The sequence below is a fragment of the Argentina anserina genome, chromosome 6 (genome assembly GCF_933775445.1).
Source record: "Argentina anserina chromosome 6, drPotAnse1.1, whole genome shotgun sequence".
Lineage (NCBI taxonomy): Eukaryota > Viridiplantae > Streptophyta > Magnoliopsida > Rosales > Rosaceae > Argentina > Argentina anserina.
In genome coordinates, this window is record NC_065877.1 from 18348968 (window position 1) to 18925683 (window position 576716).

A 576716-nucleotide genomic window follows, 5' to 3' on the forward strand; every position below is an offset into this window, starting at 1 on the left:
TTTTTTGCAAAGAATAATAATTTGTTAACCTACATTTTATTTGGGGTTGGAGTCGGGGTTAAATTTTGTATTGTTCTAAAATTATCGGATCCAAGGGTTAAGGGTGAGAGTTAATCAACTTTGAGCATCTTTATGACTTATCCGAACTCTATCTTCATTTTTATTTCTTTAATTAGGAATTACATGTCAACATGTTAATAAACACAGCTTTCCACTAAGGGATTTTTTTAATCTATTAGAGCATCTCCAATCAATTAATTATTTAGGACATATCAACATATATACCAACTATAATTGACTAGCAAATTTCTTTCATGTGGAATAGGCAAACACACGTGGAGCCAGGTCTATTTGACATAAAGACCTGTATAGTCAAATTTGACACACCCAAGCTCTATAGCCATTTCTTAGCATCCATCTTACTCACCCCTTCCTCCTCTACATATTGATGTCTTTCAAACATACAAACACCCACGTTCTCTTCAAATTGAGAATTGAAGTAGTGATGTAATGATTCGTGTTTAAACTTTTAATTTTATGTGTTTAAACTTTTAATTTTTATGTGTTTAAACTTTTAATTTTATTTTTCTTTTATTTAATTATGTCTTCTTTTGATAGACAATTTTTTTTTAATTTTTCTTTAAAAAAATGATGAAGTCATTTTGTTTAGTTTGGTTGGTCTTTTTTTTTTAGACAAAAAAAGGGCTAGAGCCCTGATAGTGGGAAGTTTTGTATTGCCGAGTAGCTTCAGGGGATAGAGAGAGCTCTAGAGTTTTGGAGGATTGGGAGGAAAGTTAAGGACTCACCTTGCAGCAAATGGTTAGAGGTGAGTTAAGGTTACAAAATTCTTAGCCAACGTTATTGCCTTATAATTTCTTCATCTTGGTTTCATAGTGTTTGATTTGTAGGGTTGTTGGGATGCCATTGAGTTGCATATTAGTCATCTGTTATCGGTTGTATTATGTTTTACAAATTTGAACCAGGGTTGCCCAATTGACAGCTTCCTCATCCCCCGTATAGACCAGCTCGTTGATGCCACAACCAGATTCGATCTTTTAAGCTTCTTGGACGCCTACTCCGGCTATAATCAAATCAAGATGCACCCAGATGATTAAGAATATACTGCTTTTATGACTGAGAAGGTTTATATGGCTACTAGGTCATGTCATTCGAACTGAAAAATGTCGGGGCGACATATCAGAGGGGTGTCACCCGAATGTTTGAGCAAGAAATTGCCAGACTGTGGAAGTCTATGTGGACGACATGGTCATAAAAAGTGAAACTGCCGCCAGACATATCGCCAACTTCGATAAGATTCTTTCCATACTTCTCTGCCATGCATGCGGTTGAACCTTGCTAAGTGTGTGCTAGATGTGGCCAGAGGAAAATTCTTAGGGTTCATGGTCAGTGAACGAGTCATTTAGGCCAATCTGGAAAAAGGTATAGGCTATATTAAACATGGCGTCCCGATGACTAAAGGGTCCAATGCCTCATGGACCGAGTAGTAGCTCTGGCCTGGTTCATTTCTTGCACACAGACAAGTGTGCAATTTGTTTTCCAAATTCTCTTAACTTAGCACCGAGGGAAAATAACCTACGGCCTGGAATAGGAAGAAGCTTTCCTCCACCTAAAAAATACCTTGTCTCTATCCCAGAACTGTCCACTCTGGAATCTTGGTAAGTTTTGTTCTTATACTTGGCAGTCTCCCAAACAGCGGTAAGCACCGCCCTAGTCTGCAGAGAGGACATCAAGGAGCTCCCAGTATACTATAGCAGGAAGGGTTTGAACGAAGTCGGAGACTTTGCCAATACTTCTAGGCCCACAGGGCCCACACTATCCATGTTCTCACAAATCAGCCGCTTTGGCAGGTCCTCCAGAAACTAGAGACCCTCTTGCCGGTTGGTAAAATGGGTCGTCGAGCTTGAGGAATTTGATATTCACTTCAAGGCTAGAACGGCGCTGACAGGCAGCGGCTGATTTCATAACCGAGTTTATTCCACTGGAAGAAGGCCCGGTAGAGACCACCACCGCAGTCACTAACCCGACGTTCACTTGAAATCTGTACGTTGATGACTCCGCCCACAAAACATCTAGTGGTGCCGGTACTATTATCGCAGATTCAGAGGGAAACAAATATCCTTATGCCCTGAGATTTGACTTTCATGTGTCTAACAATATCGTGAAAATGAGGCCTTGCTCACCGGGATCCACCTGTGTCGCGAACTGGGCGCTGCGAATGTCCCCCTTTTCAGTGACTCCCAATTGGTGGTCAAACAAGTCAGGGGGGGGGGGACTATCACTCTAATCATCCCCATCTTGTCTCCTATTCAATTTGGTCGGGTCATTGCTCCAAAAGTTTGACTCATTCGAGCTCAACTAGATACCTCGTGCTAAAAATGCCAGGGTGTGTGCATTGGCGCGGTTAACCACATCGAAACCTCCGGACGTCCTTGTCGAAACCTTGGACAAGCCCAACATCTCATCGAGAAGCTTTACTCTGAGATATTTGTAGTCGAGCAGCTTCCACCACTGTCATGGATTGACCCTTTCATTGAGCACTTGACAAAGGGGAAGTTGCCGGAGGACAAATCTGAAGCAAAACGCCTGCAACACAAAGCCACTCTCTACATGGACTAGGACAACTGCCTCTATCGGAGTGGACAGTCATTCACTCAACTTAAGTGTCTCACCCCGGAACAAGAACACTAAGTGTTGACATCTCTTGTCACGCCCCTGACCCGATGTCAGTGGAATACAAATATTTGACGCTGGATCCGAGGCGCGAGCGTAAAAAGTAAAATAAAATTAAAATACATTTATTGAAATCCTTATATAACAAAATAATGGTAATAACAAAATGTATTACAAAGAAAATAACTCCTCGTGTTCTATCTAACTCGACTCTTTGTAAATCCCTTTAACTCTTGTATACGGAGGTGGAATTGCCGAAACGTAACTGTTAGTCATCTCACTAAACGTGTCGTACCTCGTAACCACCTGATCAATAAATCTCTAGGGGTTAGCTTACGGTCAATAGGGCCAACCTCTTTAATTATCCTAAACTATATTATCAAGTAGGATATCATACAAACTTGTAAAAACCATTAAATAGCTCTGATGTCCAAATGATGTTATGTAAAATCCTATGAACTCGTAACGATATCTAGTTTGTTATACGCACACATAAGTTCGAATTTGACAAACTAATATTTTGAATTTATTTTGGAAAAGCTGAAAAGGGTTACAAGAATAAGAAATTAACATGAAATAGCTCAAAATTAATTTTCCTTTTAAAAATAGAAATCTAAATTTTTGGTTACATCTCTACATAGTGGTGTGTGTGGGAATGACGCCAGAGCGAGGAACTTGGCCTTCAAGGCACTTTAGACATAATATAACTGGCCTACCATGAAGGCGGATTCGAAGGCTATAGTCGATTAATGCACACAATATCACCAATACAGCAACTACAACAACAAGCCATCAGTCCCTATCTCTATCATTGTTTCTTCGGTTCCTTTTGCACAGTTGGGACTATACATGATTGGGGAATTGCCAACTTCCCCGGGACAATTTCAGTATGCCATCGTCGCGGTCAACAACTACACCTAGTGGATTGAGGCTGAGCCTATGGCCAAGATCACCACAAACTATATAATTAGTTTCCTTTGGCACTCCATCTACTATCGCTTCGACATTCCCCATGCGTTCCTCATGGACAATGGCTTGTAGTTCAATAATGAAAAGTTTTGCCACTTTGCCCGGGATAATGGCACCACCATCTTATATACTTTCCCGGCCCATCCCCAGACCAACGGTCAGGTAGAAGCCATCAACAAGCTTATCAAGCGATATTTGAAGAAGCGGCTGAATTATGCCACGAGTTTGTGGCCAAGAAACATCCAGAGGTCCTATGGGCACTCCGGACTACTCCCACGGAGGCAACATGACAATCCCAATTTCTCTGGCCTTTTGAACAAAAGCAGTGATCTCGGTTGAGAAGGAAGTTCTCACGGAGTGAGTTGCCGCCTTCGACCTAGACACAAATACAGCCGTCCTCCAACTTAACATGGATTTCCTCGAGGAAAGCTGGGATAAGGCACATCTCCGGAATATAAACCATAAATAGTGCATCGCCCGACACAATAACAAAAAAAGTACTGCTACGAAACATCGCCACAGATGATTGGGTCATGAAAGCGGCCATCCCCAAACCGTTAGTACTCAAGCCCAAGTGGGAAGGCCATTACGAGATTGTTAGTTGCACCGGGCCAGCCACGTTATACCTTAGGGACATTGATGGCCGCGACCTCCCCAAGTTTAGAACGCCCAGCAGCTCCATCTCTTCCCCAAAAAATATTGTCCGGATGGGAACGTGCCCAGTTTGTTCTTCACCAAGTTTATTTTTTCTAATGTGATCACCATTGTACTATTTGTTTTACGGACTTAGTATATTATTAACATTATCAATAACATTGTCCATCAAGTTTATTTTCTCCAAGATTATTGCAAAACAATTCATTAATTTTTCGCTTCAGATTTGGGACAAAACAATTTCATGTCGAGTAAATCAATCACCACTTGGGATGCAATAATGGGGCTAAAACAAAAGTAATAACAATGATAAAGTAAGAAAACAGATTGTTAATTTCTCGGTCAAAGTAGAATTGATTTACACTTGCAAAAACAAAAAAGAGACGTGTTGTCCCTCCGACTCCAGCAACCTCACTTGCCGCCTAAACACCCGACCTCGACCAAATGCCTGCCCTGCCGCCATCTTCAGCCGCACAAGCAGACCCGTAGCTCCCCCTCGACCCATTGCTCTGACGGTTGCAGATGGTGACGGTGTTGCAGCCTGAGGCTGACCATGACCTCGCCCCTCTGTAAGAGCGTTGACCCGGGAAATGGTCCTTGGAGGCGGTACAGGCGGGTTACGACTAGACCCTAAGTTGTAGCCTTACGCCCAATCCTAGGCCTTCTTCTTCTCCTCCACCACCCAGGCTGCTACCTTATAAAACTCGTCGCGCCCGAGAGCCACTCCTAGACCAAAAGCCTTCTTCCTTGCCCGCTCAAACTCTAGGAACCCCAGTAAATCGCCACGGCGTCTTCTCTCTCCACCTTTAGTCTCCCAACAAATTCATCGTCCCGTTTATCCCGTCTGATCTGAAAGACTCGCCGCTCCTCCCCTAACTTGGTCTTCGAGGCCCCATCTGTGATAGTCTCAAACCGGGTCTTCTTTCCCTCCAACTTACCATATAGTCCCTTTCCAAGGTGGAATTCGATTTGGAAACTTGTTTTGCTAAAGCACAAGGTGGGTGTTTGCATTGGGTTTGAATTGCATTGGCTAGGTTTTCTTAGCTATTGGAAACTAAGAGGTAGGGAAAGTAAATTCCTTCATTTAGAGCAATTTCTAATTGGGTATGTTCTTGCTGTATTCGCATTGGAATTGTTCTAATCCTATTTCCCTTAATTCTAATGAGTTCATATTGACTGATATTCTGTGAGTCATTGGTTTCTCTAATGATGATGATGATATGAATAGGTAGATAGCTACTTATTCATAGAAGCAAATATATATATATATTTATCAAGCTCAAACTTATTACAGATTGAACCTTCGAGCATCCCTGTTGTTATTCCTTGAAGGGTGTATATACAAACATTTAACAACGAATTCATAAGAGATATAAAGATTTAATATATGATCAGATCAAGAACAGAAAAATAAATCCTAAACTAATATATACATGTGATCAACCAACCAACACATAAGCACTCACCAAACAAATAAAATAAGAACAAAGGAAACAAAATTTACTCTCATTTAAGTTCATGCCGTAAGATTCATTATACATCCTAAAATCGGTTATACAGTTAAGTTCCTCCCAAGGTTCCTAACTCAATGACATATTCGAACTCAACCCCAGCCTCATTCCAAATATAACATACTAACCCATCATGCAACCCCAGTCACATAAAGAAATTAATATATTCAAAGGCACAAGTCTAACTGAACCTAGGCGACAATCGGTGAAGGTGACAAAAAACAAATAATTCATCAACTCCCAAGTATCAAAATAGTTTATATCTTTGGATTATTAAACATGCAACGTCAACTTCCGGGTATCAATCACACACATAAGTAAGAACACACTGAAAATCCTTTAAGTAAATAAAATAAGCTCACGGCATAAAACCTAAAATAATTAAATGAAAATAGAAATCATCATGTCATTCGAAAGTTACAAATATCTCATAGACAAGAATCGAAATAACTTTAACAAAACCAAAACAGAAATCATCCAAGAACAAGAACATAAAAACCCGAAAACTAAACATGAAATCATAGAGTTACACTTTATAATTCTCCTCCCAAGGTTCCTTATAAAAGTAGCACGAAATCTTCAAGGGTATGATATCCTAGTGTCACATCCCCCCAAACTTAGTCAAATTTTACTTTGAGCATTCTAGGTGGATCCGGAATATGGCGGAACACTTTGGAAGATCATAGAAGATCCTAGAAGGCATTAGAAGTCTCCGGAAGAATGAGGAAGCCTTGAGACATCTCTGGATTTCTCTAGAACCTTGGAGAGGCTCAAGGACCTAGACCACTCCAGAATTCTCTAGAATAATCAAGGAAGATCTTAGAGTTGTGTAGACTTGTATAGAGTTCTCTAGAATTCTCTACATTGTACATAGTCCTAGAATTTCCTAGAACTAGTCAAATAGGATGAGGAGGCCTATAAATAGCAAGGCACCCCTCTCATTTTATCCATCAAGTAAGTAAGCAAGCAATGAAGCAAGAAGCATACTTGTAAGCTTTCTTTCCTTGTTCAATAAAAGTCATCTTTTAGAGATATTCTCTTTGCCTTTCAATTGTTCTAGCATGGCGTTTGCGAGAGTAAGGCCGACTTAGCATAAGGGAGTTGCTAAGGCCACCAAGTTGCATAGCAAAAGAGTAAACTCGTGACGACATGCAAGACAAGGGTCATGAAGAACTTGTCAACCCGACGGTTCCAAAGAAGGAACGAGTTAAGGACATGTTAGCTGCAATCGACTCACGACAAACTCAAGTGAAAGAGAGCGTGAGTGGCATGGGAGACCAGGTGGAAAACTTGGAGGTGGAGGACGCCGCAATCCACACTGTGATCAAGGGCATGATGCTCAAGCTAGAAGAGTCATTGCGGGGTGAGATAGACAAAGTTGGTGAGGAGTTCATGGGGGAACTCGCCCGAATGCGTGAAGTGCAAGAAATGGAGCACAATAGAATGCTTGCACGCATGGAGGAGATGCAGGCTGATTCTGCACGCATGGAGGCAATGCAGGCAGATCTTTCTCTATGCAAGCGCGCACTAGCCGCGGTGGCTAGTACCAGTAGCAGTGTAGAGGCCAAGCGAATCGAGGTGCCAAAGCCAAAGAGCTTCGGAGACAACTTCTTTTGGGGGCTAGATCAATACTTTGGGGCCGTAGGCATCATGGAGGAGGATGCCAAGATAAAGACCGTGACTCTTAATCTCACAGACACCGCAATGCTATGGTAGAGGAGAAGGCAAGGAGATGTCGAAAGAGGTACGTGCACCATCTCTACCTTTGATGACATTGTTAAAGAGCTCAAGAAAATTTATCCCGAGAATGCCGAGGATGAGGCAAGAGCTCGCTTGCGAAGGCTCAAGCACATGGGGTCTATTCGTGATTACATGATAGGAGCAATTTGTGCTACGTTCTTAATATGTTTTTACCTCCATTTGTACTTTGCTTAACCCTTATTGTTGTAATATCGAGTCATTGAGTCACAATAGGAGTCTTGGATGGTTATGGATGGTTATGGATGTGTTTTTGTGCTTAAACGAGTTAAAAACGAAGAATTGGTCTAGAGTCCTAGTTTGAGTAGGAATCCTTATAGCACTAGGAAACCTAGTTGAATTAGGAGTCTTCATCTTTCTACGTTTTGGTCGCATTGGCGATATCTTGAGAGTCATGTTTGCATTAGGAATCCTTGTTAGACTAGGAAACGTACCATTTTGGAAAGTCCTACTTGAACTCAAACTCTTATTACGAAACTTTCCTAAATGAACTTCCTTGTTCTAGTAACTTCCTTATTCTAGTAAGTTTCCTGTTTGCAAATTAGAAACTTTCATAATCTAGTTGAGCTCATCTATTACATGTGTCTTTTTAAGACAACAATTGTCTAGATTAAGACATGAATTTCGAATGAATTATCTTTTACTTATGTTTTTCTTTTCTTATTTTCAGATTTGAAGAGATAATTCAAGGAGGGAATTAAGGAGGCCGTGCACTACATGGAGAAGGAGTCCTATGCCGAGCTACCATTCAGGTTTTAAAGGGAATTAATTTCGAGTTGTAAGAGATAATACACGGCTTGAGAAAAAGAAGGAAGTTGTGTGCAACAAGGAAGCTCTCATGCCGTCCAAATTCATGAAGGAAAAAGAGATCAGCCGTGCCTATTCAAATCAGCAAAGGATAAGGAGTTTGGGCCGAATAATACATGAGATAAACAAGGGGATAAGAGGTGAATTAATCCAAGATGCAAGGGCAGCCATTCGATCCCAATAAAAAGAAGAAATCCCAGCCGTGCATACATGGATCAGCCCATCCTAAACCCTAGCAGCCCCTCCTCTCCTCCTTCCTCTATATATAGCTCGGCCTCCCTTCAGAATAGGCATCTCCATTCTCCCACAAACACAGTCGAATTGCTGCCCAAATACATTCAGAAAATTCAAGCCACAAAATCTTCATCCATCACCACAAAACCGTGCTCATCTTCCTCCTCATCCAAATCCGAATCATCCTTGCTTCATCCTAGAAGGTTTCTAAAGTGTGATTCATCCATGGCTTGTAATTTTTCTTTTGGTTTTCTGCAATTTTTGATTTCATTGTATGAATTCTTGGATGTGATTTTCGGTTTTATATATGAAGAGCATAAATTCAGACTTTTTTGGTTTTATGTTTTGATTGTATGAATTCATTGAAATATGTATGTATGCCGTGCTAGATGAATAGGGGCAGTAGGTTTTCGAATTGGTTTTAGGTTTTATTTTGATTTATTCCTTGAACTTGTGCATCTAAATCAATGCTTGAGGAAGCCAAGGCCATGGTTCTCCTAAGGTTGCGATTTCATTCAGACTTCTTTGGTTTTATGTTTTGATTGCATGAACTCATGAAATATGTGTGTATGTCATGTGTAGCATCTATGGGTAGTAGGTTTTTGATTTCAATTAATTCCTTGAATTTGTACATCTAAATCAATGCTTGAGAAAGCCAAGGCCATGGTTCTCCTAAGGTTGCGATTTCATTCACCAAAGTGTTCATTGATTGAATATGCGCTTCGTGTTTCAATTATGGATACTTATATAGGGCTGTGATAGTTCTAGGAATTTGCATGTTTAATCAAGATGAGTGACGCCATGCTTGTGTAACATGTCTCTAATTCGACTTAATGTGCTTATGTGCTACTTTGTTGTTTAACTAAACGCTTCGTTATGTTGAACTCTCTTTAGCATATGTTTAGGATTGAACGCTTCGTTGATTCTAAATAATTAAGAAGTCTTAACGATTAGATGAACCGCTTCGGACTCTAATTAGAATTGGAATTGAAATGGACTTAAGAAGAATCGAAAATAATGCTGCCTATATGTTGTTCTATGCATGTCATACATGTTTCTTGAGTAGAATTCGTGTTTTGGTTATGTGATGAATGGTTGATCAATTGTATATAAGTAATTTAGGATTTATTTTAAGTTGTAGTTTTAGAATCCAAATCAAATCCCCAAATAACATGATAGGTGTTGAGGCCCTTTTGATTCCCCGGACTGAACGATCCCTGCTTATTCTATACTAACGATGATCTTTTTCAGGGTATTTTATAGACGTTCTAACAAAACGCTCTATCATTACATTAGACATTTCACTAACTTGGTGCTTGAGATTCCCGACCTATCCGACAAGGATGCTCTCTTCAATTTCATTGATGCACTCCAATCATGGGCTAAGATGGAGCTTAGGCGACATGGAGTGCAAGGCCTTGCTACCGCCATAGCCGTGGCCGAAGGCTTAGTTGATTTCTCAAGTCCAAGAGAGTCCACCAAGCCAAAGGAGAAGAAGAGCAACTATGCCAAAGTTGGGGGAGATAAAATCCAACGCAAAGAGGAGCCCCGCCGTGAGAGCTACTCAGCAAGATTCAAAGATAAAGGCAAGTCAAGGGACATGTGGAGCTCGGATAAGCCAAATGACAACAAGTGCTTCTTATGCGATGGTCCGCATTGGGCTAGGCATTGCCCACAAAGGAGAGCTCTAAGCGCACTCTTAGGAAGTCATCAAGGCGGGAGTGAAGCCGAGGGTGGCAATGAAGGTGCACACTTGAGGTCTTTGTAGGTGCTTAATGCAATCCGCTCTACACCCAAGGTCCAAGCCAAAGGTTTGCTCTTCACGGATATCAACATAAGTGGGAAGCCAACAACGGCAATGCTCGACACGGGGCAACCCACAACTTCATTTGCATTGAGGAGGCACGCAGGCTAGGACTCAAGGCAACTAATGGACGAGGCTCCATCAAGGCGGTTAACTCACCTGCCCGCCCCATACAATGAGTAGCGTGGGAGCTTGGTGTGGGAACCTAGACTTCTCGATAGTGCCGATGGATGACTACAAGGTAGTCTTGGGGTTGGAGTTCCATGATCAAGTCAAGGCATTCCTGGTGTCATTCGCCAATAGCTTATGCATTATGGATGGCAAGAGGTCGTGTGTGGTGCCAACAACCCGAGGAGCAAAGCAAGACATCAAGGTGTTGTCAGCATTGCAATTCAAGAAAGACATCAAGAGGGAAGAGGAAAGCTACTTGGCCATCCTTAGTGAGTTCGATGACGAGGAGCCAAGGCCACAAGATGACATGCCTAAGGAGGTAGCTGCAGTTCTTGAGGAGTGCAAGGATGTATCACCCGTGGAGCTGCCCAAGAGACTACCCCCAAGGAGACAGATTGACCATGAGATATAGTTGGAACCAGGGACCAAACCACCCGCCATGGGTGGATACCGCATGGTGCCTCCCGAGTTAGTAGAGCTAAGGAGGCAATTGAAGGAACTTTTAGACGTAGGATTCATTACACCTTCGAAAGCCTCATTCGGTGCCCCGGTGTTATTCCAAAAGAAGAAGGATAGATCTCTACGCATGTGCATCGACTATAGGGCGCTCAACAAAATCACGGTAAAGAACAAGTACCTTATCCCTCTCATTGCCGATCTCGTTGATCAATTGGGCCATGCACGATATTTTTCCAAGTTAGACCTTCATTCGGGGTACTACCAAGTGCATATTGCGGAGGGAGATGAGCCGAAGACTGCATGCATCACAAGGTATGGTTCTTATGAGTTCACTACTAGAAAATAGCACTTAGACGATAACAACAAACTTCGGTCGTCACATAAGAAATGATAAGATGACGAAAACAAAATCGTCAGTTTAGTGAATAAATTCGTCATCTAGGTGAAACTTAGATGAAAAAATCTAGTTTTGTCGTCTTAGCTGTACATTTTAAATGACGAAATATGATCTCGTCATCTAAGATGGTGACCTAGTCAGCAAACAACTATATTGTTGTCTTAGCACATAACTTAGATGACGTATTTTGATTTTGTCGTCTACGAAATTGTAAGGTGACGAACACATCGATTTAGATGGCGAAATTGTTCATCGTCTAAGTAAAAGTTTGACTTTATATTTGGATCTATTTTCAGATCGGTAGAAACAGAGGAAAAACATACAAAACTGTTGCTATGAACAATTGTTGCCCGGAAGGATTGATAGCAGAGTCATACATTGTAGATGAGTGTATAACCTACTACAGCTTATATCTTCGTGGTACCGAGGAGGTGGAGTCTTTTGATGTTGCTGGAAGCACCCGTCATTCCCATCTTTCCATAGTTTCAAAGGATGTAAGAACATTTGGTGAACTACCACGCTCTGAATATTTTAAGCGATACTGAGCTTATTGAAGCACATTAATTGGTGTCACTACAAAAAAATTTTAGTTAGTCACTATATTTTGCCGTTAGTCACTAGAATTTGACGTTACACATATATCTTGTACGTATTAGTGAGTGTCGTGTAGAAAATTAAACACAATCGGGCTTTATTTTCATCTCTGTCAAATCAGTCAACTCAATATAAATTTATGCATCCTTATGGAGAGCTCTATTGTAGGGACATACATGTTTTAAAAAATTTACCAACGTGGATACACCCGTCTCCACGAGTGTGTGAGAATATTTTGGATTTCCAAGCTTTTAGTTATGATTTTTGAAAGTACTATTAGCATAAAATAACCACATAATATTTATAAAAAGAAATAGTTAGGGTTTGGAATTTGGGTTTTATTGTTTGGGTTTGGAATTTGGATACACAAGGGCAAACTCGACATTTTTCAATACAGATCAGCTTTAACACTAAGGTTTGTACCCTTAAAATTATTTTTGTCTGAAGAAAAAAAAAGCACTCGGCTTCTCTCTCGACCGACACTGAACTGTCTAAGCCTCCACCGCCTAGGCTTCTTCCCCGACGCTATTACGTACCAATGGTGGCGAGGAACAAAGCATGAAGCGGTACAGTTTCTCTTCTCCTTATACCCCTCTCTATCACTCTCTACGATTCCCTTCCCTCTCTGCGACTAGGGTTTTTCCCCTAGACTGGCTTCTCCTCTCCGACTTCTCAACAACCCATTCAGGTCTTCTTCTATGTTCTCCTCTCTTTCTGTCTCAATTATTTGATTCAGCTTCAATTTTAGTTGCTTCAAGTCCGAGTTTAGGGTTTTGGGTTGTTCTTAGGTTTGGGGTTTTTTTTATTTTGGTGAAGACAAGTTGAACCCAGATCGGGTTTTTTAATTAGGGTTTTGGAGTTTATTTTTTGTGGTGACTTGGGTTTTCAGTATGTATTGGCAAAAGCCGAGGAGATTAAGATGACGACTGATTGGGAAGTTGAGGTGGACTAGTTTGTTGCAAAAACTAGAGCAAATCAAATGAAGAGTGGAAGGGGAAGACACTTGTGTATTCGGATTTGAATCACATTGTTGTGAGAATCTCGCCCAAGTATGCAGCTGATTCTCTTCTCACATTGAACATGTCTTCTCAACGTAAGCTTTATTTTGTTTTGTTTTGTTCAGTCTCCAAGTATGTATCTTTTCTCGGTGTTGTTGTTGAAGCTATGATCTTTATTTCAAGCATAAGTACCTATATTGGGAAATTGAAGTTTTAGTGAAGAACAATTAAGTATATGTGTAAGGTTTTGGCTTTGTCTATCACTAGCTGAATATGATGGGGTGATCTTTAGTTAACATGTTTCAGAGGAGGTCCTAGAGATTGCAGTTCGTGTGTAGCTTGATTTTGGAACTTGCTCCTGGCTTTATAAATCAGGTTAATTTCGACTCTGTTTGTTTTTACTACGTAGTCTATCACTAGCTGAATATGATGGGGTGATCTTTAGTTAACATGTTTCAGAGGAGGTCCTGGAGATTGCAGTTCGTGTGTAGCTTGATTTTGGAACTTGCTCTTGGCTTTATAAATCAGGTTAATTTCGACTCTGTTTGTTTTTACTACGTAGTAACTGATGAGGCTTATTACTTTATGCTCATATCTTCACCATAATGTGCTTAATATGTAAACCAAATACTTAAATGAGGAGGCCCTTTTTTCTCTTTGTTAATTTTGTAGGAGATTTAACTGTTAAGATGATGATGTCAAAATTTTGAGATTGTAGAGATAATGTGATGTAGCTTTTATCTGTGATAAAAACTTATTCTTAAGTTGTGTTTTTAGAAACACAAAAAATATGGTGAAGATGTTTAAGTCATGCATCAATAACCGTCATCCTAAACATTTTTCTGTATTTTATGAACTCATTGTTACGATGCTGATATATATATTTTCTCGTTATATGATGTTGATATCTAAGATCTTTGTGCTGTATTGGTTGGCTTTCTCCTCCTTTACTGTTCGTACTTCTCAACAGTACTTCTTAATTTGTGTATGTGAGGAATGTTGCGTGTGGCTTACTAGTATCTGTTCAACTATAGTGACAGGAAGCTATATGATATATTTGAAGCTACTACTTATGGCCAAATGATTATAAACCCATATGGATGGATTGCTGATAGGTCAAAGAGGACCCAATTTCCTGCACATATAATAGATAAAGGTTCTAGTTGATGAAGCTTATAGTATAATGTAAATGATTATTGAAGGATTTTTCAGGTAATAACTTTGTCAAGATTGCAATTTAATTTATAAAGTGGACCTTGATATTATTAGGACACAGAGAAGATTACCAAGTTCAGCTTGCAGTTGATCAATGTACCAAAAGCTGCATTCATTATGTTACACCTTCTGAGATAATTGTTTTGGAGGAGCTACTTGACATGTGCTTATTTTGTAGATATATCCTTGAATTTTTTCAGTCATTCACACATTGTGGATTCTAAATTTATTTTAAAGCTTGTAAGTTAAATTGCAGATTCATGATCTTCAACTTGATGGTTAGACTAGAATATTATTGCCTTCCATATACTGTCTTATACAAGCTTTTGACCGAGTCTATTTTTTGTTTGTCTTTATTTTGTAGCATCTTGGGCACACCTTTTGATAGTTCAGCTGAGCCAGATTTGCTATACTCTGATAACAACAGATATCGAAAGCCAAAGAAGGAATCCAAAGCTTCTGTTCAACATGTAGATTGGTTTTGAACATGTGATTCTAGTCATTCTACAACTGAGGTATGGGCTGTTATAAGATTCTGCTCATAGATTTATAGAAAAAACTAATGTTTGGGGACGTCTGTTCCTAACTCATGCAAACTCTCTGCTTGTAGTTATCTAGAAATGATTGGGTAATCAGGACTTGCAATGCATGTTGGTTAGCCTAAAAACTTCTTCTGAGAATCCTCTTTTTAATTGACTGTTTTGGCTAGTGTACTGATGCTGAATTGAGTATTCATATTAGTATGTCAAATTCGCCAATATGGATTCAAACCTTTCTAGGAGAGTTCAGCTTGCATACTATGTTTCACTGTAATTATAATAATAATGATGAACTTCCTCTTGTAGTTCTATGCAGTATTTATTCTGAAAGTGTTTGAACAATATTTGAATTATCAAATGCTTTGTTTGCTTAGGGATTTATTCAGATTTGTCTAAATACGAATCAAATAGAGTAGTTTGTGAATTAGAAAAGGCATGTCACCAATGATTACTATCTCATTGAGGGTCAATGGAATCTTGATAAGCTTAGAGAGGTTGAGAGTATTAATGTGCCGTTAGTGAAATCTTGAGGCTTATTATCTTGGCTATAATAGATGTTGTGTATTCTCAGTACTTAATCTTGACATCAGTTATATCCTTAAGTTTAACTAAGTCAAATTCTTCTAAGCCTAGCGATCTGAAACATTATTGTTTTTAGGTTTACTAGTTATTTGACTTGCCTATGTTTTATCATGAACTTCATTCTTTTAAGCATAATTACACTTACTCTATAAATATATTTTCATGCTCTTATATAATCATATCTAGCATTGCATTTTGTACCAATCTCATTTGTAGAAAGTAAGGAAGTAGCATTATGCAAACAAACGATTTTTCTTTCCTTTTAATTTAAGCATTTCATAGACATTATACAAGATTGTTGTATTCTAATTCCATACTAGGTATCCATTGTCTCAAGCTTGTGACTAAACCATCACATGCTTATGCCTCACGTCACCAATCATCTATCATGGTTGATGAGGAGCTCGAACAAGCTAAGCAAGAAGCCCAAGAAGTGAAGGAGGAATCCTAGAAGGCAAGAGAGGAATTTGTATAAGATAATGAGGAGCTCAAGTGGGTGATGAACTTCATGTTGGAGAGATTTGGATGTGAGCCACCATCGTTCCCACCTCAACCTCCCCCAAATGAGTATGAAGATGGTGAGAATGGTTTCCTTAGCCTTGGTAGTAGAATTTCTTAATTGCATGAACCGTGTACTAGCCTGGCTCTATGATTTTTTGAACAAAGGTAGATCAACCTCTATATATGATCTTTTGTATGATGTATGGATGTAGATCACCATCTAAACTCAATGATCTACAAAACTTGCTTGTTAGATAGCTAATTGTACTCAAGGGACCATTTATATATATATGATTATCTTTCTTGAAATTGATTTTTTACATCAATATTTAATTAATCAGATTCAAATTATAATATATTTAATACAAATTTTGTATAATTATTAAATAAATAAGAATAGTAAGGTGACGAAATGTAAAATTTGGTATTTATTTTTAGGTCCACACTTAGTTGACAAACTCTTTTCTTGTTGGCTTATATTTTAGCGGCTTATATCTAAGCTAACGACAAATTTCCTCACTATAGATCATCAAAATTAGTTGGCTAACAAATATGGTGTTGACAACAAGTCGTCGTTTAAGTATTATAATTCATCATCTTATATATTAGGTGACAAAATACATCTCGTCGCTTAAGAATTATACCTTGTCACCTTAGTAGTAACACAACAACAAATATGTCGTCATTTAAGTATTAAAATTTTGTCAACTTAGTAATAAAGTGACGATCGTACTTTTGTCGTCTTACCAGCGCGCTTAGATGACGAATGACTTAATTTCGTCATCTAAGTACTTGAGTGACAGCGTCTACTTGACGGAACTTAGATGACAAAAATTTCGTCGCCTAATGACTTAAGACGACGAAAATAGGATCTTAGGTGACAAAAAGTCGTTGTCGTCTAAGTCATTAATTCTGGTAGTGGTTCTTCGTTATGCCTTTCGGTCTAACAAATGCACCGGTGACATTTTGCACCTTGATGAACAGGTTATTCCACCCCTACCTTGATCAGTTTGTGGTCGTCTACTTGGACGACATAGTGGTGTATACCAAGACCATGCAAGAGCATGTGGAGCACTTGCGGGAAGTGCTTAAGGTATTGCGGGATAACCAGCTATACATCAAGATGAAGAAATGCTCATTCGCTAAACCGGAGGTGTCGTTCTTGGGGCACAAGATCAAGGACGGAAAACTTATGATGGAGGATTGCAAGGTGCATTCCATCCAAGAATGGGAGCCACCCACCAAGGTACATGACTTAAGATCATTTCTTGGGCTAGTTAACTATTATCGCCAATTTATCAAGGGATACTCGGCGAGGGCTACACCATTAACTGACATTCTCAAGAAAAACAAGGCATGGGAATGGACAACGGAGTGTCAAGAAGCCTTTGACGACTTGAATAAGGCGATATGCGAGGAGCCTGTGCTTAGCCTACCCGACCACGCCAAGCCATATGAGGTGCACACCGATGCTTCCGACTTTTCCATTGGTGGAGTACTCATGCAAGAAGGGCATCCAATTGCTTATGAGAGTTGGAAGCTCAATGACACGGAGCGGCGCTACACCGTGCAAGAAAAGGAGATGACTGCCATCATCCATTGTCTTCGAGTGTGGCGACATTACTTGCTAAGGACAAAGTTCGTGATCATGGCCTACAATGTAGAAACAAGCTACTTCCAAACCCAGAAGAAGCTAAGTCCAAAGTAAGCAAGCTGGTAAGACTTCTTGGGGAAGTTTGACTACACCATGGAGTACAAGCCTGGGAAGGCGAACGTGGTGGTGGATGCACTAAGCCGCATGGCGGAGTTTGCAAGTATCTCTCAAGTCACCAGCCCATTGATAAGCAAGATCAAGGAGGCAGTAAGGGTAGACCCTCAAGCACAAAGCCTCATTACCTTAGTAAAGGAAGGAAAAACCCGGAGGTTTTGGCTAGACAATGACCTTCTCTACACGAGAGGTCGCCGCATCTACGTACCGAAGTGGGGCAGCTTGCGAAAGGAGCTTATTAAGGAATGTCATGATTCCAAATGGGCCAGCCACCCATGTATGAAACGCACACTTGCTTTATTAAAGTCCATGTATTATTGGCCTAGGATGCGGGACGGGGTGCGGACGTGTCTAGTTTGCCAACAAGACAAGGTAGTCTAGCAGTAGCCGGGGGGCTTGCTTGACCCCTTACCCATTCCCGAGAGACCATGGTAGAGTGTCTCTATGGACTTCATCACTTGCATGTTGAAGTCCGAGTAGTTTAGGAGCATCATTGTGGTGGTGGATAGGTTTAGCAAGTATGCAACTTTCATGGCCGCATCAGCCAACTGCACAACGGAGGAGACAACAAGGCTATTCCTACGCAATGTAGTCAAGTTTTGGGGAGTTCCATGGAACATTGTCAGCAATAGAGACCCGCGCTTCACAGGAAGATACTGGACAAAGTTGTTCAAGATGTTGGGGTCAGACTTGAACTTTCCAACAAGCTTCCATCCACAAAGTGACGGTCAAACGAAGTGCGTCAATGCACTCTTGGAGCTATACTTACGGCACTACGTGAGTGCCAACCAAAAGGATTGGGCCAAGTTTCTAGATGTAGCACAGTTTTCCTACAATTTGCAGCAAAGAGAGACCACCAACAAGAGTCCTTTTGAGATTGTATTGGGACAACAGCCAACAACCCCTCTATCCCTTGCCACTCGCTATGAAGGGAAGAGTCCAGCCGCGTTCCAGTTTGCCAAGTCATGGCATGAGCAAGCGGAGTTAGCTCGAGCGGCATTGCACAAGGCTGGCAAGAGGATGAAGAAATGGGCAGACAAGAAGAGAAGGCATGTCGAGTTCAAGGAAGGCGACCTTGTACTTATGAAAACTCTTGCCGCAACAGTTAAAGGCCCTTAGGAAGGTGCACAAGGGCTTGATCCGCAAGTATGAAGGGCCTTTTGAAGTTATCAAGCGCATAGGGAAAGTTTCATACAAGCTCAACCTCCTGCCCAAGTTGAAGATACATCCGGTCTTCTATGTGAGTATGTTGAAGCCTTACAATGAGGACGAGGAAGACCCATCAAGGGGGATATCGCATCGGGCACCTACAACAGTCATCACCAACTTTGACAAAGAAGTGGATGAAGTACTCGCAGATCGGGTCGTTCGATGTTGAGGCGTTCCAAGTTATAAAGAGTACCTCATCAAGTAGAGAGGCCTGCCCGATACGGAAGCAAGCTAGGAGTCAGAGGATACACTTTGGCAGTTTAAGGACAAACTCCAGCAATCAAATGAAGTGTGATGAGGACATCGCGGGATTTGGTGGGGGAGAATGTCATATACCGCCAAACTTAGCCAAATTTTACCTTGAGCATTCTAGGTGGATCCGGAATATGGTGGAACACTTTGGAAGATCATAGAAGATCCTAGAAGGTGTTAGAAGTCTCCGGAAGAATGAGGAAGCCTTGAGACATCTCCGGATTTCTCTAGAACCTTGGAGAGGCTCAAGGACCTAGACCACTCCAGAATTCTCTATAATACTCAAGGAAGATCTTAGAGTTGTGTAGACTTGTATAGAGATCTCTAGAATTCTCTACATTGTAGATAGTCCTAGAATTCTCTAGAACTAGTGAAGTAGGATGATGAGGCCTATAAATAGCAAGGCATCTCTCTCATTTCATCCATCAAGTAAGTAAGCAAGCAATCAAGCAAGAAGCATACTTGTAAGCTTTCTTTCCTTATTCAATATAAGTCCTCTTTTAGAGATATTCTCTTTGCCTTTCAATTGTTCTAGCATGGCGTTTGCGAGAGTAAGGCTGACTTAGCATAAGGGAGTTGCTAAGGTCGCACGAGTTGCATAGTAAAAGAGTAAACTCGTGACACTAGGCTCCCAAACTTTGGACAAAAAATATTATGAAGGGTGGTGAATTCGGATTCTAGGGTTCTTGGTGAATGAATGTGTTTGGACATTAATTGCATATCTTCTTCCTCCTTTAATGCTGATTTGTTTTGCACGAATTTTCTCCTTTGAATTAAGGAGGCATTAAGAATCTTATTGGTTGCAGCAGCCTTGTTTGATTTTCCTTCCTTCATTTGTTGTAGCCTTTTTTGATTTTCTCATCCCTTCTCATTTATTTGCTGCATAACTTCTTTGATTTTCTTACCTCTTCTCATTTATTTGTTGCAACCTTTTCTGACTTTTTTTGGTGCAGGAATTTATTGTGATTCAGATATAGATTCGTGTCTCTATATATAGGAGAAACAAGGCCCCTTAAATTTCCCTCGCAACCCTTGGATCAAAAGCCAGTCAATGGCTGAGATAATTCTACCGAGCCCACTGGACCTCCGAGTAATGATTCAGTCATATCTCCCTGTAAGAATAAGATATTGATTCGATTTCAACTCCTAGAGAAAATAGACTCGTATAGTTTTCCATTCATAAAAGGAACATCGTCTAATTCGATCTGAGCTATCCAGGAGAGCCCGTCAAAGTTGGACTATGAAACTTGACAGCTTTTTGATTCTTGCATGGATTGGGCTTCTAAGTGCATATCTTATTCTTCTTAATAATTCTGATTTATATGCATGAAAATATCTTTATATAAACCTTGAAAATCCATCTCCCACTTGGTTTTGAAATCCAACTCCCAATAGGAAACCATCTCCAACATGGATTTGAAATTCCGAACAAGAATAAGTACGTTAGAAACAAAGAAATAGGAAAAGATGAATCCTACTCGAACAAGGAATCATATATCAACAAAGATTCTTAACACTTAGCACACTTAGCACATATATCAATTCACTCATGAGTTGGGCGGATGAATCCTTCCGCATTCTTGTTGTATAAATTCATTTCTTTTTGTGAGTGAATTGATGATGAAATTGTGCTAAGTGTTGATGCCACCTGCCCAAATGCTAAACAAATAGACAACCCAATTTTTTTACAAAATGATGGTGGCTACAAAACAAGAAATCAACCTCGGGAAACTTTACTTGAAAACATTGTTAATAAAAATGAGAGTGAAATGCATGAAGGAGAAAAGGCTTGTTAACTCGCAAATGAGGCTCCTAGCTTTAGAAGTAACAATTAGACTTGCAAGAGAACTAAAGTACGGGTGAGTGTCGTCCTCACTTTCCCAGTAGGGGCGAACCCACCGATGAGGACTGAAAACTAAAAATTTGGTAAGGATAAGTTTTATAAACCGTTAAGGGTAAGTTTCTGGCCAGAAAAAACCATTTAATTAAAAACAATACAGTTTTAGGAAATAATCATGCTAAGATAGTTTGTGGAGCTCCAAAGCTAGGGTAAGGCAAATTCAACTTCAAGCAATGCTCAACTGATCCTAGCGACTAAATAGTCGAGGCCAACTACACGTCTGTTGTAGCGACAAGGTAGCGAGAGTGTCAATTTAAACGAAATGTCCTCAATAGTATATAAACGAATGCATCCAATAATAAATAGGGCATTGCCCCTCCTGAGGTTCACAGTTATCGACACCGTAGGATTACCTAGAATGCTAGGCTCCCATTACTCTCAGGTCACACACGAGAGGATTCACTACTTACCCTATCCCGAAATCGTGCCTAATCCTCGGTTTTCACAACACATTTAATGCATAATAAATCATTCAACCGAGAACTAGATTATGCAATTATAATTGGCCCAAAGTCAACATAGGAGGGTTAGTTGACTTAGTTCCCCTACCTAGAATGATGTGCATAATCCCAGCTGTTATCCAAATCAATCATATAGGTGTTGCTGCTGCTCCATTGCTTGATCTCGTGGCATCAACTCTGAATTTATGAATCATATAAAGAGTCAATTTCAATTCGAATATCGAAGATATGTTGACTCGATCATTGCCCTAGTTTGACCATGAAAGTCAACCTTTGACTTTCTGTTGACCAAGTCTTTCTTGGTTTGATCAGGAAATGACCATGTTGACCAATTCTCAGAAAAATCCGAAAATAATCCAACTTTAATAGTCGATCAATACTAAGCATACTTTATGCATATATAAGTTACTTAGCATCATATCGACGAGTTATTTATTGTACCGACACATTTCTAAGTTAAATAGTTTTCGATTCTCGAACCGGGCGAAAATCGAAACTAACAGTAGTCGTAACTAAAAGTTACGTTTATTTGTCGCATGTTTAGTTAAAATTGGATTTCACTAAGTTACCGTAGGTAAAAGTAAAACCGTTAAAAATCAATTAGTAAAAGTAAATGGTAATTTCAGGTAAACTGTAAAACAGTAAAGTTAAATAGTAAAACAGTAATTTCTACCAGGGGCATTTTGGTCATTTCACATGAGCAGTGGGTAAAAAGGTAAACTGTAAAGAGGTAAAAACAGGGGAATTCACCCCATGCTTTTCCGATCGTGTTTCTGCTCACAAAAATCCTATTCTAACACTCCCAAATTGACATACAACATTATCATAGCCTCCACAACAACAAAGTAAGTCAGAAACAATGCAATAAAGATGAGTTTCTACTTCATTAAATTGACTAGAAAAGAGAAAAGTGCAGTGTTATATAGCTAGACTTCCAACCGAGCTGCTACAACCTCTAGGACAGCTGCTACTACTCTAAAGTCTCTCTTTGGATCCCATCAAGGTTACCACAATGCATGGAAAGGGATTTGTCAGCAAATAGGAACAAAAATGGCAAAAGAGGATTAGGACTCAAACTTGAGGAATAATCAGAGAATTGGGTTTAAAGAAGTAAATATAAAGCTGGGCTCACCAATTTGAGATTCAGAGACTCGCCAGAGTTCGTGATGGTGTCACTCAAACAAAAAGTAAACTTCTAATTAGTTTCTGATTTGAACAAATTTGAGATAGAATCTGATTGGGTATGAAGAGATTAGGCAAGACTCACCCAAAGAAGGAAGGAAAGCTTGTTGAAACCCGCTGGTGGCGCTGAGATCCTTCGGTGGTGCTCCACTGCCTTGATTTCAATCATGTCACAAACTTGCTCAAATTCAACATGCAAGGTACAGGCTTGGTAGATAAGGAAGAGAGGAAGAAGATGGTGGTAGTTTGGTAGCTTGTGGTGGCCAAAAAAAGACGGCACGAGGTCAAGAAGAAGAGAGTGAGGTGGAAAATGCAGAGAGTGAGGTGGCCAAAATAAGTAGAGACCTGGGCTTGGCGTTGGGCTCGGGTCAAGTTAATGAACTAAGTTGGGGTTCCTCAAGCCTTAAAAAGAAAATCCCAAATAGAAAACAAAATTTTCAAAAAATGTTTAAAACAAAGTACAACTTTTAGAAAATCGTAAAAATAAAACCGAGTGTCCGGAAAAAAGTATTCCGAAGATGTTTCCGAGCTCGTGGCGACGTGTAGTTTAATAATGATGTATTAAACTACATACTTGATATTTAAGCTAAATGTCAACTAATCAGTCCTAATGTATCGGTAATCGAGATTAGAAATCTCAGGTATTACAATATTTATGATGCATTAAATGTTGTGAAATCCCGAGACTAGGCACCTTTTGAGATAAGATTAGTTATTGAGATGTCGTGAGTGAGCATTGTTAAAAGATTACCTACAACGCTAAGACTTGAGAGTGTATGAGGCCCGTGAGTCTGGCAACCCCTCGATGTTGAAAATTGTAAACCTTTGGAGGGGCAATACCCTATTCTATTGTTTATTCATCTCTTACTCCCGTTTACGGCACTTTGATGTCATGGACAAGTTTGAGACTCTATCCTATCGTGCGCAATTTATTAGGGAATTAGTCAAGGAAATGGACACTCTCGCTACGTTGTCCAAGTAGATTGTAAGCTGGTTGGGATTCGGTAGTGCGAAGAGCGCGGTCTTAGTGAACATCTCTACTACTAGCTGACCCTTAGAGTGCTCCAATGTTTTAGGATGATTGTTTCCCAAACTTTACATGGTTTTGATAAATGGTTTTCGCAGCGCTTAACTTACCCTCAATGTTTTATCAAAACCATTTTATATCTCTACCTGGTTTTTAAACCTCATGGGTAAGCTGGCCCTTACTGGGCAAGCGAGGATGAGGCTCAACCCTACAATAGTTTTTTTGCAACATATGTTTGGTATTTACTGATACTTGATTGTTTAGTTTGCTTGTTAATCTCCTTTAACCCAAATATACTGACCACATCAATATCTAGGATAGCAGGTGGGTTCTGGGAGTAGTATTCATGCATGGAATGACCCATGGCTACTCAAAATGAGAGATTTCCGACCTTTAACTCAGTGACAAGTTTCTTACTCGTTGGTTAGTGATTTCATTTCGACTGATCAACAATGGATTAGTGACAGGTTGCTAACCCATATTTAGCAAGTTGATATTGATGTTATTCTGTTTATTCCTTAGACACTCTAGTCGGCTTTTTCATTGCTTCAAACCCGCCCTCCCCCCAAATATATACAGTTAACCAAGAACCACTAAAATCTGGCTTGGAAATATGAACAAACTTAGAAGAAGATCGAAAAATACCTTGAATGGTTAGAATCGGGGTACTTTGTTGATTTTTGCGGTTTCAAACGCTAGAAACTTCAAAGCTTCATAACAGCTCAGATTGGTTTTTTCCTTTCTCTTTCTTGCTGAAAATCTCCTCCAACCGCAAATGCGAACACCAGCCTTCTCTCCCTCTATATATATATGAACCAAATTGATCCGAATTCAAACAATCCCAAACCACTAGATAAACGCCACGTGCCCCACTAACTCTCGACCCCTCGGTTTCACAAACTCACACCCTGGATGCCCACACCACTCCTATAAACCCTAACTTTTAAAATCCACTCGGTTACCCAGACAAGATCCCAAGTCGCTTGCCAATGTGCATTGAATCCATGGATACTAGGTCGCTTGTCAATTTTCTCCGGTTCCATAGATGCTATGATTGCTAGTGAGCATACGGGCCTTGCACTGGAATCCTAGATCGCTCACCAATTTGTCCCATATCCATGGATCCTCAAACTACTAGCCAGCCTCCGGGCATAGCACTGAGATCTTAGGTCGCTCCAACTCGGGAATCCGCCGGTAATGGTAACTTAAACTCCCCACCCAAAAATATTTACCCAGTGACAGTAGAGTAAATAATTAAAAAACAATAACATGAGATGAGCTGGGTTAAAGCCTGGTTGTAAGCGAATTAATTTTTTTTAAATTGATTTAATTAGAGAGAATAACAAGGAAATCGAGATACAAAGAGAAAGAGAGCCAGCAATCAAAGGAGAAGAAGAGGAGAGAATGAGGCAAAAAAAAATTACCCCAGTAGTAGTGGAGTAAATAAAAGCAAAACAAAATAGGGCATGAGTCGATCTGCCATCATTCATAAGCCGATAAACAATGCATCATCAAATTTAGGGTTTGATTGTAAGCGAATTTAAGTTATAAAAACTGGTTTAAGTTGATAGATTAGCGAAGAAAGTGAGATACATAGAGATAGAGACCAATCAAAGGAGAAGAAAAGGAGAGATTAAGGCAAAAAAAAAATTATATCTAGTGGCAGTCAAATAAATAAGTGGAAACAATGCAAGAGCCGAACCGAGCCGATCCGAGACTTGGTAATGACCGACTTTCATTGAAGAAAAGACCAACAACAAGCAAAGAAACAACTGAAACTTATAGCAGAAGAGAATAAAGATAAAACAAAAGAGAAAAAGAAAGACTAAGAACAAGCTAGCCAGAACATCCCCTATGGAGGAGGAGAAGCCGCATCAAACAAAAGAATTTGCAAGAGGGAGGTCGGCGGATTATACCCCGAGTCCACCGGACACCCCTTCTTCAAAGCCATCGAGGCAACAAAATCTGTTGCCGCATTAGCTTCTCTGTTGGCCCAACGCCAAAATATTCACTCAAAGGAAGTCGATTGATGCCTAATTGAAGAAACAATAGCACCAGCTGACCAACCCACTAGTGAGAGTGGATTTAAAAAGGCGGACACTAGAACTAAGCAGTCTGATTCCAGAGAGAAAGAAGAGATTAAGAGAAATTTAGCGAGAGTGAAGGCTAGCTGAATAGTTTTCGCTTTAGCTGCAATCCCTGATGAAGCCATTGAGATAGCAGTTAACCCTCCTATTAGAGAACAAAAAGAGTTTCGCGCAAAACCAATAGGGCACATGAATTGGTAATTGGATCCCAAGCTGCATCTGTATTTAGTTTAATAATATCCTTCGCTGGTGGAATCCAACGAGAATCCCCCTCCAACTTTTCACTATCATGGACATGATTTGGAGCATGAAGCAGCTTAGGAACTAATAAGAACTCCAACGTTACACTATGAGTTGACAAAACAACTAAAATAGGGTTTGTGAGTTTCTTATCAAACACGAAACTGCATTTGCCTTTCCAAATGTGCAAAAGTGCGAAACCTATATGAGTCAAAAACAAGGAGTCACTTTGTTTCTTTTCCTCCAAAGTAGCAACCTGAGCTTGTAGCCATAGATTGAAATAAGTGAACAGTTGAGCATCAACTTTGTATGAGAGGGTGGGCAAACCAAACCTTTTGAGCCCAGGGAAACAAGAAGACCACATGCTCAAAAGATTCATCAAATTGTTCATAAAGAGTGCATATAGGATTGTCAGCTAAATGGCGTTGAAAACGGTTTAGGTTTCCTGCCAGTGCTGCTGAGAGGGCTTTCCAGATGTCTGTAGGAATAGAATTTGAATGATGTTGATGAATAGCAACTGAAGTGCTACTTTTCAAGCATATTATTTTGTATCCCAATTTCACTGAGTACTCTCCAAGGTAAAAGCAGTAACTTGAATTTCCTAGCTAACATCATGACGAATGAAATTCTCAATTTCCCTCAAACTCCATGTGTTTGTTGTTCTATCAATGAGGCTTGAGACAAGGCACTTTGGCGCAGCCGTAGGCAGAAAGCTTTTGAGATTCGTATCTGCATAAGAGGGAATCGAATTGTCATGCCATCCACAATTGACTTACCATTTCCCACTTGCCAACACAAACTCGGCTATAAAAGAGACCGCCCACATAACAAACTAGCTTAAATCCAAGACGGAGAAGATCCAGTTATTACCTCAAGAAATGAACAATTTGGAAAGTATATACTCTTTAAAATCCTAGACCAGAGAGCATCAGGGTTTGATAGTAATATCCTACCTTACCACTAGGAGTCAAAATAGCCTTTATGTTGTCCTATTAAGGAGATAGAATCAGTTTGGGAAGCTGAAATCTTCTTGGATATGGACTTTGATTCTTGAACTCCAAATCCAACTTGATGTAGGAAACTAAATCCAAATCGTATACAACCAAGAGATGCACGACAACTCTCCATCTTGAACTAGAAAATGATAGGCCGACCTTTTTCGACTAGGATTCTACTTTCCTATTTTCATTCTTTCCTATTCCTTATTTGTTGATTTGTTTCAGGAAAGATAAATCCTAGTTGGACAAGGAAATTGTGTCCGAGTTGGTTAAGGAGAGAAGAGAGGCCAACCTAGCATTTCCTAGTTTAAGATGGAGAGTTGCCATGCAGCTCTTGGTTGTCTCCGATTTGGATTTGGTTTTCTATATCAAGTTGGATTTGTAGCTCAAGAATCAAAGCTCATATCAAAGAAGATTTCAGCTTCCCAAACTGATTTTATCTCTTTCATGGGACGCCATGAAGGCTATTTTGACTCTTATATATAGAGGTACGACATCATAGAGAAAATCATCATAAACCTGGCGCACAAGTACTAGCCAAACCTCCGCCCAAACACATACTCACCACCAAGAAATCCTAAACTCAAATTCCATCCTTCATCATCTCTTGTTCCAAGCACATTAAGTGTTGTGTTTGTGTTGAGTATAGTATGACATCTAGGTTGTTGGATTTAAGACTTGTAATGAATTCAATGATTCTTATTTGGTGCTGGTGAGTGCTCGATTACTCGACATCAATATTTAACCCTATAAGCATCGTAAGTAGTATAAAGCAAGAGGGTATCGTTCACAAACCGGGGATCCAGCCAAGGCTTAAGATCACGACACTTAACACAAATTCATAAAGATATAAATGGTTTGATATAGATTCGGATTGAGTTATAAAAACAGTAAATAAAACCTAAACTAGTATATACATGTGATCAACCAACCAACACATAAACAATCACCAAACAAATCATGTAAGAACAAAGCCATCGAAATCTATTCTCAATCATGTTCATGCCGTAGGTATCAAGGTTCAACTTAAGTTCAATCATGCATCAAGTTCCTACTTGGTTCCTAATACATGGATACATTCGAGCTTAACTACTTGTCTTGCTACGAAATCTAACATACCAATTCATCATGCAATTACGTATCACATAGAGAAATCAACATGTTTAAGCACCTATCCAATGTCAAACTTAAGAAAATAATCAGTGAGATAATAAAGAACAAACAATTAATCAACTACTTGTATCATAATCGTCTTTGAATGATTAACATATGCAACATCAACTAATTGTCTTAATCACACATGCAATATAAGAACACACCGAAAATTAATCAAGAACATGAACAAGAAATCACGGCATAAAAACCTAAAATCATTGAAATAGAAATCGAAATCTTCATATCATTACACAATTCGAAAGTCACTACTATCTCATAGACAAGATTGAATTAAACTTTAACAAAACAAAAACAGAAATCATCCAAGAACAAGAACATATAAAACCGAAATAAAACATGAAGATCATAGAGTTAGACTTTGAAATAATCCTACGGGGTTTATTCCAAGCAAACAAAGATCCTAGGCTACTTGCTTCGAATCTAAAGGGTGGAAAAGGATGAATTTCAGTTTTAGGATTTCTTGGAGGATGGAGGAGTGTTTCGGCAGAGCTATGGCTTGTGCTTGTGTGCAAGGTTGATGATCAATATATGGGGGGGCCGAGCCTCTATATATAGAAGTTTATTGAAGCCTCTTGCCGTCCCATTTAGGAGATAGAAACCAATTAGGAAACTGAAATCCTCTTTGTTATGGATTTTGATTCATGTACTCCATATCCAACTTGATATAGGAAACCAAGTCCAATAGGGAGACCACATAAGGGCAGCACGGCATCTCTCCTTATTCAAATAGGAATAGCTAGGCCGGCCTCTTCTTCTCATTCTTCAACCCGGATATGATTTCCTTGTCTCACTAGGAATGCATCTCGACATCTCTTCTTCCTTTCCAAATATGATTTGTCTTTCCTGAAAAGAATTCGTCGATTACGGAATAGGAAAGAATGAAAATAGGAAAGTAGAATCCTAGTCGAGTAAGGAATCCTAGCTCAATAAAGAGTTCTAACACTTAGCACAATTTCATCATCAAATCATCTAAATTCGGCATAGCTCTACCTAGAACATACAAATGACAATTATGAACCTAAAACAACTAAATAAGATGTAACAAAGCATAAGAATAAGGCATATATACATTAAGAACGTCACACTTTGTACTCCTATCAGGTGCGTTGAGTATGCATGTTAGGATTAATTGATTAAATTTCAATGAATGGCGTTGAGCAATAGTTGAATGAGTTTAGTGTCTATGTGTTTAGGATAACCGTTGACGATCCTAATTGCATGATCCAACCTTAGTTACTTATGAGATGTTTTGGCATGAACCTTAAAGAGAATGGAACTTGAATTTTGTTAGCTTTATATGATTTGTTTTTGTGATGGCTTGTGTGTTGGTTAGTTGATCACATGTATATATTACTTTAAGTTTTATTTTCTATTTTTATCTTTGATCCGAACCCTATATCAAATCTTTATATCTCTTTGTGAATTCGTTGTTAAATGTTTGTGATTTCTACCCTGATGGATCCCCAATTTGTGAACGATACCTTCTTGCTTTATACTACTAACGATGCTTACAGGGTTAATATTGATGTCAAATAATCGAACCGATCAAATGGCGCCGTTGACGGGGATCTAATAGGAGCACAAAATGTGACGTTCTTAATGTATATATGTCATATTCTTATGCTTTGTTACCTCTTATTTAGTTGTTTAAAGTCATAGGTATGCCTTTAACTATCTAGGATGAGTTGATCTTTGAATGATTGGTTGATAAATGATCACAAGATTGGAAATTGAACTTAATTGTTATTTGATGGTTAATCGATATGTAGAAATTGTACGAACATGTAGTAGATGAGGATTTTGAAACTTAGGTACATAATGAGCATGTTCCTTGTTTGAATTCATCTAACCTTTGTGAGTTTCGAGCCATATATGTGTCTTTGTTTAGAGAGTTTATTCTACCGTTTCTTGGCTATATAACCTAATTACATCTATTTTGATTAATTCATATGCCATAGAATTGCAATGAACTAGAGAATGCTAGAACTTTGTGAAACTTTCAAAACTTTTATCATAATATACTCTGATTTTGAAAAGGATTGTTAGATCTTTTTAGGATTCCACCACTTTATACCAAAATGCCATATGCCTTATTTGAGCCCTGTTTGGGACACCTTAGTATTAACCCATTTGAACCTACGTTAAACCTTTTCTTTCATTACCAACATGTTAATATCTTTGCTTAGTATAGTTGTATCTCTACCCTTGTCTTTAAGGCTTGGCAGAGCCGAATTCTTAGTGTTAATATGGAGTGATGATTCGATTCAAGTGTGGGGTTATGCTATGTATGTATTTATGCCGTATGAAAAGGGTGAAAATAATGAAAGAAAAAAAATAGAAAGATGTCGTGAGAAGAAAAAGAGAAAAATACATGAACACGGCTTGAAAAAAAATATATATAATATATATATATATATATATAAAGAAGTTACAGCATAGCTATGTTTGATGTGAATTTGGAGTTGTGATGTATTTGTTGAAGGCTCAATAATGTTGTACTTTAGACTTTGTTCGTTTTCACAATGTTTAGAGTAAAGAATGCATCCAACATGATAAAATTGGCCCTGGTTTTATGAAACATGGCGACATAAGGTGGATGGTTATTGGTCTGCTAAGTCTTGAGGATGACCTTTGTGATTCCTTTTACCTAAAAAAATGATATCTTTGCCGAGCCTAAGCCTACCTTTTTATAAAGATCCACATGATTCTTAAAATGAGTAGCTCTTGATTTGTGGAGTTTGTTTCATGAGTAAGTATATGGTTTTGGTTCATTTGTGCATATAATTGGTATCTTTCATAAGGATTTTGAATTCACTATGTGTTCATAACTCTTATGTGTGAAAAGCTTTTAAGCATATGCCATGTTCTTGAGAGAAAGTATTCGGAGTGCATATCCCTTGTGAGTTGAATTTTGAACTTGTTTTGAACATGTCGAGCTTAATATCATCTATGTTTTTTGCCTTGTCTTACTTGTTCTGCGAGATCTCATGTTTATTAACCATTAAATTCATTCTATATATTTTCGATTAAGTGTTATTCTTGATGCTATGAGTTTGATGATCGCTGAGACAAAATGTTGAAGGCATTATAGTTGAGTCATTAGTTTAGTTATTTTGATTTTTATTTTATGTTTTTGTTTCCCTAGTCTAGTGTTTGCTAAGGGACTAGCAAAACTTAAGTGTGGGGTTGTTGATAGGCGGACAAAGTGTGACCTTCTTAATATGTTTATGCCCTATTCTTACTCTTTGTTACCTCTTATTTAGTATATTTTAGTTTCTTTTGTATGAATAAGTGTCTAGGTAGAGCGTATATCAATTATGAATGAATTGATGATGAAATCGTGCTAAGTGTTAATAATCCTTGTTGAGATATGATTCCTTGTTCGAGTAGGATTCATCATTTCGTATTTCTTTGTTTCTAACGTACTTATTCTTATTAGGAAATACAAATCCATGTTGGAGAAGGAAAGCAATCATAGTTCCACAAGGAAAGAGAAGAAGATACACTTAAAAAGCCCAATCAATGCAAGAATGAAAATGTTGTTAAGATTCGTAGTCCAACTTCGACGGGGTCCCCTGGATAGCAACGATCGAGTTAGAAGACGTACCTTTTATGAATAGAAAGCTATGTGCGTCTAGTTTCTGTAGGATTTGGAATCAAATCAATATCTTATTCCTAAAGGGAGATATGACTGAATCATTACTCGGAGGTCCAGTGAGCTCAGTGGAATTATCTTAGCCATTGATTTGCTTTTGATCCAAGGGCTACGAGGGAAAATTGAAACCTTGTTTCTCCTACATATAGAGCACAAATATGTATCAGAATCTCCATAAATCCCTGCACCAAAGAATGTCAAAGAAGACATGCAACAAATTAAATGAGAAAAGGCAAGAAAGTCAAAGAAGGCATGCAGCAAATTTAATGAGGAGAGGTAAGAAAAATCAAACATGGCTGCAAAAATTAAGACTTTTAAAGCCTCCCTAATTCAAAGGAAGAAATGTGTGCAAAATAAATCAGCATTAAAGGAGGAAGAAGATATACAATTAATACAAAAGATATGCAATCCTTATAGAAATCAGAATTCTGGCAGTGCAGATTATCCAACTTTGACGGGCTCCATGGACAACTCAAAATGACTGAGAAAATGCATGATATATGGATGAAAGGCCACGGAAGTCTAGTTGAAATTTCCAGTTGGAATCATGTAAATATCTATTTTCTAGAGAAAGGTATGGCCACAACAAGGGACAAAGGTCAGATCTACCGAATATAGAAAACCTCAACCAATTTGGTTTCAACTTTGTGGACTTTGTGGCCATTCTCCCTTGGGTTTCTTCTTCTATATATAGCACCTCATTTCTACATAAAATAATCATCAACCTTGCTCACAAGACTTGCCATAGCTCTGCCCAAACACTTTCATTCACCAAGCATCATAGAATCCGAATTCACCACCCTTCACCATATTTTCTGTCCAAAGCTTGGGAGCCTAGGATACCATACTCTTAATGATCTCTTGCTACATCTGTAAGGAACCTTGGGAGGAGAATTATAAAGTGTAACTCTATGATCTTCATGTTTAGTTTTCGGGTTTTTATGTTCTTTTTCTTGGATGATTTATGTTTAGGTTTTGTTAAAGTTATTTTTATTCTTGTCTATGAGATATTTGTAATTTTCGAATGACATGATGAATTAAGGTTTTCGATTTTTATTCAATGATTTTAGGTTTTATGCCATGAGTTTCAATTTATGTTATTAATTAATTTTCGGTGTGTTCTTATATTGCATGTGTGATTAAGACAAGTAGTTGATGTCGCATATGTTAATCATTCAAAGTTAAAAACAATTTTGATATAAGTAGTTGATTAATTATTTGTCCCCTTTGTTCCTCCACCGATTATGATCTTAAGTTCGACATTGGATAGGTGCTTTAAACATGTTGATTTCTCTTTGTGATACGTAATTGCATGATGAATTGGTATGTTAGATTTCGTAGCAAGACAAGTAGTTGAGCTTGATAATATCCATGTATTAGGAACCAAGTAGGAACTTGATGCATGATCGAATTTAAGATGAACTATGATAGTTACGGCATGAACATGATTGAGAGTAGATTTCGTTACCTTTGTTCTTATGTTATTTGTTTGGTAATTGCTTATGTGTTGGTTGGTTGATCACATGTATATATTAGTTTAGGTTTATTTTATGTTTGATCCGAAATATATCTCAAATCTTTTAAACTCTTATGAATTCGTTGTTAAATGTTTGTGATTCTTTACCCTGGTTGGATCCCCGGTTTGTGAATGATACCCTCTTCCTTTATACTACTAACGATGCTTACAGGGTTAATATTGATCTCGAGTAATCGAACCGATCAATCCCCAGTTTGTGAACGATACCATCTTCCTTTATACTACTTACGATGCTTAAAAGGTTAATATTGATGTCGAGTAATCGAATCGATCATGATCCATAAAGATGGATCCCTAATTTTTAATTTCGAATTCACTGTTCATAATGTACATTTCTATATTCTTATCTTGTTTAGTTGTACATATAGCATTTTTATCTTAGGTTGTTATTTTGGTGCTTGAGTGAATGATTGTTGTAGGTTGTAAATCGAACGAAATAGGTAAATTCTTTTTTGTTAATATTAGGCTTAACCCTTCATGCTAGCTCTCAGGTTTGTATGTGGTTGAGAGCGGCTTTTATTAATACTTGGATATTTATCTAACACCCAAGGTTAATTCCAGCTGAGTAAGGGGCACACGCTTTTATTACCCTGCTGCATGGGACTAATATTGGATCTCAGAGAACTACAGATTGACATACATCTCGGTGATGGAGTCGTCGATAGGGAGTTCGCTCTCTGTAGTTCAACAAATGAGTCATACCATGTTTACTATCTCTGATTGAGCTATACGGCTTTCTGAAACAAAGACTTGATCTTGTGCCTAGACATCCATACTTAGGCTGCACGTCCACCTTAGTTTACAACTTAGAATCAATCAATCGTTCAATCATTGAAACGGCAAAATTGTGAATTGTATGAACTTTGTAAATGTAAACTAAATCTTTGTAACATGACAACATAGTTGCGTGCCTCTTCCCTAAGTGTGTCATGTATATGACTAAGGATGGGCAGGTTTCATGTCTTCATTTTGTATCATACAATGCTAACTTTCTAACTTTGTTTTTACAAGAACTATACATGTCTGTTATATCTAAGAAAGCACAAGAGCTCAAAAATCGAATTTAAGCACTTTCTAGTCAAGGCATTTAATGGCTCGAGCATTCGAATTCAAGCACTCTCTACTTTAGAGAGAAAGCTTGACTTTCTAGTCAAGGCATTCAATGGCTCGAGCATTAACACTCAAGCGTGTGGGATTTGTTCTTTCAAAACCCACACCACCAAAAATTGTCCAAATCGTGCAATGACTGAAGAGGAGTTAAACTTCATAGGTATGATCCTTCTTCGAACACATAGAATCCTAGACTTAGAGATCACCCCTAGTTTCGTTGGAACAACAATGCTCAACCATCCAACGCTCAAGGTCAAGGACCCCGTCCTTCAGGTTTGTTTGTGAGGCCTCAGGTACCTCAAGGTTCTGTTCTCTTTAACTCCAATGTTCATGGTTCGAATAATGCATCTGCACCTAACTATTATGAACTTTTGAAGTCCCTTGCTCAAGGGCAACATAATTTAAACTCTACTACTCAAGCTTTAGTTACATGTCAACAAGCTCACTTTAAGGACATAACCAAGCTTAAGAAGCAGATGGGACACGTGATCGATTTCATGAGCAAGATCCATGAAGGAGATAATTTGTCAAGCCAAACTTAGTCAAATCCTAATGTGAAGGCTATGATGACAAGAAGTGGGAGGATCTTGGATGCTCCATTGCAGCCAAACAAGAAGGCCTTGCCTTCTAAAGACAAAGAGGCCAAAAGCTTCAATGCTAATGACTTAGAGAAGGACCCTGCCTCTTCTAAGGCCAATGATGTTGTGCCTCTACCCCAAGGTGATCATGCGTGCATGACACATGTAAAAATCCTAACTCTAGTGGTTTGGCTTCAACTAATGATCTTCCTCATGTTCCCTTCCCCAACAGATTTGCAATGAAAAAGAAGGATGATTTTGATCAAACCATGCTCGACATCTTTAAGAAGGTGGAAGTGAACATCCCTCTTATTGAATGCCTTCAACAAAATCATAGGTATGCTATGTTTTTGAAAGAATTGTGCACTAATAAGAGGATGACCCGAGAGAAGAAGGTTGTCATAATGAGTGAGACGATTTATGCCGTGCTCCAAAGGAAGCTACCATCAAGGCTTAAGGATCCAGGGAGTTTTTCTATCCCTTGCACAATCAGAAACATGGCATTTGAAAAGATAATGCTAGATTTAGGTGCATCGATGAATGTAATGCCTTACTATATTTATGCGGATCTAGGTCTAGGTGATTTGAAATGAGATAATGTTGTGATTCAATTGGCAGATTGTTCCAACAAAGTCCCTTTGGGCTATCTTGAAGATGTTTTTATGCAGGTTTCAAGCTTAATTTTTCCTACAGATTTCTCTGTCCTTGACATGGAACCAACTGAGGTAGATGACAAGGAGGTCCCTATCTTGTTCAGGCGTCCCTTCATGAGGACTGCACGAACAAAAATTGATGTGTTTAGTGGATCACTCAGCTTTGAGTTCGACAGTGAAGTGATTAGCTTCAATATCTTTGAAGCTATGAGGTATCCCCTTTCAGAATTGAGTGCTTGTTTTTTAGTTGACATTTTGGATTCCCTTGCAGATGACTATCTAGATACCTTGGCACATGACGAGTTGGCACTCACTATTGCCCAAGGGCCAGATTTACAAGTGATGGCTTCAATGTTTTTGAGTTGAAGCCAATGATGCCGTGCCATCTTATGTTCTAGAGAACGTGACCTCTCTTGAGGATGCACATGAGGTAAGTTATATCTCTCCTAGTCCGATTATATTAACCACTAACAAGAATCTTCCTTATGTGGTGCAAACCCCAAAGTTTGATCTTAAGGTTCTTTCGGACCACTTGAAGTATGTGTTTTTGGGAGATGATGATACATTGCCAGTGATCATTTCATCTACACTTAGCGAGGAACAAGAAGAGAGATTGATTGAGGTTTTGAAAAGACACAAGACGACCATAGGATGGACCCTAGCCGACATCAAGGGAATCAGCCCTACCATGTGTGTCCACTGAATTGTGCTTGAAGATGATGCCAAACTGACCAAGGAAGGTCAGAGACGTCTTCACCCACCAATGATGCAAGTTGTTAAGGACCAGATCACTAAGTTACATGATTGTGGCGTCATCTACCATATTTCGGACAGTAGGTGGATTTCTCCAATTCAAGTTGTACCAAAGAAGTCGGAATCATGGTGGTGAAGAACAAAGATAACAAGTTAGTGCCTCAAAGGACAGTGACTGGTCACCGTGTGTGTATTGACAATAGGAAGCTCATTTCTACGACAAGAAAGAATCACATGTCGTTGCCATTCATTGATCAAATGCTTGAGAGATTAGCTAGTCATTATTTCTATTGTTTCCTTAATGGATATAGTTGATACAATCAGATTAGTGTTGTGGAGGAAGATCAAGAAAAGATGGCACTCGCATGCCCTTTTGGTACGTTAGCTTATCGTCGCATGCCTTTTGGTTTATGCAACGCTCTAGGTACGTTTCAACGTTGTATGTTTCACATTTTCTCTGAGTATATTTGTTCTAAAATTGAAGTTTTCATGGATGACTTTTTTGTTTATGGTGACAATTTCAATGCATGTTTAGAAAATGTGGAACTTAAGCTTAAACGTTGTGAGGAAACTAACTTGGTTTTGAATTAGGAAAAATGTAATTTCATGGTTACGCAAGGCATTGTCTTAGGCCATATGGTTTCATATTTAGGAATTGAGGTTGATAAGGTTAAAATAGATCTTGTGTGTCACTTACCCCTCCCCACAAATGTGAGGGATGTTCGATCGTTCTTGGACATGCAGGATTCTATCGTAGGTTTGTCAAGGACTTTTCCGAGATTGCGAGACCATTGAGTTCATTGCTTCAAAATGACATTCCCTTTCACTTAAATGATGATTGCAAGCACGCATTTGAGACATTGAAGAAGCTCTTAACGTCGGTACCAATCATGGCACCGCCGAATTGGTCTTTGTCATTTGAATTGATATGTGATGCCTCCAACTATACAGTTGGAGCCGTGCTAGGGCAGAGAAAGGATACGCAGCCCTACGCCATTTACTATGCCTCACGAACGCTTCATGATGCTCAAGAAAACTACACCACAACCGAGATATAACTTCTTGCCGTGATTTTTGCTTTCGATAAGTTTTGTTCTTACTTACTTCAATCCAAATTTATTGTTTACACTGTCCATGCAGCTTTGAAGTACTTAATGACGAAGAAGAATGCCAAAACCATTGATTCGATGGATTCTCTTACTCCAAGAGTTTGATCTCGAGATCAATGACAAGAAGGGAAGTGACAACGTTGTGGCGGACCATTTGAGCCGTTTAGTGAGAGATGTTGAGCCCTTGGCCATTCAAGAGAGTTTTCTGGATGAGCAACTCTTTCGAGTTGAGGTAAAAGAGCCATAGTATGCAGATATTGTAAACTATCTTGTTTCTAAGCAATTTTCATATACTTTATCGCATGCTCAAAAGATTAGACTCAAGGCTTTAGCTAAGTATTACATTTGGGATGAACCATACTTGTGGAAATATTGTGTTGATCAAATCATTAGGAGGTGTGTCCCTAAATCTCAACATCATTCTATACTTACTTTTTGCCATTCTAAGTCTTGTGGAGGCCATTTTGGTTCATGTATGACTGCTCTTATGTGTTAGAATGTGGTTTCTTTTGGCCTACGAGATTTAAAAATGCATATCATTTTTGCATGACTTTTGATAGATGCCAACGCATGGGAACTTAGGATCTAGAGATCAAATGCCGATGAATCATATTATGGAGATCGAAATATTTGATTGTTAGGGCATTAATTTTGTAAGACTTTTTCCTAACTCTAATGGTTTCTTGTACAGACTCGTTTGTGTTGGTTATGTTTCGAAATGGGTAGAAGCAAAAGCCACCCGGACTAATGATTCTCGAGTTGTTAAAGATTTCCTTCGTTCTAACATTTTCTCTAGGTTTGGTATGTCGAGAGTTATCATTAGTGATGGAGGATTTCACTTTTGCAACTGGACCATTGAGGCGTTGTTGATGAAGTATGGTATCAAGCATAAGGTTGCTACACCTTATCACACCCAAACAAGCAGAAAAGTTGAGCTATCTAATTGCGAGATCAAGAGAATTTTGGAGAAATCAGTTGGATCATCACGCAAAGATTGGTCTCAACGATTGGATGATGCTCTTTGGGTCTATAGGACTGCATACAAAACCCCTCTTGGCATGTCACCATTTCAGTTAGTCTATGGCAAGGCGTGCCATCTCCCCGTAGATATTGAGCATCGTGCATGGTTGGCTGTGAAGAATTTTAACATGGACATTGATGCGGCCGGATTGTATAGGAAGTTGCAATTGCATTAACTCGAAGAGAATCGAAATGAGGCCTATGATTCAGCTATGATCTAAAAGGAGAAGACTAAAACTCCATGACTGTATGATAAGAAAGAAAGAATTTGTTGTTCGGTAGAAAGTTATATTGTTTCATTCACGACTTAAGTTATTTCTAGGTAAGTTACACTCTCAATGGCTTGGACATTTTGTTATTGATCACATTTTTCCCTCTGATGCTATCAAGATTAGGTGTAATGCTAATGGAAAAGAGTTCACGGTCAATGGACATTGCTTGAAGCAGTATTATGAGAGTTTTGTGACTGAAATAGTGGAAGAGACCTCTCTCCTTGATCCTATAACAAGCAAGTGACTTTTTGGAGATAGTCTAGACCATAGACTCTAAACTTACACCAATGAAGGAGCTGTCAACGAGTGTTTGCATTTTCTTATCCCTTATCTCTTTCTAAATTTTGTTGCTTATCATATTGTACATTGAGGGCAATGTAAGTTTTAAGTGTGGGGTGAGGTATACATCATTCGTTCTATTCTATTGTTTGATGCTTATGTGTTTCGATTTTGTTGCTTTGATTTTTATCTTTCTTGCTATTGATTTTTTATTTGATTTTCTGTTTTGTTTTTCGATTTTTGTTATGTTTGCTGTTTTGAGTCTTAGGTATGCCTTGAACTGTCTAAGATGAGTTGATATTTGAATTTATGGTTGATAAATGAGCACAATTTTGAAATTGAGCTGAATTGTTATTTGATAGTTAATCGATGTGTAGAAATTGTATGAACATGTAGTAGATGAGGATTTTGAAACTTAGGTACAGAATGAGCATGTTCCTTACTAGTTGAATTCATGTAACTAGGGCTGGGCGCGGGCCCGGGCCCAGCGCGGTTGTAGTGTGACGGGCCGGGTGTTTTTCTAAAAAAATCAGGGCCCGGGTAAAACTCGGCCCGGGTCAATTAATTGCAGGGCCCGGATAAAACCCGGACCGGTAACATCCGGGCCGAGCCCGCCCGGTTTTCCAGGCCTAACTCTGTTTTTGGCTAGTTGGCGGCGAATCGGTAGTGCGAGGCGACGACAATGGGAATCATGGGATTGGAATTAGTTAAGTTTAAGGTTATTTGGTTATGTTCCAGTGTCATTGTATCTATTCTATAAGTTTAGTATCACTTACGAAAGCCAATTACAGAATAACACCTAATGTCCCGGGTTTCCGGGTTTTTTTTTTTAAGATTTGAAGGCCCGGGACCGGCCCGGACATAACAAAGCCCGGCCTGTTTATCACATGACAACATATGAGCCCGGCAAAAAACCCGGCCCGCCCGGACAGCCCCGGCGGTCCGGTGCGGGTTTTTTTTTCTTCTTTGGGCTTTTTGCCCAGCCCTACATGTAACCCTTTGTAAGTTTCGAGCCATACATGTGTTTTTCTTTGGAGAGATTTATTCTATTGTTTCTTGGCTATATAATCTTTGTACATCTATTTTGATCAATTTATTAGCCATAGAATTGCAATGAACTAGAGAATGCGAGAACTTACTTTGTGAAACTTTCGAAGCTTTATGTCATAATATACTTTGATTTTGAAAGGATTGTTGGATCTTTTTAGGATTTCCATCACTTTAGCCAAAAAGCCATATATTTCTTATTTTGAGCCCTACCTGGGACACCATAGTATGAACCCCTTTGAGCCTACATTAAGCCTTTTCTTTCCTCATCAACATGTTATATCTTTGTTTAGTATAGTTATATCTCTACCATGTCTTCGAGGCTTGGTAGAGCCATTCTTGGTGTTAATATGGAGTGATGATTCGATTCAAGTGTGGGGTTATGCTATGTATGTATGTGTGCCGTGAAAAAGAAGTAAAAAAAGTAGAAAGATGTCATGTGAAAAAGAAGAGAAAAAAAATATGATACACAGTTTTGAAAAAAAAGAAAAGAATGAAAAATGAAAAAGAAGAAGTCACGGCTTGATCTTGTTTTTGTGAATTTGGAGTTGTGATGTCTTTGTTTAAGGCTCAATAATGTCATACTTTAGCCTTTGTCCTTTTTCACAATGTTTAGAGTGAAGAATTGGTCTAGATGACACTTGGCCCTTGTTTTATGGAGTATCACGACATAAGGTGGATGTTCTTGCTTTGCTAAGTCTTGAGGATGACCTTTGTGATTCCTTTTCTCTGAAAAATAATATCCTTGCCGACCCTAAGCATACCTTTTTATAAAGATCCGCATGATTCTTAAAATGAGTAGCCCTTGATCTATGGAGTTTGTTTCATGAGTAAGCATATGGTTTGGGTTCATTTGTGCATATGATTGGTATTTTTCATGAGGTTTTCGAATTATTCACTATGTGTTTATAACTCTTGTGTGTGAAAAGCTTTTAAGCATATGTTATGTTCTTGAGAGAAAAGATTCAAGGTGCATATCCCTTGTGAGTTGAATTTGAACTTGTTTTGAACATGTTGAGCTTAATATCACATTTGTTTCTGCCATGTCTTACTTGTTAAACGAAATCTCATGTTTATTAACCATTGAATTCATCCTATCTATTTCGATTGAGTGTTATTCTTGATGCTATGAGTTTAAAGATCTCTGAGACAAAATGTTAAAGGCATTGTAGTTGAGTCGTTAGTTTTAGATGTATTGATTTTTGTTTTATGTTTTGATTTCCCTTTTTAGTGTTTGCTAAGGGACTAGCAAAGTCTTAGTGTGGGGTTGTTGATAGGAGCACAAAGTGTGACATTCTTAATGTATATATGCCATATTTTTATCCTTTGTTACTTCTTATTTAGTTGTTTTATGAACATATTTGTAATTTAGCATGTTTTGGTAGAGCTAATGCCGAATTTGAATGATTTGATGATGAAATGGTGCTAAGTGTTAGAAATCCTTATTGAGCTATGATTTCTTACTCGACTAGGATTATACTTTCCTATTTTTATTCCTTCATATTCCTTTATTTTTATTTCTTTTCAGGAAACATAAATCCTAGTTGGAAAAGGAGTAGTGGAGCCGTGATGCATTCCTAATTGGACAAGGAGATCATGTCCGAGTTGGATAACAAGAGAAGAGAGGCTGGTCTAGCATTTCCTAGTTCAAGATGGAGAGTTATCGGCATCTCTTGGTTGTCTACCATTTGGATTTGGTTTCCTACATCAAGTTGGATTTGGAGTTCAAGAATCAAAGTCCATATGAAAGAAGATTTCAGCTTCCCAAACTGATTGTATCTCCTTAATGGGATGACATGAAGGTTATTTTGACTCCTATATATAGAGGCACTGCATCATAGAGAAAATCATCATCAACCTTGCGCACAAGTACTAGCCAAAGCTTTTCCCAAACACATACTCACCACCAAGAAATCCTAAACTCAAATTCCATCCTTCACCATTCTCTCGTTCCAAGCACGTTGATTGAAGGAGCTCCATCCCCTTAGAAGTCTTGACCTGCCTTTGTGAATGCGTTGAGATTGCATAAAGTGTAACCGTGATTCTTCTATGCTCAATTCGATTTTCAGGTTTCTTGTATTTGGATGATTACAATGTTTGGTTTTTGTTAATCTATTTCGATAAAGTTGTACTATGATTTTGAGTTATATAAAGAGGATAAATTTTAGGTTTTTGTTCTATGATTTCTGGTTTCTGCCGTGTATGTTATCAATGTAATTCCGAATATATCTACGTGTCATGTTTGCGTTGAGTATAATATGACATCTTGGTTGTTGGATTTACGACTTATAATGAATTCAATGATTCTTGTTAGCTGCGTTGAGTATGCATGTTAGGATTAATTGATTAGATTTCGATGAATGACGTTGAGCAATAGTTGAATGAGTTTAGTGTCTATGTGTTTAGGATAACCGTTGAGAATCCTAATTGCATGTTCCAATCTTCCCTCATGAGATGTTTTGGCATGAACCTTAGGGAGAATAAAACTTGATTTTCGTTAGCTTTATATGATTTGTTTTGGTGATGGTTTGTGTGTTGGTTGGTTGAGCACGTGTATATATTAGTTTAGGTTTTATTTTCTATTTGTATCTTTGATCTGAACCCTATATCAAATCTTTATATCTCTTTGTAAATTCGTTGTTAGATGTTTGTGATTCTCTGTCCTGGTGGATCCCCAGTTAGTGAACGATACCCTCTTGCTTTATACTACTAACGATGCTTTTAGGGTTAATATTGATGTCGAGTAATCAAACTGATCAATCACTTTGTTTATTTCCTGATAGACCAAAAAATAAATCTATTGGTTTTCCGTCGTTACTTTTTATTTTGATGTAGACCATTTTCTAGGACCTGTGAAGAACTTTTTTTGTTTATGTTATGTGTTTTTTCTTCTTATTGTAGTTTTTGTACTGGTTGATTTTTAATTATCAATGTAGATAGATTGAAGCAAGATTTATGATAATTCAAATAAATTTTACATATTCTGTGTCACCAACACATCATCTTATATTTTGTTTACATCATACTCACAGTTAATCTAGACTGTTAATATGATGGTTATATGGTTAATATAAGTAGAGTCCCTTTGAGCTCCAAAGTAATTGGATCTCTAAGGTTTTCTAAAAAAATATTGTTTCCCTCCGACATTGCATCCATTGACATGACCGCCAAACTGGAGTTAGGGAGGTCAGTTGGTGGCCTTGCTCCGGTGGATTGATGGCGGTGGTTGTGAGAGGTTGGCAGCTCCAGGTGCATACCTCTGTAACTCTAGTTTGACGGTCGCGTAGCCTGAATTGTGATTTCTGGGTTCAGTTTGTAGTGGCTTTTGCTCGTCGGGGATGTTGGGTGATCTTGAGGTGTTGTTTGTGACTTTATGGCGATCTAAGTCATGTTGATGTGGTTGCAGAGATGAGGAAGCGCATGTCTTTGTGGATCTCTGATCTATGTTTCTAACCGAGGTCGAAGCTTGATGATTTCTATTGCAAGATTGATTCCTTGAAGGTGATGCTCTCGCCGTTATGGTTTCAAACAAGATTTTTTGCTTCATTGCCGGGGATTGAGGTAAAACTTATTCCTATTTGGTTGTAGTGAGACTAAAGACCCATTTTGTAGTTTACTTTTTATTTATTTATTTTCTTTTAATTTGTGTAAATATTACTTTATTGTTGAAGTTGAGACAAGTAATTTGGATAACTGGAATGGTAATTGTGGTAAGAAAAAGATAAATTGTGAGCATGTTTAAAATGGAAGAGTAATCTTGCCTAATTATTATTTACTTATTACTTGTGCAAACTCACACTGTAGTTGGTTAAAATTTGCAACTTTAAATATAAGACACTCACTTTTCTTTAGAATTAGAGGTTGATTGGAACTTGTAAATGTCAAAGTAAATAGGATCAGGGAGCTTTATCCTTGTACCATCGAGTTTAATCACTCTTCACAACTAGACTCATCCGATTGTGTTTACTCAAGTTTACTGAAGAGGAGGTACCGAAAAGTTGAGTGATAAACAACACCCAAGGATGAAAGTCCTCTTCCATTTTACTAAGTGGATTGCATTCGGATTTTTGTAACGTATTTGTTAATTGCTCTTCCAAATAAGCGCACCTTAGTATGATTATGATGTCTACGTAAGTGGATAAAGATTTTATCCCAGGTGTTTTGTCGTGTACTAAGGGGCCCCACATATTAAAGCCGCGCCTACGCTTACCTGGTCATAATTCGTAAAGAGTTACCGAAAAGAAGAATGTTAAACTAATTAGTGCATCATTTGGAACTACACCAAACTACTTTGGAACTACGCCAAAGCACACTTTGTTTGGAATTACGCCAACTTGGAAAATCCTTATCCTTTTTAATTTTCTCATTGTAAGTTTTGATTGGTTTCTATTTTTCTAGAAATTGTCTAAGAGTACCTTGGTAAATTAAAAAAATAGATTATTGTTGCAATTCTTAATTTTTGTATATATTTTGCATTTTGTTTTATTACTATTTACTTACTTAATCTTTAATTTTGTTCCTTAGGTGTTAATGTCCTTATCTTCTGAGTTTGAAAAGGGTTTACAAACGGTTCTACAGCGCAACGAGCAAGAGACTCCCATTTGAATTTCATAAAAGTTCAAGACCTCTTCTTTATCTACTAGTTTGTTTAGGGAACATTCAAGTGAGAATTTGGGAAGTTGAATCATAATGATCTAAGAAGATACGAAAATTGAATCATAATCTTGGTCTAAGAAGATACAAGATAGTCATGGCAGATAGTGAACCAAGGGACGAGTTAAGAGAGCAAACGCTTATCCGAGATTTTGCCTTGTGCACGCTTTCTACACACTCAAGATGCATAGTACTTCCTCCATGTGAATCATCTTTTGAGATCAAGCTTAGTTTTCTCCAAACCTTGCCAACATTCTTTGGGTTGCCCAACAATGATCCCTATCACCAGTTAAGTGAGTTTGAGGATTTATGCGCACATATTAAACTTAATGGCATGACGGAAGAGGCTCTCAAGCTCCGGTTGTTTCCTTGCTCCTTAAAATACAAGGCGAACAGGTAGTTGAACAAGCTCATTCCCAATAGAATTGGTTCATGGGAAGATATGCAAAATAAGTTTATTATGAAGTACTTCCCTCCATAAAAGGCTAACGCAAGAAGGACTGAGTTGATGACTTTTAAGGAGAAGCAAAATGCATTATTTGATGAGACATGGGAGAGGTTCAAGGATCTTCACCTTGGTTGCCCTAATTAGGGCTGGGCACGGGCCCGGCCCGGGCTTTTTTTTTCAGGGCTCGGGCCCTTCCCGGTTGTAGTGTGACGGGCCGAGTTTTTTTTCTAAAAAAATCAGGGCCCGGGTAAAACCCGGCCCGGATCAATTAATTATAGGGCCCGGGTAAAACTCGGACCGGTAACATCCGGGCCGAGCCCGCCCGATTTTCCGGGCCTAACTCTGTTATTGGCTAGTTGGCGGCGAATCGGCAGTGCGAGGCGACGACAATGGGAATCATGGGATTGGAATTAGTTAAGTTTAAGGTTATTTGGTTATGTTCCAGTGTCATTGTATCTATTCTATAAGTTTATGATCACTTACGAAAGCTAATTACATAATAACACCTAATGTCCCGGGTTTCCGGGTTTTTTTTTTTTAAGATTTGAAAGCCCGGGACCGGCCCGGACATAACAAAGCCCGGCCCGTTTATCACATGACAATATATGAGCCCGGCAAAAAACCCGGCCCGCCCGGACGAGCCCGGCGGTCCGGTCCGGGTTTTTTTTGTTCTTCAGGCTTTTTTCCCAGTCCTAGCCCTAATCATAACCAATCTCAAGATATGCTTAAGAGCCTATTTTATCAAGGCTTGCCCTAATCGAAGGAAGGTTGATAATGCAAGCAATAGTGATTTCATGGACTTAGTGGCGGATGAAGCTCATGAAGTGTTAGAGAAGATTGCGGAGCGGTCTCAATTGTGGGATAATAACCCGTAAGGTCGCAAGCCTTCTTCTTCACATTTATCTCTAACGGAAGAAACTCAACCAAAAACTGGTGACATGTATGAAGTGAAGGCATCAAGCTTGGATGTGTATCAAGAGTTAAAGAGGTTGGAAGATAGTCCTAACAAGAAATTTGATATGCTTTAGAAGCAAGGCAAGCAAGGGGGTCGTGAGTAAGTTAATGAGGTTCAAGGGGCACAAGTATGTTGATTTGTGAAGGAGTGAACTGTGACACTCTATCTTGCCCTCATGGAGATTGTTTTTCCGAGATCATTGAAGAATGTAAACAAATGACATATTCAAAACTGAAGGATGATCCTTACTCCAACACTTACAATCCCAATGGAGAAACCACCCTAATTTCTCATGGGGTGGGAACCAAAGCATTAATTATAACAACCAAGTGGGTGGCAACTATGGAGGTGCTAGTGGGAGCTAAGGCTTACAAGAAAACAAGGGTGCTAGTAATGGAAGTTATGGTGGTAGTAATTATCCCAAGCCACATTATCAAGTAAGACCTCTTTTTCAAGCTCCTAATAGTCTAGTGCCTCCTCCTCCTCAAGTGGAAGCCCCTAAATCAAGCCATGAAGAGATGATTGCCAATGATCTTATTTAAAGTGTTTGAAATGAAGTAGCCTCCACTACTCAAGGATTGCGTAAGCTTGAAGCTCAAATGGGGCAATTGGCCAATGAGATGAGAGAAAAGAAGTAAGGAGATTTGTCTTCCATGACCGAGAAGAACCCACGAATCAACCAAACCAAGACCATCACAACTTTGAAATGCGGTAAGGTATATGACAACAAGGTTTCTCCTAATGATAATGATGAGGAGGTGGATGCACTAAGGGAACCTTTGTTGAATCTTAAAGTGCCAAGAGTGCCTCCCGGGTTTCAAAAGAAGAATAAGCACATGGAAGATACTTTGGGACATGATAGTGATCTTGGGGTATATTGATGAGTATTTGAAGAGCCAAGGCAAGTCCAAGATCATGAGTGACAATATGAGAGCAAGTGGGTCTAAGCCTAGTGTGGAAGAAATGCAAGAAGAAGTGTCACTTCCCTTTCCACAAGCGGTATACCAAGAGAAGGCTTTGAGTATAAAAAAAGAAGAAATTGATGGAGTGTTTTGATGTGTTTAAGAAGGTGGAGGTCAATATTACTCTTCTTAATGCAATTAAGACCATTCCTACTTATGCTAAATTTTTCAATGACTTGTGCACCCACAAGCGGGGTAAGAGTAAATTGAAGATGATGGCAATGTGTGTTTGAATGAGAGAATTAGCGCCGTACTTCAAAGGAGGTTACCGCCCAAACTCAAAGATTCGGGTTCCTTTACTATTCTTTGCAAGATTGGTGAGAGACCATTTGAAAGACACTTATGGACTTGGGAGCTAGCATAAATTTGATGCCCTATGATATCTACAAATATCTTGAGTTAAGCAACATTAAGTCTATACAAATTTCTCTCTAACCAACTGATAGAAGAGTGAGGTATCTAAGAGGAGTTATAGAGGATGTATTAGTGCAAGTTGACCAGTTGGTCATACGAGATAGAGGATGTTTACGAAGATGATCTCTCTATTATCTTTAGTAGAGCTTTTATGGCCACAGTGGGGATAAGGATTAATGTGAAATTGGATTTACTCACTATGACCGTGTACGACACCAAAATTGCATTCAAGATCTTTGATGAATTAAAGAAGCCTATGAGGTTGCAAAAAGTTTACTCTATGGAAGTGGGAGGGAAGATAGATTGGTGGAGCACACATTTCATGAGACTTCATCAAATGATGCCTTTGAGTCGGAACTAGCACACTTCGGGATGGATTTTTGTGAGGATGATACTTTGGAAACCGGGGATCACCTTGATACTTATCTTGCTTTGCCCTTGTCAACAAAAGAGGATGGTTACTATACAAGGGATGTGGCTTGTGAAATGCATACCACTATCAATTATCTCTCCATCAATGCTAGTCGTTCGGTTGTGAGTTCAGCCCCCTATTGAATTGAAGCCTCTTCCCTCACATTTGAAGTATGTTTATATTATTGATGCACACACATTCCCTCTCATTATCTATTCAAGCTTGTAATATGAGCAATAGTCCTTACTTCATGATGTTCTTCCGAGGTATAAGGGTGTTTTCGGATGGATAATTAGTGACATCAAGAGGTTGGGTCTCACTCTTGGCATACACTATATTTACATGGAAGATGAAGTCAAATCAAGAAAGGAAGCTCAAAGAAGATTGAACCCCAACATGTTAGTGGTGGTAAAGAATGAGATTATTAAGCTACTTGATAATAGAATGATATATTCTATCTCCGATTTCAAATGGGTGTCTCTAATACAAGTGGTGCCTAAGAAGGGAGTAATGACGGTGGTGAAAAATGACAAGGGTGAGATGGTTCCACAAAGAATTGCAAACACATGGAGGGTTTGTGTCGACTACCGCGAGTTGAATGTCGCAACAAGGAAGGATCACTCTCAACTCCCATTCATTGATCAAATGTTGGAAAGGCTTGCGGGACATGCATTCTATTATTTCCTTAGGAGCCGTGTTGAGACAACGTATGGAGAAACTTTTGCATGTCATATATTATGCAAGCAAGACCTTAAATGATGCCCAAGTAAACAATGCTACTACCGAGAAAGAGTTATTGACAGTGGTATTTGCCGTAGACAAGTTCTGAAACTATCTCTTGAGGTCTAAAGTCATCATCCACACGGATCATTCCGCACTCAAGTACATATTGTCTAAGAGTTGTGCCAAGTTAAGACATTTGAGGTGGATCTTACTTCTTCATGAGTTTGACATTTAAATTGTTGACAAGCCCGACAAGATTATCTTGGTAGTGGTTCATCTCTCTTGACTTACTCATCAAAGTGAAGATAATGGGGTGTCCTTGAATAAATCATTACCGGATGAGAGGTTGTTTTCCATTGTTAAGGAGAAGCTCCCTTGGTTTGCAAATTTCTGGAGACCCAGCAGGCAGGCAAACCGATCTGGTAGCCTCTCTACTTGCTCGGGTATCGCCATTAACACGACCCACTGTGGCTTGTCTAAATGAAAGACATTATGTATTGACACACATTCCCACATTGAAGGAAGAGCCAGACACATTTCCCAATGCACCTATAAATAGGTTGCCTAAATCAATTAAAAGAGGTACCATATTCCTAAATCCCTAACTCTCGAACTTACTCCATATCGGATACTAACTTAAGCTTCGAAGGGTCAAAGATCGGTGCTCCGCTGGCCTTTGACTTTGACATGTATTCTGTGCAGGTCCCACTGAGCTGACACATTGGAATACAATGCTACGCGAAGCTAGATCCCCCGGATTTAGTTCCCTTAACATTTGGCGCTAGAAGGAGGGTCCTCATCAGCAAGACTTTTATAGCTTTACTCCATGGTGATTCCGAATGAACAAGAGAATCCATTGTCGCCTCGCCAGTCCCCTCCCTGGGCGACGGACACAGTGCTTTCCCTAAGATTATTCCCGACCCCAGCACGGGGCCGGGGGGCATTCCCCAACTCCCAAACCACGGCTGGGGGGTCGTCCCGAGTACCCTTCCTGGAGCCCCAAGCCGAGATGGAATTGGAGGCCTAGGCCACGCATTCCACTCTGGCACGCTTAGCTGCGCTAGAGAAAGAACAACTGCTCCTCCGAACTGCTCTTGAAAGCCGTATAAATTCGGACAAAGCCCAAAAAGCGACGCGACAACAATTCCACACCCCAGATATACAGGTGCATGTTGCGACAGAAACACCTGCTGCCCCACCACCTCTGATAAATGCTCTGTTGGAAGGCCCCCTCTTGGCGCCATAATACGTAGGCCTAGAAGAAGGAATTCAGATATGGGCTGGAACGACTCAGAGTTCCCGGTGGGCCCGCCCACGCAAGATCTTCAGACTCAGCTCATACTTTGGAGTGGCTGACCACCAGGGTCAATAGGATTGAGGCAAATGGCATGCCTTGCATGTTGCATGGGTGATATGGTAGTTAAGCCAACACATTTACCCAGCTGGTGCAAATGGAACGACGCCCATCGGGGGATAAAACGCTCAAGGTAACTAAGTACAACGGGCGTTTTAGCCCGTACACCAATTTGGAAAACTTCATGTCCCCCTTAGACAGCACGCGGTACATGGACGCTCAGTCGTGCCACGCCTTTCAGGTAACGCTTACCGATGAGGCCCCGGGTTGGTTCCTCAGTCTCTCCTTGAACTCGGTGGATAGCTTCGGTGAACTTATAAGCAATTTCCTCAGCCATTTCATCTTACAGGCTAACATTCACCATGTCACCAACTCCCTGTTTCAGATGAAGCTGAAGAACGATGAGAAACGACGCGGTGCCATGACCTGATTACGTTCTTGCCATGGCAGTTTTTCGACAAGCACTCAGGCCAGGAGATTTCATCCACAAGATCAATGATAATTCTTCCAAAACATATGAAGAGTTGATAGAAACGACGACACGGTGGGTGGATGACAAGTACCGCACTTAGGGAAATCCCAATGTCAGTTCATCCATGCAAACCAATGCCCTGAACATTGGTCTCTGGTCTGTGTGAGATAAGTTAGACCAACCCAGGGCGCTAATAGGCAATGCACTCGGGATGGGGGTAGAGGCGACAAGCACTGAGACTGCCAGGGATGACGAGGTCAAGTGGACTCGTATCCCACCCGGGGTCGCGATGCCCCAGCGGGATAAAGGCAACACCGACATATATGAGCGCTACAAAAATCTCTTGCCAAGACCCCCCAATCATCAATATGGCAAAAGATCGATGAGGAACATGGGAAAATACTCTGCCCACCATGATGACTCGGGGCATGACATGGATGTCTATTATAGTGAAGGGATGTTGGCGAAAGGACTGGTTGCACAGAGCAAAGAGCAGCAAGTTGTACATTCCTAAGGACAAGGGATGTTTAGAAGGAAAAGATTATCCTTCATTGGCGGAGCATCGTATAGCAAAGCGAGTGTTAGTAAAGGATGCAAGTTCGAGCAAAGGGCTTAGCATTGATCAAGAGCCGGAGTTCTTGAAGCTAGAGGCAGATTTGTTGCAATCTTTGCCTAGTATGGAGAAAGAAGTTGGTGGCATAGAGTCATCAATTGAAAACTATGTTGTGTGTAGAGGCTTGGTTCTACAAGATCAGAGTTTGCGGGAGGTCAAAACAGTTTTCTTGATAGAGCACAAGGGAAGCAACAAAGCGAAGGTCAGAAGGTTGATAGACAAGCACTTGGAGGTCCTACCGACGACGAGGACGTCGTCAAGCTTTGGTGGGGAGGTTTGTTACAACCTTAGAGCCTGATAGGCTAGGTATGGCATGAGCCTTGGGCCGTGCCTCAGCGAGGCTCACGCATGTAAGGAATGCATGCAAGAAGCAAGGCAGATCAGTAGCAGAGGTATTAGCCTCGCTAGCACAGTGATTGGCTGCATATTAGCCTCACTAGCAGGAGCTTTACAAGCACGGAGTCAGGTGCCAAGCAATGCAAAAGGATGCGGAGTTATTAGCCTCGCCACATCCAAGGCAGATGCGGAGACAAGTGCAAGGGCTGGGCTAGAGATTAGCCTCGCTAGCGGTTGCGGGCAGATTAGCCTCGCTAGCAGATCTGTAGGTTGGATATTAGCCTCGCCAGCAAGGAAGTGGGCAGATCTGACACAGCAGGGAGATTAGCCTCGCCAGCAGACCTCGACAAGCACTGGGCAGGCAGTTGGCTGGATGTTAGCCTCGCTAGCACGGAGCAGGCAGACCCATGGGCTAGAGATTAGCCTCGCTAGCATTGATCATAGGCGTGGATGCAAGACAGCAGCACGCATGGAAGGGTACAGTGGCAGGCAAGCACAGACAGCAAGCAAGCAAGCATGCGCGCGCGCAGCGTGCATGCAGGTCGACAGCAGAGGCTGTGACACTTGGCGTGCAGGGGCATGCATGACTTATATAAGGCAGTTACTAAGCAGTTACCAAGTAGTGGGCAGTTATCCAAGGGAGTTACCAAAGCAGTGGGCAGTTATCCAAGGGAGTTACCAAAGCAGTGGGCAGTTATCCAAGTTAGTGGGTGGTTACTCATGTAAGGTGGCGACTCAAGCTTGAAGATAGGACCAGCAGTTACTCATGCAAGGTAGGGAAGGCAATGGGCTATGTCAAGGGAGTTACAAGGCTTGCATGGCAAGCATGCAGGCTGCCACATCACCCTAGGGCGGTTAGGGGTGTCAACCGCCATGCACAAATGCAGTGCAACATATCCTAGGCCAATGGGGTTGTCATTGGTAGAACGAGCGATGTAATCACAATCGAGAGACTGTGAGAACACAAGAAAGGAGAGAACAATTGTAAGGGTGAGCGAAACATAATTGAGAGCTAGGCAGATAGGGCATGTCGGAATTGCGAAGGCTGTAAGCCTCATTGTATCTTCATTGTACCCTTAGGTTGAGTGATTAGTGTAGGCGCACTAAGTGAGTGGCTAGGCAGATTGGGTTTGGGTAGATCAAGGCTGAAAGCACTCTTTGTACTCGTTGTAATCTTCTTGATCCTTTAATGAGTTAAAGTGGGGAGCGGACTCCCGTAAACACTTGTGTTGTGTGTGTGTGTGTGTGTTGCTTGTATGCTCGTTGTCGCTTGTTAGATAGTTTTCGCTGTGCAATAGACAATTGAGTTAGAGAAGTGGGTAGGCTGGTTAGGTAGTGTAGGCTACTTAGCGCCATCACATAGGGAAAAAGTTTTGGTATCGACTGTGCCTGTGTGACAATTTGGTATCAGAGCCAAGTTGACAAAACTTGTGCTCTATAGTCTCCACAATGGCCGGAGGAAATACCTTGACGGAACGGGTGGTCAAACTTGAAGATCTCGTTGGTGACTCACAAGTAGAAGGTGCAGCGTCCTTGATGGAGCGATGCACAGAAATGGAACATACCATGTAAAAGATGGATGCGGATTTCAAGCGGTTCATTACAGAGGTGGATGGCAAGCTATCTTCTCTTTTGGAGGATGTAGCAAACCTTGCAAATGAAGTGAAGGACGTGATAGAGTTACAAAATGAAATTGTAGTCCTTAAGAAGGCCCTCATCAATGAAAGCCTTATTGTCCCGAAGGTGAAGGTGCAAAGGAGTTGAAGAACTTTCTATGGGACATGGAGTAGTACTTTGTCGCTGCCCATATCCCCATCCATGAGCAGGTTTCCATTACTAGCATGTATCTTGCAGGAGATACCAAACTATGGTGGAGGACTCGAACGCAAGATGATATGAATGTGGGCAGACCAAGAATCGAAGAGTGGGATACCATGAAGAAGGAGTTGAAGGTTCAATTCCTTCCTTGCAATGCCGCATGGATTGCAAGAGAATCTCTCAAGAATCTAAGACACACAAGCTCGGTTCGTGAATATGTCAAGGAGTTCAGTTCCTTGATGTTGGACATCTCCAACATGTCGGAAGAAGACAAGTTGTTCAATTTCACGTCGGGATTGCAACCTTGGGCGCAAACAGAGTTGCGAAGACAAGGGGTAAAAGACTTACCAAGTGCAATGGCAGCGGTGGACAGCTTGGTGGATCTAAACTTAGATCATCATCCTGCAACAAACAATGGCAAGGATGCCACTTCGAAAGGATCAAAGAAGTTTGAAGTGAAGGAGAAAGGTAAAGCTAATAGTTCAAAGAATCAGTCCCAAGACAGAAACAAGTGGAGTTCGGGTTGCTTTATATGTGCCGGTCCTCATTTAGTACAACATTGTCCTCAGAAGGAGCAGTTGAATGCATTGGTTGCCAAAGAATCAAGCAGCGATGCAGCGGAGGAAGCTCTCCTTAGTCCTATGCAATTGTTAAATGCTTTGACAATTGTAGAGTCCTATACCTTTTCTGGTTGTGGTAGAGCTGATGTAGCAATTTTCATGGTTGCAAACGCCGGAGTATCTACTCTTTTTTTTATCACATTTGCTGGAAATTCTTCTCTTTCTCTCCTCTTTCTTTTGTTTTCTCACAGTTCACTCCCTCTACATATAGCCGCTAGGGCTGATTTGGGCCATCGACCCAAAATGGCCCCAATCATCGGATCATCGCCACGTGCTCCACTACCACAAAACCCCTCGGTTAACAACCCCACGCGTGAGAATTAAACCATAAAACCTCAATCTTTCACCTTCCCCCATACACCATCATGACCGCTGACATCACCGTCGCTACACTTCCTCGAGGGACCCACGCTTGTTCCCTGTATTAATTGTCCTGACCCTCGAGACAAGTTCGCCTCTCGCACCGGGTGGTCTCGGCCGTTGCAGCGGGGGACATTCCTTGACTAGGGACTTTGGGGACTTGCCATGTTACTGCGGAATAAGGCAAATCACCCCCGGGCCAATCTCCATAACTGTGCATGCTCCGAGCGTGTTAGTTAACCACCGAGCCTAACCCTGAGATCCTAGGTCATTCTGCAGGTCCAAGAACGCTCTGATATTAGTTAATCCATGTTAGTTAACCGTTGTCTAACATTGAGGTCTCGGCCACTCTCAAAGACATAGGCCACAGTCCAGGTCGACGACGCTTGCGCATCTAATTAACCCATGCGTCCGATGCGGAGATTCTTGACCAGTTTCATGGGTGCTCCATACGGTTAGCACCTAACCGGGCGGTCAGAACTTGACCCCGGCATACCTAGGTTACACCAAATCCATGGATGCCCTGAGCGCGCTAGTTAACCCATATGCCTAGCCCCAGGGTCCTACATCACTCTCTATGGCCAGGTATAGGCCGGCCTGTGTCCCGAGTAATTTGAACACGGATATTTATGCCGGAGATAAAGATATGAAACTCCCCACCCAAGGAATCTTTGTGACCGGGGATTTAGGGACTTGTTAACACCACCCCCTGACCAGTAGTCGAAGACTCAAACGACCTAGCAGGCAGGCAAGCCGATCTGGTAGCCTCTCTACTTGCTCGGGTATCGTCATTAACGTTACCCACGGTGGCTCGTCTAAATGATAGACACTATGTACTGGCACACATTCCCACATCGAAGGAAGAGCCATGCACATTTCCCAATGCAACTATAAATAGGCTGCCTATACCACCTAAAAGAGGTCACGTATTCCTAAGTCCTTAACTCTCGAACTTACTCCGTACCAGATACTAACTTAAGCTTCGGAGGGTCAAAGCCCGTTGACTTTGACTTATGTTGTGTACAAGTCCCACTGAGCTGACACATTAGAATACATGTTTACGGGAGCTAGATCCTGGATTTGACTCCCATAACACAAATGATATGAATTATTATGGAAAAGATTTTGTTTTTTGAACTTTGTTCGCGCTCTCTAGTGAGTTTGTTTGTAAAGTTTGTGAATGTTCTCAATGGCGGTTATTGATGATGCGTAGGCGTGTCAGTACTTGCGTGGTGATGTTGGTGAGTGTGATGAGCTGTCCTGACTTCTGAATCTGACGATTATGGAGAAGGTTGGGAACTCCCTTCGGTTGATCCGACGTGTAGGTCGCCTAGTCTGCCCAAGTCTTATTTCGCGTCTCTTCGCAAGTCACCTATCTATACTTATCTGCTGAGATGCGAGTAAGCAGAGCTTCAAAATAGGAGGATGCAGGTTGTAAGTTGTTGTTAGGATGTTGTTTGCTAAGGACGTGAGGTCTTTAGCTAAAGATCTTGATTGCTGGGTTGCCTGATGGGTCTTTTGATAGCAGTTAGTTTGTATGTTAAGAGTTGTGTCTTTCTTCTTCGCCAGAGCCTCTATTTATATAGGCTTGCTTGCTCCCTACTAAGATTTATTTCCTTGTATGACAAAGACGTAATACACTTGAATCATGGATATCGGTTAAGTATATCGGTTAAGTATATCGGTTGTATCTCTCTGTTTGAAACAAAGAAACCTAGAAAGGCCGATGGCTTCACTTCCACCTAGCGTCGTTGTCCGACCACCCCTAGCCTGCGCACCACCACCACTTTCTTCCTCTCGACGAGCTTTTCAAGACCCAGTTTGTGCATGCAAGATTCAAGCATCTCTTTGACAAAATCAAAAATCAAAGCAGTCACGCCGATGAGCTTCTCGGTGAGGCCACGAGCTCCGGCGACGTTCCCCCCCCCCCCCTCCTTTCTGGTAAATCTGGGTCCCTCCTTCCTCCACCTTCTAGTCTCCATCAATTTGTGATTAAACCAAGCCTTAACCCCATTGTTTTCTGGGTTTTTGTCTCTAGCCGACTCCGGCAATCTTTTTCTCTGATTTTGGAGGCGAGCTTCGGTGTCCGGAAGCTTTGGGAAGCTTGGAGAGGCAGCATGAACGCCTGGGAGGTGGAAGCAACGTAGCAGCAGCTCGGATCAGAGGTGCTGCAACTCGGAATCGACGAGAGCGAGTTCGGGACTTCGTGGAGGTATCAAACAAACTCAAATCCTCTTGTTTTTGGTATGGTTGTGTTGGAAATCTTGTTTTGATGCTTGTACTGTAATTGCATGTCGAAATTGGTTGATTTGGACGGAGAGAACCGCCGGAAAAGCCGTCGGAGATTATAGGGTAAAAACCCTAGTTTTACTGTTACAGTTTCAATATTTCACAGTTTTACTACCCTGTGAAATGACCTTTCTACCCCTATTGACTTTCAATAATTATGGTCTTGCCCCTAGCAGAAATGAGTTGAAAAGTTACTGTTTTACCTTAACAGTAATTAATTTAGTTTTTACTTAAATCTCATTTCAACCTTTTTACCTTTAGGTTTCTCGATTTAAATCGGATTAAGAAAAATTAGTAATATTTCGCTAAAATGTAATTTTAGCTTTAATGTTAAATCTGAAACTCGATTTCCGCCCGAATTGGAAATCGAGAAACTCTTAAACGTGAGAGATTTAAATGCCGGAAGAATAAATTAAAATTTTACATTTATCGATTATTCGCGTCTTAAATCTAAGATACGAATATCTATAAAATAAATTCATTCTCACCTTTAAAAAAGTCAACTGATCATCCCAAGACCCTACATGATTAAAAATGAACAAAGGCCACGGGAATTGGCCTTGAATTTTGATGATCAAATATAAATTTGTTCGAACTCCGCTAGATAATTAACCACAGGTGTTGGTTAACTGATAATTCTCAAACTAAGAAGACTTAGCTTTTTATGGCAATAGCTTGGCGAATGAATGTGTATGTAGGCCTTAATTAGCCCATGCAGCTTAAATGGTGGTAATGATCACCTTGGCGAACAACATGGTGACTCTGGCGAACAGTGAGTATGGTGCCTGAGAACTCCTCCTCCCATAGCAAGTATAATTGGTGGTCATGCATATAACCTTGAATATGGAGCCCCCCTAACCATATGAATTGGTTCTGACTACCATGGCAGAATTTAGCTAGTCAACAAAAATAAACCTAATTTAGTTCATTTTAACTTGAAGTCACCCTTTTATGTATGTAATGACCTCCTGCCACACATTCGCTGGTACATCCTTGCCTGCATGTAGATTTTTGAAGTCATGGCCCCTATATTAAATCAGCTCCTTCGCGGCTTCATGCAAAACCTTGGAGAACCATTCGCCACCCACTCTTTCGATATTTCTGAGCAACTCCTTGATTCAAATGATGAAGGGGGCCATAAGTGTTATCTTTTGGAGACCCGTGAGGAGAATCTGGAGTACCTCAAAGAGAAATGGAAGCAAGCTCGAGGGAACTTGGTGGTCCTTGAGGAGTTGCTGGAAGTAGCTTGAGGAGAATTGGTGATGGTGGCTTTGGCGAACGAACAGTGAGTGACTTTGGCGAACAGGTGTGATAACTGGCGAACAGGACTTTGGGGAATAGTCGCCAGCTTGAGACCTGCTCCAGTAGTATGCATAATTGGAAACCACGCACTTAGCTTAGATTATGGGGCCCTTCCACGCTAAGTTGAAACATCCAAAACCACATGCATTGGTTCTGGCAGGTAATTAGCTAACATTAAATAAACCTTAATTCGGTTCAATTCATCTTGGAACCAATGAGCATATATAATGAACCTCTGATGTATATTCGCCGGCACCTCTTCGACCGCATGTTGATCTTTGACACCACAAGGTCAGCTCCTCCACGTAATTAACTTCACCAAGCTGATTGGAATAATCCCACTAGCTTAATTAAAAAGCTAATGAATCTTTGGATGCATATGGAGTCAACTTTGGGCATCGTTCGCTGCTACATCTTGATTCCAGGCCTGGTACGCTGAATTGATTGACACACTCGGCTTGTTTAGAGTTGAGTATCTTCTTCTCATATTCGCCATGGCTTCGTAATCAGGAACGACAAGTTCTCAATGGTAATCAATCATAGAACAACTTGAAACCTGCATTTATATTTCGCCATCTTGTAATGTGACGCCAACTCTGTCTTCTCGTTCGCCAAAGATATTAGAGCGTCCTCCAATGTTTTCTCCGGCGAATGTAAAATTTTTGTGTGCTAGCCCCCCAGTATGAACTAATAAAAGCTCAGGCACCAAGATGATGCCTTTGTAATTGTAGTTGTACGTGCATGGTTGTCCAAAGCTTGCCGCGAGCATGTGAGTTCGTGGCCACAAAGATTGGCCGAGAAAGTGTGGTACTGGTGGTCTCCTTGCATGTAGCATGAATGCATGATCATGTATTAACCATCTATATAGCCACCGAGCAGACATGTATATATTGAGCACATAAGGCCAAAAGCACCTCTCCACCTCTTCACCTCTTCGGTTCTTTCAATGTGTACTTCAAAGTTCATCATGTACCTTACTACCTTAGTCTCTGATATGTCTCTGCTGCTTCTCTAATTAATTGCATGCCATGACGTCCACCACTTACGTCTGGTGCTACTGTAATAGATCAAAACCAATCACTGGTCTTTGATTGCAGAAAAATTTTAAAGCCACAGGCTTTTAGTTAGCTGCTTGTTGATATAGACCATTCGCCGGTCCTTGAAGTATAAAAATGTTGAAAATTTTAAAAGCCACAGGAATTGGCTTTTGAAGGTCCTTGAAGAGATTTGGGGCACCTTGAGGACATGCAGAGGCAGCTTGAGGAGAACTTGGGGCACCTTGAGGGGATTTTAATGATGGCAAATGATATGGTAAAGCCCCCTAGTGAACCAATATGAGCCTAGGAACAGTGATCAGGCCCCTGCTTCTTCTTCTTCGTAGCAAACAGGAACAATCCAAGAGGCCATCACACAAGCATTACTTCAAGCGAGAAAAACTCTAGAAAGCTGCAGTCTCTTCTTCATCTTCTTGCTTGGGAAAAATTTAAAAATATACCTCCTTGCAGTTTGACTGATGCCATGGCTCGATAACTTATTGCTGCCACCACTCTGTTTGCTTGACCGAGAAATTTTTGAAATAGCTGCCCATATTAGCCCCCCAGTTTTGATACCTGAAATGTGGGCGAATGAAGGTAGCAAAACATTAACGTTAAGCACCCTAATGAAGCCCTCCAGTTGATGTGGAAGCCCCCCTGCATAATAAGTGATTGTTCTCCATAGATAGTGGCCAATGGCGAATATGTTCCTCTGAAGTGTTTACTCCTCCACGTCGATAAATTTGACCATCCTCCTTGTAGATATGTATACTAAGCTTGGAGCCTGAACTGGATGCATGTATGTCGTTGGAGGCTCAGAAACTCACATAAGCACACATGAGGCAGATTCCCACAGGATCTGACCTTTGTCCCTTCAGACTGCCATAACTCTCTCCAGGGATGTCGGGATCATGAACCGTAAATTTTTCCTGAAAATAGACATCCGGGGCTTTCGCTGCATATAAGACTCATTCTCTAGCTCCTCCTGGATTGGTGCAGACTAATTGCTGAAGTTGACTGTCTGCAGGGACTGCTTCTGCTCGCTGAATTGCAAACTTGTCTTCAATTATCTCCAGCTCCACTTCGTGAGAATGGCTCCTTAAGGCAAACATATGAATGCCTCCCTGTATATAGGCCTCAGAGATAGGCCTTGAAGCTTTATGCCTTTAGGGATAGGCCAAGCAAATTGTAGAAAGTTCAAGCCTCAGTGATAGGCAAGAATGTTGTTCTGCGTTTCAGAAAAACCCGAGGCTCACTTTTTATATTTTTTGCTATATAATTTTTTTGTATTTTCTTTTTCCGAATGCAAGAAAAATAAACTAAACTCCAAGCAAATCTAAGATGTGAAAGAAAAAACTAGGAGCGAAACATTAGCGGTAGACATATTGTGATTAGTTAACCTTTGGAAGGCAAAGGCGGAGGCCACTGGTGTTACACTCCAAGTCTTGCCGGCGCGAAGAGCCTGCTTTCGAGAACTTCCAAGCGACGAGCATAGATGCTTGGTGTCACCCACTTGAAAATTTTGCACATGTTGCTCGTAGGGAACGTCGCTTAGCGCCCCCCCCCCCCCCCCCCCCCCCCCCCCCCCCCCCCATGCCTCTTTGTTGTTGTTTCACAAAGCATGATCTTTAATGACCATGTCGTAGTTAATGATATCCTCAGGGACAACCATGTGTTCGCCATCATGGAAGATCACTTGTTGGTCTAGCTTCGCCTTACTAAGATCTTCAAAGGGCTTGGAATTTTGTACATGACTTGTACAATTGTTGGAGCGATTAATGAAGTTGTAATCGTCGTCGTACTCGTCATAGATCGGCCCGGTATCGAAATCATTTTTTTGAATCCCTGTTGTAGGTCACAAAATAGTGTGAAGTAAGACCTTTAATATGTGAATTTGCACCCTTGTATAATCATATGATTTGTGGCATAGCCATCTTTATAATCCAAGGCGTAAATATGTGATATATGTATGAAATAAAAACCATAATTTAGTTTTTGTTCCTTATGCATGTGAAAACTCCACGGGATATGGAAGCCATGAATTGGCTTTTGAGGATAGCCATATGATTGATGATTGGCTCTGCCATGAGCTTGGTTATTCTCTTGAGCACGTCCAGAAGCATAACAACCATTTAATTGGTTATTAATTTCCCTTTGATGAATGATCTCTAGCCCCCTATGTGTTTGACCAGTATCTACGCAGATCTCCTGCTCCATGGAAGGGATAGTTGTCACTTGCTCAGAGACGTAGTTGTTGTCGTCTGAGCAATCTTCTAGATGAGCTTGCTCCAGGTGAACCTGTAGTTCGCCCTAAGTTGGCAAACTAACTTTCTTTTCTGCAATAAGCTGTTTTCGAACAAAGTCTTCCCCATTAGATTGATCACCTTTTGTAGGCAATTCAACCTTTTTTGCGTCGGTTTCGGCGGTGGCGGCTGCAACCTTTTTTGTTTTAGCGGCAGCAGCGGCCTTCACTGCTTTTAACATGGCTCTCATCATTGCCAAAATTTTACATCTGGGCACTTATCGATGCCCAAGTAGCCGGCGTATATTGCATGGTTGCATCTCCTAACTTGGCGTTGCGAGAGAATGCTTTCATCAACATGTCCCACCGGCGTGCCAAAATGTTCGTGCTCTCTAGCGAGTTTGTGTGTAAAGTTCGCGAACATTCTCAATGGCGGTTATTGATGATGCGTAGGCGTGCCAGTTATTACGTACGATGATGTTGGTGAGTGTGATGCACTGTCTTGACTTCTGAATCGGACGATTGTGGTGAAGGTTGAGAACTCCTTCGCTTGGTCCGATGGTGTGTAGGTCGCCTGGTCTTCCCAATTCTTCTTTTGCGTCTCTTCGCAAGTTGCCTATCGATACTAATCCACAGAGAGTAAGCAGAGCTTTAAAATAGGAGGATGCAGGTTGTATGTTGTTGTTAGGATGTTGTTTGTTAAAGACATGAGGTCTTTAGCTGAGGATGCTTCATCGATGGGTTTACCCGATAGGTCTTTTGATAGCAGATGTACTAGTTTGTATGTTGAGAGTTGTGTCTTTGTTCTTCGCCAGACCCTCTATTTATATAGATTTGCTTGCTCCTTGCTAAGATTTATTTCCTAGTATGACAAAGACGTAATATAATCTTTAACCGCAGATATCGGTTAAGTATATAAAAAACCCTTTAGATAGATTTAGATATGATTACGTCGCGGATAGATATGGATGCAGCTGGTAATTAAGGTAATTGCATCCTTGCCAACTTGTATACCACGTACGTCTCTTTAGGCTTTAATTTAACCAGCTCACTTGCAAGGCACGCCAAACTCTCCATTGACACAAAATCTTCCTCCTAGCTCCATCATCGTAGGCAAATATTACACCATTAATTACCATATATATATTTGGTAATCAACAATAATTTAACATATAGCGGGATTCACCCTTAAAGATTACTTGCTCGCTAAGAAAGTTTGGTATAACCCTCAAATTGCATATATTCCGAGATACTCGAACACAATCGCGTTGGGCCAGAGACGGCACACATCTCTCTCTCCCTTGTCTGGTGATCAGTTCGATTACTTGACATCAATAGTAACCATGTAAGCATTGTTAGTAGTATAAAGTAAGAGAGTATCGTTACAAGCTGGGAATCCAAACTAGGGAGTAAATCACATAACCAAACAACAACGAATTCACGAAATGGATTAAGGACTTGTTAGTTGTGATATAAGATATGAAACAGAAAATAAAACATAAACTCATATGTACATGTGATCAATCAATCAACTCACAAGCAATCAACTCACAAGCAATCACCAAACAAGTAACAAGCACACTTATAAATGACTAAGATTCGATCATGCAATTAGGAGCATTCGGGGTTATCATAAATACATAGACACGTTATACACAATCAAGTACAACTTCGGACCTTACTTAACATCTAACATGTTTAACCCTAATATGCATACTTCGGGCAGCAACTAGAGAGAATCATGTTTATAGCACAAGTCATTAATCGAACAACCTAGATATCATGATATACCTTGGGCAAACACAATAGCTAAGCAATCTCGAAATTATTTAAGAGCATACACAACAGAATCCCAAAAATCATTGAATCAAAACTTGAGAATCATTATCATTATATAAACTTGAAATTCACAGCAACTTCATAGAGAAATTCGAGATAAATAAAACAAACACAAACAACAAGATCATTTGTAAACAAGAACATAACATGAATTCAAAAATAGTAAGTCATGGTTATACTTTAGAAATCCTTTGGGGCATTCGCAAGGGTATGTCCAAGACTACTAAGAAAGCTTCATACTTATGAGCAATGGATGATGAAAGGGTGAAAATAGATACTAGGGTTCTTGAAATGATCAGGATGTATATGTGCAGAGCTTTGGCTATACTTTCACGTAGGATTGATGATGAAAATATTGTGATGTCGTGCCTCTATATATAGGGGAACAATCATCCCTCTTGCCGTCCATTAAGAGATATAGAATCAGGTTTAGATGTTCACTTTGATATAGATGTTGACTTTGATATTTGAAATCAAACTCCAACTCTGAATGAGAAACGAAATACGAAAGAAAGACACCAATGGGTTGCACGGCATCAATCATTCTTGAGCTAGGAAATGGCACAGCTCAACTTCTCCTTCTCCTCTTAGGAATGTGATACACGGCCTCTTCTCTCTAGTCCAACTTGGAAATGGTTTCCTTGTTCTTCTAGGGATAAGTCACGGCATCTCTACTCCTAATCCATTTAGGATTTGTCTTTCCTGAAAAGAATCAAAAAGTTAGAAATAGGAAAGTAGAATCTCAATCGAGTAAGGAATCATAGCTCAATATGAATCTACAACACTTATGTCACACCCCGGGACCATTTTTGGTCCCGAAATGCAGCAGTAATTGTCGTAGTCCTAAGTTAGTACCAATCGATACGGGATCCTACACATCGACAACGCCAACTCACGACTACAAGGCTATGGAGATAAGTAAATAATAACAAATATGGGTTGAAAACAAATAAAGCTTAATTTATTGAATAAATACGAATAAGTGGAATGTAGCAAATAAAATGAAAAGTTCAAATATGACATGAGAAAAGTGCATCATCATATTAAATACGGGCCAAAGGAAAACAACTGCACAACCGAAATGAAAAGTAACACAGTACGCGTCGTGCAATTGCTAAAATAGTAACGGAGATCGGGTAAATCTGAAGTCACACCGGAAGCTGACTCCTCGGTATCAAAAGCGAACCACAAGCGATCCAATGCCACTAGCACCTAATCCAAGTCCTCGCGAACCGGCTTCTAGGTACCTGAAAAGTATGGGTGAGCACTCGTCCTCGCTAACCCGATGCGAGTGAGATGACCCAACCGTAGTTAGGTTTGAAAACCATTTATATATATATATATATACATATATATAAATATAACAGTAAAATATCCGTAAAATATCCAAGTAAAATCATGCAGATGTAAAATATGCGACTCAACTCGAAATATCAAATGCGCCGATGGGGTATATCCAACCCGACCGGCTCTAAGATTCGCCTTCGGGCTAACCGAGTGCCAATAATGTACTACGGTGCCAGACATCAGGACACGGTTATCACCGTAGTAATAAGTCACACGGTGCCTGACATCAGGACAACGGATTCACCGTGATTGTGCCCGGACATCAGGACGCGGGATTCACAATATAATAAATAAACTTGCGGTGCCAGACATCAGTACACAAAATCACCGACTTATAACATGCATAAAATAAAAGGGTTAGTCTCGAGACAATACGACCAAAGTAAAATGCAAATGAATGCAACATGGGATAAAGATGTATAGCATATACATTTTATACGTAGAAAACCACTAACCCGGAAGGTACCGACTCACCCTAGTGGGCGGCTCACCCTACCTGATATAGCAGTGTCGAAGTCCGCGCCCCAAGTCATGCTCCTCGTACTCCACGTAGAATCGTGTCCCGCAACCAAATCTCATAGCTAAACAAATAACGAAAAGCGATAAGTAAGAATCACGACGTTTTTAGTCGATTTAGTAACTGATCGTTGGTTTGACTAGTTTTACTACCCGATTCGAGGTCTCAGAATGATTGGTTGACTTATTAAAAGTCAGTGTGAATTTATTTTACATATATTCGTATTTTAGATTTAAGACGCGAATAATCGATAAATGGAAATCTTAAATTTACTCTTCCAGCATTTAATTCTCTCACGCTTAAGAGTTCCTCGATTTCTTATCCGGGCGGAAATCGAGTTTAAGGTTTAACCGTAAAGCCAAAATTACGTTTTAGCGAAAGGTTATTAAATTTCCTTAATCTAATCTAAATCGAGAAATTAAAGGTAAAAAGGTTGAAATGAGATTTAAGTAAAAACTAAATTAATTACTATTTTGTAAAACATTAACTTTTAAAATTATTTACTGCTAGGGGCATGACTGTAATTATTGAAAGTCAATAGGGATAGAAAGGTCATTTCACCTCCACAGTAAAACAATAAAAGGGTAAGTTATATACGGTAAAAACCAGGGTTTTTACCTTCCACCTCTGATCGACTCTTATTCAAAAATCCGACAAAAACTCCAGTGAAAGACCAACCAAAATCAACATGCAATTATACTAAAAGAATTGAAACGACAACGATTACAACGACGTCAAAACCAACGGAATCAGAGTTCGATTGATACCTCAACGGAGCACCGGAAATATCGCGCCTCTGCAAGCTTTTCCAACCACCCAAGACTTTGAACTCATCGCCATAATCGAAGGATGAGGCCACCAGAGTTCTTAGACGCACCGGCGACATGAAAAAAAAAAATTAAATCCTTGAACACCAATCTCGTTTCAAACCACCAGATCGACTAGGAAATAAAGAAATAAGAGTATTATCGAGGAAGGCTCCACGACGTCGCCGCATCTGGGGGTAATCGATGGCGGTCGTCAAGGCACCAAGATTCGGATTTTCCGGAACGAGGTTGCATGCGAATTCCGCTGATACCATCGGAGAGAGGAGAAAGAGAGGATCATGGCGGTGGTGGTCAGCTAGCCCAGTTCAGCCGGACGGCGGCGGCGAACGGCAGCAAAGCTGCTGCGTTTCCTGGGTTTATACCGAGAAGGAGAAAGACGGAGGGAGAGGGAGAGAGAGATAGAGAGAGGCTAGGGTGTGTGGGTGTGTATCGTAGTTAGGTATATATAGGTTGATCTGACGATCCAGATCAATTCGCTCAAATGGACGGTCAAGTTTTAAAAACAGAAAATATGAATTTCTTAAAATACGTTTTAAAAGAGTTAATTTCGTAACTTGTAGGAAATTAACCGAGCGCCGGAAAATATTCCGCGAATACTCCCGCGCTCGTGACGACGCCTAGTTTAATACAAAAATATTAAATACATTTTTGACATCTCGGTAAAATTTCGGTTAGCGCGACAATTATGCCGGAAAGATAACTAAATTTTCTAGGGGCTCACAACTTAGCACGTTTTCATCATCAAATCACTCATATTCGAATTAAACTATACCTAAACACTTATTCATACATAGGGTTGTAAGTAGGCTCGAGCCGCTCGTGTTCGACTTGTGTACGGCTGGCTTTTAGCACGTTCGGCTCGAACTCGTAAAATTAAATGAGCCAAGTTTGAGCTTAATATTAAGTCCGACCTTGAAAATAAGCCGAGTTTGAACAATAAGTATTCGGCTCGTTCAGCTAACTCGGGATTGTTAAAAGCTCGGCTCGTTTATTAATTAAGTTTGACTTATTAACTTTTATAGTATATATAAAGCATAATTTTTATATAACAAATAATATTAAAATATAATATTAGTTCGAAATAGCTGAAATGCTTCTTTCTAGATTAATTAGTTAAAAACTTTGAGTTCAATAACGAGTTTGATTTGTTATTTTTAGTTTATTACAAATAAAAGAAATTTTTTATGATGCTATGACATTAGATTTTAAATTTTCTTTTTAATTTCTAAATATTAAAATTTTAATTTCAAATAAATCAAGGTGGCTCAATTTGAGTTCGACCTTATCTATTAAAATGAGCCGGCCCAAGCCCAGCTCGAGTTTTTTCAAGCCGAGTTGCGTTTGAACATGAAGCACAAAAATCAAATTTTGGCACGGCTTGAGCTCGATCGAATGAAAACGAGCCAAATATGAGCAACTTGTTATTCGGCTCGGCTCGCCTCATTTACACCCCTATTCATACAAAAGAACTAAAACGTACGAAAATATAAGTAACAAAGAGTAAGAATGAAGCATATATACATTAAGAATGTCACACTTTGTGCTTCTATCATCCGGCGGCAACGACAACGACGTCTCGTCATTGTTATGTTGTTGCTGGATGGCATGTGAATACCCACAATTCTGGGAGGTAAGTTGGTCAGAAGCTTTGACATATTTTGATCAACGTGGATCTTTCGGATCGGCTCAGTGGAATCCATACACAGTCATCTAGGATGGTTTTGGTGCTGGGTGGGATTGGATCTAATTCCTTATCCTTTCCCAACCATGGTGACGGCATTGCAAGCTCCATAGCTCTTTGATGGCGGACCTTATGTTTGTTGTTATCGTGTTGTGGTGTTATTGTGTTGTCATGACAGCGGTCTAGGTGGTGTGCTTACAGGGAGGACTCACAGCAGCAAGGCATGACGCCAAATCGATCACGTCGGCCACTTGTGTTTATTCATGCCAATTCTGCAGCAATGAAGAAAGCTGGGCTAGCTAGGTCAACTATTTTGGGCCTAGGTTTAGTTTTTCTCTTAGACTTTGGATTGTTTTTTATTTTTAAATTTTTTTCAATAATTCCTTATCTTGATGTATCGGCCCTTTTTTCTTGTATCCCTTGGTTGTGGATTGTTACAATTCCGTTAGGATTTATGTACACCATAACGGTCTAAGTCGGATATTCTGGCGGGTTAAATTGTAGCTTTCTTGATCAAGGCATAGTAGTTTAGGCTATTTTTTATAGCTGGTAGCGATATTTTTCTTTCTGGCATGGAACTCTCTAGTATTTTGTAGTGAAGCCTTAGCTTCTGCTTGACCTAGCATAAGTTGTTTTTATGGCGTTATTACCTCTGAAATACAATCCACAAATTTAAAAAAAAAAACTATGCTGAGTATACTCACACATGTATACCAATAGAATTGTGTAACAAATTACGATGATAAAAGTTATTAAAACTAGTGACATGATGTCTAATCAAGCATTGTTCAAACTAGTACTGGGTAAGCCTACACAAATAATATAGGCCAAGTATTAATTATAAAATGATCCAGAATAATCATCAGTACAAAACGCACATATTAACTATGCAAAAATTGTTTATTAACCTAGATATCTTTATTTTCCTAATAAAATCGTACATATTAACTGATTTAGGCATCAGAGTAGCAATCGCCAAGTCTTGTCTCCTTTCTTAATGCCACTATGTACTTTAGTTGGTAGTTCTCAGAAACACTTCATAAACAATCCAATTAAGCCGAACCCCTATTTAATTTACAACCTTAACATCCACATTGAAAATTATTAAAAGGTGGAAAATATTCAATGAGGATTTCATTGGACTAAAAAGGTACTTAATGTTAAAGGAAAAACATTATTACCTTATTAGTGTGCATTTGTCAAAATAACTAACGCAGATAATTGAGCAACCAGTATTAATATTTAGTTAATTATGGATTTAAATTATGTAACGGATCAATTTTCATTTATTGCAATTAAACTGATTGATACATTTCCATGTAATATTCCCCGTTAGCTTTATTCTGTGTTTCTAGCCAAACAAAACAAAAAATTTGAAAACGCTAGTTTTTTTTTTTCGGCCGCCGCCCCCTAACAGCACCACTGCCCAGTTCTGGCAGATCCCAAACTGGCGTGCCACGATCCATGTCTCACCTCTGATCGGCGTGACCAACCGCTTACTTCTGACCGGCGAGACCAGTAGCCCAGATCGGTGCGGCTCGCCACCTACTCCCAGCCCCGACATCGCCTCTGACGCAACCCAGATTGCCGACCCCCCGATCTCTGATGCGACCCCCAACCCACGTCGCAAGCAAGATCGGCGACGCGACCCCCGATCCGCGATCTGTTTCGGAAAAAAAAACTGAAATATTTACCATTGTGGTAAATCAAGATGGATGACCAAACTCGACCCGAATTCGCCATTTTGGAGTTAGAAGGAATTGAGTACCATCGTTGGGTTTCTGATGTTAAAAACCATGTTTGTGGGAAAGGACTACACAACCACCATTTATCCTCCCACCGACAAAAAAGATGAACCGTCGGCAAAAACCAAAGCCAATGCCCTAATGTTCTTGAGGCAACATATTGATCAAAGCTTGGTATGGGAGTACCTTCAGTTGAAAACACCCAAAGAACTGTGGGATGCCCTAAAGGGACATTTTAGGAATATTCATGACACTTTGCTCCCAGAATTAACTGTCCAGTGGAATGAAATCCGCTTACTTGACTACAAAAGGGTTAATGACTTCAACAGTGATATGTTGCGCTTTAAAGCACGTCTCAATTTCTGTGGCAAGGAACTCACAGAAGATTATATGATCCAGAAAACTCTATCCACTTTCCCTACTTCGGCCCTTATACTAGCGAACCAATATAGGTTGGAATATGACAACAAAAGAATCACTACCTTCCATAAATTGATCACCATGTTGCAAGTATCTGAGCGTCATGATCAAGTTCTTCTGAACAATAATGTCAGACCTGTTGGAACAAAGAAAATTCCCGAGGCTAACTATGGCAAGGTGAAGGATGGAAAGAACCCTAAAGCAAAGGGGACTGGACGTGCTGACCCTTACACACATGGGGGCAATACACCACGTGGAAAAGGATATGGAGGCCGTGGTATGGGCCGTGGTATGGGCCGTGCACGTCCCTCCAATGTATAGCGCAGAGATGGTGGTGCAAGTTCTAGTGGCCATGGTGGCACTGGACCTAATGGTCACAAAGTGTAAAAGGCACCGAAAAACCCCCAAGCAAAAAGGGAAAGAGTTGGCAATGAACCTTCTTATAGGTGTGGAGACACTGCTCATTGGTATAAGAACTGTCAGGCAAGCAACAGAGTAGCAGCCAATTACAAGAGGTATAGAGAGTCTAGAGAACAAGAGGCTCACTATATGGAGGAAGAAGGTCCTGAACCTAGTGTCAACCTCGCAATCTCGGACTTTAATGGCAAGATGGACTCGCCAAGTCAAGCGATACTCCAGATTTTGATTAATCTTTTTCATTTATTTCCAAGTTGAGTGTCAATGCGTAATGCCTTATTTTAATTAGAATATTGGTTTGGTCTTAAAGTTTATTTTTCAATAATGGTTTATTGAAATTGGATTTCTATGTATGTGACTTATTTTGATTACCGTTGGATTATTAATAAATTTTCAGATTTTATCTGAAGTATTAGGATTGTTCAAGTTTTTAAATTATTATACATGGTTCGGAAATAGCACTAGTAATGATGTAAAGCAATACATCCATGCAATAAAAAGAAAAATTTTGGTATGAAAAGTATATCATTCGACCTACGCTAGAATACTCTAATGCATATGAGATATATATTTTTAATGATCACATCACAATTTAATTGTAGGAATGAATCGAGGAGAAATAGAGTGCTTAGCAGATTATGCGACTACCCACACTATATTAAGGAATCGACAATTATTTGTTGAATTAATTCCTTATAATTCATGTTTGTCTACTATGACTGGATCCGACCAAATAGTAAAAGGGCGAGGAACTTGTAATAACCCGAATTTTTTAGAAATTAAATGTCGAGTATTTTCAAAGTGTTAAACTTGTGAAATTAATTCAAGACGACAATTGGAGGTTTGCGACATTTCGAAACGAAAACGGAAACGTTCTCGTATCGTTTAATTAGAAAACGTAACGTTACCGCAACGTATAGATCGACTTTTATTCCGTCACTCGGTTGCGAAAACTTCCTTCACGAAAGTCGTAGAGCTCATCGATACAAATTCGTGGACATGTCATGCGTTCGAATCGGACGTCGGACGCGAAAGTTATTAACGTCGGAAGTTCGTTTCCGATTTTGGAAATAGTATAAAAGGAAGAAGAGGAGATTAAAAATCAGAAAATCAGATTTTTCTAAAAATCAGCTCGGGTACTGTTCACCCGAGCTCGGGCACTGTTCACCCGACCCAAAAGCCTTCTCCGGCCGATTTCTCCACCATCCGACGTCGCCTCGTGTCGTGCCACCTATCAAACTGACGGGCTCGACGAGCTCTATCTTTTGGGCTACGCCTTGCACTCCAGCGACAACCACACACGGTGTAGCAACCGCCGGAAGTTACTGTTGTGGCGGCGCCGCCTCCTCCGGCCACAACGGCTCGAGATTCTTGGGGGGTTTTGCTTGTCTCAGTCCCAGCAACATTCCCACAAAAGGAATCGAGCCAAATCGAAGTGTAAGTACCCGAATCAAAATTTCAATTTCTAGGGTTTGTCAATAGTGCCGATTTCATGTTCTTCGTTGTTTGGACTGTTTAGACTCGGATTTAGACCTTGATGTCAACTAGGAAGTTGTTGGAAATGTTGTTTAGGTTGTGGTGGTGAAATTTGGTGATGATTGGTGGCGGTCGGTGAACAGTAACGCCGAATGAATAGTAACTGTGAATACTAACTCCGCATGAATAGTGATCTGTAACAGTAAATATGAACAGTGTCATGGTAAAACAGGAACTTTGAACAGTGTTATGGTAAAACAGTAACTGTGAACAGTGGTTTAGTAAAAACAGTGATTAGTAAACATGAACAGTGTTCCGTGAACAATGTTTTATGAACAACATTTAGCTGTGCTGAACTCGTCACCTGATATTTTAAGTATAATTTTCTAAGCATTTATCGTGCTATTAGGTGACTGACGAAACGAGTGAGGAAATTACTTTCAGGGTCGTGGAAGTTGCACGCAGGAAAGAAGGTGAGTAAAATCTCACTTATTTACGAATCTACCCTTGCGGTGATTCAAGATTTTGCAAGAGTTTTTAATATTGAATTACGACACGTATACAATATAGTGGATTACATATATATCGTATAAATGGTAATAAGTACATATATATATAGTTTGCTATATTATATACTGTTATGAATTCATTGGAATTGGTCATTTCGAATGACGAGAATTAAATATTGAGAATGTGATTTGATTTTTGTAGAATATGAGGTGTGATTATTGTACGTGGTTTTAACATGAGTTTGTTAAAATGTTTTGTCTTCGGACGAGTTTTTTTGTCTTCGGACGTGTTTATGAAATATGACATGTATATGATATAATGGATTATATATATATTGTATAAATGGTAAATATGTACATATATATATAGTTTGCTATATAATATACTGTTATGATTTTATTGTGATTTATGTCATTTCGATGACGAGATTTATATATCGAGCATGTGATTTTGATTTGTACAATATGATGTGAGATTATTGTACGTGATTTTAAAATTGAGATTGTTAAAATGTTGATTTGTCTTCGGACATGATTTTTGGTACAATATGATGTGAGATTATTGTACGTGATTTTAACATTGAGATTGTTAAAATGTTGATTTGTCTTCGGACATGATTTTTGGTACAATATGATGTGAGATTATTGTACGTGATTTTAACATTGAGATTGTTAAAATGTTGATTTGTCTTCGGACGTGATTTGGTACAATATGATGTGAGATTATTGTACGTGTTTGGCAAGTCGGAACCTAGCCTTTGGCCGGGCGAAAGTTACGATACAGTTAGAGCTCTAGTCTGTCTGCCTTAGTACTGCATGTGAGGTAACAGGTGGTTATCTGCTCATGGGTACTCAGATTGTTTTGGATGTTGGGTAGCGGGTGGCTATCCAATATCGGCGGTGTATTACGAGAGGGGTAACAGATGTGTACCAGCGTTCTTGGTACCCGTAATATAAATGCATTTGGATAACCAGAAGGGTTACTTAATTTCTCATGAGCGTTTTATTTCATATTTCTTTGGGACGACCAGATGGGCCGTCTATTGAATCATGAGTGCATTTATATTTGTTTGATTTCTGGATTTTCGTATATATTGATATGCGAGTTATATATTTTCATTTTACTCATACGAGCTGTAAAGCTTACCGGGTTTGTGTTTACAATCCCGGTGCACCAATTCGATGGTGTAGTGGATAACTCCGCAGGTGTGGATTAGCGGGAATTGACGGACCGCTCAGAGGACTTGAAGTTATTTATCTCCAGCTTGTGTGAGGATTTTGTGTGACTATCTTGTGAGTTTGTAGTGAGGATTTCGCAATTCCATTTGTTATAATATTGAATTATAATTTGGGTTGTAATAATCGGTTTAACTGAGTTGTATTGTGAACTCAGAGATGATCCGCTGTGGCATTTTAAATGATTTCGATTCGTTGAAATTGTTTGGTGTTTAACGACTTTGAAATTTTGAGTTATTAAGCTCGAAATTTTGGGGTCATTACAGAACTGCCCAATTTTTCATGCCAAATGGCACATTGTTAAAAATCATAAATGCTCTATATGCACCTAGATCCCCTCGAACCTTGTTAAGCTTCAAAGATATTTGCACTAACGGTTATCATCTAAACACTTATTGTGAGAATGGAAGTGAATATTTGTGTCTTACTTCTCTTGAATGTGGAAGGACACGCGATTTAGAGAAGATGAAGAGTCAAGACAATGGACTATATCTTACTACCATTCGGATTATTGAATCATATGTTGTCACCAATGATGAAATTTGGGACACTGACTTATACAGGCTTTGGCATGACCGATTAGGACATCTTGGTCGGGACATGATGATATGTATTCTAAAAAATTCACATGGACATCCCTTCTTTCAAGGGGAAAATAAAAGGGGACAACAATCCAATACGATGGATAATGCTTGTTACACTGCTCCAATGTAGTCATTACCTTCTAAAGTACTAGAAGTGTTCCCTCCCTCTACCTCAATGACTATTTCCAAGGCACATCAGTCATTTTGCAAAGCCTGCTCTTTGGCAAAAACAGGATCGAGACCTTCCTATGCTAAAGATACGAAACAAAAAATTCCATTCTTACAAAGGATATAAGGGGATATTTGTGGGCTTATCCATCCAGAGTGTGAGCCATTTAAGTACTTTATGGTTATGGTAGATGCTTCGACTCGCTGGTCACATGTTGCATTATTGTCCACACGAAACGCTGCATTTGTAAAACTTCTTGCACAGATTATTCGATTAAGGGCTCACCACCCTGATCACCCTATTAAGTCGATAAGGCTTGATAACGCTTGAGAGTTTACATCAAAAGCATTTGATGATTATTTGTAATAACCCGATTTTTCGGAAAACAATTAGTTAAATGTATGAAATTTATTAAGTTTGTAAAATTTATTAAAACGCGTTTGTTTCACTTTGCGGTGTTGTAAGATCAAAAACGGAACCATTATCGGAAATTTTAATTAGAAAAACGTTACGTTTCCGCGACGCGAGAATCGACTTTTACTTCGTCGCTCGTTTGCAAAAACTTCCTTCACGAAAGTTGTAAAGCTCGTCGATACTAATTCGTGGACATGTCACGCATTCTAGTCAGATGTCGTACATGAAAGTTTTTCACGACGGAAGTTAGTTTCCGATTTTGGAAGTGGATATAAAAAGAGAATTTTTGGGATTAGGGTACCCGCCTCCCTCTCATTCTCTCTCTTCTCTCTCTCTCTCTCTCTCTGTCCCCGATCTCTCTCCTTCCCTATCAACGCCGGCGATCTCACCTCACCGGCCACCGTGGGTCTCACTGCATATGCCAAAGGCGCCGCGCGATCTCCAGCTCCCACCCTTGGACGTTACACACCGTCGTTCGCCGCGCCAAAGCACCTCCGACAATTCCAAGCTCCTGCAACTCGGCGCCGTCCAACCCTCCGTCTCCGGTGACCTAAGCGCTCGGAGGATAGCATCTCGATGCCGATCCTCACCCTTGGTACCATCTACAATCGATTTGGGACCAAATCACATCGCGATTCGAATCCACCACGAAATCGAACGCCGGCGACTTCTCAATATTCTCCGACGACTTCTCGGCAGCCCTAGGGCCCAATTTAGGTATGAAAACTTTCCTCTCCTTGCGTGCTACGATTTTGATGTTGGAATTGTTGTAATCGGAGTTGGTTTTGGAGGGAAGGTGGAGGGCGTGTGTCGCCGTCTAAGGCGGCGCGTGGGAGGTTGTGGTGGAGCAGAAAGGCGACAGGAGGCCGTGGAAGGGAAGAGGAGAGAAAATTGAGGGGTTTGGGGGCGGCGGTGGCGAGCTACGCGCCGATTTTAGGAGAGGCACGAGGGCCCCACGTGCTGCCACTGTGGGCGGCGCGTGAGCGCCACGCACTGTCGCCAGAGGTGGCGCGTGAATCCCACGTGCGGCGGCGCTTAAACAGCGATTTGAAACAGTAACTTTTTGTAAAATTATTTTTACGTACGGTGAATGTAAAATTATTTTACATACAGTAAATGTACTTTATGTACAGTAATTATAAAAATAATTTCTGAAGAGTAAATCGGTAATTATTATTTACTGAAACTGTATTTACGATTGAATAGTACATGGATATACATGAATACGTAAATAGTATGTACTCATACAGAAATACGTAAATAGTATGTACTCATACAGAAATACGTAAATAGTATATCTCGTACAGGAATACGTAATTAATATGTATTTGTACAATAATACATGAATAGTAATTGATGAACAGTAAAACATCATTACTGTTTCGGCATTTAAGGTTTTACGTAACGCTTCTAAATTCACTTCTTATCTATTCTAGGTGATCGACACAACAAGTAAAGGATTCACTTTCGAAATCGTGGAAATTACGTTCAGGATTATAAGGTGAGTAAAATCTCACAGTGACGAATCTACCCTTCGGATATTCATGATTACGCTTAATTAAAAAGAATGAACTATGATATGTATATGATATATTGGATTGTGTATGTGTATAATTGGTAAAATAGGTACATATATTTGGTTTGCTATATTATATACTGTCATAATTTCCGTTTGCGAATGAGTTCATTTTAGCGTTGATATTTATTTATTTGAGCATGTCGATTTGATTTGTACAATATCATGGATTGTTTGTACGTCATTTTAACTTGAGTTATGTTAAAACATTTTTGTGGTCTGTGGACCTGTCTTCGGACATGTTGGCATGTCAGACCCTACCCTTAGCCGAGCGACAGTTACGATTCAGTTAGAGCTTTAGTCTGTCTGCCGGGGTACTAATATGAGGAGTAACATAGGTGTGTCAGCGCTCATGAGTACCCATATTTTTGGATATTGGGTGGCGAGAAGTTGCCCAATGTCGGGCGGCGTACTAACATGAGGGGTAACAAAGGTGTACCAGCGCTCATGAGTACCCGTATTATAAATGCATTTGGGTAAACAGATGGGTTGCCCGATTTCTCATGAGTATATATATTTTCAGTTAATATTGGACAACCAGATGGGTCGTCCAATGACTCATGAGTGCATTTATGATTGATGCTTTATGTAATTTCGTATATATTATTATGCGAGTTATTTTGTTATTTTACTCATACGAGATGCAAAGCTTACCGGGATTGTAAAAACACAATCCCAGTGCACTTATTCGATGGTGTAGGGGATAATTCCGCAGGTGGGGATTAGCGGATTTGACGGACAACATTGAAGCCTTGAAGTTGTTTTATTTTATCTTGTGGTGAGGATTGAGAGGATTTTTACATTTCCATTTGATATAATGCATGAATTATAAATTGGGTTTGTAATAATCAATTTAACTGAGTTGTACTATGAACTTAGTAATGATCCGCTGTGACTATAATATGATTTCGATTCATTGAGATTGTTTTAGAGTTTTTCATGGCTTCGAAATTTGAGTTTCATACTTGAAATTTCGGGGTCGTGACATTATTGCATGTCTATTGGGATCAATGTAGAGCATCTTGTTCCCCATGTACATATACAAAATGGTCTCGCTGAAGCCACTATCAAAAGGTTACAGATGGTGGCTAGGGCACTTGTTATGCGCACCAACTTACCTATTAGTGCATGGGGTTATGCAATATTGCACGTAGCCTTACTTATTCGTTTCAGACCTACTTCTAGCCAACCATTTTCTGTATACCAGTTGGTTACTGGATATGAGCCTAACATTTCACACTTACGCATATTTGGTTGTGCTGTATATGTGCCTATTGCGTCCCCACAGCGCACAAAAATGGGTCTTCAGAGACAACTAGGTATTTATGTTGGATATGAATCCCCGACAATTATTTGCTATTTGGAACCTTAAACATGCAATCATTTTACCGCTAGATTTGCGGATTGTCACTTTGATGAGACAATCTTCCCGTCGTTAGGGGGAGATAAGAAAAATGATTTTCAAAGGGAACGACAAGAATTGTCATGGTTTGTCCCCACTCAATCTCATTTTGATCCCCGCACTCCACAATGTAAAAGTGAAGTGAAAAGAATAATCGATCTTCAGAACGTAGCATATTCGATGCCTGATGCGTTTTCTGATATCGCTAAAGTGACAATATCACATATACCAGCTGCAAATGTGCCTACAAGGTTAGACGTCCCCAAAAAAGGGCACGGTGCCGTAGTATGAGGCACTACAACCACACTTAGTGGAGGTGTGGTTGAGGCCATGGCTCCTCAAAGGAAGAAGGGGATGCCACTTGGTTCAACTGATACTCGCCCAAGGAAGAAAAGGGCGACTAAGGCATAACCGGATCCATTAATCATCAATGTGGAGAATCCCTTTCATGAGATTATCTCTGATTATAGTTATGTCCATGAATCATTATTGGAGGATGCTCCGATGTTTGGTATGATTCCAGAAAACAAAGAAATCTCAACGAATTATGAGAGTGCACATGAGTTGATGGAAAGATCTTCCAAACACATTGATGATGCATTTGCATATAACGTTGCTCATGAAATAATAGAGCATGATGATATCGAACCACGCTCTGTTGCAGAATGTCAACAAAAAGCAGATTGGCCTAAATGGAAAGACGCAATCCAAGTAGAATTAGATTCACTGGCAAAAAGACAGGTATTTGGTCCGGTAGTGCTAACCCCACCAAGTGTAAAGCTTGTAGGACATAAATGGATATTTGTCATAAAGCGTAATGAGAAGAATGAAGTCCTAAGCTACAAGGCTCGCCTTGTGGCGCAAGGTTTCTCACAACGCCCTGGAATTGACGACATACTCTCCCGTAATAGACCTCATAACGTTTCGCTACCTTGTTAGTTTGGTAGTTTCCGAAGGACTTGACATGTAGCTTATGGATGTGGTTACAACATATCTTTATGGGGATTTAAATTCAGAGATATATATGAAAGTGCCTGATGGCCTTCAATTGCCCAAGTCAAGTGACTCTAAACCACGGAGTGCGTTTGCAATCAGGTTGAAACGCTCACTTTACGAACTAAAGCAATCAGGGCGGATGTGCTATACCCGTCTAAGTGACTACTTGATTGGGAAAGGATATAAGAATAATGAATTGTGCTCCTGCGTATTTATAAAGAAAACAAGTTCAGGATTTGCTATTGTAGCTATATATGTTGATGACATGAACATAATAGGTACTCTTGACGAAATAAGAGAAACCACGAGTTGTTTGAAATCCGAATTTGAGATGAAAGATCTTGGGAAAACTCGGTTTTGTCTAGGCCTTGAACTAGAGCACCGAGCTTGTGGAATTTTAATCCACCAGTCTGCATATGTCCAAAAGATGCTCAGGAGATTTAACATGGACAAAGTACACCCTGTTAGCACTCCCATGATCGGTCGAAGTTTGGATGTAAAGAAAGATCCGTTTCGCCCACAGGAAGAGGACGAAGAGGTATTAGGAGCTGAAACTCCCTATCTAGGTGCAATAGGCGCATTATTGTACTTGGCCCAATGTACTCGACCAGATATTGCATTCTCAGTGACCTTGTTAGCTAGATTTAGCTCAGCGCCTACGCAACATCATTGGAGTGGTATCAAGAACATATTTTGATACCTAAAAGGAACCATTGGCTTGGGTTTATTCTTTCCTTACAGTAAGACAGGAGGATCCACAAATGGAATTGTTGTTCCTAAAGAAAAGGTCGATGACAAAATTACTATCCCTTACTCTGAAACCCCAAATAATGTTTTGGTTGGTTTCACTGATGCTGGGTATCTTTCTGACCCACATAAAGGCCGTTCCCAAACTGGTTATGTATTCACTATTGCAAAAACGGTGATATCTTGGAGATCAACCAAGAAAACCCTTGTGGCTACCTCTTCGAACCACTCAGAGATTATTAGTCTACCTGAGGCGGTTCGTGAGTGTGTATGGTTAAGGTCCATCATTACTCATAGTCGAGGAACTAGTGGTTTAAGTTCTACCACTGAAGAGCCTACGTGTAATTTTGAAGATAGTGCAGCTTGCATCGAACAGATGAAGCTAGGTTATATCAAGGGTGACAATACAAAACATATATCTCCAAAGTTTTTCTACAATCAGCAACAACAAGCTCTCCTCAAGATTCAAGTTAACCAAGTTAAATCTGAGGAGAATGTGGCAGATCTATTCACTAAGTCATTGCCTAAAGTTACATTTGAGAAACATGTAAAAGATATAGGAATGCGAAAGCTTTCTAAACTCCCTTGATTAAAGTAAGAGTCAGGGGGAGGGGTAGACTTTAGGGGGAGTTTAGACCCACACATGTCATTAGTGTGTTGTACTCTTTTTCCTTTCGACCAAGATTCATTTTGTCCCATTGGGTTTTATGATCTTGCCAGGTTTTTGATGAGGCAACAGTTCACGCACTACTATGCCTTTGACTTGGCACAAGGGGAAGTGTGATAGAGCGTTCGGTTAGAACGTCTATAAAATACCCTGAAAAACATCATCGTTAGTATAGAATAAGCAGGGATCGTTCAGTCCGGGGAATCAAAAGGGCCTCAACACTTATCATGTTATTGGGGGATTTGATTTGGATTCTAAAACTACAACTTAAAATAAATCCTAAATTACTTATATACAATTGATCAACCATTCATCACTTAACCAAAACACGAATTCCACTCAAGAAACATGTATAACACGTATAGACAACATATAGGCAGCGACTTATTTCAATTATATCTAAGTCTATTTCAATTCCAATTCTAATTAGAGTCCGAAGCGGTTCATCTAATCGTTAAGACTTCTTAATTATTTACAATCAACGAAGCGTTCAATCCTAAACATATGCTACAAAGAGTTCAACATAACGAAGGGTTCTAGTTAAACAACAAAGTAGCACATAAGCACATTAAGTCGAATTGGAGACATGTAAGCAAGCATGGCGTCACTCATCTAGATTAAACATGCAAATTCCTAGAACTATCACAACCCTAAACAAGTATCAATAATTGAAACACGAAGCGCATATTCAATCAAAGAACACTTTGGTGAATTAAATCGCAACCCTAGGAGAACCATGGCCTTGGCTTCCTCAAGCATTGATTTAGATGCACAAATTCAAGGAATAAATTAAAATAAAACCTAAATAGAAATCGAAAACCTACTGCCCATAGATGCTACACACGACATACACACATATTTCATGAGTTCATGCAATCAAAACATAAAACCAAAGAAGTCTGAATTTATGTTCTTCATACATGAAACCGAAAATAACATCCAATGATTCATACAATGAATTCGAAATTTGCAGAAAATAAAAAGAAATATTACAAGCCATGGATGAATCACACATTAGAAACCCTCTAGGATGAAGCAAGGATGAATTCAAATTGGTGGAGGAGGAAGATAAGCACGGCTTGGTGATGATGGATGAAGGTTTTTGGCTTGAATTTTATGGATGCTCTTGGGCAGCAATTCGGCTTTGTTTGTGAGAGAATGGAGATGATAAATATGAAGGGAGGCCGAGCTATATATAGAGGAAGGAGGAGAGGAGGGGCTGCTAGGGTTTAGGATGGGCTGATCCATGTATGCACGGCTGGGATTTCTTCTTTTTAATTGGATCGAATGGCTGCCCTTGCTTTCCTTGTAGAAGAAGCTCTTATCTCCTATTTCTTCTAGGGTTACACAGCATGGGCTGGACTCTCCTTCTCATGGGCTGATTTGGATAGCACGGCAAGACTTCTTTCACAAGCTGAATTGGATAGCACGGCAAGACTCCTTAATTTCCTCAAAGATCATGCACGGCTTCTCCTCTTTTCTTCCTTGAATTATCTCTTCAAATCTGAAAATAAAAACCGAAATTAATAAGAAGAGATAATCTATTTCAAAACTTATGTCTTAATCTAGACATTTGTTGTCTTAAAAAGGCATATGTAATAGATGAGCTCAACTAGATTAGGAAAGTTTCTAATTTGCAAAAAGGAAACTTACTAGAATAAGTAAGTTACTAGAACAGGAAAGTTCATTTAGGAAAGTTTCGTAATAAGAGTTTGAGTTCAAGTAGGACTTTCCAAAATGGTACGTTTCCTAGTCTAACAAGAATTCCTAATGCAAACATGACTCTCAAGATATCGCCAATGCGACCAAAACGTAGAAAGATGAAGACTCCTACTTCAACTAGGTTTCCTAGTCCTATAAGGATTCCCACTTAAACTAGGACTCTAGACTAATTCTTCGTTTTTAACTCGTTTAAGCACAAAAACACATCCAATACCGTCCAAGACTCCTATTGTGACTCAATAACTCGATATTACAACAATAAGGGCTAAGCAAAGTACAAATGGAGGTAAAAACATATTAAGAACGTAGCACAAAGTGCTCCTATCAAAGTGTTAAAGGAAAAAAAATTATTACCTTATTAGTGTGCTTTCGTCAAAGTAACTGACGGAGACAATTGGGAATCAGTATTAATATTTAGTTAATTACGGATCTAAATTATGTAACGGATCAATTTTCATTTATTGTCATGAAACTGATTGATACCTTTCTATGTTATATTTCCCTTATATAAAGGGGGTTCGTAATAATATGAGTATACCAGTTTCGTTTCACTTTTACAATTAAGGTTTAGTTGCAATTACAAGACTCCCAAAAAAAACAATAATTGGGTTCTATTGATGAAAGAAGTATCATCATAGTAGGCCAAAAGTAGAAAGTGAGTCCTTAATTGGAAAGTAGCATATACGTTGAAATATCTATATATTTCTTGTTTTTTAAATGTAAATGTGTATTAATATAAACAAAAATTTATAACGTACCCGAGGGAGAACACAATGGTGATTACAAATTGTTACATACCCCTCCCTACATATCAACAATTACAGTAGATAGGAACCTAAGAATAACTATAACCTAAAACAATTCCAGAAGTAGTCGATACATACTCATCACCAATCTCAAAAAGAGAACCGCTCCAATAATATTATATACCAAAACCTCCGGCATATTTGTAGAAACAAACCTCTTCATTACATTGAACGAAAATGAACGGATGTTAGTAGTCTATTGAGATGACATGCACCATAAACATGACACACTAAACGACACAACCAACACCCAACCAACTTACACCTAAACCCTCACTTAAAGGAAGGACAACATAAGACGCATAAATTTAAAAAAAAAAAAAAGATAAAGCAAGACTGGCCCTAAACCAAGCCCACCTAAGTATGACCCAAATCCAAGCCCAATGAGCCAAGATCCCCCTCAAAGATCGGAAGAAGCCAAAAAACCCTAGATCTAGTCAACATGACATTGACTTCCAATCACAGATCACACCTTCACGTCCATGTCGGAACCCGCCCAAGAGTTGCAACTCATTTCAGCAGTAGAGATACAACTCGCCATCATTCCTGATTCAACCCAACAAAGAACCAGCAATAATCTGACTTGGTATCGCAAAGGAAACTAGTGAAACCATCGCTACCGCCACATCCCCATCTCTGACTTCCATATAAACCGCAATCCCACTCACCGACAACATCAAAGACGATGCCAAAGCCTCACTGCCAATTGATTACTGCAACCCAACATCCCGGCCAAACCAGAACCACCAACATCCCAAAGTAAATTCCCGGCCCATCAGACTCACCACAATCTCTCGTCTGACGACAACGTTAATATTTGGAAGTGTCGTCAGATGGACAAAAAATATTTTTTCTGAAACCCTAGAACAAATCCCGCTTTCGCGGAGCTTTCGACAGTGTGTGTACATATATATAGACTGTCTAGTTGAACAAAATGTATTGAAAAATGGCATGGAGGGGAAATCCGTTACGCCTTGAATCTTTTACAATTTTATACGACTTTACATTTATCTTTTTACTCGGATCGAGAGTCGTACTAAGTGTAATGGCTCTAAAAGTTGATTTTTCAATGCATAAGTTTTTGAGAAAACTTCCTATATGAAAGTTGTCGGGCTCATTGATATGAATTCGTAGACACATGGCACGCCCAAATCGGAGTTCGTATATAAAATTTTTGAATCAAAAAACGTATTTAGGCATTTTTAGAATTTAGTATAAATAGGGAGTTTTAAAGAGAGAAAATTAGATTTTTGGAAATTCAAATTCCTTTCTGCCACTGTTCATCTCGAGCTCCCTACCCTGTCGCCTTCCTCCGCCGATTTCACCATCGTCCGGCTGAGGTAGGTCGGCACACTGGTCTCAAATGAAAGGTGACTTAATCCCCTACATTTGTGGGTTGGTGGCAGCACTTGTCTCGCCGCCGTGAAGGAGCGGTGCTGCCCGAAAATTATGCCACCACTGCCATGGCTTGAATTTCTTGAGGGATTTTGCTTGTCTCATTGTCGTCGACAACCTCTCCTAAAGAATTGAGCCAAATCGAAGTGTAAGTACTCGAATCAAGAAATTCTAATTCTAGGGTTTTTGAATAGTGTCGATTTTGTGTTCTTCGTTAATTGGAATATTTAGGCTTGGATTTGGACTTTGTTTTCAACAAGGAAGTTGTTATAAATGTCGCTTAGATTGTGATGTTGAAGTTTGGTAATCATTGGTGGTCGCCAGAATGGTGGTGGCGCCGCCACTGTCGGCGGTGCGTGAGGTAGTTTTTGGAGCAATGAGTTGCTCCATTGAGTAGCATTCGTCGATACAAACTTATCGACATTTTAATCGATGAATTTGATTATCTATGATCTTGTTAATCTAGATAATCATTTGTAGGAATAATGTGTTATTGACGTAAGCATTGTGTTCATTTAATTTTTGCTGCTATGAGATTGTCTTGATTGATAATAGATGTGGGGTGGTGTGTTTGATGGGTGATGGTTATGATATTAGTTATGTGTGTCAGTTATGATGTTGTGTTTGTGATACGAATTAGAATGGTTATGAGATTTGCATTGTTATGGTGGATGTTGTAGGTCTGTGGTAAATGTGAGGGTTCGCGTTACTGGCATTTATCCTCGATAGTTGGCGGTAGTGCGTTATGTGGTTTCAGTAGTTGGAGTGTTTGGCTTGGTGAATTGTTCAACTACGAATGACTTGATCTCTTTTCAAAAGGGTATGTAGGCAGCCCGAGTAAGGTTTGGGTGTAGCCACCTTTATTTTAGATTATATATTGATCGGTTAGCTTATCTTTGGTGATGAATGAGATGTTATGGGTTATTGTGTCGGTGCTGGCATTATGGTTGTATATTTGTTTACGAGTGAGACTCGGGGTTATGCTATGGGACTTACGGCATTTCCTTTGAGGTTAGTGGGTAGAAACCGAGAAGAAAGGGGATGAACCAGTAGAACCGAAAAGAGAGGGGATGAACCGGTATAGAACCGAGAAGATAGGGGATGAACAGGTAGAACTGGGAAAAGAGTGGATGAACTGGTAGAACCGAGAAAAGAATGGATGAACCGGTAGAATTGAGAAGAGAAATGATGAACCGGCAATGCAGTGAGAGTATGGAATCAAAAGAGAGAGGATGAATCGGTAGCGGTATCGATATTACCGAGTCGCTAGAAGATAGGGGATGTACTAGTAGACTCCTGATAGAGGTTTAGAAAGGAGAGGACGGGTAACCCATCGAGCGTTGGGTGGTCTCCTGTTTGATTTCCGAGGGGACATGTTTTAAATATAAGTTACACAGTTCGATGTTTTTAGAATATTGTATGATTGTTATTGACCCCGTCGTCTTACTGGGTTTGGCGGTTGAGGAATAAGACGAGCTACGAGCTCTAGAGGTCCAATTAGGTAATGAGATTTAATCAACAACAGTTTCTAAAAGCTCCATTCTGTAGCTTTCATAATTTGCCTAAAAGTTGCATCGGAGTTCATGAACTTAGGAAATAAACTGATTCATCAAACACCTTAGTCAGATTATTTGAGAATTTAAGCTCATAATCTGGGCCAAACACAGCTAGCCTCCGTCATACTTTTTCAATTGTGATTGTGGAGTTGGAAATTTTGGAGAGCATGGTGGCTGCGTGTTAGGGTTGGATTTAAGATATTTGAAGTGTTTTGTTTTTGCAGGTAGAGTTGGCTACTTTCAGGGAGACTATATTAAAATTTTTGATATATCTCCTTTGACAATGGACCTTGCACGATCTGCCTCGATATTATAATATATTTTAGAGCAGGTCGTGTCAATATCTATCTCGGAAGTTAAAAAAATTATTTATCTAATTGCAAACCCAAAGACCCAAACGGCCACTCGGCACAAACTCAACCGAAGTCGACGAGCATGTACTGCCATGTCTAAGATTTATAATCACTTAGGTAACTGATTAATACATAGGCTAGGGTTTCCCTATCTAATTTACGAATAATAATTTAGAAATGGAAAGAACTGCATTGCTAATTAACTGCAGCTAGCCAATTAATCTTAATTACTGAACTGCACAGCAGTTAGATAGTTAGCTCCAGCTTCCGGAAATTACATTAACATGGATGAAAATTGAAAATAACTAGACTCAAATAAAATCAACACAAAACATATATTGACAGATTAGTATAAATTCAAAGAAAACCCTTGAAGCTGTCGAGCATTTCAGGCTCAAAAAGACCATCAACGTCGGCGTACAAATGCTGGTGAATCTCATCGTGATCATCGTAATATTGGGTGCAGGTGGTCTTGGAGTTTGAAATTTCTGGCAGCTGCCTGCTGCTGCTTATCTCTACCGGTACCTTTGGATTGGCCGTAGGGTGGAGATTTGGGAGGTCGTCGGCATCTTGGCCGGTGAGTTGCTGAACCAAAGCCCTGAATTCGGAGGCGCTCGTTGTAACCTTCATAGGGTTTGATATGTAAACCACTTTGATCGGCTTCTTCTTGGATTTGCTTCTCGTCTTTGTTTTAGTCTGAGTCTGATTCTTCAGCTGTCCGCTACTATTACAAGCAGTAATACAAACAACGTTACTGATAGTATCATCCATCTTGGTACTGTTCTATGGCTAAGATGAGAATTCTTTCACATTTGATTATGTCTGTATGATATGCAATTTAAAAGAAGAGGGATCGGAGAAGGAATTGAAGAAAAGTGAATCCGGGTGAAACAACCTAGTGGGTGGAACAGGGAGCACCAATAAATAGTCTACGTATTTCTTTTCAAAGAAAATTGAATGGTTGTGAATTGCACGCGCAAATATATGTTGCCTATTCTGGTTTCCTATGATCCTATCTGAGGTCATGACGTCATCCCTTTTTGATACAGCTATGTCATACCTAGCGTCTGCGCTAGTGTCTGAGATGGCGCGGCTCGGCTCGGATCCTCGACTCGACATTTATGTAATTAACCGGACCGTTATAATTGAAACCATTTGTGTATTTCTAAAACGTTCTTTATTTTTTTGTCCTCATCTCTAATATTTAAAAGAAGTTTATATTCATACTTCTAAATTTATTTAAAAACTTCTATCTCTTTGGGTGCTCCACAATTGTTGGATCGCTCTAGGGTTTCTTCAAAAATGTTATCTTCGTCCGATGGCAGCGTGGTAGAGTCGTGATCAGCGTTTGGTGGTGGTGGATCAACAGAGGGAGGCTGCTCTGGGTTTGACAGGTGTTGTTGTTCTATTTTTTTATTTTACAGAGGACACGGTTTGGTGTCGTTTTCGAGTTACCGGTGTGGGTTCGACGGTGCATATGGCTGGCCCGTGCGGATGGGGAGCGAAGACGTCTATTGACGCTACTGTTGAACGAGAGGTGTGGAGGGTCGAGTCGTGATCGGCGATTGGTGATGGAACAACAGGGGAGGCTGCTCCGGGTTTGGCAGGTGTTGCTATTTTGTTTTTTTTGTTTTTTTGCATAGGCCACGGTTTTGGTGTCGAGGTTGTGGTGTCGTTTCCGAGTTACCAGTGTGGGTTCGACGACGGATATGGCTGGCCCGTGTGGATGGGGAGCGAAGGCGTCGGGTCTTGCCTAGGTTGATTCTTCAATACAAATTGGATCTTGATGTTCTTTTTTGCTAGGTTGAATCTTGATGGGCCGCAAGTCTTCTTCTGCCGTGGATAATGGGTGGTAGCTCAAGGTGGCAGCCGACGTTTGACATCGGGGTGGCGATTTGCAGTCAGAAGGCTGCTGGTGGCTAAATTTGGGCAGCTGGTCTTTGGAAGTCCATGGAGGAGAGCCTGGGTTCTTTTTGGGCCTAGATTGGGTCAACTAGTTGGGTCGTAATTTAGCCCATAGTTTTTATTTTATTTTTCTCTAATAATGCTCCTCCCTTTATGTGAGTCTCGACCCTTATTACGTTTTAGTTTTCGTTTTATATTATCTAGTAGGTAGCGCCTGCTAAGGGTGGCTTGTCACCCTTTGCATGATCCTTATAATCGTAGAGCCTTGTGCTCTTAATGGCATGATGCCAAATGAATTCATTTCATTCCCCTAAAAAAATACCTCTAAATTTAGTACTAAACTTCATTACTTAACAGACATTTCATGTACTTTTATAGATAATCGATTTGCTATCTGCACATCTCATTTTTCACACAATACCCCTCGTTCAATAAACTCAATAAATTCAGTCCTCTAAAATAATATTTGTATGTTTCTGTATTTTCAGGGTGATCGAAAGAATAAACTAATCAGAAGTCATAACTCCCTATTTAATTTCAATCCAAATAGATACCATCTGAAAGCTTAATGTTGATTGCCATGTTTCTTTCCTATAGATTGAAAAACGTACGAGAAAAATAAATATAGTTAGTTCTATCATACCTTATAGCAACGTTCTTTCTTCCTCTAATTCATAAAATCTCATCTCAATTCAACTCTTTAACACATGTACGTAAAGAATTCAAATCATACTTGATTACTAGTAAACATATCTGATCTATATTATTAATAATCAACGTACCCTGGCTTATTTACAATCCTTAGGATCTAAAATAAATAAAATCCACACAAAAATTAAAAACATTCAACTCTTAACAATTTCTTCAGTCAAAGTCATAGTGAGGTTTGATTGATTTTGCTTTGTTGTATATTATACGGTTTATGAATGTATGTTTGTTTTCTTTCTAAATATTGGTTTGTGTACTCTTCAGTAATTTGACATTAGTTTCCAAAGTCAACTGTCAATTGGATAACAAACGAGGTCTAACCAACAATATTATTGGAGGTATGAATAGAATTAGATATGGAGAAACATATAAATTCTAGTTTATTTTTATAGAGAGGAGATCATATAGTCACAAAAATACTGATCGCAGCATTTGAGTTGTTGTTTAACAAAAATATGTAATGTATTAAATAAAATGACTAAATACTCGTTATTACTTTTTAGTTTGGGGATAAAATTAATTCAAATGCTTGAGCTCTAAATTTTTAATTTTTTTTTATGGATACAAAGTTACAACTTATATATGACCTCTTATACATCCAACACTAGAATTATCAAATTGAATAGCACGAGAGATGTTCACATGAAACACAAAGAAGAGGATTGTCCAGTTAGCAACAAGAACATGATGACCAATCTCCGCAACAACATGGGCAATGGAATTGACTTCCCTTTAGATGTGAGTGAAAAGGACCTCTTGGAATTGTCTTGTTGTTACATCCCTGATTATGCCACAGCCATATTAGCCTCGCTAGCGGGAGCTTAGCCTCGCTAGGTAGAAACAGAGACAGGGTGATTAATCTAACCAGGGGGACAAGCTACGGGGAAGTTAGCCTCGCTAGGAAAATCATTAACAGGGATATTGGCCTCGCTATAACAACCAAGCAAGCACGGAGTCAGGTGCCAAGCAGTACAGCAGGTTGTAGGGATATTAGCCTTAACATATGCAGACATATTACCTCCCCAGCATGCAAGGCAGATGCAGAGACAAGTGCAGGGTTGGGCTGGACATTAGCCTCGCTACCATAACCAGTGGGCTGGATATTAACCTCGCCAGCAAGGAAGTGAGCAGATCTGACTTGGCAAGGACAATGATGTCGACAGCGGACCTCGACAAAGCACTAGGCAGGCATCATTGCTTAGCGAGGCTAATATCCGGTCACTGCCTGCCTAGTGCTTGCCGAGGTCAGCTGGCGACATCATTGTCGCTGCCAAGTCAAATCTGCTCACTTTCTTGCTGGCGAGGTTAATATCCAGCCCACTAGTTATGGTAGCGAGGCTAATGTACATCCCAACCTTGCACTTGTCTTCGCATCTGCCTTGCATGCTGGCGAGGTTAATATGTCTGCATCTGTTGAGGCTAATATCCCTACAACCTGCTGCACTGCCTGGCACCTAACTCTGTGCTTGCTTGGTTGTTTTAGCGAGGCCAATATCCATGCTAATGATTTTCCTAGTGAGGCTAACATCCCCGCAGCTTGTCCCCCTGGTTAGATTAATCAGCATGCCTCTGTGTCTGCCTAGCGAGGCTAACCTCCCAGCTAACGAGGCTAATGTGGCATAATCAGGGGTGTAACAGCAAGACAATTCCAAGAGACCCTTTTCACTCACATCTCGAGGGAAGTCAATTACATTGCCCATGTTGTTGCGCAGATTGGTCCTCAAGTTCTTGTTGCTAACTGGACTAGCCTCTTTTTTGTGTTTCCTGAACCTCTCTCGTGCTATTCAATTTGATAATTCTAGTGTTGGATGTATAAGAGGTCATATATAAGTTGTAACTTTGTTTTCTTTGTATCCATAAAAAATTAAAAATTTAGAAGTCCAGGAATTGCATTAATTTTATCCCCCAAACAAAAAAGTAATAACGAGTATTTAGTCATTTTATTTAACACATTACATATCTTTGTGAGTATATGATCTCCTCTCTATAACAATAAACTATAATTTATATGTTTCTCCATATCTAATTCTATTCATACCTCCAATAATATTGTTGCTTAGACCTTTTTGTTTTCCAATTCAAAATTAGGGTTGACCACTTTGGATGCGGGTCAATTCGGGCCTTCTATTGGGCTTGGATCTGAAGGGATGGCTGCTGGGTTTAGCGCAATTGTTTGGCCTTCAACTATTGCTAATTTTGTGGTTGTTAGGCCATTTGCGAAATCAAGTCTGAGTAAGTCATAATTCCAATCTTTTACTGGGCTTTTGAAGTCTTTTGGAGAGGTGGAGACACCCTCAAGTTTCAAAAGAGCAAGGCAACCTCACCTGCGGGGGACCGAGTGAGAAGCTCAGGGACTGGTAGACTGGGGCGACCTCTTGGAAGTCAAAATAAGAAACCTAAAAATGAGAAGAAGAAGGTTGTGCCTTTGAAGCTGGGTTATCAGGTGTCAGTAAAAACGTCAAGCCCTAGCTCTAAGGGTAAGGAGATAGTTTAATTGTGTTATGTTTTAATCCGCTTATTCCCTTTGTTTGGGTTGCAGATGAGTCTTTTATTTTATTTAGTTTTTAGTTTTTTTAGTTTGTTGGTCTGTTTGTTTTTGTTAGCCTCATTCCTTGTATGTATGAGGTTGACTTTTTCGTTTTTCTTTGCATCGGTCCTCATCTTTTAGATTAGTGGTTTATCCTATGTATCACTATAGTATTTTCACTATGAAATCTTATTTATCCTATAAATATGATAGTGGGTGAATATACAATAAATGTCTTGACATGCGCGTCCGCTTTTAATGAATGAATTCATCCTTAAAAAACAATCAGTAGCTTAATGATGTAGCTCACGCATGTGATGCCCATATTTTATGAAACGTCTATGAGGTGATATGTGTCACACACTCACACATATACGCACTCTTTTTAACTAAGAAAAACTGATGAATGCAGAACCTCTGCTACAGGTCCTCCAACGTACACAGTTAGAATGGAGGCCAGGAAGAAGTAGAATGGAGAGACGTGCTCCGTCCAAATAAAACAACACGAAATGCCAACACATAAGCTATGTGTTGTCTTCACATCATAACATCATTATAAGAAGACTAACAGCCAAACTTAAACTTCGAACTTATGTTGGGTTGAGTTATTTTGTATATCTCACACACCATTCGTAAATTTTGTAAAAAATATGCACTTTGAATCTCAGTGCCCTAAACTATATTGTTGTTAAACCTTTTCCTTTCTTTTATTATCATCTCCATAAAAATAATAACAAAACAATGTGCTCTTCTTTGATTCAATTATATAAGAACAGCAAAAACAAAAGAACAAACACTATCAATTCCCAGACCTTCAAGTAAAAACAAAGAACACTCATCATCATCATCCACTTGTCGTAAATTGGCTGTGAAGCCACGTACAAATAGCAGCTAGCAAGCCGCCATGACTTGATATCATGCCGTATGGCACATGCAATTAATTGCCACAAGGCATGGACGATAAGAAGCAGGAGGGGGGCCTCCTAAGACATAAGGCTTTCAATTGTAATCACTGACATGTTCATTCTCATCCACATGTACTCAGGGGCGGAGCCAGCTAAGGACGAGTGTTTGCCCGTGCCTACGGTGAGGTGTTTAAATTAGGCATGATTATTTAATTGTGCCTCACTAGAAACTATACGGTGCATTCCATTATTAGGAAAACCCGGTGATAAATTGTGTATTTAAAAGTTAAAACACTTATCATATTCTAGGAAACTACGATTCCAACTTCTTAATTTTAGGTTATTTTTTACCTCATGTTATTATTAATTTCTAGTGGAACAATAGCCACATCTTTAACTAAAATTATTTATTTTTCTCTTCTACTAAATTATGACAATGACATCTCTCTCATCTTCTTTTTTGCTGCCGCCATGGTTGGAGCTAGCTCCTCAAATCCTGAGATTCATCTATAGTAAGTTACTATCCCTCATATTCATCTTCTTCTTTTGATAATTTGGCATCATTATGAAAGAGGAACTCGTTCTAATAACATGTTTAATAGTGACAAGCGTGACCTGTAGATTAATTGTACCGATTTTATCTTAATTTAGTCAAGTGTTGAGTTTTAATCACAAAATGTTTCAATTTAATTGTGTATTATCCACCCACTTATAACTTATATATTATTTGTACTTTTCTGATGTGGAATATCAATTCTCTAACATCAAAGGCTACGAGAGAGTACCTTGCCTCAGCTGAAAGGACTTTCCCCACACCAATATTAACCATGAAGCCGCCTAACCAACAACCACTCGAGTCTCTAATGACACCACCACCCCAAATGTCACCCACTCTAGTTCTAGAGCCATCCACATTAAGCTTGCACATACCAAAATTAGGCTTGATCCAGGATAGGGCATCCATATGTCTTGAACTATCAGTAACATTCTTAACCATTGCATTATTCCACTCATCAGCATAGCATAGGATTATTTCAGTAGGATTGAGAGGGTAATGAAAACTCCCTGTCAAAAACAAACTTGCATATGCGTTTCCATAGAAACCAGCAACTGTAAGCCAAGAAAACATTCCAATTCAGGTCATGAATATGACATCTAGTTTGTAGTAGATCAGCACAAAGCCAACTATCTCAATCAAGCACAAAGATAGTTAGCATGTTGGAAGGAATATTAAAGGGTGAAGCTTGGTTTCAAGGGTGTCAATGCAATGAAAACATGAAGAATTACCAGTAAGAATTCTATTGAGCCTCTGCACATTAGTCAGAACAAAGGTCCATATACCAATTTTCAGTTTAGGAGGTATGTGCATAGACCAGAATTTTATCCGAGGATAGCTCTGAAAGTTCTGCTCCTCACAAATGATGTTGTAAGCAGACTTTAACTGTAAAAGTTCCAGAAGATGTACCACCCTAAATTCTTTATCAGTCATAGCACAATGAGCAATAGGAATTGCTATAATTTTATCCACAATTTCACCCGAAAGGAGAGTAAGAAGCACCTCATTATTCCAAAAGTTCCCAACCCAAAAATCTTCAACTCTTGCATTCAAGTAAATAACATTCTAATCCATCTCTTTAAGAATTCCACAAGGGGACCAGTTATCAACCCAAAATTTAGCATCACCAATTCTCCACTTTAGACCTTTCTTATGTAAACCAGCTCCAAAAACAACTCCAGACCATGAACTTGAACATTTGGAATGTTGAACATAATTTTCCTGCAAAAATTAACCAGAATGGCACAGCTAACTATTGTTCCATAAACCACACCATCATTTTGGACAATTCTCCAACTAGTCTTAGCAAGCACAGGTCTATTCACATCCACAGATTTCTTGATTCGCAGTCCACCACAATTATTAGGTCTATAAACCATATCCCAGCACTATTGGAAAACACTGCTAGCATCAAATAGGGGAAATTGAGTCTGCCACGGGTAAATTCAAAATTATCATTCAACATGGACACCAAGTATCAGATTTGCCCCCAAAGCATGTCATTCCGCTCAATATACCACAGTAACAACCCAATACAATATTGATTACATTCCAAGATGCAACATATTTACACGGATGAAAAGGGAAATACAAGCCTTTCACTCTAATATAAACTGATTTTGGGTATACAAATTGATATCAGTAACCTACAATATTCTAATGTATATGTTCTATTAAAACTTATTCAAATTATTGATATCATTTGTCTGTTCATAAAATACAACTAGGGAATACATATGTTACACAACTTATGTGACAAGTCCTCCTAATCATACATTTTCTCCATCAGGGCCCAGGGCTCTCAGCTGTTACGCATATTCTTGGATAATCAATTGTTACGATTAACTTCCTAAGAACGAAAGTAATGTGTCTCATTCTCGGGGCCTGGCAAGCCAAAGAGAACTGAGGGCTCTAAGACGTGAGAAATAATCATTGATTGCAAGAAGTGCACGAGCTGACTGCCTGGTTGTCAGTATACGATGCATTTGTTGCAGAGTTTGCTGGCGAAGATTATCGGCCTGGCAATATGAGAACAATACAAAACAGAAAATAAGGTAAAACCATGGAATAGATCTTTTCTTCATAACTGATACATAATTGCCACCACAACCAGGAGACATATAATGCAACCAAATCTTGAAAGTAAAAGGTTACATTAAGCAGACCGGTAGACAGAATAGCAAAACAAAGCGTTCAGAAAACAAGGCAACACAAAATTTATTACCAAAGGAAAATAAAAATTAAAGTGTGTAAAGTTATGTCTCCTCTCCCCGGAGCAAGAAGACTAACTTAATTTCAAAACAGAACTTATGCTATCATATAAAGAGGAGACCCCTCTCCCCTTTCCTAAACTGAAAATAATAATTGCCTAAAAGGACGATGGATAAACACATGTGATGAATAAAAAGGGAATTTAAAAAAATGAAAAAAGGTTTTATCCCACACAAAAGGTTTCCATAAACTGCTTGAAAACCAGTCCTATTTTTTAACATTAAAAGCAATTCCCCATTTCAATGAATATTTACATGTGTCAGTGTCACATTCAGCAATGGCGTATTTGTCTTTACTTAATTATAAAAGCAAATCACTGGAGCATACGCATCAACATAAATACAAGCTAGAAGAATCAAGTTCAAGGGGAAACCTGGCGAAGGAACCCCTCAAGTGTCCCCAACTTTCCCATTGCCATAGCCATTTGACCCATATAGTTTGCTACATTGCCAGATGCTCCTGATGGCCCGGGCGAACCACTAGCCAAGGTCTCAGCAAGGGATTGCTGCAATGCCTCCATCCCTTGTGACAAAGCATCTTCAGCCTGCTGGGATGATTGCTGTAAGTTGTAAATACCCATCACTTGTTGCTCCGTCAAGGGTTCCAATTGACGCACAAGTAGCTGCCGCAGTAAATGTAGTTTAAGAGCAAAGACATCAAAAATCTTTTTTAAGAAACCCATATAAAAGATCATACAATATATTCAAGCAGGTCAATATCCACTTTTCAAAGAAATAATGCGAGGTTTGTTCAGAAAGAAAAAGATAATAATAATGCTAGGTGAACCATTTTGTTAGTTCATGTGTGTGTCACCTTATATTGCAGCTGATATAATGGTGTATCACAAAATTTAACTAATTAGTGAGTTTGATATAATGGTATACCATGCCAGCCACCACATAGGGAGGGATACACATGGTTCACCCAGTACTACTCAACTCCTTTCTTGAGAGAAGAAAAGATCGATTTCAAATAATTCTATAACATATTAGTCCAAACTTGAGAAATCAAGATTTTTCCTACTAGCAATTTGTCTTCTCCGTGTACATGGTGTTGTAAGCATATTTAACACATCCAAGCTTTGAGTGGGAGATTCAAAAACAATATATACAAAACTGAATCCATCCACAAACAACTTTTACTACTTCTACCTGCATCTAATATATGTTAGACAATTGGATGTATGCAACTGCTGCCTGCTCATAAACCCTAAACTCCAAGAAATATGTTGGTAAAATGTGATGCAACTCAGCATCCCAGGAGAGAGGGAAAGGAATTTTCACCTTTAAAAGCTCAGATGACCGGAAGCCACCAATCCACATAAAACACCGTTCTGCTGGTGTTTTCCACATTCCTGACAAAATGTGGAAAACATCAGCTTTTGCTGCAGTACCCTTTATTCTAAAAATGTCATCATACTGAGCAATGACATTATCAATTACAGTGCGCAGTTCTGTGTCACCCGCATGTGAATTAACAGCTGCCCTCAACTCATTTATCTGCTTGTTGTGCTCCTCCAGCCACCTTGTGTATTCCACATCAAATGCCAAAGCACCTACACAGAAAATACAATCAAATTAAATAAGTATTACATTAAATATTAGCTGGGTGTTACATTTATGTCAATATATTTTATACATATATGTATAAACTGGATAATAATCATTTGACAAATGCTATAACATCTAGAATTAACCCAACTACACTAAATGCAGGCAGATAAGCACTTTCCAGCAGGACCTACTTAGGTACCACCAAGATTCCACCTGATGGGCAACTAATGAGACGTCCCCCCTATCAGAATTTTTCATAAGCTAGCTACATCATTAGTAGGTGGTACCCAAAAAATGTGGTTTACTTAGCATTGATCCTCCCCAAAATATATGCACAAGATACACTAGCTTAGAAGTCAAAGCAGATAATAGCGGCATGAAGATCAATTACCATTTCCACTCATCGAATGGGCTTGATCTCCAGAGCTTGAAATGAATATGCCCTGCCAAGACAATGGCCATCAATACACTAGGAAGCATCAATCCCCTACTAAAAGTGAATAACAGTGACAAAAAAAATTGTACTTGCTGACGGGCACGCTGAAGTTCTTGCTCAAGCTGGGTTAGTTTCAACCGGCTACTCTCAAGTTGTTGTACATATGCCTTCAAAGAAAGGAGAAGCAAGGAAATAAGTTGATAGCATGCAGCATATGATATCACCGACAATAAAAGGACTTCAAAGAATTAAATTGCCCCTAACAAACAACCATCTGTCCTTTGAAATCAAATACTATTAACAGTGACCAATAAGGAGGCAAACAAGAAATTCGCAGCAAGTGACATACTTTTTTTCGTAATCGGCTTTTCCTGGCAGCTTCACGATTTTGAGCAAGCCTGCGCAGCGTCTGTGAAATATAGATTGAAAACTGATGGCTTAGTCTCGAATCCTGCGGGGGTAAAACTTTGATAATATGTTTAGTTTTAAATTATCAAACCTTTTGATCCCCAGGTTTTTCTTTTGATCTATCACTGGAATCAGAAGCTAGAAGACCAGTTTGATTTCTTTCAATCTGCCAAAACACAACTTCAGCACCAAGAGGCAAAACGCAGTAAAAAAATTTGACACCGACAAAAATAAAAAGGAGTGACAAATTGGATAATAAATGGTTCCTTAAAGAGATCACAAAGTAAATGAAAGAAAGTCTTGTGTAGAAACGGTTGATAAGAAAAATACAACAATTGAGTGTATCTTTAAATACTGGATACTTGTATGATAAATACAGCAGCAGAGAAAAGAGAAAAGGAATACAGGTGTAACAGACTGAGACTGTACGTCCTGAAAGAATATAAGCAAGAGATTCTACCATCTGATTTGTATCCTCTGTATCATCTGTTGAAGTATCAGTCCTAGGACTTCCATCTGCCATATTGGATTCCCCCCAATTCTCGTGATTGCTACGAGACACTGAAACCAGATTTGGTTGTAGCTCCTTCTGTGGTAACAGCTAAGGTTTCACATAAAAAAAACAATAAGTTCTATGCAAAGATGTGGGCAGAATTCTACAGCATCAAGTTCAACTTTATATATCTCCTTTCTTATTCCTTCTTTTTCCTCTCATGTGAGGGGTGAAGAAATACTAATGAAAAGCAATTACCTTATTCAAAGCGCCAAACTGGAGATCGTTGGCTGGTGCCCGGCTAGTTGAAATATTTTGATTATATACAGGACCTAAAACATGTGATACTCAACCATTAATATCCTTTGTTTTGTACAGAAACTTACATAGGAAAAAATAAGCAGCACAAGTAAAATAGACTGAAAAGTTCATGTAACAAAGACAACATTGGACCACCTGAATGATTACACAACACCTACTCATTTAAGATAAGCTAATATTTAAATGTCTTTATAAAGAAGCCCAACTAGAAGAAAGAAATCTAATTCTTAACCCAGACTGCTTCCACTTATCTCTTTAAAGCCCAACCCCCTCCCTTTTACATATATAGCACCAATGAGAAGATGTCTTCTTTTCAGAAGCATGTCATATGCAGAGACATGTTCAGGTGCTGAGTTGATTCCTACTCAGTTCTACTAACTCCCTTTAGATTTCCAAACAACAGTAGAGCATAATACTGTACATGGATCACCTGCCTAAGATGCTTAAAGGGTAAATGCTTAGCAGAAAAATGTGCCAGTAGCATGCCAGAATCATCAATCTTTGTCAATTTAATTTGGATTTGAAGAAACATATTAACTGGAGGAGAAATTGTTGGACTAATACTGTAGAAACCAACCCAGAAAACTCAAAAAGGGCAGTTATCTTCACCAATTTGAATGTTCCTTAATCCCTGTGGACTGGATCCAAAAGTAGCCACTATCTAACCAGAGGCCTTCAATCAAACCAACACATAGTAAGTGTAAAAAGTAATGGGGACAGGAAATGATCTTGTCTCAGGCATCCCTACACCTACCATAAATTACTATATTTATGAATAAATCCAATGAATTCTAACAATTCTAGAGATCCTCCTCCCAAGGACCCGAAAGACCTTTTCCTTTAGAACATGGTCCATAAAGCTCCAGTCCACATGATCATATTCCTTTTGAACAAAGTTCTTCAACGACTCAGTTACCACTCAGACGAAATCCATTATTGGTAGGCTTTCACTCATGAGCTATTGAACCTCTATTCCTCAATATTGATGACAAAAATTTAAAATAATTACAGTTCTTATCACTTAACCTTAACCCTCAATGATTGTGGTTTATCAAGGATTTAATAAATGTAAATGGATGATCCTGAGATTATATGCAGAAGACTCCTGGAAAGTGTTACAGAACATGGTACTCATATAACTAATGAGAATTAAATAGTGCAAACATAACACCAGAGAATGTAGAAAAGGCGATGGGAATTAATAGACCCATTCATAAGAATGAAAAACACCACAATAATAATGTGCTTGACCATGGGTAGGGTATAAATAAAAGATGAGGTACAAAAAATAAATATATAATATACACAATACATAGAACCACAAGCAATGCTAATTTCACAAATAAAAATTGTTACCTACATAGGCTAAATGTATAGATGAAAAATATAGATGAATGCCATTATGGAAGGAAGAAACGGTAGAAACAAGCACTTTAAGTATATTTATTATATAACATACTTCTTCCGATGTCAACAGCATCCTCTATATTAAATCCAAGAGTCTGCTCAAGGCCTTCGAAGTCTGAAATTCGAGATAAACGAATGGAGCTCTCCTCTGTGCCACTGAAACCAGATATCATCCAAACCTTTAGAACCAAATTGAGAAATGCTTCAGCGAAGTTCCAATAAATATATGATATACCAGAAAGAAAAGGCAAAAACAAGGACACTGCTAATCTTAGTGCAATAACACACTTAGAGACATGTACTAGCATGAAAAGCTCACCTCATTTGTAAGGCAAATGAATGAACAAACTTTAACATAATGAAATCATTAATGATAAAAGTGAAGAAAAAAAATTAGTATAAAGATGCAACAAAAGTTCCTCTCAACGGTCCAACACTAATTCGAGTTGCACTTCTTGTGTCATCATAGTCTCCTCTACTATTTTTTTATAACTCCTCAAACACAATCACAAAGGTAAAATCAGTTCAGTACCTCCCATTCCAAAAAGTTCAAAATGTAAATCCATTTCCTCAAACTACTGTTTACACTATTGATACACACGTATCTCAAAATCAGAGAGCATCATCCAGAAAAACTCAAAACAATTATGAGTAACTTTAACACTATTTAGCTGTGAAAGCGCGACAAGTTCTAATGTTGCCAACTCATATAAAAGTCACTACTACCCACGGAAGAACTCTACTTCCTCCATGGATATATTGAAACATTTCGATGACAGAAAACATAAAATTCATGTTTCAATTGCATAAAAACAGGGCTGGCAGACTCAACGAAAGCTCGAGGATAAGTATTCAAAAGTAGAAATGACCAAGTAATCAAAAACAAGAGGTCCAGTTCTACTGAAGAAGATAAAAATTGGAACGGAGAGAGAGGGATGGGGGGGAGAGGAAACAGACATGGGATTGGAGGTGGGTAGTGGAGTAACAAAGCTCGGCATGTCGGTCACGAGTTTACTTCCATCATTTTTGCCCATGGATCACCATCACCACCCCTTTGAACAAACCCTGAAACCATCAACAACAGTTTGAATTCAACCCAATCGAAAAAGCAGCGCAAACAAGACAGGCAGCTGAAGCAGAGCTTACCAAATCACTCTAATACAGAGATCGAGAGAGAGACTAGCTGAAATTGGATGATGGACAAAAGTCCCAACAAAACCCTAAATTTTCTTCACTCGAGAAAGAGAGAGTCAATTAATTTGACCTTATGGGGATTGAAATATAGTCATTTCTCTCCCCCAAATTCAACGGGGCCCACCATTGAAAAAGCTTTCTTTTATGTTTCGTAGAACGAGAGAGAGAGTGTGTGTGTGTGGACGAAGCGTGACGTCCAGATCATCCCAATCTTTTCTCCTTCTCTTCTCTCATATTTTCCCGTCTTTCAACGCTCCCCATTTTTTGAATTCAACTCTCTTGTTTTACCGTACGCTTCTCTCATCACTATATTGGACTGTTCCATCCATCTACCTACATTTTTCAGTAAATTACATATGGTCAACTTAAAAGCTCCTTAAGCCGTTGTTGCTTGTTGCTGCTCTATCGTTTTAGCGTTTTACTGTCCAAAAGAGACAAATTGGAAATACTATTATGTTTACCACGGCCGCCTAACGTGAGCCGTCATTACAACCCACCACTTTTGTCTCTAACCTTAACACTAACAAAATGATTCAGAGGGGTGTATTCAACTAGGATTCTATCAGATTTTCTTTTATTTGAAGAATCTTTTGAAATCTTGTGGTATTCAATTAAGATTTTAAACAATCCATTGAAATCTCAAGGTATTCAATTAAGATTTCAAAAACTCCTATGAATTATGGTGGTATTCAAAAATCGATTGATTTTGAATGATTTCATTTATTAGTTGATTTTGTTGGATTTTAAAGTATTTTTACACTATATCATGCTTGTTAGAAATCAAGCATCTAGACATGAGATTTTGATGTATTCTCTCTCTCTCTCTCAATAATATCGAAAATTTTTATGTTCTTAATCATGTGTTTTATTTTAATTGCTCAAATCAATTTTATGGGTTTTTCTTGTGATTTGGTATAATTGTTGTAGGCAAAAAAGAAATGATGGTTGTTTTTATAATTGTACTAATAGTTGTTTTGCTAAAAAAATCAATTGTATAACAATCAAATTTCAGATTTTAGAATACTATTGAATGTTAATTGGGTGAAAGTTTATAAAATTGTTATTATATCTTTGATCCTCATTCAAGATAGTTGCACCTTTGTGATATTGACCTTGTACCTTTATTTTATAGATGCTTATGGAAGTTTATAGAATTGAATCAAACTCATGTGACTTTAGGATTATGTAAAAATGAGATATTAATCCTTAATAATACATAGGGATGTTTGTTATTGCTTAACATGTATGTATAAAGAATATCGTTCCGATGAATTTTCTCCTGAAATAGAAAATGATGAAGAACTTAATATGGAAGACGAGAATCTTGAACTACTTTCTCAAAGTCAACTACAACAAAGAGCATATGTTAATGCTTGGAGACTTAATATTGCTGAAGCTATGTGGGAAGATAGACCACAAAATGGTGATAATGAAAGTCAAGAAGATAACAATAATATTGAAAGTAATGCAAATGAAAATAATGAGGACAATGCGAATGAGAGGGATCATGAAGACTATGATGACAATGAGGTCGGAATGGATGAGCATGCAGCCTCTTAATGTACTTTTCTAATTTCTTTGTAATTTTCACTATGTAATATTTGGTTGTTTTTATATATTTATTACTTTGTAAAATATATTATTATTTTGTAATTTGTTAAAAAAAGAAAACCAACTTATTAATTCTCCATTTTCTATATTTTATTATTTAATAATAATATAAAAATCATACATGCACTTGTAAAATCCAAGCAAATCAAAACAAATCTGATAAATACAATACAATGAAATCTGGCTGAATCTATGTGGAGTTGAAATAATCTATGGATTTTCAGAATCCATTGATTATAATAAATCAATCAGAATAATTTGAAATCAGAGTTAAATACACCCCTCTCAATTTCTATTGTCACCTCCTTGTTCTAGAAAAGAAAACCAAACCCCGGATTGCCCAACCTCACCCGAAACCAAAACCCAATCGGCCTCTACCTCCTCCCCTATCTTCGTCTTATAAACAAAAATTAAAGTTGACTTGTAATACCTAATCATCTTTTAAAGGGCCTACTTGGTTGAAACCAACAACCACCCCGAACATTCCACAAAATCATGGTAAGGTTCACCATTCCTATCACACCCCAGAACCATTTCCGGGACCGGAATGCAACAGTATTCATTGTAACTCGGAATTAATAAGCAACCAACACGTCAAATACAACGTGTCGACTACCTATCAATCGAAACTATAAGGCTATGAATAGAAATAAAAATAAACCGACAACACAGCATGAGGAGCAAACGAAATATAAACGCAAATAAACAAACGCAGAAGGTAGCGATGTAAGACTCAAACGTCAAACAAAGAACATATCTAAGTCTCAATGGCCAACTCGGTCCAACAAGAAGGTAAATAACCAGGTCGGAAGACAAGGAATACCAAAGTACGCCAATTGCATCAACTGGATCCAACTCGGAGATCGGAAAGCTGGACACTGTGAAATAAGATCCTTGGGACTGGACAGCAACCAACGAGCCTCGAACGTTATCAAACTACTAGCCTACTTGTCATTTAAATCTCTCACGCTTAAGAGTTCCTCGATTTCTGATCCAGGCGGAAATCGAGTTTAACGTTTAACCGAAAAACTAAAAGTACGCTTTAACAGAAAATACTAAAGTCCCTTAATCCGATTTTAAATCATAAATCTTAAAGTTAAAAATGTTTAAATGAGAAAGTAAATTAATTACTATTTAAGTAAAATAATAACTTATCAACTTATTTACTGCTAGGGCAAGACTGTAATTATTGAAAATCAATAGAGGTAGGAAGGTAATTTCACTGAGACAGTAAAACGGTAAAAAGGGTCATTTTGCCACAGTAAAAACCAGGGTTTTTACCGTTCACCTCCGATCTGCAATTCTGACCAAAGATCTGGTTTCTAACACTCATAATTTAACATGCAACCATACTAAACAAAACGAAACAACAATACGATCACAACAACACTAAAATCAAGAAGATTGGAGCTCGTTTGATACCTTTACGAATCACCGGAATGAATCCGGTCAGAGCTGTTGCGATTCCGAGCTATTATTGATGCTCCTAGGCTCCTCGTTGGTCTACTACTGCCTAGAAGCTTCGACTCTTCCTCAAACACGTCTGGATGCAAGGAGAACTCACCGGAAAACAAGGTTGATGGAGGAGATGCAACAGAGGCAATGGCAAAAGAGAAATATCTCTGGTTATGTTCTAATTCGGGAAATCGAGGAAGAAATTGAGTTGGGTTTGAAGATTAGAAGCTGAACTTACCAACAAGAAGTGAGGGAAGCTCGCCGGAGCTTGAAATCTCACCGAGCAGCTCCGTCGGCGTCAACTGCTCCAAACTCGATCTCCTCAGAGTGTTACTTGAACTTGATATGCAAGAACAAGGTTTTGAAGAGGAGAGAGAGAGAGAGAGGGAGGGAAAGAACGGTGGTGGTGGCGTGGCGTGGCGTGACCTGACGGCTAGGATGCATGCAATCAGATGCGGGTACGTGGAAGCGAAGCTTTTGGAAACGCGTAAGTGATTTTTTTCAAAAATTAAAAAAGCGGATGCATTTTGGAAGCGTCAGAATAATAAATATATATTATATACTATTTTTATCTTTTATTTTTTAATTATTTTATCTAGTTTTAAAATAACTTGATAACTATTAATAACTTGTTTTCTAAACCATGATTATCCTTGGTTATAGCAATATTAAAGCTTCATTTCAAAATTCAAACAAAAGAAGGTCCAGTATAGTGTGAAAGTATTAGGCATGTGCAAATCAAATAGACGTCACTAGATGAAATTGAATTAAAAAAATGTTCGTCTGCTCTCTGTCTCGTCTAGATTTTCTTCATATCTCTCCCGAGCTCTTTCTCTTTTCTCTGACACATTAGATCAATTTATGCTATTCATCTTTAACCGCCTGAAGAAATTGAAAGAAGATGAGACAACAAGAAGAGACTTAAGACATTGATTGATGAAATAATCGCGCTTCCAATTTGGAAGCCAACGCTTCCGCTGCGCTCCCAAACCTTCCTTTTCGGGAATCGCGCTTCTGTCGCGCTTCCCCGCGCTTCCACTCCCGCTTCCGCTTCCGAAGCGGGAATCGGTCGTCAAGGCAAGCTTCCGTGCTATGTAGCCTGACGGTGACACGGTGCGGCGGAGGAGCTGCTGCGCTCCTTGTTTTTTTTTTTCAAAGAGAGAAGGGAGAACGTGAAGAAGATGAAGAAGGAAAAAAGACAAAATAAGAGTGGATCTGGGCTCGGGCCGAAATAGCTTGGGCTTGGGCTTCTCTAAAGCCCAAATCCAAAACCCAAATTAAAACTTTAGAAATTCGTAGAAAATATACTGATCGTTGGAAAAATACTCCGTGAGTACTCTCGCGCTCGCGACGACGTGTAGTTCGACACAAAAATAATAAACTAACAATTTGACATCTCGAAAAAATGTCGGTTAACGTGACAATTATGTTGGAAAGATAAAGAAACTTTTCAGGGGCTCACAATTCCAAGAACAAAAATCCGCCACTCAGTGGCCTTGCGATTACAATCCATGTGGCTCAGCGGTTTTGCGACATATTTGTATTCCTTTTGGTCCTCAGTTCGAGGCTTACTAACACAAGTTTCCCTTTTCATATGTTCTTTAGTTAATTTAGCAATATATTGGGGCAAACTAGAAAAACAAATATCATCTCCCATCATTAATTAATAAAAAGTTATCACTTATTTTCCAATTATAAAAAGGTAATCTCAATTGATTACAAATTAGAAAAAATATTCAACAAGTTTAGAACAAAACTAGAAAGAAAAATCTGTTTTTTAATATTTTTCTGACTGTTTTGCCATTTCTCACTTTGTTTCTTCATCTTTTTCATTCTTCTTCTATTTCTGGCCATAACTTTTCCATCCAGTGATGAATTTGAGAGTGGTTGGTACCGCTGGAAAGATTTTTCTTCCCTCTTTCATTTGATACCCTACCCACTCTAAACCGACCACCGTACAAAGTGCAGCAACCCTCGTAAGAAGCTGTCGTCGTCCATGGATATGAGTTTTTGATTAATTAATCACATCGAACCTCGAGAGATATCAAAAAGAATACTATAATAGTAGTCTCTCAATCGGCTAAATTATAATTTTTCGTAAAAGAAATCTGGATAAAGAGTGAATGTTCAAGCCTTAACTTTTAAGAGTAATACCAAATCAGTAACAAGTGTTATCCTTAACCTCGATGATGAAAATGACAACCCTCCTCCACACGTCATAGAAAAAGCAACTGATTTTGGAATTGATGTAAAGGTATTATTTGATGAAGTTTGAGACTTGGAAAATGATTTTGATAATGGTAGTGTGTGGGTCGGCGTAGCAACTCCAGATAGTTCAGATGATGATGGTGGTGGTGGTAATGGTGGAAGTTGACAAGGTGGTGGAGATAAAAAGTTTGAATATGAACAATTTTATGTAGGTGGAGGATTTGAGCAGTTTACTTTTGAAAGTAATTTTGATCATGCTACCCAAGATGAGGATCATGGATCTAGAGCAGATGGTCATGATGCGCAACAACATAATTGGTGCGGGAGGAAGACAAGAGGAGTCATTGATGATCAAAGTATTTCATCTGATATTACTTTAGTTTCCTTAAGTTTTGATTCTATATTGATAGAGCACATAACATAGTGGGACGTAAAACGAACCACATAAAGTCAACTATCTATCTGGTTATTCTAATTACGGTTATGGTCAGTTTGAAGAAGTATATAATCAATCATCAAGTTGGATTTATCCTTACTATCCTCTTTAAGGAGAAACTGTCGGTATCTCAAAAGAAATATATATATATATATATATATATCATGTTAACCATTACAATTCGTATTATATGGCTCATATGTTTTGGGCAGAATATTGTAATTATTTTGACCAACGTGTGTCTTTTCAAGCACCTAAAGACTTTTTCTGCTACTAGATAAAGTTAATAATTTTATGTATTTGTATGTAATTTAATAATAAATAAATAAATAATTTTAGAACATGAACGATATTTGTTTTCCAATATCACTGATATATCTCTGATATATTTGAGATCTCTTTTTTGCAAAAAAAAAAAACGATATATCTACACTACATATCACACCCCCTATTACACATGATGTCATACTACCTATCACACCCCATGTCACACCTGCTATCATACACATGGTCACACCTATTGTCACACTACCTATCACACTCATTGTCACACCGACTGTCACACCCGCTAACACACTAGCTATCACCATCTGCTGTCACACCATTTGTCACATTGTTTCATGTGATTATGTTCACACCTATTGTCACACCGACTGTCACACCCGCTAACACACTAGCTATCACATCTGCTATCACACCACCTGTCACATTGTTTCTTGTGATTATGTTGTGACAAGATGAAGAAGAAGAAGAAGAAGAAAACGAAGAATAATGACGGGAAGTAACATACCTTTGTTTACTATTATGTGATATTGAACTTCTTAAATCAACTCATATGATCCAAATATCGATATTAATGTGATGTCACACCCCAAGCCAATATCTATCACACTACATGTCACATTACATGTTAATGCAGTGCACTACGGTGGTGTAATTCACTCAACTACGCTGATCTATACTGCGCTATGCTCCTTGCTCTTCTTCCTGTCACAAATAGCACAGCTCGATAGACTAGAGACCGCATCGACATGGTCTTCGACTCTCCAATTCTTAAGTCAGTGAATGGTAATTTCTGCAGAGTAACGGTAAGTAGTCCAGATTGCTTACATAAAATGGTAAATGGGTTGACCTTTAATAGCTGAGTAAAGGTGAACCAAGCATTCATTTTCTGATGTAGGACTTGCTTCATCTAAAGGTGTTTTCTGGAGCCATCTTCGGGCGCGCATGAGGGCGGGTCCTTAGTCGGATTGGGCGTACTGCGGCCCATTACGCAGCTGGTGTGGTCGTCTCCACGCTGGTGCTACGGGTTCGAGCTTCGCTTGGGCTTAGCGGTGTTGATTTCAGTGCTGATTATGGCCAGACATAAGCTTATGCCAACAAGTCCCCCAAGTTCCCAGTCTAAGAGGCATTTCTTTACTGGGGAGTTAACATAAGCGCTTCGCCATAATCAGTGCTGCGGGGCCCACTGGGCCCCATCTAGAGTCCCCCTACTCTCGGTTAAGGAATGACTCTTCTCAACTGTGGGGTGTTTGGGGTGGTGAGTCGTTGTGTGATCCGCGTGTTGGAGATGGGTATGAATCGGAGATAGTATTGTAGATTGTGAGCTCAATGCGCGTAGGACGTCCTTTGAGCCTTTTAGGGCATAGTGCGTCATGTGGGCACAGTGAGTCTTAGCGCATATGACGGCTTTGGGCCTCTGAAGGCGCAGTGCGTCATGTGGGCACAGTGAGTCTTAGCGGATAGGACTGCTTCGGGCCATTGAAGGCGCAGTGCGCCATGTCGGCACAGTGAGTCTTAGCACATAGGACGACTTCGGGCCTCTGAAGGCGTAGTGCATCATGTGAGCGCATTAAGCTTAGCTTGTAGGACGGCTTTTGAGCCTCTTAAGGGCGTAGTGCGTCTTGTGAGCGCAGTGAGCTTAGCACGTAGGACGGCTTTTGAGCCTCTGAAGGGCGTAGTAAGTCAAGTGAGCGCAGTGAGGTTAGCGCGTAGGACGGCTTCGAGCCTCTGAAGGGCATGGTGCTTCCATCTTAGCGTAGTGATCTGAGCGTGTAGGACGTCTTTGGACGCTGACGTTGAGCGTAGTACGTGCATCTAAGCACAGTGATCAGAGCGCGTAGGACGTCTTTAGGCCACTCAAGGGCGTAGTGCGTCATGTGAGCGCAGTAGCCTAGTGCGTATGACGGCTTTTGAGCCTATGAAGGTTGTAGTGCTTCCTGTGACCTATGAGCGCAGTGAGCTTAGTGTGTAGGACGACTTGGAGCCTCTGAAGTGCATGGTGTGTCCATCTTAGCGCAGTGATCTGAGCGCGTATGACATCTTTGGGCCATTGAAAGGCGTAGACACCTATGTGTGTGAATGCACGTAGCTGGCTTCTCGGAGTCATCTGTGACAACTGATGTGATCGAGGGGAGGCGCTACACCTTTTGTGGGTGACACGTGTTGCTCATGCAGTGGTTGAGCGTGCCAGGGAAGCTTCGATTTAGGGGGTGTGACGTCGGCGGCCATGGTAGTTATGGCTAGTGTCTTCAAGGCGTCATCCCAGTGACTCACATGCCACGTGGCAGGATCTGGAGAGATCAATGGTTGGAAATTATTCTGTGAAAGATCGACTGCCACAATCGATCTTAGGGTTAATATAAATGGGGGGAAAGGAGAGAGAAAACATCATTTTCATCTCTATCTTCAGTTTTTTCAAACCCTTGAATTCTCTTGTTCCCTCCTCGTCGTCCGACTGCCTTATTTCTTCCAAAGTTAAGATATTCACTCGTGTTCGTGCTTGAATCGGTGTTAAAGCTTCTTCAAGGTATGTATCTCATGATTCTCCTTATTTTGTTTGTGTTTTTGATGGATTTGGGATTGGTGTTGGTTTGAGTCTATTTGATCTTTGGAGATGGATTTTTTTGGCGAGCTTGAGTGTTGTTTGTCTGGTGGTTGGGTAGTTATGATCGTCTAGCTTTGATTTTTTCCGATGAGTTTCGCCCAGATCTAGGTTTGATGTTCTTCATGTTCTTCGAATTCTTCATTCTAACCACTACGGGCTTGTCTATTGCGGGATGACTTATGAGGCTAGATCTGACTAACCCTCTAACTTATTAGTCTAGGTTGTTCGTGTTGCGTTGTGGTGACCTATGGCGGCGTGATGCCCAACATAATTGTACTAACTGATAGTGATTCCGCATCTGCATAAGGAACTGGGTACCTAATCAATCTCAATTCATAGTCTAAAATAGGGCTGGACGCGGGACGAGATGAGGCTAGTTTCGCGTCCCGTCCCACTCACTGAATTTGGGATGGGATCGAGACGAGACTTGTGTTTTTTTTAAAAAAATCTCATCCGAGATCAATCCGGTCATGATCGGGATGGGACTGTGCATATCTCACCTTCCCGGACTTTAAATAATAAACACTCAATTTATCACAAACAAATAAATATTTTACTACGAATTATTGTAACAGAAGAAAAAATAGATTGTTCCAAATATTCTTCACCATCTACTTCGATACCATGTGTTTAATTATTATAAAATTAAATTAATTATTTGAATAATAGCGTTATAGATATTGTACATGAAAATTCTAATGTTTTCATACAAGAGAAACATATATGACTACATGTATATAAAATTAATTAGGTTTTGTTTGCTAAGATCATAGAAATTTGTGATACACGAAGTGTCTTAATCTATATCATATAACTCGGATCATATATTAATGAGAATAAAAACCGGGATTAGTTTATCTTCAGGAAATGAACCACGAAAAATAGGGTAAATTCCTCCTATGATACCTGATGTTTGGCTACTTGGACAATTTAGCACCTGATGTATGAAAGCGGACAATTTGGTACCTAAAGTTCTCAAATTTAGGCCATTTTAATACTTATATCAATTTTGACCATATTTTCAGGGTTATTTCCATCATCTTATCTCAACTTTACTTCATTTTTTTATAATACCTCCAAATTGTCTCTAAGTTATCACTAAAAATTTGATAACTCATCCACTTAGTATCTGTGATGATTTACGTATATAAGTTTTCATAATGTAGCTATCAATCTAAATTAATTTTAATTATAAGTAATTAAAAAAAAATTGATAAAAATTACAATTACATAAAGGCAATTTATTTCCTTTGCAGAAAATAATTAGGATACAATAAGTATATTAAGAAAAAAAATATTTTCGATATATGCGAAGTAGATGCTAAGTGGAGTAGATATATCAATTTAATTATCTCCAAAGTAAGGCAATTATAGGAAGAAATGAAGAAAAATGTGAATTTAATGAATTTAGGACTAGAATGACGGAAATAACTCTGAAAATATGGTCAAAATTGATAGAGGTACCAAAATGGCCTAAATTTGAGAACTTTAGGTACCAAATTGTCCGCTTTCATACATCAGGTACCAAATTGTCCAAGTAGCCAAACATCATGTACCATAGGAGGAATTTACCCAAAAAAAAAATGCAAGCTATCCACAAGAATACTGGAACAATCTCAGTCGTACCAAAGGTAAATTCCATATATTTAACACCCTAAATGCAATAATTGCTACTGTACATCTCTAGCTTTCTTTCAACCACATGTGCATGCTTCTGATGTCATGTAATAATTCTACAACCTCCTACTTTTCTTATCAATGGAGAATACATCCCTAATACGATACCTACCAAGGGAAAAAGAAACCAAAAACAAGTATTATAGAGCAAATAAACACTTGAGAATGGTAAATGCCTCGTTGCATTTCTGAAAGCACATCATCAAAGTCAGTCCTCTGAATTTTTGCCACCTGAGTTAAGACTGTATTTCCATTCAATCAAAACATTTCACGTTCATCGTCAAAGAAATACAGTTCAGTGGGCCTGTGGTTCTAAAAGGATATTTGTGGCCGCATTGACATCATTTCTGGCTTGCACTAGTGCTTGTCTGGCAGAGTTTCTATCAAAACCCATAGAAACAAGGGTAGCAATGGCATCCTCCGTTGGCTCTGAGGTAGGCAACATGGGAGAGGGATAATTTCTCTGAAATGAATTAAAAAAATATGACGATGTGGAAAAAACATTTAAAATATTATCCCATATCAACAAAATAGTGTCCACAACATAAGTTTTTAAAACTTCTGCATTATACCCATGATACAGCAATGAGACACGGTGAGAGTATGATTAGGGTGGGTTTAGGAGTATTGAGAAATTAAGTAGTAAGGTTTTAAAAGAAACAGTTTAGCTGTAAAAAAGAGATATAGAACGAGGGAAGTGGGGGGAGAGTATAGAAAAATAGGTACAAGAAGAGAGACCAAAGCAACAGGCAACAAGAAATCAATTTTCTTTCATTGGGCTTAACAAACAGTAGCTGTAATTTTAGTCTGAGAATGCATAATCCTTGGACTCTAAAACACCTTAAGACTCGATTAAAAACTAATTAATAGACTTAAACAGACTCTTAAAAACAATACTCATAATTAGTTAATTACTCTTCATAATTTCAAAATGACTCTTGAAAGACCCTTAAACTACCATGGAGACTTTACTTTCGACCAAAAAGAGTTGGGACTCAGACTTAGGCTTCCATTGTAATTTTTTCCACCCAACTTGGGCCAGATCAGATTCGAAAGCCCAGATCTGACCTTAACTAGATGAGTAATATCTGTTCAAAAGATCCTAAGATAATAGAAATCAAGTTATATCAGCAATTGTTGATCCAATATTAATTTAGTAAATGGAAGGCCTGACGTGTATTAAGGAAGAGTAGAAATCTTGCCTCCACTTGCCGTGCCGTGAACGATGGTGTACTTCCCGCAACATTTCTAGATGGTGCTGCTGGCAGACTCCCCATTGTTGGCAACGAAAGTCGTGAAAAGAAAGATGCAATAAGTTCAGGGAACTGTAATAAAGTCATGAGCAAATTAGATTAACTAAAAACCTCTAAATTGCAAAAGTATTGTTTTACACTGTTAGGGACAAATATATATCATAAATATAAACACACGCACAGACATTAAAACACACGCCCAAATCATATTCTGCAATAACACAAACCCTGCATGCATCATCATTTGACAAAGTAGAAAGTTTAGAAAAGATGGTTTGACAACTTTAGTTCACTTACACAAAAAAGCTATATAATGTATTATGAAAAAAAAACAGAAGTAAATTTAGATAACTTTGCAATTGGAGCCACGAAATTTGACTTTGTTACATAAAGGCTCTGAGCATCAGCTTCTCCTGAGTTTAGAGACGACACTTTGTATGCTATATGGTAAGATTGGAAAGCTGTTGTGCTTTAGAAGTGTTGTTTGTTTCTATTGCAATTCATTTCTGTTTCCATGTTTTTTTTAAGATGTCCCATATTGTCAAGAGTAGTGATACATCAGTGAACCCCTGCTCCCATTCATTGTATCTTTCCCCCAATTAATTAAAGTTATGGATTATAAGAATAAAAACAAGCAGTAACCACGTCAAAACCCAACGATATAGGATTATAGGTATATGCCTAACCCCTATTGCTGATCAAGCTACCACAGAATGCAAAACAATAATAAAGCCACATTAATTGTCAAAAGAGGAACACGCATGGTCATACTAAACCTTCTGTATTAAGGAATAAAACGTCTCTCACACCACAGTTTGCAATGTTACATTTACTTTTGTATAACCAAGGCATTATCTACGGGTAGATATCTGATTGAGAAAAGAATTATCAATTGTACAAAATGATTATGAAGCAAGCTTTGTATTGAGATGAAAGCTAAAATGAATACAAATAAGAGGCAAAAAAAAACAATAAAAAAACAACAACACATGATTATTTCTTCCCATTCAATATTTAATTAAAGACATAAGGTTGAAAATGACCTTTGCTTTGCGGATACAGAAGACATTCAGATGATACAAGGAGCCACAAAGGATGCCACACATCCCTGGCAAGACCGATCTCTTCCAAGATGATAAAAGAAGCTGCAAGGGCGAAACCAAGGTTAGAAGGGGACAAAAGAGCAGTTACAGGCACATCTTTTTCACCATAGATGGTTAAGTGGTACACATTAACTTGTTACCTGAAGGCCTGCTAGATAGATAAAAGACTTGTCTGAGAAGTGCACACCAAATACGCGGAAACGTGTTGAAACTGGAATGTCAAAGAAAAAGGGAACAAAAGATGCAAATATAAGACCATATGGTCCCGATGTCACTAGGTTTACTGCAGGATCTGCAAAAGACGAGTGATTTTCAGACCAATTTTGTCAGTGCAATACAGACTTTCGACATTTATATTGACAGAGAAAGACTTTCCAATGAATAATTAAAATGAAAAAAACATATTAAATAAACTAAAACTGATAAATAAGAAACTGTGCAAAGTATATTTGCATAACACAGTTTTTCCTAAGTCCAATGAGCAATCAACATCATAAAAGTTCACACAGTAACACACGTTAATATCCATGTTGCCATAAACTGGAGGAATGACAAGTTATTTAACAGAGTTGCCATATTAAGTTTTGTGATGAAGATGTTTTCACCACTATGTATCAGATCAGAAATAAATAAATAAATCAATGTATTCTGATGCAAAGAAAATAGACTTGCATGAAAGAAAACGAGGTGTCTAAGAACCAGAGACATAAGACAGGCAAAAGAGAATAACAAAGGGCAATGTGACAGGTTGATAAACAAAACTTCACAAGCCAAAAGACTGAATAGATTAAGAAAGAAGGAATATAGTTCAAAAGCAAAACAAACCTTTGAGGAATGCTATAGCGAGGATCTCAAACAGCAATGATGCCGTCACAGAGTACAAGATAAACACCTGTACGGTGAAAGCAGACTATAATAAAAGAAATCAACATATAAAAGCGAAAAAGGAAATCTTTAGTTATCGATTAAGTTTCACTCTTCATATGTTGACTGACCTAAGACAGCATCGGTACTCAGTTTTACAATCCTAATAGATGAATAGAATAATTCCTAGACTCATAAGAAACAGATGACCAAAAGGAGGCCAAAGAAAGGACTTTATCCCACAAGGCAAAAACGATCCGCCTCTGTGTTTCTTGTTCCCTAAAAAATCTTCCAACTCCCCAACATTTTCCTAGCACCACAACCCTCATTTTTCCACCATAGAAATTATACTTTTCACTAAAAAAGTCGAGCTGCATGTGATCTGAACTTTCAAGTATTGATGTAGCCTCTTAAAGACATTAAGAGGGTTGTCTACTCTGAATCATATTAAGTATGAACATGTTGATATATATTTAAAAAAACCAAGCATCAAAGCAGAAGACATGAATAACGTAGGAGTGGGTGAAAACTCACGGAATACTTGTTGGAGCCAATCTGTCTCTCAAAGACCCTGAAGTAGTAGAGCAGATAGAGTCCAAACATGAGTTCCGGAGTAGATGAGAAGGCAAAACCTGACACAATTAACTTCCAGAGGCGAAACTTGCCAAAAATATCCTGTTCAAGTCCAGATGAGAAACATCAAATCTGATTGGATGATATGTTGGATTCAAACAATGATCGAAAAAGGGAAGTAATAATAAAACCAGATAGGACAATCCGAGCTTGGAGGAGCGGCCCTGGATCCCGAAGAAGACGGTGAAGAGAGCGCTGCAAATAACGAAGGCGCGGGTGACAGGAGCATTGTCTGTGGATTGTGAATTAGTATTGGGTTTTCCATATGAATTATGAAATGTAATCAAGGAAGGAAGGAAGGAATGGACGTACGGAAACCAGATGGGCCGCCGTTCATCTTCACAGTCAAGCAACAAACAACGACCTTTACTCAATTTGCAGACCCTTCTCTCTCTCTCTCTCTCTCTCTCTCTCTCTCGGTTAGGTTTGCCTTTATTTTGAGAAAATAAACCAAAAATAAAATAAAAGAGATTAAAATATGTAATGGCAAATTGGCAAGTACTGTAAAGAAAAAGTCAACAAATTCACAACCTATCTTCATGATTGTCCTCGGCCCAATTTGACAATTACCGTGAGCAGAATTGTTTTTAAGTCTGCTGTAAACAAAATTGTATTTAATATTGCTGTGAGTAAAAATGATTTTAATGTTTGGTAAACTATTTTTTAAAAGTACTGTGAATATACTTAGACATGGATACTTAATATATCTTGAAATATACTTATACTTTCACCTATAATCAAAATGAAAAGTAGTTAAATTACTTGCATTAAAAAAAACTCTTAATCTTTCTTAATTCATGTTTATTTTTTATAAAGTAATATTAACTATTGATTTAGTGCATTATTTTATTTTTCCTTCCATGTAATAAGAATAAATTACTTTGAAGTAATAAGAGTAATAACCCATATCACTAATGGAATAAAAACCCACAATTCTAAACATATATCACTTGATGGACTATATTTATAATTTTTGAAGCTAGATGTGATTTAACCTATTCGGTTGTCTTGGACTTTTGGTTGATTTGTATTTTTATTGGTTTTCTTACAACAACAACACGAAGCTTTGCTAACAAAAAGTGTTCCCAAGTATAAATTGTGGAAGGTATGTCTAATGTAATATGGGCACCTTGTTAAACTTATAGAAAATGAAGGATATTTTCGGGCTCAAGGAAAGATTCATTTAATCATCTACGTCATTTATGCGGTTTCCGTAGAAGCGACAACGAGAAGCCGCTCAGATGTAGCTTTTGATTTCCTGTTGTGACTTGTAAGCAACAACGCTTCCGATTAAAAGCAGAATTTGAGAAGTTACCAAACAACTCATTTTTATCAAAAGTGCTTTCGGACCAAAAACAATGCCAAACTCGGCCTTACTCAAGCTTTAACATCAGATTCTTGTGCAATTGCAATGAAACTACCACGTCAAGGCTAATCCCAAATTGTCTCAGACTTCTACTTTATGGTTAAATGACATCCTTACATTTTGTTTGTTTTATTTTTAATGGTTTTGTGACATTTGACAAATCATTGGTTTCATCTTTTGAGATCATTCACGTAAAATCTCTTATAGTAACATCTAAATACATTGGACATACTTCTATTCTTAATACAACCTCAATAGTTTTGCCCGATGGTTTGCACACTGCGGTCCTCAACCATTTCGTAAATGTCATGGTGGAAGGTGATTCTAAAATATTGATCGATAGATATGTTGACTGGTTGTGGTTTCGTTTCTTAGTGCATACCTAGCTAGTCTTGAGCTTGATATCAAACAACTTCTAAGATTCAAACTTTAATCTACCGGCATACTCATAGAGAGGCTAACCCTATTGGCTTATGGTTGATCGTTTGGCTGATCATGCTCACCGTGGGGGAGTCGGGAATTTTGAGTGTGGGTGACAGTCTAAAAAAAATATCAATAGAAACTTAGTCCATATGATAAATTCTCAAAACTAAAGTATACATCAAAAATGGACTCCTTGTTCTTGCACACAAAAGAAGTCATTAATGGAGTCTATGCTAAAATTTTCAAACAATATCCTTTTTAATGTACATAATCAAAGAGTCAGTCAAAAAATCGCCCTCCATTCTATTGGGAATTCTAGTTTTATCTATTTTCATAACTGAAAATGTCCATTATGCAGTTGTCGTCGAAACCGAAAAAGTGAGTACCAACACAACCACTGATGTAATACGAGATTTCGGATAATCTCGGCAAAGAATCTCGAAAAGAAAAAAAACGTCGTCACATTAAGAAGAATGATTTGAATATTGGTATTCAAATAGGCTTCTTAATGAAGTAATCAATCACAAAATTACTGTTTTGGATATATCGAGATACTTGGGCAAAAGTAAGATTTTGTATCGTGAATCAAATTGGAATAGATTCAGGATTTATGTTTTATGTTTTAATTGTTTCAGGATGAAATAATTGTGTATTATTGAATGATATGGGGGCCTATATATAGGCATTACAAAACCACAATCCCGTAGGATTCGGAGTCCTAATCTATTACGGAGATGCTAATCTATCTCCTAACAGGAAACCTATTAGGCTAAGACACACATAAGGGTAGAATAGTAATTCTCCCGGAACACTCCCCCTTGTGTCGCATGCCTAGGTTGCATGGTGCACACATCGTTGCCTCGGTAAAAACCTTGTCAAGCAAAATAAAAACCTCTTTGGTAAAAACAAAAGCTTGATCGAAGGGAAAAAGAGCACAATGCACCGTCTACATTTGATAGCATCATGTGAGCTAGACTCCCCCTGAAGTCTACGAAACAACTCCCCCTGATTAGTGCCATAATCATGGAGTACAAAGAACAACGTACACAACGTTCATTACATGTTTCTCAAACGTAGTCTTGGGCTAATGATTAACCATTAATCTAGCCACACATCCTTAGATCATCCATGCTATACTTAGCCAAACTTAGATCTTAGGAAACAAGATTGCATAACAACTCAAAACAAGAGTTTGCAATGAAAATCAGATTCTCGGGTAGAATGACCTTCAGTCACTTAAACGGCCATAACTTCTTCGTGAAAATAGGTATCAGCGAACCGTAAAATGTTCTGAAAAGTAGACACCTGTGGCTTTCCAGTGACATAAGGTTCACAACCTCATCCGATCGGAGCAGTTCACAATGCTCTGTCGAAGTTGACTGACTTGCAAATTTCCGGATAGGACTGTCCTACTTTGCTAAAACGGCCATAACTCACTCAATATGATAGCTATTAACGAAAGGTTTATGTCCCTTGAAAGTAGACACATAGACCTTTCCAATGGTACTAATTTCATCAAATTTCATCGAGCGAGCTGTCGTGTAGGTCTCGTTGAAGTTGACCTACGAAACTGGACAGATTCTGATTTGTCACATTTAATGTGTCTTTCGCGAATAGAATGGGGGAATGGACCAATGAAGGACTGATTTTGGTCCAAGACGGAACCGTACGCATCCTCTACGCTACCAGTGTCGACTGCTACACCAAAGCGTACGTTGATGTTGCTGGAGCTGCTGGCGGCGTTGGTGTGGATAGGATTTGTGTTGGTTCACTAAGTGTAGAACTAAACCTATGTCAAAGAAGCAATGCAAGTCCAATGACAATGCATAGGCGCATAGTTAATCACGTCATAATGAAAGCAATAGTGTCCCAACAACACTAGCATGCATGAATGTATAGCTCATTGAATCTCTTCATCATCTATACTTAGACGGAATAGAGAATCAAGAATTAGCTTCATATGAACACATATGGGTATGAGTTCTTGCAACCGATTGTACTACGTTCTCTCGAACGTCGCAATCTGATTACATAATCTCTCCGTGGTCTAGAGGCATTTAAAGTCCCTCGGGCACTCTCATATCTGCATCAAGATCCCTTTACAGATATTCTATGACCACTATCATATGCTGCAAATCAGTTTTCATGGACACTACTACTGATCAAGTAGCGGAAAGCAATTATGTCCATAACGAGAGAATATAACTCATCGTACTCAATACTAGGATAATGAGACAATCTTTGCGCCATAAGTCCTGCATATATCGCATGACTTCATCTTTCTCATTACACTTACGAACAACAACCAACATAACAAGTCTAGTTCAACCTGTATTGATTCTTTCCACTTCGGTCAAGTTGCTCATCGTTGATGCTTTACAACGGAATAAGAGCATAAGCGAATACATCATCAATCATGGGAGATCAATCCATTAAACACGCGCGCGCGTTGTATACGATCAATTTGTGGGATTTCTATTCTTCTCTAACATCAACAAAAGGAGTCTGTAGCGTCCCACAGAAACTTAGTTGATACACATGTTTAGAGAATATCTCTTGATGATGGGCGAAATACTTGTGCCTACGCACTTCGCTTCTTTCTGGTTTTGATTCCAGAGAATAATGGTCTCCCCCTCATCTAGGCAGGAGCCAAGACCGAAGCTATGACCCTTACTAGTCCATCTTTGCGTTTGCCGCCCTTGTTTTGTGGTACAATACCACGGGCGCCGACAACACCACAGCGTACGATGGTGCCATCGCCGGCTTCCTTCCCACTGTCAGGGATGGTGCCAACGGTGCTAGGACCAGGTCATATGAAATTCTCTCATATTCTGAGAGTCCCAACCTTACCAGCACATCACATCATTTATGTGCAATCTCGTCACTTTCGCAATATCGGTAAAGTCATTGAGCATCGAATCTTTGACTTTCTGGAGGTCGATAATGCGTTGCACATTCGCTCACTTTGAGTAGTGCGAGATCTTAATGAGACATAGTGCCACACCACGTCAATTCCTGGCGTTAAAAACCAGAATGGGAGCATTCCATATCTCCCCCTAACGACGGGAAGTATGTCTCATCAAAGTGACCGTCTGCTAATATCGCAAGATAGAGATCAACAGTTGTAGATTGGAAATAGCGGACAAGTGTTGGTGATTCATAAATCATAACCAACCAGAATACTTAATCGTTTCAAGTAGACCCATTGAGATAACTACAATAGAGGCACATAAACAACTTTAACCAAATAGGCGTTTAAGGAAAAGAACGTTGGGATCGTATCCAGTAACCATCTGGTACGCACTAAACGTTTGGCAAGTTGTGGGTCTAAAACGAATAAGTGTCGCTGCATGCAACATCATTACATATCTCCATGCAAAAATCGGCAGGTTAGTACCCATAACCAAGGCCGAGCTCTGCTAGATCGTGCAGTGAATGAACATGAGGAATACTATGTTCAACGACGATCCCAGTAGATATGCAAAACGAAATCATCAAAGTCGTGGAGGTGAACTCTCCAACGGTATCCAATCAAATAGATTTGAGAGGATGGGAAGGGTGGTGAGCCCTTAGTATGATGATCATAGCTAAAAACTTTAGCGAATGCAGCGTTTCTTGTGGAAAGCAAAGCGACGTGTGACCAACGCGTCGATGCTCTTAACCTATACCATAAAAATACCGAAAAATGTCCGTATTCGGTTAGATAGGGTCCACTAATGTCACCTTAAATACTTTGTAAGAATGGAATGTTCTCGGTTGGAGCCTTAGCAAATAAGGACTTCCTTGAAATCTAGCAAAAGAACAAGCTTTGCAAAATGAGCGATTGGCATCAGAGATTGTCATGGAGGCATTAGAAGACACGGGAGGCATCACAAGCTCCTGTGAAGGAGGGGATGCCGCCACCGACGGCCTTAATGTCATGGAGCTGCCGAAATAGGCAGGCTCGGCCTCACCGTGCATGGCACGGATAGGCTCGGCCTCACCGTGTGGAGCATGGGTGAGGTGGTCCTCCAATCGCTTCGTGAACATGAAAAATAGATGATAATGTGAATTTCAAAGAACTCGAATCATCATATATTGTTCAAAATGACCAAAAAACGATCATGTCAAAACCGAGAAGACAGTAAAACCGAACCCATGATTTAAAGAATCTTGAGTTACATAAAACTACTGCTGCAGGCAAGCAAAACGATGTCTGCAGGCTAACAAAGCTACTGTCGAAGCTTGAAAAAGATACTGTCAATGAAATCTGACAGATTTATTCCTCTCCATTCTTAACACAAATATCAAGATGAAAATCCATCATTGGCATGAATGGCCTTTAAAACTTAGCAAGGCACGAAGATATACAACACAATCTCCGCACGAGATCCGTAAAACAACTACCTGCGCCGTAGGACAGTGTGGGTGGTTACGCAATTAGCAAGACACTCGATTTCACGGCGGGACATTCTCAAAATGAAGATTAAGAGAGTAAACAATGCGGTGAACTTCTCTACACAATACGCCGTAGGATATTGTAAGAGAGGGGATTGAAACAAATGGCAATCCCATCGAATGTATCACATGGCAATAAAACTACATTCTTCAACTCAAGAGTTGGAAAAACATGGTATTGGAGCAGTTGAAAACCAAACAATTACGGTGGAAAACCTTCCATTTGGTGCGGGTGGTCACCAATAATAATAAAATCATTTGAGCTATGAAACGACTTGGAGAAAACCGGAAAATTAACCGGAAAACCATGTCAAATTAACTCAAAACCGGGTGAAATTTGGACTGGGAAAACGTGACAGAAAGAACTGCTGAAATATGCGGAAAACATGACGAGAAACGACGGAAAAAAAAACGTCGGAAAAACTCGTCGAAAGCCGGCGGCACCGATTGCCGGAAATCCGGCCGGCAGTGGCCGGACCTGGCCGGTATGGAGGCCATAACTTCAGGTCCGACAGGGAACGCCGTCCGGAACCGGATGGCGGTGCCGGAAACGCCGGAATATGGCCGGAAGGCGGCGAATACGCCGGTTAAACATCAAAAAACGTTCCGGAAACGCCGGAAGAGTAACCGGGAAAAACGACGTCAATTTTCACGTTCCGAGTTCCGTTTTCCAAATTTCAAAGTCCAAAATCACAATGTAGTGCTATTGGGGTCCCATGTAACCCAAAAGCGGCCAATTTAAAAACCACGTGAGTTGCAACGTTGACCATGCATGCTAAGCCAAGGCAAATAAAATTCTCACGAGTCAATCTTGTAAACAAGAAATACGAGAGATTTTATAGAATATGCCAATATTTAATACAACGCAAACAAGCTTCCAATTCCAATAGACGACTTAAGCTAAAGTCGAGCAATAATCATGGCAATGCCAACGTCATACTTGAAAAATAGTAAGCAGAAGACATAGTCAAAATAGATTGACTAATCAAAAGTCTGTAGCAACAAAATCTTGCATATCTGATTGGGCGGAGCCTTAGCCTGAGGCTCAAAAATGTGCTTACTTGAGAATGGAAGAATGTTACGTTTCCATCTCCAAAATTCCCTCGAGAAATAGATACAGGTGCCAATAAATGACATGTGTTTCTCGAATGTGGAGCATGTTTCAAGGTCAACTCTGGTAATACGTCGTCATAGACGTTCATTAAATCACTTTTAAGTGTGTCCCATAGAATTCGTTATTTTTGGGATCTTTTTGTCAGCAAATAGTGCTGCATCAGAGTAATGAATCAACTCAAATAAATGAGTACGTAGACCTTGAGATTATCGTTTATAGACATGAGTTTAAGAAACTCAAACATTCAAATAACAGTCACGATGGCGACGCATCCATAAGAAACGAGGGTTGTATAGGTTTCGAATAATCGAAACTATTCAAGTATGTAACCGGAATTAGAAGGGTTGTGATGTATATGGTCACAAAATAATCGATGCATATCGGCGATTCTCATGATCGCACCCAAAACAGCGGTGCACTCAGGCGACCACACGAAATCGATATATTCCTTTTTAAATAATAACGTGACTCCCCCAGGACCGTCACACGAAAAACGTCGACCAAGAGGGGAATCATATCCCTCTTTGGTCTCATCGGCGTTATAAGAAAAGCCGGAAAAGAAGACATGGAAAAAAAAGGCTAATAGCGCCCGATAATTTATATATATATATATATATGTTCAAAAGCAGCAACTTTAAGAAAAACATACTTGTTGGTCTGCCAAATAGACCGCATATAAGTAAATTGCACTGCAAATCGATCGTCATGCATGAAGTTGCTTGATGAATTCCTTTTCGATCTTCATCCGATGACATAAAATCTTGGGAGGATACGATCAAAATCGTATGTAGATGACAGTGTCATCCATCTCGGCATGAATGTCATCACCATAGTACGACGAGTGATCACTTTTCCTACGCAAGCACGTGAAACATAGTTAGAAAATGAAAACGTGCAAATAAATGATTTAATAAGCAATAGGAAAATAAAAAGGAAAAAAGAGAAATAATTTAAAGGCCCAAAAGGGTAGAGAAGACGGGAGTAGCTTCTCTTGAGCGAAGAGTTTGCTTGTGCAGTTCGCGTTCATTGCGTATATATGCGGGAGGAGCAATTTTGAATCCTCTGATGCGGGGTTTTTCGGGGCAAGAAGATGTTTTTGCGGAGCGAATGCGGAGGATACCCTGTGGGGCTGCGGAGGCTGCGTGCAGGGGCAGCAGGGGGGGTCGCAGGGGCTGCAGGGGCCGTAGGGCAGAATATGCGTGCGGGGCTGCATGCGGCTACGATGCGGGGGCAGCAGGGGTGCGTGCAGGGCTGCGTGCGTGCGTGCAGGGCTGCGTTGCGGGGGATGCACGCAGGGCTGCGGTGGCAGCGTGCAGGGGCTGCGCGCGGGGCTGCGGTGGTAGCGTGCAGGGGCTGCGCGCGGGGCTGCAGGGGCAGCGTGCAGGGGCTGTAGGGGCAGCATGCGCGGGGGCAGCGTGCAGGGGCTGCGCGCGGGGCTGCGGGGGTGCATGCAGGGGCAGCGTGCATGGCTGCGTGCGGGGCTTCTTGCGTGCGTGCAGGGGCAGCGAACAGGGCCTGCAGGGGGCAGCTGGGGGGTCGCAGGGCAGCATGCAGAGGTGATGCAGGGGCAGCGAGGCTGGCGGCGCGCAGGGATGCGGGGGTAGCAGCGGGGGGGGGGGGGGGGGGCTGCAACAACGACGAGCAGGGGCTGTGCCGACGAGGAGATGCCGGAGGCCGGAGACGACGGCGGCCGGCGGTGGAGAAGAGAAAAAATTTCTAGGGCTCTAAAAGTTCAGGGTTTTAGGACAACGTGCTGATAACGTGTTTCAGGATGAAATAATTGTGTATTATTGAATGATATGGGGGCCTATATATAGGCAATAAAAAACCACAATCCCGTAGGATTCGGAGTCCTAATCTATTACGGAGATGCTAATCTATCTCCTAACAGGAAACCTATTAGGCTAAGACACACATAAGGGTATAATAGTAATTCTCCCGGAATATTAATTAGGATTTTAAGTTTTTTTTAGAATATAAATTTTCTAATCTTAGCAAAGAAGGTATTATTTCCTAGTTTTAATATAATAGGTTTATTTCAATGCCTATATAAGACACATCATAGACTGTAATTTGATAAAGATGTATTCAAGTTATTAATTAAACTCATGTATTAAGAGAAGTTTCTCTTATTTCTTATTGATGTGCCCGTAGTTGCTAGTCTATTCTAGTTTGTGTCTAATTGATTCTAATATTTTCTATTAGGTTTTTTATGTCCGTCTAAACCTTATTTCTATCTGCATCAACCACTATAAACTAGTTGGTATGTCATTGATCTTCTAGTTTTCACTAACTGCTGAGCCATTTCAGAAACAGTTAACAAAGCTTTAAATTCTTCAGCTGAATAATATCATTGTAAAAATGTTGCAGTTGTCTTTTCAAGTGTAGATCTCATGGTCTTCATTGTCTTGTAGATAGAATTTGTCTACTGATTCAGAAACGTCATTAGTTCTAAAAATACTTACATATTTGATATTTCACTAGGGTCTAGAGCCGAACTAAGCACAATCAATACTATTTTTGTCTATTTAATGCCTACAACTGAGAGTCAATTACGGCATTGGAAATATCAACTTGTAATAAATTAAAAGAATATTAGGAAGATTATATAGTATAACATAGAAGATAAATAAATAATTATATAAATGTATAGAACAAACAGTTTACCTAGGTACGTAGTGAAGCTTATTAATAAAGTTATTTTGTTAACCACGAGCTTTACCTTGTCTTCCAATATAACGAGCATTCATGTTCAGTAAATATATCTTGCGTGCCTGACAAAAAGAGCCCACTTTAAAAACTAAAGGATTGCTAGATGGCAATCATGGCATCTCTCAAGTCTCAATTATGGATAGTAAAGGATCACTTCTAAACTGGGATCACATAAATGACATGCTCTCACTTGAGATTAGTTTCCTACTTCGTTTGCAACACCATCCGGCGTCTGATTCTACTATCGTTTTATCACTTTAGCCTAATTTGAAACTTTTAGATCACCAAATAATTCAAAACTAGAATGAACACACAGTGTGTGTGGGGTAAATTTATTTTACAAAATGTTTAAAACCTTTATAAATAAATAAGGACCAATACAAGCATCTTATTGCAAATAGTGAAGATAAGGTTTTTTCATTACGTATGTAGTTAATGGGGATATTGGTGGGTAATTACTAAACACATGAGTGGTAGTTATTTGAAAATTATTTATCTATTATGTGTTGTTTTATAATTTGACTATTTTATTCTTATTAATTTTCTTAGTGTTAAAGTTTTTAAATATTTCAGGATTAAAATGATAATTTTTTCTATTTTAATTAGCAAGTCCGGTTTGAGTTATAAGAGTATAGAATGGTAAATAACAATTTTGTTTGCAGTTACTTGGTGAGTTAGTGGTAAATCAGCAAGGGCATATGGATCTGGATGTATTAATTTTTTTAAGTTTTGCATCAGAGAAAAAAAATCGGGTTTGGGCAGGTCGACCTAGGGCGGGAACGTGCAGGCCCAAGCAAGAGAGGAATATTAAAGCTAAAACCCAGAGAGAGAGAGAGAGAGAGAGAGAGAGAGAGAGAGAGAGAGGAGTTGTTTTAGGGTTTAAGAGATCCACAACACCAGCGATCAAGCAGCCATGTGGGCTCTTCGTCGTGTATCCCTTCCTCGCAGGTATTCTTCTTTAATAAGATTCGTTGTCGCACATCTTTAAGAAATGGTCGATTCATTTGATCTTCACTCTCGAGTTTATAGTTTTTCATTTTTTTCTGTACCTACCGATTAACTTACCTGGATTTTCCTGCTGGGTGAATCTAATAGGTCGATAGATGTTCGATTTTTTTCAAAGATTTTGTTTACCTGAGTTTCGTTTGAGCAAGTCTTGGAGAAATGAAAACATGAAGCTATATAGACGTGTGCTGATTGAATTTATTAAGTGATGGAGAGTGAAGAAACCCATGTATTAATGTACATGGTGTTTATGTTGCTTCTTCTTCTTCTTCTTCTTCTCTGGTTTTAAGCTTTGCCCTTTTGTTGCAAATAGTGTGTGTCATTGTACATGGTGTTAATGCAATTCTTCAGCTTTTTTGGTTCTTTTATGCCTGCCATATTCTGCTTTTCTGAATCCTTATTTTTTCTTCTTGTTTCACCAGGAAGCAGGGATTCAGCATTGGGACTTCTCAGGCTTGTTGTGCTAATTTGGAGATACCACTTGCTTTCATACAAGAAAAGCCTTGTTTCCTTGAGTCCCCTCAGTCGGTGTCTGGCGAATATCTACCCTCCAAGAGATTCTACTACACAACAGATATTTTGTCAAAGCTCTCTGTAGATATACGCAGCCTTTCTTCACATGCTGGTACAAAAAGCAGCGGAGAGGATGATGACCTGGAAGATGGATTTTCTGAACTTGAAACCCCACCTACTGCTGAGGCAATTCAGGTCAGCAATACAGACAATGAATCTGAAGATGCATTAGTCTCTGGACCAGAAGTTTCTGATGATGAAGAAGACATTGGGCCTTCTCAAAATGAGCTGGAGTTATCAGAGTCAGAGAGTGATCCACACGGGAAACGGTCACCACGGAGAAGGTTGGATTCAGCACTTTTCAAAGCCATCATGGAATTTCCGGGTTTGTCTGTCCATTCTGCACTGGATAAGTGGGTTGGAGAAGGAAATGATTTAAGCAGGGCAGATATCTCATTGGCCATGATACACTTACGCCGTCGAAAGATGTTTGGGAGGGCATTGCAGGTGATCTTACATGTTCTTATATTTATGCTTTGAGTCTTGTGGTTTAAGCTATTCTCAACTATTTTTCACAATTCCATTTTTGTCTAAATTTCGGAGTAAATGGGCTTCTAGATGGGGTATTTCGTTGGTGATTCTTTCAGGACTGTTGCTTGTCACATGAGTCTGAATTTCATATTTCCTTATGTGAAAAGAAGAGGCATAAGTGTGAACTTCCTTTATTTATTTTTCTTTTAATTTTACTTTATAAAAAAAAAAATTAAGCTTGAGTTTTATTTACATGTCCAATATAGCTTCTACTAAGTCTTAGTTGTGGGATTATATATATATATATTCGTAAAAAAATATTTATAGCTTATTTAATTTTATTTGATTTTTGGATTATAACATAGTGCAAAAAGATTTTCTCGGGGAGACAACCATTGCTTTATGTACTCATTGCAGAATTGTCTCTGAGTGCTTCAGTACTCTTTACTTCAAGCTTGGATCATTGAAAGAGATGCATGATGCTTGTTCCCTTGCTTGTGAACTAGAATAGGGACCATATGGTGTATGTCTTTTTCCAGAATTCATGTTCACTTGGCTTAGCTTGAAATTTGTTGTATCACATAATCACATTTTGCATCATCGGAGAATGAATGATGTGCATACCATATAATCACAGTATTGTATCATGTTCATTTTCCATCGAAAAGCCTGGTATCCATATAATCACAATTTGGGCTGTTTTTCGCCCATGGCTCCTTGCTGTTGTATGAGTTGTAGGACTTGTAGCTCATGATCAAAGCTTCTCATATTAGTCTGTCATTTTTTGGTGAAGCACATAGTTTGCCCATCTCAACTGTAATAAATTGAGAATGAGGAATTATCAAATGAGCCACACTACAGGCATGTCATATAAGCATTTTGAGCATTGACCTCCTTCAGATGGGCCAGGGCACTTTCCTTGATAATTGTTATGAGTGTTTGTGTAGTTTATCAGTAAAGTTCTTTTGCATAAGGTGTAAGTGGCTGACCTGTGGGCTTGATGGGATAGAAGAACAGCTAATTGCCTCTTCGTCAGTGATGGGGTGGGCAAGAAACACATCTCTTTTCTGTGGAGGAATGTAATAAAAAGAAGGAAATCTCTAGTTCACATGCAAGGGTGGATGGGGCAAAAAATACAGAACAATTGCACTACTTTAGAGAACATTTTAGATTAATTCTCCACACACGGATTAGATGATTATAAGATCTACTTTTTTATTTATTCATATAATTTGGTTAATTATCAGGTTTATAAAATGGTGTGGGTGCCAAAGCCTCTCTTGCCCTTGAATAGCTCCACCGCTGTTCACTTGTAAACGTGACTTCTAGCTTTCTATATGAAATCTCCGAAATGTTGTTCCATAATCTTAGAATTGCAATCTATTTCTACTCTAGAACATTGTTTTTCAGTAGTGCTTCCTTTTCTTCATAACAAATTTGGTCATTCATCAAATTACATTATATCAAGGAAATAGTTCAAGTCTGCCTGTTTCGTATTTGGTCGTGTAGCATTGATGTCCTTTTTCTTGTTCCGAGTTTAATAGCTTCTTGTTTTGTAGTCATGACTCATGACACAGATTTACTTCTTGGGTTCTGCATCTTATTGGTTAATGCTTCTGCACGAGAGGGTAGGATGAGTAAGAGAAACATGATGGTCGATAACACTGACGTTAACTGGACAAAATGATCATTGGAGTTATTACCTTAGCTCTTAGAGTGCAGTGTAAATAACATGGCACTTCATGGCATCAGACTATTCCCGGCACCACAAATGCATGTTGCTTTATTCTGTTAGATTTCGAGTCCTTAGAAGGACATTGTGCTGACTGAGAATTTGAAGTTCTGTTATGCTCTGTTGATTTGCAGGTCTCAGAGTGGTTGGAGGCACATAAGCAGATTGAATTTACCGAAAAAGATTATGCATCTCGCCTGGACTTGATTGGCAAAGTACGTGGCCTCTGGAAGGCAGAGAAGTATGTAGAGATGATCCCGCAATCCTTTAGAGGTGAGTTGATCTACCGAACCCTGTTGGCTAACTGTGTTGCTGCCAACAATTTGAAGAAAGCCGAGGACATTTTCAACAAAATGAAGGATCTAGAATTCCCAATTTCCCCATTTACGTGCAACCAGTTGCTCCTTATTTACAAGAAGCATGACAAGAAAAAAATAGCAGATGTCTTGCTTTTGATGGAGAAGGAAAATGTGAAGCCGACTGCCTTCACTTATAAGCTCTTAATATCTGCTAAAGGCGAAGCCAATGACATTGCCGGCATGGAGCAAGTGTACAAGACTATGAAGGCTGAAGGCATTGAACCAGAATATACTGTTAAAGCTATCATGGCTAGGCATTATGCCTTTGGCGGACTGAAAGAAAAAGCTGAGGCTATGTTGAAGGAGATAGAAGGGGGTGATTTAAAGGAGAACCTCTGGGCTTGCCGAGCTTTGCTTCCCCTGTATGCAGAACTGGGTCAGGTTGATGAAGTGAGGAGAGTTTGGAATGCTTGTGCATCAAATCCTAGGGTTGAAGAATGCATGGCTGCAATTGAAGCTTGGGGAAAGCTGAATAACATTGAAGAAGCAGAGGCAATTTTTGATAGGATGGTGAAAACCTGGAATAGACTTTCTTCCAAGCAGTATGCAGTGCTTTTAAAGGTGTATACGAACCATAATATGATTGCAAAGGGCAAAGATCTTGTGAAGCGTATGGCAGATAACAATTGTGAAATTGGCCCATTGACTTGGGATGCACTTGTAAAACTCTATGTGGGAACTGGAGAGGTTGAAAAGGCTGACTCTATTTTGGCGAAGGCTGCTGAGAAGAGCCAGAAGAAGCCACTGTTTACTTCTTATATGGCTATAATGGAACAATATTCAAAGAGGGGTGATGTTCATAACTCAGAAAAAATATTGTATAGGATGAGACAGGTCGGTTACATAGCTCGACTTCGTCAGTTCCAATGTCTTGTCCAGGCCTACATAAATGCCAATGCTCCAGCCTATGGACTCTGGGAGAGAATGAAGTCAGATAATATATTTCCCAACAAAGCTTTGATTGGGCAGCTGACACGAGCCGATCCATTTAAGAAAACAGCAGCGTCTGATTTGCTTGATTGAGGAATTGGCCGGTTCTTCTGTAGATCGGTTAACCGAGTCTTCTGATCTATGAGCCACTATCTAAAGCTTTTATCTTTTTAGTCGAAACTATCTTCAACTTCGTAGGTTCAACATATTGAGATTTTGATGTTTTCCATGTATTGCTAGTTCAGAATTCACTTCCCCATGCCGGAGTATTTGTCTATCGTATCCCAAAAATCGGGCACCGTGGGATATTGATCTCGACTTTCATGGACATTGTTTCATTGTTCCTTCGTTGTTCCGCCCCTAGTATTAAATATGTTATGGTATCATCTTAATAAAGATGTTAGGGTTCTGTCTCTCCTAAAAGATGAAATGAATTGCTTTAGCTATTTTGTCCAGGTGCACTGGAGGGAACCTCTATGCAGAAACAGGACGAGGTGCGGACTCTAATGTATTGCACAGCCAATGTAGTCGAGATTCATTTCAGTACAGAGATACAAACAAATATAGGGTCAAAATATATGTGTTCTATATATAGTAAGCTCCTGAACTCGAAAGAAAGAAGAGAAAAATGTGTAGCCTCAAGATCACCAAAAAGCACCACAAACACTTCAACAATCCTTTCCCTGGCGCCCCTACATCTCTCCCGCTCATCCGAGGAAACCTCGTCTTCAATTCTCAAACCGTGCCTTCCCCCCAGCGCTTTCCAATTGGAAACGATTTTGAGGTCTCTTGGAACACCACCAATGGCGGGTCTCTGTCGATTTCCCATCGATCGCAGCCGGAGAGAGCCATATGGTCCACCATTCCCGGTCAAGCCTTCGTCTCTGCAGCCGTGGCTCAAACACGAGTGGAAGAAAGCAGGGGCTCTTTTGTGGTCGAGGACGTTAGTGTTGATCTTGTCTGTCATCACCAAACCATTCAAGATATAAGAATGGTCAGTCAGTTTGACCATGACACTCCATCTGCATTTGGGTTCTCAGATTCTCAGGGTACCCAGTTCCCTGCTGTGCTCGTAAGTGGCTGGCTTTTCAATACTGAGAAGAGGAAGAAGCGTTTTCTCAAAGGGTATGAAGGGAAGGGACCTTCTAGCTGTGCAAAGTATTGGGTCTTGTTTGAACAGAAATGCAATCATCAAGTTGGGTTCCAAGTGAAGATCGGACCACCCAACTTTGAATTCTCGTTTGTCACGAAAGCACCTAGTTATAAGGGTTTTAGAACAAGGCGCAGGCTCAGGTGGTTCTGGCCCAGAGGGTTTGTCTTGCTTCCCTCTGAGTCTGAGGCTCAGGAAATCAAAGAATTCAACAGGGTGTGCCTGACGTATTCAAGTGATGGGAAGGAGAGGTTTTATGGTTTTGGGGAGCAGTTCTCTTATATGGAGTTTAAGGGCAAAAGGGTGCCCATATTTGTTCAGGAACAGGGTATTGGGAGAGGAGATCAGCCAATTACCTTTGCAGCTAACTTAATCAGTTACAGGTAATGAGATATATATTTCAAATTCTTAGTTATCCAATATGAGTGGTGTTGATTTCTTCCTCCTACTTTGCAGGGCTGGTGGCGATCGGACTACAACCTATGCTCCTTCCCCTTTCTATATGACTTCAAAGATGAAATCTCTTTACCTTGAAGGATATAATTATTGCGTATTTGATCTGACACAACATGACAGAGTTCAGATACAGGTATATCTGTGGTTTGAATAACGCCATTTAATTATTATTTGGATTCTTCAGACTTATATTTAGACCGAAGATTTAGGAACTGTAAGGCTGGGATTATAATCATGAGTGATTATTCAGTAATATATTGGAATTTAGATAGAATTGCCACAGTGTCTAAACTGGATAAAGAGCTAGCAAGAGAGCTACTGGATATGCTTGCTTTGCTTGCATAACCCCTACACACAATACACACACTGTATATATAATTATATGTATGTATATTTGCTTCTTCACATCAAAGATAAAAAAGAGACGTGTATGTATTACAAGTGCTTTATTAGATCAGGTGCTCTTATCAGTTAAAAACTTAATTAAATGCTGTTCTTGAATAAACTTATAGGCATATTGTCTTCATGACACAATGGAAATTGGAGTTCAGCTCATTTATTCAAAGAGTCTTGCTCATATTGTTTGCTTGATCAATCTGAATCTATATGTGCAATACTTAGAAAATTCAGAGTTCGAACCTATTTCGCGGCAAAGTTGCAGGAAGTTATAGTTATACACATGATTAGTTTTGAATTTCATTGTCATTTTTTTGACTTGTTGAAACCAATATTATAAGAAATCCGGATCTATCATAGATATAGTAATGTGTAAATGGTTTGTTTGACAGTCATATCCTCATTTTATTGACTTTATAGGTATTTGTATTTATGATTAGGTAATCTATAGCTGCTTTTTAAATAAGATCCTGGTATATGGATTTTATAATTTGTGAATTTCCATTCTTACTTGTTCAGGGGTGACACACGTGTATTTTGGTTAGAGTATGTTTGATTTCATGATTTTCATCTAGGAAGTTCAACATATGGAACGGGTTTAGAGAGGTTCTACTCTTTCAGTTGTTTTTATACTTTGTCCAAGGGGAGTCATAGCTTGCACTGTGTACTAGGTAAGTGTAAGCTGAATTAAAGCATTTGATTAATTGGATACCAAAGCTTACCTACATGCAATAATGTTGAATCAAGGTAGGGGATCTGGGGGAACCATTCATTTGGTTGGTGTTTGAGTTTATATGTGCATTATACATGCTTTATTTTGATTGATAGCTTGCTGAATATTTATTTAATTTGGATGTAAATCATGAGAATGCGAATCAAACGTAGAGATGGAGAAAAGATGAGATTAATTTCTCAAGAGATCTAGCATTTTTGTACTAGTGAGCGAATACCAATGTACACCTGGGTGAACACCAGGCCTGAGAGAAAACCAAGGAACTAAGTGGATACAGAAAACCCCATCATATGTTTGGGAGAATTCCACTGTACTTTTGGCAGAACACGGGTTGATAAATGAAAAAAAAACTAATAAATGTTAATTAGATTGTGTATATATTAATGAGAAGTAGAGAGTGAATATAACATAAATGCGAGCATATATGCCAAACTTGTTTGCGTGTTACTTCTTTTAATTTGTTAATCAACCAAGCTCAGAAGTTTTTCCTCGTAAGTGTAGATTGTCTTGCAGGTGTTGAACAGTAATTTAGAAGCATTATAAGACCAGAATCTAGGGGGTGTAATAAGGGTATTTTGCCACTAGGATTAGATTGACGTCTGGTGGGAGAGTGGTTCTGAAATTTATTGGAATCTTCCTTGTTAATCTTTGTGAATAACTATGTTTTGCTGTTTTCTTAGATTAACATGAACCAGTTTGTTAATCTTTTACTTGTTTGGTGTTTGTTTTCCTATTGATTTTTTTTAAACTTTATATACTTTTAAGAGCTTTGTGGATATTTTATCTTTTCATCTAATCAATGAAGTTCAGTTACTTATATAAAAGAAAATAGCCATATTTTTACTGGCTCAGCTCATTCAGTATCTTAAACGTGCAGTTTTCCATTTTGTGTATACTGGAGCTTGCAGATACATGGAGATTTAGTAGCAGGACGGATACTTCATGGAAACTCTCCAACTGAGCTCGTTGAATGTTTCACTGAAACCGTTGGGAGACCTCCTACACTTCCTGACTGGATTATTTCTGGAGCTGTTGTTGGCATGCAGGGCGGCACAGAATCTGTACGTCGTATTTGGAATGAGCTCGAGAGCTACAATGTTCCAATTTCAGCATTTTGGTTACAGGTATGTACGTCCCTCGTGGACCAAAAAATAGAAGTTCTATCCATATGTTCTTACATGTTTTTATTTTGCTTTTACTTGATGAAATCCATCAATATATGCAATGCATCATCTTCTTATTAGCTATTGAGCAACTTAAAACTGTAATAAAACTAGTTTGTAATTATTTCCACCAAATTTTGTTAAAGTAAAATGAATGACTGTAAGTGCGGTATTTAACCTGTCATACTTCTGTCACAGGATTGGGTGGGTCAGAGAGAGACCTTGGTTGGATCACAACTCTGGTGGAATTGGGAAGTAGATTCAACAAGGTATTCGGGATGGCAACATTTAATCAAAGATCTTAGTGCTCAGCATATTAAAGTGATGACATACTGCAACCCATGTCTAGCTCCGGTATATAAAGTTTTCTTCAATAACTAAATCCTGTATAAACTTTTCTTGTACAACTTCCACACACTCATTGTCACTAATCACTTTAAGATTCAAAAGCTGAATTGGGGTACGTGCAATCATTCTCTTTTCTTAACCAAGTGAAATGAATGGCAATGTCTCTCATAGAACCATCTATGCTGGTACTTATTTTGCAGTGTCATGAAAAGCCAAACAGAAAGAGAAGCCTCTTTGAGGAGGCAAAGAAATTGGGCATATTAGTGAAAGACAAGCATGGAGAACCTTATATGGTTCCAAATACAGCTTTTGATGTAGGAATGTTAGACTTGACACATCCAGATACTGGAAATTGGTTCAAGCAGATTCTTCAAGAAATGGTTGATGATGGAGTCAGAGGATGGATGGCTGACTTTGGTGAAGGCCTGCCTGTGGATGCCATCCTCTATTCAGGTTCAGAATCTCAACTTTATTCTTTTAAGGGTCCTCAATCTCATGACTTTGGTCATGCTGAGTTCTGTGATGCCGCATCAGGATGTGTGAATTGGGATCTCTTAGAGCGAATTACTTTACTAGTTAAAAATTATCCCAACATACAAGGCTAGAAGACTAGGCTGTATAAGAGTTCTGCTATCAAAGAAAAAGGCAAGCATTTACATTTTGGATGCTTGCAGAATTGCAGGTCACATTTATGCCAACAAAAACAGAAATGACTTAGTTACTTATATTACTCTTCATGTTGAGTGTTCCATATGCTTTTCAATTTCAGTTATTAAATTGAATTATGTGTTTCATTCAGTCACCTAGAAGTTACAACTATAAATATTTCTTCAGAATGACATTGCAGACATAATGTTTCATTCATTATTATGCATTTCATTATTTATACTAGGATTTTGATTTATCATTTCAGGCCAAGATCCTATTTCAGCTCACAACAAGTACCCAGAGCTATGGGCTCAAATAAATAGAGAGTTTGTTGAAGAATGGAAAGCTAACCACGCAGGAATTGAGAAAGATCCACAAGAGGCCTTAGTGTTTTTCATGAGGGCTGGTTTTAGAGATAGCCCCAAATGGGGAATGCTCTTCTGGGAAGGAGATCAGATGGTAAGTTGGCAGATTCATGATGGAATAAAGAGTGCAGTTGTTGGTCTACTCAGCAGTGGAATTTCAGGGTATGCTTTCAATCACAGTGATATTGGAGGGTACTGTGCTGTAAATTTACCTTTCATCAGGTATCGCAGAAGTGAAGAGTTGCTTTTGCGATGGATGGAGCTAAATGCTTTCACCACTGTTTTCCGGACACATGAAGTAAGTTCAACATCTGCAACCTTAAATACATAGGAATCATTATCAATAATCATCATTAGTAAAAGTATGAAGGGAAAAATTTATAATCTAGAGGCTTTAATGAAGTGGCAACTGGCAAGTACATAGATTAGTTAATTCCAAAGCTGTGAAATCATCATCGTACCGACGGTAAGCCTTACAATAAAAACAAATATGCAATGTCAATAGAGATTGAGGGTTTGTCTAATTATGTATATCATTTTCACTGATGTTTGTATACCGCTAATTACTGCAGAAACATGTATGATTATGTCTCTCATGTGCTGATCTAACTGTCTCCCTTCTGCAAACTAGGGAAACAAACCATCTGGTAACAGTCAATTCTACTCGAATAAGAGAACTCTAGCTCATTTTGCACGATTTGCTAAAGTCTATAAAGCTTGGAAGTTCTATAGAATCCAGCTTGTCAAGGTAATTCCTGAAACTCATTTATAACAATTTCATTATAGCTTCTGAGATTTTGTAGTAAATATGACAAACTTCCTCCCTACCTTATAGGAAGCAGCGCATAGAGGCCTGCCTGTATGCCGGCACTTATTTCTGCATTACCCAAATGATGAACATGTTCATAAATTAAGTTACCAGCAGTTCTTGATCGGTACTGAGATTTTGGTGGTGCCTGTCCTGGACAAAGGTATGAATGATGTGAAGGCTTATTTTCCAACTGGTAATAGCGGTTGGCAGCATGTGTGGACTGGGAAGCAGTTCAGTGAAGAGGGTTTTGAAAGCATAGTAGAAGCTCAAATTGGTTATCCTGCTGTATTTGTTAAGACTGGTTCTGTTGTTGGAGAGACGTTTTTGGAAAACCTCAGAGATTTGAAGATTCTTTAAGTAGAGGTTCCTATTTTTGGCAATGTTTTTAGGGTGATCTATGCCACTATGTGATTAACTTTTCAATCATAGATGTGAAGATAAACTATTCACTTTGTAGGGATATAATCATGAGTGTCACCCAAAACTCATCCCTTAGAAAAAATGCACAGAAGAGCAAAATCCATATTATATTGGCATAAATGCCGATTTACACCCCAAACTTGGCTGAAATTGTCAATTTGCACCTTAAACTTGCATTTGAGTCAATTTACCTCCTAAACTTGGTAAAAATTGCCGATTTACACCCCGAACTTGTATTTGAGTCAATTTACCTCCTAAACTTGGTAAAAATTACCGATTTGCACCACATCTGTTAAATTTAACTGTTTTTATCCAATTTTGCGTCACATGTCATGCACATGAGGGGTAATGTTGTCATTTTCTATTTATATTTTTCTTAAAAATAAATAAAAATATTCTTTAAAATGAGAATTATTTTGTTAATCAAATTATTTATTTACATCTTTTTTTCTACATACTTAACCCTACTTTGAATTATATATTCAATATACCCACCATTCAAATATAGTGTGTTGTGTATAAATATATTTTTATATCTACACATTGTTGGAGGATGAACAAAACGAGAATAATAACGACGTAATAGAACAGAACGTAACCGTTTATTGATTGATAATGAAGCCAATATATGGGCATTGCATAACCACAATCCCGTAGGATTCGGAGTCCTAATCTATTACAGAGATGCGAATCTATCTCTAACAGGAAACCTAATAAGGCTAAGACACACACAATGGTAGAATAATAATTCTCTCAGAACACACATTTATTTTTAATTTTCAATGTATTTATTTATTTATATTTTTTCTAATATCTTTTAACATACCATATCACATGAAATAATAAATATATAAATCAATAACATGTTTCGAAAAAAAAAACATTGTAGCAAGTGTTCCTCTTAAGTAATTTTATTAATTTATTTCATTATTCAATATGAATAAATATATAATGACAATATTACCCCTTAAATGCATGACATGTGACGCAAAATTGGATAGAAACAGTTAAATTTAACGGATAGGGTGCAAATCGGCAATTTTTACCAAGTTTAGGAGGTAAATTGACTCAAATACAAGTTCGGGGTGTAAATCGGCAATTTTTACCAAATTTAGGAGGTAAATTGACTCAAATACAAGTTCTGGGTGTAAATTGACAATTTCAACCAAATTTGGGGTGCAAATCGACATTTATGCCTATTATATTTGGACAAGACAGATCGTTACCGATCACATAGATATAGTGATATACAGAGCCACAATATGAGACTATGGAAGTCTATGAATCGTGGAAATTAATCAAATATGATATCAGGAAATTCGATTTGATTTTTAGTCAAACAATCAATACAAAAGGGCATCCTGATTCTTCTTGTTGAACATAATCCTTATATATCCATCAGGACCATTATATATCATTTCAAAAGGGCATCGTTCATACCAGAACATAAGCTGAAATGTTGATTTCCTAGTCTCTTAAATGTGTTTAGGTCGAACGTGACTCAAGAAAATGACCGGGTTGAGTGTATGGTTGCTTTAGTTGATTTCCAGATAGAGATAAAACTCATAAAAGGGAAAAAAAGGTTTGAAACTTGAGTTGAATTGTTAACAATAAGTCAATTTTTCTCGCAAGTTACTCATGTGAATTTGCTTCTCATCTGCTCTTGTTATAGATGTGTGCGTGTGCAGCATATGATTGAAAGGATCAATAGCAAAATAGATTGTGTAATTATTATTATTATTATTATTTTGTCACAAACGGGACCTAAAATGCCCAACAGAGAAACAAAAGAAAACGACCAAGTGCTAAAACAAGCACCAGATCTCCTGACCTAGAGACAGAATTAAGATCATCAAGGTATGCTTGAGAGGCATGCACAGGAGGACTGTCAAACTTCACCAGACCAATATCATGACTAGTGCTAAACTTGGCCAAAGCATCAGCAGTCATAATACATTCTTTAAAAATATTCACCAACTTCACATTGTCCATAGACGCCATCAGATCATTGCAACTTTTAACCAAAGATTCCAATGGATGGTGGATAGGTTGGAGTTTTGTAACAAATGAACTAACACTGCAGAATCAATCTCAATCTCCAAATTCTTGATATTCAAGTTAATAGCAGCCTTCAACCCAAAACAGAGGCCCCAAGCTTCTGCATCTAGAATCTCACCAATTCCCAAATTCACTTGAAATCCAGTGATCCAAATTTCCAAATGGTCTCTAATTACCCCACCTGCACCAATTTTGCCTAAGGCTATAGCTCTAGTGGCATCAGTGTTGAGCTTGAAAAAAATTTCAGGGGGCATTTTTCAAGATAACATAGTATAGCTGAACATAGAACTAGAGCTAGATCTATTTTGAGCATTTTTCCATTCAATTGCATACTCCTAGATGATCTTCTCAAAACAGACAGGCATAACAAAATTGCTCAAAAAAATTAGCTTATTTCTCCACTTCCATATGAACCAGCAAATAAAAATGAAGAGAACACACCACTGAATATTATCTCTAACCAAAGAGTGGCAGTGCAGTTGAGCATAAATCCATCCATTCTAGTCCAAGGTGAAAGAGTTCAACAAGTTACCAGGTTTTAAAAAGGATTTCCAGATCAACATAGCTCTAGGACAATCCCTTAAGAGATGAAGCAAAGTTTCATCACCAGAATGACAAATGAGACATGTTTTATCATGAGTGAAGCCCCTAGTAGCTCTGTGAATGTTAGTCAGAAGCTTTTTATGCAACACAGTCCAGGAGAAGGTTTTCAATTTAGGAGGAATACTGAGAGACCAAATAGTTTTCCATGGAGGGTTCACAAGTTCAGTCAAGTCAAATAAAGAATTATAAGTAGACTTGACAGAAAAAATATCATTAGAAGTAGAGCCCCAGGTTCTAGAGTCAGAAATGGAGTCATCAAACGCAGCAAGGACATTCATGATTAAACCCACAATATTAGTAGGCAAAAAACAAAACTAAAGAGAGAGAGGCTCCATCCCTCATCATCCCAAAAATCTCTAATACAAGCATAATCATTGACAACAGCATCAGAAATAGCAAAACTTCTCAACCCTTGAGGAAAAAGCCAAAAGTCATACCAAAATTTGATGCATTTGCCTTTACCAATACACCATTTAAGATTCTTATTGATCAGAACAGCTCCAGTCATGACACTCCTCCACGAACTAGAACAGTCAGAAGGAGGTTTATAGTCACTTTCAAACAAACTACCATGAAGACGATATTAAGAGAACATATTAGCCCACATACCACTCACTATCTTTCAGAAACAATCTCCAACCAATTTTAGCAAGCATAGCTTGATTCATTTCTGTAGTTTTTTTAATTCCTAACCCACCAAGCTGCTTGGGCCTACAAATAGTGTCTCAATTCAACAAGTGCACTCTCCTTTTGTTTTCAACATCACCCCATATAAAATCTATGTTCAACTTATTAATTTTTTCACAAAGACTAATAGGCAACTTTGCAGTTTACATTGCGTAAATAGGAATGGTAGAAGTGACTGATTGGACCAAGGTCAATCTACCTGTCATACTAAACACTTTACTTTTCCAAATTGAAAGCCTATTTTGAACCTTATCCACAATCCCAGCATAGGTGAATTTGTTGGTTCTAGAGTGAATTAAAGGCATTCCCAAGTATTTTCCAAGGTCTTCAGTAATAGGGGAACCACATGTCTTACTGATGGTATGAGCAATGTTCCTGCAAGTGATAGGAGAACAATAAATCATAGACTTTTCATAGTTTACAGTTTGCCCAGAGAGAGCACAGAAAGTATCCATACATTTTTTCAAAACTGAAGGCTTGGAATGGAGTGGCCTTAGCAAACAACATGAGATCATCAGCAAAGAATAAGTGTGAAATCTTTGGCCCATATTGAGAAGCAAAAACAGGCTTCCATTATGATAATCAACTGCATATTGAATCAAATGAGATAATTTCTCCATGCAAAGGACAAAAAGATAGGGTGAGAGAGGATCACCTTGTCAAATACCTCTTTGAGTTTTAAACGATTCAGTTAATTCACCATTAAAATAAATCTGGAAGCTAGTAGAGGTAACACATTGCATAATCAGCTTGATCAAAGAATTAGGAAAGTGAGCTTCATGAAGCACTCTCAATGAAATTCCAATTTAATCTATCATAAGCCTTCGATAGATCAATTTTCCAAGCAAAGAAACCAAGTTTACCAGAAGATTTCTTGAACTTGAAGAGAACCTCCTGAGCAATCATAATATTATCTGAAATTTGTCTCCCTGGCACATAGCTGACCTAATTTGGATTGATTAAATCTTGCATAAGAGGTTTGATTCTTGCCACAATTATTTTGGAAATGATTTTGTAGACAGTAATAAGTAGTGTAGTGAAAGCTTTGTGATTGAAGTTCGCTTCTCCAGAGCTAGGAGATATAATCAAAATTGTTTACTGACCATCCTTGTATCTGACCCAAGACCATAGGACAGATCAGGAACCTTGGTAAGAACTGACATTTTATTTTGTAGTTAACTAGAGCTATTGCAACATTTATCTAGACCTTCATTTTAGAGGCCATCACCAAACATTGTACATTTTGATTGAGTTATTTTGAAGTTGGTTTGTTCATGATCATTTCGTAATTAGAATCTCATAGACATGATGTAACACCCCGTAATATTTTAATACAAATTTATCTCTATAAGACAATTTACACACACACAACTAGTCTATGAAAGAAAAACATAATAATTTTGACCATCATTGTATGACTCTATTTGAACCCTTTCGTCATTATTTTACACCAATTTGGGTAATCTCCCCATCTGCACCTCTACACAACCTCGTCTTTGGAAATTCACAGAGGTAAAAATTCAAATCATTGAGGATGCCGTGATATTATAGGTCGGGTCTTTTCTTTAGTACCATCTTTATATCATCCTAAACCCGGGTGAGTTTCTTTTAATCTGGGTTAGGGTGTTACGAAATGGTTTCAGAGTGGGGATGAGTTCACTGGGGCCTAATATGTGAATAGGAATGAATTTTCTAAATTAATGGGTGGACAGATTCACTTATTTGGTTTCAGAGTGGAACCAAATTTATTTTTCCTGGATAGTCAAGACTCAAGAGCTACAAACTATTAAAATATATTGATTTATGTTGTCCTTCCTTGGTTTTAGACCATCAAATCTGATGATTCTCGTCAGTGAACTGATTAATGTTGATTTCAGGTTTCTTCCCCTTAATTGTTATGGAAATAAATTGTGGTTCTTGTTCGAGGATTTGGCTCTTTTCTAGGTTAATGACTGCCTTACTTTAATACAGCAGAGTGTGTTGTCTGGTTTATTCACTTTATTGGTTTGAGGGATCAAGTTAATCTTTCTGGAGTATCTTCCTCAAAAATGTCTTGATTTAATTTTGGACTGTGATGCGTCTATTGGTTTGTGATATAGATTTGGACGGTCGTTGGTTCCTGACTAAAAAGATTCAAAAATAAAAAGAGTTATTTGCTATGCTAATTAAATTTTCTCTTGTTTCGTTTTATTTTAAGAACTAATTAGATTTTAGTAATAATGGTAATCGTGATTTTCAGCACTAGTTATGTAATAACCCGATTTTTCGGAACAATTTATTGGATTGTTTTAAAAATTTATAAAGTTTGTGAAATTCATTAAACGTGTTTGTTTTCGCATTGCGACGTTGTAAATCGAAAACGGAAACGTTATCGGAACTTTTAATTAGAAAAACGTTACGTTTCCGCGACGCAAGAATCAACTTTTACGCCGTCGCTCGTTTGTGAAAACTTCATTCACGGAAGTTGTATAGCTCGTTGATACGAGTTCGTGGACACGTCACGCGTTCGAATCGGATGTCGGATATGAAAGTTATTAACGTCGGAAGTTAGTTTCCGATTTTCGAAACGAGTATAAAAAAGAAGTTTTTAAGATTCTCCTCACCCCACCTCCCTCTTTTCTCTCTCTCCCTGAGTTCTCTCTCTCTCTCTCTCTCGCCCTCAGAAAATCGCCGTCGGCAATCTCCCGCCTCAGGCCGCCGTGGCCTTCACCGCCAATCCTAGGAGCACCGCACGGCCCACCGTAGCCACCCTCGAGCTCGCCGCACCTTGCCTCGCCGCCGTGAGTCCCCACGCTGCAACCCGAGCCGCGTTTTCTCCTCCGCCGTTCGAGCTCCATCTCCGGCCATCATCCTGGGGTTCTTGAGCTTTGTCGAGGTAAGGGTTTGCTTGTTTGTTGGATTGGTGTGTTTGTTTGTCGATTTGGTGGGGTTTTGGTGGTGGATCGGAGGAGGAGGGGGGGAGATACTGCCGCCTCAGGCGGCGCGTGAGGGGAGGTGAGGTAGCTTAAAGGCGGTCTGAGACCGTAGGAGGGTAGAGGAGGAAGAAAGGAAGAGTTTTGGGGCGGCGGTGGCGTGCTACGCGCCGGTGTCGGAGTCGGCATGTGGGCCCCACGTGCAGCCATAGTGTGCTGCGCGTGAACAGTGAATTCAAACAATAATTTTATAAAAAAATATTTTTACGTACGGTAAATGTAAAAGTGATTTACGTACCATAAATGTGAATTTATTTACGTACGGTAATTGTAAATGTAAATTACATACAGTAAATGTAAAAGTAATTTCAGAAGGGTAAATCGTAATTATTATTTACTGAGACAGTATTTATGTTTGAATAGTATACATACGTACAGAAATACGTAGACAGTATATACTCGCACAGAAATACGTAAATAGTATGTACTCATATATAAATACATGAATAGTAAATACGTGAACAATGATTTCGTAAAAACCATAAATTGCTGAACAGTAAAATATTATTACTGTTTCGGCATTTAGGGTTTTACGTGACGATTCTAAATTCACTTCTTATCTTTTCAAGGTGATCGATACTTCAAGTAAAAGATTCACATTTGGAATCATGAAAATTTCACTCCGGATTATAAGGTGAGTAAAATTTCACAATGACGAATCTATCCTTAAGGAGATTCATGAATATGCTAAAGTTTAAAGAATGAACTACGATATGTATTTGATATAGTGAATTGTGTATGTGTATAAATGATAAATATGTACATATAGATGGTTTGCTATATTATATACTGTCGTAATTTCCGTTGTGAATAAGTTCATTTTGGTGTTGAGATTTATGTATTGATCATGTTGTTTCGATTTGTACAATATATTGTGATGATTATTGTACGTGGTTTTAATATTGAGTTTTATTAAAACATTTTTGTCTTCGGACGTGTTTCTTGTCTTCGGACGTGTTTATGTCTTCAGACGTGTTTCTGTCTTCGGACCAGTCTTCGAACGTGTTGGCATGTCGGAACCTACTCTTTGGCCGGGCGAAAGTTACGATACAGTTAGAACTCTAATATGTCTGTCGGGGTACTGCATAAGAGGTAACAGATGAGTTATCGGCTTATGAGTACCCATACTTTTGATATTGGGTAACATGTGGTTGTCCAATGTCGGCGACGTATTACATGAGGGGTAACAGAAGTGTACCAGCGCTCATGAGTACTCGTATTATCAATGCATTTGGGTAAACAGAGGGGTTGCCTAACTTCTCATGAGCATATATATTTTCACATTATTAGACAACCAGATGGGCCGTCTAATGAGTCATGAGTGCATTTATAATTGATGTTTTGTGGATTTTCGTATATATTTTTATGCGAGTTGTATTTGTTATTTTACTCATACGAGTTGCAAAACTTACCGGGTTTGTGTTTACAATCCCGGTGCACCTATTCGATGGTGTAGGGGATAATTCCGCAGGTGTGGATTAGCGGAAATTGACGGACCACTCTGAGGACTTGAAGTTGTTTTTATCTTATCTTGTGGTGAGGATTTGTGTGGATTTATGTGAGGATTTTTACATTTCCATTTGATATAATGTCATATTATAAATTTGGTTTGTAATAATCGATTGGACTGAGTTGTATTTGAACTCAGTAATGATCTGCTGTGACCTTAAAATGATTTCGATTTTATTGAGATTGTTTTAGAGTTTTTCATGACTATAAAATTTGAGTTTCATACTCGAAAATTTGGATCGTGACAAGTTATTTGCTATGCTGCTATCTGTAATGAATGTAATTGTACGATAGAAGATCTGTGAGTGACTAAAACATTTAAAGTCATTTACTCTTTATGCTTATCTATGTATACTTTTGATTTGCTGCAATATGGGTCATACGAGGAGTCTGCTGTCATTAATATTAAAAATACGGGGAGCATGCTACATTTGGACTAGTTTTAAAATTTAGTAATTATTTATGTGCAACTTGAGGACTTCTAGTGGTAGATTATGGAGTGTAGAGGACATTACAGTACTATGGGTTGTTTTGAAGGCTTCTTCTTAGCTTCTAACTTGTGTCAGGGATTTCATATATACTTTGTTTGGCATAAACTATGCTTATTTGGTTCTGATTTCTGTACTAGCTTATGATCTAGTTAGTTAAGTAAGTTTGAATAAGGCAGCAGGGATTTACTTAACTCTCTCCACTCTCAGCTGCCTCACATGGAATAATTATGCATGCTATATGATTCTGTTCATAGTTGTTAGAAAAGATGAATGAAAAATGATTTATGTGTCAATTTAATGAGTATCTGAATTATTGATAAGTATTTATTTGTTGTTGTCACAGACTCTGTGTTGGACCAATTCTAATAATAATATTATTGTAGTTTATTTAGTTGATTTATGAGTTGGGTTTAGTATCTCAGTTCAGTTCTGGTTACTGAGGGTAAATGGTTTAATTTAGAGATTAAAAATATATATTTGGAATAGTATAGGCGTTAACTTCTTTTCGAGTCTGATTCCTGTTATCTATTTTATTTATTTATTAACTCTTAGGTTTTATTCATTGTGTATTATAATTCTATGTATTGAATAAATGGAACGGCTGGGATGGATCATGGATGCAAAGCAATGATATTCTGAATAAAGGTATATGTATATATATAGGTAAATTCCTCCGTTTGATTATCAATTGACTTCTGTAAGTATTTTAGATTTATTTATGTCATTGTAAGAACTTTACATACTGCTCAGCTCAATATAGTTCTCTTTACCATGACAGTATATGATAAATAATATGAAAGTTTTCAACTGATAATGAATGACTCTTATGTGATCTACATGAACAAATACAAGTGGGAATGGATTAAAATCTGGTTCAGTATGTGAAAATTAAGTAGGGATTGTGCCTCCCTAGGGTGAAAGACCAAAAAACCAATTGGGATTTCGCTCAGTACGGGGTGTACTTGGTGGCTTTAACGTGAGCAAAAAGTCCTAATTGGATATGAATCTAATTAGACGGGATAAAATTAAGTATGAATTGTGCCTCCATAGGGTGACAGACCCAAAACCTGATTGGGATACCACGTAGTTCAGAGTGTGCTTGGTAGCTTTAATTCGAGCAAAAAGTCCTAATCAGGGAAAAGAGGAAACACAAAGAGAGTAATGTTGATGGATTTTGAGAAGGTCATGGTGTTGTTGTATTAATATGGTGAGCTAAAGTCAGCTCATGGGTAGGGTAAGATCAGGTATGGCTATATATATGTATATATATTTATGGATATATGGTGTGATGAATGTCCAACTTTATAACTCTAAAACTTGGAATTATAATTGATGGAGAAATTCAACAATAATTGAGGGACTCTTCCACAGATCGAATCAAGCAACAAAAAGTATATGCAACAATGCATATAAGTTTTCTGTGATAAGTTTGTTAAACTTGTGACTGTATGACAAAATTTGAATGCAAATTAGATTAGTCATATTTTGACATATAAGCATATAAAGTTTCTAGAAAAATATATGTTTCCAGCTAATGAATTGTCCCCATAATATGTATTTAGGTTTAAATAGCTATAGTACCATGTATGGCATAGTGACTGTTTTGATAAATTTGAGTAAATATAGGACTAGTTAACAATATTTGCTAGTATGGTTATACTTGGTTGCTTTATGGTACTGCAAGATAAGTTACGAGTTTTGGATAAAATGATTTAACAAATCATGATCTTTTTAATATCTCCTAGGTTGGATTGCCTTTCAAGGATGCTAAATCTAAATTTTCAAATGGGGGAGTGTAACACCCGGTAAAATTTTTAATATGAATTTATCTCTATAAGACAAATTATATATATATAGTCCCTATTTTGAGTGAAGTACATTATTTGACTCATTTTTTTGTTACATTTCCACATCTCCACCGTATATATCTCATAATATGATGTATAGATCACTCTTGCAAAGTTTCATCTGATTTGATGATTGTTTGACATTTCGTAATCGTGATTTACAAGAATGGTTCAGGTTGAACGAATTACGTTCGTTCAATGATTTTAGTAATGTTTCAACACCTTAACGATTATCAAATTGGATGAAACTTTGCAGGAGTGATCTATACATTATGTTGTAAGATGTATACGGTGAAGATGTGCAAACGTGACCAAAAAGTGAGTCAAATAATGAATTTAACTTTGTAATTTCGAAGTAAAGATTCACTCTAGATAGAGAATGTACACACACACAATTAGTGTATGAAAGAAAAACACAATAATTTTGACCATCAGATTGTATGACTCAATTTCCAGGCATCATATTTGATTAATTTCCATGATTCATATACTCTCATAGTCTATATCCATGTGATCAATTAGTACATCCTGAATGATGATAGTGTCACCCAAAACTCATACCATACAAAAAAAACTCAATCACAACTCGCAACGATCGATTTACATGGACATTAATTCACATTAACCTACAAAATTCATTCACATGAGTGACCCTAGAATGTAAAATTTATCGACAATATAAACTAAAAAGTAACAATCGGGCTAAACATTCATAATTTCACAGATGTAATTAGTGGGCTAAAAAGGATCAAGAGAAAAACTAGATCATTGACCGTTATTAAAAAAAGAAAAAATAAAAAGAAAAGAAAAAAGAAAATAAAAAAAAAGAGTATTGCGAAAAGGGAGAGGGGGCCGAGGGTAGGGTTTAAGGGGTTTAAGCGGTAGAGGGGGGAAAAAAGAAAACAAGACAGAGAAAAGAGAGCGGTAAAATTGGATGGCGCTTCTTCTTCTTCTTCTTCGACCTCCCCCTCCTTATCTTCGTTTCATGGCCTTACGCTTCATCTCACACTCTTCCTCTGGCCTCCCCACTTGCGCTCCCCGTCCCTCCCTCTTCTCCAACCCTCCACCGCCGCCCAGGTTTGACAAATCTTTTCGCTCACTGCATATTAAGTAAAACAAGTGACTGTGTTTTAGGGTTCTGCTATGTGATGTCGCTGCAGGATTGGGCTTCCATTGAAGGACTGCTGCCGTGCGCTTCGTAATGTGGTCCCCCCGAGAGCTTTCATGCCCTCCTCCGCCGAGGCTTTCTCCTCCACCGCTTATGGCGCCGATCAGATTCAGGTCCCTCTCTCTCTCTCTCTCTCTCTCATCTGCCACTTTTCAGTTTGTTAGTTATAGCTCATTTTTGATTGATTGCGTTGTAGGTTCTAGAAGGCCTAGAGGCTGTTAGAAAGAGGCCCGGAATGTACATTGGGGACACCGGAGTTCGTGGTCTTCATCATTTGGTTTGCCCTTTCCTTTTCTCCTCTAATTTGACTTAACAATCTGCTTCTACTTCTGCTTGTGCTCGTGCTTTGCTCATCATTCGTCATCCTTTAGGTTTACGAAATACTGGATAATGCTGTTGATGAGGCTCAAGGCGGACACGCTTCTAAGGTTGAGGTCATTTTACTAGCTGACAGTTCTGTCAGCATCACTGACAATGGCCGTGGGGTAATTACTACTTCATTTTAGCATTTCTTAAATTGACTTGTCCTGTGACGGGTCCCTTTCTATTTTTCTCATCAACAAAACCCTGCATTGTTATTTTCTTGTTCATTGCAGATACCTACTGAGATGCACCCTGTAACCAAGAAATCTACATTGGAGACTGTGATGACGGTATTATTCCATCGTCTCTCATTCTCATTTATAACTTCTGTATACAGGTAGAACGGAATCCACCTCAGATTGCATAGGGGCTACTATTTCTTTCATTAAACTCATATAGATACTAGTCATACTACACTCTCAGTCTCTCTTGCTGCTTTATCTCTTTATCCATCTGTCCCCGCACCTATCTCCCCTGCCTCTGTTTTCCCTTTTATCAGATCTTCTTCACAATCTCAGAGCCGAACGCATTGTATTTTGTGATGGAATGTGCAGTTTCTTATCTTCTCAAATCTTTGATATCGAGGATGATTTGAAGATATGGATACTCCATATATATTAAGACAACGTCTCTTACATAATCTAAAAGAAGTTAGAGAAAGAGGGTTTAAAGAATTAGATGATTTGGCGAATTGGCTTTTCAAGTGTTTACATTATCTTCTTCTCTCTGGAAGAACTAGGACAATTATTATTTTTTGGTTCCCAAGAATAAGATCAATATGTAAAAGTGGAAGCTAGAGGTTGGACATTGGGGTCTTCTGAAATTATGTGTATGTTCTTAGATAAGATGTGGATAATTCCTTCCATTGAACCATCACCCTCTAACCCTTCCCATCTTCTGCTAATTTGTTTTTTCTTTAGAAGTTTTTGATTAAAGTTTGAAGTTTCAATTGGTTTTTATACATAAAAGAAGAATGAAATGTCAGTTGTACAGTGTATTTCTTTGGATAAGAAAATTAAAATTCTTTAGCAAAAGATTTGGCAAGTAGAATGTATGAGCAGTTCATTATACACAGAACAATATCAACAAAAACAACATTGGAAATCTATGAGGGCATCTCAACTTGTGAGCTGTTTTTAATGTTTTATATTCCTTGAGTAATATTATTTGTAGTTTTTGACATCAATATCTGTAATGTTCAGGTTCTGCATGCTGGTGGAAAATTTGGTGGTTCAAGTAGTGGTTATAGTGTCTCTGGTGGATTACATGGTGTGGGTTTATCAGTTGTTAATGCCTTATCTGAGGTATGCATTGTCTTTTCACATACATATATTTGGTCATTTTGCTCCGCTTGTGTAAATATCAGTGAACAAGGATTCATAAGGATCTTTAAGTCATTTTGCATCGATTGTCTTTCAGTTTGCTTTTCCTTTTCCACTTAGTTCTGTTCATTTCTCACCTTTGTTGGGGGCCTCCTATCTGTGGAATTAGCTTTTGTATCCAAGTTCTATATTGATATGTATATCATTTTAAATGAATTGTAAAATGATCAGAGACTACTTAAAAGCTGGCTTATACTCTGAAATTAGTAAGATGAATGAAGCTTAAGATACAGTTTAAGAAGAGACTGGATGCTCTTTAGAATTTAATTTGGCTTATTGAGATTGTAAAATATGCCATCAAAATGTCATACTACTTTCCATTCTAATTTAGAATCGCTTACTTTCTTGTTTCATTTCTTGTAAGATAACATGTCATTGTCTTTTATTTCTATGTTTATTCTTTCTTTTGGGATAAGTTACAGAAAACTTTATTAACCACAATGTGAATAAGCATGACACCAACAAACAAGTTCATTTATGGTATTGTAGAGATCTCTCCCAGCTAGCTAGGTACTTCAGACTATTACAAGAATACAATACATAACCATTGTATTATGTTAATATAGCCCCACAATCTGGACCAACAAAAAAATGGTATATCTATTCTGCTAAGAAAATGGTCTATGCAGTCTGTTTACATATCAACCTCCTTACATTGTCTTGCAATATACTTATAATCTCACAAATCAGTTGAAAGTAGCCAGCTGGTGTCTTATCAGCTGTTTTTCTTGTTCATCTAGCCTACTAAATCACATACAAATTTTGGTGCCTCAGGCATTAGAAGTTACTATTTGGCGTGATGGAATGGAATACCAGCAAAAGTATTCTCGTGGAAAGCCTGTTACAACTCTCTCTTGTCATGTGCTTCCAGTTGAATCTAAAGATAGACAAGGAACACGAATCAGATTCTTGCCTGACAAACAAGGTTTATGATTTATTGTTTGTCATAGTAGATATGATGTTGGTTTCATTCTTCCCAATAATTTGGTGATTATTATTTCTGGTGTTTTCAGTCACTTTATTTGACTGTCATCTCTTCCTGCAGTATTCAAAATCCTTAATCAGTTAGACTACCACACGATTGCTGGAAGAATTAGGGAGCTAGCTTTTTTAAACCCTAATGTGAGATTTCTGTTCATTGTCAAAGAAATCTCACTACAGTATTTGTTATTTCTCTGTGACTACTTAATAATTTGATCGTTGTTAATTGAACTTTAAAACTTCTATCCGTTGATATATTGATAGTTTGAAAGCTCAGTAAACCTTTTTTTTCTTTACTTAATGTCATACCATCTTCAGCTCATGATCACTCTCAGACAAGAGGATACGGATCCAGGGAAAGTCCAGCTCAATGAATACTTCTATGCGGGGGGATTGGTTGAATATGTTAAATGGCTAAATACTGATAAGGTATGCAACACAATACCCTCGAGGGCAACATAACTACTTGCTATTGGGCCACATGCTCATAGTGGATGTGATGGCCTGGTATAAAGGATAAGATCTTATCGAGGTCTAGCTATATTGATGGTTTAGCATTTGTGGAGTCTGCATTTTTATCAATTTGTAATGATTTGGTTAACTGTTCTTTAATTCAGAAACCTCTTCATGAAGTGGTGGGTTTCAGAAAAGAAGTGGATGGAATCACTATTAATGTAGCTCTCCAGTGGTAATTAACATTACCTTTGCTTATGTATTTACACTCCCTCTGTATGAGAGAAAGGTTCAACATTTTTATGAAATAGTCTTCTTATACGTCAAGTTGAACTCAATCTGCACTAGGATAATCTCTTCTATAGTTTCTGACTACTATGGTATGAATTTCATATTATGCTAGGTGTTCTGATGCATATTCGGATACAGTGCTAGGATATGCTAATAGCATACGTACTGCCGATGGAGGAACCCATATTGATGGATTGAAAGCTTCATTAACAAGAACGCTTAATAACCTGGGGAAGAAGTCGAAGCTTATCAAGGTGCAGCGTAACTCTGTGTTTGTTGTGTTAAAAATGGCTGTTAATGGCTTCACCTTTTCAATTTTTACTTGGTCCACACACACACACACACACACACACACACACACACACACTCACACATATATACACTTACATTCCATTTTTCATTTTCTTTTTCTCGTGGTAAAGGAATTTCAGGCTAAGTTCATTAACATAAAACCAATACTCTTCATCCTTAAAACTCAAGATAAAAATAAAATAAAACACTGCGCATACATTAGAGATTATTTGGCCAAAGAGAGGGAGGGCCTAAATTGATAGACATAAATTGTCATTGCCATACCCAGATTGATCAGGATTTTGCTTTGAGTTGGGCCTGGATTGATAAATTTTGGTTGGCTATAGAAACTCTTCGCTGCTTCATTCAACACACTTCCTGAAATAAGAACACGAGTGTCCGATCAAAATAGAAAGGCTAAATTAGTATGTCTTTTGTGATGGGAAATCGGATAATAAATTTTAGACCACCTCTTGTCTAGTTGCTGCATCATTGTGCAAAAGATTATTTAGGGAGATCCAAAACAGTTGCACAAGCTGGATCCTTTTGTTGCATTATTGAGGAAAATATTTATGTATTTTTGGTAGAAATAAGTGGGGTATGAATAGAGAGATGTGATGTGGTGGAAACATTTTGGGTGGTGTAGGTGATGAAGGAGGGATTTTTAAGGTATCTAGAGATGAAGAGGTGAATCTGTTGCAGGATGTAGTCTCTTTATGTAGTGTGTTGAGTCTCTATATATTGTATAAGGTCGTTTGTAGTTTGATTTAACTACTCTTTGAAAAGGACCCACCCTATATTTTATCGTTGCTATTGCTCTTTTTAATGAATTTTGGTTACCAAATATAAAACAAAGTTTTGTCGTCATGTTAAGTTAAATGGATTTTAAAGTATTTGTTTAGCAGCTTTTAGCTCCTACTCTTATCTGAATGACTTACTTGAATGCTAATGCAAAGAGAAAATTTATTAACACGTCAATAAATAATATGCACACCTCTGAAATTCTAGTTGCCAATTTTTTTCACAAATGTTTTCCATTTCTCTTTTGTTTTCTTTTTCTGTATCAGTCTCTACCCCGATCATTTATTCGATATCTACCTCTCTCTCTCTCTCTATCTCTCTCTCAATGCCATTTCTCTAGTTCACACCTAACACCACCTAAGTCGCTCAGTAAATCGACATATGTGATTTACAATTGAAGCAAAAGATGGGTAGTGTTTCAAAAAAAATGGTGCCTAGTCCTTTATCTTATTTCTCTCACTCTAGTCAGATATGTATAATGATTATGGGTGGTCTTGAGACCAAAGCTTTAAGATTTGACGTATTTGGAATGGTTAGGGAGATACATAAGCAACCCTGGAGAAATACTTTGAATTATTTGGTTGTCTTTAGGCATCTTGCCATGGAGAAGGTGAAGAGGCAAGTTAACCTTTTCTTTTTCTATTAATATTTTTGGAAGAAGGTAGTGGAGGAATTGCAAAGTTTGCAAAAAAATTTGTGATGTGTATTAAACCATTTTAGATGTGCAAATAAAATTACTCTAATTATTGTGAGTCTCAGGATAAAGATATTACCTTAAGTGGTGAGCATGTAAGAGAAGGACTGACATGTGTGGTTTCAGTCAAGGTTCCCAATCCAGAGTTTGAAGGCCAGACAAAGGTAGTCCATTCTTATTATAACCACGATCAGTAATGATTTTCAACCTTGGTTCTAATTTATGATATCTTCGGTTTGTTTCACATTGCCCCTTATTTGTTGGTTAAAAGACTAGGCTGGGAAATCCAGAGGTGCGGAGAGTGGTTGATCAATCTCTTCAAGAGTATCTTACAGAGTACTTGGAGTTACATCCTGATGTACTGGATTCAATCCTTTCCAAGTCCTTAAATGCTCTCAAGGTATCTTTCTTTTGGACGACTATGACTTTGACCATCAATTTACATATGTTGCACTGGAAATTCATTTCCTCACAGCTAATGTATCCTTGTTTAGGCAGCTCTGGCTGCAAAGAGGGCAAGGGAACTGGCAAGAGAGAAGAATGTTTTGCGATCATCATCTCTCCCAGGAAAGCTAGCTGATTGCTCATCAACTAATCCTGAAGAATCTGGTTAGTGGGCCCTCATTTTGTTTGAATTGATATGACTAGCAGGGATGTCAGTTTAAGTTTTTGATTGGTTCAGTATCAATTGATGGCAATGTTAGGCAATAAGCCTTGGTGGGGAGGGGCCTTGCGTCTAATTAATTAGGCAGGAATTGGTTTGCCTTTTTTATTTTAGTTGTATCATATAACTTAAGTGTGATTAGAACAAAACAAAAAAAAAACAAAAAACTCTAGTTAGCAATAATTTTATGGAAAATGTAAGGAATATATTAAGTATATAATGAGTAGTTGCAGAGCAGAAGTTAAAATTTTAAAGCACTTGATCAAGATTAGTCAAGACGGCTGAAATCTTCTAGCACGTAGGTTGGTGTCTATGTAGTAATTTTGCTTCTATTATTAAATTCTGGAGCTTTATTCTCATCACTGTAACCATATCAGTACTGAATATGATTGCCAATTGACCACTGTGCTACATATTTTCTTCGTTTATTGAATTTACGAATCCATAACAGTTTTCGGCTACATTTGAAGTAACTGTGATGGCTGTTTTGAACTAAATGCATACATGTCTCCTATAACTTGGGTTGTATTGGTTATCATATAAAAAGACAGTTATAAAAATGCATCACAGTTTTCAGTCACATTTGGCTGTTTCAAATTCAAATGCACCCATGTTTCTTATTAACTCTGCTCATATTGGTTATCACTTTTAATTTCTTTACATACTGTTCCCTGGAGAACTATATACATGCTGGTATTAGATACAAATAAATTCGCTCTCTTAGGCTCTTAGTTCTTGGTAATCGCTAGTTACTGAATGCTAATTGAGTTGGATGAAAAAGTTAAAACTGTGCTAACTTTTCGGTATTTTTTCTTTCCTATTATCTTTTAAATACTATTATCTTTTACTGATAACTTCTCTTTTTTTTCCTACTGGAGACACAAATATATTAGGAAAAAATGCCGATTTGTACCCCAAATTTGGTCATAATTGTCAATTTGCACCCGAATTTGCATTTGAGTGAATTTATCTCCTAAACTTGGTAAAAATTGCTGATTTACACCATATCCGTTAAATTTAATGTTTTTCATCCAATTTTAGGTCACATGTCATGCATTTGAGGGGTAGTATTGTCATTATATATTTATTCATATTTAATAATGAAATAAATTAATAAAATTACTTAAGTGGAACACTTGATACTATGTTTTTTTTTTCGAAACATGTTATTGATTTATATATTTATTATTTTACGTGATATAATATGTTAAAAGATATAAGAAAAATATAATTAAATACATTGAAAATTAAAAATAAATGTTTGTTCCGGGAGAATTACTATTCTACCATTGTGTGTCTTAACCTTAATAGGTTTCATGTTAGAGATAAATTCGCATTTCTGTAATAGATTAAGATTCCAAATCCTACAGGATTGTTGTTATGTAATGCATATATATAGACCACATTATAAATCAATAAACGGTCACGTTCTGTTCTATTACGTCATTATTATTCTCGTTTCGTTCCTCCTCCAACAATGTGTATATATAAAAATATATATAACACAACACATATATTTGAATGGGTGGGTATGTTGAATATATAATTCGAAGTATGGTTAAGTACGTAGAAAAAAGATATAAATGATGCAAGATGAAATAACTGTATCTTTATTGAATAACTATATATAGGCATTACAAAACCACAATTCCGTAGGATTCGGAGTTCTAATCTATTATAGAGATGTTAATCTATCTCATAACAGGAAACCTATTAGGCTAAGACACGCAATGGTAGAATAATAATTCTCCCGGAACAGTATATAACTAATTTGATTAAAAAAATAATCTTCTTTTTAAAGAATATTTTTATTTGTTTTTAAGAAAAATATAAATAGAAAATGACAACATTACCCCTTATGTGCATGACATGTGACGCAAAATTGGATATAAACAGTTAAATTTAACGAATGAGGTGCAAATCGCAATTTTTACCAAGTTTAGGAGGTAAATTGACTCAAATACAAGTTCGGGGTGCTATGGACAATTTCAGTCAAATTTGGGGTGTATTTTGGCAATTTTGCCAATATATTATCAAAAACACATTATTAATGGATTAAATTTTTGCTCATTGCTATTGATTTTTTTGCAGAAATCTTCATAGTTGAAGGAGATTCAGCTGGTGGAAGTGCAAAGCAAGGTCGCGATAGGCGCTTTCAGGTGATTATAACTATGCTAGTTTTTAGTTTCTAGTCTTAACACTATCTTTCGATTTAAGGCGGCCTGAGGAGCCTATAACTTTCTGGATTATATCTCAGCATGCAGTTTTTTTCACCAGTACTCAATGATGTGAATGAGTGGTTGATCTAGCACAACCTAGGGGTTAATGTGTTTCTTGTCTTAGAAGCAAATGTTTAGGGTTAAGATTTGTTGCAGAATGGATAATGTGATTCAAGGGCTGGAACCAAGTGAAAAGGTTAGATGAATCTGGAATCACACCAAAAGGATTTTCGGCATCACATCATTGTAATCACACAGAAGTATTATGGCCTGCAGAATATAAGCAGTAAATGGCTGTATGGTCCTTTGCATCTGATGCAGCATTCTAGCTGATTGGAAACCAGGATCAATGAACTCTAATTATTAGAGGACGAAACACACAGAACACTTTGATTAGGAGTCTCACCCAGGTTTCTCACCCTTATTCAGGCTACACGCCTCTTTTAGGCTTCACCACCAACCCTTCACAGGAAAACTCATAAAATCTGATAACTCTTTATTCAACAAAACATATCTCAGCCACTAGGCTCTTACACTTATTTACACTAGAGTAGATAACTGACATTAATTCGCATTACAGGCTCATTAGGACTCTTAAATTGTTTTAAAACTGAAGCATGAAGACCTAATATAGGAAAACTTTAAACTCCTGAACTGAAATGAAACTTAAAAGACACAAAACAGAAATTTGAAATGCCCCAAAGGCTTAGGTTTCTTTTTTTCTTTTTTTTTAAATTTCTGTTGCTCATAAACCTAAAAAGGGTTTGATTGTGATGTCCGCATCAGTATCCTTCTTCGCATCACATATGAATTAAGTTCTAATGGGTCAGATTCTTGGTTTCTGGAGAGATGTTATCTCCAAAGTCCTTGGCAATATTTTTATTTAGCTTAGTGCTACCTTACCTTTGTGGAGCTTGCAGTTGGTAAATGGGAGAAGAATTAACTTTTAGAAAGGTGTTAAGGTGGGTAGTTTTCCCAAATTGTATTTATCTTCTACAAATATAATGTAACTATCCATGCTTGGCTTCATTATCTGCGGTTGGTGTGATCTATTGGAACCTATAGTTTTATAGACAGGCCTTAGGGATTTCCAAGTGTGCATCGACTAGAGGGAAAGAGTTCCATTTTTTAGTTGAAATTTTTTCTCTCAATTCGAACACTGTTTCTTTATATATGAATTAAGAAATGTTTGGTCAAAAGATCTTGGTGACCATCTCTCGGGTATAGATGGTGCACATTAGCTAAAATTCATTGGGCATATAGTAAAGTGGAGAATATAATATTTGAAAACCCAAAGTTCTGAAATTTTGTATCTTTTCTATAAATATATATACATATATATTACTATTATATATGTCCTCGAATGTTTACCGCAGGCAATTCTTCCACTGAGGGGTAAAATTTTGAACATTGAAAAAAGAGACGAGGCAGCAATGTATAAAAATGAAGAGATTCAAAATCTGATTCGTGGACTTGGACTTGGGGTGAAGGTTGTAATCAAACTTTACAGAATTTTACTATTTTGGTCTTATGTATAGTGTACTTATGTATGTATATATTCTTGTTCAGGGTGAGGAATTTAAAAAGGAGGCTCTGCGTTACCATAAGATTATCATCTTAACTGATGCCGATGTGGATGGTGCTCACATCCGAACTCTGCTACTGACCTTTTTCTTCAGATATCAGGTAGGTATTGAATTTTTGTGCAGAATGTTACTGGTTATACCTAGAGAAACAGAAAACAAGATGAAGTTTAAAATTACCCAACTTCAATCTTATGGATTTAAAAGTTTCTAATGAATATCAGTTGATGGCTTTCTTCTTGACTGCAGAGAGCCTTATTTGATGAGGGTTGCATATATGTTGGTGTTCCGCCCTTTTACAAGGTCTGCATTATAATGTTGTTATTCAGCTATTTTCTTGTTAATCTGTCTAATTTGTTTTCTTTTAAATGATCAAGGTTGAAAGGGGAAAGCAAGCATATTATTGCTACGACGATGCTGAACTTAAAAAGCTTCAGAGATCCTTTCCTTCAAATGCATCATACAACATCCAACGGTTCAAAGGTAAGAACATATTGCATATTTTTTATGCCATCTAAATTAGATGAGCTAAAAGTAACTTTTTGGAAGAAACTAATGACTTCCTAAAAAAAAAAAATCTTGGTATTAGGGTCAATCTTGATATATAACAGTCTACCTGTCGGCTTCTGCATTCACCGAGGCACAATTTTCTCCTGAAGAAAAATTACGATGATGTTGAATTTTTGAAGATTTCTTGATGTAGGTATATGTGTTTAAAGACATAGAAAGGGTGGATTATTGTACGGGTGAAGGGGTCGTGGTTAAAAGTCTGGGTTTAATAGAAAAAGGGAGGGGAAATCTGGAAACACACCATTTTGGTTCTTAAAATCTCACCAAGGGCCTCAAAAATCACTCGAGGGGAATCATTTCACACAAACTTAAACGTTTGCATTTTCTCTGATTTTAACAAGTACATAGTGCCTATTGATAGAGCTATAGAAGACATTTATTCTAATTCGCTCTGATCTTCAAAAGTATATAGAGGCTCTTTTACAGATCTACAAAATACACTACAACAAATTCAGAAATCTGAACATGGCATTTCACCGAAACTATTGAAGTAATAAACATGGTTCTTCATCTGTTGCCATGAATGAGATCTACATTAGCCTTGCAGTTGTAACTCCATGTTATTATGTTTTCCGCAATACAGGCCTGGGAGAAATGATGCCTACACAATTATGGGAAACAACAATGGATCCTCAGAAAAGGCTGCTAAAACAATTAGGTGTGGATGATGCTGCTGAGGCTAACTTAGTCTTTTCCTCCCTTATGGGTTCTCGGGTAAGTAAAACCTCCTTTGAGGTTATTGCTGACTCACATTTACTGAGCACCGCATATGCAACTATTCAATATGTGACCAAGGACTAGTGAATAGGTGTCTTAATTGTTATTTTGTTAAAAAATTTGATCCTTGTCGTGTATGGTCTACTACACATGAAACCTGGGGAGGGATGCATTGTGACAGTGGGGTGGCAGCTTGCTATGAATAGACTATTTGTTTTAGGTTAAAGTTTACACCTTCCCAGTTTCCATGGAGTTGTTGTATTGACTGAAAAGCAATATTTTACCTGCTATCTGTTATGACAAGTGTATAGTTTGATATGTTATGTTTTTGTTTTTTTTCTTCTTTTTCATAAAATAGGTGGATTTCCGGAAGGAGCTAATTCAAAATGCTGCACGCATGATCAACCTCGATCAGTTGGATATCTAGGTGGACTCGATTGAGGGTGTCATGCCCTACCGCAGTGATGAACAAAAGGCACATCTTTCGTATGATTTTTTTTTATTCAGTGTTGTAGAAACTAGAAATTCATTTTGGTAATATGCAAGAATGTATCTCGGTCCAGCACATTGAATTTCGTATTTGGTGGAAAGCCAATTTTATAGCTTATTCTGACTTAGTCACTCGGTAGCTGGTCTTGAAGCCTCCCTAAAAGTGTTCATACAAGACTCATTTCTCTAGGTTGTATTACGGTGTTCCCTGTCCGAAAAACTGGTGCATGACTAGTAAGTAGTTTAGCCAGATTTTAGAGGTTTTGTACAGTTTTAGTATTTAGCTAAAAGGCAGAAGCTATTACCACCTGCCAATTCCTTAAATTTTCAGCTATAAACCCGAAATACCCTAATTTTTCTGAAATTATTCTCCTCTCTACTTATGAATTTCCTTGGATTTCCTGCTTGCGGTTTGGGGTTGATATCACTGTTAGTTCTTGCTGCTTGTATTTAGCCAAAAGTATTGGACGTTAAATTTGATATTGCGGAACGCGAGCCCAAAAATGGGTGGCCCTCGAAGTCTAAGGCGATCATCACCCTACACGTTTGTAGCAGCCCAAAATGGTTGCCCCGCTATTGTTAGTTGGAGGGAGCCGCGCACTCATGGCCCAAGACCTCACCGTCCATTGAGCCGCGAGTTAAATTTGCCAACAGCACTGCCTTCAAATAGTGACTTCAAAAAGCCAAGAAAGGTGCAGCCCTGCTGCCTCTTTGTAGAACCGAGATGGTCCCAAATCTAAACCCAAATTGACGGATGAGGATCCTCTTGATCCTTTTTGCCTAACCTTTTTCTAATATAAGGTCAACAAATCCAATGGTCTAAAATATCTCTTCCTCTAACTAGGGCTCGTCAAGCCCGGCCCGGCCTATGAGCGGCGGGTCTGGGCTTTAATATTTAGATAAGTGCTGGGTTGTGTATTTTCACAAATAGAAAAATCCAAATCCACCTATCATAAACGGGTCTTACGGGCTTTTACAGACCTGGTCTTGTGGGTTTGTATAAGGAAAAAAAAACATAATACTCTTATTTAAGAGTTTGGAACCCAACCAAGTTGGGAGGCTCATTACTACGCTCTATTCAATCCATTTAATATGAAATGTCAATTAATACAAAACATTAGGGAATGAGGGACAAATCTAAGACCAAATGAGGAACAAAGCAAGTCCAAATAAGAAAAAAAATCTAAGTCAAACAGAGAAACTGAGAAAGAGGGAGAGATTGTTGTGTTGTATCAGAAAAAAGAGAGTTGAGCATATGCATTGGGCTTGAGACTTGAATTTTAAAAGAGGAAAAAGCTGGGCTTGGGTTTTCTCAACGCCTAAAACCAAATTAATGTCTTTAAAACAATAAAATAATTCTTGGAAATCATTCCAAAAAGAAAGTTAAATAAATTCTAATTTCAAAATATTGTCGACCTACACCAGCCGATGCGATCAGTATATATATTTAGGGACCTCGTAAAAATTTCGTCTGTTTTAGACATGGTTTGACCATTCATGCCTACGGTCAACTAAAAAAAACGTTTTTGACATATTAAAACTCCATTGACTGAGACTTTTCCAAATGAGTTTCCTACCACGCATTGTTCACTTTATGAGGATTACTATTGCACATTGTTGGTTAAACTACAACTTCTAGAGAGTACCTCACCTGTTATTTGTTCACTTTTCTAGTTCCATCAACCCCTTGATGCGACGAGGAACGCAGGCTCAGGCTGAATATCCCCAAAAGAGCAGATGTCAATCCATTGTAATATAATTTTTGGGTTCAATTTCAGAAGGAAAGACTAAATTTGAGTATTGAATTGGAGACGTTGGAATATTGAAATATCAGCTACAAATTGAACCTTCATATCTAGTCTAAAATCCTTGGTACTTTCAATGAAAAACAGCAAAACCACTGGCATATAGAAGTAAAAGCTAAGCCTTGGATAGCCGACTTTATGCCTTGAGTCGTCCATAGTACTTCTGTTTCTCCTGTGTAGTCTGGAAGCGACCATGCCCGAACTTTGAGGAAGTATCGATGAACTTCAGCTTGATATCCTCGAGAGCAAGACGAGATGTCTGCTTGAGCAGGGACTGGCGAAGGGTAACAACCCTCTTCTTGGGTCCAACACAGCATCCCTTGATTAGAATATAGTCATCTTTTACCACACCATAATGGGGGAAGCCACCAATTGGAGTGATGTCTTTCTCAGTCCTGGATCAACCATTGCAAAAGTGAAGTTATCTTAGAAGTGTGTAAAAGAGAAATATCAAAATCATCAATATGTTGCACTCAGATGAAAGTTGATCAAGGGAAGCTACTTACCTGTCAAACTCAGTGACAGCAGTGTGAGACTCTTGTCCAGCCTTTCCAAGCTTGTATATTTTCTTGTTCATTTCAGTACGGTGATGGTATCCATTCTGACCAGCCCTCGCAACTGTAAATGAGACTCTAGCAGGATGCCAGGCACCAATACAGGCGACCTTACGAAGACCCCTATGAGTCTTACGAGGAAGACGGGTTACACCCCAACGAGTAACTACACCTTCATAACCTTTACCCTTTGTTACACCAATGATATCAATCATCTCATCTTTCTGGAAAACAGCATCAATAGGGATTTGCTTCTCAAAAAAGCTTTTTGCAAATTCAACCTTCTGAGCAATGGTGCCACCATTAACCTGGATCTCCATAAGATGAGCTTTCTTCTGCTTCAATCCCTTCATCTTGCGAATCTGTGCATCATTGTCGGAAACATCAAGTCATCAGCGAAACAACAAGTAACAGCAAAGATATACTACAAGTTGCAGAAAATGAAACATACTACAGAACATAATACATCCAATAATTTAATGAATCATTCATATCTTATCTCCAAGGAAGCTGAAGTGAATGAAACTGAACAATTTTATAGATACTATCGAGACAAAGCAGGTAAGTAGTCCTAAAACATCAAAATCTGAAGTAAAGTGATTTGAAAGAAGAAAACAGAAACACACTTGAAACTGAACTACTACTACAACAAGCCCAAGAACTATTAATACCTGAGTGTGAGCCAAAACACGAATAACAGTAGAATATTTAATCAATTTCTCAAACTGTCCTTCAATGTTCTTCTTTCCTTCATCAGTGTCATACGTCTTGGAGTATTTCGCGAAGGCCTTCTTCTTGGACTTGCACCAGTTCTTGTAGAACCTCCTCTTAACCTCCTCACTGAGATGCTGAGCCCACACAGTGTTCAAGGAACGAAGGCCACGGGGTGTCTTGACATAACCCACAACGCCCACAACCACCATTGGAGGCACCTCGATGATGGTCACAGCCTCGCAAGTCTCCTTCTTGTGAAGCTCTAAAAATGGTAAGAAACAATAAATACAGAGGGGGACATTCTGTAACATGTAAGAATGCAAATTAAAAGAGAGAAAAGTGGGGGGCTTACTTGAGCCAGGCTTCTCGACATCCCTGACGATGTGAGTCATCCCAGCCTTGTAACCAAGAAAAGCCGTAAGCTTGCAGGGCTTGGATGGGTCATCCTTGGGGAAAGCCTTCACTGCCAAATTCAACAGCATATGTTTTATAAACTCTCTCTCGAGAATTTCATATGGGATTAGAAAAGACACAAAGACTTATGTATTTACCTTTTCCTCTGTGACGGGCGGCTCGCTTCCTTGGGAGAAATCCAAGGGATCCATGTCTGGGGTGCTCAAACTTCCTGTGCGACATTCTTCTTCTTCTCGAGGAGCTTCATTTGAACATGAAAAACAAATTAGCGGACCAAAACATAGAGCATGCATCGATCGATGAATGCTGCTTATAGAGATTTCGACAACGAAATGAACCCTAGTTTTGGCGGTGAGTGTGAGAGAGAACCTGAGCTTTCGAGCAGCGGCGACAGTCGAGAGTTGTGAGTTTTAGGGTTGCTCTTAAATAGTGGTCTCAAGACCAAAATATTCTAGGGCCCGTCGATACTCCTCGATACCCAATACCTCAAACTGTTTCTACAAAATCAAAAATAACTACTAATTACGATTTTGAGTCGTAATTATCTATACGGTTGAATTTTTTGAAGATCAAATTATAAAAAAATATCATCTCTTGACTTATATTAAAAAAAATCACTACTTATAAATTAATTATAAAAAAGTCATCACATTTAAGTGGAAATTATAAAAAGGTCAACAAAATTAGAAAAACATCACTTTAAAAATATTTTATGTGTTTCGGGAGAATTACTATTCTATCCTTATGTGTGTCTTAGTCTAATAGGTTTCCTGTTAGGAGATAGATTAGCATCTCCGTAATAGATTAGGACTCCGAATCCTACGGGATTGTGGTTTTGTAATGCCTATATATAGGCCCTCATATCATTCAATAATACACAATTATTTCATCCTGAAACACGTTATCAGCACGTTGCTCTAAAACCCTGAACTTTTAGAGCCCTAGAATTTTTTTCTCTTCTCCACCGCCGGTCGCCGTCATCTCCGGCCTCCGGCATCTCCTCGTCGGCGCAGCCCCTGCATGCTGCCCCCGCAGCCCCGCGCGCAGCCCCTGCATGCTGCCCCTGCAGCCCCGCACGCTGCCCTGCCCTGCAGCCCCCGCAACGCAGCCCTGCACGCACGCACGCAGCCCCGCATGCAGCCCCTGCGACCCCCCCTGCTGCCCCTGCACACAGCCTCCGCAGCCCCGCAGGGTATCCTCCGCATTCGCTCCGCAAAAACATCTTTTTGCCTTGAAAAACCCCGCATCAGAGGATTCAAAATTGCTCCTCCCGCATATATACGCAATGAACGCGAACTGCACAAGCAAACTCTTCGCTCAAGAGAAGCTACTCCCGTCTTCTCTACCCTTTTGGGCCTTTAAACTATTTCTCTTTTTTCCTTTTTATTTTCCTATTGCTTATTAAATCGTTTATTTGCACGTTTTCGTTTTCTAACTATGTTTCACGTGCTTGCATAGGAAAAGTGATCACTCGTCGTACTATGGTGATGACATTCATGCTGAGATGGATGATACTTTTGTCATCTACATACGATTTTGATCGTACCCTCTCAAGATTTTATGTCATCGGACGAAGATCGAAAAGGAATTCAACAAGCAACTTCATGCATGACGATCGATTTGCAGAGCAATTTACTTATATGCGGTCTATTTGGCAGACCAACAAGTATGTTTTTCTTAAAGTTGCTGCTTTTGAACATATATATATAAATTATCGGGCGCTATTAGCCTTTTTCATGTCTTCTTTTCCAGCCTTTCTTATAACGCCGATGAGACCAAAGAGGGATATGATTCCCCTCTTGGTCGACGTTTTTCGTGTGACGGTCCTGGGGGAGTCACGTTATTATTTAAAAAGGAAGATATCGATTTCGTGTGGTCGCCTGAGTGCACCGCTGTTTTGAGTGCGATCATGAGAATTGCCGATATGCATCGATTATTTTGTGACCATATACATCACAACCTTCTAATTTCGGTTACATACTTGAATAGTTTCGATTATTTGAAACCTATACAACCCTCGTTTCTTGTGGATGCGTCGCCATCGCGACTGTTATTTGAATGTTTGAGTTTTCCTAAACTCATGTCTATAAACGATAATCTCAAGGTCTACGTACTCATTTATTTGAGTTGATTCATTACTCTGATGCAGCACTATTTGCTGACAAAAAGATCCCAAAAATAACGAATTCTATGGGACACACTTAAAAGTGATTTAATGAACGTCTATAACGTTGTATTATCAGAGTTGACCTTGATGCATACTCCACATCAAAGAAACGCATGCCATTTTTGGCACCTGTATCTATTTCTTGAGGGAATTTTGGAGATGGAAACGTAACATTCTTCCATTCTCAAGTAAGCACATTTTTGAGTCTCAGGCTAAGGCTCCGCCCAATCCGATATGCAAGATTTTGTTGCTACAGACTTTTGATTAGTCAATCTATTTTGACTATGTCTTCTGCTTACTATTTTTCAAGTATGACGTTGGCATTGCCATGATTATTGCGCGACTTTAGCTTAAGTCGTCTATTGAAATTGGAAGCTTGTTTGTGTTGTATTAAATATTGACATATTCTATAAAATCTCTCGTATTTCTTGTTTACAAGATTGACTCGTGAGAATTTTATTTGCCTTGGCTTAGCATGCATGGTCAACGTTGCAACTCACGTGGTTTTTAAATTGGCCGCTTTTGGGTTACATGGGACCCCAATAGCACTACATTGTGATTTCGGACTTTGAAATTTGGAAAACGGACCTCGGAACGTCGAAATTGACGTCGTTTTTCCCGGTTACTGTTCCGGCGTTTCCGGAACGTTTTTTGACGTTTTACCGGCGTATTCGCCGCCTTCCGGCCATATTCCGGCATTTCCGACACCGCCATCCGGTTCGGGACGGAGTTCCCTGTCGGACCTGAAGTTATGGCCTCCATACCGGCCAGGTCCGGCCACTGCCGGCCGGATTTCCGGCAATCGGTGCCGCCAGCTTCAGACGAGTTTTTCCGACGATCTTTTTTCAGTCGTTTCTCGTCATGTTTCAGCAGTTCTTGCTGCCACGTTTTCCCAGTCCAAATTTCACCCGGTTTTGAGTTATATTGACATGGTTTTCCGGTTAATTTTCCGGTTTTCTCCAAGTCGTTTCATAGCTCAAATGATTTTATTATTATTGGTGACCACCCGCACCAAATGGAAGGTTTTCCACCGTAATTGTTTGGTATTCAACTGCTCTAATACCATGTTTTTCCAACTCTTAAGTTGAAGAATGTCGTTCTATTGCCATGTGATACATTCGATGGGATTGTCATTTGTTTCAATCCCCTCTCTTACAATATCCTATGGCGTATTGTGTAGAGAAGTTCACCGCGTCGTTGACTCTCTTAATCTTCATTTTGAGAATGTCCCGCCGTGAAATCGAGTGTCTTGCTAATTGCGTAACCACCCACACTGTCCTACGGCGCAGGTAGTTGTTTTATGGATCTCGTGCGGAGATTGTGTTTTATATCTTTGTGCCTTGCTAAGTTTTAAAGGCCATACATGCCAATGATGGATTTTCATCTTGATATTTGTGTTAAGAATGGAGAGGAATAAATCTGTCAGATTTCATTGACAGTATCTTTTTCAAGCTTCGACAGTAGCTTTGTTAGCCTGCAGACATCGTTTTGCTTGCCTGCAGCAGTAGCTTTATGTAACTCAAGATTATTTGAATCATGGGTTCGGTTTTACTGTCTTCTCGGTTTGGACATGATCGTTTTTTGGTCATTTTGGACAAGATATGATGATTCGAGTTCTTTGAAATTCACATTATCATCTATTTTTCATGTTCACGAAGCGATTGGAGGACCACCTCACCCATGCTCCACACGGTGAGGCCGAGCCTATCCGTGCCATGCACGGTGAGGCCGAGCCTGCCTATTTCGGCGGCTCCATGGCATTAAGGCCGTCGGTGGCGGCATCCCCTCCTTCACAGGAGCTTGTGATGCCTCCCGTGTCTTCTAATGCCTCCATGACAATCTCTGATGCCAATCGCTCATTTTGCAAAGCTTGTTCTTTTGCTAGATTTCAAGGAAGTCCTTATTTGCTAAGGTTCCAACCGAGAACATTCTATTCTTACAAAGTATTTAAGGTGACATTAGTGGACCCTATCCAACCGAATACGGACATTTTTCGGTATTTTTATGGTATAGGTTAAGAGCATCGATGCGTTGGTCACACGTCGCTTTGCTTTCCACAAGAAACGCTGCATTCACTAAAGTTTTTAGCTATGATCATCATCCTAAGGGCTCACCACCCTTCCTATCCTCTCAAATCTATTTGATTGGATACCGTTGGAGAGTTCACCTCCATGACTTTGATGATTTCGTTTTGCATATCTACTGGGATCGTCGTTGAACATATTATTCCTCATGTTCATTCACTGCACGATCTAGCAGAGCTCGGACTTGGTTATGGGTACTAACCTACCGATTTTTGCATGGAGATATGTAATGATGTTGCATGCAGCGACACTTATTCATTTTAGACCCACAACTTGCCAAGCGTTTAGTGCGTACCAGACGGTTACTGGATACGATCCCAACGTTCTTTTCCTTAAACGCCTATTTGGTTAAAGTTGTTTATGTGCCTCTATTGTAGTTATCTCAATGGGTCTACTTGAAACGATTAAGTATTCTGGTTGGTTATAATTTATGAATCACCAACAGTTGTCCGCTATTTCCAATCTACAACCGTTGATCTCTATCATGCGATATTAGCTGACGGTCACTTTGATGAGACATACTTCCCGTCGTTAGGGGGAGATATGGAATGCTCCCATTCTGGTTTTAACGCCAGGAATTGACGTGGTGTGGCACTATGTCTCATTAAGATCCCGCACTACTCAAAGTGAGCAAATATGATTCCCCTCTTGGTCGACGTTCTTCGTGTGATGGTCGACGTTCTTCATTAAAAAGGAAGATATCTATTTCATGTGGTGATAGGAGCACTTTGTGCGACGTTTTTAACATGTTTTTACCTCAATTTGTACTTTGCTTAGCCCTTATTGTTGTACTATTGAGTCATTGAGTCGTAGTAAGAGTCTTGAGCGGTATTGGATGCATTTTTGTGCTTACATGAGTTAAAACGCATAATTGGTTTAGAGTCCTAGTTTGAATAGGAATCCTTGTTAGGTTTTGAAACTAATTATCTCTTACTTATGATTTTATTTTCTTATTTTCAGATTAGATTGAAGAGATAATTAAAGAAAAAAAAGATGGAGCCAAGTCATGCAATAATTAAATAGAAGATGATCATTAAAGGCATAAAACATGGCATATTTTAGGGAATAAAACATGACATGTTTTAGGGATTAAAGCATGGCATGTTTTAGGGAATAAAACTTTCCATGTTTTATGGATTAAAACATGGCATGTTTTAGGGAATAAAACTTTCCATGTTTTAGGGATTAAAGCATGGCATGTTTATAGGAAGAAAGAAGCAATTTCAAACCCTCCATCTTTCCTCTATATATACATGGCTTCACCTCTCAAATAGGATCACTTCTCATTTGCATTCAAGAGCCAAAACTCTACCAAAATACTACCTCAAACATCTTTCATCAAAACAACAATCCATCCTCCCCCATATAGCAATTCTATCTCCACCGAAATCACTATTGAAGACACACTTCCAAGGTTCATACAACGTGTGATTCTCGCAACTCTTCTCCGTGGGTTTGTTTGTTTTTGATTTTTTTTACAATATTTTGTCTATGAAGATTGTAGTATGATGTTTGTGTGGGATTATTGTTTTGTATTAAGAATCGAAATTTTCAGATTGTTTTATTGGATTTTTGGATCTTTGCCGAATTGATGGTTTTCTATAATTAATGAGTTTGTATTTCTATTGTTGTGTTCTAATCATCTTTCTCATACTTTTAGATAATTTTCAGATATGTGCATATGAATTTAGTGCTTGGATGCATTCCCTAAGATTGTGTTCGAGTGCTAGATTCATCAACCATATTGACACAAATCGAATCATGCCTAAGTAGGTTCGATTTGTGTTGATTAAAAGTGGTAAAAATTCTGGAAATTTGCATGTGAAACCATGGTGGGTGACGCCATACATGAAACATGTCTCCAACAAAGATTTGGTGCTTAAATGTAATCTTGTTTGATTTCTACTCTAAGTGTTATTGAATTCGATTGCATGCAAATTTAGATTAGGCCCTAAGTCAATCTAAATGTTAATTGAAATCTTGCACGATTAGATGATCCCCTAAGGCTCTAATTGTATTGGTGTCTAAAAAGTATGTAATTGGTCGAATTAGAATGCATGATAGGTTCAAACTTGTAATTATGTGGTGTAATGCTAAATTTGGTTTAAGTTTGTTAAAGAGAAGTCGATCATGTAAATAGTAATTTAGGTTTTATTTTAGTAGTTAATAATTAATCTCAAACCCCCCATTATTTGTTAACACTAAAAGTTTAGAGTTCCCTTCAATTCCTCGGAAAGAACGATCCCTGCTTATTATATACTAACGATGATGTTTTACAGGGTTTATTATATACGTTTTAACAAAACGCTCTATCATGTGGTCGCCTGAGTGCACCGCTGTTTTGGGTGCGATCATGAGAATCGCCGATATGCATCGATTATTTTGTGACCATATACATCACAACCTTCTAATTCCGGTTACATACTTGAATAGTTTCGATTATTTGAAACCTATACAACCCTCGTTTCTTATGGATGCGTCGCCATCGCGACTTTATTTGAATGTTTGAGTTTTCCTAAACTCATGTCTATAAACGATAATCTCAAGGTCTACGTACTCATTTATTTGAGTTGATTCATTACTCTGATGCAGCACTATTTGCTGACAAAAAGATCCCAAAAATAATGAATTCTATGGGACACACTTAAAAGTGATTTAATGAACGTCTCTGACGTTGTATTATGAGAGTTGACCTTGATGCATACTCCACATCAAAGAAACGCATGCCATTTTTGGCACCTGTATCTATTTCTTGAGGGAATTTTGGAGATGGAAACGTAACATTCTTCCATTCTCAAGTAAGCACATTTTTGAGCCTCAGGCTAAGGCTCCGCCCAATCCAATATGCAAGATTTTATTGCTACAGACTTTTGAATAGTTAATCTATTTTGACTATGTCTTCTGCTTACTATTTTTCAAGTATGACGTTGGCATTGGCATGATTATTACTCGACTTTAGCTTAAGTCGTCTATTGGAATTGGAAGCTTGTTTGTGTTGTATTAAATATTGGCATATTCTATAAAATCTCTCGTATTTCTTGTTTACAAGATTGACTCGTGAGAATTTTATTTGCCTTGGCTTAGCATGCATGGTCAACGTTGCAACTCACATGGTTTTTAAATTGGCCGCTTTTGGGTTACATGGGACCCCAATAGCACTACATTGTGATTTCGGACTTTGAAATTTGGAAAACGGACCTCGGAACGTCAAAATTGACGTCGTTTTTCCCGGTTACTGTTCCGGCGTTTCCGGAACGTTTTTTGACGTTTTACCGGCGTATTCGCCGCCTTCCGGCCATATTCCGGCATTGCCGGAACCGCCATCCGGTTCCGGACGGAGTTCCCTGTCGGACCTGAAGTTATGGCCTCCATACCGGCCACTGCCGGCCGGATTTTCGGCAATCGGTGCCGCCGGCTTCCGACGAGTTTTTCCGATGATCTTTTTTCCGTCGTTTCTCGTCATGTTTCAGCAGTTCTTGCTGCCACATTTTCCCAGTCCAAATTTCACCCGGTTTTGAGTTATATTGACATGGTTTTCCGGTTAATTTTCCGGTTTTCTCCAAGTCATTTCATAGCTCAAATGATTTTATTATTATTGGTGACCACCCGCACCAAATGGAAGGTTTTCCACCGTAATTGTTTGGTATTCAACTGCTCTAATACCATGTTTTTCCAACTCTTAAGTTGAAGAATGTCGTTATATTGCCATGTGATACATTCGATGGGATTGTCATTTGTTTCAATCCCCTCTCTTACAATATCCTACGGCGTATTGTGTAGAGAAGTTCACCGCGTCGTTGACTCTCTTAATCTTCATTTTGAGAATGTCCCGCCGTGAAATCGAGTGTCTTGCTGATTGCGTAACCACCCACACTGTCCTACGGCGCAGGTAGTTGTTTTACGGATCTCGTGCGGAGATTGTGTTTTATATCTTCGTGCCTTGCTAAGTTTTAAAGGCCATACATGCCAATGATGGATTTTCATCTTGATATTTGTGTTAAGAATGGAGAGGAATAAATCTGTAAGATTTCATTGACAATATCTTTTTCAAGCTTCGACAGTAGCTTTGTTAGCCTGCAGACATCGTTTTGCTTGCCTGCAGCAGTAGCTTTATGTAACTCAAGATTATTTGAATCATGGGTTCGGTTTTACTGTCTTCTCGGTTTTGACATGATCGTTTTTTGGTCATTTTGAACAAGATATGATGATTCGAGTTCTTTGAAATTCACATTATCATCTATTTTTCATGTTCACGAAGCGATTGGAGGACCACCTCACCCATGCTCCTCACGGTGAGGCCGAGCCTATCCGTGCCATGCACGGTGAGGCCGAGCCTGCCTATTTCGGCGGCTCCATGGCATTAAGGCCGTCGGTGGCGGCATCCCCTTCTTCATAGGAGCTTGTGATGCCTCCCGTGTCTTCTAATGTCTCCATGACAATCTCTGATGCCAATCGCTCATTTTGCAAAGCTTGTTCTTTTGCTAGATTTCAAGGAAGTCCTTATTTGCTAAGGCTCCAACCGAGAACATTCCATTCTTATGGTATAGGTTAAGAGCATCGATGCGTTGGTCACACGTCGCTTTGCTTTCCACAAGAAACGCTGCATTCGCTAAAGTTTTTAGCTATGATCATCATCCTAAGGGCTCACCACCCTTCCTATCCTCTCAAATCTATTTGATTGGATACCATTGGAGAGTTCACCTCCACGACTTTGATGATTTCGTTTTGCATATCTACTGGGATCGTCGTTGAACATATTATTCCTCATGTTCATTCACTGCACGATCTAGCAGAGCTCGGACTTGGTTATGGGTACTAACCTACCGATTTTTGCATGGAGATATGTAATGATGTTCCATGCAGCGACACTTATTCATTTTAGACCCACAACTTGCCAAGCGTTTAGTGCGTACCAGACGGTTACTGGATACGATCCCAACGTTCTTTTCCTTAAACGCCTATTTGGTTAAAGTTGTTTATGTGCCTCTATTGTAGTTATCTCAATGGGTCTACTTGAAACGATTAAGTATTCTGGTTGGTTATAATTTATGAATCACCAACACTTGTCCGCTATTTCCAATCTACAACCGTTGATCTCTATCCTACGATATTAGCAGACGGTCACTTTGATGAGACATACTTCCCGTCGTTAGGGGGAGATATGGAATGCTCCCATTCTGGTTTTAACGCCAGGAATTGACGTGGTGTGGAACTATGTCTCATTAAGATCCCGCACTACTCAAAGTGAGCAAATGTGCAACGCATTATCGACCTCCAGAAAGTCGAAGATTCGATGCTCAATGACTTTACTGATATTGCGAAAGTGACGAGATCGCACATAAATGCTGTGATGTGCCGGTAAGGTTGGAACTCTCAGAATATGGGAGAATTTCATATGACCTGGTCCTAGCACCGTTGGCACCATCCCTGATAGTGGGAAGGAAGCCGGCGATGGCACCATCGTACGCTGTGGTGTTGTCGGCGCCCGTGGTATTGCACCACAAAACAAGGGCGGCAAACGCAAAGATGGACTAGTAAGGGTCATTGCTTCGGTCTTGGCTCCTGCCCAGATGAGGGGGATACCATTATTCTCTGGAATCAAAACCAGAAAGAAGCGAAGTATGTAGGCACAAGTATTTCGCCCATCATCAAGAGATATCCTCTAAACATGTGTATCAACTAAGTTTCTGTGGGACGCTACAGACTCATTTTGTTGATGTTAGAGAAGAATAGAAATCCCACGAATTGATCGTATACAGCGCGCGCGTATGTTTAATGTATTGATCTCCCATGATTGATGATGTATTCGCTTATGCTCTTATTCCGTTGTAAAGCATCAACGATGAGCAACTTGACCAAAGTGGAAAGAATCAATACAGGCTGAACTAGACTTGTTATGTTGGTCGTTGTTCGTAAGTGTAATGAGAAAGATGAAGTCATGCGATATATGCAGGACTTATGGTGCAAAGATTGTGTCATTATCCTAGGATTGACTACGATGAGTTATATTCTCTCGTTATGGACATAATTGCTTTCCGCTACTTGATCAGTAGTAGTGTCTATGAAAACAGATTTGCAGCATATGATAGTGGTCATAGAATATCTGTAAAGGGATCTTGACGTAGATATGAGAGTGCCCGAGGGACTTTAAATACCTCGAGACTACGGAGAGCTTATGTAATCAGATTGCGACGTTCGAGAGAACGTAGTACAATCGGTTGCAAGAACTCATACCCATATGTGTTCATATGAAGCTAATTCTTGATTCTCTATTCCGTATAAGTATAGATGATGAAGATATTCAATGAGCTATACATTCATACATGCTAGTGTTGTTGGGACACTATTGCTTTCATTATGACGTGATTAACTATGCGCCTATGCACTGTCATTGGACTTGCATTGCTTCTTTGACATGGGTTTAGTTCTACACTTAGTGAACCAACACAAATTCTTTCCACACCAACGCCGCCAGCAGCTCCAGCAACATCAACGTACGCCTTGGTGTAGCAGTCGACACTGGTAGCGTAGAGGATGCGTACGGTTCCGTCTTGGACCAAAATCAGTTCTTCATTGGTCAATTCCCCCATTCTTTTTGCGAAAGACACATTGAATGTGACAAATCAGAATCTGTCCAGTTTTGTAGGTCAACTTCAACAAGACCTATAGGACAGCTCGCTCGATGAAATATGGTGAAATTAGTACCGTTGGAAAGGTATATGTGTCTACTTTCAAGTAACATCAACCTTTCGTTCATAGCTATCATATTGAGTGAGTTATGGCCGTTTTAGCAAAGTAGGACAGTCCTGTCCGGAAATTTGCAAGTCAGTCAACTTCGACAGAGCATTGTGAACTGCTCCGATCGGATGAGGTTGTGAACCTTATGTCACTGGAAAGCCACGGGTGTCTACTTTTCAGAACATTTTACGGTTCGCTGATACCTATTTTGACGAAGAAGTTATGACCGTTTAAGTGAGTGAAGGTCATTCTATCCGAGAATCTGATTTTCATTGCAAACTCTTGTTTTGAGTTGTTATGCAATTTTGTTTCCTAAGATCTAAATTTGGCTAAGTATAGCATGTATGATCTAAGGATGTGTGACTAGATTAATGATTAATCATTAGCTCAAGACTACGTTTGAGAAGCATGTAATGAATGTTGTGTACGTTGTTCTTTGTACTCCATGATTATGGCACTAATCAGGGGGAGTTGTTTCGTAGACTTCAGGGGGAGTCTACCTCTCATGATGCTATCAAATGTAGACGGTGCGTTGTGCTCTTTTTCCCTTCGATCAAGCTTTTATTTTTACCCAAGAGGTTTTTATTTTGCTTGACAAGGTTTTTACCGAGGCAACGATGTGTGCACCATGCAACCTAGGCATGCGACACAAGGGGGAGTGTTCCGGGAGAATTACTATTCTACCCTTATGCGTGTCTTAGCCTAATAGGTTTCCTGTTAGGAAATAGATTAGCATCTCCGTAATAGATTAGGACTCTGAATCCTACGGGATTGTGGTTTTGTAATGCCTATATATAGGCCCCCATATCATTCAATAATACACAATTATTTCATCCTGAAACATTATGAACTATTTTGCCATTTCTTACTATTTTTCTTCTTTTTTTCCTTCTTTTTCTAATTCCGGCCATAACTTTCTCGTTCGGCGATAGATTTTGACGAAATTTGTACCGTTAGAAAGATCTCGCTTCCCTCTTTCATTTGATATACTACCCACTCCAAATTGACTAACCTTACAAGGCACAACAACCATCACAAAGGGTTGTCGCCATCAATAGCGGTGCCTCAAGCAATTCCGGCGAAACCGAACCTCAATGTTCCTTAATTCCTGCTATTCTATTCATTCTGAGCATACTTATACCAATCTCATTTGAATTTTAACAAAATTTCACATATTTCCACATTTCTCTCGGCATGTCACAGACACTGTCACACCTACTATCACAATCGCTATCACACTATCTATTTACATCTAGTGTCACAACCTCTGTCACACTACTTGTCACAACCACTATCACACTACCTATTACATTAATTGTCACACCTCCTGTCACACCTCATATCACACCCACTGTCACAGAAGCTATCACACTATCTATTTACACTAACGGTCACACCCACTGTCATACCAATCTCATTTGAATTTTAACAAAATTTCACATATTTTCACATTTTCTCTCGGCTTGTCACAGCTCCTGTCACAGATGCTGTCACAGACACTTTCACACCTACTGTTTTGGTATTGAAACTAGATTTACTCTTGCTTTGGGTTCCTGAAGAAGAACATTCTCTTCGGAATAACCAATCTCTACCTATCACACCCGCTGTCACACTACCTATCACACCCACACTACATATCACACTTGTTATCACATTGCCTATCACATTACCTATCACACTATCTATCACAATAGAAAATTTGTGTGACAGGTAGTGTGATTGGGAAACTTTTTTTTTTTGCCAATTACAAGTTACCAATTAAAGCAAAAACAAAAGCAAAAGGTTAATCCCAGTAGTACAAGTTGGTTTACCATTACTTCTACTACTACATTCTTTAAGTTCCCCCCGGTTATATTTTTCATCGACAAGAGTCAGTGGGAGTAGGAAATTAGAATCATATCATTGAGCTTTGATGGTGATGTGTTTGGTTACATTGATATCCTGGTTTGGTTCAGACTTAATCACGGACGATTTTGGCCCCAGATATCATCAGCTCGAACTCTACCTCACCGTGCAAGCAACCACCTGCGCCCATTGTTTCAACCTTGCCTTCACCGTGTGTGGATTATCCCCGGGACCATATATCGTGTAGGGGTTGCCGATGGGGGAGTGGGAGTCGCACTCCGACGGTGTAGGCAAAAACGAAGACGTCGGAGTTGTGGAAGACTTGTAGCTTCTCTTGACGGCGTAGTAGAGTCCCAAAGCGGGAAGAGTATCGGAGAGTCAAATCCGAACCCCAACTCGATACACGCTTTCAACTCATCAAGGTCTTCGTCAATTACGTTCTTGCTACGCTGCTTTTGCTTCCTGCTGTTGCTTTTGCGGCGGTGCCACGACTCGTCGCGGTAGGCGTCGGGAGACCACGACTTCTAACCCAGAAGTCGTAAAAGAAAAGTAGTAGTGGAATCATGTAATTTTAGCCAACTTTCTGGGCAACGGTTAAGGATTTTTGAAATTTGATTTTTTTTCTAATTTTGAAATCTTATTTGATTTTTTTATAATTTCAAATGTAAAACATGACTTTTTTTATAAGAAACCCTTTTTTGAAGGTAAGTCGGATTCTAAAGGATTGTAAAGATTATTTTAAGTTCTTCAATCTTTTAAGGTATGTCATGTTTTCCGTAAAGTAAATGGTATAGCAAATCAACTTGCTCACCTTTCTAGCAGTACAAGTCTTGATGGATTATGCTATTATTCAAATTGTTCTCTATGAGAATTATTGTTATGCACTGATGTAACTCGGGTATAAGATCAATGCCCCACTCTTGCATAGTTTAATATAATAATAATAAATAAATGGGACCATCTAATCTGAGTTCCGTCCCAGTAAATAAAAACCCTAAACAGGTTTTGTTAACTGAAATGTATAACTCTAGACTCAAGTTAACTAAAAACAACTATTAATATATAAAGATTATAACAATAATTAACAAAATAACATATAAAAATATAAATTGAAAATAAAGCACAGAAAACTCGTCGGGTAACTTCTTATAACTTCCCACATCCTATTTTTGGTAATTTAACAAACCTACAAAATCTAATGTTGGGTGCATGAAAAAAGGGATGTGCATTTAGTAATTTGAGTTGTGTGAATAAAATTTTTCTAAGCCGAAACAAGATTGACTGAAGAAAAATAAAAATTCAATTGTAAAGGTAAATAGAAGAGCAAAAACGTTTCATATTTTTCCAATTTTTTCGATGAATAATACTCTTCCCAATTTGTTTACCAACTATTTAAGTATGAGATCTATAATTTTAAAGCAATAATCTTTCCAAATCATGCTTTCAAAACTACTTCAGAAAACCAGAAGCAAATACGAGAACCGAGAGAGAGTATCAAGCACCAACAAATTTTCTCGAAAACAAAAGTGGTCATAGCAACAAAAAATCAATCCTCACACATGTATATGACTTCAACGACAATTAATCATATGAACACCACCACAACCTCTCTCTCCTAATGTCTAACTTCTAGAGCCCTTTAAAGAAGAGGTGCAAGGTCCACCCTTGATGTTGATGGTATTTCGTGCACTCATGGGCTCTTAGTTGTTTATGTCATCATTTTCGAGACCTAGTATTCCAAGCATCTTTTCATTCTTAAGTTTGGGTCAGTGATATCACTTAGTTCATCAAGAGTCTATCACATTTCATCTTAATATCCCTACCATAATCAAGTTAACGCTCTCCGTGGTTTGGAGGCATTTGAATTGGGTCAAAAACCAATCCATCAAGGATTTTTATCTACATCTCTTATCTTAGTCCCAATATAGATGATTTGTGACCACAAGCTGCAAGTTCAGTTGTTTTTGGATACCACCTAACTAACAAGGTAGTGGAGTGCAACGACATCCATTACGAGAGCAAATCGTCTCATATTTGATTCCAACGCGTGTTGTGAGAGATCTTGCGCTATAAGGTGAGTGTAAACTTTTTCTCACTATGCTTAACAAAGGTATAACCTCACACAACCCTCCCAAAATTATACCCTAATATCGAGGCAGATCGTGCGGGGACCACTATCAAAGGAGATATACCGAAAATTTCGGCACAGCCTCCTATGAAAGTAGCCAACCTAACCTGCACAAAAAACACTCACAATATCTCAAATCCAACCTCGACACTTGGAGCCACCATACCCCCCCTAACTTTCAACTCAACAATCACAATTCAAAAATATAATTCAAAAGGTATGACAGAATATGCCACATTCGTTACCTAATCACGTTGGACCCTGAGAGCTCGTAGCTCGTCTTATACCGCAACCGCCCAACCTAGTAAGATGATGAGATCACAACAATCATACAACATTCTATAAACGTTGAACCGTGTAAATTTACACTTATAACTACGTTCAGACGGGAAGTAAACACGAGACCATATGATACTAGGCGAACCACTAGTCCTCTCCTTTCTAATCTCTATCGGAACTCTGCTAGTACATCCCCTATCTTCTAGCGACACAGTAATATCAATACCTCTTCCGGTTCATCCCGTCTCTTCCGACGATTCTGCCGATTCATCCCCTCTCTTCCGGTTCTCATGGTTCATCTCCTCTCTTCCGGTTCTCCCGGTTCATCCCCTCCCTTCCGGTACCCCCGGTTCATCCCCTCTCTTCGGGCTGCCTACGTACCCTTTAAAAAGGATCAAGCCATTCTTAGTTCAACAATAAGGTATAGCACCATTATGATCGAAGAAATAAGTCGAGAATCCTATTCTCGAGTAATTAAATAACCAACACGTCTAGTAAGTCCAATAAATAAATCCTTACTCCATAGGACGAAAAGAGAAACAATCTAACAGGTGGATTTTCACGATTCACAATCTGAATATCTGTATTTTCAATAAATCCTAACGATTATTAACTTCATCAATTCAATCTCACATTTTACGAATGAATTCCCTACACCGAGAGAGTTATTTTGACCCCTACAACTCGGCCGGATTCCGGTGCGACGCGCCCCCACGCACCGCCGGAACAGTGGCGGTGCCACCGCTGACAACGGCCTCTGATCACCACCAAATTTCATCAACACAATCTACTCAACATTTCTAACAACTTTCTAGTTCACTACTAAGGCCAAATCGAAGTCTAAATACATCAATCGAATACAAATAGAAAAGCCCCAAATCATGAAACCCTAGAATTTCAAATTGTTGATTCTCTTACCTCAAGGCGAGTTGGTTCAATTCCTTTGGAGGTTTTGTTGTTGGAGATGAGACCTGTAAAACCCTCAAGAAATTCGAGCTCGTCTTAAACCACAACCGCCCAACCCACTATAAGACTACAAAGGTCATTAGTCAACCCGTAAAATAAATTCCCCTCAATAGTTACTCCAACAATGAAAGTATCTTAACAATTTATGAGAATCTCATTCTCACGAAAATGATCAACAACACATCTCACCCTTATCGACTAGTCCCCGCTAGTCTAAAATAAATATCAATAATAGAAAATGAACTAGCCTCGCTGGCCTCAGTAAAGTGATCATGTTATACCATATGTCATACACTATGCCCCCTCCCAGGCAACTCAGAAATGTTCTCATACTCCCATTATTGGCTTTTCGTGATATTTTTGAATATCACATCGCCTCCTAGGCAGAAAGAGATATCATAATACTCTACTAGCTCTCGCCAACGTGCCCCTCTCGAGCAAAATAAATGTGTACTCACATACCCCAGAAACCATCATGTTGTGCTAACAGAGAGGGTAACGGGCTTTCGTGGCATTGCCGGCATACCAGATCACCTCCTAGATGGAAAGGGCTTAGGTGCATTACTTGGGGTAGCCACCAACACCATAAGATGTAATATACTTATACAGTGCTAGCATCATCACCATCATCACCATCATCATCATCATCATCATCATCATCATCATCATCATATCATCATCTTCCGAAAAGCCCCATATTCAACAATAAATATATATATTGCCGATACCTTGTTGATTCTAATCGAATAGCCGAGTTGATAGGACTTGCTTATGTCTCGTTGATTCCAATCGAATGACCGAGTTGTCTATGGCTTACTGGAGAACAAATAAATAACCAATATACCATTCCAGTCAATTAGTATCACAACCGTGTCATGGCCCCGAATTTCCGAATGATAAAAAATAGAATTTGAAACCATGAAAACTCTAACATAATTCCAAACTCTAACATGTCACACATCCAAATCCGAGACCATTATTATATGGAAATATGGTTCCAGAATTAGAGGTGTGACCTTAAAATCAATAAAATTTTGTCAATAAAACTGACAGAAATATATGTATGAATAATACTTTTATTATAAAAGTAAATCAGAGTTATTTTACAATACAACAGATTTAGAAATACTGAAGTTTAGTAAAAATACATGAGTCTCGCATTTATTGTCTTGAAATAGTAATTGAAGAAAAACCATCATTTTACTTAGTAGATTCATTTCATGCTCCAAGCGTCTACGCATTACTTGAAAATAAGATTGTGTAGCATCATGAGTAACACAGATCCAGTAAGTACATAAAACATTCGTATAATAATTTAGCTAATGAGAAATTCAAATATGAAAAACCAAGTAAAATGTACCAAAGAACCAGATGTATTTGGTCACATGAATTCTTACTTATGCATATAGATATACATATCAGTATCAATAAATTCAATCAATTGTGTGAATTTTCAAGAAAACTGGTAATTAATCACAAAGTCACATGTTAGGGTTCACGTTTATCCAAAACACGGATAAGCCTCAGCATACCGAGGCCAACACCAAAGTATGTATACTCAAGGTCATAATAGTGCAATTATTATAATATTGCACTATCTGTAGGGACTAGGGCCTAAAACTAACTCACAAAGCACAAAACAATTTTACCATCAATTCACTTAAGCACGGGGTAGCACTAATTACCCGTCTTCACACATCCAACTCAATAATGTCAATAGAATATCACAAAGTTTAGTAATTAAGACAATATTTAAATACTCAAAAATATATATATAATCTTACACCAATATATAAATACTTATCAATAACTCAATGTATGCATGAAATAAACAAGTTAATAAACTTGAAAGTAAATGTGCAAATAAAGTAAATGTAATTTAAATTAAAAGTAATTAGATAATATTAGTTAGTAGTCAAATAATTAGTAGTCATTTCTCCCATAATAAGGAAAGTCTTTGTCTAAAGTAGCAATTGTCATTCAAATAATAGTGTCAAAGTCCGTCCACTTTCCGTATCGATTACTCAATCAATAAACATCCAAATTAAGCAAGTGAGGAGTCTATGTTAAACATTTTTGAGTGATTCAAAAGCCTAAATTGAAGTATTTTTCATGAGGAATTTAATGTTATTGTTACCTTGGACAAACTCAGATGGTATAAAATACGAAAATATAGCTCTTACCGAAACATGGTCTTTTCCATTTTATTCTTAGTTATGCACTTTGATAAATCTAAAGAGACAAACGATTATAAGGATGTAAGATGTACTTACCTTGAAGTTTCAGTGGTGAAATGAGAGTTTTGATGTCGATTCAAAGTTGGATTACTTTAGTAAAAAAGAAACTTGTTTAAGAGAGAAAAAGTGAAGGCTAGAATTTTAGCTTGAAAAACATTGGATGGTTGAGTTTTCTATGAACTAAGTTAACTCTAGAGTTGCATAATTTCTGATTTTGAAGTGTGAAGAAAACTTAAGGCAGCTCACAACTATAAATAGGCCAAGAAGGAACACAAAAAATTCAATTCTCACATACCATTCTCAATAATTAATATTGAGTGATGGCCTAGCTAGTTAGTGTGGTTGTTGGCAAAGAAAAAAAAATAGTGTGATGGAGTAAAACATAAAAATAAATCAGCTAGGTTCAAAACATATTGGCATAAGGATTATATATATATATATATATATAGTTCTTATCCAAAGTGAAGATTCACTCTGAAGTTTCATAGTGAAGTTTCAATTTTGGCACACTTTTCGGTCAAATTTTTTCACCATAAGCGATTCAATATTTAGATATGCTATTCAAGATCATCTCTATAAAGTTTCATCTAATTTGACAATGATTTGAGCTTTCAAAATTGAGATTTACACGAACGGTTCACGTTGAATAATTTTAATTCATTCATTGATTTAATCTAATTTCAGTACCTTAACGATGTCCGAATTAGATGAAATTTTATAGAGATAATCTTGAATAGCATATCTAAATATTGAATCGCTTATGGTGAAAAAATTTGACCGAAAAGTGTGCCAAAATTGGAACTTCATTCTGAAACTTCAGAGTGAACCTTCACTCTGGATAAAGACTGTATATATATATATAAGTAGATATAATAAACACATTTATATGTGTTATTCTAAAAAGTAAAGGAATTTAGTATATTCCTTTCATAAGGTTTTCAATATATTTACATTATCTAATACTAATATAATGCATAAAAGATAATACTATTAATATTAGTCTTAAACAAGATTACAAAGTATTGAGTATACGCAAGAATATGAGCTAACGTATTCAAATCGTGGTCTGATACTTACAAAAAGAAATTTTCTATCTTTGAAAGTATGTACCTTAGCATCATTAGTTTCTAAAGAGAAATATTAGAAGAAAATTGAAAATTAATTCTAATTTAATATAACCTTAGTGTACTAAATAGTAAATATTAAATTACGGGATATTACAGTCTACCCACCTTAAAAGAAAATTCGTCCTCGAGTTTTACGTACCTTGTTCCATTTGTTCTATGAACAAATGCGGGTGTTTCTTTCTCATTTCTGATTCTAACTCCAATGAAGCCTCGTTTTCATCATGTTGATTCCATTGTATCTTCACCATTGGAATCTCCTTAGTACGGAGCTTTCTTACTTCCTTGCCTAATATGCGAACAGGTGTTTCGTCATATGTGACATCCTTCGCGAGTTCTGTGGTACTATAGTCTATGACGTGGGAATTGTCTGGCTTGTATTCCCGTAACATAGATACATGGAAAACGTTATGCACGTTGGACAAATGTTGTGGTAGATCTAGTCGATAGGCTAAATCACCAACTCTTTCTATAATTTGGAAAAGTCTAAAAAACCGCGGTGACAACTTGACAATCTTTTTTCCAAAACGGACAACGCCTCGCATGGGTGAAACTTTCAACAAGACACGATCTCCGACATGAAACTCTACATTCCTCTTATGTCGATCGGCATATGTCTTTGTCGACTCTGTGCAGCTTTCAAGCGCTCTTTAATTGAAGCAACGACCTTCGCGGGATGCTTAATTACATCAGGTCCGGGAAGAACAGCTTCGCCTACTTCAGCATAACATATTGGTGTACGGCATGGTCTCGCATACAGAGCTTCAAAAGGCACCATCCTTATGTTTGAGTGATAACTGTTGTTGTAAGCAAACTCGATCAAATATAGGTGATCTTCCCAGCTCCCTCCAAAATCCAAAATGCAAGACCTAAGCATATCTTCCATCACTTGATTGACTCTTTCAGTTTGTCCATCAGTTTGAGGATGAAATGCAGTGCTCATGTTTAACTTCATCTCCATTGCACTTTGTAAGCTAACCCAAAATCTTTAGGTGAATCGGGCATCACGATTTGACACTTTCGATACAGGAACTCCGTGTAGACGTACTACTTATGTTAGGTATAGCTTACTTAAGAAATCGATGGAATATGTTACCTTTATTGGTAAGAAATGGAAAGATTTTGTAAGGCGATCAACAATGACCCAAATTGCATCGTTGCCTCTTTGCGTCCTTGGCAATCCAGTAACGAATTCCATCGTGATGTGCTCCCACTTCCATTCTGGAATTTTGAGAGGTTGTAATAATCCTCCCATTCGCACGTGCTCCGCCGTCACAAGTTGGCATGTAAGAAACCTAGAGACATAGTTAGCAATGTCTCTCTTCATGTTGTTCCACTAATAGTTCTTTCGTAGGTCTTTATACATCTTTATTCCTCCTGAGTGGATTGTGAATTTTGAACGATGTGCTTCTTGCATTATATTCTTCTTTAATAATGCAACATTTGACACACAAAGCCTCCCTCTAAAGCGCATCCCTTCTTCCGTATGTGTGCTCCAGTCTTTGGGGTGCTTCTCTTTCATTACCCGAATGTATTCCACGAGCCCTTCATCTTCTCGTTGTGCTTGAATGATTTCACTTATTATTGAGGGTTGCACCACTAAGTTTCCAATAAACATCTCATTCATGTTCGTTGAAGGAGTAAGATTGTACTCAATTAGAGTTCTTAACATGCTCCATTCCTCTCATATAATTGTAGCTAGGTGACTTCGGGGTTTTCGGCTTAAAGCGTCAGTCACTACATTTGCTTTACTAGGATGGTATTGCAATGTGAAGTCATAGTCCTTGATAAGCTCCATCCATCTTCTTTGTCGCATGTTGAAATCGTTCTAGGAGAAAATATATTTTAAACTTTTATGGTCATAGAATAGATCAAACCGCTTCCCATACAAATAATGCCTCCAAACCTTCAAAGCAAAAACCACAGCTGCTAGCTCAAGATCATGGGTTGGGTAGTTCTTCTCATGCACCTTCAATTTTCGAGATGCATAAGTTAGCACCTTCCCATTTTTCATGAGAACGCAACTGAGTCCTTGATGTGATGCGTCGCTATATATGATAAAAGAAATCCCACTTTCTAGAATGGTGAGGATTGGTGTTGTCGTCAGCCTTTCCTTTAGCTTCTGAAATGCTTGTTCACAGTTGGCGTCCCAAATATACTTCACATTCTTTCGAGTCAACCTTGTCAATGGAAGAGCAATTTTTTAAAAGCCTTGAATGAACCTCCGATAATATCTAGCAAGGCCAAGAAAACTTCGTACTTCAGTTGGAGTGGTAAGAGCTTTCCATTCCAACACAGCTTTGATCTTTGCAGGGTCCATTGCTATTCCATTTTGAGAGACAACGTGGCTCAAGAATTTCACTTGGTGTTGCCAAAAATCACACTTCTCAAATTTTGCATATAGCTTGTGTTCTCTCAACACTTGTAAGGTAGTCTCCAAGTGTTGTGTGTGGTCTGCTTCATTTTTGGGATAAATCAAAATATTATCGATGAAGACGATAATAAACTTATCCAAAAATAAACTAAAAACTCTATTCATCAAGTTCATGAATATGACTGGTGCATTGCCCAAAATGCATTACTAACCACTCATATTGTCCATACCGCGTGTTGAATGCGGTTTTAAGGATATCTATCCTTTTTGACAAGAAATTGGTGGTACCCAGAACGTAAGTCGATTTTTGAGAATACTCGGCCCCATCAGTTAATTTACCAGAAGGTACATTTTCTTCCATTCTGGTCCCAACCGCCACAATTAATCGAAAACAATAAAATGCATAAATTAAATGAAACTGTAACTTTAACTTAAATGCGTGTCAAACGTAAAAGCAAGTCACCGTCAAATGTAGACTTGTTGTAGTGAGATTTACTCACCTTAAATCTTGCGTAAAAATTATACAACCCTATGTGAGGTTCCTTCACTCGTTTTGTTAGTCACATAGTAGCATAACAACGTACTTAGAAAACGAATAAAATTACAGTTACAAAACTGTTACGCAAAACACTGTTCATGCGCCGCCCAAAGCAGCCGCGTGTGGCCTCACTTACAGCCCTGAAAACCCTCAAATTTCCTTCCTACACTGTCCTAGGCCTAATACCTAGTCTCTGCCGCCCTCACCTCCTCCCACGCGCCACCCTAGACGGCGACACGCGCACCACAATTCCTCCACCCAAAAACTTCATCAAAATGAAAAACTTACAACATCAAAGACGTAGATCACAAGGAGGATCACAACCGTACATGTGTTAAGACCCAGATCACCGGAAAGTAGCCGGAAAGTCGCTGCCTCCTCAAATCTCCGACGTTGCAGCTGCGGCCTTAAATTCCCGTCATGGCCGACGGAAACACCTTTAGAGCGAAGAGGGAGGCCGGAGATATGAGCCCCGCGCCTTGGAGTCGCCGGAAAGGACAAAGACGACGGCGGAATCTTGCAGACGTCTTGGCTCCGTGAATGTCACTTTATGGGTTGTGGATCTATGCTTAGGTGAGAGATAACGACGTGATTCGTCGTTTAGGACAAGTGGCGGCTTGATCGCCGGCCAAACCAGCGAGATCGGTGAGATGAGGTGATTTCCGGGAAAAGGGGGTCGGGAGGGTCGCGCGGTCGGTCTGGGTTTCCTTTTTGGTTTGTGATTTTAGGGTTTTCCCAAAAAGTCCTTTTATACCTTTGCAAAATCGGAAACCCAACTTCCACATGCGACATCCGATTAAAGTGTGCCACATGTCCACGAACTCGTATCGACGAGCTCTACAACTTTCTTGAAGGAAGTTTTCAGAGATGAGCGACGGATTAAAAGTAAACTTATGAGCCTCTGGAATATAAACGTTTTTCAACCTTAAATTTTCCAAAATCAGTTTCATTTCGCAAACACAACGATGAGAAGGCGTAGAATGCGATTTTACTCGAATTACCAAGCATAATAATTTACATGAATTATCAGAATTTAAACTTGAAAATTCGAGTTATTACATTTACCATGAATATGCAACTATAACCCCAAAACCAATACAAGTATTCAAAAATCACATCCACCATCAATTGATACAAACACATATAGTCACACTGATTATGGATGGGCATAAGCCTATGCCAACATTGTTGTTATATACATATTTTAAGTGTTGCTGAATGTTGATATGTAGTTGAGTATTCATGTTTAGAGTTTACTCATGTTAGCTGTGAAGCTGACCGGGTTTGTGTTTGCAATCACGGTGTACCAATCAATGGTGCAGGGGGTAGTGCTGCAAGTAATACATAACAACAGTCAGAGGATTCGGCAGTGGGGTAGTAGCTAGTTGTCTTGTAACTGTTTATCTTTTTGGTTTGGTGAGAATAGTGAGACTATGCCAATTATATTTGTTTACATTTGTTTTTGTAATAACAATGTAAATTTAGTTTGTGGACTGAGTTGTTTGTTTAAATTCATATTGGATATTCAGCTGCTGTAATATAATTTCAATTATACATTGATGTTATTTTGGAGTTCTTCGCATCCTTGAATTTGAATTTTTACTATTCAAAATTTGGGATTGTGACATATATTTTCGTACATGATATTTGAAGTTCGACCTAACATATATACACGACATGAGTAACTCTGCTAGTCTATTTGCCATTAAGAATATAATAAAGGGTAAAGTAGACTTTCCATTAAAATTCCTCCTTTGAGGTGTCTACAATTATGGGGAAAACTTAAGATAAAATAAAAGAATGATATCGAGATATAAATTATTTGTCAGATGTCTCATCCCTCTGTAATAAAATAAGATGGAAGACGAGACATACGTTTTTAGACATCGATCACATCACATCCCTATGTTTAAGACCGAATCGAAATTTCAGCATTTTATGCCATCCCTGTAATCATACACTAGATGTCGGTCGAGAAAATGAACAAGTTGGTGGAATCTCTAAATACCGGGCCCCGAAGGAGAAAAGAAGAAGAAGAAAAAAAAAGGGACCGCCATTACTGGCACCTATAAAAGCTTTTAGTGGATAAAATCATATATATGTAATTGTACTGGTAAAATCCCACCGAAGCCATCAAACGTGAAAACCCTCCTCCCTCTTTGAATCTCCTCTTCAATTTCACCCACTACTGTTTGGGTTCAGGTCAAGACCTCCTCTTGAGTCTCATAAGCGTTTTGATTTGACCCAATTGTATCCCTGGATGGCCAACCCTTCTGGGAACCATCAAGAACCGAGCCATGCCTCGTCGTCTTTCAACGGCACTAATCCGACGAACGGGAACTCTGCTCCCGTGCCGGCACCTCCCGAGAGTTCCATGGCCATGAAGCACAACCCGGGTATTTCTATGGATTGGACCCCTGAGGAGCAGGCCCTTCTTGAAGATGGGCTCGCCAAGTAAGTCTTTGTTTTCATTTAGGGTTTCCTCTGATTCCTTTTCTTCCACCTGTTCTTCTTTGATTAGGTTTTCTTGCTGTTTACTAATATTCCTATTAGTTCTGGGCCTTAGTAGAAGTCTTCCACTAGTTCCATATACAATAAACCCCCAAAATAGAAACAGAATAGGTAGTGATATTTGCATGGTGTTTTTCTATTACAGTTTTATACATCATTCCCTAATTAATATTCACAGTGGTTTAGAAGGAGATGTTAGGAACCAGTGATAAGTAAACAGAAGGAAAGAGCAAGGTGTGTGACATCATCTGTTTTCATTGGGAATCACGTGCAGAATACTATGGTTAGGAAACAGAAGAATTTCACAAACCAGAGAAAAGTCAGTAGCATAGTCCCCAGTAAGCCGTATGCCTGTCATATGTGCGCATCACTCCTTGTATATTTCTCTTGTCTAATCTTCTACCTGGTTCTGCATCTTTGTGTTCTGTACTGTTTGTATCCCTATTCTGTCTATAATCATTTTAACTCTTTTTTTTTTTTGGGTGTATATTTATATCACTTCCAGTTATGCAACAGAAGCTAATATAATTCGGTATGCGAAGATAGCCATGCAGCTACAAAATAAGACCGTTCGAGATGTGGCACTGCGTTGTAGATGGATGACTGTAAGCTGTGTTCTTTCTTTTCTCAAAATGCTTTTTTGGGAATCCTAATAATGCTTGAACAGTGTAAATAATTATATGTTAAGAATTTGGACCGATATTTCTGAATGTAGAGAATTACTATTACAGCCCTCAAAATTAGTAGTCTGTAAAATGCTAGATTGGGGACAGGGGTCCATCAAGTGATGTATATTGCCCAGGGATTGTTGCAAGACTTATGAGGACTTCATTCAGTCGCTTGGTTTGAAACTAGTTTTTACTTATCTTAATAATCTTATTAAACGATCCAGTGGTACTATCTAGATGGTTTTATTTGGAAAGGGAGTGTGAGATGTTTACTTTAACAAATGGGATGAGAGATTAGCGAAGAACTATCTCTTGCGCTGCCTTTATTAGCTTTCTAAACTGGACTCCTTGTCCGCATCATTGTACTTTGCTTTTACTTTATTTTACAAAGCTGTCTCTTAAAAAATAAGTTTAAGAAATTGCGTGCATATATTAACATTGCAGCTTCAAACTTTTCATTTGCATGGTCCATATTTATGTGCTCTTCTCTTTTTACAACGTAGTTAAGTAATTAAGCTACTGCAATGTGGAGAACATAATTGTCTGGACTCAACTAGAGAATTTTCCACTAACTACTTACAGTGTTGGAAGCCAAATGTGTCTGGGTTATTCCTGGAATTATTTTTACTTTACTCTAGTTCATCATTTCGATGATTTAAGATGGAAGTCAGTTACCTAGTTGTGACTCTTCGAATTAGGATATCCAGAGTTTGATGCTCATTCTATTTCACAACCAAATGGTTTCAAGTGTGTACCTTTTTGAAAAGCATACTGATTTTGTTGATTGAAGGTGTAGACTACAAAGATTGGAATGCATCAGGATAGAGCTGAAATATGGACCAATTATGTAATAATTTAATATCTTTGAAGCTGATTGTTGATCATTTAACTGGTTCTTTGTCCAGAAAAAGGAGAACAGCAAGAGAAGGAAAGAAGAACATAATTTATTGAGGAAAAGCAAAGATAAAAAGGTACTTGTTTAGGAGGTTAACCACTATAAGTTAATATACATGCTTCACTCATTTTATAACTATAGATGACAATTCAAATGTCCTAGGGATTCACCGTTACTTTTATATCTTTGATGATTACCATGGATGTGTGTGTGTGTAAATATCAATTTAAGAACTCTGAAATTTTATGATTTAGCTTTGCTGTGTGGGATGGGAATTAGTTGAACCGAACTTTCTCGTAGGAAAATTATACTATATTATTTGGGGTCCGGCTCAACTGTTACAATTCTTGTAACCCTTGGATTTAGTCAAATTCAACAGTCATGATTAAATTTCTTCATGATGTGGAAATGACATGGAATAAATTATGTTTTATAAATTAGATTAAAAATTATATTCATAAAGCATCATTCAAATATAAAAGTACAATGAGAAGAATAGGAGTTTGTACAACTGTTGTGGTTAGTGAAGGTGTGGATTTGGTAGAGTTAAAAGGTTAGGGTTCTGAGTGAATAGAATCAATTGATGATAGAGATGCAGCGTTGACTATTTATAGGACTGGGGCTGAATTTGGCAGTGAAAAAATGTCAATTTGGGGTTAAAATAGTTAGGGTTCATGTGTGATGGTAGGGTTGAACCCAGAAGCTTGCTTTACGTATTGTTGGTGTATATGTTGTGATAGTTATAATTATTGATATTAGCTCTTAATCTAAAACTTTGCTGTGTGAGGGTGTGGATGAAGTTGGTTGCAAACTTGTGATAGAGCAGTAAAGAAAAGTTTGTTGTTCGACCTGTGACAGTTCTGGCTATTTTTGAGTTTGTGATAGAGCAGTAAATAAAACCAATATTCCACCACCTTGTATCTAGCATCAATTGATTTCTGGGCTTTTCTACCCTGCACAACATTATGCAAGACTATCAATTGATTCAGTATCCCTAGCATGTCCTCTGAGAATCTCATAATTTGTAATTATGGTTTTGTCTGTCTCTTTTTGCTCAAACATGATGATATGATAACATTTTGAGTTATTTTTGAAGTTTTTGTTCTGATCTCTATGTACATAGTGGTTTGATTTATTTAAGTTATTTTCTTTTAAGAGGTGGAATAGAATAACCCAGTTGAAGCGTAATGATCATTCGTCAAAATTATATATATTTGTTGGTTGAGGAAGCAAAATTAAACCCATGCTATTTCCGCATCATGAGGAAAGTTAATCATTGAACTGGACCTTATTATGAATACGTGCATTCTTTAATTAATTGAAAGCATGACAACATGATCACTTTTGTAGTAGATAGGAAACGTTAAGCGAAAATAAGCATAAGCATAAGTATAAGATCTTCCTGTGTAAAATTCAGTTATTAAAGACTCATATTATTGAACTTAATTATAAAAAGGAGTGAAGTTAAGATTTGATTGTACCATTATCTCAGCAATTAACATAGCACGGTACTGGGGCGTTTTCTTCTTCTCATAGTTGCATCTTATTAGCATTTTGCTCAAATAGATGTTTTGGACTCTTAGATATTTAATTTGTTTTTATATTATTTATTGCAATATGTTTCTTCATGCATTATACTTTATAGGCCTATTATTATACTAAACCATGTAGAACTGTCTTTGATAGTAGAATTACTTCTTGGACCCAAGTCTGTAGAGGCTGAGTAAACCAAGTCTTGTCTTTTCTTTGGTTCATATGTGATTTATTAATTTCTTATGAGTTATTTATTCAATTTAGACAATGTTATTGACTTCTATAGGTTCTTAAAAGTTTTTTGATGATATCATGATGATAATTACTCACTGTAGGCGACTCCATATTTTTTAAATGTAATGCAATGCAGAAAATGCTTATACTCGACAACTTGAGGCTTTTGAGACATAAGCCTTAGGTAAAACAGCTGGCCTCATGCCCCTTGTGTTTCAAGATATTGATTAATATTATAATATATCACTATGCAAAGGTTAGGAAAAAAAGGTTTTATTAACTTACATAAAAAAGATGCAACTTATTAGATGAGAAACTCACATACAGTACATAAACCTTGCCAATTTCACTGGAAATAAATATACAACAGCATGGTTGGTGAATCCTGGGCCCAGTAGGCTGAATCTGTTAGACTCATTTTGGATTACATGAAATAGCATGATGGATTTCCCTCTAGTAATCTAGTTCTCAGTTTGCCTATGTGATGTGTCAAACTGCATTACATTCAAATACTGTGCAGACTTGACAGTTTCTATGTCTTCTTTTGTGGCCGATGACACGTTTCTGCTCTGTCCTCTCCCTACTAATCCATTCTGTCTTCCCTCCCCTATTAATTAACAGTTGTACATCCAATACTGTACATACTTAACAGTTATAATCCTACTACTTATCTTTTGTCAAATTATACCTGTATAAATTATGTTGTAGCCACTAATTTGTAGTGGTATTACTCAGGAAAGAGTAGTCGATACTTCAGCAAAGCCGTCACACTTTACAACCCGACCTAATGTAGCTCCATATGCTCCTCCGATAATATCTATGGACAATGATGATGGTGTCTCATACAAAGGTGAGGCTTTATGATTCTGGAAGTGCACTAAACATGTTTATCAGCAAAGTGCAGCATGTATATACATGTGTGCTTAAAACATACAAATTCTATGTTTGCTCCTACACTTGAATGCATGTTTTTACCAAGTTCTTCGCATTAAGATCTGTTACTACATTCTTGTGAATGCTGATTTGTTTCATGCAGGTGATATATCTGCATATATAATTTTCTCATGGTTTTAAGTGTGCATTTTTCTTATCTTTCACAACCTATGTTTATGAGCATAACGTATGTTAATATTATTGTTGAAATTAGGGAACATTTATACCAAAAATCTATGTAATTTGTTAAGTCTAGGTGTATTCAGTATAGCCTTTTAATAGTCCGTGATAGTCTTAGGGTATTCAATCATAATTCTTCCAAAGTCTAGAGGTATTCAATAATGACTTTTTTTATCAGTTTAATAATGACATCCAAAAATGAATCAATGTATCATTCTTACTAGACATTAGAACCTCATGCATGATTATGGACTTCGTAGTGCTAATTATATGAACTCCAATAGTTTATAACCCACCAGACCAAAGATCTCGGAAGAAGTCTACGGTAGACTTTCTATGCAAGAAGAGGTTGATCCTCCATTAATGGTGATATCAATGTTTTCTGATACCCAACATGTTTGCTTATAAGTCATTCATAATAAGATTATTATATTTGATAAATCAGTAAAAAGTAAATCAATGTTTATTAGAAATAAATAGTAATTTATCAACTCTTAAGAGTATGCAAGTTTCAAAATTTCTGTCATTTAAAAAGTCTACAGAAACCAAATACAATACACCCCAGTTTCCCAATGGATATCTGAGTAAAGGATAAATGTTGTCAATGTAGTCCTGGTTGGTCAAAATATTATTAAAGAAATGTAAATTTTGTTGTCTCAGGTAGGAAACACTTATATATAAAGGAACATTATAAGCAATCCAATGCAGGATACATGCACTTGCAAAGCCGGAGAACTATAGCCAGGAGCTACCTATTACAATTAAGAGGTTACATGAAAAGAAACAATCACTAAACTTAGAACTTATCGACGCCCATAGGGAGACCCAAGAATTTCTTTAGCCAAACAATCAGTAAACTTACCACTTACTCCCTATTTCCCCCGAAGGTAATCTATTCTTCTCCGTCTGGTCCCCTCATAGATTGCCAACACAGAAGATCTCCCCATTACCAACCAGTTTTGTTTTTTAGGAGAAAATTTCTACCTTCCACACATTTTTACTGAATTCAGATGATCTAAAACGTATAGTTCACTCAATCTGTGCTACGTACAATTTGGAATGCTTCAGTGTTTTTACAATGTAACAGTGCTTCTCTAGTAAGGGCCTTCTGCACTTGTAAAAAAAATGTGGACACTCACTTAAAAGATAAGGCTAGACGATCTAAAACACTAGTCTTATACGTTCCTTATTATTAGTACAAACTTACTGTTTTATTGAATATTTAATTGGTCAGCTGCTGGCTTTCAAGTTTTATACTTTCAGTTCAATCGACTGAAAGTTTTATAATAAGTTTTATACTTATTATTAGTGCTTTCTAGTGGGTACATCAATGAACTAAATAGCGGTTATCGGCATTGTATCAGATTTATTGTTTTTGCTAGTTTTTAATTAAATTTAATATATTTATTAACATAGACTTCAAAATATACCAAATAAACTTGAGACATTAAAACTTATAGTTCAAAATGTACCCAAAACTTCATAAAAGAAATACATTTGATTGATTTGACAATTAAAATACATAAATAATTTTAATTAATAAAAATAGGTGCCTAAAGGATAAATGAGGTGATCATTCATCATAAACTATCTTGTCATCGAAGCTATCGACGACTTTCTCCTTTTCTTTAATTTTTTTTTCAAACCGACATGTTTTTTTTTAAAAAGCACTGATATATCGCCCTTTGACTTGATTTATCGGGTTGACCGATATAATTGACTTATCGTATCGTTTTGTAAAAATCAGGGATATATCGGCCGATATTTAGTACATTGGGGTACATATTTATGGGCTAAACTTTAGCCCGGGCTATTTTAGCCCTTTGGGTTTGATATGGCTTTAACCTCTGGACGATAAGTTCTTGCATCTACATGTGTTAGGTCCAAATTTAAAGGTCCGAGCTAAAGGTCTAAATGGCAGGAATCCTAATGAGGTAGGGAGCTCCCTATATAAGCTTGTGAGAGGCCCCCTTACCTTAAAAGTTCTAATGTGGGGTTCAAGCTGCTATAAATCTACACTATTCCTTCCACATATGCTATTGGACCATGACTGTATTCTTCTACAGACAACACCAAGGAAACACAAGAAATTTGGATTGCCCAAAGCACGTTTGGATCCAAAAGGATGCCATGACCGGACAATGGTTCTGTAGTCGGTCTGGATCTCAACTCTTGTATTTATACTGTTGTGATAGCTTAGAATGGGTAATAAAGAAAAACAATGAAGCGTAGCCACTAAGAAATTCAAACAGAGGTAGAGAAACAGAGTGGTAGTTCCTCCCTCTCATTTAAAGGAGTTTCCTCACACACCTCCCCATTAAGTGTGGCTGCTTTTCGGAGCTTCTACATTCTCTCTCACCCTCTCTCTTTGCTGGCTGCTGCTCTTACAAGTAGCCCCACACTTCTTTTAGTTGTACACCTTTAGTTTGTAGGTGTGGAAAGCTTGTTTACCAAATCAAAACCAAAGTGTAGTAGACCATTAATAAGTTTGTGATCTTTTAGACATTGAAGGGAATCAAAACCATGGGTCTTGATTCTATTGGATTGCAGGCAGGTAAAATTGAACTCTTATTGTTTTGGATTATATATGACATACAGTTTGGGGAAGTCCTTAAATGCCTCATATATTCCGAAACATATGTTTTGATTGAGAATATGCAGTTTTCAAGATATGGAACATCATATTATGTAAACATAGGGTCATGGATTTTAGTCACATCACTGACATGTGTCTCTTGGTTATGCATATGTATGGTGCAAAGTTATCTGGTAAAACTGTAAAAGTCTATGTCCCTAGCTTATTTCTGATGGAATCTACATTAATTCCACTTATGTCCCTGGTTTTGCAATTCTATTATGGAGCGTCATCTGCTCGTAGTGGTTTGTTTAGAATGTTGCTCTCTTTGCAGCTATAGGTGGGGTTACAGGCGACCTACTGGAGCAGAATGCGCAAGCCTTGAATCAAATTTCCGTCAATCTTCAAGCTTTCCAGGTAGAACTAATCATTATGTTATATTCAAGTAATTATTAGAGTATCTCTCGTTTAGGTAAAGTTAAGCTTTTTAGAGTTGTCCTTCACATTTTGTTCTAGTCTTTTAAACATAGCATATAGCTTGGATCGCATTCTGCAGATTTTTCAGTAAATGGATAGGTGCTTTGGTAGATGAGTCGGGGGATCATTTCACATTTTCTCTTCAAAAAGCTATGACACATAACTTGATAATTTGGATGAGAACTTAGAAGAATGATGTTCTGTAACTTGATAACTTGAACATAGAGTTTAGTGACAGATAGGGACATAATGTTCTTTATAGATAATCAGTCCTTTCTGTTTTGGTTGGCATTTGTACACAGTTTATTTTGTGTAGACCATAATAATTGTAGTAGGGATAGTAATAGAAATCTATTAAAAAGCTCTGTTGCAGTGTCTTTTTTGTCCAGAAGATGATCCATTTATACGTACATTCTTGGTACGTTTAGTTTGACCGAGTTAATTTCTGTCTTTTTTAGATACAGGAGAACATCAACCTCTTCTGCCAGGCTCGAGATAACATCCTCAAAATTATGAACGAGTATGCTGTGATTCTGGTGCCTTCCTTTTTTTTTTTTTTTCTCTTGTCCAATTAAGTGCAAATTATATTAGTTGCTAAGTTGATTGCTGCTTTTTTCCACTATGGGTATACTAATCCTTTGGTATTTTTTTTATTATTCGTTTTGTTCTCCTATTGCATGTAATAACTGTGTAAGAGCAGTTTCTGATGATTTGACATGCTGATGTTTGCTGGAAATTTCCCTTAATTCTCTCATCTATATAAATATCTTCGCCTTAAATTGATAGGCCATTGATAGAGGTGGCCCAAATTCATTTGTGGGTCCTTCCTTTTTGTTTGATGATATTTGTGATGTAAAAATGATCAATTCTACTTCTGCCTAAAGTGGCTAGATATGGCTTCATATATTTATAATCTTGTCAGACAATCAGTTGCAGACTGCACAGGCTCATATCAGATTGGCCGCTTCCAGTTTGCAATTACCGATGTCATCTCAACTTCTTTTATGATCTCCTGAATAGCATATCTCTTACTGTTTATTTGTTTGTTTTGAACCAATTGCTTTTACATAGACATAAATGCACAGTTGAAAATGATTCCATTGTAATAGCATTTCATATGTAATTTGCAAATTGTTCCAGTTAATAATGTGAAGTTGTTGAAATTTGGTGTTCTTTGGGTTTTTTGTTTGTTTGTTATAGTTGCATATTCCTAGAAGTAAGCTCTCTAGGGCAATTATAGATGCAATTGCATTATTTGCTAGATATGTACTTTTCTGTTTGTTCTGTTATGAGTTACGAGTTGAATGTGAAAAGGGGGGCCTGTAATTGATGATACTTCGCAATTATTTGAGAATTTTATTCACACTTCTGCTAGTATGTGCATATCTAATCTTTCTATTCGCCAATTTCTCTACAGCTTGAATGACTTGCCAGACGTAATGAAGCAGATGCCACCACTTCCTGTGAAAGTAAATGAAGAGCTTGTAAACCATGTCCTCCCCCCACCTGCACATCAAATGCAATGATAGTTTGGCTTGTAGGCTTCTGTACACTTCTTGAAACATATCCTGCGTCCAAATCGGGCCGGAATCTCTCGAATCATACCCTGATCTCTGGGAATACACTACGGAGTTGATGGACCACGTTAGCCAACTCAAATAGTGCAGGCAATCTTAATTGTTTATGCAGGTTTATTAATTTTTATTAGTATTTATTCTTTGTCCCCCTGTCACTTGTATTACGTCTTTGGTTTAGTAGTTAGTTTACATTAACAAAATATTGCCTAGTATTCTTTAGAAAGTAGGAAATAAATTCCGTGTTGGTGATGTATTAATTAATTAGTAATAAGAAGCTTGTAGTTTTTCTCCGGGATGGCTATATAAGAACCTGGTAGTTGTTTTCAAAAAGAAAAAGAAAAGAGAGGCCTGTAGTAGTTAAAAAGGAGAATCGGCTGAATGATAGATGGTAGTGAGAACTCTCAGATGTGTATTATTTATTGATAGGTGGGTAATAGAGGATTACAAACTACCTTTGAGGTCAATATAAGAATTATTATCAAACGTTGCATATAAAATTTATTGCAACACAAAAGCACTATTAGTGCTAGACCAAGGGAAGTGTATAAACTTAACTTCTTCCCTTGTTTCGTGCGTGTAAGACAAATAGTGTTTGCAGTGTTGGTTCAATGGAAATCTTGCCGGAGTATCCTAGTGGGACAAAAATAGTTTTAATCACAATGCGCCAACTACGGCTAAGATCGATTCGTAATGATGTTCGGTTCACCCTTAATCACTACAATAAAAGGAATCGTTATTCACATAAATTTTCGGGTAATAAACCCTATAAATTGCGCATAACCTTAGTTGAAGGAAAACTTGAGCATGACGCCCCTTAAAATGATATTTATGTGTGCCCTTAAAAATGATATTTATGTGTGAGATTAGCACATCATGATCTCCTCCTAATTCTTATTTTTATGAGACTTGTTGCATTAGTAATGGAAGCTTGAATAAGGTTTAAAACATGTTTTTTTTTTCAAATGGAGATTTTAAGTCTTATTTCAATAATGAGACTCCTCTGATAGTTGCATAAGTAATGCAAGCTTATCTTAAGGTTTTTAACGTGTTTTTCCAAATGCAGGCTTGGACTATGAGTAGAGAGTAGAGACGAACACCTTTTGCCAATGGGATATGAATTCTTTTCGTCAATTTAGATTCGCCTCAAATTTTCTTAAATCCTAGGTTTCAAAAGATTTGCTGGACGATTAAAATGGAGGGCATGAGGGAACGTCCTAAAGACTTTCTTATAATAACACCCAATTTGCTCCTGAAGTGCTACTAGTTCTTTCTACAGCTAATACAAAATGTGGTCAAGGCTGGTCCCAATTGTGAATGTGATGTTACTATGGTGGCATAGATATAACTTATACAGCAATACTCGTACTACTCTACCATTGCTCAAATTATAGATCAAGGTGTCTTCACTCTTCAGTGGTCGTCCTTGCCACTATAAGCTCATGCGCATTTAGTTAACCAACTAGTACTACACTAACCAAGTGATGTCTTAATATATCATTGGAAAATCCTGAGGTATTCAAAACCGATGAGATACAAAATGCATTTTCACACTATTTGCTAGACCTGCAACTGTTGTACTCTTTTACATGTTCTGCCAAGTTGTATCAACATACAACCAAGTATTTCAATTCTACAAATTTAAGCAAAAGAAACTGGAGATAAAAACATTCAGGCATGGGGATGATGTCTACAGCGATCCTTCACCCTTAAAGGATACGATCGGGAGGCACTGTGAGAGTCGAGAACTCTGCTAAAGTTGTAGGTTATACACTAGCTTAATACAAAAGAGTTACTATGAGTGGCAACTTCATCATGCTAAGGTCTAGTTGCACCAATGAATATTACTCTTAGTGTACCCTACTGTTTTGTTGGAAATGCACTGGTAGAACTACTGCTATCAGGTTTCTTTCTTTTTCTCTGCATTTGTGGTTCAGCAATATTGGAATTAAGAGATGGCGCCGAGCGTTTCCAATTCTCCTTCATTATCTCCAGCTGAGCTATTTGCATGTCAATGTATGCATCTGGGTATTCGGACTCGAGATGGTATTCTTTGATGCATTGTTTCCCAGCTCTTAGATCACCTATGAGGTTGTCTGCAATCTTAACCTGTGATCAGAAGTAACCAGAGAATAGATGTATATTTAAATTGAGGATGATCTTAAAGACTTAACACTGCAAGAAGCAGATATCAAATATGAAGAAAAAGATGATGAGAAATCTCATCTTCGAATTGTATTGATCCTATTTCACAAGTTCAGATACAAAGTATATATGGAACAAAATAGCTAAGACTAGGCCGAATCTAATCCCCTAAATTCTGTAGTGTACAAATCACCATGATTTTAGGAACCATGATTTAAGGAGGCTTTTCCTGAAAAGAAGATGAACACCATGTAAAGCACCTATTGCAGTCACCTCCTTGTTTGCTCCTTGTCTGCTAGGATGAGGAGGGCACACATAATTTAACATCCCCCCTCAAGCTGGATCAAGAAGATTAATTGATCCAAGCTTGGACAAAAACCTTTGAAATTGTGCAGATGAAAGAGCTTTGGTGAACATATCTGCAATTTGGTCTGCACTGCATGTATAAACAGTCTGAATCACCTTGGCTTGGACTTGATCACATACAAAGTGACAATCAATTTCTATGTGCTTTGTTCTCTCATGAAACACTGAATTTTTAGCAATGTGCATGGCAGATTGGTTATCACAAAACATGAGCATTGGACTAGAGCTTTTGATGCCCAACTTAGATAGAACAGCCTTCAACCAGATTAATTCACAAAATAATGAAACCATAGCTCTATATTCTGCTTCTGCACTAGATCGAGCCACAACAAGTTGTGTTTTACTCTTCCAAGTCACTGCATTGCCTCCAACAAAAGTGCAGTAACATGTAGTAGACTTGCGATCCAAGTTATTTCCTGCCCAATCTGCATCAGTGTAACCTAAAATATCACAATGATCATGCTTTTTCATCACAATGCCTTGACCAATAGAACCTTTTAAATATCTGAGCACTCTATTAACCATCTTCACATGCTCAGAAGTGGGAGAATGCATATGTTGACTAATCAAACTCACTACAAATGAGATATCAGGTCTAGTAATGGTAAGATAGATTAACTTACCTACAAGACGTTGATATGCAGTAATGTCAGTGACTGCTTCACCTTTGTTAATGAATTTGTATTTTTGACTTAGTGGAGTCTTGGAGGGCTTGCAATCAGTCATGTCTGTATCTTTCATAAGATAAAGAGTATACCTCTTTTGGTTAAAAAATAATCCCTTGCTAGAGGTAGCTACTTCAATGCCAAGGAAATATTTTAATACACCAAGATCCTTGATGGCAAATTTTTTCCTCAAGGTAGACTTTAAAGCATCAATCTCTTCTAGATTAGAACCAGTGACAATAAGATCATCGACATAAATCAAGACAACTAAAATCCCTTCTTTACCATTTCTCACAAATAGTGAAGAATCAGAGTAGTTGCGCTTGAACCCTGCACTGATAAGAACTAAGCTCAATTTTGAATACCAGGCTCTAGGGGATTGCTTTAAGCCATAGATAGCTTTAGGCAATTTACAAACTAAGCCTGGTTCAGATGCTTGAGAGTGGTTAGGAGGAGGTTGCATGTAGACTTCTTCTTCAAGGTTTACATGTAAAAATGCATTTTTGACATCCATTTGAAATAAGTGCTAAGAATAATTAACTGCATTAGATACCAAAACTCTTACTGTGTTCATCTTGGCCACATGAGCAAAAGTCTCTTTGTAATCCACTCCATAAGTTTGAGTGAACCCGTGAGCCACCAATCTAGCTTTGCACCTTTCAACAGTATCATATAAGAGAAACTTGGTTTTGTAGATCCATTTACTTCCCACAGCCTTTTTTCACTGTGGCAAATGGACAACACTCCAAGTATTATTTTCATCTAAGGCTTTGAGTTCCTCAACCATGGCTGCTCTCCATTTTGGATCTTGAACAACATCAGTAAAATTGCAGGGATCATGAATACATGAAATCTTGGTAAGAAAAGCTTGATGAGTGGGAGACATATGATTATAACAAACATACTGTGACATAGGGTGTTTTGAAGTGTACATCTTGTAATCTTTGAATCTCACTGGCAGATTCCTAGTTCAACTAGGATTTCTTCTAGGTTGAACTTGATAAACCTGCTGAACTTCATCATTTAAATTATGAGTGTCATGAGAGTGATCAGTGGAACCAGAATGCTCAACTTCATGAGAATCATCAACTTGATCAGTAGCACCAGAATAATCAGCTCCATTTCCATTATTTGCATTCAAATTTTGAGCAGAAATGCTGGGAACATTAGTCACTCTTTCACTGTTATTAAAGCTAGGCACAACTGATTCAGAAGGAGGGACTGACATTGGAAAGATTCCAATATTAAAATCACGCAGATCATCTTTGCTAAGAGGAGTCTGGAAAAAAGAGGCGCCCTCATCAAATTTGACATCCCTAGAAATCATCATGTTTCTGGTTTTTGGATTGTAACACTTGTAACCTTTTGAGTGGAAGAATAACCCAAAAACACATATTTCTCAGCCTTAGGATCTAGTTTATTTCTGTGAGTAGCATGCATTTTAACATAACAAATACAACCAAACACCCTCAAATGATTCAAATTAACATCCATGCCTTTCAAAATTTCCCAAGGAGATTTACCTTTCAAAACCCTGGTTGGTAATCTGTTTATAATATAAGTAGCTGCAAGAACTGCATGAGACCAGTAAGATTTTGGAACATTCATCTGAAACATCACAGATCTGGTCTTTTCCAATATGTCATGATTTTTTCTTTCAGCTACACCATTTTGCTGAGGTGTAGCTACACAGCTAGTTTCATGAATGATCCCATGAGAGCTCGAATAATTTTGCATAGCATTAGAAATATATTCAGATCCATTGTCAGATCTTAAAACATGAATACTCGAACATAATTGATTTTTCACAATATTGTGAAAATCAATGAATGCAGCCATTAATCCACTCTTGAGTTTCATCAAATATAACCAGGTAACTCTAGATAAATCATCAATAAACAAAGCAAAAGATTTATATCCATTAATAGATTGAACAGGTGCAGGCCCCCATATATCAGAGTGAACTAGCTCAAAACACTTAGATGTTCTAGACTGTGAAGTAGCAAAAGGTAGTCTAGAAAATTTAGAAGTTACACAAATTTCACAAAGATGATCACTACAACTAAAGCATGGAAATAGAGTGGACAAGACTTTATTTGAAGGATGAGCAAGACGCTGGTGCCACAAGCTTTGGTCAGCAGCTAAAACTGGACTAACATTGAGGGCTTGATTTTTTGCAAAAGATGACTTTGAGAGGTAGTACAGATCATCAAGTAAAAAACCCTTACCAATCTACTTCTAGAAAACTCAATCCTGAAACACAACATTATCTTCAGAAAATATGGCTAGACACTTGAGAGATTTGGTTATCTTGCTGACTGATAAAAGCTGAAAAGGAAAGCTGGGGACAAACAACACACTAGACATAATAGAATTTGAGAGAAAATTGATTTTTCCTGAACCAAGAATAGGAACACTTTGGCCATTGGCCATAGAAACATGAGAGGGTGAGGCATTCTTATGAAAGTCATAAAGTTTTGACTGATCATTAGTCATGTGGTCGGAGGCCCCAGAGTCAATAATCCATATATCACCATTCAAACTAATCTTTAAAGCGGTAGCAAATGCTTTAAGAATACTTGTTTTCTCATTGTCATTGATATGATCAGAATCGGCAAGGAATCCTGCAAACTTGACAAGTAAAGAAGTTGAATTTTCCTCAGTCACCTTTCCACCTTCCATTTTCTTAATCTGCAAGTAGTTTGCAAATTCATTTAATAAGGCTGTAGGGTTGGAAGTGAAATCCACAATTGGGGTTGTGCTTCCAAATGAGCTAGAGCAAGCAACAAATGCACTTGACTTTGAGTCAACTGAGGAAGATGAAGCCTTGTTCTTGGAGAATGATTTCTGTTCGTTTTCTTTTTCATACTTAACTTTCTGTTCAAGATGCAAGATCCAACAAGTTTCTTTTTGATGATTAGTCCCTGCACAGTGACTACACTTCCACTCCTTCCATTCAGATTTGTTACCTTTGTATCCACCCTTGTTTCTCTGATTAGCAACAAATGCTCGAGCTTCACCAGAGTTGACATTAGCCTTCACCTCAGTCCTCATCACTTTCCTGCATGTTTCTTCACGTTGAATGGTGATACATACAGTGTCGAATGAAGGAAACTCAGGATTCATTAGTAAGTGACACTTCAAAACACCTCCTTTAATTTTTATAAATTTTGTTTCCTGTTTTACCCTCTTATGCATCACATAGTGATTGGGATTTCATCAACTTCTTCCTGAATTTTTTTTTGTACAAATTCAGTTTTTTTATTTCAACTTAATAGATAAGCCAAAGAAATCAAATTTACCCATCTTGATTATTGTTAAGCCTGACTTATGTATCTACGCCGCCATAAACTAAAACTTCTGATACGATCAACCCCAAAATATATCATAATATCGAGACAAAATCGTGCGGGGACCACTGTCTTCGGCATAGTCTTCCTTGAAAGTAACCAACCCAACCTGCACAAAAGACACTCCCAATATCTCAAATCCAACCTCAACACTTCGAGACACCATGCTCCTCAAACTTTCCATCTCCATAATCACTATTCAAAAATATAATTAAAAAGTATGACGGGTATGCCATGTTCGTTAACTAATCTCGTTGGACCCCAAGAGCTCGTAACTCGTCTTATACCGCAACTGCTCAACCCACTAAGATGACGGGGTCACAACAATCATACAAAATTCTATAAACACTGAACCATGTAAATTTACATTATAACAACGTTCACATGGGAAGTAAACACAAGACCATACGACACTCGGCGAGTCACTAGTCATCTCCTTTCTAATCTTTATCGAAACTTTGCTAGTACATCCCATCTCTTCTAGCGACTCGGTAATATTAATATCACTTCCGGTTCATTCCCTCTCTCCCGGTACCCCTAGTTCATCCCCTCTCTTCCGGTACGCCCGGTTCATCCCCTCTCTTCTGGTACCCCTATCTCATCCCCTCTCTTCCGGTACCCCAGGTTCATCCCCTCTCTTCCGGTTCTCCTAGTTCATCCCCTCTTTTCTGGTTCTCCCAATTCATCCACTCTCTTCCAGTACCCCTAGTTCATCCCCTCTCTTCCGGTACACCCGGTTCATCCCCTCTCTTCCGATTCTGCCAGAGTCTCACTCACGCACTCATAACGATACTGCCGTACCTTGATTTCTCACTCATAAATGCCAAAGCTAATCGATCCGACTAACTGCGATAACCGAAACCATAACTCAAACGAATACCCAACACTCGGCGTTTATCCGCATACCTTTACTAGAAAAAAAATCCCACGATCCTAACACTAATTTCCGATAGAAGTAATTAACGTCATACAATCATCTAACAATATGATCATATAGCAACATCATTAAATAATCACAATTCTTAAAGCATCAACACATCTAGCAATGAGAATCTAACCTAAAATATTTGTGGCTGCACTCAGACCTCGGTTGGGCTGCCGACGTACCCTATAAAAGGGATCAAGTCATTCGTAGTTCAATTGTTTATATTCGTATATCACACACATCATCACATCCGACGTACATAACTATCATCATAACTATCATCTATCAAACATACAACACCATAATCATTATCAATCAACACAATCACATAGCCACAATATCAAATGAACACAAAGCTTACGTCAATAATACATTATCTCTACCAACGATAATCTAGATTAACGACCTCACACGATAACCAAATTCAACAGGTAAGACATCGATAACTTCGTATCGACGTATACTACATGATGGAGTGACTCACTACTCCAAAAATGGAACACACACCGCGACAGTGGCTGCGCGTGGGCCCCACACGCCACCACTCTCCAACCTCTCTAAATCAACAAAAAACAAACGTTTTTCACGCCGAAGCCCAGATCGGCCAGGAAGTGTCTAGAAAGTGCAGGGGAAGATCAGAACATTACACCGAATTCGATTTCGTGATGCAGCTCGAATCAGCGTCCAACTCTGGTCAAATCATGGCCAGAAATGAGGATCACGCCGACTTGCAGCGGCCCCAAGCTCCAGAATCGCCGGAAAAGATCGCACGACAATGGCGAAATCTACAGGAACTTCCAACCCTTGTTGTTCGTTGCACGGCGGTCGACGCGGTGCAACTCCGATGTAGATCGACAGTGAACGGCGAGACGAAGCTACCAGGACCGGTGGCGTCCCAATCCGTGGCCAGACGGCAGAGATCACCGCTAGAGAAGAAAATGAGATTTTCGGCGATGAACAGTAGCACGTAATAGACTTTGTAAAATTTTCCATTTTCTGATTTTCACCTCTATTTATACTAAATTCCAAAAAAAAAACCAACACACTTCTTGATCGTAACTTTCTCATACGAATTTCAATTTAGGTGTGCCGCGTGTCCACGAATTCATATCGACGAGCCCTACAACTTTCATGAAGAAAGTTTTCTCGGAAAACTTATGCATCGAATTGTCAATTTTTAGAGTCGTCACACTTAGTATGATTTGTTCCGAGAAAAAAAAAACTATAATCGCGACGAATTTTAAAAGATTCGGGTCGTATCAACTTCTGGGTTTAATTCATTTATTTCTTATCTAGTTATTGCTTGATTTTGAGATATACTTGGTGCATTGGAAATTACTCCCAGGTCCTTATGTTCAAAGCATTGATATAAAAAAGTTTAATTAGAGATGGTTACTTATTAGTGGCTGGCGTGAATCCTGTCACATTATATTGATGATTTTGATTGCCAAGTGCACAGATTGAAAGTTTGAAACACACTTCTGCAAACTTGTGGGAAATTTGTATTGGAAAAGTAGAACCCTAGCTTGTTCAGTCATAAATTTTTCAAGTTGAAAACCATTCGATCGGATCACCACAAACCAAGGTTTAGGAAAAGACCCCAGATGGTCTTTTAATTGAATGCATGCCTAAAGATACGGAATTGTAGCTCCTATTCTGATAGGAACATCAAGAAAAATTAGTTGTTTTCATTTTGTTGGAGGGTAAAAGAGGAATGTTATATTTACAAAAATATGCTTAGTAATTTGGGAGGTGCAATTAGAAACTCTCAAACAAAATCTCTAAATTTGCAAAATTTTTAAAATCTCTATAATTTTCAAAATAATATCTAAATTTTATTTCTTACAAAAAAGTTCACTTTACTCTCTGTCCTAAATCATTCATTCCATGTTCTATCTTGATATAAATGACATTATTCAATTTAATTTTATATAATTATACACAATTATATTTGTTATATAATAGAATATATGAGCTGCTATAGTTGAGTTTTTTTTTATAAAGAAATTTAATGTTTTCATACGTCTATAATAAAAATTAAAAAAAAAACTGTTAGAGATATTTATATCAACATAAGAAAAGCCGAAAAGAAGGGGAAAAACAAGATCTACCTCGAACCTCTCTCCTCATCTTCCTTGGTCCTCCCTCGCCTCCTATCCACCACCACATCATCTCCGGAGTCCTGTCTCTGTCACTCAGACTGTCTGAAACAACACTGATCGAAGCAATACTTCCATTCCGGGTAAGTCTCCGCCGCGACTTGTTTTCCATATCCAAGTAATGAGGGAAGACGACTCCAATTGGTTCTCAAGATGGGAGGAACAACTCCCATCTCCTGAGGAGCTTATGCCCTTATCCCAGACCCTAATAAGTCCTGATCTTGCTCTCGCCTTCGACATCAGATCAAATCCCAATCCCAATCCCAACGCCAATACCAATATCACTGGTAGCCCACAGCACGCCCCCACGCCCCCACCCCCGCCGGCCAATTCTCTGCCTCCTGCTACTCCTACCCACCCCAACTCCTCCGCTGATTTCGCTGATTCCGCTGACTTGGGCTCCGGAGGAGGCGGAGGGCCCGGCGATGAGCCCGCCCGCACTCTCAAGCGGCCCCGCCTGGTGTGGACCCCACAGCTGCACAAGCGCTTTGTGGATGCAGTCGCCCATTTGGGGATCAAGAATGCCGTCCCCAAGACCATAATGCAGCTGATGAGCGTGGATGGGTTGACTAGGGAGAATGTCGCCAGCCATCTGCAGAAGTATCGCCTTTATCTTAAACGAATGCAGGGATTATCTGCTGGGACTGGGGGCGGTGGCGGCGGGGGAGGTGCCGCTGATGCTGCCACTGACCATTTATTCGCCAGCTCGCCGGTCCCTGCTCATTTCTTGCACCCAGGAAGGCCCAATTCCGAACATTTCCTGCCGTTTGTTCCGGTCGCTATGCAGCATCACCATCACCAGCAGCAGCAGCAGCAACAGCAGCACATGGCAGCAGCTGCCACTCATCCGCAGATGCAGCAGAGTTCTCAGTATCACCATCATAGGCAGCCGCAGGTGGGGCACTTTGGTTCCCCACCCAATCCAAATGGGCAATTTGAGCATCCGTTCCTGGCTAGGCAGTCGCAGCCAGTGCATAGGATCCCCATTCACAGTCCAGCTGTGCCAGGGTATATTGAGGACATGGAATCTGCTAATGCAACTGGTGCTAATGGCAGGAAAGTTCTTACTCTTTTCCCTACTGGGGAAGATTGAATCTTGGTAATTCTCATGTCTCACTTGCTTTCAACTCCAGTTCATTTCACTTGTTGGTTTTGTGAAATAGTTATCTATAGTACTTGTCAAAAGGTTTACCACATACGGTTGTTGTGCCTGTCGTATGTGTTTGTTGTGGAAAATGAGATCCAATTTCCATTTCCAGATTCAAGATAATTATGCATTTGTTGTATGCTTAACCGTCCTTTATGACTATTGGGGATGCACTCATCTCTCTACTGTTGACTTCTGGTGCCATTTGATTCCGACCGGTACTTGTTTAATTTTATCTCCTCATCTCAAGCTGACACAGATATTGATTGCAATGTCACTTTCGAACACCTGCAAAGTTTTGAAGCTCTTATGTGAGAAAAATAAAAGGAAGATTTTAATGTAATTAATTTGGTTTCTGTGCTTCATTTGTCCCATGTCCTAGAAGGAATCAACTGTTTTCTTTGATCTCAAGAGTTTTTATGGAAGAAGCAACAATCCACAAATTTTGAGCCTGCAGATGTACTGATGAAGGTGCTACTCACTTTTATAGACATATCTAAAGATATATCTGAGTTGATTGCCGCATTTGGTTATTCTGATTTCTTGGTTTATCAAGTAATCTCTTCAGTCAAAGAGTTGTCTGCATTTCATTTCAGTTCAACATCAAGTCGACGGAAGTTGTGATTATTGGCTAGAACAGAACATGAAAAGTAAAGAGCTGTACATGGAAAGGAAAGCATCTGTTAATAGCAAGTCTGGTCCTGTTACTGAAGGAACTAAAACGTATTAACGTGCATTGATTCATTTCTAAACGAATTCATCTTTTAAAAAAATTAAAAAGCCTACAACTTTAAATCACACGTCGTGCATATTATCGTTTAATATTTACCGAAACTAAAATACTCTACATTTTGTCAGTGTTTTTTTTTTTAAAGTTTCATGACAGCGATCAACTAATGTGTTCCTAGTCACGCTAGGAAAACTATGTTGTCAATTATTTTCCGACATCACTCTCATATTGCTTAACTACTCAAGTCTATTATTTTAAATTTTTCTATTGAAAGACCACAAATGGTCTCACACTAAAGATGCAGTTGGAATTCAACCACTGAACGGGTATAAATAATGTTTCTTTGTACTAAAGATCCGTTACTACGGATGGATAACAGCAATCAAAGTTTATATTTAGTAATAATATGCGTACACCACTAGTTGCTTGGTCTATTTGCTTTCCAAATAATGCAAAATGGCCTTCAAGTTTGTTTCAGCTCATATCCGCTCTTGCTAAATTGGGTGGCCTGGAAAGTGATGGACACCGTTTCTAGACTATAATGTAAATATTTGTTTTCCTTGTGTGCTCCCAAAGAAAATTGGGAAGGTCACCTGGTTCGATCCACACCCGCCATTAATAATCACTGTAGAGAATCCCTCTAAGGTTCTAATGCAATTATCTCTAGTTACAGTTATGTCCGTCAATTAATTTCGGAGAACAAAGAAACCCCAATGAATTGTGTATGAGTTGATGGAATTATCTTCCACACAAATTGATGATGCTTTTCATACACTCTTGCTCAAGAAATCATATAGGACGACGATATCACACTACGACTTGCAAAATGTTAACAAACAGCAGATTGGCCTAAAATAAAAGAAGCCATCCATACAAACTAGATTCTCTGGCGTAGAGATAGATATTTGGTCTGATGGTGCTAAACCAAGAAATGTAAAGCTTTTAAGACAATATCTCGCTAGTGAAATCCAATCTTGTTTTTCAAAATCATATTTTCCTGGAACATCTCTTTATGCGTGTGAAGTCAGAAATTTTTGAAAATCATGGTTTTCCCAAACCATCTAAAACTTCAATATGAAATCTTTCATGACCTTGCTCCTAGTTGATGTGAGAAAACAAAATACGCAATTATTTAACATACAGTTGGTGATTCACCCCATCCCGGCGACCCAAGTCACTCAACCATGATATAATTTAGTGTTTCATGAGTCAAAACAAATTCTCTCTGGCACTTCCTCCATGACTCTTTCTGTTTGTGAATCGATGTCAAAAGCTTGGGATAGTAAACTAGCAAAAAGATGGAGGGAAAAATATCAAGTCCAAGAGTATAGACCTGTATATATTTCTTCACTACAAAAAGGCAGTTCTCTGAATAGAGTAATAGTATTAGTCATCTGAATAGTACGACACCACAAAACAGTAATGAAACAAATGTTTTCCAAAAAATTCTGCAGCACCAGAAAATTAAGAACACCTGTTTCTTATTCTGCAATTATTTAGTGGTACTGGGGATAGTCACACCTCAGGGCCTGCTGATTGTATGGAGCCTGCAGATATCAAACGACGATTTGAGCCCACAGATATATTACATTCACAATATTCTTTTCAAATGGAAATAGATAGGTAATAACTTGTTCTTTTCTTTATTAAAATTGTACGAAACCCAAACTATTAAGAGAACAAAAGGATGCGGCTAAATTAAAAACTATAATCCAAGGAGTCTGTATTTGTAACGAACCAATAATACAGGAGAAATTAGAGTTACTTCCCCGTAGTATTTAATTTAGATTATATGCAAACCATAATACACACACACAAGCTAAATTTTTAATTTCCTGTTGAACACTGGTGGAGCATTCAGGTTCTATAATCGAGTCACAGACATGGGTCCCATATTTTATTTGTCAAGCCTCACCAAGAAATATTTTTCCTATTCCGCTTTCAATATGGGTCCCTTTCTCATTTTCCAGACCAGTAAATAACAGAAATTTAAACATCTGAACTAGTGTTTGGGTCCATTAAACACGTTAATAAGTATGTGGTTGCTATTGCCAAATTAAAAGGGAAAGACAGTAGCAACCTGTTTCTCTTCATATGTTTTTTCGTTAGTGTATGTTTGAGACTATAAGTTATAAGGAATATCTTAGACAGCAAATTACTATCCTCTGTTTGTGAAGAAGTCCTGCTTGGCTCAATTAAAAAAAAACTCAACCAGAATTCACTTAATCTCAATGGCTTAATTAGTCAATTAAACACCCTAAGTTTTATTTCTGCAAATTTGCTACCCTATATCTTCAAATTGAGTCAACGTAATACCCTTAAGTCAAATTAATTTGTTGTAACTCGTCCGATTATCCGTCCAAAACATATGATAGATTTTGAAAACCTGCTATAGAATGGCTAATTTTCAAAATTAAGGAAACAAATTGGTTAGTTTTCAAAGCCTAGAGTAGCAAATCGGCTAGTTTTGAAAACCAACAGAATTGGCTAAAATTATAGTTAGTCTTGCAAATAAATCCTATGATTAAGAGTAGCAATTGGGGATTATCCAATCCATGATTAGTTTGGTTAGAGAATATCAAGTCTAAGAAGCCATACGATGTCCACAAAGTTATCCCACTATCTTCAACAAGATAAGCAACAACTTACTAGTATTGGATAAGCTACATGTCCACTACCCTGCTGAGTAAACTACAAATGAAATCAACACAATGTTTTTTGCAATCTAAAGAAGGAAATATCTACAGAACTTGAACAATTTTCCGCATAAATGATTGTGACAGTAGAGCAACTTTTGTTGCACACACTGATTCTTAAAGTAATCTTTCAAAACTCCAGAACACATATAATCTCTGTCTAGGAACTAAAGATACATTTCAGAAGATAAGTGGCACTTCTGAATGCAATCACTATCCATGTGCGCAACAAAAGAAAATTAATTTATGATTATATGAACATCATGAGACTATAAACAAACAGAAAGAGAAAATAAAAACTGCACGTAAAAGTCTACGAAGGACTTGAAAAAATGAAAGAAGTCTTTTGAAAACACTCAATAGTCAATATATATGTCTAATGCTGGGATTTTAATTTCTAATCTATCATGATATCCAAGGATTGTTGTTTACCTGGACAACAGCTTGTCTAAACTGATCATACGGATGTGCATACATCATTGCAGCACTTGGCCACGGAACATAAGTAGCTTCTCTAGATGTCTGACTCATTCCCATGGCACAAAAAGGGGTCATGGCTGGGGTTGAAGGAGCCCCATAGCTAATTGAAGCCAAAGTCCTTGGCATTTGGGATAAACCCACTTCATACTGCAAAAACTGAGGTTGGAACTTGTGCATACTGAGAGGTGCCACATTAAATCTCTGATTGGCAGGAAGACTCCTCACATACCTGTGATTATATTTTAATAGTTAATAATATCACTTTGATTTCTTCACTGAAATGCAATAATCATAGTCACTTCGAAGCATTTCTTAATTGCAAAACACAGGCTCCAACCATCTCTAATTCAATGTAGACAGATGAAACACAGGATACCACTGTAAATAGCAAAGAAGAATTTTAACAAAGACCGAGCGCCAGAACTACCAGAGAGCACAATGCTAAGACAATGTCACAGTAGAGTGACCAGAATTATATTACACGTACCTCTTGTAATTGCGATCATAATCTGGGTCAGTACGGTCTTTTTCCCTATCTCTGAATATGGCAACTCGAGATGATGTAGAAAGATCATTTACATTTAAATTCTTTTCTGGATCAATTGTGGAGTTTCTGAAACTTTCATTCTCATACTTACCATCAATCGAGACATGAAATGATGTATCGCTAAAGTCATGACTACTAGAACTGCTAAAGATACGAGCACGTGCCCTATCATACTCCTCCTTCCTCTCTTCTACACTTCTAACAGGACTTCTTTTCATCCCAGCTCCACTATCATTACTCGCATTAGCTTTAATAGGCCTAGGCTTGAGAACAATTTTGATCTGCTCAGTTTTATCATTTTCAGACTGCTTTACAGGTATTTCGGATAGCTTAATAGTTGGGAACTTGCTTTCTGCTGTTTTCCTCACGATAATCTTATTTCCTTGACCATCTGAACCACTATCTTGAACCAAAGTCTGTAAACCATAGAGATGAGAAACACGGTGTGCAGCAAGTCGAAGGTAGGAGGTTGGGAAACATGGGAACTCAAATTGCAGCTGATCAGGATTATCCAGAAACCTTTGTATATCAAGTTCCATGCGCAAAACTGAAGAAAAAACAACTAAGGTATGAGAAAAGGAAGAATAGCCAACTGTACAGCCCACGAAACAAACAATATACCAAAAATAATCGAACACACAGATATATGTATATAAAAGTTTTCCCAAAAAAAGAAAAAGAAAGTTCTTCAATACGTTCACTAACTACAACGAACTAAGGTATCTACTGCATCAGCGGAAATACTACCACACATGCACAAAACCCAGAAACTCACTAAGCAGTTGAACAAAAGCGCTAGTTTAATGTGATCCAAGAGCTAAATAAGTTACAATTTAGGAACGAAAATTGCTGTATGAACAGACTGTACTTTCATGTTATTGCACTATTCAAAGATACGTTAAAGTATGACAAGGAAATTCAATATGAAAGGTACTAATTGACAAAAGCAATTCAGACGTACATATCAAAATTCACTAGCCACTACTCTGTATGCTGTTAAGAGAAGCCAATTCAGTTCTAAAAACAGCATATGGGAAATAATTCAACCGAATTGGCCTTAGCAAATGTAGAACTTTGATGGCAATAATCACCGTACTAATGAAACAGAAACCATTCAGATCTCAGATAACTAGAAACGACCAATCCAAGATAATTAGGGTTTGGGAGTCAGAGAAATAATGAGAAGGAGAGAGAGAGAGAGAAGAGACTGACTGGTAAGACGGTGGCGAGGATTGTGGAGAGCCTCGACAAGGAAAGGGTCGACGATGGAGTCATCTTGGGGGCTCCTGAAATTGACCACATCACGGGAGGATTCCATCGAGAGCTTAGCTGATCCTCTTGTTTCTCCCTTCTCCTGAATTTGGGTCAAAGAGAAATAAGAGGATTCAGATTGTTATTGGTCTGAAAGCATCTGCTGTGGAGAGATAAGAGAGGAGAAGAGAGGAGGGAGGCGTCTCTCTCTCTCTCTTCAGAAATAAGAAGGAAAGGAAACTCTATATTTCTTCTTCTTTGTTTTGTTTAACCACACCGCAAACTGGAACATGAAAACACAAGATTTGGGTAAACAATTTGTTTTGGAGATTCAACAATAGCTATTGTAAGTTTGTAATAGGGCTGGATTGGTTGGTATACCAGTCTTAATTTTCCAATACCATATACCAACCAATATATATTTGGTATGAAAAATCCACAATTTATACCAACCAATAACGTTGGTATACCAATTAAGTGGTACGGTTGGTACTCGGTTGGTAATGGGCTTGTACCAACATATTTCAGGCCCAAAATTTTTTAAGGCCCAACCCAAATAAATAATAATAAATAAGTGAAATAACAATAGAATTCCAAAGTCTTATATAACTTCAACCAAATTACCAAATACAAAGTCATAAATAGAAAGTCAACGTCCAAATAGTCAAACTGTTAAAGTACTTATGAATTCTCAAAACAATTGAAGAAATAAATGATAGGTTTAAATGCGATATATATTGACATGTTGTAAGCAGTGATGGTGCTACTGATAGGTCTAAGCATTTGTACTTGAGAATTCGATTGAATCGATTCATTCATAATTAAATAAAGAAATTGAAGACGAGAAAAATAGTGTTCTTGAAAAATAAACTCAGAGAGATTAGATTAAGGTTAGTAGATATATATGGTTTGGATTTATTTTTCAATAAATCTACAATTGAAATTTAAAGACATATATATATATATTTTTAATTAAATAATTTAATATAATATAAGTTGGTAGATACAATATACCATGGTATATGGAAAATCTATACCACCTACCTACTGTATTTTTAATATTAGTACGGTATACTGTACCATATACCATGTACCAAGTATTTGGTATACCAACATATTTGGTACGGTTGGTATACGAATTGGTTGGAATGGTTTTCTATACCATTGCCACCCCTAGTTTGTAACCCGGTGATTTTCATGAAGATCAATAGATCATGTTGTTGAAGATTTTTTTATTAATTGTTAATTAGATATACTCGGACATTGTTAAAATCCCGTCGTTTATATACGTAATTATTTATATTTTTCCGATATAATTATTATTTTATCTGTGTCTATTTTAGTTTTCTTATTAAAATAGATTATGTCTTAATGTAATAGATATGAATCCCTAATTCATCGGGATACTCTATATGTAATGACTACATATCAGCCTCATTATCAATCAATAAAGAGTTCAGTTATGTTCTTTTATGTTGTTGTTATTATTCTCGTTTCATTATCCTGCAACACGTTATCATATATTTTGTTCTAAATTGTCTGACCGACGAGGCCACCACCAAAACTATTCAATCTAGCCCTGATTTTCTTTTTCCGGAAACCTCCTTTTCTTAGCATTGTTGGAAAAAAATAGAGAAAACCTGACAAATTGTTATAGGAAACCAAAAAAAAAATCCAAACTGCAGTTGCTATGGGCACCCAGTTTTCTTCTATGGGCACCCTTCCTCTTTGACCTGCACCAGTTCCCCATGTCGGCGACCTTCTATTGCTGCAGTTCTGACCTACGTCCAGGGGCAGAATCACATGGAAGGCTAAAACAACTTCAAATATTACTTAGTATATATGATATATGTGCAAATGTTTGAGTTAGTCGAGTTGGCTAACTACTGTCAATTTTAAATTAAGCTCTACCAAATGGTACTGGGTTCGATTCCCACCCTCCTCATTCTACTTTTTCTTATTTCTCTTCCTTCCCAGTTTTTCCCCTTTTTGTCTACTATAGAGTTTTATTGCTTTTTTTTATTCCTTTTTTATTTCATCTTCCTCTTCCTCTTCCTTCACAGTTCTTTACGCTTTCAACATTTTTTTCTCTATCCTTAATTCATTATACTTTATAACTTTGTCTACTATTTTCTATCTCTAAACTCTATATTGTTTTTTTTCATTCCTTTTTTTTCGTCTTCCTCTTCCTTCTCAGTTCTTTTTCCATTTCAAAAAAAATTTCTCTATCCTTATACTTTATAAATGTCTACTGTTTTCTATCTCTAAACTATATATTAATTTATTTCTATTATCTCCCCATTTTTTTCTCATTATCTTTCTTTAGTTAAAACATATTATTTACATATTCTTTAGGTATTTAGTTTTCCCATATAAAAAAAATTTGGACTAAAACTAGCCCTACCAACTTTTCAATCCTAGTTCTTCCCCAGCCTGCGTCTTGCTTTTTCCCCAACGCTCCGATGAACCAGGCTTCCATTTTTTCCGACCGTCATCTCACGTCTTTAGCGACATCTTGTTGCATTTTGTCCAGTCCAGCAGATCTCGTCATCACTCTCTGCTATCGCCCCCGAAAGCAAAGCGTGCGTCATCACTCTCTGATGACCCTGCCCCCCCCCGCATCTCGTAGACTAGAACGGCGACGAAACCTAGAGACGCTTGGCCTTGACGTCATTGAATCCTCTGGGCCGGCCACTCGGCGACGAAGCTTAGAAGACGCTAGACCTATCGATGTTGTCTCAGTTCTGTAGCTCCAGAACCCGATCCGGTTTTCTCGAGCCCGACCCAACCATAAAATATCATCCCAACCATGATTTTGGGCCTCAGACTATACCGATCCCAATAAGCCTATTTGGCTTTTAAACTCTTCTCTTTCATTTACTTTTTCCTATTTCATGATTGAATCGTTTATTTTCACGTTTGCACGTTTTAATTTTCTAAGTATATTTCACATGCTCGTATAGGAAAAATGATCTAGTGGTGACATACAACGAGAGATGGAAGCTACTTTTGGAATCTACACACATTTTCTAGCATATCCTCAATAGAATTCTCTGTCATCTATATGAAGATCGAAAAGGACTTTAACTAGCAACTTTTCTGCATGAAGATTGAGACTATCTCAATTATATGCGGTCTATTTGAAAAACAATCAAGTATGTTTTTCTTAAAGTTGTTACGATTGAACATATATATATATATATATAGATAAAATTATTGGGCGCTATTAGCGTTTTTCATATCTCTTTTCTGACCATTTTACAGTGCCGATGAGACTAAAGAGGCATATGATTCCCCTCTTGGTAGACGTTTTCGTGTGACGATTCTGGGGGAGTCATGTTATTATTTAAAGGGAAGTTCATCGATTTCGTGTGGTTGTTTGAATACACCACTGTTTTGGGTGCGATCATCTGAATCGCCGTTATGCATAGATTATTTTCTGACCATATACATCACAACCCTTCTAATTCTGGTTTCATACTTGAATTGTGTGAGCCCCTGAAATTTTGCATCGTTTTCCGATACATAGAATACGGTAACTGGCATTTTTCTGAGATGTCGAATAAGCAATTTAATATTTTTGTTTTAAACTACACGTCGCCACAAGCTCGGGAGTGTTCACGGAATATTTTACCAACGCTTAGTTATTTTCTACGAATTTTAAAAGTTTTCATGTGTTAGAAATGTTTTCTAAATTATTTCCTCATTTTTAAATCCGAACTGTTGATTCTATATTGGAGATCTTGGCCGTTCATTTCCTGCTTAAAGGGCCAAGCCCATTACTTTTCCTTGGCTTTCTCTCTCTCTCTCTCATTCTCTGTTTCAAACAAAGAGGCATAGTGCCTCCTTCGCCAGGCCGCACTGCCAACGTCCGACGAAGCTTGCCACGAGAACACTACCACCATGATCGCCTCCCTAACCTATCTCCAATGGTGCCCACATAACCGACATGTAACCCACTTCCGACAAGTCTAAGTTTTGAAGCTATAGAGCTCCGGCGACGATTTGTCGAGCTCTGGCGACTTTACTAAGATTCTCTTGGTGAGCTTCGATTTCTAGGTTCATTGTGAATCTTGGAGAGGTAGCAAGAACGCCTGGGAGGTGAGGAGGAAGTCCCAGCAGCCCGGATTTGAGGTGGTGGAGCACAGAGGCGATGAGATCTCTTTTCGGTGCTTTGTTGAGGTATCAATCGAACTATGATTCCTTTGATTTTGGTGTTGTTGTGTTCGTAACATCGTTTCGATTCGTTTGGTATAATTGCATGTTGATTTTGGGTTGATCGGAGTTGAAGTATTGGTCAGAATCATGATCAGTGATGCAAGGATTAAAAACCCTAGTTTGTATTGTTTGAAACATACTCTTTTGTTATTTTACCATGGAGTTAAATTACTAAAATACCCCTGTTATTTTTGGTATTTACAATTCTACCTATATATAGAAGCATGAATCTATATCAGAATCACCATAAATTCTTGCACCAAAGAATGTCAAAGAAGACATGCAGCATATAAATGAGAAGAGGTAAGAAATTTAAACAAAGCTGCAACAATTAAGATTCTTGATGCCTCCCTAATTCAAAGGAAGAAATTTGTGCAAAAGAAATCAGCATTAAAGGAGGAAGAAGATATGCAATTAATGTCCAATCCTTATTCTTTTCACAAGATCCACAGAAAAAGAGGATCAATCTTGCTCACAAGACTTGCCAAAGCTCTGCCTTAAACACTACTCATCATCCTCAAAGTCATTCAAGCCGTAAACACCATCTTACTTTCATTCTATTCGATCCAAAGCGCTACGCCTAGGATTGACATTCAAGTTGAAGCCGTGCTGCCTTGTTTTGATACTGCTAAGGATATTTGCAAAGTGTAACTCGTTACTTCTTCAATTATGTTTTCGGTTTGGATTCTTTGTGTGATGTTGTGTTTCTGTTTTTGTCTAGTTCCGAATTTGTGGAATACTCTGATGTAGTTTATGATTTTGCAAGATGTTATAAAGTAGTTCTGATTTTGTTTTCTATGATTTCTATGTAGTGTCGTGAGTTTACAATTCAATAAATTAATAATTATCTTTCTTGTGCGTTAACTATATGTGATTCAAGGCGCTACGTTAGTTTTGCATATAGGATTCTGAAGTGTATTTGTTAACTTGTTAAAGTAAGTGACATGCTTGACTTGTTAGTAACCACTAGGAATTAACCATGATCCATTTGTTATCTAAGATACGCTAAGTAATTAGATAAAATATGAATCAATGAAGTGGTAAGATTGAGAATGACATGTTACCTTATAATTTCTAAGCGCTAAGATAGGATTATTAGGCCATGTTTCGAGTTAGGGATGCACTAAGTAACCTAGTTCGGCATTAGGTTGTTGTTTGTTCACTCAATACTTGTCCGCTAAGGCTCGGTGTTTCCATAGGATGAGATTATGATTTTCGAAGCTACTTGTGATGTTTTGTTTGGTGACGTTTGTGTGTTGGTTGGTTGATCACATGTATATATTAGTTTAGATTTTATTTTTTGTTTTTATACTTATAATCCATAACTATCAAATCCTTTTATCTCTTATGAATTCATTATTAAATGTTTGTGATTCTTTACCCTGGTGGATCCCCAGGTTATGAACGATACCCTTTTGCTTTATACTACTAATGATGCTTACATAGTTAATATTGAAGTCGAGTAATCGAGCTAATCAATTTTTCAAGTATGGCGTTGGCATTGCCATGTTTATTACTCGACTTTAACTTAAGTCGTTTATTGGAATTGGAAGTTTGATTTTGATGTATTAAAAATTGGCATTTAAAAAATTTCTCGTATTTCTTGTTTCGAAGTTAATTTCATGAGAATTTTATTTATCTTAAATCTAGTATGAATGGTCAACGTTTGCAACTCTTTATGTTTTTAAATTGAACGTTTTTGGGTTACATTGTGAATTTGACACTTAACATTTGGAAAACGAACCTCGGAATGTCAAATTTTGACGTCGTTTTGATCCATGCCATGTATGGCAAGTTTTCCAGCAAGTCCGGATCAGATTCGGCCATTTCGGCCATTTTCCGGTGACTACTGCCAATTTTTGTCCTTCTGCCGCCACTCCCTACCGGATTTGCAATTCGGCCTCTATATAAGCCAGATTCTGGTCATCGCTAACCGGTTTTTCCGGCGATTTCGTTGTTTTCTTGATGTTTTTCTAGCATATTTCCAACATTCTTTGTTGAAGCGTTGTCCAGCCAAAGTTTCATTATGTTTTGAGCATATTTTGACATGGCTTTCCGGTGATCTTTCCGGTTTTCTCCAAGTCATTTTCATAGCTCAACTGGTTTTATTATTGGTGACCACCCGCACCATTTGGATGGTTTCTTCTAACATTTGTTTCCAACATGTACGTTGAAGAATGTAGTATTATTGTCATGTGATACACTCGATGAGATTGCACTTTGTTTGACCCCCTCCCTTCTTGCAATATTCTACGGTGTATTGTGTAGAGAAGTTCACCGTGATGTTGACTCTCTTAATTTTTTTGATGATGTCCCGCGGCGAAATCAAGTGTCTTGCTGATTGTACAACCACCCACACTGTTCTACGGAACATGTAGTTGTTTTACAGATCTTGTGCGGAGATTGTCTTTTATATATCTTCATTTCTTGCTAAGTTTTAAAAGGTCATACATGTCAATGATAAATTTTCATCTTGATACTTATGTTGAGAATGGAGAGGAATAAATATGTCAGATTTTTGTTTTTGACAGTAGCTTTTTCAAGCTTCAGTAGTAGCTTTGTTAGCCTGCAAACGTAGCTCTGCTTCCCTGCAGCAGTAGTTTTTTGTAACCTGAGGTTCCTTGAATCTTTGATTTGGTTTTACGCCTTCTCGGCTTTAACATGATCACTTCGGTGATCTAGAACGAGATAAATCGAGAAAAACATCACACATGAGATTTGTGATGACGGTTCATGGCTTATTGCCGTAGCTTTGGTGACTTGAACGTCATCGGTACTATTAACAGCATCGTGATAACCATAAAATAGTGGTTATCGAAATTCTGATCAAACGAATTGTTGTCCAATTACTGGACGTCACAATGCATGGATAAGCTTAATTAGCTAATATATTGTTTGATTGATGAAGGGACACTACGTGACTTTATGCATGCATTTGGTTTGATTCTTCAAAGGCTATACGTGCCTTTACTACTAGGTTTGATTCTTGAGAATCCGATATGTTCATATCATGTGTATGACATACACTAAGACGTCAACTATAATGAGTGTGACGCACCATCCTATTCATGATGCTTAACTGGAAATTCTCAATGTCATCTCTTGCTCTATACCTATTTATTAGCTAAATAGGAGAAAAACCCTCCTACGCTAAAGGTATATAAGAAAATATTCCACTCTTACAACGTATCTAAGGTGACCATTTGTGGACTTATTCAACCAAATGCGGACTTTTTCAGTATTTTTATGGTATAGGTTAATAGCATCGATGTGTTGGTCACATGTCGCTTTGCTAACCACATGGAGTGCTACATTTGTAAAGTTTTTTGACATGATCATTATACTAAAGGCTCACCACCTTTCTCATCATCTCAAATATTTTCGATTAGATTATGTTGGAACGTTCACCTCCAAAATCTTTGATGACTATGTTTAACATGTCTACTGGGATCGTTGTTGAACATGTAGTTCCTCATGTTCATTCATAGTGCAATCTAGCAGAAGCTATGGTTTGGTTAAGGTACTAACCTACTGGTCTTTGCATGGGGATGTGTAATGATTTTGCATTTAGCCACACTTATTTGTTTAAGACCCACAACTAATCAAGCGTTTAGTGCGAACCACATGGTTCCTGGATATGGTCATAACGTTCTTTTTACTAACGCCCATTTGTTTAAGTTGTTTATGTGCCTCAATTTTAGTATCTTAGATGGGTATACATGAGACGATTAAGTATTTTGATTGGTTGTGAATCACCAACATTTTTCTGCAATTTCCAATCTACAATTGTGGATCTCTATCCTGCGATATTAGTAGACGGTCACTTTGATGAGACATATTTCCCGTCGTTAGGGAGAGATAAGGAATGCTCCAATTCCGGTTTTAACGCCTAGAATTGATGTGGTATGACACTATGTCTCATTAATATCCCGCACTACTCTAAGTGAGTAAAAAGTGCAACGCATTACAACTCCATAAAGTCAAAGATTCGATGCTCAATGACTTTACCAATATTGTGAAAGTGACGAGATTGCACATAAATATTGTGATGTGCCGGTAAGGTTGGAACTCTCATAATATGAGAGTATTTCATATGACCTGGTCCTAGCACCGTTGGCACCATCCCTGACAGTGGGAAGGAAGTCGGCGATGACACCATTGTACGTTGTGGTGTTGTCAGCACCCGTGGTATTGCACCACAAAACAAGGGTGGCAAACGCAAGGATGGACTAGTTAGGGTCATAGCTTCGGTCTTGGCTCCTACCTAGAAGAGGGGGAGACCATCAAATTCTTTGAATCAAAAACCAGAAAGAAGCGAAGTGTGAAGGCACAAATATTCCGCCCATCATCAAGAGATATTCTCTGAACATTTCTATCAACCAAGTTTTTGTGGGATGCTACATACTCTTTTTGTTGATGTTAGAGAACAAAAGAAATCTCTCAATTGAGTGTATAAGCACGTGTGTGTGTGTGTGTTGATGGATTGATCTCCTATGATTGATGATATATTCACTTATGCTCTTATTCCGTTGTAAAATATCAATAATGAGCAACTTGACCGAAGTGGTAAGAATCAACACATGCTGAACTAGACTTGTTATGTTAGTCTTTGTTCGTAAGTGTAATGAGAATGATAAAGTCATGCAATATTTACAGGATTTATGGTGCAAAGATTGTCTCATTATCCTAGTATTCCATTGACATCAATTTAGTTCTACATTTAGCGAATCAATACATTCCTCCCCACACCAATGCCGCCAGCAGCTCATACACACTAGCGTACACGTTAGTGTTGTTGTTGACACTAGTAGCGTAGAGGATACGTAGATTCCATCTCGGACCAAAATTAGTCTTTCACTGGTCTATCCCCCCCCCCATTCCATCTCAGTTATATTTTTTTATATTGTTATTATTCTCGTTTCATTATTCTGCAACATATATAAATTTTTAGTCAATATAATGATTGTTAAGGTATCAAAATAGATCAAATTAACGACAAATTAAAACGGTCGAATATGAACCATTCGAGATAAATCACATTTATGAATACCCTTACAAGATGGAAATTATGGACTGCTATTTTATAGACTCCATGCGGACTTTTAACTTACAACATTATATTAGATGGATGGTTCTCACTTTCAACAACAAAATAAAGTTGAGCACATACAATCAATCACCGGAGACTCCCCCAATTCATTCTATTCATCTCCATCTCCGTCGTCACCTCTTCCATGCCTTCCCAGCCTCATTCACTAGAACCTTCAATGTCACCATCTTCTCCGCCGTTCTCTCCAACAAAATCTTCTAAGGCCACCATCCCTTCTCTTCATCTCCGGTTCTTATTCTTCTTCTTTTCTTTAAATGGTGGGCGGGAGCAAACCGCAGTCAATTCCGGACACCAAATCCATGCCCAGAACCGACCCATGTTGTAAATATTGTAGTACTTTAATTAACACATATTTGGAGAGAAGTGAATTTTGCAGCAGATGTGGTAGCAAATCATGAACACTCGTTAAATATTGGCAGTTTGTATCGTGTTGTTCTTGATTCAGTCTCTCTACATGTTGTTTTTGATCTTGTTAATTCTAAAGTTTTTTTTCTACAGTTATTGCCACCCCACAGTCTATTTTGTTCACTCCACATTTTCTTTGCACCCCAATTTTATTTTATTTTCCTTTGGATTTATTTTGTTCACCCCATTTCAATACCTAAAATACCCATTTTCATTAATACTTTGTTTACCATGTATTTTTTTTAACTTTAAACTTACTTTGTTCACCTATTTGCCATTTTTTTAATTCAATATTTATTTTAATAATCACTACTAAGAAAAGATCATGAGCTATTGACTTCAGTTTTGGTGTCATATACCAGATGAATGAAGCCAACCCGACTGTGTTAAATTGAAACACTCATTCATTGTCGGTTAATCATTCAATAAAACTATAAACAAAATGATTTAAGACTCCAAACCAGACCTTAAAACAAAAACAAAAAGACATATAACACATCACATATATAAGTTAAACCTAACGTTAGACCTACTAATTAGACGTATTAGTGATACTGGTAGATGATATTATTATTATTATTATTATTATTATTATTATTATTATTATTAGAATGGTAGAATATGAATGAATCATGAATATAAGAGTTATAACCAAGGTTCAAAATATCGATATCGCTAGATATATCATTTTTTTAATTGAGATATCGAATATATAATGGATATTGAAAAAAAATATCATTCCCATTATGAATTTATTTATTTATTCTTAAATTACATACAAACATATACAATTATTAACTTTGTATAGTACGCAGAAAAAGACTCTAGGTGCTTGAAAAAACGCACATTGGTCAACAAAACTACAATACTCTACCAAAGACATATGAGCCATATAGTACGAATTGTAATGGTTAACATGATAAATATATATATCTCTCGAGCTACCTACAGTTTTTCCGAGAAGGGGATAGTAAGGATATATCAAACTTGAAAATTGATCATATATACTTTTCCAAATTGACCATAATCGTAAATAAGATAACCATATTGATAGTTTGACTTCATGTGATTTGTTTGACGTCACACTATACTCTGTGCTCTATCAATATATAATCAACACTTAAAGCAACTAAAGTAACATCAGATGGAATACTTTGATCATCAATGACTCATTTTGTCCTCCTTCCGCACCTATTCTGATGTTGCACACCATGACCATCTGCTCTAGATCCATGATCTTCATCTTGAGTAGTATGATCAAAATTACTTTTACAAGTAAACTGCTCAAATTTTCCATTTACATAAGATTGTCCATATTCAAATCTTGTATCTCCACGACCTTGTTGACTTCCACCACTACCATCACCATTACCACCACTAGAACCACCACTACCACCACCATCATCTCTAGAGTTCATACGTTGCCCCACATACTAGCATTATCAAAATTATTATCCGGGTCTCCAACTTTATCATATAATACCTTGTTTATATCAATTTCAAAATCAGTTGCCTTTTCTACGACGTGTGGAGAAGGGTTACCATTTTCATCATCGAGGTCAAGGAGAGCACTTGTCATTGATACGGCTTGACTTTTAAGAGTTAAGACTTGGAATCTTCACTCCTTATCCAAATTTCTTTTACGAAAAATTTAAAATTAACCGATGAGGGACTACTATTCTAGTTTTCTTTTTTATATCTCGATGCTCGATATGATTAGTTAATCAAAAAATCCTCTCTAAGAGTCTAAGACATCCTCAAGCTGAGATAAAAAAATTTAAATAAAATTTTTCGGATATTTCTCCAAAATATCGAAGATATATCGCAGAAACGAAAAACAGAAGATATTAAGATATATCTTTTTTTAAGAGAGATATCACAGGATATATCGGGGAGATTTTGAACCTTGGTTATAACGGCTAAAAGAAAATCTAATCTAATTTACTCTTTAGGTTTAAGTGCATCTCATACAAAATAATATAAAGAAAGAAATTGTAATTTTTAACAACTTAATGTCTTTTAGGGTAATTTTATATCAGAGTATTTTAGTACTTTAATAATTCAATAATTTATGGGCTAAATAGAGTAAACAAAGTAGACTGTGGGATGACAATAGCCGCACTTTTTTTTATTGAAATTAATTCTAAATTTTTGTAGGGATTTTAATTTGTAATTTATTTTCCTTCATAAAAAAAAGCTTTAAAATCATAAACTTTAAAGTTTAAGCCCTGACGTTTCAAATTAAGAGAACATTATACTGATTATAGAATTAGAGTCTGGTGTGGGTGCTATCGTTTGCAAAAACACTAAATATTTTTTTTTGGTATAATAAACATTATGTTCCGGGAGAATTACTATTCTACCCTTGTGTGTGTCTTAGCCTAATAGGTTTCCTGTTAGAAGATAGATTAACATCTCCGTAATAAATTACGACTCTGAATCCTATGGGATTATAGTTTTATAATGCCTATATATAGGCCCCCATATCATTCAATAATACACAATTATTTCATCCTGAAACACGTTATCACGCACTTTGCCCTAAAACCCTGAACTTTTAGAGCCCTAGAAATTTTTTTCTCTCTTCTCCTCCACCGACCACCGTGGTCTCCGGCCTCCGGCATCTCTTCGCCGGCGCAGCCCGTTCTCGCCGTCGCTGCAGCTCCCCTGCTGCTACCCCCGCAGCCCGGCACGCTGCCCCTACAACACCCCTGCACGCAGCTCTGCCCGCACCCCTGCACGCAGCTCCGCTGCCCCTGCAACACCCCTGCAGATCCCGCATATGCAGCCTTGCAGCCCCTGCACGCAATCTATGCAGCCCCGCAGGGTCTCTTCCGCATTCGCTCCGCAAAAACATATTTTTGCCCTGCAAGACCCCGTTTCAAAGCATTCAAAATTGCTCCTCCCGCATATCTACGCAAGAAAAGCGAACTGCACAAGCAAACTCTTCGCTCAAGAGAAGCTACTCCCGTCTTCTCTACCCTTTTGGGCCTATGGCCTGCCGAGCACAATAGCCCTTTGGGTTTCATACTATATTTTCTTGTCCTTTTTATTTTTCCTATTTCATTATTTAAATGTTCATTGGCACGTTTTTATTTCTAACGATATTTCACGTGCTCGTATAGGTAAAATCATTGCTCGTCGTACTATGGTGATGACATTCATGCCGAGATGGACAATACTTTTGTCATCTACATACGATTTTGATCGTATCCTCCCAAGATTTTTATGTCATCAGACGAAGATCGAAAAGAAATTCATCAAGCAACTTCATGCATGACAATCGATTTGCAGAGCAATTTAATTATATGTGGTCTATTTGGCAGACCAACAAGTATGTTTTTCTTAAAATTGCTGCTTTTGAACATATATATATATAAATTATCAGGCACTATTAGCCTTTTTCATGTCTTCTTTCCGGCATTTCTTATAACGCCGATGAGACCAAAGAGGGATATGATTCCCCTCTTGGTCGACGTTTTTTCGTGTGACAGTCATGGGGGAGTCACGTTATTATTTAATGGGAAAAAATCGATTTCATGTGGTTGTCTGAGTACACCGCTGTTTTGGGTGCGATCATGAGAATCGCCGATATGCATCGATTATTTTGTGACCATATACATCACAACCCTTCTAATTCCGGTTACATACTTGACTAGTTTCGATTATTCGAAACCTATACAACTCTCGTTTTCTCATGGATGTGTCGCCATTGCGACTGTTATTTGAATGTTTGAGTTTTCTTAAACTCATGTCTATAAACGATAATACCAAGGTCTACGTACTCATTTATTTGAGTTGAAATTCATTACTCTGAAGCAATACTATTTGCTGACAAAAGATCCCAAAAATAATGAATTCTATGGGACACACTTAAAATAATTTAATGAACGTCTATGACGTTGTATTATTAGAGTTGACCTTGATGCTTGCTCCACATCCGAAAAACACATGTCATTTTTGGCACCTGTATCTATTTCTTGAGGGAATTTTGGAGATGGAAACGTAACATTCTTCCATTCTCAAGTAAGCACATTTTTTTTAGCCTCAGGCTACGTCTCCGCCTGATCCGATATGCAAGATTTTGTTGCTACAGACTTTTGATTAGTCAATCTATTTTGACTATGTTTTCTGCTTACTATTTTTCAAGTATGGCGTTGGCATTGCCATGATTCTTGCTTTAGCTTAAGTCGTCTATTGGAATTGGAAGCTTGTTTGTGTTGTATTAATTATTGGCATATTCTATAAAATTTTATAAGATAGACTCGTGAGAATTTTATTTATCTTGGCTTAGCATGCATGGTCAACGTTTACAACTCACGTGGTTTTTAAATTGGCCGCTTTTGGGTTTCATGGGACCCAAATAGTACATTGTGAATTTGGACCTTAAAATTTGGAAAACGGACCTCGGAACGTCGAAATTGACGTTGTTTTTCCCGGTTATTGTTTCGGCGTTTCCGGAATGTTTTCCGGTGTATTCGCCGCCTTCCGGCCATTTTACGAGGTTTCCGGCACCGCCACATGGTTCCTGCCGGCGTCCCATGTCGGACCTGCAGTTCCGGCCTCCATACCGGCCAGTTTCGGCTGCCGCCGGCCAGTTTTCTGGCAATCGGTGCCGCCGGTTTCCGGTGAGTTTTTTCCGACAATTTTTTCGTTGTTTCTCGTCATTTTTCCGGCATATTTCCCACAGTTTTTACTGCTACGTTTTCCCAGTCTAAATTTCACCCGGTTTTGAGTTCTTTTGACATGGTTTTCCGGTTCATTTTCCGGTTTTCTCCAAGTCGTTTCATAGCTCAAACGATTTTATTATTATTGGTGACCACCCGCACCAAATGGATGGTTGTCCACCCTAATTGTTTGATATTCAACTGCTCCAATACCATATTTTTCCAACTTTTAAGTTGAAGAAGATAGTTCTATTGCCATGTGATACATTCGATGGGATTGTCATTTGTTTCAATTCCCCCTCTTACAATATCCTACGGCGTATTGTCAAGAGACGTTCACCGCGTCGTTGACTCTCTTTTATTTTGAGCATGTTCCGCCATGAAATCGAGTGTCTTGCTAATTGCGTAACCACCCACACTGTCCTACGGCGCAAGTAGTTGTTTTACGGATCTTGTGCGAAGATTGTATTTTATATCTTCGTGCCTTGCTAAGTTTTCAAAGGCCCTACATGCCAATGATGAATTTTCATCTTGATATTTGTGTTAAGAATGGAGAGGAATAAATCTGTCAGATTCCATTGACAGTAGCTTTTTCAAGCTTAGATAGTAGCTTTCTTAGCCTGTGGACATAACTTTGCTTGCCTGCAGCAGTAGCTTTATGTAACTCAAGATTCTTTGAATCATGGGTTCGGTTTTGCTGTCTCCTCGATTTTGACATGATCATTTTTTGATCATTTTGAACGAAATATGATGATTCGAGTTCTTTGAAATTCACAGGATCATCTATTTTTCATGTTCACAAAGCGATTGGAGGACCACCTCACCCGTGCTCCACACGATGAGGCCGTGCCTATCCGTGCCATGCCCGGTGAGGCCAAGCCAGCCCCTCCCGGCGGCTCCATGGCATTAAGGCCGTCGGTGGCGGCATCCCCTCCTTCACAGGAGCTTGTGATGCCTCCGGTCTTTTCTAATGCCTACATAAGAATCTCTGATGCCCATCGCTCATTTTGCAAAGCTTGTTCTTTTGTTAGATTTTAAGGAAGTCCTTATTTTCTAAGGCGCCAACCGAGAACATTCCATTCTTACAAAGTATTTAAGATGACATTAGTGGACCTTATCCAACCGAATGCAGACATTTTTCGGTATTTTTATGGTATAGGTTAAGAGCATCGACGCGTTGGTCACACGTCGCTTTACTTTCCACAAGAAACGCTGCATTTGCTATGTTTTTAGCTATGATCATCATACTAAGGGCTCACCACCCTTCCCATCCTCTCAAATCTATTTGATTGGATATTGTTGGAGAGTTCACCTTCACGACTTTGATGATTTCGCTTTGCATGTCTACTGGGATCGTCGTTGAACATATTATTCCTCATGTTCATTCACTGTACGATCTAGCAGAACTCGGACTTGGTTATGGGTACTCACCTGCCGATTTTGACATGGGGATATGTAATGATGTTGCCTGCAGCGACACTTATTCGTTTTAGACCTACAACTTGCCAAGCGTTTAGTGCGTACCAGATGGTTACTGGATACGATCCCAACGTTCTTTTCACTAACGCCTATTTGGTTAAAGTTGTTTATGTGCCTCTATTGTAGTTATCTCAATGGGTCTACTTGAAACGATTAAGTATTCTGGTTGGTTATGATTAATGAATCATCAACACTTGTCCGTTATTTCCAATCTACAACCGTTGATCCCTATCCTACGATATTAGCAGACGGTCACTTTGATGAGACATACTTCCTGTCGTTAGGGGGAGATATGGAATGCTCCTATTCCGGTTTTAACGCCATTAATTGACGTGGTGTAGCACTATGTCTCATTAAGATCCCGCGCTACTCAAAGTGAGCAAATGTGCAACGCATTATCGACCTCCAGAAAGTCAAAGATTTGATGCTCAATGACTTTACCGATATTGCGAAGTGACGAGATCGCACATAAATGCTGTGATGTGCCGGTAAGGTTGGAACTCTCAGAATATGAGAGAATTGCATATGACCTAGTCCTAGCACCGTTGGCACCATCCCTGACAGTGGGAAGGAAGCCGACGATGGCACCATCGTATGCTGTGGTGTTGTTGGTGCCCGTGGTATTGCACCACCAAACAAGGGCGGCAAACGTAGAGATGAACTAGTAAGGGTCATAGCTTCGGACTTGGCTCCTACCTAGATGAGGGGGAGACCATTATTCTCTAGAATCAAAACTAGAAAGAAGCGAGGTGCGTATGCACAAGTATTTCGCCCATCATCAAGAGATATTCTCTAAATATGTGTAGCAACAAAGTTTATGTGGGAAGCTACAGACTTCTTTTGATGATGTTAGAGAAGAATAGAATTCTCACAAATTGATCGTATACAGCGCGCACGCGTGTTTAATGGATTGATCTCCCATGATTGATGATGTATTCGCTTATGATCTTATTCCGTTGTAAAGTATCAATGATGAGCAACTTGACCGAAGTGGAAAGAATCAATACAGGCTGAACAAGACTTGTTATGTTGGTCGTTGTTCGTAAGTGTAATGATAAAGATGAAGTCATGCGATATATGCAAGACTTATGGCGCAAACATTGTCTCATTATCCTAGTATTGACTACGATGAGTTATATTCTCTCGTTATGGACATAATTGTTTTCCGCTACTTGATCAGTAGTAGTGTTCATGAAAACTGATTTGCAGCATATGATAGTGGTCATAGAATATTTGTAAAGGGATCTTGACGCATATATGAGAGTGCCCGAGGGACTTTAAATGCCTCCAGACCACGGAGAGCTTATGTAATCAGATTGCGACGTTCGAGAGAACGTAGTACAATCGATTGCAAGAACTCATACCCATATGTGTTCATATGAAAGCTGATTCTTGATTCTCTATTCCGTCTAAGTAAAGATGATGAAGAGATTCAATGAGTTATACATTCATATATGTAACTGTTGTTGGGACACTATTGCTTTCATTATGACGTGATTAACTCTGCGCCTATGCATTGTCGTTGGACTTGCATTGCTCCCTTGACATGGGTTTAGTTCTACACTTAGTGAACCAACACAAATCCTATCCACACCAACGCCGCCAGCAGCTCCAGCAACATCAACATGCGCCTTGGTGTAGTAGTCGGCACTGGTAGCGTAAAAGGATACGTACGGTTCCGCTTCGGACCAAAGTCAGCCATTCATTGGTTCATTCCCCCATTTTTTTTGCGAAAGACACATTGATTGTGACAAATCAGAATCTGTCTAGTTTCGTAGGTCAACTTCAACGAGACCTACAAGACAGATAGCTTGATGAAATATGGTGAAATTGGTACCGTTGGAAAGGTCTATGTGTCCACTTTCCAGGGAAACCAACCATTCGTTCATAACTATCATATTGAGTGAGTTATGACCATTTTAGCAAAGTAGGACAGTTCTGTCCCGAAATTTGCAAGTCAGTCCACTTCGACAGAGCATTGTGAACTGCTCCGATCGGATTTGGTTGTGAACCTTATGTCACTGGAAAGCCACAGGTGTCTACTTTTCAGAACATTTTACGGTTCGCTGATACCTATTTTGACGAAGAAGTTATGGCCATTTAAGTGAGTGAAGGTCATTCTACCCGAGAATCTGATTTTCATTGCAAACTCTTATTTTGAGTTGTTATGCAATCTTGTTTCCTTAGATCTAAGTTTGGCTATGTATAGCATGAATGATCTAAGGATGTGTGGCTAGATTAATGATTGAGCATTAGCTCAAGACTACATTTAAGAAGCATGTAATGAACGTTGTATACGTTGTTCTTTGTACTCCATGATTATGACACTAATCAGGGGGAGTTGTTTCGTAGACTTCAAGGGGAGTCTACCTCACATGATGCTATCAAATGTAGATGGTGCGTTGTGTTCTTTTTCCCTTCGATCAAGCTTTTGTTTTTATCCAAGATGTTTTTATTTTGCTTGACAAGGTTTTTACTAAGGCAACGATGTGTGCACCATGCAACCTAAGCATGCGACACAAGGGAGAGTGTTCCGGGAGAATTACTATTTTACCCTTGTGTGTGTCTTAGCCTAATAGGTTTCATGTTAGGAGATAGATTAACATCTCCGTAATAAATTAGGACTCCGAATCCTACGGGATTGTGGTTTTGTAATGCCTATATATAGGCTCCCATATCATTCAATAATACAAAATTATTTCATCCTGAAACACATTTTTTTTTTTGGTATAATAAACATTCTTGTTTTTTTTTTTGGTATAATAAATATTCTCTTCAAAATAGCTAATGAGTGTTATCATAGAGAGTATGTTGAAGAGGCTTTCGGTACCGGCGGTACGGTTAAGTGACCAGTCACTCTCTACCAATATGGCAACATTATTAGGCTAGTGTGATATGGTGATAGACCGCAAGACGTTTAGTTGTGCTGTAACCTCACCTTGTATTGGATTTCCATAATTTATGGCAAGATTACCCATGGTTTACAGGATTATAGAGAGTATGGTGCATCAAAACGAGTCAAGGCTGCACTCCCACAGGTCTACCGCAACCTCACTGACCAAACTTTGAAGAATGTCTCCGTCGATCTCAGATCCAGCCTCAAAAGCCTCAACATTAAACTCTGTCCATTTCCTCAAGGAATGACTCATCTCCCAGTCGGCAATCTCATCAGGTAACATTCCAGACAAGCGTGTCCATTTCTTAATCTCCTCTTCAACCTCTTGAATCATCATCTTCCGGCTCATGCTAAAAGGCAGTTCATTCCAAAATCTGAATCCTCCGTTACAGTACCAGACATACTTCGAGTCTATATGCTCCACAACACGGTCAAAATATAACTCACACAGTTGGCTTCCCGTTAAGATGTCCTCCAAACCACCAAAGACATTGACACTAGGATCCCTGCTTCTAGCAATAATTTCCACCAGAAAGGGACTCATGAAGAGCCCCTCCATTCCATCCATATCATTCATTGTTGCATCTCCAAATAATAGTTCAGCATTTAGGATAATTTCATATGCTTGAATCAGCTTCCTTCTTACTCTCTCGCCACCCACATTGATGCTATACAATATCCTAGATACACTGTTCAGAAGAGAAATTATCAACTCTCTACTGGTCTTCTTTTTGGCCCCAGAAGTGGCACAACTGATAAGATTAGCGGCATATCCTTGTGCATGCAAATGATCATCAGGGTAGTCCAGAGGGATAGGGCGCCCTGGATTAGCACATAATTGCAGACCAATTTTTGATGTTAGAAAATGACATCAAGAAAATTATGGCCAAGTGAATATAAGACTGTTTTTAAAAGACCACAACAAATCACATAGCAGATTTTTTAAAAGGTATTATCAAAATCACATTTTGTTTTGCAATTTGTAATGTACTACCTGAGCTGTCATCCAGACTACTAGAAGAGAATGAAGCTTCAAGAACAGATCCTGGACTCAGATGATTACCATCAAGAGATGCTCCAGCCGACTTATTTGCGTTCCATTTTGCCTGAGTACGAGAGTAAACAAGTCAGTAGAGAATCGTATGTGATTTTCGTTAGCATCATTTGATCACCTACATGAATTATCTCAAGTTTGTTACAGTAACAAAATCACATGTGCAAGTGAACCAAAAATTACTAGAATACTGATATGATGGGGGAGGAATTGGACATAAACGCACAGCACACACATATAGAAGAACTAATTTGCATGGTATGCTAAATTGCTAATAGAACACTGAAATCTTAAAATACTTGAGTAGAGACCCTAAGCAGATAAAGTCATACATGGAAAAAACAGACAACATAACAGCATTGTTCACCTTCACCAAAGAATTTAACAACTACATCAGATCAAGTGTCAACGTAAAACTGTAAAGCTAGAAACTTGTATGAATCTCCGCATCATAATTGTGTTTACGCTGCAGCTTTTCCTAAGCATGATATAAAAAGAACAATAAACAAGGAGTTTATCTGTCAAGCATCAACTAGAGTTCAAACTTGAATCAATATCTTCTCCAAAATAGACATACTGTAAAGATTTCCGGAGATTGACGCGAAATGCGACCATTGTGAATCATAGCTGTGGATCCCTTGGATGAAGCACCTATCGCCAAGTCATCATATTCAAGACAAGTTAGCTCCCTTTGTTCCAGAAAGACACCAACAGTATCTCCACTCAAAGACAATGGTTTCCGGAAATAGATCTTTCTATCATGGTCAATGGCCGTACCTTCCATTTCTGCCGATATTCCAGCCTTGCTCTTTATTGGGGAACTAAACGTGAATGAGATGACATCAGTGCCTGTATTTCCAGAAGCTCTATTACCATCTTGTTTATCAGCTAATTCACAATTACCAAAAGTCTGGCTCATCAAGTCAGTACAGGTACCATTTCCTAATCCAGTTCCTGCTGGTGCAGCAAACTGAGCATTCCTTTGTAATGTGGTAGTTGGAGTAACAATACCTCTATTTGTAATTTGTCCACTGACATGGGTCATCCTCCTCTTTTGTGTTAAGGTTCTTAACTGATATGAGCACTCATCTTTCCCAATATTTGCTTTCGAATATTTCCTTCTGGTACATACCAGAGGGTGATTGCTCACACTTCGGTTCAAGGAAACAAAGTTTTTGTTCCCTCTATCAGCATTTGCAGGCGATGAGCCCCTTCTGCTATCAAGATTATGCCATTTATATCTGGGCGGAATTCTTTCTTTGCCTAGTGACATTGGGTGCTGCATTTGATATCTGTGAGGCTTGCATGACAATTGGCATGAAGCTTGACCTTCAGGAGACAGAGACTTACTTCCCCTAACAGGTTGACCAAATGTTTCAGTGCACTTTTGACCAGAAACTGATAAAGGTTGCTCCCTTGTTCTCTGAAAACTTAAATCCTTAGCTTGCCCAGAGGAGGATATGGACGGACTACTCTGTTCTGTTACCAGTGAAGAGTAATTAGTAATGTTTGAAGCAAAGGATGGTAACACATGTTGTTGTTCCGGAACATGTCGCAAATTACCATAATCTTTGCAACATGTCTGCCCCATCAGAGAGTTGCTCTTCTTCTCAGATATGGCTGGTGCTCGAGGATAACGAGAAGAGCTGGGGAGAGCACATTTGGCTCTATTCGTAGAGTGCAGCCCCGAATCCAAAATTATAGTGGCAGTCTTACCAATCAACCGCGAGGTTCTTGAGGCAGTCTTACTCTTACCAGAGGAGATGTGTGAACTCTTGACTGGAGAAGCAAGCTTGTGATGCTTTCTTGACCTGGGTAAAACACTCTCAGCTCCGAACCTAGTCATTGCTGTTTTATCATAGAGTCGACTAATTCTCTGAAGCTTTTGAGGCCTTGATTCAGACATTTCTTCTCCTGTTTCCAGTAGCTTTGTTCCATCAGAAACACATTGCTTCTCATGGGCCGAAGGCATGTACTCGAGACCCATTAGCCTAGCAACCAAACCCGGAGCTCGAAGCTCACGCTTCTGATCAAACTCACATGGAAACTTAATAGTTTTCTTCAAGTTCTTCCCACTATTTTCATCAGCAATCTATACGAAAAGAAAGGGAAGCAGAGTTAAGAAGCCCGGGAGTAAATGAAAATCATGAGGTGAAATGAAAAAGATAAAAGCACAAGGATGATGCATATATGTGTGTGTGTGTGTGTGTGTGTGTGTACCAAATGAAGCTTAGAAGAAATGGGCATCTTGTTGTCGTTGGCCGGCAGTTGTTTCGCGGGAGCTGATGATACAAATTCAGTTCAGTTCAGTTTAGTTCAGTGTAGCTGTCAGATGGAACAAGAAATGAACGAGTTGGGGTGATGAAAGAAAAAAAGACTCACACGAAGGAAGCAGTACTTTCTGGGTGAAGAGCTTTCTCTTGGCAAATCTGCGTTTCCAATCCAAAAGCTGAAAGAAAATACCAGCACAACCACCAGGCCTGTGCGTCGGCTTCTCCGGAATGACCAAGGACGACGCCATTTTCCCTGTATCATCCATTTCTCTCTGTCAACTCTCCAATCTCAAATCATTCGACTTGAAATGAGAAATGAGAAATGCAGAGAGAGAGAGAGAGAGGACTGAGAGGTACTGGAATCTGAGAACGCAGGGATACGTCGACACGGCTTTGGTTGCGAACCCCAAGGCAGCTAGAGGAGAGGTCTGGTTGCCTTGCCGGTTTGGGTAAACTGACAACGGCACTTTTTTCTGGAGAGAATCAAAGAAGCGGGCACGCGCTGTAACTTTTTAACCAGTTGTTGTTGAGATTCTCTCAACCTCGAGGTTAAATTAGTCATTTACATTTTGGTTGCCAAAGGAGACAAAGCTGAGGTGCCGTCGTGTCTACGTCGATTCTGCAACTAGCAGCTGGTTGCTATTTCTCGCTGTGGCTCTATCTGGGGAAAATAATCATAACACTAACTATTCTTAGCTTTTTTCCCAGAGTGACCGTTTGATCTTAGGTCATGAAACCATTACAATGAAGGAATTTCGGAGCCCGCAAAAACTTCAAACTCTGAGAAGATTAACCATGGCAGAACGAAATAAAAGGCATTAACATTATAACCAAACCGACCGCAATGACGATAAATCCTTGTCGCCTAAAATAGCAACGAACCATACATGTTTGTCGTCTCACCTTACATTTGTGAAAGTTAAGGGTGACTGGGTGAGGCAAAATGACTGATACTATTTCCATTATTCCCCTTCTATCTTTTTACATTTTGTTGGTAGGTTACAATTCACAGATATACAACATGACCCCAAGACTCACAAAGCACATCAAGTTTGGGCTTCATTTCAACTTGTTTAATCGATCACCTATACAGCATTTTTTTTGTGAGTTGTGCACCACTACATATTGTACAGTAAACCAGATGAGAGTAGAAATAATGAAGGATGGGTATATCGTTCCCAAAACAAATCACATCAATTTAAATATATATTGATATATACACAACGAACTAATTTGCGAGAACGGAACACACAAGATTATGATCCCACATCCCTTGAACCTGTGAAATATTAGGACGGCATAAGAGTATTACTAAGGATCTAACATTTTCTTAGTTCTAAACGAAATGTAATTGTAACAGATAACATTTCCCTTCCATAGTTTATGTTAGTAAACCCAAATACTTTGGTACCAAATTAAAGAAAATGAGGATAGTGGTGCCTAGTAAAAGATAAAGAAGATCTGTGTACCAAATAAAAGAATAAAAAAAAATCAACCTGATTGTTGTGCAATTCAGAACTGTGGTAGAAAAATAGGTTTTCTCTAAGAAATTTTCTATACCATAACTGAGCCGATATAAGTTAATGGGTACCGTTAGATGAAATCTGTATTGATCAACATAAGCAGATTGACGTATAGAAGTAAAAGCAATTGAATGAAGGAGAACTCGTACCTCAGGACAAGATGACGAGTCCAAGGTATACGGATACACAAAGAAATATGAAAGATATCAATCCCCTGCAGGGTAGAGAACATATGAAATATCAGTGGAAACTTATGGCTGAGAATTTGCATAAGAGCGTGACAATTTATACTGAGATTTATTGTTAAGCAAATAATTTATTCTTCTGCATCCATCTCTAAGCAAATACTAATCTTATATTTCGATTAGGTTATTGTACTATCTACAGATGCTGCAGGGCTCACCATATGACTCCCCATCCAACCCCATTGCAGGGACAGGGGCAAACTTCTGCAAACTTTTCCGCATCACTGGAGTTGACTCTTCTAGATATTAAGTCATCATAAATATCTGCGATTACAACAGTATAATGATGTAAATCTGTAATCAGCAGTTGAGATAGATCGTTTAAATAATCAGAAGGTTTTATCGAAAATACCGTAAACTGAAAACAAACTGTTCATCACACCTGCAATTTGAAATCAAAACCATTCACCTTTTTCTAAATACAATGAAAATGATGCAGTATTAATAAACTGTCAGTAAAGGTACCAGAAGGTAAAAGTATACCAATAAAGAGAATGACATAGCGAAGAATATGGATTTTCGTGAGTTCTTGCAGAACCCATACTACAGCAAGGAATATGATAAATCCTGAAAGACTCAATTACAATTATTAGTAATGTCAGCATGGAGATATATAGAACATGTGCCCTGTTCCACAAGGGTTATAGTACTCACCAATACAAAGTCCTCGAAGTGTCCACTGTAAAAAAACAGTAAAACTTAGAAAGAATGATAATTAAGCCTCTGATGCACTATTAAGAAGTATGAGACTGAACAAAAATATAATGTCTACATGGTCATAAATGATAGCAGCAATGTCCTTTCTGTATCAATGTTAATAGCAATATCTTTATGCTTGAATCTTACATTTTTTGCCACAAAAAGCACAACAAGCAGGGCAACACCGAAACAACCAGCGGCAATTCTAGCAGTGAGGAGATTTGTTGACGCAAGTATCAATGTCATTCCCCAAAATGATGAACCTAGATCTGGATGTAGATAAGAATACATATGCTAAGAATACCATTAAAACCTTAATTGGTGATGATTTAGAAGAAAGACTTATAAAATCTAAAAGTCTTTAGTCGACATAAAAGCTAATTTGTAAATAGGATGATGACAAATTGCCAACTCTAAAGCTTTCCTGGTTTTCATACAACACCAGGGATGCATAAAATACATAATGATAGGCACATTCTAGATGGTCATTAGAGGTTCATATGCAATCTAGAGTATCAACATGACCGACCAGAACAATTCTTCAAGAATCACATCTCAGTGAGATTTTCAATTTGTATATATGTTATGGAGTATCACAATGTAAGGAACAAACCCAGTAAGGACGTTCCATGTAGGGTGATAAGATGGGACTTATACCGGAGATAAAATCCAGTAAGAAACTCATTGTCCTTAAAACTTCCAGAATTGCATTTCAAATCTATTGTACCGTCAATTCATATGGTTTTGTTATAAGTAAATGCAAGTGTGAGGACAAGGGTATATTACATCCTGCAGGCAAGATGAGCCAATATATACCACCACGTGTTTGTGTAACCCCACCCTCATTTGCGTGAACCTGGATACCCTCAACCTGCAAATTAATTCAAATGAGGAAATCCATGATTGATGAGGAAGAAAATTAAGAAAATTTACTGGTTTGAGATTCTTATTCAAATTCAAGGAATCAATTTCGGGGACAATTCAAAGTCTATATGGTATGACTAAGATTTTTATGGGATTTAATTATGAATAAGCCATAAACCCTGAGTTGACATTCCAGCCAACTCTCTAATTCATTTGGGGAATTATTCGTATGGTAACCAAGCTCTAAGAAAGATTAAACTTGTATCCATAGATGAGCTCAAAGAGGTTCAATACATGGATGTACCTCAAGAGAAGAAAAAAAAATGGCATCATCATATGAAACTGTGAATATAATGCTAAAAACATCTCTTCTCCTTCACAATACTACTGAGTCTCCCAACTATTGTATTCCTTCATTAACCCAAAACCATCAGCAACACAAATAGAGAGACAATTGGACAGCAGATAACCTTATTTAACACAGATGCTATTAAACACATTTAGATCTCAGATTTATTGAAATTTGGCTTGAAGGAAATCGATACAGTAGCTACAGCTACTTTGAAACAAAGTGTCCTCTTAGATGTCGAACTCTAATCTCACTCACAGAACTATAAATGAATACCTTTTGGTCCATAGAGAAGTATTTGGTACATAAACAAATTAACTTATAGTCAATCCAATAGGTGAAGTCAAGTTCCAAACAAGGAGGTATTTGGCTAAATTGTTGGGTTTGAGTGTATGGTCTTACTATTTTATCACTCTATGAGTCTTCTGAACTTTAGTGAGTCATTTAGTATATTTAAGAGTCGCTCTAGGAGATGATTGGAAAGCTAATGCACAGACTCTTGAAAACGATCAAATCTAGAGTGGATGGATGTTTATTATCACTGAAAAGCTTTTATCATTTTGCAAGCACCGAAATTTGGAGTAGAAGGAACTTTAGTATCCGAAAAGTTTTTTCTTTTTATTTTCTAAAATAACTGTACTTTTTACAAATCTTAAGATCTTACTCTAAAAACAACTAAAGTATTTAGGGTCCAAGCATCAGTAAATTAGTGTCCTTATTTCTGAGGGCAATTTTTGATCAATATTGAAAATTTGGAATTTATAATCATTTTTTGTAATGAATTGTTGCACATATTTGAGTTAGTCATCCACGGGCCAGTTTTTCAATCCAGGGACACAAGAACTGGTACATTAAAACACAAAATAATCTCCTGAAGAATATAGAGGCTTAAAAGAAGCGGAGCATTATATATATCCTCATGGAAATTGTACATTCCATTTATCACACAAGACTATTCATACATTGAAACAATGTTAACCTCCAAGTTAGTAAGGAAAAGAAAACAGACAATATGTAGAAGATTCTCAAAACATAAAGAAACAAAACAGGGTCGTTTGATTTTAATCAGACGAATAATCAACACAAGCAAATTACATGAATTGACTAGGATTATGAAAGTATTTCATGATCTGGGTTCCGGAAAAAGTCCTAAGATGGACACAATCCTTAATTTGTGTAGTTGTGCTATCAGTTGCAGCAAAATGTCAACTGGTGTCTTGTAAAGTAAAATAAGTAGGAGTATAAAAGTCATAGTTTCGATTATCATGAATTAAGCTCCAAAGGGAATACAAAAAATGGAAAGAGATGTTTCTTGTTACCTTGCCACATGTGAGTATACAAGCAATCGCATGGCTTGCTTCGTGCAGGAAAACTGTAATGAGCTTAAAAGGCGTGAGTAGTACTGTCCTCCATAGCTTTAACAATCATAACAAACGTTTAGAAAATGGACCTAGTAAATGGTAGACCACTAATGGATAAGTAATAAAAATACAACAACGATATAGAAAGGAGATTCTAATATATGGTCTGGCAGATTCTCTAAATGCAAACTCAAGCCCACTAACTTCTCCAAATTAAGTATCATTAACAAATTCAATAAACCTTTTGTAATTATGCTATTTAGTTGAGTTCAAAGCAACGTAAATAAAAAACACTACATCATTTCCTAATACTCAAAATGTGTTGTCGATATAAATTGCACAGAACTATAAGGATCTTGGCTGGTCTGTTTCCATCTTGGCCTCCCTTTCCGATAATATTCCTAGAATCAAATTATAACTTGATCCACAAAAATGATTTAAGGAAAGATAACTCCAATTCCAAGTATTTTGGAATGGCATAACATGAAAAATAAAAGAAGTAAACAAAGAGCAGACGTTAAAAGAACTTCTCAAAGAACATGGTATGGCCGGTAAGAAGCAAAGAAGCTATCAGTCGTATCAGACCCCCTGCCTAATCTAAACACAGAGCTTCACTGCTCACAAGCTAATTGTCCATCAGCAATCAACCATGAAGAAAACATCATTGAGAGATAAAACCTATGCATTCAAACTCGGTTGGCTCAAAAGACCACTTCATAATTACAAGAACATTTAAGTCAACTCAATCAACCCCACGTCAAAACCATACAAGAAAATGAAAACCACTTAAAATTTGATCATGTCTTTTGCTTATTAGTGAAACATTCAAAGTGGAACAGAAATCAACGAGAAAGTAGAAAGAAACATACCGCAAGGATCACAAGGGTGAAGACTCCAATAGTCGCTAAGAACATGACCTGGTCATGCTTGCAACAACTCTTGAGCGCCCAATTCGGCATTGTCTGTGAATCTATGATACGACTGCAAACTATGCTAAACACATTCAAAGATTCAAATAAGAGTTGGATCGGAGTTGGGTATGTTTGAGCGATAACTATGAACTATCAGAGAATTGCAAAAGAGACAGAAAAGTGGTTGGTCTTTCCCTCTGCGCACAACGTAAACGGAAAGACATATTCGTCCATTCCCAATAGGTCTTTTTTTTTTATTTTTTTGTTTGGTGATGTGATAAAATAGTCAATTTTAAAGCAACCTAATGTTTTTTTTTTCAAAAGAGAATTTCATTAATTAATAAAAATAAAATTAATACAATGATTTTTGGAGGGAATGAGTTGCTCACACTGAATTTCATATTGAAAGTCACCAACACTGTTAGGGTTACAAAAACCCTGATTCGATCTAACTATAAAAACCAACTAACAAGCTAGGGCATCTGTACAAGATCAAAGGTTAAAGATATCATCTTCCAAACTTGCAAGATACCGACTACAAGCCTAGCGACACTGACCTGACACTGCAAAGTTCAGCACAATATCTTGACAACCAATGTAGAGTGAGTACAACCTTGCTATCTCTCCTCCAACCTAGTGTTTCAAATATTCTTATATGTCAAAGTAGTCGAAAATTAAGATATTGATCTATTTATAAAATATCTCTCTATTTTTAAGTAAAACACGTCAATTTATAAAATATCGGGTGATTATATGTATTATGGCATTAGATCTATTATTTGACTAGTCATGGAATATGTGAACCTCTTGATTGTGATATGCCGAAGTAAGGATGTGACACACAGATGTATAGTGCAAGAAGTTCATTAGTTGTCCTATATAGATCACTAAATTGGAGAATAACCAATAAGAATAGATTATGCGATATGATGAATTGTGATGATTGATGCATATACGATATACTATTTTATAGCGTTTGTGAAATAACATGTCTTTACTAGCATATTACATTACTCACTGAGCGCGTGGTTTTGCACACCTACTCATTTATACATTTGTTGAGTCTAGAAGGAATTTGACGAGCCTAGAGTAAAGAGCCTAAAAAAAAGTTTTAAATTTTATTTTAAATCGCGCGTCGAGACCGGCATCTGGTAGTGGTAAGAACCGCCCGACCCCGAGACTGAGGCGTGACAAATCAATTAGCCCCAAATGATGAGGAAAAAATTTGGGTCGTACGCGTTGTCATGTTTCCGTTCTTTGACGATGCGTCTTTTTCTCAAAAAGGCACCATAATGGTAGATTTTTGCGTACAATTTGGTGGTGGGATTATGCAGTTTCGGCGGAGGATCTGGGTTGGTATCCAGGTCTTTAGATCAGTTTGTGAGATGATGATGGTCATGCTGAGGTGGGGTGGCCGGCCACCGGACCCTAGGGTGACGGCAACATATGTGGTGGAGGGGTGCCTAGGATTTGGGTGCCAAGAGGAAGTGTGGTCGGGTTTGGGCTGTGTGGGCCTAGACTATTGAGGAAGTATTATAGGGTAATTACCACCTCTAACCTTACGGGTAAGGTAGTAGTTTTCGTCCATATCTTTTTTCTCATAAGTCTAGTACGTGCTAGAGTAGTTTTTTTAAGTGTTAAGATACTAAATATTTCACATGTGCCACAATTGTATGTTTATAACAAGTGAATGAAGTGATAAATAAAGGATGTAAAATAATCTTAGATGATGAAGTTGTTTTAGTTGTATTGGTACCCTAGTTGTATTAGGGTTGCTCTACTGTGAGCGAACCGATTGTTTTTTTATTTGACTATTGATTTAATGAAATTGTTTTTTATTTAAGGGTAAAATATTGTTTAGTACTAAATTAAATATTAAATTAGAACAAAGTTAAGGAAGAAAATCTTTAAAATAATAATTTATTAATATTTTTCTCGTTTGAAAATCATTTATGTTTCTATTTGTTAAAGGACTTCTTATAAAAAAAGTTTATTTTGACATATGAAATGAGAAAAAAGTTAAAAAATATTCCAAAATTAGGAAAAAGTTATGATTCTAAAACCCTTAAAGCGTTACCCTTAAAGTTTAACAAATTACACTCAATTCTCTCTCTCTCTCTCTCTCTCTCTCTCTCTCTCTCTCTCTCTCTTCTCCTGGGTTGACCCCGACCTCTACCACACCACAAAATCCGACGACTCTGGCTCCACCGCCTCGCCGCTGAGCATCTCCACAAGATTCCAGCTCCACCCCATCTGATTCTAGCTCCACCGTATCGCTTCTTGATCTCCTTGAAGTAGATCTACAAGATCTTCATTCCGGTCTCAACCTTGACCACCGTGGCCACTTGGCGGCGGCGATGACGTTTTCCTTGATGACGCGTGCCTGGGAGTCGGCCTCGTCGACAGACAAGGTGTCATAACTTCAAGATAGAGGAGAGGAAATGGTGAGGGTGGATGCTTGATGACGGCTTTGTGGATGCGCTCGGTCGGCGGCCAAAGGCTGCAGTTAACGGCGTCGGAGGTCGGCTTCAGATTCTATAACCTATGTTTAGGTGGGTCATGAAATTTGACCTCCACAGTGCTCTCGGCATCGGACATTTCTGGAGCTTCAAAGTTATCAGAAGGAAAATGGAATTAAAATGATGACGAGATGGGTGCCCATAGTAATTTTATGGGTGCCCAATTAAAAATTATGTATCTTTTTTTTCCTTTCATGGTCACACTACCTATCACATTATCTGTCACAATGCCCGTCACACCACTTGTCACACTACCTGTCACACTAACTTTCTGTTGTGACAGATAGTGTGATAGCTAGTGTGATACCAAGTGTGATGGGCAGTATGACAAGTATTGTGATATGTAGTGTGGTTGAGCGTGTGACATCACATTAATTTCGATATTTGGATCGTATGAGTTTATTAGAGAAGTTCAAGATCATATAACAATAAACAAAGGTTCATTATTTCTAGTCATTATTTTTTTTCTTTCTTCTTCTTCTTCTTCATCTTGTCACATAAAACAATGTGACAACAGCTGTGATAGATAGTGTGACATCAGTTGTGATATGTATTGTGATAGCAGATGTGACAATGGGTGTGTCAACAACTATGATAGGTAGTGTGACAGCGACTGTGATAGGTTGTGTGACAATAGGTGTGACAGTGAGTGTGACAATATGTGTGACAACAGCTGTGATAGGTAGTGTGACAACGGGTGTGATAAGTAGTGTGGCGGCAGGTGTGATAATGGGTGTGACAGTAGCTGTGACAATGGTTGTGATAGGTAGTGTGACAGCGGTTGTGACATGCCGAGAGGAAATGTCTAAATATGCGAAATTATGTTAAAATTCAAAGATTGGTATGAGTATGGTCAAATGAAGATAATAACTAGAACTAAGGAGTCTTGAGCTCCGATTTCGCCGGAATAGCTTGGATCACCACCATGGACGGTGGCAACCCCTTGTGAGGGCTGTTGCGCCTTGTACGGTGGTCGGTTCGGAGTGGTATGGTATCAAATGAAAGAGGTGAGAGAGATCTTTCCAACGGTACTAACCACGCTCAAATCCATTGCCGGACGACAAAGTTATGACCAAAATTAGAAGAGTAAGGAAAAAGAAAAAAAAAGTGAGAAATGACAAAATAATCCGGAAAATATTAAAAATAACTTTTTTTTCTAATTTTGTTCAAATCTTGTTAACTATTTTTTAATTTCTAATCAACTGAGAAATTGTACTATTTTATAATTTGCTAAATCTTTTATTGTTATATTCGCCATATTGCCCTCAGGGATAATCAAACTTGATACTAAGATATATTGGTGTTTTAGTAATTCTAAAGTTTACTTCGACGCGTAAAACTGACGCGTCAAATGTAGGCGTGAGATAGACTCATAGTCCCCTTCCGATAAATATGATCTCGAGTCCAAACTCTACTCTCGCTTGAGTCTCACAATTGTCACTCACTCCCCGTTGCTCTCTACTTCTCGCTCTCAATTTTGATTCGCTTTCGATTTGATATTGATTTTTATGTTGAAGGTTTCATTTATAGGGTTGCATTGGCATTTCAATCTCGTTGTTCAATGTCCGGTGGCATTAAGGTAGTCTCGGTCCAAGAGGAGGAGGAATAAAGAAGCCGAAGAAGATGGAGATGGCCAGGGTTGATAGTATATTGCATTTTCGAGGTGCCCTCCGTCTTCTTCAAACTCCTGTATCCACAAGCAAAAAGAATCATAATAACAAGAATCTAGGGTTGAAAGAAAAAGAGAAGAAGAAGAGAAGGCAAGGGTTGAAAGAGAAAGAAAGAGGCTCGTGTTGCAATTGAATACATGGAGAGGACCACTTTTTTTTACTAGGGTTGCCATATCCTAGAGCTTAAACGGATATCGGGATACGATAGTCCCTTTGATTGGGGTTCCCACTTCCGAGCACCATGGAGAGACTTGGATTGTTATTTAAGGTTGAGGCCGATGTTTTGGAGAGACTGGATGAATTAGAGGAAGGTGAGATTCTGTGACGCTTTTGATTTCATTTTGTTTTTATTTTATTTTTTGGTTTAGGGAATTTATTTTCCTTCTATATGATTTTCAGGAAACTCACCTAGTGAGATATTGGTTTCGGTTGTTTCTGTAATCTCTGATGTCTCATTGACTGACTGGGATGCATGTTGTTTCTTTCTCATGCTTTTCTTCCAAGCTTGGAAGACTTGGCTTGTCTTTCTGTTTCCAGTCCGGAGGACTGCAAATTAGAGTCCGTGGTGGTATTAACATTGCATTTCTACATGAAACATGATGGATTCCAAGCCACAACTACTGGAGATATGAGTGCACTTTACTATGTAATTAAGGCAATCTGTTTCTTTGGTCTGGATCATATACCTTGTGTGCTAGTGTATAGAAATTCAGAGAAAGAAGATTAAGTCTTTGATGGAATTGTGTGCTAGTGTTAAGTTTGTTTTTGATGTCACAATTGCTCATGTAGTCAATTTGGTGGTTTTGATCATTGATATGTGTTGGTGTTTTTTGAATTTGTTTCTAGGTTTCATTTGTTTTTAGACTTTTAATTCACATTGAATTGTGGCTTGCACTAGTGAGATTTGAGAGTTATGACAGTGCCAAGAAGGTCCTTAACAAGGCTCGATAAAAGTTTTCGAAGGAGCTTGCCAATTGGATTACTGCGTTCAAGTTGAAAGCAGCTAATGGAAATACATCAATAGTTGGGAACAACTCTCGGTCTCTCACCAACCAACTGAACCTATCTTGACCAAGGCAGTTATTGCCCTTGGCAAGGAACAAAATGTTGCTGAAATAATACATTAGGTCTGGCTTGTCGTTTACAGGTAGGTTTTAGTTGCTTTATGAGTTTGTAGTAAGGACAAACACTACCAGAAAATAGCACTTAGACGATAACAACAAACTTCGTTCGTCACCTAAAAAATTATAAGACGACGAAAACAAAATCGTCAGTTTAGTGAATAAATTCGTCATCTAGGTGAAACTTAGATGGCAAAATTCAGTTTTTTCGTCTTAGCTGTACATTTTAAATGACGAAATATGATCTCGTCATCTAAGATGGTGACCTAGTCCGCAAACAACTATATTTTCGTCTTAGCACAGAACTTAGATGACGTATTTTGATCTTTTCGTCTAAGAAATTGTAAGGTGACGAACACATTGATTTAGATGACAAAATTTTTCATCGTCTAAGTAAAAGTTTGACTTTCTAATCTGGATCTATTTCCAGATCAATAGAAACAGAAAAAAAACATTAAAAAAAACTGCTGCTATGAACAATTGTTGCCTGGAAGGATTGATAGCAGAGTCATACAATATTTCTCCACCTTTGTACAAACTCGAGACTCTCATTCTATGCTGGTTAGCTTCTCTAGAATCAATAGTTACGAATTTGGTTTATTTTGGGTTCTGGGATTCAAGATCTGAGGCATTTGAGATTCGCGATTTAGATTGGAATGTTCATCTTTGTAGACTGATGCTAGCTGCCAAGATTTCGACTAGGGTTTACCATTTGGGGCTTTTGGGTTAGGGATTCGGGGTTTTCTAACTCGATATTGTGGTTTACGATTTGGGGGGTTCTTCTTATTGGGTTATAGACTTGTTATGTAAAATTTATCCTGAATGTTATGCTTATTGATTTTTCTAGCACTCTTATGTTTTGCTAAATGATTTATTTTCCTCCTTTTGTTTTGATTTCTCTTGGAATTTTTTTTGCGGTGACTTGGGTTTTGAGTATGTATTGGCGAAAGCCGAGGAGATTAAGATGACGGCTGATTGGGAAGTTGAGGTGGACTAGTTTGTTACAAAAACTAGAGCAAATCAAATGAAGAGTGGAAGGGAAAGACAGTTGTGTATTCGGATTTGAATCACATTGTTGTGAGAATCTCGCCCAAGTATACAGCTGATTCTATTCTCACATTGACAGTATCTTCTCAACGTAAGTTTTATTTTGTTTTGTTTTGTCCAGTCTCCAAGTATGTATCTTTTTTTCGGTGTTGTTGTTGAAGTGATGATCTTTGTTTCAAGCATAAGTACCTGTATTGGAAATTGAAGTTTTAGTGAAGTACAATTAAGTATATGTCTTAGTCTATCACTAGCTGAATATGATGGGGTGATCTTTAGTTAACATGTTTCAGAGGAGGTGCCGAAGATTGCAGTTCGTGTGTAGCTTGATTTTGGAACTCTCTCCTAGCTTTATAAATCAGGTTAATTTCGACTCTCTTTGTTTTTACTACGTAGTAACTGATGAGGCTTATAGCTTTATGCTCATATCTTCACCATACTGTGCTTAATATGTAAACCAAATACTTAAATGATAAGGCCCTTTTTTTCTCTTTGTTCATTTTGTAGAAGATTTAACTGTTAAGATGATGATGTCAAAATTTTGAAATTGTAGAGATAATGTGATGTAGCTTTTATCTGTGAGAAAAACTTATTTTTAACTTGTGTTCTTAGAAACACAAAAAATATGGTGAAAATGTCTAAGTCATGCATCAATAACCATCATCCTAAGCATTTTTCTATATTTTATGAACTCATTGTTACATGGCTGATATATATATATATATATATATATTTTTTTTTTCTCGTTATAAAGTGGACCTTGACATTATTAGGACACAGAGAAGATTACCAAGTTCACCTTGCAGTTGATCAGTGTCTCAGAAGCTGCATTTATTATTTTACACCTTCTGAGAGAATTGTTTTGGAGGAGCTACTTGACAGGTGCTTATTTTGTAGATATATCCCTGAATTTTTTCAGTCATTCACACATTGTGGATTCTAAATTTATTTTAAAGCTTGTAAGTTAAATTGCAGATTCATGATCTTCAACTTGATGGTTAGACTAGAATATTATTGCCTTCCATATACTGTCTTATGCAAGCTTTTGACCGAGTCTATTTTTCTGTTTGTCTTTATTTTGTAGCATCTTGGGCACACCTTTTGATAGTTCAGCTGAGGCAGAATTGCTATACTCTGAGAACAATAGATATCGAAAGCCAAAGAAGAAATTCAAAGCTTCTGTTCAACATGTAGATTAGTTTTGAACATGTGATTCTAGTCATTTTGTATAATTATTAAATAAATAAATAACAACAGTAAGGTGACGAAATGTAAAATTTGGTATTTATTTTTAGGTCCACAATTAGTTGACAAACTCTTTTCTCGTTGGCTTATATTTCGCCACCTTACACCTAAGCTAACGACAAATTTCGTCACTATAGATCATCAAAATTCGTTGGCTAACAAATATGGTGACGACAACAAGTCATCGTTTAAGTATTACAATTTATCATCTTAGATATTAGGTGACAAAATACATCTCGTCGCCTAAGAATTATACCTTGTCAACTTAGTTGTAACACAACAACAAATATGTCGTCATTTAAGTATTAAAATTTCGTCAACTTAGTAATAAAGTGACGGTCGTACTTTTGTCGTCTTACCAACGCGCTTAGATGACGAATGACTTAATTTCGTCATCTAAGTACTTGGATGACAGCGTCTACTTGACGGAACTTCAGCGTCTACTTGACGAAACTTAGATGACGAAAATTTCGTCACCTAGTGACTTAAGACGATGAAAATAGGATCTTAGGTGACGAAATGTCGTTGTCGTCTAAGTCATTAATTCTGGTAGTGAAATGAACTTGGAGCTTTACATGATTTCTTCTAGAAAATATTAGATTCTTATTCATATGAACTTAGAGTTGTGGCTGATGCGTATCATAGTTTTGGGTTGAGATATTACTCACATTAGCCAAAGCTACAGTTGATGTGAGTGTACTTTGGGTCACATGTTGGATCATAAAAAATTAATTCTCATATATTCTAATACCTTAAAACATAAAATTTACTTATTCTACGTGCTTAATTTAATTTAGACTAATTCATTTCCATATTTTGTAGAATAGCTTGACAAGTAGAGAAAAACGACAAGTCCCGGCAATTTTCTGAGTACCACCACTTTTATCAGCACTATTATGGCGGAGCATTACCACTTTTGGTGGTGCCATGCATTTTCAGGCTAATTTTATGAAAGAGCAACACATTGTTTTATCACAACTAGATCTCATCTTTTTATTTGGGATTTAGCTACACTACTTTTTTTTCTCATAAAAAAATCATGGCTCCCCATTATCTAAAAATCTACACCTATATTACATGTAGAAAAAATCTGATTTAATTTTGGGTATAATCATCACCTCTAGGTCCATAATTACCTAGTCATCCACCCACTTCTTCCTTTATCACCCACTTTCTCCATGATCACACACTTCCTTACATGATCACTCATTTCTTTCACGTTCCTTCCTTTATCACCCACGTCCTACATGATAACTTACTTCCTTCCATGATCATCCACTTCTTTATCATCCACTTCATTCATTTATCATCCACTTCCTCAATGATCACCTACTTCCTTCCATGATCACCCACTTCTTTATCACTCACTTCTTCCATGTTCCTTCCTTTATCACCTACTTCCTCCATGACCACCCCACTCACTACATCATTATCTCTTACTTTTCTCTACTTTTTCCACCACTATTCTCCTCTATAAAAACATCCATCACCACCATCTCCAAACACACCATTTTCCACCACCAACCAAGAGAAAGAGAGGAAGAGAACATTTTCATCTACCATTCTCATTCTAAAAACACCAAGTTTCATCACTTCATCATCCAATATTTTTCATATACTATCATCAAGCAAAGAGGAAGAAGAAGAGTCTAACATTATTTGATGATCTTCATCACCACCATGTCAAGATCTCCATGAGTTCATCCACATCATCATTAACTTGAGATTCACTAGTCATCTCTCTACTCTCTCTTTACTTTGATGTTCATAAACATGTTGAAGTTTGTGTATTTGGTTATGAGTGGTAGTTAGTTTGTTGGGGCTAGGGTGAAAGCCCTAGCCAATCTTGTATGATATTGATATAAATATTTTGTTTGATGCACTTTTCATTAGCACTCTAATATGCTAGTTCAAAAGTTAAACATTCATGCTTAAACTTAATCAATTTGTGTATGATTGTTTGTCATGACATGATGAATGATTAAAGCTTGATTAACCTTAGTTCTTTGAACCATGATAGCATATCATATGTGCATGTTAGAGTTGTGAACTACAATCACTTAGAGATAAACATGGTTGGTTTGCATGATTTCTTCATCTCCAAACTTTCACTTAGGGTAATGCATTTGATACTTAACCGGATTCATATGCATGACTTGAGTAGTTAAGTACTACATGCGAGAGGGGTTGTCTGATACCAACAAATGAGATTGTCCTTTGTCATACCCGAGAGAGATACATGGAGAGAAATTAGCTAGTTAGAGTGGCATCATTCAATTTAGTAGCATCATTGTTCACAAGAGAAGCTATAGGTGGAAACCTTAAGTCTTAACTTCCATCTATTTCATAACATCTAGTTTAGCATAACCTAGTTTACATTTTAAGTAGTCATTTAGTTGTTAGAAGTAACTCCACATCCGAAACAAATTTGAATCAGTACACCATCTTGCATTTATCCACCATGAATTTGGGTTCACTTGTGAGCCTTGATTTGTGTCTTGTACATTTGCATATTCTTCTAGCATCCCTTATATTCTCCTAGCTAGAGAGGGTTTTTCCAATCCCTTGAGTACGATATCCCCTTACAATCTCACTACACTATAACTTGACCCTTATACTTGAGGGTGATCTTTGAGTCGACATCACATCTCATAAGGGATGTAAGCAATATATTTGAGTTAAAATAAAGATTACCAAGCAAGACAAACGAAGAAGTTCACTTGAAACACACTAAGTTAAAGATAACTTGTGAACCAAAATTTTTGAAATTATCTAATATGTTCAAAAAACAAAGCAAGAACAACTTTTAAATTTCCGCAAAAGTAAATAGTTGTACAAGATAAGAATATGGAAGGTAGCGTCGATGACACTGGCCCAGATGCTAAACAAGTAGACAACACAATTTATATATAAAAAAAAGTGGCTACAACTCTAAATAAAACCTCGGAAATAGAATGTAAAAAATACTTCTTAACAAATGTAAAGAAACATGCGAGAAATGAACAAATGACTCGGCTAAATCTTTCCGAGACTCCTAGCTCTGAGAATTACCAACAAGACTTGCACGAAAGCTATAGTAGGGATGAGCGTCATCCTCACTTGCTCAGTATGAGCTAGCTCGCCCATAAATTTTGAAAACAAGGAGAAGATAAAAATGAGTTTGATAACACATTGAGGGTAAGTTACCTGGTTCCAGAAAACCATTTCTGAAAATCATGCAAGTTCAGAAAATATTATGCTAAAATAGTGGAGCTCCAATTTTAAATAGGATATTGGTTGATATAATAGAAATGCACGACCCAACCTAGCTTAATAAGTCTAAACTAGTAACCTCAAAGTCAAGGCCAACTACCCTTATTGTTAAAAACAATAAAAGAGCAAGAGTGTCCATTTAGACAATACCCTAAAATAAAAGGATAATGCGCAAGGTAGGATGATAACAAGGCATTGCCCCTCTGGAGATTTTATGGGTTCGACACCGAGGAGTCCTAGACCGGTATCCGAGAACCCCATCACTCTCAGGTTTGTCACACTCACAAAACAATTCTATCTTAAAACGTTGTCTAATCTCGGGTCACAAACATATAATGCTTTCAGAATAAATATAACTTCTGAGAACTATACTAGGAACATTTATAATTTCGCCCAAAAGTAATATAGGAGGGTTAGCTTCCCTACCTAGAATGACATGTAGAATTTCAAAATCCATTACGTATGCTCCAACTCCAAAATAATGCTACTGCTCCAAACGTCGAGTAATCCTTGTATCATTGTTCTGAATTCATGAAGTTCAGGAGTTAAACTCAAATCCAGAAGTTGTTGATATGTTGACTCGACTCCTTTTCCTAGTTGGCCAGGAAAGTCAATATTTGACTTTTTGTTGACCAAGTCTTTCATGGGGACCAGGAGTTTACTACTTTGACCTTGTTTGACCTTTAATCAACCAATTCTCGGATAACTGGAGAATAGTCTTAACTTCTCGTCAAACGATAATAAGGGTACTTTAAGGTTATTAAAGACACTAAATATCGTATCGACGATTTAATTATTTTACCGACACATATTTAAGTTAAAAGAGTTCTCGATTTCCAAACCAGACGGAAATTAGAATTATCATTTAGTTTTCATTGCCAAGTTAAATTTAGATTTTACTAAATTACCCTAAGGTAAAAGTAAAACTATCAAAATCATTTTATAAAACCATAAAAGATTAACAAATAAAATAGTAAATGGTAACTCTCAGCCAAGGGAAAAAGAGTAATTTCACATGATTAAGAAAACCATAAAAGGGCACCTCAGTAATAGTAAAAACCCAAGTTTTCACCTTATCTCTTCAATTTCGTTTATGGCAGGATGCCATCCTTCTCCGATCAACCAAAATGATAAACAACCTAATTATAAGCTTCTCTACAATCCAACAAGTAACAAAACTACATCACAGAAGTTGAAAAAGATGAGTTCGCTACCTTTGTACAATCCTAGAAACAAGACCAACTTGTTGCACTTTCCGTCATCATCCCTAAGTTCCTGCTACTTCTCCAAGACTACTCTAATGTTCCTACTCAAGTCGTAAGCTTTCTCTGATTTCCCAAATTGTCAAAGAACTGAAAATGGGATGTCAATCATTGATGGTTCTCGACAGAAACCCAAACAAAGAAGAAGAATAGGTTCTAAGATCGATTTTCAAGCAAATTGATAAAAGGGCTGAGCCTAGAAAGAAGAAGGAGAAACTAAGCTCACCAATATGAATTGAGAAGCTTGCTAGAGCTTCTTCTCGCTAGAGCTTGATGACTTCGCCGAAAAAGAGGAGGATCGTGGTGGTGATCGGTGGCGTTCTAGGTATAAAAAGGTAACATTCAAATTAGTCTCTAATTCAAAGAATCAATGGTTGAATTGAACTAATAACATTGAGAGAGGATTGGTTCTTACCAAGAAAGGGTGGAGGAACTCGTCAAAGCTAAAGAACTCACCAGAATTCCAAGCTTTGTCATACTCTAATTCCAAGTTGTGGAATTCGAACTCTGATGGATGATTTGAGACCATGGTTTTGAAGAGAATGAAAAGGCGATTCTAATGATAGTGATGCATGTGGCCTAGCTCACCGGACGGCGGTGGGGTAGGCTTGATAGTGGAGAAGCGGTGTTTCGATAGAGAAGGTGAGGGAGAGTTGTCAAGCTGATGAAGAAACATATGAGAGAGAAGTGAGTTGGTTGATGGTTTAAGTGGAAAGGAATTTGGACCAACTAAATAGGCTCAGGCTAAAGCCTGTTAATGAGAGGTATGGGCTTTTTCTCAAAACCTAAACCCAATAGCCCAAATTAGCTATTTAGAAACTGATCCAATGGTAGAAAATTGATGACAAGAACCTTAAATTGTCATGTAAAACAATTTAAGTAAAATTTTTTTAAAACATAAGAAAATGTTTTGTAAAGTTAATAAAATAAATTTGAGCATCGAGAACGCTCATGGCGAGATGTAGTTTAATATCAATGTATTAAATTATAATATTTGACAAATATCGATTAGTTAGTCATAATGTGTCGGTAATTGAGATTAGAAATCTCTTTTATTACATTTTGATATGTAATTATGAATTTATGATCATGTTTTAATTCACTACTATTCAGTGGTCGCATTCTATCTATATGTTTTCCCTGATTCCTTTTGGATTTTATGTACACCTTAGTTCAGGGTTTAATATATCAAGTCATGGTTTGTGAGTGTGTATAGAGATTCAAAGTAGTAAGATTAAGTTTTTGATGAATTGTGTGCTAGAAATCAATTTGTTTTTGATATTGCAGTTGCTCATGTAGTGAATGTGTTGCTTTTGATTATGGTTCTATTGGTGTTTTTAGAATTTGTTTCTGGGTTTCGTATTCGGTTTTGTTTACTTGTAATTTGGGGGTAGTGGAAACCGGCACCACTCAAAATACTAGTAGTAGTATCATGTGGTTTTTCAGGGTTAAGGGGTTAATGATAAAGTATTAGTGAAACCCGCTTGAGACTGTGAATTGGGAGAGTGCCTCAAATCGAGAATTGGGCATTTGGGCTCATTTGGCTAGTATTGGGATTCAAGAGAGGAAGATACCTTCTGTGTGTGAAAGTGCCCCAAGATACTTACTTTAGGTCTCCATACGAAGCTTGTTCGTCCTGTTGAGTGTCTCACCATGCTTGGCACCAAACCGCTTGAAGTTGCGGCTGCTATTTCTAAATTCCTTCATTCAGTGTTGCATAGTGTGGAACATAAGCTGTCCTTCTGTGTGTCAAAGTGCCCCAAGATACTTACTTTAGGTCTCCATACGAAGCTTGTTCGTCCTGTTGAGTGTCTCACCATGCTTGGCACCAAACCGCTTGAAGTTGCGGCTGCTATTTCTAAATTCCTTCATTCAGTGTTGCATAGTGTGGAACATAAGCTGTCCATTGTTGACGCTCTACGAGGCATCAGGTGTTGGTCTGAAGCAACTTGGCAAGCTGATTTAGCTTAATCCTTGGCTAAATAGATTTAGATTTTATGTTAGAGATATATTAAATCTATGTAATAGATTATAATTTCATATCCTTGATGATTATGTTTTTATAATGTCTATATATAGGCTTTTATATCATTCAATGAAGTTATAATTCTTCTGCTTAATATTCTCGTATCTTTCATGCTCTATTACAAATATTATTTTAAAAGGTATAAATAATAAGAAAATGATATTTCACTTCTATACGCGCTAGTCATATGAATCATACTATCCCAATAATAATATGAATGTTGTAAGATAAAAAAAAACTGAGGTGCTGAAGCACTAGTTATTGTATAATTCAATGTATCCGAATGATGCTAAAGACTCTCTACATGCAAATAATCAATGTCAACTCTTATTTTCATCGGAAGGCACACTAGCAATTTTGTGCAAATTAATTTTCTGAAAACAGGTTGATTTCATTTTGCCCTAAAGTCATGATGTAAGTGAGCAAATTACATCAATTATCAATTGGCATATTTGACGGTCACAAGTGCCACTGCATTGGCATTTAGAGTGTAGAGATCGATATAAAGAGAGCTAGAGAGAATATTATAGTACTTAGAAATGAAATAAGAAAACCAATAGTAAAACACGGATATGTTTTATTCAGTACTTCTCAACAACCACTCCATTCTGAATCCGAGAAACAGAAACCAAATTCGAAAACAAACAAAGATTGTCTCGAAAAAGGACAGAGAAGGAACGGCGTTGCACAGGCAGCCTAGTTAAAAACAAATACAATTCAAATGAAAAAGGGAACCACAAACGGACCCAGCAACAGCTTAATCAGCTAGCTACATGGGTACATTACATTGCATTACATTAGATTTGACAGATCGAAGCAAAGGGGTGGACGAAAACGTATGGACTAATACGAATGAATTAGTAGCCCTTTGGCTTGTAAGCGATGAAACTGATGCACTGAACTTGACGGACATTGTCGAATCCGATGATGCGGATGAAAGCATTTGGGTAAGTCTGGATGGCCTCGTCCAGCTCCTTCAACACTTGTGCGGAGTCTGTGCATCCAAACATGGGCAACTTCCACATGGTCCAGTACCGGCCGTCGTAGTATCCAGGTGACTTGTGGTTCTCACGGGTTACGAATCCTTTCTAATTAAACATTACGTACAACACCAACAATATATATTCAGTTAACATGTAACAACATTTAAGTTAAGCAAATTCTATCTATAATTGAAATGATAATTAGTAACATATATCAACCTCCAACTCGAATTCCAAGCAGGGAACCCATTTGTTCTTGAGAAGGTAATCAACTTCCTTGGCCAAGGACGCAGCAGTAAGTGGTGGAAGGTAGGAGAGAGTCTCGAACTTCTTCAAGCCAGTTGTAGGCCACACCTATATATTTACAACAAGATAATTAATTGGAGTTAATTAGTTATTACTAACCTAGCCAGCCAACTATACTATATGGATATGTATCGAAAAAAAACTATACTATATGGATAATCAATAAGTGGAATTGAGTGCTAATTACCTTCATGCATTGCACTCTTCCGCCATTGCTTGGGAGTGAGGTAATGTCAGCATTGGTCTTTCTGGTGACGGGGAAAGCTGCACCAGACTTGAGGCCAGTGAATGGTGCGACCATGCTGGCTTGTGCCGGGGAGGCGGCGGTGGCAACTGCGGCAGCCGATGAGAACATGGAGGAGGCCATTACTGCTGTTCTGCTTTGTGTTTAGCTGAGCTCTAGCCCTCTTCTTTCTTCTCGAGTTGTCAAGTTGAGCAAATGCGCTAGACCTAGCTTGGTATATATAATGGTATGATCCACCACAACCAGATCCAACCGCCCCAGTTCTATGGACTTCATTAAAGAGGAATATCGGCCGTCGGATCCTTAATGTGATGACATTACGCTTTATCGACCACAAGGCAAGAAAGTTTTGATTTCTAGCCTTATCATCGTTAGTCACCACAACGACCATGCCACTTGGAAGTCGATCGCCGCATATCATCTTATCTAATCCAAGGCGGGACGTGAATTTGTGATGTTCATTGGCCAAAATTTGTTTCAGTCGTTAGTACTCTCTAGAGACTAGAGAGAGTCCCTGTCGTGCCATCCGTGTATTGTCTTGGCATAAAAACCATTCCTCATTTCAAAAACACAGCCTTTGTCTACAGCCTCTCGATCCATAAGGGTGAATTTTGCCACACTACTCTTGTTATCGTTCACCACACATTGAGCTCGCATTTCATTTTCACCGTAAAAATCAGAAACTTTTACCAACGACCCCAATGTCAATTTTAGGATTTACGGTTTTCGGCCCATGTTTGTGTCATCAACCAAATTACCCACATGAAATTCACATCTATGTGACAATATATTTTTATCTTAAGAGTGAATGAATTTATTTCGTTGACTTAATATAGTTGAAAAGTACCTTCCACAAGTAGAGGTGATACATTAGGGGGGAAAACCTATTAGCTAAAGCTGTGACATCCGCAGCTCCCCTAACAAACTCGACTTACGCAAAGTTTTCAATTAACACAAACTCTCATGTAAATCTGAAATAAAATAAAAACTCAACTCAGATTACTCAAGAGATCCATTATATAACGCTTGAACTAACATCTGGAAATCTGATTCGACTATCATAGGTAAGAGACCATGCAATAAAGCTAATCTGACTCCTTCAATCAAATTCCTAGAAGCTCATCATGACGACCTTAAACTTGCAACTTGATAGAAGGAGGAGAAAATTCCCAAACTAACATTTGTGATCACGAAACACTCCTCCAATATATATACCTGTATTTCAAAAAGTACTCTTTTTCATGAATCTACCTTTATTCTTTTTTTCCATTACTAATTTTCTGCATAAGATCAATACCTTTACTATCTACCATCTTTAGAATCGAGAATTAGTGTTTCAAAGAATTAACAAATTGCATGGATTCGACAGGATCAATATATAGAGCAATCAAGCTATTAAGTATAAAGAGAATGCTAGGTTTATGTGAATAATTTCTACACTTAATTTCTGTTATTCTATGTGAGAAAAAGATAAGAAGTAAGTTTTCTTAATCCCCTTTTCATTATTATTTTTGATTGAATATGTGATCCATGTATTATCATATGAGATATATGGTCAATGAAGGTTCTCTAAAGAAGTTGATCATTTGCATTTGGCAAAAAATTCATTACATTCTAGCTTAGTGACTCCAAGGTTCACATCTTGTGGCGGCTCCTAGGTGAGCCCTTATGTTACTGCATTACTATAGTTAGTATCAAATTCATCCATCTTCTTAATCAATAATTGATTCAAATTTTCTCTCTTTGAATGTTTCATTTACACCCTCACATGGGATGAGGCAATCAATTATATATTGTCTTACTTAGAATCAATGGTGTACCTCTTTGTTGTGGTTTATACGCATAAAGAATATTAAGAACAAAACACAGTATATAGCTTGGAGGATAGGTTTGGTACAGAAGGTACATATCAAAATCCAGTTGGAATCTTATACTATGAAGCTATCTGATTTATAGAATGTCTACCTGGCTAGTTTGTGTAATATCCGGGCATATCAGTTTGTTCATGTAATACTACTGTCATTCAAGATTCTGAATTAACTGATATTTGTTCCTTTCTTTTAGTTAATTTCAGTTCAAGTTGTTTCTTATATACGATTGTTCTATAATTGGTACAATGACATGCCTCAGTTTGTTATTTGAGTTTTAATGTGATCACTTATATGCCTCATGCTTGAATGATTCCATCAAAACATGGGCATTGATAGAAAGTTTCTCTGTTTTTATCTGTAGAAACTCTGGGAGCTTCCAGACATTAAAGTTCGTGCCCCCTCCCCCCTAAAGCTCAGCATCCCATACCCAATTTACTAGTTATTGATGGACAAAGTTTGTACCAACCTGACCATAGTTTATAAGTACTAGACTACTAGTTATGTATGTTTAGGCAAGATAATGTAATAATATTAATGTAGATTTGATTCTGAATATATATATATATATATATATATATATATATATATAGTATCTATCCAAAGTGAAGCTTCACTCTGAAATTACAGAGTGAAGTTCCAATTGGATGAAATTTTGTAGAGATGATCTTGAATAACATACCTAAATATTGAATCGCTTATGGTGAAAACATTTGACTGAAAAGTGTGCCAAAATTGGAACTTCACTCTGAAATTTCAGACTGAAGCTTCACTATGGATAGGAACTATATATATATGTATATATATATATATATATATATGAATTGGTATATGCACGCCGTTGGTTTAGGTCTAAATTGGTTTTGATGGATTTGTAATGTTTTTGGACAATATGGTAAACCAAAACTCTTGTCTAGCAATCATTTCCAAAATAAAACCATTTTCTATGGATATAAACAAACAATAGTGTATCAATCTTTGAAAACTAGAAAGCATTGTTAGAGTGACCTATACAACAATAGATTTTATAGAAAAAAAACGTTGTTTGGAGACCATATAGTCAATAGTCAAGGAGAAGAAACATTGTCTTCTATTATTCAGACAATGTAATGCTTAATATGTACCATTGTAAAACAAAACTTTATACAATGGTTATCTATAAATAGGCATTGTTTGTTCTGGTATTAAGACAATACCAATTTTTTAACCAAGCATTGTTTCAAGTGCTTTCAGACAATGCTTGCCAACCATTGTCTAAGTCGCGTATCAAATAATTATTGGATAAACAATGGTTAAGGGCTATATAAGATAATGGTAAAAAACCATTGTTAACTTTGAATTTTGGCCTAATATAATTAGGTCAATCGATGTTTCCTTTTGTAGTGTAGTTTTCCTTATTCAGTCATCAATCTTTATTGTTGATATGTTTTAGTCCAAGATGAGATACGTAAAACTAAAATTAATAGAAAATTAGAGAATTGCAAATAAAATGTATCTTCAATCCACCCCATTTTAAAAGAGGTAAGTACTTCAACTCTTATGCGCAGGGCAACGTGATACCTAAACTTATAAAATTGACAATATGATACTCGAACTCTTATTTTGACACCAACAAGGGGTCTTCGTCTTTCTTTTTTTTTGGAATATTCCGTTAGATAACCAATATAAATGATAAAAAAAGGCTAGTTTAATCTTATTTGGTTTACCTTTTTAGAGTTTTATTTTGTTCAAAAATTAAAATTTTGACGGAACATGGTGGGCCTATTAAATTGAATTTATTTATTCAACATATTGCAAATATTTAAATTTATCCTCGATACGCAAACGTAAATAGTTAATTTTTATCATAATAGCAAACTTCATAACTACCACATTAGATTTTTTAGTAGAAACTAAACTTTCTTATAAAGAATTACAAAAAGCCAGATTAAGAGAAAAAAGACTTATAAAAATTAAGAATAATCTCCTTAGAGATATCCAAGATTATTGAGATATTACCTATGATATCCAACAATGTATCTATCACATCAGAGAAGAAATTGCAGTACTTCAAGAAACTTTTGCAGAAGATCAAAAGCCACTAGAAATTTTGAGCAAAAGTGAGATCCCTTGATTAGCTAGTATCAGAGCCTAGCCATCGGTTAGTGCTCAATATTGTAACCCAAAATCCAAAACCAAATCTCAAAGATGGGAACAAGAATTGAACAAATACTAAAAGCTGGGTTTTTGCAAGTCAAAATGCATCCACATAGTCTCCCTCTTATTACATTCAGAACTCCACATGGACATTACGAATGGTTAGTAAAGTCATTTGGATTAAAACATACTCAATCAATTTTCCAAAGAAAGATGGATAACATTTTCAAACATGTGGCAGAATTCGGTGTCGTCTAAATTGATGACATATTAGTTTTCTCCAAAACCAAAGAGGAACACATGAACCATCTGTATGAAGTTGCCAAGTTGATCGTTCAATATGGAATCATTTTAGGAGAAAAGAAAGTCTTTCTGGTCCTAGATGAGATTGACTTCTTGAAAATAAACATCAAAGATGGGGTGATTAAACTCCAACCTCATATCCTCGAAATGATTTGGAAATATCCAGACAAAATTTTTAACGCCAAAAGTCTTTAGAGATTTTTAGGTGTTATAAATTATGGAAGAGATTTCATTCTAAAAATTGTTGGATTAACAGCAATATTGTCTCCCAAGTAAAGTTCTAAGAGAGCTTGGAAATTCACAAAAGACGATGAAAAAATCGTTTGGAAAATTAAAGATTTGTGCAAAAATCTACCTCCACTTCATCAACCTGAAGAAAATGAGGACATCATTCTCGAGGTTGATGCAAGTAACTCTGAGCTGGAGTTGTTTTAGCTAGAACTCCATGCACTAATGTAGAAAAGATCTTGAAGTTTTGTAGTGCCAAGTTTAGCCTGGCAGAGCAAAATTATCCCATAGGGGAAAGAGAAATTCATCCAGTAAAAAAGACAATTGAAAATTCTCTCGCATTTTTAGGAAAACCATTCACTGTGCGTACATATTGCGCTAGAGTTAAAAACTTCAAGAATTTCAAACTTAATAGATCAGCTGATAAGGGTAAATTGGCAAATTGGCAGTTATTTTAAACCAATATGATTATAATGTGGAGTTAATGACAAGAAACAAGAATTATCTCCTCGATGCTCTAACAAGAGAATTGGCGATGTTCAGCAGAAGTGAAGAAAACGATGAAGGTCGAAATCCTAGAAGTAGGAGGCCAGTACCCAAAGAGAAGAACTTTTAGGAGAGATACAAGAGCGATAATAAGACTGTAGGCCCCTTTTATGAAGGACCAGGTTATCAGTTCATTATGTCCTATAGAAATGCTGAATCAAGTCAATTAGTTGACTATGACAAGACAAAACCCGTGCTCGAGAAAATAAATCTATAGCGTCAGAAGAGGAGTTCGCCCAAAAGTTTTTGTTGTGCCTTTCTGAACAGCCTTAACTGACCGGTCTTAGGGTAAAAGACCAGCTAGCCCGTCTTAAACAACAAACAGTGAAGGTAGATCAAGAGCGTTGATGGCTACTGCTTTGCCAAAAAGCAGAATTGCTTCTGATGGAATCTTAATTGTGCATGATTACCAATTAAACACCTTTCCTAAATCAGTTTTTCATTATGGAAATCCATTAGCTTTCTATCATAAAGCTTTGCTAGATAATCTGATGTTTTCTATTTTGGAAATAGTTTTAGGCTCATGATTAATTCACCTGAAGCTCTAGTAAAAGAGTTACACGAGAAGAATAAGCATCAGAGTGTTGCTCCAACAAATGTAGCCAAGATAAAATATCTTGAAAGTCCAGAATGCACTAGAATTCCCGTTAGAGCCTTAAAAGAATCATAGTGGTTCGTATTTCATGATTAGGTTGGGAGTGAACAAACCCCTGTCACAAACCCTTTTTGCAGTTCCAGTACCTTATTCAGGAAGATATGTTGTAAATGTTCACAGAGAACATCCTTAGGACAAAAATTAATGATGATCAAAATGGATTGCTAGTTATTATAGTCAATACCGTAAAAATGTAAGAATGACAAATTGTGTTCTCATATTCAAGTTCAAATCCACACCTCTTGAGTGGATACAGAAGAGAAATGGGGAAACAAAATATATTTCATTGTACCATTATGTGAGGATCATTTAGGGTAGATACTAAGAACCTGCATGTGCTAGATATAATGGACATCCCAATTCCAGCATCCCATGGATGAAAAAGATGGCACTGGAATACATTAGAAAGATCATCGAGGAAGATTGAGAAAATACATATCTTGCCTCGGGAGAAAAGATAATTGTTACTGCTTGTGATCATCATGATGTGGTAAGCAGTGATTTATTTTTATCTCTCAAGAGGAAAGAGATTGATTTCACTTTAAAGTGTGCTAAGTGGTTAGAAACAATAGACTAGGACAAACAATACAAAGTGTTCGAAGATACCGACATGGAGGATAGTAGTACATATGAAATGGATCATATCATGTGCAATAATTTATAAGACTTTGAAGACTTTTATGGAAGTTGATTTTTCATTTACATAAAAGAATTAACATTTGAAAAAGATGGAATCTGCTTTTGAAAAAGAAGGTGTAGGCATTTGTCATCTAGTGAAATAATGGAGCTACCACTTTCTAGCTGGCGAAATTGTTTGTCTACTAGTGGAAATTATAGAGCTACTTTTTACTATTTTTAAGTTGTGTTTCAAGTTTAGCTTGAGGTCTGCTGCCTTTATAAAAGGGCTAAAGCCTTCAGAAGGGAGCAGCGAAAAAGCGAGAGAGAACCCTTCCAACCTTCTTCAAGAAGTTAAAGAATCAGAGTTGTGTAGTATAATAAAGCGTGTTTTAATTGTGTGTGAGTGTACTATTCAGAGTGAAAATAATGTTCATATGTAATCATCTAGTGTGGTGTGCTACTATTACAAGTAAGTATTTATATTTTAATTCATAGTAATGAGTAGCTAAACAACTTCATGAGAATGAGACTCTGGGTTTTGTATATATAATTATGTTTGTTTAAATTAATTATGTTTTTATGCCCCATAATTCGTCGCAAAAATATTTCTTCTACCTTTTAGTTTAGTTTGTTTCTTGTTAGTTGCTTTATTTCGAAAGAACCTAGGTTTTAACATATTAAGTCAGCAATGATTCTGCCAGTTTTAGTAGTCTTTTAAGATAGAAAGTCTTATGCGAAGTATTGGTACGTTGAAAGCTAGTTCTTAGAATTGTTGAAGCTAGTTTCTCAAAATTAAAATAAAAATCTTTTTTTAATTATAATAAGAAAATTAATGGAACCGAAAAACGAACGAAAGTACCTCTTTGGTATCAAACTATAAATTCGGGGACCACATTGTCACTATAGTGGGTACCATATTGTCCGGCGCACAAGAGTTCAACATCAATAGTGCATTTTACTGATTTTAAAGTCTCAGTTCTGCCATTGCTTATATACTAAGTGGAACCGCCCACTAAACATAGCAAAACAGCAGAAACTATTAATAGCTTTGACAATATTACGTGACACTAGTTCACTTTCGATTGGTTATCATTAGTCAACTTCAGATAGGGGGTTGAGGACTTTCAGGTTCGATTTATCAAATTCGTATATATACCAAATCATTGGCAATTTGGCATGGAAGGTTTCCATGTCGTGATTTTGCTACTATAATAGGTTAGAGTTGTTACAAAACTACCAAATGCAATCTAATGAAAGGAAACAGGATATATATGTGGAGAGACAAGAAATCACTTTAAACTTTTTTTTTTTCAGATCAAAGAATCACTTGAACCTTTTTTTTTTACTTGAACCTTATCTTTTTTTTTAAATCATTTTTCTTTATTGTGGTCATTTAAATGCTTCAACTAATATTCTCGCGCTGCGGTCACAATATCCCGCTTATGAAGAGCATGTATAGTACCATAGTACTTCTAAAGATGATTCGTGTGTTTAACAACAATACACCATAGTACCATGCACATATATTGTCGGGCGAATGTAACGATCGTCTAACACTACGAGGATATATACCAACACATTGTTAAGTTGTCTCAAAGTCGAGTGACAATATATGGTTTTTTTGTTTGTTTTAATTCAGACGATGCAACTGATTTAGTGTAGAAAGACTAACTATGATGATGGATTTAAACGCAAAGAAATTCGAGTACAAGGACAACTGATAGATATTGTAGGCATTATCTATAATTGTATTCTATTCCATCCCCTGAGCTAAAAAATGAAGCTGGCGATGGTCGACGAAACAAACCGACTCGAAGGAGATCACGAAACTGTCTCCAAGCTCGGCATGGGTTCAATACTACTGAATACAGAATAATGAAATGGTTCTGCTCAAGTCTAACTACATATAACTAGTGACTCCAAAGTCCTAATATACTAATAAACAACACACAAGAACCCTGATGATTGCCATTGCTGAGAGGCCTGCCAAAAAAAGAAAGCAGCCTTTGAGCAGTACCCGGCTTCTTCTACTCTATGAAGGAAAAATGGTGTATATGCAGGTGGAAAGTGAAAGTCATACAATCCCTTGAACTTGTACGAAAAAATTGACAACGTTGCAAAGGGAAGGATCTATGTATGCTTGTGATCAGTTTGAAATGGAAAGGGCTAGAACCAGTAGGAGGAGAAATAAGAGGAAGGCTAATTGGCTAATAGTGATTAGAAGATATGAAACTGACAAGTGAAGAATGCATGCATCCAAGTTGGTAATTAGCAAAGGGAGAAGAGAAAGAATCGGGTCTTTGAGTTCAATCTTGGTCTTTCCAGAAGAAGTGCTGCATAGGATATGAAGAAGAGGCAGAACAAGAGTTGTCTTCCAGCTGGGGCAGATCATGACGATCCGAATTATTTGCCGTAAAATGGTGATGATCATGATATTGCCGCACAAGATTGGAGGTGACGTCCAACTCTAAATCATCCCAGACAGGACTACCAGGACCCCAACCTTGAGGCATTGCATTCAGCCAAGCCTCTGCCATATCTCCCCAAACCAATTCATGTGTAGGGGCATCAGAAATGATCCTCCCTTTTTCGCCATGATTTTCAACCTCAAGTAGATGGCTGGCACTGGCCATACCATTTGCACCAGTGTCATCGTCTTCCTGGGGCTGTGAATATGGCTCTGGCGGAGGTGCACTTGATTCCGTCTCCGAAATTGGAATCTGTAATTGTAAATCAAGGTTTGAAAGTTGCTGCTTACCCTGGTACCTGGATGGCTTTGAAACTTGTTGAATGGGCACAGAAGCAGTTACTGTTGAACTTGGAGCTTTTGTAACAGCTGCAGCATTGTCATCATCTTTGTTTTTGTTGAGGAAAAGCTCAGGGAAATTAAGCCTAGCATTCTCCCCTCTCAACTTGAATGCCTCGCGGTCATAAGCCATGGCAGCATCTTCAGCTGTGTCGAAGGTACCGAGCCAGAGGCGAGTCCTGTTTCGAGGAAGACGGATTTCAGCTACCCATTTGCCCCAATGCCTTTGCCTTACTCCCCTGTAAAGCTTACTGGTACTTATGGGCATCCCCGGTGGCCTAATACCACCACTACTATTAGCTCCTCCAAACCTGTTCATCATCATCATCATTTTTCCTCTTGGACTCAAATTCAAAGCATCACTCCAATACTGAAGCATTTGCTGTTGCTGCTGCCAGGATATTATTTGCTGCTGTTGCGACGCAAATGATATCATTTGCTGCTGATTTTGTTGCTGCTGCTGCTCTACAACGTGTGTAATTGGCGGGAACTGAATAGGCTGCAGACTTGTGGTCTGTAGTTGGTAAGGAAATATTATAGGTTGCTGCTGCTGCTGCTGCTGCGGCAGAGACCCGTCAAAAGAAAAAGGAAAGACTATCCTGGAAGGAGGAGGAGAACAAGTAGTGATTGATGATGCATCTGGTGAAGTACGAGGAGGAGGAGATGGGTGTTGGAATTCAGGGATGAAAGCATAGGATTGGGGATGATGACTACGTTCAGGGCTCTTGATCTTCTTTAGAGGTCTAGGTGACATTCGAGATTCATCAAAAACCGGCTTCCATTGACCCCTCTCCAAGGAAAATTCAGGTTCCTTGCCTCTGTCAAATTCACAATCTTGGCCTGCTTCCATCCTATTTTCATAGTTTGATTCACCGCTCCTTTTTTCTGTGGCCATGATTTCTTTGCTCGATCACCTTGTTCAAAGCCAAAGCAGAATCTCCTTTAAAAAAAAAGCCAAAGCAGGTTCAACGGAACTTGTGATTGTGAGCAAAATAGAGGGAAGTCGAATAAGGAGAGTAAACAAGAGTTGATCGATCAATAGAAAGAAACAAAGACTGAATATAGAATCTGGGTACGTATCACTTTCTAATATCTAATCCCATCGAACCCAAATCAGCATCGGGTTCCAAATCTTTGAACGTGGAAAGATGGAAAATGGAAGAGGTTGGGTTTGAACTTGAGAGCAGCAGAGGGTTTTTCGAACAAGAACAAAAGAGGGGGGGGGGGGGGGGGGGAGGAGTTGAGAATAGGAGGCGAGGAGACGTGGAGTTTATAAGAGAGCTGATAAAGATCTTGATCAAGACATTTTTCCAGAGAGGACTCGAGGAGGGAATTTGTAGCAGCGTTGGGATTGGTTGGCTTTCTACGGACCCCACACGGCTCATTCTACATTTCGTTGCTTCCACTCCATTTTCATTTGCTCACAAATAACTTTACAACAATCGATAAAGATATATATAGGTCTAGAATAATCGAGGAATGCACCATAATAAACAAAAATTCTAGTTTATATGATTTTCGTAAAAAGTAAAAATGAGCTTTCCCAATAGAGTATTGGGTGTTCAATCTTCCCACGGTCAGTAACTGATCATGTAATTCATACTCAACCACCATTAAATATAAATTTAAGGGTTGAAAAACTCTTAGATTTACATCTAATGGTGGTTAAGCATGAATTCTATAGTCAGCTACTGACCGTATGAATGAGACTGATTGTAAGTTATAAGAACTTCATAAGTCTATACATAATAAATAAACTCCTCATGTACCATCTCTGAAAATGTGAAATGCTCACTTTTAACATTGGAGTGAAATATCTTAACACTTACAATATGGGGATGCCTCAACAAGACTCTTACAAATTTGATCACATCTTAAACTCTTAAAATGATAGATAACATCCTGTATTTTTGTTCAAATGCAGTTGAGGACCTTATCATTAATTAAAGGAATTAGAATAATGATTTCATTAGAAGAATTAATAATTTGGAAGATAATCATAAATATTTTGGCATCTCGCCGTCCAAGCTTCCTAAAGACAAAACTATATGATTAATGGGTAGGTGATCATCATCGAGATGGTATACGAAATGGCAAAAATAATAATAATAAGATGCAGAGGTTATTTCAGGGCAGGCTTGAAATGAAGATTTGCAAAAAAGAAGTCAATAAGTGTTTATGGAATGCAAGTAACCCACGTAATGGTCTCCCACTTTCGGTGGAAACATTAGAAAATTGGTCGAAAATGCGAAGACTACAATCTTGGTCGGTGAGAATCGGCACGTGTCGGTGGTCCACTACTCATCTATCTTTTGTTTTCTTTTTTTATCAACATTTGTTCGTATCCACTAGCTGGGGAAACTTCTTTGTTGTTTTAGAAAAAAGGAAGAACACCGTCTCAATCCTTATAGATATTTTCATTATTTTGGAAGTAGAGAAGGAGTAATGACGATAGAAGCATTACCGATATCATGCATTTGGAGATATTTGTGATGTACTTGGTCAACAAAATTTTATTTTACTTTGTGTTGTTATACACGTACAATAGGCCTGAAGTCTTGAGCCATTTGCTAAGGTTTCGGGATGGGGGAGGAGGAGGTTTTCCCTATATTCAGCTGTAAGAAAATTTATGGACTTATCACATGTTTATTTGAGTAAACAAAAATCGATAATTGATTTAGACTATATAATAAAAATATGGAAAAGAACTCAATTCTAATTACCTAATTAATGTCTATATATTGATATGAAATTAAAAATATATTTACTTGATTATTAATCTAATACAAGTTACAATATCATTTGGATATGGGTCATCATTTGACCCATGAGCCTGACTCCGCCTGAAAGCCCGCCCTACCCGCTAGGGCCGAAGCTCAGCCCGACCCTCTATTAGGGCGGGCCGGCCCTAATTTTTTCCGAATATAGTAGGGTAAGGGTTGAGCAAATCAAACCCGGCCCGACCTTATTGAGCCCTTTAGTGCCAAGTCTGACCCGGCCCTAGAAGCCCGCCATATTTGGTCCGTTTAGGCCCTAATTATAATTTATTTTTTTATCTATTTTTAAACAAATGTTTTTTATATTTTATATACAATACATCTCACATTTTATTATAATTGATTTTGTAAACTTTATGTCTTATATTTCTATTTGTTGTGAAAAATAACAATGATTTTTGTGTAATTTGATATAAGATATTCATATAATCACTTAGATTTAAATTTGTAGATGTTTAAGTTAAATCTAAGGCATATATGTATTTATAATATGATCATATACGTACTTGAGAAAAAAACTTGTGTTATACTTGCAACTACATAAGTAAATTTTGAGAAAAAGAATTAAATATAATATTTTTATTTTTATAAATAAAAAAGGCAATATATTCTTCCAATTTCAGCCCTAGTTAGCCCTTTAGGGCATGTAATGATTTAAAAATTAGAGCCCTAACCCGGCCTTATTTTTTGTTGACTTAGTCAAAGCCCGACCCGATCCTACCCTAAGTCCTAAAATTTAGGATAGGTCTTGACCCGGCCCATGATAAGGAGGATTCTTACAAGTAAAGTTATGTCTAATTGAACTTGCTTTATGGGAGGAGTTCAAGGAAAAACTTTATTTATATATAACAATGTGTAAGTCCCTGCAACATGCATAAGTTCTTGCCCCCATTCATAAGAAGCTCGAAACCTTACAGGATTGTAGAAGATGACGTCTTCAATAAACTACTCATGTATTATGAATTAATCATATTTCGGTAATCATACATGTGAATACAATTGTGTCTACAGTGAGTGATCTTGGCATCAGATTTTTTCATGGTATCAAAGCCATCTTCACAAAAGTATAGATCGTTGTATGTAATCTATATTGTGGTTTTGAATCTCATTGAAAGCTTTTGGGGCAACCCAGAAATAAGGACTGCGGGTCGGATTCAGTCCAGGTTGACCCGCTTTTATTTTTCACGTTTGGTTTTTATTTTTGTGGCTCAGACATAATTAAAGGAGAGGAGGAAAAGGGGAGAAAAGAAAAACCCAGCAACGCAGGTCTTCCTGATACAGAGCACAACAAATAATCCGAATGGAGAGAGCTTAGAGCACCACAATCAAATTGGGAAGAATGGTTGAATACTAATACGGTAGATAAAGGGAGGAGAAAGCTTGAGGAAAGAAGCCCAGAAATGCGGGGGTTCTCTTCAATATGATACAGAGCACAACGCCGATGGAGAAAATTTCATGGCTCACTGCCCTCCTTTTGGGTGATGGATTATTTATACATCTCCAATACCGACGAATTAATTGCAATTGCAATGGGTAATCCTGATTAGAGAATTGCTAGTGGATCGCTCGGGAAATCAAAAGGGGGAAAGTCAGGAATAAGGGCATGGTTTTCTGATTGAAAAGGCTTCTCTTCTGTCTCCAACCCATCTCCATTCATCATCAATTTCGGCAAGCCCGAATGGTTTTCCTTCAGAGGCACCGAAGGGACAATAAACTCCAACCTCCTATCTGGAGGATTTCCATTCGTATCCTTCGAATTTCACCCTTCTGGTTCTGGTACTTAATGATTTCAGTCATATTTTATATGCATCTAACCTTTTGTTTTGATAGTCCTACCTCAGAGGTTAGTTACCAGGTTTTAGGCGTAGGCCTTTGAAAACATTGATGCTTGATGCGGCCAACTGATCTTGTTGATATTTCGTTGGGAATATGAAACGGTAACAATAATTTAGTTATTCAAATTCCAATTTGATTTTGGAAGAGGCATGGGAATCTCCAGGTTGGCACTTACTTACGATTGCCGCATTCTTTTGGGGAACTAACTCGTAGTATCAAAGAACAAGTAAAGATGCATCTAACAACAATAGTAATAGACTGATTTTCAGTGTATTCAGAAAACTAGCATTAGATGCATTATATATATGCACGCAGTGTTCTAAATATCGGGATATATCGGGGATATATCGGTGATATTTAAAAACCGATAGGATAAATGCCATATCGCATTAATATATCGGTCAACTCAAAATATCGGGTCAACATGCGATATATCGGTGGATTTTTTTTCGTTTGACTTTTTTTTCGGTAGACTTTTTTTTGGTGGACTTTTTTTTTCCGTGGATTTTTTTTTTCGGAGACTTTTTTTCGATAATTTTTTTTTGTTGACTTTTTTTCGGCGACTTTTTTTCTTGTTACTTTTTTTTCGGTGATTTTTTTTAATGAGACGATGTCGTTTTAAGGAATTTCAACGCAAATAGACAGAAGGTGATTTATGAAGATGATTTTATCTCAGAAGATGAGGATGAAGATAATGGAGAAGATGATTTTGACTTTGATTCTGATGATGAGAGAGTTTATAAGGCATGAATGCATAATCAATATCTCAATCTATCTTTTGTGCACCTATTTTTGTTCAATTAGTACTTAGTAGTTAATATTATTTGGTATATTTTGAATATTTTGAAGTATATGTTTATAAATATATTAAATTTAAATTAAAAATTAACAAAAACGATAAATCTGATATAATCCGATATATCTCGATATATCTCCGTTATATTCTTATTTTACAAAACCAATACGATGCCAATAACCGATATTTAGACCATTGTATACACGTTATTAGACATTCTTTTGTCATGGCTGGATAGTGGATACCAAATTTGCACATTTGGGTTATAAGAAGAATGTTGGAGTTGTTTAACTAATAAAGAACATAATAATCCTATTCTTTTGTTTGTTATTGGCTGTTGGATTAATAGCTTTCAGTGAATCAGTATGACTGGTTTAAGCTACTACAGTGTCCTTCAGTACAAATAGTCAAATAGAGCAAGTAGTTATGCAACATTGGTATTAAGGAATTCTCATTTTTGAAAAACCATTTTTTTGTGTGTTTCATAGCATATGTGCATGTATTTATCTGCATGAGAGGGATTTTATGGTTAAGAAAAGGTTTCTCTCTTGAGTCTTGACCAACTTACAGAGTACATAGCACTGTTAAGAAACATGATAAATTCAGTAGAATAGTTCTCGATTTTGTATTTTGGCATTGGTGATTTTCATGCATTCCTCTGTGCATACTTGATGGTTGCTTATGTGCCTTACAAATTGGTCTTTATATAATTAATTATTCTTATAGATATGGTTTTGATATATGTGGTTATATATACTGTTACGACCCGAATCTTTTACGATTCGTTGCGAATAGTTTAATCTTTTACTCGGAACGAGAGTCGTACTATGTGTTACGACTCTAAAAGTTGTGTCTAATTGAACTTCCTTTATGGGAGAGTTTCAAGGCAAAACTTAACTTATATATAAGAATGTGTAAGTCCCTACAACCTCTACAACATAAAACATAAGTTTTTGCTCACATTCATAAGAAGCTCGAAATATTAGAGGATTGTAGAAGACTTGTAGATAAGACGACTTCATGACGTCTTCAATAAACTACTCATGTATTATCTATTAATCCTATTTCGGTAATCATATATGCGAATACAATTGTATCTATACTCTTGTGAATGATCTTGGCATCAGATTTGGATTAGGGTGTCAGTGATGAGACATATTTGATTGATATTCCTATGAGCTTCTTACTAGTTTAAGGATTTGAGTGAGGCGGCTGATGTGCTCGTATTATCTTGTATTTATATGCTTTATATCCTTACCATTTATGTATAGTTCTCTAATTTATAATTGATTTATGTTATTTTAGTGTGTTTATATGTTTGTGTACTACAGAGAAGAAAAAAAAATTTAATGAGTTGCGGAATATTAAATGGCGATTATAATTTGAACTGACAAAATTTGCCAATGCAGAACATATTAAATGGTGATTATAATTTTATAAAGTCACGCCCGTTGCACGGGTGATATGGTGGTCGCGCTGGGCCATTCACCAAAAAAATACAAACATAGCGGCAGTCAACTAGGGATAAGCCCATTGAAGTCATCAAGTACAATGGTCGCTCCGACCCGTGGAATCATCTGGAGAATTTCCAGTCTGCTTTGAACTATACCAGACACAGGGACGCCATGGCATGTCATGCTTTTTAGGTAACCCTCACGGATGAAGCCTTGAGTAGGTTCTTGAACCTCCCATAGGACTCGGTGGACAGTCTGGGGCAGCTCACCGATAATTTCAATAATCGGTTTATCCTCCGGACAAGTATGTATCATCCCATCGATTCTCTGTTCAAGATTCAGCAACAGAAGGATGAAAGCCTCCAAAACATTGTATCCAGATGGCAGACCGCCACGGCGCGGTGCCATGACTTGGATTATTCAATCGCCGAGGTAGCGTCTAGACAATCAATCTACCTGGGGACTTTCCTTTTGAAGATCAACAAGAACTCCCTGTCTTCCTATTAAGAGTTAATGGAAGCAGCAACTCAGCAGGCTCAGGCTGAGTACCACACCTATGGGAACCCCAATGTTGCAGGTATTTCTTCCCTGGGAACTAATGCCAACGCCATACAACTTCATGGGGAGATTCTAACTCTACGAGGCAGGGCCTTTTGACCCCCGTCTCACAGACCAGCGAAGCAATAACAGACCTATGAGCTTTTCGAGCTCCGGCAAAGAGTGCAGGCCACCCCGACCGTTTGGGATACGATCTAATTCTCCAGCTAGAAGACAACAGTCCATGCCTCTCAAAACGATCAACTACTAATCACAATGTCGTGGATCATTATTTGTGCTGCTGGGCATTGGTCGACACTGGGGCAACTGTTAGCGTCATGTTCGCCAATTTCTATCGTTAGCTCCACCGTGGCCGGAAAAAGCTTTACAGTAACCAGGAGCCGCTAGTCAGTTTATTCGGAGAGATTGTCCAGCCCCTCGGGTCAGATCGCCTCACTTTAACCCTCGGGACAAGGTCCAAACATGCAAGGATCACCGCCTGGTTTGTTGTTGTTAATTGTCCTTCCTCTTATAACATCGTTGTGGGATCGGGATGTGTTGGCGGGACTCTAGTGTGTAATTGCTGGACATATGCTCATACTGAAAGTGTCAACCCCGAGCGATTTCTTGACCATAAACGAGCTTAAAGTGGACACACTCCAGAACCACCTCAATCTCATTACTACCGGGCATAACCGTCTTGAGATGATGCCCTTGGCCCCGATGGAATCCATCGATGACCGCCCGAGATGACCTTTAAAGATAGGTAAGAAGTAACTCAATAAGGCTAGGTCAGCATTATTAGAAGACACGGATTGGGTGAGTCATTTTAACATACTCTCAGATCGAAAGGTCCGGATTGGAACAGGTTTGGAGCCAGGTCTCCGGGACTAGCTTGTGACCTGTTAACGTAGTGATAATACTTGATGTAATACGCTGTATTCCTTGTAGATGAGATACGCCGTACTCCTTGTCCCTTTCCTGTCACAAGCGGCACACGTCGTGAAAGTAGAGACCACGGTGGCGTGGTCTTCAACTCTCCGACGCTCAAGTTAGGATGATGGTAATTTATGCAGAGTAACAGTAGATGATGTAGTGTACTTACCTTATGAGGTCAAGGGTTTGACATTTTATTGTTGAGTTGAGGTAGATCATTTACTTATCTTTCGATGTGGGATGAGGTCCGATTAAGTTGTTCTCTGGAGTCTTCTTTGAGATGTGCGTGAGGGCGTGTCCGTAGTCAGTTTGGGCCGTGGGGAGACCCATTGCGTAGCTAGTGCGGCTGACTCGCTGTTAGTATTGTAAGACTGGGCTATCTATTAGCCTTAATGCGTTGATAGTTGTTCTGATTATGTCGGGATAAGCCTATGCCAACAAGTCCCCCCAAGTTCCCAGTCTAGGGAGGTAATTTCTTGATTGGGGAGTTAATATTTAAGCATTTCGCCATAATCAGCGGTGGGTCCCACTGACCCTCTCGTAGTCCCCCCACTCCCCGGTTAAGAAATGCCGAGTTGTTGATGGTGTAATGGGCCGTGTCAAACCTCTTTGGGTGCTGGTGGTTTTAGTGCTTCCGTTGTAGCAGAGTAAATGTTTATGCGTAGTACGCTTGATCGCTATTTTTGAGCGTAGTGCGTCCGTCATAGCGTAGTAAACTCTTACACGTAGGACGTCTTTTATCGCTATCTTTGAGCGTAATGCGTCCGTCATAGCTTAGTGAATTCTTACGCGTAGGATGTCTTTTATCGCTATCTTTGAGCGTAATGCGTCCGTCATAGCGTAGTGAATTCTTACGCGTAGGATGTCTTTTATCGCTATCTTTGAGCATAGTGCGTCCGTCATAACGTAGTAAATTCTTACGCTTAGGACGTCTTTTATCGCTATCTTTGAGTGCAGCGCGTCCGTCATAGCGTAGTAGATTCTTACTCGTATGACGTCTTTCATCGCTATCTTTGAGCGTAATGCGTCTGTCATAGCGCAGTAAATTCTTACGCGTAGGACGTCTTTCATCGCTATCTTTGAGCGTAGTGTTGTAGGTTGAAAGCAGCGCAATTCGCGCTGTGGGCAGCACGTGTCGTGCATGCATTGGGCGGACGTGCCGTGAACGATTCAATTTCGTGGGATGTGACGTTATCCGAGAAGACAGTTATTGCATTTAGTTAATGCGTGTGTAACCGAAACGTTGCCTCGGTAACTCATGCCACGTGGCGAGATCTGGGTCGACGGCTAAGATGTGAGTAACGGTTTTCTGGATCTAACGGTTAAGGAGTGCTTTTGAGAAATCAACGGGCGAGATGTGGTATGAAGTTTACTATAAAAGGGTGAAAGGGATAAGATGGCTGTCATTATCGACAGTTCCAAGTTTTCGAATTCTAAAAACTCTCTTGTTCCCCCTCTTTTGCTCTCGTCTCTTTTCCTTCAAGCTTTGGACGGAAACTTATCAGGATCTTTGTGTAAATCGTCTTTTTGAGGTATGTTTCTGATCGGAATCTCTTTTATACGTCTTGTGATTTTAGTTGTTTGTTGGTGGATTTGTGGTTATAGGGTAAATCAGTGGTTGTGGGTTTGGGTTTTTCCGGCAAATTGGTAGGTTTTGGGTCTGTTTAATCTTTGGATGGGTGTTTTCCGGCTAAGTGGTGTGTTTGTGCGGGTGGTGTGGATGAGTTTTGGCCGCTAACTGAGTTTGATGTTCTTCGTGTTCTTCATGTTCTTCATGGTCTTCAAACTCTTTCTTGCGAGGTTCGTAGGATAGATCTAATTAACTTTTTGACTTCTAGTTTTAGGTTGTTCGTCTTTGCCTTCGGTGTTGCTTGCTGCGGCGTAATGCCTAGGATAAATATACTAACTGACAGCGATTCCGCGCCTGCAGATTGTATTGGTTTGCGTCATCATCCTCTGGGTTGTGGACGAGTGAATTGGAGGCAAACTATTTGAACTTGGTGCGGCGAAGCGGTGGAAACGACTCGCGCTGTGAGGATCGTGCTTCTGTCTTTGCAAGGGTGCTAGCGAATTGGGAAACAAGTGAATCGTCAGGCACCATGGAGTCAAGACATGAGGAGGTTGGAGAGAGTGAGGCGTATTTGAGCGTATTGCGAGTGCCTCAGGGACTAGTACTTCGGACCCAACACTGAGTCCAGCGCTTGCAAGGCGTTGGCTAGACGGCGGAGCGTAGAGGTCAGAGGTAGGGGAACAGCATGGAGCTGACTCCGCTGCGGTGAATGGCTACGTGGAGGAGTTCAAGTTACCTGCCACGGTCGTTGCTCGGGCAATTGGGCTTGATGAGTTTGGCTCGATGCTGCCTGATGAGTACGCGCTGGTTAGTCCTTCCGTACTACGTCTTGGGTCCGCTCGGGGGTGTTCGACCCAGAGACAATCAAGGACGAGACCCTCCCCATCTTTGAATTAGGGCACTCTGATTGACGTTTCCATGGGTTACAAACCCCACAACAGTCACAAATTAGCCCAACCCGGAAACACCCCCCCCCACCTAAACTTAAAACCCAGAGAAAGCTAAGACACACAAACCTAGGGTGATTGTAGTCGGACTAGAAGTCGATCTTGGTGGTTGCAAACGTCAGAATATTCTTCATTTACTATTCTCTCAAAACTCAAACAAAGCAAAAGAGAAACCCAAATTCTTCTCCTTCTATATATGAGCACCAGCTTTAATCTAAGCTGATTCCAACAGTCCACAATTGTTCGATCATCGCCATGTGCCCCACCAACCCTCAAAACACCTCGATTCCCCAACTGACGCGTCACACACGTGCACAAAACCCGGTAACTCTAACAACTTCCCCAGGCGTCATCATAACGTCCGACGTCAGCGACGTCTTGCTTTCTCAAGGGACCCACTCGTGTCCATGACATTAACCTGCGGGAAGATGGTCACTTACCCCGACCCGTCTTGGTTAATTTAAATGGTCATTCCTTGACAAGGGACTTTAGGGACTCATCTTTTTATTCCGGACAAATATACACCAAATAACCCGGGCCACTCGCTAGATCTATGGGTGCTTTGGCTGCTAGTTAACCCACGAGCCTAGCACCGATATCCTTTACGACTTCGGAATGCAAATGAGACATATTCATGGACAGACAGGTTTTTCCAGGAACTACTTGACATATTTGCTAAGTGTTTGCCCGAAGGTGCAAACCTTCCTAAAACCTTATATCAAGCGAAGAAGTTATCTGATGATTTAGGTTTTAACTATATAACAGTGGATGCATGTCCTAATAGCTGCATGTCGTTTAGAAAAGATGATGCTGATCTTGATGCATGTTTAATATGTAAAGCATCTCAGTGGAAAGATGGAGGTGGAGTATGTTCTGGGGTTGGGTCAGAGAAAAGGAAACTTAAGGCAGCGAAGCAAGCAAGATACTTTCCGTTAAAGCCACAATTATAGAGATTGTTTGTCCTCTAAGACAGCAGACCTAACGAGATGGCATGTTGAAAAACGTGCAGATGATGGTGTCTTTAGGCATCCGATAGACACTCTTGCTTGGAAAGATTTTGACACCAAACACCAAAGTTTATCTGTTGAGGTTCGAAATGTAAGGCTTGGCTTAGCTTCAGATGGATAATCCATTCGGAACTATGAATATAGCTTACAGTACTTGGCCTATCATGTTGGTTCCATACAACCTGCCACCACTTTTATTGATGAAGCAGCCTTATATTTATCTATTTTTGCTCATTGATGGACCGAAGGGACCTGGTAATCGGATTGATGTCTACATGCAGCCCCTGATTAAGGAACGGAAGGAACTGTGGGAAGAAGCATTACAAACTTATGATGCTTCAACCAACCAGATGTTTCAATTGCATGTTGCATTGCTGTGGACAATCAATGACTTTCCTGCCTTGGTAAATTTATCGGGGTGGAGTACAAGTGATGAATATGCTTGCCCAACTTGTAGTTTTGATAAAAGATCAAAATGGCTGCCCAATGGTAGAAAGTGGTCATATGGAAGTAGTAGGAAGATGGTTGCCTTATGATCACAAGTACCAGAAAGATTCCAAGTCCTTCAATGGTTCACAAGAATATGCAGGACCTCCTGAAAGAAAGTCTTGTACCGATTTGCTTGCACAACTTGAATCCAACGGTGTACTTACAGAGTATAAAAAGGAGGATATGTTAGTGAGGCACAGGCTTGGGCCGGAAAGACCAGAAAAAGATCCTTCCAAGAAGAAGAAGCACAACTGGAAGAAGAAGAGCATTTTCTATGAGCTTCCTTATTGGCAGTTCAACCTCTTACAATACAACTCTGATGTCATGCATTCAGAGAAGAATTTCGCAGACAATTTTCTTGGCATCGTAATGGGAGCTCCTGGCAGAACAAAGGATAATTTGAATTATCGGCGTGATCTTGAGTTTTTGAAAATTAGAAACCATTACCATGTAAAGACAAGTGAGTCAGGTTCTGAATACTTTGAGCGTGCTGAGTATGAGATGAGTAAAGAAGGAAAAAATACATTCTGCTCAGCCTTATTTGATTGTAGAATGCCTGACGGTGCTGCTTCTAGTATTGCAAAGCATGTGAAGAAGATGGATCGTACCATTGGAGGTCTAAAAAGTCACGACATGCATATTCTTCTACAACAACTTATTCCCTTGTGTATACGACAATCTTTACCGAAGCATGTGGTTGAAGTACTGATTGATGTTGGGAAGTTTTTTAAGGTGTTGTGCTCGAAACTTCTCTGTGCTATTGACTTAGAAGAGGCGCGTTCTCTCATCATCGTTACCCTTTGTGATCTGGAGAAGATATTTCCACCATCATTTTTTGATGTTATGGAGCATTTACCTATCCACCTAGTTGAGGAAGCATTAATTGGTGGTGTTGTCCAGCTTCAGTGGATGTACCCCATCGAAAGGTACTAAATTATGTATGACAAATGGCATGTCCAGAAGCATTAATAGCTAATGAATATCTGATGGAAGAATGCATGAGCTGTAGTAGCCAATACCTTGAAGATGTGGAGAGTCATTCAAACAAACCTTTGAGAAGAAAGATCGACGATGTTGACTCTAACAAGGGAAAGACTTTTCTGCTCCCAGAAGTTACTCGATCACAAATTTATCGTTGGGTCTTGTTTCATACTGATGCAATCACACCATATCCGAGGTGAGTTATAAAGATTTTGTATATTTGCATCTACTTTAACATATTATTTTGATGATTGACATGCCACTGTATATAATTTCAACCTTTGCTGATCATTTGTCAAACTATGCAGGGAACATTTGGTGACAATTAAAAATACTTATCCTAATATCGATGAGAACATCGTGGCACGTATGCATTTTGATGAGTTTACGGATTGGTTTTAAGGCACATGCGAGTTGATCACAGCTGCATTTATATTATTATGTTTAATTACAGGTACTTTTATAAAGGTTGCTTACATATTGCCTCTAAAACAGGTGTTGACTTTGCAAAATCAAGGAGATATGTCTATATCAAAAATACATTGTCACTCTGTCTAATTATCCAAGTCGTTCAGCAAGAAAGGTGAATTCCTATAATACTAGTGGCTACTATTTCCGTGTGAAGAGTATTGATAACGCCCGAACCAGATAAAATAGTGGAGTGGCTTTAAAGGGAGACATTTTACCGTATTATGGGAGGTTGACTGAGATTATCAAGATCACCTACTCAACATATGTTAACTATGTGATTTTTAGGTGTGAGTGGGCACATCCTACAGCATGGGTGAAACTAGATCCTTTTAAGTTCACCCTAGTTAACTTCAAAAAGTTGTTATATCAGCATGATAGGGTTACAGATGAACCATTCATCTTGGCATCTCAAGCTTGTCATGTGTGGTATAGTCCAGATCCCTCAGGAGATGGCTGGTTAAATGTCACTGAAGTACATTCAAAAGATTTTTCCTATGTGCAAAGTGACTGCAACGTCGATAAAGAAATGGAGTTTGTGGATGATATTGAACCAAATGAATAGGCTTAAGGGCAGTAGAGATATTAATATGCCTGAATTTTTTATTTTGGGTTTTCAGGTTGTATTGATGTTTGAAACTAATGAAATGATGATTTTGAGTGTAGAATGACCAGCAGCTGATTATATCGTGCATTTTGCCTTTTCTTGTTTGGTTTAAGTGTCATATGAAATGCATTTGTTGTTCTGATCATGCATATATTGTTTTATGTGCTTCTAAATAACTTGTCGTTAACTTACTGTATTTTGTAGGTACTGATCAACATGAAGAGAACAAGGGCTTGTAGACCGCGTGACATGGCAGAGTTGTTGAATCCAAGTGGTTCAAGTTCAAGCTGGATAAGTAGCTCATCACACTCATTAAATTCATATCATCGTCGTCCACCTTTATCACCACCGGTGCCTTCAACTACTCCCCCTCCTCCACTGCTTTCTTCAGAGCCTACTTCACCCTCAGGTTCGTACTTCTTTTATATCATTTTTTTCTTGTTTGAAATTCTCCAACAGTAAAGTATTCGACTACTACAAAAGTGCTACTAATCGACTTCCTTGTCAGATGTTGAAGCACAACATGTTGCCCCCTAAAGGTCACAACAAAGGTATCCATAAGTGGAACACTGGAAAAAAGGTGCACATTGATTTTGACGACAAATTCCAACCTATCAGACCAAGAGTTGGGCAGTTCAAGTCACAATTAGGCCAGATTGTGCATGATGGCTATAGGATTCCAATGACAACTTTGGATTGGAAATCTGTTAATCCTAAGGTCAAGAAAGGAATATGAGCAGAGTTCAGGTATACACTGTATTCATAAATGTTTTAAGGCTTGAAAACTATTTACTTTAACTACTTTCTTTATTTTTCTATATGACGTACAAAGAAACTTGATTGATTATCCATAAGGATATAAGCCTATTTGTCTTAAATGCTGTAATAATCTGTGGAAGGACAACAAGGGCAAGACGAAAGCCGCATTTTTTGAGAAAAAAAAACACAATCCAGAGCTCCTTGATATGGTTCCTTGGCATATTGTGTCGGATCAGTGGCATGTGCTTGTTAGGTACTGGAGCTCTGAGGATATGCAGGTACAAGTCTTATGTCATTTAATTCCCTAAATCTTAGCCAATTAGGTAGGATAGACTGTAATTGTGAGCAACGTGGACTAGTTCCTAATCTGAGTACTTATTTGGTAGATACTAGCAGTTCCCTTTCTTGCTTTACGTGTGTTATTTGACATTTTCTACATCTTATGTTATTTTTCAAATTATTTGGTAGGCAATTTCTCATAGAAATTCCTGCAACCGAGAGCAACATGGACAACTTCATCATACAGGACGAACAAATTTTGCACAAATAAGACATGACATACGTACTTGTGTTCATTTTTAGTTATTGACTGATGACTACATTATAATTTATTAGTATTGAATTTGTTATACTGACTATTAAATCTTGGTAGATGAACAAAGTGGAGAAGAAACCTCAAAGATGAGCATGTGGATAAAAACTCGCAATGCACTTCATCCAGAAGTTGCCGCAATCATTGTACGTTTAAGTTTATGGTTATATAATTAATACTTGTGTTTTCTCATTCATTTTTTCCCTTGAAACTAATCAGCCAATTTTTAATTAATACGCAGGAAAATTATGCAAGATTATTAGGGAAGAGGCTGAGGACCAACAAGACTCCATTGTTGTCAAAGATCGTATATTTCATCACCTTATTGGAGATAATTGTCATGGTTATTGTCGAACCTATGGTGTTGTTGTCCCACGTTGTTTGGTGTATACAAAAGAACATGTGGCAGCACCTATTAGCACTGAAGACCTTATAAAGCAAGTCATTGAGGAAGTAACCGAGAAACTGGAATAGTGTTTCCAAAGGAGATTAGATGAGACGGTTAAAGGCCTTATTGAGCGATTCCAATGTGACTGCCCTGAGGGAAGAAGCAGGACTGCACATTCAGTTGTAAGTGAATTTCTTATATGTACAAGCATTGTTAATATTTTGAAGGTTTCAGCATTGATCCTTTTTTTAGAAGAATTGAGAATTTTGATAATTAGTTTTCAGTACTTGTGGTGTTTTCAAGTACATAATAGTTTGTGTTGTGCAGTTGGCTTGTCTACATATGAAGTATGAACTTGGTCATTTTTAAACTCGTTGATGAGTAGTTTTCAACACCTGTGGTTTTTTCAATACGGTTTACAAATAATTGTTTTTGTTAGAATGAATGATTTGAAGTAGGGTTTAGCATGAAAAAGAGTTAATTTGGTACTTTGGTATAATCAAGTTATGCCAACTGTACTGATTTTGTTTTCTTAATTCAATATTGCATATGTCACTTGCTTTATTTTGTATATGGTTTTGAAGATTATAAAGTTAGGTCAGTGGTTGAAAGAATTCTTTACAACCATTTATACTAAGGCCTAGTCTATAGCAGTCCATTTTCCTCAACAGCCCAGTATTGCTGCCAATCATGTAATAGCTTAGCATGTGTGAGCTGCACTGTGCATACCTCTGTCTTTTGTATTCCTCTGAGGACTATATGTATTAGCTCCCACCTCTTTCAGAGGTATCTATGAAATATAACCAATCCCGTTTCAATCCTTTAAGCTTTCAATTCTACAACTTTCCTTTTGTTCTTGAATTTATGCCCATTTCCATTTTAGTGCTACTGTGGTTGTATCATAATGCAATCAGTGGCTATAATGTGAGGAGGGAGTCTGTAGGAAAGCAGGGAACTAGCAGCATTGGGAAAGAATCAACTAATGAGGAAGGACTTGATTCACATGGACATCATGATCGTGTTGTTGATGATGGGAGGCATGATCTATCGCCCCCAAACTAATTAATATGCAGGTTATTTCTTAATTTTAACATGTTAAGACTAAGTTTGAATAGTGGTGGCTTTCTTTAAGCAGTATAACTCTTTTGTTTTAGTTGATAATGTGTTGGGATATGGAATATTGTTCTTAATTGACAGTTGGTTTTGTATCCAAAGGAATGACTTATTCAATTGGTATTACTTTGCTTTTGTGTTGGATTGAATGATTGTTGTGATGATATAATGTTGGTTGTGAAAAAAGTGCACATATTGAATAAAGATTGCATGAGATTTGAATCAGGTCTTTTTACCTTTTGGCTTCTGGTAAAAATGAAGCTCGTTACAGCCAAATGCCGTAGCAAAATTGTAATAGCCAGCTACAGGTATTTCTGTTTTTGCGATGGTAAAATAGACGTCACAAATATTGTCCCTTTTTAAAAAAAAAAGCGGGAAATATAAACAATATTTGGCGGGAAATTCCAAATTATAAACATTTGCAACCGCAATTTACCGTCGCCATGTATAAGCATTCGGTGACGTAACGACATATTTGCGACGAGAATATTCAATAGCAAACTATCACGACGGCACATTTTTGTGGTCACCAAATAAGTTGACCACAGCTAATTGTCGTAGCGGTTGAGTTTTGCCACCCACCTATGCGCAACGCATCAATTGCCGTAGCGACGCCGTCGCAAATGAGCATTTGCGACGGCAAATTTACTTTTAGCTACGGTTATGCGCCGTGGCCAATTGAATTTTTTTTTATAGTGGTCGTTCAGTAGAGGAGAGAGAACAGAGAGTTCTTCTCTCTGTGTTGTCGAACAGAGAAGGATAAATGATGAAGAAAGATGGCACTAGGCCTAAAATAAACATGGGTTTTTGGGCTGAAACAAGTGGCCACGACTTTGGGCAAATTTAAGAATAGAAATAGGCTTTCTTTTAAGCCTGGTAGTAAAAACTCCAAATCAAATAATAGGAATTCAGCCAAAGGTAATGAATGATCTATGTTAATCTAACGACCAAAGTGAAGTCGCGTAAAACATTTTGAAAACACAGGAAAATAATTTGTAAAATCAGAAAAATATTTTAAAACGTCAAAAATACTGATGGCGACGTATAGTGTAATATTAACGTATTAAATTATGTTATTCGACAAATGTCGATTAATTAGTTCTAATGTGTCAGTTAATTGAAATAAAAAATCTCGAGTATTATAATAGAATTAGCTACTTTCAAAAAAGACTATGCCGAAATTTTGACATGCCTTTTTTGGAGATGGTCACCGCATGACTTACTTCAGGTATTAAGGTTATATTTAGGGCGGGTCGGCTCAATTTAAGTTAATTGGTTACCAGTCAGCAACCTTAGCCCACCCTTATGCACACGTGGCTTCGTAGAAGGACCCGCAACAGCTGACGTGGAACTATCCCTTCTATCAACCGACTGAGAAAGACCTAGGGTTTCAGAACCCAGATTCCGATCAGAGACAGACGGAGAAGACGGTATATAATTTCCCAGCCGCAACCCAAAGAGTAGAGACAAACCAACCCAATCTTTGCAAGTAACGATTATCCGGCCTCCTCTGACGTCGATCTGGCCGAGAATAACCAAGCGGAGGGTGAATAACACGATTCCATTGATGTTGAGTCACTGTAGCATGAGGCAGATAGGGGAGAGCAGACATAGCAGGACCAAACTTAACCCAATCAGGATGCCGAGAATACAGACGACTGGAATTAATATGCCCCAAACGAGAACACTTATAAGTTATACCAGAACCAAGAGAGGCGCTCATACTTCATCTCTGCCCAAACTGGATGACCTGGAGCAATATCAAACCAAAAACCTAGACAAAGTGGCTTTCTTGCATCAACCTAAACTCGAAAACGAAGGAAAACCGGATTAACTTCATCCAAGTCTGGAACATCCATCTCAAGAATAGAACCAACATCAACTCCTATCCTTTGAGCAATGGAATGAGTAAGATTACCCAGTTGCAAACCATGCACCTGAATCCAGAACGGAACAAAGTGAAGCGTTATATCCTCCAGACGACACTGAGGAGGCCATCGATGAATGGACATAGTATACCCAAGAACTGACCAGGGACCATTATCAAGGATATGATCAGCAGCAGCTTCCGTCGGAGCCACAACAAAAAAAGTGGAATGACCACGAATCAGTTCCATCCTAAACCTGCCAATTTCAGCCCAAGCAGAGAAAACATTATTGATAACAGATTGTGCATGGATAGAGTCATCAGAGATTACTGCTGCCACCAGATGAATATCCCTCACACGAGATGCATATTCTGGAAGAGGAATATGGATAAACAACGACCCTCGAGGAATAACTTCCGCCGATCTAGACATCGGAGGAAAACTAGAAATCCGAGTAGGGGTCTCATTAGAGGACATAGGGAGAGGGGTGGGTTCAGGGCCGGCCGTGAAAAATTTGAGGCCCAGTGCAAAGAAAAAAAAATGGGCCATTCCCCATACAAAAAAACAAACAGAAAAAAAAATTGGCCTTTATATTGAAAAAAAAACAAACAAACAGAAAAAAAAAAATTTGGCCTTGGCCCAGTACTACCTCACTGGCTGCCCCCCCCCTCAGGGCCGGCCCTGGGTGGGTTGTGGTGGAGGGGAGAAGGAGAGTGAGGATAATTAGAGTCCATTATGAAGTCTGAATTGCACTTGTGAGGAGAGGACGGGCACATTGTAATTGCATGAGAAAATAAAATAGGTACCATGCAACTATGAAGAACAAGCCACACGTTCTAAGTGATCAGAGAAGTACACAAATCGTACAAAGCTAATAACCAAACCCGTAGAACGGCTGTGAAGAAAAGAGAGGGTACTCTTAGGTAAAGCTTTGCATGACGAACAGGTGGGAGGGAAAGAACATAGGACACAGAGTAGTAAATAAAAGGTTGCCAAGTAATCCAGAATAAGGAGGAAGAGATAGATGATACGAAAAAATAAGAAAGGAATAGAAGGATGAAAGAGCTAGGGGTGGAAAAACAAAAAACCATACTCAACTGGGATTGGTGCAAGAAGCACCTGGACTGATAAGAAAACTTCCACCCACAGAGGAGAGAGGAATTCAAGCTGGTACACAGCTCCGAGGTTATGAGACGAGTAGTGTGATGTCCCAACACATAATGTCTAGACGGACCCAAAACAAATTGAATTAAATTGGTTAATTATCTTAAGGTTTTGATTTAGAAAATGGATGGCCGAACATGCATGTAACTAAAATGCCAACACGTAGTTGTAATTGAGAGAGAGTGATGATCTCTATCACAATGCCACGCATGCGCTCTGGATCCGAACACACCGATCTCTCACGAACAGAATCCGCATTTTTCTTCTTTGTTCGTGAATTCGCACTCGAACACCCCGTTTGGTCTAGAATTGAGATTTCAAAGCCATCCCAAGATGTCATCCTTTGATTCCTTCGCTAACAAGGATGAACCCCAGAACCCGTCCCCTGCCACTCAACCTTTCAACGACGATGGTTACATGGGTTACGACTCGTCGATCAACCCTCCCACCCAGGTCGACATTCCCTCCTCCGACGCGCCACCTCTGCCGCCAACGCGCCACTCTGGGGACTTCCAGGACGACGTCGGATTCGGAATTGAAGGCTTCAACCCCCAAAACGCCAGCGGCTACGCCTCGCCATTTGATTCGGCAGTTCCCGATAGCAACGCAGATGGTGAGAATGAGGGTGACATTTTCAGTACCGATGGGTCGGTTCTTCCGCCTCCAGAGCAAATGCGCGATGAGGGTTTTGCACGACGCGAATGGCGCCGGTGAGTTCTCATACACATAACAACGTATGTCATGCTTTATATATATGCATTTGTACATGCATGTAATCGGTGATCCTGATTCGTGGTGGGTGATCTTTTCCCTGTGTTTGGGAATTGTATTTTATTCTGTGTTATGTTGTTGTTGGGTGGATATACTCGATCATATACAACGACAAGGTCTTATTTATAAAAAATTCTACTATACATCAATGTATATTGTATATTGTATATTCTATGTCCGACTGTTGATATTATATTGTGAGAGGTTAAAAAAAAATATTTGTGATTAACCGTTAGATGTGAGATATATAACATACATTGATGTATAGTAGATTAACTCATTGTTAGTACCCAATCTACTTGCATATAAGATTCATATTCTGCTGGGTAAGACTCTTGAAGCTATTCAAGGTTTTATAATTTCCGAAAAAGAATTTACCAATAATACCTATTTTGTGGAGAATTCAAGTGGGGAGTTCAAGCAACGAATTCATTTTTTTATTTTCCACACAAATCTAGAATTTTCAATTTATAATTATCAAATAAAAGAATTATCTTTTGGAATTATAAAATCATCACTTTTAATTAAAGTCTCTCCTTCTTTCCTTCATCCAAACACTAATTACAGCCAAGTCATTTGGTGGTTACTGCACACAAGCTACAATTCTACAACAAATCGAGTCAACAATACACTAAGCAACTAGTTACAGCTGCCTACAAATTATATTGCATAGAAGTGCCGATTGAACTAAGGACTAGAGGTTTTCATCTTGCCACATATTAGATTGTGCATTATTCAATCTAGTGGAAAACGCTTAACAGTTAACATTGCTTTATATATATATAGATATATATATATATATATATATATATATCATCATCATCAATTATAACCATGCGCTGATGGGAAAAGCGCACTATTAGCATATATTTATTTTTTAGCATCCTTTTATCTATTATTATCATAATGGATGATATGGATTATGAGCTTGAGAGCTTTTCCAACAAAGGGAGAAAACTACAATTAGACCAGGTTCAAGTTAATATGAGCTTTTGTAGAGTCTAACTCCACTATTGTTTGACTCGATTAGTAGGCTATATCCTTTAGACATCCATGAGGCCTGGTCTATGATAAAGAGCCGAGTCTACTTCTATATTCGAGTGATCTCTTAATATTGTGCAGATACTTTCCTTTTCCTTTTGGATTTTCAAAGGGAATAAAGGGTTGTTTGTTAGCATTATATATCTATAATAAAAGATTGCTACTTTTCTTTTCAGTGATAATTCGTTAAATAATAATGATTTTACAGTATCCGTTTGTCTTTGTTTCTGTTTTGTTTTTTCTTTTGGTCATTGGTTTTCATGGGATTAAATTACATATTTAATCATTCATCATGCATTCTTGCAGTTTAAATGCCATCCATCTCGAGGAAAAGGAGAAAAGAGAAAAGGAGATGCGAAACCAGATCATTGAAGAAGCTGAAGAGTTTAAACGTTCCTTTTATGAGAAAAGGAAGCTCAATTGCGAAACTAACAAGATTAACAATAGAGAAAGAGAGAAGGTAGTACTGTGAACATAATGATTGTATATTCGACATTGTCTACCTGTTCAATCTGACTCTCTTACTTCTAGACCGCATGGTAGTACGCGAAATGCATCATAGAACACCTTTCTGCTTCATGTATAATAGCTAAAATTATCCAACTCTGGTTGCAGCTTTACTTGGCCAACCAAGAGAAGTTCCACAAAGAAGCCGACAAACACTACTGGAAAGCAATTGCGGAGATCGTTCCTCGTGAGGTCCCTAATATTGAGAAGAAGAGAGGGAAAAAGGATCCTGATAAGAAATCTTCAATCGTTGTCATACAGGGCCCCAAACCTGGGAAGCCTACTGATCTTTCACGTATGCGCCAAATTTTCCTGAAGCTAAAACAGACTCCTCCACCACACATGATGCCTCCTCCACCAACACCTGCCAAAGATGGCATGGACGGAAATGATGGAAAGGAAGGGAAAGACAAGAAGGAAGGGAAAGATCCAAAGAATGGAAAATCGGACACACCAATTGCAGTTGGTGCTTCAGCTGCAAAAGCACCAGTCTCACCTTCTAAAGGTGTTACTCCCAATGGTACAAAGGATATCTCAACGCCAAAGGCTCTTGCTGAACCAAAAGTTGAACTAGAAGGTCAGCCATCTGTTGAACCGAAGGATGAACAACCTTCAGAACCCCAGGGTTAGCAACTCAATGAAGCAGGGCCAACCCTTACAGAGTGATGTTAGTATGTTGCATCCTCATTTTTTTTTTCATTTACATTCATTAGGAAGAATAAGCTTAGTTATATATGTTGATGCTCCCGAGTCTGCAACATGGAGTGTATAGTCTGCGGAGGTTTCTTTCATACTTGCTTAGGGTTCTATGTAGGTCAGGTTCATAAGTGGACTACAAGTTTGTGTTCACTCTTTTCATGTCAACTATATTTAGTTATTTGAAATTACATACGTTCTATGTTTTGGCTTCCTAACACCTGGCTGTTGTACTTGTTGATCTTTAGTCAATAGTTAATATAATTATACGATTAATACAAGTGGAAGGCAAGATATCTGAGCTGAGACTAAACAATCAGTTCAATCTGACAATCTTTAAGCATGCATGCAAAGAAAACATTGGAGAAATTTTAAAACAAGGATGCAGAATTGTAAGTGGAACCATAACCTAGACCTCGACACCATTATAATCTAGTTGAAGGCAGCTTTGCCTTTCTGATTGGTATCGGATGACTGTGTATCAAGTCTCGTGCTTTGGAACCCCATGCATATGTTGTCATTTGTCAACCTGTATTATTAATATGGTGGAGGATTTTACTAAAACCTGAATTGAGTATAGCTTAAGGCACGGGAGGCCTGGCGAAGTAGGCTAGACCATCAGGCTAGATATTCCAAACTGCATTTGCTTGTTTTTTTTTTTCTCAATCAAGAAAACATTTCAGAGATACATGAGCTTTAGTTTGGAACAAGCCAAACAACGAGAAAGAAAAAAAAGACTCCAAAAGAAAAAAGTCAAGTTCTAAGTACTCACATCAGCAAAAAAGCGAATCAGAGACTAAACAGACCGTAAACTATGGCAGAATGTATTGGCTATAACGCCTGAACTTCTGAACTCATGACAAACCCTAACACATCTAAAGTACAAACAACGGTGATGAACTCTGAGCTAACTCCAAATTGCATTTTTTTTAACAAGGAAAAAGTTATATTAATAAACTTTAAAAGTACATAGAGCAAACGTATTGAAAAACAAGGAAACATAAGTAGATGCACAAACACATCAAGAAGTAAAACTAACTAAGTAACCATGTGACTTGATGCACTAAGACCCCACACTGCATATGTCAAGAAAGCAGTGTAAAAAGGTGAGTAACTGTAACCATAACCTAGGAGATCGAGAACTAGCAAGAGCGACATAAACTCAAGTGTTGACAAACGACCTATCAAGAACTAGAACTGATCCCAGAACAATATGAGCAACTCTTTCGGACGCAAGATCCGACTATGAGTGCGTCTCGGGTCCAAAATATGGATCCATATCTGACCCGAAAACAAGTGGAGTACAGTTCAGGGCCAAACCCAAACAGCTCCAAACCACAAACTCAAATAATTGGGCCCCTAACAAGAGAAGGCCCAGGAGGGATTCCTCAATCCACCCACCTAGTTGGGCACCCAAACGCCGTCACCTGGTACATATCGCACCTCCACTCAGTGGCTCATCGAATCCTGCCAACTACCACCGTGTGACAGTGAGCCCCTCCTGACCAGATTTGAAAACCTCCACCGACCCAAGACTACCAGCCCCACTTGATTTGCGAGATGCCGTCGTACAAGCTGGAGCCAAACGAGCCACCAATCAACACCTACGACAGTGCTACGTCGACGGCCAGGATCCCAAATACAGGTCTAACACCACCGATATGATCTGCTTGTGTAAGACGCCGCCGTCTAACGCAAGATGCCGCCACCTTGCCAATCAGATCTGCAACCGATCCACGATTTTGGCGCCACCTCCCAACGCGAGACAACCCCGCCTTGCTACTCCGCCTGCCCAGCCACAAACCGCGCCCTCACATAGATTCGAGAGAGAAGACCCCCAAGCCTATTGACGATGCAACTTGCAGAACTCGATTCTGATCCATTGAGAGGGATCCTTTGTGTTCCCCAATGAACGACGGAGAACTTACCAGAGTAGGTAGGCCACCGACAACTGCCACCCCTAACCCTAATAGAGCTTTGCCAGGTTTCGCCATCTTTATTGATAGGCTCTGAACTGGATTTGTTGTTATTGGAAAATAACGAGGATAGTGATTTGAACGTTTATATATTTTGTACTACATTGGAATGTTATCTTAAGTTTTTTTTTTTTACTGTGGGAAGCTAAGTCTGATTCGATCTCAATTTCTCGACCCGCCATCATAATAATATATATCTCTTTTTCTTTTTTTGAGAAAGAGTCGGTAATAATAATATCTCAGGTATTGCTATCTAAATGAAACGGATCCATATGGTATCAAATGAACCCAATGATGATGAGAGGAAAGAAAAAATGAAAAGAAAATTCGAAAGAGGGAAGGGAGTAATAATGTAATAATTATATAAAAGGGGGACCCCAGATCCCTTCCCATGTTTGCTGGGCCTTTTTGACCCTTTTCAGTATACAGTATATTTCTTGTGAGCGAGAGAGATTGCATGTGGGTGACCCGACCATGTGAGTTATTCATACCACCAATACATTACATTACATTACATTATGGTGACTATTACATATCAATGCTCACATATATACGTACATGTGCTCTAAAATTCTATGCCTCATTTAAACGGTTCGAGTCAAAAAAACAAACCCATTAATGCTCTTATGCATCTATCATTCGTATCATATCCCTCCTTCCCTACAAATCACGATATCCAATACTATATTGGATTCCCTTATAAACTCTTTCCACCACAAGAACACATGATGTACTTTTCTGGCTCCTTCCTCACTGATTAATGCTTCATCAGCGCACCCATTATCACAATTAACCCCCAATATATGTTGTTCTTGTGGTGATTTTAACTTCTCTCTATAACCATATATCGACCGTAGAGTCTATAACTCACTATAAATTAATAGATATATAATAAGTTTTTATGATATATAAATATTTCATGTTTTTATATAAAGTTCTATCAATTTACTTAATTAATTTTTAAAATCTAAATTTTTCTGAAATTTCCATCGGAATTTCTGATTTTCGAATCTTTGATATTTTTATTTTTACCGAAATTTTAGTCATTGCCTTAGATATCCACACACGCTCTGATTTTCGATTCGTCGATATTTTTGTTTTTACCGAAATTTTAGTCCTTGCCCTAGATATCCACACACGCCTGAGAAATGAGACTAGTTATAGTTAACGCTTTGTACTGTTTGTAGTTAACACTTTGTAGTTTTGATCGGCTTGTTTGATGAAACACCCTGATCCCAAATCAAATTATATATAATCAAGAATGGATCGGACCTCGTGATTTAGAAATTAGAATACATGCAACTCGCAACGGTCGAACTAGAATAGAAAAAAACACATACACATTGCATTCGGTAGCATGCGCTCTCTCTCCGGTTTTGGAGAGGGCCATACAATACAATACGATACAATCAACAATTCAACCACGCTACAATTCAAAGAAAGAGCCGGCGTTGGAGGCTAATTAATATACTTCAATCCAACGGCTACTTTTCTTCAAAGAAAAACAAAAACACACTAGAAATTATAACAAACAAAGAGGACCCGACAACTTCTCCTTTGGCGTCGTGGGGATCCTTTTGCCCTTTTAGGCATGGCAGAACTAGAAATTGAGGCGAGAGGTGTAAGTGGCTTTGGGTGACCAATTGCTGGGAATTACATCCCGGGCGATGAGGCTTTTTGCTGTTGAAAGTGTGGTTATCTTCACTGAGAATGGCCCTCTCAGAGATCCTTCTCCCTCAATGCACCAACTTGCTCCCCAGACATGCCTCATCGCTAGCCACTCACTAGAACTTGCCTGCCAACATGTATATATACATCATCAATCATATTGTCGATATACATAATCACTAATTTAGCTTTAAATGTAAGAATGATGCTAGTCAATAAGCATCGGTCGTACTTCTCTTATGTGCATTGATCCGACGTCTCCATCTCCATCCTCAAACTCTACCAGAAGTGAGAGCCAGAAGTTGGTCGAACCTTCATTCACATGGAAGGCCACCTGCTTCCCTGGATATTTGCATGGTGTCCTGCACATCGTTGTTAAACGTTAAAACGAGAGCAAAAGCAAGAAGAAGAAGGCATGAAATGAAAAGAAAAGCCAAAACGACAAAACATGACCGTTAAATAGAATTTATTGTTACCGTCGATAAAGAACGGAGAGTTCGCCTTGGTTTCTGAGAAGGCCATGCTCCCCGGCAATAGCCATTCGGCCAAAGGCTGCGCCACTGAGGTCGAAGTGGGTCCGCCCACCTGAGCAATACCCACCGGGGCACTCGTCGGTGACTATTATAGTGACGGCCCGTCTGGAGCAGATGGACTTATCCAAGCACTTGACTTTGTAACAAGCTCCGCAACCCTCGCCATTCTTGAACAGCACCGGGCTGACCGCGCCCACTCTCGCTCTCAGTGGCTTGACGTCGACTAAGGAGCCGTACCCACATGCGCCGCCGTCGCTGCCGTCACCCTCGGGGCTGCCGTACCAGGTGGCCGTGGCGGGAAGCCACTGCGAGGTTTGAGCTGAAACAATGGCCGCTAGTGATCCAAAATGGACCACCAGCAGCAAAATCCCATATCCAGGGAGCTGCATTATGTCGGTAAAGATCAAGAAAAGGTCTGCCGGTGTCGGCACCAGTGTGAAAGGCCGATCTGCCGACACTCGCTATAGCTAACCAACAATTTAGTGAGCAAGAGGAAAATGGGCTCAAAGGGTTTGGGGGAGTGGAGTGTTATATAGTGTGCGTAGCAATATGGCCTTTGATTTAACAATGCAATAAAAGTTGAGAGCACTATAGGAAGAAGAGAAGAGATCACAGAAGAGAAGAAGGAATGTTTAGTTTATATTATTTACAGACATGCCACGCTAGTGAGGAGGGCGACGGTCAAAGCGTTAAATCCGCACCCCGATCTGTCTTCTTTTCTGTTGGGAGAGGGGTGTTTTGGTCATTTGGGGTTGAGTGGCTGTACCGTTAAGGCTGCACGTGATTCTTCTTCGCGGTGGCCCAGAGCAACAGACCGACTGAAGACTTTGACGAATGTGGTGTGAACTCTGTCTCACCCAATTAGCTGATGATGCTGTACAAAACATATGGAGTGCGACGTTTTGTTATTTTGTTAGGTGTGTTACATTTATCTCTTTTTTTAACGTAGATTGGACTTGTAATTTCAGTCCTGATTTTTTACATGATACATTTTGAAATGAGATAAGAATGTCCATATAGTATAGTGTCACAATCTAAGAATCACGGACACGAACATAAATATTTATATTGAACACAATATGATAAACACCTCGAATGTAAAATATTTTAGATATAAACACATAATAGACACGTTAATTAATTTTAATTTTATTATATATTTTGTATACATACCGTTTTTCTTTGACCTATTAGAGGAGGAAAAAGAAGAATGGGAGAGGATTTTAATTTAGATATCTTTCAAGGTTGAAATTAAAACAAAGAACTAAAACACAACATTACTAACCTATACATCCACACTTAATCTTTTTTTGCCGTGTTCAATCGTCGTCTCCGATACGGGACACGTCACCTCTTGGGCGTGTCCATGCTTCCTAACTCACAACATTAATTGTTATTCTAGTAAGTGCTAATGTTGGGTTGGGACACTAGTTCTGTACGAGGGTGAATATTGTAGGGTTATTGTTCGCTTGAGGCCTCAAACATTTGAGGTTAAAGCTCCTTGTTTTCGTATGATATGTTGCAGTGTGGAGTGATGTTTAAATCCAATAAATAAACACAACAATTGTTAAAGGCATCCATGGATCAAAGCTGTGCACCGACAAGTTAGTTAGGTTTTTTATTATTGTTTTATATTGGAAGTTAGTTAGGTTAAGGACTCGTACGCAGCAGAATTAACAGAATTGTAAATACACCGCATGGAAAAAATAAAGACTTCTCTAGTCAGTCTAGTGCTCTTTAAAAGAAGATATTTCTCAAAGGCGTTCCTGTTGTTTGACCAACTATATTTCATAATGACAATTGACAACGGCCCCACACCCCTCTCATGGCACAGAACACAAAATCATATAACAAGATAGAGGCCACGTTTCAATGCTCTTTTCTAGTCTTCTTTTTTAGCAAAGCATTTTCTGGTAGTTATAACTTTTGTTTTTTGGTTAATTTGGTAGTTAAAACTTAAAAGCAGATCTTTTGGAAAAGAACATATGTGAATCCTTTCAGCAATATTCTTACCTTTAAGTACATGTCATGGATGTGATGAGTATCTGATTCATACTTTTCCAGAATGGAATTAAAAATGAGGTCATTTTTATTACTTCTACCTTTCCCCTTTCCCCACCCCCCCCCCCCCCCTTTTTTTACCAGTTCTTAGTAGGTGCTTTTAGGGGTGTACTTTGTTCGTGTTGAAATCCAGGTGCGCGGGCACATGCAGATCCAGCCTTACAGAAGTAGACCCAGAAATACACACCACTGCCCTATATAATTCTCATATGATGCCACTCTAATTTCATGAGGGCAATCACTCGTCAATCCAATCATTATTGTACTGTGCATGTGGAGCAATCCGATACTACCAAACTAATAAGTCGTTCATGATTCATGTGATACAAACTAACCCTATGGGAATTTCTCATTTCTGTTCTAAGTCAAACACCCTATATGATTCTTTTGTTTAGCAGCAATGATATGAGATTCAATTCCCCGTGAGCAATGCAAAATGCATAAGCAAAATACTAATATCTAGTTTTGACTTAAACAATCGCGCAAAGCCAACTGCCATGAAAACAAAGAAAATGTTCAGTTTTGGATGAACAAGCTGGCTGGAAAACCAGACTAGTAGTAGTCGAGAAAACAATCATGCGTCCCACATGAAAATTGCTACATACAAAAGTTGACTAGGTATGGAATTATATAGAGTTTAAGTAATTAATCATGTGCATGTGTATAAATTTTCTAATAAGTTCTTTGAAAATTCTATACTATCAACATCCGCTTTCATTGGGTATACAGCAACAGAGTTAAAAATCTTAAATATGTACTTGTTAAACCTCCAATGCTGACTTGTTTCACAAACATCTGATGCAGATGACAATGCTCCTGATTTGCCTCCCCATGAACATGTAAGAGCAACTTGATGCAAACCAATCTACCTGTTTGTCTGTATCAGAAATGCAGAAGAAAACAAACAGAAGGAATTAATAACAAACAAACAGTCCTATTTCATTGGAAACTTTAATCAGCAGTAGAACCTTGTGACAGCCATCTAATTAGAGATTCAGTTCATCTCAGGTTGATAATATGGGATTCCTATATTGCAAAAATATCTGGACTGGATTCACAACCATGCCGGTTACCAAAGTATGATTTAGGAATTAAGGATCACCCATCCATACATGTTTTCACTGATTAATAGTGGCAACATAAAATAAAATATCAGACAAGCAAAGTTAGATTACATGGGTGTGTTTGTGTGCTACACAAGTATGCATATTTCTAATTAAACTCCATCATGTCAGCCAAGTTAGATTACATGAGCATGTTTGTGTGCTACGCAAGTATGGATATTTCTAATTACACTCCATTATCTGATTTGTACTGACTACAGTCAGTCTATCAGAGAAGAATCAGACAGTTCAATTTTTCTCCATTTAAGTAGTGTCTAAAAATGAATGCAGGAAATAAGAATCGGAATAGGAAGACACTGGAAAAGGTACGACATTGAATTGATATTTGAAATGTGACTTTTGATAAACACATATACCTCAAACTCTGCAGTAAACTATTAAAGGATTTTAACAACTTTACCTTGTTGTCGATCCTTATATGCCAAGCATCAATGTTTTTTACTTATAAACAGGGTCACCGATGACATAAGGAGGCAGGTGATTCAGGAGTGGAACCCTCTCGGGAACATAATCGTCATCACTATCATAATAATGAGGAAGCCCAAAGCCCAAAAGCTTTCAGTATCATTGCCAATAGCAAGGTAAGTCCCTGCATAGAAAAGATGATGGATGATCTACAGAAAGTTGACACAGAAATTACAGAAGTAAACTTCATCCTATACGCAATCACCAATGGATTTTTCAAAACAGACAAACGAGAAATATGATACAGATGGATTAGCCATGGTATACAAATCGGTAATTTTGGGAACAATACACAATCATTTCATAATAAAAACAGTACAAAGTTCTTATTTCATTCCATACCCATGCATAAAACAAGGGAATAGACCAAGGAGCATCAAAACATTACACTTTTAGAGTTCTTAACAAAGTTACAATGTCTGGGGGAAGTAAAGAATCAAAGAAATAGGCACCACTCAAGCGGGAGAAAATAAATTTCTACAAAGCCTCTTGGTATTAATGAAAACTAACATAACAGATTTTTTTTTAATGTAGATACTTCAATCAAAACCATGAAATTAGGCAAAGTATAACTTGCAAAAGGAAGAAATACAGCAAAGCTAAAGAAAAATCAACAAAAACACCGTAGGAGGAATAAAAAGAGACTAGAGAGGTCATTCTCCTTTTAGTTTATACCTATCTGGTTGTTCGCCCCTACAGCCATCTTTACGGCCCTACAAAAATAAGGTCTTCTGATGTCTTGAAATCTCTTAAATTGATCCTAATTATTGCAATGACAAAGATCCAAAGAAACAGTACTATTTGTAATAACAAAAGAAACAGTACTGTTTGAATGACACAAATCCAGAGAAACAGTACTATGGTAATTCTTATTAGATTGCAGCAATTTGGTACTGTCTCATGGTTCGGCTACTTCTGTGAAATTCTGGCTGCTGTGGTTACTATGTCATACTAGTGTTTATCAGTACCCCTGTGCCTATCTCTTGCAATAATAAAAGTGCCATACAATTTGCACACAATAAAAATTTAGTTTGAAATTGCTTATGACAAGCCTAAACCATCTCGTCTGAGGAAGCCTATCAAGGTCTCAAGATCAAAACTTAAAAACAAGTTACAAGTTCTTCCCCAAGTTACATATATATTTTCTTTTATCTTCTTTTTAGCAATTCCTTTATTAATAATTGAATTTCTTTAATATACAACAGTGTGCTTGGGTATAAAAAAGCAATCCCAAACAATCCCCCAAGTATTTTAAAAGCACTAAACTAATAACTAGAACCTCACTTGTGAGGCATTGGGAGAGAGATTTTTCACCTCTTTGCAGCTAGTTTGCTGACTTTCTTGCGATGTCATCCAGCACCAATCAGATTTTTGTTTCATCTAATCAAACTCTCAATGTCAACGCCATTCACATGGTACACTGGTAGAGGACGCCTGAGATCTTAAATGTTTATATAAGCCAGCAATGTAGACCCATACAAATTCTACGAGACATATCTCCCATTTCCAATGATTGATCTGATGATTAATCACTTGCTGCCATATAATTGGTCATATGCTGTAATTATTTCTTCTTTCTACTTTTTTGGTGTAAAGAGAAAGGTCAATTTACATAATTATCTACATATTGATTTCAACTAATTACATATACCTTGGCTTGCTAGTAACTTTGCTGACTAGTAATACATCATAAAGAAATCTTCTTTCTTTCACTAGTTCTAGAAAAAAAAATTAAGCCAGACGCGAGGAAAACTCGCACAAATACACAAGCATGCCAAAACTGTGCTCCAACAGAGAGAGAGAGAGAGAGAGAGAGAGAGAGAGAGAGAGAGAGAGCTGTATGCATATAACTGACAAGCCAACCCATTTGCAGATGTTCAAGTTGGACCTTACAAATTTTTTGAGTTGATCAAATTTCCCACTTGGATCATCTGGAAAGTCCTGGTTAATAATTCAATTATTCAATACTATCAGCATAACAGGCAATAAGTATTTAACATGCTTCATAAATTCATTTGATTGATTAGACAGGAGATGAGTATCTTTTTAAATTATATACCTCCCAGTCATGGTTTAAATATATATCAGCAGTCACTCCAGCTTCAAGCATGAGGAGTAAAATGACAAACAACATGTACTGTAAACAGTTAAATCAAGGAAAATATTAGTTTTAAATGAGTTAAACAATGAATGTTAAAAAACGCAGCCCTTTGTGAAAACATAATTAGAGAGGAGTGTTCTCCTTACATTTTTGGAATTTAAAATTTCAAACAAAATAACAAATTAAAATGCACTAAACCCTAAAGAGGAGAGATAACAATTCTAGCTTGAAGACAATAGATGTCACCAATAAGGGTTGCAAACTTTTCCGATAGTGACAAGCAACAAGTCTAGTTTCAATTACTACGATATCAAGCTACTGTTTATAGGCATTCCTTACACAATGGAAGCTGTAAGAACATCTAGTGTTGATCAATCTTCCTGCACTTTCTCTCTTCATACTCGATCTCAAACAAGGTTGATTAATTTTACAATTTTCATGATTTATAAAAATGCAAAGCTTTCTCAAAAACTGCTGGTTGATGCATCTTGGGACATTTTAATACCAGGCTACCAATAAACTTGAAAAACTGAGAGAAAAACAAAAGCTACATAAAATCAACTAAACTCTTATTTCACTAAGCTAGACAAAATCAAAGGGATTCCATTGTTATAAGATACAATACGTCTCATTGTGAATGCAATGCCCTCACATGTACAGGATTATGAGAATTGACACAAGTTTTGCAGGCCACGAAAGCAATTTGATGCCCACGCAAATAGATTAAGAAAAAGATAAGAGATACAAGGGGATACCAAATAAAGGCAACAACCATTTGCAGTGTCTGCAGCAATATGTCCTGAACATGTGATCACACAGAGAGTAACCCCAAGGGCAAGAAAATGTATATGAACCTGCATTTCATGCCCAGATAAATAAAGGAATAAAAACCATGAATTCTTGTGGAAGCAGCATATGTCAATATTGGGCACAATCCAATATACGAAACCCTCAAGTCTAAAATCGTAATGGACTGTCAGAAAAGAAAGGAAGAAGAGTGATACCAAGATAAGGTTAGATGATGAGAGTCTTCAAATGGCAAGTAACCCATGGTCTTGTGCCAGGCTCTAATCAACCACAAGTAGTACAGAATCATGGCCAGCCGGACCATCCCATTCACTGAGTTCACCAACTTTAATATTGATTGTACGCAGCTCCTTGCCATCCCAGCCATGCCGCCCCAAACCCCTAAAATTTAACCGGAATGTGGCTCTCTCTAGTTCTTTATACTAGTCTCGTACCGTGCGATTCACCTGATTTTATAACACAGGTTTGTCGTTTGCAGCGTTTAATTTTAAGTTTAAAATGCAATGTTATTATTGTTTCAGGATGAAATAAATTGTGTATTATTGAATGATATGGGGGTCTATATATAGGCATTACAAAACCACAATCCCGTAGGATTCGGAGTCCTAATCTATTACGGAGATGCTAATCTATCTCCTAACAGGAAACCTATTAGGCTAAGACACACACACGGGTAGAATATTAATTCTCCCGGAACACTCCCCCTTGTGTCGCATGCCTAGGTTGCATGGTGCACACATCGTTGCCTCGGTAAAAACCTTGTCAAGCAAAATAAAAACCTCTTGGGTAAAAACAAAAGCTTGATCGAAGGGAAAAAGAGCACAACGCACCGTCTACATTTGATAGCATCATGTGAGCTAGACTCCCCCTGAAGTCTACGAAACAACTCCCCCTGAAGTCTACGAAACAACTCCCCCTGATTAGTGCCATAATCATGGAGTACAAAGAACAACGTATACAACGTTCATTACATACTTCTCAAACGTAGTCTTGGGCTAATGATTAATCATTAATCTAGCCACACATCCTTAGATCATACATGCTATACTTAGCCAAATTTAGATCTTAGGAAACAAGATTACATAACAACTCAAAACAAGAGTTTGCAATGAAAATCAGATTTTCGGATAGAATGACCTTCAGTCACTTAAACGGCCATAACTTCTTCGTCAAAATAGGTATCAGCGAACCGTAAAATGTTCTGAAAAGTAGACACCCGTGGCTTTCCAGTGAGATAAGGTTCACAACCTAATTCGATCGGAGCAGTTCACAATGCTCTGTCGAAGTTGACTGACTTGCAAATTTCCGGACAGGACTGTCCTACTTTGCTAAAACTGCCATAACTCAGTCAATATGATAGCTATGAATTAAACGTTGATGTCTCTGGAAAGTAGACACATAGATCTTTCCAACGGTAGCAATTTCACCATATTTCATCAAGCGAGCTGTCATGTAGGTCTCGTTGAAGTTGACCTACGAAACTGGACAGATTCTGATTTGTCACATTTAATGTGTCTTTCGCGAAAAGAATGGGGGAATGGACCAATGAAGGACTGATTTTGGTCCAAGACGGAACCGTACGCATCCTTTACGCTACCAGTGTCGACTGCTACACCAAGGCGTACGTTGATGTTGCTGGAGCTGCTGGCGGCGTTGGTGTGGATAGGATTTATGTTGGTTCACTAAGTGTAGAACTAAACCCATGTCAAAGAAACAATGCAAGTCCAATGACAATGCATAGGCGCATAGTTAATCACGTCATAATGAAAGCAATAGTGTCCCAACAACACTAACATGTATGAATGTATAGCTCATTGAATCTCTTCATCATCTATACTTAGACGAAATAGAGAATCAAGAATTAGCTTCATATGAACACATATGGGTATGAGTTCTTGCAACCGATTGTACTACGTTCTCTCGAATGTCGCAATCTGATTACATAATCTCTCCGTGGTCTGGAGGTATTTAAAGTCCCTCGGGCACTCTCATATCTGCATCAAGATCCCTTTACAGATATTCTATGACCACTATCATATGCTGCAAATCAGTTTTCATGGTCACTACTACTGATCAAGTAGCGGAAAACAATTATGTCCATAACGAGAGAATAATGAGACAATCTTTGGGCCATAAGTCCTGCATATATTGCATAACTTCATCTTTCTCATTACACTTACGAACAACGACCAACATAACAAGTCTAGTTCAGCCTGTATTGATTCTTTCCACTTCGGTCAAGTTGCTCATCGTTGATGCTTTACAACGGAATAAGAGCATAAGCGAATACATCATCAATCATGGGAGATCAATACATTAAACACACGCGCGCGCTGTATACGATCAATTCGTGAGATTTCTATTCTTCTCTAACATCAACAAAAGGAGTCTGTATCGTCCCACAGAAACTTAGTTGATACACATGTTTAGAGAATATCTCTTGATGATGGGCGAAATACTTGTGCCTACGCACTTCGCTTCTTTCTAGTTTTGATTCTAGAGAATAATGGTCTCCCCATCATCTAGGCAGGAGCCAAGACCGAAGCTATGACCCTTACTAGTCCATCTTTGTGTTTGCCGCCCTTTTTTTGTGGTGCAATGCCACGGGCGCCGACAACACCACAGCGTACGATGGTGTCATCGCCGGCTTCCTTAGATATGCAGAACGATCCCAGTAGATATGCAGAACGAAATCATCAAAGTCGTGGAGGTGAACTCTCCAACGGTATCCAATCAAATAGATTTGAGAGGATGGGAAGGGTGGTGAGCCCTTAGTATGATGATCATAGCTAAAAACTTTAGCGAATGCAGCGTTTCTTGTGGAAAGCAAAGCGACGTGTGACCAACGCGTCGATGCTCTTAACCTATACCATAAAAATACCGAAAAATGTCCGTATTCGGTTGGATATGGTCCACTAATGTCACCTTAAATACTTTGTAAGAATGGAATGTTCTCGGTTGGATCCTTAGCAAATAAGGACTTTCTTGAAATCTAACAAAAGAACAAGCTTTGCAAAATAAGCGATTGGCATCAGAGATTATCATGGAGGCATTAGAAGACACGGGAGGCATCACAAGCTCCTGTGAAGGAGGGGATGCCGCCACCGACGGCCTTAATACCATGGAGCCGCCGAAATAGGCAGGTTCGGCCTCACCGTGTGGAGCATGGGTGAGGTGGTCCTCCAATCGCTTCGTGAACATGAAAAATAGATGATAATGTGAATTTCAAAGAACTCGAATCATCATATCTTGTTCAAAATGACCAAAAATGATCATATCAAAACCGAGAAGACAATAAAACTGAACCCATGATTCAAAGAATCTTGAGTTACATAAACTACTGCTGCAGGCAAGCAAAACTATGTCTGCAAGCTAACAAAGCTACTGTCGAAGCTTGAAAAAGATACTGTCAATGAAATCAGACAGATTTATTCCTCTCCATTCTTAACAAAAATATCATGATGAAAATCCATCATTGGCATGAATGGCCTTTAAAACTTAGCAGGGCACGAAGATATACAACACAATCTCCGCATGAGATCCGTAAAACAACTACATGCGCCGTAGGACAGTGTGGGTGGTTACGCAATTAGCAAGACACTCGATTTCATGGCGGGACATTCTCAAAATGAAGATTAAGAGAGTCAACGACGCGGTGAACTTCTCTACACAATACGCCGTAGGATATTGTAAGAGAGGGGATTGAAACAAATGGCAATCCCATCGAATGTATCACATGGCAATAGAATTGGAAAAACATGGTATTAGAGCAGTTGAATATCAAACAATTACGGTGGAAAACCTTCCATTTGGTGCGGGTGGTCACCAATAATAATAAAATCATTTGAGCTATGAAACGACTTGGAGAAAACCGGAAAATTAACCGGAAAACCATGTCAATATAACTCAAAACTGGGTGAAATTTGGACTGGGAAAACGTGGCAGCAAGAACTGCTAAAATATGCGGAAAACATGACGAGAAATGACGGAAAAAAATCGTCGGAAGCCGGCGGCACCGATTGCCGGAAAACTGGCCGGCGGCGGCCGGAGCTGGCCGATATGAAGGCCGTAACTTCAGGTCCGACATGGAACGCTGTCCGGAACCAGATGGCGGTGCCGGAAACGCCGGAAAATGGTCAGAAGGCGGCGAATACGCCGGAAAACGTTCCGGAAACGCCGAAACAGTAACCGGGAAAAACGACGTCAATTTTGACGTTCCGAGGTCCGTTTTCCAAATTTTAAGGTCCAAAATCACAATGTAGTGCTATTGGGGTCCCATGTAACCCAAAAGCGGCCAATTTAAAAACCACGTGAGTTGCAAACGTTGACCATACATGATAAGCCAAGACAAATAAAATTCTCACGAGTCAATCTTGTAAACAAGAAATACGAGAAATTTTATAGAATATGCCAATATTTAATACAACACAAACAAGCTTCTAATTCCAATAGACGACTTAAGCTAAACTCGAGCAATAATCATGGCAATGCCAACGTCATACTTGAAAAATAGTAAGCATAAGACATAGTCAAAATAGATTGACTAATCAAAAGTCTGTAGCAACAAAATCTTGGGCGGAGCCTTAGCCTGAGGCTCAAAAATGTGCTTACTTGAGAATGGAAGAATGTTACGTTTCCATCTCCAAAATTCCCTCAAGAAATAGATACAGGTGCCAAAAATGGCATGCGTTTCTTTGATGTGGAGTATGCATCAAGGTCAACTCTGATAATACAACGTCATAGACGTTCATTAAATCACTTTTAAGTGTGTCCCATAGAATTCGTTATTTTTGGGATCTTTTTGTCAGCAAATAGTGCTGCATCAGAGTAATGAATCAACTCATATAAATGAGTACGTAGACCTTGAGATTATCGTTTATAGACATGAGTTTAAGAAAACTCAAACATTCAAATAACAGTCGCGATGGCGACGCATCCATAAGAAACGAGGGTTGTATAGGTTCCAAATAATCGAAACTATTCAAGTATGTAACCGGAATTAGAAGGTTGTGATGTATATGGTCACAAAATACTTAATGCATATCGGCGATTCTCATGATCGCACCCAAAACAGCGGTGCACTCAGGCGACCACACGAAATCGATATCTTCTTTTTTAATAATAACGTGACTCCCCCAGGACCGTCACACGAAAAACGTCGACCAAGAGGGGAATCATATCCCTCTTTGGTCTCATCGGCGTTATAAGAAAGGCCGGAAAATAAGACATGAAAAAGGCTAATAGCGCCCGATAATTTATATATATATATGTTCAAAAGCAGCAATTTTAAGAAAAACATACTTGTTGGTCTGCCAAATAGACCGCATATAAGTAAATTGCTCTGCAAATCGATCGTCATGCATGAAGTTGCTTGTTGAATTCCTTTTTCGATCTTCGTCCAATGACATAAAAATCTTGGGAGGATACGATCGAAATCGTATGTAGATGGCAAAAGTATCGTCCATCTCGGCATGAATGTCATCACCATAGTACGACGAGTAATGATTTTTACCTATACGAGCACGTGAAATATCGTTAGAAATAAAAACGTGCCAATGAACATTTAAATAATGAAATAGGAAAAAGGAAAAGGAAAAGAAAATATAGTATGAAGCCCAAAGGGCTATTGTGCCAGCAAGCCATAGGCCCAAAAGGGTAGAGAAGACAGGAGTAGCTTCTCTTGAGCGAAGAGTTTGCTTGTGCAGTTCGCGTTTCTTGCGTAGATATGCGGGAGGAGCAATTTTAAATCCTCTGATGCGGGGTCTTGCGGGGCAAAAAGATGTTTTTGCGAAGCGAATGCGGAAGAGACCCTGCGGGGCTGCGGGGCTGCAGAGGCTACGTGCAGGGGCTGCATGCAGGGGCAGCAGGGGGGGGGGGTCGCAGGGGCTGCAGGGCAGAATCTGCGTGCGGGGCTGCGGGGCTGCATGCGGCTGCGATGCGGGGGCTGAAGGGGTGCGTGCAGGGGTGATGCAGGGGCAGCGTGCAGGGCTGCGTGCGGGACTGCGTGCAGGGGCAGCGTGCGGGGCTGCGTGCGTGCGTGCAGGGGTGCGTGCAGGGGCAGCGAGTAGGAGTTGCAGGGGCAGCAAGGCTGGCTGCGTGCAGGGATGCGGGGCTGCAGGGGTAGCAGCGGGGGGGGGGGCTGCAACAACGGCGAGCAGGGGCTGTGCCGACGAGGAGCGTCGACGAGGAGATGCCGGAGGCCGGCGGTGGAGAAGAGAAAAAATTTCTAGGGCTCTAAAAGTTCAGGGTTTTAGGGCAACGTGCTGATAACGTGTTTCAGGATGAAATAAATTTTGTATTATTGAATGATATGGGGGCCTATATATAGGCATTACAAAACCACAATCTCGTAGGATTCGGAGTCCTAATCTATCTCCTAACAGGAAACCTATTAGGCTAAGACACACACAAGGGTAGAATAGTAATTCTCCCGGAACAATTATGTAATTTTGTTTACCACAAAGGATATTTTTTGGGGAAAAAAACATAATCAGTGTTTTTATGTAATTGTCATTATGTTTATGTGTGAGAGTAAAATTACATAGGGACAAATTTGAAAATTCGTAATTTGGTAGTATTTGGAGTGTTGGCTTTACGGTAATAGACATATCATGTTTCAATTTTGCGCATCTCATTTATCATTTATTCATTAAAACGAGAAGCAAACATAAAAGATGTATTCTTCTAAAAATTCTTATGGAATTATAGTAAAAAGAAATAGTAATAAGAGTAATACTAAATGAACCATGTGGACCACCTGACGTGGCATGCCTACATCAGCATAATAGAATTTTTGGTTTTCATTATTCTTTTGTTTTTTTTATTCTGAAAATTCTTTTTTATTTTCCTTATTTATCCATAAATCTTGACTGGAGATTAATATCGTTCACACGGTCAGTAGCTGATTATGTAATTCATGTTCAACCATCATTGGATGTAAATCCAAGGGTTTAAAATAAAATAACTCAATTTTAAGAAGATTCTCATCACCTTTGGATTTACATCCAATGGTGGTTGAGCATAAATTACATGGTCAGCTACTGACCATGTGAACGATATTAATCTTCAGTCAAGATTTATGGATAAATAAGGAAAATAAAAAAGAATTTTCGGAATAAAAAAACAAAAGCGAAATTGATCTCTTTATATCTTACTCATCCTTTCAAACAATACAGAATTATCTGCTTCAACAGACGTTGTTCTACACCCCATGTTCTCATCTCGACGATTCATCCTCCCACCTTCTAGTTGATCGAATTCCCAATTTGATTTTGGAATTTTAACGAAAACTTTTATCTATTCTAAAAGTTTTTTTTCTTTTTCATAACATGTTTGAACCTTAGGTTTTGAGGGATCGGAACTGGAATTGAATTGGGATTTTCTTGTTTCTCAACGGGCTAGGTTTTGAGAAACATACTCTTTACTTATTACTATCATAGTCATAGTTGCGTTTTTTAATTTCTCAAAGTCTTCGTTATGAGTGTCATACTCTTAACCTCTTCGCTTAGCTTCTATGTATCATCTCTTTCTCAGTTAATTAGTTTATGAGTTCACAAGCACTGTTACAAGAATTATATCTTGTAATCAGCCAAAACGTGGTTGGGCATGTATCATATCTTTTGTGGAACCTTAATCAATTTGACTTCAAAACTTTAATCAATTTGTTGCACAATTGAATGGAAATTTATCATTAAAGACGTACATATATACTCAATGATCCAGAATATTCGAAGGGAAGTGGGATTAGATTAAGGACTTAAGACTGCAGAAGAGGTCACTATATAAAGTTCCTACCTTGAAACGGTACAGCTAGACATGAATATAGACCATGAACTAGATATGTTTAGAGTTTTGGTTGATGACATTCTAATGTTAGCAATAAACTCTTAGGACGTGTAGGGTTTGGTACCAAAAGCCTCTGGACAATATGAGTCAGACAATGAAAATATCCTTGGATCAAAATATTCATATTTGAGTGTGATAGGAGCTTTACTATATTTACTTCAATGCACTTGTCCAGAAATTGCTTTCTTAGTGAACATATTGGCTAGATTCAGCTCTCCACAAACTATTCGTCATTGGAACGATATTTGAAGGGTAGCATTAACATGGGCTTATATTATCAGTATTCTGACAAGAATGAGGTAATTCTAGTTTGGAATCCGTGGTGATGCACGGCTAGGGAGCCATCAAACTGCCACCACTACCATCGGGACCGTCGCTACTTGCGCAGTCCGTGCTAGTTCTCAACATGCTAATGGCAATTCCTCCTATCCTACAACACAGAATGATGTGTTAATTGGATTAGCTGATGTTGGATACTTTTCTTATCCTCACAAAGAATGATCTGAAACTTGTTATGTCATTACCATGGGGAATACAACAATTTCTCGGAGATCAACTAAGCAAACCGTTGTTTCTATTTTCTTCAATCATGTTAAGATCATTGTGTTACATGAAGTAGTAAAAGAATGCATATGACTTCGAGCAATCATATCTCATATTCGAGATGCTAGTGGATTAGTTTATACTACAAAGATAATGTAGTTTGCATTGAGAAGATGAAGTTAGGTATTAGTGGTGATAATACACAACACATTTCGCCAAAATTATTTTATAGTCAACAATAACAAGTGACATTGAATAACCAAAAATTTAGTCAGAGGATAATGTGGCGGATTTGTTTACTAAGTCTCTACCTAAATTTACATTTGTGAACCATATGAGGTGTATTGGTTTGCGTCGTTTATCTGAGCTCTATGATTGAGTTATTGATTATGGAGAGTAGTTTTGTAGACATTAGGAGAAGTCTACTTCACATGTCTTGATCATTTGTAGTTCGTGCGTTGTGTTGTTTTTTCCCTTAGCTCAAAACTTTTGTGTTAAAATGGATAAAACTATGATTGAGTTACTGATTAAGGAGAATAGTTATGTAGACATCGGGAAAAGTCTACTTCACATGTCTTGATCATTTGTAGTCGGTGCATTGTGTTGTTTTTTCTCTTCGCCCAAAATTTTTGTGTTATAATGAATAAAACTGTAGTTATTCTAGCTATCTTATTGTTATATTTCATTTACTCTTAAATATAGTTTCTTTTCTGTTTTTTTTTAAAGAATATTGCTTGATATAATTTTATTTTTCTTATCGAGATTAATAAATGTACTACTACTATGAGTCTTGCGTGGATCACATTCACAACCTCCCCTCTTAGAGCAAATGTAGCGTAACAATCAAAAGTCACTGGCAAAAGCCTGGCTTTCCTCCAGCCCGTGCTCCAAGTTTTCTCATCCACTCACTCACAAAAGCAAAAATAACTGTGGGTCCCACCAAAAGCAGTAAATAAACAAAAGTTGATTAAGTATATCAAACTCACATAAGTAAATAATTGTGCAACAGGTGTCCCTTGCCTGACTAAGGCTATGTCCAAAACCTGCCTGCGGGTTTGATCGGGCTGACCACAAATCGGGGGATAAAATTGGGTTCATGTTTCAGGAGATTTATTATTTTACCATTGTGTGTGTCTTAGTCTAATAGGTTTCCTGTTAGGAGATAGATTAGCATCTCCGTAATAGATTAGGACTCTGAATTCTACGGGATTGTGGTTTTGTAATGCCTATATAGACCCTCATATCATTTAATAATACACAATTATTTCATTCTAAAACATGTTATCACGCACTTTGCCCTAAAACCTTGAACTTTTAGAGCCCTAGATTTTTTTTTCTCCACCGCCGGCCGCCTTCGTCTCCGGCCTCCGGCATCTTCCCGTCGGCGCTCCCCGTTGGCCGCCGCTCCTACTCGCCGCCGCTGCAGACCCCCCTACAGCCCTCCTGCCCCTGCGACCCCCCTGCAGCCCCTGCATGCAGCCCCCGCAGCCCCTGCATGCAGCCCCCGCAGCCCTTGCACGCAGCCCCTGCGACTCCCCTGCAATCCCCCTGCATGTAGTCCCTGCAGCCCTTTCGACCCCTCCGCAGCCCCGCACCCCCGCAGGGTTTCCTCCGCATTTGCTCCGCAAAAACATCTTTTTGCCCCGCAAGTGCCTGCATCAAAGCATTCAAAATTCCTCACCCCGCATATTCACGCAAGAAACGCGAACTTCACAAGAAAATTCTTCGCTCAAGAGAAGCTACTCCCGTCTTCTACAAACCTTCAAAGGTAAATTTTTCATAAACGTTCCTGCTTTTGAACATATATATATATAAATTATTGGGCGCTATTAGCCTTCTTCATGTCTCTTTTCCGGCCTTCTTATAACACCGATGAGACCAAAGAGGGATATGATTCCCCTCTTGGTCGACGTTTTTCGTGTGATGGTCCTGAGGGAGTCACGTTATTATTTAAAGGGAAGAAATCGATTTCGTGTGGTTGTCTGAGTACACCGCTGTTTTGGGTGCGATCATGAGAATCGCCGATATGCATCGAATATTTTGTGACCATATACATCACAACTCTTCTAATTCCGGTTACATACTTGAATAGTTTCGATTATTCAAAACCAATACAACCCTCGTTTCTCATGGATACGTCACCATCGCGACTGTTATTTGAATGTTTGAGTTTTCTTAAACTCGTGTCTATAAACGATAATCCCAAGGTCTACGTACTCATTTATTTGAATTGATTCATTACTCTGATGCAGCACTATTTGCTGGCAAAAGATCCCAAAAATAACACATTCTATGTGACACACTTAATGTGATTCAATAAACGTCTATGACGTTGTATTACCAGAGTTGACTTTGAACCATACTCCACATCCGAGAAACACATGCCATTTTTGGCACCTATATCTATTTTTTGAGGGAATTTTGGAGATGGAAACGTAACATTCTTCCATTCTCAAGTAAGCAAACATTTTTGAGCCTCAGGTTAAGGCTCCGCTCAATTCGATATGCAAGATTTTTGTTGCTACGGACTTTTGATTAGTCAATTTATTTTGACTATGTTTTCTGCTTACTATTTTTCAAGTATGACGTTGACATTGCCATGTTTCTTACTCGAATTTAGCTTAAGTCGTCTATTGGAATTGGAAGCTTGGTTGTGTTGTATTAAATATTGGCATATTCAATAAAATTTCTCGTATTCCTTGTTTACAAGATGATCTCGTGAGAATTTTATTTGCCTTAACTTAGCATGAATGATCAACGTTTGCAACTCACGTGGTTTTTAAATTGGCCGCTTTTGGGTTACATGGGACCCCAATAGCACTACATTCTGAATTTGAACCTTAAAATTTGGAAAACGGACCTCATAACGTCAAAATTGACGTCGTTTTTCCCGGTTACTGTTTCGGCGTTTCCGAAATGTTTTCCGGTGTTTTACCGGCGTTTTGGCCGCCTTCCGGCCACTTTCCGGCGTTTCTGGCGCCACCATCCGGTTCCTGCCGGCGTCCCCTGTCGGATAGCAGCCCCGGCCTCCTTGCCGGCCAGCTCCGACTACCGCTAGCCGGTTTTCCGGCAATCGGCGCTGCCGGTTCCGGCGAGTTTTCGACGTTTTTTTCATCGTTTCTCGTCATTTTTCCGGCATATGTCCCGCAGTTTTTATTGCCACGTTTTCCAGTCCAAATTTCACCCGGTTTTGAGTTATTTTGACATGGTTTTCCAGTTAATTTTCTGGTTTTCTCCAAGTCGTTTCATAGCTCAAACGATTTTATTATTATTGGTGACCACCCACACCAAATGTATGGTTTTTCACCCTAATTGTTTGGTATTCAACTGCTCCAATACCATGTTTTTCCAACTCTTAAGTTGAAGAATGTAGTTCTATTGCCATGTGATACACTCGATGGGATTGTACATTTGTTTCAATCCCCCCTCTTACAATATCCTACTGCGTATTGTCTAGAGAAGTTCACCGCGTCGTTGACTCTCTTAATTTTATTTTGAGCATGTCCCGCCGTGAAATCGAGTGTCTTGCTAATTGCGTAACCACCCACACTGTCCTACGGCGCAGATAGTTGTTTTACGGATCTCGTGCGGAGATTGTGTTCTATATCTTTATGCCTTGCTAAGTTTTAAAGGCTATACATGCCAATGATGGATTTTCATCTTGATATTTGTGTTAAGAATGAAGAGGAATAAATATGTCAGATTTAATTTACAATAGCTTTTTCAAGCTTAGACAGTAGCTTTGTTAGCCTGCAGACATAGCTTTGCTTGCCTGCAGTAGTAGCTTTATGTAACTCAAGATTCTTTGAATCATGGGTTCGGTTTTGCTGTCTCCTCGGTTTTGACATGATCATTTTTTGGTCATTTTGAACAAAATATGATGATTTGAGTTCTTTGAAATTCACATGATCATCGATTTTTCATGTTCACGAAGCGATTGGAGGACCACCTCACCCGTGCTCCACACGGTGAGGCCGTGCCTATCCGTGCCATGCACGGTGAGGCTGAGCCAGCCCCTCCCAGCGGCTCCATGGCATTAAGGCCGTCGTTGGTGGCATCCCCTCCTTCACAGGAGCTTGTGATGCCTCCCGCGTTTTCTAATGCCTCCATAAGAATCCCTGATGCCCATCGCTCATTTTGCAAAACTTGTTATCTTGCTAGATTTCAAGGAAATCCTTATTTACTAAGGCTCTAACCGAGAACATTCCATTCTTACAAAAGTATTTAAGGTGACATTAGTGGACCCTATCCAACTGAATGCGGACGTTTTTCGGTATTTTTATGGTATAGGTCAAGAGCATCGACTTGTTGGTCACACGTCGCTTTGCTTTCCACAAGGAACACTGCATTTGCTAAGTTTTTAGCTATGATCATCATACTAAGGGGCCACCCTTCCCATCCTCTCAAATCTATTTGATTGGATACTGTTGGAGAGTTCACCTCCACGACTTTGATGATTTCTTTTTATATATCTACTGGGATCGTCGTTGAACATATTATTCCTCATGTTCATTCATTGCACAATCTAGCAGAGCTTGGACTTAGTTATGGGTACTAACCTACCGATTTTTGCATGGAGATATGTAATGAAGTTGCATGCAGCGACACTTATTCGTTTTAGACCCACAACTTGCCAAGCGTTTAGTGCGTACCAGATGGTTACTGGATACGATCCCAACGTTCTTTTCATTAAACGCCTATTTGGTTAAAGTTGTTTATGTGCCTCTATTGTAGTTATCTCAATGGGTCTACTTGAAACGATTAAGTATTCTGGTTGGTTATGATTTATGAATCACCAATACTCGTCCGCTATTTCCAGTCTACATCTGTGAATCTCTATCCTGCGATATTAGCAGATGGTCACTTTGATGAGACATATTTCCTGTCATTAGGGGGAGATATGGAATGCTCCCATTCCGGTTTTAACATTAGGAATTGACGTGGTGTGGCACTATGTCTCATTAAGATCCTTATTTACTCAAACTGAGCAAATGTGCAACGCATTATCTACCTCCAGAAAGTCAAAGATTCGATGCTCAATGAATTTACCGATATTGCTGATGAATGCTCGATTACTCGACATCAATATTTAACCCTGAACACATCATTAGTAGTATACAGCAAGAGGGTATCTTTCACAAACCGGGGATCCAGCCAGGGCTTAGGATCACATCAATTAACACGAATTCATAAAGATATAAAAGGTTGATATAGATTTCGGATTGAATCATAAAAACAGTAAATAAAACCTAAGCTAATATATACATGTGATCAACCAACCAACACATAAACAATCACCAAAACAACTCATATAAAAGAAACCGAATCAAGCTCTATGACTCCCTTGATAATCATGCCGAGACTAGTCCATAAACAACTAAGGTTGGATCATGCAATTTAAGTTCCAAATTAGTAACCTATATGCATAGACACTTAACACATTCAAGTCTTGCCACTCGGCTTCATTGAACTCTAACATGTTCATCTTACCATATAATCCCAAAGCCATGCATATCGAATTCATTAAGTATGTCACCTACTTAACCCCCAATCATGCAATTTCGAAAATCATATAGAAAAGAATAAGCATGTTCATAGCATAAGTCTTTAATCCAACAACCTAAATATCATGCTACAATCGTATACATAACACTTAGAAATCGAAATTGATCATACATAGTACACGGCAGAAACCAAACAGAAAATTCATAAAACCAAAACATGGATTCAAATCCTTTATATAAATTGAATCAAGTAGCTATTTCATAGACAAAGTTGAAACAAGATTACACTACACAAATCGCAACTCATCCAAGAACAAGAATAAAACCAAAAACCGAATTGAAACATAGAGAGAATCATGGTTACACTTTATCAATCAATCGATCCTACAAGGTGTAGCCAAGACTTCTAGGGGAATGGAACCTCTTCTCAATCGTGCTTGAAGGCTATAGATAAAGGTGGAGAATGATGGAATCGGTTTTAGGATTTCTTGGAAGGATGAAGGATGAATTCGGCAGAGCTAGGCTTGTGTTTGTGTGTAAGGCTGATGATGATCTGAATGGAGAGGCCGAGCCTCTATATATAGGAGTTTAGGAAGCCTCTTGCCGTCCCATTTAGGAGATAGAAACCAATTGGGAAACTGAAATCCTCTTTGTTATGGATTTTGATTCATGTACTCCATATCCAACTTGATGTAGGAAACCAAGTCCAATAGGGAGATCACTTATAGGGCTGCACGGCATGATACTTGGTCCAACTAGGAGTAGCTAGGCTGGCCTCCTCTTCTCCTTCTTCAACTCGAACATGATTTCCTTGTTCAACTAGGAATGCATCTCTTCTTCCTTTCCAAATATGATTTGTCTTTCCTGAAAAGAAATCGACGATTAAGGAATAGGAAAGAATGAAAATAGGAAAGTAGAGTCCTAGTCGAGTAAGAAATCCTAGCTCAATAAGGAGTTCTAACACTTAGCACAATTTCATCATCAAATCATTCAATTTCGGCATAGCTCTACTTAGACATAGAAATGACAAATATGAACCTAAAAAAACTAAATAAGAAGTAACAAAGCATAAGAATAGGGCATATAAACATTAAGAACGTCACACTTTGTGCTCCTATCAATTGCGAAAGTGACGAGATCGTACATAAATGTTTTGATGTGCCGGTAAGGTTGGAACTCTCAGAATATGGGAGAATTTCATATGACCTAGTCCTAGCACCGTTGGCATCATCCCTGACAGTGGGAAGGAAGCCGGCGATGGCACAATCGTACAGTGTGGTGTTGTTGGCGCCCGTGGTATTGCACCACAAAACAAGAGCGGCAAACGCAGATATGGACTAGTAAGGGTCATAGCTTTGGTCTTGGCTCCTACCTAGATGAGGGGGAGACCATTATTCTCTGGAATCAAAACCAGAAAGAAGCGAGGTGCGTAGGCACAAGTATTTTGCCCATCATCAAGAGATATTCTCTAAACATGTGTATCAACTAAGTTTCTGTGGGATGCTACAGACTCATTTTGTTGATGTTAGAGAAGAATAAAAATCTCACAAATTGATCGTATACAGCGTGCACGTGTGTTTAATGGATTGATCTCCCATGATTGATCATGTATTCGCTTATGCTCTTATTTCGTTGTAAAGCATCAACGATGAGCAACTTGACCGAAGTGGAAAGAATCAATACAGGCTAAACTAGACTTGTTATGTTGGTCGTTGTTCGTAAGTGTAATGAGAAAGATGAAGTCATGCGATATATGCAAGACTTATGACGCAAAGATTGTCTCATTATCCTAGTATTGACTACGATGAGTTATATTCTCTTGTTATGGACATAATTGCTTTCCGCTACTTGATCAGTAGTAGTGTCCATGAAAACTGATTTGCAGCATATGATAGTGGTCATAGAATATCTGTAAAGGGATCTTGACGCATATATGAGAGTGCCCGAGGGACTTTAAATGCCTCCAGACCACAGAGAGCTTATGTAATCAGAATGCGACGTTCGAGAGAACGTAGTACAATCGATTCCAAAAACTCATACCCATATGTGTTCATATGAAAGCTAATTCTTGATTCTCTATTCCGTCTAAGTAAAGATGATGAAGAGATTCAATGAGCTATAGATTCATATATGTAAGTGTTGTTGGGACACTTTTGCTTTCATTATGACGTGATTAACTCAGCGCCTATGCATTGTCGTTGGACTTGCATTGCTCCCTTGACATGGGTTTAGTTCTACACTTAGTGAACCAACACAAATCCTATTCATACCAATGCCGCCAGCAGCTCCAACAACATCAACGTACGCCTTGGTGTAGCAGTCGACACTAGTAGTGTAAAGGATACGTACGGTTCCGCTTTGGACCAAAATCAGTCCTTCATTGGTCCATTCCCCCATTCTTTTTGCGAAAGACACATTGAATGTGACAAATCAGAATCTGTCAAGTTTCGTAGGTCAAATTCAACGAGACCTACAAGATATCTCACTCAATGAATTATGGTGCGATTGGTACCGTTGGAAATGTCTATGTGTCTACTTTCCAGGGACACCAACCATTTGTTCATAGCTATCATATTGAGTGAGTTATGGCCGTTTTAGCAAAATAGGACAGTCTTGTCTGGAAATTTTGCAAGTCAGTCAACTTCGACAGAGCACTGTGAATGCTTCGATCGAGTTAGGTTGTGATATTTATGTCACTGGAAAGCCACGGGTGTTTACTTTCCAGAACATTTTACGGTTCGCTAATACCTATTTTGACGAAGAAGTTATGACCGTTTAAGTGAGTGAAGGTCATTCTACCCGAGAATCTGATTTTCATTGCAAACTCTTGTTTTGAGTTGTTATGCAATCTTGTTTCCTAAGATCTAAGTTTGGCTAAGTATAGCATGTATGATCTAAGGATGTGTGGCTAGATTAATGATTAATCATTAGCCCAAGACTACGTTTGAGAAGTATGTAATGAACGTTGTAAACGTTGTTCTTTGTACTCCATGATTATGACACTAATCATGGGGAGTTGTTTCATAGACTTCAGGATGAGTCTACCTCACATGATGCTATCAAATATAGATGGTGCGTTGTGCTCTTTTTCCCTTCGATTAAGCTTTTGTTTTTACCCAGGAGCTTTTTAATTTGCTTGACAAGGTTTTTACCGAGGCAACGATGTGTGCACCATGCAACTTAGACATGCGACACAAGAGGGAGTGTTCCGGGAGAATTATTATTCTACCCTTGTGTGTGTCTTAGCCTAATAGGTTTCATGTTAGGGGATAGATTAGCATCTCCGTAATATATTAGGACTCCGAATCCTACATGATTGGGGTTTTGTAATGCCTATATATAGTCCCTCATATCATTCAATAATACACAATTATTTCATCGTGAAATAGTTCATTAGTTTTTTTTTTTCATTTTGTCATATTGCTTGGTCTTGGACGTCTAAGAAGGACGCGGTGCATTTGCTCTCAGTAAGTAGAGATTATGCCACTATACCAAGTTACCAACTGGTTTTAGGCTATAATTTGTTATTAATGTACAATGAATTTGGGAGAAATTAAAAAAAAAAAAATTTCTTGGCCGCGTCTTGGGCGGCGAAGTATATAATTGAGGAGAAAAATAGACCAACAGTGAAGACGTGAAGGATGAAAAACTGGTGGTGGGTATGAAATTGGTGCAGACCGTAGAGAAGAGGAGACAACTCAGACAAGGCGAGAATGATGGAGTTACAGTGCCATCTGAATCTGATGATTCCAGTCGAACGTACAAGTTCACCCATTTGGGATTTTACGCCAAAACTTAAACCTCCATCTTCATCTCCTACTCCTAGTGCTTTTCTCCTTTGTACGAATTTCAAATCCAGCTTAATCTTTAAACGAGGTTCTTTTAAGTGCTCTTGTAGCAAGATTGAAAACACCCAACAAGTCTCTTCCCCTCCTCAGGTACTCGGCTCTTCTTTCATACTCAATCCTATATGATTGCAGTCTTTGACATGAATTGAGATTTTTTAATGATTTTAAACTGTAGGGGTTTTCAGCACTGGGAGCAGATAGTCCATGGGACAATGCAACTGCATGGAGCACTCTGGCTTTATACATCTTCAGTTTGCACATTCCTCTTAGTTTTGGAGGTTTGTCTGTGGTTGCTCATCTACTGCATCAGCCTACTCTTGATCCTCAGACTGAGGTCACCACATATCTTTAACTTGTGATTAAAATCGAGCACTACTGGTTTCGTACAACATTTTAGACACTATATTGAATTGAGGCTTATGAACTACCATGAAATCATGTCATGTAGTTCATTACAGGCCTTGTTTGCATCAGACTGATTTCTTTTTGCTTGGTTAAGTCACTTAAGACTATGAATTGAAACATGCAACTGTAAATTATTAAGTAATATGGCATTGTGTCCCTGCCCCATGAGTTTTTGGTTCAATTGTGTGTTACTGTGTTAGGGATTCTGTTATAACGCTGTAGCTCAATTTAAACAGATTATGTGTGGAGTACGTGCTGGTGGAAATCTTTGCAATTTAAGTTTAGTTTTATATTGATATTGTTATTTTTTCCTCACTTTCGTTTGGTGGTGCAGGCACTATCATTGCTTGGAGCTCAGTTTGTAGAGCTCATTGCAGCAATGCTTCTACTGCAAATCACTGCTAAGCCCCATTACAAGTTTGCAAATTCCTTCAAGGCTGACAAATTGTCAAATCAGAGGAACTGGCTGTTGGCATCAGCTGTAGGATTTGGGTCTCTCTTTGTGCTGGTTTTCCTTACTTCTTTCCTCGCTGATATTTTCATTGGTCCCAAGGTTAGTCTTTTGAACCTGGCTGTTTTATTTATTTATTTTTTATAATTATTTTAATTTATTTTTTAAAATCTTTTTCATATAATATTTGATGAACTAAAGAGGACCACACTTGAACAATTGGAAAACACATGATGTTGTCTTCCTTATATATGTCTAAAACTGCACTTCATGCTTGAGCGAAAATGGAAGACAAGTGAGGCTTATCAGTTATCTGTTCTAGTTCCAGAATAAAGAAAAATAAAAGAAGAAGAATATTTCATACAAATGAAAGAAAACATAGTAATTATATATCTATTTATACAAATAAGGTAATGGTTTTGAGAATAATCAAAGCAACATGACCGTTTTATAGAGGATATCCTTGGCTGATGGACCTAATTACTGATGGTATTCCAGATTACTTGCAGTCCTTTCCCTTCATTGAAAATAATCCACTAATTATAGAAATGGGGAAGGTCTTGTTGAGGTCGATACTTCGCAACTCATGATCCCTGGCAGTTTCTTTTCCTAATTTGTTTCAGATGTAAGAAATACGTTATCAAGCATTTCTCTCTTATGTCGCTGATTTTAGAACCGTTGGAGTTCATCACAGTTACATGTTCAGGGAAATTTTCAGTGGTTTAATTTCAACTAGATATACATAATGTATTTTTAGTAGAAGTGCTTGTAGAATTCTTTAGAACGATTTTAATAGTACAATAAAAATTCATCTTAGAACTTCTTTGGACATGAAGTAAAATAGATTTAAAAGGACCCAAGAAGAAATGAGGAAAAGGGTAAAAATATGATCCCAAGTAGGTGGACATTGATCCTGATCTAGGCTTGAATATGGACCAGAAGTCCTGATTTGGAATTAAACTCATGAGTCTCTTTTGGTAAGACTTATTCTGTCAGATATTCCCTTAATTCCAAACTAATTGCTTTCAGAAAGGCATATGTTGAAATGTCCTGCCGATTGCACAAGAATTTTGTTATCAGTAATTCCTCTATATAATTAATACAGAGCATCCAAAAAGTATGAAGATATTGCTCTCAAAATGTTATGCATCTGAATAAGCTATTATATTACTTCAATAATCTGCTCTAAGCTATTATTTGATATTGTGTTTTACGGAATTTTGTAACCTATAATACTTACAGAGTTAACTATATGGAGGATTTTGCTTTTACAATTTTTTAATTCGTGACCGTTGAAATACATAGATTTAAACAACTTTATTTTCTTTTTCTCTTTGGTTTGAAGGATATAAACAACCCCGTACTAAAGGAGATCCTGGTAAGAAGCAACATTTCCAAAGCTGCATGTGTCTTTGTATACTGCGTTACCACTCCCTTGCTGGAAGAGACTGTTTACCGGGGTTTTTTATTGGGATCAATTTCATCCACTATGAAATGGCAGTCAGCTGTTTTTATAAGCTCAATTATATTTAGTGCAGCTCACTTCTCTGGTGAGAATTTCTTACAATTGTTTATTGTTGGATGTGTCCTTGGAAGCTCTTATTGTTGGACTGGAAACTTGAGATCCTCCATCTTAATACATTCCCTGTACAATGCCATGACCCTAATGATTACATTCTTGTCCTAAGCTCACATCTAAGCCTTTTTGGCAGATTTGTTAGGTTTCTTGAATGTGAACCTTCTTTTGTCTCAGGTAATTGACATACTAGGCCTCACAGGAGAATTTAATCACTGAAATTATTGCACAGAATAACTTCAAAATGACGATATTACCGAAATATCAGTATATATGTTTTAAGCGACATAACAGGCCATTAACAAAAAAGCTTAAACTCTAGTTTTGTATTTCTGATCAGTTAAAGACAAGACCTTGTGCATTCGCCAAAAAGATGAACAGATTTTGTATATCCCTTGAAGCAGATTTTGCCTTATTTGGTTATCATAGATGCCAAGTTGTCAAGTTCTTATCGCCCTCTTTTTTTTTTCTTTTTTTTTTCTGGCCAATAGTCATGAAGTTGGTGGTACCCTCTTGTATGATTGTCCAACTTTTTCTCAGAGTAAGAGCGCATGCATAACAGAGTTCAAATCAAGCTTGTGGCAGTAACATCAAAACTGTGCGGCTGTGGCCATGACATCCTGTTATTCTGAATCTGAATCTGAATCTGTAAATGTTGTTCTAGAACTATACATGCAGGGGTTGAGCTTCTAGTTACACCGTGAATGCTGTTTCCGAAAGCAACCTACTCCCGTCATGTTGAAGCAGGTATGACTGTTGTTCCCCAGCTGCCTTTGATTTAGGTGCAAGTCACCCAGTCTGGTTTTCAGGAACATCAACTTTTACTTGCACACCTATTCTCATTTGACTGTTGGTGTCAAGGAAGCCACAGCCACCAGTTTTTCTGTTAGAAAAAGAGGGATTGGTAGAAATGGTATTGGAGTTACTAAGATTTCCTAATTGTGCGACCCTTTTTACTTCATGTGCGAAGCAGGTTACTCTTAACCAAACAGATCAAGCTGCTGCTTCCATGGAATGGAATTCTAGTTTTGAGGTAGGTAAACCTCCGTAACTTTTAGTAACCGGAAGAATATATCCTTTACTCTACCTATTATACCTTTTTCCCGTTTACCCAGCCAAGTTGGGAGAACAAGGACACCCTGTCAAACATATCTTTACTCATTAGTGTTAAGTCGGAGAAGAATATAGAAAAAGAAGGCGTCTAGTAAGGCCCCCCCACTACAATAAGACCATAAGTAAAGACACCTAATTAAGTATTTCGCAATCAAAGTTTACGGTGGAACCCTTTTCTCATTGGATGGGTGCCACTTGTTGCCCTATGAGTCATTTGATGTATGACTCTCCACTCTGAATGGCGCCACGTGCCTGCGAATCATTTGGCAGATGCCATTCTTCGGTATATATATACGTGGACACCTCATTTCTTCTTCTTCTAGTCTTCTCTCTAATCTCTTGCGTCTCTGTTGGAAAGAACGAAAGAAAGGAAGACAGGTGTCAATGGGCGGGTTTGAGCATGAAGTGAGGAAGAAGGCCTATGATCTCAAGAGCATGGTGAGGAAGGGTTTCAGAGTTGTGGGGGATTCTTGCAAGAAAGGCTGGCATAAGGTCAAGCACATCAGACGCTAGTCACATCCCTCTCTACTCTCTCATCCATATCCCATATATAGCTGCTTTGTTGGTTTCTATGTAAACATCCGCTGTCTTCAATATTGTTATATTTCATCCGTATTTGTATTGCTTTGTTTTGTTTATTTTCATAGTACTTGTTTGTTGTTCATATATATATATATATATATATATATATAGCTTCTTCTTTTTTTGTCACAAAAGAAATTCACTCTACTTGAATTGGATCTCTTATCTTCTCACAAGAGTTATGTTGATCAGACCCGTTGTTATTGGCCTTTTTATCATTCTGCTTGCAGTCAAATATTCACCTGCTTTTGAGTAACAGGCAGGCTGATCAACTTTTTTTTTTTGGGAACAAATTTTCTTGGCGTAGAATTGGAATTTGCCTGTTGAGAATTGAGATATCACAATTGAAACATGAAATGGAAGACAAATGAAAACACGAAGTTGAGATCATTGCAATAGGCTAAACTGGAGAAAAGAATCTACATAACGATTTGAAACTTAGCTAGTGTCCCAAACGCTTCCCCCTTTTGTGGGCGGTTTTCTCCTACATATGCACACGTATATTCTGTATAGTACGTTATATAAATACAGATACTGTATATTGGTCAATGAATGAGAACAAATTGGATAGAATGAACACCTATAGAGTCCATTGTCTTGTTGCAAGTAATTGGGTAAGGTAAAGTCTGCTCTCTCCAACACTGGTAGTTCTAACTCAATGGGACGGGATTACTTGTGAACTTATGTTATTTCCAAGAACAGGAACCTTGATTTATATAGGTATTATATGATAAAATTTACAATCTATCACTTACCATATATACACTTCTTTGGTTAAGTCACTGGATTTCATCTCATACATAATATATTTTATTAGGCTCATAATCTATAATATTAATCACCATTATAGATACTGATTCACTGCATATATATAATTCTTTGCTTCATTCGCAAGATATCATCTATAATTATTATGTTGTTTTAGGATATTCAATATGTGTGCCTTGGTCTATTCCACCTAGGAATAGGAACATCAAGTTCCATGTAGTAATAGGTGTACTATTACAAGTAGAAATAAGTTTCCTAATTATTCTATGAATGTATCATGAAATCCTCTCTATTCTCTCTTTATGTTTGTTATATATCTCCTACAACACGTTATGATGCACTTTAGTTCTCAAGAGCTTGAGTTTCTTTAGGCCATCTAGGTTGTTTTTGACAGGAATTTTGAAGACTCGAAGATTTTAAGACTCAAAGCTTGAAGATCCATGATTGACGTTGAAGACTTATCCCAATTTTTGGGTTGGGTTTGACATATTAGACTCTCACAACTGAGAGGTCTAGCGCTAAAATTGAAGTTATAAGCTCTCATATTTTTGAGACGCCATATTGCTCCCATTATACATTGGTAATACGTAGATAAGAGTGATTCTAGATGATTCTATTTTGGCAATACAGAGTACAGAGTGATCCTTTAGGATTCTGAGATGCACTGAGCGAACGTTATTGTAACATTCATTAAATCTTTTCAATGGGAGGAGGTTCGTTAACTTCACTACAAACAGTCACCAACTTAAATTGAGACATTATGCTTAATCTCTGTTTGAGATTATAATTCTGTGGTGTTTTCATAAGTGCTGACAACATGGTCCAGAAAACGCTATCTACATTACTTATTAAAGCCATGATTCTTATGAATCAAAATAGGCTCATGTATAGTAAGAAGAACTATACAACCGTCAGCGCGCTCATATTATTGTTTCCTACACTAGAGCGGCATGAGTGACTCTTCTTAATATCAATGCTAAACCGGTTGGAACATAGAAGATTTATGAGTCTTAGTTCAACACGGGAAGAGGTGGAAAACACTGGAATGGAAAAGGGACAGTGCATGCTGCACTACAAAACCGTGGGAATGGTTTCTAGTGGGGCGGCGATAGCAAGGGACATGACTAGGGCCCTAGGGGCCATGCCAACTTGTGGACACGCCAGGGAGGTGTCTCCGGCAAGGGTAGCTGCACTACACATGGGACATATCCCTCAGTCAAACATAAAATTGCAAATAATGCACATTGCTTTCGATATAGATCGACTTAACACTTAGTCCGGGATTGCAGTGCAATCAATAGAGGTACAAATATTTAATGTCTCTTGAGACTAATTTATTGGATGAAGTTGTGATAGAAGCTTGTATGCTAATCTCACAATTGCGGATTTGGTAGCAACAAGGGCATTGCTAGAGACATGGACGCTTTGAATTTCGACGTTCTAGTCTAAAACCGCATCAATTTCCTATTGTGAAGGCATGGTGTCTTAGATTTTATTTTGAGTAGGTCATTATAAATTAGGTCAATCATAAAACCTTGATGCATTCTTGGCAGATTAATAAATTTTTGAAGTGTGTTTTTAGTAAACCATTCAATTATTCTTCCTTAGATGCAAACTTTGGTTCAAATTTTTCTTCATATCATAAAGTCTGGGACTATATATGATCTAGAATTTATTCTGGCATGAACTCACCAAACTCCCAAGGGAGTAGACAACGACAAAACTGTCCTCGGGGAGACGCGGTTGATAGGAGCACAAAGTGTGACGTTCTTAATGTGTATATGCCCTATTCTTATGCTTTGTTACTTCTTATTTAGCTGTTTTAGGTTCATAGTTGTCATTTGTATGTGCTAAGTGGAGCTATGCCGAATTTAGATGAATTGATGATGAAATTGTGCTAAGTGTTAGAACTCCTTATTGAGCTAGGATTCCTTACTCGACTAGGACTCTACTTTCCTATTTTCATTCTTTCCTATTCCTTAATCGACAAATTCTTTTCAGGAAAGACAAATCATATTTGGAAAGAATGGAGTGTTGCTGAGATGCATTCCTAGTGAGACAAGGAAATCATGTTCGAGTTGAAGAAGGAGAAGATGAGGCCGGCCTAGCTACCCCTAGTTGGACCAAGAGAGATGCCGTGCAGCCCTTATGTGGTCTCTCTATTGGATTTGGTTTCCCACATCAAGTTGGATTTGGAGTACATGAATCAAAATCCATATCAAAGAAGATTTCAGCTTCCCAATTGGACTCTATCTCCTACAAGGGACGGCAAGAGGGCTTCATAGACTCCTGTATATAGAGGCTCGGCCTCCCCATTCAATCATCATCAACCTTGCACACAAGCACAAGCCTAGCTCTGCCGAATCAACCCCTCACCCTTCCAAGAAATCCTAAAACCGATTCCACCATTCTCCACCAATCTATAGCCCTCAAACACGCTTGTGAAGAAGGTTTCATCCCCTAGAAGTCACGGCTACACTTGTGGAATTGCTTGATTTATAAAGTGTAACCATGATTCACTCTTTGATTCAATTCGGTTTTTGGTTTTTTCTTGTTCTTGGATGAGCTTGCGATTTGTGTAGTGTAATCATGTTTCAATTTTGTCTATGAAATAGCTACTTGATTCAATTTTATATAAAGATTCGAACTCATGTTTTGGTTTTATGGATTTTCTGTTTTGGTTTCTGCCGTGTACTATGTATGAATAATTTCGATTCCTAAGTGTTATGACTATGCTTGTAGCATGATATTTAGGTTGTTGGATTAAAGACTTATGCTAAGAACATGTTTACTCTTTTCTATGTGATTTTCGAATTGCATGGTTGTTGGTTAAGTAGGTGACATGCTTAATGAATTCAATGTGCATGACTTTGGAATTAGATGATGAAGATGAACATGTTAGATTTCGATTATGGCTGCTTGGTATTAATTGAATGTGTTAAGTGTCTATGTGTTTAGGTTACTACTTAGAACCCTAATTGCATGATCCAATCTTAAGTGTTTATAAGGAGGTCTCGACATGATTCTAAAAGGAGTCATAGGACTTGTTTCGATTTCTTTATGTGAATTATTTTGGTGATTGTTTATGTGTTGGTTGGTTGATCACATGTATATATTAGCTTAGATTTTATTTACTGTTTTTATCTTTCAATCCGATCCTATATATCAAACTCTTTTATATGTCTATGAATTCGTGTTAAGTATTGTGATCCTAAGCCCTGGCTGATCCCCGGTTTGTGAACGATACCCTCTTGCTTTATACTACTAATGATGTGTACATGGTTAAATATTGATGTCGAGTAATCGAGCACTCATCAAATGGCGCCGTTGCCGGGGATCCATCTCTATGGATCCCTAACTTTTAATTGCGAATTCATTGTCTATATTGTACATTTGTATATTCTTATCCTGTTTCGTTGTACATATAGTAAATATATCTTAGGTTGTTGTTTTGGTGCTTGAGTGAATGATTGTTGTAGGTTGTAAATAGAACGGAATAGGTAAAGTCCCTTTTGTTAATATTGGCCTTAACCCTTCATGCTAGCTCTCGGGTTTGCATGAGGTCGAGGGTGGCTTTTATTAACACTTGGAGATTTGTCTAACACACAAGGTTAAGTCCAGCTGAGTAAGGGTCACGCTCTCTTATTACTCTAGTGCATGGGACCAAAATTGGATCTTAGAGAACTACTGACTGACATACATCTCGGTGATGGAGTCGATAGGGAGTTCGCTCTCCGTAGTTCAACAAATGAGTCCTACCCTGTTCACTAGTTGACATCATAGTTGCCGTGCCCTTCCCCATAAGTGTGCGTGTGTATGATTAAGGGAAGGCACGAATTATATGTGTTCATTGTGTATTCTTCAATGCTAACTCTTTAACTTTCGTGTCACATGAACTATGCATGTCCGAAATATCTAAGAGAACTCAAGAGCTCAAAGATCGAATTCAAGCACTTAGAGATTTAAACAACTCTTTCACAAGTGGACCTTTAAATTTCGAAACACCTCCAAGCAATTCAATCTTAAACTCTTCACCTAGATCATAAGAAGAGGAGGATCTTTCCTTCCCCTTCATCTTCAATTCCGAGCTCGACACAATTGCGGACCGTGACATAATTCCTGTTGGTGCTCCAATGGCACTCAAGAATGCATTCATTCCCACCATCCCTGAATCACCTTCATGCATTGCTTTCACTCCACCTGATGAAGCTAAATTCTCCATTCCAGTTCAATTGCTTGGGCAGCTGCCTAAGTACTCTGGTTCTTCAATGGAAGACCCTAATGTTCACCTTAGGGAGTTCTTGGACATTTGCAAGCTCCAATCGATTCATCATCTTTCTCAAGAAGGCTTGAGGTTGCTTTTGTTTCTATTTACCCTTAAGGATGATGCTAAGCGTTGGTTGTACTCTTTGCCTGCAGGAATCACCACCACATGGGACGAAATGACTAGGAGGTTCTTGAAGCAATTCTTCCCTGCTCAACTCACGAAAAGACTTAGGAGGGAGATTCAAAACTTCACTCAAAAGGATGGTGATTCACTCTATGAGCCATGGGAGGAATTTCAAGAACTACAAAGGAAGTGCCCTCACCATGGTATTTCGTTGGGTGACTTGGTGCAATTCTTCTATGAAGGACTCGACACCACCAACAAAAGCATGGTGGACTCGGCATGTGGCTACACATTCATGAACAAGACCGGTCAAGTAGCTTACACCTTGATTGATGACTTGGCCGACAACAATCGCCAATTTAGTTCGAAGGAGAAGAGAGGAAGCAAGAGCCGTGGGGTGTATGATGTTGATGCAAGAAATCAGATGGCTACTTTAGAAAGGAAGCTTGACGTTCTAGTCAAGGCATTCAATGGTTCGAGCATCAACAATCAAGCATGTGGTATTTGTTCTTTCAAAGATCACACTACTGAAAATTGTCCAAATGGTGCAATGACTGAAGAAGAGTTGAACTTTATGGGGCAACAAAGGCCTAGGTATGATCCATACTCAAACACATACAACCCTGGACTTAGAGATCATCCAAATTTTTGTTGGAGCAACAATGCTCAACCGTCCAATGCTCAAGGTCAAGGACCTCGTCCTTCAGGTTTGTTTGTGAGGCCTCAGGTACCTCAAGATTTTATTAATGCTAGACTTAGGTGCATCTATTAATGTAATGCCATACTATATCTATGAGGACCTAGGTCTAGGTGATTTGAAACATGACAATGTTGTGATTCGATTGGCTGATTGTTCCAACAAATTCCCTTTGGGCTATGTTGAAGATGTTCTTGTGCAGGTTTCGAGCTTAATTTTCCCTACAGACTTCTATGTCATTGACATGGAGCCAACTGAAGCAGATGACAAGGACGTCCCTATCTTGTTGGGCCGTCCCTTCATGAGGACTGCACGAACAAAAATTGATGTGTTTAGTGGATCACTCACATTTGAGTTCAATGGTGAAGTGATTAGCTTCAACATCTTTGAAGCTATGAGGTATCCTATTTTGGAGTTAAGTGATTGTTTTTCAGTTGACATTCTTGATTTCCTTGCAGATAACTATCTAGATACCTTGGCACATGACGAGTGGCACTCACTATTGCCCAAGGGGCCGGATTTACAAGTAATGGTTCTAACATTTCGGAGTTAGAAGCTAATGATGCCGTGCCATCCTTCATTCTTGAGAACGTGACCTCTCTTGAGGTTGCATGTGAGGTAAGCTATGTCTCTCCTAGTCCAATTCTCTTAACTACTAACAAGATTCTTCCTTCTGTGGTGCAAGCTCCAAAGCTTGATCTTAAGGTTCTTCCGGACCACTTGAAGTATGCGTTTTTAGGAGATGAGGATACATTGCCAATGATCATTTCATCTGCACTCAACGAGGAACAAGAGGAGAGATTGATTGAAGTGCTGAAGAGTCACAAGACGACAATAGGATGGACCCTAGCCGACATCAAGGGAATTAGCCCTACCATGTGTGTGCACCGAATTTTGCTTGAAGATGGTGCCAAACCAACCAAGGAAGGTCAGAGACGTCTTCACCCACCAATGATGCAAGTTGTAAAAGATGAAATAACTAAGTTGCACGATTGTGGCGTGATCTACCCCATCTCGGATAATAGGTAGATCTCTCCCATTCAAGTTATGCCAAAGAAGTTAGGAATCACGGTGGTGAAGAACAAAGATAACGAGTTGGTGCCTCAAAGGACAGTGACTGGTCATCGAGTGTGTATCGACTATAGGAAGCTCAATGCTACAACAAGGAAGGACCATATGCCATTTCCATTCATTGATCAAATGGTTGAGAGGTTAGCTGGTCATTCTTTCTATTGTTTCCTTGATGGATATAGTGGATACAACCAAATTAGTGTTGCGGAAGAAGATCAAGAAAAGACTACGTTCACATGCCCTTTTGGTACGTTTGCTTATCGTCGCATGCCTTTTGGTTTATGCAACGTTCCAGGTGCGTTTCAACGTTGCATGTATCACATTTTCTCTGAGTATATTGGTTCTAAAATTGAAGTTTTCATGGATGATTTTTCTGTCTATGGTGAAAATTTCGAAACTTGCTTAGAGAATGTTGAACTTGTGCTTAAACGTTGTGAAGAAACTAACTTGGTTTTGAATTGGGAAAAATGTGACTTCATGGTTACGCAAGGCATTGTCTTAGGCCATATTGTTTCATCTAGAGGAATTAAGGTTGATAAGTCTAAAATAGATCTTGTGCGTCACTTACCCCTCCCCACAAGTGTGAGGGATGTTCAATCATTTCTTGGACATGCAGGTTCCTATCGTAGGTTTATCAAGGACTTTTCCAAGATTGCGGGACCAATGAGTTCATTGCTTCAAAAGGACGTTCCCTTTCACTTTGATGATGATTGCAAGCTTGCATTTGAGACTTTGAAGAAGCTCTTAACTTCGGCACCTATCATGGCACCGCCGGATTGGTCCTTGCCATTTGAGTTCATGTGTGATGCCTCTGACTATGCAGTTGGAGCCGTGCTAGGGCAGAGGAAGGATAAGCAGCCCTACACCATCTATTATGCCTCACGAACGCTCAATGATGCTCAACAGAACTACACCACAACTGAAAAATAACTTCTTGTCGTGATCTTTCCTCTAGATAAGTTTCGTTCTTACTTACTTCAATCTAAAGTTATTGTTTACATTGACCATGCAGCTTTGAAGTATTTAATGACGAAGGAGGATGCCAAACCAAGATTGATTCGACGGATTCTTCTACTCCAAGAGTTCGATCTCGAGATCAAGGACAAGAAGGGAAGTGACAATGTTGTGGCGGATCACTTGAGTCGTTTGGTAAGAGATGCCGAGCCCTTGGCTATCCAAGAGAGCTTTCCGGATGAGCAACTCTTTCGAGTTGAGGTAAGTGAGCCATGGTATGCAGATATTGTGAATTATCTTGTTTCTAAGCAATTTCCGGATACTTTATCGCATGCTCAAAAGAATAGACTCAAGGCATTAGCTAAGTATTATGTTTGGGATGAACCATACTTGTGGAAACATTGTGTTGATCAAATCATTAGGAGGTGTGTCCCTGAACATGAACATCATTCTATACTTACTTTTTGCCATTCTTTACTTACTTTTTGCCATTCTGAATCTTGTGGAGGACATTTTGGTTCACGTAGGACTGCTCTAAAGGTGTTACAATGTGGTTTCTTTTGGCCTACGATTTTCAAAGATGCATATCATTTTTGCATGACTTGTGATAGATGCCAAAGCCTGGGAAACTTAGGATTTAGAGATCAAATGCCTATAACACCGATTCTATATGTTGAAATATTTGATTGTTGGGGTATTGCTTTCATGGGACCTTTTCCTAGCTCTACTGGTTGCTTGAGTTGTTGTAGATTTCCTTCGTTCTAACATTTTCTCTATGTTTGGTATGCCGAGAGTTATCATTAGTGATGGATGATCTCACTTTTGCAACCGGACCATTGAAGCGTTGTTGAAGAAGTATGGAATCAAGCATAAGGTTGCTACGCCTTATCACCCCCAAACAAGGGGACAAGTGGAGCTATCTAATCGTGAGATCAAGAGAATTTTGGAGAAGTCTGTTGGACCATCACGCAGTTGGACCATCACGCAAGGATTGGTCTCAACGATTGGATGATGCTCTTTGGGCTTATAGGACGGCATACAAGGCTCCTCTTGGCATGTCACCATTTCGATTAGTTTATGCCAAGGCGTGCCACCTTCCTGTGGAGCTTGAACATCGTGCATGGTGGGCTGTGAAGAATTTCAACATGGACATTGATGAGGCCGGATTGCATAGGAAGTTGCAATTCCATGAGCTTGAAGAGATTAGAAATGAGGCCTATGATTCGGCAATGGTTTACAAGGAGAAGACTAAGAAATTCCATGACCGCATGATTAGGAAGAAACACTTTGTTGTTGGGCAGAAAGTTCTTTTGTTTAATTCTCGACTTAGATTGTTTCCGGGCAAGCTCCGTTCTAGGTGGCTTGGACCGTTTGTTGTTACTAATATTTTTCCTTCTGGTGCTATTCAGATAAAAAGTATTGTGCATGGAAAGGAATTCACGGTCAATGGACATCGCTTGAAGCCGTACTATAAGAATTTTGTGGAGCATAACGTGGAGGAGATCTCTCTCCTTGATCCTACGGCAAGCAAGTGATGCTTTCAAGATAGTCTAGGCTATAGACTCTAAACTTAAGCCAATGAAGGAACCATCAACGAGTGTTTGCATTTTCTTACTCCTTATCTCTTTTTAATTTTCGTTGCTTATAATATTGTACATGAGGGCAATGTAAGCTTTAAGTGTGGGGTGGAGTATACATCATTCGTTGTATTCTATTGTTTGATGCTTATGTGTTTCAATTTTGTTGTTTTGATTTTCGATTTTTAGTGTACTTTTTGGTTTTGATTTTCGATTTTAAGTAGTTTTGTTAAGTTGTTTTTGTTTTGAGTCTTAGGTATGCCTTTAACTGTCTAGGATGAGTTGATCTTTGAATTAATGGTTGATAGATGATCATGATATTGAATTGAACTTAATTGTTATTTGATGGTTAATCGATGTGTAGATTTTGTACAAACATGTAGTAGATGAGGATTTTGAAACTTAGGTACAGAATGAGCATGTTCCTTACTTGTTTAAATTCATGTAACCTATGTGAGATTCGAGCCATATATATGTGCCTTTCTTTAGAGAGTTTATTTCATCATTTCTTGGCTTTATAACCTCATTATATTTATTTTGATCAATTCATATGCCATAGAATTGCAATGAACTAGAGAATGCTAGAACTTATTTGTGAAACTTTCGAAGCTTTATGTCATAATATACTCTGATTTAGAAAAGGATTGTTGGATCTTTTTAGGATTTCCACCACTTTAAGCCAAAAAGCCGTATTCCGTATTTGAGCCCTGCTTGGGACACCTTAGTGTTAACCCCTTTGAGCCTACGTTAAGCCTTTTTTTTCATTACTAACATGTTATATCCTTGCTTAGTATAGTTATATCTCTACCTTGTCTTTGAGGCTTGGCAGAGCCGATTCTTGGAGTTAATATGGAGTGATGATTTGATTCAAGTGTAGGGTTATGCTATTGTCTGTAAGTATGCCGTGAAAAAAAAAGTATGCAAAAGAGAAAAAATGAATGATGCCGTGTGAAAAGAAGAAGAAAAAGTATATATGCACGGTTAGAAAAGAAAAAAAATGAAAAGTGATGGTTACTCGATTACTCGACATCAATATTTAACCCTGTACACATCATTGGTAGTATAAAGCAAGAGGGTATCGTTCACAAACCGGGGATCCAGCCAGGGCTTAGGATCACAACACTTAACACGAATTCATAAAGATATAAAAAGTTGATATAGGTTTTGGATTGAGTTGTAAAAACAGTAAATAAAACCTAAGCTAATATATACATGTGATCAACCAACCAACACATAAGCAATCACCAAACAATTCACATAGAGAAATCGAAACAAGTTCTATGACTTTCTTTTGAATCATGCCAAGACCTCCTCATAAACACATAAGGTTGGATCATGCAATTAGGGTTCTAAGCAGTAACCTAAACACATATACACTCAACACATTCGATTAATACCAAGCAGCCATAATCGAAATCTAACATGTTCATCTTCATCATCTAATTCCAAAGTCATGCACATTGAATTCATTAAGCATGTCACCTACTTAACCAACAACCATGCAATTCGAAAATCACATAGAAAAGAGTAAACATGTTCTTAGCATAAGTCTTTAATCCAAAAACCTAAATATCATCCTACAAGCACAGTCATAACACTTAGGAATCGAAATTGTTCATACATAGTACACGGTGGAAACCAAAACAGAAAATCCATAAAACTAAAAAATGAGTTCGAATCTTTATATAAATTGAATCAAGTAGCTATATCATAGACAAAATTGAAACAAGATTACACTACACAAATCTCAATCTCATCCAAGAACAAGAAAAACCTAAAAACCGAATTGAAACAAAGAGTGAATCATGGTTACACTTTATAAATCAAGCAATTCCACAAGTGTAGCCGTGACTTCTAGGGAATGAAACCTTCTTCACAAGAGTGCTTGAAGGCTATAGATTGATGGAAGGATGGTGGAATCGGTTTTAGGATTTCTTGGAAGGGCGAGGGATTAATTCGGCAGAGCTAGGCTTGTGCTTGTGTGCAAGGTTGATGATGATCTGAATGGGGAGGCCGAGCCTCTCTATATAGGAGTCTAGGAAGCTCTCTTGCCATCCTATAAGGAAGTAGAATCCAATTGGGAAGCTGAAATCTTCTTTGTTATGGATTTGATTCATATACTCCATATCCAACTTGATGTAGGAAACCAAGTCCAATAGGGAGACCACATAAGGGCTGCACGGCATCTCTCTTGGTCCAACTAGGAGTAGCTAGGCTGGCCTCCTCTTCTCATTCTTCAACTCGAATATGATTTCCTTGTCTCACTAGGAATGCATCTCGGCAACTCTACTTCCTTTCCAAATATGATTTGTCTTTCCTGAAAAGAAATCGACGATTAAGGAATAGGAAAGAATGAAAATAGGAAAGTAGAATCCTAGTCGAGTAAAGAATCCTAGCTCAATAAGGAGTTCTAACACTTAGCACAATTTCATCATCAATTCATTCAATTTCGGCATAGCTCTACTTAGAACATAGAAATGACAAATATGAACCTAAAACAACTAAATAAGAAGTAACAAAGCATAAGAATATGACATATATACATTAAGAACGTCACACTTTGTGCTCCTATCAACAACCCCACACTTAGACTTTGCTAGTCCCTTAGCAAACACTAAAAAGGGAAATAACACTAAAATTAACGACACAACATACTAATGCCTTCAACATTTTGTCTCAGAGATCTTCAAACTCATAGCATCAAGAATAACACTCAATCGAAATAGATAAGATGAATTCAATGGTTAATAAACATGAGATTTCGTTTAACAAGTAAGACATGGCAGAAACAAGGGTGAAATTAAGCTCGACATGTTCAAAACAAGTTCAAATTCAACTCACAAAAGATATGCACTCCAAATCTTTTTTTTCTCAAGACATGGCATATGCTTAAAAGCTTTTCACACACAAGAGTTATAAACATAGTGAATTCGAAAACCTCATGAAAGATACCAATCATATATACAAATGAACCCAAACCATATGCTTACTCATGAAACAAACTCTACAGATCAAGAGCTACTCATTTTAAGAATTATGCGGATCTTTAGAAAAGGGTAAGCTTAAGCTCGGCATGGATACATTTTTCAGGATAAAGGAATCACAAAGGTCATCCTTAAGACTTAGCAGAGCAAAACATCCACCTTATGTCGCTATACTCCATAAAACAAGGGCCAAATTTCATCATGTTGGACCCATTCTTCACTTTAAACATTGTGAAAACGAACAAAGGCTAAAGTATAACACCATTGAGCCTTCAACAAATACATCACAACTCCAAATTCACACAAACAACATGTATGCCGAGATCTTTTCATCATTCTTTCCATTTTTTTCAAAACCGTGTACATATCTTTTTCTTCTTCTTCTTCTCACGGCATCAATACATTTTTCTTTCTTTTCATACTAGTTTGACGGCATACATACATACAATAGCATAACCCCACACTTGAATCAAATCATCACTCCATATTAACATCCAAAATTGGCTCTGCGAAGCCTCAAAGACAAGGTAGAGATATAACTATACTAAGCAAGGATATAACATGTTGGAAATGAAAGAAAAGGCTTAACGTAGGCTCAAAAGGTTAACACTAAGGTGTCCCAAGCAGGGCTCAAATAGGGAAAACGGCTTTTTGGCTTAAAGTGGTGGAAATCCTAAAAAGATCCAACAATCCTTTTCAAAATCAGAGTATATTATGACATAAAGCTTCGAAAGTTTCACAAAGTAAGTTCTAGCATTCTCTAGTTCATTGCAATTCTATGGCATATGAATTGATCAAAATAAATATAATGAGGTTATAAAGCCAAGAAACGATAGAATAAACTCTCCAAAGAAAGGCACATATATATGGCTCGAAGGAAATCTGCAACAACTCGAGAATCATTAGTCCGGGTGGCATTTGCTTCAACCCATTTCGAAACATAATCAACACAAACGAGTATGTACAAGAAACCATTAGAGCTAGGAAAAGATCCCATGAAATCAATACCCCAACAATCAAATATTTCAACATATATAATCGGTGTCATAGGCATTTGATCTCTAGATCCTAAGTTCCCCATGCGTTGGCACCTATCACAAGTCATGCAAAAATGATATGCATCTTTGAAAATCGTAGGCCAAAAGAAACCACATTCTAACACCTTTAGAGCAGTCCTACGTGAACCAAAATGTCATCCACAAGACTCAGAATGGCAAAAAGTAAGTATAGAATGATGTTCATGTTCAGGGACACACCTCCTAATGATTTGATTAACACAATATTTCCACAAGTATGGTTCATCCCAAACATAATACTTAGCTAATGCCTTGAGTCTATTCTTTTGAGCATGCGATAAAGTATCCGGAAATTGCTTAGAAACAAGATAATTGACAATATCTGCATACAATGGCTCACTAATCTCAACTCAAAAGAGTTGCTCATCCGGAAAGCTCTTTTGGATAGCCAAGGGCTCGGCATCTCTCACCAAACAACTTAAGTGATCCGCCACAACATTGTCACTTCCCTTCTTTTTCTTGATCTCAAGATCGAACTCTTGAAGTAGAAGAATCCATCGAATCAATCTTGGTTTGGCATCCTTCTTCGTCATTAAGTACTTCAAAACTGCATGGTCAGTGTAAACAATAACTTTGGATTGAAGTAAGTAAGAACGAAACTTATCTAGAGCAAAGATCACGGCAAGAAGTTCTTTTTCAGTTGTGGTGTAGTTCTGTTGAGCATCATTGAGCGTTCGTGAGGCATAATACATGGCATAGGGCTGCTTGTCCTTCCTCTGTCCTTGCACGGCTCCAACTGCATAGTCGGAGGCATCACACATCAACTCAAATGACAAGGACCAATCCGGTGGTGCCATGATAGGTGCCGAAGTTAAGAGCTTCTTCAAAGTCTCAAATGCAAACTTGCAATCATCATCAAAGTGAAAGAAAACGTCCTTTTGAAGCAATGAACTCATTGGTCACGCAATCTTGGAAAAGTCCTTGATAAACCTACGATAGAAACGTGCATGTCCAAGAAACGATCGAACATCCCTCACACTTGTGGGGAGGGGTATGTGACGCAGAAGATCTATTTTAGACTTATCAACCTCAATTCCTCTAGATGAAACAATATGGCATAAGTCAATGCCTTGCGTGACCATAAAATGACATTTTCCCCAATTCAAAACCAAGTTAGTTTCTTCACAACGTTTAAGCACTAATTGAACATTCTCTAGGGAAGTTTCGAAATCTTCACCATAGACAGAAAAATCATCCATGAAAACTTCAATTTTAGAACCAATATACTCAGACAAAATGTGATACATGCAACGTTGAAACGTACCTGGAGCGTTGCATAAACCAAAAGGCATGCGACGATAAGCAAACGTACCAAAAGGACATGTGAACGTAGTCTTTTCTTGATCTTCTTCCGCAACACTAATTTGGTTGTATCCACTATATCCATCAAGGAAACAATAGAAAGAATGACCAGCTAACCTCGCAAGCATTTGATCAATGAATGGCAATGGCATATGGTCCTTCCTTGTTGTAGCATTGAGCTTCCTATAGTCGATACACACTCGATGACCAGTCACTGTCCTTTGAGGCACCAACTCGTTATCTTTGTTCTTCACCACCGTGATTTCTGACTTTTTTGGCACAACTTGAATGGGAGAGATCCACCTACTATCCGAGATGGGGTAGATCATGCCACAATCGTGCAACTTAGTGATTTCATCTTTTACAACTTGCATCATTGGTGGGTGAAGACGTCTCTGACCTTCCTTGGTTGGTTTGGCACCATCTTCAAGCAAAATTCGGTGCACACACATGGTAGGGCTAATTCCCTTGATGTCGGCTAGGGTCCATCCTATTGTCGTCTTGTGACTCTTCAGCACTTCAATCAATCTCTCCTCTTGTTCCTCGTTGAGTGCAGATGAAATGATCACTGGCAATGTATCCTCATCTCCTAAAAACGCATACTTCAAGTGGTCCGGAAGAACCTTAAGATCAAGCTTTGGAGCTTGCACCACAGAAGGAAGAATCTTGTTAGTAGTTAAGAGAATTGGACTAGGAGAGACATAGCTTACCTCACATGCAACCTCAAGAGAGGTCACGTTCTCAAGAATGAAGGATGGCACGGCATCATTAGCTTCTAACTCCGAAATGTTAGAACCATTACTTGTAAATCCGGCCCCTTGGGCAATAGTGAGTGCCAACTCGTCATGTGCCAAGGTATCTAGATAGTTATCTGCAAGGGAATCAAGAATGTCAACTGAAAAACAATCACTTAACTCCGAAAGAGGATACCTCATAGCTTCAAAGATGTTGAAGCTAATCACTTCACCATCGAACTCAAAGGTGAGTGATCCACTAAACACATCAATTTTTGTTCTTGCAGTCCTCATGAAGGGACGACCCAACAAGATGGGGACCGGTACTTGATTGGATTAGAGTTTCTAAAATTGAAATTGGATATTGATAGGATTCAAAGAGTTTATGCAAGGGAATTCATAGTGAACATATAATGAGTTTCTATAATCATGATAGAGTTGAATTTTGATTATTTCCACGGTTTTCTAAGTTCCCTAGCCTAAGTAGCTTGAAGTAGTGTACTTTGCCCAAAAAAAAAACTAGTATTCTACCCTGATAGGAGCACAAAGTGTGACGTTCTTAATGCATATATGTCTTATTCTTATTTCGTTATTCTAGAGTCATATAAGTGATATGTGATTAGTGTGTCGAGGTAGAGTTTAACTCAATCATGTGTGAATATGTGCTGAAAACGTGCTAAGTGTTGAGAATCCATGTTGAGATATAATTCCTTGTTAGAGTAGGATTCATCCTTTCCTATTTCTTTATTTCTAACTTACTTATTCTTATTTGGAAAGCATTCCTAGTTGCGCAAGGAAAGAGAAGACACTGAAAATCAGATTCCTAGTAGGATATGGAGAGGTTGTGCGATTTAATGCATTCTCATTCGGAAAATGAGTTCCAATCGAAGTTGGAGAAGGATTCCAAAGTGTTAAGGAAGATATTTTCGTGCATATAAATCAGAATTATCAAGGAAAATATGATATGCACTTAAAAGCCTAATCCATACAAGAATCAGAAATCTGTCAGGATTCATAGTCCAACTTTGACGGGCTCCCATAGACAGTTCAGATCGAATTAGAGGACGTGTCATATATGGATAGAAATCCCTATGAGTATAGTTTCTGAAGAAATTGGAATAGCATCAATATATGTTTCCTAGAGGAAGTTATGATGGAATCATTACTCGGAGGTCCAATGGACTCGGCTGAATTATTTCAGCCATTGATTTGGTTTTGATCCAAGGGTTGTGAGGGAAAGTTGGGGCCTTGTTTCTCCTATATGTAGAGGCACAAATCTACATCAGAATCATCATTAACCTTGTGCCATGTACTAGCCAAAGCTCTTCCAAACACATACTCACTAGCTAAGAAATCCTAATTCTGAATTCACCATCCGAGTGCGCTGAGTGAAGCAGCTCCGTTCCCTTAAACGTCTCGGTCTACCTTTGTGAATGCGTTGAGATTTCATAAAGTGTAACCATGACTCTCTTTGATAGAATTCGTGTTTTAGTTTCTTGTTTGGATGATTACAATGTTTAGTTTTGTGTAATATATTTCAATTGTATCTATGATGTTGTAGTATGATTTCAAGTTATATAATGTCAATGAATTTCAAGTTTTGATTTAATGATTTTTGGTTTCTGCTGTGTATGTTCTTAAGTCATTTCGAAAGTACATATATGTTGTGTTTGCGCTGAGTATATCATGATATCTAGGTTGTTTGATTAAAGGCTTATGATGAACTTGGTGAATCTTATTTACTGCGCTGAGTATGCATGTTAGGATTGATTGAGTTAGATTTCAATGAAGGCGCTGAGCACTAATTGAATGAGTTAAGTGTTTATGTGTTTAGGACAACCGCTGAGGACCCTAGTTGCATGATCAAACCTTAGTTACTTGTGAAGGTGTTACGGCATGAACCTTAGGGAGAAAAGAACTTGGTTTCATTGTGTTTATATTACTTATTTGGTGATTGCTTGTGTGTGAGTTTGGATGGTTACATGTAAATATTAGTTGATGTTTTATTTTCTATTTATATCTCAATCGAAACTTTCTAATCTATAAACCTTTTGTGGATTCGTGTTATATGATTGTGATTCAGCCCCTGGTTAGATTCCCGGTTTGTAACAATACACTCTTACTTTATACTATTAACGATGCTTACAGAGTTGATATCGAGTAATCGAACCGATCAGAGCCATTAGTGATTCAAACAAATTTAAGCTTGTATTCTAGATTCTTCGATTTTTGGAAATGAGTTGAAATATCTTTGGGATTCAATTGTCATCAATTTAATGTTCTGATATATACTAATCTCATGATAGAAAATCTGTGTGTGCTATTTACCTATTTTTCTTCTAACAAAAATTTTGGAAAAACAAAACAAACTGATAGTGGGTAGTTATGTCTTCAATACATTAGTAGTTATTATCTATTTAAATTGAATTGTAGGATCGTGACTTTCTGCTTCTTTTTCTCCTTCTTTTCATTTATATTATCTAAATTACAATTTTATCTTTCAAATCATAGGCAAATAGATTTTTGAAATTTAAAAAATAATGGGCGTTTTAGAAAGTTCAAAAATTTAAGCCTTCAATTCTCTTTCTCACTGATCAATTCGATTACTCGACATCAATATTACCTCTTTAAGCATCGTTAATAGCACAAAGCAAGAAGGTATTGTTACAAGCCGGGGAACCAAACCAGGGAATGAATCACAGAACAGCATAGCATCGAAATCACAAATTGGATTAAAGGGTTTATAACTTTCGGATTAAGAATATAAAGACAGGAAATAAAACTTAAACTAATATATACATATGATCAATCAATCAACACACAAACAATCACCAAAACAAACCATATAAGAATAATGAATTCAACTTCTAATCTCAATCAGTTTCTTGTCGTAGGATTAACTAGAATAACTTAGGTTCGATCATGCAATTAGGGTCCTTCGAGGTTATCTTACCACATAGACATTTAACACATTCAAGTATTGCTTCGCGCCTTACTTAAAAATCTAATTCAATTAACCTAACATGCATACTTCGAGCAGCAAGAAAAGACTAACCAAATTCATATTACAAGTCTTTAATCGAACAACCTAGATATTATGCTATGCTTCGAGCAAACACAACAACTAAGTAATCTCTAAATCACTTAAGAAGATTTTTACGGCATAAACAAAATTCATTGAACAAAAATTGAAATCATTAATCTATATATAATTCGAAAGTTACATATAATCTCATAGAAAAATCACAATAAACATAACAAAACCTAAAACAATATTCATCCAAGAGCAAGAACAGAAAAATCTGAAATCTAAACAAGAAAATCATAGAGTTACACTTTAAATTATTCTTCCAGACTTAAGACAAGATAACTAGAGATCTTCAAGGGGATGAATGTCCTAGGCTTTGAGCTTTGGAGAAAAAGAATGGTGAAAGACTGGATGATTTCATATTCTAGGGTTCTTGGTGGTGAGTATGTGTTTTAGCAAAGCTTTGGCTGGCATTTGGCGCAAGGATTGATGATCTTCTGAATGCACAAATCCCCTTTATATATAAAGAACGTCAACGGCAGTAGAATGCACAAATTTGATGTCCAAAATATCCTCCAACCAATGAGAAAACTTCCTTTCGAGTGGAGAACAAGTTAGCATCTTTCCTTTAGGATTCTTCAAATCAGCAAAACTGACCTCCATGCAATAATTCTGTCATAACTTCTTCTAGGAAATAGATATCAATGTGATTCTAAATCCTACGGAAAGTTCTATCGATATATAGCACGTTTTCTGATTCATTGTTAGCTATCCTGAGAAGTCCGTCGAAGTTGGATGACGTGCACTGGTAGATTTCTGATTCTGATAAGGATTTGACTTTAATTGCATATCTTCTTCCTCCTCCATATTCGGATTTATTGTGCATAAAATTATCTTCAATTACACCTTAGAAATTCTTCTCCAACTCTATACAAGAGTCCAACTTCCAATATGAATCCTTCTCTTGAATGCACACGGCTAGAACTTCTCCTAATACATCTAGGACTTGATCACACCGTCTCTTCTCTCCTTGTCCATCTAAAATTTTTCTTTCTTGAAAAGAATCGACAAGTTAGAAATAGAAAAGTGCGAAAATAGGAAAATAGTCCTAGTTGAGTAAGGAAACCAATCTCGATATGGATTTCAAACATTTAGCACGTTTCATCATCAAATCACACATATTCGAGTTAAACTCTTCCTAAAAACTCGTTCTAACAAAATGAACTAAACCACACTTCCTCAACAACGCCTCAATGGGCCGGTTGCAAAAATGAGATCATCCATCACTAATGATCACTCTCGGCATACCAAACCTAGAGAAAGTGTTAGAACGAAGGAAATCTGCAACAACTCGAGATCATTGGTCCGTGTGGCTTTTTCGTCCACCCATTTCGAAACATAATCAACACAAACGAGTGTGTACAAGAAATCATTAGAGTTTGGAAAAGGAAACATGAAATCAATGCCCCAACAATTAAATATTTCAACAATCAAGACAAGATGCATTGGCATTTGATCTCTAGAACCTTTGTTTCAAATGTGTTGGCATCTATCACAAGTCATGCAAAAATGATATACATCTTTGAAGATCGTAGGCCAAAAGAAACCACATTCTAATACCTTAAGAGCAGTCCTACGTGAACCAAAATGTCATCCACCAGACTCAGAATGACAAAAAGTATGTATAAAATGATGTTTAGATTCAGGGACACACCTCCTAATGATTTGATCAACACAATGTTTCCACAAGTATGGTTCATCCCAAATGTAATACTTAGCTAAGGTCTTGACTCTATTATTTTGAGCATGCGATAAAGTATCCGGGAATTGCTTAGAAACAAGATAGTTCACAATATCTGCATATCATGGCTCACTTACCTCAACTCAAAAGAGTTGCTCATCCGGAAAACTCTCTTAAATGGCCAGGGGTTTGGCATCTCTCACTAAACGTCTCAAATAGCCTGCGACAACGTTGTCATTTCCCTTCTTGTCCTTGATTTCGAGATCAAACTCTTGGAGTAAGAGAATCCATTGAATCAATTTTGGGTTGGCATCTTTCTTCGTCATTAAGTACTTCAAAGCTGCATGGTCAGTGTAAATAATAACTTTGGATTGAAGTAAGTAATAACAAAACTTATCTAAAGCAAAGATCACAGCAAGAAGTTCTTTCTCAATTGTGGTGTAGTTCTGTTGAGCATCATTGAGCGTTCGGGAGGCATAGTAAATGGCATAGGGCTGCTTTTCCTTCCTTAGTCATAGCACGGCTCCAACTGCATAGTCGGAGGAATCACACATTAACTCAAATGGCAAAGACCAATCTGGCGGTGCCATGATCGGTGCTGACGTAAAGAGCTTCTTCAAAGTCTCAAATGCATGCTTGCAATCATCATCAAAGTGAAAGGGAACGTCCTTTTGAAGCAATGAACTCAATCGTCTCGCAATCTTGGAAAATCCTTGATAAACGTATGATAGAAACCTGCATGTCCAAGAAACGATCGAACATCCCTCACATTTGTGGGGAAACGTAAGTGACGCACAAGATCTACTTTAGACTTATCAACCTCAATTCCTTTAGATGAAACAAGATGAAACAATATGTCCTAAAACAATACCTTGTGTAACCATAAAGAGAGATTTTTCCCAATTCAACACCAAGTTAGTTTCTTCATAACGTCTAAGCACAAGTTCCACATTTTCTAAACATGCATCGAAATTCTCACCATAAACAGAAAAGTCATACATGAAAACTTCAATTTTAGAACCAATATACTCAGAGAAAATGTGATACATACAACTTTGAAACGTACCTGAAGCGTTGCATAAACCAAAAGGCATGTGACGATAACCAAACGTACCAAAAAGGCATGTGTCGTCTTTTCTTGATCCTCCTCTGCAACACTAATCTGATTGTATCCACTATATCCATCAAGGAAACAATAGAAAGAATGACCAGTTAACCACTCAAGCATTTGATCAATGAATGGCAACGGCATGTGATCTTTCCTTGTTGTGGCATTGAGCTTCCTATAGTCGATACACATACGGTGACTAATTACCGTTCTCTGAGGCACTAACTCATTATCCTTGTTCTTCACTACCATGATTCAGGACTTCTTTGGCACAACTTGAATTTGAGAGATCCACCTACTGTCCGAAATAGGGTAGATGACGCCACAATCATGTAACTTAGTGATCTCGTCCTTGACAACTTGCATCATTGGTGGCTGAAGACGTCTCTGACCCTCCTTGGTCGGTTTGGCACCATCTTCAAGTTAAATTTGATGCACACACATTGTAGGGCTGATTCCCTTGATGTCGGCTAGGGTCCATCCTATGGCCGTCTTGTGCCTTTTCAAAACCTCAATCAATCTCTCATCTTGTTCCTCGTTGAGTGCAGATGAAATGATCACTGGCAATGTATCCTCATATCCTATAAACGCATACTTCAAGTGGTATGTAAGAACCTTAAGATCAAGCTTTGGACTAGGAGAGACAAAACTTACCTCACGTGGCAAAACCTTAAGAGATACCACGTTCTCTAGTATAAAAGATGGCACAGTATCATTGGCTTTTAACTCAGAAACATTGGAGCCATCACTTGCAAATCTGGCCCCTTGGGCAATGGTGAGTGCCAACTCGTCATGTGCCAAGGTATCTAGATAGTTATATGCAAGGGAATCAAGAATGTCAACTGAAAAACAATCACTTAATTCTGAAAGGGGATACTTCATGAAAGTGAGTGATCCATTAAATACATCAATCTTTGTTCTTGCAGTCCTCATAAAGGGACGCCCCAACAAAATAGGGACCCCCTTGTCATCTGCTTCAGCTAGCTCCATATCAAGGTCATAGAAGTCCGTAGGTCATATCAAGCTCGAAACCTGCACAAGAACATCTTCAACATAGCCCAAAGGGACTTTGTTGGAACAATCAGCTAATCGAATAACCACACTATATTTTTTCAAATCTTCTAGACCTAAGTTAGCATAAATGTAGTATGGCATTACATTGATCGATGCTCCTAAGTCTTGGATTATCTTATGAAATTTTGTATTACCAATTGTACAAAGGATTGAAAAACTCCCTGGATCCTTGAGTTTAGGTGGTAGCTTTGTTTGTAGCACGGCTGAGATTGTCTTACTCATTGTTACCACTTTCTTCTCTTGAGTCATCCTCTTATTGGTGCACAATTCCTTCAGAAATTTAGCGTACTTCGGGATTTGTTGAATGCATTCAATGAGAGGCATGTTCACTTCTACCCTCTTAAAGATGTCGAGCATGAATTGATCAGAGTCATCCTTATTCTTCTTTGCAAATATATTGGTGAAGGGAACACAAGTTGAAAGCAAACCACTAGAGTTAGGATCTTTACATGTGTCATGCACGACATGATTACTTTGGGGCAGAGGCACGACATCATTGACCTTAGTGGAGGCATAGTCCTTCTCTAGGTCATTTGCAATGAAATTCTTGGCCTCTTTGTCTGTAGAAGGCACGGCTTTTTTGTTTTGCTATAATGGAGAATCCAAGATCCTCTCACTTTTGTCATCATGGCCTTCACATTAGGATTTGGCTCAGTTTGGCTTGGCCACTTATCTCCTTCATGGATCTTGCCCATGAAGTCAATCACTTGTCTCATCTGATTCTTAAGCTCGGTTATGTCGTTAGACTGAGCTTGATGACCTGTAACTAAAACTTGAGTAGTAGAGTTTAAATTGTATTTCCCTTAAGCAAGGGACTTCAAAAGTTCATCATAGTTAGGTGCAGATGCATTATTTTAACCATGAACATTGGAGTTAAAGGGAACATAACCTTGAGGTACATAAGGCTGCACAAACAAATCTAAAGGATGAGGTCCTTGACCTTGAACATTGGATGGTTGAGTATTGTTGTTCCAACGAAAGTTGGGATGGTCTCTATGTCTAGGATTGTATGTGTTCGAATAAGAATCATACCTAGGCTTTTTTTCCCCATGAAGCTCAACTCATCTTCAGTCATTGCACCATTTGGACAATTCTCGGTGGTGTGGTCCTAAAGGAACAAATGCCACACGCTTGAGTGTTGATGCTCGAACCATTGAATGCCTTGACAAGAACGTCAAGCTTTCTTTCTAAAGTAGCCATTTGATTCCTTGTATGAACGTCATACACCCCACGACTCTTGCTTCCTCTCTTCTCCTTTGTTAATGCTGTGATTATACTTGATTCAGTACGCCGTGCTCCACGTATATATAGTACGCCGTACTCCCGGTCACTTTCCTGCCACGGGTAACACACGTCGTTAGAGTAGAGACCACGGCGGCGTGGTCTTCGACTCTCCGACGCTTAAGTCAGGGCAATGATAATTTGTGCAGAGTGATGGTAGGAAGTTCAGTGTACTTACCTTGTAAGGTCAAGAGTCTGACCTTTTATTGTTGAGTTGAAGTGGATCGTTTACTTGCCATTCGATGTGGGACGACGTCCGATTAAGGTGCTCTCTGGAGCCTTCTTTGAGATGCGCGTGAGGGCACGTCCGTAGTCAGTTTGGGCCGTGGGGAGGCCCGTTGTGTAGTTATCGCGGCTGACTTGCTGTTAGTGTTGTAGGATTGTGCTATACGTTAGCTTTAATGCGCTGGTAGTTGTGCTGATTATGGCGGGCATAAGCCTATGCCAACAAGTCCCCCCAAGTTCCCAGTCTAGGGAGGTAATTTCTTGACTGGGGAGTTAATAATTGAGCGTCTTGCCATAATCAGCAATGGGTCTTGCGGACCCTCTCGTAGTCCCCCCACTCCCCGGTTAAGGAATGCCGAGTTTTTGTTGTGTAGTATGTTTGATTGCTTCTCTCTGTTGGGGACTTCTTATGTCGCTACTTTTAAGCGTAGTGCGTCTATCATGGCGTAGTAAGTTCTTACGCGTAGGACGTCTTGTATCGCTATCTTTGAGCGTAGTGCATCCGTCATAGCGTAGTGAGTTCTTACGCGTAGAACGTCTTATCGCTGTCTTTGAGCGTAGTGCGTCCGTCATAGCGTAGTAAGCTCTTACGCGTAGGACGTCTTATTGCTGTCTTTGAGCGTAGTGCGTCCGTCATAGCGTAGTAAGCTCTTACGCGTAGGACGTCTTATCGCTGTCTTTGAGCGTAGTGCGTCCGTCATAGCGTAGTAAGCTCTTACGCGTAGGACGTCTTATCGCTGTCTTTGAGCGTAGTGCGTCCGTCATAGCGTAGTAAGCTCTTACGCGTAGGACGTCTTATCGCTGTCTTTGAGCGTAGTGCGTCCGTCATAGCGTAGTAAGCTCTTACGCGTAGGACGTCTTATCGCTGTCTTTGAGCGTAGTGCGTTCGTCATAGCGTAGTGAGTTCTTACGCGTAGAACGTCTTATCGCTGTCTTTGAGCGTAGTGCGTTCGTCATAGCGTAGTGAGTTCTTACGCGTAGAACGTCTTATCGCTGTCTTTGAGCGTAGTGCGTCCGTCACAGCGTAGTGAGTTCTTACGCGTAGAACGTCTTATCGCTGTCTTTGAGCGTAGTGCGTCCGTCATAGCGTAGTAAGCTCTTACGCGTAGGACGTCTTATCGCTGTCTTTGAGCGTGGTGTGTGTAGGTTGGGAACAGCGCCATTCGTGCTGTGGGGAGCACGTGTCATACATGCATTGGGCGGATGTTTCGTGAACGTTTCAAATTCGTGGGGTGACGTTATCCGAGAAGACAGTTATTGCGTGTAATTAAGGCGTGTGTAACCGAAACGTTGCCTCGGTAACTCAGGCCACGTGGCGAGATCTGGAGCGATACCTCTTGGGTCGACGACTAGGATGCGAGTAACGGTTTTCTGAATCTGACGGTTAAGGATCGCTTCTGAAGGATCAACGGGCTGGATGTGAGGTGGAGTTTACTACAAAAGGGAGAAAGGGACAGAATGGCTGTCATTATCGACAGACCCAAGTTTTCGAAATCCAAATTCTCTCATTCCCTCTCTTTTGCTTTTGTCTGCTCCCTTTTCTTCCAAGCGTAAACTCATCGGGATTTTTGCGTGAATCGGCTTTTTGAGGTATGTTTTCTGGTCGGATCCTTCTTTATTCGGTTTGTGGCTTGTTGTTTGTTGGTAGATTTGTGTTTGTAGGGTAAATCGGTGGTTTTGGGTTTTGGGTCTTTCCGGCAGATATGTGGGTTTTGGGTCCATTTGATCTTTAGATGATTATTTTCCGGCAAGGTGGGGTGTTTGTATAGGCGGTGCGGATGGGTTTTCGCCGTTAACTGGGCTTGGTGTTCTTCATGTTCTTCGTGTTCTTCATGTTCTTCAAACTCGTTCTTGCGAGGTTCGTAGGATAGATCTGACTTTACTTTTTGACTTATAGTTTTAGGTTGTTCGCCTTTGACTTCGGTGTTGCTTGCTGCGGCGTAATGTCTAGGATAATTATACTAACTGATAGCGATTCCGCGTCTGCAGAAGGAAGTTGGTCCGCGTCGTCATCCGCTTGGTCGTGGACAAGTGAATTAGAGACCAACTACTTGGACTTGGTGCGGCGTAGTGGTGGAAACGATTTGCATCGCGAAGATCGTTCTACTGTCTTTGCTAGAGTGTTAGCGAACTGGGACACGAGTGAGTCGTCAAGCACCATGGAGTCGCAACGTGAAGAGACTGGAGAAAGTGAAGGAGTATCTGAGCGTATTATAAGTGCTTCGGGGACTAGCACTTCAGGCCCAACACTGAGCCCAGCGCCTGTAAGGCGCTGGTTAGATGGTGGTGTGCAGAGGTCGGAAGTGGAGGAGGCACATGGAGCCGACTCCGCCGCAGTGAGTGGTTATGTGGAGGAATTTAAGTTACCTGGGACTATCCTCGCCCGTGCGATTCGGCGTGATGAATTTGGTTCAATGTTGCCAAACGGGCATGCCTTGGTGAGCCCCTCCGTATTACGACTTGGGGTGGAGTTGCCGTTAGACCCTCGTCTGCAATGTCTTGTGGCGGAGTTTGGCTTGGCCTTTGGCCAAGTGAGTTATAACATGTGGCGGGTTCTTCTCGGTCTCTGTTCATTATTCTACCTGTCGGGGTGTTCGGCTCCTACTGCGGCGGAGGTTCTCCATTTCTTCAAAGTGGACTACAACCAGCGTAATGGTAATGGGGGGACCGCGCGGTTTGTGAGGCGGGATGAGCGCAGTGAGTACCAGGTTTTAGAGAACTGGCCCACCTCGGAGGCGAACTGGAGAAAAAACAGCTTCGTGGTGGAGGACGGGTGGGAATATGGGCGCATTAACGGGGTAGAGTATATCCTAAGGAAACGTATTCCCTCGCGGTTCCGGGCTATTAACTGTAGGTTTCAATGCTTTACTAACTTTTGTTACTACGGAATGATTGTTTGCTGATGCTACCTTCGCTCTGTTTTTGTTTGTGTAGCTGGAAGGAGATTGGTTTTGTCCGAGCGAGAGGTTGACCGGGTGAATCGTGTAACTTATCTTTGGAGGTGTCAAGGTGAAGACTTGGTTCACGATTTAAAGGTATTGACGAACCCGTACCTCCTGTTCGAGCAAGGATTACTCCGTCGTCATCGTAAGTAGAAGTGCTCTGTTCTTCCCTCTTTGTTTTGTTTGTGGCGTATTAATCTGTTGTTATATGTGCAGCTACGACACTCTCGGTGAACAGGAATTTCGAGAAATCAGAGCGCATCTGCTACGCCCGGTTTCTGCAGCAGGAAGATCCTGACGTTACGCCGGATACTGAAGGGCTAGCGATTACGATGTTGCGACGCGTCATGTCTAAGAAGGCGGCAGCCTCTACAAAGAAAGTAAATGTCGCAGCGCAGCGAGTCGAGGATTCGTCCGCGGTTGTGGACCTGTCCATTCCCCTGCACGCGAACCTGCCAAATGAGCAGGGATTACCACGCCGCAGTGATGCGGAAGGAGTGGGCCGTATCGATGTCGATCCGCATCTGGCTGATCCGCTTGAGACTGGCAGGAAGAAGAAGCCGCAGAAGGCGGGCGCGTCTTCGAAAAGAGCAAAGTCATCTGTTGCCCCCGAGGATGTGGAGGATGCGGCAGTGGAGGCTCCGCCTCCTAAAAGACAGAGGACTACGCAGCTGGTGCCACTCACCTTCACGGAGTCTCGGGTTTTCGAGGATCTGTCCGCCTTGGACCGCAGTCCTCTGAGCCAGCTAGGAGCTCCGGAACTGGAGAAGCTGGTGTTGCTAAGCCAGCGCGCCGAGCTCGGGGGTTTGAGGCGACCTGAAGGATCTGGTCTGGACCTGCGGAGTCCCCTCGGTCTTGCTGCCACGAGGGCAGCAAAGATGGTTTTTAATTTGCTTGATGCGGAGCGGGATGCTCTGGAGGCACAGCGCCATCTCGCCGAAGTGGTTGAACGGGACAGCACCCATGAGACAAGGGTGTTGCTGCTGGAAAATGACTTGGCCAATGCTAGGGCCAAGTTGGAAAATGCGGCGAACCTCCAGGAGGACCTTCGGCAGGAGGTTGCCCGTCGAGAGGTAGCGGAGTCACTTGCCTGAGAAGCGGCGGCGGAGAGGGATGCGGCGCAGTCTGCCCTTGCGGATGCAGAGGAGCTCGTTAGACGGATGAGCGAGGAGGCGGAAGCTGAGAGGGCCCGCGTAGCAGAGGAGGCTGCGTCTAGCGCCGTGACTGCCTTCAAATCATCCATGGAGATGACTAAGTACTTGGAAGGGTACTATGTCACGGCTGTGGGTGACATGATAGCGCAGTTCCAGGAGCTGGAGATGCTGGATCCCGCGGACTACGAGGTCCGGCTGTCGGAGAAGGGTTTGGAACCGCCGCCCATGCCACATGAAGTGACTCCGCCCTTTTCGCAGCCTACTTCTACTGCGGAGGCCGAAGGTGGTAAGGAAATTTCTAACTCTTCTTCGTCTGGTTTTTCTTGTGATAATGACAGGTCTGATTCTAATCCGGAGACTCCCTCTCCTACTCCTCCTTCTCAGAGCATCAGGATGCACAACCGCCGCAAGGCGAATCGGGGGAAGCGGCGGGGCTAGAAGCTGCGAGTACCGGCGATGCGGTCTGAGCAACGCTGGCGTACCAAGTTGCGGGGGAGGAGTAGGATAGGGTGATAAGATCGTTGTAATGCGTCTCCTGTCGCCGTAGTCTTTATGTTTCTGTATTTTTTTTTTTTTTTTTTTTTTTGCATTTTCTGTAACGGCCTTTGTGCCGAACTTGCTATCTTTTGATGAATAGAAGTTCTTTTGACCCGTGTTTTTTTTATATTATTGCCGTAGCAATATTGTGGTTGTTGTTTTGTGCTTTTGGCTGTATGCTTAATTCTATCTTCGTTGTGCGCACAATGAAATTGTCTGTCGAAGGAATTTAATTGCCATAGTACGCTAGCGTAGTAAGGATCAATGGTTTGAAAAATTCCTCATTTCATTGATAGCCTGGCCGTAGCCATTTTGTACAAAGATAGCTAAAGCAGTGCGCCAAAAGCACTCAAACAGTTGGTCCTTGTGCTACGGATGGACTCCTACTTGTAATAGTACTTGAGTTGTTCCATGTTCCAAGGATGGGCTAATTTTTCTCCGTACTTGTCTTCTAGGCAGTACGTGTTTGGTGCTATGATTTGGACGACTTTATACGGTCCATCCCATCTCGGGCGTAGTCCAGTGACCTTTGTTTGGATCTTCTTTTAGGACCCAGTCGCCTAATTGTAGTGTCCTGCTCTTGACTCTCGAGTTATAGAAGCGTGCCACGCGCTGTTTGTTCTGGATGTTATGGCGATGCGCTGTGATGCGTTTCTCTTCCAAGAGATCTTTATCAAGGTGTATACTGTCCGAATTGGTTTCGGGGTCAAATAGTGAAACCCGTTGTGTTGGCTGAATTACTTCGATGGGTAGAACTGCTTCCCAGCCATACATTAAGCAAAAAGGAGTTTCGCCCGTGGCTTCTGTTGGTGTGGTACGGATTGCCCATACTACCTCGTCGAGTTTTTCTGGCCAAAGTCATTTAGCTTCACCCAGCTTTTTTCGAAGAAGGCTTTTAATCAATTTGTTGGCGGCTTCTACTTGCCCATTGGTTTTTGGATGTGCTACGGATGCGAATTTGAGCTTAGTTCCTCTTGCCTTGCACCAAGTGATGAGGTACTCGTTGTTGATCTGCGTGCCGTTATCTGTGATGATAGACTCCGACGTACCGTGACGGTAGAAGATGTTGCGTTGCAGGAAGTTTTGAACCTTCTCGGTTGTTATGGCCGTCAGGGGCGCAGCTTCAATCCATTTGGAATGATAATCGATACATACAATGACCCACTTGAATTGACATTTCCCGACGGGTAATGGGCCAATCAGATCCATTCCCCAAAGGCAGTTGATCCACGGGCTGACTATGTAGGATAGTGGTTCGGAGGGTAGGCGTGGTATGGGTCCATGGATTTGACATTTGTGGCAAGACCTGGCGAGCTCCTGTGCATCGGAGGCTAATGTGGGCCAATAATATCCTGTGCGGAGTGTTTTTGCGGCCAATGCGCGGCTGCCGTAATGGTTGCCACAATCACCGCTGTGGATTTCGTTCAAGATCTGCTTGCCTTCTTTGGTTGTGACGCACTTGAGGTCTGCATTCAGCAGACCTTGGCGATAGAGTGTGTTGTTCCGCAGGTAATATCTTACCGCCCGTCTCCTTAGTTGTTTTGCCATGGTCTCGTCTTCTGGTAGCTTGCCGTTGCACTTGAATGCTACTATCTCATCCATCCACGAGGCTTGGTCGCGCTCTATCTGGCATATCTGTTGCAAGGTCTGGTGAATGGAGGGATGGTGGAGAATTTCGACCCTGGTATCCTTGTGGCATTGGTGGGGTTGCGCCGTGGCGAGTCTTGCTAAGGAGTCCGCTCTTGCGTTATTGGCCCTCGGTATTTGATTGATGTGGTAGAATTCGAACTGCTTTAATAATGTTGTGGCATACGCCAGGTAGGCTGCTAGTTGCTCATCCTTAGCAGTGAAGGACCCGGTGATTTGATTGACTACGAGCTGAGAATCACTGAACACATTAATGCTAGTGGCACCCGTGCTTAGGGCCAATTGTAGTCCTGCAATCAGTGCTTCGTACTCCGCTACATTGTTGGAGGCGGCAAAGTTGAATTTTAAAGCATACTCGAGTTCGAGTCCCCCCGGTCCGCTCAAGATGATCCCCGCTCCGCTAGATTTTGCGCAGCTAGAGCCATCTACGTGCAAGTTCCATGGCGAAATACTGACGGGGTTGATGACATTATCTGGTTCCACTTCCGCCGTATCTCGGGGGATCATTTCTGCTATGAAATCGGCTACGGCCTGTCCTTTTATGGCGGGTCGCGGCCTGTATTCGATGTCGAATTCTGTCAGCTCGATAGCCCATTTGCTGAGTCGCCCGGAGTGTTCTGGATTCTGTAGTACTTGTTTGAGAGGTTGATTTGTGAGTACGTGGATGCTGTGAGCTTGGAAATAGTGGCGCAGTCGTCTGGCTGCTACGATGAGCGCGAGGGCTAATTGCTCCAATGTTGGGTATCTTGTCTCTGGGCCGTTCATGGCTCGTCCTGCGTAAAAAACTGGTAGTTCTTTAGTTCCATCACGGCGAACTAAGGCACTGCTGACCGCGGTTGTGGATACTGCGAGGTAAAGGTACAGGGGTTCACCCGGCTGTGGGGTTGACAGTAATGGTACTGCGGCGAGGTAATCTTTTAATCCCTGAAAGGCCTCTTGGCAGTCTGGTGTCCATTCGATCAGTTTACTCTTAGAGCGCCTTAACAATCTGAAGAACGGCTCACACTTGTCAGTCAGTCTTGATATGAATCTAGATAATGCCACGAGCCTGCCTTGGAGGGCTTCTACATCCTTCTTGAGTATTGGCTGCGCCATATCTAGGATGGCTTGTATCTTTTCGGGATTTGCCTCTATGCCGCGTTGACTGACGATGTAGCCCAGGAACTTGCTTGTTGTTACGCCGAAAAAACATTTCTCCGGGTTTAATCTCATCTTGTACTTTTTGAGCACATTGAAGATGGTTCGGAGGTTGGTTACATGGTCTTCTGCTTTTATGCTTTTGGCCAGCATGTCATCGACGTACACCTCGATTTCCCGACCGATGTGTTGGTCAAACATTTGTGTGACGCAACGCACATACGTAGCACCCGCATTTTTTAATCCGAAGGGCATTACGTTATAACAGTACAGGCCCCTATCAGTGACGAAGGTCGTAGCTTCTTGATCCGCCGGGTTCATGCGTATCTGATTGTACCCGGAGTAGGCGTCCATCATACTGAGCAACTCGTGACCTGCCGTGGCATCAATGAGCTGGTCAATTCTGGGTAGGGGGAAACTGTCCTTTGGGCATGCTTTGTTTACGTTCTTGTAATCCACACACATACGCCATTTACCGTTGGCTTTACGTACCATAACACAGTTTGAGATCCACTCAGGGTACTGTACCTCCCGGACGAACTTCATGCCTCTCAATTTGTCAACTTCCTGGCGTATCGCCGTGCTTTTTTCATCGTCGAAGCTTCGGCGCTTTTGCTTAATTGGGTGTGCGGAAGGTTTGATGTGCAATTCATGCATGATGATGTCGGGCGAAATACCAGGCATGTCTTCATAAGACCATGCGAAGACTTCCATGTTGTCGCCCAAGAAACTTGTTAAATCTCTCTCAACAGTGGGATTGAGAGTTGCCCCGATTTTGATCTTGCGCTCCGGATGACTTGCGAATGAGGATTCGGGGTTTGCCGGAATTTTTGTCTCGTATGGCGTAGCCTTCTGCTTGCTCTTTCCTTTCGACGTTTCGCCATCTCGTGCGTCGACAACTTTGTCGGTCAAGTTTACTGTGGCGTGTACTGCCAGGATTTCGTGTCGGTTGCGCGTTTGTCGAATTGCGCGTGTCTGGCAATCTTTTGCCACGGATTGTGAACCCCGGACCTGTCCTGTTCCGTGCGGAGTTGGGAATTTCATGAGCATTATGTGTCCGGCGATAAAAGTTCGCATCCGGTTAAGTGTAGGTCGGCCGATGATCCCGTTGTATGAGCTGTAGGCATCGACTATGATGAACTCAGCTTCGACGCAAACTGTGCATGGTGCGGTCCCAATGCGTACTGTCATATAATCCGAACCTACGGGTTGGGTTATGTCACCAGAGAAGCTGACTAGCGGTTCGTGGTCTTGTACCAATTTCTTGCCGCTACGCTCCATTTTTTCGTAGCAGCCCTTGAATAGGACGTTGACTGCAGATCCCGTGTCGATCATCATCTTCCCTATGTCCCATTGTCCGCCCAAGATTGCGTCTATGAGGAAAGCGTCGTCATTGGGTAAGGAGATGCCAATTTCCTCGTCCTCAGTGAAGGTGATCGGTTTCCATCCTTCTTTCTGTCGTTTAACGTTTCCTCCTGTGATGGCATACACCTGCCTTGGGTGATTATTGCGGTCAAAGCGCTTTTTTGCTCGGTTGGACCAGTTGGTCTTCGGGGCTCCTCCCTCTATAAAGTTGATGCGGCGTAGGGTCTCGACTGCGGCAACCACATTCTGTTGTATCCTCTGTTGCGCCGGGCGAACTCCCGTGTCGCCATTGGCTCTTAATATGCGGAGGGTGCGGCAATCATTCGTGTTATGACTTCCATTTTCGTGGAATCTGCACCATTTACCAGTTTCGGCTTCGGTTTGGGGGCGTAGCGGTCTTGCTGGTTTCCTCAACGTGTCCTGATGTGCGTGGAAAAAGTCCTCCAGGGTCTCTTCCCTAGGCAGTGTGTGGTCACTACGGCGTCCCATCGCGTTAACTTGGCGGGGGTCTCTGTTGTCGCGACGTTCCTGGCCAAGTCTTCTGTTCCTGTCCCGGCCCCTGTGCCGATCGTTGTTACGCGCATCACGGTGATTGGCTTGATGCCACTCTCTCTTCCTGCCTTTGCTATGGTCTTCTGTGTTTGGGAAGAGCTCGCGCTGGAGGGGGACTGTGTGTGTAGATGTTTGCGTCATAGTAGTTTTGTCTGATGGTACTGGGGTCCGCTTCTCTCCGTATGTGACGTATTCTGCCTGAGCGTATCGTACTGCTTCAGTCATGATGTCATCGTATGTGGCGCCGCGCATTCGAGGGTCCACATTAATGTGGAACAAGAAGTTCTCTGACCGTAGTCCTTCCTTAAAAGCAGCCAAGGCGAGCGTTTTGTTCAGGTTCCGGCATCTGGATGCTGCAGTCTGCCATCGCATGACGAAGGTGCCCAATGTTTCCCTGCTCTCTTGTTTTACTTGAAATAGGCCATCAGTTGTGTGGGCGGCCCCGGCCATGAGTATAAACCGATTAAGAAATGCTGTGGTTAACTGCGCGAAGGAATCCATGGAGTTCACTGGTTGTTCAAAGAACCAATTCATGGCATCCCCATCTAAGGTTTCGCTGAATAGGTGGCATAAGGTGGCGTCGTCGAATTCTCTACTGGCAGTGACTTTTTTGAAGTTATCAATGTGCCGGAATGGATCGCCTTCACCTGTGTACGGCGTGATTTTTGGGCTCTTGGATTGAGAAGGACGCACGGTGTTCATTATTCTCGTAGTGAATGGGCCTAGCCTGGCTGCGAACACTGGTTGGCACCGTGGATTGGCATCCCGTTGTTCTATCGCTGTTAGCCGCTGCAAGATCAGGGCTAGCGTGGCAGACTCGCTGTTGTGAGCAGCTGTGGGGGGTCTGGAACGGGAGGTGACGCTTGTGCTTCCTTCCTCACGGTTATGGATACGCCGTGGTGATGGTGGCCGTTTCTTGGCGAGTTCGGAGGGGGTCAAGCTGATACTTAAGCGAACTTGTTCTCGTCCTCTTGTTTGCGCGCTGCCCTCGCGATTTGACTCCCCATGTAAATGACTGCGCTCAGCCCGTTCGAGCTGTGTCCGTATCCTGTCAAGTTCGCTCTGAAGAGCTGCTGCTTTCTCGCGTTCCAGTACCTCGCGCTGCTGGCAATCGGCTAGGTCGCGAGCCATGCTTTCCATTCTTGCGGCGGTTGCCGGATCTGTAGTCGCATTGGTACTAACGACTGTTCCGGGTGTAGGTGTGAGGATGAAAGGGTCGTTGGCGGAGGGTAGAGGGTGGTTGAGGCTAAGGTCTGTGACGTCTTCGATGTGACCGCCTGCCGGAGTAGAGGGGGACGGATTCGTAGTGCCCATGTCGAAGTGTAGTTGTTTGGCTAGGTGTTGCATGGGATGTTTTTTTTTGTTTGACTTTTTGTTGCGGGTTCCCACAGACGGCGCCAATGTTAATGCTGTGATTATACTTGATTCAGTACGCCGTGCTCCACGCATATATAGTACGCCGTACTCCCGGTCACTTTCCTGCCACGGGTAACACACGTCGTTAGAGTAGAGACCACGGCGGCGTGGTCTTCGACTCTCCGACGCTTAAGTCAGGGCAATGATAATTTGTGCAGAGTGATGGTAGGAAGTTCAGTGTACTTACCTTGTAAGGTCAAGAGTCTGACCTTTTATTGTTGAGTTGAAGTGGATCGTTTACTTGTCATTCGATGTGGGACGACGTCCGATTAAGGTGCTCTCTGGAGCCTTCTTTGAGATGCGCGTGAGGGCACGTCCGTAGTCAGTTTGGGCCGTGGGGAGGCCCGTTGTGTAGTTATCGCGGCTGACTTGCTGTTAGTGTTGTAGGATTGTGCTATACGTTAGCTTTAATGCGCTGGTAGTTGTGCTGATTATGGCGGGCATAAGCCTATGCCAACATCCTTGGAACTAAATCGGCGATTATTGTCGACCAAGTCATCAATCAAGGTGTAAGCCTCTTGACTAGTCTTGTTCATGAATGTGCAGTCACATGCCGAATCCACCATACTCTTGTTAGTGGTGTCGAGTCCTTCATAGAAGAATTGCACCAAGTCATCCAACGAAATACCATGGTTAGGGCACTTCCTTTGTAGTTCCTGAAATTCCTCCCATGCCTTGTAGAGTGAATCACCATCCTTTTGAGTGAAGTTTTGAATCTCCCTCTTTATTCTTTTCGTGAGCTGAGCAGGGAAGAATTGCTTCAAGAACCTCCTAGTCATTTCATCACATGTGGTGATGATTCCCGCAGGCAGAGAGTACAACCAACGCTTAGCATCGTCCTTAAGAGTAAATGGAAACAAAAGCAACCTCAAGCCTTCTTGAGAAAGATGATGAATTGATTGGAGCTTGAAAATGTCCAAGAATTCCCTAAGGTGAACATTAGGGTCTTCCATTGAGGAACCTGAGTACTTAGGCAGCTGCCCAAGCAATTGAACTGGAATGAAGAAGTTGGCTTCGTTCAGTGGAGTGAAAGCAATGCATGAAGGTGATTTAGGGGTGGTGGGGATGAAAGCATTCTTGAGTGCCATTAAAGGACCAGTAAGAATTAGAGTACGGAAATTGTGTCTGTCTCCGAGTTGAAGATGAAGTAGAAGAAAATATCCTCCTCTTCTTTTGATCTAGGTGAAGAGTTTAGGATTGAATTGCTTGGATAAGTTTCGAATATAAGAGTCTACTCGAGCTAGAGTCTTGTAAGTCTTTTAAGTGCTTGAATTCTATATTTGAGCTCTTGTGTTTTCTTAGATATAGCGGACATGCATAGTTCCTGCAATACGAAAGTTAGAGAGTTAGCATTGAAGAATACAAAAATGAAACAAGAAACGTGCTCTTCCTTAGTCATATACACGGCACACTTAGGGAAGAGGCATGTCAACTATGTTGTCATGTTACAAAGTTAGTTTTTTACATTTACAAAGTTCATACAATTCACAAGTTCTTTTTGTTGTTTCAATGATTGAACGATCGATTAATTCTAAGTTGTAAACTGAGGTGGACGTGTGGCCTAAGTATGGATGTCTAGACACAAGATCAAGTCTTTGTTTCAAAAGGCCGTGTATCTCAGTTAGAGATAGTGAACATGGTAAGACTCATTTGTTGAACTACGGAGAGCGAAATCCCTATCGACTCCATCACCGAGATGTATGTCAGTTTGTAGTTCTCTGAGATCCAATTTTGGTCTCATGCACTAAGGTAATAAAAGAGCGTGCCCCTTACTCAGCTGGACTCAAATTTGAGTGTTAGACAAATTTCCAAGTGTTAATAAAAGCCGCCCTCAACTTCATGCAAAAACTTTGGAAGAAAACATGAGGGGTTAAGGCTAATATTAACAAAATAGACTTTACCTATTCCGTTTGATTTACAACCTACAACAATTATTCACTCAATCACCATAACAGCAACCTAAAATATATTTACTATATGTTACAATAAAATAAGATAAGAATATACAAATGTACAATATGAACAGTGAATTAGAAATTAAAAGTTAAGGATCCATTTTTATGGATCCCCGGCAACGACGTCATTTGATCGGTTCGATTACTCGACATCAATATTAACACTGTAAACATCGTTAGTAGTATAAAGCAAGAGGGTATCATCCAAAAACCGGGGATCCACTAGGGCAAAGAATTACAAAAATTTAACAACGAATTCACAAAAAGATATAAAGTTTTAAAGATATAAGATCGGATCAAACAGAAAATATAAAACTCAAACTAATATATACATGTGATCAACCAACCAACACAAAAACATCACCAAATAAAACGTCACAAGTAGCTTCGAAATCATAATCTCATCCTATGCAAACACCGAACCTTAGCGGGCAAGTATTGAGTGAACAAACAACAACCTAATGCCGAACTAGGTTACTTAGCGCATCCCTAACTCGAAACATGGCCTGTAATCCTACATTAGCGCTTAGAAATTACAAGGTAACATGTCATTCTCAATTTTACCACTTCATTGATTCATCTCTTATTTAATTACTTAGCGCATCTTAGATAACAAACGGATCATGGTTAATTCCTAGTGATTACTAACAAGTCAAGCATGTTACTTACTTTAACAAGTTAACAAAAACACTTAAGAATCATATATGGAAAACTAACTTAGCGCCTTAAATCACATATAGTTAACGCATAAGAAAGAGAATCATTAAATCATTGAATTATAAACTTACAGCATCTACATAGAAATCATAGAAAACAAAATTAGAACTACTTTATAACATCTTGCAAAATCGTAAACTACATAAGAGTATTCCACAAATTCGGAACTAGCCAAAAACAGAAACACAACATCACACAAAGAATCCAAACTGAAAACATAATTGAAGAAGTAATGAGTTACACTTTGCAAATCTCCTTAGCGGTATCAAAATAAGGCAAAACGGCTTCTACTTGAATGGCAATCGTAGGCGTATCGCTTTGGATCAAATGGAATTAAAGGAAGTTGGTGTTTACTGTTTGAATGGCTTTGAGGATGATGAGTAGTGTTTAAGGCAGAGCTTTGGAAAGTCTTGTGAGCAAGGTTGATCATTCTTTTATGTGGAAATGAGGTACTATATATAGAGGAAAAACCCAAGGGAGGCTAGCCACAAAGTCCACAAAGTTGAAACCAAATTAGTTTAGTTTCCTAGATTTTCTCAATTCGGCAGAGCTAACATTTGTGTCATGTTGTCGCCATAACACTAGCTAGAAAATATATATTGAGGGGATTTCAATTGCATTTGAAAATAGACTTCCGTAACTTTTCATCCATATATCATACGTTGTCTGAATCATCGTGAGCTGTCCAGGGGAGTCTGTCAAAGATGGATGACATGTAATGGTAGAATTTTGATTCTAATAAGGATTGGACATTAATTGCATATCTTCTTCCTCCTTTAATGCTGATTTGTTTTGCACAAATTTCCTCCTTTGAAATAGGGAAGCAACAAGAATCTTATTGGTTGCACCCTTGTTTGATTTTTCTTCATTCATTTGCTGCAGCCTTCTTTGATTTTCTTACCTCTTCTCATTTACTTGTTGCATGACTTCTTTGACTTTCTTACCTCTTCTCATTTATTTTTTGCATGAGTTTTTTGACTTTCTTTGATGCAAGAATTTATGGTGATTCAGATCTAGCTTCGTGCCTCTATATATAGGAGAAATAAGGAAAAAACAAATCAATGGCTGAGATATTTCTGCCGAGCCCACTAGACGTCCGAGTAATGATTCGGTGATATCTCCCTGTAGGTATGAGATATTGATTCGATTATAAATCCTACAGAAAATAGACTCGTATAGCTTCCATCCATATAAGGAACATCTTCTCTTTCGATCTGAGCAGTCCAGGAGAGCTCGTCAAAGTTAGACTACGAATCTTGACAGCTATCTTATTCTTGCATGGATTGGGCTACTAAGTGCATATCTTATTCTCCTTGGTAATTCCGATTTATGTGCACGAAAATATCTTCATATACACCTTGAAAATCCATCTCTAACTTGGTTTTGAAATCCAACTCCCAATAGGAAACCATCAATGCCGCACGGCCTCTCCTTATCCTACTAGGAAACTGATTTTTAGTCTCTCCTCTTTCCTTGCGCAACTAGGATTGTTTTCCTTCTCCAACATGGATTTGTCTTTCCTAATAAGAGTAAGTACGTTAGAAACAAATAAATAGGAAAATGATGAATCCTACTCGAACAAGGAATCATATCTCAACAAAGATTCTTAACACTTAGCACGATTTCATCATCAATTCACTCATAATCGATATAAGCTTTACCTAGACACTTATTCATACAAAAGAAACTAAAACATACTAAATAAGAGGTAACAAAGAATAAGAATATGACATAAACGCATTAAGAACGTCACATTTTATGCTCCTATCAACAACCCCACACTTCAACTTTGCTAGTCCCTTAGCAAACAATAGAAAGGGAAACCAAAACATAAAACAAAAATCAATACAACTAAACTAATGACTCAACTATAATGCCTTGAACATTTTGTCTCAGAGATCTTCAAATTCATAGCATCAAGAATAACATTTAATCGAAATAGATAGAATGAATTCAATGGTTAATAAACATGAAATCTCGCATAACAAGTAAGACATGGCAGAAACAGAGGTGATATTAAGCTTGACATGTTCAAAACAAGTTCAAAATTCAACTCACAAGGGATATGCACTCCGAATATTTTCTCTCAAGAACATGGCATATGCTTAAAAGTTTTTCACACACAGGAGTTCTGAACATGTAGTGAATTCGAAAACCTCATGAAAGATACCAATCATATGCACAAATGAACCCAAGCCATATGCTTACTCATAAAACAAACTTCACAGATCAAGGGCTACTCATTTTAAGAATGTGGAATCTTTATAAAAGGTAGGCTTAGGCTCGGTTAAGATATTATTTTTTTAGGAAAAAGGAATCACAAATGTCATCCTTAAGACTTAGCAGAGCAAGAATCATCCACTTTATGTCGTCATAAATCATAAAAAAAAAGGCCAAATATTATCATGTTTGACTCATTCTTCATTCTAAACATTGTGAAAACGAACAAATGCTAAAGTATAACATTATTGAACCTTCAACAAATACATCACAACTCCAAATTCACTTCAAACATAGTTATGCCGTAACTTCTTTATATGTTTTTTTCTTTCAAGTCGTGTTCATGTATTTTTCTCTTTTTCTTCTAATGGCATCTTTCTATTTTTTTTTTCATTCTTTTCACCATTTTCATACGACACACATACATACATAGCATAACTCCACACTTGAATCAAATCATCACTCCATATTAACACCAAGAGAATCGGCTCTGCCAAGTCTCAAAGACAAGGTTAGAGATGTAACATGTTGGTAATGATAGAGAGGCTTAACGTAGGCTCAAAGGAGTTCATACTAAGAGCAAATGCACCCGTTGGTGAAGACTAATTGTTGATTTGCCAATTTAATTGGTACTGCTAATTTACTATTCATGTAGAATTGGCAATTGTCTCATCTTTATCAATGCACCACTTGAAGGCAATTTGCATGCTAATCCACATTTACATTGAACTTAATTCACATTTCAAATTTGAATAAATGACAAAGTTTAAAAATTAATTAATAGCATTATTATTTATACAATTTTATAGTTTTTTATAAACAGAATAGAAAAAATTGTAAAAAATTAAAAATATTTAATTATGATATGATATTCACCAAATCTTCATCTTACACGTGTTAACTTCAAATATCGTTATCTTCTAAAAATATATATAAGATTTCTGATAAGATTTTCAACCAATATTTACGAGACACGTGTACTTATCCGAAACTTTTCATCTTCAAAATTGTTGATAAATAAGCTTCCAGAATTTAGTCTCTACCCACACATTCTTATCATTCTATACATTCACATCTTCTAAATCTTATCACTCATCTCATTTCTTTTGTTCTTTTTTTTTCAATGGAGGAACTGAACATGTGGGTGCAAGAAAAAGAGCGTGAAAAAATGGAAGATTTCGAGCAGATTCAAGCTACAAACTCTCAAGCGGCTGCAATAGTGGCGCAATATCAACTATCCATAACACCTAGAGGGCGTCGATCGCGACCTGGATGTGCACCAAACGTCGAGAGATATAGAGAAGCCCGAGGTCATTTTCTCCTACAAGATTATTTTATCGAACGTCCAATTTACAACGAAACAAGCTTTTCGGAGGTGATACAGAATGCAAATACATATTCCAACACATGATGGAGGATCTTTGTAACCACGACAGTTTTTAGAGGCAAAAAGCAGATGCCACTGGAAAATTGGGACTACTTCCCGAACAAAAAATGACCGCTACCTTGAATGCTTGCATATGGCGCAGCTGCTGATCAATGTGATGAAATCACTAGGATGGGGACTTCTACAACGCTCAAGTGTCTGAAAAAAATTTCCAAACAAATCGAGTTTATATATGGTGAGTGGTTCCTTCGTGCTCCTAACCTTGCTGACTTATATAGGCTTCTCAACAGAGGACATTACCGCGGATTTCCAGGCATGATTGGAAGCATTGATTGTATGCATTGGGAGTGGAAGAATTGTCCAACCGCTTGGGCTGGAGCTTTCTTGGGTCGGAAGGGTAGACCAACTATTATTCTAGAAGCAGTGGCATCTTACGACACACACATATGGCACGCTTTCTTCAGAACTCCCGGAGCTCAAAATGACCTAAACGTTCTTGGCGCGTCTAATGTGTTCGAGCGGGTCATAGGTGGAACTGCTCCTATGGTCCAGTTTGAAGTCAACAACAAAAGGTACACCAATGGTTACTACCTTGCTGATGGAATATACCCGAGGTGGTCGACTTTTGTTAAAACAATAGCTAACCCCAACAGATGAAGAGAAACACTTTTCCAAAAAATAAGAGGCTTATCGAAAAGATGTGGAGCGGTGTTTTGGAATTCTCCAATCTCGATGGGCTATATTGCGTCATGGTGCTAGGTTGTTTAAACTAGAAGATCTTCGATCCATCATGATAAGTTGTATCATTTTGCATAATATGATTGTGCAGGATGAGTTTGTTGAGGAAGAATTTGTGGAGTCTAAAGAAGATGATCTAATGAATCCATCAATGGCTACTATCTACGATAGACCTGTGGATCCTGAAACTAGAGAACCCATTCCTTTCAAACCAGTCGAGAGAAATGGACAAAATCTCCCTGCATTCCTAGACAAAGAATTTCAAGTAGAGTCTGCCTACCTCCACAAGTGCCTACAAGATGATTTAGTGATGCATAATTGGAACATGGATGGTAACTGAGTATGAATCATTACATTTGGTAAATTAGATTTAAATAAATCGTGGTTTGTGATTTTAATTAATGTATTTCATGTTGTGTGATGTAATAATATGTATGTTTGAAATTTATGTAATCTTAAATGATGCTTATTTATGTTAAGAATAAAGTGTGGTTTTACATACTTGTACATTATTATTGTTACGTTTTTGTACTAATGTATTAAAAGCATAAAAAATTTATTTCATAAATTAAAATTACATAAGGGAATTTCAAATTAAGTTACATAATCTCCTAAACAATAATTTATTATCGAAAAATAAAACTAATCAACCTCAGGTGTGTAGTCACTGCTGCTATTACCATCGAATAATGTTTTGGCTATAATATCACTTTTCTTCTTTTTCCACCAAGCCTTTGATTCTGGAGTCATGTAATTAGTATCCATGGCCATTACTTTTGTATCTTCTTTCGCTTCTTCAAATGCCAATACTTTTCTTGTATGAGTAGCTATCTCTTCATTTCTTTTCCTCATTAATTCAACAGAAGCTTGATTTGATTCCGCCATGGCTTGAATAGCAAGAGCCATACTTTCTATTGCATCTTGTACTTTCTTTCCTTTCCTCATTGCTTCTTTGGCTCTCTTTTGTCCAATTGGCCTTGGGATAGAGCTTGAAGGTGTCTCCAAAACTATATCATCTTCCAGGTCAATTGGAGAGTCATTTTCGGAGGCATTAGGTGTTGAATAAAACTCCATAGGTTGAGGATTAAATGGTGGATCAATTAAATAAGGATGATGTTTAACTTTGTCCCAACATTCCCATTTATTAAATTTTTTGGGATGATTTTTCATGTAGTTCGAATGAGCTTGATTCATCTATAACAATGAGAATAATAAAGCAATCAATATCTACCAATACAATTAAGATACTTATAGGTATCATTTAATAACATAAATAATAATGTAACAACCAACTAATAAATAATAATGTAAAAACTAATATTATTGGGAAAAATATATGTACCTCATCCATCATATTGGTGCCGCTAGCTATATTATTACGGGCTTTAATTTGTGCATTATGCCAATCTTTCAGCAGTTTTTTCAACGTCCGAAATTGAGATTGCATGGCGAGTGGACCTCGATTTGTCGGTGGACCTTGCCAATGCTTGACATAATCGGCATGAACTTTTTCCCATAACTTTGTGGAGCTTATGCATTTGCCGGTGATCGGACATACAGTTACACGCGCTCATGAATCACATAATTGAATTCTCTCCTCTTCTTGCCAAGTGGAATTAGACTCTCTCATGGTTTGATGAGTCTAACAAGAAATAAAAAGTAAATTGAAGAAGAAGATGAGGAAGAAGATAATTTTGCTATGAGAAATGATAAAATGAAGTAAGGTATTTATAGAGGTTTAAAAAGAGAAATTTGAAATTTTTGACGGAATAAATTTTTGACCATTGGTGTCAAATTATAGCCTTTGGATCTTAATCAATGGTTGCAATTAAATTGTCGTTGGTGATATTCTTTCCATCCGTTGCAGGCCACATGGTGAGCCCCACCAAATCAATCGACCAAAATAATTGTCAAAAATCAGCAACCCAATTAGCTATGTCAATTACTGTTTGGTGATCCCCACTAATTGCCCCAGCTGATTTACATCCGGTGCATTGATAAAATGCCAATTTAAAGATGGGACCCATGAATTAGCAATTACATTCAATCACTGGTGCATTTGCTCTAAGGTGTCCTAAACATGGCTCATAATAAGGATACGGTTGTTTGACATAAAATGGTGGAAATTCTAAAAAGATCCAACAATCATTTTTTAAATCAGAATATATTATGATAAAAGTTTTGAAAGTTTCACAAAGTAAGTTCTAGTATTCTCTAGTTTATTGCAAATCTATGGCATATGAATTGATCAAAATAGATGTAATGAGGTTATTTAGCCAAGAAACGATAGAATAAAACACCAAACATATTTCGCCCAAGTTCTTCTACAACTAGATGGGAGACAACACCAAGCATATTTCGCCCAAGTTCTTCTACAACGTTCAACAACAGAAGTTCTTGAATATTGAGATCAATCAAGTGAGTTCAGAATTTAATATTGCGGATTTGTTCACTAAGTTTTTGTCTAAATCTATTTTTGTGAAACATCTGAAGAGAATTTAGGTGTTGGGTATGTGAGCCAAAGAAAGAAAATTTAGGTTAATGGATATGAGCCCTATGATCAATTCATTCAAAATCAGATGGCCGCCAACATTTCAGCCTTTTTTTTTTCCTGTGAGCGGGACAACTGGTGTATTAAAAGTTTAGAGTCTGTAATTAGACTAATTACAATTTGTCTAGAGATGATGAACATAAAAAAGAAAAGTTCGCAAGAGACAACGAGCGGTTGGCAAGTGATTCACGCAACGAAAACCGCATCATGACGGTTGACAGCTTATCTGAAATGGAACACGGTCCGAATACGAATATGCCACTAGTCCATTTCTTACGGTACTCCGCGAAGCCGAGTATCATAACTAGCCTGGGAGAATCTAAGGTAAAAAATCCCACCCAAACATGATTAATCTGAAACTTGAATTCTGACCAGCCCTCCCCGAATCCGGTGTGCTCTCTCTCTCTCTCTCTCTCTCTCTCTCTCTCTCTCTCTCCCCATTTGATTTTCCCTCACTCGCTTCCTCCTCTCTATTTCTAAACACCGGCTGAGTCTTCGTTGAGCCTTCGATTGCAATGGAGATGGCTATGGAGGAGTCACGCTCTCATTCGCCTCTCTTCCTCGCTCGCCACGCCCTTCAATCCGACCGACGAACTCCTCGCTTTCTGAAAAATCCTATACAGAGTACGCCGCGAATATCTAGTCCTAGGATTTTCGAAGCTTGTTTCTAGATTTATACATATAATTTTCGTTTTCAATTGCTCTCTCAACTTGTAATTAGAGGGTTCGAAACCGAAATTATAGGGTTACTTTGTCTTTAGATTGCTCATGTCTGTGAAGAATATAGGTGGGTAAATTTCTAGGGTTTGTTTGAATTTGGGCTTTTTAGGGTGAATTGTCCGTGTTTATTAGTTTGAATTTGAGTATTTAAGGTTTCACATGGTTCTTGAATGTTCTCTGGCAACCCAAACTGCATTCTGAAAACTCATTTTGGTCGGTGGAGGGAGATTTGAGGTTGAGCTTTTGATATCTGGTGCGGAATTTTAATGACGAAAAGGTGGGAAGTCGGGCTGCCAAAGACTACTGCCTGTAGTCTTCGGGAGCAAGCAACAAGAGCTATTCTTCGCAATGTGAGGTCACAAGGGCACACATATGTTGAGGTCAGAGAAGATGGGAAAAAGTTCATTTTCTTCTGTGCTCTGTGTCTTGCACCTTGCTATAGTGATAAGGTGTTGTTTGATCACTTGAAGGGTAATCTTCACAATGACAGGTTAGCTGCTGCTAAGGTCACTCTCTTACGACCAAACCCTTGGCCCTTCAATGATGGTGTGGTGTTCTTTAACAATTCATACGAGACTGATAAAGTGTTGGTGACTCCAGATGACAGTAAATGTATGATGTTAGAGTCTCTCGGCAATGAGAACAGTCTTGCTATTGTCAAATATGGGGAAAATCTGGAAACCAATGGCCATGATCATTGCGGAGTTGATGGTCTTGAATGTAATGAATTTGTAGATTCGCCACGGCTGCATTCTAATGTTGGAGTCAAATCCCTTGTTGTGAATTCAACTGCAAATGGAGCAAATTTTCCTGTGGTGATCCCTGGTGTTGTGGTTAGGGATGAAATTACTGATTTGGGAGTGAAAGATGTGGGTTTGGGAGAAATTGCTGCAAGGTTCCTTGGGAAAGATGGTATTTGCAGAATATGGTGTGAATGGTTGGGGATAAACGCTGTAGTCAGTGAGGATTTATGCAAAGTTCCTGAGCACGATTTCGCTGTTGTTACCTTCAGTTATAATATTGATTTGGGTAGAAAGGGGTTGCTTGATGACGTAAGGATGTTGCTCTCATCCAGCCCTAGAAGAGAATCAGGGAATGGTGAAGGCACTGGTTGTAAGAGAAAGAAATCCTTTTCTGACCCTGAAGATATCAGTGACTCTCTGAATAATCAGTACGACTCATTTGGGGAAGATTCCTCTGCTACCAGTGGTGCATCTAGGTTGATTCTAGATCACATTGATGATCAGCTACTGAATACAAGATTTATCTTGAACAAATCTATTAGGCGAGAGCTAAGACGGCAACAGCGTTTAGCGTCAGGAAGAATGTGTGATATCTGTCAACAGAGAATGCTTCCTGGGAAAGATGTAGCAACTCTCATGAATATGAAGACCGGACTACTTGCTTGCAGTAGTCGAAATGTGAATGGGGTGAGGGTTCTACCCAAGTTGCCTCCTTTTGCTTTTGACCTTGTCCTTACCAATTTTCTGGAATTTCATTTTTGTTTATATCGTGTTTCGCATTAGTCTTTATGTATCTGGATTATCAATTAGTTCATATCATTTTTATTTATTTACATCCAGGCTTTTCACGTGTTTCACACTTCCTGCCTTGTACATTGGATACTTCTCTGTGAAGTTGAGATAATCACGAATCAGAATACTGGTTCAAAAGGGAGGAGAAGGTCTAGGAGGAAAACTGCGGCCAAGTGCAATGGAAATGATGCTCAATTGAAGTCTTTGAGCCCACAAATCTATTCTGTGTTCTGCCCAGAGTGCCAGGGTACTGGTATTGTCATTGACGGAGATGACCTGGAGAAACCGAATCTTCCTCTGTCTCAGGTTTGCTTTTTACAAGAGAATCTAAAACTGAGTGTAACTTATCAATTGTGCTCTTCCCTTCTTTTCTTTTGGTTTTCGTTTCACCACTTTCCTCTTTGCGCTCCGCACACCACATCTGTGAAAAGTGCACACATTTCTCGCATTCTCGTCTTTTTATTTTTTTTATTTTGTCCCCTTGTTATACTACAATCTTGAAGCTTTTTAAGATAAATCTTTTCAAGTACTTTGTATTTAAGGAGGTAGGCAAGTAAAAACATTTGCCATCTATTTCTAACCTGTTACGTATTTGTTAATGTCAGATGTTCAAGTACAAGATAAAGGTGAGTGATGCACGTAGAGCATGGATGAAGAGTCCTGAAATGTTGCAGAATTGCTCGACTGGTTTTCATTTCCCCTCCGATGAAGCAGGAATCCAGGTTTCTTTTGTGTATGCTATATTCCCATTACAAATGAGACTAACAACCATCATTCCAAATTGATATTTACTTTTTAATTCGTTTAGGAAAAGGTGAAGCCACTGAAGTTGCTGCATTTCTATAGAGCACATGAATAGATAGCTGGCTTCAAGGATACAATGGACCCTGCATCTGTGCTTGGTTTCATTCCTTGAAAAAAAAACTGTTGTAGTTTCTGAATAGCATGTAAATATATTTTAACTCTCGTCTTCCATGTGTAACCCAAGATGTATATGTATGATGAATGAACTGCGCAATTGACCGAACTAGATGGGTAGCGGGCTTTTTGCTTTTGTGGATGTTCCTTTGCAAGACTACAATACTTGTTCATAACCTCGGTTATATGCATCATATTATAAATATACGCCGCATCGTATATTAACATTTGATAAAGTTTTAGGGACAATGTTTAGTTTGAGGTCCTATTTAGGCGCTTCCATCTCTTTCTCTTTATGCAGTAAGGGATCATGATAAGACAACTGGGGCTCGGTCAGCTAATTTTCTTGTCGTTCTTCGTGAACGCTGACATCATTATAACCTCTCCGTAATGATGGGAAAACTCTCCTATCAACAAAGTAATAGTCCTCAAGACGTGTGAGAAAGAGAACCCATGAGCATAGCTGCGTGCAGTACTACATGCCCCAGGCAGAGAGAGGTAGACTGGTGTGCAATACCTAAGTCCTCGTGACTGCTTGAAATCTCTTAATTGCAGCCTCAACTAGACCAATTTGGGTCGGCACGTGTGGAACTGGATGCTTAGCGTCGATTCCCGCAAACATGCAATAATACTCTGACGCAAGCACTCCAACATTATCTAATCAAATAGATTTAATGAGATGATCTGGTGACAGCCTAGAATAAGATAAATAGAGCAAAGTTCCTAGTGGACAATAACGGGACATGACCAACGTGTCAACGCATTAATTAAAACCATAAAATTTCTAAATGATCAGCTCTTTGTTTGAATTGGTCCGCAATATCCTTTGGACTTTGCAAGAGTAATAGAAGAACTTCTAAATCCTTGCAAAAGACGGTCTCTTAGTTTACCTATGAAATATCCTCTGCATTGTCAACAAAAAGCTTTCACGCCATTTGGAAATCCCAAACGACACACTTACCTATAATCAGTCTTAATCTGTTAATAGTAAAATTATGTCCTTATTGGTTGTTGACCAAAAAAAAATTTATGTCCTTATTGGTCAATAAATAATTCTACAATTGTTTTGTTTAAAGTTTATTAAATTATGTACCAAAAACACTCTTAAAAATACTATTTATCAAATAAAAAAAAATTATTTCACAACCCGATTATTCCAACAGTGCAAGCAACAACAAATTCTTTTAACAGCCCTTTTCGCGAGGTTATGAACAAGTATTGTAGTCTACTTAGGTATTGCACACCAGTCTACCTCTCTCAGACTGGGGGCATGTAGTACTGCATGCAGCTATGCTCATGGGATCTCTTTCTCACACGTCTTGAGGACTGTTATTTTGATAGGAGAGCTTTCCCATCATTAGGGAAGTTATAATGATGTCAGCGTTCACGAAGAACGACAAGAAAATTAACTGACCGAGCCCCAGTTGTATCATCATGATCCCTTACTGCATAAAGAGAAAGAGATGGAAGCGCCTAAATAGGACCTCAAACTAAATTCTAGGGCGGGTATGAACCAAATTAAACAAGTAAAATCGACAGAATCAAACTGAATTAAAAATATATTTTAGAAAATAAAAAAAATCGAACCGAAACCGGTTTAAATGATTTGAAAATGGTTTACGTAATCAAACCAACCGATTTAAAACATAACATAGAAGGTTGTCTAGCGCAGTTGGTAGAGTGCATGATTATTATATTTTAGGTCAGGAGTTTGAATCTCAACATTGATATTTGATGTTTTATTGAAAATATATATCAAAATTATAATAAATATAATCTTTACGTAATTATTAATGAGAAATATGTGTGATGTAGTGATTTGTGACATCATTTTTGGGTAGGAGTTTGAGACTCACCTCTTGAAAAATTAAAAAAATTTACATGAGGTGTGAACCGAAACCGAACCGAAAACCGAATTTCGATTAAACCGATTGTTTCAATTTAGACTAATTCGATTCGATCAATGGTTTGAATTTCTAAAAAACCGATTAAAGTTGTTCGGTTTCGGTTTGTGCCAAAAACCGAACCGATATATACCAAGTCTTAGATATTCATTTTGAATTGTTATATAATTGAATGAACATATATCTTTACTTTTGATATTATTTCATGTGTTATATATTTTTTTATGCATTAATAAATATATTAAATTATATATAAATTACTGTATTAGAATCAAGATTTTTTAGATTTATTGTGTGACAGTGTCCGTGCTACATAGGTTGATACCGATATTTTAATTCTTGCATATACTCATTTAATTTACATCTATACGATGAGCAACAAAAAACTTTGCTCAAAACAAAACTAGGCACAACATAAAGCAACAAAACAGAAAAAAACACATTCTGTTGAGCGACTTATCAGCCTGCATTACATGCCTTCTCACTCTCGGACTAGTGCTACCAGCAAGATTATACGAATTAGGGTAAGTGTATACGTTTGTTATCGAGTTACCAAACACCCTTGCATACACCATTTCACCAAACATGCCGACCAACGGATTCAAGACTTGTGTTGCTGTACCACTAGGACTCTGTAAGGCGGATGTATAACTACCTCCTTGAGGGCTGTTTACTTGGAATTGATAAGGATAACTTCGGTGATGGAGTTCCTGAGTACCGTAAGGGCTGGTACTTGGGGTTCTTGGTGTCTCAACACTGCAAGGAGCGAGAGGTCTTTTCGGAATGACTATACCGAGATGGGGAGCCTTGTCTTTAGATGGCTTTGTGGGTTTTGTTGTTTGACCACGACCATAGAGTGGGATTAGAGATGAATCGGAGACTTCAGTTTTGCAAACCGCGCACTGTGGCTGTTTTTGGTTCTCTTGGCTTTCAGAAGACGGAGTCTGGAACTGAATCCACTTGTATATGCAAGGCCAGCAGTATAAATGGCCACAGAGGGTCACTACTGGATCGTGCACAGAGTCCAAACATATGCTGCAGTCGAAATTAGCAGCGGACTTGTTTTCAGACTCTGGGATTTCAGAAACAGGATTCGACTTTCCAAAGGAACACTTATCATCTCCAATGAAATTAGACTGAACCACAGAACCTTCAATGTGTTGCTCAGTTGCCATCTTATTGGATTGGGAAGAATGATAAATATATTCTTGAGCTGCTTATATCTGAAACACGGATAAGAGAAAAGGGTTAATTAACTTAATACGACGGAGGGATCTATACCAAAGCAATCAGAGCTAGTAACCAAACAAAAGTTGAAAATTTTATTGAAAAGAATGGCCCATCACTCTACAACCAGTCAAGGTATCATACAAAAAGATAAACATAAATAAAACAGATGATTAGATTTTATCTATTATAATCTGTCCTTCTAGAAAAACTGGCACAATATTTCCATTCTCGATCTAAAGGGGATGCAGCCCACCAAGCAAGTTGGATGACAATTAAATATCAACCTTGGACTACGAATACTTAGAAACTGCGATCTCTGTTTGCCCCTTCAAATAAACTCGTTACAATCAGAAAATCCCATCTCAAGTCTATTTCTGATGAAAGTATCTAAGGAAGCTTGACGGGTATGGATTAAGTGAATTAGGCAGAGATAGTTACAAAATTCATATATATTCATCTCCCAAAACCTGCCAGCCTACAGCTAGGAGTATAATCTCCTCTAGAAGATAACCTAATATCAAATAGACACTCTGAGACAAATTATACCTTACTCAGTATTTACTTTTGCAAAAATATCACCTAAGACCACGTTTCAATCATCATACAAAAGGAAACACCAGAAACTGCAAAAGAAATTAGCAATAATGTGCAACTTGGTTTGTTCCGAGAAGACCAAAACCCCAACCCTCTTCCATTTCTCAGAATCCAATATTAATCACCTCCTTGGAATTCAAGATTAACTAGCTTCTAGCAGATACAGAAGGAGAAACCTAGCCACAGAGCAAAACCCAGATACTGAAAGATGTAGTAGGCACATAGAGAAAAAGTTGATGGTGAATGCATACCAGTAAGAGTAGAGAAGTGGGTAAGAGCGTTGTTTGTGAAGGCCTATTAGGAGCGTTGTAGCAGAAGCTTCAATGGCGGTAGAGACAGAAAGAGAGCTTTGAGAAGGAAGGAGAGAATGCCAGAATCGTAAAGGATGAGAGGAAAGAGGGAACGGGGTGGCGATATATATAGAGACAAAACATATCACGTCTCGGAAGAATAGATTTCTTATTAAAATTCATTGAAATGATAAATCCATGAGCCACTTTGCTCTCCACGCACGCTTCTCTCGGAGTCTTTGATACACGATAAGCTTCTCCTTGTATACGCGGCACCCATCTTTCTTTTTTTGTCTTCTCATAACTTTGTCTTTATTTTCTTTTACAAAATATAATGATTTTATCGACGTCGGCACTATTTTCTTCCTAAATTTGAGAGAAACTAAAGATACAGGGAGGCAAAAGATTGATTAATCAAAGTTTATGGTTTTTACGAACATATTCGGTAAAATTTGGAACATGTGGAAGATTAGCATGACCCATTTGCAAGAATCACACGTATAAGTTGAGATGGTTAAAAATATTTGTTAGCGAGTCGTGATCTGGTTGATTAGATAGTTTGTCTAACAATGTTGAGATCATTAGTTCAAACCTCACTAATATATGTAACAATGGGTAAGTTATCCAATAAATTAAAAAGAAAACTTAATATACAATTTTAGAAAATTTAAAAAATCATTTAAGCTATAAACTATAAACGTACCGAGATGAGTTTGATTATTAGGTTAGTAACATATGGAAAAACTAGCTATTCTCCATTATTCCAATTATATATATAAATGTACTTATGTTTTACAAAAGTGTGGACTCTCGAATAGTTACGGATGTTGAGATGGTTAGCTTTAAGCACATCTTTTAGAAGATCAACTTCGTAGCAGATGCCATTACCAACCTTAAACTGGTTACTCTTCAAGGTCCTCCGCCTAGGTGGACAATGTTCTAACTTCTAAGGGAAGCAACGGAGGCTTTGCTATTTTATCATGTCAATATTATATGCTTTAGTTTATTCTTTCTTGTATAAGAAAACATAGAGAATAGTATTTATCGACCTTACCCGCCTACGAGACTAAACACTATTGACTGTCAAGTAATTTGCACCCTCATTTGTTACCTCTTTCGAGGACAGTAGAGCCCCAAGTTTAAAGATGATAAGAGGACGACTTGTTCACGAGTTCTCCCAATATCTTTTCATTGGAAAACGCTCAATCATCTGCTAAACTCCAATGCCTTTAAGGCCTCGATCATTTGGTATCCAGAAAAAGGAAAGTATTTCCATGAGAAATCTCCTGGGAATTAAACTTAAGTGGGAAGTTGATGTTTAGTAACAAAAGATAGTTAGTAGTAAAATTGTGTAGAAACTTGTAACTAATGGAATTAAGTGATAGGTTGTTCTTTTGGTTTTATTATTGGAACAAACTTCCCCTCTATTTTATCCTTTAACAACAAAAAGGGTGTTATTAAATGTACCCATAAAATATCTTAGTAGACTAGCAAATTGAAACAACATTTGTATCCTCGTATGAAATGACCAAAGGCTAATGATGAATTAAGGTAATAACCGTCAATTTTGGAACTTTCATACCCCGCCGATTGTGCATGTACCCAGCAGAAACTACCATTTTCCAACAACCATGGGATATCCTCAGAAAAGCCCAGCAATCAAAATGATCTCAACCATGAGTCCACGACATCCAGGAGGAAGAATAAGGATACTTGATTGATATCCAGGAGGAAGAATAAGGATGAGGAGGCAGATGAGTGTTTATTGCTTCTTTTCTCTCTCCTGGGCAAACAAATTTTCAAGTAATTAGATTATAATTATGGGATAGGAACGCCAAAAGCAAAGGAAGAGATTGAATCTGATTGATATCAAAGAGATGCAAGTCATTATCCAGTACATTAAAATAATATATTAGCATTTTCTACATATCAAACTTTATCAAATCTGTTATAATTAAGCAATTTGAATTCATAATCTAACATATTGCTCATGTCTCTAGCCTCCCCGGTAATTATAGAACGGATCATTGAAGATTGTATGTATAGGTGTGCATTTTGTCGTGTATGAGTCTTGCTGGGTTTATTTACAGATGGGTATTATTGGGATGTTGGTGGGTGTGGTTAGAAATTATATAGGTGTAAAAAGTTTGATGAACTCATTTTCTACTTAATTATATGATTACGAAGAACGACTTTGAGGCTCAACAGTTTATTTGGAGGTAAGATTTAACTTGTTACACTAATACATTAGGGCTACTGGTATGGAATCAATATCTCAATTAAACGTCTGCTTGGTTTTTAGAACAAGAACTTAGGTTCTAGCAAGATGACTCCCTCTAAGCATTCCATTGTCTGCTACAACTACTATTGCTGGTATGATGAACCCTACTAAAAAGGCAAATCAATGGTATTTATAATTGCGCACTAACTGAGGTTTCCAAATGACTAATTTGAGAGAGTAAACTATTGAGATTTGTGTTTTTGTTTTTTGTTTTGTAGCTTCAATAAATGAGCGCAAAGCACACATACACACAATGAGGGTTGATTATCAATCAGTGTTTTTGTGCATATGTGAATGATTATCTATCCGTTTATTCAATAACCTGTTGCCACTCATGATTTTGGTGCAAAAAAAATTAATAATGTACGTGTTTTCTAATTCTGATATATCTTTCTTATAGAAATTAAAAGGGAAATTAAAAATACGCATTATAAGTAATATATAATTTGTATGTATCTATATGACTTCGACTCTATACGACTGTTTATAGCAATCTTCTAGAAGAAAAGAGAATAGGTCAATTTGATCCGAGATCAACTTAATTAGGTATGTGAAGTGGTGGAGAGTTTTCAGAATTGTAATGGGTACAGGGAATAAGTCCCAACGTATAGAGATTGCCTAATTGAAAAGCCAAGTTGATCGATGTATGCAGTCGTTATGTTATAAAGTCGTTAACTAATCTGCATTATCTGTAAACGTACCGTATAATAATGCCACACTACTCGATCGGAGTACATCATCAAAATTGATATAGAATAGATGTATAATAATATCGAGGCATTTGATCTACGGTGTATAATATCAAGACTTAAATTGCCAATATGATATTAATTTCTCCTTTAAGAAATTCGCAAGTTAAATTCTTATCTTGACTGTTTTTTCCTTTTCTATTTTTTGAACCAAGGAGGCAAGAACGGTAATCCATTAATAAAAGGGTTTGTCTCTACTTTCAACATGAACGTGAAACATTCTTGACACTATTTTAGGACAATTAGAGGTCATTCGGTACTTGACTACAAAACTTTTTTTGTATTACAAATATTGAATTCAACTTAAAACGCATTCGGTTTCTTAAATCGCAAAAACGCGGGAAAACACTTTTTAAGATACAACTCGGAGCTTCCGTGCAAATATGGAAAACAACTTTGACTGTTTTCAGAGAACAAGGAGGGAAATTGACATGTCCAATCTAGAAGGAGTCAATATGCCTATGAACTCACTTGTGCCCCTCGTCTACCCAGTTCTCACACTTTCTTTCTCAACCAACAATTTTCTCTATAAAAATGCTGATTCATATACATGAATTAATTTCAGTAAAAAAAAGGAGAAGACGAAGAAGAAAAGATATATGCCTGACTGCAAAGTCTCCTGGCTCCAATGAGATATTGCTCTTCTAGCTAGTCCTATATGGGTTGTGGATCGAATTGATCGTCAAAAAGAAACAGAGCTTGAACAATCATCTATTAAGCAACTAGGACTGGATTGGTTGGTATACCAGTCTTAATTTTCCAATACCATATACCAACCAATATATATTTGGTATGAAAAATCCACAATTTATATCAACAAATAACGTTGGTATACCAATTAAGTGGTACGGTTGGTACTCGGTTGGTACGGTTGGTAATGGGCTTGTACCAACATATTTAAGGCCCAAAAAATTAAAGGCCCAATCCAAATAAGTAATAGCAAATAAGTGAAATAGCAATAGAATTCCAAAGTCTTATATAACTTCAACCAAATTACCAAATACAAAGTCATAAATAGAAAGCCAAAGTCCAAATAGTCAAATTGTTAAAGTACTTATGAATTCTCAAAACAATTGAAAAAATAAATGATAGGTTTAAATGCAATATATGTTGACATGTTGTAAGCAGTGATTGTGCTACTGATAAGTCTAAGCATTTGTACTTGGGAATTCGATTGAATCGATTCATTCATAATTAAATAAGGAAATTGAAGACGAGAAAAAGAGTGTACTTGAGAAAGAAACTCAGAGAGATTAGATTAAGGTTAGTAGATTTATACGGTTTGGATTTATTTTTCAATAAATCTACGGTTGAAATTTAAAGATATATATATATTTAATTAAATAATTTAATATAATATAAGTTGGTAGGTACGATATACCATGGTATATGAAAAATCTATACCACCTATCTACCATATTTTAAATGTTTGTACGGTATACTGTACCATATACCGTGTACCGAGTATTTGGTATACAAACGTATTTGGTATGGTTGGTATACGAATTGGTTGGGATAGTTTATATACCATTGCCACCCCTATAAGCAACTGTAAATGAGTTTAAGTTCACAAGAGCAAGAGCAACAACTTTATCAGGTAGACTGATAGATTGACAGAGAAAAAGAGACATGGAAGTGTTTAATAGAGAAAGGTGGAGGTAAGATCTGCAGGTGTAAGGAAAATAAAATGTCTTCGATGTATTAGTTTAGTTTTTAATTTTTTTAGTAAGGACTCTTGTAAACCAGTTTTTCCAAAAAACATCAATACCATATCTAATGCATTATTAGATTCTATTTAATCCTAAAAACACGAAGTTTAATCCTATTGTATTCATTTTATAAAATCATTTTGAAAAAAAATAGTTTTCTAAATTGCATACCGAACACGCCCTTAATATTACTATTTTGCAACCTCATTTTACAATCTTGGAAAACAATTCGATGCATATATATATATATATATATATATTCGATTACCGATGCATATATGCTTGTATAGCATGCATGGTTCTTTGAGAAAAGTAAATAAATTTATGTTGTGGGGATATCCTGATGTCTGGTTTCTGGACTCGACCTTTTGCTTCGGTATGTAACTGTGTATCACCGTGGAGTATTTAAGACTTTCCTCCCATGAGTTTGCCTTCGGGCTCCACATAGAAAATGTCTTGAAACTTGAAATCAAATTAAATAGTAAATAAAATTACTTGAGTGATGTTATTGTTAGACTAACAGTGATATATTACATATATAATTTAATAAACTGAATTATAAATAATTATAAAACAGAAACTAAGCATGTAACTTTAATAACGAAGAACACGAAAAGAAATTCAACCAAAATACCGAATGATTGGTGATGGAAGAACTAGTCGAGACGTGTGTGATACAACATTGTCCTTAAGACGTTTACGCCTCCTCTACCGATGTAAGGATGCTTGGCGCTTGTCTCCCAGGATATAACGACTAAAAAATTCTAGGAAGTTGCACAACTAACTAGAATCCTCAACGAACTCGAATGGTACATCTTTCTATCACCAGAGAATAGCTAAGAACTTTGAGAGGAGTGGGAGAGCAGATTGTGTTTCAAATTGGATGAAAAAACAATGAAAGGATGGTGACTATTTATACAGTGAGGAGGATTTGCCATCAACAATGAATAAGATGGCTGTTAGAAATCAAAAGATCATAACATATATGAGTTATATATGTTACAAGCACTGATTTCAATTCTGTTATAATTCTCCATTACACACAGTTGTTACAAAAGAAGAATTTGAACAGTAAAAAAGAATTTGCGTTCCAACCCTCAATTCGGTGTTGCATTCGTGTCCGCAGGTCGCACAGGCATACATGAGTTTCCCTTGTGACCTGGGATTTGCACCCTCCCTGCGCGTGCGCGAGAGGGTATAAGGGGGCTTACACACCTTATAATCCATACACAATGAATTCTATATAAAGTCTTTTCAACACTTATCTTTTCCAATGTGGGACACACTTTTCCCTCATTCTAAGTAGCCATCTTTGAGTGACAATTTCTTATTCACCCACAAACTAAATTACACAAACAAACATATAATCTTGTAGCCCTCATTATGGAGAACTCAAATCTATGTTCATCTTTGATTAATTATAAGTTTAACTTAATTAAATTAATCAATTAAAATTTAATTTTAAATAATTTATTAACCATTTTTCCATCAGTTATGTGTAATCCTTTATCCTTCACATATGATATATAGGGTCGTTTTCTTTATGTTAGCACAAAGTGGAGAAAATTGTGGAGACCAAAGAGAATTTCTCCTCACCGAAAGAAGTGTGGAGGACGAAGGTGGGTTGAAGGATCATGGATGGATCTAGAATTATTAGGGACGTCTAAGTCAGCATGGTAATGAAGATAACATGCACCACACTTGTTAAAGAATGAATGACCATGACATGTTCGTTGTTGTCACCACCATTGTCTGCTTGTACACTTTCAAGTTTCAACCTACCCACTCACAACTCACAAGTCACACCATCCATCAACTACTACTACTACTACTCTTCTTCTAGAAGCTTTCTGTTTTTTACGCACGTAAGAAATTTCTTCTAGATGATTTTTTTTTGTTCTCGGTTCCCGGCTTCCTGCCTTGGTGTTCTAGAAAACCATCCATGGAGGATTCATGCTATCAGTCATCCCATTAATTACACGTATACTTATGATTTCGCGACACTTGGCAGAAAGTATCTAATCATCTGCAGCCGGACGACTTGGGACTACTAACTAAATGTACTCAACAACTATCTAAGTAGACCAACATACACCCAGATAAATGCTCAATACACCTGATAACTTTCCAATTATACCCTTCTTTCGTCGATCCCAGCAATGAACCCAGCAAGAGAAACCCAAAGAATGTTCTGTAGAAGAACAAAATAATGAAAGAAGTTTGAGTTCACTGGCGGATTCAGCCCAGGGCAAGCCTGCCGGAGCTCATGCTACAATATTCACTCCAAATTTTTAATATGTTAGTGCTAATACAATATATGTATATATATATAATTGGATTATTAACATACATTTCTCATAACGGTATTCTTCTTCTTAAATCTCATAAAAAATCTTTAAGTATTTTCTTCTAATATTGCTACTCTATATATTGAATATGAAATTGCAAATATGAGTTATTAAGTTTCAATCTAATTAATTTGAGAATTTTTTTGTTGAAGTATTTAAATTTGTCGTTGATTTTTTAAATATTCTTCTACATTCATTGACACTTATTTTTAAATACTTTTTAGATGTCAATGTAGGACTGGACGCAGTGTCAAAGGGTTCGGTTTATAAGCACTAACCGAAAACCGACACCGAATTCTCGGTTTCATATTTTTCAAAATCGAAACTGAAATATATATATATAAACCGCAGTTTCGGTTTCATTTCGGTTACAAAACCTAATATCCTTATTGACATTTCGTACTTGACTAATGAAAAAAAAAAGTGAAGGAGTAAGCTACAAGTTTAATACTTCAAAATAAGTTACATTCACCAAATGAATAATCCATAACTCAAATATTAACTAAACAAAACATTGTATTTCGCTGAAACAAAAGTTAACCAAAATACACATTAAACCTCCTTAGTTTCATCATTAGACGTCCAGACTTGTCTTAACATGAGGGCTAGTTGACAAAATCCCCAAGCATTACATTAGATCTATGCATGCATGATTGTGCACATACAAAAATCAAAATCACATATCTCTACATGTATATATTTATTATTAAATATATTATTTGCATAAGCACCCGATTATATATGTTCACAAAATACAAGCTATAATCTTAGCTCCCATTTCTCGGTTCGATTCGGTTTCTATCGGTTTTCTGAAAGCATATAACCGATAACCGACACCAACTGCTCGGTTTCGTTTCAGTTTCCGGCACCGATACAATGGTTTCGTCCGGTTCTAGTTTCTCAGTTTCTGTGTGGTTTAGTTATGGCTGGTTTCGTTTTTTTCAGTGTCATAAAGTCTAGCCCTACGTCAATGTTTATATGGTTATACATTGTACTGACAAAATTTTTCGTTGCCTTTCGGCCAAATTCAAGCCCACCCTGTGTTCGGATCTTAGACCTGCCACTGTCTGGGTTGAATTCAACTCTCTTCTGAATTTTCAAATGGAAGAGTAAAAAACGATGGCACTTAGTAAAGCTGCAGCAATTGACAATGTAATTAGATTCAGTTGGATTCCAGTCTCTAGATACATGACAGGCCCTTAATTTGTTGCTGCCCTTACCCAACAACCCCAGCCTTGAAATTTCAAATTTCTCAGAATTATGGTACTGGTCTACTCGTCCATCTTCAATTAATCAATAAGATGGTGCCATGGAGGAGTTGCAATATGGGAGCTCTCCCTTAATACTCCAAGAGCTACTTCAGTACTTTTCTCTTCGGAACCACCACACCACTGTGATGTGCTGTGCCGAAATTGAATTTTGGAACCCTACTGTAACCTCTAACAGCAGAAGTTGGCCAGGTTTCTGGTAACCTACATTTGAAGAGTACTACAGAAAATTTGTTGGGTGTAAAATATATGCTAGGTCTACCTAGATATTTGTCGGGTACATTTAGCAATACATTTTTCTGCAATCAAGTAAATATTGTGTGACTGTATGGAGTCTGTATCTACCTCACATTAGAGAATAGAGATAACCAGGATCACTTATTTACACGCACTACCAATGCCATGCATTAAGCTCATCGGCCACTAGAAAAGGCTTTGAACGCTCACAAGTTCAATATCAAAACAAACCAGAAAAAAAGTATTGTTGGCTTTCCCATGATTCTCTACTAGCAAAATAGATATCTCACACGAATATAATTCAGAATGTTACAACTCGCAGATTTTTGTATTAATCACCTACACACATATATAAAAATATGGCATAAATGCCGATTTGCACCCTAAATTTGGCTGAAATTGTCAATTTGCACCCCGAACTTGCATTTGAGTCAATTTACCTCCTAAACTTGGTAAAAATTGCCAATTTGCACCCTATCCGTTAAATTTAATGTTTTCAATCCAATTTTAAGTCACATATCATGCATTTAAGGGGTAGTATTGTCATTATATATTTATTCATATTGAATAATGAAATAAATTAATAAAATTACTTAAGAGGAACACTTGCTACAATGTTTGTTTTTTCGAAACATGTTATTGATTTATATATTTATTATTTTATGTGATATAGTATGTTAAAAGATATTAGAAAAAATATAAATAAATAAATACATTGAAAATTAAAAATAAATGTGTGTTCCGAGAGAATTACTATTCTACCATTGTGTGTGTCTTAGCCTTATTAGGTTTCCTGTTAGAGATAGATTCGCAACTCTGTAATAGATTAGGACTCCGAATCCTACGGGATTGTGGTTATGTAATGCATATATATTGACATCATTATCAATCAATAAACGGTTACGTTCTGTTCTATTACGTCGTTATTATTCTCGTTTTGTTCATCCTCCAACAATGTGTACATATAAAAATATATTTATATACAACACACTATATTTGAATGGGTGGGTATATTGAATATATAATTCAAAGTAGGGTTAAGTAGATAGAAAAAAAGATGTAAATAAATAATTTGATTAATAAAATAATTCTCATTTTAAAGAATATTTTTTTCTTATGAAAAATATAAATAGAAAATGACAACATTACCCCTCATGTGCATGACATGTGACGCAAAATTGGATAAAAACAGTTCAATTTAACGGATGGGGTGCAAATCGGCAATTTTTACCAAGTTTAGGAGGTAAATTGACTCAAATGCAAGTTCGGGTGCAAATTTACAATTTCAGCCAAATTTGGGATGCAAATCGGCATTTATGCCTAAAAATGTTTAGTAGTCCTTTGGGGGCATGTGATATAATGGTGTTAAATAATTATACTCAAGCGGAAACCAAATTTATTCAATAACATTAACATTATCCAATAAACTTCAATTTATATCTATAAGAAATTTTTCTTTGATGATTAAAAAGAAGTAAAATAGAAAAAACTTTTCGTGTTAGCTAAACATCATTGACTCGCACCCTTATGGTGTGCATGAACAACATCCATAAATTGAATGTAATCAAGTACGCTCCAACTATTCGCACTGAATTTTAAACACTTGTAATAAGTATAATTAGCTAAATATCGAAAGATTGAGTACGGAAAAATATTTCATTAGTGTTTAACGGCCTGTGGGCAACAATTTTTAATAGTTCTAACTGAAATAGTGATTTGTGAATAAACTGAAAAACAAATCCATCAAATGTGCGATGATAATGTATGTAACGCCTATCTTGCTAGTATTGTGTTTCTTTGATAAAACTAAAAAAATATAATGGAGACTTGGATGGCATGAATCTATACATAAAAATGCAAACGCTTTTGACTCACTCCTCCGGTATGTCAACCACTAAAAAAAAACTTAAATTGTCAAATACCTTGAGTAATTGCAAACTCAACTGGCGGGATACAAGAATGATGACCACACACACACACAATATATATATATATATATAATATATATATATACAGATTTTTTAAATAAGGAGATCCGCACCAATGGTTTTGGTTCAGATTTTTATTTTTAAACCACTTTTCGGTCTAATTTCCTCATCTCCACCGTCTAGTATCTAGATAATGTTGTGTAGATCATCTTTACAAAATTTCAGCCAATTTAGTGATCGCTAAGGTGCTAAAAATCGAAAAACAAAAAGACGGACTCAATTCTATCAAACATGAACCGTTCATGTTTTTAACAGAAAAACACAATTTTAAGAGTCTTAACGATCACTAAATTGGCTGAAAATTGTTTCGAAATGATCTACACAATATTATCTAAATACTAGACGGTAGAGATAAAGAAATTGTATCGGAAAGTGATGCAAAAATAGAAATTCGCACCAAAACATTGTTGCGGAGCTCCGCAGTTAAGAATGATCGTGTGTATATATATATATATATATATATATATATATATATATATATATTTTAAATAAAGAATGATGATCGCTTGTATATCATCGAAATATAATAGTGGCAGACGGCAAGTGGACATTTGGGACTATTAATAGTTTTTAACTGCTTGGGGTTCTGAGGTGTACGTATACAACTATGTATATATGTGTGCATTGCATGTAGTACCTGTATAAGTTCATTATTCTTTACAGCGACTTGATTACAAAATAATATACGGGTGCAAGTTGAAAACTTGTCATGAGAAGCACGTCAATAATTGTAACAATATTCGTCTTTTTTCCCTCTGTGCTGTTTGTTGGGGGGTTTGATGATTTAATAACCTCTATCTAATCATTCACTCTTCTCAAACTCGACGGACTTATATTTTAGTTAACTTATCATGGATTACGTAACATCAATAATGCTGCTAGCCTATGAGAAGGTCAAAGCAAGGGATTGACCACATAAAATACTAGTAGTGTCAGCTAGCTAGTTATATATATGTTAAATAACTTACATAATTAAGCTTCTAGAAACCCTTTGCCATGCTCCATTATATTATTCATGTGAGCTAACTAGCTGAAACGATGGAATAAAAGACTGAAAATGACATCCTCCAATCTCTATTTATTTCTATATGTATTTATTAATTTTACGTGGACTCCAATACATTTTCAAGAGATTCAAATTCAACTGGAGAGAAATAGTGGTGAGATCATCAAGAGTTTAGAGAGAAAATGCTGAGATGATGAAGATGATCAACACGATTGCATTTTTGAACCAGATTATTAGCTTACATCGCAGGATTACATAGTTGTTGGAGACTATCTCTACTAATTCCAAGATTTTCACCAAATTATGAATTTTTAAATATATATACTCACTTATGACTTCCACTCACAAACAAGCTATACTCAGGCCTAGACCCGAGCTTCAGGCACCAAAACCTTGTCCAATTATCTTTTTCATAAACATTATATTAGTAAACTATGGTGCTGGTGATTAAGCTGCTTTGTGGCTCAATAAAATCACACACTCATAATTAAATGATGTAAGGATGACTCCACACATGCTTATCACTTCAATAGATTAGCAAAAGTAGAGCTCTTTTATATGTATGATTGTTACTCATTTGTATGTTAACACATTTACTGAGTTAATTAAAAGACTAGTAATTAGTTATATATGCAATATAGACTTCAAAACTTCCATAATCATAACTTTGTAAATGATTTGAACTCTCTTCGGCCTCTATTGCAATTGATAATTGATACACAAAAATAATTATCCAGGCTTTTGAATTTAGATGAATGAATGAGTACTTATGTAATAGATTATTTATAGGTTTTTATACTAAATTACTAGAGGGAACCATTTTCAAATCTCGCCTCAAGTTTTGAAATCTTAGGTTTGGCCCTGGCTCTGTACTATAGGTGTTATGGTCAAAATTACATAGATTAATTGAAAAATATTATTTTTTCTCATATCTTAACCATCCATTTTTTATGTAGATAACTAATTTTCTTCGGTGAGGGGGGAGGGGGGGGGGGGGGGTTACTAGTCATAATTACTAGTCACTACTTTTGAAACATTAGTGAGTACTATGAGTACTATAGATGTAATATCCCACATCAGCCAACATAGAGGGGGTGATATGCCTTATATGTGCATGCCCACCTACATCTAATACGAGGCATTTTGGGGACTCAATGACTTCAGAGGGAATGAGAACTCCGAAATTAAACTTGCTCGGGCTAGAGCATTTCCAAAATGTGTGACCTACTGGGAAGTTGCTCGTGAGCTCTCAGAAATAAAACCGTAAGGGTCAGAGAGGAAAATGCCCAGAGCGAACAATATCGTGTTACAGCGGAGCAGAACTCGGGATGTGACAATAGATAGTCTGGGATTTCATATATATCTAAACTGGTCGATGCTACAAGTTAACCGAGAGTACAAACAGACCAACTTGACGTTAAATTAGTTGTAATTACATTGGGTTTCTGATGAGCGAAACAAGAACCAAAGGGACAAAAAGAAAGAACGAATTCAATATCCAAACACTAGAGTCAAGCTTATACTAAATGTAATCAATCACTACATTATATTCTAATGTCTGTTTTAACTCTACATTATAGGGATAATTTCCTTCTCGTGCAAGTCAATGCCCCCTTAAATCTAAACCGTAACCAAGCCAACAGCCAACTCTCTAACTTGAGTTTTGAATATAGTTTCTCGATTGTATCAAGCTTAGCTTCCATTATTAACGAAATGCTTACAGTTTAAGAATCCAAGCAGGTTTTAGTGTTTGCATGATAGATAGATAAGAGAATGGAAGCTGAGTCAGCTGACCATCATAATTAGAATGATCTCTTCAATTTGCATCAAGAGAATGGGAGGGAGTTGACATTATGAAAAATCAAGTCGACAGAGACTGACTCTCTCTAGGCTACTGCAATTATGTATAATCAAGGATACATACTAATGAAGCAACAAATTAATTAAAAAAATATGTTCCATTCTTTATAAATTGGACTTAATAAATGTTAGAAGGCCTCCCATTCAAGAAATTTATATATTATTCATCTCTGAAAAAACCCTAGCCTTTCTAGTTTCTCCATGAGAGCGAACGCCCACCTCCTCCTTCTCTTTCTCATCCGGTGGTAGCCATTGCCAACATGGGTTCTGCCTTTGCTGATGGTTGCTTACTACCGGATGAGATGCCTATGTCCTTCTCTTTGTTTGGGTGAGTCTCAGGTTAGATCTCGAGTTTCGATCGCTTAAGGGATGTTTGAAGTTCTAAACCGAAGAAGAACAAAAAATGTGAGAATCTCGACGGTCAGAGAAATTTTTATTAATCGAAACTAAAATGGATACATCTATTAGTAGGGGAACATAATAAGTCTAGCCCCTCAAAATCTCAAATGCATACAATGGAAAAGGTTAAACTAATTAAATTTAACTCTAAGAGTCTATAGTTCCTCAAACTCTTTTATAACCTGTTCATTCCTTATAAATTCAACATATTCTTTCTCATATGAAGGACCATACAATCGCTAGTAATTTTTCTAGACTCTGCATTGGTCATATTTTGACTCTTCTGCATTGCAACTGACATTATATGATCTTAATCTAATAATCTATAATCATTGAAAAACAAACCTATATTAAATAACTACCAACATACATAACCAAACAACTCAATCAATAGAATGGTTCAACACAAAAGTCACAGAACAATTCAAAAATCTAGAATTATATTTCATCAATTCATATATCAAAAAACAATTAATTAACTTCATTAGATGAAGAAAGCATAATGAATTAATGATTAGCTCCAAGCATATGTAACCGATGGAGTTGAATCAGTGGATGGAAAACAAACACAGAAACCCTAAATGGCGAAATCCCCAATTCGATCCAGTGCTCCTTGGAGACTGGAGGCCGCACATAACTGGTTGGTGGAGTATATAGCTCAATCCTAAGGTCCAAATGCGATCAATCACTCTAATTTAGGAATTAGGGGTAATTTTTGGGGAAGAAGAAGAAGGAAGAAGACAAAGATAAATAAGACAAAGAGAAAGAAAATATTGTCGTATGTGAGATTGGAGCAGTGGCGTAGATACCATTTAGGAGGGTCAAAATTTAAAAAAAAAATACCAATCATAGCAAAAGCACATGAACGTTACGAAATAACAACAAAATAACGATAGTTAGAAACAAATAAGTATTTTATATGTCATTTTTCTGATTTCAAAGTGACATCCTTCATATAATTATATATTTTAACATGTACACATACATTTTTGTAACTTATATCCAATCATAACTCTATTGATCAACTTATTTATCTAAACTACTCCTTATCACTCAAATTTATCTATACATAAAATAGCTAAATTTAATTATATCTAGAATATATATGTCAAATAAAAAGAGATAGTGACCATGAAGAACATGAAAAAAAATGTGTAGAAAAATGGAATGTATAAATCAAGAAAATTATATACGGATAATGGGATTTATGGGGCAAAATTATTATTGATTATTAAATAAATGCTGACATGTTGTAAAAATAATTACACAAGCGATGCATTTTACAGATGAATGGGCCTTAATTTCCTTTCATTTTCAATATTTTAACTGAGGAGGGTCATTTCTTGGCCTTATATATAATATATGTATGTAATTTACCATAATAATCAAGCAATGACTGCCTAGTTTTAGAAACTAAGATGGGTCAATTGACCCTTCTTGCCCTACCCTCCCTACGCCCATGGATTGGAGGGGTGTGGGTGAGGGGATTAGGTGGGTGTGTGTAGGTATGGGTGAAGGGATTGGGTGTGGGAGAGGAGAGTATGAGATGCTTGAATTAAAAGAAAAAAAATTAGTACTAGTAATTGTTTTAGTTTTTGTAATTGGCTTGGGGATGCCTCTTATGTATAAGGATCCGCCCATGTTCTCATGCAAGTCAATGCCCCCTTAAATCTAAACCGTAACTAAGCCAACAGCCAACTCTCTAGCTTGAGTTTTGAATATAGTTTCTCGATTGTATCAAGCTTAGCTTCCATTATTAACTAAATGCTTACAGTTTAAGAATCCAAGCAGGTTTTAGTGTTTGCATGATAGATAGATAAGAGAATGGAAGCTGAGGCAGCTGACCATCATAATTAGAATGCTCTCTTCAATTTGCATCAAGAGAGTGGGAGGGAGTTGACATTATGCATAATTAAGTCGACAGAGACTGACTCTCTCTAGGCTACTGCAATTATGTATAATCAATGATGAATACTAATGAAGCAACAAATTAATTAAAAAATTATGTTCATTCTTTACAAATTGGGCTTGGTAAATGTTAGAAGGCCTCCCATTCAACAAAATTATATATTATTGATCTCTGAAAAAACCCTAGCCTTTCTAGTTTATCTCTGAGAGCGAACACCCACCTCCTCCTTCTCTTTTCTCTAACATGGGTTCTTCCTTTGCTGATGGTGGCTTGCTACCGGATGGGATGCCTATGTCCTTCCCTTCGTTGGGGTGAGCCTCAGGTCAGATCTCGAGTTTCGATCTGCCTAGTTTCCTTCTCGGTGGTCTGGTTCCTATGCTCTGCGGTGATTGGTTTTGTGGTGGGTGGTGCTGCTGTCCTTGCGTCTTGGAGCCTCCTAGTGCGTGGTTCAACATTTGGGTTCCGGGTCAAGGACTTCTCTTTGGGTCGGCGTGGTGGTGGTGGGATGGTGGTTGGTGGTGTTTACGCAGGGCGGTGGGTCGCTGCTCTGAGGGGCTACTAATTTGGGTTATGCCAACTTTGGTTGTGGGCTCTCTCTTCTGCATTGGGCCTTGTGGGTTTTCTTGCCTTTTTAGGACATTTTCTTAGTTTTAGGGATTAGCCTCTAATTAAGATTTTTAGTGTACCTAGGGTAACCCCCTCTATGTAGGGTGATCCTAGTAGTAGCAAATAAGTGGGTAATGTTTGTCCTGCCATGTATTGGTTATGTGTACCATCTGAGTGATTTTTATGGCTTACAATTTAGAGATTTCTTTTGCTTAGGGTTTCATTGGTTTTATGGGGTTTTGCATAGTTCACTTCTTTCATAGCCCATGAGGGCGTTGTATGTTCAAGCTGTATTCCTACTTGAGGTTATTAATATATATGATGCTATCCCTTTTTTTTTTAAAAAAAAATTCTTCATTTTTATATTTGAAAATATATAACAACTAACTATGTGTTCCAGATAATTACTATTCTACATTTGTGTGTCTTAGCCTTAATATGTTTCCTGTTTGAGATAGATTAACATCTATGTAATAGATTAGGACTCCGAATCCTACATGATTATGGTTTTGTAATGCCTATATATAGGCCCTATATCATTAAATAAAAACACAGTTATTTCATTATGCATCACGTTATCACGCATTTTATTCTTAAACCCTGAACTTTTAGAGCCCTATAATTTTTTCCCCCATCGTCCGCCCTTGTCTCCGGCCTCCAGCACCCTTCCCGTCGGCGCTCCTCGTTAATGATAGCTCCCTGCCACTCCTCACAGCTCATGCCCGTCACTGATGCAGACCCCTTGCAGCTCCTGCCGACCCCTGCAGCCCCGCAGGGTCTCCTCCGCATTCGCCCTGCACAATCATCTTTTTGCTCCGCAAGACCCCACATCAAAGCATTCAAGATTGCTCATCCAGCATATTTACGAAAGCAACGCGAACTTAACAAGCAAAGTCTTCGTACAAGAGAAGCTACTCCTATCTTCTCCACACCTTCAAAGGTAATTTTTCATTAACGTTCCCGTTTTTGAACGTATAGATATATTATATCGGGCGCCATTAGCCTTCTTTATGTCTCCTTTCCGGCCTTTCTTATAACGACGATGAGACCAAAAGGGATATGATTACCCTTTTGGTCGATGTTTTTCGTGTGACGGTCTTGGGAGAGTCACGATTGTTTTGAAAAAGCAATTAATCGATTTTTGTGTGGTCGCTGAGTGCACCGCTGTTTTGGGTGCGATCATGAGTATCGCCGTTTGCATCGATTTTGTTGTGACCATATACGTCATCCCTTATAATTCATATTATACTTGAATCTAATTGATTATGTATTCGTTTTTGTAGATGTCATCGCCATCTCGACTGAAATTTGGCCTTTTTTGATCTAGAAGGCAAGAACTACCACCGTTGGGTTTCCGATATGGAGCTCGCATTAGAGAGCCGAGGGATCGAAGACATGTTTGCCGACCCTCTTGCTAATTTCCCACCTATGGCCAAGACTCAAGCTCTCATCTTCATGAGACGTCATATCCATGCAACTTTCAAGAGGCAATACTTGAACGTAAAAGATCCTAAAGAATTATGGGACAACTACGCTTGCGGTACAACAACGTTCATGATAAGCTTCTCCATGAATTGACTGTTAGATGGGATAACATTTGTCTATTGGACTATAAGAGAGTGGATGACCTTAATCAGGACATGTTATGCCTGCAATCCGACCTTGGCACCATTGGTGTCATCAGGACTGACCTAGATCTTCTCAATAAGACATTGGACACGTTTCTAATCAACTATGAGGTTCAAGCTCATACGTATTGCACTCATGTATAGGAAGGGAAGATCCGGTCTTTCGCCGACTTAATAACGCTCTTGGCAAAGAAGGAGAGGCATTATGAGATCCTCCTTAACAATAACAATAGACCTGTTGACACTAAAAAGATTTCTACGTCACAGTCTAACTATGGGAAAACTCCTAAGCAAAAGAATCAATCAAAGAACGCTCCATACCAGCACCAAAACAACAACTCTCGTGGTGGGAGGCAATAGGGCCGTTCTCAGCTCAAGTCCAATACTTCGACTCGAGATTGTGGCGGTGCCGCACTCTCCGGGGGAGGCCATCCCCGTCACAAACCTCAAGGAGGCCGTGTGCCTCCTCATGCCTCAACTTCCGGTAATGGAAAGTCTCCATGATTCAAATGTGGCTCATTCAAGTACTTTAATCGCGATTGCCGTGCTAGCAAAGAAATGATCAAGGCATACTCCGCCTACAAGAAGTTTCTACAACCCAAATCGAATCATGTGGATGAGGACACTAAGATCGAGACTCACCACATCTCCATGAAGCCCGAGCCCCTTGCTTCCAAGGCTAAGACTCCAGCCACTACCATGGATACTCCCGACTTTGATTAGTTGTTTTTAGCTTCTTCTAGCTTTATGATTTCAAGTATTGTTATGGCCGACCGCCATTGTTATTTTCATTGACTTTGTAGTAGTCTTTAGATTTTAGAATTAGAAGTTCATGTGTGATGTATTAAAGATTGACATTCAATAAAATTCTCAATTTCTTGTTTACAAGTCGATTTCTTTGAGAATTTTATTTACCATACACTTAGCGTGATGATAAACGTGTGCAACTCACGTGGTTTTTAAATTGGACGTTTTTGGGTTACATGGGACCCCAATAGCACTACATTGTGAATTTGGAACTTAAAATTTTGGAAAACAGACCTCAGAACATCAAAATTGACGTCGTTTGGCCTTTGGCCGTACTCGGTTACTGTTCCGGTGTTTTTCGGCATTTTGGTCACATTCCGGCCACTTACCGGCGTTTCTGGCGTCACCATCATGTTCCTCCAAGGAATGGAGAGGAATATCTTTGTATTCCCTCTGAGAAAGCTGGCCAGCACCGCATCTTAGAGAAGATGAAGAGTCTCAGGAATGGTTTGTATCTTACTTCCATTCGAATCTTTGAATCATATACGGTTGAACAAAACTTTTGTGATTCAGACTCTTATATGCTTTGGCATGCCCGGCTCGGGCACCCTGAACATGATAGTATGATTAGAATTCTTAAGAATTCAGATGGTCATCCATTTTTCCAGTCCCGGAAGCGATTGGAGGATCACCTCACCCGTGCTCCGCACGGTGAGGCCATGCCTACCCGTGCACTGCACGGTGTGGCCGAGCCTGCCACTCTCGCCAGCTCCACGGAAAAACTTGTTGGCGCATCACTTAAGTATGATTATGTGTTTTGTATGTGAAGCTACCTACTCCCAAGTATATGAGGTCAAGTTTTAGTAATGGAAAGTGTAGAGTATCGTACCCAAGGGATTGGGGGAAACTCAACTGTAACTAAATTTCCGCAAGAAAAACTATAAAAACATGCATTCTAACTTTTTACAAGTTCACAACCTTAGCCATTTGGAAGCTAAGAGTCATGGAGATGGTATTAACAAGTGGTAGTGAATCGGCTTGGTTGATTTTAGAATTAAGCTATGCAAACTAATTCTTGCACAAAAACAACAAAGAAAGATAAATGTAGAGATAGAATCAAAAGAGGAGTAGAGACTTAGGAATTTCACCTAGCCTTACTCATGCACAAATGTAACTCAAGATTAATGCATAAACATGTTTGACAAACTTCCCCCTAGTGCTTTGGTGAAGCTTCCAAGAAACCCACTAATCATGCAATTTATCAAAGTTTTTTGGAGCCAAATTAAATCACACAACCTTAGTCCCAATTATATTACCTCATAATACAAGTGAGCTATGTACCACAAGCATAACACCCCCTTAGAGTAATTACACTCATGGAAAAAGTATTAAGTTCAAGGTATGAAATTCAAGCAACTTAATATTTCCCGTAAGAAACACTAAGCCACCACCTTAAGGCTACCAATGGTCACGGATTCAAGAAGTTGTCAAGTTCAAGTTCCGATTCATTAATTACCTAAACATGTTTCTAGATGACAAAACTAACAACACATTTAGTAAGCATTTTAAGTGTAGAAGCCTATAGATTCAACATGCATCAACATCAATTAAGAGTAAAATGAATTTATTAGCACATGAGTTTGGCTAGGGCTAGCCTAGCCTCAAATCCAACTACTCATAACCCATTAAATACAACAAGCCCTTGAAAATGAAATACATCAAAAGAGAAGTAGAGTAAAAAGAGAATAGATTACCAGGGGTTTGGTACAAATGATACCAAACTGTACCTCTAAAGGTTCACTACCCACAAAGATATAATAAGAAATAAAGTGCTTCTAAGTATGGTATTAATGGGTTCTAACAAAGGAAGAACTCTATGAACACCATATTTTATCCACACAATCTAGGAACAAAGAACAATGGCTTTGGTAAAATCCCGACACTATCACAATTCTTTACTCAAACCCAAATCTATGAAACAAGTTTGTGATTGATTAAAGGTGTAAAGGATCTTTGGTTTTTCGGTGAAAACCCAAGACACTTTACACTTCTCTCTACACAACTTGATATCTATGCCTTAGGCCTACGAAAACTATGGAAAAGATGAAGTTTTGATGGAGTTTTAGTGTGGTAAAGGAGGTTGCACGAATTTGGGAAGAAAGACGGTATTTAAAGGTCTTATGGTCACAAATGAAGGGTAGAGATTTAAGTGCATGAATGATTAGATATGGTGGACAAATGTGAAAGCACAAATTGTGGATCTTGTTCTTGAAATGGTCTCATTCATTTGTCTTCTTCTATTTTAAATTTGAATTTAAATTAAATCCCCAATTCATGGAGCACAAATTATGGATATTGTTCTTGAAATGGTCTCCTTCATTTGTCTTCTTCTATTTTGAATTTGAATTGTAAACTAAAATCCACAATTCATGATTCACCAATGCTCCATCAACTTATGACTTCAGCCACCACCATTTCCGGCAACCACATTTTCATCACTGGAGTTTATCCAGCATTTTCCGGCGTTGACTTTTATTTTCTTATGAAATCTCCACATTTGCTCTTTTTTGCTTGAAGCTTTCACCCGAATCCAGAATGTACGCTAAATCTACTCCTTTTAACGTGTTTCCGATCATTTACACATTTTCCTAGCATGAGTAGGAAATGTAATAAGGAATAGATCAATATACAAAAAGAAAAAGAATATAAGGCAAATATTACTAGGTTAATAACCTAACACTCCACGGCATTCATGCCGTCGGTGGCGGCATCCCCTCCTTCATAGGAGCTTGCGATGCCTCCCGTATTTTCTCATGCCTCCATGGCAATTTCTGATGCCCATCGCTCATTTTGCAAAGGTTGTTCTCTTGCTAAATTTCAAGGAAATCATTATTTTACTATTGCTTCAACCGAGAACATTCTATTCTTACAATGTATACAAGGTGAAATTTGTGGACCTATTCAACCAGAATGCAGACCTTTTAGATATTTTATGATATTGATTGATGCATCGACCCGTTGGTCACACGTCGCTTTGTTATCCACAAGGAATGCTGCATTTCCTAAGTTATTAGCTGAGATCATCAAACTTAGGGCTCACCACCTTGACTATCCTATCAAATCCATTCGTTTGGATAATACTGGAGGATTCACCTCCAAAATTTTTGATGAATTCTGCATGTCTATTGGGATCGAAGTTGAGCATCACGTTCCTCATGTTCATTCACAAAAAGGTCTAGTAGACTTTACCATCATGCGTATTCAGCTTGTTGCTCTGGCCATGGTTATGGGTACTAACCCGCGAAAAAAGTTCACCATCGGTACCCAAATTATTGTGGCAAGGTCAATGTAGTATCCCAATTCTGAATTGTACCAATGTAGTACTCAAACTTGTAATTCGCTACCAACGAAGGGTCTGAGCCTCATTTCCGTTACGGCTCCGTTATCTCGGTCACGTGTCTTGCACGTGACCACAAAAAAAATTCAACAACGGTACCCAAACTCTTGTGGCAAAGTCAATGTAATACCCAAACTCTGAGTTGTACCAATGTAGTACCCAAACTCGTTTTTCACTATGAATGAGGGGTTTGAGACCAATTTACGTCACGGTTTCGTCTTATGGATCAAAATAAAAAGGGTATTTACCTAAATAACTCTATGTGGGTTCTAAGGCCCTAAATAAAAAATTCTTATAGTAAATATCTAGAATTAAGAAACAACTTACAATTGGACAAAACACCAACCCATTCTTATTATGCTCCGGACACCTCACCACCACAGTGTGGCATCGAGGAGCTCAACCTCCTATCATCCCCACCGCCTCCTCCGTCACCACCAACACCATCTTCGAGCTCCTCCACCTCTACTTTGAACCCCCGATCCATCGACACGTCATGATCGCATACCTTCACTTTGAGATTCTTGACCGCCGACCACACCGCTTTACATGCCTCGAATATTGCTTTGCCTCGAAATCTGAGCTCAGAAATACAGTGTGGAAGGAGTGAGAGTGAAAGAGAATGAGAAGAAAAGGAGAAAAGACAAAAAGTTATGACACGTGACCCATAAGATGGAGTTGTGATAGAAATTGGTTTCAGACTCCTCGTTGATAGAGAAAAACGAGTTTGGGTACTATATTGGTACAACTCAAAGTTGGGGTACTAAATTGATCTTGCCACAAGAGTTTGGGTACCGATGTTAAAATTTTTTTTGGTGTCACGTGCAGGACACGTGATCAAGATAACGAAGCCGTAACAGAAATTGAGCTCAGACCCTTCGTTGATAGCGAATTACAAGTTTGGGTACTACATTGGTACAACTCAGAGTTGGGGTACTACATTGATCTTGCCACAATAGTTTGGGTACCGATGGAAAAATTTACTCTTAACCTGCCAGTCTCTGCGTGGGGATATGTAGTGTTGCATGCAACGACACTTATTCGTTTCAGACCCTCGGCTAACCAAGCGTTTAGTGCGTACCAGATGGTCATTGGTTACAAACCCAATATTTCACAGAGACGATTAGGTATCTATGTTGGCTATAATTCCCCAACGAGTGGCCGCTACTTAGATCCAACCACCGGAGATCTCTTTACTGCAAGATTTGCGGATTATCACTTTGATGAGACATGCTTCCCATCGTTAAGAGGAGATGGGAATGTTATCATTCCAAATGAACATCAGGAATTGATGTGGTGTGTCCCCACTATGTCTCATTATGATCCCCGCACAGCTCAAAGTGAGTTAGAAGTGCAACGCATTATGGACCTCGAGAAAGTCGCGGATTCGATGCCCGACGGCTTTGTAGATATTGCTAAAGTGACGAGATCAAACATATCCGCTATAAATGTACTGGCACGGTTGGATGTCCCGAAATACGGGTGTGGAAGACAAACTCCTGGACTTAGCAACGTTGGCACCGTCTCTGACACTGGGACGGTAGCCGGCGGCGCTGCCGGCGCCTGTTGTGGCGACGATGCCGAGATGGATAGGCATGGAGCAGCTTCGGCCTCGGCTCCTCAAAGAAAAAGGGGGAGACTGATAAACTCTAAGGATTCAAAGCCTACAAAGAAGAGAATGAAAAAGGCACAACGCCTCAGCAACGATGAATCTCCATTGTATGAAGTTGTCTCTGATTACAGCTATATCTATGAATCAACTCAAGTGTTACCGTGAGACGCTATGGAAACTGGTTTGATGCCAGAGAACAACAAAATCTCAGTGAACTACAGAAGTGAGCAATCGGTCCGAAACCGAGCCACTACATGCATTGATGACGTTTTCGCTTATTCTGTCGCACATGAGATCATATCTGAAGACAACCTTGAACCTCGCTCTGTAACTAAATGCGAACGCAGAGCAGATTGGTTGAAGTGGAAGGAAGCAATCTATGCAGAACTTGACTCATTAGCGAAGAGAGAAGTCTTCGGAAAGGTTGAATTGACTCCGAGAGATGTCAAATCCGTTGGACATAAATGAGTCTTCGTTCATAAGCGTAATGAGATGAACGACATCGTGCGTTATAAGGCAAGACTCATGGCGCAAGGATTCTTAAAACGACCTAGCGTTGACTATGAAGAGACTTATTCTCCTGTTATGGACATCATTACCTTCCGCTCCCTCATTAGTCTGGTAGTGTCCGAAAGACTAAACATGTAGCTTATGGATGTGGTCACGGAGTGCTCATGCAGTCAGATTATGTCATTCGTTGTACGGGTGGAAGCAATCTGGAAGAATGTGGTACAATCGGTTGCACAAGTACTTGAAATAGAGAGATTTTAACAATGATGAATGATGATTGCTCGATTACTCGACATCAATATTTAACCCTGTAAGCATCGTTAGTAGTATAAAGCAAGAGGGTATCGTTCACAAACTGGGGATCCATCCAGGGCTTAGGATCACATCAATTAACACGAATTCATAAAGGTTTAAAAAGTTGATATAGGTTTCGGATTGAATCATAAAAACAGTAAATAAAACCTAAACTAATATATACATGTGATCAACCAACCAACACATAAACAATCACCAAAACAAATCATATAAAGCTAACGAAAACAAGTTCTAGTCCTCCTTTAAGAGTCATGCCGAGACACTATCATGAATAACTAAGGTTGGATCATGCAATCTAAGTTCCAAAGCAGTAACTTATATGCATAGACACTTAACACATTCGATTCATTCCAAGCGGTCTTAATCGAAATCTAACATACTTATCCTACCATGCAATTCCAAAGCCACGCATATTGAATTCATTAAGCATGTCACCTACTTAACCCCCAATCATGCAATTTCGAAAATCACATAGAAAAGATAAACATGTTCATAGCATAAGTCATAAATCCAACAACCTAAATATCATGCTACAAGCGTATACATAACACTTAGATACTTTCGAAATCACACAAGAACATGGCACAGCAGAAACCAAAATTCATAAAACCAAAAACCTAAAATCGCAACTTTATATAATTTGAAACAAGTAACGATCTCATAGACAAAATTGAAACAAGTTTACTCTACACAAATCGCATGCTTCATCCAAGAACAAGAATAAAACCAAAAACCGAATTGAAACAAAGTGAGAATCATGGTTACACTTTATAAATCAAGCAATCCACAAGTGTAGCCGAGACTTCTATGGATGAAACCTTCTTCACAAGCGTGCTTGAAGGCTATTGATTGGTGGGGAATGATGGAATCGGTTTTAGGATTTCTTGGAAGGATGAAGGATGAATTCGGCAAAGCTAGGCTTGTGTTTGTGTGTGAGGCTGATGATGTTTCTGAATGGAGAGGCCGGCCTCTATATATAGAGGTTTAGGAAGCCTTCTTGCCGTCCCACAAGGAAATAGAATCCAATTGGGAAACTGAAATCCTCTTTGTTATGGATTTGATTCATGTACTCCATATCCAACTTGATGTAGGAAACCAAGTCCAACATGGAGATCACTTTAAGGCTACACGGCAACAATCTTGGTCCAACTAGGAGTAGCTAGGCCGGCCTCCTCTTCTCCTTCTTCAACTCAAATATGATTTCCTTGTTCAACTAGGAATGCAACTCGGCAGCTCTTCTTCCTTTCCAAATATGATTTGTCTTTCCTGAAAAGAAATCGTCGATTAAGAAATAGGAAAGAATGAAAATAGGAAAGTAGAGTCCTAGTCGAGTAAGGAATCCTAGTTCAATCAGGAGTTCTAACACTTAGCACAATTTCATCATCAAATCATCTCAATTCGAAATAGCTCTCCCTAGAACATACATATGACAAATATGAACCTAAAACAACTAAATAAGAAGTAACAAAGCATAAGAATAGGGCATATAAACACTAAGAACGTCACACTTTGTGCTCCTATCAACAACCCCACACTTAGACTTTGCTAGTCCCTTAGCAAACACTAAAAAGGGAAATCAAGACATAAAACGAAATCAAATCACTAAAGCTAACGACACAACATTCTAATGCCTTCAACATTTTGTCTCAGAGATCTTCAAACTCATAGCATCAAGAATAACACTCCATCGAAATAGATAGGATGAATTCAATGGTTAATAAACATGAGATTTCGTTTAACAAGTAAGACATGGCAGAAACAAAGGTGAAATTCAGCTCGACATGTTCAAAACAAGTTCAAATTCAACTCACAAGGGATATGCACTCCAAATCTTTTCTCTCAAGAACATGGCATATGCTTAAAAGCTTTTCACACACAAGAGTTATGAACATAATGAAATCGAAAACCTCATGAAAGATACCAATCATATGCACAAATGAACCCAAACCATATGCTTACTTATGAAACAAACTCCACAAATCAAGAGCTACTCATTTTAAGAATCATGCGGATCTTTAGAAAAGGGATAGGTTAGGCTCGGCATGGATATATTTTTCAGGGTAAAGGAATCACAAAGGTCATCCTCAAGACTTAGCAGAGTAAAACATCCACCTTATGTCGCCATACTCCATAAACAAGGGCCAAATATCATAATGTTGGACCCATTCTTCACTTTAAACATTGTGAAAACGAACAAAGGCTAAAGTATAACATTATTGAGCCTTCAACAAATACATCACAACTCCAAATTCACATAAAACAAGTATGTATGCCGAGACATCTTTTCATACTTTCTTTTCCATTTTTTTCTCAAAACCGTGTATATATACTTTTCTTCTTCTTTTTCTCACGGCATAACATACTTACAATAGCATAACCCCACACTTGAATCAAATCATCACTCCATATTAACTCCAAGAATCGGCTCTGCCAAGCCTCAAAGACAAGGTAGAGATATAACTATACTAAGCAAGGATATAACATGTTGGTAATGAAAGAAAAGGCTTATCGTCGGCTCAAAGGGGTTAACACTAAGGTGTCCCAAACAGGGCTCAAATAAGGATATACGGCTTTTTGGCTTAAAGTGGTGGAAATCCTAAAAAGATCCAACAATCCTTTTCAAAATCAGAGTATATTATGACATAAAGCTTCAAAAGTTCCACAAAGTAAGTTCTAGCATTCTCTAGTTCATTGTAATTCTATGGCATATGAATTGATCAAAATAGATATAATGAGGTTATAAAGCCAAGAAACGATAGAATAAAACTCTCCAAAGAAAGGCACAAGTATATGGCTCGAATCTCACATAGGTTACATGAATTCAAACAAGTAAGGAACATGCTCATTCTGTACCTAAGTTTCAAAATCCTCATCTACTACATGTTCGTACAAAATCTACACATCGATTAACCATCAAATAACAATGAAGTTCATTTCAATATCATGATCATCTATCAACCATAAATTCAAAGATCAACTCATCCTAGACAGTTAAAGGCATACCTAGGACTCAAAACAAAAACAACTTAACCGAAAAACAACTCAAAATCGAAAAACAAACTCAAAAATTCAAACTAAAAATCGGAAATCAAAATCAAAACAACAAAATTGAAACACATAGGCATCAAACAATAGAATACAACGAATGATGTATACCCCACCCCACACTTAAAACTTACATTGCCCTCAATGTACAATATGATAAGCAACGAAAATTAAAAAGAGATAAGGGATAAGAAAATGCAAACACTCGTTGATGGCTCCTTCATTGGCTTAAGTTTAGAGTCTATAGCCTAGACTTCTTCATCTGCATCCACTAGAAGAATACGACATGTCCCTCCTCCTCTTCATCAGAAGATATGATCATGATGTCGCCATTATCCTCCTCATCTTCACTCGAGTCCGAATCACTGCTCTTATAGCTCGAATCAACTTCTTCCTTCAAACTCGGATCTTCTTCATTGACACGGCTGTAAGACTCCACCTCTTCAATTGTAAGTTCCTTGCTCTTTTCCTTAGAGCTAGCACGAATGTCCTCCACAAGTTCCTTTAGCTCCCTATGCGATTTTGCTAATTCCAAAATCGATTGTTGCATTTCATTCATCATCTTGTCTCGGCGGTGCTCCGCTCTTGTGGGTGTAGTCTTAACTCTAGCCGGTCTACCTTTCCTCTTCATGCCAACTAGAGGTTTCAAATGGTCTCTAGTGTTCCCATACTTCCTAGCTTTCCTTCCATCCAACTCCACACCTTTGAACCGAGAAGTACCACTCACCCTAGAGCAGGACGTTGAAACCAAACTATCCATTCTTTCTCCAAGTACTCCAATATGCATGATCCTATCTCCTACCTCAAGGTTCATGAAGCCTCTTGGTGAAAACGAATCAATATACTCTTGATAATCCCTTAGCAGACCTTGGTAGAAAGTACTAGTCAACACATGTTGGTTCATGTCATGGTCTAACGGTGCTACTACTTCTTGAAATCTCTTTAAGTACTTGTGGTAGGGCTCACCGTCTTTTTGTCTGCATGCTTGAATCATCTCTCTCATCCTTGCTCTTCTTGCCGTGAGCAAGAATTCCTTGAGGAATGTTTCTTTTAGCTCATCCCATGATCGGATGGAATTTTCAGGAATAGAGTGCAACCATTCTCTTGCTTTGTCAACTAGAGTGAATGGAAACACCTCAAGATAAAATAACTCCAAGTCTCCACGTTCCATGGATGGAATAGCTTGTTGCACCTTCGACTCAAAAAGAAATATATGGACATCAGCCTTCTCAATCTTAAACCCTCTGAAGATCGGTATGGTCTTCAAAATTTTGTATGTGACCTCCATACGAGTATGATTATGCCTAGGAGCCGGCAACACAATGCACCTAGGATGAAACGCAGGGCTGTCCCTCTCTGGAAACATGTTGTCATTACGAAACGCAAACACTTCCATTGCACACTTGAAAATCTTCTTATCAATTGAATGAACCGAATGTGGTAGTCTTCCTCTCCTTCTTATGAACTTGTGAATGGTTGGAAAAAGAATGAACAATTATGTTGAACCCGTGCTCTATATATATAGAGAAATCTTAATCCTTTTCCATGAGGTAGAAAGAAACCTACAAGGACATAGAAACCTTCTCCCACTCCTACTTGGAATCCAAGTCCGAATGGGACTTGTTCATTCATGGCACACGGCATGGGCTTTTCCTACTTCCATTATGACTTCTTCTCACAGCAACTTCGTTCTCCTAACTCACCTAGGAATCCATCTCTCCTTCTACTTTGGAAATTCCAATCCGGATGGAAATCTCCTTCTTGATGACACACGCACGTTTTCCTTGTTCGACTAGGAGTGTCATGGCCACTCCTCTCCTAATCCAACTAGGAATTGATCATGCCATCTCCTTAATCTACTCCATGGATCCATTAAGAATCGGTGGTAGCTTCAACCTATTGGGGAATGCATACAAGGAAGAACATTAGTTGAAACTAATCCACATGAGTTAGAAAACTAACCTTATCATGCACGGCATGATCAATTTGGGACAAGGACACGGCATCCTTGTCATTGGAAGGCATGGCCTTCTTTGTGGTAGCATGAGAGTGTCGAACTCTCTCACTTCTTCGTCGCATAAAAGAATACAAAAATCATACAAGAAAGATACAAGGTTTCGTTGAAAAATCATACAAGAAACATACAAGGTTTGGTTTCAAAAAATTTTCACAAAAGTCTTTCAATCAATTACATACTTCTACATTCCTAAGTCATTCAAACGATTAAATGATCGATTGATTCTAAGTTGTAAACCAAGGTGGACGTGCGGCCTAAGTATGGATGTCTAGACACAAGTTTGAATCGTTGTTTCAGAAGGCCGGATAGCTAATTCAGAGATAGTGAACATGGTAGGACTCATTTATTGAACTACGGAGGACAAGCCCTCTATCGACTCCATCACCGAGATGTATGTCAGTCAATAGTTCTCTGAGATCCAATTTTGGTCCCATGCACCAGGGTAATGAAATAGCGTGCCCCTTACTCAGCTAGAAACAAACTTGGGTGTTAGACAAATCTCCAAGTGTTAATAAAAGCCGCCCTCAACCTCATGCAAAAACTTTGGAAGAAAACATGAGGGGTTAAGGCTAATATTAACAAAAGGGACTTTACCTATTCCGTTCGATTTACAACCTACAACAATCATTCACTCAACACCAAAGCAACAACCTAAGATACATTACTATATGTACAACGAAATAAGATAAGAATATACAAATGTACAATATGAACAATATACACAATGAATTCGCATTAAAAGTTAGGGATCCATCTCTTATGGATCCCCGGCAACGGCGCCATTTGATGATTGCTCGATTACTCGACATCAATATTTAACCCTGTAAGCATCGTTAGTAGTATAAAGCAAGAGGGTATCGTTCACAAACTGGGGATCCATCCAGGGCTTAGGATCACATCAATTAACACGAATTCATAAAGGTTTAAAAAGTTGATATAGGTTTCGGATTGAATCATAAAAACAGTAAATAAAACCTAAACTAATATATACATGTGATCAACCAACCAACACATAAACAATCACCAAAACAAATCATATAAAGCTAACGAAAACAAGTTCTAGTCCTCCTTTAAGAGTCATGCCGAGACACTATCATGAATAACTAAGGTTGGATCATGCAATCTAAGTTCCAAAGCAGTAACTTATATGCATAGACACTTAACACATTCGATTCATTCCAAGCGGTCTTAATCGAAATCTAACATACTTATCCTACCATGCAATTCCAAAGCCACGCATATTGAATTCATTAAGCATGTCACCTACTTAACCCCCAATCATGCAATTTCGAAAATCACATAGAAAAGATAAACATGTTCATAGCATAAGTCATAAATCCAACAACCTAAATATCATGCTACAAGCGTATACATAACACTTAGATACTTTCGAAATCACACAAGAACATGGCACAGCAGAAACCAAAATTCATAAAACCAAAAACCTAAAATCGCAACTTTATATAATTTGAAACAAGTAACTATCTCATAGACAAAATTGAAACAAGTTTACTCTACACAAATCGCATGCTTCATCCAAGAACAAGAATAAAACCAAAAACCGAATTGAAACAAAGTGAGAATCATGGTTACACTTTATAAATCAAGCAATCCACAAGTGTAGCCGAGACTTCTATGGATGAAACCTTCTTCACAAGCGTGCTTGAAGGCTATTGATTGGTGGGGAATGATGGAATCGGTTTTAGGATTTCTTGGAAGGATGAAGGATGAATTCGGCAAAGCTAGGCTTGTGTTTGTGTGTGAGGCTGATGATGTTTCTGAATGGAGAGGCCGGCCTCTATATATAGAGGTTTAGGAAGCCTTCTTGCCGTCCCACAAGGAAATAGAATCCAATTGGGAAACTGAAATCCTCTTTGTTATGGATTTGATTCATGTACTCCATATCCAACTTGATGTAGGAAACCAAGTCCAACATGGAGATCACTTTAAGGCTACACGGCAACAATCTTGGTCCAACTAGGAGTAGCTAGGCCGGCCTCCTCTTCTCCTTCTTCAACTCAAATATGATTTCCTTGTTCAACTAGGAATGCAACTCGGCAGCTCTTCTTCCTTTCCAAATATGATTTGTCTTTCCTGAAAAGAAATCGTCGATTAAGAAATAGGAAAGAATGAAAATAGGAAAGTAGAGTCCTAGTCGAGTAAGGAATCCTAGTTCAATCAGGAGTTCTAACACTTAGCACAATTTCATCATCAAATCATCTCAATTCGAAATAGCTCTCCCTATAACATACATATGACAAATATGAACCTAAAACAACTAAATAAGAAGTAACAAAGCATAAGAATAGGGCATATAAACACTAAGAACGTCACACTTTGTGCTCCTATCAATGAACTATGCCCATGCGTGTTCATACGAAAGACAAATTCCGGGTTCGTCATCGTTGCTCATAATTGGTACTCTTGATGAGATTGAAGAGACCGTGTCTCATTTAAAGTCAGAATTTGAGATGAAGGACCTAGTGAGGACGAAATTATGTCTCGGCCTTGAGCTTGTGCATAGGGCCGACGGTATCTTAGTCCACTAGTCGAACACGCAGAAGATGCTTCAAAGTCTAGATATCAAGAATGATCCATTCCGTCCTAAAGAGGATGATGAAGAAGTTCTTGGTCCTGAAGTTCCACACCTTAGTGCAATTGGGGCACTATTGTATCTTGCTCAATGCACTAGACCGTACATATCTTTCGCAATGAACTTGCTTCGGTACTTGAAATGTTCCCTTGACATGTGATTGTTCTATCCTTACAACAGAGAAAACACTATGGCTGTGCCACCTCACCGGCACCGCAAGGAGCCCCGGCAACATCATCGTACGCGGTAAAGCCGCCACTAGCAGCCACATCGTGGCGCAGACCACGGTACCGAGAGCAGGGTACGGTCTCGACTTGCTACTTCCCTCGATGCAAAGACTCTAAACAACTTCTTAGTTGGTTATGCCGACGCATGGTACCTCTCTGACCCACAAGGCTCGTTCTCAAACCGGTTATGTGTTTACCAATTGGGAATACGATGATATCTTGGAGCTCCACGAAGCAATCTCTTGTTGTTACTTCTTCGAATCATGCGGAGATCGTTGCTCTCCATGAAGCAGTTAAAGAATGTATTTGGCTACGGTCACTCGTTCGTCATATTTGTGATTCTTGTGGATTAGTCTCTACAACTAATCAACCTACGTGCATTTAAGAAGATAATGCTGCTTGCATAGAGCAGACAAAGTTAGGTTTCATCAAGGAAGACAACACCAAGCATATTTCGCCCAAGTTCTTCTACAACGTTCAACAACAGAAGTTCTTAAATGTTTAGATCAATCAAGCGAGTTCAGAATCCAATGTTACGGATTTGTTCACTAAGTCTTTACCTAAATCTACTTTTGTGAAACATGTGAAAAACATTGGCATGCGTCGCTTATCAGAACTTTAGAGTTTAGTAGATTTCAGGGGGAGTCTACATCACATGTTAAGATCTTTAAGTAGTTGGTGCGTTGTGCTCTTTTTCCTTTTGATCAAGTTTTTATTTTAACCAAGAGGTTTTTGTTTTGCTTGATAAGGTATTTACCGAGACAACGTTGTGCACCATGCAACCTAGGCATGCGACACAAAAGGGAGTGTTCTGAGAGAATTACTATTATATCCTTGTGTGTCTTAGCCTTAATAGGTTTTCTGTTAGAAATAAATTCGCATCTCTGTAATAGATTAGGACTCTGAATCCTACAGAATTATGGTTTTACAATGTCTATATATAGGCCCCCATATTATTCAATAAAGACACAGTTATTTCATCATGCATTACTATGTAATATATATAATATAAGATAGTTACGAGTCTCTCTTATATAGTTTTCATCTTTAAATTTCCTTTACTTATGGCTGACTTGTTGTCATATGTATTTGCTCACCAAAGTTTTAGTTTTCTGAGACTAACAAGAAGAAAGTAAGGAAGAAATGAGGAAACCACTCTCTCGCATATTTAGTACCTGTAATTATCTGCAAGACTGCAATGCAAATTAGCTACTTGCACTTCTATCACAGATTATGAATACGAATTCTGTTTTATTCACCCCACTCTTGGGGTCATATTACCAACCAATAAGATTAGAGCTTAAACCATAATAAAATCATGGTACGTATTCATAAGCTCTATATGAATGACAACATCGTATTGGGTGGTAATATGACCCCCAAGAGCGGGGGGTGAGCAAAACTGAATCCTATGAATACAGCGCTCACACTGGAACATCAATTTTGGTTTCCCAACTGGAATTGTGGTAATTGTGGAAATCCTTTTCTCAGGACTAGCTTTGTGAGAAAGTCAGAAAACTGATACTAATTATTTAGTGAATTGTCATGTCTTAAGAAAGTAGATGGAAGAATAAAGACTACGTAGTACGTTATCAGGATTTTTATAAACCAGAACAAATAGAGCAATTTGCAACTTCAACCTCGGCTAACACAGGAAAAAGTCCTCGAATCATATAGATATGAGAAACAGTCATAGTTTTATGGTCGAAGACATTTACATCATGATTTCATCTAACACGGGAAAAAGTGACACATTTGAGATTCTAGAGAAAAACAGACTATGCATTACTTCTAGATTCATCTTTATCAGTGACAGCAGCTGAAAAGACATACATTAGACAACATGATTTGGAGCCAAATCAACAAATCAAATTCCATTACCAAAAAAAAAAACAAATCAAATTCAGTTGAACTAGTCAAACCAGAAATTTCTAGCTTTAGACGCATTAGCCAAAAATGAGAAAAATTTAACAAGTTCCTGGAATGATCAAAACAGGACCAGGGTCTCCATCGTCAGAATTCAAGCTCAAGTAGACCTGAGAATTCAAGTTGCACAAGTTGGCCATCGAAATAAATCTTTTGGGGCCGAGAAATCCTCGGCAAGGCTATATTATTGATGATCATATGGGTGCCATATAGAATGAAAGATAAGATAGAAGAACTTTCAAATTTGACAGGCTAAACATGTATAACCCAGGAGAGAGAACATGTAAAGATACTACAGTGCATAACTTTTTCAAGGCCTTCCACACACACCTTTACAAATATTTCTCTATCTTTGCAGTCAATGTGGTTTTCGGCACAGCACCAATTACCGTGTCTTTTTTCTCACCTTTGTAGAAAATCAACATGGTTGGGACGCTCCGAACTCCATATCGAGTCGCAATTGAAGGACTATCGTCTGTGCTTAACCTGAAGCACTTAAGCTTCCCAGCATACTCCTGTGCTAGTTCACCTACAACTGGATGGATCATGCGGCATGGCCCACACCAAGGAGCCCAAAACTCAACCAGTACAGGTCCATCGGCTTTGAGAACTAGAGATTGCCATGTTGTATTGGTCACTGTGGGAACTGCAGTCACAAAGCAAAGGTGCAAACACAATTTAACTACATTCAACAGGAACGAATGACTGCTAGATGTAAATTTAACACACGGGAAACAATGCTGTAAAGTTTATCCTGGGTTTAAACCAAACCATCAGACAACTGTTGCAAAACATAAATTTCACAAGAATATGTTTCAAACAACTACAACTATTACTCTCACAGTTGAAAAAGAAACCTTATAAAAATGACTAGTTATTGACGATGTACATAATAAGTGTAAACACCCGTGTCGGCGGATTCATAGATGCACTTGCAAAATACAGGAAGATTACAAACTGATCAGATGTAATAATAATATGGTCCATTATAAGGACTTTATGGCATATGAGTGGATCCCAATCAATACCATAAGGAGGGGTTAAATGTGCATATTGAAAGTCTTGACAAGGAATCTATAGGTGGGACAGCAGCACCAAAAGAAAACACGCAGTGATTCAGTTTATAGTGTACATATATAGGTCTAACCTAGGTTGCACGAACACGCCCCAATACGCGCCAGACACGCGGACACGCATCAACTCATAATAAAGTGAAAGTGCTTATGGTGAGAATCTAACCTTGGTCATCCAAGGCACTCAACAACTCCTCAACCATTCCAACAGATTCAGTTTTTGTTATAATAATGCACACTTTAATATATATAAGGAGAGAAACTCGTGATAAAAATAAGAATGCTTGTAGTGGGATTCGAACCTTGGTTATCCAAGGTACTTATCAAGTCCTTAGTCATTCTAACAAGTTATGTTTTCATCATTTTAATGCACACTTTGACATATATATACATCTAAAATTCTAAATACTTTCAAATTTATAAAATATTTTTTTAATAAATAAATAAATAAATATATATATATATATTAAAAATAATATTTAATTAACGTGTCCACCACGTGTCCGTGTCTAAAAAAATTTCTATATGCCGTGTCTACGTATCGAATCGTGTCCAATACGGACACTCGTGTCCGTGTCCGTGCTACTTAGGGTCTAACTAACTTTCGGTCCATTCTAGTTGACTATAACGAGCACAAGAAAAACAAGAGCTAAAACATTTCTCATTCTGAGATGCAAAGAATTAATGTTCAGCCTATTTTTTAGATTCTATCATCAGTTCAGTTTACAGAAAACTTCATCTTATTGTGCTTGCATGCCTGAAAAATGAAGTTTCCTATGTATCCTTTTATACAAGTTCAGTGTCTTTGCCAAAAGAAAAAAAAACAAAATGGAAAAGAAAAGACTTCTCATTTCAGATTGGGTTCACCTAAAGCAGGCCTGCCTAATTATGATTATACTCATATTGGACATGTCCACTTTCAACGTTCATGTCGTCCCTGCTTAGCCTATTGGGACATGTAATGGAATAGTTATTGCTCTTGATATATCACAAATAGAGTGACAGCATATAAATTAAAACAAGGCTCAAAGGAAGATTGAATATTTCCTGGTGCGTTAAATGTAGGCAGCTGCCTAGTACATGAATTTGTGCAGACTACATATATTGCACCTCTACATATGGCAATTTGATGATAGAGGCAGTTCTGAAAGCAGCAATGCAGGTGCTATGTTATTTTCTTCCCTAAGTTTAAACAAAAATCGGTTTGCAGGTGTTGGTTCCTGTTAACAATTATTTCTAGGGAACTTATTAATTTCAGTTCTTAAGATGGAAAAAAAAATACATTTCTCATTTCTCAAATTACAGTCTGAGATAGTACAGTGAGAAATGTAATACGCGATGGTACAAACCAGTAAAAGAAAAGGCTTACTATCAAGAGCGGTGGTGTTTTGCGCTTGAGACACAATGCCGGGCGTCGATGAACGACGCGAGACTTTTGGAGTAACGGAGGGATATAGGGGAGATTGGACCTTCAAGCCACGGAATTGACGGAAGGAGACGGAAATAGCAGGCCTTGACGTGATCGGCGGCTGGAGATATGAAGGAGAAAAGAGAGCGGTGGATTCAGTTATGGTGGCCATAGAAGCGTGTAAGAGATATACATTGGGGGATCGAGAATTTGATTATATAGAATGAGAATTGAGAGAGATGAAAGTTAGATGATGGGAATTAAGGGAAGGTATGAAAGGGAAGTACAGCGGAGTTTGATGATGGAGTGGCGGCTTGAAGAGTAGCTAGCAGCCAGCTAATTACAATTGTAAGCAAACAACTTAACGAGTATGGGATTTATATCTACAAGGAAAATGATTGGCCGGGACTCAATTAATTCAAAAAAAAAAAAGGAAATACTCGTTAGACCAAAAGTTTGGGAATATTTGCATTTAAATTTCCACACGCATAGAATACTTTGTAGACACAAAAAAATTTAATAAAGTAAATCATCTTCATTAAATAATTAAATCGATTAAGAACTCAACAAAATTGCACACGTGGCCAAAAAGTCAACAAAGTCAGTACAGATCCGAATAAAACTCGCGTCAGCATATAAACGGATGATCGTAATCGAAGCTACGTGATTCCGACTTAAATTAAAAATTAAATGTCATTGACTATCGAAATGGTAATCGGACATTTGATTAAATTAATAAATTCATTTTCGGTTATAATTAAATCAATTATTTGAATCTGTTTAATTTAGTTATTCTCATAACTAATTTTAAATTAATCAGAAAATACATATTGATTTAATTATACAACTAAAGAAATATTATTATTTTAGTATCATTAAAATATTCTATAAAATATAAGCCTTGACACTATAAATACTCATTCCAACATAAAAAGAGAGGGGATTCCACTTGAGAAGAAGAGAGAAAATCACTTGAGCAAGAGAAGTTGTATTAGAGCTCAAGAGAAGGACTCCTACTTTGACTTCAACACAAGAGAGAGCAAGATTACTCACGAGAAATCTCGAAGTCTCCCAAGTCCACGAAGAATCATCAAACTACCAAATCGCTCGTTCTTCATCAAATCCAAATCCAAACTCAAGTCCCGAAGAATCATCAAGCTATAAAATTGCTCGTTATTCATCAAATCCAAATCCAAACTCGAATTCTCAAGATCAAATGCACGTCACCCTTGAGCAAAGTTACACACGGAGATAGAATTAGAGGAGTTCACAAAGATTATAACCTCACGCTTGATTATCAATAAATTACATTTTATTAGTACACGTGTCTGCATTCTTATTTTTTTTCTTCAGATTCTCGTTCTACAAATTGGCACGCCCAGTGGGACTTTTTTTAGCCTCTCATCTCATTCTCTGAAGAAATCTTCAAATTCGTTTGTGCGATGACTTCCAAGAACAACCAAGTCGTTCCACCGACGAAATCCAAGTCCACAACTGCGAGGTCAAGCGAAGAGGCCGAGCCGGTCAAGAAATCCAAACAAACATTCTCCAAATCAAAAACTGAACTGATTGCCCTTGTCACCCGGAGCGTGGCTAGAGCTCAACCCACGACATTTATGGCACTTGGTAGTAAGCCTCGTCAACCAGATCACCTTGGAGAGCTTGGAAGCAATAGAGCATGTCTTTCAGAGTGGGAAGAAGCAAGTGTCAAAAGAGAAGGAGCCAAAAGAGCAATATCCTCTATCCGTTCATGGTGATGGCCCTATCCTGGAAGACGGTTTCTCTGATGACGAATCGAGCACGGCATTATACCATGGAAGTCCCAAAGAAGATGGCGATAACTTTCATTCTATGGCGCATGAGTCATCTTCTGACAATGCGCAAGTCTTGGTGACGGGGACATCCACAATCGAGGAGCAACTCTCCAATTTGTTGGAGATGGTTGAAAAGCTCACCCGAACGGTTGAAGAAAATGACGTGCAAATCGCTGAGTTTTATAGCAAGTTGGACGATCACGATGATGAGAGCTCCACCAAAGGGTCGCCTGGCAGGAGCAAAGTAAACGAAAAGGGAGAAACGTCCAAGAACAATGACGACTCGCTTGGTTCCTTGTCACTCGAGAAATTGCAGGACATTATCACCAACTCGATTCGGGCTCAATATGGAGGTCCTTCTTGTGACTCCCTCACTTACTCCAAACCTTACACTAAGAGGATCGACAGCTTAAAGATGCCGCTGGGGTATCAACCAACAAATTTCCAACCATTTGAAGGTAAAGAGAACCCAAAGCAACACGTCACCCACTTTGTGGAAACTTGCAGTAACGCCGGGACAAAAGGCGATCACCTTGTCAAGCAGTTTGTTCACTCGTTGAAGAGAAACGTCTTTGAGTGGTATACAGACATAGAGCCGGAGTATGTTGACAGTTGGGACCAGATGGAGCACGAGTTCCTCAATCGATTCTATAGTACAAGGCGGACGGTGAGCATGATGGAACTAACTAGCATGAAGCAACGAATTGATGAACCCGTAGTCGACTACATCAGTAGATGACGCTTACTTAGCCTTGATTGCAAGGACCAACTATCCGAGGTGTCAGCCATTGAAATGTGCATCCAAGGCATGCACTTTGATTTGTTATACATTTTATAATGAATCAAACCTTGTTCTTTTGAAGAGTTGGCTACTCGAACACACGACATGGAGCTAAGCTTGACAAGTCATAAGGGAAGGAATGAGTCCCTGGTTGACCAACGAAAAGACAAAGTCTTCGAAAGCATATTTGACAAGGTTGTGAAGAAGCCTTCCAAAGAATCAATGGTCATCAATATTGCACCGGTTAAGATCTCTACGCGGGATAAGAAGGAGTTCAATAAGGTGGAACCTCCTCGAACCTACTATAGGAGTAAATGCACGTTGAAGGAGATGGAGCGAAAGACGAACCCGTTCCCAGACTCTAATGTGGCGGGCATGTTAGAAGATCTTCTCGAAGACAAGATATTAGATCTTCTGGAGTGCAAGCGTCTAGAAGAAATGCATCGTGTCAACGATCCGAAGTATTGCAAATATCATCACCTCGTTAGTCACCCTATAGAGAATTACTTTGTTATCAAGGATTTGATAATGAACCTCACCAACAACGGAAGATTGAGTTGGACGTTGACGACGTTGCTGAAGTCAATTGCACTACCGTAACATTCGGGTCATTCGAGCCAGTTCGATTCCCTTTTCACCCGATGAAAGCACCATTCTGTTTCACGAAGGAGGCGCGCGAACATAAGAAGACCAAAAAAGTTAAAGAATGTCATGCTTCCACGCATATCCTCCAAGTTGCCTCTAATGCCGATGATGAAGGATAGATATTAGTCACCCGGAGAAGAACTCACAAAGTTATGATGTCAAATTCACCGATTGCCCAACCAAGTCATAAAAAATCACCTCCACGATGGGAGGAGAGTGGACGAGGATGCTTTAAAACGAAAGTCATTCCATATTTGTGGAAGCCTCTTCGCCAGAACTTGTCAATTGAGCACTTGCCTACAAAACAACCGAATGTCACTTCAATGGCCACAAGTTGTGAAGTCAGCTCCAAAGAAGACGAAAAGCGTGAAACAAGAGAAAGAGGTGCAAGTCAAGTGTTAAAGAAAAATGAGGTGTTGAAACAATTGGAGAGTCTACCTTTCCAACTTAGCCTCTCTGACTTAATACAATTGTCAAAATCAACGAGATGCGCACTTGTGGAGTTGCTTATCGAGTAGGAAAACACTCCACAAACATGAAGGAATGTGGCGCGTGTGATGCATATTGTGATACCATTCACTTCACAGATGATGACCTCCAATTGGGCTCTAAGCCACATAATCGGCCTCTTTTTGTGATAGGGTACATGCCAGAGCGGAAGTTGAATCGCATGCTTATAGACGGAGGGTCAGCAGTAAATATCATGCCCAAGTTAACCATGTCTCAACCGCATCAACGTTGATGAGTTAACAAGGAGTCGTCTCATGATCCATGGTTTCAACCAAGGAGGACAAAAAACGATAAGAATGATCAGACTAGACATGGACATCAGAGAGCTAAAATCAAACACCTTGTTTCATGTCATCGATGCAAAGACCTCGTACAACTTGTTGTTGGGACGACCATGGGTACATGAAAATGGCATCGTGCCATCCACTTTACACCAATGCTACAAGTTCTATCGCGGAGATGTGAAAACCGTGGTAGGAGATACCAAACCATTCACATAAGCTGAATCATACTTTGCAGATTCTAAATTCTACACAGATCGGGAGTTAATGAAAGAAGTCCTTCCGGTCGGAGTACCCTCTATTGGGAAAGCTGTTAAAGTTAGGGAGAATGATGCCAAATCAAAAGACATTGGGCTTCATGGTGAAGTGTCGCAAAAAGTCTCATTTGAAGCGACAACATCGTCTGCGGAAAGAAAAGTCAGCCATGCCTTTCCGGTCATTCGCTATGTTCCGAAGTCTAGACGAAGGGAGGGGGAGTCTCCGTTTGTGGGGACAAAGTCACAAAAGTGTCCACGAAAATTAGAAAAAGATGATGTGAAATTGTTGAGGGAGGAATCAACATTTCCATTAATAAAGGTGAGCAACCGAAATCCTACAAAGCAGCCACTAGAGGGGTTTGTCAAACCGATTCAATGTAAGACGGAACATACATTGCTGCCCAAGAAAAGAACAAGTGAAGGGTTTGATCCTAATGCATACAAGTTGTTAGAAAAGGCTGGATACGACTTTGGTTCATCAAACAAAAAGGACGACTAAGCTGCAACAATGATGGCGCATGAGCTGGATTAGCCACAAAAGAAGTTAAGAGAGCAAGGGGAACAATTGATTCTTCTAAAGCTGGTCTCGGTTTCACTTCGAGCAAGCTAATCAGAATAAGAAAGAGGGCGGAGCAAGCCAATGTGCAACATATCAGTGTAGAGGTAGTTGAAGAAAAGAGTCAAGAGGTTCAGTCAACCCCTCGCATTTCGTCGTTCGATCGCATTCGTCCAGGTTCTCGAAGAGCAACATCTGAATGTATTGAAGGATCAATCACAAGGGTGTCGGTTTTTGACCGTGTGAACATGACAGCCAGTAGAGGTTCAGTCTTCAATCGCATCGGTAGTACAACCACTCGGCCTTCCGTATTCAAAAGGATGTCAAGTTCAGACAAAGATAAGAAAGAGTTAAACCTCATTCCGCGAAAGCCTGCATTGGAAAGGATCCAAGTACCTAAGGAACGACAAAAAAGCAAGAGGAAAACAACTTGTAGTCAAGCAAATAGTAAACAAATCCGAAGTCTTATCCCGTCACCCATGAAGAGGCACTGTGTGTTGGAAGTGGATTCCACATATCAACTCAAAGTGAAGCAACATACCATCATATTCACTGGCCAAAAAGGCGATAGCAACCTCGGTATTGGTGATGAGGATGACATTGTCCAAACCTCTTATCATATCACGGTGGCAGAAGTAGATGCCGTAGAAAAAGACAATCATGAGATTTTGAAATTGAAGCAGACGAACTTCCAGAACTTGATGACGGGGGGCCACTATGGACGAACTTAAGGAGATTACCTTGGGAACAGAATGAGACCCAATCCCTATTTTTGTGAGTGTGTCTTTAAGTTTCGAAGAAGAAAAATAATATCTTGATATGTTGCTCGAGTACAAAGATGTATTTGCTTGGATGTACAAAGAAATGTCCGGCTTGGATCCAAAGGTAGCAGTTCATCGACTTGCTATCAAACCGGAGGCTCGGCCAACCAAGCAAACACAAAGACGCTTTCGAACAGAACTTATTCCTCAAATTGAAGCAGAAGTTGATAAGTTGATTGCTGCAAGCTTCATTAGAGAGGTTCAATATCCCAAATAGATCGCAAACATTGTTCCTGTCAAGAAGAATAACTGACACATCCGCGTTTGTGTATATTTTCGTGACTTAAATGAGGCGTGTCCAAAAGATGATTTTCCTCTGCCAATCATAGAGCTCATGGTGGATGCGACAACCGGGCATGAGGCTTTGTCATTCATGGACGGATCATCCGGTTACAATTAGATAAGTATGGCCTTAGAGGATGAGGAACTCACTGCATTTCGAACTCCTAAAGGAATTTATTGCTATAAGGTCATGCCATTCGGTTTAAAAAATGCCGGTGTAACGTACCACAGTGCTATGCAGAAAAGTTTTGGTGACATGCTGCACAAGTATGTAGAGTGTTATGTTGATGATTTCGTTGTCAAAACAAAGAAAAGAAGTGATCACTTGCAAGATCTACGAAGAGTGTTTGACAGGTTACGTGAGTACCAGTTAAAAATGAATCATTTGAAGTGTGCCTTTGGTGTCAGTTTTGGAAAATTTCTTAGATTCATCGTAAAGCACCGAGGCATCGAGGTAGCCAATCAAAATTAAAGCCATCCAGGAAATTCCAGAGCCAAGAAATTTGCGCGAGTTGAAAAGCCTTCAAGGATAACTTGCCTTCATCAGACGGTTAATATCAAACCTGGCGGGCCGTTGCCAACCATTCAATCGACTCATGAAGAAAGATATTTCATTTGTATGGGATGAAGCTTGTCGCAATGCCTTTAAGAGCATAAAGAAATACCTAGCGAATCCTCCGGTGTTGGGTGCACCTATCGCCGGGAAACCTTTTATCCTTTACATCGCGGCTCAAGAGAGATCACTTGGGGCCCTTCTTGCCCAAGAAAATGAAGTTAAAAAGGAGAAAGCCTTGTACTACTTAAGTCGGACCCTCACCGGACCAGAGCTAAATTATCCGCCAATAGAGATGATGTGTCTTGCACTCGTCTTCGCCATTCAAAAGTTGACGCATTTCATGCAATCTTACACAATACACTTAGTGGCGCGAGCTGATCCAATTAAGTTCCTATTATCTAAACCAGTTCTAACCGGGCGCATGGCTAAGTGGGGATTACTATTGAACCAAAATGACATCATATATGTGCCCGCTAAAGTAGTGAAAGGACAAGCATTGGCTGACTTCCTAGCAGACTACCCTATTCCAGCGGATTGGGAAATCTCATATGACTTCCCGGACGAGTAAGTCTTCCTTGTAGAGGTCCTCCCTACTTGGAAGATATTTTTCGAAGGCTCTAGGGCAGACGGGGCAGGGGCTGTTGTTATCTTTGTCTCTCCACAAAAACAGACATTGCCTTATTCTTTCACTCATGAAGAACTGTGCTCCAATGATGTCGCAGAGTACCAAGCATTGATTATGGGATTGCAAACAGCGTTAGAAATTGAAATCCAAAGTCTCGAAGTTGGTGATTGATCAACTGCTCACTAATTACACGGTCAAGAAGGAAGATTTGGTACCTTATTTCCAACTTGCCACATAACTCTTGAAGGGCTTTGATAATGTTACACTCATACATGCCACGGAAAGAAAATCAAATGGTAGACGCATTGACAAACTTGGCAGCGACTTTGGCATTGTCTCGAGACAAAATTTTGGACATCCTAGTTTGCCAAAAGTGGGTCGTGACAACAAAGCCTTCACTCCAGTGTGCCAGTTCTCATGTAGTGTCAGTTTACACCATTAATGTCGAAGATTGGAGGTATCATTTTATCAACTATCTTGAGCACAACAAGCTTCCTGAAGATTCGAAGCAAAGGTGGAGCATCAAGCGGCGAGCACCGCGCTTCCTCTACTACAAAGAAACTTTATATCGGAGCTCATTTGATGGAGTACTCCTTCGATGCTTGGGAAAAGATGAAGCGGTCAAAGCTATGGAAGAGGTTTATTCTAGAGTGTGTGGAGCACATCAGTTAGGACCAAAGTTACATTTTCAAGTAAGACAACTAGGGTATTATTGGCCCATCATGATCAAGGATTGTATGGAGTATGCACAGAAATGCCAAGCTTGTCAGTTTCAGGCCAACTTCATTCATCAGCCACCTAAGCCGTTGCATCTGACAATTGCTTCGCACCCGTTCGATGTTTGGGGAATGGATACAATCGGACCCATCACTCCGAAATCATCGGCTGGTCATATGTACATTCTAGCAGCCACGGATTCCTTCTCAAAGTGGTCAGAGGCGATACCGCTCAAAGAAATAAAGGAGGAAAATGTTTTGGATTTCATTACGGGAAGCATTATACAATGCTATGGTATATCACAGTGCACCATCACAGACAACGCCAAGTATTTCTCGAATACCGCAACAGAAAAGTTGAGCAAGAAATTTCACTTCAATCTTCACTTCTCTTCGATGTACAACACTCCAGCAAATGGTTTGGCAGAAGCATTCTTAAAATGCTTTGTAACATTCTAAAGAAAACTATCAGCAAGAAACAAAGGGATTGGCATGAGAAATTGGGCGAAGCTCTCTGGACTTATAGAACAACGTATCAGACAGCCACAAATGCTACACCTTATTCTCTCATCTATGGTGTCGAAGCTGTGTTAGCATTAGAGAAAGAAATCCCGTTATTGAGAATCGCTTTGCAAGAAGGTCTCACAAATGAGGAAAATGTCAAGTTGTGCCTTCAAGAGTTAGAAGCTTTGGATGAGAAGAAGCTTGGTGCACAATAACACCTAGAATGCTACCAAGCTCGGATGTCACACGCCTTTAGCAAAGGTGTTCGACCACGGTCATTTCAAGTTGATGATTTAGTTCTTACTGTTTGAAGACCCATCATTATGATGCACAAGACTGGCCCCAAATTCAAGTCAAAGTAGGATGGTCCTTACGTCCGCAGAGAAGTATACACCAATGGAGCTTACAAAATTGTGGCGGAAGACGGTTTGAGGATCGGTCCCATTAACGGCAAATTCTTGAAGAAGTACCATGCTTGAAAACATAAAAGTATGCTCCACGCTGCATGAGCTTAAACTGCACAACGCACCAAAAAACATTCTTGAACTACATGATGACTTGATTCATTCTTTAGAATGATACATAGACAGCTTGAGAATAACAATCTTAAGTTCAGTCACATCAAAATAAAAATAAGGGTTTGTCCATCAAATGATAAAGCAAATTCTTATTTCACTGATAGTAAGTTGAATTTCAAAATCAATTGATTACAAGATGATTGAAAACAAAAAGAGTAAATCATGATCATTCAAGTCAGCTATCACATCCAGCTACTACGATGTTCTTCAAAACTGGCTCGCAACTTCTTTGCCTCTTCAATCTCTGTTACAGTCGGCTCTGAAATCTCTTGGATTTGGCACTTCTTCTGTTCTAGGTCAGCAAGTCTTGCATCGTGAAGAAAAAGGTCTACATCTAGCGAGTCCAACGTCTGCTCTAGCTTCTATTGTTCTTTCTTCAAGTTCTCAAGGGACTCAAGCGTAGACTGACGCCGATTGAAACTATTTTGTCGAATTTCTTGGGCTGTTGTGATTTCAGACTCTGTCTCTGCCAATTTTTCGGTGCTTGTGCCCATGGCGCATTTGTGAGTGCATGCAAGTCTTGCCGAGTCATATAGGGTAGCGCTTGTCATCAACTGCTCCAATTTGTTTTTTATTGTTGATGGATCGACTTCATATTTGCTAAGTTCATTCGTCAACATATCAAGCTCATTCTTCCCAGCAATAATCATCTTCAGAGAATACGTCGCTATCACGCCTTCTATCTTTGCACAAACTTCTGCAGCTGCTCGCATGCGGGTATCCCGGAGCCATTGACTTGTATCCACTACCTCAATATCGCACACAGAAGCTTCATGAAATATTGTTTTTTCTGAAGGCTTTGTATTTCCCGTCGCCATGGACAAACCTACATATATGCGGGTGAAAAATGAGCATAAATTATTGAAGAAATATGGGAAAATAATATATAAATAAATTCACGTGTACCTCTCCGGTCAACTGGCTGTGGTTCACTCTCCTTTCGACATACGTCCTTTTCTGGGAGAATGTTAGCTGCACACTTCTCAAAAGGAAATTGAACGCCGTCACCTGAGCAGACTTCATCAAAATAACTGATATATTCAAGCTAGGAGGAACAAAATTGGATCAACTCGGCAATAAGTGAACTGTTGAATATGATACATTCAACATAACTAAATGGGACAAGTACAAAAGCAAATATAACAAAAAAAATTAAGTGAATACCTCAACATGCGCGGGCACAAGTGAAGGACCAGAAACATCCCCAAGAAAATTTCCGCCAAAATCAAAGTCGGCGTTGGGATTAAATAGGGCCAAAATCGGCATCATCCCTCTTTTGACATTTAAAGTGCACGTCACTATGGGTACTACTACTGCTTCTGCTACGCCTTCTGGATGTAGCTACCTTCTCCTTCGACTTGGGGAGAAAATCTGTTGAATCTACGATTCCTTCCAAAACTGGAGGAGGTGGAACCTGATAGTTATCAACGGGGGGCAAAGCTTTGACAGAAACCAAAATTTGAAGAGGAGTTGTCGCACGGTCGTCTCCTTTAGCTTTTTGAGGCTCTTGTTGTGGAAAATTCACAATGGTTATCTTCATAGGCTTCTTCAACGCATGGTGATGAACTTTGAACCACCATTCGATGTAGTCCTGAGTAACCATAAACTTTGTGATGTCACTTTTCATAGGCAAGATTGCCTCACCCTTTGTGCCAAGCTTCATCAAACTATCCCAAAACGAGTATGTCCGAGCCAAAGGTACGGGTCGACGATCTCTTTGGGAACCTCCGGGAACACTTTAAACATATACAAATTGTCGGCTGAATCGTTGAGGGCTATAGGGTTCAACTACTCACCAACTATCTTGCCGTAGGGACACAAATCCTGAGCGAAGTGAGATAGGTAGAATCCGAAGGAAGGGCTCTGTGGGTGTCAACGATCAGTTTGCGCACACTTGGAACTTTGGCAAATCGTTACATCCGAACATCATCACAAGCAGTAAACAAGGCACGAGCATGTCCATCCTCGAAATGTCTTGCCGAAAATTCCCCTGAAATATGAACCATCAAGGGGCTGAAGCTTTTTGGATGTCGAGAGAAGAAATCGGTACTGAAATACTCGCCCAACCAGCCATACAAGTAATGAAAAGGAAGCGCAGTTGGATAGCTTCCTAGATCACTAGAGGCAGATATGACATTCAAACCCTGATATATATTCGCCAATATGGGAACCGCCAGACAGTAGTGTTGACCTCGGACCATTTTGGGAGCGATCTTAAAAACTCCCGTACGAATAAAACCTGGATCATTGTTCGGGAATACGAATAAACAAAGCCAACACGCATAAAAGGCAGAGAGGTAAACAAATTCCATAATGAAAAGGAAGCGCAGTTGGATAGCTTCCTAGATCACTAGAGACAGATATGACATTCAAACCCTGATATATATTCGCCAATATGGGAACCGGCAGACAGTAGTGTTGACCTCGGACCATTTTGTGAGCGATCTTAAAAACTCCCGTACGAATAAAACCTGGATCATTGTTCGGGAATAGGAATAAACAAAGCCAACACGCATAAAAGGCAGAGAGGTAAACAGATTCCATGCTTGCTTCTTCTACGCCTAGATCCTTGAATGGTGAAAGGTCTTCTGGAGTTCGCTGGTGAATCCCCGGAATGACGCCAGATGGATCGTGAATACTAGCGGGAGCGTCCTTCTTATTTCGTGTACTCTTGGTAGGAGGTCTCTTGTATCTCGTCTGGCCTTTATACCAATACCGTATCCATGTAGTTATCTTTACGTTGCTACGCTCTCTCTTGCACAATCTATGGTAAGTAAGAAACAAATAACGACAGCTTTTGGGGATGAGAAGCTCTCCTTCTTTACTCTTTGCAGAAAACTTAGCAATAGGTGGAACAACTTCGTCATAAAACCTTCTAAGGATAGGCAAGCCTCCAATATGCTCAAGGTCCAAAAGAGATATAGTCATCTCCCCTTGCGATGTGTGTAGAGTGTTTGTAGCAGGGCACCAATATTCACAAAAAGTTTGCACAACGGGAGCAACACGATCATAGCTGAATAATGACGTGAACACTGCTCGATAGAGGCCCTTTTTCTTGATGTGGTCTTTGTTTCGGCTTAAAACATCTTTTACCCAATCCCAATAGCACTCTGTGTAGGTAAAGCCGCCGGTAGTTTGAAACGCACCCCATCACACAGAGTTGTTGGATTTATAGAGTCATTGAGAAGCTTGAATGACACCATGGAAGCATCTTTGTCACAATGTACAAACTTTAGTATCAAAATGTCTGAACTTAGCTCCTCATTGCCTGACTTAGGCGGTCGGAAGTTGGCTACTTGACGGTTCATTGCGTAAGTCCATTGGAGACGGGAGTTGAGCTGCTATAGAATGGACCTTTAAAAGCGAATGGCCCAGTAAGAGAGGGATATACAGTTAAGGTGGTGCCATCATGTTGCTCATCTTCAACATTGTCGAGGATAGTAATTGTCCCGTCCTTGAAACTTCTAAAAGCCGTCATACCGAATGTGATGCGTAAAGTCTGAAACGCTTTTATTGAGTGTTGTCAAGTCTATGAATTGAGAACAGTTAAGCGATTAGGTTTTTTACGTTCTTCAAATCCGCCGGAGATCAACACGTTTCTAAAGCAATCAAATTTCTAGATCGACCGCAGTGCTCAAATTGTTGTTAAAATCTTACAAAAAATAAAAAAAAAAAGAGCTTTGAAGATTTGACCGGTGGGAAGTAGTGGGTTTTGAATGGGTCTCAATAATTCAAAAAAGGAGCTTTGTCTGCTCCACTACTCACTCAATCATCAAAGAGGAAGAGAGCTTTAAAAAGGGAGCTTTGAAGATATGACTGGTGGGACTAGGGTTTTGAATAGGTCTCAATCATAAAAAAAAAGAGCTTTCTTTGCTCCACTACTCAAACATGATCGCATACCCGAAAAAAAAAAAGGAAGAAACAAAAAAAGCAAAAAAAAAAAAAGGAGCTTTGAAGATATGACCGGTGGGAAGTAGTGAGTTTTGAATGGGTCTCAATCATCAAAAAAGGAGCTTTGTCTACTCCACTACTCACTCAATCATCAAAAAGGATGAGAGCTTTGCTGGTTTTCGGTTTTGGAGTTTCTCCTGTTTCTTCTTCTTGCAGGTCCCCTTTTCATTCAAGTCTGATGGAAGTCACTCGGGCGGGGAGAATATGTCCAAGAAGGATCAAGCCCTCCAGCACGCGCTCGATCAGATTACGAATTCCTTTGGAAAAGGCTCTATAAGGTGGTTTGGTCAATCTGGCACTCCTAGAAACATTGATGTTGTATCCACGGGGTCCTTTTCTCTGGATCTAGCGATGGGAACCGGTGGATATCCTAAGGGACGTGTTGTGGAGATTTACGGTCCTAACTCCTAAGGCAGCTGGGAAAACTACTCTTGCACTACATGTAATAGCTAAAGCACAGAAACAAGGAGTTTACTGTGTTTTTATTGATGCTGAGCATGCTCTTGATCCCACTCTGGCTCAGCGGATTGGGGTAAAGACCGAGAATCTACTACTATCGCAACCGGATTGTGGCGAGCAAACCCTCAGTCTTGTAGATACTCTGATCAAGAGTGGTTCGGTTGATGTTGTTGTTGTTGACAGTGTGGCTGCCCTTGTACCTAAAGGCGAACTTGATGGGGAGATGGGTGATGCTCATATGGCAGTCTCCTTTTTGCTCAAGCTACTCCCACTAGTTGTATTCAGATCAAGGAGCTTCTTGATGTATATGCTACTACTTCGGGTCAGCTTATAAATTTTGAGAAGAGTAGTGTGTGTTTCAGTCGTAATCTTTCTCTGGAAGGTCAACAAGACTTGGCTGATTTGTTGGGAGTTGAGTTAGTGCCTTTTCATGACAAGTATCTCGGGTTACCAACTATTGTTGGGAGGTCCAAGAAGAATACTTTCTCCTCCTTGAAGAACATATTGCAGAAGAGACTGGTAGGGTGGAAAGGAAAATTACTTAGTGGTGTGGGAAATGAACTATTGGTTAACGTAGTAGCTCAATCTCTCCCCAATTATGCCATGAGTTGCTTCTTATTACCAAAAACTCTTTGTGATGAGATACAACATATGTGTGAATTTTTGGTGGGGTGACTCGGAAAACGTTAGGAAAATTCATTGGAGTTCTTGGAATAATATGTGTACTCCAAAGGACCGTGAGGGTTTGAGTTTTCGTAGTCTCTATGCTTTCAATCTAGTCATGTTGGCCAAACAAGCTTGGATGATTATTGAAAATTCACATTCCCTAGTGGGAAGAATTTATCAAGCATGGTATTTCCATTGCAAGAGTTTTTGAGAGGCTTCATTTGGGAGTGCTCCTTCTTATTCCTGGCGGAGTATCTTATATGCAAGGCAAGTGATTGTTCTAGGTTCAAGATGGCAGGTTGGCGATGGTGCTTCAATTGGTATTTGGGAAGACATGTGGATACCTCGGCCTCATCTTATCGACCTCTATTCCTATCCGTAGTCCTACTACTTTGACGTTTGTTTCTCAATTCATTGATGTGGGTTCGAATTCTTAGAATGTTCCTTTGTTGGAGAGTCTGTTTCCGACAGAGGATGTTGACCTTATTAGCTCAATTCCTTTGAGTTCTCGTTGTCCTCAAGACAACTTGATCTGGCACTATGATAGTAAGGGAGTTTTTCAGTAAAAAGTGCTTATGTTGTTGCTAGGGACAACTTGATCCTTCCAGATTCAGCTACGTCTACTTCTTCTTCTCATCAGCTAGTGGATCCTTTTTGGAAGAGTTTTTGGAAGTGCAATGTCCAAGAAAGGTTAAGCTATGCTTAGGACAGTAGCGAATCTAGGATTAGAATTCCGCCTAAGCTAATTGGGAGGGTTTTTTTTGTAAAGGTTTAGAACCGAAAATCAGTCTCATTAGAAGAATGCATGTTTTTCTAAAACTACTAAAAATGTAGAAATATGAGTAAACATGTTATAAGGTTTTTTTGCGCATGCTATGCTAGAATTGTAATAAAAAAGTGGAAAATTAATTGTTTAGGGAAAAATAAAATTGATAAAAGAAAATTAGAAAAAAAAAGAATGAAACGAAAAAAGATGATTAGACTTAACTCAGCCAAACAAAATGAGAAAGGATGAAGAAGTAATAAAATGGAGGAAATGTTGAAAACCCCTAAAAGAGTGATTTGATATCACTAGAACGTTTGAACATGGGGATATAAGAGATAGTTTAGTAGTTTACCAACTGACCTAATAGTATCTTTGGTAAAAGTATGTAACTGGTTTCCATATATTCAAAATCTTGTACGGGCTGCAACCGATATAGCCCCCAACATGTATCCACTCCTGCTTATGGAAGGCTTGTCGTGATTTTCTTCCAACTAGATCAAATCTTGTCAAGAAAAAAGTAGATGTAGATCACACTTGCCCTTTGTGTGAAAATGGAGCAGAAACTTGTCTGCACATGTTCTTTGATGGGCGCCCTATTTCTAAACAAGTAACACACCACCTTACGTGTACGTTAGTTCTCTCCTCCTCTTGTTTTAAGGATTGTTTGCAATATTGCATGGAGCAATTATCTACATCAGTTTTATGTTGGCTCTTGATAAAATTGTGGTTCGCGTGGAAGGCTACTAGGAAGGATAAGATATGGAATAACAAATATTGTGATCCTCCTCCTATCTTACTCAGTGCTCAAATTTGGTATGCAAACTATTTAATAGCCAACCGTCCTCTTGTGAAAACCCCTCGCCCAAAAGTTTGATGGCAAAAGCCTCCTCAAGGTTGGTTAAGTGTGTGTATGGATGGAGCTTTTGATATTAACTCGCACACAGGTGGTGGGAATTGTGGTTCGGGATGCTGCAGGGTCTTTTACCTGTGGGATGGCCCTTAGTTTTGAGCAAGTTTTCTCTCCTGCTCACATTGAGGCTCTGGCTGGCAAGGTTGCTTGTACGCTAGTTCTTGATCAAGGCTTATCTCTGGTTCAGTTTAAATCAGACTCTTTCTTGTTGGTTCAACCAATAAATTCGATTTGTAACTCTTATATCCAGCTTAGGCTAATCTATGCAGATGTGTTGGCTTTGTTCTCCCAGTTACCGAGAAGTAATTTTACCCACTTGTATCGTGAAGGGAATTGTCACATCCCGAAAAGATGCAAGCAGCATATTTGAGTTAAATTAGAGATTAGCAAGCGAACAAAACGAAGAAGGTCATTTTGTACACTCACTAATGATAAAGAAAACATGTGAATAAATTTTCACAAGGACAAGAGAAACGAACAACTTATAATTTCTGCGAGTATTACAAATTTACAAATGAAACGAAATATAGCGAAAGAATGGTGAAGATGTCACCGGCCCAAATTTTACAAATTAACAACCCAAACTAAAAAGAACTCAAGTGGTGACAAGTACATACAAACAACCTCGGAACTATAAACTTAGATAACAATAAAAGAAGTACAACTACAAGCATGAATAGATGACTCTCAAAGGAAAGACTCCTAGCTCCGAATTATTAGATTGTCCTGCAAAAACACTATAGTAGGGGTGAGCGTCGTCTCGCTTGCCCAGTAGAGGACAGTCCACCCATGAGTTTGAAAACCAAAACCAGGTAAAGATATAAAGTTTTATAAAACGTTTGAGAGTAAATTATTTGGATATCCGTAAAAAACCTTTTTCAAAACAATGCATATTTCATAAACACATCATGCTAAATTAGTATGCACCTTTTCATAGGATTGTAATAAATATAATGGAATGCATGACCGATTCTAACAACTAGGAGGTGAATGAGTCACCTCTTAAGTCGAGCCAACCGCCCAAGAGTGTCCATTTAAGACAATACCCTAAAATAAATGAATAGCGCGGAAGGTGGAATTGTAACTGGGCATTGCCCCTCCAGAGGTTTTACGGTTTCGACACCGAGGGGCCCTGGACCGGTATCTCAAAACCCCATTACTCTCAGGTCTATAACACTTTAAACAATCGTATTTTAAAAGTTTTCTAGTCTCGGGTTTTCACAATTATTTAATGCATCAATAATAATTCAAATAATAATTCAATCTCGAGTCCTAGACTATGAATTTCATATAATTGGTCAAAGCAATATAAGAGGGTTAGCTCCCCTACATAGAATGACATATAAGTGTTCTCGATTTCCGAACCGGGCGGAAATTGGAACTATCGTTTAATACTCGTTGCTAAGTTAAATTTAGTTTTTACTGAATTACCCTATGGTAAAAGTAAAACCATTAAAACTTTTATGTAAAATGGTGAAAGGTTATAAAGTAAAACTGTAAATAGAAAAAGTTAAAGATTAAAATCGTAACTCTCTGCCAGGGGCAAATGGGTAATTTCACATGTCAGTAAAACTGTAAAAATGTAACTTTATAACAGTAAAAACCAGGAGATTTACCCCATGCTTCTCTGATCACAATACCAACGCCAAAAACATTTCTGATCAACACCCAAACAAGCAAGCAATATAGTTGTAGACTTCTCAACAATCTAAAAACACTATATGTAAAATACAAAGGCAGAAAACAATAGCTTTCTACCTTAGTAATTTCCAGAAACGCAAGGTATTGCAACTCTGCACTCGTTGACCTCAAATCCGAGCTGCTGCTCTCTTTCAATTACAGGATTCCATCTGAGTTCGCCTTAGTGGCCAGTTATTGCAAGAGATCATGGTGGAGGTATGAACCGAGAAGGGAAACAGATTAGGATTTGAGCTCTAGCAAGAATTGATAAAGAATTGAAATTGGAGCATTGAAATTCAAAAAAAAAAGGTTAATTACCGAATGAAGAAGAGTGGGTCGCCTGATAGATCGTTACTAAGAACGTCTATAATAAACCATGTAAAACATCATCGTTAGTATAGAATAAGCAGGGATCGTTCAGTCCGGGAAATCAAATGGGACTCGAAACTTATCATGTTATTGGGGGATTTGAGATTGATTATAAATAAATCCTAAATTACTTGTATACAATTGATCTATCACTCATCACAGTATACAATTGATCTATCACTCATCACATTACCAAACATGAAATCTACTCATGAACTTGTAAGACACGCACAAAACAACTAAGAGGCAACAAGTATATTTCGAATCAATCCAAATTCATCTTAATTCCAATAATAATTAGAGCCCGAAACGGTTCATCTAGTTGTTAAAACTACATAATTATTTAGAATTAACGAAGCATTCAATCCTAAATATATACTAAAAAGAGTCTAACTTCAGGAAACGTATTAGTTAAACACAAAGAAGCACATAAACACATTAAGTCGAATTGGAGACATATAAACATGCATGGCGTCACTCACCATGTTTAAGCATGCAAATTCCTAGAACTATCGCAGTCCTATATAAATAGCAATAATTGAAACACGAAGTGGATAACTCGATCAAAGACTACTTTGGTGAATGAAATCGCAACCCAAGAAGAGCCATGGTCGTGGCTTCCTCAAGCATTGATTTAGATGTACAAGTTCAAGGAATTAATTAAATAAAACCTAAATATAAAGCGAAAAGCCTACTGCCCATAATCATTATACACGACATCCATACATAAACATGAGTTTATACAATCAAAACATAAAACCAAACAAATCTGAAATTATGTTCTTCATATATAAAACCGAAAAATACCTTCAATAATCCATACATAGAAATCGCAAAAATCATAAAACCAAACAGTAAAATAGAAGCCATGGATGAATCACACTTTAGATACATTGAAGGATTCGGTAAGGATGATGAATTCGGTTATGGAGGAGGGAAGTGATGAACACAGTTTGTGGTGGTGATGTATTGTGCTTGTGGCTTGAATTTTTTTAATGTATTTTGGCAAAGGTTCGGCTTAGCTTTGTGAATGAGAGGTGATGTCAATGTGTAGGGATGACATGCTATTTATAGAGGAATAAGTGAGAGGGGCTGCATGGTAATGGGCTGATTCTCTATTTCCTTTTTCTTCTTTTCTTTCCATCTCAATTGAATGATGATTATCTTTATTGGTCACATGCATTCTCTCTTCTTCTAAGCCACATGCATTCTTCAGAATTATCTCTTAGTGCTCTCCTTCCTTTTCTTCTTTTGTTTCCTTATTTTCTTCTTCTTTCATTTTTATGGCCGGATGAACATTCTCTCCTTTGAGGCTGCATACTTCTTCATTTTCATCTCATTCAGAAACTAAATTACGTCTTTCCTTTTTCTCCTTTTGTTTCCTTCTTCTCCTCTTTCTTTTCTTAATTTCCAATTCATTATCTCTCATTTAATTCTAAAAATAAGGAAAGAAAAGAATAAATATAAATCACAAATATTATAAAAATGTCGAATAATAAAAATCCTAACCCAACTAGATTTCCTAGTTCGACAAGGAATACTACTCTATACAACACTCGAGACAATTTCTGCGTTTTTAGCCTGTTTTAACACCAAAATACAACCAACGCAACTATAGACTCCTAACTTGACTCAATAGTACAACAATAAGAGCTAAATAAAGTAGAAATGGAGGTAAAAATATGTTAAGAATGACGCACAAAGTGCTCCTATCATCGTCAGATCTCCGAAAGCTTCATTGAAAGCTTGGAAATCAAAGGTGAAGTGTGACGGTGACAAAAACCCAGAAAAAAAGAAATTCAATGTTAGGCTCCGATTTGAGAAAGTGATGATGGAATTGAATTGGGTATTAAGGTATGAGGTTCGACTTACCAAGAGAACTAGGAGAGGCTTGCCGGAGCCTTTGTAGCTCTGATTTCCTTACTGCCTCAACTTTGATCTTCACTTAATCATGGTGTTAGGGATGATCAACGGGTATAGATTTGTAAAGAATGAAGAGGTGAACATGACGGTGGGATGCATGCATGAATCTCGATAGAAGGAATGGGTTGTTCCAAAAGCCTAGAGTTTTAGAATTTGATCCAATGGTTAAGTTACAACGTTGTTAGATTGACAACGGGTTAAATCGCGTAAAAATTTTTGCAACCAAACAAACATTTTTAAAACACAAGACAAAATTTGTAAAGTCAAAAATAAATTGGAGCGTCAGAAACGCTTATGGCGACGTGTAGTTTAATATCATTGTATTAAAATACGTTATCGACAAATGTCAATTAGGTAATTCTAATATGTCGGTTAAACGAGATTAAAAATCTCGGGTATTACAGGAATGGTGTTGCCCATACCCTTGCTCGTTAGGCATTATGTAATAGGCCTTGCAATTTGTTTTTTGGCTCTACTCCTCTTATTCTTCAAGAGGTTATAGCTAGCGACTATATCTAAGTTTGTCTTGGTTAATAAATTTGTCAATTCTTCTAAAACATATATATGAAGGCATCCTTTGCTCATAAACGCAAATTTTTACACAAATCTGAAAGGCTCGTATTCGTTTTAAATTTCCCTCAGCAGTTATAGGCCTCATCATTTGGTCCACGGATACGAAAAACCCATGGATCTGAAAAGCCCGCATAGGCTTGCAAGCCCGATGGGCTATTACCCGGCCCGGCCCGTGAGAAAGCCTGTCAAAGCCCGTTTCCATGGGTAGAAAGTCGGGCTTAAATTAGAGAAGTGAAACCCGACCAGGTTCACAAGGCCCAGACCGCCAAAAGCCCATAAGGCCCGGCCTGTAAAACCTCGCCAAATAATAAAATATTATACATACATATTTTATTAGATTTATAATAAAACTATCGCATTAAAAACAAGTACATGAAGGAAACTTCTCGGGATCGATCAACACTAGTAGATATGATCGGTGTATATATTTAGTGACCCTGTAAAAATTTTATCCAATTCGGACCTCGTCTGACCATGGAAATTTCTGATAAACCGAAAACAACACTAATATGCCATAAAGGAAGACCTATTACCAAAATGCGAATTCCAGAAACCGTTTGCATATCTGAAATCACCTAATTTTTGTCACCGATTGTGTGTGGCCACACCAAGGAAACCCATTTGGCAAAACCCCGGTCAATGGGGATTTTAATATGTCAAATTACCTCTTTTTTAGTTGACCGTAGGTACGGACGGTCAAACAATGTCCAAAACTGACGAATTTTTTACAGGTTCTCCAAATATATATACTGATCACATCTGCTGGTGTCCATCGACCATATTTCGAACTGGAGTTATCAATCGCCGAAGTATCCACTAATGTATCATAACCTTTATATTAAGTTTATAATAAAACTATCACATTATGAAGCGACTATATGAAATAAACTTCTCGGGATCGATCGACACCAGCCGATGTGATCGGTATATATATTTAGTGACCTTGTAAAAATTTCATCCAATTCAGACCTTGTTTGACCGTCAGAATTTTCAGTAAACCGAAAACACCACTAATATGCTATAAGGGAGGACCCATTACAAAGATGCGAATGCCGAAAGTCGTTTGCATATCTGAAATCACCTAATTTTTGTTACCTATCGTGCTCGATCGCATTGAGGAAACCCATTTAGCAAAGCCCCGGTCAATGGAGTTTCAATATGTCAAAACGCCTCTTTTTTTGTTGACCATAGGTAAAAATGGTCAAACCATGTCCAAAACGGGCGAAATTTTTACGGGGTCCCTAAATATATATATCGATCACATCTGCTGGTGTCGATCGACCATATTTCGACCTGGAGTTGGCGATCGTCTAAGTATCCACTAATCTATCATAACCTTTATATTAGATTTAGAATAAAACTATCGTATTATGAAGCAACTATATGAAGGAAACTTCTCAGGATCGATCGACACCAGCCGATACGATCGGTATATAAGGAGGTCTCGAGAGCACAATGTAGACGCCTCAGGAGAAGAGACCATCCATCCATCTTCACCATTCCATTTTTTTATGTTTTTGTTATGTTTTTCTTAGTCGTACTTTGTTAAACCTTTTTATAGGATTATGATGATGTCATATCATGGTTGTTTATGTAGTTTGATGTTTTATTGGTGGATTTATAATTTCTTTATAATGAATGCTTAGTCACTATGTGAATTGATGCTTTATGTCTTAGTTCTTTGATTGATCACTTTAGGGCTTTGCATATAGTAATTCGAAGATAAATTTGAAGCAGAGATGCAATATAATTTATGTACCTTCTTGTGATTAAGTGTGGTGAATTACATTGTTACTCGAGAGAGAATGATGATTTCTTGATTTTCTTGTTTTCTAAATTGTAATGAGTCATGCATGTTAAATTTATACCTGAGAATGATAGACTACATAGCTAGGATATGGAAAGTACTTCTCTTTGAAGAGATCTACGAACTCCCCCCCAGGTCAACGTGGTCACATCCCTCACCCTCTATGTACTCTTCCACCAATCCATGACATCATCCTTCAAGAAGAATGTGGCTATCATCATCTTCTCCACCTCGGAGCACACTACCAGGTGTAGGTAAGTCTCCATGTTCTCGTTCCAATGGTTAGCTACCAGATGGTCGAGACCCCCATGAAAGGTTTGTGCTGCCAACCTCGTGATGTCCCTAATCAACCTGTGGACTCGTCCCTCATTTTGGATGACAATCTCCGGATCAGGCTACTCTACATGCAATTCTTCCTCCTCCTCACGATGAGCTTGGCCTCCGCATCTACCTGGGCATCAACCCCTAACTCGACCATGAGCTCTAGTTCCACCCCTTGTGGAGCCATCACCTAATCACAAATCAGACTCAATCAAAACTTGCATATAATAGGATAACACAATCATATTATCAGACCGACTCAAATTACCTAACCTTAAGGCAATGCGCCTAACACTCACGCATACCCAATGACATATTAATACCAGGAAGTATATGATGAGGATTCGCAGCAGACGGGACCATCACTTTCGAGTGGTACTAATAATCACTAAATATACTGACCTGGCTCTAATACCAATTGTAACATCCCTAAATTCTAAACAATAAAATTTCAAATTTAAGGATGCTGACATTTTTGATATAATTTCAATAAATGAAATTATGTTACAATAGCTGAATATCGTTACCAAGTTTATCAAACCATTTGGATTACAATTGTAAACATAAATATAATTACACGAATGTAAGGATGTATTGTTTTCATCTCTCACAAGCAATGGTCTAAATATCGTTTTTGGTATCGTATCGGTCGAGATGTAAAACGATATATCGGGGGATATATCGGTTTTATCGGGGATATATCGGTTTTATCGGGGATATATCGGTTTTATCGGATTTGCTTATTTTCAATAAAATTTATAAAATTATACTTCAATATGTACAAAATAAACTAAAAAAACGGTACTAAGTAAACTGAAAAAAAAAAATATACTTGATTTAATGACAATTAAAGTACACGAACGACATTTAATAATAAAAATAGGTATTTAAGAATGATTATTTAGACTTGAAATTCATCATATATATTTAAAATATATATAAATTAAAAATATTTATGAAAAAATGAAAAAATATATATATAAGTTTTTCAAAAAAAGAGGAAATAAATATTAAAAAATTAAGCAGAAATTGAAAAAATAATAAACAAATCAAAATTTGAACGTTGACCATCATTTCTGCGTTGACCGATAAATTTTAACCGATATGCTCTTATCGTATCGGATTCGAAATTTCAACGATATATCGGCTATATCGGCGATATTTCGAACAGAGCTCACAAGCCTCACCAAAAAAAGGAAAAAGGAACATAAAGCAAAAACAAAACTCTGGTGTCACGCTGCTCAATCTCTCAGTCTCAACTATTGCGTAATACCTGTTATATTACCTCATGCACCAATAATGATACATCAGGGTTGTAAACACAAACCTGGTCAGCGTCATAGTTGGTATGAGTAAACTTAATATACATATTTAACCTAACAACATCAACGCAACAAATGCTTCAACAATCAAACAACTCGCAACACATATATAAACCACCATAACCACGCAACACATGCAGAACAACACAACTCACAACAACAACGTAACACATGCATAACATTTTTGGGTTAAAGCGACTCTCAAATCGCACCCATAAGAAAACTGGCAATAAAGACTAGAGCTCTAGCTAATCGTCCCCACATTTGGCCAAGGTATAATTCTGACACTACCTACGCCACTAAGGCCGCCACAAAGGCAGAACATTTAAATCAATTTTTCCATTTGGGCCGCCATCTAAGGAAAAGCAACATACATTATTTTTCTTTCACCAATTTGGTCGCCACAAAGACAGAACAACACACACAAAGTCTTTTGCCAAACAGCTGCCATAAGGAAAAACAACACCACACAAGACCAAAGAACAACAATCATACCGGAATGTACATTTTCTTCCCTATCGGCTACAACACAATTATCAATAATCATAATAATGCCGGAATGTCTATTTTCTTCCCTTCCGGCCACACAACATGTATACACTTCAACAATGCAGTTAATCCGTCCACAAACCTCCAATTTACCGAGAGATACATTTTCTTCCCCCTCGGTCTCATCCTCCACAATCAATATAAACCAACTAAACATACATCATATATTTTACATTCATAAGAGCAATATATACTTCGTGATAAATATATACATATTCTAATATCATTTAGATATACGTATATAACTCACCAAATATATATACATTTATATACTAATCACACAACATTAACAAAATACAAACATAAATAAATGTATCTAGTTACCGCCAAAGGTAACTAGCTTACACGTGAGGTTTATTCACACTTTTCACTCCCGCTAGTAACTTGCCACCTCAAGTGAGATTCACTCATTTGGTTTCCACAACAATTAGCACGTAAGTGACAAGAAAGCATCGTTTAGTAAACAAGGCCACGATAACACAAAAACGAGCACTTAATCTAGAGCAAAAAATCCCAAAAAAAGAAGAAGTAAGGACACCCACAATGAGCTTGAAGCTCTCTCTCTCTCTCTCTCTCTCTCTCTCTCTCTCTCTCTCTCTCAACCACTTCCAACACCCCTTAACCACAAAAACTAATCAAGATGACTGATAGAGCGTTCTAAGATGTTTATAATAAACCCTTACATACTTTTAGACACCAATACAACTAGAGCCTTAGGGGAACATCTAATCATGCAAGATTTCTATTGACGTTTAGATTGACTTAGGGCCTCACTTAAATTGCATGCAACAACACTTATGGTAGAAATCAAACAAGATTACATTTAAGTACCAAATCTTTGTTAGAGACATGCTTCACGGTGGCGTCACTCACCATGGGGTACATGTAAATTTACAGAATCACCATAGGCATGATTCGATTTGTGTCAATATGGATGATGAAAATAGCACTCAAATACAATCTTAGGGACTGCATTCAAGTACTAAATTTGTATGCACATATCTGAAAATTATCTAAGAGCAAGTAAAAGAAGAGTAGAACACAACAATAGAAATACAAACTTCAATAATTATAAGAACATAGATTCGGCATAGTCTCAAAAACATAACAAATACAATCTGAAAATTCTAAAACAAATACAAAACCAATACTTCCACATAAATAACAACTTAAAATCTTCATAGACAAATAATTGTAGATTAACACAAATAAAAGAAGCCATGGAGATGAGTTGCGAGATCACACGTTGTAGGAACCTTAGAGGTACGGCTGCAATAGGTGAAACTCGGTGGAGATGATGATGGTTTTGGGGTGGACGGCTTGGCTAATTTGTGAGGGAAGTTTATGGTAGTGTTTTGGTAGAGTTTCAACTCTTGAATGCTAAGGAGAAGTGATGATTTTTCTTTGTGAATGATGTGCTATTTATAGAAGAGTTTTGGCAACTTGAATATTATAGCTTGGATTTTTTCTTCTCAATTTCTTTCACTTCTTTTTGTCATTGGTAGGTGCAATCTCCTTTGATAAATTCCTTTTTTTTCCCTCATTTTTAGGTGACTCCTTCTTTCTCTCTTGCATTATCTTTTTTTATTTACTTAATCCCTCCTTTATATCTTTCTTTTTTTCTCTTTTTTTCTTTCTCTTATTTTTGTCATCAGTTGGTGCAATCTCCTTTGATAAATTCCTTCTTTTTCTCCTTTTTAGGTGTCTCATTCTTTCTCTCTTGCATTATCTGTTTTTATTTACTTAATCCCTCATTTATCTTTTCATTTTTCTTTATCTCTTTTTCTTTTACTTATTTTTGTCATTGGTGGGTGCAATCTTCTTTGATCAATTTATTTTTCTTCTCCTTTTTAGGTGTCTCATTCTTTATGTATTTTCCTCCTTTGCTTTGACTTTTCATCTATTTTTTCCTTCATTGTAGCTACATAATCTCATCTTTAAAATCTGAAAAATAATAAAAGACAATAATAAAGACAAGATAATTCATATAAACTTGTCATAATCTAGACAAATATTGTCTTAAAAAACATATGTGATAGATAAGCTCAATTAGATTAGGAAAATTTCTATTTCATAACTGGGAACTTGCTCAATCAAATAAGTTACTAGAATATTGATGAGTTCTCGATTACTCGACATCAATATTTAACCCTGTAAGCATCGTAAGTAGTATAAAGCAAGAGGGTATCGTTCACAAACCGGGGATCCATCCAGGGCTTAGGATCACATCAATTAACACGAATTCATAAAGGTTTAAAAAGTTGATATAGGTTTCGGATTGAATCATAAAAACAGTAAATAAAACCTAAACTAATATATACATGTTATCAACCAACCAACACATAAACAATCACCAAAACAATTCACATAAAGCTAACGAAAACAAGTTCTAGTCCTCCTTTAAGAGTCATGCCGAGACACTATCATGAATGACTAAGGTTGGATCATGCAATTAGGGTCCTAAGCAGTAACCTAAACACATAGACACTTAACACATTCGATTCATTCCAAGCAGTCTTAATCGAAATCTAACATACTTATCCTACCATGCAACTTCAAAGCCACGCATATTGAATTCATTAAGCATGTCACCTACTTAACCCCCAATCATGCAATTTCGAAAATCACATAGAAAAGATAAACATGTTCATAGCATAAGTCATAAATCCAACAACCTATATATCATGCTACAAGCGTATACATAACATATAGATATCGAAATCATTCAATAACAAGGCACGGCAGAAACCAAAATCATAGAACTAAAAACCTAAAATCGCATCTTTATATAATTTGAAACAAGTAACTATCTCATAGACAAAATTGAAACAAGTTTCCTCTACACAAATCGCATGCTCATCCAAGAACAAGAAAAACCAAAACCCGAAATAGACAAAGAGAGAATCATGGTTACACTTTATGAATCAAGCAATCCACAAGTGTATAGCCGTGACTTCTATGGATGGAACCTTCTTCACAAGCGTGTTTGAAGGCTATTGATTGGTGGGGAATGGTGGAATCGGTTTTAGGATTTCTTGGAAGGGTGAAGGATGAATTCGGCAGAGCTATGGCTTGTGTTTGTGTGTAGGGCTGATGATAAAAATATGGGGAGGCCGAGCCTCTATATATAGGAGTTTATTGAAGCCTCTTGCCATCCCAATTAGGAGATAGAAACCAATTGGGAAACTGAAATCCTCTTTGTTATGGATTTGATTCATGTACTCCATATCCAACTTGATGTAGGAAACCAAATCCAATAGGGAGACCACATAAGGGCTGCACGGCATCTCTCCATGTCCAACTAGGAATAGCTAGGCCGGCCTCCTCTTCTCCTTCTTCAACTCGAACATGATTTCCTTGTCTCACTAGGAATGCATCTCGGCAACTCTACTTCATTTTCAAATATGATTTGTCTTTCCTGAAAAGAAATCGTCGATTAAGGAATAGGAAAGAATGAAAATAGGAAAGTAGAGTCCTAGTCGAGTAAGGAATCCTAGCTCAATAAGGATTTGTAACACTTAGCACAATTTCATCATCAAATTATCTAAATTCGGCATAGCTCTCCTTAGAATATACATATGACAAATATGAACCTAAAACAACTAAATAAGAAGTAACAAAGCATAAGAATAGGGCATATAAACGTTAAGAACCTCACACTTTGTGCTCCTATCAACAGCCCCACACTTAGACTTTGCTAGTCCCTTAGCAAACACTAAAAAAGAGAAATCAAAACATAAAACGAAAATCAAACACACTAAAACTAAGGACACAACACTAATGCCTTCAACATTTTGTCTCAGAGATCTTCAAACTCATAGCATCTAGAATAACACTCCATCGAAATAGATAGGATGAATTCAATGGTTAATAAACACGAGATTTCGTTTAACAAGTAAGACATGGCAGAAACAAAGATGATATTAAGCTCGACATGTTCAAAACAAGTTCAAATTCAACTCACAAGGGATATGCACTCCAAATATTTTCTCTCAAGAACATGGCATATGCTTAAAAGCTTTTCACACACAAGAGTTATAAACATAGTGAAATCGAAAACCTCATGAAAGATACCAATCATATGCACAAATGAATCCAAACCATATGCTTACTCATGAAACAAACTCCACAGATCAAGAGCTACTCATTTTAAGAATCATGCGGATCTTTAGAAAATGGTAGGCTAGGCTCGGCATGGATATATTTTTCAGGGTAAAGGAATCACAAAGGTCATCCTCAAGACTTAGCAGAGGAAAACATCCACCTTATGTCGCCATACTCCATAAAACAAGGGCCAAATCTCATCATGTTGGACCCATCATTCACTTTAAACATTGTGAAAACGAACAAAGGCTAAAGTATAACATTATTGAGCCTTCAACATATACATCACAACTCCAAATTCACAAAAACAAGATACCATGTCGTGATCTCTTCATCATTCTTTTCATTTTTTTCAAACCGTGTACATATCTTTTTCTTTTCTCACGGCATCATTCAGTTTTTTTTTCTTTTTTTCATACTCTTTTCATGGCATAACATACATACAATAGCATATCCCCACACTTGAATCAAATCATCACTCCATATTAACACCCAAAATCGGCTCTGCCAAGCCTTAAAGACAAGGTAGAGATATAACTATACTAAGCAAGGATATAACATGTTGGTAATGGAAGAAAAGGCTTAACGTAGGCTCAAAGGGGTTAACACTAAGGTGTCCCAAGCAGGACTCAAATAGGGATATACGGCTTTTTGGCTTAAGTGGTGGAAATCCTAAAAAGATCCAACAATCCTTTTCAAAATCAGAGTATATTATGACATAAAGTTTCGAAAGCTTCACAAAGTAAGTTCTAGCATTCTCTAGTTCATTGCAATTCTATGGCATATGAATTGATCAAAATGAATGTAATGAGGTTATAAAACCAAGAAATGATAGAATAAACTCTCCAAACAAAGGCACATATATATGGCTCGAATCTCACATAGGTTACATGAATTCAAACAAGTAAAGAACATGCTCATTCTGTACCTAAGTTTCAAAATCCTCATCTACTACATGTTCGTACAAAATCTACACATCGATTAACCATCAAATAACAATTAAGTTCACTTCAATATCGTGATCATCTATCAACCATAATTCAAAGATCAACTCATCCTAGACAGTTAAAGGCATACCTAGGACTCAAAACAACTTAAGAATCGAAAAACAGAACCAAAATGACACTAAAATTCGAAAATCACAACAACAAAATTGAAACACATAAGCATCTAACAATAGAATATAACGAATGATGTATACCCCTCCCCACACTTAAAACTTACATTGCCCTCAATGTACAATATGATAAGCAACGAAAATTAAAAAGAGTTAAGGGATAAGAAAATGCAAACACTCGTTGATGGCTCCTTCATTGGCTTAAGTTTAGAGTCTATAGCCTAGACTTCTTCATCTTCATCCACTAGAAGAATACGACATTGTCCTCCTCATCATCAGAGGATATGATCATGATGTCGCCATTATCCCCCTGATCTTCACTCGAGTCCGAATCACTGCTCTTATAGCTCGAATCAACTTCTTCCTTCAAATTCGGATCCTCCTCTTCTTCATCATTGACACGGTTGTAAGACTCCATCTCTTCAATTCTAAGTTCCTTTCTCTTTTCCTTAGAGCTAGCACGAATGTCCTCCACAAGATCCTTTAACTCCCTATGCGATTTTGCCAATTCCAAAATCGATTGTTGCATTTCATTCATCATCTTGTCTCGGCGGTGCTCCGCTCTTGTAGGTGTAGTCTTAACTCTAGCCGGTCTACCTTTCTTCTTCATGCCAACTAGAGGTTTCAAATGGTCTCTAGTGTTCCCATACTTCCTAGCTTTCCTTCCATCCAACTCCACTCCCTTGAACCGAGAAGTACCACTCACCCTAGAGCATGACGTTGAAACCAAACTATCCCTTCTTTCTCCAAGTACTCCAATATGCATGATCCTATCTCCTACCTCAAGGTTCATGAAGCCTCTTGGTGAAAACGAATCAATATACTCTTGATAATCCCTTAACAGACCTTGGTAGAAAGTACTAGTCAACGCATGTTGGTTCATGTCATGGTCTAACGGTGCTACTACTTCTTGAAATCTCTTTAAGTACTTGTGATAGGGCTCATCATCTTCTTGTTTGCATGCTTGAATCATTTCTCTCATCCTTGCTCTTCTTGCCGTGAGCAAGAATTCCTTGAGGAATGCTTCTTTAAGCTCATCCCATGATCGGATGGAATTTTCAGGAATAGAGTGTAACATTTCTCTTGCTTTATCAACTAAAGTGAAGGGAAACACCTCAAGATACAATAACTCCAAGTCTCCACGTTCCATGGACTGAATAGCTTGTTCCACCTTTGACTCAAAAATAAATATATGGACATCAGCCTTCTCAATCTTAAACCCTCTGAAGATCGGCATGGTCTTCAGAATCTTGTATGTGACCTCCATACGAGTATGATTATGCCTAAGAGCCGGCAACACAATGCATCTAGGATGAAACGCAGGGCTGTCCTTCTCTGGAAACATGTTGTCATTACGAAACGCAAACACTTCCATTGCACACTTGAAAATCTTCTTATGAATTGAGTGAACCGAATGTGGTAGTCTTCCTCTCCTTCTTATGAACTTGTGAATTTTCAGAAACAGGATGAACAATTATGTTGAACCCGTGCTCTCTATATATAGAGAGATCTTAATCCTTTTCCATGAGGTAGAAAGAAACCTACAAGCACATGGAAAACTTCCCCCATTCCTACTTGGTATCCAAGTCCGAATGGGACTTCTCCATTGATGACACACGGCATGGCTTCTCCTACTTCAACTATGACTTCTTCTCACAGCAACTTCCTTCTCCTAACTCAACTAAGAATCCATCTCTCCCTCTACTTTGGAAATCCCAATCCGGATGGAAATCTCCTTCTCGATGACACACGGCCGCTTTCCTTGTTCAACTAGGAGTGTCATGGCCACTCCTCTCCTAATCCAACTAGGAATTGATCTTATCATCACTTTATTTACTCCATGGATCCATTAAGAATCGGTGGTAGCTTCAACCTATTGGGGAATGCATACAAGGAAGAACATTAGTTGAAACTAATCCACATGAGTTAGAAAACTTACCTTTGTCATGCACGGCATGATCAATTTGGGACAAGGACACGGCATCCTTGTCATTGGAAGGCACGGCCTTCTTTTGTGGTGCCATGAGAGTGTCGAACTCTCTCACTTCTTCGCATAAAAGAATACAAAAATCATACAAGAAACATACAAGAAACATACAAGGTTTCATTCAAAAAGTTTTTACAAAAGTCTTTCAATCAATTACATACTTCTACATTCCTAAGTCATTCAAACGATTAAATGATCGATTGATTCTAAGTTGTAAACCAAGGTGGACGTGCGGCCTAAGTATGGATGTCTAGACACAAGTTTGAATCGTTGTTTCAGAAGGCCGGATAGCTAATTCAGAGATAGTTAACATGGTAGGACTCATTTGTTGAACTACGGAGGGCAAGCCCTCTATCGACTCCATCACCGAGATGTATGTCAGTCATTAGTTCTCTGAGATCCAATTTTGGTTCCATGCACCAGAGTAATGAAAAAGCGTGCCCTTTACTCAGCTAGAAACAAGCTTGGGTGTTAGACAAATCTCCAAGTGTTAATAAAAGCCGCCCTCGACCTCATGCAAACTCGAGAGCTAGCATGAACGGTTAAGGCTAATATTAACAAAAAGGACTTTACCTATTCCGTTCGATTTACAACCTACAACAATCATTCACTGAATCATCAAAGCAACATCCTAAGATAAAATTACTGTATGTTATAAGAAAATAAGATAAGAATATACAAATGTACAATATTAACAATGAATTCGTAGTAAAAGTTAGGGATCCATCTCTAATGGATCCCCGGCAACGGCGCCATTTGATGAGTTCTCGATTACTCGACATCAATATTTAACCCTGTAAGCATCGTAAGTAGTATAAAGCAAGAGGGTATCGTTCACAAACCGGGGATCCATCCAGGGCTTAGGATCACATCAATTAACACGAATTCATAAAGGTTTAAAAAGTTGATATAGGTTTCGGATTGAATCATAAAAACAGTAAATAAAACCTAAACTAATATATACATGTGATCAACCAACCAACACATAAACAATCACCAAAACAATTCACATAAAGCTAACGAAAACAAGTTCTAGTCCTCCTTTAAGAGTCATGTCGAGACACTATCATGAATGACTAAGGTTGGATCATGCAATTAGGGTCCTAAGCAGTAACCTAAACACATAGGCACTTAACACATTCGATTCATTCCAAGCAGTCTTAATCGAAATCTAACATACTTATCCTACCATGCAACTTCAAAGCCACGCATATTGAATTCATTAAGCATGTCACCTACTTAACCCCCAATCATGCAATTTCGAAAATCACATAGAAAAGATAAACATGTTCATAGCATAAGTCATAAATCCAACAACCTATATATCATGCTACAAGCGTATACATAACATATAGATATCGAAATCATTCAATAACAAGGCACGGCAGAAACCAAAATCATAGAACTAAAAACCTAAAATCGCATCTTTATATAATTTGAAACAAGTAACTATCTCATAGACAAAATTGAAACAAGTTTCCTCTACACAAATCGCATGCTCATCCAAGAACAAGAAAAACCAAAACCCGAAATAGACAAAGAGAGAATCATGGTTACACTTTATGAATCAAGCAATCCACAAGTGTATAGCCGTGACTTCTATGGATGGAACCTTCTTCACAAGCGTGTTTGAAGGCTATTGATTGGTGGGGAATGGTGGAATCGGTTTTAGGATTTCTTGGAAGGGTGAAGGATGAATTCGGCAGAGCTATGGCTTGTGTTTGTGTGTAGGGCTGATGATAAAAATATGGGGAGGCCGAGCCTCTATATATAGGAGTTTATTGAAGCCTCTTGCCATCCCAATTAGGAGATAGAAACCAATTGGGAAACTGAAATCCTCTTTGTTATGGATTTGATTCATGTACTCCATATCCAACTTGATGTAGGAAACCAAATCCAATAGGGAGACCACATAAGGGCTGCACGGCATCTCTCCATGTCCAACTAGGAATAGCTAGGCCGGCCTCCTCTTCTCCTTCTTCAACTCGAACATGATTTCCTTGTCTCACTAGGAATGCATCTCGGCAACTCTACTTCATTTTCAAATATGATTTGTCTTTCCTGAAAAGAAATCGTCGATTAAGGAATAGGAAAGAATGAAAATAGGAAAGTAGAGTCCTAGTCGAGTAAGGAATCCTAGCTCAATAAGGATTTGTAACACTTAGCACAATTTCATCATCAAATTATCTAAATTCGGCATAGCTCTCCTTAGAATATACATATGACAAATATGAACCTAAAACAACTAAATAAGAAGTAACAAAGCATAAGAATAGGGCATATAAACATTAAGAACGTCACACTTTGTGCTCCTATCAAATATGAGAGTAAGATTAGGAAAGTTACGGAATAAGCGTTTCGGTTCAAATATGACTTTCCTAAATAGTACATTTCCTAGTTTAAAAAGGACTCCTAATGCAAATAGGATTCTCAACTTATCACAAATGTTATAGAAATGCAGATAATGAAGACTCCTAATTTAACTAGGTTTCCTAATTACACAAGGAATCCTACTCTAAATAGGACTCTCGACAATTTATATGTGTTCAACCTGTTTTAGCACTAAGATGCAACCAACGCCACCATAGACTCCTAACTCGACTAAATAATTCAATACTAGAACAATAAGAGCTAAGCAAAGTACAACTGGAGGTAAAAACATGTTAACATTGTCGCACAAAGTGCTCCTATCAAGGACTTAACCTTGAACTTTCTCACTCACAACAACCACCCTCTAATTTAACCAAAAACAACCTCTCGGCCTCTCTCCCAAAAATAACCAAAATGCAACAACTCAACAAAAGCTAATCTTCACAACACAAACAACTAACTAACAAAATCACACTCACTTCTCCACAACTTTTAGTTACTAGCCACTAACCCCTTCACTCCTCTCCCTTCAAAACTCACGATTTTAACCCCAAAACTACAGCAACACAACAGTAAACCGCCGGCCTCACTACCCAAAACCAACTTCAACACCATGGCAATTCTAATCGGCCAAGGGCACACTTCCACTACCCAAACTCATCTAACCTTTTACCTAACAACTTCAACCCACCCAACCAGCAAGAACAACAACTAACTTCAAAACCTAACTAAAATCTTCCACCAAAACACCAAACTTTACCACCGGCCTCACCTACTCCAACCACAAACACAAGCCACTCTTTCCTCGCCAAAACTCTCAATCTCACCTCCAAACACACACAAGACAATAATGATTACAAAAACAACAAAGGGAAGTCGAAATTACCATAAACTTAGCTCATAAAAACTCTAACCTCAAGTTGGAATTTCAGTCCAACTTCCCCTTAATCGAACCAGCAGCTGCAAGCTTATGTTGCAACTCCAAATCAACCAGCCAGCTTGAGAAGGCGTGCTCCAAGGGCTGCAAGACTGAATCAAGGAGGTCTCAAGCGTCCACCGTGCCGGAGACAGGATACCCAAGCGGCAGTGACTGTAGCCGAAAGGAGGAGAAGATTTTGGAAGAAGAAGAAAAAAAGAAGGAAGAAAAGAAGAAAAAAAATGGGTTGGTGGAAAAAGAGATATTTTCCCCAAATAATTTCCAATTTTCGCCCTTCCTCTTCAATTATAATAACTCCCTCATACGACCTCCGAAAAATGTGAGATACATTCACGAACTCGTATTGACGAGCCTTACAATTTTCGTGAAGTAAGTTTTCTAAAACGAGTGATGAATTAAAAGTCAACTCTTAAGTCAATTGAACTTAAGCCAATATCGACTTATTGGTTCTTGAACCAATTTCTACTTTGAATTAAGGTTATTTAAAAGACGTAGAATATGGATATAACCAAAATAACATTTCATTAATCTCAAGAAATTACAAGAAATGTAAATAGAAATTCGGGTTAGTACAAGTATAGCCTAACTGGTTAAGGAATAATATCGTATCTCTAATTTAAAAAGATCTTTAATATAATGTCTATATATAAGCAATGGACGGATCTTCAATGGGCAACCTGGGCTGTAGCCCAGAGAGAATTTGTACAATTGTACTAATTTATTTTATGTGCATGTGGCACTGCATTGCCTGTTAGCTCAGTTGGCTTTTCTATGTTTGTTTTCTCCCTTTGTCTTCACACGTCCAGGGTTCGAATGCTATATACAACTTCTCCCCTTTAAGAAAATTCAATCGGATAACCATGTAAAAAAAACTTCAACATAAAAACTTCAAAATGCAAGGCTAGCAAGAGTGATCCTTAGCTAGTGTACCTCATACAGAACACCCATACAGTAAAATAATAATACCTTGGTATATGGACCTTCCAGGTCAGCTGCAGATTCTTGGCCAAATACATGCTGAACCGATGTTACCATACCATTTTTGTTGGGATAGAGGCAACAAACATTGTTTTTCCTAGATTTAATGTTTATTTAAGAAGTAATGATTCCACAGATGTTAACATCCAGAAGAGTAAACCACAGAACTAGTTTCTTATAACATCTAGCTGTTATGGAGGAAAAAGAAAACACACACACAATTTCACACCAAAAACAAAAATAATAGTGGCAACTTAAGTTCATCCATTCAGCTTAGTAATGTAATGTCAAGTACTGAATTTTAACATGCAGTACAAAAGTCAAAACATGCTAATATAAAGCATCTGTTTTATCAGAGTCAAAAGACTTTGTAAGAATCTCCTACTACAATATGGAAAGTGCTATGTTTGGGAAACATAAATACCTAAAGCCGCGAATACCAAATCACAATAAAAATAAGGACGTCACATTTATTGGTCCTGTCAATTTTATGTAAGGCAAAGCACATTTAGTTACCTGCAAGCTTGAATGCATCCCACATTATTTCTTCCTGTTCAGTGATGCCAAAGAGGCACAAAGTTGCAGCTTCAGTGACAAATACTTGCCATAACAACTTTCCAGTATTGTTCTGCCTTAAGAAATCCTGCAAAAAGTTGACGTATTTCAATTTTTTTTCTTCTAACAGTAGTGTTCAGAGTAACAAACTGGTTCATACAATGACAAAAGTGACAACATTTGGATGCATATATAACCAGAATCGCATTCGAGGCCAAAGAGGGTAGTGCACCAATCTTGAACACATACAATCCTCCAAAGGAAGCCAGCACTGCAATAAAATATAATCCCCTAAGAAGTGATGAGCATGATTAGGAGATGAAACGCATGTTTGCCTCCTAAGAATATATGCAGCAATATCACCTTTGTAGGAGGAAGAAGTTAATAGCCAAAATGCAGAAAAACATACTTGCAAAACAAGCCCAATACCTTTTGACAAAGGTAGCCTCTACTTCCGAGCACTCGGCATGCTATTTGTCGAGCCGAAAAAAACTGAAGCTTTTGTTCGGAATCACTTAAAGCCTTATATGTCTTCCTGTGTTTTCTATCCTCTTGGACTTTAAAATCTCCCTGAAAGCAAGATATGAAAAGCTTACCACCCGAACCAATTCATCAATCATTCCTCTATCAGAAGCAACGTAATGTCTCAGGGAACAATACATTAGTTATCACCTATTCGCTTCATGTCTATACTTACTAGACTGGTTGCAATGCCATGCTTATGAAACTTAAGCGATACATAAAGAACTGCCTATCAGGCACTTGACTTTAAAACAAAATAGGATACCTGAAGCTTGCCACCATGGCCGCCAAAGCTCATTTGGGCATCAATATCCTTCTCCAAACCTTCAAATCCCGAAAAAAAAATTGGTGACCAAGGCGAGGACAGGGGAGGTGGTGCCCCAAGCTTGCCATTCTTGCAATGTGATAGAGGCTTCAGCAGTGTCAGCGCTTGAGGTGGAACTAGAAAAGGGGTTTTGGAGGGTTCTGGGTTTGGAGTCCATCCGTGTTTTTGAAGAGAATAGGAGAGAGGGAGAGCATTTGAATGCAACGGCCCTGGAGGGAGAGGACATGGTGGTTTCCTGCCTCTGTCTGCATCAAAGTTATTCAAGCGCTCTAGCTTAGCATGAAGTCCTTAACCCTGTGGGCAGTTTACAGGCTTTTACTTTTTCCTGCCCTTGATTGTTTTTACTGTTTTTGGTCAAATCCCCATCAATTTGTTTTTAGAATAAGATACTGGGTGGTTCTATTTGAACCTCCACAGTTGCAATACACACCTCCATTAATTTTTGAAAAATATATATTTCCTAATGTAACCCTTTAGAGATGCAATTGTTGCGAGGTTCTATGTCTTTCCAGATTCTCTTCCATGTTCAATTTTAATTCCAAAATCGTATACTGGATTGGTGTGAATTCAAGAACAACTCCAGCAAAATTTCCAGATTTTTAGAACCCAATCCATATGAACTAACGGTGAGGACTGAGTGTATTGATGGTTGAGAAAATCAAGATGTCATAGATTAGAAGATAATCCCATAAACCATAGTACATTGCAATTCATAAGAGCAATAGCCACAATCATATCAGTGGAGGTTCAACCATATCCGGCACCTCCAAAACCTAGTCGCCACCGACCTTAGGCCAAATTCCTGGCTTGGATTGGATACGTTCCTGACCACCAATCCCATTAGAAGGTATAGCTTGCTCTAAAAGATGAAGATCAAGAATATGACGAATAAGAACTTGAGTATATGAACAACAATTGCAAACCCAGTGATGCATAGTAAAATTAAAGGATCAAAATGGCAAACTTTCTGAGCTAATCTCAAAACACAAAATAAAAACAAGAGGACCAATATTCTAAGAGGGGAAAACTGGAAAAATACTTTTATAAAATTTTTGAGAGGTTTATATATAAATTTGGAGGTGCAACTAGAATTTCCCTAAGATATTTCTTTTTTTTTTATCCAAATATAATCATTCAATTATAAGAAAGGTTACAAACATTAAAATAAGATACTTCATTATAGCGTCTCGAGCCTATAATAGCAGTGGTAGATCCAGGATTCAATATTTGAGTGGGTTTGAAAAATTTTACTTAAAAAATTCATTGAATGTCAATATTAAATAAAATATATATTATATATAAACGTTTTACATATGCGAAAATTAAGAATCATTCTAAACTCAATCTAATATATAAATAACTAGAAAAATATTTTTTTGAACTTCCTATATGTAATGAGAAAATAATTTTTATTTTGTTGGTATTGAATAAGGCTATTAAAACAAACGCAAGAGAAAACTATTGTTAATAATTTAGTATGACTTATGGAATTAGAGCTAGCCTAAAAAACCTAGGCTAAATCCTAAAATAGATTCAAAAAGCCACAAAAGAGGGAAGTCAATTATCCAAATTTGGATAATTAAGCCAAAGCATTGAGAAATGAAGAACTAAAAAAAATGAAAGAACGGGATAATATAGGGCATCGAACTCAAGTGAACTAAAAGTTAGTGAATACAATAAACCAAGCTGACCAAGTCTTCAATTATAAACCATTGAATACACATGCTGACAAATATATTTGAAAACTCTCGGTTAGGCTCTACCAAGTCGTCTCTTAGATCCGTGCCTGTAAATAATAGGTTTTAGGACAAGCCGCTAATCCGCCATTAGCTCATTACATATGACAATATGGCATATCCTGATTGTAAATACACGCAGAAAACCTACAAACTACTCATTATCAAACCAAGCAGCCTCTCTAACCCCTATTGAAGTATTATTTGTTGCCAAAAGACTTCAATTGGAATACAACAAAATAGTATCATAATTATACATGAGAGTTATCTGTCAGTAGTCGTAATATGAGTAACTTCCCTTTACGGCATTACCTATAGATCTCTATAACATGTGGAAAAAAAACCCTAGCTTCATCGAGGGGCTAGAAAGGCATAAGACTTGGTAAGCCCTAACCACTTAGGTCCCAAGAACTCTAAAAGAATGACTTAACCCAACCCCAATAAAGCATCTTAACCAAACCCAATTAATAACATGTTGGATTCCGATGCTACAACTCCACCTCGCTCCCACTCCCTTGCGTCGTCTAAACCCGTCATCGCAAGCAACACCGCCACACCACCTTTGTCAAGACCACGCCACGGATGACCCCTACAACCCCCAAAGCCAGAGCTCCTGATTCCACATCGATCTCTCATCTAAAAATCAGCCATCAAGAAAATCGACGTCGTTAAGTCCTCCAATCCCATGCGATACAACCATGAAAACCTTATGCTCTACCATATCACCACCAAGCTACCTTGCCAAGACTGAGATCCAGCCACCCAATCGAGCTACTCAGGGTAATTCTTAAAATCTTGTTCAACTGCATAAATTGTACTGCTTCGACAAGTCTAAGGTACCAGTCTAGGTCACAAGTGCTGGTGGAATCTTGTGCGTAGGTTGTTGGATTGTTGCTTTAGGGTTAACCATCGAGCACCATTTTTTATTCTCACGGGGTCATGCATGAAGTCTTAGCTAGGTTTGTGGTTGCCCTGGCTATAAAATAACCACGGTTAGGTGATGTTGGAAGTGACGACGCATCTGCATTGTTGGCTAGAAGGTTAGAAGACGGAACACTGGCTCGGTCGATACTCTAACCTTAGTTTGGGCTATAAGATTGGTTCTCCATGTGTTTTCTTTAATTCTTTTTTCGTTTTCTTTTCATAAATTTGATTTAATGGTTTCACACCTACTTCGTGTCGTGATTTGAACCCAGTACTCAATAACATACATCCTACTTAGGTAATAATGCTCTTACCACTTAAGCTATCTCATTTCATCATTTAGCTATCTATGTGTGCAAGGGAACTATTATGTTCTTATGTTCTCTATGGAGGAGGAGTGACAATATGTCTTTAATGGTGCTTTGTGGTTCTACACCCAATTAATGTTTGTTTTGGCTAGGTATGATGGATTGTGTGATCTAAGCTTGGTCTCATTCATTCTGTAATTGTGTATAGGGTGATTTTTTATCTCGCGCTTATATGAATGATAAAGGATGGGTAACATTGCTAAAGGTGACGCTAGCTAAGGTATGTATGAGGGTACATATTTTTATTGTTTTATAGACGTTAGTGATTATTAAGATATTCAACTAAATCATATTAATAGACGAATTAAATTTTATCAAACATAAAAAAGTTCAAAAATTAATAAATTGTTAAAGGAAAAACATTATTACCTTATTTGTGTGTCTTCGTCAAAGTAACTGACGGAGACAATTAAGTAATCAGTATTGATTTGCTTGTATTAGATTGATTTGCTTGTATTCAATCTAGATTTTGAAAGAATCTAGCTGACTTTAAATAATCCATGGATTTTGTGACTCTATAGATTGTTTCAATTCCATATAGAGTTTAACAGACTTTATTAGATTGATTTGCTTGTATTATTTTGGATTTAATAAGTCTAGAGACTTATAATAACAATAAATAATATAAAATATTAACGAATGATATCGGGTTGTATTTCAATATTATAAATACAAGATGTACAAAAACAATATACGCTTTTGTTCTTTACATGCCTAAACCTAAAGAAGCAACTTACATTGCCTAAGATACATAACCAACCCACAAAATGGTCCAACCATATATTGCTCACAAACACACTAGTTGATTAGTTTTCAACACAAACACTATTGCCTAAATCATCTATTGAGGAGAAGTAAGTGCTAGTACACATTGTCGTCTCCGACTAGTCATTAGTTGGTGCCCATGGCACCCAGGTTGTCACTAGGGGCTTCTCTTCCAACACCAAAAACCATGATGCCCTCTCCAACAACATCATTCATCTTGTCTTTAAGCTTTTCAATTTGAATATTTTTTTGGTTATTCCTGGAGTGTATGTCAAACCTGCTTTTATTCTCTCCAGCTGACCTGTGTTGTCGTCGTGAATGACTCCTGCGGCTGAGCTCTTTGTGCTCCTATCATGGCCTATGTGTTTTAATGACTCTCTCACCGGATCACAAAACTAAGAAAGCCTCGAAGTCTTCTTTTTGTAGTTGTTTCAATTCAAAGTTCAAATAAAGAATCTACACGTGTCCATTATAATGAAGACGATGAGACAATAAAATCTTGAATTCAAAGTTTATGCATTAGGTCTTCTATGAATGCCGGTCACTCGTGTGATGTACTAAGACATATTTTCATATACTCGACTAATCTGAACTTAAACAAAAAGGCCATAAAACCAACCAAATAAAAGAATCAACTTCTGCAGTCCTCAATGACAAAATGTAAGCAAAACTGCAAAGCAAGCCAAAGATATCTATAAAACTCTTCAGAGAGGAAAAGTATCTAAGGAAAGTTTTGTTATACCAAAAGGTAGAACCATAGAGGGGTACATCAGAAATTGTTGTAAAGACAATACATTCAAGTACCCAAAAAAATATATGTACCATCTAAAACCATTATGCAGGTCCTCATTCCATCTTGGTAAAAAATAGTAAAACTAATACTTTATATTAAAAGAAAGAAGTTGTCAATAGATTTAAGTACTTAATAAAATAAATCACAAAATGTAGCTGTCAATATACTAGAATGCTTGATTCTAGACCATAATATTGGATTGAGTTGTATAAAGGTTAATTGTAAACTAAATCAGTGATCAATTAAGAAAAAATTTCTTCACATTCTATTTTTGTTTTATACTAGACAATAATCATAAATTTTCCATAGTTTCAGCAGCAATAATTTGCAATACATCCAACATAGATTGTATATAAAATCTTCATTTAACTTGTTTTGGGTTTCTGATAGATGAACACCAGTCCATAACCATTTGACTCATAATCATGATATTACATTCAAACAATTACACTAGATTTTAAGTTCCTAACAAAATAAATAATCGAGCTTTTAATTCCAAAATCACCAAACCAACATCATTAACATTAGGACTTTCAACAATAGTTCTACAATAGAGAAAATTAATCTGGACATATCAAGCCTTCAATTATGATCCGAAGTTCCAAACAGATCATGAGAACCTTCTAATCCCTCATCTCCAAGCTCATATACAATAATAGCTAGCATTGAACCCTTTTTTGCTCCTTACTATTGGCATTGACATTAAACCACTATCATATGAGATAAAAAAAACATAGGTAAACAAGACTAGAGATAGAGAAACCTAAATCTAAAATAGAAAACCTAACAATCATCGATCTAACAAAACATTTAATCAAATGACCAGATCTCAACCTATTACAAATACAGATTATATATTCCAACATAAGAAAGAAACTAATCAAATAAATTCAAAACAAGCCTAGTACAATAATAAAGAGGAAATCAAAATCAGAAGAGAAAAGTACCTTTGTTACAGGAGAACGGAGAAACATTGAGGTTGATGAACGTTTGTTCGTCTTCTCCTTCCTTCTGATGTTGACGTTTCATCTTCAAAATGAGAGAGAGAGAGAGAGAGAGAGAATACGTGAAAATCTTTTGTGTTGTGGCTAGATTTCTCTAGGGCTTAGGTATTTATATCAAACACTAAAGAATCCTACAAAATCTATGAGATAATAGAATCCTTAAGCGTTGATTGAGTTTTGAATACCATCAGAATTGAATGGATTATTTAAAGTCCTAATTGAATACAACATATTTTTAAAGATTTTTTAAAATCTGAATTGAATACCCATAGACTTTTCAAATACAAAAAAAGTCCAACAAATTCTTAATTGAATACACACCCCTTAGTTAATTACGGATCTAAATTATCTAACCGATCAATTTTCATTTATTGTCGTTAAACTGATTGATACCTTTCATGTAATATTTCCCCTATATAAAGGGGGTTCGTAATAATATGAGTAGACCAATTCCGTTTCACTTTTACACGTTATCAGCCTTTTTTTGCTTTATTCTGAGTTTTTAGCCAAACAAAAAAAAACTAAAAACCATCGTTTTTTTTTTCCGGTCGTTCCGGCCCACCCCGATCAGTGACCTCGTTCCGGCCCACCCCGCTCGGCGACCCAGACCTCCGCATCCAGTCCCTGCGGCACGCAGCTCGGCGACATCGACACTCCACTTTCTTCCCTACGACGACACAGCTCGGCGGGATCCACCTCGCCGCGATCTCCGACGCGACCCCCGACACACGCCGCAATCAAGACCGGCGACGCGACCCCCGACCCACCGTCGCTTCACCATTTTTGATCGGCTAACACCACACCGGATCTCCTCTGTTGCGACGGATCCAGCGATCCCGTGACCCGGGACCCGTTTCGAAAAAAACTGAAATATTTACCATTCTGGTAAATCAAGGTTAGTTTTTTTACAATTGTTTTTGGTAATTTATAGTAATCATTTACTTTTACCATTTTGGAAATTTAAATAATAAATGTGAAAGTTTGGTTACTGTTTTTTTACTATATCTGTTATTTATTTTAAAGTAAGTAAATATGCATGTCCACAATATGATTTGTTTGTCGGGTTTACTACACGCGGATATGTTATGTTGGTAATGTTTTCAATTATGCATGGTAAATTTAAGACATATTAAATTTATGATTGTGGCATATTTGATCAATGTGTTATATGACATAACGTGCTTAAGAATTAAATATATGCATGTTTCATGGGTTCTTGAAATCAATATTATTATTTTAGCACGACTTATATATTATTTTTCATGATAATGAAAAATCATACTCTTGTTTTTGTAGATGGCTGACCAAAGTCGACCCGAATTTGCCATTTTGGACTCAGAAGGAATTGAGTATCATCGTTGGGTTTCTGATGTTGAAACCACGTTTGTGGGAAATGACTACACAACCACCATTTATCCTCCCACCGACAAAAAAGATGAACCGTCAGCAAAAACCAAAGCCAATGCCCTAATGTTCTTAAGGCGGCATATTGATCAAAGCTTGGTATGGGAGTACTTTCAGTTGAAAACACCCAAAGAATTGTGGGATGCCCTAAATGGATGTTTTGGGAATATCATGACACTTTGCTCCCATAATTAACTGTCCAGTGGAATGAAATTCGCTTACTTGACTACAAAAGGGTTAATGACTTCAACAGTGATATGTTGCGCTTGAAAGCACGTCTCAATTTCTGTGGCAAGGGAACTCACAGAAGATGATATGATCCAGAAAACTCTATCACTACCTTCCATAAATTGATCACCATGTTGCAAGTATCTGAGCGTCATGATCAAGTTCTTTTGAACAATAATGTCAGACCTGTTGGGACAAAGAAATTTCCCGAGGCTAACTATGACAAGGTGAAGGATGGAAAGAACCCTGAAGCAAAGGGGACTGGACGTGCTGACCCTTACACACGTGGGGGCAATACATCACGTGGAAAAGGATATGGAGGCCGTGGTATGGGACGTGTAATGGGCCATGGACGTCCTCCCAATGTATGACGCAGAGATGGTGATGCATGGTGGCACTGGACCTAGTGGTCCCAAAGTGAAAAAGGCACCGAAAACCCCCAAACAAAAAGGAAAAAAGAGTTGGCAATGAACCTTGCTATATGTGTGGAGACACTACTCATTGGTATAAGAACTGCCAGGCAAGCAACAGAGTAGCAGCCAATTACAAGAGGTATAGAGAGTCTAGAGAACAAGAGGCTCACTATATGGAGGAAGAAGGTCCTAAACCTAATGTCAACCTTGATAGGAGCACAAAGTGTGACGTTCTTAATGTATATATGCCATATTCTTATGTTTTGTTACTTCTTATTTAGTTGTTTTAGGTTCATAATTGTCATTTGTATGTTCTAAGTAGAGCTATGTCGAAATTGAATGATTTGATGATGAAATTAATGCTAAGTGTTAGAAATCCTTATTGAGCTAGGATTCCTTACTCGACTAGGACTCTACTTTCCTATTGTCATTCTTTCCTATTCCTTAATCGTCGATTTCTTTTCAGGAAAGACAAATCATACTTGGACAAGAAGTAGTGATGCCGTGATGCATTCCTAGTGAGACAAGGAAATCATATCCGAGTTGAAGAAGGAGAAGAAGAGGCCGGCCTAGCTATTCCTAGTTGAACAAGGAGAGATGCCGTGCAACCCATATGTGTTCTCCCTATTGGATTTGGTTTCCTACATCAAGCTAGATTTGGAGTACATGAATCAAAATCCATAACAAAGAAGATTTCAGATTCCCAATTGGATTCTATCTCCTACAAGGGACGGCAAAGAGGGTTTATTTTCTCCTATATAGAGAGGCTCGGCCTCCCCATTCAATCATCATCAACCTTGCACACATGCCTAGCTCTGCTGAATCAATCCCTCACCCTTCCAAGAAATCCTAAAACCGATTCCACCATTCTCCACCAATCTTTAGCCTTCAAGCATGCTTGTGAAGAGGTTCCATTCCCTTAGAAGTCATGGCTACACCTTGTAGAATCACTTGATTGATAAAGTGTAACCATGATTCTCTCTATGTTTAAATTCAGTTTTGGTTTTTTTGTTCTTGGATGAGTATGCGATTTGTGTAGAGTAATCTTGTTTCAATTTTGTCTATGAAATAGCTACTTGATTCAATTTATATAAAGATGCGATTTCATGTTTTAGTTCTATGAATTTTGGTTTCTACCGTGCCTTGTTCTTGAGTGATTTCGATATCTTTATGTTATGTATACGCTTGTAGCATGATATTTAGGTTGTTGGATTTAAGACTTATGCTATGAACATGTTTATTCCTTTCTATGTGATTTTCGAAATTGCATGATTGTTGGTTAAGTAGGTGACATGCTTAATGAATTCAATATGCGTGGCTTCTGAATTACATGGTAGGATAAGTATGTTAGATTTCGATTAAGACCGCTTGGGAAGAGTCGAATGTGTTAAGTGTCTATGTATTTAGGTTACTGCTTAGAACCCTAATTGCATGATCCAACCTTAGTTATTCATGATAGTGTCTCAGCATGATTCTAAAAGGAGAGGTAGAACTTGTTTTCGTTAGCTTTGTATGAATTGTTTTTGTGATTGCTCATGTGTTGGTTGGTTGATCACATGTATATATTAGTTTAGGTTTTATTTTCTGTTTTTATCTTTGATGCCGAACCTATATCACAATCTTTATACCTTTATGAATTCGTGTTAAGTGTTTGTGATCCTAAGCCCTGGCTGGATTCCCAGTTTGTGAACGATACCCTCTTGCTTTATACTACTAATGATGCTTACAGGGTTAAATATTGATGTCGAGTAATCGAGCAATCATCAAACCTCACAATCATGGACTTTAATGGCAAGCTGGACCCTGCTAAGTCAAGCGATACTCCAGATTTTAATTAATCTTTTTCATTTATTTCCAAGTTGAGTGTGAATGCGTAATGCCTTATTTTAATTAGACTATTGGTTTGGTCTTAAAGTTTATTTTTCAATAATGGTTTGTTGAAATTAAATTTCTATGTATGAGACTTATTTTGATTACCGTTGGATTATTAATAAATTTTCAGATTTTATTCTGAAGTATTGAGATTGTTCAAGTTTTTAAATTATACATGGTTCGGAAATAGCACTATTAATGATGTAAAGCAATATATCCATGCAATAAAAAGAAAAATTTTGGAATGAAAAGTATATCATTCGACCTACGCTAGAATGTTCTAATGCATATGAGATCAAAATTTAATTGTAGGAATGAATCGAAGAGAAATAGAGTGCTTAGCAAATTGTTCGACTACCCACACTATTAAGGAATCGACAATTATTTGTTGAATTAATTCCTTATAATTCATGTTTGTCTACTATGACTGGATCTGACCAAATAGTGAAAGGGCGAGGAACTGCCAAATTTTTTCTACCAAATGACACATTGTTAAAAATCACAAATGCTCTATATGCACCTAGAGCCCCTCGAACCTTGTTAAGCTTCAAAGATATTCGTACCAACGGTTATCATTTGAACACTTATTGTGAGAATGGAAGTGAATATTTGTGTCTTACTTCTCTTGAATATGGAAGGACACGCGTTTTAGAGAAGATGAAGAGTCAAGACAATGGACTATATCTTACTACCATTCAGATTATTGAATCATATGCTGTCACCAATGATGAAATTTGGGACACTGACTTATACAGGCTTTGGCATGACCGATTAGGACATCCTGGTCGGGACATGATGGTCCATATTCTAAAGATTTCACACGGACATCCCTTCTTTTGAGGAAAAAATAAAAGGGGACAACAATCCAATACGATGCACAGTGCTCGTTACACTGCTCCAATGCAGTCATTACCTTCTAAAGTACTAGAAGTGTTCCCTCCCTCTGCCTTAATGACTATTTCCAAGGCACATCAGTCATTTTGCAAAGCCTGCTCTTTGGCAAAAACATGATCGAGACCTTCCTATGATAAAGATACGAAACAAAATATTTTATTCTTACAAAGGATACAAAGTGATATTTGTGGACATATCCATCTAGAATGCGGGCCATTTAAGTACATTATGGTTCTGGTAGATGCTTCAACTCGCTAGTCACATGTTGCATTATTGTCCACACGAAATGCTGCATTTGCAAAAACTTCTAGCACAAATTATTCGTTTAAGATCTCACCACCATGATCACCCTATTAAGTCTATAAGGCTTGATAACGATGGAGAGTTTACATCAAAAGCGTTTGATGATTATTGCATGTCTATTGGGATCGATGTAGAGCATCATGTTCCCCATGTGCATACACAAAATGGTCTCGCTGAAGCCACAATCAAAAGGTTACAGATGGTGGCTAGGGCACTTGTTATGCGCACCAACTTACCTATCAGTGCATGGGGTTATGCAATATTGCACGCATCCTTGCTTATTCATTTCAGACCTACTGCTAGCCAACCATTTTCTGCGTACCAGTTGGTTACTGGATATGAGCATGACATTTCACACTTACGCATATTTGGTTGTGCTGTATATGTGCCTATTGCGCCCCCACAGTGCACAAAAAAGGGTCCTCATAGACGACTATGTATTTATGTTGGATATAAATTCCCAACAATTATTTGCTATTTGGAACCTTTGACATGCGATCGTTTTACCGTCAGATTTGCGGATTGTCACTTTGATGAGACAATCTTCCCATCGTTAGGGGGAGATAAGAACAATGATTTTCAAAGGGAACGACGACAGGAATTGTCATAGTTTGTCCCCACTCAATCTCATTTTGATCCCCGCACTCCACAATGTGAAAGTGAAGTGAAAAGAATAATTGATCTTCAAAACATAGCAGACTCGATGCCTGATGCGTTTTCTGATATCGCTAAAGTGACAAGATCACATATACCAGCTGCAAATGTGCCTGCAAGGTTAGAAGTCCCAAAAAGGGGCACGGTGTCGTAGTAAGAGGCACTGCAACCACACTTAGTGGAGGTGTGGCTGAGGCCATGGCTCCTCAAAGGAAGAAGGGGAGGCCACTTGGTTCGACTGATACTCCCCCAAAGAAGAAAATGGCGACTAAGGCACAACCAGATCCATTAATCATCGATGTGGAGAATCCCTCTCATGAGACTGATTATAGTTATGTCCATGAATCATTACTGGAGGACGCTCTGATTTGGTATGATTCCAGAGAACAAAGAAATCTCAATGAATTATGAGAGTGCACATGAGTTGATGGAAAGATCTTCCATACACATTGATGATGTATTTGCATATAACGTTGCTCATGAAATAATAGAGCATGATGATATCGAACCACGCTTTGTTGCAGAATGTCAACAAAGAGCAGATTGGCCTAAATGGAAAAACGCAATCCAGGTAGAATTAGATTCACTGGCAAAAAGACAGGTATTTGGTCCGGTAGTACTAACCCCACCAAGTGTAAAACATGTAGGACATAGATGGGTATTTGTCATAAAGCGTAATGAGAAGAACGAAGTCCTAAGGTACAAGGCTCGCCTTGTGGCGCAAGGTTTCTCACAACGCCTTGGAATTGACTATGAGGAGACACACTCTCCCGTAATGGACGTCATAACGTTTTGCTACCTTGTTAGTTTGGTAGTTTCCGAAAGGACTGGACATGCAACTTATGGATGTGAGTACAACATATCTCTATGGGGATCTAGATTCAGAGATATATATGAAAGTGCATGATGGCCTTCAATTGCCCAAGTCAATTGACTCTAAACCACGGAGTGTGTTTGCAATCAGGTTGAAACGCTCATTTTACGGACTAAAGCAATCAGGGCGGATGTGGTAACCCGTCTAAGTGACTACTTGATTGGGAAAGGATATAAGAATAATGAATTGTGCCCCTGTATATTTATAAAGAAAACAAGTTCTGGATTTGCTATTGTAGCTGTATATGTTGATGATATGAACATAATAGGTACTCTTGACGAAATAAGAGAACCTAAGAGCTATTTGAAATCCGAATTTGAGATGAAAGATCTTGGGAAAACTCGGTTTTGTCTAGGCCTTGAACTAGAGCACCGAGCTTGTGGAATTTTAATCCACCAGTCTGCATATGTCCAAAAGATGCTCAGGCGATTTAACATGGACAAAGTGCACCTTGTTAGCAGTCCCATGATCGGTCGAAGTTTGGATATAAAGAAAGATTTGTTTCGCCCACAGGAAGAGGATGAAAAGGTATTAGGAGCTGAAACTCCCTATCTAAGTGCAATAGGCACATTATTGTACTCGACCAGATATTGCATTCTCAGTGAACTTGTTAACTAGATTTAGCTCAGCGTCTACGTAGCGTCATTAGAGTGGTATCAAGAACATATTTCGATACCTAAAGGGAACCATTGACTTGGGTTTAAGACAAGAGGATCCGCAAATGGAATTGCAGTTCCTAAAGAAAATGTCGATGAAAAAAATTACTATCCCCTACTCTGAAACCCCAAATAATGTTTTGGTTGGTTTTGCTAATGCTGGGTGTCTTTCTGACCCACATAAAGGTCGTTCCTAAACTAGTTATGTATTCACTATTGGAAAAACGACGACATCTTGGAGATCAACCAAGCAAACCCTTGTGGCTACCTCTTTGAACCACTCAGAGATTATTGCTCTACATGAGGCGGTTCGTGAGTGCGTATGGCTAAGGTCCATCATTACTCATATTCGAGGAACTAGTGGTTTAAGTTCTACCACTGAAGATCATACGTGCATTTATGAAGATAATGCAGCTTGCATCGAACAGATGAAGCTAGGTTATATCAAGGGTGACAATGCGAAACATATATCTCCAAAGTTTTTCTACAATCAGCAATAACAAGCTCTCCTCAAGATTCAAGTGAACCAAGTTAAATATGAGATGAATGTGGCAGACCTATTTACCAAGTCATTTCCTAAAGTTACGTTTGAGAAATATGTAAAAGATATAGGAATGTGAATGCTTTCCGAACTCCCTTGATTAAAGTAAGAGTCAAGGGGATGGGTAGACTTTAGGGGGAGTCTAGACCCACACATGTCATTAGTGTGTTGTACTCTTTTTCCCTTCGACCACGATTTATTTTGTTCCATTGAGTTTCATTATCTGGCAAGGTTTTTGATGAGGCAACAGTTCACACACTACTATAACTTTGACTTGGCACAAGAGGGAGTGTTAAAGGAAAAACATTATTACCTTATTAGTGTGCCTTCGTCAAAATAACTGACGAAGACAATTGGGTAATCAATATTGATATTTAGTTAATTACAGATCTAAATTATGTAACGGATCAATTTTTATTTATTGTTATTAAACTGATTGCTACCTTTCATGTAATATTTCTCCTATATAAATGAGGTTTATAATAATACGAGTGGATCAATTCCGTTTCACTTTTACATAAATCACATTATCAATGTCTTTAATTTTATTTTTAATTTAGCTAAGCACTCTAGATGGATTTTGGAGCCACACGATCACTCAAACAAAACAATATTGCTGATGTGATGATGAGTTTCGTAGATGTCCTTGTCTTTGAGCAACACTAGTTAGAAAACAGGACAAGTTGTAGAAGGTTATCTCTGCAAAATCAAAAGGCATGGTCGGTGAAGCTAATCCTTATCTGACGCGAAACTCCCAACATAATCTTCCTCGTGTTTCATTTAAAAATAAGAAACGACTTGAAAAATAATAATTCTCCTTTTTACTTATAAGCTTCTGCACGCAAACGGCAAGAGAGACCCAAAAATCCCCAATCTCTCTCTCTCTCTCTCTCTCTCTCTCTCTCTCTCTCTCTCAACCTCTCTCTCTTGTTCGCCTCATCGAAACCTTGCTCCGATCCTTGCAAAATGGCGTCTGGATCGTCGGGTCGAGCCAATTCGGGCTCGAAGGGCTTTGATTTCGCCTCCGACGACATTCTGTGCTCGTATGAAGACTTCGGCACCAACCAGGACTCCTCCAATGGAACTCACAACGACCCGGCCATCGGAACCAATTCCACCCAGGTATTAGGGTTCCGATCATCTTAATCAATCTTTTTGTTTTTCTTTTAGGGCATTGTTTGTTTTTTATTATCAGCTGAAATTGAACAGCAGGTTCTGTTGCTTCAATTTTACAAACAAATTCGGTTTATAAAGGCTTTATGTCGGGGTAGGCCGAGAGAGTGAGTCTATTTTGTGGTTGCTCCTAGAAGTCCTATTCAATAATCAAGACCAAGAACTTTCTGTTTGATTTAGCTAATTTCCCTAACCACTAAGAACTAAAGTTTATCTCTTAAAAAAAAAGCCTAAAGTTTTTAGCATAAAAGCATTAGCTATCAAGCTATGGATTTAAGGGGTTATAGCGATATGTATAAACTAAATGGTGACTACAAATAACTGAAGAAGTTTTTTGGGTTGCTCTTGAGTTCTGGTGGTTGCCATGTTTGCGGCTGACAACTTGAAGGTACTAGCTTAATTGCGTGAAATTATGCAGAAACTTAGTGTTGTAACTGATAAGCATGTACAGTTCTATAGGCATCAGTATGGTCTCAAGTGCTGAGATTTCTGTAAAACTTGCTCTGGAGTATTGAATTAAGTGATGAGCTTGTGAATATAAGTTATGGTTAATTTTGTTCCTTGAAAATAGCATATTGAGGAGGTGAGTACGCACATTGATTTTGAATGGAAGTTTTTTCTATAGGCTATGTGCCATTGTTGTTCTAATTTAATGTAAAACTTATGAGCGAAACTAGTTGTCAGCTACGTTTAGCTGGTGTTATGGTAATTTCTGATATTACAATAGTCAATTTAATTATGTTACACTTGCGTGATTTAAAAAAAAAGTTTAAAAAATGTGAGATAAATAGGGATTGGGAATATAGTTGCCTCGTTTGATAATTGACTGCCTAATTATATTGCTGAATAGAGTGGGGCTCCTGAAAATCACTTTGTTGGTAATTGCAAATTGATTTATTAATCAGCTTTCCCCTCAATATTGCAACAGCTAGCTTCTTCGTTAAATCGAAGAATGTCTAATATGTTTGAAATTTGATTTGTGAAATTCGGGATTGCCTTGAAGTTTCAGAAATATATGGTGTTGTTGACAAGATTATTTGTTGGACCACATGTTGTGTTGAAAGCTGACAAACCCCTTTACTTTTCTTTCCTTGAGAGTTTTCTATTCTCCAATTCCATATTTAATCATTTATAAGAGTCTTTCCTATGACCTTTCAATATTCAGTGAGTTTGGCCAAGTGCATGTTTTGTTCGTCAGCTAATCTTACCATAGTTTAGAAGCATAGTAGAGACTTCTGTCTACTGACTAGTGAGTGCTATGTGCTACTTCTACCAGGATTTTCACAAAAGTAGGATGGCTAGATCACCAATGTACTCTTCAGCTGCCTATGCCCAACCTGAAGACTCTCTCAACCAAGAAGTAATTGCTACTGTTGAAAAGAGCATGAAAAAATATGCTGACAATCTCATGCGCTTCCTCGAGGGAATTAGTTCACGGCTGTCGCAGTTGGAGTTATATTGCTACAATCTTGATAAGTCCATCGGTGAGATGCGTTCTGATTTAAATCGTGATCGCGGGGAGGCGGATACAAAGCTCAAAACTCTTGAGAAACATCTTCAAGAGGTAAGTTGCAACTCTTTATTCCTTATATGTATTGAATATGTCTGGTGGAATATGATGTATAGGCATTGCTCATGTGCCGGTATTTGATTTATTAGTCTTGTGTGTCCATTTATTGCATTCGGATGGGTATAACTGTGGAATTGTCATCTTAATTGACTACATCCGTAAGCTTTCTCTTGTAGGATTCTCTCTTGGCTGATGGATACGGATCTTCTCTAACACAATGTAATTCGTTTGAATGAATTGGGTTTTTAAAATCGGGTTTTGAATGAATATTTTGTACTCCTATGCCTCTCATTGAGTTTTTGATTTTAGTACTCTGCAACCAAGGATTTTGGATGTTAGGAAGGGTTTTTATGAAATGAAAATTCAGAGCCTCAATCATCTGGACCTTGTTGTCTCTCATGACTGTTGTATTTGTTCACTTCTTGTAGTAATTCCAGGTTTTTGCAATTATTGAACTTGTGTGATGCCCATTTCAGGTCCATAGGTCTGTCCAGATCCTGAGAGACAAGCAAGAACTTGCTGAGACTCAAAAAGAATTAGCCAAGCTTCAGCTTGCACAGAAAGGATCTTCTTCTTCAATCCATTCCCAAACAAATGAGGAAAGAGCATCACCACCTACCTCAGATGGTCAGAAGACTGACAACACATCTGAAACACCTAACCAGCAGTTAGCTCTCGCCTTGCCCCACCAAGTAGCACCACAGCAACAACCGGCGGCACCTCCACAACAGGCGCCAACACAGAATGCGACCGCACAACAGCAAACCTATTACTTACCTCAAACTCAGCTATCAAATCCGTCGCCCCCACAACAGCATCCGCAGAGTCAGTATTTGGCTTCGGATACTCAGTATCGAACCCCGCAACTGCAAGACCCTAGAGTGGCACCACAGCCAACTCAATCTCAAGTGAATCAACCACAAGTCCAACCGTTCCCTCAGTATCCACAGCAACTACCACAGCAGTTGCCTCAGCAGGTGCAGTACCCACAACAGCCATCGATGCCGTCTATGCAACAACCCCACATGAGGCCACCATCAACACCTGTGTACCCGCCATACCCAACTGGTCAACAGACGAACCCATCTCCTCCTGAGACTCTGCCAAACAGCATGTCAATGCAAGTATCATATTCGAGTGTTCCTCAACCTGGTTCTGGTCGTTCTGATACCATTCCTTTTGGATATAGCGGAGCTGGTAGAACAATGCCACAGCAGCCTCCACCCCAGCAGATTAAGGGTGCTTTTGGAGGTCAACAAGGTGATGGGTATGCCTCTGCTGGGCCTCACCCTGCACTTCCCCCAGGGAGTACATATATGATGTTTGATAGTGAAGGGGGTAGAAATCCTTATTCTGCCCAGATGCCTCACTACAGTCAAGGTGGATATCCTCCAGCTGGTGCCTCTCAGACTCCACAACCAACAACAGCTCCAAATCATATGGTCCGCAACCCGCAATTCATTCGTAACCATCCATACAATGAGTTGATTGAGAAGTTGGTGAGCATGGGTTTTAGGGGTGATCATGTTGCCAGTGTGATCCAGAGGATGGAGGAAAGCGGCCAAACCATCGATTTTAATGCTGTGATTGACAGGTTGAATGTTCATTCATCTCCGCCTCCACAGAGAGGATGGTCAGGGTAAACGGAGAAGGGCAGGAAACATTCCAGTTGAGTAACAGTCATTGCGTGTGTTTTTTTATTACGCATTGAATAAAGGCTGATGATAGGTGTATGGTGTCCTCATATGGTTTTGAGGGATACAAGGATATTATTGTATATCTGTAACCGCATTGCAAGATCTTGACGTTTAATTTATGTCAGTACTGGGTAGCTGTTCTCCTTTGCCTTTTGTTATACGCATTGTTCTAGTGTTGGGATCTATTTCTGTAATGAGTCTTTTCTTACCAGTGCACCATCGATGATTCTCGCGCGAGTTATGATGTGAATCCCACTGAACTGTAACAGTTCCTCAGTTCCTAAGAGTTCCAGTGTAACTGAGATGTTATTCTACTCGTTTGTGTGTTTATATGAAGTCAACAGTCCTAAATTATTCATGGGTTTCTTGTCATGTACGATTTGATCGGAAACTCAGGCCGACATAAAAGAGCCACTTTGAGATCAATGACGGTCTTCTGTGTCCATACTTGGTACTTGGTAAATCGACGGGTTGAGTCGTTCAAATTTATCAGATGATATAGCACACCATTGTTTTTTTTTTTTTTTGAAAGGGAAACGTAGAATTTACATTCCCGTTGCTTAACAACAAAGTAAAAGAAGCGCGTTTGACTTTATGGTTAGAGGTAGATCCATCCTAATCTTGAGGCAAATGTCCAAGCAAAAACGGTAACGGGGTGTTTGGGACGCGCAGCACATAGAATTATAACAAGATTCTGACAAATACATCTGCGGCTTTGCGTGGGAAACCCTCAAAAGAAGGAAATGAATTATTTACTTCTGACAGAACCTTCCTTTAGTTGTTTACCAATTCCTTCTCTTTGGTAATGAAACATTGAAACTATTTATGCAGTGCATTTCCAAAAAAAACATTATGCAGTGCAGTAGAATAATCGGAAAACTTATATTGAGAATCTTATAATATCAGGACTTGGTGATGATTTTTAAATGAATTTTAAACCTTTCATCCAACCGTCTATTTGAAAGTCTTTACCAAGTCTTCATTATAAGGTCCTCAATGAAAACTCTCTCGTAGAATAATATTGTGTAATCCAGTGTTCAATTGACCCAGTGGTGGTACTATCAGGGGCGTAGCTAGCCTATTTTTTGAGTGACTCAAGCATCTCCAAGCTTAAGACAAGAAAAAAAACTAGGTTTTTAATCTTTTATTTTTGAGATTCTTTTTAGCCAAGCATCCCCAAATAATCAACTCTACTAATTTGTTCCCCTTCCAAACTTTACTCTTCTTCCTCAATAGCATGTCCTCACCCAAGTATCTCTTCTTTTAGAATGCTGGTGCCTAGATTAATTACCAGCTAGTACGTTGCTTACAAATGAATAAATGTAATTGTGTTAGATTTTGATTATAAACACCGTTTTGTCTGATATATATGAGTATTATTTTTCAATTGTTATAAGCGTCTATTAGACTCAAATGACAATTTAGGAGTCCAAACCAAAGCGTTCGGAAAAAAAATTGCTTCATGGTTTCAATGAAATCTCCAACCTACAAGTTCAAATCTAAATTATATTCATTTCTTATCTTTCCGAAGCTTTACTGATCAACCACGATTTTTAATTCAGTTTTCATTGGTCATTTTTTAACTTTTCGAACTGATAATATAATGTTTAGTAAATGATTCTGGATTACAATGTGGTATATGAATATTTAATTAGTTAGTTTATGTTATTTGTATATATGCATTAGAAGAGTAAGCCTCATTACATTCAATGACTAGGAAGATTGATTTTGATTTCAAAAGTAAAATTCTTTCGTGTCGTCGAGATTCTCCACTAGCTTTTTATAGTTAAGTTCAAGTTAATCCCCAATGATGCAATCCTAGATTCGCCACTGGATACCGTGATAGTCTCGGGTGGATGTATTTCCAATTTTAATCTTAAAGAGCAATTATAAATTTATTTAAAACCAACCAGCATGATAGTGAGCTGGATGTGAATTCTAGTCCGACTAAATCAGTTCACAAATTATCTAATTATTTTTTTAAAAACATTTATGGGCCGTACAACTACCTTCAAGCTTTCATAAATAAAGCTTTCATAAATAAAACTTTCAATTACAAGAGTGGAACATAAAGCCTAAATATGCTCTAAACCCTTTATTATAATAAATCTCTAAAAAAAATTCTGAAATACTATCGAGAATCTCTATACAATGCATGTATTATAACAAATATTCTAATGACGACTTTATTTACTTTGCAACGTGACATAATTGAGATAGCACTAGATTTGTAGCCCTAAAAATGATGAAGTAGCGATTACATATCCTAAGGTCCAATAAAATAGCTCTTTAACTATGTTACCGCCAGAGTACAATAATTTTTATAATATTTTAATAAATCTTACTTTGCTGATTTAATATTTGTGGTGTTTATGTTAGTGTTAACTATAGTACTGTGATGATGTATCGAAAAAAAAAACAAGATATGGTACCGAGATGTGAAAAACTGACCTCTTTTTTGGATCAATTATCATTCTAGTACATCTTTGCCAGAATCTAAGTAAAATCAAGCACTATAGTCTTAGCTTGGTTAGCACTTTGGCGAGGAATATGCACATAAACCTAGTGAAAACTGTGTACTAAGTTAGTTTCAAGTAACTAGCTATTGTATGTTTATTTATGGGTGCTAAGTTAATTTATAAGTGAGATCTCTCAACTCTGAGGAGAATTGGATGATGTTATATGTGCAGGCTCTTTTTTTTTTTTGGACAAATGAGATTTTCATTAATCTAAAAAATTATAGTACAAACTTAATAGGCTAAGATTAAAAGGAAATTTACTTTCAACTTTTCATAAACTAAAAAGGTCAAAGCCTATCTCCATTTAATCCTAACTTTCTAGGCCCAAGAAAGTAAAAATTACAAGACTCATGAAAAAGCCCAAAAACACATAAAATCCTAACGTTAACTACTACACTCTTCAACCGCCGGCAAGACAGAGAGGCCACCAACAAGACAAAGAGGCCACCAACGATGACCTGGGTTGTTGCTGCACTCCGTCTTTGTTCAAAAATACAGCTTGTGGAGAAATCTGACAGAAAGAGTTTGAGCTAAGAAATCCCAAACAACAAAAACAGAAAAAAGTAGAATGAATCCAACAATCCGACCATGGATCTATAATCTCTACCTAGCAACTTAGAGCATCTCCAACCCATGTCTTTTGACAGGGTGGAGGCTCAACGGTAACATTTGACACAACACTGTAATTCCAACCGGTATGCTAAATTCTACGTGGTGCTAGGTGGATTTGACATATGAGACCACACTGTCAAATTTAACATGAGCTCCAAACAATGTCAATTTTTTTCTTCTCTCTCTCTCTCTCTCTCTTTTTCTCTCTCTCTCTCTCTCTCTCTCTCTCTCTCTCTCTCTCTCTCTCTCTCTCTCATTAGTCATGACAACCTTCATAAGTTCTAGAACAACAACTGGGTTTTAAGAACGATGGGTGATATTTATGGGTTTTCTTTCGATCTGCATAAAGCATCAATTTGGTTTAGATCTGCAATTGTTCTTGCATATGTGAAAAGAGGTGTAAAGGAGATAGATGCAAATCACAATAGGTCTGTAATTAAAGATGTGTGAATGAGACACAAAACCAAATTTGTCTACAATTTTGAGAGAATAGATAGAGTTGAGAAGACTTACCGAGTAGTAGAGATTTGATGCAAAAACAGAAAAATAATATGGGATGAAGGGTACACAAGTCTGCCCTGAAAACTTGAAGTTTGAATAATATCTTCTTGATCAGATCAAGTTTTTGATGTTTGTGTTTTTATATTGAAAACTGTTCCGGGAGAATTATTATTATACCCTTGTGTGTGTCTTAGCCTAATAGGTTTCCTGTTAGGAGATAGATTAGCATCTCCGTAATAGATTAAGACTCCGAATCCTACGGGATTGTGGTTTTGTAATGCCTATATATAGGGCCCCATATCATTCAATAATACACAATTATTTCATCCAAAAAAAAATATAACACATTCTATGGGACACACTTAAAGTGATTCAATAAACGTCTATGGCGTTGTATTACCAGAGTTGACCTTGAAGCATGCTCCACATCCGAGAAACACATGTCATTTTTGGCACCTGTATCTATTTCTTGAGGGAATTTTGGAGATGAAAACGTAACATTCTTCCATTCTCAAGTAAGCACATTTTTGAGCCTCAGGCTAAGGCTCCACCCAATCTGATATGCAAGATTTTGTTACTACGGACTTTTGATTAGTCAATCTATTTTGACTATGTTTTCTGCTTACTATTTTTGGAATTGGAAGCTTGTTTGTGTTGTATTAAATATTGGCATATTCTATAAAATTTCTCGTATTTCTCGTTTACAAGATGGACTCGTGAGAATTTTATTTGCCTTGGCTTAGCATGCATGGTCAATGTTTGCAACTCACGTGGTTTTTAAATTGACCGTTTTTGGGTTACATGAGACCCCAATAGCACTACATTGTGATTTTGGACCTTAAAATTTGGAAAACGGTACTCGAAACGTCAAAATTGACATCGTTTTTCCCGGTTACTTTTTCGGCGTTTCCGGAACGTTTTCCGGCGTATTCGCGCCGCCTTCCGGCCATTTCCGGCGTTTTCGGCACCGCCATCCGGTTCCTGACTGCGTTCCCTGTCGGACCTGAAGTTATGGCCTCCATACCGGCCAGCTCCGACGCAGCCGGCCGGATTTCCGGCAATCGGTGCTGCCGGCTTCCAGCGAGTTTTTCCGACAATTGTTTGTCGTTTCTCGTCATTTTTCCGGCATATTTCAGCAGTCCTTGCTGCCACATTTTCCTAGTCTAAATTTCACCCGGTTTTGAGTTATTTTGACATGGTTTTCCGGTTAATTTTCCAGTTTTCTCCAAGTCGTTTCATAGCTCAAATGATTTTATTATTATTGGTGACCACCCGCACCAAATGGATGGTTTTCCACCTTAATTGCTTGGTATTCAACTGCTCTAATACCATATTTTTCCAACTCTTAAGTTGAAGAATGTAGTTTTATTGCCATGTGATACACTCGATGGGATTGCACATTTGTTTCAATCTCCCCTCTTACAATATCCTACGGCGTATTGTCTAGAGAAGTTCACCGCGTCGTTGACTCTTTTAATCTTCATTTTGAGAATGTCCCGCCGTGAAATCGAGTGTCTTGCTAATTGCGTAACCACCCACACTGTCCTACGGCGCAGATTGTGTTCTATATCTTCGTGCCTTGCTAAGTTTTAAAGGCCATACATGCCAATGATGGATTTTCATCTTGATATTTGTGTTAAGAATGGAGAGGAATAAATCTGTCAGATTTCATTGATAGTAGCTTTTTCAAGCTTAGACAATAGCTTTGTTCGCCTGCAGACATAGTTTCGCTTGCATGCAACAGTTGCTTTATGTAACTCAAGATTCTTTGAATCATGGGTTCGGTTTTGCTGTCTCCTCGGTTTTGACATGATCATTTTTCAGTTATTTTGAACGAAATATGATGATTCGAGTTCTTTGAAATTCACATGATCATCTATTTTTCATGTTCACGAAGCGATTGGAGGATCACCTCACCCGTGCTCCACACGGTGAGGCCGAGCCAGCCCCTCCCGGCAGTTCCATGGCATTGAGGCCGTCGATGGCGGCATCCCTTCCTTCACAGGAGCTTGTGATGCCTCCCATGTTTTCTAATGCCTCCATGACAATCTATGATGCCCATCGCTCACTTTGCAAAGCTTGTTCTTTTGCTAGATTTCAAGGAAGTCCTTCTTTGCTAAGGCTCCAACCGAGAACATTTCATTCTTACGAAGTATTTAAGGTGACATTAGTGGAACCTATCAAACCGAATGCGGACATTTTTCGGTATTTTTATGGTACAGGTTAAGAGCATCGACGCCTTGGTCACACGTCGCTTTGCTTTCCACAAGGAACGCTGCATTTGCTAAGTTTTTTGCTATGATCATCATACTTAGGGCTCACCACCTTTCCCATCCTCTCAAATCTATTTCATTGGATACCGTTGGAGAGTTCACCTCCACGACTTTGATGATTTTGTTTTGCATGTCTACTAAGATCGTCGTTGAACATATTATTCCTCATGTTCATTCACTGTATGATCTAACAGAGCTCGGATTTGGTTATGGGTACTAACCTGCCGATTTTTGCATGGAGATATGTAATGATGTTGCTTGCAGCGACACTTATTCGTTTTAGACCCACAATTTGCCAAGCGTTTAGTGCGTACCAGATGGTTACTGGATACAATCCCAACGTTCTTTTCATTAAACGCCTATTTGGTTAAAGTTGTTTATGTGCCTCTATTGTAGTTATCTCAATGGGTCTACTTGAAACGATTAAGTATTCTAGTTGGTTATGATTTATGAATCACCAACACTTGTCCGTTATTTCTAATCTACAACCGTTGATCTCTATCCTGTGATATTAGTAGACAGTCACTTTGATGAGACATACTTCCCGTCATTAGGGGGAGCTATGGAATGCTCCCATTTCGGTTTTAATGCTAGGAATTAACGTGGTGTGGCACTATATCTCATTAAGATCCCGCACTACTCAAAGTGAGCAAATGTGCAACGCATTATCTACCTCCAGAAAGTTAAAGATTCGATGCTCAATGACTTTACCGATATTGCGAAAGTGACGAGATCGCACATAAATGTTGTGATGTGCCGGTGAGGTTGGAACTCTCAGAATATGAGAGAATTTTCATATGACCTGGTCCTAACACCGTTGGCACCATCCCTAATAGTGGGAAGGAATCCGGCTATGGCACAATCGTACGCTGTGGTGTTGTCGGCGCCCGTGGTATTGCACCACAAAACAAGGGCGGCAAACGCAAAGATAGACTAGTAAGGGTCATAGCTGCGGTCTTGGATCCTACCTAGATGAGGGGGAGACCATTATTCTCTGGAATCAAAACCAGAAGAGAAGCGAAGTGCGTAGGAACAAGTATTTTGCCCATCATCAAGAGATATTCTCTAAACATGTGTATCAACTAAGTTTCTGTGGGACGCTACAGACTCATTTTGTTGATGTTAGAGAACAATATAAATCTCACGAATTGATCATATACAGTGCGTGCATGTGTTTAATGGATTGATCTCCCATGATTGATGATGTATTCGCTTATGCTCTTATTCCGTTGTAAAGTATCAACGATGAGCAACTTGACCGAAGTGGAAAGAATTAATACAGGCTGAACTAGACTTGTTATGTTGATCGTTGTTCGTAAGTGTAATGAGAAAGATGAAGTCATGCGATATATGCAGGACTTATGGCGCAAAGATTGTCTCATTATCCTAGTATTGACTACGATGAGTTATATTCTCTCGTTATGGACAGAATTGCTTTCCGCTACTTGATCAGTAGTAGTGTCCATGAAAACTGATTTGCAGCATATGATAGTGGTCATAGAATATCTGTAAAGGGATCTTGACGCAGATATGAGAGTGCCCGAGGGACTTGCCTCCAGACCACGGAGAGCTTATGTAATCAGATTGTGACGTTTGAGAGAACGTAGTACAATTAGTTGCAAGAACTCATACCCATATGTGTTCATATGAAAGCTAATTCTTGATTCTCTATTTCGTCTAAGTAAAGATGATGAAGAGATTCAATGAGCTATAGATTCAGATATGTAAGTGTTGTTGGGACACTATTGCTTTCATTATGACGTGATTAACTATGCGCCTATGCATTGTCATTGGACTTGCATTGCTTCTTTGACATGGGTTTAGTTCTACACTTAGTGAACCAATACAAATCCTATCCGCACCAACGCCGCTAGCAGCTCCAGCAACATCAACGTACGCCTTGGTGTAGCAGTCGAAACTGGTAGCGTAAAGGATACGTACGGTTCCGTTTTGGACCAAAATCAGTCCTTTATTTGTCCATTCCCCCATTCGTTTTGCGAAAGACACATTGAATGTGACAAATAAGAATCTGTCCAGTTTCGTAGGTCAAATTCAACGAGACTTACAAGACAGCTCACTCGATGAAATATGGTGAAATTGATACCGTTGGAAAGGTCTATGTGTCTACTTTCCAGGGACACTAACCATTTGTTCATAGCTATCATATTGAGTGAGTTATGGCCGTTTTAGCAAAGTAGAAACAGTTCTGTCTGGAAATTTGCAAGTCAGTCAACTTTGACAGAGAATGGTGAACTGCTCCGATCGGATTAGGTTGTGAACCTTATGTCATTGGAAAGCCACGGGTGTCTACTTTCCAGAACATTTTACGGTTCGCTGATACCTATTTTGACGAAGAAGTTATTGTCGTTTAAGTGAGTGAATGTCATTCTACCCGAGAATCTGATTTTCATTGCAAACTCTTGTTTTGAGTTGTTATGCAATCTTGTTTCCTAAGATCTAAGTTTGGCTAAGTATAGCATGAATGATCTAATGATATGTGGCTACATTAATGATTAATCATTAGCCCAAGACTACGTTTGAGAAGCATGTAATGAACGTTGTATACGTTGTTCTTTGTACTCCATGATTATGGCACTAATCAGGGAGAGTTGTTTATCCCTCACATGATGCTATCAAATGTAGATGGTGCGTTGTGCTCTTTTTCCCTTAGATCAAGCTTTTGTTTTTACCCAAGAGGTTTTTATTTTGCTGACAATGTTTTTACTGAGGCAACGATGTGTACCATGCAACCCAGGCATGCGACACAAGCGGAAGTGTTCTTGGAGAATTACTATTCTACCCTTGTGTGTGTCTTAGCCTAATAGGTTTCCTATTAGCAGATAGATTAGCATCTCCGTAATAGATTAGAACTCCGAATCCTACGGGATTGTGGTTTTGTAATGCCTATATATAGGCCCCCATATCATTCAATAATACACAATTATTTCATCCTGAAATAAAAACTAAATAATAGAAGTAGTTAAGAGAAAGAGAGAGCTGTAGTTGAGGAGATGGAGAATGATGGGTGATAAACTAATAATTGAATGTTGATAAAAATATTAATTTAAATAATAAATATTATTTCATTTCTTTTTATTAATTGACGTATCTATTGGAGAAGATGTTTGTTATTTTTGACAATGCCAAGTCATATGCCAAAATTTGAAATTGACAAAAGGATTTGAATAACCCATTGGTGATGCTCTTTTCAACACCACCACTTCTAAATTGCAGCAACCACTCATGGAACAATGTGCAAGGAGCACCCACGAGATCATGAACTAAAATAAAACAAGACAAGGAAGGAGGTGGTGCATGCACCCAAGTCAAAGCTCTACACACCTTCCACTTGATATGCGGACATTCACGCTTTTGAGTAGTCTTTGCTGATTCAAAGCTATGGCATCCAAGAAGCATAGATGAGAGAAAATCTAAAATCAAAGATATGGACAGAGAAGATTGAGAGATAAGATGGGTGGAACGATGATATTTGGGGCAAGACTTGGACTAGGATTCAGGATGTAGAAAAAAGAAGGATAAGAAACAAAAGCAGGAAAAGACTGAGAATGACTTAGGATAATCAACATAAGAATGAGGAATCACTACTATGAGTGAGATATCACCACAAGGGTGAGGCGCATCGACGACTCTCAAACCGAGAGAGAGAGAGAGAGAGAGAGAGAGAGAGAGAGAGAGAGAGGCGCAACTTTTTCAAAAAAAGAAAAAGATGTGCAGACTCACATCCCTAGATTAAGACGCGTTTTGAGGTGACCAAAGACAAAATCATGAGGGTGGGGCCTAGCTATCGCATCTTGGACTCTTTTGTAGTGGTTCTAGCATACAGAGGAGATAATATCGTTAAGGAGGACAACGTGCTTTGTAGTGACGCTAAAAGTGGAAAAGCGCCACTGCAAGGATTATGATTTATATTATGTAGAAAACATTGGATAAACATTAACTCGAGTGTTACTATTGAGACCTCCACATTTGCTCAATTGACCTCCCTCTATTTTCAATTAATGAATTGCATATGTACATATCCTTATATCTTCAAAAGGCTTCATATTGGATTACCCTCATGAAGGTGCCACCGATGTTTAGATTGGAGATATTGATGCACACGGTAGGAGTATGAAGGAGTATGACCAAACCCAATTCCGATGTGGAATTCTCAAAACCGGGTTAAGATAGATTACAATCAACCTCTGCTAATGGAGAGTCTTTTTTTTTCCTTGATGAGGGTGTGTAGAAGATCATATAGTTCAAGTATGATAAACTGTTTGGAAAGTGCAACTGTTGTGGACCGGTCGGTCATGTCGGACTCCTGATATCGGTTAGCAGAATGTTCTCCCACCTTCTTCCATCTCTACTTTTTTAATTTCAATTTCCATAAGTTAGGTTGTACTAGAGGTTTCTCTTTGTAATATGTATTTTCCTTTTTGTTACATTATTTTTTTCACCATCGAAAAAGAAGTTTGTATTGAAATGTAAAAAGAGATTGTGTAGGGAGCATGAGAGGTGTATTAAGGAAATTTATGGCGAGTTTGGCTTTGAGGTGATTGTTTTAGAAGCACTTGTAGCTGTGTGGTGAAAATAATCTGTGAAATCAAGTTGTTAAGTATTTGGGAAATTGTGCTTTTTAAAATGTAATGAGTTAAAATAATGATTAAAAGGGCATGAATTTAATTATGGAGCGCCCTTATTTAAAAAAACACTCATAACCTACAATCCAGCAGGGTCAAACTGGGCCTGAGATGACTAGACACGTTTTGAGCTTGATACGACGATTTGAGTTGGTCAAACTGGGCCTTAGATGGCTAGACACGTTTTGAGCTTGATACGACGATTTGAGTTAGAAACGACTTGGCCGCAAAAAGAATAAAATAGGGGATCCTCTTATAAAAGTCCGGAATGAAAGCTCTAAACTTAGGACTGAAAAGGAAATAAATTAACAAAAATAATTAAGACGCGGTCATTACTCGTTACCTGGTAGAAGGAGCGTTGAAAATCGTAACGTACTTGTCTGTATCTGCGCAGAAAGGAAAGAGGCAAAAAAATTCGAAATAGACGGCAAGTTAGGAAAAGGAAAGGAAACGGCGTTAACCTTCTTCCTTTTTCCCCCATTTCCCATTGTTTTCCTCCTCCCTCCCTCCCCACTCAGCTCTCTCTCTCTCTCGCACCCATTCCGATTCTCCCTCTCTCTTGTTCTTCTCCCCTCAGAGAATTTCCCGGGAGGAATCCATGCCATGAGTATCCGCCAGGGTACTCCTCCTCCGGCGCCCGACCCGGAATCCGAGCCCTACAACATCATCCCCGTCCACAACCTCCTCGCCGACCACCCCTCCCTCCGCTTCCCGGAGGTCCGCGCCGCCGCTGCCTCCCTCCGCGCCGTCGGGAACCTCCGCAGGCCCCCTTACGCCCAATGGCGCCCCCACATGGACCTCCTCGACTGGCTCGCCCTGTTCTTCGGGTTCCAGTACGACAACGTCCGCAACCAGAGGGAGCACATCGTCCTCCACCTGGCCAACGCCCAGATGCGCCTCACCCCTCCCCCCGACAACGTCGACACCCTCGACGCCGCCGTCCTCCGCAAGTTCCGCAAGAAGCTCCTCCTCAATTACACCAGCTGGTGCTCCTATCTCGGCAAGAAATCCAACATCTGGATCTCCGACAGCCAGCGCCGCGACTCCGCCGCCGACCAGCGCCGCGAGCTCCTCTACGTCTCCCTCTACCTCCTGATCTGGGGGGAGGCCGCCAATCTCAGGTTCGTCCCCGAGTGCCTGTGCTATATTTTCCATAACATGGCCATGGAGTTGAATAAGATTCTAGAGGATTATATTGATGAGAGTACCGGGCAGCCTGTAATGCCCTCCGTTTCGGGGGAGAATGCCTTCCTCAGCTGTGTTGTGAAGCCGATTTACGACACCATTAAGGCTGAGGTTGAGGGCAGCAAGAACGGGACTGCCCCACATAGTGTGTGGAGGAACTATGATGATATTAACGAGTACTTTTGGAGCAAGAGGTGCTTTGAGAAGCTCAAGTGGCCTGTTGATGTTGGGAGCAACTTCTTTGTTACTAGTGGTAAGAGTAAGCATGTGGGGAAGACTGGCTTTGTGGAGCAGAGGTCCTTCTGGAACTTGTTTAGGAGCTTTGACAAGCTCTGGATCATGTTGTTTTTGTTTCTCCAGGCCGCCATTATCGTTGCTTGGGAGGAGAGGGAGTATCCGTGGCAGGCTTTGGAGGATAGGGAGGTCCAGGTCAAGGTCCTCACTGTGTTTTTCACTTGGAGTGGTCTGAGGTTTTTGCAGTCGTTACTTGATGTGGGGATGCAGTATAGTCTGGTTTCCAGGGAGACTATGGGGCTCGGAATCAGGATGGTCTTCAAGACCATTGCTGCTGCAGGCTGGATTGTTGTTTTCGGGGTCTTTTATGGGAGGATATGGACCCAGAGGAACACTGATAAGCGCTGGTCTCCTGAGGCAGACAGGCGGGTTGTGCAGTTTCTTGTGGTGGGATTGGTTTTCCTCATTCCGGAGCTCTTGGCTATAACCTTCTTTATTCTTCCTTGGATTCGCAATTTCATGGAGAACTCAAACTGGAGGATATTTGATGCCTTGTCCTGGTGGTTTCAGAGCAAAACTTTTGTTGGACGTGGCTTGAGGGAAGGCCTTGTGGACAATGTCAAGTACACTCTGTTCTGGATTTTGGTGCTGTCTACCAAGTTTGCTTTTAGTTACTTCATGCTGATTAAACCCATGATTGTTCCATCTAAAGCACTCGTAAAACTTGATGATGTGGTGTACGAGTGGTATCAGCCTTTTAAAAACAGCAACAAGATGGCGGTGGGATTGTTGTGGCTTCCTGTCGTCTTGATATACCTCATGGACATGCAAATCTGGTATTCAATCTACTCCTCATTTTGGGGGGCATTGGTCGGGTTGCTTGCGCATTTGGGTGAGATTCGAAATATCCAACAGCTGAGGCTGAGATTCCAGTTCTTTGCAAGTGCAATACAGTTCAATCTCATGCCAGAGGAGCAGATGTTAAATGCAAGGGGGACACTGAGGAGTAAGTTTAATGATGCCATCCACAGGTTGAAGCTGAGGTATGGGCTTGGGCGGCCTTATAAGAAGCTTGAATCGAACCAGATCGAAGCAACCAAGTTTGCTTTGATATGGAATGAGATTATATTGATATTCAGGGAAGAGGATTTAGTTTCTGACGGCGAGGTTGAGTTGTTAGAGCTACCACAGAATTCTTGGAATGTCAGGGTCATTCGCTGGCCTTGTTTTCTTCTGTGCAATGAACTGCTGCTCGCACTCAGTCAGGCCAAAGAGTTAGTAGATGCTCCTGACAAGTGGCTCTGGTATAAGATATGCAAGAATGAGTACAGGCGCTGTGCTGTGATAGAAGCTTATGATTGTGTCAAGCACTTGATACTTGCCATTATAAAACCCAACACAGAAGAGCATTCTATTGTGACGGTCTTGTTTCAGGAAATTGATCACTCTATTCAGATTGAGAAGTTCACAAAAACTTTTAAAACCGCTGCCCTTCCACTACTCCATGCCAAGTTGATCAAGCTTTCTGAGCTATTGATCAAACCTAAGAAAGATACGAGCCAGGTGGTGAATACCCTTCAGGCTCTTTATGAGATTGCTATTCGAGATTTCTTTAAGGAGAAAAGAAGTACTGAACAGCTCTTGGAGGATGGTTTGGCTCTCCGTGATCCATCTTCTGCTGCAGGGCTGCTTTTTGAAAATGCTGTTGGGTTGCCAGATCCAAAGGATGGGTCCTTCTATCGGCAGGTTCGACGCCTGCACACAATACTTACCTCTCGGGACTCGATGCAGAATATTCCATTTAACCTTGAGGCAAGACGCAGAATTGCCTTCTTTAGTAACTCTCTATTTATGAACATACCTCATGCTCCACAAGTTGAGAAAATGATGGCTTTTAGTGTTCTGACCCCATACTACAGTGAAGAAGTATTGTACAGCAGAGAACAACTGCGTACTGAGAATGAAGATGGGATTTCTACCCTGTACTATCTACAAACAATTTATGTTGATGAGTGGAAGAATTTCATGGAGAGGATGCGTCGAGAAGGAATAACAAATGATGATGAGATATGGACAACAAAGTTGAGGGAGCTCAGGCTTTGGGCATCTTACAGAGGACAGACACTTACTCGAACCGTAAGGGGGATGATGTATTACTTTCGGGCTCTTAAGATGTTGGCTTTTCTGGATTCTGCATCAGAGATGGACATTCGGGAAGGTTCACAAGAACTTGGTTCTATGATGCGAGACATTGGTTTGGATGGTTTGACCTCAGATAGGTCACTTTCTTCCAGGAGTTTAAGTAGAACAAGCAGTTGTGTGAACTCATTGTACAAAGGTCATGAAGTTGGAACTGCTTTGATGAAATATACATATGTGGTTGCATGCCAGATTTATGGAACACAAAAGGCAAAGAAAGATCCCCACGCTGATGAAATTTTGTATCTGATGAAAACCAATGAAGCACTTAGAATTGCCTATGTTGATGAGGTTGCAACTGGCAGGGATGAGAAGGAATATTATTCTGTTCTTGTCAAGTATGACAATCAATTAGAGAAAGAAGTGGAAATTTATCGCATTAAGTTGCCTGGTCCCTTGAAGCTCGGAGAGGGGAAGCCGGAGAATCAAAATCATGCAATTATCTTCACTCGTGGTGATGCAGTTCAGACTATTGACATGAACCAAGACAATTATTTTGAGGAGGCACTCAAAATGCGGAATTTGTTGGAAGAATACAGGCGCTATTATGGTATCCGGAAGCCTACGATCTTGGGGGTAAGGGAGCATGTCTTTACTGGTTCTGTCTCATCTCTTGCTTGGTTTATGTCAGCTCAGGAAACAAGTTTTGTGACATTGGGACAGCGGGTGTTGGCAAACCCTTTGAAAGTTCGAATGCATTACGGTCATCCAGATGTCTTTGACCGATTTTGGTTCTTGACTCGAGGTGGCATCAGTAAAGCTTCCAGGGTGATTAACATCAGTGAAGACATTTTTGCTGGATTCAATTGCACTTTGCGTGGAGGCAATGTCACCCACCATGAATACATCCAAGTTGGCAAGGGAAGGGATGTTGGGTTCAACCAAATATCCATGTTTGAGGCCAAGGTTGCTAGTGGAAACGGGGAGCAAGTTCTGAGCAGGGATGTGTATCGGTTGGGCCACAGGCTTGATTTCCTGCGGATGCTGTCATACTTTTATACTACGGTGGGTTTCTTTTTCAACACAATGATGGTGATTTTAACTGTGTACGCATTTCTATGGGGCCGGCTTTATCTGGCTCTCAGTGGTATTGAAGGTTCTATATTGGGGGATGATACCAGTAACAGAGCACTTGGTACAGTCTTGAATCAGCAGTTTATTATCCAGCTTGGTCTGTTCACTGCCCTTCCGATGATAGTTGAGAATTCTCTTGAGCATGGGTTTCTCCAGGCTATTTGGGATTTCTTGACAATGCAGCTCCAGCTTTCTTCAGTTTTCTACACATTTTCAATGGGAACTCGTACCCACTATTTTGGGAGAACCATTCTTCATGGTGGGGCAAAATATCGAGCAACTGGACGTGGCTTTGTTGTGCAGCACAAGAGTTTTGCAGAGAATTATAGACTATATGCCCGTAGCCATTTTGTGAAAGCAATTGAACTTGGTTTGATACTTACAGTTTATGCAGCATACAGTCCCGTGGCTAAGGACACATTTGTTTACATTGCAATGACCATCACAAGTTGGTTTATGGTTTTGTCCTGGTTTATGGCTCCCTTTGTTTTCAATCCTTCTGGCTTTGATTGGTTGAAGACAGTTGATGATTTTGACGACTTTATGAACTGGATTTGGTATCGTGGCAGTGTGTTTGCCAAAGCTGAACAAAGCTGGGAAAGATGGTGGTACGAGGAACAGGATCATCTAAGGACAACTGGCATGTGGGGAAAATTGCTGGAGATTATTTTAGATCTTCGCTTCTTCTTTTTCCAGTATGGGATCGTATTCCAGCTTGGAATTGCTGATAACAGTAAAAGTATACTTGTTTACTTGTTATCTTGGATCTATGTGTTCCTGGCTTTTGGCATATTTCTCGTAATAGTGTATGCTCGGGTAAAATATGCAGCAAAAGATCACATATACTACCGACTGGTCCAGTTTCTTGTCATCAAACTTGCATTACTGGTAATTGTTGCCCTGTTGGAATTCACAAACTTCAAGTTCATGGATATATTCACTAGTCTTCTGGCATTCATCCCCACTGGTTGGGGTTTGATATTGATAGCACAAGTATTCCGGCCCTTACTACAGCGCACTATACTCTGGGAGATCATTGTTTCTGTTGCTCGACTGTATGACATATTGTTCGGGGTGATTGTGTTGACTCCTGTGGCAGTACTTTCATGGTTTCCCGGTTTCCAGTCTATGCAGACTAGGATACTGTTTAATGACGCATTCAGCAGGGGTCTTCGCATATTCCAGATTGTTACAGGGAAAAAGAAGTCCAAGACAGATTCATGATTGAAGGTAAAATTGATTTTTTTAAAAGGTTTTATTGTCTCCTTTCTATTATTGTGCCACTAAACTAAACTTGTCATATTTGAATCATTCATTTATTTGATAAGTACTGTTATATATTTATATTCAGTGAGGTACAGTGCATAGTCTATACTTAGGGGGAATTAGGGGGGGGGGGGGGGGAAGATATGTCAAATTTTCCTTATGTTTAAACTAAAAAGATAATTTCCATTATTATAGCCTGGTCATGCTCCTGCCTTTGGTTTTGATTGCATGCTTTTTCTGGTGAATGTCTCATTTTCAATTTTTCACCCATCAGTTTCTGGTGTTATGGTGAATAGGTTTGCATTTGATTACATGATTTAGGTCATATATGCATCGTTCATATACTGAAGCATTTATATCTAAACAGATCTCTGAGTTAATATTTAATGTGACTGGAAATCTGTGATTGTGAATTGCTAGCCCAGGAATAACCATGTAAATTGTGTAATTGCTAATCTCTGAAATCCTGGTTGTCACATTATAGACATCACTTTCACTAATTTGAAGTTGATCATCTCAAGGATGCCTAATTAGTTTAAACACTGCATATGCCCTTGGAAAAGAGCATGGATCTGGGAAATATATTATTAGTTTAGTGCAGTAGTGCCAAATTGTGTTGGAAACTTGGAATACTTTAATATCAGTTAGTTTACCACTTGCTTTGTGTGATTCTGTGTTTTATTTGGGTTTAAGATTATGTATGTGCTCAAAGTTCCATGGGAACCCTTTGGTGCTATAAAAATGCTTTAGATTATGGATCTGCTTTGAGAAGCCTGTATTTAAGCTGTTTAGTCTTACGGTTCAACTATATTTGTCCCTGAACATTGAGTGCATTTATGTTTGTGAATTGTCTATGTTACTAAATCGGACTGCATTCTTTTTTTTTTGGCAGGAATGATGTAGTTAATCTCCAGAGGGTGAGAGTTAGATTTTAGTTCGAACTGTGGATGCTCTTGTGCGGGTTAGAAGAGGCTGTGGTTGTTCACATTCGTGTATGTTCATTTGTAAGGGCTGTTGGCTGGTTAGCTTGGCTTGATCTTCCCAATTCTCGTGACCTGTGTAATTAGATTACTTGTTGCTGATTAGATATATCTGATGTTCCCCTTTCAAAAAAAAAAAAAAAAGAAGAAGATATATCTGATGTTGAACTGGGGAGCTTTCAGCATTGTGCATATACAATTTTGTTTCCGCATAGTCTCTATATTTGACTGTAGATTAGTCTGGTAGTTGCTCTGAGATTGTTACAACATTTGTTTATTCTTTTGTCAGAAATGCGGCTTGCCATTCTTTTGCCATTTGTTTATAATTGGTTTTTCTGCTGTACCTTTATTCTTGATCTGCAACGCCAAATATTTACTTGCTTAAATTTAGGTCTAGACAAATTCTGAACATATACTCAGTTGGCTTTCTCCTTGGTGGTATTAAGTTGTTGCATGGGCGTGAAAATGTCACCAAGATTGCTCTGGTCTTCAATCAAACAAGATAAAAGGTTTACAGTATCAGATCAGAATCAAATAACATTAATGTCAAGTTTTAAATACTGCACTGGTCCGTGGGATATGGGGTACCATTTTGACATCTTCTTCTACTCGGGGGCGGCAAAGGGAAAGGGCCAGCCACGTTTGGGATGCACGAAACTGCCTGTTTGATATAATATTTTTGTATAGCTAGAAAACAATTCCATCATTCATTCTAGATGTAGATGGACAGATGATAAAGTGACCCTCTTTGTCTTTCTTCCTGGACGACGCTCTTAACTCACATGGCCTTCACATGTCTTCATAATTAGTTATTGAAGTACATTTCAATATAGGACATGGCTTGACATTTTCAATATTTTTATCCAATGAGCCCAAGGTAAAGTGGAGTTATTATCTCTTTTCTTGAGGTCACTGCTAATTAATGGTCCCACACAAGCGGTAACAATTATTTTCACCAATGTTGCACGTTACATAGGTCGGTACTCGGTACCTGATTCGAAATAAGCAAAAAACAAAATGAAAAACGGGTGCCGACAGTGTGATGTTGATGCTCGCCCAATAAAAGAATTGATAATCTCACTCAGATCCAAAAGCCAAGACAAAAAAAAAAAAAAGAAGCTTCCAACGCTACCCCACACTTCCACTGGCACACATACTTGCCGTAAAAGAAAGAAATGGAGTCTCCACTTCTCGCCGGAGAAACCAGCACCCTCCGCCGCCGCGGGGGCTTCAAACGCCGCTCCGATGCCATCACATTCGGCTCCTCCTACCAGAAAGCAGCCGCCCTCGTCGACTTGGCCGAAGACGGCATTGGCTTGCCGGAGCAGATTCTCGATCTCTCGTCTTTCCACAGTGCTGCCAAGTACTACTTCCTCTACATGCGGTTCAACTTCCTCTGGGCTATTCTCTACTTGCCACTCTTAATCCTCAATTTCCTTGAGGTTTGTGATTCCATTCCTAATTTCCTATGCGGTGCGCTGTTATTGGTTTATTGCTTTGACGGATTCAAACAATTGTGTTTGCAGAGACCTCTGTGGTGTGCTAGGTATACTGAATATACTTGCAGTGACAGAGACTACTACTATCTCGGCCAATTGCCATATTTAACTGCCATTGAGTCCCTTATCTATGAGGTAACTACATTCGCAATTCTTCTGAAGAAATGACACGTTTAGTTTTTAGTCTTGTTAACTTTTGATCCCAAATTTTTGTGCTTCCTGTTTGACCATGATCCACACTTTGAGTTTACTTACGACCAACTTCCCAGCTAATTAATGTGTATGTAACAAATGTGCAAAGGAATTTCTTACTGACTTACATCTCCTAAACTATGACTCCAGTGTCTGTATCGTTTGATACATACTGCTTGGTTCACTAGATAATTATTTTTCTTATTATATGATGGATCTATATATACAGATTTGATTAATTTACATGGGAATTCTAAAATACAGAACTTTTGTTAAGTAATAAACAAATTTATTTGGTTAAAGATACGCACACACACACACACACACACACACAGATTTTCCAGACTCCAGTGTGAGTAATGCCAGAAAAACTGATATTAGAAGGTTCTAAGAGTCCAGTTAATGAGGAGATTCACTGATGAGACTCGCGATTCATTTTTTCTCCGAGCTATTCTTTTCCCCTCTTTTTCTTCCCCCCTATTTTTTGTTAGTGTTAATACATTAATTTTATACTGTTGTCTGCAGGGCATAACACTGATTGTACTGATGGTGGATACTTTCTTTCCAATTTCATATGTGGGATTCCATCTCTTTTGGAAAAGTCATCTTACTAAGTTTAAGGTAGGTCATCGGCCTTGTACACATCCTAATAATCTTCAGTCAGTGAGGTATCGTCATTGTTGCTTACGGTTGGTGCCACCCAAACATCCCTTGGTTCTCCAAGTTTTTACCTATTTCTAGCACAGTGCAATGAAGGCCTTTGGGCGGTTATGTAAAGTTTTTGCATTTTTTTTTATAGCTGCTCGATTCCTTATTTTGTAGTCCTAGGAGGTATATAAATTATAAAAGGAAATTTGGAAGTGCTTTTCATGTTCACATCTGCATGTAAGTTTTCTTTGTTATGAATGGAATAAAACCATAGAGTCCTAGAACAGTTTTTTGCAGGAAGATAGAAGATAAGAAAAAGAAAAACGCTCAGAATCATTCAACATAATATCCTCAGAATAGAATTCGGCCTTTATAAATTTTCATTATTGACAAGTTGTAATTGTTGACTAGTAAGAAGATAAGATGTTTAGGAAAGTTTGGTTGCGGTACCTCATAGCTGGTTCCTGAATTGTGGGGTCACAAATTCATAACACAGTGGCCACAGTATTAGGCGATTCTGAACTGCTTCCTTTCTAGATGTATGCACCATAGTACCTGTTCTTTTTAATGACCATTGGTACTTTCAAAACCATATGTAGTGGAGAGTTTAGAGCAGCTTCTGGTATGCATATGAATAAAAACAAACATAGCTATATATTTTTGATTTACACCAAATGTGATAACTTGATACTTTTGTTTTATTTAGTTTGATGATATATATGTACTTTTTTTTTATTACAGATCATATGCCTGTTGATTTTGGTTGCCGATTTGCTGGCTTATCTCCTCTATTTGTCTCCAGTGGCCTTTGATTCTCTCCCTTTCCGAGTTGCGCCATATATCAGGGTCATCTTTTTCATCCTGAGCTTTAGGTATTGTGTAATAAAACCATATTGTTTGTTTATTATTGCAAAGAGAATTACATAGAGATGCGGCAAGTCAGTAAGAGATTCTGTCAAAGTCAGTTGACAAATTTGGAGGAAGAATAGACTTAATGTGAAAATGTGAGCATATGTGTGTGTGTATATATATATATATATATGGAGAGGATCGAGGTGCGGACGTTAGTGATTCCGGCGATTGGCGACGCGCAGCGATGCCGCGGATGGTGCCGGCCATGCTCTCCCCCTCCCGGTGCTCCTGTATGTGCCGGCCGGAGCTCCATCGCCGGTCAACGGCGGCCGGAATCTGCAAATTTCCCATAAACTTGAAATTTCTGGAAATTTGCAGATTCCGACCGCCATGGGCCGGCGATGGAGATCTGGCCGGCACATACAGGAGCGCCGGGAGGGGGGGAGCACAGCCGGCACCTTCTGCGCCGTCGTTGCGCATCACCGGTCACTGGAATCACTGACGTAGCCCGTACGGACGGTCCGCTCCTGATCCGGCCTCTATATGTATATAATTTTGTTAATAATTCTATTATGAGTCTATGACCATTATTATCCTTGTTAATTTACTTATCAAGAAATTTTTATATTTTATCACCAGTAAAGATAATAAATGGTACTACAATCACACTTAAATTAATCATAAAGCTGGTTCAGCTTTAGATTTATTATTATTCAAATGCTTAAACCATTAGGATGCGAGTCAACAGTGATTTTGCGTCCCAACCAGGTGGCTTTTATTTTGGTGATTTCGGGAGCATACCATGCTTCTTTTTATTCATTGCAATAACAGTGCCAAAATGGAAACCTGATTTCTGGTCATCTATTTTTTGATCCAGGAACATACCTTGGTCATAAGAAAGATAGGGCTGCATGCAACTGGCTTTAGGGTTTTAGAGAGTTCTGTTCATTCCAATTTTGCCCTGCCGATCAATTATGTAAAACGGGGAACCATTCTAGTCTAATCACCAATAATAGATTAAGTTCCTATGCCAGAGTAGGTTGTGATAAGTTGTTTCTTTGAAGCCACCAATTATTTTATATGCTGTAAAATTTGGGCAGTCAATCGCTATTGCCTTACTTGATTTGATATTGTTTCTCCTAGTTTAACGATAACTACAATTGACCTGTAATGCATTTTCCTTATAATTTGATTGATAGGGAATTACGATCATGCATGCTCGTCTTGGCTGGAATGTTCGGCACATTTTTGAATGTCTTGGTTCGTGAACTATCCACTGCTTATTTTAATATATACTGGTTAATGAAACGTTATGTTAGATTTTCGTGCCCCACCCGGGGGGGGGGGGGGAACCAAGGTTTGAAAACTCGCTAGGCGCTACTAGGAGCGGAGAAAGGCTTTGAGCGGGTAGGCGGGTTCTGCCTAGAATTGTATTTTAGAATTTTTAGTTAATTCTTTGAACTTTAACATAACTAATTAGAACTTTACGAGGATTTAAAGAGTAATGAAGTTGCACCTTGAATGCTCAAATTTCAGAATAGTCCAAACACATTAAAATATAGTGAGAATGTTAAGCATACAATAATAGTAGAATTTAACATTTATTTTATCCTAAAAAATAATAGTAATGTAAATACCCAGACTGCCTAGGTGGGCTGGGAGGCCTTGTTTTAGAACACTGGGTTTTACAGATTCATAGAGTTCTGTGATAGCAGACTTCCATTTGTTTCTTTTTTGATTTCAATTGTGGCAGTTCTATAATGCATAATCTCTAATTTTTTTTTCTCATTTCACAGTTTATTTCTTCACTTGCAGGCTTTAGGGCTTTTATTTCTTCTGTTCTCCAGTTGGCTAGCATTTGTCATCTTTGAAGATACCGACCAGGGGACAACAGTATTTACTTCATATGGTACGACGTTGTATCAGATGTTTGTCTTATTCACCACATCCAACAATCCAGATGTCTGGATACCTGCCTACAAGTAAGTGTGGCCTAAAATATTGTATAACTTACTTCACATTTATTCTCATATTTCTAGATCAATATCAATTTCTAATTTTGTTTTTCTAATTTCTTATGATACGGAAGTTTGCGCTCCTATTCTTTAGATATGGTCCTTAGTATCAATATCTAATGATATTCTGTTTTGGTTATAGGGCTTCACGTTGGTATTGCTTGTTTTTTGTCCTATACGTGTTGCTAGGAGTCTATTTTGTCACAAATTTGATCCTTGCCGTTGTATATGACAGCTTCAAACTACAGGTGTGTTTATTCATGTGTAATGCTTCTTGTTATTTAAGAACTAACGTGATAAACACAGTATATTTTATTATTATTTTTGCTTCTGAACAACTATTAGGTGAAATAATTTTAATCCTATTTGATCGACACATGTGTATGTTTTACTGATACCTTTCCTAGTACAGAAAAATATCAGATTATTTCTTTGATATTTCAGGAATATGAATATTGCATGCTAAATTGTCATTCTTTTGTAGCTTGTAAAGCAAGTTTCTGACGCAGACCAAACTAGGAAAACTATACTGGAGAAAGCCTTTCATTTAATAGAAAAAGATGTAAGTAAAGGTGCTCCTACTGATTAGATCATCATCTGGCATGCTATCCAGTGTTGTGCACCTTGTTATGCATTCTTATATTATATTTTTAGGGGGCATCCAAAATCACCGCCCCAATTCCTATTGCATGGTTCCAATGGTTCTTCTGTGCGTAACAGAATTCTGGATATATCAATAAGGATCAGTGCATACAGTTGTTTGAGGAACTAAACAAATACAGGTAATTATTCTGTTACTGTGACAGCCTGGACTTAATATATTGGTGAGGATCCGAGAAGAGGAGTTACAACATGGTGTACTTTCCTTATTTAGTACTTTTGTTAAAAGCATTGTTGCTAGTATCATCTGTTAAACCCAGCATGACTTTATCTCTAACAATCAAAGATGTTGATCACTTACGTTGTCGTGGAAAGGCCTTAGTGGGTTGCTATGATGCGTATCTCATATACAATTTTTGTTTGACAATGATTCCACTTTCTTTTTCTCTTGGGTTATTCAAAATTTGACAATGAAAAACGTACAAAATTTTTGGTTCTCCCAGCTTAGATCCCAGCTTTCCATATGAGACTAGCAGGATTAAATCTGAGTCACATCAATCAGGACTTAGTAAGAGGACTCACCAGAAAAAAAGGCACCAGAAGGCTACCCAGTACCCACTCATATCATCCATTTTGCACCTACCAATCCTACTCTATCTAATCACACCAGTGAAGAAAACCTTTCACTTACGTCCTCATTGTCAGTTTTTTTTTAAAGCAAAATTGACTCATGGGGAAAGTGTTTGGTGGAGTTCATTTTTCTACCACCGCCTCTGCTTTTTCCTAACCATCTTCTAATACTTCAATTTACACTGGTAAAAACTCTGGCATAGTGATTGAAGTGCTGGCTGTCATTAGTTGATTATTCCACTTCAATACTTGCTTGACCAACCCACTTACTATTTGTGACAGAGGTGGATATTATCCTTCTGTGAAAAATTTCCAACATTGAACGGCTACTGATTGTCATTTGGAGTTTTAATTACTTTTTTTTTCTCATGCTTCTTTAGGACTTTGCCAGACATATCAAGAGAAGAATTTGAACTAATATTTGGTGAGCTGGATGATAGTGGAGACTTCAAGGTAGATAATTTATTTACAAGCATGATCAGACTAGTTTTAGCATGATCAGACTTTCTTTGCCACCACCTCGAACTTTATCAGTTTCTTTTCCTGTCTTGTCACTGTATATACTTGGTTTGCTAGGTTTCCTTTTGTGTTTGTGCTTTCCCCTCCTTTAGGGATTGGAAATTTATCAATACCAGGATAGATAATTGAGTTGTTGCTGGTTCTGTGGTAGGAAGAAAATGGGCTGTCCTGGTGGTGATTTATTGGGCTTTTTGTTGTTTTTTGTGTTTTTCTGGGTTTAAGTCTTTCTTTATATTGAATCTACTTATGAGGGTATTATAAGAGATAAATACAGTGTGGGGTTTAGTGAGTAAATTTTAGGTTGGTAACCCCCCACCCTTTCTATTAGATTAAATGAGTATGCTGATGACATTTCCACTGGTAGAGTGGTAGTTTTTCTTGTAATATTTTTCTTCCATGCATGCTCATCTTAATATTGTCTCGGTCTAGTAATATTATCACTTGTTGACTCTGTATCACTTGTTTTGCTTGCAGATCAATGTACAAGAATTCACTGACCTCTGTAACGCCATTGCCTTAAGATTCAAGAAGGAGGATACTGTAAGTCGAGATTTTCCAAGACATACAAATGTTATATATTGATACTTGATGAATGAAGTTCTGAAACTGAAGTTTGGTGCTGCAAATTTTGGGTGCAGCCATCTTTGTTTGAGAAGTTCCCTTCGTTCTACCATTCTCCCATCTCTGAGAAGTTGAAGGCCTTTATTCGGAGCCCCAAATTTGGATACATAATATCCTCCATACTCATAATCAATCTGTTTGCTGTTATTGTTGAAACTACGGTGAGGCTCTAAATTCTTACACAACAGCTGGACATAGGGTTTAAAGTGCATATAAACTATAATTCTCTTTTTTTTTAACATGAGAAATACATCTCCCGTACCTTTTGATTTCAGCTGATTTTGTGTTTCATATTTTCAAAAAGTTGAATGGATTGTCAAATGACTTGTAAACTGTGACACAATCATTTGAAGCTTTGATGATTCCTTCAAGTTACTATTATTACTCAAATTTTGACTTCGATATGAAGTCTTTTAATTTTCATCTCTGTTCGGTTTCAGCTTGACATAGAAGATAATTCAGGTCAGAAGGTATGGCAAGTGATGGAGTTTATCCTTGGTAAGAGCTTATCTGAGCATTAATTTTACAGGTAGTTTCATTATATAAGCGAAACTGATAATGCATAAAATAATGTCCAAATCACATGTCTGTGGGTATGGAAGATGCCTATAGTCTCATTAGTCTGTTATGAGTTACGCTCGTGTCTGGAGATATCATATCCTTAGAAGTTAATCAAGTTTAACAAGTTAAAACAGACAAAATAGTTTAATTATGCTGTTCAGGCCACATTACCGCTTTAATCTTTTAGCTTGTGGTTGATTTCATTTATTGACAATAAATGAATTGATGATTAGTGGTTTTCTTTCTTATCCATAGGGTGGGTATATGTACTGGAAATGATTCTGAAAGTCTATTCGTTTGGGTTTGAGAACTATTGGATGGAAGGCCAAAATCGGTTTGATTTTCTTGTCACATTGATAATAGGTAATGTGTTAATGTATTAATGATTTTCTTGCACAATCACATCCCAGTAATTTTATTTTCTGTTTTTCTTTTGTTTAATGTATTATAGAACAAACTGGATTTGGTGCTTATTGTCTTTCCACAGTAATTCTTTTACTGATTTAAGCTTTAACTACTAGATTAAAACAGTGAAAACCGTTTTATTTATAATAATATAGCCCAAGAGGCAGATCATTATCTGCATTTAGTCTCAACTCTTATGGGAACCGCTATTCAGTCATTATGAAATTCGGTGCACATTCTTCTCTGATCTGAAGTTTTATCTATACAACCTGCTAGGTTTGACTCCACCAGAACACATGAACCATCTGTATCTCCAGTTTCTCCTTAATACATAATAACTAGTTTCTTGTTGGGTACTCTATCATTATTCCGATTCCAGCCTTAATCCATTGACACTTTCAGGCTTCCCCAGAAAGTGGTGGTTAATGTTGTGTATATTCCACCACAGGTCATAAATTCCTTTGAGTCCATTAAATATTCAATTTAGACTTCACACTCATGGGCCATGGAGAATCGGGCCAATCGGCTACATGGACCTTGCGTGCTATTGTGTAGGGCTTGATGGAAAACAATGATTGGGGAAAAATTCCATGGTAGAAAAGAAACACAGCAATATACAGGACATAAGCAAAGGGTTCACAGCTAAAACTATTGAGACCTTTGGGGAGTTATAAGTCCCACAGCTGGTATCACACAACAAGAAAAGATCTATCTTGTGCTATTACCTTTATTGGTCTTCCTCCTTTCAGCATCATTTCTTCCCCCCACATATTCCTACATTGCTAATAATAACCCTTTCCCAACTGTTGAAATCAATTCGATGTGACTACTGAACATGTATGTTCCTGTATATTTGGCAATGGCCTGATTGTCTTAGTGGGGATTCGGAAAGTTATGCTGGCCCTAACTTTCTGCACTATCAGTATTGTTAACAATGTTAGCAAGAAACACTAATTGAAAAGAATTTGTATGTGTATTAATTAGTATGTGTATTCCTTTAAAAAAATAAAATTAGTATGTGTACATGTTTAGAATGTATCTATTTATTGTTTCATTCCGTTCTATATGTTTCCTTTCCCAATTTTTTGTCATTGCATGATAATTGTATGATGACTGAGTATTATATTTGCAGTTATTGGCGAAACACTTACTTTTGCTGCTCCAGCAGGACTAACTTTCCTTTCAAATGGAGAATGGTAGGGGTGTCATTTTCTAATACCCTGCATGTGTATGAAGTTATATCTCCACTATGCAATGTTCCTAATCAGTCTTTCTGTCAATTAATCTTCATCAAGCTCAAATGCACTCATGATCAGTCATCTCAAAGGTTTTTTTTTTCATTTTTAAAATCACATTTCAAAGGTAAATACAGAATGAATAATATTTTGTATTCAACTGCATCGTCCATCAGCTGTCTCTAAAAGCATTGTAATCAGATTTATTGGAGTAATTGGCACCAAAGAAATTATATTACCTTTTGGACCTATATATTTTATGACTGGTCTTAGATGAAGAGGTGGTTTTACATTATTTAATTTGAAGCAAATATGTTGCAGTTTTTTGTACTTTGGCTTCACTTTTATTTTCTTCTAACCATCACCTTTCTTCTTCAGAGCGCACCAAAACATCACACTTCTTTGAATTGGATTGAAGACCAAATAAAACATAAAAATTACAAATCCAAAGTTTAAATGAGCATATACATTCATATAGCAGAAACAGTTCCAGTTTCTGAAAATTCTACACTTGTTTTCCTATTAGATTATATTTATACCGGAGAATACTTGAACTACGATGATGATTGATCTACTAATTTAAAAGCTGTGTATCTTGTTATCGAGCTCTTGAGCCTGACTCCAGAGTTAGAATCTAGATCTTGAGTGCAAATTTGCTTCTATGTTGTCGATACTGGATAGTAAGAGTAATATCCTTTAATACAAGTATCAGACATTACGTTTACATGTTCATGTACATGTATATGTATGTGTACAATGTGTAATGTATATTTGGGATAATCAAGACTCTATTCACAACTCATGACCAGGCTCTGTCCCCTTGTGTTTAGCACTATTATTATAATTTGAATCAAATTTTGTAAGCTCATTGTTATTATGAAAGATGATCTAATTTCAGCTGCCTTTGCCGTCAACAGGATTCGCTACCTTCTCATTGCAAGGATGTTACGATTGATTAGACTCCTGATGCATGTCCAGCGTTGCCGGGCCTTTATTGCCACATTCTTGACTCTCTTACCAAGTTTGATGCCATACCTTGGGACTATATTTTGTGTCATGTGCATCTATTGTACACTTGGTGTACAGGTACTAAAAAGCTCTCTCCTACTTGTCTACTTGTTCCAATAGTTTCAGAGCTTTAAGCTTTTAATATGTAACTTTTTGGTTCCAATTAGCATACACACATATCCTGTACAATACAAGTTTTATAAATTACGGAAAAAAAGGAGCAAGTTTCATTAAATGCGTTGTTGCTTATATTGCCACATCCTGAGTTCTCATGCCAAGATTCGATGACATACATTGGGACCATAATTTGTGGTATGTTTATTTATTTATTTTTGTTCTTTGTTGGTAGAGATTCAACAAACTTCTGCAATCCTTGACCATTTTAGATACAAATAGTACATTTGCAATTTTTTAATTCCATGTGAGGTTCAATGACATCAATAAGGCAATGGTATTCACACACACACATGAGAAAACACACAGATATATATATGTTCGGAAAAAAAATTAATTGAGCTTCTCAGTTCCACTTTTAAGCTAGTTTCACAAGATTCTGTAAGCATTCTTTTCCTATTTAATATGCAGATCTTTGGCGGGATTGTTAATGCTGGAAATGCCAATTTGGAAGCAACAGATCTATATGACAATGAGTATCCTTTGTTTTCATTAGATATGTGGTTATTCATATATGGTTGATTGCTCTACACTTCTCCAATATTACTAAGATTTAGCCTAGTTAATACTATCTTCAATAAAAGCAATAGGATGTATGCTTCCTTTAGTTATGAAATGTATATTCGATATGTCATTTAGCTGCATGTTGACATAAAGCTTTAATCACGGCTATATTTCCATGTTAATGTATATATTCATTCAATTTCCTTGACAAAATAAGCTATCTACTTTTCAACTTTAATGACTATCCAAATGGGATGGTAACACTTTTCAATATACTAGTCATGGGAAACTGGCAAGCCTGGATGCAGGTAGACTTCGAAATCCTTCATTGTGTTTGATGGTTGTCATATGACTCATATCTAGTATCTGGGATATCAAATGTCTAGTAGACCAACAAAAGTTACCTTGTTCGCATGTCAATTAAGCACTTGGGCATGCTCTTATCTTGGATGTCAAGTACCTGTTACCTTATAAGCACCTTTAGATCTTAATAGTTATTCGCGATATAAGCAAGGAAATTAAAACAGAAACACACCAGAGTTATAGTGGTTCAGCCGAAGCCTACCTCCACTGTGATCTCTCATGAGAGATTTACTAGTACTGAAGAATTTAGGTACAAGTACTTATTGTAGACCTTAACCCCTCCCTGTCTAGCTCCTATCTCTCTATCACCCTTTGTTCTTGTTAGGATTTCTGTCTCTCCGTCTAAAACCCCCCTGCAGCCCTATTTATATCAATAGAGGCTGCCGATACAGTATGGACTAGGATTACTAAACCTAATACAAATCCTAATAGAATATTGGAAGATATACTCTCCTAAAACATATAGAAAAGCTGTGCTAACTTCTTTCCTTTCTAAACCTGGATTTGATTACTGAATCCTAACTCTCCAACATGCATCAACGAGCCAAAAACACAACCTTGTATAGCGGTTTGTGGGAATTTCCTTTACTCTTCAAAGTTATTTTTTGCTGGCATGGGCTATGTCTTTTTTTTTTTGTATGGTAGATGTGATGATAGTACTGTCTTGTTAAAGTGGCCAAATTTATGCTCAAAATACTAATACCTTGTCAATACCACATCTTTTGAAGAATGGTTTTTTTCTTGGTTGACATTGCCAAAGGTTCCAACCAGATCATATCCCTCTAAATATGTTGGGAAACAGGAACATGATTTCAACCAATTTCAACTATTTTCCTATCGTTGAAGCTTGATTAAGTAGCTTCTCATATTCTGTAGTATTTCTTGAATAGTTCATGGAGCAGATTGCTAAACTTTTTTTTGTATAGTTGTTTAGGACGAAATTTTAGGAAATTATTTTGAGCGAGTCTTTTACCCTCATATTTGTACAGAATTGTGAACTAGTTAAAGATGAAAAAACTGTTATTACTGTATCATGTCACTAATTATATGTGTTTAACAATTTCAGAGTTACAAGGCTTTAACAGGAACTTCATGGACCCTTGTATATTTTGTCAGTTTCTATCTTATAACTGTCCTACTTCTGCTGAATTTGGTAAGTTACTAATTTGCTGTTTCAATAGTTCTTGTACTTTTTTTCATAAGGTTCTAGTGATACACAAAAACAGAATACTGTGTGTGTGGTGGGGGGAGGGGGAGATTATAGTTGAAACCATCCCACTTTTGAAATCATTTGGTTGCACTTTTTATCCATTTCCCAAGCTGAGTTGGAAGGGTAGTTAACCCCCTAAGTTGAGGTAATTTCCGACTTAGCACTTGAAGATCGTCGTATTCATCACATTGATCCATATACAATAGTGCTGTGATAATCTTTATCCAAAGACACTTCTATGAGAAATAAATAATAAAAAAGACAGAGCGGAAGTGATGAGGAATTCTCTGTTTGATCCTCAGCATCATGTCTCAGGTGTAAGTTTTTCTCTGTACAATTGCTTAGTGTATAAATTTATATAGGATTGTTTTATATCGGGAAAACTGACTTTGGCCCTTTGACTTAAACATATCATACTGTATAATTTATGTAGGGTTGTGATACTCTTTTTACTTGCTTATTCTCATCAGTTTTTTTATGAGACCACATTTACTCCTTGGTTGCATTCTCCTAAAATATAATGGTTTTTTCTCCAATTAAAAAAGAAAATTTTTAAATGAGACTAGGTAGCCATTTTCATTTGTCTTTATTATAAGAGCATAAGTAGGTTAGAAAATGCTTTGTGCTAGTTCATTGGCCAAAAAAAGATGTATTAAAATACTAAAGAATTTTGAGATTTTACATTGTTGTTATCCAATTGGAAATTATTCGACTTGACTTTCTTAGGAAGACAAATAATATTCTTTTTTATATTACTGCAGGTTGTAGCTTTTGTGTTGGAGGCTTTCTTTGCTGAAATGGATCTCGAGTCTGCAGAACTTTGTGAAGAACATGAGGAGGTCAGGATCTTTTTTAAACCTATCTTTAAATTCTGTTTCTGACTTGAAAACAGGGAGTTATACACTTGTATTGCAATTATACAAACTTCTTTCGCATGTTTTTTCATCTTTAAATATATAATTATATATAGCCATTATAAGATTAGTGCTTACAGTCATGTAGCAATCTTTCCAATTCTACATCTACAAATGGAAGGACAAAGTATGGAATCCATTTAGTCATCTAAAATCATCTCTAGATTTATTTTAAATTAGTTAGGCATGCAAAAGCAGAATTAAGAGATGAGTTTTAGTATTTAGTGGTTTTGTTAGCTATTCGCACGAGTCCCTGCTCTCCCTGATATCTTCATAACTCGGAACGGTCCTATATTGTAGTGTAGTGATTTAACTAAGATAGTGATTACTTGATTCTTTTCATAAAGTAAATATTTCCAATATTGGTTATTGTAGTGAATCGGTCAACAAGTTAGTCAGAGAAACAGAACAAGCACAGCAAACCAAGAGAAACAACCACAAAGAAAAGAACACAGATTTAAGGTGGTTCAGCAAATAGCTTTGCCTACATCCACCGGACAGGAACACACTTTCACTATATTAATAATGGGTACACAAGAAAGACTAAGAAAATAAGGACTCTCTTCTCTTCCTATCTTTCTCCTCTCTGCCCTCTCTCACCCTCTAACCGAGAATTGAACACACTATGCTCTTTGTCTCTGTGATGCCTAAACCTAGAGCATAAGCCCTCCTTATATAGCCATAAGGACAACAAACATATTTCCTCACCAAATAGGAATCCTATTCCTAATAGTGGTAGGCTATAAAGCCTCCTCCTTCTACAAGTAAACCATCATCAATAAGGATTCCCTATCCTTACCGGAACACCATACTCTAAGAAACTATCTTAGGAAAAACACATGGGCTGGAAAACCCAACAATCTCCCCCTCCAGACCATGAGGGAGGTACACCGGCGCGACTCCATCACCGGGAGTCCGCCCAAGCTGACTTGATGCAGAACTATGTGGTTGGAGCATGCAGCTCCCCCTGATCAGGATCCCCCTGATCGAACAACTCATCACCATGTCCCTGTTGGTGGAACAACTCTTGACCATCTTCACCCTGGTCAGAAAACCTATTGGAAAAGGACATTTGGGACCACTTTTCCAGAACGCCTTTCTTCCTTATATGGCTGTTACCATGACGCCGTATGTCCGAAGAAGTATCACCCATTGCACTCAAGTCATCTTTATACACCAAGCTATGTGTCTTGTACAAGGAACGACAAAACTCTCCACTAGCAACGTCCAACGATCGATTCGTCAGCTTCCACTTCGCATCACCAATAAACTGGTGGAAACCTTGCCTGTCAAGAGCACTTGCAGACAGTATGTTGACACATAGATCCGGAACGTGCCTCACATCCTTTAATGTCATATGGTAACCCAGATTAGTCTCGATGCAAATATCTCCTATTCCCGAAATCTTGGAGTAGCTTGAATTGCCCATCTTTAACATCCCAAAGCCACATGCCTTGTATGTAGAAAAGAGCTCCAAGTTGGAACTAACATGACAACTTGCACCCGTATCCACGAACCAATCATGACCCTTGTCACCCATATATAGACATTCTTGTAAAGTAAGAAGCTCATCCGAAACACAAGCAGAATAACCATTATCTTCATCTTGGTACTTGCTTTTCTTTTTGTTTTGTTTCCACTTTCGACACATCCGCTTCATGTGACCTTTCTCGCCACAATAGTGACAATCGCTACTAAACCTTTGACCCGAATTCTTGCATTTACCCTTCACATAAAGGGCTCTTGCGTGCTCATTGTCTGTGCCAACACTTTTTCTTCTTTGTTCTTCGTTAAGCATGTTATCCTTAACGGTATCCATAGACAATACACCATTAGACGCAGAATTACTCAAGGTCACCACGAAAGTTTCCCAACTATCCGGCAAAGTTCCTAGCAGCAGCAATGCGAGTAGCTCATCATCAACCTTCATACCCATTGTCGACAACTGGTTGGTCACATTCTGGAAATTGTTCAAGTGCACAGCCACACTAGTATCGTCATCAAACTTCATGTTGACCATCTCTTTGATAAGGAATGTTTTCTTCGCAGCGGTCTTCTTCTCAAAGAGGGACTCCAATATCTTCCAGAGTTCTTCCGCATCAGTTTCTTTCGACACATGGTGAAAGACGCTATCATCAACCCATTGCCTTATCGTACCAACTGCTTTCCGGTGCAACTTTCGCCACTTCTCATCAGTCATATTGGTTGGCTTTGCAGCCACACCCTCTATGGCCTCATGCATATCCCTACAATACAGGATATCCTCCATTCTTGGCTTCCACGTCACCCAATTCTTGTGGGTGAGTTTGATCATTGTGCCTTTCACATCATCATCCATTCTGACAATACCGATTCAGCCGAACCCAACCTTCAACCAGGCTCTGGTACCACTTGTAGTGAATCGGTCAACAAGTTAGTCAGAGAAACAGAACAAGCACAGCAAACCAAGAGAAACAACCACAAAGAAAAGAACACAGATTTAAGGTGGTTCAGCAAATAGCTTTGCCTACATCCACCGGACAGGAACACACTTCCACTATATTAATAATGGGTACACAAGAAAGACTAAGAAAATAAGGACTCTCTTCTCTTCCTATCTTTCTCCTCTCTGCCCTCTCTCACCCTCTAACCGAGAATTGAACACACTATGCTCTTTGTCTCTGTGATGCCTAAACCTAGAGCATAAGCCCTCCTTATATAGCCATAAGGACAACAAACATATTTCCTCACCAAATAGGAATCCTATTCCTAATAGTGGTAGGCTATAAAGCCTCCTCCTTCTACAAGTAAACCATCATCAATAAGGATTCCCTATCCTTACCGGAACACCATACTCTAAGAAACTATCTTAGGAAAAACACATGGGCTGGAAAACCCAACAGTTATATATCATTACTTGATGTAACATGTAGAGTTAGTTAGTTTGATTTTGTTTGACTACAAGATATGATTGATAAGATGGTGAACTCGGTAGCACTAGGTTTTAACATAATGACCAAGTTCCACGGTGTTCATCTTAACAGAATTATTAGCATTGTGAAAGGTTAGATCTGTTGCCATACCAAAATTTAAATTGGAATCTTTGAGCCATTCTTTGTTTTCCTAATAATTCTAGAGCTTTTTCCTGTTATAAATGGAGGAAGCATCTTGGACCTCTGACCATAATCAGATCAGTTATCAACATATCACCTTGTTTGATTGTATTGTGTTCTATTAATCTAGGAGGTGGAAGGAGCAAAAGACCGTCGTCGATCCATAGGGTATGTGTTTCTAGCTAATCGGCTATATAAAGTTATTACCCGCTTGTATTCCATATCACGGATGGTCTAAAGTCTAAACTCATATCTTGGGTTTTGTACAGCTCAAAATCACGGAGCCAGAGAGTTGACGCCCTTCTTCACCATATGTTGAGTGCAGAGCTAAATGAAACGCAATGCTCTACTGCATAATGTTATTTCCTTTGTGGTAATGATTCTGATGATTTCTTTTCTCCTGATCATCAAAACCTTCAAACTTTCTGTTATATTCATGTCCGATTACTTGATTTGGTTTGTGGATTGAATGTTCGAGTCCAAATGACTTTAATCCAGTTTCGGTTAGGCAATCAGTCTTTTCCCTGGGTCATGAGTATCACAGAAGCTTGTGTTTTGCAAGTGAATTTTATAGAGATTCGATGAGTTGGTCAGCTTTTGATCTTTTTTATTTTTATTTTTTACTTAGTGTTTTTGTTTTGACAGTTACTGAAGGAACCAGAAACAGTGAAAGAAAGAGGCGAGTAGTTCTGGGATTGTGATAAGCAAATTAAAAGTACGGAACTCATTTCTTTCCGGTGGCCAAGGATTATAGGATATGTTGCTAAGGTGTATAGGTTTAATGGAGCGTGATGCCACTAGGGCTTCAGTTCATTCTTTCCTTTCGTTCTTGTGGAAAAGGGTCAAAAGTACAAAAAAATTCTGTAAAGTCGTCCATAAGTTGAACTCTTATTATCCCTTGTGTAAAAGTAATTTGTGCCATGATTCATTTTTCATACATAAATTACATATTAGTGCATACTAATTGGATCCGAATCGTCTTTTCTTCATTTGGTTAATTTAAAATATTTCACATTTTCATAATGGTATGAGAGCGATAAATGTAACCCTAAATATTGTATCTAAACTAGTAACATGGAGTCTGAATAATGAACAGACTAAAAAATAATGGAGGGTTAAATCGACTCATCCATTGCTGTAGAAATAAATATCTGCTTCCCATGTCTCTATTTTAGTTAAATATAGCAATATGGTAGATGCTACTGTTGGAGATGATGCTCTTAGCGTCTTACATAACTACTTAGGAAGAAAAATGCACAAATTCAGAAACCAAAAGAATGACTTGAGAAGTAGAGTTGCAAAAAGATGCTTCTGTTGTGCTATATTAAATTTCGAAAATATAATTTTATTGTTGGTAGATGGTCTCTCTTCTGATAGATGTCTTAGACGAGGGGCCTCAAAGGCTCACTGTCAAACACACGCCGGGCATCTGAAACATGATAATTTGAAGGAAAAAAAAACAAGATAATTGGGAACTCCAGAACCGGAACACTGGTCATACCAATATACTCTTTTAAGGGGTAAAGCTTAGGAAATCTTGAAAAACTGAAAGCTTGAACGTTGGTTCCAAACTGCCAATGCCAACTGAATGACAACTCTAGATAAAACAATTCAATTCACCCCAACCTTTTAAACCTGTGGTTTGGTTGGTATTTTATATCGACACTCAACAGATGTTAGTTGGAGGATATGAAACATAACTACATAAGAAGACCGATTGCATCAGAGCTATACACATTACTAGTGCCTACCTGACTGTCCATCACCTAATGACATGATAGCTTACTTACAGCTCCTATCTGTACCAAGCAGAAATGTAGCCACATAAAATTGATAAAACCATGCAGCAACCAGCTAAGTCTAGCTGAAAATCATTTCTCCAAGTCATCCTACTATTATACATTGACAGGGAATAGCAAGTGAAATAGAAACGAAAGAAATCCAGCTACCCAATTTCGTAGTATCAGTTTACAGGAGACCACCAAAAATCAGGTCCTGGAAATTCAAATCCATTCCAGCATGCTAAAAGGCATCATTAACTCTCTTATTTACCGTCTCAATCCCATCAAGTCAGCTAGTCAAATGTGTGGTTCAGGCTGCACCTCGAAACTGCTCAGAGTCTGTTGACCCATTTCTAGTGAAATGTGTAGCAACTGTATTCATCATCTTAGCCACAGACAACTTAAAATTCATTGAGCCACTTTCAGCTCCGCTCTGCACTGCATCTCCAATAGCAGACCCTACCACCTTACCCTCAGAATATGCCTTACATGCTGCCAGAATATTATGAGCACGATTCCGGAAATGACCTGAGACGAAGTCCTCAAAATACTGCAAGCACAGACATTCTTCTTAATGGACAGGAAGAAGAAGAAGAAGAAGAAGAAGAAGCAGAAGAAGAACAGTAGTTGTACAATTATCAGTCCCAATGGCCATCTAAAAAACAAAAACTAGTTCTAACACCATGGTGAAATTCATGATATAAGGTAATGTCTCTTAGAGTAACTGAGTTATAGAATTATACTATACCCTGCCTTGATGAAATGATAATCATCGTTACTTGTACAAAAACCAACAACATCGCATCATTAGAACATTCCGTATCACAAATCAAATGATATTTGAAAAAGTGAGCTTTAATACAGGCAAAGCCACTTGTATAATAGGAGCTACTGAATTCTATAATGCAAGTAGCTTTTCCTGGAATCCACGTCTAACAGAAAACAACACTGAAAATATCTGAAAAGCATAAAGTTCATAACACGAATCGCTGCCGACCCGCTACAGCATTGTCCAGCATCCTGGAACCATAATATAAGCCCCAGATACAAGAAAATTCTAAACAGCTACAAATAAGTCTGACAGTCATCAGAGTTTCCTAAAGTTGTTGCTTAGACCAGACAAGGTTACATCAACCTAGAATTTCTTCTCAAGCAATCTACCATTTCACTTCCAAGAATTAGAACGCTGATGTTACAGAATACAGCCAAAGCTCGAATGTCCTCATGAAACCCTAGGCAAAGCCATCACAAATTGGCCAGACTGATTGATGCAAAGAGCGTTAATAGAGGGGCTGTTATCAGATATGTTTTAGGTCACTTTGTAAGTCCTAAATGGAAATAAAAGTAAAGTATCCCCAAAGGTCAAACCTATTAGAAATTGCATATCATAGAACAACACTTCTATACCTCCTAAATATATTAAATTTTATAATAGCATTCCTTTAAGATTTAAGAGGCAAAAGCTCAAATGAATATGATACCAGGGCTCCCATACTCGTTCAAGATTTTTTAAGGTTGTTGACCAATCTTGTATTGTAATTTTAGTTTCACAATATTTACAGGTATAAGAACTTACCAACCACATATTTAAGATCATCAAAACATATAGATCATGTTAAGTATACAAGAGACGGTTATCATAATCATACCTTAGGTGGCTTCCTTAATGTATACATCATTGTCTTAAGAGACATAAGGAAGACCTCTTCATTGTACTTCTTGGATTGCCTTTGCCCTTCGGCTCCAGTATATGATGTCTCATACCCAGGCTCATTGAAAAAGGGTTCTGCATTCAGAATAAGAGCTTGTATGGAGACCAAAACCTGTAGCATTGTTGATTCCCCAGGTATCCAATTTTCTCTCTGTTTACCGCTCCACGTGCCTAAAAGACTGAGACAAACTTTCCCACACTCATATAGATTTGGATTTAGCCGAAGACCACCAGAGTAGTAGTACACCATCTGAAGGAAAAATTACCAAATCAATTCGGTACACATAATGTAAAACTAGGTACACTGGCAGCGAATACTTACAGGTGGTGAATTAGGATAGTCGGTGGGGAAGAGACAATCAAAGACAAAAAGACCATCATGGTAAGGAGTGCCTGGAGGTCCTATAATCACTGCCCGCAGAAGCTCCATCCTTGCTTCATAAACCCGCACATATATAGTGTCTGAAAAAAGCAGTTTAAAATGAGATGACACAGGAGCACATAACTGAATCATTATACAGAATAAATAAACAGCTAAACATTAGTATAGCGTACTTGCAACAATATAATATGTCCATTTTTTTTCACTGTTGTCTACATTTTAGTTAAATAGTTAAAATAAAACCACACAGTTTTCACACCAAATCAAAAACAACATCGCACCAAATATTCTTATCAATCCTGGAAACATAGTAGCAGCATGGTGACCATTGCAGACAGTGATGCCATTATATACAGTAGTAGAATTCACCTGGCAAGTTATTCTCCAAACTCTTCCATTCTTCCTGAATTCGCTTTGCCCAATTCTTGGGTGGCTATGAGCAGTACATTAATTCATAGGTTAAAATCAAATCATGCCTGTGCTGGTGCTATGCTAGTGCAACTCTTTGTTGGTGATGCATTTGCATGTGTGCATGTATATGGGAGCAAAAATCAGTTCAAGAAGCACATTTCAATAATTAAAGTACCTGCTCATCAGAAAATCCCATGCAGCTATAGTGATGATCTGTGAAATCCTCCACAACATCAAATTGCTTGAATTGTTGATATTTTTGCTTGAGACTATCATCATTGCTGTCTTCTACATCCTTACTAGAACTTGACTCAGAAGGACCAGCTGCAGATATTGAACCAGCTGCAGATGGTAGACCAGTGACGGATAGTGCATCCGAAATATTTAATTTCTTAGTGGATGAGGTGTTTTCACTTGGAGAAGGATCCTTCAACCAGGGAAGTGAAGCTTCCACACCAGGAGGCAAATCCACATTGTCAAATTGAGATTCAAGAGTCGAATAAGCGTCATCAGACAGATAGACATCATCGTCATCAAAATCATATTCATCGTCATCGTCATCACAATCATCTTCCGTGTTCAGTACATCATCATCAAAACATGACGATTCATTGGAACTTTTGACAGCTTTTGAATTGATTGATCCTGAACTTTTGAGGGGTTCAAAACTATCTACCAATCCTGCTAAACTAGCAGAGCTCCCAGGATCACAGCCCTACAGAAAGCAGAAAAAAAATACAATGAGGGCAGCCACATGACAGAATAAGGAAAGAGAACCTTCAACCAAATTGCACTCATCTAGTTCAGGAAAACAGCTTTTAACTCATTCTTCCATCTCAGTTATCACAAGTACAATTTTTTTGCTTGACACCAAGGTTGACTTCATTACATACTATAGATCTCTGTCGCAAAATCAAGTACCATAAAAAACAAAAAGAATTTCTGTAGCTGAAATTGTGTCAACTTTATAATCTGTGTTGTAATAACGATGGTTACCAACAGGACTAGTGATAGCAAAGTGGCAACATGCTCAAAACATTGAACAACAAGCCCTGTAAAAGTGATTTTGTTGCGCCGTTTCCTAAGAATTGCAAAAGCGCTTGCATGTTCAAAACATTGAGAGCAGTAAATTCTTGATACCCAATACCAAACCCTAGAAGAATACCGAAAACTTCAAGTAGCAGATAGCAAACTAAAAGAATCAAAGTTGCAGAACAAATAACAAACCCTAAATGGCGAATCATCCATCAATGTATGCACAAATTCACAATTGAAAGCAATACCGAGAAACCCAGAAGATAAAGGGCAGACCTGAGTTTGCTTGAGTTTCTTGGAGATGGAAGCATGAAGGTCTTCTTCAGAAGCGGAACAGTCCATGTCGAAATCCCTAGAAATCAATTTTGATTATCAGAGCCAAGCAAACAGAGTCAGTTCTATTACTTTCGCCCAGGGAACAAGGGGAACCCTAAAAATCAAAATCGGGGCGATCAAAAACCTACCAAAGTCCTTGTTGCATGCGACAAAGGAGAGAGAGAAAATGGGGGGGGGAGTGGTAAAGTGAGAGTGACAACTAGTGAGAGGGTTCGCGCCTTAAAAGGATTATGTGTACCAATCTTGCCCTTTACCTTAAAAGGATTGATCGATGGAGACCTGTAAACCCGATATGCTTTAAACCCGGCCCCGTCAGTGGATGGAGAGATGGACTTTTAGAGTGAGAAACTCGGTCTGACCCATAAGCCCGGCCCGCCAAAACAGGCCCTGTAGAAGTCTACAATCTAGGACATTTACATATAATTATATGTATACATATAAGCTAATTAAAATAAGGTATGCATATAGTAAAACTTAACAAAACTTAGAGAACACTCCCTTTTCTTTTAGAGCAGAGCAGAGTCAAACCCTAGGATCCATTTTGAAGGGTGACGGCGGTAGACTCTCATCTTCGTTTGTTGCAGGTGACGTCCGACGTCACTCTCTTCTCAGAAGGGTCGTCGGTTGAGAGCTTGGGTTCTGATGCGAGGGTTCTAAAATTGTAACTTTTTACTCCAACTCAAATCTATGAAACAAGTTTGTGATTGATCAAAGGTGTAAAGGATCTTTGGTTTTTGGTGAAAACTCAAGATACTTTACACTTTACACCTCTCTACACAACTTGATATCTATGACCTAGGCCTAAGAAAATGTTAAAACTATGGAAATATGAAGATTTGATAGAGTTTTAGTATGGTAAAGGAGACTACACGAATTTGTGAAGAATGATAGTATTTTAAAGGCCTTTGGGTCACAAATGAAGAGTGGAGATGTAAGTGATGAATGACTAGATGTGGCGAACAAAGGTGGAAGCACAAATAGTGGATCTTGTTCTTGAAATGACCTCATTTATTTGTCTTCTTCTATTTTAAATTTGAATTTAAATTTAAATCCACAATTCATGATTCACCAATGCTCCATTGACTGTTGACTTAAGCCACCACCATTTCCGACAACCACTTTCTCATCACCGGAGTTTGACCAGCATTTTCCGACGTTGACTTTTGTCTTCTTGTGAAATCTTCACATTTGCTCTTTTGGCTTGAAACTTTCACCTGAATCCGGAATGTGCGCTAAATCCAATCCTTTTGATGTGTTTCTGATTATTTACTCATTTTCCTAGCATGAGAGAGGAAACGTAATAAGAAATAGATAAATATACAAAAAGATAAAACAAAATAATAAGAATAAGGCAAGCATTACTAGGTTAATATTGACATAACACACAACTTCATTAATCTCTCATGTTGCGAACCTGGATACCACCACCTTCACATATAACCCTACACCATGGATTGGTGCATTAGGTCGTAAACAAACAAACTCAATAAGAGTTTTAAGATCGTATGAGTAAACTTAATTATATAACACATGCTTATAATTTTTCAGACATAAACAATGACATCTAACTCTACGAATCACACTCAACAAATACAAGATAAAGATCAATGATTCCTGCAATAAAACATAGTTCAGGAAATCACAAAAGTATACCACCAAATGCAAGGAAAAAGACAAACCAACACCTTAACCCGAAATCAAGAACCCTCATTCAAAACCAAGAAAACAACTCACTCTTGTTTTCTTTTTCACATCAACAACCAAAAGAAAATATCATAAATAAATTCTCTTTTAACACACGCACTCATAAGCTTGAGCAAATAACCCTACTCGATTACCCCACATGCAGTGTGTCACAGGCCGACTTTGCAATGCACAAATAGGATCATGCGACACTTGCTAATCGATGAGTGAGTAGCAAGTTAGCCAAATGAGTACCTTGCAAGGGACAATGAAACCACACGATATTAATATAGTGCTAGCAACAAGCAAGAACACAATTTATATAGTTGTAAGGGACAATCTCATGAACAAATGAATAATCGAGTGGGCAATAAGAAATGATCACACGAGGCACAACTGATTGAATAATTTCTCTCTTTATTGATAGTAAGATGGTAAAGGAGGCAAAAGTACATGTGCTTACCTATACTAGTTTCGTAGTCCAACTGTCGCCGACTAGGAACCCCTCCCTATAATAGCATATTTTACAAAGCTAGATTTGGCTGGGGAAACATGAAACCTTCCCACCATGAACCTACTAAATAAAATAAATTACATGAATTATAAACTGCCAATAGCACGCAAGCAACCAGCCAATAAGCATGACTCATGACCTTGGACAAGGTTTCTTGCGGCCTTACAAGTGTTTGCCCCTAACACAGTGCTACAACAGACAGACTAGAGTATTAACTGATCGTAATCAACACTCGGCCAAAGGCTTGGTTCCCGATTTAATTATCACTGTCACAACAACGGTGACTGTCCGAAGATAAAAACAGTTTTAACACAACTCAATGTTAAAAACCACTTACAACATTTTAATCCAACCATGATAATATTGTATTCACCACAGTCACCATTGTGGTCGTCCGAAAACAAAAACATTTTCAATGCAACTCAACGTTAACAACCACCTACAACATATCAATCCAACCATGATACATTGTAAGTCCAGCCAAGCGACTCTCATCACAATAAAACATGAAAAACGTGTCAGTAAATAAATTTACCAGAATATACATTTTATTCTCTTCCAGTCCTTGATAGGAGCACAAAGTGTGACGTTCTTAATGTATATATGTCATATTTTTACTCATTGTAACCTCTTATTTAGTATGTTTTAGTTCATTTTGTTAGAATAAGTGTCTACGCAGTGTTTATATCGATTATGAGTGAATTGATGATGAAATTGTGCTAAATACTAGAAATCCTTATTGGCTATGATTCCTTACTTGACTATGATTCTACTTTCCTATTTTCATTCTTTTATATTTCTAACTTGTCGATTCTTTTCATGAAAGACAAATCTTATATGGACTAGGAGTAGAGGAGTCGTGATGTATTCCTAGATGAGCAAGGAAATCATGTCCGAGTTGTACAAAGAGAAGAGAGGTCGACCTAGCCATTTCCTATCCAGAAGGAAAGTTGTCGTGCAGCCCTTGTCTCCTATTTGGATTTGGTTTCCTATTAGGAGTTGGATTTCAAAACCATGTTGGAGATGGATTTCCAAGGTGTATATGAAGATATTTTTCATACATACAAATCAGAATTATCAACGAGAAGAAGATTTGCACTTAAAAGCCAAATCCATGCAAAAATCAGAAATATGTCACGATTCATAGTCCAACTTCGACGGACTCCCCTAGACAGCCAGATCGAATTAGAGGATGTGCCTTACATGGATGAAAATCTCTACGAGTCTATGTTCTGTAGAATTTGGAATCGCATCAATATCTTATTCCTACAGGGATATATGACTGAATCTTTACTCAGATGTCCAGTAGGCTCGACAGAATTATCTCAGCCCTTGATTTGCTTTTGATCCAAGGGCTGTGAGGGAAACTTGGGGTCTTGTTTATCATATATATAGAGGCACAAATTTGATTTAGAAATCATCAACAACCTTGTGCACAAGTATAGCCAAAGCTATACCCAAACACATTCATTCACCAAGAACTATTCACCATATTTTCTGTCCAAAACTTGGGAGCCTAGGATACTATACCCTTGAAGATTTCGTGCTACCTTTGTAAGGAACCTTAGGTGGAGAATAATAAAGTGTAACTCTATGATTTTCATATTTAGTTTTCGGGTTTTTATGTTCTTGTTTTTGGATGATATTTGTTTAGGTTTTGTTAAAGTTATTTTGATTCTTGTCTATAAGATATTTGTAACTTTCGAATGACATGTTGAATTAAGGTGTTCGATTTTTATTCAATGATTTTAGGTTTTATGCCGTGAGTTTCTGTTTATTTATTTAAAGGATTTTCGGTGTGTTCTTACTGATGTGTGTGATTGATACTCGGAAGTTGACATTGCATGTGTAATAATCTAAAGTTATGTGACTGAGGTTGCATGATGGGTTAGTATGTTAGATTTCGAATGAGGCTGGGGCTGAGTTCAAATGTGTTAAAGTGTCATTGACTTAGGAACCTTAGGAGGAACTTAACTGCATAACCGATTCTAGGATGTATAATGATCCATACAACATGAACTTAATTGAGAATATATTTCGTTTTCTTTGTTCTTATGTTGTTTGTTTGATGATTTCTTATGTGTTGGTTGGTTGATCACATGTAAATATTAACTTAAGTTTATTTTCTATTTTTATACTTACAATCTGAATCTATATCAAACCCTTTTATATCTTTGTGAATTTGTTGTTAACAGTGAACCGAACCGAACCGAAGTTCAATTTCAATTTGGTTTACGGTTTGACTCCAAAACCGAACCGTTTAAACCGAATGCCACCCCTACTCTCCAATCCCAAAACAAGTTTTTCTACATGACTAATTTCAATATCAAGTAAGCAACTACTATCAGTTTCCCATAACCTTATATATCAATCCTTAACCCATGACTAATTTCGGGCTCTATGGTCACTGTCATCATAAGATCCGGTGATCAGCTTGCCCACAACAGCAACACCATCCCATCACCAAGGTTGCGCTCGACCCAACAACTTGGAACACCATCACTCTATATCACAAACTCTGATGAAATCACAATCCGAGAACCCAGCTCACAAACGCCTCTGAAAGCTCATCATCGTATTCAGTTACGCGCTACTTGAAAACCATATAGGGTGAAAGCGGCGCTACATCGAACATTAGAAGTTCATTAAAATAATTTGGTTGGGAGTTTTTAGAAGCATAACTGCATGGACAATGGTGTTAGAATTTATTATTCAATTCATGAAAAGTTTATTGACTTATAATGTAATATCATGAATACGAAATACAAAGAGAGAAGACGATAAAAAATACCATTCCGAATTATTTCAGTCCTATCCCAATCTCTATCTCCTCTCCTAGTATTATGAAATTTCATCGATTACCCGAGTACTTCTTCATTAGTTTATGCAAGTAAACATGTCTCGTGTGGTTTTAAAAGTCTCACAAAGTTAAATTTGATGGATATGTTGCTAACATACAATTGATATAGGTAAATTATTAAAGACTATGCGGTGAAACTTGTTCATACTGGGGTCAAAAGATCAAGTTTCCGCCCCTCAATTTCAATCAACGTCATAAATTACTAATTGCTTTTCGCAAAAATTAAAACAAAAACCTAAAAGTCAATTCCATGCACATTGTAGTAATATATTTTGAAGTAAATCCTGATGACTAGAATATCATACTTTACTTCAATTAGCTCACTTAAATTTCAATTTATTAATTTTTCTATGTTTTACGTGAATCCAACTTTATAGTGAATATTGTCGTCACCAAAGGTAGGCAACTTTTCAACAATGGTTTATCAATTATCAATTTAGCTTGCCAAGATCTTCAAGCACTTAGAAAAGGGGGAAATGAAAGCACATAAATTCAACTTGCATATGTGTCGGTTTGTACTGGGACTTGGGTCTTTGCAATTTTCTTTGTTAATAAAAAGAAGAAAAGGGGAAACTGAACGGAAGAAGTTAAACAGAGAGAACAGGGAAGAAAAAAAACAGAGCGCATAAAGAAAGCACCTGCCCGTGAAGAATGCCAAAACGCCTCTTTGGCCGTGGTGTATCATAGGATACACTTTACTCTTCTTCTTCTTCATCTTCTTCTCTCTCTCTCTCTCTCTCTCTCTCTGACCTTGAAGTCAAGTTATTGCGGAATTTAAGCTGAGATTTGCATTTACTTGAATTTGATAGAATTACCATTCTAATGGTATCATTCAGTAGGTGAGCTTCAGGCATTGATGATAGGATATATCCACACACACATGGCCCATGGCTGGTGTTCAGTCCAATATTAAATCCAAGAAGCAGGTGCTCAGATCTAAACAACCGGCAGCTGATACCAATATTCTACCACACGCCCACCGCCTCCCATCTCTCTCATTGCTCTCTCTTCCTCTCTTTCTTTGACTCTTGCTTTCTAGACTGAACCATTTCTTATTCCTTACTTGCCCTCGTACCTTCCACATTTCTCGCATAGACTTTCTTCCTCGCTTCACTCATTTACAAACTCCCATTTTCTTATTCCTTCCTCATTTTGAGGGTTTCGGTGCTATTTTGATCCGGGTCCGGGTCGGTCTTGAGCTTTTCTCACGATTGTTCGAGTTTGAGGCATCCTTAGGATCTGAGTGTTGTTAAGATTGGGTTCTGAGCTAACTACCTTAATCTTATCTGGGTTGTCTTTAATTTCTTCCAATCTCGGCTAGTTTTGGGATTTTATGATTCTGCGGGCCTCTAGGTCATATAAAAGGAAAATGGTCGGAGCAGGAAATGGTCTGTTCTACCCCATTGTTGGATTTGCTTCATGTTTGGCTCTCATCTACTTGTCCTTTGGTGACTTGAGGAGCAATTTTCATGAGAAACAACATCCGTTGGCTTTTGTTCAGAGGAATGGGACTCAGTTCACCTTGGAGGGTAAACCATTTTACATCAATGGATGGAATTCTTATTGGCTTATGTATCATGGTGTGGATGAGTATACCAGACCCAGAGTCCAAGAAATTCTGCAGGCTGGTGCAAAAATGGGTCTTACACTCTGCCGAACTTGGGCTTTTAATGATGGTGACTACAATGCTCTCCAGGTTTCCCCTGGTCAGTTTGATGAGCGAGTTTTCAAGGTAATTTTAATGCATATCAGTTTCATTTATTTTCGCATTCATTAGCTTGTCTTGTTATATGGGAACCATTTACAAATCATTCCATTGAACTAAAATCTTGATACATTTCTATGTCATTCTGTGGTTGCCTCCTAACTTTTATCTTTTGTACTTGTTTGGCTGCCCGATTTACTGGGTTCAGTGAGTAGAGGTCTTGTTTTCACATATGTTTGACATAAATCCTATATCACCCAAGTTTGCAAGTGAGTATCAAAATCATGGATCCATCTAAAAAGGTAAGTTATTATGTGGACAATGTGGTTCCTTGTTGATGGAGGCTATATAAAGTCAGAGCAACACAAAACACAGTGTAGAAGCAAGAAACAAAATATAAACTACATGTATCTAGCAATTTAGGGAAGTTGAAACAATTATCAATTTATTTAGCAGGAAAAACTAGCCTAGGAAAATTAGTTTACTATAACTTAATTTTTTTGTATTCCTATTGTGCTTAGCATGACTTATCCATTTGCATTCTGCATCATAACCAATTGGTTGGGTGGCAGGCTCTGGATCATGTTATCGTAGAAGCAAGACAACAGGGCATCAGGTTGCTGCTTTGCTTAGTTAATAACTTGGAAAATTATGGTGGGAAGTCTCAGTATGTAAGGTGGGCCTGGCAAGAAGGTGTTGGTTTGAGTGCATCCAATGATTCATTTTTCTTTGACCCTTCCATTCGCAATTATTTCAAGAGTTACATCAAGGTACTTTTTCTTGTTTAAGTTTTTGTTTTCCTTTTCTTTTTTTGTCAGATAAAGAAAAGATGATGCATCATGTTGTTATGCCATTTTGAGACCTCATGAGTCTTAATATCATTGTCGAAGGACTGAAATCTACCCGTATAAATTTTCTATAGGGCTCTTTTAAATAAAAAAGCTATGTAAGGAAAAAAGAAAACATCTGTGTTTTATTAGTTTCAACTTTGGAGTGTCATAAGTAAAGTGACGATGAAGGTTGGTAGGAACAGACTTTTGTAGCTAAGACAAGTTTCTACTAGGATATGATTACTGTATGTTTGGGGACAGATCATAATCTAAAATAGGTATCGGCTAAAGGGATAATTACTTGTGAATTAAACTATTGAATCTTATCGTTCAAAGGCCGTGTCTTGTGTACTTGAGTATTGGTTGATTTCAAAGCTTTCTGTTCCACTATTCTAGACTCAAAGGCTGCAGTGGTCTAAGGTCATATGATTTTGGCCTACGTTTTTATTTCTTTTAGGTTTGTCCTGGTTTGACAATCTTTTTTGTTCATTTATTCCTGTTAATATTTGCTGTTCCCGTCTTATATACAAATTTGATTAATAGCTTGCAAATTTATGAATCTTACCCTAAGCAGTTGATGGATGACCCTTATGTCTTTGCTTCCTGTAGTACGTAATTTTGATGGCTGAATGTCCTTCTAAAGTCTGGGTATTAGCCTTGTTTTTTTTTTTTTGGTTAGGAATAACCTTTGGTTATCGGCTTATGGCAATGGATTTCTAGAGGTTGGATGTTATGAGAGAAATCTTTTCGTTTGTTAGCATCCTGATAGGTCATTAGTTACTTTTAGTTGATACTTTTGTAAAATAACATGCATACCAAGAATAGTTTGACAATTGACAATTGATGCGATCTTGCTTAATGATTTGACCAATTTTTTGCCTGACTTTGTTCCAATTCTAATTTGTGTTCTTTTTGTTCTCCAGACTATCCTAACCAGGAAGAATACTCTCAATGGAGTTGAATATAGAGATGATCCCACCATTTTTGGGTGGGAGTTAATAAATGAACCCCGTTGCAGCTCTGATGCCTCCGGCGATACTCTCCAAGTATGTTCCCAACTCTTGACCCGATTGCTTTTTTCTAATCATAATTTAAGATTTATCGTAATTTATTAATACTACATTCAATTTGGTAAGTGACCTTTCAAAGTTGATGATATCCACTCTCCCTTCTGTGTTTACAAGCACCTCTCCCTTTTTTTAGTTAATTATAACACGAAAAAGAGTGTGAGAAGTATTTTTAGAGGAAATAGTATTGTGGATATCATCCGTCCCTTTAACTTTTTGTATCATGCTTCTTTTTTCTTATTTTACTTAAGCTTCTGTTGATTGTTTGGCTGAGCTGGAAGCGTGCCTAGTTTATATTATGTGTGAAAGACCCCTTTTGTTCTGCATATTACGTAGCCCACTTCCACTACAGTTCAGTCGGAAGTTTTTTTTTTTTAGTTTGGTATTACATACCAGGCACAATTTCCTTTGACTTGCCTTCTCTAGTTCTCTTCATTTTTTAGAATCCACAAGGAGCTTCTATAATTTTGTTGCATACTGTTACAGGCTTGGATAGAAGAAATGTCAGCATTTGTGAAATTAATTGACAAGAAACATTTACTGACTGTGGGCCTGGAAGGATTCTATGGTCCTAAGGACCCCAAAGCCTTAACTGTGAATCCTGAAATGTGGGCATCCCGTCTTGGATCAGATTTCATTCGCAACTCCAAGATCCCCAACATTGATTTTGCTTCTGTTCATATCTACCCTGACCATTGGTAAGTGTTCTCAGTCATTTTACAAAGTTACTTTACACAACTGTCTTAAGTTAATATGAGTGAAGTCAAAGCTTTTAATAATTCTTTGAGTATGTTGCTTTGGTTATATTATAAAATGTGTATAATTAGATTGTCTAGCTTGAAGCATCCACAATGCACTTCTCCTTTTGTTCTAACTGAACTGTCTTAATAATCAAATCAAACAACACAATTTCTTCAGATAATCCACAGAAAAATTGCTTTTAGTTAGCAAGTTGTAATTAAGGTTTAGTTAGAGGAAATACTGTAGACTCATCATCTTGCTGCTGTTATGATTGGTTAGCGGACACACAATGTTTAGGCTTCTTACAAGCAACTTGAGAGATTGTCAGTAGTTAAATAAAGTTGACTGAGACTAGTGAAATTTTTTGAAGAGTAGCAAGCAGAAAATGCCTCATCAAGATTAATTAAGCAGTTCGCCCTTTGGATAAAGTCGTACAGAGGATCGCAACAGTGGATTCAATTCTCTGTGCTAAGGCCGTGAGAGCAATATTTTCCATAGAAATATATTAAGATTTAACTTGATTTATGTGCTACTTCATCATTGGTAATTAGTTTAGCGAGTGAGATGCATGTTTGTGCTCAGGTTGTGTGTGCGTCTAGTATTCACAAATAAGCAGAATATAAATGGTACCTTGGTTTGAGATGTTAAATGATCGATATGCAATCTTGATATAGTATCTCTCTCTCAACAAACGTCCATTGGTTTCAAACAGTTATTATGGATTTTGTGCTCACTAATGAATCTGTTACGAGTTATTACTGTATATGCAGAGTGATTATGTTATTTATCTAAGACGGTTCTCTCAGTTATTAGATTTGTCGTTAAATATATTCAATTACACGACATCTACATCATATTAGATCTGCTTAGCAATTCCAAAGTAGGAACTGAAATATGGATTTAGAGAGACTATTTTAACATATGTAATTAAAAAAGTAAAATAATTAAACATATTTAATTCTTGTCTGTTTGGCGGAATTTCCAATATGTACTATATGTATGGTATGGTTACAGAAAGTACTGAGCCATACTGTAGTAGCAAATTTTCCGTTAAAGGAATTGTCATGTGTGTATGTATGTTATGTGTATGCGTGCATATATGTTTTACATAACTATCTGTAGGATTTCTGTATTTGTGTTGCTTCAGCTTGTTTGATTCTCAAAAAGAAAGTGTTACTCAAACTTGTATGAAGTAAATAGCTATTGCTCTTCTATTCTTTTTCAGTATATCTGATCATTTTGGGGCTACACCCACATGCGCTGTACCTGAAGTCTTGCATAATTGTTGGAACATATCTGTCTTGCATTTTTTAATCATTGTATATTTAACCAATTTTCACCATATCGGTAGGTTTCATGATCTAGAAGTGGAGGACCACCTGAAATTTGTCAGCAAGTGGATGCATTCTCACATTGAAGATAGTGAAAAACAACTTAATAAACCAGTCATGTTCACTGAATTTGGCTTGGCAGACCAGCTTGATAGATTTTACCAAACTATTTACGATATCATTTACAAATCTGCAAAGAAACACAAGGCTGGGGCAGGTGCCTTAGCGTGGCAGTTTATTGTTGGAGGAATGGAAAAGTTCAATGATGAATTTGGGATTATTCCAAGGGAAAGGCCATCTACCTATAAGCTGATAATAGACCATGCATGTAGGTTGGCTAGAATCCAAGGTCCAGTTTTAGAACAGCGAAATTTGAAGGAGTTGTGCTTCCGTAAATACTGAATGCTTATTTTGAGCAGAAAGCCTCATTCCTTTGAGGGGGAGGTGGAGGGGGGTAAAGTATGATCTATGTTGTGGTTTGCGGTGTTTAAAGGAGGGAAGCGGATCAGGATACAGGTTATATAGTTTCTTCTCAGATGAATTAGATCAATTACAAAGTCAGAAAGAAAAGCTACAGATTACCATCCAGGAAAGGTTGCTACACTCCATATACTTTGCTTGTAAGCCATACTGTCTGCAGTCTTGGCACTATGTTTTGTGGCAGGCCAATGAGTTGGTACTTGATACTATGTTTGTTGGGTGGGACACTGATAGGACTGGTAGCTCACTTATAGTTAGCAGCAGCACTAGCTCTTTTGTAATGATTACTACTACAAATGTTTTGATGTTAATATTATTTATACAATGCTACTCGTTGGGATTTCACTTCCTTCATACAGTCAATGTGGAACATGTATGCATCCTTTCTGTATCACAATGCACTTGGCTGCACTTTCATTGAAGTCTAGTCAAATCAATCTGGGAATGTCTGAACCATTCAGAATAATTTGATGAACAATGTTAGGCGTCAGTGATTGTTACTATTGTTTAGGAACTTATGATAACTTGAATGATTGTTTGGAGAACAATGTTACCCACAAGCACTTATAAATTAGATGACAGCATTAACCAAGCTAAAAATGTATACAAAAGCCCTCAATGTCTTTTCTCAGATCTGGAGAAGCAACAAGCACGAGATAAACTGAAAACGCAGATCTAAATCCTAGCTCATAAATTACATCAAATTAAGGCCTCAGGTACGTTTAGCCAATCTGGGCGAAGTCCTGTGTCCCTTGACTTTCCGCTTCTTCTGCTTCTTGCCCTTCAAACTCAACTTACTTACATTCTTGACCACCTGCATCACAGCCTCAATCTGATCGACCACTTCCAATTTCCGGCTCCGAGTCCTCGAAGCCACCGCCTCCTCCTCCTCCGCAGCCACCCTGTCAAACTCAACCGCCAGCTTCTTCACAAGCCTCTTCCCTCTCACTTCCTCCAGATCCTCCTCATCATCTTCGCCTTCATCAAGCAGGGCCAGGAATCTCCGGCGCTTGTTCGCAACCGGAGCCGGAGGAGGCGAATCGGAAGAAGCCCTCTTGCTGATATGCTTCTTGTCCTCGGTCTTCTGCCGCTCGGCGCGGAGCTTGCCGACGTTGCCTTCGATCCGGCCTTGGAGACGGAGGCGCTTGAAGCTGAGGCCGCCCATGGACCAGTGGGCCTCGTTGGCCCAGGTGAGAAGTGGATCTAGGACGGGTAGGGGCGGGTCGACCCGCTCGTCATTGAACTTGACATCGGCGTAGAACCGAGGGCGTGGGAGGCTGCTGCCGTAGAACTTGGCTGGAGTGGAGAGTTTGAGCTTGAGAACCATGGCTATCAGAAAAGGGTGTTGATGATTAGTGGGTGGGTGAGGGGTAAACAAGGTGCGGGGGTCGTGTTTATTATAAACAAGGTGTGGAGGCGGGGACTTGCGGGCGGGAAATTTTCGTTTGCCGCCATCATTTGCCGCTACAAACATTTCGTTTTAGTTTGTTTGTTTCCCTTATCAAAACTTCAAAAACAAAAGGAATTACACAGTAGCACCCGATTCAAATTACAAACACAGACACAACTTATTTTTGGTATACTAGTGGCAGTCTCTCACTTTATACATGGAAGGTTGTGAGGTTGACTCATATTCAATTTGTTTTAATATTTGAATTTTTTATTTAAAAAAAATACAAACATTAACAACTCACTTGTTTAATTTAAAAAAGACCCACACCTAAAATTTCTAAAATTGATTAAATAATTGAGACAAAAATGTCTACAATAATCATTGTTTTCGTGTAAATTATCACTGTCTATCATGGCAACCATATCTGGTCTGCTCTCGAAAAGCATCTCTTCATGCTGCTACCATGGCCGGCACCAAACCCAACAGCTTTGGCCACTTTTCATTCTTGCAAACTTTCTCTGGTTTCTAAACCAATGAAGATGACAAAAACCTTCCTCACTTCATTTGTTTTTCCAAGCCACCTCCTAGATCTGGTATTGATTTGATATCAGACAGGTTTTGGGATGTTGTTTTCACAAGATGGCCACTCATGGTAGAGGGGGAGTGGGTTGCTCATGGAAAAATTGGATGAAAACTAAAGCAGCATTAATTAAGTTATGCAAACACATTTAATCAACTAGAACTTAAAAATTAGAATCAGAAACATACCTACAACATTGACATAGATAGCCATCAGTTGAATCTTGATCTTATGCTCTCTAATACGTTCACAAACCTCAATGAGATAGGTAGTTGTCTTATTGTTGTAACGAGAGGCATGGACCACTGCTCATGTTTATATAGTGATTCAATTACTCTCTTGCCCATAAAAGAGTCCTAATTGAATCCTAAATAGTTTCCGTATTGAACATGAGAATCATATCAGATATCTAAATGAATTCTTAGTGAATATCTTGTTTATATGATTATAAAATATTGTTAAATATACATTCCTCATTCAACTCAAATTGCTTAGATATTATTTGATCAATTACTTAATCCTCAAGTCAGGTAATTTGTGTATTAAGTCCAAATAAATCTTATAATCTCTCACCGGACTTTACACTAATTACAATTGTGTAATTGAACAAGATAAAACTAAGTAAAAGCTGAAGGCATGCATGAGCTGAATTCTATGCATAAATCCATAACAAACAACTCAATCATTATGTGATTGTAAAATGCAGAACCTAAAATCAGTACAGAAACACCAGTAATTGCTTATTAAAGATCACTGCAAGAACTATCACAAAATACAAGAGTTCTATATATGATCTAAAGTAGAGCTAATGACACCTTACATATAATTTTCTGCAATGTCAAAAATACTATGTGTCCTCCAAATGGTTTTAACAAAAACTCCAAAATCACAAGTATCAGTAACACCAGTGGATATGAATATTAACTGTAAAGGCAAAACATGTACAGAACAAAATACTACATACAATTCGTAACAACTTGATAGAATAAAATTGAAAATAAAGTTATGTAATTTCGAAAATGTAATGTAAAGAGACTGGAAGAACATAATGGAATTCCTCAATTTTATAAAACCAAATCAAGTTTACATCACGGAATCAAAGATAACAATCCAAAAATACATGAATAAAGACTTAAACATTGAAAACTCTCTTAGCTACATTTTGAATGTTCCCACTAAACTCCATAACCTAAGTTTTCTAAAACTCAAGATTTGAACAATGTCTCTTGAACACTCCAACTGCTAATGGTTTGGTGAAAGGATCTGCAAGTGGATCTTCAGTGTCAATGTTCAACACTGCAAGCTCATTTTTCTTAACTAACTTTCTCATGTCATAATACTTAAAATCAATGTGCTTAGAGTTAGTTGATCTTTTACTATTCTTGCATAAGAACACAACTGCTTCATTATCACAGTACACAGTTAGTTTCTTCAAGATCAAGCTATCCAAAATCCAAGTTTCAATGAGAAAATTCTTGATCCATAACCCTTCACAAACTCCTTCATAGACTGCCACAACTTCAGCTTGCATAGTAGAAGTGGTGATAATGGACTGTTTCATTATTTTCCAAGCAACTGCTCCACCAGCCATTAAGAAAACATAACCACAAGTATAATATTTTGAATTTGGAAAACTCCCAACAAAGTCAGATTCAATATAGCCTACTACATCTACATTTGTCACTTTTTTTTGTAAACAAGCATGTGATTTTTAGTTCTTTGAAGGTATCATGTTCTTGTAAAAACATGGCGAATGGTCCTTTGTGTTGACCAGTTTCAGTATACCTGCCATAAAATTCTCCTCCCCTATCTGACCTCACAGTTTTAATCTTTATACTAAGTTGACGTTCAACTTCAGCTTTATAATTCTTAAATGCTTATATATACTGTGATTTTTCAGACAGTAACTCAATGTGACAGAAACATGAAAAATCATCTATAAATGTAATAAAATAGACATTTCCACATATAGTCTTAATCTCAAATGGTCCACAGATTTTGTATGAATTAGTTTTAAAAGATTTTGAGCTCTGTAAGCACATTTTCTATTTAAGTTAGTCATATTTCCTTTACAACATTCAACACATTCATGCAAGTAAGAGAAATCCAATTCAGGCAACATCTTTTTCTTAACCAAGGTCTTTAATCTTTCTTTGGATATATGACCGAGTCTTTTATGCCATAAATAAGCAGATTTTCAATGAACATAGTTCATTTCACACCAGAAACATTATTGTTATTAGAAGCATTTGAATTTGCAGAAGTATTCTCAATTGCATAAACAATTTGAGAATTAAGACTACATTGTATATGTAAATATCCATTCAAACGCAAAGCTTCAACCAATGAATCTTTAATAAACTGAATTCCACTTTTATTATATAGAAAAGAATATCGAGACTCGATTAATAAATCCTAAGAAATTAAATTCCTCTTCATGGAGGGTACATAAAAAATATTTTATAAAATAAGAAAATTTCCTGAACTTAAAACTAGCTTAATGCATCTTATAGCCTTGATAGAAGTCTTCATACTATTCCCAACTTAGATGTGACTCTCATCACTCCTTGATGTCTTTATGTTTGTTAAACCCTGCAAAGAATTAACTATGTGTAAGGAAGAGCCTGAATCACGCCAAAACGTGTTTGGCTCAGTGCTAATTAGATCAACTTCTAGAAAATAAAGAGACGATAAATTTTCAGTTTCATCTAAGTTAAGATTTTTACCATTTTTAATCATCTAAGCCTTGAAACCACTGCAGTCTTTCTTTTTATGCCTTGTCTTCTTACAGAAATAACATTTAAACTTAAAAACTCCATTGGTTGAAGCTCCTGCAGATTTAGCTGAGTTTGGTTTAAAGTTAGCTTTCTTGGCTCCTAACTTCTTGTAATATCCCACATCAGCTAACAGAGATGGGGTGATGTGCCTTATATGTACATGCCCACCTCCATCTATCACGAGGCATTTTTGGGGCTCAATGGCTTCGGAGGGGATAAAAACTCTGAAGTTAAGCTTATTTGTGCGAGAGAAATCCTAGGATGGGTGACCCACTGGAAAGTTGCTCGTGAGCTCCCAGAAACAAAACCGTGAGGTCTATGTCGAAAGCGGACAATATCGTGTTACGGTGGAGCGGTCCCGGGATGTGACAATTATCAGAGCCACTCTGCCGTGTGGTGCGAATGAGCCGACGAGGACGTCGAACTCTCAAAGGTGGCGGATTGTAATATCTCACATCGGCCAACAGAGTGGGGGTGATGCGCCTTATATGTACATACCCACTTCCATCTAACACGAGGTTTTTTGGGGCTCAATGGCTTCAAAGGAGATATGAACTCCAAAGTTAAGCTTGCTCAGGCCAGAGTAATCTCAGGATGGGTGACCCACTGGGAAGTTGCTCGTGAGCTCCTAGAAACAAAACAGTGAGGACTATGCCCAAAGCTACGGCGGAGCGGTCTCGGGATGTAACAATTTGGTATCAGAGCCACTTTTCCGTGTGGTGCGAGTGTGCCGACGAGGACGTCATACTCCTAAGGGGGGTGGATTGTAATATCCCACATCGGCCAACAGAGAGGGAGTGATGTGTCTTATATGTACATGCACACCTCCATCTAACACAAGGTCTTTTGGGGATTCAATAGCTTCGGAGGGGATAAGAACTCCGAAGTTAAGCTTGCTCAGGCCAGAGCAATCACATGATGGGTGACCCAGTGGGAAGTTGCTCGTGAACAAAACCATGAGGGCTATGCCCAAAGCGAACAATATCGTGTTACGGAAGATCGGTGACGAGCGGTCCCGGGATGTGACAATTTGGTATTAGAGCCACTATACCATGTGGTGCGAGTGTGCCGACGAGGACGTTGAACTCCTAAGGGGGGTGCATTATAATATCCAGCATCGACCAACAGAGAAGGGGTGATGTGCCTTATATAGACATGCCCACATCCATCTAACACGAGGCCTTTTAGGGGTTCAATAGCTTCGGAGGGGATAGAAACTCTAAAGTTAAGCTTGGTTGTGCGAGAGCAATCCCAAGATGGGTGATCCACTGGGAAGTTGCTCGTGAGCTCTCAAAAATAAAATCGTGATGACTATGCCCAAAGTGGACAATATCGTGTTACGGTGAAATGGTAAGGAGCGGTCCCGGGATGTGACAATTTGGTATTAGAGCCACTGTGCCGTGTGGTGCGAGTGTGCCGATGAGGACGTCGAACTCCTAAGGGGGGTGGATTGTAATATCCAATATCGACCAACAGAGAGGGGGTGATGTGCTTTATATATACATGCCCACCTCCATCTAACATGAGGCTTTTTAGGGGTTCAATAGCTTCGGAGGGGATAGAAACTCTGAAGTTAAGCTTGGTTGTGCGAGAACAATCTCAGGATGGGTGATCCACTTAGAAGTTGCTTGTGAGCTCCCAAAAACAAAACCGTGAGGGCTATGCCCAAAGCGGACAATATCGTGTTACAGCGGAGCGGTCTCGACCCGTTGAGTTTGTTGACAATGTTCTCTATTTTGAGAACATGATCCCTGACTCCTCCAACTCCATTGTACTTCAAGGTGCTGAACTCCAGTGACAAGGCATGAGATTCAGACTTGTCAGTTTTCTAAAAATTCCCATGTATATATTGCAACAAAATCATAGGCATAATCCATTTCAGGTATAGTTCTACCTATTGTTTCAGACATGGTGGCTCTAATTATGTTTCTGCAAATAATGTTTTTCTTATGCCATAAGTTTTGGTACTCTCAATGAGCAGCATAGTTATGCTTGTCTTCAAAAGCAATGCTCTCAGGAACTTCATGAACTAGGCAGTCATCTAGCTCATTGTTGTAGAAAAAATACAAATTTATCTGTCTCCTCCAGTTTTTGTAATTAGCACCAGTCAAAAGTTCAATTATGTTAAGAGTAACAACTTGGACACCTAGAGAGCAAACAAAAGAGATTTTCAATTAGTATTCTTGTTTATGTGATTTTGTTTTGTTTGATTATAAGTTTTTTTGAGTATTTTTTTTGTGTTTTATGAGTTCTATCTTATAATTTATAAATCAATCATACCACACAGAAAACAAGCCACAACAAATAATGTCAAACAAAAAACAATCAATGTAATATCCCAAAAACTGCATACATGCCTAACTACACTTTAATAGCAGTGGATTAAGCATAAACTGAAATTTATGTATCTACTAACCACAATTATTAAACTCAAGTTTTATAAAAGAAGCAGTCATCACCTAGAGACAGAAGAAAAGCCTCTAATATAACAAAATATGAGTTTGATAACCATGTAAGTAGTTGTCCTGGTCTTTAAGCAGTGCACAAGAAACTTCTACGAAAAACAGAATATGCAAATTTTAAATTCCAGTAACGCAAGTTTTAAGTCTTTGTCTTTTGATCGTCTGCAAGCATGAACCAATTTTGCTAAGGCAATATATCACTGTACACAAGCAGAATACCAAGACTTTAGGAATTTATGTAGAATTTTATCTTAATTCAAGTTAATTCTAGCTTGAAAAAATACATTTTTTATGGCAAATTTCATTGTTGTAATATCTTTAATTTCATGGGAGACAATTCAATTACAACAATCACACAAAATTCACAATTTACAAGCAATAGCTTAAGGTTTTACTAAAACATCAAATTTTCACAAAAATTTATCTCTACACTTTACTTGTGATTATGCTCCAGCGCTGTAGAAAAAGTTAGCAGAAGCAAAACATGATTCTAAAACGCAGCAATAATCAATCAATGAGATCAGATTAAGAACAATCTGTAAGCAAACAATCCTAATGTTTCATCCAGCTCTATCACACGTCAACCACAAACCAATTCTCTTAGGTGCTAGCTGGGATCACATTAGGGTTTTTTAATTGTTCCTAAACTAACCTGAGTTGCGAGCGAATGGGCTTAAATATGATCGAATTCATATACGGATTCATGTGTCTTCCTCCTTGCCCTCAACCAAAACCCAGAAAAAAGTTGTTGTAATTAACAATCAATTTTACCCCAGCGAATGGGTTTCTATACCCCGACGAATGAGTTTCTTGACCCAGGGAATGGGTATTCGTGGTAATTGGGTCGGGTAACACGGCTCACAGACTTAGTAAAAATATACTTAAGGATTTTAATATTCGGGTTGACCCGATTTTATTCTTAATGTTTTTCTTCATGTTTTATAACTTCAATCATTGATTATTTTTTGAAAATGATTTGCATACATGATTGAATTAACGTAGCTATTGATGCCAATTGAAAGCTGAAGCTCTATTAATCAAGCTATGCAAACACATTTAACCAACTAGAACTTAAAATTAGAATTAGAAACATAGTTGCAGCATTGACATAGATAGCCATCAGTTGAACCTTGATCTTCTGCTCTCTAATATGTTCACAAACCTCAATGAGATAGGTAGCTGTATTGTTGTTGTAATGAGAGGCATGAACCAATGCTCATGTATATATAGTGATTCAATTAGTACCTTGCCCATCAAAGCGTCCTAATTGAATCCTAGATAGTTTCCTTATTGAACATGAGAATCATATCCGATATCTAGTTGGATTCTTAGTGATTACAAGATATTGTTGAATATACATTCCTCATTCAACTCCAATTGCTTAAATATTATTTGACCAATTACTTAATCCTCAAGTCATGTAATTTGTGTATTAAGTCCAAATAAATCTTTCATTGCAACCAGGAAGTGAAGATGAGGTGGTTGAATTGCGGACCACCACCTCTGCCTATCTTTCTTTGAAGCAGTAGTTGGCTCATTCGCTAATGAATGTAGGCAGATTATCATGGTAAGTTCGTGACAAATCCGGTGTCAGCGGCGGCGACATACTTGTTGGTGATAGTGACGGCATGTGGTCTAGTTGGTCGCTGGTTTGATTTGACTAGTGTTTCCTATTTCGCCTTAGCAGATTGGGCTTGGTTTGCCAAATTGACAACAAGCAACAAAAGTTTGCCAAACGTGCCATAATTAAAATTTCGCGACACCCAAAAAACAACGGGAAGTAGATTCTCAATAGAGAAAGAAGATAGCAGCACAAGGTGATCCATCTATCCACCTCCATACATTTTTATCCAATTCAATTTTATTTCTGTCTATTCACTTCCATTTTTTCATGGAGGTGATTTTATATACCTGTCGGAACATTCGACATGAAATAGTTCAATAATATTCCCTAATTTCTATTCCTTTGAGAAATTTGACATGGAATAACTCAATCATGTCTATTTGTGAGCAATTATTAAAATGGAAAAAGTGTGAGGCGAGACGTTTTATCCACAATTCAAGCCTTGAAAACGTTGAGGCGAAGCCTTTTATGTTTTTTAATATATTTAATAAATCATAAAATAAAAATTATTATAAGTACATTTTATTCATCTTAGATTGAAAATTTAGCTTAAAATGGAGAGAGTCACTCTCGCCGTTACGATGAATTGAATGATGTAACAATTTTCTCTCTTACCTTTAATATGTAACTCTAGATCCAAAACTACGTCATTTTGACTAAAATAAAGATCATATGGTCTCTTTTTAGGTGTTCTAAAAAAAGGCGACATAAAGATGGATTGAGGGACGCTTTTCAGTCGCCTTTTTATGTAAAAAGCCTTTCAAAGATAGCCTTCAGGTGAATTGATAGAAAAAACAGAGACTGTGAGTGACTCCCTTTAATTTGAGTAGGATTATCTATTGCTCATGATTAGATTTTGTGGGGTGGTTTATATTTGCATATTAGATTACAAATTGGTTCAGGTCTCTTTTGTGTATTTTAGAGTTTTTTATACAAAAATAATCAACCAAAAAAACTATAGGCAGGTTGATTTTCAAAGTTTACGAATTGCATAACTCTTCTTGGCATGTTTCTCATCCAAATTCGACATCTTGTGATGTCATGACATGTGTTTGCAACCGCATCCGCTGCGAAGTTTACTTCTCTGTGGATGTACTTGAAAGAGATTGTGTTAAAGCTCTCATTGATCTTCTTGATGTCCTGGATGATTTGTTGCACTCTCCAAGGGGGTTCGAACTTCTCGTTGTCAACATTTATAATCAGTTTAGAGTCACCTTCTACTTAGATATCTAGATAGCCATGGTTCCTCACACTGACAAGACTATCCTTAAGTGCATTGGCTTTAGCAATAGGGATTGAGGTGCTCCCATGGTACCTTGAACAAGGTAGGATTGGATTTCCTTCAGAGTCTCTAAATATGGCTCCAGAAGCAGCAGAGATGAAAGAGACAGAATCCTCAAAGTTGATCTTCACCAATCTGCAAGGAGGGGGAAGCCAAGAGATAGCTTCATTGTTGTTTAATCTTTTGATTTCCCTCCTTGATCAACTTGGTTTTGTAGACAATAGAAATTTTGTAAGCTTGCTGCAGCAGCAACAACAGCTTGAGGGTTTGGATTGATATGTCTGAAAGAGAGGTCATTTCTCGCTTTCCAGGCCTGTGAGAAAATCACAAAAACAATAGCAAGAATTTTTTTGTCTATGTCTTTCTAAATAGATATGGACTATAGTTTGTAAAGAAATTAACATTAGGATCTATCAAATGTAAAAGCTTGGAAGTTCTCCAGACTTCCTTGTAAAAGTTCAATTCCCATAAATGTGATCTAAAGTATCATTATCTTCATTACAGAAAGAGCAAGTATTATCTTGCAAGTGATTAAATCTAACTAATCTATTCTTTGTTTTTAACCTCCTTAAGAGAAGCTAAGATAAATTTTTTTCTTTTGGTGGAATATTAAGTTTCCACATTTTATTAATCAGATTTATTTTTGAGTGAGGTTTAGTTTCTTGGCATTGCATCCAAGTGGCCGTCTTTAGAGAAAAGACTCCATTAGAGGCTGGCCCCATACAAAATTATCTCTAAATTACTAGAAGGAATAGGAATTCCATAATTTGCTCCACTATCTCCCAGTCTAGAACTTGGAGTAACTTGGTCTTATTCCAACTGTGATTAGTAATGTATTCAAACATTCTCATCCCAGGTTATAATTTCTCTTTGGTGATAGTGCGTTACTAAGAACGTCCATAATAAACCATGCAAAAGATCATTGTTAGTATAGAATAAACATGGATCGTTCAGTCCGGGGAATCAAAGGGGACTCAATACTTATCATGTTATTAAGGGGTTTTGAAATTGATTATTACCTACTAAAAATAAAACATAAATTATTATTTACATGATCGACTTCTCTTTAACAAACTTAAACCAAATTTACCAATACACCACATAATTACAAGTTCAATTCTATCATGCATTCTAATTCGACTAATTACACACTTTTTAGACACTAATACAATTAGAGCCTTAGGGAATCATCTAATCATGCAAGATTTCAATTAACATTTAGGTTGACTTAGGGCCTCACATAAATTTGCATGCAATCGAATTCAGTAACACTTAGAGTAGAAATCAAACATGATTATATAAAGCACCAAATCTTTGTTGGAGACATGTTTCATGAGTGGCGTCACTCATCATGGGTTCACATGTAAATTTCCAGAATTTCCCACGTTAATTAACACAAACCAAACCTACTTAGGGCATGATTTGATTTGTGTCAATATGGATGATGAATCTAACACTCAAACACAATCTTAGGGACTGCATTCAAGCACTAAATTCATATGCACATATCTGAAAATTATCTTAAAGTATGTGAAAGAAGATTATAACACAACAATAGAAATACAAACTCAATAATCATAAGAACCATGAATTCGGCAAAGATCCAAAAATACAATAAAACAATATGAAAATTTCGAATCTAAATACAAACCAATAATCCCACAATAACATCATACTACAATCTTCATAGATAAAGTATTGTAGAAAATCACAAACAAACAAAGCCATGGAAATGAGTTGCGAGAATCACACGTTGTAGGAACCTTAGAGGTGTAGCTTTAATGGTGATTTCGGTGGAGATGGTGATGGTATAAGGGGACGGCTTGCTGATTTTGTGAAGGATGATTGAGGTAGCATTTTGGCAGAGGTTCGGCTCTTGAATGCAAAGGAGAAGTGATGATTTTGTGAGGGGGAATGTCATGTATTTATGGAGGGATGAGTGAGGATAGCTGCTCGGTTGTTGGGCTGGATCATCCATCAATGCACGACTATGATCTTTTCTTCTTCAATTGGATCACACGGCTCTCCTTGTTTCTTTGGTTATTTAGCCTTTATCTCCTTATTTTCCTCTCTTTGGATACATGGCTTCATCCTTATCCTTTGGCTGATCACTCAATTGAATGGCACGACATCTTTCCTTCTTATCTCTAGAGTCATTCACGGCCTGGTTTCCTCTAGATTAAGAAAGTTTCTAATTTGCAAAAAGGAAACTTACTAGAATAAGTAAGTCACTAGAACAAGAAAGTTCATTTAGGAAAGTTTCGCAATAATAGTTTTAGTTCAAGTAGGACTCTCCCAAATGATACGTTTCCTAGTCTAATAAGGATTCATAGTGCAAATAGGATTCTCAATATATCGCCAATGCAACCAAAACTTAGAAAGATGAAGACTCCTAATCCAACTAGGTTTCCTAGTCCTACACAGATTCCTACTCAAACTAGGACTCTAGACCAATTCTGCTTTTTCAACTCGTTTAAGCACAAAAATGCATCCAATATCGCCGAAGACTCCTACTATGACTCAATAACTCAATAGTACAATAATTAGGGCTAAGCAAAGTACAAATAGATGTAAAAATATGTTAAGAACGTTGCACAAAGTGCTTAAATCACAATATGTCCATATTAAACCTTTCTCAACTAAATTCCTACTATCAAACACCTCTTGCGAACCGCAAGCTCAACAATGGCGGCCTCAATGACAATCTGAAGGAAGTGGCGGAAGGCGGCCTCACGCGGCTAGAGGTGCTCCGACCCAACATGCAAGGAAGTACATCTTTTCATCTTCTTCCTCTCTTCTTCTCCCCTTCTCAAGTTGACATATGTCCCCTTTCTCACCTAGATCCTCAATTCTTTCTACCATGAACGATGCACAGTCACCCAAAAAAGCACAATATGCCATGAACGACTATCGGGTCTCTTGAACTCCAATTGCTTTTGGCAAATTGACCCTAATGTCTTCTTTTTCTTCAAAGCCTCCGAATTTCAATCTTGAATCCACTGGTCCCTCATTTAGATCAACTCGACCTCCATTCCGTCAATGGGAATGCTGCATTCTGCCCCAGAATATAACAATAGGATGACAATTTAATGAATCTGTGAGAAGAGGAAGACAAGAGAAGAATGAATTCCACAACAGATAAGGTTTTAATTATTCATCTAATAATTAAATATGATTTACACGTGCTTATAATTCAAGTTAATGAGTTGTATTTCAGTATCTTCCCCTAAAAAGTTGAACAGACTCATTTGCCCTTCAAAATATAACACTTAACATACCACTTAACTGAAAAGTTAACAGCATGTAAGAAAACAATGTCGGTTTTGATATTTTTATATACTAATATGATAATTTTGGAAATTGACTAACTATAATTCTCAGTGGACCAAAGTTCATGTACTAGTCTTAAAAGCAATTCTCAACTATTTATAGGAATAAGGTGTAAAGAGTAATAAGTATTTAATAATTAAAAAACCACTCTATGATGGCACCAACGACCTCTCGCCTTGATTGTTTCCCAAAAGACGGTGACTGAAAGTTTGAAACTCCAATCACTTCATAATTTCTCACTTTAACGACAGTGCTAATAAGACAGAGCTAGAGTTCTATATTGTTCTCTCATTGACTTATGCTAGTTTAATCTTACCCATTTTGGTTTAAACCTTTTGATTCAACCGCCAAAATACATCTACAAAATATAAATCATATCTTCACCTATTAAATGGTAAATGGTTCACATGAATAACCATATCACCCAACATAATCAATCCATATATTCTAACAAATTCACAGTTCAATATGCAATCTTTAAAACCTAAAATGAATCCCTAAAATTCTAATCCCAGAAGAAACAACATTAAGCTCAAGTACATTTCAAAACCCAACATATTTGTTCTTTATTTCAACAACAATTCAGTCTCATAAGCTCACATTAAAAGCCAATCAATCTATCAATTACATATATGCATGTAAAACCAAGAAGAAAGATCAACACTTTATACATATAATTCCAATCTTTTCATCTAAATCAACTTAATCAAAATCTAGAGAAGAAAAATAAAGGCAAATGAAAAGAGAACCCAGGTGAAAACAAGAGCTAAACCCATGAATTGAAAGGTATAGGAGGTTACCTCAACCGCTCAATAAATTTCGAATGAAAGCCAACATATAATTTCAGGGCGGATTCCTACAGCTCGGGTCGTCACTGTGAGATACGATATGAATTTTGAGGGATTATAGTGGAACGGGATGAAACCACTGATTGGGTTGTAATTACATGAAATCATGGGGGTTACCCATTGGTATTTTGAAATCTTCACTTATTGCTGCTACAATATGCGCCCGAGAAGCTGAAGTGAGCTTTTAAAAGGTTGGTGTGAGCAGCTTATGCTTTAAGTTGAAAACAACTGTGGCTTTTGGAAGCGGGAGAGAAGAAGCGACCTTACCAAACATGTTGAGGGACTTAGCTTATTATCACCTGAGTCAAAAAGCTCTACCATACACCATCCATATCGTCAAAAGACCAGACCATCGACCAAGCCAAGCCAAGCCATGGTGGTGTGGTACTGTGGTTTGAAGATTTTCACTCAAAATTCACAACCAAAACCGATCTAAAACAGAGAGGGAGAGAGGTTGGTTAATTTTTTTGGCTTCTTATAAACAAGTTGCATTTAATACTGTTAAACAACGACAAGCGTGGCCCATGGACCAACTGTACCGATATCGTACCAACTTAGCCACTTCACATGTGTTGGGTTTTAATCACAAAAGACCTTAATATAATTGGATATTATCCACCAACTTATAATCTCTATTTTATTTATCACTTCTTAGATGTAGGATCTCTCCTCTCCAACACGCCCTTTCACGTGCAACCTAATTTTTAGGTCTGCACGTGACAGATTTACATCCCACACATTGTGACTAAATAAACCAAGGTCCATTAACCAACGACACTTGGTGACCATCCAATTGGAAAACCCTTCAATGACATAGTAATGACACCCATCATGGGCCCATGATAAAATGACACTCAACTCGAGCCCACGACAGATTGGAGGCACGACTGGAGAGGAACCCGCTTTGATACCATGTTAAACAGCGATAAGCGTGGCCCATGGACCAACTGTACCGATATTGTCCTAACTTAGCCACTTCACATGTGTTGGGTTTTAATCACAAAAGGCATTGGTATAATTGGGTATTATCTACCCACTTAAAATCCTCATTTTATTTATCACTTCTGTTTGGGTCTAAAATAATACTCCGATATTATCTAGATTCTTTAGTCTTGTGGACCGGTTATTTGGGGAAAATCTATTGAAGAGCAAGATTACATTCCTTATTGGAATAGATTTCGGGGACTGATGCTGTATAGAATCTGAGTTGAATAAAGAAGGTTAATCCAAATCAACTAGGAGGTTCTCAAGACTTGATCCGCAAGAAAAAACAATTTGTGTTCTCTATATAAAGGGGTCGAATGTGCAAAATCTGGGACACATAACATCAAACAAACTATCGCGCAACTGCATAGTTAAGTCTATTCACAGAGCAAAAGTCCGACTCGCGTCGGCAACCAACTTTCCCATCGGAGCGAAGCTACCTAGATGTACGCCTCGCGTTGCATGTAGTAACATGTCCGATTCACGTCGGCAACTAGAGTCAAGTCCATCGAGTCGCTAGCCTAGCTTCTAGCAAACACAAAAGTCTGCACTAGTCAGCAATTTCCTACAGCAGGAGAGTCCCGCTATCAACGACACATTATAAGCTCTGCTTTTCCCCAAGCGGTCTAAAGTAAGATCATCCATCTACTTGAGGTGGAGTGAAAGGTACCTAGCAACTCCGGTTGTGTATAGGTCATTCGAACTTCAGCGGTTTATCAGCAACTGCAGAGCAATTGTTCGAGAAGAAGATAGTACGTGAGCGCAATCATCATCAACAAGCAAGAGTTGTACCTAACTCAAAGGTACTGGCACGCCAAGCAACAACAGAGAACGAATATTAGAACCATCTAGGGTTCAAAACCGGGGCTTGCTGATTGTTCCATGAGGAGATCTTTTTTCCAGCTCGAACAACTTCTTAGATGTGCGATCTCTCATCTCCAACAAATACATGTTTTCTTTGGTTAATTGAAGATAAAAATTCAAATCTGAATGTTTAGGAATTAGAAATTACAACGTCAATTTACGTCGTCATAGCGGCACGACCAAGGTCCAAAATCCCTAATCGATTTGGTAGCCTTCTTATATTTTTTGGATACATTGGTACGGCGGTACCTTTCTTAGCAGTGTTCTAAATATCGGGATATATCGGGGATATATTGGTGATATTTATAAACCGATAGGATAAATGCCATATCGCCTTAATATATATGTCAACTCAAAATATCGGGTCAACATGCGATATATTGGGTCAAACTCGGTTTGACCCGATATTTCGGTGGACTTTTTTTTTCGGTGATTTTTTTAAGGAGACGATGTCGTTTTGAGGAATTTTAACGCAAATAGGCAGAATGTGATTTATGAAAATGATTTTATCTCAGAAGATGAGGATGAAGATAATGGAGAAGATGAGTTTGACTTTGATTCTGATGATGAGAGAGTTTATAATGCATGAATGCATAATCAATATCTCAATCTATATTTTGTGCACCTATTTTTGTTCAATTAGTACTTAGTAGTTAATATTATTTGGTATATTTTGAAATATATATTTATAAATATATTTAATTTAAATTAAAAATTAACAAAAATGATAAATGTAATATAATCAGATATATCTCGATATATCCCCGTTATATCATTATTTTACAAAACCGATAAGATGCGATAACCGCTATTTAGACCATTAGTCATTAGTGGTGGAGGAGGGAGGACCGAGTTGAACAAAGAAAACGCGTTAAGGCAAAATCATCAAGTGGCAAACAGAACCCATTAAATCTTGTTTGAAAACAAAACCAACTCCAACTGTGTTTTTTTACTTCAGTGCAAAGTAGACAAAGTAGAAACTAGAAAATAAAATAGAAGAAGAAGAAGAAATTTTGGGAGTGTGTGTGTTTTGTTGACTCAGAAAATAGCCGGCAAAGCCGTCTCTTATATGATAATGATATAAATCAATATTTATGTTTTCCATACGCGTTGAACAATCCCACCCATGAACAACCAGCGTCTGCTTCTGCTGCTCTTTCTCGGTGATTAAGCCTCCCTCAATTCTTGTTGATTCCTTGTCTGGTTCTCTGTTTTCAAGGTATTCTGTAATTATTCTTCTCAGTTTGCTCATAAAGTTTTCACAGCACTAAGCTACTGTTCATCCTTTTCTGGGTTTATTCATTAGAAAAAAGATTATTTCTTTGGTGACTTGGGTATTGGGTAGCCGTGAATTTGGATTGCTATACTTAATTTTACTGGCTGATCATTGGTCCTTTGGTGAAATCGGATGTTTATCTGAAGAATTTGGGTATTGGATGAAGAATGAGCTTGGGGATGTTTGATATATAGTTGAGGTAGATTCTTTTTTATACTTGGATAAAGGAGGAAGTGTTGAGAAGGTTTGATTGGTTTTGGTTGTGATTTTTGCTTGTGAAGGAGGGTTTTCCCGGAGGGGATAGTTAGTGTTTATACTGCAAAATGGGTTTAATATGTGGCAAGCCTTCTGCCGTTGAAGATAGCCGGGAAAGCCCACCAAAACGATCATCTTTGACTTCAAGTAAGAGACTCTCAGACATCAAGATTCCACGGTTGAATTCTTCAAAGAGAGAGGTTGTTCGTAGTAAAGATAGATTGGATGGTAGTGGTGGTGGTGCCTCTGTGAAAGTTATGTTGATTGATAAGGCAATCAACGGTTCTGTGCGATTATATGATGACCAAAATAAGAGTAAGGTTATAGAAAATGCTGGGGTTACTGTTGTTGATCATCTGGGTTCAAGAAGAATTCCAAGGGTTGCTGTGGCTGAGCAGGTGGCGGCTGGGTGGCCTGGTTGGCTCTCTGCAGCTGCAGCTGAAGCTATCAATGGCTGGATACCTCGTCGAGCTGATACTTTCCAGAAGTTGAATAAAGTATGTTCTGTTCTTTACTTACTTGAACTCAATTTTTCTTCTGTGGTCATCTGTAAATATCGATCTACACTTAGCTTTAATATTACTTACTCCTTTTTGTTTCTTTTTAATATTTATTTATCCTTGATTTATTTGTCATTTTTTGGCATCTACTTCGTTCAGATTGGGCAAGGAACTTATAGTAGCGTTTACAAGGCCCGTGATGTCCTGAATGATAAATTTGTTGCTTTGAAAAAAGTAAGATTTGATAATCTTGATCCCGAAAGCGTCAAGTTTATGGCAAGGGAAATCCTTTTCTTGCGTAGGCTTAATCATCCTAATGTAATCAAATTGGAAGGATTGATTACATCACGGACGTCAAGCAGCTTATACCTTGTATTTGAGTATATGGAACATGATCTGACAGGACTTGCTTCACGCCCGGGGATTAATTTTTCTGAACCTCAGGTAGTCTGACAATTTTACACTTCTGATCATTTGACTACTTTTTCCGTAAGTAGAAAAAGGTCATCTTCATACCTAACTTCTAGAATCTTTATGTCATTATAGCTTAAGTGCTACATGCAGCAACTTCTAAGTGGACTGAATCACTGTCATAGTCATGGTGTTTTGCATCGTGACATAAAGGGGTCAAATCTTCTTATTGACAACAATGGAATCTTGAAAATTGCGGACTTTGGCTTGGCCAGCTTTTATGATCCACATCACAGTGTTCCACTGACAAGTCGTGTTGTCACTCTCTGGTATCGACCTCCAGAGCTCTTACTTGGAGCCTCTAAATATGGGGTTGCAGTGGATCTGTGGAGCACTGGTTGCATTCTAGGAGAATTATATTCTGGAAAACCTATCCTTCCGGGAAAAACAGAGGTAACATTTTACGAATTCCTTCTCCTGTCCCCTTCGCTGAGATACATGCATCGTTTATGACCTTGTGGGCTGCATTGAATCATTATTATACTCCGGAATTATCAAATGTTAAATTATACTCAAAATAAAACTGGACTACGATTTCTTTATGCTCTTCATTCTTATTTTAAATTGTTGCTGGTAGTAATGTTGTTGAGATTGGAAGTTCCATGGAGAGACTATATATTTATTTCATGTATCAATGCTAGAAGACACTTGTTCAGATATCATAATTATTGACAGGTTTTTTTATTTATTAGATATGTCCGCAATAATTCTTGGAGCTAACAGTTTAATTCAAAATTACTCATCATTATATATGAGAATGAAATTGAAGAACCATTGTTATGATCAATTGTAATAACGAAAAGCTAAATACTAAGCTCATGTATCCTGCGGAGGTACATCTTTTGATTCTGTTATCAATCGATTTCAAATTTGAAGTGAACTTTCCCCTTCTGTCTTCTATCAGAAAAGCATATGCACATATGTTAATAAATCTGTTGGTTCATATTTCCAATTTATCCTTAGCGTATTGTATAATGCCTCAAACCATCTTTGTCTGTATTTTTTTTTGAGTAGTTTATCTTTATGTTGTAGGTTGAACAATTGCATAAAATTTTTAAGCTCTGTGGCTCGCCATCTGATGATTATTGGCGTAAATTACACTTACGACATTCAACAGTTATTAAACCCCCACAACCTTATAGAAGATGTGTTGCAGAGACTTTTAAGGATCTTCCTGCTGCTGCTCTGCAGCTTATGGAAAGTTTACTATCTGTGGATCCCTCTGATCGAGGAACTGCTGCTATTGCTCTCAATAGTGAGGTGCGCAAATATATATTTGAATTACAGCACAGCTAGTTTTGTGAATGCTAATACTGTGATTTCTAGAATTTGCATGCATTCTTAAATTCATCCCATTATCCCCTAGCTGATCCGCTCCTTTTGTTTTCCAATTGTTTATATGTGGTTTTAACTTTATGTGTACTTCTCCTAGTTGATTAAAAACACCTGGCACCATCAAAAGAGACCCTGGAAACAAAGGGAACAAAAAGAAGTATAGACGACAAAACACCATGGTTTAATTTATATCAAATCTGGGGATAGATAAAATAATTTAAATAGAACCAAAAATTTTAAAATTAGTACTTCTGAAAAATGTGTATATAGGTACTCTTTTAATCTGTTGCTTAAGGTATTACCTTTCTTTTTTCTGACAAATGGTTATCTAGAGAACGAATAGTTCAGTTATAGCGTGTTTATATGCACCACCTGGTTGTGTATTTTCATCACGTTTATATGAATCATTTTGATATTAACTAAACTTAAATGTATGTTTCTGTCGTTGTGGAGATCATACACATGAGCACAGCATGAACTCAATGAAGATAGTAGCGCACATGTGGATCAGAAAAATAAATAAATAAGTTAAAGGTGGACTAGTTTAGTAATACCAAGTTCTTACACTTCTGTTATTATTATTGTAAATATGAACCACTTTTATTTCCAGACCAACAACAAGAACTAACTATTTCAATAGCTGTCCATGATTTGTTTGTTCAAGAGCTGTCTATTGTTAATCAATGGGGTCTATGAATTCTTTTAACTTGGCTATGTATATTCTACAGTACTTTACCAGCAAACCTCTCGCATGTGAACCTTCAAGTATGCCCAAGTACCCCCCATGCAAGGAGATTGATGCAAAATTGAGAGAAGATGAAGCTCGAAGGTACTGCTTAAACCCTAAGTTCAGTACACTCTTTTGGAAATAGTACAGGAATAGTTGAAGTTAAATTTTTGGGTTACTTCTTTTAGGCAAGGGGCAATCAGAGGAAGGGCTCAGAAAGTAGACCTTGCAAGCAGAGGACAACCCTCTTCTGCAGCAAATGCTAATACTGAGTCAAATACGTCGGCACAGGTAACTTCAATCAAGTTTTTAATCCTAGTGTTGTGGCATAAATTAAATACATACTAGTTTTTAATCATCTTGGTTGAATTGAAGTTATTATAAATCTGGTAAAAACATAGTTTCATACTAAACAACAGTACTTTTGAAATGAGATTTTACCATCAAAAAGTGAAACTGAGATGAGAAAGTTCAACAATGGACCCCCAAAGAGACATTCATGTCAGAAGATGGATCTTTCCTCTTATATGGATATTGGACTTACCACCATCTTAAATAATTCTCTATATTGTGGTGCTTTGCAGCCATTTCTCGTTTGTGTACTCATGACTTGGATTACTTACATGTATGCTATAGTTGGACAAGTTATATTTCGACAACCACGGAAATGACTCCTTCATATCTGAATTCTTGAGCTTTATCTCCAGATTGAATTTTAAGAGTTGGTTAAACATAAACGCGATATGGGCTTCTTGGATCTGTTTTCCCAATTTGGTCTTTTCAAGCAGTGAACCCTTCACTTGCAAATTACAAGTGTCTCAGGCTTGTGGATACTGTATACTTAGATTCTCAAAGATAACAATTCTACCTGATGCTAGAAGAAAATACTAGGAATAGAGATGTATAGATAAAATTGGAGGTTAGCTGCCTCTACTACAGAATGTCAATTGATTGAGTGACACAATTCAGAGCCAGAAGTCCAATCTCCGTAGAATCTCAGTTATTTCTTCTGATTAGTATGCATAAAGATTAAACTACTGCTTCTTTCAAATTGCTTGGATGCACACATGTCAAATACATGTTTTTTTCTTTTATGTTTTCTAATACATGCTTTGAGGGTCTCTATTTGTCGTTTGGAAGAATTTGCCTTCAATATGCACATTTTATAGTATTAGCTTCTGTTTTTTTTTTCTGGATAGATTTACTTGTTTTAACCCCCCCCCCCCCCCCCCCCCCCCCGTTTTTTTTTTTAATTTGAGGTGTGCTCGTGTAATTGGTTTTATAATACATATGCCTCTTATATCATATCTGATGTCAGTTCCTCTGTACTCGCAGATAAGACAAGGATATTCCAATCCAAATATCCGAAGCGAAATGTTCAATCCTCATAGGGAGGAAGCTACTTCTAGTTTCATTATTGATCCAACCAAACAGTTGCGAACGAGTAAAGATACTAAAAAGGATTTCTCAGAGCACCATAATAAGAGAACTTCAGTATCTGGACCACTCATCCATGCACCTGCATGGGCTAAATCTGGGAAGGAACTTGGTGGTTCAAATAAAACCAACTTGTCAAAGTTATCTGGTTTAGTATTGGCTAGGACTACAGCTCCCTCTGAAGATCAAAAAGAGAAACCAGGTAGTTCAGGGCCTGAAACAACTAGACCAGTAGGCAGATTCCAAGGGTCATTTGATGGAGAGGATTTCACCAAAAAGCAGGATCAGATGCGTCGCACGCAAAGAATCCCCAGTAGTCATCAGATAGAAGATGAGAAAGCGAATGTGGTTAGTTCTACAAACGTTTTTCATCTTGTTAATCATTATACACTTTTACGCTTTGTTAATACCTTGGATTTTTGCAATTTCTGTTACGTAGTTTGAACTTAAATGTTTCCTCAAAATTCTTTTCAGAATGGCCATGGTCCCAAGGGAAACAAAATTTACGTCTCTGGGCCATTACTTGTTTCATCAAACAATGTTGATCAGATGCTGAAAGAGCATGATCGTCGGATCCAAGAATATGCCCGACGAGCACGACTTGACAAGAGTAGACCTGGGAAGCAAGGGATGGGGAATTCATCTTCATCTTCAAGGCATTGAGCAGCTCATAACCAAGTAACATTTCTATTCATTGTCCTCATCAAGCGTGGAGCATGGAGCATCAAGCTCCCTGGGATCCTTTGACCTTGTAACACACATACACACACCGAGCAGAGAGAGAGCTAAGCTCCCCTCTGATATAGTATTGCCTGTATAGAAAAGAGTACTGCTTCACCACATAGTACTTGGTAAGTATTTGGCTATTTGTTGCTGTTGTACCCTGTCGCATGCTTGCCTGCTTTACCCTTGTTAGAAAGGAAAATGAGCGTTCATAACCCAAATTGGTATACAACTATACATATAGTAATTATCTCTTGGAAAAACTGGTATAAGTTATAGCTAGTCGATTATTCTCTGGCATAAGTTCTGGTTCGGAGGTATGAGTTCTAGGTTGTTTTTTTTTTTTTTGAAAACATGAGTTCTAGTTTCCTAGAACGAGGATGAACCTGCTGGGAGACTTATCAATGGTAATATCAGATTTTACATTATGTGACACTGAGACTTACCGGTAAAAAGGATAATAGTAATAAGGTGGAAATGATTCTAAAATATAATACAGTATTAATTACTTATATTATTAATCCTAATATTGACAATATATATATATATATATATATTTCAGCACGTATATCACTAATGGTCAAACGCTTGTGCAGATCCTCTAAGATCAAGGGAGGAGAGCTGAAAATATTACAAAAAGGCCTATTAAAAATTGCCCTCTTAAGAACAATCTCTATCCCTTCCTTCTGAAGGCAGACAATCATAAAAGTCAATAAAACCAACTTGAAACATTCAACTACGTATAACCAATGCGAAGGATAATAGAATCAGGGCCCTGGAGACAACTATAATCACGTTGATTTTCAACTATGTCGAACTAATCAAGACAGAAAGGTCAAGTCAAATCAGGTTCAATCCATATATCCAAACTTCCCATTAAGAAATATAACATGCACGTTGCCCTCAATGCATTTCCTTATTCAACAAGAACAATGATTCTTCTCTGTAAGCTAGCTCTGATGTCTTCTCGACCTATTCCCTTTCTCTCCCTTAAGATTTCAACCATACTTATACAGATAGCACTAATCCTCAGCTGCTTATCAAACACAGTTTCATCCACCACTGAGTTCGTCTTCAACACCAACTTCAACTCCACCAGCCTCATTCTCAATGGAAACGCCACAATCCAATCCTCCATCCTCAGCCTCACAAATGATTCAACAACATTCTCTCTGGGACGTGCTCTGTACAGTCACAAAGTCCGAACAAAGCTCGCCAACTCTTCATCTCCACTTCCTTTCTCGACCTCCTTCGTATTCTCCCTTTCACCTGTGGAAGACCTCCAGCCCGGCCATGGTTTTGCCTTTGTGTTCTTGCCCTTTTCCGATTTAACTGGCGCCAGTTCTGCTCAGAATTTGGGTTTATTCAACTTGACCAACAATGGTGACCCCAATAACAATATCCTTGGTATTGAATTTGATGTGTTCAAGAACCAAGAATTTGATGATCCTAATGATAACCATGTTGGTGTGGATATCAACTCGCTCACGTCTATTCGCTCAGAGGCTGCAGGGCATTGGACCAGTAGTGAGGATGGTGAGAAGTTCAAGGAGTTGAAGCTCAACAATGGGGCCAATTACCAAGTGTGGATTGATTTTCTGGGTTCTACTATTAATGTGACTATGGCTCAAGCTGGTGTTAGAAAGCCTCACAAGCCATTGATCAGTCAGGAAGTTGATCTATCTAGGGTCCTTTTGGACGACATGTTTGTGGGTTTTAGTGGAGCAACTGGGCAGTTGGTAGAAAGCCATAGGATATTGGCTTGGAGTTTTAGTAATTCGAATTCTTCAATCGGTGATGCTTTGGTCACTGAGAATCTGCCTTCGTTTGTTGTTTCAGAGGCCTCTGTTGTTGAATCAAAAGGGTTTAAAGTAGGAATTAGTGTTGGTGGTTTCTTGGTCATTTGCTGTGGTGTTTTGGTTTATGTGATTTTTATGAAGACCAAACAAAGGAAAGGGGATGAAGAAACAGAGGACATTGAAGTATGGGAATCAGAGTTTTGGCCACACCGGATTGATTATCAAGAGATTCGAAAGGCGACGGAGGGATTTTCAGAGAAAAATGTGATCGGAACTGGAGGGATAGGGAAGGTCTATAAAGGGGCGTTGGCAGGAGAAGAAGTGGCAGTTAAAAGAATATCACACCAAGGTGGTCATGGGATGAGAGAGTTCTTGGCTGAGGTATCAAGCTTAGGAAGACTGAAGCATAGAAATTTAGTGGGATTGAGAGGCTGGTGCAAGAAAGAGAAGGGCAACCTGATATTGGTTTATGATTACATGAAAAATGGTAGCTTAGATAAGAGGCTATTTGATTGCAACGAGACAATGATGTTGAGCTGGGAAGAGAGAAAAAAGGTCCTAAAAGATGTGGCTTGCGGTTTATTGTATCTGCATGAAGGTTGGGAAGCTAAGATTTTGCATAGAGACATCAAGGCAAGCAATGTGCTGCTTGATAAGGACATGAATGCAAGGTTGGGGGACTTCGGGTTGGCCCGAATGCACCATCCAGGTGAACTCAATGGCACAACGACACAAGTTGTTGGTACAGCGGGTTACATGGCACCAGAAGTGGTTCAAACAGGGCGAGCCTCAGCTGAGATAGATGTGTTTGGTTTTGGCATATTGGTGCTAGAAGTGGTCTGTGGAAGGAGGCCAATTGAAGCAGGGAAGCCGGGGCTGGTCGACTGGATTTGGACATTGATGGAAAGAGGGGGAGTGATTCATGGTGTTGATGGGCGGCTGAAGAGTAAAGGTGGATACAACCCTGATGAGGTTGAGAGGTTTCTTCGATTGGGTTTGTTGTGTGCATATCCTGAGCCTCGTGGTCGTCCAACAATGAGGCAAGTAATGCAATTGTTGGAGGGGGCAACATATTTAGGCACAGATAAGTCTGAAGGACAAGAAGGGGAAGGAATAGAAGTTAACTTGCTGCACAATATGGTAACAGCCTCAATGTGGTCTACTCGTCATATGGAGCGGAGAGGAAGGGGACACCCTGCATTTGAAGATATTAAAGAATCTCTATGTTCTTCTTCATCATTGTTTGCATCGGACATTATTCGAATTGGTAGATGATAGGATTTGTTTGCTTCAGTTTTGTGTTCCAACATATTAAGAATAGTGCAATTCTTTCATACCAAATTTTGCAGATACATTACTTTCTGAAAATGGATGGAAAACCAACAATATACATTAATCAATTTGTCAAGTACAATTTAACAGGAATGGGAGCCACACTAATAATCAAGTAAAGAATCTAAAATTGGATAGCAGCTTTCGGCAAACTTAAGGGATATGCAATTTTATGCAGACCTGAACTCAATTCTTATAAAGGTAGGGAAGACATGCAGCAGTATAGAATGGAAAGATCAAAGAAAGATACACGCAAGAGTTAAAGCATGCTGGCCTGTCATTAAGAACGAAAGCAAAAATATAGGGCCGAATTAATCATTACCAACCTGTCTGATAACTGCGTGACTTTTCCAGTCCGAAGATGCTGCTTGTAGTCGGGCACTGGCCAGATCCTAGAAAATGTGCACAAACAAAAATGATGGATCCAACAGTCTAACAACATGTCCATCACATGCATAGCTGTTCTGTTCTTCTTCATGGTGATCAGCAAAACACATTATGAGCAAAAGGACATGAAATGCAAAGAAATTCCAATAAGGGAATGCACTTCCCTCAAAATGAAATATAACTTAGAAGTTTGCTCAACACATAAATTACAAAGACATGTGGCCTTTCTCCTAATGAAAGCTCAGTCCTGATGGCCTAGTGCCTCAAACTGGGTTTGATGCATAGATAAATAACAGTGATCACTCTCCAAAAGACCCTTCGTTCCTTCCTAGTGAAGTTGGGGCATAAAATAAATAATACTGATACTTCTTCCTTCCTGATCAAACCGCACTATTGCAGGCACAAACAGGCAGATTAACAAGATTCATTTTCCTCCTATAGTTGGAGTAGAATCAATTTCAATACCGAAGAGTTTCAATGTGTTGTGGTTGAGGGTGCTGTTAGCCATATTCATCAACACATCTGCTGCAGCTTCCTCTACTTGTGTGAACCCTGTATATCTTCTCCGCTTTACCCTTGACGAGTTTGAGTCCTCCTCCTCCGGATTTGATCTTTCTGCAGTGGTGGAAGAATGCTTTGACTTTTCTGCAGTTGTGGGAGGGCGATTTGATTCTTCTGCAGTTGGGGTAGGATGATATAATTCTTCTGCAGTCGCGGGAGGGCGATCCGATTCTTCTGTAGTCGCAGGAGGGTGGTTTGATTCTTCTGCAATCACAGGAGGGTGATTTGACTCCTCTGCAGTTGTGGGAGGGGGAATTGATTCTTCTGCAGTAGGGGGAGGGTGTTTTGATTCTTTTGCAGGAGCGGTAGGAGCAGCGGACGGAGCGGACTTCCTCTTCCTGTTGCTGGCTGCTTCACCGGATGCGAATGCTGCTGCTGCTAACTTGTCATTCTTTCGGAGTCGACAAATTACATAATCTCCAATATCAGCATCAAGCAGACTATACTCATCCAAATACCAACAAGCATGGTGTGGGGAGCCAACTTTCTCATACCTCAACTTCCTCTTTCGGCCAATGGGATTTCCAGTTCTGTCATCAACGATGGGCTTGGAGACATCTCCTTCGCTCCAAGTACCACCGGACCCAACCTTGCGGCCAATGCGCGACCCCTTGGGGTTCACCTTCTTCAATTGTGTAAAGAAGAACAAGTCCTGGTTACACAACTCAGCTCCCTTGAACATTTCCCATATCTCCCAAGGCTCTGTGCTTCCAAACAGATCAAACTCATGTAAAAAGTGATTCTCTTTCTTAGGTACCTCCTCCTCCTCCTCCCCCACCGCCACTACCTCCTCCGTCCCCGCCTCCTTTGACGGCACCGCCACCCCTTTCTGCTCATCCTCCTTGTTCTTCCAGTACTCCAGTAACGGCAAAGAAGCCGCTTGCCCCTCTCCCTCCTTGTTTTTCTCCTTCTCTTCCTCCTCCTTCTTCTTCTCATCCTCCTCCGCTAATATCGCCGCCGCCGCCGCTTCGTCGTTCTTCTTCTCGTTGCTGTTGTCTTTGTCCTCCTCCGTCGCCAACGGAGGCTCCTCCGGCGCCGGTAAGGCCATAGTTTTCTCCTCCTCCGCCTCGACCACCTCCGCCATGAACTGCGACAGCCCCCGGCTGCCTTTCCCCTTGTTCTTATTGTACAGAAAATAACAGATCAGCTCCTGATCGGTAGGATGAAACCGAAACCCAACCGGAATGGGCCCGGAAGCTTCCATAGACGCCGCCACCGATAAGGCCAACAGATCCCTATTCCCACCGGTGCCTCCGCCAGATCTGTTGTTCTCCCGCAGCCGGCAAATGACGTATTCGGCCGATCTGATTCCCTCGAGGCTGTACTCCTCCATGTACCAGCACCCGTGCTGTCCGGAGCTCTTGTTCTCATACCGGAATTTCCTCTTCCGACCGATTGAGGTCTTCTTGTTGTTCTTCTCCTCCACCAAAATCGGCCTCGACGGCTCGCCTTCGCTCCAGGTCCCCGTCCCAATCTTCCGATTAATCCGCGTCCCGTGCGGGTTCACCTTCTTGAGCTTTGTAAAGAAGAACAAGTCCTGGTCGTACAGATCGGCGCCGCCGTTGGCTTCCCAAATCGCCCACGGCTCCGCCTCGCCGTACAGGTCATACTCCGGCACCACCGCCGCCGCGGCCTCCTCATCTGCCCCCTTGTTGTCCTTGTTCTTCAGGTAGAGGTAGTGGCGGATGAGCTCCTCGTCGGTCGGGTGGAACCGGAAACCTACCGGAACGTTGGCCATTTTTTTTTGACTGGGTTTCGAAATTGGAGGGATTCTGAGCAGCTTTTTTGGGTCTGGTGGGATTTGCGAACAGATTAGAGTGATGGGAAAATGATAGAGCTTGAACTGGGAAACATCAATTGCAAAACCTAAACCTCATTCGTTTAGGAATTCCATTCCTTAAAGTGATAGGAAATTTCTCTATTTTCCATTTTCTCTCTTTTCTACGCTGCTACCCTCTGCTTCTGCCATCTGTCCGCGGGGCAGGTCTTTTGTGTTTAGCCTTCATTTCTTCATACATTTACGACTCCGCCCAGTCTCTCATTCTGACTTGTCTCTTTTAATCTTTTCTTTCGACTTTGGAGCTCTTGGAATTTCAGTTCGGCCGTCTTCTCTCTCTTTTATTCATTCTGTAGAAATGGGTAACTTCTCTGCCAAAGCTTGAGTTTTTGGGTAATTTTCATTTGATTTTGTTTATCATTTTGATCAATGATCATTGAGATAGCCCCTGTACATTCTAGAAACTAAGCTAATAGTCCATCCATTATGGTTTTTGTTTAACGATGCTAACTTTGACGCTGGGATGTTTGATTATTATGTTTATTGTGGCTGTTTCTGCTATGTTCAACACGTGCTTTTCCCCAGATTGGTGCATTTCCTCTACAATGTTAAGTTTTGCATCCACTGAGGTGGAGGTTTGTTTTAAAGATTTTTTTTGAAGGTGAGGTGTTTTGGGTTGTACAAAATGATTTAGTTGTTGAGAATTCATGGTTTGTTTCAGGTGCTTTCTGGATTATTTGGATGGAACTGAATAGAGCTTTGTGATCCATTTAAAGGTTGGCCAGCTTTGTGGCCTTCAGCAACTTTTGAAGTGGTTTCTCTTTTGGATATTTGGTACTTGCTAGCTCAAGAGATGTGATTATATTTGTAGTTAGCTTGTGTGGCTTGCTTTCATATTGGTTAGATTGAAAATATGGCTAGCTCAAAAGTCTGTTTCTTTCGTCTAAAAAAATTGGCTTGTGAGTTCTCTTGTTCAACTAAAACTTCAGGCCGTCTCCCTCTGAAATTTAATTCAAAAGAGCTCAAATCTGAGAGGCAGATAAAGTGTGTTTGTGTGTTTGGGTTTACGGTGTGGGAAGTCCTCTCTGGAGCTACAGATTCTAGAAATCTGTGTTTGGGTTTACGGTGGGTTTCACGCAATTATGTTAATATCATGAAAGTAGAAAGCCTGTAATCTGAAAGGTAAGTTAAACTAAATCCTTTTTAGAAGTCCTGTAATCTGCAATGTAAGATATCCCAGTGTCCTGTAATTTATACAAATTTAGAAGTAGGAAAAAATCAGTCATACATCTCAGATCCTTTTAGGGATCCTTTTCTGTTTAGAACTCACATTTGGAACTCTTCCCCCACCCCACCTTCTTGTCAGATGGTGTGAAGATTTGTGACTTTTACAATATATGTGTATCCTCTTTTTGCTGTCCATTATTTTCCCAAGTTTTTTTTTTTGGATTAATTTCAGTTTACTTCCTTAAATTTTAGTCGTAAAATCAGTTCACCCTTTAAATTTTTATTTTAATCAGTTTCCCCCTTATACTTTGAATATACATCAAATTAGAACAAAATTCAGATTTTTATATGAATTATATGGGTAATGATGTTACGAAATCCAATTTCAAAGTTTCAGTTTTGTTGTAAAATTGCTAGAAATTATGTTTTGATCTTGCATATATGATTTAAAACCTTGTTTTCATAGTTTTTTTTATCGAAATGTAACCGATCATAATCAAAATTAGAGAGAAAAACTAAAATTTCGTCCTAAGTTGATGATCATTCAAAGTATAAGGGGGATACTGATTATATTCAAAGTTTAAGGAGTGAACTGATTTTGCACCTAAAATTTAGGGGGGTAAACTGAAATTAAATTTTTTTATCATGAAAGTTCATAAGCTAATTGGGATGCTGAGTTTAATATTGAAGCTTAAGTTTTAATTATTATGGCTTATTCATGCATGCATCTGTTGGTGCACATGTATCTGTTAATTTCTATACATACAGCACAGCATATGCCTGAGGAAAGGATTTGTTGTTAGTAAAGTGTAGATATTCAGTGAGCTCATTAGTTGTTAAAAGTTTGGTATGGCTCTTTCCATCCTTCATTTTTGTCTTCATCTGAATATCCTTGCTGCCCCCATTCTCCCTGCAGTAATTGCATTTAATTTTCCAGTACTTAAAATTATGTTAAGTAGAGTTCAGAAGTTGCCAATTGACCTCATTCATTTTGAGCTTGACATGAATTACTATCACATATACTTTTAAAGTTTCATTAAAACAATGGAAATTTGTAGGTAGTGATAGGGTATCTGAAGCCTTAGGTGACCTGAGACTTTTTCCATGTTGAGCGTGTAAAATTATTTAAAAAAGTTTCATTCAATTACTAAGCACCATGCAATGTAGAGGTTGTCCTTCATTAATCATTTTGTAATGAATGCAATTCATAATTTCACATAAAAATTGTAGCTCGCTGTCTTTAGCTTTTCCTCATGATAATTGTTCAGTGTATGAAGTGTCATAATTTTAGTAATTCAAAATCCTTTCATGCAAGAGTTTGAGTGTTTTTATAATCAATCGCTGCATGCGAACTGCTACTTTGAATATCCACTCCGAAGCACCAGGAGTTCAATTAGTGAGGAGTCCCACTTACTTGGATTCTGGATACTCTGACAGGTCATGACACAGCTCTGACACTACTACAGCTATATGGAAAATTTTAAAAAAATTTATCTGCAACAAAATTCCAACATAATTGGTCTGCAATATTAAAAATTTTGGCATTCGTTTTCCTTGTGATGGACCTGGAGGGGGGATTGTAAAATCTCATAATTTGGCTCATGTTTAAAATTTTTTTTTTTGTCATTCGAAAAATGAATTTATCACAATACTCAGGTCCATATCAGACACGCCTCAGAATTCACTCCCATAATTTTCATCAGGTATGTGTAGTATCATTATTGGTAACTTTGATATACTAGATCAATGTTCAAAGATGTCGTTTCGTTGAAGGACAAGGAGAACTCCAGGAATGGAGACGTCGAATAGAGATTTGGTTCGCTTTGAAATCTGATATCTCCTCTGTTAATTCAGATGACGATGTCACCTCTGATATCTCCTCTATTAACTCTTGGGCGTTAGAAGTCATCGTGTAGATAAAGACAACATACTCATGCAGTATGACGATCAAAATATGTAGTTACGTTCTTCATCAAAAGCTGAGTGGTCGAAAGGGAAGAGAGCGGAGTCAGCAGTAACCAAATTCTTTATGCATAGCTGAGTCATTAACTCCAAGGACACTAGAATTCAAAGATGTTGAAGCTAAACTTTATACTGCTTTCCTTATGTTAGATTTGTCAAATTATATTAGCAGAAGACCAGATTCTGCATATATGGGTGATCACCTTGTTCACTGATACAATTAATGATCTACAATTATGAACTTTTCCAGTGTATTTCAATAATGTGTGAAAGTTGCTTTTAGAATGGCAGCTCTTATCTTGAAGCAGTACCTGATTGTTTTGATTGATTCAAGTGTACATCATTGATACGTGTCTTATGTATGAGCAGGAGCTAGGTACCAAAAGGTGTACTTAAACTTTCCATCTCAACCAATTGAAACGAATGTCAGTTTGCTAATGTTGCTGACCCTTGGGCTTTGAATCTTCAGAATAGTTTAGATGTTATTTTTGACCCCTTGTTGATTGTCCATGTTGTGTGAACCATTCACTTTAATGTAAGCCCCCAGTTTTCATGAATACTTACTGTATTTTATCAACAACAGCAATGTCACCATTGTCTATGGAACCCCCTGCCCTTGTTTCCCCAAGTTCACAGTACGTAGAGAATTATTGCAGGGCTTGTATGAGATGAATAATTGTTTGTTAGCCAAAGTACATTACAAGTCCTGGAGTTGATCCATATGCAACTATTGATAAATTTTTCTTTAGCAAGTATAACAGTCTTAGAAGGACGTGGTAAAATTTCGGAAATATAACAGATGAACCATCTGTCTTTGGATCATTAACCACTGTCATGAAGAAGTCAGAACGATCTTTTGATCATTTTGATTTGGCTTTGGGTGAAAGCAATGACTACTGGTGCATATTCCTGGGCAGCCGGAACATTTAGGAATTTGCTGCAACATCTTTTCTGTTCTTGGGTTGTTTGCAGCACGTTGTGAACTTGTCTGAGTGTATTGTGGGACAGCAAATTCATGGATTGAAGGTTGCCATTCTATTTGATAGTCGAGATTTGGCACTGAAGCAAAAATTGAAACGTTTTGGGTCTGATGCTGCTGTTACCAGAACAATAAAGAGACAGATGAATATATATGTCCAAAATAAGAATGAAGATGGAGTAGCTGTAGACGAGGGAAGGTAGATAAGGCATACGAGTTAGAAGGGATGTGTGTTCAGCAAATATGAAGCTGTTCATGGAAGTGGTTATGCACCTTTTACAATTGTGTAGCTCTTCTTCCATGATGAGGTATTGCAGAGTGAGAAAGAAAAGAGTCCGAATTCGAAGGTGTTAGATCCTCCCTCGATCTACAGTTATGTTTTGCTTCTTAGGAAAGAATTTGCATTATTAAACGTTCTATCATCAAATCAGGCCTAGTTCTTGTCTAGTTGGGTGTGGTCGCACGGTCATAAAGTTTTCTGGGTTTTTGTTAAAATTGTCATTTCCCCCTATAAATATTGTCAGGTACTTTGCTGCATTGTGGTTACCCTAGGACTCCAAATAATAATAAAAAGAGAATGTTCAAAATAAAAAAAGGACCGAAGGAGATCGGTCCCAGAAATATACAAAACAGAAGTAAGGCACATAATAGGGCGACAATAACCATATCAAGAATGTCTTATAGAAAGAATAAAAAATAAATAGAAAACCAAACTCTAAGGTCTATGGTCTTCTTATACTACAATCGTATCTCTACACCAAATAATTTGAATTTCTTGCAACAGTCCGATGTTACTGCCGGAGCTAGTGGCTGGTCTGGCAAGTTTTTCTTGATGTTGGTCATATTCATCATCGCATTACTTTGCTTTCGCCTTGGATTTTCATTAGTACCAGTAAGCAGCTTCAGCTCCTTCAATTGTTGCCATGCACTGTATTTTCTTTTGTTTACATTCCATTCTGATGATTTGTCGTTCTTACGCAGTCTACAAATCACATAGTCTAATTCAGAATCTAGAAGACTATACTCATCCAAATACCAATGACCATGGTGCTTGGAACTTTTGCTCTCATATCGCAATTTCCTCCGTCGGCCTATATCCTTTTGCTCTTGTTCATCTTTGATCAGTTTGGAGGCATCTGTTTCACTCCAAGTCCCACTGGATCCGATCTTGCGGAGAAAGCGTTTACCATTGGGGCTCGCCTTCTTGAGTTCAGTGAAAAAGTACAAGTCTTGGTTGAACAACTCATGTCCCCCATACATTTCCCAGATTTTCCAAGGTTCTGTGCTTCCGAAAAGATCAAAATCTCGCACAATGCCTCTGTGTCTGTCTAATGTTGATGCTTCGGTCACCTTCTTGCGGAGGAAGTAACTTATCAGCTCTTGATCAGTGGGGTGGAACCTGAAACCCACAGGTATACGAGTCATTGACAATGCAATAGATTCTTCGAAATATAATGGTTTGTCCTTCCTCTCCTTTCCCGCCTTGATGTTCTGTCGGAGTCGGCAAAGTACATAGTATTCAGAGTTCATAGGATCAAGACTATATTCTTCCAAATACCAAGAACCATTTTGGTCAGACCCTTTATTCTCATATCGAAACTTCCTCTTTTGTCCAATTTTTTGCCTAGTTATTTCCGATTCAATATCTTTTCCAGGTTCACCTTCACTCCAAGTTCCACCAGATCCAACCTTGCGATTAATGCGTGAACCATCGGGGTTCACCATCTTTGGCTTTGTGAAAAAGTACATGTCCTGGTCTAACTGTTCCGATCCGCCAAACCTTTTCCAAATCTGCCACGGTTCTTCATCACCATACAGGTCACGTTCACGAATAATCTTGTTGTAATTGTAGATCGCCGTTGGTGGCACTTTTGCAGTTATGCATACATTGTTCTTTATCTTGAGGAAGTAACTGATCAGTTCTTCATCAGTTGGGAGGAACTTGACACCCAGAAGAACAGGAGGCATTTACAATTTGTTTTGTTATCCTGTAGAGCACGTTGGTGCTTCTTCGAGTTGGAGGGCATAAAAATTAATAAATTAATAAAATAATTTATTTGTATCGCACAGATCGTATGTATTTATATAACTGCAAACAAAGAGGTCTAATCTGCATGAACTAGGAGACAGTTACATAATTCAGCTAGCAATTTCGCAAAGATTAGGAATACTAGTCTTACTAGATGTCTGTGGAAAGCACATAATGATTAGAACATCTCTAATCTTATCCAAATATGGTAAATGATTTTGAGGAATGTCAAACCGACTATTTTGTCGAATTAGAATAGGAAGATGTATCTTAAGAAATCCTAATTAGAATATGAAAATATTTATCACACGTAATGTATAGATTAGAGTAAACTGCTATTTTTGTTAGAAAAACCAAAATTAAAGTTTATTTAAAGTCAATTTCCTCATAACGATTAGAACATCTCTAATCATATCCAAATATGGTAAATGGTATTGAGGAATGTCAAACCGACTAGTTTCTCGAACTAGAATAGGAAAATGTATCTTAGGAAATCCTAATAAGAATAGGAAAATATTTGTCACACATATAGACGGTCTTGCTAGAGTAAATAGCTATTTTGTTAGAAAAACCAGAAATAAAGTTTATCAGAAATCAACTTCCTTGTACGTAGAGAAATCAGATTAGGAAAATGGATCTTACGAAAGTCTCCTCAAGAAATCCTAACTAGAATTAGTAGAATAAGAAAAAGAGATTTGTTCCGGGAGAGTTATTATTCTACCCTTATGTGTGTCTTAGTCTATTTAGGTTTCCTTATTGGAGTAGATTATGCTTTATGTAATTGATATGAATCCCTGATTCATCGGGATACTCCATGTAATGCTTATATATAGGTCTCATTATCAATCAATAAAAAAGTTTGGTTATGTTCTTTTATGTTGTTATTATTCTCGTTTCGTTCCTCCTCAAACACATTATCATGTACTTTGTTCTGAAGTGTCTGAGCGACGAGGTCACCAGTAATATTAACCTAAGCCCTGAAATTTTTTTTCAGACAATCTCCTTTTCTTAGCATCACCGGGATCTAGAGAAGACACCGAACAAATTGTTGTCGGAAGAGAAAATAGAGAGAGAAATCCAAAATCGCAAGTACTATGGGCACCCAAAAATTTTCTCTGGGCACCCAAGCTCCTTCTCCGATCAATCTGCTATCCTTCATGGCTACGGACCCGAGTTTGCAGTCCTGACTTGATTGCTTGATACCGCTTCGAGCTTGCAAACCAAACCACGACGCGACCTGGAGTCCTCCGCCTCAAATCGACGCTGCCTTGCTGCGCGTCCGCACCTTGGACCTTGCAACAACCTCGTCCGACCGCGTCGCCTCACTGTCCTCGATCCTCGTCGAGCCTCCTTGACGCCAAGCCTGGCTCGTTGACAACCCACAAAGGTCTACCCGATGATGAATTGACGCTGCCCTACTTCGTAGACGAGCTCGCCCCAGATTTTTGGATTTCGATCCGTTTCTTTGGATCCCACCCAACCTTGACCCGGTTTTCACTCCAGGCTGACCTAACCCAGCTTTGGGCCTTCTACTAGCCCAGATGTTACTTTGGGCTTCCGGCCCCACCGAGCCCACTAAGCCTCTTTGGCTCTAAATTCTATATTTTATCTTTCCTTTTCCTATTCAATTTTAATCATTTATTTGCACGTTTTAGTTTTATAACTATGTTTCACGTGCTTGTATAGGAAAAGTGATCACTCGTCGTACTATGGTGGAGACATTCATGCCGAGATGGACGATACTTTTGTCATCTACACGCGATTTTGATCGTATACTTAAAAGTTTTTTATGTCATCGGACGAAGATCGAAAATGAATTCATCAAGCAGCTTTTCTACATGAAGATATTTGAAGACCAATAAATAAGCTTTTCTTAAAGTTTCTATTTTTGAACATAAATATAGAAATTATTGGGCGTTATTAACATTCTTCATGTCTCTTTTCCAGCCTTTCTTATAACGCCGATGAGACCAAAGAGGGTTATGATTCCTCTCTTTTCCGGCATATTTTCAACATTATTTGTTGAAGTATTTTCCAGTCATAGTTTCATTCGGTTTTGAGTTATTTGGACATGGTTTTCCGGTTATCTTTTCCGGTTTTCTCCAAGTTATTTCATAGCTCAAACGCTTTGTTTATTGGTGACTACCCGCATCAATTGGATGGTTTTTAACCCCCTAATTGTTTGGTATTCAACTACTCCAATACCATGTTTTTCTAACTCTTAAGTTGAAGAATGTAGTTCTATTTCCATGTGATACTTTCGATAGGATTAGACTATTTGTTTTCAATCCTCTTTCTTACAATGTCCTACGGGGTATTGCTTGGAATTGTTGCTCGTGTCGCTGACTCTCTTAATTTATTTTGATGCTGTCGCGTGGTGAAGTCGAGTGTCTTGCTGATTGCGTAACCACCCACACTGTTCTACGGGACAAGTAGTTGTTTTACGGATCTCGTGCGGAGATTTTGTTCTATATCTTCGTGCCTTGCTATGTTTTAAAAGCCATACATGTCAATAATTTTCATTTGCATACGTATGTTGAGAATGGAGAGAAATATCTTTGTCAAAAATTCAGAAATTGGTCCCGCAGCTGCCTTGCACGGCTCTGTTGCCCCGCAGCTGCTCCCGTGGCAGCCCCTGCAGATGGCTTGCACGGCCCTGCATCCCCTGCAGCCTTGTAGCTGCCCCGCATGCTCCCTCTTATTGTCAATCTTCTCATGTGAAGACTCCAATTGAGCATATTCCATTCTTACAACGTATTTAAGATGCATTTGTGGACTTATTCAACACAAAATGCGAACCTTCTAAGTATTTTATGGTATTGGTTGATGCAACGATGCGCTGTTCACACGTCGCTTTGCTTTCCACAAGGAATACCGCATTTTCTAAGTTTTTAGCTATGATCATCATACTAAGGGTTCACCACCCTTCCATCCTCTCTAATATTTTTTGATTTGATACCGTCGGAGAGTTCACCGCTAAGACCTTTGATGATTTCATTTTGCATGTCTACTCGGCTCGTCGTTAAACATATATTCTTCATGTTCATTCATAGTACGATCCAGCAGAGCTCGAACTTTATTATGGGTACTAACTTACCGGTCTTTGCATGGGGATATGTAATGTTGTTGCATGCAGCGGCACTTATTCGTTTCAAACCTACAACTTACCAAGCGTTTAGTGTGTATCAGATGGTTACGAGATACAATCCCAATGTTCTTTTCACTAACGCCTATTTGGTTAAGTTGTTTATGTGCCTCAATTTTAGTATCTCAATGGTTCTAACGCACTTATGAATCACCAACACTTGTCCGCTAGTCTGAATCTATAACCATGGATCTTTATCCTGTGATACTAGCAGACGGTCACTTTGATGAGACATACTTCCCGTCATTAGGGGGAGATATGGAATGCTCACATTCCGGTTTTAACGCCAGGAATTGACGTGGTGTGGAACTATGTCTAATTAAGATCCCACACTGCTCTGAGTAAGCATGAAGTGCAATGCATTATCGACCTCCAGAAAGTCAAAGATTCGATGCTCAATGATTTTACCGATAATGTGAAAGTGACGAGATCGCACATAAATGCTGTGATGTATTGGTAAGGTTGGAACTCTCAGCATATAGAAGAATTTCATATGACCTGGTTCGACCACCGTTGGCACCATTCCTGACAGTGGGAAGGAAGCCGGCGATGACACCATTGTACGTTGTGGTGTTGTCAGCGCCCGTGATATTGCACCAGAAAACAAGGGCGGCAAACGCAAAGATGGACTAGTAAATGTCATAGCTTCGGTCTTGGCTCCTACCTAGATGGGGGGGGGGGAGACCATTAGTCTCTGAAATCCTAAACCAGAATGAAGTGAGGTGCGTAGACACAAGTTAACTAAGTTTATGTGGGACGCTACAGACTCCTTTTATTTATGTTCGAGAACAAAAGAAATCTCTCAATTGATCGTATAAGCGCGCGTAGGTTAATGAATTGATCTCCCATGATTGATGATGTATTCGCTTATGCTTTTATTCCGTTGTAAAGTATCAACGATGAGCAACTTGACTGAAGTGGAAAGAATCAACACAGGTTGAACTAGACTTGTTATTTTAGTCATCGTTCGTAAACGTAATGAGAAAGATGAAGTCATGCGATATTCGCATGACTTATGGCACAAAGATTGCCTCATTATCCTAGTATTGACTACGATGAGTTATATTCTCTCGTTATGGACATAATTATTTTCCGCTACTTAATCAGTAGTGGTGTCCATGAAAACTAATTTGCAGCATATGATAGTGGTTATAACATATCTGTATAGGGATCTTGACACATATATGGAAGTGCCAGAAGGACCTTAATTGCTTGATTAAATGCCTCCAGACCAAGGAAAGCTTATGCAGTCAGATTGCGACGTTCGAGAGAACGTAGTACAATCGGTTGCAAGAACTTATACCCATATGTGTTCATATGAAAGCTAATTCTATACTCTATATTCCGTCTAAGTTAAGATGAGAAAGAGTTTCAATGAGTTATAGGTTCATATATATATAGTGTTGTTGGGACACTATTGCTTTCATTATTATGTGATTAACTATGCGCCTATGGATCGTCATTGGACTTGAATTGTTCTTTTGACATGGTTTTAGTTCTACACGTAGTGAACCAACACAAATCATATCCACACCAACGCGACAAATAGCTCCAACAACACACGCCTTGGTGTAGCAGTTGACACTGGCAGCGTAGAGGATGTGTACGGTTCTGTCTCGGACTAAAATCAGTCCTTCATTGATCCATTCCCTCATTCCATTGTAAAAGACACATTGAATGTGACAAATCAGAATCTGTCCAGTTTTGTAGGTCAACTTCAACAAGAGATACATGACAGCCCGCATAATGAAATATGGTAAATTTAGTACCGTTGGAAAGGTCTATGTGTCTACTTTCGAGGGACATCAACCATTTGTTCATAAATATTGCATTGAGTGAGTTATGGCCGTTTTAGAAAAGTATGACAGTTCTGTCCGAAAATTTGCAAGTCAGTCAACTTCGATAGAGCACTGTAAACTGCTCCGGTCGAATTAGGTTGTGAGCTTTATGTCACTATAAAGCCATGGGTGTGTAATTTCCAGAACATTTTATGGTTCACTAATACCTATTATGACGAAGAAATTATAGCCATTTAAGTGCATGAAAGTCATTCCACACGGGAATCTAATTTTCATTGCAAACTCTTGTTTTGAGTTGTTATGCAATCATGTTTCCTAAAATCTAAGTTTGACAAAGTATATCATGTATGATCTAAGGATGTATGGATAGATTAATGATTCATCATTAGACCAAGACTACTTTTAAGAAGCATGTAATGAACGTTGTATACGTTGTTTTTTGTACTCCATGATTATGACACTAGTCAGAGGGAGTTATTTCATAGACTTTAGGGAAAATCTACCTCACATGATGCTATTAAATTTAGATAGTATGTTGTGCTCTTTTTCTCCTTCAATCAAGTTTTTGTTTTCATCCAAGAGGTTTTTATTTTGCTTGACAAGGTTTTTACCGAGGCAACGATATGTGCACCATGCAACCTAGGCATGCGACAAAAGGGGGAGTGTTTCAGGATAATTATTATTCTACCCTTGCGTGTGTCTTAGCCTATTTAGGTTTCCTTATTGGAGTAGATTATGGTTTATATAATATATATGAATCCCTGATTCATTGGGATACTCTGTATGTAATGCCTATATATATGCCCCATTATCAATCAATAAAGAGTTCGGTTATGTTCTTTTATGTTGTTATTATTCTCGTTTCGTTCCTCCTCAAACAAGATTGAACTTCTCTGTAGGTGCACACTGCAAGTTCGTAAGTCTGTTATATCACTCAAGTCTCTTCATCCTACCTCTATATGTATAGAGAATTCTAGGACTATATACAAGTGTAGTTGCTTCTAGAGAATTCTACACAAGTCTATACAAGTCTAACTGATAACTTGAGTATTATAGGGACTTCCGGAGTGGTCTAGGTCCCTTAGCCTCACCATGGTTCTAGAGAAATCTGGAGATGTCCCAAGGCTTCCACATTCTTCCGGAGACTTCTAACACCTTCTTTGAACTTCTAAAGAGCTTCAAAGAGTTATGTCATTTTCCAGATGCGCCTACAATGCTCAAGTGTTCTCCACAACCTTCCTTGAGTCATACTTGTTTCAAAAATGCTCAAGGTAAAACGGCTAAGTTTGGCGGGATGTGACATTCTCCCCCACCTAAGCCCGCGATGCCCTCATCGCACTTTGCTCCTCGTATAGCTAGAGTTTGTCCTTAAACTGCCAAAGCGTATCCTCAGACTTCCAGCTTGCTTCCGTATCAGGCAGGCCTCTCCACTTGATGAGGTACTCTTTATAACTTGGCACGCCTCGATGTCGGATGACCCGATCTGCGAGCACTTCATCGACATCCTTGTCAAAGTTGGTGATGACCGCCATAGGTGCCTGATACGATATCCCCCTTGATGGGTCTTTCTTATCCTCGTTGTATGGCTTCAACATACTTACATAGAAGACCATATGTATCTTTAACTTGGGCAGGAGGTTGAGCTTGTATAAAACTTTGCCTACGCCCTTGATAACTTCAAACGACATTTCATACATATGGATCAAGCTCTTGTGCACCTTCCTAAAGGCTTTGAACTGTTGCGGCAAGAGTTTCACAAGTACAAGGTCGCCTTCCTTGTACTCGATATGCCTCATCTTTTTGTCTGCCCACTTCTTCATTCTCTTGACAGCCTTGTGCAATACCGCTCGAACTAACTCCGCTTGCTCATGCCATGACTTGGCGAACTTGAATGCGGCTGGACTCTTCCCTTCATAGCAAGTGGCAGAGGAGTTGTTGGCTGTTGTCCCAATACAATCTCAAAAGGACTCTTGTTGGTGGCCTCACTTTGCTGCAAGTCCTTTTGATTGGCACTCACGTAGTGCCGCAAGTATAGCTTCAAGAGAGCATTGACTCGCTCCGTTTGACCGTCGCTTTGTAGATGGAAGCTTGTTGAAAAGTTCAAGTCCGTCCCTACCATCTTGAACAACTCCATCCAAAATCTCCGTGTGAAGCGTGGGTCTCTATCGCTAACAATGTTTCTTGGAACTCCCCAAAGCTTGACTACATTGCATAGGAATAGCCTTGCTATCTCCTGCGCAATGCAGTCGGTTATATGCGGCCATGAAGGTTGCATACTTGCTAAATCTGTCCACCACAACTATGATGATCCCAAACTCCTCGGACTTTGGCAAGCAAGTGATGAAGTCCATAGAGACACTCTCCCATGGTCTCTCCAGTATGGGTCAGGGGTCTAGCAAGCCCCCCGGCTACTACTGGACTACCTTGTCTTGTTGACAAATGAGCCACGTCCGCAGATACTCCTCGACCCCATCACGCATCCTAGGCCAATAATATGTGGACTTTAACAAGGCAAGTGTGTGTTTCATACCTGGGTGGCCGGCCCATTTGGAATCATGACATTCCTTGATAAACTTCTTCCTTAAGCTTCCCCACTTCGGTACATAGATGCGGCGGCCTTTGGTATAGAAAAGTTCTCCCTCTAGCCAAAAGTTCTGCGTTTTCCCTTCCATGACTAAGGCAGTGAGGCTCCATGCTTGAGGATATGTCTTTAGCCCTTCCTTGATCATGCTTAGCAACATGCCAGTGACTTGCGAAATGTTTGCAAACTCTGCCTTGTGGCTTAGTGCATCCGCTACCACGTTTGCCTTCCCGGGCTTGTACTCCATGGTATAGTCAAACTCCGCCAGGAAGTCTTGTCGTCGTGCTTACTTTGAACTTAGTTTCTTTTGAGTTTGGAAGTAGCTTGTTGCTACGTTGTCAGTCATGATCACAAACTTTGTCCCAAGCAAGTATTGTCACCATACTCGAAGGCAATGGATGATAGCACTCATCTCTTTTTCTTGCACGGTGTAGCGCCGCTCCGTGTCATTGAGCTTCCAAATCTTATAAGCAATTGGATGCCCTTCTTGCATGAGAACTCTGCCAATGGAAAAGTCGGAACCATCGGTGTGCACCTCAAATGGCTTGGAGTGGTCGGGTAGGCTAAGCACGGGCTCCTCGCATATCGCCTTCTTCAAGTCTTCAAAGGCTTCTTGGCACTCCGATGTCCATTCCCATGCCTTGTTCTTCTTGAGAAGGTTGGATGATAGTGCAGCTCTCACCGAATATCCCTTTATAAAGAGGCTGTAGTAATTTACTAGCCCAAGAAAATATCTTAGTTCACGTACTTTGCTGGGTGGCTCCCATTCTTGGATGGACTGCACCTTGCAATCTTCCATCATAAGCTTGTTGTCCTTGATCTTATGCCCGAAGAATGACATCTTTGACTTTGCGAATGAGCATTTCTCCATCTTGATGTATAGCTGGTTCTCCCGCAATACCTTAAGCACTTCCCGCAAGTGCTCTACATGCTCCTGCAAGGTCTTGCTAAACACCACTATGTCGTCCAAGTAGATGACCACGAACCGATCAAGGTAGGGGTGGAATAACTTGTTCATCAGGGTGCAAATGGTTGTCGGTGCATTAGTTAGAGCGAATGGCATGACCAAAAATTCATAAGAACCATACCTTGTGATGCATACGGTCTTCAGCTCATCTCCCTCCATAATGCTCACTTGGTAGTACTCCGAGCGAAGGTCTAACTTCAAAAAATATCGTGTATGGCCCAGTTGTTCAAAGAGATCGGAAATCAGAGGGATACGGTACTTGTTCTTTACCATTATCTTGTTGAGTGGCCTATAATCAATGCACATTCATAGAGATCCGTCCTTCTTCTTTTGGAATAAGACCGAGGCACCGAATGGGGCTTTCGATGGTCTAATGAACCTCGAGTCCAAAAGCTCCTTCAATTGCCTCCTTAGCTCCGCTAACTCCGAAGACGCCATACGGTAGGCAGGCCATGGCGGGTGGTTTTATCCCAAGCTCCAACTCTATCTCATGGTCGATCTCCTTCCTTAGGGGTAGTCTCTTGGGCAGCTCTGCAGGTGACACATCCTTGAACTCCTCAAGAACTGCTGCTACCTCCTTGGGCATGACATCTTGCGGGATGCCGTTCTTGAACTTACTAAGGATGGCCAAGTAGCTCTCCTATTCCATCTTGATGCCGTTCTTGAATTGCAATGCTAACAAAACCTTCAAGTCTTACTTTGCTCCTCGAGTTGTTGTCACCTGTTACACCCTTGAACGTGCCATAGGTATATTAGCCTCGCTAGCGGGGAGGTTAGCCTCGTTAAGCAGAAACAGAGGCAGGGTAACTGATCTAACCAAGGGGACAAGCTGCGGGGAAGTTAGCCTCGCTGGGCAGACCAATAAAGATTGCAGTAGCAGGGCTATTAGCCTCGCTACGATAGCCAAGCAAGCACGGAGTCAGGTGCCGAGCACTTCAGCATGCAAGGCAGACCACGTAGACAAGTGTTGAGGCTAGGCTAGACATTAGCCTCGCTAGCATAATTAGTGTGCTGGATATTAGCCTCGCCAACAAAGAAGTCGGTAGATCTGACTAGGCAGGGACAAGGACGTCGCCAGCAGACTTGGCAAGCACAGGGCAGGCAGCTGGCCAATATTAGCATCACTGGCATGAAGCAGGCAGATCAGATGCGGAGGAATTAGCCTCACCAGGTAGTTGCAGACTGTGTAGGCAGTCTAGCCTCGTCAGTGAGCAGTTGCGGGGAGATTAGCCTCGTCAGCATAGGCAGTTACAGAACATAGATGATGGTAGTTACCTAGGCACCTACAAGGGCTTTATGGGAGGTTACTGGACTGCTTAGTGGGCGGTTATTCATGGACAGTTGACGCACATTGAGGAGAGGTTATCCAGGAGCAGTTGGCGCACAATGAGGGGAAGTTACTTGGGCAGTTGCATGCCAACTTAGCTTAGCAGTTAATAAACCTAGTAGTGGGGGCTGTCCACTACACCTAGAATAATGGCATGTATGACATGTGTCCTAGGAAAGTTGGGGAGGTCAACTTCAATGTTAGATGTAGGTATAAATAGTTAGAAGTTATGAGCATGAGACTTTGGGAAGGTTTAGACAAACCATTGTAAAGATCCATGCTAGGTTTTCAGTTTGTATTTTGAATTCATCAATGAGAAAAGGGACACTAGTTCCACAAAACCGAGTATGCATGTGATTACTTGTTAAGTCCCCATACGCAATTGGAAATCGGAAAACACTTGTGTGTAGAGAGAGTTGTGAGTTGGGATAATCACTCATAAGGGTAGAATATAGTCATCCGCTGCGTAGAACAAAGAATCCGCACAAGGATTCAAGCATACACCATTAAATACAACTCAGATTAAGCAGCGCACAGAGCGGACGATGGCGTGCAGCAGGGCTTAGTGTCAACTTGGATACACTAAGACTCAGTAAACATGTTCCGAAGTCCGATAGGAGCTCTTCAAAGGATCAAGCAATGATGGATGGAGATAAACTCAAGGCGGTAGTGGAACAAATCAGAAAACTAAGATGGGAAATGGCGGCACTGTATGAAGCATTCAACCGCAATACCCAATCAATGGGCATAATGAAGATGTCCATCAAGGAATTGAAAGACCTTGCGCACAAGGCGAAGGCAGAAGAAGAAGGACTTGACACCAACATTGGAGTGCTAGCACGCGTAGGCAACAATGATGGGGAAGGAGCAATGGAAAGAGATGCTCCCGTTGTCAAGAGTCCAAAACAGACCTCAGTCCGAGAGGAGGAAGTGGCGAGTACGGCCTTAAGAAACCTCAGAAAGACAAGCTTAGTTCGGAAACATTCGTTGGACTTTGCGAGCAGGTGGGGAATGCTAAGACACCTATAGAAGTGCAAGACCGCAATAGCTTGCATGGGGATAGTTCATTTGACATTGGGAGAAGTTCAAGTACTAGAAAGCATGCATAAACCAAGGAGAACGTGGTGCATGAAGATAGGGTCAGTCAGAAAAGGATGAAGGCAGTTGGAGAAAGTCAAAAATTCAATGGAATCCACTCCAACACATTAACTGCTCCTATAAATAGGGGATGGTTTAATGGCTGTTTTATATGTGGAAAAGAAGGTCATTTCGCAAGACATTGTGAGTATAGACACATAGCAGCCATTGTGATTGCCTATAAGGAGAAATCAGACTCCGAAACACCCAAAACAGTTTACTTGAATGCCATGAGTGTAGAGTCGGATCATGACTCATGGGAGGATTGGATCATACCCCCTATAGAACTGGAAGTGTTTGTGCACATCCACATTCATGTGGGTGGACATATAACTATGCTAGCATCGCTGCACCGGAAAGGAGTAGCCACGAAGGGTTTTAGAAGACATGATGTAGACTTTGAAGTAGAGAAGATGTCGCTCGAAGAGATCGAAATTGCTGTTGTGTATAGATGCATCCGTTTATGGGCGGATAAACTCATAGATCAAACCTTCAACCTACGATCAGTCATATATCGAAGCAAGGATTGTCACATGGAGAATTCAAGAATGGAGTTCAAGGTATAGCAGGTACGAGAAGCTTTTGGACTTGTACAACTTTACTTGGATTAGATGGGCATCATATCACAGTCTTGTAAATAAAGGAAGGCAGTAGTCACAATCGGACCAAGTTATGCTCAATGGAGAAGAGCAAGTCGTGGAAGATCAAGCCATGGCAGATGCCGAAGCAATGGGCGAATGCTACGGGGTATGCAAGCAGCTTGGAAGGAGTTCACTAGGAGGTTGGCGGCAATGCAGGAAAGCAAGATGCTGATCAAGGACCAAGGATGTGACACCAAGCAAGGAAAAGAACTTGGTTTTTCTAATCTTGATGCCAAGCAAAGGCAAGCAAGGTTGGACAATCTTGTTGAAAAAGTGTGCAATGAATCGAGGCTCAAAGAACAAGGAGTACTCAAAGGAAAAGGTACAATGGCTGCAACGGACCAGGTTGTACAACTAGGAGAAGCACACGACGCGGAGCAAGCTTTTGTCAACGACATGCAGGAGGAGTTTGCTAGACATGCAGATCAGTGAGAAGGCAACACCAGCAATGCAGAATTACCCACCCATGATCACTGGCCAACGAGGACGTTGTCAAAAGCAAGTGGGGGAGGTTTGTTACACCCTTGAACGTGCCATAGGCATATTAGCCTCGCTAGTGGGGAGGTTAGCCTCGCTAGGCAGAAACAGAGGCAGGATGACTGATCTAACCAAGGGGACAAGCTGCGGCGAAGTTAGCCTCGTTGGGCAGACAAATAAAGATAGCAGTAGCAGGGCTATTAGCCTCGCTACGATAGCCAAGCAAGCACGGAGTCAGGTGCCGAGCAGTTCAGCATGCAAGGCAGACCGCAGAGACAAGTGTTGAGGCTAGGCTAGACATTAGCCTCACTAGCATAATCAGTGGGCTGGATATTAGCCTCGCCAGCAAGGATGTGGGCAGATCTGACTAGGCAGGGACAAGGACGTCGCCAACAGACGTTGGCAAGCACTAGGAAGGCAGCTGGCCGGATATTAGCCTCACTGGCATGAAGCAGGCATATCAGATGCGGAGGAATTAACCTCGTCAGCGAGCAGTTGCGGGGAGATTAGCCTCGTCAGTATAGGCAGTTACAGAACATGGATGATGGCAGTTACCTAGGCAGTTACATGGTCTTTATGGGAGGTTACTGGGCTGCTTAGTGGGCGGTTATTCATGGACAGTTGGTGCACACTGAGGAGAGGTTATCCAGGAGCAGTTGGCGCACAATGAGGGGAAGTTACTTGGGTAGTTGCATGCCTTGGTAAAGCATGCAAGCATGCCAACTTACTTAGCAGTTAATAAACCTAGTAGTGGGGGCTATCCACTACACCTAGAATAATGGCATGTATGACATGTGTCCTAGGGAAGTTGGGGATGTCAACTTCCATGTTAGATGTAGGTATAAATAGTTAGAAGTCATGAGCCTGAGACTTTGGGAAGGTTTAGACAAACCATTGTAAAGATCTATGCTAGGTTTTTAGTTTGTACTTTGAATTCATCAATGAGAAAAGGGACACTAGTTCCACAAAACCGAGTATGCATGTGATTACTTGTTAACTCCCCATACGCAATTGGAAATCGGGAAACACTTGTGTGTAGAGAGACTTGTGAGTTGGGATAATCACTCATAAGGGTCAAATATAGTCATCCGTTGTGTAGAATAAAGAATCCGCACAAGGATTCAAGCATACACAATCAAATACAAGGTGTAGTGCAAGGAGGTTGGCTGGAATTGATACCCTAGCGCCATCACAGGTAGAAGGTAAGGCGAGAAAAATTTACTTGCGCACGATTGGCATATATTGCACGTGATCTCTCACCATCCATGATGCACAAGTTGTTGGCAAATGGCACTGGGAATGTAGTCACCGATCGGTAATATTGAGAAGTCTAGGCTCCCACGCTTGTCTTGACTCCTCGAGCTACTCCTTGTATGGGACAGGCAAGTGAGATAACCTCCTTGATGGAGCCTCCTCCATTGCTCGCCTTTAGTCCTAGCCTACGTGCCTCCTCAATGGAAATGAAATTGTGGGTGGCCCCCGTGATGAGCATTGCCATTGTTGGCTTCCAACCTATGCTGATATCCGTCAAGAGCAAACCTTTGGCTTGGACTTTGGGTGTAGAGCAGATTGTATTAATCACCTGCATAGACCCCAAGTGTGCACCTTCATCGCCACCCTCGGCTTCACTTCGGCTTTAATGACTTTCCAAGAGTGCGCTTAGAGCTCTTCTTTATGGGCAATTCCTAGCCTAATGTGGACCATCCACTAGGCCAAAAAAGCCTTCATACCACACATTTCAGACAACATATAATTTATATATGTTGTCTAAACTTTTCTCAACCATTCCAGACAACATATAAGTGAATATGTGTTGTCTTTAAATTTAGACAATTCAAATTTCTTAAAAATATTCAACATTTCTAAAATTTTTAAAAATGTGAAAAACATCATACAACATATAAGCGTTATGTGCTGACTTAATTATATTAGTTAAAATTTTGAAACCTTCATACAACAGATATGTTCTATATGCTGTCTGAGTTTTCAATTTAGAAACAAATTTTGAATTATTTGATCTCTTACTGTTCTTACTAAAGAACACAACTGCTTCATTATCACAAAAAATCTCAAGTGCATCTAAAACTATATAACTCAAGATATCAGTTTTGTGCATCAAGAAATTTCTAATCCATAAGGCCTCACACATTCCTTCATATATTGCTATGAATTCAGCTTGCATTGTAGACGTAGTTATCAAGCCTTGCTTCATGGTTTTCCAAGCAACTGCACCACCTGCAAGCATGAAAACGTTTCCACAAGTTGATTTCTTAGAACTTGGATAGTTTCCTGTAAAATTTGAATTAGTGTATCCAATAAGCTTCATTCCCTGGTTTGTTTATACACTAACATGTGGCCTTTAGTTCTCTACAAATATCTAAGCACTTTCTTGCCAGGTACCCAGTGCTCATGGCCTGGATTAGATTGATATCTAGATAAAATGTCAATTGTAAAGGATAAATCTGGTCTAGTGCAAACTTGAGCATACATGAGACTACCAACAAGCTTAGCATAAGGCTTACTCTCCATCTCAACTTTCTCTGCATCACTATTTGGACATTGATTCTTTATAAGCTTGTCATCTTTTGACATTGGAATTTCTCCTCCATCACAAGTCTCCATATTGAATTTCTTCAACACTCTAGAAATATAGTTCTACTGTGACAATCCCATTACTACATGTGCTCTATCTCTCTTGATCTCGATTCCAAGCACATATGAAGCCTCTCCAAGATCTTTCATCTCAAAATTATTTGACTGAAAATTCTTAGTTTCTTTTAGCAACTTCATGTTACTGCTAGCTAGTAAAATGTCATCAACATATAACACCAGAAAAATAAACTGACTTTCTACAATTTTGAAATACAGACATTCATCTACCAAATTTTCTGTGAATCCAAAATATGAGACCACATAATAAAACTTCTTATACCACTGCCTTGAAGCTTGTTTAAGACCATAAATTGACTTCTTCAACTTGCAAACTAAATCTTCTTTTCTAACTTCAACAAAACCTTCTGGTTGCTTCATATATATCACTTCATTCTCCCAAATGTTGTCTTCACATCCATTTGATGTAGCTCTATATCAAACTGTGCAACAAGTGCCATGATGATCCTAAATGAATCTTTTGTAGAAACATATGAGAATGTCTTAGTGTAGTCAATTCCCTCCTTCTGTGTAAACCCCTTTGCTACCAATCTAGCTTTATGTCTCTCTATTTTTCCTTGTACATCTCTTTTAGTTTTAAACACCCACTTAGACCCTATAGGTTTCTGTTTATGATCAATTTTGACTAATTTCCATACTTCATTCTGTTTCACGGACTCTATCTCTGCCTCCATAGCAATTTTTCAATCATTGCACTGGTCACTTTCTACAGCTTGGCTAAAGGTTAATGGATCATTATCTTCACCAAAATCCATCTCAATGTCCATGGTCTCTTGCAAATACATAATGAAGTCTTTTCCAGTACGTGATTCTTCCCCATAAGTTGGAATTCTTGTTCTCTAAGATCTCCTAAGTTCAGGGTTTGTTTTTGCAGCTTGGTCTTGTTCTACTAGTTGCACTATTGGTTGAACTTGTTCTACTGGTTGATTCTGCATAGGTAAGTGTTCTAACTCGTCTAAATCTAGATCTCGTTTAATGTTGCTATCTTCATCTAGATCATTTTGCACATATGGAATCATTTATTTTTGCATTATCCTGAACACAACCATCAACCGCAATTTCCTCAAAATTCTTGTGGTTGATTCTGCATAGGTAAGTCTACAAAATTTGTATTGTGCACACTTTCATTTAAGAATTTAACTTGATGTATTTCAAAAATTCTTGGTGTATGACTAGCTGAATAGAGCTTATATCCCTTAGATTTTTCAGGATAACCTATAAATTAGCAGCTGATAATTTTAGGATCTAATTTGTTGATTTTAGGATTATAAACTCTAGCTTCTGCAAGACATCCCCACACATGACAATGATGAAGACTTGGTTTTCTACCACACCACAACTCAAATGCAAATCTATCAACTGGTTTACTTGGTGTTCTATTGCAAATATATTTTGCAATCCTAAGTGCTTCACCCCATAAAAATCTAGGTAAACCTATTGTGCACATCATACTTCTAACCATGTTCAGTAATGTCCTATTCTTTCTCTCAGCCACGCCATTATGTTGAGGATTATATGGCATGGTATATTGAGCTTTTATGCCTTGTTCTTGAAGAAACAATGCAAAATACCTTTCTTTTGTCCAAACTCAGTGTATCTACCATAAAATTCACCTCCTCTATTACACCTTACAGTCTTAATCTTTCTTTCTAGTTGTTTTTCTACCTCTGAGATGTATATTTTAAAAGCTTCTAGAGCTTGGGACTTCTCAGAGAGTAGATAAACATAATTGTATCTAGAAAAACCACATATGAAGGTGATGTGGTACACGTTTCCACAAATTGTTTAAATTCTAAATGAACCACGTATGTCTGTATGAATTAATTCTAAAAGTGCATGGCTTCTGTGTGCAGTTTTCTTCCTCGTGTTGGTTATTTTCCCCTTAAAACATTCAATAAAATCTTTTAAATCAGAGAAATCAAGTTCATTTAGGATATTGTTCTTTACTAAAATTTACAGTCTCTCTTTTGATATGTGGCATAATCTTCTATGCCACAAGTATGCAGAATTCTCAATGGACTTAGTTATTTTAACACCAATTAAGGCATTACTGAGTAAATCTGTGTTCTCAACAAGTAAAATCTCTTGTTGTGCAGGAGAATAATATAACTGTAAATAATCACCAATAATATTTGCAGAACCAAGTCTTTCTGAATTTTTGAAAATAGAAATTTCATTGATGTTCATGAGAAAACTACAACCACTCGTTATTAAACGAGAAACTGAAACTAAATTTCTTCTCATGGAAGGTACGTAGAAAACATTATCCAAAATTAAATTTCTTCATAATCTGAGATCTAATGCTAAGGTTCCACTAGCATTGATTGCAACACGCATTCCATTTCCTACGCACAGGTTCACTTCTTCACTCCTTGGAATTCTCTTCCTTTGAAAACCATGTAAAGAATTTGTTATGTGTAAATGACTGTCAGAATCTAACCACCAAGAACTTGGTACTACATCAACTAAATTAATTTCTAAAGTAAAGACTATGTTAGACAGCTTACCATTCTTAATCATCCAATTCTTGAAGCTAGTGCAATCTTTCTTCATATGTTCAACTTTCTTGCAGAAATAACACTTCAATTTAAATGGCTTGTTATCCTAAGCTATAGAGTTTGAAGTTGAGGCTGAGTTGGATTTTTGGTAATGGTTTTGTTTGGTTTCAGCTTATTTTGGAACTTCTTGTTCTTCTGGTTCTCAACTAAATTCACTGAATTTGCAGGCTCTCTTTCTCTTTTAATCATATCCTCTTCAACTGAATAGATGACTATGAGCTTCTTGAGTGACCACTTCTCCTTTTGTGTGTTGTAGCTAGTTCTGAGCTGACTGTATGAGTTGTGAAGAGAATGCAGTGTATGATGCACCACATAATGATCTGTATTCCCCATCTCGAGCTCCCTGAGTTGAGCATTGATATCAATAAGCTTCATGATATGCTCCCTGAAATTTCCATTCCCATCATATTTTGTATCTTGAAACTACTTGGACAATCTTGCAGCCTCATGATGGGCCGCGCGAGCGTCACACAATTAACCCTGTAAAATGCCATCGTTAGTATAAAATAAGCAGTGATCGTTCAATCCGGGAAATTGAAGGGAACTCTAAACATTTAGTGTTAACAAATAATTTGGGGTTTGAGATTGATTATTAACTACTAAAATAAAACATAAATTACTATTTACATGATCGATCTCTCTTTACCTAACTAAACCAAATTCAACAATGCACCACATAATTACAAGTTTGGTTCTATCATGCATTCTAATTCATCTGATTACATACTTTTAGACACCAATACAATTAGAGCCTTAGGGGAACATCTAATCATGCAAGATTTATGTTGATGTTTAGGTTGACTTAGGACCTCACCTAAATTACATGCAATCAAGTTTAATAACACTTAGGGTATAAATCAAACAAGATTACATTTAAGCACCAAATCTTTGTTGGAAACATGCTTCACGGTGGTGCCACTCACAATGGGGTACATGTAAATTTCCAAAATTTTACACTTTAATTAACACAAACCGAACCTACTTAGGGCATGATTCGATTTGTGTCAATATAGATGATGAAGATAGCACTCAAATACAATCTTAGGGACTGCATTCAATCACTAAATTCGTATGCACATATCTAAAAATTATCTAAGAGCAAGTAAAAGAAGAGTAGAACACAACAATAGAAATACAAACTTTAATAAGTATAAGAACATAGATTCGTAATAGTCTCAAAAACATATCAAATACAATCTGAAAATTTTGAAACAAATACAAAACCAATACTTCTACATAAACAACAAACTACAATCTTCATATCCAAAGAATTGTAGATTCAAACAAATAAACGAAACCATGAAGATGAGTTGCGAGAATCACACGTTGTAGGAATCTTAGAGGTACGGCTGTAATAGGTGAAACTCAGTGGAGATGATGATGGTTTTGGGGTGGACGGCTTCGCTGATTTGTGAGGGAAGTTTATGGTGGTGTTTTGGTAGAGTTTCAATTCTTGAATGCTAAGGAAAAGTGATCAATTTTTTGTGTGAATAATGTGTTATTTATAAAACAGTTTTGGCTCCTTGATTATTATCGCTTGGACTTTTTCCCATCAATTTATGGGTTGTATCATTCTTTCTATCTTACATTATCTCTTTTTGTTTACTTAATCCCTCATTTATCTTTCTTTTTTTCTCTCTCTTTTTTTCTTTCACTTATTTTTCTCATTGGTGGGTGCAATCTCCTTTGATCAATTCCTTATTTTTCTCCTTTAATTTGATTGTCTCCTTCTTTCTCTCGTGCATTATCTCTTTTTGTTTACTTAATCCCTCCTTTATCTCTTCAATTTTTCTCTCTCTTTTTTTCACTTATTTTTGTCATTGGTGGGTGCAATCTCTTTTGATCAATTCCTTCTTTTTCTCCTTTAATTTGGTTGTCTCCTTCTTTCCTTATTTTCTTCATTCTATCTACACAATCTCATCTTTAAAATCTGAAAATAATAAAAACAAGAATAAAGACAAGATAATTCATAGAAAATTGTCCTAATCTAGATAAATATTGTCTTAAAAAAACATATGCGATAGATAAGCTCAATTAGATTAGGAAAGTTTCCATTTCACAACAGGGAACTTTCTCGATCAAGTAAGTTACTAAAATAGGAAAGTACGATTAGGAAAGTTACGAAATAGGAGTTTCAGTTCAAGTAGGACTTTTTCAAATTGTATGTTTCCTAGTCTAGAAAGGATTCCTAATGCAAGTAGGATTCTTAGTATATCGCCAATGTAACAGAAACGTCGAAAGATGAAGACTCCTAATCCAACTAGGTTTCCTAGTCCAACAAGCAATCTACACCATTTCTGCATTTTCAACTTGTTTAAGCACATAAATGTTATCAATGCCACCGAAGACTCCTACTATGACTTAATGACTCGAAATTACAACAATAAGGGCTAAGCAAAGTACAAATGGAGGTAAAAACATGTTAAGAACCTCGCACAAAGTGCTCCTATCAACTACCACACACTTGGCTTTTGCTAGTCTTTTAGCAAAACAAAACAAAAACTCTATAAAAACATTATTTCCCCTAAATGATTGTCGCATAATCTCATAACACATAGCTTTCAAGTTTAAGCATTTGAATGTAAGCACATAAATTCCAAACTACATAAACATGCTTCATGGTATGATTATGTTAGAAACGAGACAATAAACACTTAACATGTTTAGTCAATGCAATCCTCCTCACAAAGCATACTCTGTTCTTTTCACTCAGATTCATGGCTATAATTCACACATAAGTTTATGCAAGAGAATAGATAGTAAGACAAAAAATAACTTGCATATTTCATCAAATAAAAGCATTTTGTGAATATCTTTTGGAAACCCTCATTTAACAACTAAGTGCATAAATGGACCAAAATCATATGCTCAACTCTTGTGATTAGCTCTACATACCAAGATTTGCTCATTTTAAGAATCATTTGGATCATTATACAATGTTAGTATTTAGGCTTTAGCTAAAGACATGGAATATTAAGGAATCACAAATGTCATCCTATAGACTTAGCAGAGTAAACATCACCCTTATGACACCAAACACCATCAAGGGCAAAAAATTAACAAGTTTGGCCCAATCATCATTTTATACACAGTGAAAATGGACAAATGTCAAATGAACATTTTTAGACTTTTAATTACAACTCAACTCCAAATCACAAACAAAAGACAATATAACTTTTTTTTTCTCTCATTTTTTTTTTCAATTTCCTTCAATTTTTTTGTCACTTTGCTTAAAAGTTTTTGATCTTTTTCATATGTCTTCCACCCCACACTTATTTCATACATTATCACAACATCATCTCAAAAAGAGTTATGCCAAATCTATAGGACAAGGTAGAAGTTACTATACTAAGCATGAAGATAATATAGATAATGAAGAAAATATTCAATGTAGGCTCAAATGAGGTTCAACTAAGGGGTCTCAAACATGGCACATATAGGGACACATGATTGTTTGGCTAAAATGGTGGTATTCCTAGAAAATGATCCATAATCTCTTTCAAAGTCAGAGCATTTTATGACTTAAAAGTTTCAACAATCACAAAAGCGAGTTATAGTAAATTCTAGAGTCCATTAAAAGTTATGGCACATAGTCATTAAATATGCAAAGATTAATAAGGTTCAAAAACAACCACGAAATTTCTTATTATATCTCATGGAGAAAGTACATATAGATTCAAATACTCATAGGTTGTTATGGACTTCAAACTAGCCAAACATGTATGTCATATTACAACCAATCCAAATCTCACACGTTCATACCAAATTCACATTATCAATGAAACTCACAATTCAATTATGAAATGCAAAACCATCATCTATGCATTTAGAGACATAATCATCCTAGACTTTAAGGACATCCTAAGACTCAATAAACAATACATTTTTTTTCATTTTTCATTCATTATTCATTATTTGTTTTTTTTTAAACAATGATCTTGCAACCCCTACCCAATACTTAGAAAATTACGTTGTCCTCAATGTAAGCTCAAAACTAAGAACATAATTCACAAGCATATAATAAGATCAAAATCCAAACATATACAATTCAACCATAAAAGTGGAGGGATTAGAAAATTCAAACTCTCGTAGACGACTTCTCCACAGATACGGTGGAAATGGGTTGCCTCCCATGCATCACTTGCGTTTTATAGTCTTTCATCTTAGACTCTTCCCATGCTCACTCGCCTTTTGGCACATCTCTCAAACTTGTTTTCTCATACGTGCGCTCCTCAATAGGTTCATAGTAGGGCTTAAGTCGTTGCTCATTCACCTTGAATGTCTTCCTTGTTTTATCACTTTGTATCTCAACTGCACCATGAGTAAACACAAGTAACAACAAATGGACAAACCTAACGTGAACGAAATTTCTCTAGAAACAATATAAGCCTCAAATGGAATAACAAAACTTTCTGGCCCACTTGAAACTTCTTATCTCTTATCATTTTTCATGGTAGGCTCGGGCTTTCTCCTTGTACAGTTTTCTCTAGAATTCCTTTGATCTCTCTGTTGGACACTTCTGCCATTCTATTTGTCTGAGGGTGGTAAGGTGTCGAAACTTTGTGGGTCACTCTATACTTCTTGAGCAATGCCTCTATTGTCCGGTTGCAGAAATGAGAACCTACATGGCTAATCAGAACACGTAGACCTCCAAACCTAGAAAAGGTGTTAGTTCTCAAGAAACCTGCAACCACTCTATAATCATTAGTCCTGATGGCTTTTGCCTCCACCCACTTTGACACATAATCAACAGCCAATAAGATATACAAGAAGCCTCTAGATGAAGGAAATGGACTCATAAAAACAATACCCTAAACATCAAAAATTTCAACAGTGATAATAGGAGAAATGGGCATCTGATCCCTCGGACCAAACTTACCGGTCCTCTGACATTTATCACAAGAAATACAAAATACATTTGCATCCATTAAGATAGTAGGCCAATAAAATCCACACTCCAAAACCTTCATGGCTGTTCTCCGAGGTCCAAAGTGACCTCCAAACGCCTCAATATGACAAAAAGTAAGGATTGACCTATGCTCATTTTCTGGGACACATCTTCTAATAACTTGATTGATAGGAGCACAAAGTGTGACGTTCTTAATGTATAGATGACATATTCTTATCCTTTTCTACTTCTTATTTAGTTATTTTAGGTTCATATTTGTTATTTGTGTGTTTTAGTAGAGCTATGTCGAATTTGGATGATTTTATGATGAAATTGTGCTAAGTGTTAGAAATCTTTATTGAGCTAGGATTCTTTACTCGACTAGGACTCTACTTTCATATTTTCATTATTTCCTGTTCCTTAATCGTCAAATTCTTTTCAGGAAAGACAAATCATGTTTGGACAAGGAGTAGTGATGCCATGATGCATTCCTAGTGAGACAAGGAAGTCATTTCCAAGTTGGATAAGCAGAGAAGATGACGGCCTAGCCATTTTCTAGTTGAAGTAGGAGAGATGCCATGCAGCCTATGTGTTTCCCGATTGGATTTGGTTTCCTACATCAAGTTGGATTTGGAGTACATGAATCAAAGTCCATATCAAAGAAGATTTCAGCTTCCCAATCCAATTCTATCTCCTATTTGGGATAGCAAGGCTATGTTTTTGACTCATATATATAGAGGCACAGCCGCATTGTTCATTCATTATCAACCTTGCGTACATACTAGCTAAAGCTCTACCGAATTTCATAATCACCCTTCCAATAAATCCTAAAACCGATTCCATCATCCCTTCACCATTCCCTTGCCTTCAAGTACAATTTTGAAGAGGTTCAATTCCCTTAGAAGTCACGGCTACACCTTGTAGAATTGATTGATTGATAAAGTGTAACCATGATTCTCTCTTTCTTAATTTCAGTTTTTGGTTTTCCTTGTTCTTGGTTGTGTATGTGATTTGGATATTGTAAACTTGTTTCGATTTTGTCTATGAAATAGCTACTTGATTTAATTTATATAAAGTTGCGATTTTAAGTTTTGGTTTTATGAATTTTGGTTTCTGTCGTGTACTACGCGCATGATTTCGATATCTAAGTGTTATGTATGCGATTGTAAGATGATATTTAGGTTGCTGGATTAAAGACTCATGCTATGAACATGTTTATTCTTTTCTATATGATTGAGGGTTAAGTAAGTGACATACTTAATGAATTCGATGTGCATGGCTTTAGAATTGTATGGTAGGATGAGTATGTTAGATTTCGATTAAGACTGCTTGGTAAGAGTTGAATGTGTTAAGTGTCTATGTGTTTAGGTTACTGCTTTCGACCCTAATTGCATGATCCAACCTTAGTTGTTCATAAGTATGTCTCGACATGATTCTAACAGGAGGACTAGAGCTTATTTTCGTTATCTTTATATGAATTATTTTGGTGATATATTGTGTGTTGGTTGGTTGATCACATGTATATATTAGTTTAGGTTTTATATTTTCTGTTTTTGATCCGAACCTATATCGAATCTATAATATCTCTTTGTGAATTCGTTGTTAATGTTTGTGATTCTTTACCCTGGTGGATCCCCGGTTTATGAATGATACACTCTTACTTTACACTCTTATGTCTGCATACCAAGGCACACTTACCTATATCCCAAATAGCTGCTCATCTAGGAAAGTCTCTCGTAGTGGTTGTCTTTCCTTATCTCGCGCAATCCTACTTAAATGATCAGCCACCACAGTCTCACTTCTCTTCTTGTATCGGATCTCTAGGTCAAATTCCTGAATCAATAGTATCCATCGGATCGACCTGGGTTTAGCATCCTTCTTAATCATCAAATATCTCAAGGCTGCATGATTAAAATACACAATTACTTTAGATTGTAACAGATATTATCGAAATTTTTCTAAAGCAAAAACAGCCAAGAGTTCTTTTTCTGTAGTTGAGTAATTTATCTAGGCTTCATTAAGAGTCCGAAAAGCATAGTAAATCACTATAGGTTTCTTTTCTTTTCTTTTCTTTGGCCCAAAACTGCCCCGACTGCATAATCTGAAGCGTCACACATTAACTCGAAGGGTAGGCTCCAATTTGGAGAACAAATAATGGGCGCACTCGTCAAAAACTCCTTCAACCTCAAAAATGCTTGCTCACATGCATCATCACAAAGAAACGGCACATCCTTCTGCAATAGAGTACAAATAGGCCTAGCCACCATGGAAAAGTCATTGATGAACCTCTTGTAAAACCCTGCATGACCAAGGAAAGAACGAACCTCCCTCACAGTTGTGAGATAGGGTAAGTGATGCACAATATCAACCTTAACCTTGTCTACCTCTATACCCTTACAGGATATAATATGTCCTAAAATTATCCCTTGATAGACCATGAAATGACATTTTTCCCAATTAAGCACAATGTTAGTTTCTACACACCTTTTCAAGATTAGATCTAAGTTCTCTAAACATGCACCAAAGTCTTTTCCATAAACGCTAAATCATCCATAGAGACCTCAATGCTATTTTCGATAAAGTCAGAGAAAATCACAAGCATATAACGTTGAAATGTACCTGATGCGTTGCACAACCCAAAAGGCATGCGTCGATAGGCAAAAGTGCCAAATGGACATGTAAACGTTTTCTTCTCCTAATCCTCCAGGTGAATGCATATTTGGTTGTACCCACTGTACCCATCCAGAAGATAATAAAACTCAAGCCCAACCAATCTCTCTAGCATCTGGTCCATGAACGGCAATGACATGTGATCCTTGTGTGTTGTGGCATTCAGCTTTTTGTAATCGATACACATCCTATGACCAGTCACCAACCTTTGGGGTACTAACTCATTCGCCTCATTCACAACAGTGACCCCACTCTTCTTTGGCACGACTTGCACTGGTGAAATCCACCGACTATCTGAGATAGGGTATATTATTCCACAATCGAGCAGCTTGATCATCTCATCATTGGTGGGTGCAATCTCCTTTGAGCATCACGTGTTGGCTTTGCGTCATCCTCCAATAGTATCCGATGAACACATGTAGTATGGCTGATTCCCTTGATATCCGCCAAAGTCCAACCAATGGCGGTTTCGTTCCTCCTCAGCACATCTATCAAACTTGATTCCTACTGCTCACT

The 576716-nt window shown here is 38.5% G+C and overlaps 35 protein-coding genes, 1 long non-coding RNA gene and 2 other non-coding genes across 44 annotated transcripts; 17 read left to right on the forward strand and 21 right to left on the reverse strand.

Moving 5' to 3' along the window:
* Positions 1-69211: 69211 nt before the first annotated feature.
* LOC126796985 (uncharacterized) lies at positions 69212-69901 on the forward strand. The gene has a single exon (XM_050523685.1). It carries the CDS (start codon positions 69212-69214, stop codon positions 69899-69901), a length of 690 nt encoding a protein of 229 aa, XP_050379642.1.
* Positions 69902-71397: 1496 nt separating this feature from the next.
* On the forward strand, positions 71398-73381 carry LOC126800464 (uncharacterized). Its single transcript, XR_007672718.1, has 3 exons — positions 71398-71434; positions 71883-71946; positions 73174-73381. It is a non-coding gene; the product is annotated as an uncharacterized LOC126800464 (long non-coding RNA).
* Positions 73382-85868: 12487 nt separating this feature from the next.
* On the reverse strand, positions 85869-86472 carry LOC126800090 (sigma factor binding protein 2, chloroplastic-like). Its single transcript, XM_050527374.1, has one exon. It carries the CDS (start codon positions 86374-86376, stop codon positions 85963-85965), a length of 414 nt encoding a protein of 137 aa, XP_050383331.1. The 5' UTR covers positions 86377-86472; the 3' UTR covers positions 85869-85962.
* Positions 86473-93787: 7315 nt separating this feature from the next.
* Positions 93788-100345, reverse strand: LOC126797887 (transcription factor TGA2.3-like). The gene is made up of 12 exons (XM_050524642.1): positions 100242-100345; positions 100053-100160; positions 99148-99251; positions 97626-97699; positions 97335-97475; positions 96966-97040; positions 96816-96875; positions 96556-96633; positions 96422-96473; positions 95761-96032; positions 94851-95099; positions 93788-94224 (listed from the first exon to the last, which is right to left on the reverse strand). Exons 2-12 carry the CDS (start codon positions 100127-100129, stop codon positions 94078-94080), a joined length of 1329 nt encoding a protein of 442 aa, XP_050380599.1. The 5' UTR covers positions 100130-100160; positions 100242-100345; the 3' UTR covers positions 93788-94077.
* A 10184-nt stretch (positions 100346-110529) lies between these two features.
* Positions 110530-382238, reverse strand: LOC126798699 (rhomboid-like protein 20). Of its 2 annotated transcripts, none has more exons than XM_050525735.1 (9): positions 382235-382238; positions 114729-114788; positions 114548-114648; positions 114318-114458; positions 113745-113811; positions 113060-113211; positions 112860-112961; positions 111766-111888; positions 110530-111026 (listed from the first exon to the last, which is right to left on the reverse strand). In XM_050525735.1, exons 2-9 carry the CDS (start codon positions 114751-114753, stop codon positions 110859-110861), a joined length of 879 nt encoding a protein of 292 aa, XP_050381692.1. In that variant the 5' UTR covers positions 114754-114788; positions 382235-382238; the 3' UTR covers positions 110530-110858. The 2 variants fall into 2 exon arrangements, with proteins under 2 accessions (XP_050381692.1, XP_050381693.1); XM_050525736.1 differs by lacking the exon at positions 382235-382238 and adding an exon at positions 197649-197652 and having other exon boundaries at positions 114729-114787.
* LOC126798690 (pentatricopeptide repeat-containing protein At1g80270, mitochondrial-like) lies at positions 125319-129868 on the forward strand. The gene is made up of 3 exons (XM_050525725.1): positions 125319-125416; positions 125896-126493; positions 128384-129868. Exons 1-3 carry the CDS (start codon positions 125382-125384, stop codon positions 129629-129631), a joined length of 1881 nt encoding a protein of 626 aa, XP_050381682.1. The 5' UTR covers positions 125319-125381; the 3' UTR covers positions 129632-129868.
* On the forward strand, positions 130011-136116 carry LOC126798688 (uncharacterized). Of its 3 annotated transcripts, XM_050525722.1 has the most exons (9): positions 130011-131071; positions 131145-131277; positions 133182-133397; positions 133635-133790; positions 133985-134237; positions 134698-134959; positions 135029-135095; positions 135429-135545; positions 135633-136116. In XM_050525722.1, the coding sequence occupies exons 1-9, from the start codon at positions 130167-130169 to the stop codon at positions 135963-135965; spliced, it is 2442 nt and encodes an 813-aa protein (XP_050381679.1). In that variant the 5' UTR covers positions 130011-130166; the 3' UTR covers positions 135966-136116. The 3 variants fall into 3 exon arrangements, with proteins under 3 accessions (XP_050381679.1, XP_050381678.1, XP_050381680.1); XM_050525721.1 differs by having other exon boundaries at positions 134698-135095; XM_050525723.1 differs by lacking the exon at positions 135633-136116 and having other exon boundaries at positions 134698-135095; positions 135370-135456.
* LOC126798689 (DNA gyrase subunit B, chloroplastic/mitochondrial-like) lies at positions 147114-158977 on the forward strand. Its single transcript, XM_050525724.1, has 21 exons — positions 147114-147272; positions 147356-147476; positions 147560-147640; positions 147735-147848; positions 147960-148016; positions 148929-149030; positions 149883-150033; positions 150154-150230; positions 150408-150518; positions 150707-150777; positions 150946-151087; positions 152685-152783; positions 152891-153019; positions 153114-153228; positions 155375-155442; positions 156879-156992; positions 157072-157188; positions 157335-157388; positions 157463-157568; positions 158239-158369; positions 158731-158977. The coding sequence occupies exons 1-21, from the start codon at positions 147130-147132 to the stop codon at positions 158797-158799; spliced, it is 2172 nt and encodes a 723-aa protein (XP_050381681.1). The 5' UTR covers positions 147114-147129; the 3' UTR covers positions 158800-158977.
* On the reverse strand, positions 160640-162821 carry LOC126798693 (60S ribosomal protein L3-like). Its single transcript, XM_050525729.1, has 6 exons — positions 162718-162821; positions 162486-162589; positions 162287-162397; positions 161892-162196; positions 161173-161582; positions 160640-161061 (listed from the first exon to the last, which is right to left on the reverse strand). The coding sequence occupies exons 2-6, from the start codon at positions 162568-162570 to the stop codon at positions 160803-160805; spliced, it is 1170 nt and encodes a 389-aa protein (XP_050381686.1). The 5' UTR covers positions 162571-162589; positions 162718-162821; the 3' UTR covers positions 160640-160802.
* Positions 186948-196662, forward strand: LOC126798702 (uncharacterized). 3 transcript variants are annotated; one of them, XM_050525741.1, is made up of 8 exons: positions 187141-187282; positions 187518-187699; positions 187845-187944; positions 188913-188978; positions 191405-191519; positions 194692-194774; positions 195293-195354; positions 196252-196662. In XM_050525741.1, exons 2-8 carry the CDS (start codon positions 187620-187622, stop codon positions 196358-196360), a joined length of 615 nt encoding a protein of 204 aa, XP_050381698.1. In that variant the 5' UTR covers positions 187141-187282; positions 187518-187619; the 3' UTR covers positions 196361-196662. The 3 variants fall into 3 exon arrangements, with proteins under 3 accessions (XP_050381697.1, XP_050381698.1, XP_050381699.1); XM_050525742.1 differs by having other exon boundaries at positions 187221-187282; positions 187614-187699; XM_050525740.1 differs by lacking the exon at positions 187518-187699 and having other exon boundaries at positions 186948-187282.
* On the forward strand, positions 205966-207316 carry LOC126798696 (transcription factor MYBC1). Its single transcript, XM_050525732.1, has one exon. It carries the CDS (start codon positions 206140-206142, stop codon positions 207109-207111), a length of 972 nt encoding a protein of 323 aa, XP_050381689.1. The 5' UTR covers positions 205966-206139; the 3' UTR covers positions 207112-207316.
* Positions 209197-213099, reverse strand: LOC126798694 (uncharacterized). The gene is made up of 4 exons (XM_050525730.1): positions 212831-213099; positions 211559-212165; positions 211024-211300; positions 209197-209442 (listed from the first exon to the last, which is right to left on the reverse strand). Exons 1-4 carry the CDS (start codon positions 212934-212936, stop codon positions 209392-209394), a joined length of 1041 nt encoding a protein of 346 aa, XP_050381687.1. The 5' UTR covers positions 212937-213099; the 3' UTR covers positions 209197-209391.
* On the reverse strand, positions 231747-235219 carry LOC126796986 (uncharacterized). Its single transcript, XM_050523686.1, has 5 exons — positions 235081-235219; positions 234919-234980; positions 233276-234790; positions 232639-232750; positions 231747-232466 (listed from the first exon to the last, which is right to left on the reverse strand). The coding sequence occupies exons 1-5, from the start codon at positions 235217-235219 to the stop codon at positions 231757-231759; spliced, it is 2538 nt and encodes an 845-aa protein (XP_050379643.1). The 3' UTR covers positions 231747-231756.
* On the reverse strand, positions 236006-241135 carry LOC126798703 (uncharacterized). The gene is made up of 10 exons (XM_050525743.1): positions 240882-241135; positions 239971-240066; positions 238225-238309; positions 237586-237707; positions 237394-237418; positions 237223-237306; positions 237092-237121; positions 236898-237003; positions 236644-236708; positions 236006-236250 (listed from the first exon to the last, which is right to left on the reverse strand). The coding sequence occupies exons 1-9, from the start codon at positions 240969-240971 to the stop codon at positions 236645-236647; spliced, it is 702 nt and encodes a 233-aa protein (XP_050381700.1). The 5' UTR covers positions 240972-241135; the 3' UTR covers positions 236006-236250; position 236644.
* Positions 255636-256766, reverse strand: LOC126798704 (ribulose bisphosphate carboxylase small subunit, chloroplastic-like). The gene is made up of 3 exons (XM_050525744.1): positions 256539-256766; positions 256265-256399; positions 255636-256150 (listed from the first exon to the last, which is right to left on the reverse strand). The coding sequence occupies exons 1-3, from the start codon at positions 256716-256718 to the stop codon at positions 255920-255922; spliced, it is 546 nt and encodes a 181-aa protein (XP_050381701.1). The 5' UTR covers positions 256719-256766; the 3' UTR covers positions 255636-255919.
* On the reverse strand, positions 264646-266950 carry LOC126798692 (ethylene-responsive transcription factor ERF053). Its single transcript, XM_050525728.1, has one exon. It carries the CDS (start codon positions 266648-266650, stop codon positions 265256-265258), a length of 1395 nt encoding a protein of 464 aa, XP_050381685.1. The 5' UTR covers positions 266651-266950; the 3' UTR covers positions 264646-265255.
* LOC126798695 (clathrin light chain 1) lies at positions 286378-288993 on the forward strand. Its single transcript, XM_050525731.1, has 3 exons — positions 286378-286754; positions 288163-288316; positions 288472-288993. The coding sequence occupies exons 1-3, from the start codon at positions 286378-286380 to the stop codon at positions 288991-288993; spliced, it is 1053 nt and encodes a 350-aa protein (XP_050381688.1).
* Positions 292321-293809, reverse strand: LOC126798701 (expansin-B3-like). The gene is made up of 3 exons (XM_050525739.1): positions 293180-293809; positions 292936-293065; positions 292321-292830 (listed from the first exon to the last, which is right to left on the reverse strand). Exons 1-3 carry the CDS (start codon positions 293623-293625, stop codon positions 292636-292638), a joined length of 771 nt encoding a protein of 256 aa, XP_050381696.1. The 5' UTR covers positions 293626-293809; the 3' UTR covers positions 292321-292635.
* LOC126796987 (tetraspanin-19-like) lies at positions 296622-300161 on the reverse strand. Its single transcript, XM_050523687.1, is given in 9 exon segments — positions 296622-296675; positions 296822-296851; positions 296854-296967; positions 296969-297035; positions 298742-298827; positions 298946-299023; positions 299743-299831; positions 299834-299841; positions 299992-300161. Coding segments are annotated over 9 exon segments (696 nt in total).
* Positions 317335-320392, forward strand: LOC126798697 (uncharacterized). Of its 2 annotated transcripts, none has more exons than XM_050525733.1 (4): positions 317335-317624; positions 317710-317868; positions 318274-318492; positions 319736-320392. In XM_050525733.1, the coding sequence occupies exons 1-4, from the start codon at positions 317400-317402 to the stop codon at positions 320075-320077; spliced, it is 945 nt and encodes a 314-aa protein (XP_050381690.1). In that variant the 5' UTR covers positions 317335-317399; the 3' UTR covers positions 320078-320392. The 2 variants fall into 2 exon arrangements, with proteins under 2 accessions (XP_050381690.1, XP_050381691.1); XM_050525734.1 differs by having other exon boundaries at positions 317720-317812.
* Positions 326920-327026, reverse strand: LOC126801336 (small nucleolar RNA R71). The gene has a single exon (XR_007672827.1). It is a non-coding gene; the product is annotated as a small nucleolar RNA R71 (small nucleolar RNA).
* On the reverse strand, positions 351163-356319 carry LOC126796988 (uncharacterized). Its single transcript, XM_050523688.1, has one exon. It carries the CDS (start codon positions 356317-356319, stop codon positions 351163-351165), a length of 5157 nt encoding a protein of 1718 aa, XP_050379645.1.
* On the reverse strand, positions 364081-365286 carry LOC126796990 (uncharacterized). The gene is made up of 2 exons (XM_050523689.1): positions 364781-365286; positions 364081-364632 (listed from the first exon to the last, which is right to left on the reverse strand). The coding sequence occupies exons 1-2, from the start codon at positions 364883-364885 to the stop codon at positions 364081-364083; spliced, it is 657 nt and encodes a 218-aa protein (XP_050379646.1). The 5' UTR covers positions 364886-365286.
* Positions 366339-369304, forward strand: LOC126798691 (uncharacterized). The gene is made up of 4 exons (XM_050525727.1): positions 366339-368139; positions 368293-368550; positions 368850-368966; positions 369053-369304. Exons 1-4 carry the CDS (start codon positions 366976-366978, stop codon positions 369101-369103), a joined length of 1590 nt encoding a protein of 529 aa, XP_050381684.1. The 5' UTR covers positions 366339-366975; the 3' UTR covers positions 369104-369304.
* On the reverse strand, positions 371385-373309 carry LOC126798700 (E3 ubiquitin-protein ligase RMA1H1-like). The gene is made up of 2 exons (XM_050525738.1): positions 373142-373309; positions 371385-372289 (listed from the first exon to the last, which is right to left on the reverse strand). Exon 2 carries the CDS (start codon positions 372239-372241, stop codon positions 371459-371461), a length of 783 nt encoding a protein of 260 aa, XP_050381695.1. The 5' UTR covers positions 372242-372289; positions 373142-373309; the 3' UTR covers positions 371385-371458.
* A 25386-nt stretch (positions 382239-407624) lies between the features above and the next one.
* On the reverse strand, positions 407625-410369 carry LOC126799429 (uncharacterized). The gene is made up of 2 exons (XM_050526631.1): positions 410000-410369; positions 407625-408203 (listed from the first exon to the last, which is right to left on the reverse strand). The coding sequence occupies exons 1-2, from the start codon at positions 410208-410210 to the stop codon at positions 407890-407892; spliced, it is 525 nt and encodes a 174-aa protein (XP_050382588.1). The 5' UTR covers positions 410211-410369; the 3' UTR covers positions 407625-407889.
* Positions 410370-444566: 34197 nt separating this feature from the next.
* On the reverse strand, positions 444567-447591 carry LOC126796991 (uncharacterized). The gene is made up of 8 exons (XM_050523690.1): positions 447546-447591; positions 447096-447400; positions 446738-446878; positions 446487-446579; positions 446270-446396; positions 445914-445941; positions 445742-445850; positions 444567-444665 (listed from the first exon to the last, which is right to left on the reverse strand). Exons 1-8 carry the CDS (start codon positions 447589-447591, stop codon positions 444567-444569), a joined length of 948 nt encoding a protein of 315 aa, XP_050379647.1.
* A 13850-nt stretch (positions 447592-461441) lies between these two features.
* Positions 461442-465170, forward strand: LOC126799023 (uncharacterized). The gene is made up of 3 exons (XM_050526132.1): positions 461442-461706; positions 463034-463321; positions 463804-465170. The coding sequence occupies exons 1-3, from the start codon at positions 461551-461553 to the stop codon at positions 464968-464970; spliced, it is 1611 nt and encodes a 536-aa protein (XP_050382089.1). The 5' UTR covers positions 461442-461550; the 3' UTR covers positions 464971-465170.
* A 10921-nt stretch (positions 465171-476091) lies between these two features.
* On the forward strand, positions 476092-482825 carry LOC126797616 (callose synthase 12). Its single transcript, XM_050524282.1, has 2 exons — positions 476092-481494; positions 482423-482825. The coding sequence occupies exon 1, from the start codon at positions 476176-476178 to the stop codon at positions 481486-481488; it is 5313 nt and encodes a 1770-aa protein (XP_050380239.1). The 5' UTR covers positions 476092-476175; the 3' UTR covers positions 481489-481494; positions 482423-482825.
* On the forward strand, positions 479126-479205 carry LOC126801353 (small nucleolar RNA J33). Its single transcript, XR_007672843.1, has one exon. It is a non-coding gene; the product is annotated as a small nucleolar RNA J33 (small nucleolar RNA).
* An 816-nt stretch (positions 482826-483641) lies between the features above and the next one.
* LOC126797892 (two pore calcium channel protein 1B) lies at positions 483642-500527 on the forward strand. Its single transcript, XM_050524650.1, has 23 exons — positions 483642-483952; positions 484037-484144; positions 484727-484822; positions 485591-485721; positions 486901-486961; positions 487517-487683; positions 487859-487964; positions 488201-488278; positions 488437-488498; positions 489327-489399; positions 489940-490005; positions 490104-490247; positions 490527-490584; positions 490903-491010; positions 492185-492248; positions 493205-493373; positions 493881-493945; positions 494191-494281; positions 495403-495489; positions 496308-496385; positions 499683-499720; positions 499822-499925; positions 500198-500527. The coding sequence occupies exons 1-22, from the start codon at positions 483686-483688 to the stop codon at positions 499907-499909; spliced, it is 2205 nt and encodes a 734-aa protein (XP_050380607.1). The 5' UTR covers positions 483642-483685; the 3' UTR covers positions 499910-499925; positions 500198-500527.
* A 717-nt stretch (positions 500528-501244) lies between these two features.
* LOC126798633 (putative ubiquitin-conjugating enzyme E2 38) lies at positions 501245-505421 on the reverse strand. Its single transcript, XM_050525645.1, has 7 exons — positions 505337-505421; positions 505149-505224; positions 504013-504552; positions 503796-503859; positions 503367-503506; positions 502983-503294; positions 501245-501883 (listed from the first exon to the last, which is right to left on the reverse strand). Exons 1-7 carry the CDS (start codon positions 505351-505353, stop codon positions 501644-501646), a joined length of 1389 nt encoding a protein of 462 aa, XP_050381602.1. The 5' UTR covers positions 505354-505421; the 3' UTR covers positions 501245-501643.
* Positions 505422-510999: 5578 nt separating this feature from the next.
* On the forward strand, positions 511000-516771 carry LOC126798634 (mannan endo-1,4-beta-mannosidase 2-like). The gene is made up of 5 exons (XM_050525646.1): positions 511000-511997; positions 512543-512740; positions 513724-513846; positions 514354-514565; positions 515960-516771. The coding sequence occupies exons 1-5, from the start codon at positions 511599-511601 to the stop codon at positions 516339-516341; spliced, it is 1314 nt and encodes a 437-aa protein (XP_050381603.1). The 5' UTR covers positions 511000-511598; the 3' UTR covers positions 516342-516771.
* A 198-nt stretch (positions 516772-516969) lies between these two features.
* On the reverse strand, positions 516970-517791 carry LOC126798639 (uncharacterized). Its single transcript, XM_050525650.1, has one exon. It carries the CDS (start codon positions 517744-517746, stop codon positions 517132-517134), a length of 615 nt encoding a protein of 204 aa, XP_050381607.1. The 5' UTR covers positions 517747-517791; the 3' UTR covers positions 516970-517131.
* Positions 517792-533589: 15798 nt separating this feature from the next.
* LOC126798630 (probable serine/threonine-protein kinase At1g54610) lies at positions 533590-539508 on the forward strand. Its single transcript, XM_050525642.1, has 8 exons — positions 533590-534591; positions 534754-535038; positions 535141-535458; positions 536098-536325; positions 537129-537229; positions 537316-537418; positions 538463-538912; positions 539039-539508. The coding sequence occupies exons 1-8, from the start codon at positions 534163-534165 to the stop codon at positions 539225-539227; spliced, it is 2103 nt and encodes a 700-aa protein (XP_050381599.1). The 5' UTR covers positions 533590-534162; the 3' UTR covers positions 539228-539508.
* Positions 539509-539884: 376 nt separating this feature from the next.
* Positions 539885-542542, forward strand: LOC126798629 (probable L-type lectin-domain containing receptor kinase VII.2). The gene has a single exon (XM_050525641.1). It carries the CDS (start codon positions 540178-540180, stop codon positions 542359-542361), a length of 2184 nt encoding a protein of 727 aa, XP_050381598.1. The 5' UTR covers positions 539885-540177; the 3' UTR covers positions 542362-542542.
* Positions 542543-542917: 375 nt separating this feature from the next.
* LOC126798631 (uncharacterized) lies at positions 542918-547293 on the reverse strand. The gene has a single exon (XM_050525643.1). The coding sequence runs from the start codon at positions 545102-545104 to the stop codon at positions 543230-543232; it is 1875 nt and encodes a 624-aa protein (XP_050381600.1). The 5' UTR covers positions 545105-547293; the 3' UTR covers positions 542918-543229.
* A 2756-nt stretch (positions 547294-550049) lies between these two features.
* LOC126796992 (uncharacterized) lies at positions 550050-551291 on the reverse strand. The gene has a single exon (XM_050523691.1). The coding sequence runs from the start codon at positions 551277-551279 to the stop codon at positions 550050-550052; it is 1230 nt and encodes a 409-aa protein (XP_050379648.1). The 5' UTR covers positions 551280-551291.
* Positions 551292-576716: the final 25425 nt, after the last annotated feature.

Excerpts from the sequence above, each read along its gene's own strand:
- LOC126796985 (XM_050523685.1), top strand. The coding sequence starts at position 69,212 with ATGTTTGTGGGAAAGGACTACACAACCACCATTTATCCTCCCACCGAC.
- LOC126800090 (XM_050527374.1), bottom strand. The coding sequence starts at position 86,376 with ATGGATGATACTATCAGTAACGTTGTTTGTATTACTGCTTGTAATAGT.
- LOC126797887 (XM_050524642.1), bottom strand. The coding sequence starts at position 100,129 with ATGGGCAAAAATGATGGAAGTAAACTCGTGACCGACATGCCGAGCTTT. Across the intron at positions 97,476-97,625 it reads AGTTTGGCGCTTTGAATAAG|CTGTTACCACAGAAGGAGCT; the intron begins GTAATTGCTTTT and ends GTGAAACCTTAG. Across the intron at positions 95,100-95,760 it reads GGTCATCTGAGCTTTTAAAG|CTACTTGTGCGTCAATTGGA; the intron begins GTGAAAATTCCT and ends TTACTGCGGCAG.
- LOC126798699 (XM_050525735.1), bottom strand. The coding sequence starts at position 114,753 with ATGAACGGCGGCCCATCTGGTTTCC. Across the intron at positions 114,649-114,728 it reads CGGCGGCCCATCTGGTTTCC|ACAATGCTCCTGTCACCCGC; the intron begins GTACGTCCATTC and ends CACAATCCACAG. Across the intron at positions 111,027-111,765 it reads TCACGGCACGGCAAGTGGAG|AGAAATTATCCCTCTCCCAT; the intron begins GCAAGATTTCTA and ends AATTCATTTCAG.
- LOC126798690 (XM_050525725.1), top strand. The coding sequence starts at position 125,382 with ATGTGGGCTCTTCGTCGTGTATCCCTTCCTCGCAG. Across the intron at positions 125,417-125,895 it reads CGTGTATCCCTTCCTCGCAG|GAAGCAGGGATTCAGCATTG; the intron begins GTATTCTTCTTT and ends TTGTTTCACCAG. Across the intron at positions 126,494-128,383 it reads TGTTTGGGAGGGCATTGCAG|GTCTCAGAGTGGTTGGAGGC; the intron begins GTGATCTTACAT and ends GTTGATTTGCAG.
- LOC126798688 (XM_050525721.1), top strand. The coding sequence starts at position 130,167 with ATGTGTAGCCTCAAGATCACCAAAAAGCACCACAAACACTTCAACAAT. Across the intron at positions 131,278-133,181 it reads ATGACAGAGTTCAGATACAG|ATACATGGAGATTTAGTAGC; the intron begins GTATATCTGTGG and ends TGGAGCTTGCAG. Across the intron at positions 135,546-135,632 it reads ATAGAATCCAGCTTGTCAAG|GAAGCAGCGCATAGAGGCCT; the intron begins GTAATTCCTGAA and ends CCTACCTTATAG.
- LOC126798689 (XM_050525724.1), top strand. The coding sequence starts at position 147,130 with ATGGCGCTTCTTCTTCTTCTTCTTCGACCTCCCCCTCCTTATCTTCGT. Across the intron at positions 149,031-149,882 it reads TTGTTAATGCCTTATCTGAG|GCATTAGAAGTTACTATTTG; the intron begins GTATGCATTGTC and ends TTGGTGCCTCAG. Across the intron at positions 150,034-150,153 it reads ATTCTTGCCTGACAAACAAG|TATTCAAAATCCTTAATCAG; the intron begins GTTTATGATTTA and ends CTCTTCCTGCAG.
- LOC126798693 (XM_050525729.1), bottom strand. The coding sequence starts at position 162,570 with ATGTCGCACAGGAAGTTTGAGCACCCCAGACATGGATCCCTTGGATTT. Across the intron at positions 162,197-162,286 it reads TGTCGAGAAGCCTGGCTCAA|AGCTTCACAAGAAGGAGACT; the intron begins GTAAGCCCCCCA and ends TACCATTTTTAG. Across the intron at positions 161,062-161,172 it reads GCTGTCACTGAGTTTGACAG|GACTGAGAAAGACATCACTC; the intron begins GTAAGTAGCTTC and ends TGGTTGATCCAG.
- LOC126798702 (XM_050525740.1), top strand. The coding sequence starts at position 187,089 with ATGGCCAACCCTTCTGGGAACCATCAAGAACCGAGCCATGCCTCGTCG. Across the intron at positions 187,283-187,844 it reads CTTGAAGATGGGCTCGCCAA|TTATGCAACAGAAGCTAATA; the intron begins GTAAGTCTTTGT and ends TATCACTTCCAG. Across the intron at positions 195,355-196,251 it reads ATCCTCAAAATTATGAACGA|CTTGAATGACTTGCCAGACG; the intron begins GTATGCTGTGAT and ends ATTTCTCTACAG.
- LOC126798696 (XM_050525732.1), top strand. The coding sequence starts at position 206,140 with ATGAGGGAAGACGACTCCAATTGGTTCTCAAGATGGGAGGAACAACTC.
- LOC126798694 (XM_050525730.1), bottom strand. The coding sequence starts at position 212,936 with ATGGAATCCTCCCGTGATGTGGTCAATTTCAGGAGCCCCCAAGATGAC. Across the intron at positions 212,166-212,830 it reads TCCTCGCCACCGTCTTACCA|TTTTGCGCATGGAACTTGAT; the intron begins GTCAGTCTCTTC and ends TTTTTTCTTCAG. Across the intron at positions 209,443-211,023 it reads TTAGACAAGCTGTTGTCCAG|GCTCCATACAATCAGCAGGC; the intron begins GTAAACAACAAT and ends TGATATCTGCAG.
- LOC126796986 (XM_050523686.1), bottom strand. The coding sequence starts at position 235,219 with ATGGCGTCGTCCTTGGTCATTCCGGAGAAGCCGACGCACAGGCCTGGT. Across the intron at positions 234,791-234,918 it reads TTTCTTCTAAGCTTCATTTG|ATTGCTGATGAAAATAGTGG; the intron begins GTACACACACAC and ends CTTTTCGTATAG. Across the intron at positions 232,751-233,275 it reads AATCTCCGGAAATCTTTACA|GCAAAATGGAACGCAAATAA; the intron begins GTATGTCTATTT and ends TCTCGTACTCAG.
- LOC126798703 (XM_050525743.1), bottom strand. The coding sequence starts at position 240,971 with ATGCCGAATTGGGCGCTCAAGAGTTGTTGCAAGCATGACCAGGTCATG. Across the intron at positions 237,122-237,222 it reads CTATGTCATTCTCTTTATTG|GTGTGATGAACAGTTTGTTT; the intron begins GTATACTTTTAC and ends TTCAAATTGCAG. Across the intron at positions 236,709-236,897 it reads GTTGGATGGGGAGTCATATG|GGGATTGATATCTTTCATAT; the intron begins GTGAGCCCTGCA and ends TCTACCCTGCAG.
- LOC126798704 (XM_050525744.1), bottom strand. The coding sequence starts at position 256,718 with ATGGCCTCCTCCATGTTCTCATCGGCTGCCGCAGTTGCCACCGCCGCC. Across the intron at positions 256,400-256,538 it reads GAAGAGTGCAATGCATGAAG|GTGTGGCCTACAACTGGCTT; the intron begins GTAATTAGCACT and ends GTAAATATATAG. Across the intron at positions 256,151-256,264 it reads GCTTGGAATTCGAGTTGGAG|AAAGGATTCGTAACCCGTGA; the intron begins GTTGATATATGT and ends ATGTTTAATTAG.
- LOC126798692 (XM_050525728.1), bottom strand. The coding sequence starts at position 266,650 with ATGGCCACAGAAAAAAGGAGCGGTGAATCAAACTATGAAAATAGGATG.
- LOC126798695 (XM_050525731.1), top strand. The coding sequence starts at position 286,378 with ATGTCATCCTTTGATTCCTTCGCTAACAAGGATGAACCCCAGAACCCG. Across the intron at positions 286,755-288,162 it reads GCACGACGCGAATGGCGCCG|TTTAAATGCCATCCATCTCG; the intron begins GTGAGTTCTCAT and ends GCATTCTTGCAG. Across the intron at positions 288,317-288,471 it reads ACAATAGAGAAAGAGAGAAG|CTTTACTTGGCCAACCAAGA; the intron begins GTAGTACTGTGA and ends CTCTGGTTGCAG.
- LOC126798701 (XM_050525739.1), bottom strand. The coding sequence starts at position 293,625 with ATGCAGCTCCCTGGATATGGGATTTTGCTGCTGGTGGTCCATTTTGGA. Across the intron at positions 293,066-293,179 it reads CTCTCCGTTCTTTATCGACG|GACACCATGCAAATATCCAG; the intron begins GTAACAATAAAT and ends AACGATGTGCAG. Across the intron at positions 292,831-292,935 it reads GATCAATGCACATAAGAGAA|GCAAGTTCTAGTGAGTGGCT; the intron begins GTACGACCGATG and ends ACATGTTGGCAG.
- LOC126798697 (XM_050525733.1), top strand. The coding sequence starts at position 317,400 with ATGATGGAGTTACAGTGCCATCTGAATCTGATGATTCCAGTCGAACGT. Across the intron at positions 317,625-317,709 it reads AAGTCTCTTCCCCTCCTCAG|GGGTTTTCAGCACTGGGAGC; the intron begins GTACTCGGCTCT and ends TTTAAACTGTAG. Across the intron at positions 317,869-318,273 it reads CTCTTGATCCTCAGACTGAG|GCACTATCATTGCTTGGAGC; the intron begins GTCACCACATAT and ends TTGGTGGTGCAG.
- LOC126796988 (XM_050523688.1), bottom strand. The coding sequence starts at position 356,319 with ATGGGCACTACGAATCCGTCCCCCTCTACTCCGGCAGGCGGTCACATC.
- LOC126796990 (XM_050523689.1), bottom strand. The coding sequence starts at position 364,885 with ATGCAATCTCAATTTCGGACGTTGAAAAAACTGCTGAAAGATTGGCAT. Across the intron at positions 364,633-364,780 it reads GCACCAATATGATGGATGAG|ATGAATCAAGCTCATTCGAA; the intron begins GTACATATATTT and ends TCATTGTTATAG.
- LOC126798691 (XM_050525727.1), top strand. The coding sequence starts at position 366,976 with ATGACGAAAAGGTGGGAAGTCGGGCTGCCAAAGACTACTGCCTGTAGT. Across the intron at positions 368,551-368,849 it reads CGAATCTTCCTCTGTCTCAG|ATGTTCAAGTACAAGATAAA; the intron begins GTTTGCTTTTTA and ends TGTTAATGTCAG. Across the intron at positions 368,967-369,052 it reads CCGATGAAGCAGGAATCCAG|GAAAAGGTGAAGCCACTGAA; the intron begins GTTTCTTTTGTG and ends TAATTCGTTTAG.
- LOC126798700 (XM_050525738.1), bottom strand. The coding sequence starts at position 372,241 with ATGGCAACTGAGCAACACATTGAAGGTTCTGTGGTTCAGTCTAATTTC.
- LOC126799429 (XM_050526631.1), bottom strand. The coding sequence starts at position 410,210 with ATGGCCACCATAACTGAATCCACCGCTCTCTTTTCTCCTTCATATCTC. Across the intron at positions 408,204-409,999 it reads AAACACCACCGCTCTTGATA|TTCCCACAGTGACCAATACA; the intron begins GTAAGCCTTTTC and ends TTGTGACTGCAG.
- LOC126796991 (XM_050523690.1), bottom strand. The coding sequence starts at position 447,591 with ATGGAGGTGTGTATTGCAACTGTGGAGGTTCAAATAGAACCACCCA. Across the intron at positions 446,879-447,095 it reads GCCATGGTGGCAAGCTTCAG|GGAGATTTTAAAGTCCAAGA; the intron begins GTATCCTATTTT and ends TCTTGCTTTCAG. Across the intron at positions 445,942-446,269 it reads GGATGCATTCAAGCTTGCAG|CTAGATGTTATAAGAAACTA; the intron begins GTAACTAAATGT and ends CCTCCATAACAG.
- LOC126799023 (XM_050526132.1), top strand. The coding sequence starts at position 461,551 with ATGGCGTCTGGATCGTCGGGTCGAGCCAATTCGGGCTCGAAGGGCTTT. Across the intron at positions 461,707-463,033 it reads TCGGAACCAATTCCACCCAG|GATTTTCACAAAAGTAGGAT; the intron begins GTATTAGGGTTC and ends TACTTCTACCAG. Across the intron at positions 463,322-463,803 it reads TTGAGAAACATCTTCAAGAG|GTCCATAGGTCTGTCCAGAT; the intron begins GTAAGTTGCAAC and ends TGCCCATTTCAG.
- LOC126797616 (XM_050524282.1), top strand. The coding sequence starts at position 476,176 with ATGAGTATCCGCCAGGGTACTCCTCCTCCGGCGCCCGACCCGGAATCC.
- LOC126797892 (XM_050524650.1), top strand. The coding sequence starts at position 483,686 with ATGGAGTCTCCACTTCTCGCCGGAGAAACCAGCACCCTCCGCCGCCGC. Across the intron at positions 484,145-484,726 it reads TTGAGTCCCTTATCTATGAG|GGCATAACACTGATTGTACT; the intron begins GTAACTACATTC and ends TGTTGTCTGCAG. Across the intron at positions 490,248-490,526 it reads CTGTTATTGTTGAAACTACG|CTTGACATAGAAGATAATTC; the intron begins GTGAGGCTCTAA and ends GTTCGGTTTCAG.
- LOC126798633 (XM_050525645.1), bottom strand. Across the intron at positions 504,553-505,148 it reads AGAAACTCAAGCAAACTCAG|GGCTGTGATCCTGGGAGCTC; the intron begins GTCTGCCCTTTA and ends TGCTTTCTGTAG. Across the intron at positions 503,295-503,366 it reads ACTATCCTAATTCACCACCT|ATGGTGTACTACTACTCTGG; the intron begins GTAAGTATTCGC and ends TTTTTCCTTCAG.
- LOC126798634 (XM_050525646.1), top strand. The coding sequence starts at position 511,599 with ATGATTCTGCGGGCCTCTAGGTCATATAAAAGGAAAATGGTCGGAGCA. Across the intron at positions 511,998-512,542 it reads TTGATGAGCGAGTTTTCAAG|GCTCTGGATCATGTTATCGT; the intron begins GTAATTTTAATG and ends GTTGGGTGGCAG. Across the intron at positions 512,741-513,723 it reads ATTTCAAGAGTTACATCAAG|ACTATCCTAACCAGGAAGAA; the intron begins GTACTTTTTCTT and ends TTTGTTCTCCAG.
- LOC126798639 (XM_050525650.1), bottom strand. The coding sequence starts at position 517,746 with ATGGTTCTCAAGCTCAAACTCTCCACTCCAGCCAAGTTCTACGGCAGC.
- LOC126798630 (XM_050525642.1), top strand. The coding sequence starts at position 534,163 with ATGGGTTTAATATGTGGCAAGCCTTCTGCCGTTGAAGATAGCCGGGAA. Across the intron at positions 535,039-535,140 it reads TTAATTTTTCTGAACCTCAG|CTTAAGTGCTACATGCAGCA; the intron begins GTAGTCTGACAA and ends ATGTCATTATAG. Across the intron at positions 537,419-538,462 it reads AGTCAAATACGTCGGCACAG|ATAAGACAAGGATATTCCAA; the intron begins GTAACTTCAATC and ends CTGTACTCGCAG.
- LOC126798629 (XM_050525641.1), top strand. The coding sequence starts at position 540,178 with ATGCACGTTGCCCTCAATGCATTTCCTTATTCAACAAGAACAATGATT.
- LOC126798631 (XM_050525643.1), bottom strand. The coding sequence starts at position 545,104 with ATGGCCAACGTTCCGGTAGGTTTCCGGTTCCACCCGACCGACGAGGAG.
- LOC126796992 (XM_050523691.1), bottom strand. The coding sequence starts at position 551,279 with ATGCCTCCTGTTCTTCTGGGTGTCAAGTTCCTCCCAACTGATGAAGAA.